The following is a 561,220-nucleotide window of genomic DNA, read 5'->3' as shown; positions in this document are numbered from 1 at the left end:
GGTAAGCAAGGTCTTTAGTGGTACAAGAAATACAATGTGTTATTTCTACCAAGAGAAACAAATCCTTCAAACTGCCAGGAGCTAAGGCTAGTGGAGAGAATTGAAGAGCACAAAAGAGGTGTCCAAAATAGTGGTAGATTTTAAACGGAGATGGACTACCTGTTCGAACAAATGGAAGGGTTTCCGGAAAAGGTCCGTAAATTCATCACTATTGATTAGAACTATAAAATTAATATTTTTTGTAAGTTGTAATAATAATTTCAATCAAATTAAAAAAAAATCAAAACTGTTGGTTTAGTGGTTTCTTTTTTTATTAAATTTTTTCGATCTCAGTCCTTAGTAAATTTCTTGTTATACTCTTCACCTTCGTGAGAAGGGTATATATATGTAAGTTTGTCATTCCGTTTGAAATTTTCACAATATAATTTTCCGACCCTATGAAGTATATATATTCTGGATCCTTATAGATAGCGGAGTCGATTGAGCCATGTCCGTGTGTCAGTCCGCCTGTCTGTTGAAATCAACTTTCCGAAGCCCCCAAATAATTTTCATACACGATTCATACAGCAATATTTCCGGAATTCTTCCGGCTCGGTTGCTATTTAAAATCGAGAAAATCGGCCCACAAATGGCTGAGATATAAAGAAAAAAACCGGGACAATCTCGATTTATGACCTATTTTTTTCCATATACCTGGATTACTAAATCATTAATATAGACAATATGGATATCTAATGATAGATATTTCAAAGACTTTCTCAATGACATACATATATAAGACCATAGTAAGTTGGACCGACAATCGGTCAAAAAAATATTTTTTAACCCGATTTATTTTTTCACCAAGTTTTTTTTTGCCCTAAATATTAAAAAAAAATTGAAAAAACCAAAAAAAAATTTTAAAATTTTAAAAACAATTCGAAAAAATGTTTTTTCCAATAAATGAAAAAAAACACTTTGGAAAAAAGAAATAGATTTTGTTTACCTAAAAATATTTAAAATTTTTATTTTGAAGTATAATTTGGTGAAAGGTATATAAGATTCGGCACAGCCGAATATAGCTCTCTTACTTGTTTTAACTCAACTAGAACTCTATTGGTTTGTGTCTAGGGTTATAAATTTAGAAATTTAACTTCACTCACATTTACCTTTTTAAGCTATAAAAGGGTAATATTAAATAGCTTGAAAGTTTCAATTAAATTTTCCTAACTTTAATGTTACATTGCAAACGACTAAATTAATATTGCTAATATTTAACTCATAACTAAACATGATCGATAAGAAACATGATCAATATAAATTCGCAGTTCTTTGACGTATTTAAGTTGTATTTAATAAAAACCGTCAAATAAATTGAATAATATTTATGTAAATTTATTTATATATGTTTACTTATAAATAACATCTTATGTTAGTTTATTTATTAAGTAGTTATAATATATTTTATTAGTAAATTCAAAAAAAACTAGTTTATTTTATTTATATTCTTGTGTTTGTTTATTTATAATAAATTAAATGAATACCTGCATTAATACTATTAAAGTTTTATTTCTAATATGCAATTTAACTAGTCATTTCAATATAGATTTTTATTAATTTTTTTATTATAGTTTTGCAAAAAAAGAAAGCTTTAAAATTAAAAAAAAAAAATGGAAAATTTATGACAACAAAGAACGCCTTGCAGGTTTAATGACTCTGCACTAATAAGTTTTGAGTTCAAAAACTTGATTTTTTTTCACAAAATTTATATTTGTGACGTCAAAATGTTCAAGTTAGATTTTGTTTATATTTATGGTAATTTATGTTAATTCAATTATTAGCAACACGTCTTTTTCAAACGTTTTATTTACAAGAAAGTTTGTTTGCGTTGTAAAATTAATGATGTTTTAAATTATTGTTAATATTGGATTGAATAGTTTCGCGCAAGTTGTAAACACGTGTTTTCAAAAAATACCAGACAGTTTTATGTATATTTGTTTGTGTGTATTCATTTAAATTTTAGAATAATTTAATATACAATATTGGAGAATAAGTCTACAAGCAATTTAGAAGAACTATCCCAAAAGTTTAGAAATTATTTAAATTATACTTACGTTAAAAAACAAAACAAGAATTTCAATATATGACAGCGGCCATTTGATTTAAAAGGGACTGATATAAGGAAATTGCAGTCTATATTGTCATGGCTTTCTAACAAGATCGGTTGGAAAGTTAACGTCTTAGAGCACTTGAATAAGAAATAGAGTTACTGCAATTTGAATAAGAAATAGAGTTACTGCAATTTGAAATAATATTTAACTAACTGTTAGGTGTAAGGTATTTTTAAACAAAAGATCGTGTTGACAACTATTTTCCCGAAATTTGCCACTTAATATTCGAAATAACACCAAAAATATTGTCAACAAAATTATGTTTTTTTTTGCTTATATCTCAGCCATTTATAAACCAGTTTTTCTGATTTTCAATACCAAAATTCTCGTAAATACGAGAGTGGAGTCAATAACTCCCGCCTTTTAATTTAAATAGCAACACTGCTCCTGGTAATACGCTTCCGTTAATTGACTCCTGTCATAATTTGAACCAGCTGCGTCATTTAGTTTGTGTTTGACAGCTAAGCTTTATAAATACTGTTACGAAATTGTACTTGAATTCAAATGTAACGATTTTAACGGCTGTGCCAAAACTGTAACATATCTGTGGGCATTATTGACATTGAATAAAAGCTTTCAGTTGTCCATTGATCGTAAGTTGGCAACGCTATTTGCTGCGACCGTATATTCGAATATTCAGTTAAAGAACATTGTATAAATAGAGCTTTCTAGATGGTAATGCAGTGTTTTAAATAGTGGCAGAGGTTGCAGTCGTGAGTGAGTTTATCAGAGACGCTATTCGAATAAACATCAACTGAGTGCCTTGAAGTGTGTTGTATTTTTCAAGAAAATTCGTGTAAATTATAAATTGTGTCTGTATTTCTGCGAATTTATAAACGTGTATAAAAAACATTGAGTGACTATTTAATTCTGCTGTTGTTGTACATTTTAAATAAATAAAGAGTTGTTATAATTTTTAAACTACTAAACGGCTTTTATTTGCAATCAAAAGTATCCGGTTAATTTAAAGGAAATAAACTAACGTTTTGAAAAGGTTAAATAGTAACAATACTATGGGAACTCTGCAACATCAATTTCAATGGTAAAAAAGTGGTTTACTGAATTTCGTTGTGGCCGTACAAGCACGGATGTTGCCGAACGTTCTGGATGCCCAGTTCAGGTCTCTACACCCGAAACAAATTTAAAAAAAATTCACGTTATGGTGTTGGTCGATCGTAACCGTTGATGAAACGTGGATCCATCATAACACATCAGACACCAAACAGCAGTCAAAACAGTGGGTTTCTCGGGTATAATCAAAAATTCATGAATGAAAATGAAATTCACAAATTGCTCCCTCATCCGCCTTGTTGTCCTGATGTAGCCCGAGTTATTATTTCTTGTTTCTAAACCTAAAAAGGAAAGTGTATCAAATTGATATCTCCTAGGTCCTACCGTCGAGGCCCTATCGTGCCTTTTACATAGCTAGATCATCTTAAAATTTTACCAGAACTTTGGTTTTACGATCAATATTATAAAAAGGAAAATTTCACAATTTAAAATTAACTATATTTTAAATAATAACGTAGTAAAATAAATAAAAAATTCCTCTTTACGTTTTTATACCCTTCACCTTCGTGAGAAGGGTATATATAAGTTTGTCATTCCGTTTGTAATTTCTACATTTTTCATTTCCGACCCTATAAAGTATATATATTCTGGATCCTTATAGATAGCGGAGTCGATTAAGCCATGTCCGTCTTTCTGTCTGTCCGTCTGTCTGTTGAAATCAATTTTCTGAAGACCCCTGAAGGGATCCAAATCTTCAATAATTCTGTCAGACATGCTTTCGAGAAGTTTGCTATTTAAAATCAGCAAAATCAGTCCATAAATAACGGAGATATGAGCAAAAAACCGGGACAACCTCCATTTTTGACCTATTTTTGATCTATATCTGGATTACTAAGTCATTAATATAGACAATATAGATATCTAATGATAGATATTTCAAAGTCCATTGCAACGATGTAGATAAGGCGATAGTAAGTTGGACCTACAATGGGTCAAAATCGGGAAAAATATTTTTTGACCCGAATTTTTTTTTCATCAAACAATTTTGTTTGTCATAACTTTTTTTCCAAAAAAAAAAATTAAAAAATTTTTTTTTTAAAAAATTTGAAAAAAACTTTTTTTTAAAAAAAATTAAAAAACAATTTGGAAAAAAAAATTTTGAAAAACATTAAAAAAAAAAAAAAAATTTCTTTACCTAAAAATATTTAAAAAAAATTATTTTAAAGTATAATTTGGTGAAGGGTATATAAGATTCGGCAAGCCGAATATAGCTCTCTTACTTGTTTTATTATAAAGTTTCATTTATTGAAATCTGTCCATATTTGTTCAAGTTTCCTAATCAGAATTGATCGACTGTATCTGTATCTCACCTTTTAGTGGTCACAAATATAATTTTCTTAGAAAAAAAAATCCAACTGTCGCCCAGACAGTTGGATTTTTTTTAAAACAATCTTTAATGTTTAATTGCATGAAATTGGTCACTTTGTGTACACATTTCTTAATATAATAATAAGAATTGACGTTCAAATCATACTTAAAAGATGTCCAAATATCTAATTTCCTCTTTTTTAAATATTGGAATGATTTTGATGAACAAATTCTTAAATCAATTTTCAAAATCAAATTTAATATCTTACCCATTCCATTAAAACGGATTAATTCATAGGCTTAATTCTTTGTAGAATAAAATACATACTTACTAAATCAATAATAATAATAACAATGTGTCTTTAAATCAAATCCATTACAACTTAGCTTAATAAAATTTATTGAATCATATTTTTTTTATTCAAATCTAATAAAAATAAGCTTTAGCTAAGATTATGGCGAATTAAACTCAATTAGAATTAATTAATTCGAAGATCTGCTTCTTAATTTGCCAGCTATTAATTACACACAATTAATGAAATAATAATAAATTTTCTTAGCAAATTTTTTTTTAATCCAAATAAAACTCATCCACCGGCAATTCTTTTAATATATCATTCAAAATATTCCGAATTATATCTTCCACATATCTAATTGTATTACTTTTTATTTCTAACCAAAGATCACTCCAGTTCTCATTTATGACTCCATTAATACTCTCCGAAAGGATGGCATTATTATTCACAATATTTTGCAAATTAAAAATCATTCTGAAAGAAAACAAAAAAAAAAAAATAATAATTTGTTTAGCTTAGCAAATTATTGGGTGTGTGACTTAAATATGAGGGATTTTCAATAGAAGGCGTGTCTTTTGTCACTTAGTTATTGAACATTATCTATATTGTAAACAACAATGTTTTTTTTTTGCATCGAAAATGTCGAATGGCGTACACAGAGAAAAAAATAAATTCGTGATATCAACCGAATTTGTTGCCAATCGAATGATTCGGTTGCACACACAGAACTTTTCGGTTCTATCAACAGAAAGTCAGAAGAATTTCGGTTGAAGCAACAAAACTTTTGTTAGCCCTTTCAAAATTTTGTAGTCACAATTGTAAAATTCGGTTACTAAGGTAGAATCATTATATTGGCAACAAATTCGTTTGCTATCACGAATCTGTTTTCTCTGTGTACCAACGAATCGTCATGTGCGGGAAGTTTTTCTTTACTTCTTTAATTTTGAAAAGTGTGCCGCTGAACCACACCGATTGCTTACCAAAGCTTATGGTGAATGAGTTCCATCGGTTTCAAAGGCCAGCCAACAAAATTTGAAGAATTCTTGAATTGGAGACATTAGTCCAAGAAAATTGTTATCAAACACAACAAGAGCTTGAAAAATCATTGGGAGCTACTCAAGCAGCAATTTAAAAATATTTGCGAGTAGCAGGATTAATCCTAATTGGTCATAGCTCCCATAGAAGGCGAAATCGAAAATCACTCACGAAAAAATTTATTCAGTATGATACTCTATTAATGGAATTAATGAAATTTTAAGAGAAAAAGGTTTTTCTCATTTATTCAGTGTGATACTCTATACTATGGTAGGGCTTGACCGACTATACTTTCTTACTAGTTATACCCTTCACCTTCGTGAGAAGGGTATATATATTCTGAATCCTTATAGATAGCGGAGTCGATTAAGCCATGTCCGTCTGTCTGTCTGTCCGTCTGTCTATTGAAATCAATTTTCTGAAGACCCCAGATATCTTCGGGATCCAAATTTTCAATAATTCTGTCAGACATGCTTTCGAGAAGTTTGCTATTTATAATCAGCAAAATCGGTCCATAAATAACTGAGATATGATCAAAAAACCGGGAAAACCTAGATTTTTTACCTATTTTTGGTCTATATCTGGATTACTAAGTCATTAATATAGACAATATGAATATCTAATGATAGATATTTGAAAGTCCATTGCAACGATAAAGTAAGTTGGACCTACAATGGGTCTAAATCGGGAAAAATATTTTTTAACCCGAATTTTTTTTCATCCAACAATTTTTTTGTCATAAATTTAAAAAAAAAAAATTTTAATTTTTTTTTAAAAAATTTTTGAAAAAACTTTTTTTAGAAATCACAGTATGTATTGAGTTTTATTTTATTTGATGCTGTTTACTAGGGTATTCAATTAATCGGGTTTCTGATTTAATCGGTTAATCAAGCAAATAATTAATCGGGGTTTAGATTTATTCGGTTAATAATCGGTTAATTTAAAATTTTAAATTGAAAATACAACAACGAATTTTGTGTGCTACATAGAAAACAAACAAAACATAACAATTCAACCAAAAAATAATAGCAAATATGGTATTTGCGATCCTTTTTGTATACCCATGTGAATTTTTTAGGGTTTTATTGAAATCTTCTCAAATAATCTTTTAAAAAACAATATAATTTAAATGTTCTCCTTTTAAACTATTTTTTCTTTAAATTTAATAAAACTTGACTTTGAAAAAACTCTCTCGCTGAGAAATCGAAATCATGATAAAGAATATCCAATATCTCAGTTCTTTTTTTTAAGAAAAACCATTGGAGTCCTTTTTGGATTGTTTCAGATATTGAATACTTTTAATAGTTTCGTTAAGTTCTGATAAAAAACCCTTTTCCAAAAAATTTCGTCTATACATGTAAATACAAACAAAGTTTCAAATACATGTAAATTAAATATGTCAGTTTTATACTCACTAAACATGTTTCTTGAATGTTCGAAAAAATATGTAATTTTAATTTGAATCGGAAAAATAAATACAAAAAAAATATTTATGTTAACACATTGACTGCCAAGGCACTTTCAGCAAATAAGATGCTGGGGGCCACAGCATTTTCTTTGTGTAATCTCTTCGAAAACGTCAATATTGGAATTTAGGCTACTGTCAGTAATATTTACTGCTTAGAAACAGTTTTTTTTTTATAAATAAGAGGGTTTTACGAAATGGCGAAAAGGAATTTTTTATGGGATACTGAGTTAGAAAAAATACTCAGTACAACTTCAGAAAGTGATAACGAATGTGAAGATTACTGTTTTGATGAGGAACTTCCAGGCAACACCGAAAAAATTCTTAAAGTCCAGCACTATTGTAAGACATGGCTAGAGAGAATAAAAGTCGTGTCGGACATATGTGTCCGACGTGGCGTAAACCGCATAGTGCAGTGTCACACATATGTGTCCGACGTGGCAGTCAATGTGTTAAAGTGCAAAAAAAAAGGAATTTCGGTTGATCGACACAAATTAATCGGTTTATTTGTTATTCGAAAATCGGCAATTTTAAATTATTCGAACAGTTAACCGTTCAAAATTAATCGGTTAACCGATTAACGGTTAATCGATTGAATACCCTACTGTTTACTCTTACAAAATACTTGTAAGAGTAAACAACTTCAAACTAATTTGTGCTAAAATGTGTAACCGAACTAATAGGAAGCATGAACATGATTTTATGGTTCACATAACAGAACTTACTTCTTTGGATCTAACTCTTTCAGCTGTATCTTATCTATTACACCATAATTCGTATTATTACGATTAACCACTTGTACCTTCACCTTGTACTTGGAGTAAACATCCTTTAAAGCAATATTACCCAAACCTTTTCCATTCAAGGGCAAAAGCAAAAGTTTTCCATTAATTTCATAGTCCCCATCGATGGTAATTTTAGGAATCAGAAACTCAATTTCAATACTTTTTGTTAAATTCTTATTAAATCCATGAACACGTAAAATTTTTAACGTTTCCAGGCCTTTAACGGTTAATGTATTGAATTTGAAATTTAATTGTATGGGTGAATCACGTTTACTTTCCGACAATACGATATCTTTAACGACTATTGAGGAAACATCTGGTAACCCCATTTCAGCATAACCATGAGGATAGAGTTGCAGAACTTTTAGTATATTCTTGGCTATACAGTCGTCGTTATCGGTCGACTTGCATTTTTCTATTTCAGGAGCTGGAGAGACAGACACAATTATTTAAAAGTCATATACCTTTATAAGGCCTAGGTCAATATATACTTACGTAAACCCCCCCATGCACCAAGACAACAGCTGACTAGTATCAGAACATGAATCAAGTATTTTACTTCCATTTATATAGTTTCTAAAATTGCAACGTTAACTACTCACTCCTAAAGTTATATATTTCAACTAAAGTGCTCAACAATGATTTGAACGTTTTATATATTCTCCTAACACACATTGGTAATAGTTAAATTAAAAATTTAAATGAGTTCAAATTGCAAAATCACATTTATCTAAAGAGTAAGGTCAATGCAAAATTAAAAAAAAAATATATAAAAAATTACATCTAACTCCAGAAATTGTAGGAATTCCAGCATGAGTTTATTAAATTTAGGTTGGATTTTCTTTCACCTAGAATTAACTTTCAAAAAATTTTCTGTCGAATCGAATAACCCCCCTTGAACCCAAAATAACTCAACAAAGTGTTGGCTAAGCTGGACCCAGGAATAAATGCAACTGAGAATACCTTTCGCTCTTATTATATAGGATTTTGAATGATTCACAGTGAGAACATTTTCAAACAATAACGGAAGACTCAACCCCCTTTTAATAGTTTAATAAACTTTTCAATTAATTAGCTTTTTTCATATTTTTATAATGTTTTATTCCCTAATTATAGCTACTAATAAATATTAAATTATTTATTTACAATTATAGGTATTAATCACTTCCTATTAGCTGCTTAACTTATTTTAAAATAAAGTAAATTAGTTACATGTGTAAATATTATGACAAATTCCATAAATAATCATATGCCTTTGTAACAGTGTTCGGCATAAAGAGATTATTGTTTCTGATAAATTTTATAAACTTCGTTGACATTTACGATGTTTACAAGTCAATAACTGATTACGTTCGGCCCATGGTGGTTATGAGTGCCGACCACTGCTTTAAAACTAAATTTCCTGCTGCACAGTGGTATAGAAAAAGATAAGAGGGAAATAAATTTGTAACTTCTAAACCCTTAGCTCGATTTGAATGATATTTGACATACGCAAAGAAGAAGTATTGTTGAATTTAAGTTTTGAACTTTGTCCACATTGGCCCACCAGGGGTGCGGCCAGAGGTCCGCAAATTAGGACACCTAATTGTTAAATTTTTAAAACGATCCTATTTCTTAGTAGAATCTCCTCATCGAACACTACAATAAACCTCGTCGTAGCTATCAATTGTCTCTTATAACTTAGGAAATATTTGCATTTGAAAATTTAATTTTCAATAACAGCTGTTTTTTTGATAACATCAGATCCAAATATTTCTCGATTTTTCTTCTATTGGAATAACAACAAATGTATATGTGAAACAAAAAAAGAATTGTTAATTAACCAGAAATTTACAATTTCATTTATGTTTTTAGGTACTTCTTTATTATACAGATTTTATTCATGAGTATTAGGCATATAACTAATTTTGGCGATATTTTTGGCATACCACCACGTGGTTTTCTAAAATAAACCAAACTTTTTTTTCTCTGAAAAATTAAATAAATAATTTCATATTTTTTTTTTGCAAGTGTGAGGGATACTTCCCTTATTTAAAAATTATCTTTTGAAGTATGTCCGCAGTTATTATTAAAGTAAAATATATTGTATTTCAAAATAATTGAAAATATTTCATGAAAAACTTTATTGCGTTTGGTGCGTGAACTTTTTTAACAACCGCGAAAAAATAATACCGTGGTTTTTTATATTTTTTAATACTCTATACGACTATGCTATGCCAATTTGCAAAAATTTGCAATAGTTATATCCCTAATGAGTATATTCTAAAGACTCTAAATATTAATTTATAAAAACATCACTGATTTAAAAATTGCTTAGGAAAATTGTTTGTCAATATCTTAAAACTGTTATCAATGTTAAATATTAAACAAAAAATTAGTTTTTCTCGAAAATCGCAAAATTTATATCGGAGGTACGGAAAATCTAGGAGGTATTGACATACTTTTTCACATTTTTATTCCCTATTATGTTGTCAATGTGATGATCAAAAAATTCTAAAATTTGTTTAACAAAATTTTTAAAAATTTGAAAATGGAGTTTTTTATAAATTTTTTTTGCATTTTTAAAACCTAAAAAAATTATGATATGATGATTTTTCATGAAGAAAAATATAAAATTTTTGGGGCTTTTTGAGAAAAAACTTAAAATATACGGCCATTTTTACATGTTTCAACTTTGGATGGGTTTAACTATTTATAGGGACAAGATAACTGTTAGCAAGTTTTTTTATTTTATTTAAAATTTTATCACCAATAAAGGTGATATTTTAGAAAAAAAATCGACCCTCCGTAGCTCGCCACATCTAAAAAACCAACTAGTAGAGAACTGAACAACTGCAAATCAACTCGAAAACACCTTAGCTCCAACCACGTAACAATATCTCCAATAGGTCCCGATATACCGAATTTCTTCCAAAAAAAACTTTTCTAAACTACAGTTCAACAGCGCATAATAGATAGGACCGGGTTATCGTAACGGATGCATTTTTCATCGCAAGTAATTATTCGGTGCAAAAATGATTTTCTTTTATAGCCATGAGGCAGCATTTCAGACACACAAAATCGTCTTTCAAGGTCTCTCAACAGAAAAAAGGCTCAACTAACCAATATATAGATTTGATGCCTCATGCACGCAGAGAAAAAATATAATTGGGCATGGTTACTGTAACCATTTATATAGTGTTACAAGTTTTTTAACTATATTATAGTCACAGTAACCATTTACATGATTGTGGTAACCATAATATGGTTATCTTACGATTCACATGATTGTCTCAACCATATATATGGTTACAGTAAACATATATATGTTTGTGGCAACCATATTTATGATGAATAATTTTATCATAATATGTTGTTCTCAGATTATGATAAGCCTTAAGCCGAGAGCACCATAATATGATAAGTCCTTCATCATATAAATGGTTGTCACAAACATATATATGTTTACTGTAACCATATATATGGTTGAGACAATCATGTGAATCGTGAGTTAACCATATTATGGTTACCACAATCATGTAAATGGTTACTGTGACTATAATATAGTTAAAAAACTTGTAACAATATTGAAATGGTTACAGTAACCATGCCCAACTATATTTTTTCTCTGCGTGTGGTTACCTAAGTAAAAAAATTTTAAATTTTTTTAATTCTATGGATTTTTTCTAAAATTTTGAATTTTTTTAGATGTTTCTCCACATAATTTATGATAACTCAAAAAGGGTTAGTCCGATATTATTAAAGTAAACTTAGAAAAGTTAAAATTTACATAACCTTTAATCCGTTTATACACAGAGAAAACAGATTCGTGTTAGCAACCGAATTTGATGCCAATCGAATGATTCTACCTTACTGACCAAATTTTACAGTTGTGGCTACACAATTTTGAAAAGGGTAATACAAGTTTTGTTGCTTCAATCGAAATTCTTCTTTATCAACTGACTTTCTATTGATAGAACCGAAAAATTCTATGTGTGCAACCGTATGATTCGATTGACAATAAATTCGGTTGCTATCACGAATCTGTTTTCTCTGTGAATATTACGCTTTAATCGGCTCAGTAGTATCGGAGTTGTAATAACAAATTGAAGCAAAAAATATATTTTTCTTAAATGAAAATAGAAAATTTTTGTGTTTTAAAAAACACAAAGCCGCATATAATAGCAACAAAATGAGAACATAAAAATCGATGGATTCTTTTCGAATTTATTCACAATTAAGTGAATTCGCTCATTTTCACAAAATTTAACTTTTTTGTTTGATATACATAAAATTGAGTAGTTAATGTTCTTCTTTCGATTGATTGAATATTGATAACATTTTCCCCATGCTATATACAAAATTTTACATATATATTGCGTTTTAATCGGCTCAGTAGTTTGGGAGTTATAATAACAAATTGAAGCAAAAAATATATTTTTTATATAAAAATATCCAATTTTTTTGGTTTAAAAAAAATCATGAAAAATCGAAAACGGTAGAAATTGTTCAGATTTATCACTTTATCGCAAAGCCACAAAATGAGATATCGAAGATAAAAATCGATGGATTCTTTTCGAATTTATTCACAATTAAGTGAATTCGCTCACTTTAACAAAATTTTATAAAAAATTGTAATCAAAATACTGTAAGAAATCATAAACAGATTATAAGGCAGTTGTCGGCATAAAGAGAACATGAAATGTCTATTATTACAACATGTTAATGTTTGTGGTTTTTATACTATTTTTTTAAAATTTTAAAGAAAGTGGTTGGTTTTTTTTGGTGGTGTTGTTTTTTTTTGGAATCTATTGTTTATTGTTTATGTGTGCCGATCACTGTTATATATATGAACATAACATTATTATTTATAATCATACACATCGTAGTGTCAGCCGAATTTCTCTATCAACAGAAAGTCAGTTGATAAAGAAGAATTTCAGTTGTGGCAACCAAACTTTTGTTACCCCTTCTGAAATTTTATTTTATCGGTTGCCACTACGAATCTGTTTTCTCAGTGTATATAAACAAGCCGAATCTTATATTCCCTTCACCAAATTATACTTCAAAATAAAAATTTTAAATATTTTTAGGTAAACAAATTTGTTTTTTCCAAATTTGTTTTATAAATTTTGGAAAATTATTTTTTTAAATTTTTAAATTTTAGTTTGTTTTTTAGTATTTAGCGAAAAAAAAAACTTTTGGTGAACAAAAATTCGGGTTAAGAAATATTTTTTCCGATTTTGACAAATTGTAGGTCCAACATACTATGGTCTAATATACGTGGTGAATTGTCTTTGAAATATCTATCATTAGATATCCGTATTGTCTATATTAATGACTAAGTAATCCAGATATAGGTCAAAAATCGATTCCTTATATCTCAGCCATTTGTGAACTGATTTTCTCGATTTTAAATAGGAACCGAGCCGGAAGGGGGCTTCGGAAAGTTGATTTCGACAGACAGACAGACAGATGGGCATGGCTTAATCGACTCCGCTATCTATAATGAGCCAGAATATATATACTTTATAGGGTCGGAAAATTATATTGTGGAAATTACAAACGGAATGACAAACTTATATATACCCTTCTCACGAAGGTGAAGGGTATAAAAAAAACTACTATTTCCAAATAGAATTTTTCAAAAATAACTCTATACATTCTTTATATTGTATATAGCTCAGTCAATTAAACTTGTGCTAAATATTTCTAAACAAATCCATATATTTTAGTGCTGTATTGCTAAGATACAAACATTAGAACTGTCAATTTAGAAATAGTATTTCATAGTTTCAAATTTTTTTCTAAAAAATAGAAACACCTATCACTCTGGAATGTACAACATACAATAAATACAATTCATTAATTTAATGTTTATGTTAAACATTTTGCAAATATCTGCTAAATTTTTTCAAATTTTTTACCAATTTCTATATTTAAATTTTTGTTTAAACGAATTTTCGTTAGTTTTAATTAGTTATAAAAAACATTTCTACTAAAAATTCCAAGAATTTTGAAATAATTTATGTGGCGCCTTTTCTGATATTAGCAGACATGTAAATATTTAATTTATTTATATTTAAAAAAGCCGCAAAAAAGACAATAATGATGCATAAATATGACAATTTAAATGAAATTTCCATTACGTCATGTAATCGTAATGTTTAATTAAATACATGAATTAAAATAAATAAATAAAACAAATATTTATTATTAATATTATAAAACAACTAACAGGTACATAGTGCGAATGTTTTTTTCTCAATGAACTGGTTTCACTTTTTATTGTTTTCATGTAAATTTACACTGTAAAATACATACATACGTTTGTTTATTAAATTGTATTTGTTAACAGTTACATAGTGTTTATGTTTACAGTTTAATTATTTAATTAAACAATAAACTTTTACCAGATAGCTAATTTGTAAAGAAAGACCGGTATTTTAAAAAATAATCATCTGCCCAGACAGTTCAAAAATCAGTTTTGTTTACAGTCTGAATACTAAACAAAATTTACATTTGCGAAAAATACCATACTAATGGATGTAGAAACAAGTTAGAATGCTATGTTCGGCTGTGCCGAATGTTAAACTAGATTTACCAGAAATACTTTCGCATTCGGTAGATGTTATTGTTTTAAACAGTTTTACAAGTTAGTCAGTAATTTTTACTAATGTCTAATTACGTGGCTGACTCCAAAGGGAGTCAATAGTGGTCAATTGGTTACGTTATACATAACAGGTATTGTAGTGTGGAGTCAATTGTTAATTCAGGGTCACTAAGTGATCAAGAGTGAAGCCATTTTAAGCATTTTTAGTTTGTAACTGAATTTCTCATAGTTCGGTTAAATTTGAACTATTTTTTTTTTCATGCTAAATTTTTGGGGTACTTTAAAATAAAATTCTTAATAAATGCGAAATTAACCCTAGGCTCTCTTTTGTTGTGTCTTATTTCTGACTTTCTGGTTGAATTTTCCGTTTTGGTGTATTCAGGAAATGTGTCTGAAGTTAAATTTCGAAATATATAACCCTAGACACACCCCAGTTGAGTTAACAGAGTTCTGTTTAAAGGCTAACATAGAACTGTTAAACATTGGAAATCAAGGTAGGTGTATTCAAAATGGAATAATAATCACACGGTTGAACCAAATGGACCACTCACGTTGGATACGGGAACTAATCTCCCGCTTTTTCCAAAAACTAAGTCAAATCATAAATGTCAAACATATTTTTAAATTTTTTCGGAATTTTTAAAATTTACTTATAATGGATGGATGAATCTAAATTCCTGGAAATTGGGAGAAGATGGGCGGATGAATCTTGCTAGAATATTTAGGAAGGGTGTTGGTCTATTATGATTTGGACATTTAAATTTCTTGGGAGGATGAATCTAAATTTCTTGGAAATGGGAGAAGATGGGCAGATGTATCTTGCTGGAATATTTAGATAGGTGTTGGTCTATCATGATACGTGGTCATAACTTTTAATAGTACGAGTTCTGATAGAGAAATTTAAATTTTCCGAAAAAAATTTTTTTTTTTGGAAGATGAATCTAAATTTCTTGGAAATGGGAGAAGATGGGCAGATGAATCTTGCTGGAATATTTAACTTCACACACATATTCAGGAACTTATAGTAAAATTTCACGGATAATATTTTTGCGGAACATTTTAACCCCTTTAATGCCTGTTTTAATGGTGTTTTTTGCTCTTTTTTAAAAGAAGGACAAAAAAGACCCATGCCTTGAGGATTTAGAGGGTTAACATATTCTACAACATTTTACATAAATTTGCTGAACACATGTTATACCTAAAATGTTAGGATCACATGGTTTCTTATGCCGATTAACAATAAGATGTGCCAAAGTTGGGAAACTTTAACCTCTCCTCAAATGAAATTCAGATGTAAACTTTTAAAACGCCGATACACGTGTCTTTTTTTTCTCCTCTATCAAAATTTATTGGTCCGGACCTTGTAATTTTGGAAAAAATTTGATTTTTTCCAAAATCATTAAATAAATGATCAATGACAAATTTTAAAGTCAATTCATGTCCACTTACACATTTTTAACTGACCTATAATTTTAACTTTATCTAACAGAGTTAAGTTTTGTGTGGTCTCTTTACTGAGTGCATCTTGCCCAAACACTGAACATACAAGAAAAAAATAATAAAAAAGTCTTGCTTGTATGATACTTTTCTATATTTTATAAAAAAATATGGAATTGGGTAGAAAGTAGTTTGCAGCAAAAAATAAAAAAAAAACTATGTTTTTGGAATAAAAATTAATAGAGATTAACACTACACAACAGTTTGATTATGAAGTTAAAAAGATGCAATAATTCAGATTATAGTAGAGTTTCCAAAAAACGGAAGAATTTCAAAACCGCGGTTTCGGTTTTAAAAAATTGAAAACCGATAGGTTTCGGTTTTTTTTTCACAGAAGGTGACTTTAGTGGTTAATTTCTTTTTTGTAGTTTCTAAAATAATGGACCCAGAAATATGAAATTAGGCATTCTTTCTTCTAAATGGGATCAGCTAGTTCCATCGGATATTTGAAAATAATTATAGCTATGTTCAATAACTAAAAGTTGTTACTAGTTAGTAACAATTGTTACTGGAAAAGTGTTCATTAACTCAAAAAACTTGCAAGTAGAGAAAAATTCAAGAGCGTATAAATTTTAGAGAGTGCTCTCTCGTTGCAAACTATTACAAGTTCTTATTTGAACTCGTAATAGTTAGCAGCTTATATTTCATATGTTTTGTGTTATTGTTTATTTATTTTCAATTTTATTTTTGTCGTGAAAAAATATAAAAAAAGAATTTTCAATAAAATTGAAAAATATGAAAATTGTGTGTATAAAACAATTGTTACTGGAAAAGCGTTCATTTACTTTTTACTATTTTTGAGATTTTAAGAGAGTAATTTTGTAAATTTTGATTTTATTCTCTCGTTGCAAGTATTTACTGGGAAAGTAAATGATCAGACCTTATGACTTTGTTGTACAAATTTTGTATTATTTTTTTAAAAAATTAAAGAAGTTCAGTCGTCAGGAAATTATCAATATTTTCAAATGAGTTTGTGTCATTCTATATTAAAAGATTTCCTTGCCTAGCCTGTGAAAGGCAGTCCGCTACATCACCTGAAGCAATTACATATTGTAATAGGTACAATTTAAGCTATTTAAAGAAGTCTAAAGATTAAGACATTAATTGAATGAATCATCAGAATCTTAAATGTTGTTGTTCATTATTTTTTAAATACCAATAAAAAATTTGTTTTTCATTTCTTAATTTTTAATTTTTCTACTGAGAATAGTTTAAAAGTAAAAACCGCAGAATAATTGTCGGTTTCGGTTTTAGGCCTTGAAAACCGTGGTTTCGGTTAAAATCAGATTTGCAATATGTTCAACCGTTTTTGCTCTACAGAAAAATGTGCTCAAAATCCGCGACTTTAGGTGCATTGAACTACCACAAGGAGTGAAAATATTCCAAAAAAAAACGGACGCCATTATTTTTATTTACGCAAAAACCTTCAGAAAAATGATGATACCCACAAATCAAATTTTTGAAATTAACACTCTAATATATACTTTATAGGGTCGGAAAATTATGTTGTGGAAATTACAAACGGAATGACAAACTTTTATATACCCTTCTCACGAAGGTGAAGGGTATAAAAAGATTAAAATTTATTTTCAATTTTGTTTTATTTAAAAAATATATTTTTTTTTAATTTATTAGTGAAAAAAAATGTATGGCAAATTATAATTATTATTTATATAATAAAGGGTATTTTAGGGGGTAACAAATTTTTTAAAAAGGTATTAATTTTTTCCTACTTAATTATCGTGTGACTAGCCAAACATTTGTAATGTATAATACACACAATAATTAATTATTTTTGCTCCCTAGGTTGTGCTATGAATTTTTTTGACTATTGTTTTTTAACCCATTTCGAGATCGTTACAAGTTTTACTACTTAAACACAAACCAAGCAAGTGTCTGTGGTTTTTGTCTACGACTAGAGACTAGTCTAGTGTGGTGAGTTTTATTTGTAATACATACAGTTTTTAAGAAGTGAGATTTCTCTAAACTTTTTAAAATTTTTATGATGTATGTATATCAAAATGTTGATTTCATTTAAACAATTTTCACAAGTAGACTTAAGTTTCCCATTTGTGCAAATTTACTCCTACAGCGACATGTTTCATGAAACCACTTTTTTCAATTATGTGCAATTTGAAGCAACTGACTACATATTTGATAAAAATGTCAAATAAAAAAAAATGCAACAAAAGCATTAACAACAATTTTTCCAAATTGTATAAAAACAAGTAAGAGAGCTATATTCGGCTGTGCCGAATCTTATAAACCCTTCACCAAATTATACTTCAAAATAAAAATTTTAAATATTTTTAGGTAAACAAAATTTTTTTTCCAAAGTTGTTTTTTTATTTTTTTAATTTAAAATTTTTTTTTATCCAGTAATCCAGATTAGGTCAAAAATAGGTCAAAAATCGAGGTTGTCCTGGTTTTTTTCCTTATAGCTAGCAACCGAGGCAGAAGAATTCCGGAGATATTAATGTATAAATCGTGTATGTAAGTTATTTGGGGGCTTCGGAAAGTTGATTTCAACAGACAGACGGACATGGCTTAATCGACTCCGCTATAAGCATCCTGAATATATACAAAAGATGGTAAACATAGTTTGGAAGATTTTGCTGATGTTGGATAACATTTCGATACACAGTTCGATGATACAGTTTGCGAGGTATTTAAGCATTCACATGAGGACCCTTAATATATCTGTCTATTCTTAACAAATATTGTAAAATTTTCCAGAATAAAAGAGTTTCTAAAGTTATATGATATCTAAAACTAAAACAAACGATGTTCTCCAAAAAGGTTATGGGAAAGATTATGGATGGCAACCGAACTTCAGTTGCATTGCCAAAGGGCAGCCACAAATTTCTGGCCATCTGTAATACCATTTAGGAAAGTAGGGCCCATAAAGTTGAGGGCCGGCTCCTCCAAAGATCGTTCAATGGGTATATACTGAAAGTGTTAGTCTTATTCTTCCATACAGAAGAAAATTAGAGTTTCCAAAAATCGAAGAAAATTAAAACCTCGGTTCCTTGATTTACAACTCTAAATCTTAAAATTGAAATTAGCAGGGAACGTAAATAATGGTTATCCAGAAAATCTCTATGTTAGAGTCAACGGAGACCTATACTGTTATATACCAATAGATTCGTATCTTTCAGAATCTATGGTGATATTAAAAAAATTATCTCAACAATAATAAAACTTCGCACCAAACACTTTAAAAAGGAGTTTTAAATAACCGTCATAAAAAAACTCATTTGAGGACTTTTATTTTTCCATCAGAAAAAAAACTCATTTGAGGACTTTTATTTTTTCCGTCATAAAATAAAAGTCATTTGAGGAGTTTTATTTTTCCCGTCAAAAAATAAAACTCTTTTCGTTTTTTTTTCTACTTTTCTTCAGTATATAAGATATAATGCTTGTAGTAATTTATTTGTTTAAGAAAAAAAAAACAATAATTTGATAATAGGAATCAAACAATATCAAATTAAAATACCACTTAATTTTATTTTAATGAAAAATTATTCAATTGCAATGCTTTACAAATTGTAATGATCAATTTACATAAAATGAGTTTTATTTTCTGACGGGAAAAATAAAACTCTTCAAATGAGTTTTTTTATGATGGAAAAAATAAAACTCCTCAAATGAGTTTTTTTATGACTGCTATTTAAAACTGTTTTTTAAAGAGTTTCGTGAGAACTTTTATTTTTACGTTCAGAAATAACTGTTTTAGATGGATTTTTATTTTTAAAGTCACAAAATAACTGTTATAAAATAACTTTTTTGATATCTCTTATAACCGTTACGGTCCCTGGAAATTAGTTTCAGTTTTCAGTTTGTGTTTTGAGCCATGAAAAACCTTGGTTTCGGTTAAAACCGATCACGATATTCTAAAGAATATAATCCATATAGTGTTATAATTTGCTTTAGAGAAAAGGATCTTTTTGGGAATGCTACAAAACAAAGCTCGTGTCAAAAAGGCGATCAAAGGGATCGATGTTCGATTTTAATATGTTTTCGGTATTTAGAAGCAACTATTGAAATTTAGCTTTTTGCAAGTTTCTAAGACCATAAATAAAATAGACATCAGCTTGTAATTTATTTAATAATATATTTATTTTCTTCTGATGCTAAGTATTCGTACTTTTTGCTTTACAATTAGTTTTACATTTAATTATGATTTCGAAAACAAATTAATAATGAAAATTTTATGAATCTTAAAAATATCACACATACAATTACCACTCAAACTAAATATTTTTCTTCTTCTTCTTCACTCTTTTGTTTAAATAAAATAAGCCAACATTTAGAACATTTTTTTGTTGCGGTTTTCTTTTTTTTTGATTTTGTTGTTGTTGTTTTTTTAATAAATTTTCTAATTTGTTTGTTCTTGATTTGTTTGTTAAACTAAAGACATAAGCATTTAAAAAAAATTAGAATTAGAAATAATTAGTAGAATGTAAAAAAGAAATAATAATGAAAAGAACTAATAAAATATTAAATGTAATAAATCCGATAATTTTATGAACTATTTATGTAAATGTAAATTATAGATGTATAAATAGGAATTAAATTTAAAAATTATAAAGAAAGAATTAAAATATATTTTGTTTTTATTAAAGAGTTAAACAGCATCTAGGGACATTCTCCATCTGCGGTTTTTTGATAATCTGAAAGTGTAAGGGGAAAGCAATTAGTTTGAATTTCTATATGTTGAATGAGAATTTTTTAAAAAAAAATACTTACTTTGATTGCGTAGACAATTTTCAGTTTTTAGTATACAATAATTGGTAAATGTTTTGGTGTCACCTTTGTCATCTGTGCCACAAATTGGCTTATAATCCTGCAACTCACAATTGTGCACCTCACAGTCACGACCTTTGGGTGGGAAGGCGGCAATCAGGGGAAGAATGAAAATAGCCACTGAAAATAAAATTAAATATATGAGTAAATAATATTCTTAATATCTGTTTATTTAATATTAAATATGATTTTACATAAATTCAAACTAGATTTTGTTTAAAGTCAAGAAACTTCTCTGATCTAAACAAAACTTGATATATAACGAGAGAAGAACCTAAATTTTACCCGATCTGACTAATTATCTCTTATTTCTTTATAATAATTTTACGTTAATCATGACACAAATGTCTTATGTCTAGACTCCTTGTTAGGAATCTTTTTGCAACTTATTATACAATTATATCTGGACTACGCCAAGGGAGAGTCTCTGAAAGTTCTAAATACTTGACACTTTCCGGTAGAGTTTTATGCCACATAATTCGTGCGAATCGAATAATATTGACGACATCGATCGGATCTCATAACTAGTGGAGTATAATGAAAGCAACACTCGTCTTAATTCTGAAATCGGGGAAGAGCTCTTACAAAACCAAAGAAGCTATCAGTGTAACAACTTTTATTCTGAAAATACTGCAGAGAATTCAGAGGACTCTGTACATAGGCGGATTATCTTATATAATGAACTCACCCCTCTTTAATGGAATATGGCATTACATTCAGAAGTGATCAATTCCAGGGCTTCATGATTGTAATATTGTCGTATCTGCTGATGATGTTTCTATTGCACTAAACAGCAAATTTCATTCAGGGCTTGGGAAAGGGGACGTAAAATTGAGCTCATTACCTTATCGCGGTAGCTAAAGATTTCCCAACTATTGTTATGAACTACAACAAAAACAATTATACCAGCAAAGACAAATGTCTTAGTGGACGAAAGTTGATCACTAAATTGAGTATAATAGCAAGAGGCCCGACTTCTCCAAAGATCGTTCACTGGGTCTATACAACAAATTCGGTTGCTATCACGAATCAGTTTTCTCCGAGTATCATACATTTTCTGTTTTTATACGATGACTCCTGTTTGAAAAATGGATCTTAACTTTTGCATAAATGGCAACAAGTTTAAGGATCACATTCCAATCCCAAAATTGGCAACTGTAACAACATCTGAGAGCGAACAACATCTGGTTGCCTATCGAGTAACTCAGCCTTATTTGCCGCAATTGTGTTTGTAATGATAACTAATACTTGTTGGTTTCAACTGTAATTCAGAATCCGAATTATATCATTCGGAAGAAATTTAATTTCCACATTGAATCTGTTTTCTCTGTGCTGAAGCTTTTTGTGATAATAAATTGGAAACTGTCTCATTGGGCAGCGATTGAGAAAAACGATGATTTCTGTCCGAGAACGAAAATTGTAACTTTAGTCTCCCGTATTGGCGAGGAAACGAATGGATATTGAATTAGAGCGTATTATGAGCGTTATAAGAATGTTGGATTGCAAGGAATCGCTTGACCAGTGACCTATAAGTGTTGGTTTAACACTGACAACCAATCGTACCTAACCTATCCTTCATAAAATAATGACTTGTTTTGTTTATATAGTTTCGTATTTGTAAATTAATATTAAAAAGCTTTTATTTTCCAAAAGATATAAAAGTCGAAAATTGTCCTCCTACCATTAAAGAAAAAAACAATAAAAAAAATTCATCGTTCTGTATGCCCTTGAGACTGAAATTACCAAATCAGCCATCGTTTTAAGCATTCTATAAAAAGTTGAGTTATTTTGATCCCAAGTACAACAAAGAATTAATTTTGATTAAAATTTATTATTCAGATCTTATTAAAAAATATTTATCTAAAGTTTCATTAAAATCTTGCAATAAATAAACAATATTTCGCTTTCAGTTTTTTCGTTGCAAAAATCATTACTTTTGCACTAAATGAGATAATCAAAAACATTTAAATGGCATTGATAGATAATTAATTGATCAGCCTATGAAATGAGTGTTTGAAAAGGGTGCCTACTAATGGGTTAGCAAAGCTAAAATTTATGGAAAAATCAATTTTATGGGAAGTAAAATAAAATATTTTATAAAATTTTTATTTTTTATGTTTCTTTTAAAGGCTTTTGTGATTTAAAATCATTCCAGAAAATATTAAAAAAAAAAAATTTTTTTGTTGATTTTTCACGGTTATATGTCACTTTTGGTACCATTTCTTTTTTAAAAATTTTAACTCTAGCAAAAAATGGGGCAAGTACGGGCAGCTGGCAATTTTTGCATTAGATAAAGGAATAATCAAAGAACTTAATTTGAAAATATGGCAAATATGGAAATTTATATTTTTTTTTTTATTTTCCATCAAAGTTGAGAAACATTGGAAAAATGGATAGTTGGTAAATATCGATTTACCTGGACAAGTATAAAGCAAACAGTACAATTTTTTTTATTATTTTCTTAATTAATAGATCTATCAATAGAATCAACAATAATGACGATCCGTTGCAAAAAAAAATTCTGATTGTAAAATATTTGAAATCGTTTTCTCGGGGAACAAGGAATTTTTGATTTTTGCAAAATCACTTGTTCTACGGGCGCCACTGTGCGACGTTACCGAAGTCCGGTTAAAAAAATTCCTTTTGCTAAATATTTAAAAACACATTGGGGCACACAAAAGAGATTTTTATTTTTTGAAAGTAGCTATGCCATTAAAGAAAATTTGGCATGAATAAAAAATAGGTCTAGTTCGGAAGACTCTGAACCTCGCAGTAATATACATTTTGAAATTATTTTTCTTCTACAGTACTTCCCAATATGTTACCTTTAAGAAAAATATAAACGCATTGTTTATTTTGTCGGGAAAGATTTGGATCCGCTATTAGAAAAAATCCAGGCTTTGGTAGGTAAAGAACTGAAATTTTAATATTCAAATGCAAATATCACGTAAATTGGAAGAGATAATGTACAGCTATAGAATATTTTTTGTAGGTCTCTTCTTGCATCTCTACATCTCTACATTTATACATCAAATCGGATTGAGAACAAAAATTTGCCATCATTTTTAATTTTATATACCCGAGTTAAATTTTATTAAAATTTATTAAACTCATTAGCCCCACTGTGCAGCAATTCTTAAAATTATGGAATTGTTTAACAAAGTTTCAAAAAGTTTGAATTAGCGTTTTGAAAATTGTATTAAAACAATCCTCATTTTTGGCTGCGGATGGGATTGGCTAAAAATTAGATTTTGAAGATTTAAAAAGTTCTTATAAGACTAGCTATGTCCGTTCGTCTGTTCGCAGTATTCCATATAAATGTCCCCCTGGAATACGGTTTGAACAGTCATAAATATATTGAATATGCGTCAATCTTGATAAAATTGTGTACAAATTAGTTCTAAGTACTCTGAAATTGTACTTAAAAGTATGGCGAAAATCGGGCAAAACTTGTCCCATACAAAGTCCTGCTAAGAAAATTACCTGAACATTCATAATTGTGTTATAATAAATACCGTGATGAAATTGAACATAAACCAGTTTTATATGAACCTAAATCTTTCTACCAACTTTTGTGAGGACCGGATCCATAATTGACCCTACCCCGGTCCAATATAAACCCTAGACCAGCTACAGCAGACCAATTATCTACTTAGTTGGAACAACAACCGATTAACGAAACTGGCAACATCCTACATGTATTCTTGGACCCGCTACAGCAGACCAATCACCTACTTGGCAGGAACAACAACCGTTTAACGAAACTGATACAAAAATAACAACATTCTGGTTATAATGGCAGCATCGTACATGAAGACGCACGATACTCCAATAACAAGGAGTGCAATCTTACATGGGAAATATCGTATAAGATGGAAATGCTTTGTGGAAGCCAAATGCTCCCAAGAGGGGTAATGGAGAAAAAAAAATACATGATTCGACACAGCCGAATATCTCTCAATCTTACTTGTTTTTTCTTAAACTATTAACCGATTTTTAACATTTGTATAATTCTGCGAAATTTAATATTTAACAAGTAAGAGAGCTATATTCGGCTGTGCCGAATCTTTTATACCCTTCACCTAATTATACTTTAAAATAAATATTTTAAATATTTTTAGGTAAACAAAATTTAAATTTTTTTCCAGTTGTTTTTTCGAAATTGTTTTTTTAATTTCTAAATTTTTTTTAATTTCTAAATTTTTTTTAATTTAAAAAAAAAACAATTTTAGTTTTTAAAATTTTTTTTTTTAATATTAAGTGAAAAAATAATTTTATTTCGGGTTAAAAAAAAAATTTGGGTTAAAATTTTTCCGATTTTGACCCATTGTAGGTCCAACTTATTATGTAATTATACGTCGTTGCACAGGTCTTTGAAATATCTATCATTAGATATCCATATTGTTTATATTAATGATTTAGTAATCCAGATATGGGTCAAAAATAGGTTAAAAATCGAGGTTGTCCTGGTTTTTTCCTTATATCTCCGCCATTTATGGACCGATTTTTTCGATTTTAAATAGCAACCGAGCCGGAAGAATTTCGGAGATATTGATGTATGATTCGGACATGGCTATATCGACTCCGCTATCTATAACGATCCAGAATATACTATATACTTTGTGGGGTCGCAAATGAAAAATGTAGAAATTACAAACGAAATGACAAACTTGCCACTCATGCCACGAACATAAATCAAATTATTTTCAAATTTCAGAGCCGCTGCGGCACAGGTTATTATTATCCAACCCGAACTCCACGAAATTCGACAAAACACACTAATAAAGATACTATAGCAGTGATGAGTCCCTTAAGTAGTGCCGATTTCTATAGTCTATAAAATCCTTATAGAAGTATTATTCCCATTTGTGGGTTAATTTTAGCGATAGTACATCATATATCTACTATATATTCAAATGTATTACTATTTCATACTAGTACAACTAGTACTTTCAACAATTATAATTCTATATTGATAGACTGACTATGTTTGTGTATATATGTATGTATGTATTTAGTAGATTAAAATAATAATTAACAGTCGGTTCATAATAAATATTTGTACATACATACATATGAACATGTGTATATCGATCGCAACGTAATAAAACGTCGCCACTTGGTCTGGTGTGGTCTGCTGTTCAGTTCAGTTTCGTTCCCATCTATTAAAAATTCTAGTACGAAAACATTGTTTGTACTGGTTCGTAATCATTTATGAGGGGCGTAAATTGTTTATTATTCACTCTGCCACTCATCCATATATCGCTACATCTTGTGGCATGTTTTATTAATGACTTATAATTCTGTAGTATTTAGTTTTTGTTTCTTTTGCTTTTCTTTCATTAAAATCATCGCGTAATAATCATAAAAATTTAATAAAAATGAACTCTGAATAAATGCCTTCATTTAATCTATTTGCTCAAACGCAAAAAAGAAACTATATATTTAAAACAATAAAAAAAATTCTTTCTATTTCGCCCATTGAATATAGATGGACCCATTTTTTTTCTTAAGATTAAAAATATAGTTTTTTGTTGTTGTTTTAAATGTACTTGAGAATATTTTTCTTAATTTATTTATTATCATTTTCAATTTATTTTCTATATTGAAGACAGTTTTTTTTTTGTTGTTCATTATAATTATTTGATAATACATCTATCTTTATATAAAATAGTTTTAGTAATAATGATTTCATTTGTTTATTTGCGTTTTTTTTTTGCTGGTTTATGGTAGTTTATAATTGAAAATAATTTCGTATGTTTAGACATTTTTTTATGTAGTTTTATGTTTAGATTAAGGTCGGGCATTGAACTTTAATTTCGCACGCATTAGTTGCGAAGTCAAAGAACTTTCAAGGAATTGTCTGGCGATTTATGAAATGATGCCAACGTAATGTCTGCTGATGATATTTTATTAATATATACTTTCAAACATGTGCAGATTTCATAAAATAATTATTCAAACGGAGGGTCTCCTTAGTCGCCTTTAGGGATATATACTATCCTCTAACTTTCCGCTTAAAAAGAGAGATATTTACTTTAGGGTGGATTTAGTTATAGGTAACGAACGTACGCAAAATAGAAGTCAACTTTGGCTGACAGCAGTGAAATATAAAAATATGCGAAATGGAACGGAATATTTAAAATCGATTAATTTATTTTAAAAGTGTATTAATGTAGGTCTCTATCCGGTATTTAAACAATAAAATATCTCAATTGTTTTTGTTTAATTGGCTTAAGTATCGGTCGCGAACGTACGATTTTTCCATATGTTTTTTATTATTATTAGCAAACATTTTCCAAAAAAAAATATTTTCAAATTTCCTTAACAAACAAGTAAAAAAGTATGGTCCGTCAAGCCTACCCTACACTAAGTAAATGAGCAGAAACATTTTTCTTTTAAAAATTCAATAATTTATATTCGAAGTGGGCCTTATATGGGGGCTAGGTGAAATAATGGACCTATTTCAGTCAGTTTCAATAGGCTTCGTCCTTTGGCCGAAAAAATTATATATAGCAAATTATATCGCAATATCTTCAATAAAACACGAGAAAAAGTATGGTTCGATATGGTTACGACAACTATATTATGTTCGTTGTAACAATATATTGTTGTCGTAAACATATAATTGTTGTTTTAATTTAATTTAAACAATATTTTAGTTACTGTAACCATTAAATGTTATAAATATGAGTATGGTTCACCGAATGGTTCGGACAACTAAATAATGATAAATAGGTAAACATATTATGTTATGTGCAACCATTAAATGTTAAGTTTCTCTACGCGTAGTCATAATATGTTTAAGATGTAAACATAATGTATTTCCAACAACTAAATAATGATAAATAGATAAACATATTATATTATATTATGTAGTCATAATATGTTCAAGATGCAAACAAAATATGTTTACTTTTAATAGTCTTTTTTCCCACCATTTGTGAGTGCCTGTAATTCCCATTCGCTCTATTGTTTTATTTGTATATTAACTTTCCTAAAGCGAATAACAATAAATTTTAGTGAATTTATCAATAATATTATCAATAATATTTAATTGGGAATTTAGTACCTCAAAACTAAAACCTATTAAAATAAAATTTTGTATTTATAAAAATCAATTTTAATAATAATATGATTACTTTCGATCATAATATGATTTCATTCATAATATGATTTAAGTGGGTCATAAATATGATTACTTTGGGTCATATTATGATTGATTTGTATCATAATATGATCATTTCAGAACATATTATGATATTTCATGATACCAATAATGATCATAATATGTTTTGGACTACAAGCATAAATCTGATCATAATATGTTGCTCTTAGTTTATGGTTACCACAACCATGTTTTTTCTCTGCGTGTGGTCGACTAATCGTAGGAAATACAAATTTGTCAAAAAATGCGAAAGAGTACCTTTTGTTCTGCGGCTCCTTAATGTAAGTACGAAAATCATTAAAACATTTGTCAAAATCATAATGGAAAACTTTCGTTTTTTTACAAAATCTCTTTTTTATCTCTTCAAGGATATACAGGAGAATAAAAGTAGGTCAACATCTTCCATTTGGAATAATTTTTAATTTATTTTAGCTTTTGAAAGGATTTTGAAATTATTTTTCTTTTATAATACATATTTTCTAAAAATTATTCGAAACAAATTTCGAAAAAAACGTAAATTTTTAATTTTGCTCAAGTTATTTTTTTATAATTACTCTGTAATAATTCAAAGAAAACCTATTGTAAAGTAATTTTAGACAATTGGCAAATCGGAATGCATTGTCAACCCTGCCGACAATCTTTATTGTGTTGGGAAGCCATTAGTTATTAATTTGATGTTAATTAAAACTAATTTAATACTCATTTAAATTTTAATTTTAAAATTCAAATATCTTGTAAAGTGTAAGATATAATATAGCTATAATTCTATTCAAATCAGCCAGAGACTCAGTCCCACCCTGGCCATTAAAAGGCCAAATTTAAAACTTAAACAGCTACACCTCTTCTATATTCTATATGGGAATATAGAAATTTTATTGAAATCGGGCTATTCGTTTAGATAATACAGATATATATTTTTTTTAAATTCTCCCACTGTGCAGTAGTTTAGCAATAACGATTGATTTTTGCCAAAATTATAAAATTCATTTCATAAAATCGAATAAAAATGTTCTTTCGTTATTTTGAGGAATTGAATGAGCTATTAGATTTATAAAAACAGACTTTCAAAAAATTTTGATCCAGATCAAAAGATCTAGATCAAAATCGGGAAACTCCTTTATACTAATTTTGATAACCAATTGTACCAATCAGCATTAGAAATTGTACTTTTGCGACTGTATTGTACCAAAACTAGGAAATATTTTTCCCGAGAATATTTTTTTTATAAATTCCAGTGAGATTTTTTTAAAGTTACAATGAACAGTTGTAATGAATAAATTTGGATCGATTCCATTACATCCATTCATTCTTTTGGTTCTAGCAACAGATATGCTGTTAATAATGAAGCATCGTAGTTTAAATTATCGAATTTTTGTCACCCATCTAACATTTTTTAGCCACAGCAAAAAAATTCTGTCATTAAGAATAACAAATTCTATGGATATTCATATTCAACAGAAAATAATGGCTTAAATTTGTTTGAAAAGCAAATTTTTGGTTTGAAAAACTCTTAAAATTACGAGTGTGACAAGACTAATCAAATGCCGCTATTTCTTCTTTATTTCAAAAACTCATAATAAGTATAATTTTATAAATTTTAGTGTTAATATTTTGGTATAAATGTTAGAGAACATAAATTCGTAAATTGGTTTTAATATATTAACTGTGAAATAAATTTTCAAATTGTACCAAATGAGTCATTGGTGTACCATTGTACTTTCTAAGATCAAATTGTACCAATTTTGCCATCCGTGTTCCGTATGTAACACATTGAAATATTCATCGCAGACCCAAAAAAGGAAATATGTATATTCTGGGTCCTAATGAAATTCTAAGCCGATCTAGCTATGTCCGTCCGTCAATTTGTTGTTGAAAACACGATAGGGCCCAAATCAAAGAAGCTAGCTGGATGAAATTTTCCTCAAATACTCTCTGTTTGTTTAGTATTGAAAATGGGAAATATCGGTAGTCATTTATTATTATTATTATGCGGCAATCCTGATAAAATTTTGAAAACATTTTTTCAAAGTACTTTGATATTACACTGTCCCTAGTCCCCATTCAAGGTCCCTCTCAGAAGATGTCTTGAACATTCATAATGAAATTGGATCTTTCTACTAACTTTTGTGAGGATCGGTCAATAATTGACCCTAACCCCTCCATATAACAGAAAAACATTTTATTGTCACATATTGGATGTTAGGATTAATCGGTTAACCAATTAATTTTGGTCGGTTAACTGTCCGAATTATTTAAAATTTCCGAATTTCAAATAACTAACTAACTAAGAAATATAGTTTTAAACACACAAATTTTATTTGTTAACTCATGAACATTCCCTTCTAGCAATAGTTTTTTTTGAAGTATAGCTCAATAAACTGAAACTAAGGAATTTGAAAATGGCTTTTTTTCTAGAATGTTTCATGATGAACTTTGTCCTAATTAGTCGGAAAAATACACAATAATAGACGAAACTGAAGACATTACTAAAACGAGTCTTTTATCAGAACCTAACGAAAGTATTAAAAGTATTCAAAATCTATAAATTCAAAAAGGACTCCAATGGTATAATGGTGGATTTTATATGCTTAAAAAAAACTGAACAAAGAACCGACAAATTTAAATTTTTTTCGATGTCCTCAACATCTACAATCACATGTTTATATAAAAAGGATCTCAAATACCATATTTTTTTGCTATTATTTAGTTTTTTTAACCGATTAAATCTGAACCCCGATTAATTATTCGTTCGATTAACCGATTAAACCAGAAACTTATTCTTGTTTAAAGATTTTTCTATTAATTTATATTAAAGTTGGTATTATAGAGATAGAGGAATATTTTTCTGAAGTATAAACAAAATTGCCAAATAAATTAGAGTACTTAATTACCATATTATTACAAAATATCTTAAAAATTCCTTGCAGTTGAAAAGTCTCGACTTTCTCGATTTCAAGAGTCATTTGATATAATAGGCCTATTGACTAATAATGGCGGGATTTTAAAAATTATAATCCATGATCCTTGGGGCTTGGGGCTTGTGTATATAGATTATTTGTCTCAATTTTTCCTAACTAAATTCTTTTGGGAAGAATTTTATTTGTTTTATAAAAAACTGAAATACTTTGAATACGTTTTCCGAATCCGAAAATATCCAAATGTGTAATATCAGATATATTCATTATAATTTTGGTATTGAAAATCAGCAAAATCGGCCTATGGTATAACCAAAAACCACGGAAGCTGCCAGATAAACTGAAAACACTTACATCTGTCAAATCATAAATTACCGAGATATAAACAAAACCCGGTGTAAATAATCCTGATTATTCGGTTCTTTTGAAATACCTAATAGGTATAAAAAACAATAACTATTTGTTGAATGATGCTTATTTTCGATTAGGAGTGCCTTTTAATTTGAAAATATTTTTGCCTATATCTCGGGTACTATTTTCTGTACATACAGAATACATAAATATAACAAATAAATGGTATTCTAAAGGCCTTTCCAACGAAATTGAATGCAACTTAAAATTTAGAAATATAAGCTAATATCTATTGTATAAAAAGCTGATGATGAATCGGGATAAAAAAGTTTTTCTTAAAATTTTTTTTTTAATTGTCTTAGTTCAGCTTAGCATATTTGACTTATCTTACTTTAGTTTGTCTACTATTACATCAGTTTTCCACAATTTCTTTATAAAAATAGTTAGTCTGCTTTTACACAGGGCAATTTTTCTTGCGCAAGTCTAGAGTTTATAGGAGAGAGAGGCAAGAAGAAAGAAGAGGGGTACACACTTGCTTGTACTGGCAAGTCTCTTCAATTCTCTTTTATTTTCTCATTTTCAATATGGCGTCTATTAGGTTTTGATATACAAAATTGCTCACAGACTTGCTGTGTGTAAACAGACGAGCAAGTTTAAAAGGGAATCGACGAGACTTGCTTCAAGTAAACTTGCCCTGTGTAAAAGCAGACTTAAAGATTTTATAACCAATAAATTTCACTTACTTGCTAAGAACAATGCGAGCAGCTTCATTGTGATGTTGTTAATCCTTAAAGGTTTCTGCACAGCAAAATTAATCCAAATAGTTTATGATGTTAATCCCAATATATATATACTTAGTAATCCAAAGATATTTAAACGAATTACTTATGTTTAAATAACAATTTGTATATTTTATGTTAAATATATTTTTTTAATTTAATACTTTTTTATTTTTTGATATTATTATTTCTTTTAACAATGTTTAATTCACAGTCACACGTTTTGGGTTCTTTTATTGGTAATTAATATTTAAATATTAAACATTAAAGGGTTCAGAGCATTACTAAAGAATACACATGACACGATCACAGCAAATTGCAAACTGATCGATACAAAAAATTCAATCGTTCACAGAGGCTGACTGACGCTGATGATGATGATGACGATGCTGTGCTTAAGAAAATTTAAGCAAAAAATAAATAAAAAATTCGCATAGAAAGTTCAATTGATCTTAACCACAGTATTCGAGATGATGCTGCTGTTGCTGCTGCTGATGAGGAGGAGGCGAAAAATGACGACGACAACGATCTCTCACGAAAAAGGCAAAACAAAAAAAAAAGCAGAGTCTTTATGTTGCGATCCTCAGCATGTATCGAATTATTAGATACAAAAAGATAAAACAGGATTTTGGTACTTTAAATTCAAAGAATTTCTTTTAACACAACCGGTAAATATGTTTTTTTTCTGCAATTTTTTTTTTTGGTTTTTTTGCTGTTAATTTATGGGATCGTTGTGTGTGTTTTTTTTTCGTATTTTATTTGCTGTTGCTGAGATCCCTTTTTAGTGTTTTTTTTCGAAATTTGTTTAAAGTAACGTTTTTCAATGTTGAATGTGTATCTGAAAAGCGCGTGGTAAGATTGTGTGTGTGAGATTGATATTTGATATTCGTTGGATTTATACTGGATTTTGGATTTTTTGTATTTTCGGGTTCCTTTTGGTTTTTTGGGGGGAATTTTTTGTATAGAACGATCAGAAATAAAATACACTATAACACGATAGATGTTTAAAGAAGAATCACAGTGATTTGTGCAAAGTTTGTTAGTTTTATAGAATTTTTATTGAGTTTCTGCTTCAGTTGAAATAAAAATATTATTTTTTTTTTGTTTTATTTTCATTAAATGTGCTGTTGTTGCTATTTATTGTTGCTGTATTGGTTAAGTTTTTTTTTATTTTTTTTTGTTTCATTTAAATTTTATAGTAAATGTATCTTTTGGCTGAATGTATGAGTGAAACTTATATTTTAAAGATACTTTATGTATTTATTTGTATTGTTGTATTTAACAAACTGTACTCGTTAGTTATTCAGTAAAACTAAATGTTTACTTTTAAAATGTATTTATTAAAATAAATTTAAAATTTCTTTCGAATTTTTTGGAATTATTTATTGAATTGTGTTGAAATTTCTTTAGCGTTCGATATAATACTATGTGTTAATTCATACGCGCTTCAAAGATTACTAATTTTGTGTTTCTCTGTCCAAGACCATATTCGTTTCAAGGAAATCTTAATACATACTTGTACACATGATATTTAGTTCTCAAACTGATGATAATAATGTTCACAAATATAATAATATTTCGCTTCAATTCTATGATGTCTTGCGGCTGTCCTTATCAGTTGAAAATATTGTGTGTGAAATAATTTAACAACCATCATCTTTTTGGATCGTCAATTTCTTTTGATCTTGCCTACATTCTAAGTATTTCATTTTCATTTATACTTTCTATATATTTTTGTTTCATTTTACTTTTTCATAACCATTAAATGTGATTGGTCAGTCATAGCGTCATCGACTGTCAATTTGAAATTAAATTTATAAGTTTATTATTATTTTTTGTTTAAATACATTCAATCTACATTTTATTTTATTATTTAATACTCTAGAGTATTTGAATTTTTTTTTTGTTATTCAAAGCAAAGCAAATTTCTAGTGTAAAACATTTACGCATGAATTTCTTATCAGCTTCGTCGCTACATATTGACGACTCTTGGTCTCACTCATTGCGTTGACGATGATGATCATGCTGATCCTCGTCTCTCATTATCTACTCGTGTTAAATACATAATTTATTTTTATTTTTAAAGGATTATCTCATTGTGTTCTAAATCTGTTGAGTGTGGTATGAGTGTGTGTTGAAAAAATAAAATAGAAATTCTTATCATTATTTGCACACGTGCTGTGCTGGTCGAAAATACACACATATTTTGGGAAACTAAAATATGGAGTGATTACTACCATCGGCACCCTACCTAAACATTTTTGTATTATACTGGTAGCAAACTGTAAATGTTTGTTGTTTGTTAATCAGCCAAAGAGTTTAATTATCACATACATTGTACGTGATGATCAGAAGCGCATCTGAAGAGGAGATGTTTTACAGCATTTTTACGGGAGTAAAAATTTTACTCGCTCTCCTCAGAAATTAATGTTGATGATAGAATGCAGTATGACTCTACAGAATAGGTCTTTTAACAGTTTAATTTTTTTTTTTTTGCAATACTTTAATCATAGAGAATAAACATAGAGCGGAAACTCTCCTGTCAAAGACCTAACTCAGTTGTCAGATACCTAAGTGGTGAGAATGTATTAGTAGAAAAAAGTATGTGAAAACAATAACAACACTCGTATATGTGATTATTTTGAGTAATTTTTTGTTTGAGCTTTTTTCTAGTTTCCGCTCTATGTTTCTCTATGACTTTAATAATGTAGAATTTTCCACACTATGTACAAGATGCAGGGTATCCCAGTAGCCGTGCTTGCCCGCCATATCCTCATACATGTTTTTGTATACAAACAAAATTCGAAATTTCAAATGTTGTTTAAAGAAGTCTAGGTCCAAAAATAAATATTTTTTAAACGATAATAAAAATACATTGTATTGTTTTTTGTGAAAGTTTTTATTTAAAAACAAAATACATTTCGGAACATTGGAGCTTCACTTCGAGTAAAGCTACCATCTAATTATAGAATTTTTAGTCTAATTTGTCAACATTTTTTATTAGCTTGAGGTCAGTTTTCAAAAATAGTATTTGTTTTTATTTTCAAAATTTCGCTATTATTTGTGTAACATCCTCAGGAAAAATTTAACTTGAACTGAAAAATATATTTCAAAAATCCTGTACAATTATGACAAGTCTATATAACACATTGTTACAAAATTGCATTATCAATTTGAATTTAACAGTCTGTAACGGCTGCTTGCAACATTCATCATCTTTATAAAAACGTCTATCAGTAGAAACTTCTACTTATCAATAATATTGATAACTTGCTGTTATTAACATTGTTTATAAATATCACAACATTAACTGTGAAATAGCTTGAAAAGCTGTAGGTGATCATTGTGGAAATAGAACATTCTATTTTTTTCGTTAGATTATTCATGAGACTTCTAGAAGATGTCGCGACATGTCGCTGTGTATATGCATAAATAGTAACAGTATATCGTAATCTCTATTAAAGGTAACACATCAACCGTATTACCAGTGTATTTTTAATGTGTGTGTATTAGAAGAGAGTGTAAATTTAAATAAATAAAAAGTAGCTTTTATTTGCAATTATGTACAAGAATTTATTTAATTTATTTAAAGGAATTAAACCACCGTTTTTAAAAGGTAAAAACGTAACAATATCTTCTGAAATTGATGGTAACTTTTGCTATATAAATATTATTTAGTTTTCTACGAAATACGACTCTATAAAGAATTAAAGAAAGTATGACGAAATCGAATATTTCATCATGATTTCTTATTTGTGGAATGATAATTAAGGTCAAAAGTCGGAACAATAAACATAAGTAAATAATGTAAATATATTTATTTAGCAATATTTTAAGAAATACAACAACTATTAAGAATATAAGTTTAAAAAATAAAATGCTGTCAAATCAACGGAGATTTATGTGATTTCTATATGCGGGAAAAATTGAAGAAAACGTTAAACCAAATATTATGCAAAACCTTTATAAAATAGCCCATTGTATTAATTTAATGTAAGCAAAAAATGGATCAAATCCATGCTTTTTATTGAGAGTTTTGAAGGAGTTTATTTATAGAGGTTTAAAATATCAATGTTCGTACTTATTTCAGTTTGATGATCTTGATCTTAACGGTTTATAATTTAAAATAAATCTGCAAGTTCCCTTCTATTTAAAAAAGTCCCAAAATCATAAATTCGTTTTAATTTCATAAATATTGGGGAATTTATGAATTTATTTTAAGGGTATTGAAACACATCAAACTTGTCTGCTAGTGACAGTTGGATGATTGGACGTCTTAACTGTTCAATCTTTCTTTTTTAAGAAATAAAACATGCCAACAAAAAATTTCCAATATAGCGTTATTCCCATATTTTTGATAAAAGTCTTCTATAATTTTTTTAATTCTTAAAAATTGTGTACATTTTTGAAAAGAGGGCATAATTTCCTTCACGTTGATATATAATATGTAGGGGGCGGATTTTCATGCATTTATTATTGGAAAATATGCGCCTAAAATATGCTTCAAAAAAATCAAAATATGACCTAAAATTTTAAAAAATATGCACTTATATTTTTGTGCCAGCAGTTAGAACTCTTTAAATTATACCAGGAATTAAACAATTAAAGTTCTAAAACTATTTTTAACATAACTTTTCTACTGAAAAAACGATGTAATATTTTGGTATGACTTTCCTTTTAAAATCATCAATATTTTGATCGTGCTGTAAAGTTAATTTTTATCTCGTAATGACCCAGAAATTAAGCAAAATGTATCCCTTATAGACAGAAATTGTTAATAATGTCTGATCACTTGGCTGACTACAATTTATATATTTTGGGTCATTTGACGAGCTATTTGTAATGCAGAGAGAAGTCAATTGGTTACTTTATACATCCCATGTAATCTAGCATAAGGACAGTGTCTATGTAATCTAAAGTGTAGGGACTTTAAACGTTAATTGTGTAGTGCATTTGTCTCAAAGTTATCCAAAATCACTAGTTTACGACAGTCTCGTTAATCTAAACTTTTTTGAATAAACATTTTTTGAAATGATAATTTTCAATTACTGATAGAGAAATGAAGAACTTAATGCTAGTTTTTCGATATCGAACGAAGTTAGTCGATAAAATTTACTGCTATTTCTATAACAAATTCGACAAAGAAATGTTTGTCGAAACAATGTATTGCCCATTAACGACAAAAAATTATATTTTTATTAAAAATTGGCATTATATGCATATAAATATGCATTTTGAAGTAAAATATAACAAAATATGCATTATCAATAAAATATGCACTAACAAATCGATGCCATTTTGCAGCAAAATGTGCGATTCGGATAGATAATTAGTCTACATTGTATTTGGACGTTCGAGAAAAAACATGCATTTGCATATAAATCCGCCCCCTAATAATATGTATATCTTTTCCATTCCGCTAGTCTCATTAATGGCCTCAAAATACATAACTCACAGTAATTAGCATCATCTTGTAGTGTTCACCGGTATTTGGTTATGCAGCAGTCGGCAAGGCAGTGCAAAAAAATATATTACTAAACGGCAAGATTTTATAATTTTCTGTTTGTTGTTGATTTTGAATCCATAAATTTGACTAGTGGAAATGAAAAAATATACATATTATATATCAATGTGTAGGAAATTATGTCCTTTTTTAAAAAATGTACAAATTTTTTAAGAAATAAAAAAACTATAGAAGACTTTTTTCAAACATATGGGAATAAAAAGTGATAGCGGATTTTTTTTTGAAAACGTTAATTTTTAAAATGTAATTAAAATTTTGTTTATGAATTGTTTTTAATGAAATTTTACACTTATATAGAAATTTTTGATCCAAATCCAAAAGTGAAATATTTGTGAATTTTTAATGACAATCCCACAATTCCCAAAAAACTTTTAAAAATCACAAAAATGTGATTTTTTTGATTATTGGATCCATAGAGAATAGACATAGAGCGGAAACTCTCCTGTCATAGACCTAACTCAGTTGTCAGAAACCTAAGTGGTGAGAATGTGTGAATGTGTAACTTTTTTGAGTAATTTTTTAGTTTGAATTTTTTTCTAGTTTCCGCTATATGTTCTCTATGATTGGATCTATTGAAGGCATCAAATTCGGGGCTATGAAATGCCTTTGCACAATATTGAAGAACTTATTGGGACATACAATCACAAAAACAGGTCTTAATTTTTTGAAGGCAGCTATGCGATTAGAGAACATGTTGTCTAAAATTGAAAGTTACATAAAGGCTCGGTAGGCTCTGGACCACGCACTAAACGAATTTTGATATTATTTTGCTTTTATAATATTTCCTGAGATGTTATCTTTCAGAAAAATATAAATAAATTATTTATATTTTTCTTATTTTTTGTATAATTTAAAATTAATGTAAGTACTTTTTTCGAAAAAAAAAATGGCGAAAAAACGATTTTTTTATGTTTTTTAAGTTTGAATACAAATAACTTTTGACCCAGTGAAGGTTTTTAAACAGTTTTTCTTACGGTTATTTATAAATTTGTTGTTAATTCAAAAAAAGATAATTCAAGAAAATCGGGAAAGAGTTATTAGCAAAAAAAGCAGACCAAGGTAGGTAAAAAACATAAAATTTCACTTTTTAAATGAAGATCTCGTCTAGTAGATTCCATATCTATAAAAATCTTTTAAATCGGATCGCAAACAAAAAATTGTCATCATTTTTAATTTTTGATATTCCCGAGGTGCTCTACTTTGAAGCATTGTGGCTCAAGGACCCCTTACTGTTATAAATCCAAATTCAAAACTTAAACTTACCAACACCTCCTCTATAGCCCCGGGAATTTAACTAATATTTTTGGACGTTAAAAATATCAGCATAAAGGCATAATACTCTCTCAACTATGATCATGTAGGGTATAAAGAGCAGGCGCGGATCCAGGGGGTTAAAAATAGGAAATTTCCCTCAAAACCGAAAAGTTTTATTATAAAAAAGAAGAATGTAAAAAACTAATTATTTTATATTTAAATCCCCCCAAATTGTTGACCTGGATCCGCTCCTTATCAACAACCTGCAATACCGCATAAGTTATGGGTAAATCCTTCCTGGCCAGACCTACTTACAAAAACATACAAACATCTAGTACCGTCATATGAATTCAGCAATTATGAAATACTAGGGAATACCCAGCGTGTGCTACTACGCTAAAAATTCTTTATTAATAGAAAATTCGAAAATCGGCTTTACGAATGAATCAAATGGACCTAATGTAGTATTCTAATTGTAGTAGGTGTCTAAAACCAAGCATTCCAAGCTTGCTTTCCTTTTTCCTAATTTAGATAACATAAATACATACACAGAGAAAACAGATTCGTGCTAGCAACCGAATTTGTTGCCAATCGAATGGTTCTATCTTAGTGACCGAATTTTACAGTTGTGGCTACAATATTTTTGAAGGGGTAACTAAAGTTTGGTTGCTTCAACTGAAATTCTTCTTTATCAACTGACTTTCAGTTGTTAGAACTGACAAATTCTATGTGTACAACCGAATCATTCGATTGGCAACAAATTCGGTTGCTATCACGAATCTGTTTTCTTTGTGTATTTGTTTTCTTTATAATTGCTTTAGTGAATCAGGCCTAGGGCCAACATTTATTCAACAAATGTGCTCAGAAAAAAACATTATCGTAAAATTTGGTGAAAATTCAAAACATTTTGTGCTTAAACAAATTTAATATTTATGTTTGTAACAATAAAGCCACACCAGCCAAAGTCCATTTGCCTGGTTTATCCTTAGTTTTTAAATTGAAAGTCCAGACGTAAGTGGGACCACGAGTGCGGGTCTTATAGACGGGACACTCATACATGTTGCGTAGATCTTGTTTATCCTGGGTAATGGCCTGGAATGAGAGAAAAGTCATAAATAATGAAATTTAAATAATACTAGAAATTTATAATAATATCCCAGCAGTTAAGTAAGCATTCAATGTATCCCTTATAGACAATAATTTTCACTAATGTCTTCTCACTTGGCAGACTCCAATATATATTTTAGGTCATTTGTCACGTATGTGCTCTTTGTAGTGCAGAGAGAAGACAATTGGTTACTTTAAACAGCCCAGGTAATCTAGCGTGAAGGCAATTGCTACTTAAGTGTCTCCAAGTAATATATAGTGTAGTCACTTTAAACGTTTTGTGAGTAATTCGTACAAACTGGTTTTATACAAATTGTGTTGATATAATTCTCATACAGTTTATTTTTATTTTAGCGTGAGGTTAATAGTCGCTTTAGTGTCTCTTAGTAAAGTCACTTTAAACATTTATTTTGTACTGCACTTCAGAAAGTAGTTATTTTAGCGACCAGAAACAATCTATTGGAGAGTTGTCGGAGGAAGGTTTGTTTACAAAGAATCGTTTATTGGATTGTCTATAATATGTCTTTTTAGTTGACCAGTGACCAGTTAGTAAAGTAACTGTCGCTATGTAACCGGTATGCGAATCCAATGCGTTGACTACTTTGGACCAGCTATCGGACAGTCTCATTGTAATCAAAAGAGTCATGCTTCCCACCCTAAATGATGGGTAAAATCACTATTTCGAAGACTGTCTACTAGAACTGCTGGGATTAGATACATTATTCCGTTCTTATTCTTTGAGTGTAAGTTTGTTAAATTTAAAAATGGCGCCAAATTGGCACCGTTAGTTTTCTTTAATTTGAATTTTTTGCATAATCAAACTTGAATTTCAAATTGTTTAGTTTTTGATGTGTGTTCACATCTGTACATCTTTCTATATATAGTATGATAGCATGCATTTAATTAAATATTTTTTTGTCTTATGTAGTTATTTAGTGTTTTGATTTGTTTATGTACATATATTTTTTTTCGCTTTAATGTATTTGAATTTTGTTAGAAATTCTCTAGAATTTCTGTGTACATAAGTATATATTGATATTGACTTACCCGTATATTAATGACTGGCATTGGGGGATAAAGTTCTTTAAGACGCGACTCCATAATTATACCCTGCTGTATATCCCATCTGGCGCCTTCCATAAATATACCATGTACGTAGGCGCCTTCTCTTGGCGCTGATCTATAAGACAGACAGACAAATTATACAGTAGACAAAAACAAAACAAAAAACAAAAAAAAAAATTCCAAGCAAAAACAATAAATTAAAACAACAAAAATCTCATATAATTTACAAATTAAATTCAATTAAATTCGTTGCTATAAATAGATGAAATCACAATAAAAATAAAACACCGGTTAATTAGTTATGACTACAACTCAATTAATAGTTTACACTAAAAATGTGAATGGCCAATATCAGTAGTACTTAATATCAATATCAATAGCTCTCCACAAATGTAGTCATCAGTCAGTCGCCCAGTTTGCCGGTAAAGTACACAGTTCATAAGAAAAAATAAATAAATAAAAATACACGAGTAATAATTTGTGGTGCCTTTATGGCAAACTGATGATGCTTTCTTACTCTCGATAACGTCAAAACGTCGCCGCTGCAGACAGTCGCGGCGTGCTAATCGTCATTTACCTTCCATCTTATTTGCATAAATTTTTATTTTTAATTACTTGTTTTTGTTTGGATTTTTTGTTTATTCGGTTAATTTGATAATTAAAAACCGCAATTGTTTATTATTTTAAATGGATTATTTAATTCAAAGATTTGTTTTCGTTTCTGTTTAGTTTTTATTTCTATTTTATTTGTTTATGTCTTTTGCAGAAAACAGGGAATTCCTAGAACTATTGGTTTATTGAAATGAATTTGAGAGTGAATCTTAAGTTGAATCACTCGAGATCTTTTTTGGACTTTTCAATTTACGTATTATATAATGATTGACACTTGACAGATCATTGGGGCATCATATGTCAATCTATGACTTGCTAAACTCTTGAAATATCTATATAATTGGTAGATTCACAAGGTATCCTATCATGTCATATTGTCATAATGTTGTAATATTTCACAATGATTTGAAAATGTTGTTATTGCCTTTCAAGCAAAAAATTGCCTAAAATAATGCTACTCCGTATGCTTCCTTTTATTGTGTTATCGACCTGTGTCGAACTCCTAAGAGTCGATTAAGCCGATCCGCCGAGTCGTGAAATATTGGAACATTATGACAATATGACATGATAGGATACTTTGTGAATCAATTAAATATCCGTATTAAATTTCTTTGGAATTGAAGATAACAAACCCGAAAATTGAATATAACATCGTTCAAATCCGAAATGTAAAACTGTCCATGACTATGGCAAATAAATCAGGCTGAATTCGACCGATGGCAATTGTTATGTGTCTTTGATGGCGGCTATGGTTTGTGGTTTATTCTCATAGACTTAAGAAACTCAAACACAAGAAAAAGTCTAACAGGATCAAATCACACGATATCTGTGACCAGTTCACATTAACTCCACGTATGATGACCATGCCCTAAAATCGCGGGTGCAGAATGTACAGTGTGGCATTAGCTGTGAGGCACGTAGCACCGTTCTGTTGAAACCACACCGTTCTGTTGAAACTATGCGCGGAAATATTTGATTGTTGACGTCCTCATTCATCAAGAAGTGAACCTAACCCCATCGTTACAGATGATTGTTTGATGAAAAACTAACAGAACATTCAATTTGATAAAAACCCTTCACCAAATTATACTTCAAAATAAAAATTTTAAATATTTTTAGGTAAACAAAATTATTTTTTTTTTCCAAAGTTGTTTTTTCATTTTTTGGAAAAAAAAATTTTGCGAAAAAAACTTGGTGAAAAAATCGGGTTAAAAACTATTTTTACTGATTTTGACCCATTGTAGGTCCAACTAACTATGGTCTTATATACGTCGTTGCAAAGGTCTTTGAAATATCTATCATTAGGTATCCATATTGTCTATATTACTGACTTAGTAATCCAGATATAGGTCAAAAATAGATCAACAATCGAGGTTGTCCTGGTTTTTTCCTTATATCTCAGCCATTTGTGGCTCGATTTCTCGATTTTAAATAGCAACTGAACCGGAACAATTCCGGTCATATTGATGTATGAATCATGTATGTAAGTTATTTGGGGGCTTCGAAAGTTGATTTTAACAGACAGACATGGCTTAATAGACTCCGCTATCTATAAGGATCCAGATATATATACTTTATAGGGTCGGAAAATTATATTGTGGAAATTACAAACAGAATGACAAACTTATATATACCCTTCTCACGATGGTGAAGGGTATACAAATTATCATTTGCACATGTTCAATCTTTTTCAGTTCATGGTACTTTGGCAAAACAAACTGATTAAATGACAGCCATTTTGACAGATTTAGCTTCAACAATATGGCCGCTATCAACTGTCAAAGATCGAAAGTCCCGAGCACTATTACAGTTCAACAAAAACCCCTTGAACCAACACTTATATATAGTGTAGTATGCGAACCATTCACCCAGTTCCCAAAATGAACACAAATCCTCTCCAGCAATATTACATTATTCAAATTAAAATTTCTCAAATTCCAAGATTATTTTAGATATCCTACTATTACAGTTCCAACAAGTATTTCTTGGACTACCATTTATATATAGTTTTGTATGCCAACCATTCACCCAGTTCCCAAAATGATCACAAATCCTCTCAAGCTTTTTTCAAAAAACTCAAATTTATTTAAATTTCAAGATTATTTCAGCTATCCCATTATTACATTTCCAACAAGTGGCCCTTAGACCAACACCTCTATATAGTGTAACATGCGAATCATTCACAAAGTTTCCAAAATAGTACACGCTCTCCATCGTGCTTGTGAAACTATAAGGGATTCATATGAAAATGTGGACAACATAATTTCATATGTTAAACTAGTTTTTGAGTAGAAACATTTATAGAAATTTATCCGGAAAATCATCTCTTTTGGTCCCATAAATATGGATTGAGACGGTATAATATTATGTCACTAATTACAACAAAATTTAAAATTAAATAAGTAGGTAGTTTAAAGATGAGGAAAATCTATAGTTAAAGATTGTAAAAGAAACTCTACAAAAATCTAAAATAAAAATAGAATTAGTTTTTATAGGAGCCAATTATGGATTTATTTCAAATAATATTAAAAATTTATGAGGTTTTGACTAGAGTGCTAGATTCGTCTGTTTGTTTCGGATTTCGCATTTCGGAATGATTCTTACAAATTTTGGAAACAAGATGAAACGTCCTCTTTTAAAGCACTAACAACTGTTTGAGCAATAAAAATCTTTCTTTATGGTTTGTTCCTAATAATTCAGTTAGTTTTATTATTTACCTTTATCCAAACTTTTCAAAAGTATTGCCTTTTATTATCTTTAACGATTAGCATACCAAAATGATTTGACATGCATTTCAGAATATTATACATTCAAGCTGATGCAATAGTTTTAACTATTTCGTCAGAAAATAATTCAATGTTTTGTTTGTATTTGTTTTTGGAATAAATTCATAAATTACATACAGATCGTACAGTTTTCATGACATATCTTAAAAATGTTATTGGGTACAATCTGGCGACCTAAATTTTTAGTGGTAGGTATCCATTTATTAAGCATAGTCAAATTCTACGAAAATTGTCAAAACAAAATAAATTAAAGAGCATTTTTTATGCTATTTCCAATAAATTATTATCAAAATTCAATTTGGGTCTCATTCAACAATTGCACACATGTCTTTAATCGTTCGTTCTGAATATGAACATCATGAGGTTTCTGGGGTCTCTGATTTCAAAAGAGTAATAATTTAGAAAATTAATTACACTATACAAAAAAATCAATTTTTTTCCAAAGGAGAGGAGACAAAAAAAACGACACGTGTATCGGCGTTTTGAAAGTTTACATCTGAATTTCATTTGAGGGGGGGTTAAATGTTCCCAACTCTGGCACATTCTTATTGTTAATAGGCATAAGAAACCATGTGATCCTTACATTTTAGGTATAAAATGTGTCCAGCAAATTTATGTAAAATGTTACGGAGAACATTTTTGTAGAATATGTTAATCATCAAGGCATGGGTCTTTTTTGTGCTTCTTTTAAAAAAGAGCAAAAAACACCATTTAAACAGGGATTTAAGGGGTTAAAATGTTCCGCAATAATTTTATCCGTGAAATTTTACTATAAGTCCCTGAATACACCAAAACGGAAAATTCAACCAGAAAGTCAGAAATAAGACACAATAAAAAAGAGCCTAGGGTTAATTTCGCATTTATTAAGAATTTTATTTTAAAGTACCCCAAAAATTTAGCATGAAAAAAAAATAGTTCAAATTTAACTAAAAATCACTAATATTTCTATTATTTTAGCTTCGATAGCAAATTTGGATAGGAAGTATTCATTAATTACATTTTTTAGCTCTAGGCAATTCCACTTCATTACCATACCAGCATATTTCATAGAACTTTCAACTTTTGGTAATTTATGAAAAGTCGACTTTTCGAACTTTCGACTTTTTATTTAATCGACTTTTTTAGACTATTTTCGACTTTTTTCAACTTTTTACCTTTTTTTGTAAAAAATACATGGTTTCTACATTTATTAATGCACCGTTTGTAATATTTAGCAATAAAAATTAAATTTATCAAGGCGATAATAGTTAGAAGAATGTTGTAAGAATTTTGTGTAGAAAAAAGCTTTATTTTATAAACATTTATGTATATTAGACATGCCCTTAAAAAATAGATTTGCATTGGATGGGTCTTATTTTGTTCATTAGCAGCTAAAACTAACTACTGCAAAATTTAAGTGCAATCGGATAACTAGAACACGTGACGGAAATCGTTTGAAAGTTGTAAAATTTTTAGCTACTAACAAACAAAATAAGACCCATCCAAAGCAAATCTATTTTTTAAGGGCATGTCTAATGTATATATTATTTATATATATTAGCATACACTACAAAAATTGCAAGTGTACAAAATTGCAATAGTTTTAGTATAATGTTGCAATTAAATATTTGTTTTTAACAATCTAAAAAGTCCACTATTTTTGACATTTATCGACTATTCGACTTTTTAGATAACATAATCGATTGTGCGACTTTTTTCCGACCAAAAAGTCGATTTCGACTTTTCGACTTTTTTTCAGGAACAATCGACTTATACACGTGTCGTTTTTTTTTGTCTCTTCTATCAAAATTTATTTGTCTGACCTTGTAATTATTTGTGGTGTTGGATAGTGTTATTAAATATAAATTCAATATACCACAAAAATTTGTTTATACCCACCATCATAAACTATTTTGAATATGCAGCAATCCTGATAAAGTTTTGCACAAATTAGTTGTAAGTACTGAAGTGTGGTGAAAATCGGGCAACATTTGTCACTAGTCCCCCATACAAGGTCGCCCTCAGAAAATGATTTGAACATTCATAATTGTCTTATAATAATTAATATCATGATGAAATTGGACATAAACCAGTTTTATATGAACATAAATCTTTTTACAAACTTTTGTAAGAATCGGTCCATATATCGAATCGCTCATATATCAGAACGGTTATAGGGATAGTCTGGTTAAACAAAAATATGAATGATTTCGAATATATCATAGTATCTGAAACTACTGCCCGTTTTGGAATCCTAGCTTTGGGATTTTAGAACACTCAGCATAAATTAAAAATTTAGGTTGTTTTTTAAATTTTTATTTTCTTTAATTTATTAGTCAATAAAATTGTATGAAAAAAAATTTGTTTGGTGAAAAAAATTTCCTGATTTTGACCGATTGCAGGTCCGATTTACTATGACCTTATATACGCCGTTGCAAAGTTCTTATATATCCATATTGCCTATATTAATGACTTAATAATCAAGACAGAGATTAAAAATATGTAAAACAAGTAAGAGTGCTATATTCGGCTGTGCCGAATCTTATATACCCTTCACCAAATTATACTTCAAAATAAAATATTTTTAGGTAAACAAAATTTATTTTATTTCTGTTTTTTAATTTTTTGGAATATTTTTCAATATTTTTTTTTATTTTTTAAATTTTATTTTAATATTTAACGAAAAAAAACTTTTGGTGAAAAAAAATCGGGTTAAAAAATATTTTTCCGATTTTGACCCATTGTAGGTCCAACTTACGATAGTCTTATATGCATCGTGCAAAGGACTTTGAAGTATCTATCATTAGATATCCATATTGTCTATATTAATGACTTAGTAATCAAGATATAGGTCAAAAATCGAGGTTGTCCTGGGTTTTTCCCCTTATCTTAGCCATTTGTGACCGATTTGGCTGATTTTAAATAGCAAACTTCTCGAAAGCATGTCTAACAGAATTATTGAAGATTTGGATCCCGAAGATATCTGTGGTCTTCAGAAAATTGATTTCAACAGACAGACAGAATGGCTTAATCGACTCCGCTATCTATAAGGATCCAGAATAAATATACTTTATACGGTCGGAAATGAAAAATGAAGGGTATAAAAATCGAGGTTGTCTTGGTTTTTTCTTATACCTCAGCATTTTGCAGGCCGATTTTCTGGATTTTAAATAGCATCAGAACCGGGTCTATAGCGGATTTGTTGTTGTATGAATTATGAATGTAAGTTATTTTGGGGCAACATACAGACGGACAGATTTTTACAACTTAAAAATAGAAATAAAAGATCGATTTTTTAGTTAGACGACTTTTTGAGATAACGTAATTGATAGTACAACTTTTTTCCGAACTTTTTGTTCGACTTTTTTCAGCAAAAAGTAGAAATTATATTCAAAAATTTATAATTGAAACCTCCTCCATTTCCTGATTTCAAGTTAAAGTCAGTTTGTTTTCAAAACAGCAATAAAACATCATGTTTTATTCTCCACCTCAACACTTGTTTAATTAACCCCTTGTGGACCAAGGCTTTAAATCGTTGAAAAAGTTTTATTTTTTTTTATGAAATATTGAAAATAAGTACTTCAGCAAGTTATTTACAAAATTTCAACTTTGTGAAGGACCTCCAAGGGACCGAAAAGGACCTGCAAGGGTCCGAAATGGACCTGGTACCGTTGGGTCATCATCAGCCAAAAGATAAAAAAACTCATAGATTGTGTTTACTCTTTATATATTGATTAATTTTGTAACTTTTATAAAATTGTTTATTACAAGTCTATTTTATGGTATTTTACATAACAATATTTTTTATCATTACAACATAAATAAACACCACAATGAGAACATGAAATAATTCACCGTTATTCTGGGTAAGCGAGTTTGGCAATAGGCAAAAAAATATATTATTCCAAAGATGATAGTATACTTCAAAGTACTTTTGGGCAAAAAGGGTCAAAATATGTTTTGTTATCATTTTGTAAGCTTATTATTGTTATGGTACTTATAAGTACCGTCGGTCGACAAAGGGTTAATTTGATTTTGTTATGGAAAAATTATTATGTTGACAATTTGTTTAAACATGGAATGGACATTAATCGTTTATATATAGATGATATTTTGTCATCATAACGACAGCATTTTAATTTCTTATCTAAATAAAAAATAAAAAAACTAAAAGCAACATGGGTTATCAACGCTTTTAGCATACAGCGGTTTTTGGAAGAAAATAGAGAGTACATTTGGATTATATTTAGAATGGAACTATAAATAACTAAAATAACAGCTTTTTTCGATCTTTTCGAAATATTAATATATAAATGCTTTAACAAATAACTAAATATCGCTTTAGTTAATTTGGCTGATAATCTCTTATAATCAGGGCAAGTTTGACAAGCAAAAAGCATATTATACAAATTTTTTTTCCATACAGTGCATATTTCACTCGTCGACTATAATTTCTTTAAAGGAAATATTGGCTTTGATTTTTTTAACCACAACCAGACATCGAATATTGGTTGTATATATTTTGGGTCCTATTGAAACTTCTACTTAAACTTAATTTCAAATCTAATTATTATTATTGCTTAAAATTAAATTAAAATGAATACAATACTACTCGTGTATGTATGTAAAAGTATTTAAATATTTCTCAAAATGTGACAATTATTACACACTTCACTGACCCATGACAAAAATATGTTTTCATTCGTTACTTTTTATTGATAAACGATTGAACAGAAGAATATAACAAGAGAAAGAACTTTTTCTTCTTTTGCAAAATAAAGGTCAGAGAAAATGTCAATTAAATAAAAATCAAACTAACTATTCGAACGAAAATAACAAAAAGAACTGAAACAGCAAACTAAGACATTGACTGGGAAATTGATCATTGATTTATTTGAGTTGTATTGATTTTTTATTTGTGGTTAGATTGCAGAAATTTAAAATGATGAAATGATTTGAGTAAAGTTTTAATAATTTACATTTGAAGTGCTGAAACATATGTAAAATTTGTTGATAATATTAAAATATATCGTATATAAATTTAGTGTTTGACAATGGAACCTTTTCCAAATATTCAAAAGAAACTTTTGTAAATATTTAAATAACACTATACAACACCAAAAAAATTACGAGGTCCGACCAATAAATTTTGATAGAGGAGACAAAAAAAAAAGACACGTGTATCGGCGTTTTGAAAGTTTACATCTGAATTTCATTTGCAGGGGGTTTAAAGTTTCCCAACTCTGACACATTCTTATTGTTAATCGTCATAAGAAACCATGTGATCCTTACATTTTAGGTATAAAATGTGTTCAGCAAAATTTATGTAAAATGTTAAGGAGAACATTTTTTAGAATATGTTGACCCTCTAAATCCTTAAGGCATGGGTCTTTTTGTCCTTCTTTTAAAAATGAGCAAAAGAAAGTCTGAAATAAGACATAACAAAAGAAAGCCGAGGGTTAATTTCGCATTTATTAAGAATTTTATTTTAAAGAACATTTTAGGTATAAAATGTATTCAGCAAATTTATGCAAAATGTTACGGAGAACATTTTTGTAGAATATGTTAACCCTCTAACTCCTCAACGGATGAGTCTTTTTTGTCCTTCTTTTAAAAAAGAGCAAACTCCATTAAAACAGGGACTTAAGGGATTAAAATGTTCCGCAAAAATATTGTGCGTGAAATTTTACTATAATTCCCTGAATACACCAAAACGGAAAATTCAACCAGAAAGTCAGAAATAAGACACAACAAAAGAGAGCTTAGGGTTAATTTCGCACAATAAGAATGTGCCAGAGTTGGGAAACTTTAACCAGCCCTCAAATGAAATTCAGATGTAAACTTTCAAAACGCTGATACACGTGTCTTTTTTTTTGTCTCCTCTATCTTGGAAAAAATTTGATTTTGTTGTATAGTGTAATAGGTCACAATTCCAAAAAAATATATTAAGAAATTTTGTACTTATTTAGTATTTTATTTGCTTACAAATACTAACAACAAAATAAAAACATAATTAAATTCTGGTAAGAGGAAAGGCCATTCATACCTCATTAGATTGTAGCCACTCGGTTACAACTCTAGATATGTGTATGGGGTCATTGTCATGCTGAAATCTCCATGATTTCCTCAGGAGATGACACCAGTTATAGTATATTTTATCCCATCGGCCGTTTTACAAATGTTCTCTCATCACTACCTCTTAAATTGGCAAATTATATACTACCAGCACGCGAAGTGATAGCAACCCAGCCTCCTTTTCCCTACATATAACAGTTCTAGAACTAATTTCTAATTTTAAATTATTGATAACCTCCCGGGGAGTAATTTTTGGGAATTTCTTAAACTCTCTTGATTTTGTCATTCCGTTTGTACACATCAAAATATTTATATATGTATGTATATTCTGAGTCCTCATAAGATTCTAAGACGATGTAACTATGTCCGTCTGTCTATTGATAAGGTTTGTTTGAAAATGACATTCATATATATGTATTTTCCCGTAGTTCCCTTTCGGAGAATAGGGCCTCAACAAAGGTTTTCCATCTGGGTTTGTCGTTAGCAATATGTTTGATATTTCTGCAGGATACATCAGCCTCCGCTGCTTCCATTTCCACTAATCTGCGTCAGGTTTTGGATGGACGACCCCTCCTTCGGCTTCCTTAAGGTGTCCACTCGATACCTTGTCTTGTTACATAATCTAGTGATTTGCGTATGATATTCCAAGCCATGACCATTTACGTCGTTTAATTTCTATACGAATCGATGTCTGCCGAGTCCGTTCCCACAACTCAATGTTTGTGATGATGTTAGGCCAGAATATTTGCAGAATTATACGCTGACAGCGATTCAGAAAAGCTTTCAGTGGTTGCAGTTCGCGGTTGGATGGATTCCTCATTCCACATGCGTAGAGTATGGTTTACATTGCCATTAAAGATTGTTATTGTTGTGTCTCTGGATATGGTTTTGGATTGCCAAATAGAAGGTAGCACGCCGAAGGCATCTTTAGTTCTACATAAACGTGAGTATATATCTTCACTGGATCCGATAGAACTGGAGATAATACTCTGACAATATCTACCCCACGCTTGATCCTTACGTCTATTTGTGGTCTATTTGGTTATCGGATCTATGATCAGGAGAAACCCACATGACCTTGTGTACATTCCTGTGTTGAAACAAAGTGCCTCCTATTAACAGGTTGTTATTTAAACACAACTTTGTGAATAGATCACCAATCGCGTTCATGCTCTCATAACCTCCTTCGTATCCATTATTATCACAGCCAAGTTGAGCATTGAAGTCACCCATATAAATTATAATATCTCCACGATTGATGGCAGATAAGACACTTGTAAAGGTAGGGTCACACATGGTAAATATTTTCGCAAAAAAGCGTAACCACTTTTTTTAGCACAAATTAGTTTGACGTGTTTACTCTTACAAGTTTTTTGTAAGATCAAACAGCATCAACTAAAATAAAACTAAATTTTTTGTTTTGAATCAACCTAAGTAAAATAAGTTTTTGAAATAAATAAAAGAATTAAAATGTATTTTATTTAGTGGTTACGTCTTTTTCGTCAAATATTTGTCATGTGTGATACTACCTTAAGACTGCTATACAATTCTTGCCTTGCAGCAGGTTCAGAAACTTCGGTCGGTGCATAACATTGAATGATCGATATTTTCCTGACACGTGATCTTAATCTGTCTGTCTTAATCTGTTTAATTAGTGCGTCCTGTGCCTCCTTTGACAGCAACAACCCTACGCCATTTTGGTGTTTTGAACCATTGTATTTTCCAGAAACAGCAGTTTGAGACCCTCAGTTGTCCTCATTTCGCCAGAGTCCAGCAATCCCAAGCACTAGAAGATTATAGTTTTTAAATTCTTTGCACAACTGAGACTATTTATTAGTCTGTAACAGTGTGCGCACGTTCCAATTCGTGATCCGCATTTAATGCTAACATACGCTTCCGATACACCTTTATATAGGGAGCCGCTTGTCTCGTAAACATGTTGGTATACACACAAAATTCCGCTCTAAATAAGTTTTATATACACAAAATTCATGCCACCAAACTTTGTTACGATCGGTCCATAATTAGTCATAGCTCCCATATAGACCCGCTTCCGAAAATCACTTAAACGTGCATAAATCCCTTAAAAATGTTGGTAAACACACAAAATTCAACATAGTTAGCTTTAATATAGACATAAATCACACGACCTAATTTCATGGTGATCGGTCCATAATTGGTCATCGCTCCCATATAAGGCCCACTTCCAAAAATTACTCAAAAATATGAATTATTGAAATTTTAAAAGAAAAATGGTTTTGCTCTTTTACTTAGTGTAGCGTATTATACGGTCGGGCTTGACCGACCATACTTTCTTACTTGTTTTTATTTTCAATTTTAATCTAACACTTGTGTGCTTAGGTTATTTCTCACTGAACTTGGACAACAATGAGGAAATGAATGATACACTAACTAGTTACAAATTCAGTTAATGAAAATTATATAAATATAATTAGTAGTGATATTTGTAATAGCCTTTTCTTCAATCCATTTATAGCAATTTCATTCGTTTACAAATCTGTTTAATAATACTCACGTAAAATCTTCTTTTTGCTTTTTTGTCACATCACACTGCAAACACATTTTGTCCAATGGCAGCTCATTGCGACGTGCAGTACTTTGCATAATTGCCGTTAATAATGATTGAGGATTGAAAAAGCCAGCCAACCAAACACAAGAGGGCAACTGTTTTGGTATTGTTTTGGTTTGTGGGGAATGAGGAAATGTAACATTGACTTTTCTGTTGTTTTTTTCAACGAAATTAACTTTCACTTACCACAAAATCCGTAGACCATGTCTCCAATTCTCGCAGACGTAGACACAAGTCAATAAACCAATTATTCAAACCCAAAAGGGAAGGATAGGCTCTTTGGGTCCATACGGGCGGCACCTGATCTAAGAATAAAGCATTTTCCAATACCTCCATATCGGAGGTGATGGTAAGTTCTCCTTTCAAGCCCAAATCCAATTCCTTGAGACTTCTTTTCATTTCACTGGTCAAGTAGTTCATACGCTCACATTCTTGAAAAGCCACAATAACATAGGGCGTCCTTTCTTCCACCTTATTCATGATTTCTATCATGTTAAACTCTTCTGGTAGTTTTTCAATGATTTCATCTACTATTTGTTTAACTTTATCCTCACGAGTGACGGTGGCTCCACCGCCGGCACCAGCATCTCTGGGTTGCATTTCAAATACCGTGCGGAATATGTTTTCGGCGCGTGTTGTCAAGAAACCTATCTCAGCATTTGGATGTAAACCATATAGATAAGGAGATTCGGCGGGCATATTCTCATCGATATAGCCATGATAGCCCAGGTAATCTGTATTGGGAGGAGCTGGAAAAGCAGGAGCCAAAAATAACTCACCATCTACCAAATCCGGTTGCATATACTCCTCCAAATAGGTAATGCACAGTTTACGATCCCAATCGTCCGTAATATGACCACCATACATAATTTCACCAAACAAATAACGTAAATCCTCCCAAGGCACTTTGGCATTGGCCTCCAGATAATTATAAAGCACCGATACACTAATATTGAGATCTCCCACGTTAAAGGGATAGACCTTATTCCAACCCTGAGGCCCAAATTTACGTCGTTCCGCTACCACAGCATGAAAGTAGCAAAGTGAAAAAAGTATAGCCTTGAATTCAGCTTCTTTTCCCGACATTTCTAGAGTCTCTTGGGTGAAATTGTCCAAAGCCTTATGGAGATTGGCCAACATGCCAGTTGGAGGTTCATTGGTGATTTTAATAGAGGATTCCAAAATACCCTGTAAGAATTTATAGAGAATAATGTTCGAAAAATGTGAAACAATTCAATCATCTAATTAAGTACCTGTGGTATAATATGGGCCGAGGGTGTAGAAGCCGGTTCAGCACTCAAAAACATTCTGTAGTCTGGATGGGATCCTTCCGCATAATATTCCAATTTCTTTTCCAATACCGGCAACCATTTTCTTACCAAATGTATATTTTGTAATACAACCCAATGACCATTTTTTGCCGCCGTATCCATGGCCGCTTCAGCTATAGCCTCTTGACCCTGACCCAATGAAACATTGTGGAAATTATCCAAATCCTGTGAGTATCCCAATAGTTTTCCTAAAGCTTCCACATCTTTAAGAGGATTAACACCCGGTGATAGTATAAAGAAGATGGGTGTCGAGGGTGAGGCTTCCTCAAACGACTTGGCAAATTCCATAGCACGACTTTCCACGTACTTGGAGCCGAGTTTTTCCTCAATGAAATCTCTATTTAATGGAGTAGAAAACATAAAATTATGATATAAGAACAAAATCTCCAAACTAGTCGGAACCCAGATCCAAAAAATTAATCTAAAGGATTCACTTTTTTATTTTAACCATTGTCGTATTCGAATTTTCAAAAGCCTGTTTCTAGTGGATCTATTAGAGAAACGTAGAGTCCAAATTGTATGTTTTTAACATCATTTGGACTGTACGATTAAGGAATATTACACTTACGCCAAAGCATATGTCATACGATCTGGTCTCAACGCTCTTATCATGCACAATCTCTGCAATGCCGTTTTATTCTTCCATTCCTGTGGGAATTTTTCCTTTTCCGGTAATTCCGATTCCACTAATTTTTTCCAACGCTTGGAAGAAGTTTCAATATCACGATCTAAATTTCTAAATTCATCTTTAGAAGCTAGACTGCATATTCCGCCCCACGATTGATTGGAGAGAAAATCAACTGGACTGGTGACATGGGGTTTAATCGGGAAGCGGAGTAGGAAATCTAGTTCCGCAGAAGTTATTTCTTCATTCATAAGAAGAATCTAAACAAATTTATCAAAAATTAATGTTACATTAAATAGAGCATTAAAATAAATTTAACCTGGAAAGTCATTTGTGAAGCAAATATTAATTTATCACATTCAAATAGGCCTCGTGAGGTATATTGAAACACCGAGTAGGTTATGCAATCAATTAAATTTAAAACTCGTAAATTTAAAGTTTCGCCAGGTTCTGCTTTGGCTATGGCCTTTTGGAAAACCACGCTAAAAGCCTATAGAGATAAAGAAGTAATGGTTTTAGGTTTTTGGTTAAGTAATTGAATAGTTTAGAACCTTTAAAGAAAACTGGTATATCGGATTAATGGTGTTGAGCTCATTCAAAATAAAATACAAAAGACTGGCTCGGGCAGCGGCCGGACGATAATATTCTCTGGCTTTATCAATCTCTTTGGAAGTTATTTTCGCTTCAGCCACCTAAAATTAGTTCAAGTTTAGCAAAAAGTGTCTTTAATTTGTTGTAGTCTTTAACCTTTTCCTCAATTTCTGAGGCGGTACTTTTGGTGGTCTCCAAATTCTCCACCAAAGCTGTGTCACCCAAAATATTCTCCCCTGCCGAGGACAATCTAGATAATAAATCATCCTCCAACTGTTTAAGCATTATTTTAAAATCATTTTGTTGCTTGGTTAGTTCTGCTTTTAGTTCCTCTAAATCTGGACGTTCGGCCTTGACTACCTCGGCCAAAAGCTGATCTTCTAGACCATCACGTGTAACAGTGAAATTAATTAAAGTGGTTTGTGCTTGCATTTCAGGTTTATAGTGAGGATTCGCTAATTTGGTGTGCAATATCAAGCGGAAACTGGAATTGTATTCAACCTCTTTGTCGCCGATTTTAATGGCCCTGTGGAATATAAAACAGGTAAGTTTAAATTTATTTACTCTTCTTTAGTTTTAAGCGATCATACTTACTTTCCCTTTTTAATTAAATTGCGTCCCAATAAAGAATCCAATACTGGGTCCAATTGCTCATCGATGTTTTCTATTAACACGGTATTTCCTTTGGTAATGGCCTTCTCGATTTCATCCAAATAGCTACGTTGTCCCATGCGTATGACTATCAAGTCCTCGCCATATTTTTGTTTTATCCATTTAACACCTTGTAGCTGGAGTATAAATTAGATATTTTAAAAAATGTAATTCAAATTTAAATTTAATCTTCTTTACCTGAGGATCTATCATTAATGGCCATCTATCGGAATTCGATAGTATGGTAGCATTTTCTATAGACATACGATCAGATGGTAAACACTCATTTGTCCATACAGCTATAGTGGTGTCATCTGTTAGCAGCGATAAGGGATCCAAGTTTTCCGTTGTTGGTATGGGAGGATCTATATTCTTTAGGAATGGTGTCCACATTTTTTGTATCAAGTCTATGCGAAACTGTTTCGTGAAACAGCCGACGTACGATATGAATGCAGTGATTAGTAGAATGTCACCCGGTAGAGTTATGCCTTGTTTTACGAAACTGGAAGTTAAAGAAGTTATTAATTGAACGTAAACTTTCGTAATATTTGGGTTTAATCAACTAAAATCCTTAGCATATATTGAGCTTTATGAACCTAAACTTGGGTCGTGCAATTTAATACTATTTTACTTAATTTTAAAGCTATATTGTTTATTTACTTGAATCTTTTTCGATCTTCAGACTGGGTTTATAGTGTCTTCTCCTAGTTTTAATGGTTTAATAAACACCAAACTGGTTTTACATGATGGTAGATTGATGATAGGCCAAAGAAAATAACTTATTCCTGTGACATAGGATCTTCACATTTTGGACTTATCAAAAGTTTGGGAAATATGAGAATTTAAACTTAATTTATTATCAAGGAATATGCCCCGTTCAAAGGAGGATAGGGCAATGGTTCGGGAAGTTTCCTTGATGATTTTTTTTTGATACCATTCGTGTATCTCTTACACTACCCAATATCTGAACCATTTTCCATAGCTTCAGCTGGAAAAATTTTACAGAAATTCAATTTAAGGTTATCGACCTTTCATATATCAGTAGACACCAATCAATGCTCTCAGTTCCAACATGGTGAATTACCGCGATACTCAAGCATCCGTGGGAATGAAAATGCCGATGAAGCTGTAACAAATGGGTCGTCCTTGGATCTGAACCATTTTCCATAGATTCGGCTGCAAAGATTTTACAGAATTTCAATTTAAGGTCATCGACCTTTCATATCTCAGTAGACAGCAATCAATGCTCTCAGTTCCAACATGGTGAATTACCGGGATACTCAAGCATCTATGGGAATGAAAATGCTGATGAAGCTGTAATAAATGGGTCGTCCTTGGAGCAATCTGTGTGGGGTAAAACGACATTTAAATCCCTTTGGTTGTTCGATATCATCATGAATTAATTACCACTCAATGAGTTGGCACACCAGTGGTCTACAATATCCACTTGTATAATGTTCAGAACGCTCTGACCTTCTCGGAAACTAAAATGACGAAGATTCTTTTGGCTCATAGTCAAAAACATAGGCGTTATTCACTGAATAACTAGTGCAGGTATTGTTTGGATACAGAGAAGGACGAATCGGTGCAACACTTTATATGTTACTGTTCTAATCATATTCTGGATCTAATCATATTCGTCATGAGTATCGCATGCTTCTCACGGGGTAAGTGAATCAATTTAAAATAAGCTTCATTCTTAAATTCCAAGACTTTAGCAACAAACACTGAATTCATCAATATCAGAAGGTTTTTTTGGAGCTTATTAAATCAATCAAAAAACTTGATTGTGCAGTTTTGCAATACATTAAATTTGGAACATTAAAATCTCCAAGAACAATAATCATATCGCCAAATTTACATTACTTTAACTCTTTTGAGTATAGTTCAAATATGTGAAAGCTTGATCCTGGAGAAATGTTTTGACAAATTAATATCTTGAACATCATTAAAGAAAATTTCTTCTAAAAACAGTAGAGTTGAGACAACAATCAAAACTCCTCTTACTTCCTTTCCTGATCGATTACATCTATAAATTTGGAGTTTACTGCACAGTATTGGGGAATTGTAGGTCTTCTACGACCTACAAATGAACCTCCCAATCATAATACTTACTTATTAACAGCTTCGGCCCAGCGTACATTTTCACTAGCCAGACCACCCACCAAACGATTAGCTAAAGCTATGGTAGCTTGAGTAGCATCGGCCTCTTGTTGACAGCGTAATTTGTCGGCTGTAGCCTGTTCAAAATCTGCAGTCAGCTTTGCCAATTGTTCTTCCAAACTCTAGCATAAAATAAATTATCAAAAAAATTAGCTTTCAATAACAACTTCATATTACTTACCGTAACCTTTCTCTTAATACCCGCCAATTTTTCTTGAGCTGCTGCCAACTCAGCATTAGCAGCCGCTAAAGCCTTTCTCTTGGGCTCGACATCACAGAAGACCTCATAAAATTTAATAATATTAATGACCCAAGCACACAAACCGGCTGCAGCACCCGACTTTGATCTAACAAACTCAGGCTCAAATTCGGGATCTTTTAAGTACGGTTGTATAGCCTTAATAATTTCCGGATGTATGTTTTCCTTGTCATAATTGATGAGAGCATCCAAAAATGAATCCACCTTAGCCATGGAAATTTTGGCTGCTTTCCAAGAACGATCTTTGGGCAATTTTCCACCTGGAGCCAATAAAACCATAACAGCTGCCGTAACATTGGTCACAACACCCGGTGGAGAACCAAATGATTTCAATTCTGTTAGATTGGCTTTGTTCAAGGTATTTAAAGCTTCTTGGGCAGCCACCAAAGCAGGTTCTGCTTTTAGTAAATCTTCCTCACAATCTTTTTGTTTCTTCGACACTTCATCGGCTATAAAGGCCACCTTCATTTCCTCTTCATCGGCAAACCCCTTTTCATTTTGTACTTTTTCCGTTTCGATGCCCACTATCTCGATCAAAGCATCGGCCGCTTCGTTTTTCTCTTTTAGCTCAATTTCCTGTACGGCCAATTTTACCTTGAGATCAGCCACCTGTACAGCTGTGGAGCGTAATTTCTCCAAACCATTTTCCAAGCGCACGATTTTACTTTGCAAGTCCTTGTATTTGTCATTTAGAAGCTTTAAATACAAGCTGATTTGCTCCAAATAACTTTTGGGTGTGGTGTAATTATAACGCCTTTCGTTTTGTAAATACACTTTGGACATGGAATTCACTGAGGTATGGACATAGGCCATAAATTTAGCCACCGAATCCTGATGATTTGCAGGCAAAACCTCATTTTGTGACAGGAAATTCATGGCCACTGAGATAAGAGCTTCCTGAGGCCACTCATGGAACCAGTTGATAGAGGTGGCATTGATGATGGCAGGAAATTTCCTTGACCGAACACGTAATGTTGAACCAACAGGCGAGAAACACAGAACTATTTTCAGCTGCTTGCGTACACGATCTATAAAGAATTTCCAGCAATTTTCACGCGAATCCACCAGACCAGCACCTTTGACCTCATTACGAACACCGGCTATAATATTCTCAATTTCATCGTCGGGGAATAGATCTGGAATCTCGCCAGTGGACAACATATCGTTGATAAGGACCAGAAAATCCTCATTGGGAATTTGAGCATCTGTCATGAGAAACATAATGCCCACATTCTTGAGACCTGCCTTTAAATATAAACCTGAAAATTCATTCTGGAAAAACAAGAATTGGAATAAATAAATCAATCGAATTAGGTTTTCTATGAGGTGCTGCTTACCCTTAAATCATTTATGCCATAACCCTGTTTCAGTTGGATCTGCACCACTTCCAAACTCGATATAAACGCCGCCAGACGAGCCAATGATTGTTTACCACTACCACCCACACCCACCAGCAGAGCACTACCTCGAGGCGACTCCAATATACGATTAATGCGACACACATGCATCATGGCATCCTCAAAAAGTACTAAATTCATGGCGGCAACAAGATCATTATATGAAGACATTGCCTCCGTGAGGAGTTTGTGAAGCTCAGTCCATCCCTTGATGGGCATGTACTTGGGTTCACCAATTCCTCCTGCGAAATGACAATAAATATTCGGTTTATCAAATATCACCGATTCGTCAATTTCTTCAAAGGATTTCTTCACAATGTCATGTTGCATTTTAGTAAAGCTATCAATGTCCTTCTCATCGATCAGTTTATCAGCATAGACACGTTGGGTTTCATGCTGCCACAGGCGTATTAGATCCGTGGCGGTGGGTAAACAATCGGTTGTGCTGAAAAGAAGGCCCTGAAAATATTTAAAATTAAATTAGTTGGTACACTGCATAATGGGACAGGTTTCAAATTAAGTTTAAGTTTTAACGACGGACCCCATACACCCCACTCGGATCCAAGATATTTTAAAGTTATGAAATTTTAATTTAATAGCGAGATGTTGGAATAAATATTCAGGATCGGATGGGATGGGCGATTAAAAACTCAACATGACATGCTGTGGTGTCTTTAGAGTCCGACTTTAAATCATAAACTTTGTTTTCTACGCCCAAGTCAAAATATTTGGATTCTTCTTTGAAATTATTTTATATCTTACCTGAAAAACATTGCTTATGTCTCTTAAATTGAAAATATAATGTGATTTGATGGCCGTGGGTAAAAATATCTGCGATGATTTGTTGTGCAATGCCAACGTGGCTGCCACAATGTTTCCTGACATTCTCGACACTATCGGATTGAACTTTTGTTCGGCATTGGTAAAATGTTGCGACAAAATCGAAGAATACATGGTTGTTATAGACTCGGAACCGGGGAAACTTACAGCCAACACACAAAAGTGTCGCTGTAAACGAGGATTAATGGTGAAACTGCCAGCTGTTGGATTCATACAGGCCACATATTGGCAATTGTGTATGTCTTTCAAACTCAACTTGTTGCGATCATACCAATGGCCATAGTCCAAATGTTGGCGCATTAAGGTGTGCGGTTGCACCGTTCCATAACAGTCCACCTCGGGCATATTCATGTCATCGATAAAATAGATAAGAGTTTTATTGCCAGGTGGTCCATAGTTGCGTCCAGCTTTCTTTTCTAAAGGCTTTTCCAAGATTTTCTGTAGCATTTCAGAAGTTGTATAGTAATTGAATGGTATAGTGGTGACAGCATAGTTTTCCGAAAGCGATTGCAGTTTTTCATTAACCAGCACAGTTTTGCCGCAGCCTGCAGTGCCAACCAGCATAACCGGATGCTTTTTATCCATAAGCAAATCCAAAAAGAATCGTATTCTTATGGATTCTGAAGTATGAACCAATATTGCTTGCAGCGGTAAATCGCTTTCCAATTCAAATTTGGGTACTTTTTCAGTCCAGGATACGAATTGTTTAGATTCACAATCCAAAAAGTAATCAAATACCGTTCCGCCTTTAAAAGTTTCCAATAGAAAAACAGTATTGGTTTGGAGAAAATTAAAATGGTTTCCTTTTCAAACTCACCCTGGGGAAATTTAACGGTTTTGAACTCATTAACCCACCATTTACTAAACTCCACACGATAGTCGATGGTTTGATCCTGGAACATAGCCGAACCGAATGCCCAAATGCAGGCAAAAACAAAGTACAGTTCATGCCACTCTTTGGGACAGTCGGCTGGTGTGTTGGCCGGTGTCAAAAAGCATTCCAGCAGATGGCATAACATTTGTATGTGAGCCATTTCCGCAATGGGTGTAATCTTCTTAAAACGAACTCTGATAGTTTCCAATGAAGCTGGTATATATTTATCAAATAACATAACTAAATTGGACTTCTCGGAGGGTATTTTACGTGTTTCCACCCAACTGGTCACATACCTTGTAAGAAAGACAACAAATTATAAAATATTTTATTTGTATATCATAGAAAACCTACGGATTCCAACCCAAATCCTGGGGATTTATATACAAAATACCCGCTCTGGATACAGTAGCCGGTGTGGCTGTTCTCAGATTTGAAATCTCAAAAAGCAAACGCATCGAAGGCGTCAACGCAATGCGCTCATTGCTGGCCAAAGTCAAGACTTTGTTGTCATCCATTACAGTATTCAAACTTTCGATCCACATGGGATCTATATCGCCATCGAGCACAATCCACTTGGGTTGATCGCCCGTTATGTTTGCTTGATCTCTCATTATTACCGAGAACAAACCATCTTTCCACTCTCGCGTGGCGGGATTTATAATGCCAAACAGCTCGTCGTTGGTAACCGCCTTCGGATTCAAATCGTTGAATATAGGTTTCCGTTTGATATTCTGGTAGGTGCGCAAAAGGGTTTTCCATACTTGTGTCTTCCCAGTGCCAGCATTACCAATAATAAAAACGGAATGTCTTACTTCCAATAATTCCTCTAGTTGCACTACCTTCAGAATAAAAGTATCCTCGGTTTGTAAGAGTAAATCTGAAGCTGCTTGTTTTACCGTACGTTCAAAATCTTGATCTCTTTTGCGCGGCACATCCAGGGCAGGGAAAAGATCACTTATCAAACCCATAAATACGGGCATATCATCGGTGACGATCTTGGGTATATTGAAATCTCTCAAGGCTCTCATTAGTACTTCCTCTTCAGGACGACCAGGATCACCTCGCTGCAATGTGAGAAAGATATGAAACAATGTGATATTCAATTAACAAACTGATTAAATATAATCTTTTACCTTCAATGAACCTGCTACAACTAAAACCGATTTAATGGCTCTCAAACCCCAATCGTAGTGATCCTGTTTGGACAACAGCTCTTTGCACAAAGTATACAAAGTTATAAACTTGCGTGCCAGAACACGAGCATCTTGAAAGCCTTCAGCTACCAACATAATTTCGCAAATCAATTCAAAATCTGGCACCACCATAGCACAAGGTCTAAATAAAGCTTTTAAATTCTCAGGCAGTTCAGTGCGACCTGCATAGCCGGGATTCATGGTGATAAATATACCCACAGTGGGTACACAAGTAATCATTTCGCCCATAAAATTAAACGTATCCTTCTTGTCACGTATGGCATCTTGCACCGATTTTACCTGCACAGCCACCACAGATAACACCTCCACCGTAATACGATTGAATTCATCAAAACAGCCCCAAGCTCCGGTCTGGGCTAAACCTTTGTAAATGTTACCACACGATTGATAATCCATTTGTTCCGAACAGTTGAACACATACACCATTATGCCTATAGCTCTACCCAAATCCTTAGTAGTTTCAGTTTTTCCAGTTCCCGCAGGACCAGCGGGTCCACCACCCATTACCAAATGCAAACTTTGAGTCAATGTAATGTAACAACGATCCGTTAGGGGTGTAATAACCAAACGTGGTGTATTACCCAAGTACTCATGATTGTAACGAAATTCTGCATCGCAAATGTTGGCAAAGCAGTCCTTTTCAACATCATCGAAACGATGGCGCAACTGGGATTGCCACATAAAGGCCGAACCGGAATCCAATTTGGCCTGAATCATTTTGGCCACCACGTCACGTGAATGCACATCAATGGTGCATATAGTCATAATCTTTTGGCGTTCTCCCTTAGTGAGTTCCCCCAGCAAAAGGGTGATCAGTAAACTTAATTGCGAGATCTGTTTTTTATAATAATCCTTGATGGCATTATCGTAACCCTCTTCCAGGCGACTAAAGGCTATATTCAACTCTGTAGACCACCAAATTTGCGAACCCAAGAGCGACACTTGGGCAGGATAATCGAACAACCATTGTTCACGTTGCTTTTCCTCATAGGCCACCACAGCTTCGGAAACAAAGAAGCGCAATGAGGCTCTCATGGCGGCCTGTATACGATTGAGCCACACTTCTACGGGCCCCCGCATGTTGGCTATTTCATTGAACTCCACATATTCGCCATCCTTGGCATACATACCCGAAGCTGTAACGATTTCCTTTTGATCGCCATGATTAAATTTCAAACTAGCTATAGAATCAAATAGTTTCGTCAAGTGTTTGGTCACCATGTCCGGCTGTATGCCGTTGCTTAAAATATCCAATAGATCGGCGGAGGACACAAAGTAGAAACGAGGAAAAGCCAAACGTTTTGTTTCCAAATACTCTGCCAAAGCCTTTTCGCATAGTGTAAGCTCCTTCTGCAAGGTTTCCAAGCGTTCAATCAACCCGGTTCGATTTGTCGACGCCACCACATTATTCGATTTGGCCATTTCACTCATTAGTATACGAAATTCCGTATCGATGCGATCGAAACGATCCGAGTCGACTGGTAGCTGTTTACGAATATCTTCCGAACTCATGAAGATACTCTCGAGATGGGTCCAAGTGCGTTGCACCTCGAACCAGACGGTTATCACCTGATCAGCAATCATTAGCTTATTCTGCCATGCTGATACCTCTTCGAGGAAATGGGCGATGTACTTGGATGTTATTAGATTCTGTAGACAAACTTGATTATCTTCGAGAGTCTCTATGAGTTCTTCCGAGGCTCTGAGGAGATTACATCCAGTGCGTGGATGGAGTTCATGATCAAATTCCATCGCAGACCATGTTGTATTCAAATCTCGCAAAATCTTCTCCATAGACATTTCCTTGACGGCCTTGTCCACAATATTCTTAACCTCTTCTTCACATTCGTGCAGATTCAGGCCAAGCAGCTCAGACAGTGTTGTCTCGTGGTCCATTATGAATTTAACCTGGGAATATTGTTGGTGTTTATTAGAAAATTATTTAGTAGTTTGGGCTAAATAGACACTTAGAAATCATGCTGAAATTAGAACTCATGCATTTAGTGCTTTAGTTTATATATAGAAGTGTTTTGTTTAAGAATAATATATGGACATGTACAATTTGTTTGAAGTTTATTAAATATTTACACTATATATTAAACTTACAGTTATTTCCTTGGGTAAAGCTGATAAACTCTGTAAAGATATGTATTTACAAAAGCTGTACAAGAATTTATATACAATTAAAACAGAAGCTAAATAAAAATCTTGTGACTATACATTGGTATAACCCCTTTATTCGTTACAATCTGGCGATTGTGTTTAACGATTAAGGGTTTCTTTGTGACAAACATGGTGCTTTAGGTGTTTAGCCTTGTATTCTATTTAAAAAATATAAAATCAAAAGAAAACAGTTTTAAATACAATTCCAAAATATTAGATTTAAACATAAATATTAGTGAGGTTCCATTCACTGCATCCTATAGGATATTTTCTGCATCTTTAAGCTTTACCTCAACAGACCCAGGCTTGTATGAAGCTAATTAACCAGTATAATGAAAGATCAAAAACATCATCAAACATGACCATCTTTCAAAGTCTTCATAGTTTTATTCCAATATTGCCCATAATAAATTGATAATGCCCAAAGTGAAGCCTGGCTATTCGACATGTCAAAGATTCTGACGCTAATCAATCTGCTTCTCAAACAATCAACAGCGCATATGAGAGGCGCAAATAAACTTAAACACCGGTCTAACTAGTATCACCATTTACCTTTTTGGAACAATAGTTGAACCACTCCTGATATACATATAAGGTGAGGTGCTTAAGTGAGGCAGGTTCTCATAGTCTACTTGCAGTAACCAGTTCCACTTCAACCATTTAAAACAGCGTACTGAGGCGGCATATTTAACTATTTGTCTGATTACTGTAACAAACTACTAATAAATCATCCTCGTCCTAGGAATAGAGGCTGACAGGCATAGATTGCTCTAATAACTTTATTGATAGTATTGTACATAATTGGACACACTAAGGTGTCACATGTAAGTCGGGCTATCGATATTACTAGGTCATCTTCATAATCTTATGTACGGAAATTAAACTTATTAAGTTTTAACAACAGCTAATCGATTACCAGAGTCCATGATCTTCAATGATCCAAGCAAACTGAAAACAAGTTATTAAATTCATCGAAAAATAGTTTTCCCTAATGTAACTGTCCAGTAGTTTCTTCATCGCTTCCGGAAAAGAAGAGCAGCGATAGATTGGTCTGTAGGACTTTTGGAGTTGTTCGGAATTGTATTAATGTCTCAGGAATATGACAGCTAATCAATAAACTTATTAACCCCGTCCAACGAAAGGAACAAGCAGGCTTCCTCCAACAGTCTTCGGATTGCAATAGAACAATCCGAGTAATGGCGTTATCCAATCTGCCTGGCCTTTGATTAATTTGCGGAATATTTATGGAAGATATCGACTATACAGACAACAATATTCTTGGGCGTTACAAACACCCTCCCCACTATTGTTGTGTAGGGTATAAAAATGAGATTCTAAGTAAGAAATGGAGATGGATTGTGCATATCATACGATAACATCCATAGAATAGAACCCCCTAAGAAGTTGAAGACATTGCGTCCAGCACATACATAGTGTACGCAGACAGACAAGTAGGCTCCTACGCAATATCCAACTTAAAGTGCTGGCATTCGATAGATCTGAATGAAATCAATTTGTAATGATCAACGATCCTTACAGAAAATAATAATACAAAATTTATAATTCCGAATTGAATTCAAAGGTATGGAATCCGGAATGTGAGTATCCATGAGGAATTCGCAGTTTAGTATACGTTTCACTTTGTCAATAAGGCCTTTTGTAGCCACATTTCATCAATTTTTTCGCAGTGTAGACCCCAGGTTGATCTTCGGATTTTGCTATTGTATTCAGTGAGTGTAGTTTTGTAGGTCACCTGTTACTTGCTTATATATAAGTAAGTAACAGTATTAACAAGTAAGAGAGCTATATTCGGTTGTGCCGAATCTTATTTACCCTTCATCTAATTATACTTCAAAATAAAAATTTTAAATATTGTTAGGTAAACAAAAATTTTTTTTTCTAAAGTAGTTTTTTAATTTTGACCCATTGTAGGTCCAACTTACTATGGCCTTATATACGTCATTGCCAAAGGTCTTTGTAATATCTATCATTAGATATCCATATTATCTATATTAACGGCTTAGTAATCCAGATATAGGTCAAAAATCGAGATTGTCTTGGTTTTTTCTTATATCTCAGCCATTTGTGGACCGATTTTCTCGATTTTAAATAGCAACCGAGCCGGAAGATATTGATGCATGAATAGTGTATTTAAGTTATTTGGGGTCTTCGGAAAGTTGATTTCAACAGACAGACGCACATGGCTTAATCGACTCCGCTATCTATAAGGATCCAGAATATATATACTATATAGGGTCGGAAATGAAAAATGTAGAAATTACAAACGGAATGACAAACTTATATATACCCTTCTCACGAAGGTGAAGGGTATAAAAATTAATAAGATTGGACATTTTCCAAATTTCAACAAAATTCTACAACCAAAAAAAAATATAATTGAAATTTTAAAACACCATGTTTGATTAACTTACTTAATATTTAAAATTATAAACAAAAAAATTTAAATAAAATTTACACAAGATAAATATTTACACATTAAAACAATTGTCAAACTAAAAAGAAATAACATAGACAAAAAGTAACCTTGGTGGAATTCATAAGTTGATTCCAATGTCTTTCTCTAATGGCGGGATTTTGTAGTTCACCCACAGCCCTCAAAGAGGTCAACATATTTTTGACGGTAGATTCTAAATTAATAAAAGTATCCCAAGTGCGCATTTCTTTATCCAAAAGACGTATGTCTTTGGCAAATTTTTTGCACTCAATATCCATATTTTCAACATCCACCTTACGCCAGGGTGTGGTCTTCCAGTCCTCAATACAGGTTTGGACTATGAAAACATAGTCCCATAATTGCTAGGTTTTTGGGAAAAGGGAGAAAGTGAATCAGTTAACTATTATAAATATGGTTTTACAATAGCGAATTTAAACAAGAGTTTAAATTAAGGAATACTTGATCCTTTTCAAAATTCAAAAATCTAAGGACAGCTTTAGAAAAATTTAGGCATTTATTTATGTAGATCATAAAAAAAAATTATTTCAAAAATATTTAGCTTTTTTACTCTCAACTTACCTTTAACATTCGTAATTCTTTGCGACATTGCTTGAGTAGTTTAAACTCGGGTATATTAACTTCAAAAAGACTACCCGATTCTTGTATTTCAGCCATTTCACATTCCAGCCTAAACATATCATCATTGATGCGATCAGCCAATAGATAGGGGAGGGGGCAATCGTAACGGAAAAAGTCATAATGTTTGAAGACATCACGGAATTGTTGCACATAGACTTCAAAGGCAGCCACCTTATTACGTATGCTTACCACTTCGGTGGCCTGCAGGGGCGAAACTTGTTGCTTCACTGTAGAGGCAATTTTCTTAGTGTTGGCCCATTGTTCGGGCAATTCCTGCAATAAGACATTAACTTCTTCTGGTATGTCCATGTCATAGTATTTCAATAGCTGTATGGTTTCCTGCATGGGTTCAAACATTTCATCGGTTTTGAGAGCTCGCTCCTTAACATGCATTAGATAGGCCATTATGCTAACTAAACCCTCATAGTCTCCCTCCTTGACCGTTTGCAGCAAACCCTCATCAGCTTTGCGTATAAAATTGCTCAAGTTCATTAAATTTGATGTGACTGTAGTCACTAAATGGGTCTTGAACATATTGCCCCACTTGCACACTGTATTCAGCAGAGCTTGCCTAAAAGGTCTAACATCCACCTGAAACCAAGAACTGAACACCTGAAAGGGTGATATATCCTCAATTTCGTTGAACAAACTCTCATAGTTGTCAATTTGTTCACGAAATGCCTCAATGGTGGGCGGACAAGGCTTGGGAGCATTCGTATCATTCATTTGTATCAGCTCAATCTCGTCCACATCCAGCATACGTCCATATTCCAAAAAATATTCCATACACTCATGACGATCACCCAGCCACAAATAGGAATATCTTTCGAATTGTCTACAGAACATGGCGGCTTCTTCCATTACCAAATCAACCCCATTCAAAATCTCTCTTCTCATATCGATAATATCCTGATTCTCCTTGACCATATCGCCATAACTGCGTTTCTCATTCTTTTTCAAACGCTTAATCAAACTGGCCATTTTCAAAATGTCTCTCACCAATTCAATCAACATGTTATTAAAGCCCATGGAATCTGCTGGATTTAACGAAGGCACAAACACCATATTTGGTTCTCTCAACTCCAAACGTGCCTCAAACAGGGGAGCATAATTATTCTCCGGATCCATATTCTCCACTATATAACCCACACTAACGCCCACCGTTTTCAATAAATGCTCATAGACAATATTGTCCACGAAATCTACATAATTCAGCCACATTTCATCATCTTGCTTGTCATCCATATCGAATTGTTTGATATTGTCATGCAAAAGTTGATGTATATCATCAGAAGCTGCTATAATTTCAGCATATCTCTTGGCTGTACGATCTGGTCTTTCGTCGATACAAAGCACAGCATCTTTTTTAGCATCTTTTCGCTCGAACAAGGGATGTTTGATCCATACCGACATAATATTGTGTATTTGCCTTAGATTACCTTGGGTATGATCCATGCGATTTTGTAAAGCGGCCACAGGTTGTCGTAGTTTTTGCAAATATGCCATGATATCTAAAGGAGGAGAGAAGATTTTATAAAAAAAATGCCGAAATAACTTAGGAAATAAAACATTTTTAAATTTATCTATATTTTGGATCGTTCTTAAACATAAAACTTGTTCAAGGGAACATTCACACTATCTTGGTGGCGATTGATGAATGGTCATTGCAAGAGACTGAAAACAGGCGTTCTAATATCACCACTACACAGTGGGGCAGAATCAAATTTTTTTGGAAATAAATCATTATTCAAATAAATAAATCATTCAAAATTTGACATGGGCGTAGCCAAGGAGTATTTGAGTTTAAGTTATTAAAATAGGCCCTACAAATGATATAATTATCTCAATTAGATTCAAAAATATGCCACTTTAAAAATCCGTCCATCAAAAACATTGCACTTTTTCATACTAACATTTTTTTTATAAATTTTCTTAACACATTGACTGCCACGTCGGACACATATGTGTGACACTGCACTATGCGGTTTACGCCACGTCGGACACATATGTCTGACACGACTTTTATTCTCTCTAGCCATGTCAGACAATAGTGCTGGATTTTAAGAATTTTTTCGATGTTGTCTGGAAGTTCCTCATCAAAACTGTAATCTTCACATTCTTCATCACTTTCTGAACTTGTACTGAGTATTTTTTTTAACTCAGTATCCCATAAAAAAATCCTTTTCGCCATTTCGTAAGACCCTCTAAGTTTATAAAAAAAATCTGTTTTTAAGCAGTAAATATTACTGACAGTAGCCTAAATTCCAATATTGACGTTTTCGAGAGATTACGCAAAGAAAATTCTGTGGCCCCCAACATCTTATTTGCTGAAAGTGCCTTGGCAGTCAATGTGTTAATATTTTATTCAACAGTCATTGTCTGTGGCCCCCAACATCTTATTTGCTGAAAGTGCCTTGGCAGTCAATGTGTTAATATTTTATTCAACAGTCATTGGTTCTGACTCAGTCATATTACAAATGCAATATTTTTGATGGACGGATTTTTAAAGTGACATATTTTTTAATCTAATTGAGATATTGGCTTGAAATTTTTTTTGTAAGACCAAAAATTAACTTATCTAAACAAAAAAATATAACTCGGAATAAATGTGGATCACGTTGTTCCTAATATTTGCAATACTATTAAAATTTTGATACAAATTTTAAATTTAAAATCTCAATAAATATGTAATATGTAATAAAATCTTTATTTATTAACAAAACTCAATGAAATTTTCAACGTTTTTTAAAATTGTCATTCTAAATAACAAAATGTAAAAAAAACTTGTTAAAAAGTTCAAAGGGAATCCCGCAATTCCTAAAAATTGTAGCGAAAATCCCAAAAATGTTTTTTTTACAATTTTGCCCATGGAGTCCACATTTCCTTCTGGGCTGGGAAAATACTTTGGGAATAAATAAGGCACACATCAAGATTTCTAAAACTGTTTCCCGTTTTTTAATCGCAGCTTTGGGATTTTAGAACATGTGGCTCAAAGTTGAAATTTTTATAAAAAATAGGTTACATTCCGAAGGACGTAGGGGCGACATACTCGAAAAATAGGACATGTTTTTATACCAAAATGTTCTTCTAAAGATACCTTACAGAAAAATATAAAATTGTTATATGTTCTTAAAGAAAGTTAATTTTTAATAAAAAAAGAGTTAAGTCACCTTTTCGGCCAAAAAACAGCAAAACTTGACTATTTTTTGAATATTTAAATTGTTTATTTTTGGATCCAAAATTGATATTGCTCTGAAATATTTTGTGTGTTATTCGTAATTTAGTTGTCTAACCAAATTCGAGTCCATTCGGTCCAAAAGTCCCACCTATATTTATTAAAAAGCGAACCAAGGTATAGCAAAATTTTAAAATTTCAATTTTGAAATGCCTTTAACTCGGAAATTATAAGAGATAAATAGCACATACAAGCATGTTTTTTCAAGAACTAGCCGAGGGCTTTCCAAAAATATAAAAAACTTTGAATCGGATGTAAATAAAAAAAATTGCACGTGTTTAAAAATTGTACATGTCAAAGGTACCCTACTTTGAGCTCCCATAGCGCCGCCCCTGGATCACTTGTATGGGCTATTTTAATAACTTAAACTCAAATATTCCTTGGCTACGCCCATGTCAAATTTTATACCGATCGGATGAGCCGTTTAGAAATGCCTGATTTATTTCCAAAACATTTTGATTCTGCCCCACTGTGCACTAGAACAATATTCAGAACAATCTGGTCCAGGAGCGGATCCAAGTGTGTGGAAAGGAAATTTTCCCCCAAAACCGAAAAGTTTTAATCACCCCTATCGCGAATCAATATGTTCCCTTTTCCTTTTTTTCGTTCATCAACTTTGTTCACGTGAAAAAATTCCCCATGTTTTGGAATTTTTAGATGGAATTTTGTAAACAATAAGCAGATGTTACGAACAAAATCAACTATTGTGAATGAAAAGTTCATGGTTAATTTTATGATTTCCCTTTGAGGGAGGGAAATGGATATTTCATGGGAACAAAATTTCACGTATTATTGCAGATAGGGGTGAATATAAAAAAATAAAAATATAAAATAAATTTTACTTTATTTACCACCCCCTCCAATTGGTTGACCAGGATCCGTGTCTGCTACGGCCCTCTCTGCGAAGGAAAGGATAAATAGGGATCAATTAATGTGCACTGTATGATTGAACATAGTATTTCGGAACGTTTGGGTTTCTCAGATTATAACTATTTTAGAAGTTGTTTAGATAAGGAAGTGGGGGATTCGGTACAACACCTTATATGTGACTGTCCCGCTTTACAAAGCTTACATTTTGATACAAGTCTCCTTCATGATATGGATTGTCTAATAGTTGCGTCACTGACAAATCTAATCAAATTTGTCACAAGTACCTGATGGTTATCATGGAGACCACAACATTGTCAAAGTCGTCCATAGATTATTCTTTTTTCAGGTATATTTCACAGCAAATTTTCTAAGGGTATAACAAAGTGAAACAGGGCCTTTGTGTGAACTTGATAATTTGCTAATAACTTACGTAAACTAAACATAAAACCAAGGGAATTCGAGATATGGGAAACGGATTATTCTCACACTCTGAAAATTTTACTAAAATCGAATAGCAGCATAGGTTCTGAAGTTTGGAAATGGAGATATGAGAAACATTTATCCATTCATAATTATCTCTCAAAAACATAATTTTGTTACATTTACCACCAACTTACCTTCGGAATTCCAAACCAACTCATTGATGCCCACCTCCACCAAATCGTCGATCAACTTTATTTCCGATTCAATTAATTTCAACTCTACCGGTGAACTATTCTCTTGTATTGCATTATACCAATCGATAGTTTTCTCCAAATTCAAAGTGTACGTGCGGAAGATATCACTATTTTCCGCAAAATCCAATGCCACCTGAGGTATATCCTCAACTTCCATTTGTTTTAGATAATGAACCTCACGCAAAATACAAAATAATTCAGAACTAAAGTTGAGTATTAATAGATTTGTCGAGGGATCGCGCGTTATCAGAGACTTTTGCAAATTCGTTTCGATTTGTTCGTTCAATTTCTCCGACCATTCGCCAAAGACATACGCACGACTGGCGCCGATTTTCAACAATAAACGTTCATAACGTTTGACAATGTCCAAAGACTTTTCAGATGTAACAATGCTGGAAATAGGAGGAATAATTTAATTGTAAAAGATTTTATTTTAAAGGATCTCTTACTCATGCTGCAATGCTTGAAATTGTTTAACCGGCACGGTAATTCTTCTCTCCAGTTGGCTACACCATCTTATAAAAGCAGCAGCAGGTGGACAATTGTATTCTGGATACAATGTCAAATTGTCGGTTCTCATAAACATTTGTCGTTCATATATGTTCTCGCATACGCACAGCTCCTCATCGAGCATGCGTACAATTTCAGCATATTTTTGGGTAAATTGTTCTTTGATTTTGGGTCTCTCCAGCACACTGCCCACTATGTTAATCAGCTAAACGAATTCATAAAAATTCTATTTAAATTTAAATTTGTAAGTTTTCATTATGACTCCTACCTTGAAAATACTTTCCAAGTTGTAGCAATCATCAAATGCCTGACATAATATAGCGGCCAATTTCATATCCAACTCGAGTATACGCACTTGAAAGTTTTCAAAATCCACATCGAACTCATGATCATCGGGATCGAGTACATCATAATTCTTCGATGCGAAGGCCGTAAAGTATTGATTGAATTCAACATAAACGGCCGTGATGCGTGTACTCAGTTGGCGACCACGCAGACCACCGATCTCCACCTTCTCTAACTTCAGAAATTCAATCACTGTAAAGAAAAACCTACCAATACCACCACAATTTTATCTTAATATCTTTGTAATTTTGTATTTAAGAAAGTATAGTCGGTCAAGTCCCCCTCTCCTTATCCGAACATTACTGATTTGTGAGTAATTCGTACAAACTGGTTTTATACAAATTGTGTTGATATAATTCTCATGCAGTTTATTTTTATTTTTGCTTAAGTATACTGATATCCCATGTAAGATAGCATGAAGTCAATAGTCACTTTAGTGTCTCTTAGTAACCTATGGTGAAGTCACTTCAAAGTTTTTTTGTACTGCCCTTTATTTTACCCACCAGAAGCGTTGCCTACTTTGGACCAGCTATTAGACTGTCCGATTGTAATTAAAAAGGTTCAATTGAAACCCTGCTAGGACATGCACGTATTAAAATAACTAGTCACGTGGCTATTGAAGTAACTAGTTTCCACCCTAATTCAAATTTTGAATTTACCTCAAGAAAAATTAATATATCAAGTTTTTATGGTAAATTTTATTCCGAAAAAAAGCCGGAAGCATTTGTTCTTTAACGCTTTAATGCATATTGTTGCCAATTGTCTACATTCCAGTTCCACTTAATTTTAGACAAACATAAGCTTGATACTAATTCGGATTCTCCTTCAGCAAAATCAAATGGATTACGAAAAGTTTCAGCTAAAGAAATTCTAAATCAAACTAAAGCTAAAGGAAATATAATAAATAAATATCAACTAAATATTTAATACTTTATAGAAAAATAAAAGCAAAAATCATGCATTTAAGGGTTAAAATTTAATAAAAATGTTTATAGCCCTTCAGAAGATTTACTTGCCTTGCCTTCTCTCGACATTTCGAAAGAAATATTTAAAAAAAAAATTATTTCCCATTTTTTTTAATTGAAAACTAGCTGACTCGACAGACGTTATCCTGTCCAAGTTAAAATTCGATTTGTGAGAAGCGGTTGAAATTGTCTTGCAACAACAGAATAAATCAATGTACATATTTTGAGTTTTTATATAAGTAATACAATTTTGGTCTGAAATATGAGTGATCACAGATAGAGCTCCTTTTCTTGATTAAACGCTTGTTGGCCAAGTTATTAGCGAAATTAGATATTTTGAGTTTTTATATAAAAAATCGATTTTTTGTCAGAAATATGAGTGATCACAGATCGTGCTCCTTTTCTTGATTAAACGCTTATTGGCCAAGTTATTAGCGAATTTAGATATTTTGAGTTTTTATATAAATATCGATTTTTGTTGAAAAATATGAGTGATCACAGATCGAGCTCCTTTTCTTGATTAAACGCTTATTGGCCAAGTTATTAGGGAATTTAGATATTTTGACTTTTTATATAAAAAATCGATTTTTGTTGAGAAATATGAGTGATCACAGATCGAGCTCCTTTTCTTGATTAAACGCTTATTGGCCAAGTTATTAGCGAATTTAGATATTTTGAGTTTATATACAAAATTGATTTTTGGTCAGAAATATGAGTGATCGCAGATCGAGCTTCTTTTCTTGATTAAACGCTTATTGGCCAAGCGAATTTAGATATTTTGAGTTTTTATATAAAAAATCGATTTTTGTTGAGAAATATGAGTGATCACAGATCGAACTCCTTTTCTTGATTAAACGCTTATTGGCCAAGTTATTAGCGAATTCAGATATTTTGAGTTTTTATATAAAAAATCAATTTTTGTTTAGAAATATGAGTGACCACAGATCGAGCTCATTTTCTTAATTAAACGCTTATTGGCCAAGTTACTAACGATTTTAGATATTGTGAGTTTTTATATAAAAAATCGATTTTGTTCAAATAGATTTTTGTTGAGAAGCGCTTATTCTTGATTAAGCCAAGTTATTATGGAATTTAGATATTTTGAGTTTTTATATTGTCTTATTGGCCAATCGAATTTTGGTGTGATATATGAGTGATCATAGATCGATGTATTTTATTTCTGTAAACACTTTTTCGGACTATTGCGAACATAAAAAAAAAATTTGCCAAATCGGTCCAGTCGTCCTATTTTGCATATATCGAAAAAAATTGGGGTGTTAAATTTTTCTTTGAGTAAAAACTTAAATTGGATTACTATGGACATTGAAACAAAAAAATAGCCAAATCGGGGCAGCCGTTTTCCGATTTTGGATAAATCGTAAAAAGTGGGCGTAAAAGTGGGCGTGGTCAATTTTTCATTCCGTAAGAACCTAAGTTGGACTATGACCAACATTGTAAACAAAAATACATACATATGCAGTGATTTATAGAATTTCTCATTATAGTTTAAAACTGAAGTACCCAACATTCCAATCTGGTTACATATTTTTTTAAAATAAATAAAAGGTACCTACAATTTCTTAGAAACTTTTGAAGCTTCTTTTTAGTTAAAATCTAGGACGATATTTTTTTTTTAAAAAAGCACAGATTCTCAAAACAAAGGTTGCAATGGGTTAAGCTGTTTATTGGACCAAAAGGGTGGTGTAGGGTATAAAACTGAAGTTGCTTTAAATACTTACCACTGTATGGTGGTTAAACGTTCGAGAAAAGCATTAAAGCGTTTGAAAACTGAATTTGGATGGAAGGTCCAGTTAATCGGTGGCCTCTCTTCGGGTTCCGTAAAAAATTCCGCAATTATTTCTTTGTAATAATCAAATAAAGCTCTAAAGAATTTTAAAATGTCTATGGACAATGTCAGGCGTTGCATGGCCTCATCAATATCGCTATGGAATATGGAGGAAGGATCTAAATAACGTTTAGCCTGAGAAATAAATTGACATATACAATATTTATATTAAAAATTTTGCTAAAACTTACCTGATGAATAATCAAATTACACAGTTGTCTCAGCAATATTGTTATCTTCGATGAATGGTTATAATACCGGGAATTGCCCCATATAGTGCATACCACATGCATTAGAGGTATTAGTACGGGTTTACATTCGGAAAAATCCATTTCCTCTAATTGTTGTACACATTTCCTTAAGGGATTTATGTACATGGTGATGTCTTTAGACTCTGCCAAAGCTGAAAATGCAAACAAGAGACCTGTAGTTTAGAAAATAATTTAAAATATCTTTTTGGAATACCTACCAGTTACTACATTTTTGAATAGTGTCTGAAAGCAAGGATAATAAGCACTACATGAATGTTCTAATACCAAAGCCATGGCTCGTATACGCTCATTGCGTAATTGTTCAAAGATAAAGGAAAGATTTTTCAAACGATTATTCCAAAATATAAATTCTGAGAAATGAAAAGAAATTTATAAAGATTGTATTTTTAAAATCACTTTATTAGTTTACCTGTGTGCGGTGTGGGATTCTGGCCATTCAAAAAAGCATTTGCTGGATTCTCCTTAATAACTTCATGCACCTGCGTTGCCCATTTGATGACCACTCCCTCAATGGCACTCTTCAAATACAAATCAATTTGTAGCTGAGGATTATCACCTATTTTATTGGCGGCCTTAACAATTTTCTCCACTCCCACCGGCATTGCCAGTATAGTTTCACCACTAACTTGCCCTTTCACCTGATGCACCGTGCTTTTCAAACTGTGCACATGTTTTTGTACATCCTGAGCCACCATAAATGGCCAGGTCTTATAGTTATCCTCATTGGAAAGCAAAGGCACCAACACCTCTTCTACTAAAGCTGATAACTGATCTATGGTGCGTGTGGCTAAATCACCACAGATTATAAAGTTGCTGCACTCTTCTCTGGGTATGGGTAAGGGATGTTTCTTTATGAAATACACTCCCTTACTTTTGAGTTGTGACAGTGGGAATGTGGTGGAGGGTACTAGTTGTGCTGCTTGTGTTAGAATTATTATTAGGACAACTGGTGTAGGACGATCAAGAAATTCCTTAATGATGCCTTTGTGCTCTTCTACGGTGATGACACGTGTCCATTTTTCTGGTTTTAATTTAAGAGATTTGATGACAAAGGAGCCCATTAGCTCGAGGCGTGGATCGGGACCAGCACCAGATGCTGCAGCAGCTTCGGCACTAGTGGATGGCTGATCCATGGTGAAACTATATTAATGGAAAGTAATGAAAGTAAAATATAATTAAAGTATTATTTATTAAAGCAGATCTTGGATGATATCGACTTAGTATAACTAAATTTTTATACGGACCAAATAAAACTTTACATTTAAACATATTCAATACTCTTATTTAAAAATGTAACGGAATAATTTCATAAAATTCAAAGTTTTAATATTTAGTTCGGAAATTATGGACCAATCGCCATAACATTTTGCGTCACGATTTCCGTGTATACGAAACTTATCAAAGTTAAATTTTGACACTATTTAAATAATTATTAAAGTTTTATAGAAATTTCTTAAATTGAATTGTAAATTTCTGAAATATAATTAGAAACTTCTGAAATACAATTGTAAATCTACAATATTAAAATTTAAATAATTTTTTATGGTTAGCGATTTTCGGAAGTTGGCTTTATACAGGAGCTATGGCCAATTATGGACCAATCGCTATGAAATAGGTATTGTAATTTATTTCTATATAAAAAATTTTACGGAATGAAAAATTGACCACGCCCAATTTTACGCCCACTTTAATCGATTTATTTAAAATCGGAAAACGGCTACACCTATTTGGCTAATTTTTTGTTTAAATGTTCATAGTAATCCAATTTAAGTTTTTACTGAAAGAAAAATTGACCACGCCAATTTTTTTTCGATATATCTAAAATCACAGGACGCTTAGACCGATTTAACTAATTTTTTTTTAATGTTCGCAATAGTCCGCAAAAGTTTTTACAGAAATAAAAATTGTCCACGTCCACTAATATGTCCACTTATTAAATACATCTGGAAAACACATCGATCTGTGATCACTCATATTTCAGCCCAAAATTCGATTACTTATATAAAAACACACAATATCTTAAACCATTAATAATTGGCTAATATGCGTTCAATCAAGAAAAGGAGCTCGATCTGCGATCACTCATATTTCTGAGCAAAAATTTATTTTTCATATAAAAACTTACAATATCTAAGTTCGCTAATAACTTGGCCAATAAGCGTTTAATCAAGAAAAGGAGCTCGATCTGTGATCACTCATATTTCTGAACAAAAATCGATTTTTGTATATAAAAACTCAAAATATCTAAAATCGTTAGTAACTTGGCCAATAAGCATTTAATCAAGAAAAGGAGGTCAATCTGTGATCACTCATATTTCTGAACAAAAATTAATTTTTTATATAAAAACTCAAAATATATAAATTCGCTAATAACTTGGCCAATAAGCGTTTAATTAAGAAAAGGAGCTTGATCTGTGATCACTTATATTTCTGACAAAAGATCGATTTTTTATATAAAAACTCAAAATATCTAAATTCGCTAATAACTTGGCCAATAATCGTTTAATCAAGAAAAGGAGCTCGATCTATGATCACTTATATTTCCTGAAAAAAATGATTAAACGAGAAAACGATATAAAAACTCACATTTTCTAATCGCTAATAACTTGGCCAATAAGCAAAAGGAGCTCGATCTGTTATCACTCATATTTCTGAACAAAAATCGATTTTCTATATAAAAACTCAAAATATCTAAAATCATTAGTAACTTGGCCAATAAGCGTTTAATCAAGAAAAGGAGCTCGATCTGTGATCACTCATATTTCTGAACAAAAATTAATTTAAAAAAAAAAACTCAAAATATGTAAATTCGCTAATAACTTGGCCAATAAGCGTTTAATCAAAGAAAGGAGCTCGATTTGTGATCACTCATATTTCTGACAAAATATTGCTCATATTTCTGACAAAAAATTTCACATCAAAATTTGGTGAAATTCTACTTCCACAAAGTGGGTCAAAAGATCAATTGAAATATTACTTTTGTTCTAGATGTCTACTAACATAAAAATTTTAAACTCAATTATTTCGAAATGGCAAAAAAATTATACACTATTGTTTTATTAAGGGGACGATATGACAAAAAAACTCATATTTCGGGAGGATATTTGTATTGGGGCTAAGTGAAATGGACCGATTGCAGCTTTAATAGTACTTCGTACGTACCGAAAAAAGTTTATGTAAAATTGTCTATAAAGGAAAATAATACAATCGATAGCTAAATAAGTATCAATTTACTTAGCTGTTGTATTTATTTAACATAAATACAGGCAACCCTCCTAAGTCATGGTGTCCTAAATATTATATCGATTTATCTTTCCCTATATCAAACCAACAAGCTTTAATTCAAACGTTGAACAGTGGTGGAATTCCAAAAAAAATTAAATAAATCTGTAATTTCTATACGGATAATCCGATTTTAAGAGGAGTTGAACTTTGACTTTAAACATCAGGCGTGGCGGAGCCTCGAGGCCTAAAAGTAGGATACCTCGGGTATATGAACAATTCAAAATCTCCCTGAAGATTCATTCAAAAGAAGGGAAATTGGGTATCATACGAATTAAAGCCAAGAGACCTTGAAAAAAGATGGGAAAAGGTCATAGCTAACATGAAGATTGCACCATACGAATTGAAGCCGATATACATATCGTGAAACACGATTTTGCATGCCCGAAATGATGCTTAAAGGCTATAAAAGAAAATCATGTTGTACCGAATCAATACTTGTAATGAAAAATGTATACATTACGATAACCAGTAGTGAGCAGATCGTTTGTGAAGCCCTGTCAATCAGCCGAATCGACACCAATGCCAAATATCCATGGCACTAAGGTAATTTACTGATTCGTTTGAAGCGAGCATTGGCCAAAAACGCCGGCGCACGGTGGCTCATATCTCAATATCATCGGCCAAAAGTCCAACATTTTGTTAACTCCGATTTCAAAAATTTTAATGCCATTCAACAGTAAACACATTGCAACTAAGGTAGCCAAAAAATTATATAAAAATATTGCCAATTGTGTGCGTGGTATACTGTTAAAGTCAAATATTTTATGTCATTTTATAAAAAATGTGATTTTTGTAAATTTGATCAGAAGTAAAATATCATTACTCGCAACCTATTATCGATAATTGGATGATTTTTTTGTTGTTATGTTGGTAGGATAATAGCATTTAAGAACTGGTATAATTTGTCACTGTACCGTTTATACCTGATGTGTTATTAATTTTTTTCTCAGGTGCTATATTTTAGTCATATTAGAATTTCAGTGGAATAAATGTGCTTAGGGTCAAAAGGAGTTAAACTAATTTTACTATCAGGAGAAAGTCCAAAGTGTCCTCTTTAAGCCTATATATACTTTTGACCTGTTTTAAGCTGTTTGTTGAACACTTTTTTCATTTGAATGAAATTACTCCCAAATTTGTTTCTATTTTTATTTTAGTACAAGTACAAGTCGCAATTTTGAAGATATTTCGATCTAATTTGGTACATATTATTTTTTCGGCCCGAGGACGAAGCCTATTGAAAATGACTGAATTCGATCCATTATTTCACCTAGCACCCATACAAATGTTCTCCCGAAATTATACTTAATCGGTCGTAAATGGTTAATTTATATATGTATCTACACAGATTTAGCTCCAAATAAATTTTATATAAACGTAATTAATGTCATATAATTTTATGATGATCGGTCCATAATTAGTCATAGCTCCCATACAAGGCCTGCTTCCAAAAATCACTTTAACGAGCATAAATCTCTTAAAAATTTTGGTATAAACACAAATTCCACAGAAATGAATTTCATATAGACATAAATCACACGACCTAATTTAATGGCGATCGGTCCATAATTAGTCATATAAGACCCGCTTCCGAAAATCACTTAAACGAGCATAAATCTCTTAATAATGTTGGTATAAACAAAATCATTCTCGAAAATAAATTATAGTGTAGTGTACTATATGGTCGAGCTTGGCCGAACATACTTCCTTACATGTTTTTATCTACTGATAACTTTTTTAATAAGTATAGCTGATTCAAAAAACAAAAAAATTGTATTTTCATACTAAATGCTATACAAAAATTAAAAGTTCAACTTTAACCTTAAATTGCTCAACAACTGCTGAACCGATTTTAATGAAATTAAAACTGGAGAAAAATTCAACAAGTTATCTGACCATCAAAAAATTTCTAAAATATCTCCATCGGTTCAAAAGTTACAGAGTTTTGGCCGATGAAAAACGATGATGAGCCACTGTGCGGCGGACGAAAAATTGTTTATTCATTGTTGATTCTTCCTTCTTGGCTTTGGATTAGGTCTGCAGTACATCGAGTGTGGCCACGGTTATCTAATATGTTGTGAATTTCAAGTTTTTTTAAAATATTTTTTTACATTTTTCTCAGTTTTTACAATGGCCACGTTTAGATCTTTGTGTATATTCGCGTTTTTCGGCCACATATTACAATACCTGTTAAAAGGTATTTATAATAAAGTGATTGGGAAGTTTTGCCTCAATAGACCGTGTCCTGTCAGACTACTATTTGTTTCGATCGATGCAGAACGCTTATTTTGGAACAGAGCATCCGATATTTGCTTGATTCTTGGCCTAAAAAGATGAGCAGTTCTTTTGGCTACAGTTTATTTCCATTCGGATTATTTTTACTCCAACCAGATTCATGAAAAGTCAGCATACTTTGAAATCTACTCTACAATAGATCTGCATTGTATCTTCGGCATACGATTGGGCTATTTTCCGACACGCAAATCCAAATTTTCTGTATAGACCCAACCATACATTAGTCCCGGTTCACACTGTGAAACATTTGCTGCAAAACATTTTTAAATTCTCCTTTGAAACTACATTCGTGTCCACACAGTAAAGTTTTTGCTTTTCAGTTTTTGACATTTCTGTACAGAACGAATATGAACGAATAAATCTGGATGACATACTCAACAAAAACTTCATGTACATGAAACAGAGTACCCTTTTCCATTCCTCTTTCATCAACAAACTGAAATGTTTTGCAGCAAATGTTTCACAGTATGGATGGGGACTTAGCGAAAATAATTTTAGGTTCTGGAGACATTTTTCAAATTGTTAGTAAATTTATGAGGCTATATCTGGGATACTAAGTAGTTCTGTATATAGAAAACATGTAAGCATGTATATCAAATAAATCGTATTGCAAGGTATTAGAACTACCGTGTATAAACAGGGATACTTGTATCTAGATTTCTCTACATAATATCACTAAAACATGTTAAAAATTTTAAATAAATTTCACAATACATCTTATTTTTTACAAAAATCTAAATTTTCCAATTAAATTTTAGTAAAAATTTACAATTATTTCTAAACTTTTTCTAAATTTAAACACTTTTCTTGAAGGTTACCCAAATTACATGAATTTTTTAGGTATTATAACACTTTATTTTAAACAATTTCAATAAATTTCCATTCAATTCTTTAATAATTAATAATTTTTAATAAAAATTCTTTGAAATTTCCTTAATTTTTCTCAATTTTTCAAGATTTTTCACAATTTTTCATAGATTTTTCCTTATCATTACATAATTTCAAATAATAGATGTAGATAATTTCTTACTTTTTTGCTGTATAAAAGTCACCTTACAATGCAATTGTTTTCCGTTTCCGTTGGCTTTTAATATTAAACTATTGTCACGAAAAGCTAAAACAGCTCTGTGCCATGATAGAAAATGTAAAGCAAACATGTTGTGTTATTTTACAGTTTGTCTTTCACCCCAGACAACAAAATATTTTATCGATGACACTCTTGGTAGAGACAAATTTCAACAACACAACACGCAACATGTATGAAATATATAGAAGGATATATCCTTTTTTTTGTTAATAAAACACATGGAAATGTGGAAAAATAAACAATGAACTGTGAGTTTATTGCAAAAGAGGAATTTATTTATTTTGCCAGGCAACGGCAACTCTAAACTGTTTTGGAATTTAAATGGAGGAAGGAAGGAAATGTATGGTTGTTTGTTATGCTTAAACTGTTGGTATTTTAACTAGATTTTGATCCTTTGGCATACCTTTACTACAAATACTTAGAAATTTAACAAGCTAAAGAAATTTATTTAGTTCGATTTCAAATGTTTTGCGTGTTGAGTTGCAATTACTTTTAAAATTTTCAATGTGTTGTTTGGTTGGCTTAGTGCGATTATGATTAGACGCAAATAATTTGCAAAAGTAAAAGTGTTTGAAAACTGTTTAATATCTTAATTGAATTAGATGAACAGTTGGCAAAGTTTTGCACAAAAACTTGTTGATATTCAATTAGAATAAAAGTTTATCATGAACTTTAGACTGGATGTAGATTTAAATATAGGATAAGGTTTTAATGTGCAATTTAATGTAGCTAAATTAACTTGTTTATTAAAAATTATAAATATAGAAATCTGAAATTGAGAATTATAAATGTAACATAATCTAGACTGCCTATATGACAATATGATCCAATTGATATTGAATTCCACATAGGCCGCATTAGAGGAGCATTAGAGTTTAAGTTATAACGATGGACCTCACAGACCCCCTAGAACGGTGCTCATCAAGAGTAACGTTACTTAGTGACTGACTGAATCAACATTGCTCAGCCAAAACGACAAAATGTAGACATGAAATTTGGACTATACTTTTGCCTTTCCCTATACACTACTATCCACTAAGAAGAGATTTTTGGAAATTCGAAGGTTTAGGGCGTAAAAACAGGTAAATTCGGCAACCTATATAACACTATTCCAAAAACTTACAAGGTCCAACCAATAAATTTTGATAAAGGAGACAAAAAGATAGAAACGTGTATCGGCGTTTTGAAAGTTTACATCTGAATTTCAGTTGAGGGGGGTTAAAGCTTCCCCACTCTGGCCCATTCTTATTGTTAATCGGCATAAGAAACCATGTGATTCTTACATTTTAGATATAAAATGTGTTCAGCATATTTATGTAAAATGTTACGGAGAACATTTTTGTAGAATATGTTAACCCTCTAAATCCTCAAGGCATGGGTCTTTTTTGTCCTTCTTTTAAAAAAGAGCAAAAAACACCATTAAAACAGGGATTTAAGGGATTAAAATGTTCCGCAAAAATATTGTCCGTGAAATTTTACTATAAGTCCCTGAATACACCAAAACGGAAAATTCAACCAGAAAGTCAGAAATAAGACACAACAAAAGAGAGCTTAGGTATAATTTCGCATTAATTAAGAATTTTATTTTAAAGTACCCCAAAAATTTGGCATGAAAAAAATATAGTACAAATTTAACTAAAAATCACTAATATCTCTATTATTTTACCTTGTAATTCTGTTTGTGTTGTACAGGGTAATCAAATATAATGTACCTTATATCTTCTAAAACAAAATTTGAAATGCATTTTTATCTACTAAAAATAAAACGGACCAAATATAAAATCATATTCTTTACTTATTAAAACAAATAACACTTATAAGTAGTTTTTTTTTTTTGTTCATTTCAATGGGGACAAAGAAGTACCAAAAAGGGTTAAAAACGCAAAATTATTTGGAATTCGGTGGTGAGTGCGAATATAAAACCAATCCAAATCAATCTGTGATCACTCATATTTTAATCCAAAAACAGACTTTTATTTTAAAAAACTCAAATATTTTAAAATAAGCTCAATCTGTGATCACTCTTATTTTATAGCAAAAATCGATTTTTAGTATGAAAAATCTCAAATATTTTTAATCGTTAATAACTTCGTAAATGCTGCGATTTTAGAGAATATTTTTTTTTTTTTTTTATTTATATATTTTTATTTGCGATCTATTTTCAAAGAAACATTAAGCAAATATTTTAAAAATTTAACAATTAACTTAACTTATTGAGGTCCAGTGAACTCAATAAACAAAAATATACAGTTATATATAAATTTATTATTTTATAAATAAATTATAATATTTTCTATTTTCTAAAAGGGAGATCAAGTACGTGATATCTTTTAAGTCTTTTTATTTCATCGCTATCATTTAAAAGATTAATGGCTAAAATATTAGAATGGTTGCTAAGTCTATGAAGATATCTGTCGCTGAATTTATTTATTTCTTCTTTGATAGTTGGTATACCAAGATCACGGTGTATATTTCCATTGTTCATAAACCATTTTAGAGAATATAAACGCAATCTGTGATCACTTATATTTTATAACTATAATCCATTTTTTGTATAAAAAAAAACTAAAATATCGTTAAAACCTTTGTAAATACTTTGAATTTAGGGAAAATAAGCCCAATCTATGATCACTCATATTTTAAATAAAAAAAAATCGATTTTTAATTAAAAAATCTCAAATATTTTAAATCGTTAATAACTTTGTAAATACGAGATTTTGGAAAAATTAAGCCTAATCTGCGATCACTCATATTTTTTCGAGTGTAAAGGCCTCAAGTGGGCGTCCTGGACGTTCGTCATCTTCCGTGCTTGTACGGAATTCAGTAAACCACTTTCTTACCATTGAAATTGATGATGCAAAGTTATCAAGATCAGCCTTTATTTCTGCCGATTTCGATTTTTCATGATTTTTTTAAAACAAAAAAATTTGATATTTTCACATAAAAAATATATTTTTTGATTCAATTTGTTATTATAACTCCGAAATTACTGAGCCGATTAAAAAGCAATATATATGTGAAAACTTGTACATAACATGGGGAAAATGTTTTAAAAAATTCTATCAATCGAAAGAAGAACATTAACTACTTAATTTTATGTATATTTCATCATGTAGAATGAATGGTCCACATGATGTTTCTAAAGCCAATAAATAGAAAGCGTTTTCAAAAGAGCTCCCAAGACTTCCGGTAGGAAAGCAGCCCGGTTAGCTCAGTACTCGGACTATTTGTTAAACAAAAAGTTAAAGCCAATGCAGGTTTAAAAACTTACAAGGCTCAAAAAATTCCTGCCAATGCAGACTTACAAGGCTGAAAAGAACTCAGCTAAAAATTTAGAGGCCAAAGACAGAGCACGGAAATTGAAGTCAAATTTTATAAAAAAAAATATACCTGCAGCATATGGATGACGGGTCATCCGGGGTAATATGTTTATGTTGGTAATGCTCGAGGGAATGATGTAGAAAAGTTTAGGACCCAAAAGCAGAAAAGTTCCCATAAACTTATTGTTCACTTATTTTTGGCCTGATTTTGGCATCCTGTCACTATGATAAGCAAGGTCTTAAGTGGTACAAGAACAATAATATAGTATTTGTACCAAGAGAGGCAAATCCTCCAAACTGTATAGATTTAAGGCCAGTGGAGAGATACTGGGCTCTTGTTAAAGAGAATTGAAGAGCTCAAAAGAGGTGCCCAAAAGTGTGGTAGATTTTAAACGGAGATGGACTACCTGTACGAAAAAATGGAAAACTATTGATTAGAACTATAAAAATAATATTTTTTGTAAATTTTAATAATAATTTCAATCAAATAAAATAAAATCAAAACTGTAAGTTTAGTGGTTTCATTTTTATTAACACATACATATATACATATATGTATGTTAAGATTTTTTCGATCTCAGTCCTTATTTCGTACGGAAAAAGCGCACATAATGTTATATTCTTAAAAGCTACCAAAAAACGATTTTAAATAAGTAAATATCATAGTTTTACTTTAACTGATGTAGCGAAGCCAACCAGATTTGGTAGTAATTCATAAATGTTTACCTATTTGCCGATTGTTTGTTTTTATAACTAGTAATTCAACAAGTTCATAAACGTTTTAAACAAATAATGACAGCTTTTCTAGTTTACCGCAATTTGTTTCGTTTAACAAATCTAGCACTTTTAATTCAAGTTTGTTTATAATCAAAAAGCAACTGGTATTTGTTTACAAACAGAATTGAAATGTTTATTTTTATTATAAACATGTTGCTTAGCTACCTCATGGTTAATCAACAAGTTGTATTATTTAACAAACATTGCTCTATGTTGCTAAGCAGCTTTAATGTTTTTAAATAAGTGACTTTGAACTTGAAATTTTTTTTGTTGCATTGTTTTGGTATGTAAATGCTCATTTATTTTTGTGTTAAATATTATGAACACCGTATAAAATTAGTTAAAAAAAAAATAATCACTAAACAAACACTTCGTGACATGCAAATGATCAATTAAATGTTATTCACCTTTTTAGTTTGATTCAAACGAAATCAAACACGCGAAGAATAACATTTTTATTTATAGAAATTATAGTCAAAATAAATAAATGAATGAATAAATAGTAGAGCAACAAGTTGTATCTGTTGCAATGTAATAACAAATAAAGAGTTTTTTGGTTAAATTTTGTAAATGTGAAAACAAATTCTAGTTAAATGAAAATTTCAGTGAAAAATAGCCAACAAATTTCCCGCTGATGTTTCCATGTTACTTTAATACACATATTTATATATAAAATAAATGAAATTCTTCTTAATCATTCATTAGCAGAGTATTTCCAAAAAGAAAATGGAAATAAATAGACAGATTTATAACATTCATCAACATTCATGTAACTGAATTGTTTAGAAAATGGGTTTGTGTTTAACTTGACAACTCATTCAGGCTGTTCTTCAAAATGTACTGAAAATACCAGTGACCATTATAATATTCTCTGAGGGATAATAATGGGTTAGGGTGATCGATTCTTTGACATTTTTTAGAAACCGATTTTCGTTTTCTTCGAAAAATTGTAATTTAATATAAACCGGTTTCGGTTTCGGTAATAATATAATAACCGGTTAACCAGTTTTTTGGAAAAATATAAAAACGCCTAGAAATAAGAAGAAAAAAAGTTTTATTTATTAAAATCATAGTGATTAAAACAATTTTGATTACTTCTTTTATCCTTCACAAGGTCTTCGGTTCAAATTTGACCCATTTTGAAATTAATATTTAATTTTTTCTGAAAGTGAGTGAGTGGTTGATAATTTATGAATTTTATTTCATTTTAAATGCCAACAACTATGTTAGGTTTTTAGAAAAACATATTGGCAAACAAATATCTATAAACTAGTTTGGACTTAAAGGTCTTTTGTTACGTACCATTAAGTTACATTTTTTCAGAGCTTTGGTAACACTACAATATGTCTCTTCATCATACTTGCGGAACTACTGTTTTTCTTATCCTTCATAAGGTCTTCGGGTAAAATGTTACTCATTTTGAAATTAAAAACGTACTCCTTTTTTTAAAAAAGTAGTATTTCTACTCCTTTTTTTAAAAAAGTAGTATTTGTACTCCTATTTTTAAAAAAAGTAGTATTTCTACTCCTTTTTTTAAAATAGTATTTCGACTCCTTTTTTTTAAAAAAAAAAGTAGTATTTCATTCTTGGTAGAAGCAGGGATGTTAACTTTGACGAAGATTTATGTATACTCTATTCTCCAGCCATCTCATTATTCATATATCAGGATGACTCTCGAATCTCTGAAATTTGTTTAGGCTTAGATTCTGACAATTAAGGAAGTTGAGCTCTGGCTTTGACACCCAACTACCGTGAATGTCTATATTGTTCATGTCCATGAAAAAAGCTCTGGAATGACGGTCATCAGTTGAACATCAGAATCCAAACTACAAACAATATTGTGCTGTCCAATCAAACCTTTTGAACTATCCTGCACGAATCAGATTAAGATCAATCTTGACGACAAAGTCGATAAAGCCCAGAGTTAAATCCCCACTTATTACTTTGGATTTATGGACTAAGTAGAAGTAAAAGGGTCTTTCTATAAGGACTTCCGAACTTTGAGAGTTGATAGCGGCCATATTATTTAAGCTACATCTGTCATTTATTCAGTTTGTTTTGCCAAATCACCATGGACGGATATAAGGTTCAACAACACGTGCAAATGATAAATTTTTTTTATCAAAATGGATATTGAGTCCGCGCTCTTTGCTTATTTTAAGGCGAGGCCAATTTTTGCATGAATAGGTACGTCAACAAACAATATTGTCGAATTTGAGACGATACCAATCCACATGAGATCCAAGAGAATCCAATGCATCCTGGAAAAGTCACTGTTTGTTGGGGATTTTGGACTGGAGTCCATATCGGTCCATATTTCTTTGAGAGCAAAGTTGAACAGGCCATCACCGTCAACGGCGAGTACAATAGGTACTCGTCCATTGGATCAATTAGTTAGAAATAGCAGTATTATTTAAAAAATATTTTGATTCTGCCCTACAGTGAGTTGAACCACTTACTGTTCCATTGCTCTTCTCCCACAAAGACTAATTTGGTATTTTTGAGGCCCTGATAGTGTTTTGTTTGTTTTTCAATCGGATCAGCCAGATCATTCAGAAATGGCAGATTTATTTCTAATATATTTTAATTCCAATCACACTGGGAGTTGTACTGATTGTCTTTTTATGTCTGTTTTATTAAAAAATTCAGATTAATTCTGTAGCTTTTCTCACAGTTTTCTGTTTAACAAAACATAAACTTGAAACTTCAGCGAAAACTTATTTATATTAAAGTTAGAGAATATTGAATATTTGAAAAACAACTAAACATTTTTTCATCAATTTTTAAATGTTTTTAACCCTTAAATGCAATTGTCTACATTCCAGTTCCACTTGATACTAATTCAGATTCTCTTTCAGCAAAATCAAAACTAAAGCTATGTATATGAAAAACAAGTAAGAGAGCTATATTCGTCAGTGCCGAATCTTATATAAATACCCCTTCACCAAATTATATTTCAAAATAAAAATTTTAAATATTTTTAGGTAAACAAAATTTATTTTTTTCCTAGTTGTTTTTTCATCTTTTGGAATTTTTTTTTTTGAAATTCAAAAAAAATATTTTTTATATTTAAAAATTTTTTTTTTAAATTACTTAGTAATCCACATATAGGTCAAAAAATAGGTCAAAAAGTCGAGGTTGTCCTGTTTTTTCCTTATATCTCAGCCATTTGTGGACCGATTTTCTTGATTTTAAATAGCAACCGAGCCGGAAGAATTCCGGAGATATTGATGTATGTAAGTTATTTGGGGGCTTCGGAAAGTTGACAGACAGACAGACGGACATGGCTTAATCTACTCCGCTATCTATAAGGAACCAGAATATGTATACTTTTCTTAAACCGTTTCAATTCAAATATTTGTCACATATTGAACTGGTTTCAATTATTTCATAATTAAATCAAGATTCATTTGCTCAAAAACAAAATTTCTTGATATTTTCTATTGAATTTTGAATTTTGAATTTGATTATTTTGACAATTGAATATACAATTTTCGTTATTGGTTGAATTTCAAATACAAAAATTATTGAATAGATAATTTTCGTAATTGAAACACAAAAAATAACAAAAATGTGTTTTCAATTACGAAAATTATCTATTCAATAATTTTTGTATTTGAAATTCAACCAATAACGAAAATTGTATATTCAATTGTCAAAATAATCAAATTCAAAACTCAAAATTCAATGGAAAATATCAAGAAATTTTGTTTTTGAACAAATGAATACTTCATTTAATTATGAAATAATTGAAACCAGTTCAATATGTGACAAATATTTGAATTGAAACGGTTTAAGAAATAGTTTTTTCTGTGGAAGGTGAAGTGTATAATAATAAATAAAAATCAAATAAATATTTGATACTTTATGGAAAAATTAATGTAAAAATCATGCATTTAAGGGTTAAGGCCTTGGTATTAGGTGTGATTGAACTTGACAATCTGCCAAACTTTCCTTTAAAATAAACAGACAGATTGCATAAATTTTAATTAATCAACTATTTAATAAGACAGGTTTAAATATTACTCTACTTGTAACCAAATTTCTTATCTGTGATTTAATGCGTTCAATATTCAAATTAATACATCTTAAAATTCAACGTGTTATTAACACACTTTAGTTGCAACATTTTTTTTAAACATTAATAACATCCAATATAAAATCAATGGCAATATTTTTCATTAAAACTTGAATTTCTTATATAAGTTTAACTTTAAATTTTAGCATCTTAATGCAATTGGTTTTCTTTTTTTGCTCAAAACCACAAATCATTACGATTATGTAATAGTGCGATCAAGAAAATCACTCAAGCATTATTTCCACAACTGCTTTCACGAACGCCAACGAAAAAGTCTATAATAAAATCGCTTACATTCATGGAAACTTTTCAAGTTCACTTATAGATTTCCTACGATTAACATGTACAGCAAAACACCAAACACCTTGATTGTTATAATAATTTTATTGGATTTTATAATACAAGCCATCATTGTGGAAAGAAATTTACATTCCTACTACCGGCTGCCCACCACTACGGTTAAAACATCCAACGACAGTGAGGAATACTATATTTTACAATGTCCTTTCAAGTCTTCGCTTAATATACCAAAACCCCAGGATATGCCCATATGCGTAATTGTGGGCAGACACAGTGATGATGAGGACAAACAAAAGGAGCTGGTGAAAGCAAAACCTCGTACAACTCTCAACACTCAAGTGGATTATCGTTATCTAAAGCCACCGAAATTAGTGAAATTAGTGAAAATAAAACATGGTAAACCTTATACCATGTTTCTGAAACCGATTGCCAAGAAAGAATTTACCTACAAAAGACCTAAAACCGAGATTAAGGAACAATACTCAGCCACCAATATAAAACTATATCTACCCAACCACAAAATGTTATTAAATCAATCGACTGTCTTGTATCCCGTACCTTTGGTGCAAAAACTCTTAACAAACGATTCAATGGCTTTGAGTTCCATCAATGAGCCCCAGAAACTAACGCAAACCCTTAAGCCACCAACTGATTTGGAAGCAGATTTTGTGGATGATCCTTTAGATGAGGACGACACTCAGGCCTCAAGTCCTCTAAAATATTTAGCAGTTCCAGATGTTTTAAAGCAATTACAATCAACACAACAACTGCCTCGTCCTACGGCCACAAATCGTTCTGTATATCAAGCAGAAAAGTTTTTTGCCGATTTGAAAGATTCGAAAAAAGGTTTTCGCACCAAGGGCTATCAGAATATGTATCATCGTGATGAGATCTATCAGGATCACATATTTTACGATGATCTTCAGCAGATGGGAAATTACCGGATCAAACAGAAGTTGCAGCAACCACAACAACCCTGAAAAGTGTCTGATGTCGTATAATAATTAAATAACTATTAAATTTAATAAAAGTGCTTTATTGTTAAATCCACTCCGCTAGCTATAACGATCCAGAAAGACGAAAAATATTACTCGATTCCCCGAATACAGTGCAGATTAGCTAAATATTTCAGATTTATATTGTTTATATCTATTAATTTTCATTGTGAAATTTTGAGAATCATAACAAAATATAATTTCTGAAACTAATATTATATGGGCAATTCCATATCATCGTACGTGACATTTGTACGCCATAGAGTGGAATAATAGATTTTGTAAAAATAAGAGTATCTGAAAAATAATTTGGTCTTTATGTTCCATTCAGAGGGTACTATATTTTAAAATAATAAAAAGTTCTTTCGAAACATTGCTGTCCAAAATATCGAGCGAAATAATGGTATATCGTACGTGACATAAAACAAACGTAATTTTGAGGTAAATGTAGAAATATGCTAAAATTTTACACTAAACGAAATATTTTTCCTTTATAATCCCTCATATTTAAATAAAAACAATCATTGGATGATTTTATAATAAATAACATTTAATAACGTACGTGACAGATTTTTCTCTTATAATAAAACAATATATATTCTGTAAATATACATATGTGTACAAAAACTAAAAAAATTAATAGAAAATATAAATTTCAATAAACAATTTTATAATAGCAAATAAACAGAGTCAAATTCATTTCATACTATATGCTAATTGGGAGCTTAGTTTTAACCGAAATTTTAGCCTAAAATACGCCAATTAAATTAAAAAATTAAATATAGTCAGTTTAAACTAGAGTTTCCAAAAAACCGAAGAATTTCAAAAGTTACGGTTTTAAAAAATTTAAAACCGATCGGTTTCGGTCGGTTTTGTGATAATTTATTAAATATCAAGTGTTATAGAAATAAAATCAGTTAATAAAATAGGAAAAGCTAACAAATTTAAAATTCAAACTTGACGGGTGTACAAGAGGATAAGGAAAATTGGTACATTTTCTTTTTATTGTACGTTTTTATACCCTTCACCATGAGTGTCAAGGGTATATATAAGTTTGTCATTCCGTTTGTAATTTCTACATTTTTTATTTGCGACCCCACAATGTATATATATTCTGAATCGTTATAGATAGCGTGTTGAAATCAACTTTCTGAAGCCCCCAAATAACTTACATACACGAATGATACATCAATATCTTCCGGCTCGGTTGCTATTTAAAATCTAGAAAATCGGTCCACAAATGGCTGAGATATAAGGAAAAAACCAGGACAACCTCGATTTTTGACCTATTTTTGACCCATATATGTATTACTAAATCATTAATATAGACAATATGGATATCTAATGATAGATATTTCAAAGACCTGTGCAACGACGTATATAAGACCATAGTAAGTTGGACCTACAATGGGTCAAAATCGGAAAAAATATTTTTTAACCCGAATTTTTTTTTTCACCAAAATGTTTTTTCACTAAAAAATTAAAAATTAAAAAAAAAAATTTTAAAATTAAAAAAAAAATTTTAAAAAACAACTGGAAAAAAAATTAAATTTTGTTTACCTAAACATATTTCAAATTTTTATTTTAAAGTATATTTTGGTGAAGTATATAAAATTCGGCACAGCCGAATAGCTCTCTTACTTATTAATATATTAAATTAGTTAGCTTATATACATTAAAGTTTCTCAATAAAGAAATAATCAAGAATAGGGAGCTCAATGGTATTATGATACCAAAAAAGGAGAACTAAACCAAACTAAGGAGTACTTTTTCGTTCTTCAAAATGGTACTTTTTGAATTTTCTATCATATTTAACCTATAATCAATAAATTACTTTGATTTTAAACTTGATGGGGGTTCAATTGGGGAAAATTGGTACTTTATCTTCTAATTGAACTTTTAATTATATTAAATTATAGTTGGCAATATTACTATTTCTTTCTTGTAATAGTACTTTTGGAATATTTTATAATAATAAACCTAAAAATTAGACACATATGATTCTGAATGAGTTAGAATTCGCCAAAGGTGATTTAAGTAGTACATTTATTTTGCATTTTTATTAATAATGGGCTCAGAAATATGAAATTAGGCACTCATGATGCTGAGTGGGAGTACAAAATGTGGGTCTTTATGGTACTTTTTTAATTCTAATAGTACGTTTCGAATGAGCTAGAATCCACATTACATTGAACCAATAAACTTGAAACTAGATACATGTTATCCTGAATTAATATTAATTCCCAAATAATATTTTAATATTTTAGTAATAATTTAGAGTTTTCTCCTATTCAAATCATCTTGAAAAAAAAGTTTCAAGGGTTTTTGGGTTTTCAGTCGTGGTAGTCATTCTCGTGGAATTGCCCATATACAGTGGGGAGCTCAAATGAGTACATGTTTCTATTTTGTGCACTTCTTATGGAATAAAAATAAAACTAATAAAGCAAATCCAAAAATTGTTTCTGTCATTTATTTTATGTCCAATATGTAACAAAATTAATTACAATTCAAAACAAAAAACATCCAGTTATAAATAAAAAAACAGACAAAACTAAAATAACTCGCATGTACTCAATTTTGCACCCCACAATAATTTTAGGGAAGAATTGCATTTTTTAAAAAAAATTTCAAAATCCTTTATTACGTAAATAAAATTGTACACGCATTGGAATATTTTCTATAAATTTTTCATTAACTTTTTTTGGAATACTCTCTCTCTCGTGCTCAATCCGCTGTTAAAGCTCGTACAAATTGGTAGGAGTTAATAGGTATTGTTTCAACCGCCAATTCACGATTTACTAAAAATTTTCAATAGGATTGAACTCAAGACATTGAGCTGATAACTGCATTAATAAGAAATTTTTCTAGGAACACCATTCTTTACGATTTTTGACGTGTGCATTGGGTCACCATCCTATGGAAAAATTACTTCTTCTGCAGGATTTCCTCTTTTATATACAAAAACGTGATGATGAGACTACAAAATCGGTATGGTGAGTCTGCAAAATACGCAGATGGTTTTCTTTTCCCATTATTTCATTGATTCTTTGCATTGGTCCAAGGTGGCACCATATAAAGCAACCCCATATCATTACCGTGTTTTACTGTTTCCTTACTGTGTCACCAATTTTGTAAAAATCGGCGAAATAATGAGTTAAGAAGACTATCTGCGTATATTGAAGACTAATCATACCGAATTTATAGACTTGCCATTCCGATTTTGTAGATAAGAGCGCCAATCATGTCGAAGAAGTTATTTTACAGCAGGACGGCGAATTAAAGCACTCATCAAAAACTTTGAAAAATGGTTTAGTGAGCAAAATTTCTACCGAAATAGTGTTCAGTTCGATATACCGACCTCAATACGTAATCATCTTTGTCTTTTTCACATTCGTCTTTTGACTTTGTAGATTATAACGCTTATCCCGCAGAAGAAGAAATTTTTCAATAGGATGGTGACACAATACACACGTCAAAATTCGTAAAGAATGGTATTCCTAGAAAAATTTCTTATTAATGCAGTTATCAGCTCAATGTCTTGAGTTCAATCCTATTGAGAATTTTTAGTGAATCGTGAATTGGCGGTTGAAACAATACCGATTAACTCCTACCAATTTGTACGAGCTTTAACAGTGGATTGAACACGAGAGAGAGAGTATTCCAAAACAAGTTAATGAAAAATTGATAGAAAATATGCCAATGCGTGTAAAATTTTATTTATGTAATAATGGATTTTGAATTTTTTTTTAAAAAATGCAATTCTTCCCTAAGGTTATTGTAGGGTGCAAAATTGAGTACATGCGAGTTATTTTAGTTTTGTCTGTTTTTTTATTTAGAACTGGATGTTTTTTGTTTGAATTGTAATTCATTTTGTTACATATTAAACATAAAATAAATGACAGAAAAAATTTTTGGATTTGCTTTATTAGTTTTATTTTTATTCCATAAGAAGTGCACACAATAGAAACATGTACTCATTTGAGCTCCCCACTGTATGTTTATTGCCCACTCCTTTAGTGAATCTTTAAAACTTAGGTATTTTCCAGACTAAAGCTTGGGACCAATAATATCACAAGATTAACCCAATTATAGCATGAAGTTATTTCATTCTTTCACTATAAAACGTTTTGAGATTTAACATTATCGTTCCTTAGGGTCTGAATAATGACTTGACTGGAGTTTTGTTAACAATTTTCTTCAACTATTTAAAGATCTCAGTTAAAGCCATGATCTAAGCCTGTAAACCAGTTTTACGATCTGGTAAATGAAATATTTCCCCTAGCTTTCCCGTTTTGATCATATATTGTTCAACCATATGTATGGATTGATCGAAAAAAACTTAATACATATTTTTCATTAAAACTTTTACCCCAGTATTATTTGATTTATTTTCTGATCAAGTTACCTTCGTATAGCATGTCAGTTATTATTTTTAATGTCAATTATGTTAATTTGTTGTTAATCTGATTAAAATGAGTGACGAGAAAAAAGTGCGTACTAAAATTATTAAATATTTTCAACAAAATATGGTCCTACAAAAAATTGGCCAAACAATCAAAGGTATGCCGTCATACTGAATCCAATGTAGGTATTGAGAACTTAGCTTTTATTTTGCGGTTAAAAGCTTATTTGTTACTAAAGACTTTTTTGTTTTACGCATTTTGCAAAAAAATAAAAATAATTAGAATTAAATACAATTTTTTACTAAAAATGCGCGGGTCTGGCCAGACTCATGTGTTACTAATGTGATACATGTAAAAGTTAAAAAATCCTTGTATCTCCTTTCGTGGTTACTTTTTTTGGCCCGTTTTTTAACATATAAAGTAATGAAAATTTCATCACTAGTGAATAGAACTATAAAAATATTGTTTGTAAATTGTAATAATAATTTCAATCAAATAAAAAAAATCAAAACTGTAAGTTTAGTGGTTTTATTTTTATTAACATATGTATATTAATTTTTGTGCCATCACTGTCTACTACTTCCACATATAATTGTATTTACTTAAATAAAACTTAAACCGCTCAATAAAAAAATTCCCAAAAATACGTAAATTTATTCAAATATTGTACAAATTCATTAAACATTAAAATATTGGCATAAGGAGTGAGATCGAAAAATTCTTAACATACATATATGTTTATAAAAAAGAAACCACTAAACTTACAGCTTTAATTTTTTTTTTATTTGATTGAAATTATTATTACAATTTACAAAAAAAATTATTTTTATAGTTTTAATCACTAGTGATGAAATTTTGAACCTTTTTCGGAAACCCTTCCATTAACGTTTTTATAGTGCTTTCTGTCACTTTGCTCGAACATGTAGTCCATCTCCGTTTAAAATCTACCACACTTTTGGACACCTTTTTTGTACTCTTCAATTCTCTTTTAACAAGAGCCCAATATCTCTCCACTGGCCTTAGCTCCGGGCAGTTTGGAGGATTTGCCTCTCTTGGTACAAATACCACATTATTGTTCTTGTACCACTCAAGGGCTTGTTTGCCATAGTGACAGGATGCCAAGTCAGGCCAAAAATAAGTGGACACATTATGAAGTCTTATGAATGGAAGCAGCCTTTTTTGTAAACATTCCTTGATGTAAATTTCGGTATTTATAGAGCCCGTTGTAACAAATGAGTGGCTTCTTTTGCCGCAACTGCATATTGCTTGCCATACCAAGAACTTTCTGGGAAATTTTGTCTGCTTTTGGGTCCTAAACTTTTCTTCAACATTCCCTCGAGCATCAGCAACATAAAATTTTTGACCTGGAAGTTGCGAAAAATCTGCCAGAACATACGTTTCGTCATCCATTATGCAGCAAGAATATTTTTTTATAAAACTTGACTTCAATTTCCGTGCTCTGTTTTTGGCCTCTAAATTTTTAGTAGCGTTCCTGTCAGGAACTTTTTGAGCCTTGTATGTTTTTAAACCTGCATTAGCTTTAACTTTTCGTACCAAATAGTCCGAGCACTGAGCTAACCGGGCTGCTTTCCTACCGGATGTGTTGGGAGCTCTTTTGAAAATGCGTTCTATTTTTTTGGCTTTAGAAACATCATGTGGACCATTCCTTCTACCTGAACCAGGTTTTCTATCAACTGACAAGTTCTCCCGGTACTGTTTAATAACATTGGAAACAGTTTGACGGCAGACCTTTGTATGCTTGGCCAACTTTTTGTAAGACCAAGTTGGGTTTTGTTGAAAATATTTAATAATTTCAGTACGCACTTTTTTCTGGTCACTCATTTTAATCAGATTAACAAAAAAATTAATATAATTGACATTACACATAATAACTGACATGTTTTTCAAAGGTAACTTGATCAAAAAAAAATTCAAATAATACTTGGGTTAAAAAATGTAATGAAAAACGTGTGTTAAGAATTTTTCGATCTCACTCCTTATTACTCTGTATTTATAAATTTATACACTTTTTTCGGAAATCCTCCTCCCATTAAAGATTTTATAGTTGCTTCCGTTACCTTTTTGGACAAGGTAGTCAACTTACGCTTAAAATCGGACATGTGCTGGTAATCCTTTCCTGTGTTCTTTAATACATTTTTACAAGAGTTCAATACCTTTCCACAGACCGAAGTTCTGGACAGTTGGGTGGATTTGCTTCCAGTGGTATAAAACGGAAATTTATCAGCCACATAAAAATCTTATTTTGCCTTATCAATATTTGTTAGACCTTTTTTCTTCCTGAACCAGGTTTTCTTTTAATGTTCAAGTATTCCTCAAGTCTTTTATACTGTTTAATGGCTTTTAAAAAAGTGTGACAAGTTTTTGAAAAGTTTTAAAATTAATCGGGACGAAATTTGCATCAAAGTAGTACTATTGGATAGTAATTTAGACACAAATTTTCAACAAGATCGGTCAAGAACTCTCTTAGTTAGAGGGGCTCCAAATTTGACACTTTGCTCTCATCCCGAGCTACCTCAATTTGAGGCCTTGAGGCTCCGCACACTGTGGTAAATCACAATTCTAGCTGGACAAAATTAAAAGAAAATGTCTGGAATCATTCCTTCTGATAATTTAATGAGCTTCTCAATACAATAGGGAACAGTAATTCACGTTTTGTTTTTTTTTTTGTTTTTAGCTCCGATTAGGAAAAACTAAGCTTTAAAGTCAGTTGTTGTCAACAGGTACATTAAGATTTCAAAGAGAAGTGTATTTTTTGTGTGACTTTAGTTTATGATTAAAAGGGCTACGGTGATTTTATTGTCATAATTTTTTATTATTGTTATTAAGCTCTATTTCAAGAAAATACACAACAATTTTCATTTAATTATTTCCATTGTAACTATTAAAAAAAACTATTTTTTGTAGAAAAAATAAAATATTTCCTTTTTTCAAGTAGAGTTAAAGTTGTTTATTCCGGATAGTTCCGCTGGAAAACTATATTTGGGTTAATCCTTCATGTGTTCACTTTAAGGTGAATCAAAAACATCTTGCGCATTTTTGCGACCGCCATACATTTTTTTTCACTTTTCCAGTATGACCTACACATAGAAAAATATAAAATATTTAATTTTTTCAAGTAGAGTTTAAGCTATTTATTCCGGATAGTTCCGGTGTAAAACTATATTTGAGTTAATCTTTCAAGTGTTCTCTTTAAGGTAAATCAAAAACATGTTGCGCATTCTCGCTACCTCCATACAGTTTTTCCCTTTTCCAGTATGACTTCCACTTTTTCCCGAAAGAAAATTTTTGAAAAACTCCCAAAATACATCGCAAAAAAAAAGTTGGGTTTTTCTAATCGTTTATATATTTCAACTCATTTTTTATATGATTCATAAGTGAGAAGTGAACCCAACGTGATTTATTAATTTTGTCCAGTTAGATTTGCAATCTACCACACTGTGCTCCGGCGCGTATTAGTGATTTAAATTCTAATTCAATACTTAAACTCAGCTACACCTCCTCTATAGCCATGGGTAATTTTATTAAAATCCGACAATAGGTTTAGAATTTACAGATTTATTTCCATTTTTTATTTTCCGCCACAGCACAGTGGTTTAGAAATAATTGGAAATAATTCGGTATCTTGGGAACTATTGGTACGAAATTTCACACGGTTTGAGCTGAGGTATTTCCGATTTGATTTACGTTTGTTCAGCTTCCTAGAGCTAATGGGGGCCTAAATTTTTTAAAAAAAATCGTCAAAAATCCATTTATGATCCGAATGAGCTGAAATTTAGAATATAAATAGTCCTTGAGTAGATCTACAAAAACTACGATTACAAGTGTAGGTTATCTCTATTAGTTGAAGAGATATTCAGGTTTATTGATTTATTTTTTTAAATTTTGCTCGATCTCGATCCTACGGAAGGTCGAAATTTATTTTTAAAACATCAGCTATATTGGTGATAAAATTCTAAATAAAAAACTTGCTAACAGTTGTCTCTTCCCTATAAAAAGTTATACGCATCCAAAGTTGGAACTTGTAAAAAGGGTCGTATTTTTTAAGTTTTTTTCCCAAAAAAATACATATAATTTTTCTTTTGTATTTCTTCGGGACTATATAGAATTTTTATATGATCCTGAAAGATAACTTAATGCAAAAGCGTGTAAAGAAAAATTTGGCTCACTTAAGCGGACATATTATCCCCCCAGTCCTATCCCAACATGGCCAATTTTTAAAAAAAAAAATCGGTTTGAATAAAAAATTCTAAAAAGGCAAAGCACCGAACCACAAAAAAGCTCAATATTTCTATAACCCCATATGTTTCTTAAATACCTACTAAGTATTTTTACTATCACACGGTAAATAACGTCACAGTAGGCACTTTTCTAAAAAAACTCAGTTTTTGGAACACATTTTCCCCGTTTTAGGAATTACGGTATTTGAAAATACAAAATTTAAAAAATTCTAATGCCATTGATTTAAGGACATTTGAGTCTATATTGGTTCCAAATTTTGTTATGATATCTTTAACTATTAAAATTTTACATTAAATCAAATTTTATATTTATATTCGTGGAAAATCACCATATGAATTTTTTTTTAGTTTTTAAGGTAAATGAAGTCCCAAAATTTTATAAAATTATTTAATTTTACTAAAATATCAATCTAAGGTTTTCAGCAATATCAAATACTTATATAAAAAGCGTATTAGTCTATTAGTGATGTAGAATTGTGTCTACTTTTATCCGGTACCAAATTTCATAAATATATATTAATTCTAAAAAATCAATTAAGCGCCACTTTGAACATGATTCAACCCAACGTGCGACGTCCCTGAGGGGCTATTTGGAGCCGTCGTCAACAAATAAACTCGATTACTACTCTGCTACGCATATGTGAAATTTCATTGTCAATCGGATTATTTATAAATTGCAGAAGAATTACCACTTTCTTGATCTTATTATCTAAAATTATTTATATTATAACATACATCTTAACCACCTAAATAAATTCGCCAGCAATCTTAAATGATCTTGATAAAAATGTTTTTTTTTTATTTATTTAAATAATAACAATAATAATCATTGTTAGCTAATTAATCCAAATAAAAATCATCTGTAGACAATTCCTTCAATATATCACTCATTAAATTAATTAAAATATTTTCCACAATCTTATTAATACCTTCTTGCAATTCCGACCAAACATCTTGCCAATTTTCATTGATCACACCATTTATACTTTCGCTCAAAACGGCATTGTCATTAATAATATTCTCCAACTTAACCAACATTCTGAAAATAAATAAAAATATAAATTATATTCTATAACGTTGATGTTTTTCATGGAAGTTTTCTTAAACTTACTGTTTGGGTTCAATTACCGCCTTACATTTTTTGATTTTTGCATAATTTTTACCATTACGTTTCTCCAACACAACTTTGGTGCGAGTTTGAATTTTGCATTCCTTCAATTCGATGACTGCTTTACCCTTGCCATTTATCGGTAACAGCAATAATTTTCCGGTACTTTCGAAATCGCCATTCAATCGTAGATTCGGTATGATTGCATCTATTTCGACATTATGAAATTCCTTATCTAAACCTGCAGTGCGTAAAATTTTAGCTTTTTCTAAACCGTATACGGAACACTTGATGAATTCAAAATTGATTTGTATTGGCGAGTTGGGATTGGATCGTGAAATCTTTAGATTTGTTAAATTGAAACTGGCAATGCTGGGCATACCAAATTCGGGATTACCATTGGGATAAAGTTTAAATATCTGTTCTATGGCTTTTCCAATGCATTTGTCATTGTCGGTGGATTTGCATTTCTGTATTTGTGGAGCTAAAAAGTATTTTAAATAAAAAATTTGTAGTTTGAAATTATAAAAAATTTTGGAAACTTTAAATTTCAAATTTTCACGAAAAAATTTCTGTGAGCTTATTTTTTAGGAATTTAGCATATCACATCAGAATAGCTTTGGCATTATTTCCTTTTACACATTCTTCATTTTCACTTTTAATTTTACATTTTGGTCCTTCGCACCAACTAAATATTTAACAAGAACTCACGTAAATCACCACCATAAACAGCAAAAATTGTATAAACAAATATTGTTATTATTAACTGAATATTATTAGACGATCTCATAATTATTATTTTGTTTTTTATTAAACAAATGTTTATCTAATGACTAACTTAATGCATTTGAAATCTTATTAGAAATGCGTGTACCTTTTATATGAGTTTTAAATTAAAATCTTTAAATTAACTGAAAAATATTTAAGTTTAATTACACATTTGAATGTAGTATTTTTTATAAGTTAGTGCCTCATAATATAACTAATATGTATTTAATTTTAATGAGTTAAATTAATAAGATCCGGATTGGAAAATGTTTCTAATGAAACAGAAGAACATCACGATCATACTAATTACCAAAAATAGATTTTTGTCGTTTTGACACTGTTTTAAATAATTTGAGAATTTCACAATATAAAAGAGAATATTTCAGAAACCTGTAATAAATCGGGTTATATCACTTCTTGCCGAGAGAAACCTAGGAATGTGAATGGTTCTTTTTATATTTTCTGAGAAAAATAATATCTACTTTACATAATTACTTTGACAATAAATTTCCCACTGGGTTGCTTATAATTAAGAATAACGTTTTATAATCGATGGTAATTACATATCTCATAGCAAAAGTTCATTAATCTTTCAAATAGCGGTCAATCTACACCATTACCAATTGTATTTAAAAACTGTTTTAATTGTAAGATCATATGATCAGGGCATATAAGGAGCTTTTAATTATATTCTTTCCTCCAATTTTATTGAGTCCATACAGTAATTCGGTCTGCATCTGGACTAGAGATGCTAATCGGGACTGGTTTTTGAAAATCCCGGGGTTCGGGATTTGATAAATAATCCCGGCCCGGGGTTTCGGGATTTTCGAAAAATCTAAAATCCCGAAAATTAAGAAGGAAACGTACCTAATTATGTCTTTACAATTGAAAGTAAATGTTTTATTTAGCAATTAATATAAAGTACTTGCTTAAGTGCATTATATAAGAAGATATAATAATAAAGTATGTAATAAGAGTTAATTTCAAAAATTTTATTTGAGGGTATCATAATTTTTCTGAAGGTTTTTGCGTAAATAAAAATAATGGCGTCCATTTATTTTTGGAAAATTTTCACTCCTTGTTTTGGTTCAACACACCTAAAAACGCACATTTTTCTGTAGAGCGATTCAAGAAAAGGTGAAGAATTGATTTTCTAAAGCCCCACTCAAGGAATACCAAAAATACCATTAACTATATTGTAGAAGAAGTTCAGCTTAACAACTTTGCTGAACATCACTTTGCAATATTCGGGCTTGTAAAATGTCAAAATGCATGAAAAAGGCACACAAAAATTACAATTTCCCCTATTTATTTATGAAAAACGTGATTTGGAAAATCCCGAAAACCCCGGGATTTAAAATTAAAAAATCCCGGGCTTCGGGATTTAGGAAATCCCGAAAACCCTTACCGATCTTGTTGTGTTTGAATTACTATCCAAAAGAATTCAAAAGTTGGTTCACTTGACATGAAATCACTTGATATAAAATTTATATTTTTTAACAAAATATGTATATCCGAAAAAAGTTCTGAATTTTATAGTTCAAAAAATCTTAAATACAATTGAAAATTGTGTTATAAATTAAGTTATACATAAAATTGTATCTGATTTCAATAATTTTACAATTAAATTGTTATTAAGTGTACTAAAATAATTAAACATTTAATTAGTGAAACCTATTCTATAAAAATTATAATAAAACATTGTTTTTTTTTTTGCCAAAGGTTTTGTAAACAAAAAAATAATTGCTAAGATTAAATGTGTATTTATTATTGAAATTAATAGGAGAAATTAAAGAATTAATTGCCTAGATCTCTTCGTAACTATTAAAGATTATTAAAGATCAATTGCATTCATTTATGAAAATATCTACAACTAAATGTATTAAAATATAAAAAATGTTTGAATTCTTCAGAAAAGGTTTAATGTGAAACCTGATCCCGCTGCCTCTGGGTTATAAATTAGAAACTAAATAGTAGTCACTGTGATTTTACTTGATTTCTTTAAATACTACTGTTAAACTGTTATTTAACTTTTCAAATACAAACTTAATATTTTGAGTTATGATTTAAAAAAAGAGTAATTTTATTTAATAAAATAATAAATATAATCATAGTTATCCATTTAATCCGAATAGAAGTCATCTATTGATAATTCATTAAATATTCCACTCATTATTTGAGTTATCATCATTTCCATTGCATTATTGATGCCTTCTTGCAACTCCGACCAAACATCTCTCCAATTTTCATTGACAACATCGTTAATTGTTTCGCTTAAAATGGGATTGCCATTGAAAATATTTTCCACTTTTACCAACACTCTGAGAATAACATTTCAATATAAATTTTATGATTTTCAAACAATTTCCTTTTACTACTCACTGTTTGGGTTCTATGGCCGCTTTAACGCTTTTAATTTTTCCATAATTTTTACCATTTCGCTTTTCGATTTCTAATTTTCCACTAGCATGAAATTTCGATTCTCTCAATTCGATGTCACCGTTACCTTTACCGTTTAGTGGTAACAGCAATAATTTGCCCGTACTTTCATAGTAACCTGTTATACGTAACTTCGGTATGAGAATGTCCAATTGGGGTTTTTTCAATTCCTTATCGAAACCTGATGCATGTAAAATTTTAACATTTTCCAAACCGTACATGGTACATTTAATGAATTCAAAATTGATTTGTATTGATGAGCTGGGATTTGGTCGGGAAATTTTTAGATTTGTAAAATTGAGTGCAGCAACACTGGGCATACCAAAGTCGGCATTACCATTGGGGTAACGTTTAAATATTTCCTCGATCGTCCTTGCAATGCATTCGTCATTGTCTGTGGACTTGCAATTTTGTATTTCTGGAGCTGAAAAGAGAAAGTAATAAACAACGATTTCTATAAATTATTTCACAAACACTCACGTAAATCTCCACCATAAACAGCAAATAACTTATATACCAATATAGTAATTATCAAATTAAAGTTAAGCGTTCTCATGATTATTATATTCGATTTAAACACAGAACAAATGTGTAAAACTATTGGCCGACTTTAAACGTTTAAAACCTTCGTAGAGCTGCCTGCAGCTTTTATATGGTCTTTCAAATAAAGTCATTAAACTGTAGTTAAAATATATAAAAACAATTCAATTTAATTACTTACTAAGGTGTTAAAGTTTACTTAATTTATATTACAATTTATAAAGGCTGTTTCAATGAAACGGATCTGCGTTGACACTAAAAAAAGAGGTCAGTTGTGAGTGAAAGATCTCAGCAATATGTCTTATTAACTTTTCATTCCGTTTTTGAGTGTTTAAATAGAACAACAAATAGAGATAACCCAAAGGGATCTAATCACACGATATCGGGGACCAATTGACTTTGCTGTTACCTGGAATACCCTTTATGGTTTATGTATAAAAAGAAACTGACCCCATAAATAAAGCAATTAAGTGATAATTAGAGCTATATTTATTAAAATTATTTCTCTATAATGCCTGGAATTTCAGGTATCCAATGAGTATCCGGTATCCATTAATTAATATAAACTGTTACTTGAAATTCCCTACTGGGCCTCTTATTGCAAAATCATTTACAATCAAGAATAATTTACATATAATCGAGAACAATTATCTTATTGTCATTTACGTACATATATATTATTCATTCAAAGTACATTCAGACCAGTCTAATCTAATTCGCACTTAATCAGATTAAAAGGCTTAGGTAAGTGTTTTGCAGACATTTTCCGATATTTGCATAATTCTCTAATTTATCATATTAACTAACTAGTGTAATTGAATGGACAATTTGTTAAATAATATCAATGGAAATTATAATAAATACTGTATCTGGTTATAAGGAGTGAGATCGAAAAATTCTTAACACACGTTTTTCATTACATTTTTTAACCCAAGTATTATTTGAATTTTTTTTTGATCAAGTTACCTTTGAAAAACATGTCAGTTATTATGTGTAATGTCAATTATATTAATTTTTTTGTTAATCTGATTAAAATGAGTGACCAGAAAAAAGTGCGTACTGAAATTATTAAATATTTTCAACAAAACCCAACTTGGTCTTACAAAAAGTTGGCCAAGCATACAAAGGTCTGCCGTCAAACTGTTTCCAATGTTATTAAACAGTACCGGGAGAACTTGTCAGTTGATAGAAAACCTGGTTCAGGTAGAAGGAATGGTCCACATGATGTTTCTAAAGCCAAAAAAATAGAACGCATTTTCAAAAGAGCTCCCAACACATCCGGTAGGAAAGCAGCCCGGTTAGCTCAGTGCTCGGACTATTTGGTACGAAAAGTTAAAGCTAATGCAGGTTTAAAAACATACAAGGCTCAAAAAGTTCCTGACAGGAACGCTACTAAAAATTTAGAGGCCAAAAACAGAGCACGGAAATTGAAGTCAAGTTTTATAAAAAAATATTCTTGCTGCATAATGGATGACGAAACGTATGTTCTGGCAGATTTTTCGCAACTTCCAGGTCAAAAATTTTATGTTGCTGATGCTCGAGGGAATGTTGAAGAAAAGTTTAGGACCCAAAAGCAGACAAAATTTCCCAGAAAGTTCTTGGTATGGCAAGCAATATGCAGTTGCGGCAAAAGAAGCCACTCATTTGTTACAACGGGCTCTATAAATACCGAAATTTACATCAAGGAATGTTTACAAAAAAGGCTGCTTCCATTCATAAGACTTCATAATGTGTCCACTTATTTTTGGCCTGACTTGGCATCCTGTCACTATGGCAAACAAGCCCTTGAGTGGTACAAGAACAATAATGTGGTATTTGTACCAAGAGAGGCAAATCCTCCAAACTGCCCGGAGCTAAGGCCAGTGGAGAGATATTGGGCTCTTGTTAAAAGAGAATTGAAGAGTACAAAAAAGGTGTCCAAAAGTGTGGTAGATTTTAAACGGAGATGGACTACATGTTCGAGCAAAGTGACAGAAAGCACTATAAAAACGTTAATGGAAGGGTTTCCGAAAAAGGTTCAAAATTTCATCACTAGTGATTAAAACTATAAAAATAATTTTTTTTGTAAATTGTAATAATAATTTCAATCAAATAAAAAAAAAATTAAAGCTGTAAGTTTAGTGGTTTCTTTTTTATAAACATATATGTATGTTAAGAATTTTTCGATCTCACTCCTTAAAAAAAAAGTAATTTGTAGAAACTATGTTCTATACTTTTTATATCCACCACTAAAAGTATTGGTCGTAGGCCCACAAATGTTTATATAATCTGGGTCTTTATAAAATTCTAAGACTATCTAGCTATAGGCGAACTGCGGAGCAATTTAAAAATATCAATGATCAACAACACACAAATCAAGCAACAATACGCTGATGTGGCAAAACAGGTGAAGAGAGTATGTAGAAGTGGCAAACGCTAGTTATAGAATCATTGCACTGTGGTTAGAAACTTATTTCGGTATCTTGGGAACTATTGGAGATATTGTTTCGAAATTTCACATGGTATGAGCTAAGGTGTTTTCGAGTTGATTTACGTTTGTTCAGCTTCCTTGGGGGCCAGTGCGTAGCCCCTCAAAGTTGGTCACCCCAGGTCTCAAATTTATTCAAAAAATCGCCAAAAATCCATTTATGACCCGAATGAGCTGAAATTTTTAATGTAAATGGTCCTTGAGAAGATCTACAATTCTAGGTTATTTCTATTAGTTGAAGAGATATTCAGGTTTATTGATTTATTTTTTTTAATTTTGCTCGATCTTTTTATGGTTTTTTAGATATGGCGGGCCTACGGAGGGTCGAAATTTATTTTTAAAATATCAGCTATATTATCGATAAAATTTTAAATAAAATAAAAACAACTTGCTAACAGTTATCTCTTCCCTATAAAAAGTTATACGCATCCAAAGTTGGAACTTGTAAAAAGGGCCGTATTTTTTAAGTTTTTTTTCCCAAAAAAGCCAATATATTTTTTCTTTTGTAGAAAAAAAATTTCTTCGGACTATATACAATTTTTATATTATCCGGAAAGATAACTTAATGCAAAAGCGTGTAAAGAAAAACTTGGCTCACTTAAACGGACTTACCACACCCAGTTCTATCCAAACTTGGCCAATTTAAAAAAAAAAATTGGTTTGAGTAAAAAATTATAAAAAGACAAAGCACCGATTCACGAAAAAGCTCTATATTTGATTAACCCCATATGTTTTTTAAATACGTACTAAGTATTTTTACTATCACATGGTAAATAACGTCACAGTAGGCACTTTTCAAAGAGTTTGGAACACATTTTCCCCGTTTTAGGAATTTCAGTATTTGAAAATAAAAAAAATCAAAAATTGTAATGCCATTGATTTAAGGACTCTTGAGTCTATATTGGTTCCAAATTTTGTTATGTTATCTTTAATTGTTAAAATTTTACATTAATTCAAATTTTATATTTTTATTCGTGGAAAATCACCATATAATTTTTTTTTAGTTTTTAAGGTAAATGAAGTCCCAAAATTTTTTAAAATTATTAGAATTTTATCGCCAAAATAGCTGATATTTTATAAAACCATAAAAAGATCGAGCAAAATTAAAAAAAATAAATTAATAAACCTGAATATCTCTTCAACTTATAGAGATAAACTACACTTGTAAGCGTATTTTTTGTAGATCTTATCAAGTACTATTTATATTCAAAATTCGTATCATAAATGGATTTTTGGCGATTTTTTTAAAAATGTTAGACCCTAGATGACCAACTTTGAGGCGCTACGTACTTGCCCCCATTAGCGCTAGGAAGCTGAACAACACCTCAGCTCAAACCATGTGAAATTTCATAACAATATCTCCAATAGTTCCCAAGATACCGAATTATTTCCAAAAAAAAAGTTTTTAAACCACTGTGCATTGGCAAATTTTGTTGTTTTAAAAAACTCATGAAAAATCGAAAACGGCAGAAATTGTTCAGGTTTATTGCTTTATCGCAAACCCAAATATAATAGCAACTAAATGAGATATCGATCATAAAAATCGATTAATTTTTTTCGAATTTATTCACAATTAAGTGAATTCGCTCATTTTCACAAAATTTAACTTTTTTGTTTGATATACATAAAATTGAGTAGCTAATGTTCTTTCTTTCTTTTCACATATATATTGCTTTTTCTCTATTGCTTTTTTTGTAGAATAAACTTATAGTCCAGCTGGTCTGAGTTTTTTTTTACTGCGCACAGTGGGGCAGAATCAAAATTTGTTGGAAATAAATTTGACATTTCTAAACGCCTGGTCTGATCGTGGGTTCAAAAGTTAACCTATCTACAAAAGTTAACCTATCTAATACAAAAAAGATTATTTCGGAAGAAATGAGGATCAATGCTGCTAATATTTGCAATACTATTAAAATTTTGATACAAATTTTAGTTTTAGAAAATCATAGGGCCCACATTTCCTTTCTGGCTCTGAAAGTACTTTGGGGATAAATAGGAAATACATCAAGGTTTCCGAAGCTGCTTTCTGTTTTCTGATCACAGCTTTGGGTTTTTAGAATATGTTGAAATTTTGATAAAAAAAATAGGACAAATTCCAAAGTTCGTAAGTGCGACATATACCAAAATATTCTCCGTAAAGATACCTTACAGAAAAACATAAAGTTGTTATGTGTTCTTAAAGCAAGTTTTTTTTATAAAAAAAGAGTCAAGTCACCTTTTCGCCCAAAAACAGAAAAAGCTTACTATTTTTTGAATTTTTAAGTTTATTTTTGGTTCCACAATCGATATTGCTCTGAAATCTTTTGTATATTACAGGTAATTTTGTTGTCTAACTAACAAAAAAATTCGAGTCCATCGTTTCAAAAGTACACCCAAAAGCGAACCAAAGTATGACTCGGAAATTATAAGAGATAAATAGCACAAGGCCTAGCCGATCGCTTTCCAAAAATATAAAAATCTTTGAAATCGGATGGGAAACAAATGGCACCTGTTTAAAATTTGAGCCCCATATCGCCATTCCTGGAGCTCTAGGTCTCATTTTATTAACTTGAACTTGAATATTCCTTGGCTACTTCCACGTCAAGTTATATCCCGAACGAACCAGGCGTTTAGAAATGCCAGATTTATTTTCTTAACCCTCTAGCTCCTCTCTTTAGGGCTCAACTTAAAACTTTTTTCAAAAAAAATCCAATAAAGTCCTTTCATTTAAGGATTAAAATATTCTACGAAAATATTTGTCGAAATGTATAAGTGGGGTCAGCAAAGATACCAAAGTTGTAAATAAAGCTATTTATGCTTAATTAGCACGCCACTCTCACAGTTTTTTTAAAAAAAATTCGCCAAAAATCCATTTATGATCCGAATGAGCTAACATTTAAAATATAAATAGTCCTTGAGAAGATCTACATGCATACATATATAAGATATCTCTTTTAGTTCAAGAGATATTTAGGTTTATTTGGCCCGATTTTGTTTTCTTTTTTTAAATATGGCGGCCCTACGGAGGGTCGAATTTTTTAGAATGTCAGCTATATTACTAACTTACTAACATTTATCTCGCCCCCTATAAAAAGTTACACGCATCCAAAATTGAAACATGTAAAAATGGCCATATTTTATACGTTTTGTTCCCAAAAAAGTCCCTATATTTTTTCTTTTGTAGAAAAAAAAATTCTTCAGTACTATATACAATTTTTGTATGACCCGGAAGGAGAACTTAATGCAAAAGCGTGCAAAGTAAAATTTGGCGCATATAGTACCCCCCAGACATATCCAAACTTGGCCAATTAAAAAAAAAAATAGGTTTGAATAAAAAATGCTAAAAACCCAAACACCGATCTTCAAAATGTTCCAAATTTGTATATCCCTATATCTTACTTAAATCCATACAAAGTTTTTTTTACTATCACACAGTAAATAATAAATAAATAAATAAGCTTTGTTTTTGGAACACATTTTCCCCGTTTTAGGAATTTCGGTATTTGATCTGGGATTGACATCTTGCGATTGGGCAGGCCACTTCAGTAAACATACCCTTATTGGATTCTAAGCATTCGGTTACAACGCTAGAGGTGTGTTTGCGGTCATTGTCGTGCTGGAATCTCCTAACTAGGGGTACATTTTTCTCAGCGTATGGATACATAACATAATTTAAAATTGATCTGTATCTGATTATTGTCACAGTATATTTTATGATATGAATTGGACTTATACCTTGCCCTGATGAACAGCCCCACACCAAAATATTGCCACCGCCAAACATGACTGTCTTATTTGTGTACTTGAAGTTCAGTCTCTCTCACTTCGGCCGTTTTATGAATATTCTCCCAATTGTATTTGGATTCATCCGAATACAATCTCTTCTATCTCGACCAGTTTAAATGTTCTTTGGCAGATTGTATACGAGCAGTACGGGTTTTGTTATATCAGTTCGTGAACTAATTTCCAATTTTAGATTATTGAACTAAACGGGCGTGTGCTAGACTATCAATCTGACTGTTGCGGGTTCGATTCCCGCCAGAGTGTCTGGATGTATTTACAGACAAGCAATAATTTTCGAAGTATGTGTTTGATTTTAATATAAAAATAATTGTTTTTAGCAAACAATTTCAAGAAAGGTTTTTTTATATTCCTATTTTTTACATTTAAAATAATTCTTTTATTTTTACAACAAAAGTTGTAATATGTCACAATAAATATAATTTAACTATATAAGAAAATTTATAAATTTATTAAAAATAAAATCCTATACAATATTTTTAATCCGAATAAAACTCGGTTATTGGCAGTACATTTAATATACCACTAATAATATTTGTAATAACGTCTTCCACAGCCTTAATTGTGTTCTTTTTCAATTCTTTCCAAAGCTCACTCCAGTTATCATTAATAACGCTGTTAAAGCTTTCCGACAACATGGCATTATTATTAACAATATTTTGCAAATTAAAAACAATTCTGAAAAATAAAATTAATAAGAAAAATTACATTCCAAGAACAACAAAACCAGATACTTACTTCTTTGGCTCTATTGACCAACATTTTAGTTTTTTGATTACGCCATAATTTTTATTATTACGATTTTCTAATTCTATTTTTACCTTGAACTTGAATACAGTTTCCTTAAACTGAACTTTACCCTTACCTTTGCCATTTAAGGGCAACAGCAAAAGTTTACCATTCATTTTGTAGTCACCATCTATGGTGACCTGGGGTATTAAAAAATCAAGTTCAACGGTTTTCGATATATTCTTATTGAAGCCATGTATTCGCGTTACATGTAGCTTTTCTAGGCCACCAACGACTAATGTATTGAATTTGAAATTTAATTGGATGGGTGCATCTCTATTGCTTTCCGCAAATACAAGTTCTTTAAGGGCTACAGCGGAGATATTGGGTAAACCGAATTCTGTATTTCCATGAGGATACAGTTCCATAATTTTCATTATGGATTTGGCTATGCAGTCATCGTTATCGCTGGACTTGCATTTTTGTATTTCAGGAGCTGGAAATATTGAAAGATAATAATAATCAGCATAATAATTATATCAGAAGTAAAATTAAAATTATTTTCCCTTTTTTATTAAAATATATATATGCACTTCCAAACTTACGTAAATCTCCAAATACATTGACCAAACTGCCCAATATTAGAATCAAAATCTGCAGTTTTCTTTCCATTTTTACTCGTTTTTGATGATAAATGATAAAGTTTCTTTTCAATTAAAGCTTTTGCTTACGCATAAACTAATATGTTTCAACTGTAGATCTCATTCATGATTGTAACGTTTTATATACGCTACACTTCAAGAACGCATCAATATTTTTTTAATATTTTGATTCGTATCTAAGGAATTGGGTCAGCACAAAATGTTAAAAATTGTTTAAGATTTATTTAATTTAATAATACAATTTTTTTAACTTAAAACAAATATATGTTCTAAGCAAATTGTGGAGGATTACATGGATTATTTGAATAAGGAAATAAATTAAACAAAAAATAAATAAAATTAGATAAAGTAGTTTAAATTTGATTTTTAATTTTCGTTTTGCAATATGCTATATTCGTCTGTGCCGAATCTTATTTTCTTTAATATAAATATTAAAAATTAGTTTTGGTTTGTTTAACAAATTGTGAAAAAAACTTGGAGAAACAAAATGTTGGTCAAAAATAGGTGAAAAAAGTAAGAGAGCTAATTCTTACCCTTCACCAAATTTTACATAAAAATATTTTTTTTATATATTTTTATTTAAACAAAATTATATTTTTTTTAAATAGTTTTTAAACTTTTTTTAAAAAAAAAACTTTTTTAAAAAGTTTTTCGATTTTTTTTAATTTTTTTTTTTTAATTTTAAAAAAAATAAAAATTTCTTGGAAAAAGAATTTCTGCCAAAAAAAAATTTTGTCGATTTTTAAAGCAACCAAGCTGGAAGAATTCCCGATATATTGATGTCTGAATCATGTCGGTCAAGCCCGACCATATAATACCCTACACTGAGTAAATGATCAAAAACAAGTTTCTTTAAAAATTTCAATAATTTTTTTTTTCAGTGATTTTCAGAAGTGATGGGATCTATGGGCAATTATGGACCGGTCGCCATGTCTACATGAAACTTATTTCTGTTTAATTCTATGTTCGCTCATTTGTGAAAATGAGCGAATTCACTTAATTGTAAATAAATAATAATTGAATAATCCATCGATTTTTATATTCGATATCTCATTTTGTTCCCATTACATGAGGCTTTGCGATAAAGTAATAAATCTAAACAATTTCTGCGGTTTTCGATTTTTCATGATTTTTTTAAAACAAAAAAAAATGCTATTTTCACGTAAAAATTATATTTTTTGCATCAATTTGTTACTCTGAAACTACTGAGCCGATTGAAACACGATATATATACGGATTAAAGGTTAAATAAATCTAAACTTTTCTAAGTTTCGATTTTTAATGATTTTTTTTAAAACAAAAAATATTGGCTATTTTCACATAAAAAATATATTTTTTGCATCAATTTATTATTATAACTCCGAAACTACTGAGCCGATTGAAACGCAATATATATGTGAAAATTTGTACATAGCATGGTTAAAATGTTTTCAAAATTCAAGCAATCGACAGAAGAATATTAGCTACTCAATTTTATGTATATCAAACAAAAAAGTAAAATTTTGTGAAAATGAGCTAATTCACTTAATTTTGAATAAATTCGAAAAGAATCAATCGATTTTTATTTTCGATATATCTCATTTTGTTCCTATTATACGCGGCTTTGCGACAAAGAGATAAACCTTAACAAGTTTCGATTTTTCATGAGTTTTTTAAAACTATTTTCACGTAAAAAATATATTTTTTGCTTCAATTTGTTATTATAACACGGAATCAATCGATTTTAATAAATATGAACAATTTCGGAGCTCTTCGATTTTTCATGAGTTTTTTAAAAATTTGCTAATTTCACGTAATAAATAAATTTTTTGCTTCAATATGTTATTATAACTCCGAAACTACTGTGCCGATTAAAACGCAATATATAAACGGATTAAAGGTTATGTAAATTTGATCTTTTTTAAGTTTATTTTAATAATATCGAACTAAGCCTTTTTGAGTTCTCATAAATTATGTGGAGAAACATCTACAAAAATTCGCAAATTCAGAAAACAAAATTAAAAAAAAAAACTTCTCCATAGAATTTCAAATTTGGACCATATTTGTACTACTGGAACCACAATACATCAAAATTGTGTAGTGGTTTAAAAAGCCTGTAAATTTTTTTCGATTTTGTTGCCCTGTGTAATTAATTATTAAAATAAATTGAATTTATTACATTTGGAATGGTTAGGAGAATAAATTTAATATGACTTTGAAAATTAATTAATTTCCATGGTACGTTATATTAAAACTAACACATATTTATTTGGAAAAAATTTAATTTGAATTAAATATTTCACGAAAAAAAAGTAAAAAAAGTAAAAAAATGTTTTAAATTGCTTACTGCCTTCTTTTACTTTTTTAACAAGTCATACCTGCGAATAGGTATCTTACGAAGACAAAAACTCATATACAAGTAAATATGGATATATTTTAAGTAAAAATAAGCTTTTATTTTAATATTTCTCAAAATATGTTAATTTTGTTCCTACCTTTCTTGTTCTAGTGGCCTGAGAAACGTTAATGGCCTGGCGATTTACTTACACATTTGATTCTTTTAAATTAAATTGCAAAAGTAATTATTTAATGGCAAAATTTTTACAAAAACTGAAAAAATTTCATTTTTCCCTCTTGTAAAAGCACCTCAAAAGTTATTCGCAAGTCGGCACGGGTTGCAATCATGATATAAATACAAAATTTTATATTTAACTATACTTTTATATATATATAAAAAAAATAGAGGGTATGCGTTCCAATTTTAACACAAAACCGGCTGGCCCAACACTTTTCAATAAGTTTAATTCATTTTGAAAATACCTTAGATTTTTCTCAATATTTAAACATTGTTTTTTGTCCTCACATTTGTATTATAAAATAATAGTAATTGATTAACAATTAATTGTTATACATTAGTTACTTAATAAAGCTAGTTTTTCAAAGTTAAAGTTAATTAGTACATCGCATTAACGGAAGTGGGGGTAAGTAATATTATTGAGATAACGGAACAGCACAGCTAAAACTTGGTAATCACTTGCAATTACTGAATAACATACTTTACAAGGTCAACTACATACCGACTGCATTATTCTGAAGTAGTCTAATAACGACATCTTTGGAAAGTCCATTACAGAATCGTACAATTAGTAACTAACCTTACATTCCATGTTTATTTATAACTACTTTGAGTGACTGATTTGAAATGCTTCTAACTTTTTTATATATTTTTTTTAATTAAAGTATACAATTCTGTAATTTCTGAATGAATATTCTGCTTAACCTTCGCTTTACCAATACCCACCCGGGTGACCACTTCGTTTTTATTGGTTTAATATTTTTTTTAATTTTGTTTCAATTTAAATGAAATTTATACTCACTGAACAAATTTTAGAGTTCTATAGAATTTAATAGAAACATTTTAAACTTTTTATAAGGTTTTTTCAATTTTTTAAAATTTCGTTCGTCGCATATAGTTATAGAAGTGTAGTGTCACCCGGGTGGGTATTGGTAAACCATGTACATAAAAAACCTTTGGTAAAGCGAAGGTTAAGTTGATGAATGTTTTGTGGTTTGTTGAGGTAAACTCGTCCATTCAAGAAACCCCACAACAAAAATCAGGGGCCTTTAAATCTGATGAACGAGGTGGCCACGTAAAATCAGCATTTTTTTTAAATTATTCGGTCAACAAAAAGTTCTCGCGGAATCGTCATTGTGTTTTTCTCGGTATGAGCTGTAGATCTATCTATCTTATTAGAACCAAGTCAGGATTATTGAGAACTACCGGATGTTAAAAATTGGTCCAATATATCTCCCCGGAGACTGTTTCTGGTTACCCAGCATAATTTAAGAAAAATATGGACGATAACCTTATCAGATTTGAAAGTTCTGCAAATGCTCGCTTCAAACGAATCAGTTGCGTTCGGTACACGTTCCATGCGATAGGACTGAAAAACACACGTTTTTCATTAAAACTTTTAATCCAAGTATTATTTGATTTTTATACCCTTCACCTTCTTGAGAAGGGTATATACATATAAGTTTGTCATTCCGTTTGTAATTTCTACATTTTTCATTTCCGAACCTAAAAAGTATATATATTCTGGATCCTTATATATAGCCATGTCCGCCTGTCTGTCTGTTGAAATAAAATTTCCGAAGCCCCCAAATAACTTACATACACGATTCATACATCATTATCTCTCGAGAAAATCGGTCCACAAATGGCTGAGAATAAGGAAAAAAACCAAGACCACCTCGATTTTTTACCTATTTTTTAACGTATATCTGGATTACAAAGTCATTAATATAGACAATATGGATATCTAATGATAGATATTTCAAAGACCTTTGCAATGACGTATATAAGACCATAGTAAGTTGGACCTACAATGGGTCAAAATCGGAAAAAATATTTTTTAACCCGAATTTTTTTTCACCAAATGTTTTTTTTCGCTAAATATTAAAAAAACCAAAAAAAAATTTTGAAATTTAAAAAAAAAATTAAAAAACATTTCGAAAAAAATTTTTTCGAAAAAAAATTAAAAAACAATGGAAAATGAAAATAAATTTTGTTTGCCTAATAATATTTAAAATTTTTATTTTGAAGTATAATTTGATGAAGTGTATATAAGATTCGGCACAGCTGAATATAGCTCTCTTACTTGTTTTTGATCAATTTGTTTGTCAATTATGTTCATTTGTTGTTAATCTGATTAAAATGAGCGACGAGAAAAAAGTGCGTAAAAAAATTATTAAATATTTTCAACAAAACTCAACTTGGTCCTACAAAAAGTTGGCCAAATAATCAAAAGTCTACCGTCAAACTGTTTCCAATGTTATTAAATAGTATCGGAAGAACTGACAGAGAACCTGGTTCAGATAGAAGGAATGGTCCACATGGTGTTTCTAAATATAAAGCATTTTCAAAAGAGCTCCCAACACATCCAGTAGGAAAGTACACAGAAAAAACTATTTCTTAAACCGTTTCAATTCAAATATTTGTCACATATTGAACTGGTTTCAATTATTTCATAATTAAATCAAGTATTCATTTGCTCAAAAACAAAATTTCTTGATATTTTCTATTGAATTTTGAGTTTTGAATTTGATTATTTTTACAATTGAATATACAATTTTCGTTATTGGATGAATTTCAAATACAAAAATTATTGAATAGATAATTTTCGTAATTAAAAACACATTTTTGTTATTTTTTGTTTTTTCAATTACAAAAATTATCTATTCAATAATTTTTGTATTTGAAATTCAACCAATAACGAAAATTGTATATTCAATTGTAAAAATGGAAATCTAACGGGACTTTTTAAAAATAAAATTGAAAGCATGAGCAAATATTCATTTGCAAAGCGCAGCTAAACGCTGGAAGAATAATTCAAACCAAAAGTGCACTTCAAAACGGTCTTGCAATTGCTGTAGTCTACAAAATTAAATTATTTTCAATGGATTTTGAAGTTAAAGGTATTTATTTTATCTTTAGAAAATAATAAAAATTAACTTGTGTTGTAATTCTTGTGAAATTAATGTTTTAGTTAACCTATATGTTTGTTACTTATTTGTAAAACTTCATTATGTTTACTTAAAGTTTTAGTTGTGTTCCCCCAAGATTCCCCCATAGGTTTATTTTTCATTGTATTAATCTGATTCTTAAGATAATAAAAATGCTGAAGTTAGTTGCGGAAATTTGCGGATCGGCGTGTAATCTGTAATATACTAACCCGCCCCACAGAGGGACGGCTTCATACATTTTTTTGCAAAAATTATAAGGAGTGGTTGTAGAGCTCTGAAATTTGGCACAGATAATTATATGGACCAAACTAAGAAACAAATAAAATTGTATCAAAATCGACCACGCCCAACGCCCACAACCTATACAATCCCAATAGATTTGTTCGCATCAAATTTTTCCTATTCAAGTAAAAGTCTAGAAATTTGGCACATATATTTTCTGAAACAAAAGAAGAACGTATGCTAAGATTTATTAAAATCGGCCATGCCCCCCGCATACCGCCCATGCAATCCAAATGCAATACATTTTTGAGCAAAAATTATAAGGGGTGGTCGTAGAGCATTGAAATTTGGCACCGAGAATTATATGGACTAAATTAAAAAAAAAATAATTTTATCAAAAAAGTCCACGCCTACAATCCAAATTGATTTTTTCGCATAAAATTGTTTATATCCAAGCAAAAGTCTAGAAATTTATTGAAATCAAAAAGGATCGGTCACGCCCACCGTGACCGATAAGTAAAATGAAAAATGTTCAGCAAAAATACAGCAAAAGTGTAAAATTTGAAAATCTATGCCACTATTTGAAAAAATATATTTAAGTCAGGTATTTCATATAGAGGTTAGACAAAATAAAGTACATTTTAAAAAAATTTAATTATTTACATTCAGTAAAAATAATTGTGTAAAATAAAAAAAATATCAAAAAAGGCATGAAACTGGAAAAAAATATTTTAAAATGTTAAAAAAAAAAATTAATTAAAAATTATTTCTGTCGATTTTTCAGAATATTTTGCTATTAAGAATTTATTTTCATAATATTCTAAATGTTGAAATCTTGAAATATAAAAACCTGTGTAAAATGTATTAAAAAAAAATAAAATTTCATACTTCCGTTCATATTTTTAAAAAAAGTTAAAAACATGACGTTTGCAATAAATTGTTTTTGGTTACTTTTTTAGCATTTTGGTTATTTTTTTAATCAAACTTGGATACGAATATTTTGAGGTTGTGGCAACACTGATTAGAACTATAAAAATAATAGTTTTTATAAATTTATTATTACAAATCAATTAAATATAAAATCAAAACTGTAGGTTTAGTGGTTTCATTTTTATTAACATTTATGTATGTTAAGATTTTTTCGATCTCACTCCTTATTTCCCTAATATTTAATTACACAGTAAATAAATTCATACATACAAATATTTTATTAATTTTTTTTTTAAATATTGTTTTATTATACACATTTTATTCATTATTATTACTATTATTTAGCTATAGCTTAATTGAATTTCAATTATAAAACTTTGTATTCTTTTAATGTGATGTTTTAATTTGAAAATAATTATTTGATGAGACAAAAAAGCATCATTGCACTACTGCTGCTAGATGCGTAACCAATTTAAAAATAAAATACTTAATTCAAATTATAACTTAAATTTAAAAAATAAAAATACATATGTAAAACAAATTTTAAGTAAATTATAATTTAGTTTTTAACTAGTTTACAGACAGTTTTTATAAAATGAAAAAAATATTTTTTAAAAATTTAGTTTTTATGTCCACAATTCAAATGTTAAAAAGAATTTAATTTGGAAATAATTAAACCGAATCGAATGTCTTAAACAATTTTATAAAATCAGCCTGTTAATGTCTTAAGTAAAACAATTTGTAAATGTGATGTTTAAGTAGGTATGTAATTAATTAGAGAAAATATTTAATAAACAATTTAATTCCTTTCAAGTACTTGATTTAGTTTTGTTTTTAGGATATTTTGAAAAAAATTTCACAGCCTTTTGCTACAAGTAGTTTAAGAAATTATTGCAAAAATAAAATAAATTTTGAAAATGCATAGAAAAGTGTGTAAAAAGAATTTCGAGAAATTTCGAGAAAACATTTATAGCAGAGCATAAATAAATAGAGGTGAACGAATGTCATAAAAAATAATGCAAAAGAAATTTTTAAAATGACAAAAAAAAACAAAAGATTCATCTCTATTCAAAAATACTCCATAATTTACAAAGTTAAAAACATTATTTGATTTCATGTCATGGTTATACGAGGGTTGCTATTTAAGAAATGAAGTAAATCAATTTGAAAATAGATTTATAGTTTTGCATTAAAGCTTAAATTATTAATTAAAATTTTTGTTTAAACTTAGGCACCAAATTTTGATTACTTAAGAAAAATAAAACAAAATAAAAAAATAAAACAATCCCCATTGTAACTAAAATAATTATAATCGGGCCAGAATATTAAGAACGTGACAAATCGCAAATTAAAATAAGGGCTGCAGATGTTATTACGAATATTAAAAATTATTATTTCAGACTATTTTTTTATAAAAGTGTTGAAGTTTAAAATTTACATTTTGAAGTTTCAAATTTTTTGCTTTTCCTGCTCACTTATTCTGGCTGCCAATAACATTTTTAAACAATTGCAATAGTTAGAGAGCATAATCATATTTAAAAAATGAATTCATTAATTTAAAAATTTTAAATAAAATAGTAATTAATAACCAAATTTGTTCTTATCTACAATATTTTTAAAACCTAAATATATGTAATTATTGTTTTACTTTTTAATTTACTTTTAATAAAATTAAGTATTTTCTTTTCACAATTACGTATTCAACTAATCATTATTAGTCTGCCAATCAATATGTTTGTTAAATATTATTATCTTTTATACCTTTGGTGTTGTTATTAAATTTATATAGAGTTTATCTAGATTTCTCATGAATTTTGTTTCAAATGTGTTTAGAATTATTTGTATTATAATATTGTTTGTAGTTTTGAATATCAATGGATGCTAGCTAATGACATGTGATGTTCCATTGGCAAGTATTTTAATACTATTAATGTTAATGCAGTTATCATCATCATCTTCATCATCACTGTCATCTGTGTCTACATTACGCAGTAATGGCTACGCATCGTCATCATTGTTGATGTCAATTTCTGCATCTGGATTTGAGGCAATTCTGTAAAGAGCAAAAAATTTTAAATAAATATTTCAATTAATTTTGTTCAGTGTATTAAGTTTGTTTATTTGTAAGTATGTATGTGTTAAATTGTAATTGCGTTTTGTTTTATCTTCAAGCTTTCAATGTAAAAAGCTTTATTTTATATAATGTTAAGCTTTAATTAGAACTTTATGCAGTTACATGGTTGCATGACAAACTTAAAAGCACCTGTAAACCTCAGAGGCGTGTAATGAAATGAGGGTACATTTATAAATAAATTAACCCTATAACTGCACGTTTTTTTTAAATTAAACAAAATAACCTGAAAAATACTGCTAACGGTATTAAAATTAAATGTCATAATCTGTTTTAAATTTCGAGATAAATATAGTAACTAGATAAGTTATGATTTCTTATATAACAACCAGAAAAAAGTGCATTTAATCTCAAAATTAGTTCATACTACAGGAAAAGGAACCGACAAAGAACTGGTTCCGAGAATGGTAACTCGGATGAACTGTTCTTTTTATACCCTTCACCTTCCTTGACAAGGGTATATACATATAAGTTTGTCATTCCGTTTGTAATTTCCACAATGTAATTTTCCGACCCTATAAAGTATATATATTCTAGATCCTTATAGATAGCGGAGTCGATTAAGCCATGGCCGTCTGTTGAAATCAACTTTCCGAAGCCCCCAAATAACTTACATACACGATTCATACTATCGGTTGCTATTTAAAATCGAGGAAATCGGTCCACAAATGGCTGAGATATAAGGAAAAAACCAGGACAACCTCGATTTTTGACCTATATCTGGATTACTAAGTCATTAATATAGACAATCTGGATATCTATAGATAGATATTTCAAAGACCTTTGCAACGACGTATATAAGACCATAATAGTATGTTGGACCTACAATGGGTCAAAATCGGAAAAAATATTTTTTAAATCAATTTTTTTCACAAGTTTTTTTTTCGTTAAATATCACAAAATGTTTAAAATTTAAAAAAAAATAAAAAAATTTAAAAAATTTTTTTTCCAAACAATGAAAAAAAACAGCTTTCGAAAAAATAAATTAATTTTGTTTACATTTAAAATATTTAAAATTTGTATATTGAAGTATAATTTGGTGAAGGGAATATACATAAGTATATAAGAATATAGCTCTCTTACTTGTTTCACAGGCGTCTGTTGCATTTAAACTAGTTGATACAAATTACCCGCAGAGTATTAATTAATCAACAACGTTTTCTTAAAATATTAGTTGTTAAAAATATCAAAAAAAGGACTTATGCTTAAAAATAGTGTTTGTAATACAAATACAGTAAGTCAAAGTCGGCTACCTCGAGAACTCAACCAAAACCGTACAATACTGTCACAGAATTCCATTCCGATTGAAAGTGGAATTAATTCCGTATTTATCTTCTTCAGAAAAAGTAAAACGAAAATTTCTTTCGGAATGAAACCACTTTCAGTTTTCAAAGTGGAATTGATATTTGATTGTAATTATTTGGTTTTCTAAAATTTTTATCAATTTCTGTACCAAAACCTTCACATTTGTTTGTATATGAAAAACGCTGTCGAATTATAAAATATTTTTGGAATTAATAAATTACACGGAATCTGAAGAACCTAAAAAGAAATCGATCGAAATAAAGACTACAGAATTGAAACTATTCCGAACAAAATGTTTGACAAGCCTGTATATCATCCTCTACGGTTTACATGTGACTACTATAAAATCTGTAGCTACTCCATGAAATTGTTTCGAAACTGATATGTGTTCTATACAGCTATACAATCCAGAACAATGCTTTCCATATTACTACTACTATAATTTCCAAAAAAAAAAATAAAAAAACTAAAATAGCCGGAAGAACTGTATTATCTCAACTTTGAAATTAATAAAACATCCATTATATAAATAGTCCTAATCATTTTCAAACATTTGTGATCAACAAATTATATGTTTGCGCAACGGCAAACATAGCTCCATCTATGGGAGCTATGGCCGATTATGGGCTCTTCGTACAATTTGGTACGACGATTTAGTATTATTTATGTTGAACTATTTTCGGTTTCTATAGTCTTTAAAAGAGCCATATTCCTGGAAGAAATTTGTATGAGGGCTGAGATAAATCATGGATCGATACTTATCGTTTTCAACAGAACTTGATTTTGTATCATTGGAACAACGTGTGCAAAAATTCATGATATTATACGCAATATACATATTTAAAGAAAATAGTAAATCATTTTTGAAAAATATCAACTTTTTTAGAGTTTGTGTCACATTTTGGTCCATAATTCTGGTTTTACTTGATCGATTTTCGATTTTCAATACCAAACTTTTCTGATCAACAAGGACATTTTATCTACCTAAGTCATTTCCACTACTCCCTATCGTGCTTCCAACAGACAGACGGACATAGTTAGAATGTTGTATAGACCGAGAATATATATAGACACAATCATATACCCACAATTATGGAGCTGGGTATAAAAATACAATTTTCATAAATAGAGCCCTCTAGTCTAGAAGCAATATGTTACTATTTCCTAGAAAACATTCAAGTATTTAAGAAGGAGAATCAACATCAATGGATATTTTTAATGAATCAAAACATATGATTCGAAGAATAATGTAAAGAAGTTCTTAATCGAATACATGTTGGATTATATTTCGGAAATTCGGTACATTAGATAAATTTAGATTAGTTTTGGGTAAGGTTTTGGTCTAAAAATCTTTGTTTCGTTCGGACTATACTATTCTACACAGAGAATACAGATTCGTGATGGCAACCGAATTTGTTGCCAATCGAATGATTCGGTTGTACACATAGAATTTTTCGATTCTATCAACAGAAAGACAGTTGACAAAGAAGAATTTCGATTATAGCAACCAAACTTTTGTTACCCCTTTTAAAATTCTATAGCCACAACTGTAAAATTCGGTCACTAAGGTAGAATCATTCGATTGGCAACAAATTCGGTTGCTATCACGAATCTGTTTTTTCTGTGTGCACAAATAAGCAATAAATAAGTCAATAAAAAAGATGTTGCCTTTACTATTTTGTTTCATTTCAAAAAATGTCTGCTTAAGAAAGGCAGATTAATGGATTTAGGCTGAAAATTTTGTCATTTTTTAAAACCGGATTTTAGTTATTCTGACCTCGCAATCTCGCTATTCTGAATCTGATGATATATTTTTGTAATGTCAACTTTTGTTTATAGTGTTGCTTGTTAAGCTTTGTTCAGACGATCAGATCTAACAATATTGTCAGACCTAGCTGAATATGACCAGACAATGAAAAATTTTCACCACAATGTAGATTGTCAGTTCAAATAGCCACAAGACATTTGTCAGAAAATCTGGCAATTATCTGATATTTAAGAATTTTCGTCAGGCAAAACATTTTCTGTTCCCACTGTAACACTGTGGTTCTAAATCAAAATCTAGGTGGACAAAATTATTTGGCGCTCTTTTTAAATAAAATTGGTATCTTCGATTCCAAAAAAAAATCTTCAAAAGATCAATATAAACTTTCAAGTTACAGTAGGGTCTAGATATACATATAAAAAACTTTAATATAAACTAAATTTTTAAAAAGATCTGTATTTACTATATTTCAAGTTACAGTAGGGTCTAGATATATAAAAATCAATAATAAATAAAGAAATATTTCTAAAAATTCCATTCCGTAAAAATTAAAAAAAACGTATTTCGGCGGGTGCTGGCGGCTACAATTTTTTTACAAAGACATTCCCCAGAAGTTTCTATAAATGATGTACATATATAGTCATTGGACGGCCTTCGACGGTCGTTTTTTTTTTGCAAGCTATATAACATTCTTATATCAGTATATTTGAGAACCAAGTTTAAAGAACTATAACAGGAAAATGGATAGGCCCATAAATATAAGATACACATTTAATAAAAGCCTATATCAATGTTTATCTATGTTTTGAAGTATGAATTTCTATATGGTAAAACCATTGAGATATATCTAATTTAGTAAAGCAGTAAAATATTAAAAAAAATTAACGAAAATATGATTCAAAATTTGTTGAACTTCTGGCGCTTCTGTCGAGAAAACGAAATGTCCAATTGAAAAACGCATTTGTATTGGAGGTGAGCAGATTGTAAGCTTCCGAAAAAACTTAGTTTTTCCAAATTCTGAAGATACTGATTTTCATAATTTTGTCCACCTAGATTTTGATTTGGAACCACAGTGTGTAGTCAGAATTGTCACAATTGATTTTTTGCGCTCACACACTTTGTTTACCATTCATTGCTTGTTTTTATCTGACAATCACCCCTATCGCAAATTAATATTTCACATGAAATGTGTTCCCTTTTCCCATTTTTCGTTCATGAACTTTGTTCATGTGAAAAAATTCCCCAACATGTGAAATTTTTAGATGGAATTTTGTAAACAATAACAGCTGTTACGAACAAAATCAACTATTCCTTTCGAGGGAAAGGGATATTTCATGGGAACATAAATTTCACATGTTTTTCACGATAGGGGCGAATGATGCCGTTGTCAGATGTCGAATATCGCGCATCTAACAAAATACAGTGATCAGATAATGTCTGAAAATGACAACGAAATGTGTTCACACGATTGTGGGATATCTGACAATATTGTTATCAACTATTAGTCGAACAATTATCAAAAAATTCTTTCTCTCACAATATTCCCAGACAAAAATTGTAAATTCACACAATTGTAAGACATTTGCAGCACATTTATCTGATATTGTTCGATTGCTCGATTTAATTTTAGTCGCATTGCAAAATTGAGTGAATGTGTCCTTTTCGCCTTGTTTTAGATCAGCAGTTTTGGAAATAAAAAATAACCTAATAAATCGGTTCATTACTTCTTCTAGCCCACATACAACTGCCCGATCTGATACGAGTTAAGCTCTAATAAATATCTTAATTATATAGATATCAAAATCAAATTCAGCAGAAATAAGTTTTATACAAGATCGGACCACTTTCTAAAATTTCATTAATGAACATAATGAAATATGTTAATATCCAAATAAAATTTAACTAAAATAAGTTTCATATATACGCAAATCATGCCACCAAATAGTTTAACGGTCGTTAAATAATTAGTCATAGCTCCCATATTAGGCCCACTTCCAAAAAATCACTTTAAAGAGCATAAATATCTTAAAAATGTTGGTATTTAAATAAAATTCACTCGTATATATACAAAAGTCATGTCAACAAATTTTTTTACGAGCGGTCCATAATTAGTCATAGCTCCCATATAAGGTCCACTTTCGAAAATCATTTTAACGAGTATAGATTAAAGATGTTTGTATCCAAATAAGATTCAACACAAATAGGTTTCATATATACAGAACACATGTCACCTATTTTTTGGCGATCGGTCCATAATTATTCATAGCTCCCAACAAATTGTGATGAAATTTGCACCAAGGTTAGTCATATTGTAGTCACATTTTTGAAAAAAAAAACGACAACAAAGTCAAAAATTTCATGTTTTGAGTTACAAAACATTTAGTTTGATAAATGTTGAAAATTAAAAGGGACCATTTTGAAAAAAAAGTCAAACAAGATTTTGATTTGGAAAAAAAAATTAAAAATTTGTTTTTTAAAAAGATTGAAGAAATAGCTATCTAAACTATTTGGAACAAATTTTGCTAAGAACAATAGGTAGTGGATGGGAAAAAACACCTGTTTGGCCAAAATGTCAAATTTTGAGTTGTTGAACGATCTTGTTGATCTTGTTTAAAAATTGTCATCGATTTCATTAACCCATTTCTTACCGCCGTGTGTTTGAACACACGTTTATCATTTCTTAACAATAAAATATTTTTGGAAAATTTTCTCCATTTCATAAGTGGTGACTGAAAAAGGGTACAAAAATGGACTCTTTTTAAATTAATTATATAATATATATAAAAAAATCAGAATTATTATATATGTATTGCCGTGTGTTACTAAATCTCCAAAAAGGAACCTAAGGCCATTTACCCAGCGTACTGGTGAATATACAAGCCGCTAGGTGGCAGCAAATACCGGCGTGTGTTTCACCACACGTTGGTACTGATAGTGACATTGGTAATTAAATATTTTTTGTAATTACGACACAATCGATCTAATGGTAACCTTGGTTTACGTCTAACTACTTTGAAACATTAATTGCTAATATACTTTCCAAAATACATACCATAAACAACATAAATAACTAAAAAAATTGTACCGAACAAAAGATTTCAAAACACTTAACAGTACCAACGTGTGGTCAAACACACGGCAAAAACTATGCGTCAAAAACAAAAATTTTTTTTCCAAAAATATTAAAAATGATAACATAAGACGTTCCTGAAATTTTATCAAAAAATTCCAAAGTTTAAATTTCCGGTAATTAATGAGTTAACAAAATCTTAAGACCCAAGGTAAATTTTTTGATATTTTTTATTCATAAAACTATTCAATTCGTGGTAATGTGATAATGACCTTTGACCTTTGGTTAAATAGTTAAGACTACTTGAAAATCAGTATCGATATATCTTTGATTATATCTCGATTGACCTTGTATGAAAACAAAATTTTACGTTTAGATGTCATAATGACCTTTGACCTTTGGTATCTTAAATAAAATATTACATTAAATATTATCATACTCCAGAGGTTACATTTTTGTCAATTACTAGTCCCGTGACATATAAAAGAGAACATATCACTTTACTTAACCCATTGTGGCAAAAAGTTGAAAATTTTTTCAATGAATTTTAAAAAATATTCAATAATATTTACTTTCGTGACCTGTCACAGAGTGTCAAAAACTACGGTTCTCAAATGGACATCCGCGGCCCTCTAGAGGTCAGTATAAATATTTGAGGAAGGCCGCGAAGAACTCAAGAAAATATTATTTTTCAATTTTAATTTGACAATAAATAATTTTCATAATGCTCAAATTTCATGTAAGGACTGAGATCGAAAAATTCTTAAAACTTTTAACCCAAGTTTTATTTGATTTATTTTTTGATCAAGTTACTTTTGTAAAGCATGTCAGTTATTATGTTTAATGTCAATTATGTTCATTTGTTGTTAATCTGATTAAAATGAGTGACCAGAAAAAAGTGCGTACTAAAATTATTATATATTTTCAACAAAAAGTTGGCCAAACAATCAAAGGTCTGCCGTCAAACTGATTCCAATGCTATTAAACAGTAGCGGGAAAACTTGTCCGTTGATAGAAAACCTTATTCACGTAGAAGGATATAGAAAGCATTTTGAAAAGAGCTCCCAGTACTCGGACTATTTGGTACGAAAAGTTAAAGCCAATGCAGGTTTAAAAACATACAACGCTCAAGAAGTTCCTGACAGGAACTCTGCTAAAAATTTAGAGGCCAAAGACAGAGCACGGAAATTGAAGTCATAATAGATTACGAAACGTACGTATGGACAATTTTTCGCAGCTTCCTGGTCAATATTTTTATGTTGCTGATGCTCGAGGGAATGTTGTAGAAATGTTTAGGACCCAAAGGGCTCTATAAATACCGAAATTTACATCAAGGAAAGTTTCCAAAAAAAACATACTTCCATTCATAAGACTTCTTAATGTGCCCACTTATTTTTGGCCTGATGGTAGGAAAGGTCTTGACAGGTAAACGAACAATAATGTATTTGTAACAAGAGAGGCAAATCCTCTAAACTGCCTGGAGCAAAGGCCAGTGGAGGGATATTTGGCTTTTGTTAAAAGAGAATGTGTCCAAAAGTGTGGTAGATTTTAAACGGAGATGGACAACCTGTTCGAATAAAGTGCCAGAAAACACTAAAAACCATAATGGAAGGTTTTCCGAAAAAGGTTCAAAATTTCATCACTAGTGATTAAAACTATAAAAATATATTTTTTTATAAATTGTAATAATAATTTCAATCAAATAAAAAAATATGTTAAGAATTTTTCGATCTCAGTCCACACTTTGAGATATAAAGCAAAATAATGTACTTCCAAATCGTTTTATTATTTCTTCTGTTGATGAAGTATCAAATATATTCCAAGAAGAAATAACTAAAATATATGTTAAGTCGAAAAGTTCATTGGATATATTACAAAGTTGTCCCGATTGTTGGTTCTGAAACGTCGAAGATATTAATCTAAGACAATTTTAACTGACAATAACATTATCTGGCAACATTGTCAGGCAAATAATTGACAGTTCACAGGGTAGTCAGAGGTCGAATTACAGCATTCGATATGGAGTAAAACTGATCGTAATTTTCTTATTCGAGATTATGGCATTCGATATCGAGCAAGAAATGTAGTTCATTTTATAATAATTTCGATATCGAAATCTTTTTTCGATACGATTGCCCCAGAATTGTAAGAATAGATTTTTTGCGCTCAAAATTTGTGAACATTTATTTGCATGTGTTTTTTATTTGAAAATTATGCCGCTGTCAGATTTTCAAAACTCGTGTATCTGACAATGGCCCATGTTGTGGAAAACGCAGCGGTTTCAAATCGCTTACTGTTTGAAAACGCATATTCAGAACTAGTGGTTTAATAACGCTAAATTTCTAGCGTTTTCGTTTGTCAGAACACCTGTTCGGCGTTTTCAAATCGAAAACGCAAATTTTAAACAACATGCTCTTTTCAGAAAATGGGCGAATATAAAATGATTTGATATAAAAAGATTAGATAATTTTACGGACCATCTGCCAAAAGGACAAAAACTAAGTTTTCACAAAACAAGGAAACAAAATTATTTTCTTAAGGGTCAGGTTACTTCGATTCTGTACATATGACTTGTATATTTTTTAACTACTTTGTTATACTAGGTATGGATATGTAAAATACTTACTAGACACAATTTTTACAAATATTCTATATCAAGATGTATTATTAAAAAGCAGTTACAAGATTTGCAAAAGGAAACCATCTATAAAAGATTTATAAACAATTTGCAGAGGAAACATAAACAAAAAAAGTGTAAAATTTAAATAAAACACAGACACTACAACAAAATGACTAAATTTATATTTTATTTTGTAATTTACAAAATTTAATTAAATAAATTGCTAGAAAAAAAAACAATAAAAATTAAGAAAAAAATAATAATAATTAAGTAAAAACTACAATAATTTGTACATAAATAAAATCAAATACAACAGGCAAAAAATAATATAAATTAAAAAATACAATTTATTAAAAGTAAATTGAATTAAAAAAGAATTGTGAGCAAAATTACGATTTACAAAATAATGAATGCGAGTTTTACAAGTTTTTTTTACAAAAAACAATGAATTTAAAGCTTACAGAGAAAATAATATTTTATAGTTTGAATTGTTTTGTTTTATTTTATATTAAAGATGAGATTAAGTAATTAATAGTTACGATAGGAAAGGGAAAATACAGGACTTCCGGTATCGTACAAAGTCAGCTCACTGCAGGCAGTTAAAACAAACAAACACACATCAACACAAACACCCAATTTCAAAATGATCACATAATTTTAGATACAGATGGCGGGCATTCAAACGGGCAGGATGTTGGTGGATGTGGCGAACAAGCAACAAGCATTGGTGGGATGGATAGATGGTCGGTCGTTGGTTACAGTGATGATGTGGTGGCGTTTTGGTTTTAATTATTTTTTATTTCATTGGCAAGCAAGCAAGCACCAGTCAGTCATTATGGATGATGATTTTTTTAATCATTTTGAAAACCACATGGCCCACCAGCCACATTTAAGTTCAAAATCAATTCAATAAGCGTGGCGTTTCAAAAATTCATAGAATTTTCAATTATATGCAAATAATTTGTATGAAATTGTAGTGTTTTTCATGATAAATTTTCCATTAAAAATATAATTATTCATATTATTTTGTTTTTGATTTGTTTGTGTTTTGTGGTACATATAGCAAATTGCCATAATTTTTATTATAATTATGGATTTTTGTTTGTTTGATGATTTCATTTCAATAACGTTGGGTTTTTATTTCATATTTTGTGAGTTTATTAAGAGCACATTGTGTTTAAATGGAAAGAAATTTATATAAAATGAATCAATTTAATTAAAATGTTGAATTTTCCACAAAAACATTAAGAACATGTAAGATACATAGATACAGACAAATTAAAAAAACAAACAAATAGAAAAAAGAACACATGTGTAAGACGAGTATTTAGTGAGTTTTTTTTGGCTTTTCATCCTCCACAATTAATTGTAGTTCTGCAAATTGTATGAAGAAAAACTTTTTTTTTTCATATTTTTTCAATTTCAGTTAATTCGTGTATCCATCAAAAATTAAAATTAATTATGTATTTTTTTTTTTTTAATTTTTTCCAAATTTTTTTAAATTTTGTATTCCAGTTTTTGGAATTCAGCATCAACCACAATTATTTTGTTTATGTATGTAGAAGAAAATGTATGTTTTGTAGTAATACATAGTATATATGTGTGAATAAAGTTTCATATAATTTATGAATTTTTTCATAAATTTTGTGTGTAAGACACAATTTTAAAACATCAAACATAAAGACATAATTGGGGGTACAGAAGTAGATATAAAAAAAACAGAAATTTTTATTTATTATTTAAAAATTATGTATTATTCTAAACAAAAAAATATGATTTATGAATTTTTTAATGAAAAACACACCAAATGCCAATGAATAAATAACAATAATAAAACACCATCCATAACCAGCGACCATATTAAATTATAACACATATATTTAATATAACACATATGAAAATATTTCAAATATTTACACTAAATTTGGCTTATTTAAAACCATTTTAATATAACATTAAGCTAGCTTAAGCTTATTATAGTTATGCCTAAACTGAGTTTAAATAATGATTACTTAAACCACCATTAATGATTTATGTAAAGCATACGTGCATTGAAACTTAATAATTTTCCATTTAACTAAAAATATTCAAATCAATATCCCGTTAAACTATAGTTGATCTTTCACGAATTGTGTCGTGTGTTTAGTTACATTAAGAGCTAGTTTATAACTTGTCAGTTAAACGTAGCTTAACACGCTTTTATATTAAACCTGAAACATATTTACCCGGAATTTAACCAATGATTGTGTTTCTCACTAATGGATTAATTTTGTTAGCATTGCCATACTTTTCAGTCAAATCACATGTGCATTCCTCAAAATTTTTCGTATAAATATGGCAATACTTTAAATTTTAACTTTGTAAAAGAAAAAGTGTCATTAAAGTATATAAAATGTATTTTAAATATTATATTGATGTTAATAAAGCAAATCAAAACAAAGAGCTGCTGTGCTGAATTGTTTATTTTTATTATTGTTTTATTTTTCATCTGCTTGTGTTTTGACCGTTTATACTTAGGTTTAACTCAATGATGCTGAGTTAAATCTAGATTATGTAGTAAAGCATTGGTAGGCAAAAAGAGGCATTTAATTTTTGTGCTCTTTTGGGTAAAAAATAAAATATCCACAACATCAAGAAACTGAATGAAATGTGTGTATTTTTACGCTCTATTACGCTCTTCGCATTCGGGTTGTTTGACGAAAATCATCGTAACCTGAACAATATGAACGCCTACCATGGTAGTAAATAAACAATAAGTGAGAAACAAATTTTTTTATTTAAACTAGGTTTAAACGAAGAATGTAGATTATCTTTATCCCAGAAACTAACTCTAAGTGTTAAACTTTAACTTGATTCAATTTATTATTCATTGTTCATTAATCTAAGGAAAATATATTAATAACTTGGTTTTATATAGGTTAAAACTTATTTTAAAATATAATAGCCTTTATTAAAGGCTTAGTTTTTTTGTAAACCTGGTTTAGACAAGCTTTAACCAACGACGTTGTTTTTTTCAGTTTATAATTCAGAACTGTCAATCTTGAGAGCATTGTCATACAAATTTTACAGGACAGACAAAAAACGTCCTTGGTTGAAAATATTTTTGAAATCTGTCAATGCAGATTTATTACTTATTTGGTATGATTTATAATGATAAATATCACTTTTATCTTTGTGCTTTTATCTTGATGCTTAAAGCTCCAAAACAAATGCAGAATATTCATACAACAAAAGGTTTAACCCAAATAGACCAATAACAAGTTCATTATTCAAATTATTCCAACAACTCGTGAATGTTCAGTGCTGTCACAGAATTCTATTCCGATCGAAAGTGGAAATATTTTAGTACATATTTAATAAGCAAAACATTGCCAATTCAAATTAAAAAAAATAACACATTTATTTTTTGCGAATTAACAGAGTTAATTGGAATCTAACGAAGGTAGAACTAAATCTAATGGAAATTTAAGCCGATCCGATACAAATGACAAATGGTGACAGGTTTGTATATAACCAAAATTAAAAATCGAGTCAGTTTATCTCTTTATATTAATTTTTTATTGGATTTTTTTATTTGTATCCAATCCCATTTTAAAAGACATTTTTAGTATCAATTCCCAGGCATTTCTACTTCACTCTTTATTGTATCACTGTGTAATTACATTTTGAAAGAAGTGCGCTGGCGACTTATAGATAATTTTTTGGGATTTAGCACATTTTCTATTACTTATTTTTTTCTTTTTTATATATAACATTTTTATATCCACCTTTAAAAAAGATGGGGGATATATTGATTTTGTCATTCCGTTTGTAACAAATCGAAATATTGGTCCTAGAACCAAAAAGTATATATATATATATTCTGGGTCCTCATAAGATTCTAAAGGTACCTTGGTCACACATGGCAAATATTTACTCAAACAAGTAAGAGAGCTATATTCGGCTGTGCCGAATCTTATATACCCTTCACCAAATACGCTTTAAAATTATTTTTTTTAAATATTTTTAGGTAAACAAAATTTAAATTTAAAAAAAAAAAAAAATTTCGAAATTGTTTTTTAATTTTTTTTTAAATTTTTTTTTAAATTAAAATTTTTTTTTCCCGATTTTGACGGTCCAACTTACTATAGGCTTATATACATCGTTGCAATGGACTTTGAAATATCTATCATTAGATATCCATATTGTCTATATTAATGACTTTGTAATCCAGATATAGATCAAAAATAGGCCAACAATCTAAGTTGCCCGGTTTTTTCCTTATATTTCAGCCATTTGTCGGCCGATTTTGTCGATTTTAAATAGCAACCGAACCGGAAGACTTCCCGATATATTGATGTATGAATCATGTATGTAAGTTATTTGGGGGCTATCTATAACGATCCAGTATATATATACTTTTTGGGGCCTCAAATGAAAAATGTAGAAATTACAAATGGAATGACAAACTTATATATAGCCTTGCCACTCATGGTGAAGGGAATAAAAAGCGTGTAAACAAGTGTTTTGTAAGATCAAACAGCATAAAATAAAATAAAACTAAATATTTGTTTTGAATTGTCTAAAGTAAAAAGAGGTTTTGACAATAAATAAAAGAATTAAAATATATTTTATTTAGCGGTTACGTCTTTTTCGTCAAATATTTGCCATATCTGGCCCTACCTTATGACGATCTAGCTATGTCTGACTGTTGAAAATGCATAGGGCCCAAACGAAAGGAGTTAGCTGGCTGAAATTTTGCATAAATGCACTCTCTTGGTAAGGTTCGTTTGGGCAATATCGGCCTATTGATTTTACATAGCCCCCATACAAATGCCCCTCCGGAATACTGCATGAATATGTTGATTATGCGGCAATCCTAATAAAATATTGTACAAATTAGTGCTAAGTACATATTGTATTCTTTAATGAAGTTGATATCTGATTGTATGTCAAAAAAAAAGAAAAATATTTGTTTTTAAAAACTGCATTCATGATGCAAATGCAATTTTCAGATGCATTTTTGGAAATGTTATCTACACTTAATTTTAATTTTTTTTTTAAACACACTAAATCTTAACAAAAAAATAAAATTTGTTTGTTTTTAATATTTCTTCATACAACACCAACATTTTTTTCATACAAAAATCGATTAATGCACATAATTTTTGATATTTAAAAAAAATTGGGAAAGATTTGGAAATATTAATTTTCAAATGCCAATATCTCGTAAACAATATTCCGAGGTACGATACTCTGGAGCCTTGAGGCTCCGCCCTCTTTGTAAAGCTAAATTCAAAACCAAAACTCAACTACTCCGTTTAGAAATAACAGACTTATTTCCACTTTTTGGAATTCCATCACTGTGTATCGTAGGAACTGCGCATCGCTGGAAATATATCAATATTGAATGCTGTCCCTACAAATGCCATAACTAACACTGAAAACAACAGGAATTTTTATAGATCGAATCTGTAGAAGCTCAGGCGGTATTAATGAAGCGGAAGGGACAAATACTTTTCCACAAAGGACCGATCGATAGAGAAAACACAACTATCATAATGTCGTAAGAACTTCTAATGCGAAAATATATAACGAGAACTGAACATGCAGGAAAACTCAATCAGTACAACGACATTCCAGGCTTAGTTATGGTTAGTATACCAAATAATCGTACGAAACTACACTTTTTTCTTTCTTGTCACAAGGTTGTTACATCAGAATTACTACACGAATTGTACCATAGACAGTAATTATAACTAATGCCTGATCACTAGGCTGAATCCAATTTATATATTTGACACGTATGTGCTCTTTGTAGTGCAGAGAGAAGTCAATGGGTTACTAATACATCCCAGGTAATTTAGCATTAAATCAAATGTCACTTAAGTGTCTCTAAGTAATCTAGTATGTAGTCACTTTAAACGTATATTTTGTACTGCACTTTTTTGTGGTTTTATACAAATTGTGTTGCTATAATTCTCATACAGTTTATTTTCTTTTTGCTGAAGTATACTGACATCCCGTGTTAGCTAGCGTGAAGTCAATTGTCACTTTACAGTCTCTAAGTAACCTAGAGTGTAGTCACATTAAAAGTTTACATTGTATTGCACTTTAGAAAATAGTTATTTTTTGCCATCAGAAGTAATCTATTGGAGAATTTCGAACTCCACAAATTACTGTTTTATAATATTTGGGTTTATTTAAGACTTTTCTGTCCATTTTGTGTCTAGACAAAAGCGGAATGAATATAAACAGTTAAAAATATATCAGAACTACTAGAGTTTTTCACGGGAATACCCGGGACGAAAAATTCCGGGAATTCCGCAATAATTTCAATCCCGAAATCCCGGGAAATTGTGCGAGAATTCCCGGGAATTATTTTCCTTAGTTTTATTTGATGTTTTTTGAACATGAAAATTCATACAACAAAAAGTATTTAACCCAAATAGACCTATAAGAAGTTCATTATTGAAGTTATTATAAAAACTCGAGAATGTTCAGGGCTGTCACAGAATTCTATTCCGATCGAAAGTGGAATTATTTTAGTATTTAGCTTTTCCACAAAGAGTAAAACGAAAATTTTTGGAATAAAACCAACTTCGGTTAAATTTAATTTTATTTAATATTATTGGGGTTACTTCAAGTTTTAATTAACATCTACTTTATTTTTGATTTAATAAGCAAAACATTGCCAATTCAAAATTAAAAAAATAAAATATTAATTTTTTGCTAATTAACAAAATTAATTGGAGTCTAACGAAGGTAGAACAAAATCTAATAGAAATTGAAGCCATTCCGATACAAATGATGATAGGTTTGTATATAACCAGAATTAGAAATAGAGTCAGTTTATTTCATTATATTAAATTTTTTATTGAATTTTTTATTTGTCTCCAATTACATTTTAAAACCAAACACATTTTTTAGATTTTTAACGAAGCCTACACTCTAATCAGAACGTTAAATACTCTGGGGTTTAAAAGAATATAGCCCCAAGAAGTTCAATAAATGCTTATGTATAAAAATATGAATGTTTTTTCATTTTTTATTTAAAATATGAACAAATTTACATGATTGCATGAATATGTAATGACCTTTCACATTAAATTTCATGAATGTTACCAAACTATTCAGGTAATATTGTTAACACAGGGTCATCCAATGACATCGAATTGAATACTTACTTAGGTTAGCGGTTTAAGGAATTTTGTGAATTCGTAGATCGAGCACTCACAAATATGTTAACTAAACAATAATTTTCTTCAGTTTTCCTCTCTTAGATCCATGAATATAGGAAAATATTAACATACATCACTTGAATATCGGCAACATTTTTAATCTTTTAGATCATTTTCAAAATCGAAATTAAATATCTTGAAGCTACAGTAAAATTGTTGCACGTTAAAGTATGAACATACATCAGGGATACAGAGTAGTACCTCTGCAGTATCGATGGTGACACAAGACATTTTGGAGCAAAGATCAAATAAGAGGAATTATTCTTATAAAATAGTTGTGTGGTCCACTTAATATAGTTTAATATAAATTAAGTATAAATCGCAAAATAATTATAGAATTTTGTTTAATATTTAGATTTGTTTATAAAAATCGTTTCAAATAATAATTTTATTCACTTAATTTTTGGATGACCCAAAGCTCTTAATAATGATCATTTATAAATCTGATTTAAAAAAGCATGAAACAAACAAAACAAAAAACTTATCAAATAGTAGTAACGTAAATAAATGCAAGGGGTTAATTACAATTTTAACTAATAAACAATTGAATTAATAATAAATACGAGTATAATAATTATAATAATAATAATAAGAGTGTTAGTAATAAAAATATTTACAAATATCACACATTATTAAATGCATATATAAACAAAGTTTTAGTAATACGAGTATATATTTTAGTAAAGTAAAATAATTACATAATTATTCGCTGTTAAATGTACTTTATTTAATTATTGATTTATATTACAATGAAACCTAATGAGTAGGAGTATTAACTAATTATAAGCAGTTAATTAGTAGTATTAGGAACTTTTTCCGAAATTGTGTTAATAGGAGGACAAATATCTTTATTTGTTATTTCTATAGAAACACCACTGTTGAAAAAAAATAAAAAATTCGAAAAAGGTTTAGAAAAAAAAAATTGAGTTAAATAATGAAAAATTTTGAATAACAAAAAAAAAAAATAACATACCAAGGCAGATAGTAGAAAGTATTAAGGAGATGAAGAAATAGAATATAACGCAGGAGGAAAAAGTATTAATTTTTAAAACATTTTTTATATAGACATAAATACCACCCTGTTAGGGTTTTAAAATTGTCATTTCCGGCTGTGAAACGTGTCTATATAATTGTTAGGAGTAAGAAGTTAAATAAAGTTTAGAAAGAGAGACAAACATAAGTTTTGAGCTGATCGCGAAAGTTTAGAGAGAGTTTTCTTTAGATATAAATAAGTTGGTCCTTCGCAGGAGCTTAATATTAAATGAAAAGCTTTTGTGTATGTGTATTTATAAGTGCAAGTGTGTGTGTGTGGGGGTAAAGCAATAGTGTGTTGAAAAAGTAGGTGTATTTAGCAAAATAATTTATTTTAGGTGTATAACGTGTGTTTTGTATTTACATTTATGTACATTTATTACAAATCTTATTTAATAAATACTAAACTTACCTTGCGTAGGTGGAATTGGCATTCTTAATTGAAAAACTATTTTGGCTGGGTAGAACATATTTTTGGACCCACTATAAAAAAAGTTAATATAAAAAAAATGTTTAATTAAAAGTTATTCAATATAGTAAATATTAATTAAAACTAAAATAAAATTAAATGAAGACCTTTTCTATTCTTTTTAAAATCAGATCAAAAAATATTTACTTTAGATTCGATTTATTCTCACTTCACATACTGATTAGTATAAACTAGATCTTCGTGTACCTAATTGGAAATTCGTCCATCATTGAAAATTGTATAACAACTGATCGCAGATCAACAAATTTAAATCAATAGGAATATTATTAAAAATTTAACTATTTTTTGTTATTAAAATTGTTTTATAAATTTACTTAATATTTATTTTGTTACTCTTCCAAATCGTTTGATAAAGAATATACTTATTTGTAGATGTAACCGAACTAAAGGTTCGATTGAATTAATCTTAGTTCCATTTTCGAAATCAACTATTCCGTTAATGAATGAATTCAGTATGAATTAATTCATAGGCTTAATTCCTTTGCACTTCAAATGTATTGAATTCATTCATTTGAGAATTCATTATTTATACAACTAATTAAATTTGTATTAGATTTGAATAAACAAAAGTTGAATGAGTACTATTATGAATTAATTCAACAATAAATTAATTTATATAATATAATAAATTTTATAATATAACCTTGCCCAGTCATGGTGAAGGATATAAAAACGACATCTGTCAAACGAACTGTCATACTACAAGCACTTTTTAACATTTATGAAAAGTATACTCTGGCAAATCATTTTGAACAACGCTACTAAATCTAAATTTACTTTGAAAATCAGTTATCATTTGCGCAACTTATAGAATATGGAGTGAGACCAATCCACAACAGACTCTACATACGCCATTATATTCAGAAAAATGTACCATTTAGTGCGGTTTACACGCTGGTGGCATCATCGGACCTTATTTCTTAAAAAATTAAGACAGAGCTTGCGTTACGGTCAATGAAGATCGTTATCGCACCATGATCAATGATTTTTATTTGAAAATATGGATGACATTGATACGGGGGAAATGTGGTTTCAACAGGATGGCGCTACGTGTCATAGACCGCAATGAAATCAAAATTTAACGAAAACTTGATTTCGAGTAATAGAGCTGTTAATTGACGACGTGAAATCACTGATTTATGCTGATAAACCAGCAACAAAATGACCCCTTTTAGGCCAACATTGTTCGTGTTATTTGTGACAAAAAGTGGTCCAAAATTGGACATCCAGAATGCTGCCGCGGTGGTCATATGGCCGAAATCATTTCCCAATGTTAAACTTACTTTATAATTTCAAGTTCTATCGGACTTAAAAAACATCCTTTACTTTCTCGTGTTGTTAAAGGGGCATAAGTGGATATCAACACCATACAGCCTCTTGCTTTGGCCAGTATTTAAGCACTTATCTTGAAACACTGTTCTTTGATGCGATCTTTTTGATTATTCCTGATCTTGTTCATTGCAGTGATCTTACTAAGCAGTGGTCTTCTTCCAATGGCTCTCTGTTCTTTCAAGGGTTATGGAAAGCATAGTGAACTACAATTTTTCTTAATTGGATAAATTATAATTCACGCAAGACTCAATGATTTACGTTTAGAGATAAAAGTTGACCATATGTTATTGTTGTAACAATTCCATAGCCTCCTCAGTTGGTCTTGATATCTAGGAGATCAACGGATCGTAAGTTTGTGACCTATTGGAGCAGATAGGGTTAAGACTTCTGGGACAATTCGATAATAGTAGCAGTTGAGCATACTGCTCCAATTGGCTCTCATTACCAAAACCTTATATTGTCTAACCATCATCATCCTTAGTTCCCCATTCGTCAATGGGGACATTATCCTTTCATTCCTCTATTGTCAAAGTTCATGCCTGAGAAAAAATCTCTACAACCAATATCTGAGTTCACATGATTTAGCCGAGTGTCACTTAGGTCGTTCTAGCCCGAAGATCCTATTGTCTTAGGAACGATCACTGTCTACATTTACAAATTTAGAATTTTAAAATATCTTGATATTTTCAGTGAAAAATCACATAGAAGAATAATTTGTTTTGGTTTTTAAAAACGATCTGATTTCAAGTTCATCTCATTAGTATTTTTTTTTTGTAAATTATATAACCAAGCCATATAATATTAAATTTAAAATTTATGCAGCAGAGAGCCAAGGTGGTCATTTATGAGTGCAACACAAATGGTCATGCAAGTTATATTATCCGAACAATAGTTCTTTCAAAGTAACTCATTACTTTGTGATCCTTTGGAAAGTACAACAAATAATAATATTAACTCATTACTGGTTCTTTTGTTCGTATGTGCAGTAAACTCCCTGTCGAAGACTACTCTCTCGTTCCTACTTTCCCCATAACATAGCTAAATATTATCCTTCTGACTAGTGGCGAGGTTTGTTAATCCCAAGACTAACTTATCAAACAAACAATGGGGAAACTTAGTAACTAACATTTCGTGATATCACCATGATCCAAAATTTAAGCAGTGTAGTAAATGGAATACCTTCTTTTTGATTATTGATTGTATTGGAAGTTCTATCGAATATGTTTTGCATTGTGTTGTATCGATTCTGCTTTAAGTTGTCACAATTTTTTTGAAATATTTTGTGGCTTTTTATCAATACAAAGATTACACTAACTTTATAAAGAACAAAAAAAGTTCTATGAGAGTCTAAATACTTAAGGTGTTAATGATTCAGTAGAATATCGTCAATATTTTATGTATAATATAAACGATTAATGATCTACTATATGAATTTAAAAATTACACTGAACTAATTCTGTGAGTTTTAGAATGAACAAATTAACTATTATATTTTTTAACCATCAAACTTATTCGCTGTATAATTTCAAACACCAAACAGTTCCAGCATCAAAACAAATTTTGAAACATCTTAAAATTTAACAAATGTTTAGCCACCCTCTTATTTTGCTCTACCAAAATCTAAAACCCAAAATAAATAACCCATTCAAATTTATTAAACTTTAATATTACAAAGTGTTATCAACAATTTGATAAAATAAATCAAATTCTTTTAATTTTCACTATTACACATGTTTTTTCTTTCATCTTTTATCTCTTATCAGTTGAATGATATTTATGTCAAAATTTGGCACGTGTAATTTCTTGTTTACTTTCGTTATCGTGGCAACACAGCTTGTTTACAAAATCAAAAATGATGAATTAATTAAATTTTAAAATATCTGACTTAATATGTAAAAATACTTGTCAACTTGAGAGTATTAGAGCTAATGCTGAATAGATAATTGCGAAATGAAAAAAAATGTTTTACTTAGCAACTGTTTTGCTGTTAATTTATTTTTTCAATGTAAGAAAATCGCAGTTTATCATAAATAATTTATGTTATCAGATACGTGACTGCCAACAGTAGAACTTTTATCTATCATACACTTGACAAAAAGGTTTTAATACACATGTCAGTTATAAATTTTATATTTAAATGTTACATTTAATAATTGTCATTAGATTCGTATGAAAAAGTTGAAATTTTAAATCAATTTAAATGCCGGCTACCATAATTTTCTGAGAATTAAAGGAATATTAAAAAAATAAGTATTTTGTTGTTGAATGAATTGAATCATAGAATGATTTAATAATACTAAGGTTTCCTTATGCATAGATATTAAAAGCTATTAAAATTTTAAAAAACTAAAAGAAAATAGCCTCAGCCTGCTTAAAATGATGATTTATTATATTTTCTAAAGAAAAGATTTTAAATAGTTTTTATGTTCTTGACATTTTAATTCACGCATTCAACATTTCTAATGTAACGATTTAATTAAAAGATTTTAAAAAATTTAACATTTTAGAAATTTTTCAAATAAATCTCGGATTCTCTGCAGTAGTTTAATCTATACTTCTATGGGCGTCAAAAGTGAGTAAACATCAGTGAATTGTATTATTTTTTTATATAATGAAAAACATTAGAGTCCGACTTAAACCTTTTTTTCGAACCGAATCCAACATTCAGCCTAATCTGCAACAAATCAAAACTTTTCAATTTGAATCAATGAATGGATTTAAGGCTAATTCATTTGGCATTCCCAAACTATATAAAAATTCAAAACCATTCAATAAGTGATTGAGTTTAAGTCGAACCTTACTTATTTTAAATTAATTTTTTTGTTAATTTATAAATATTTCGTACTTACCCGACTATTCATAAGAGTTTTATTGCCCATACATGCGGCCATATGTATCACAAGATATAAATTAAATAATAAATATAAAATGGCAAATATACCTAAAGAGAATAATGAACAAATTGAATTAAGACAAATATTTGAAATGAATTTTTTTTTAAAGAAACACTTACAAACTACAGCTAAAATTCCACCTTCAATTTTTAAAGCCTCAACTTGATTAATAACAAAATATAAATTAACAGCAATAACAACAATTGTCAATAATATTGAAATAATTTTATTGGCACTGAAAAAGAAGGGAGAAAAAAAGAAAAATAATATTAATTAATATCAAAGAAAAATTTTAAATAACGAGAGAGAACGAAACAAAATTGCGTAGAGATTAAATATGAAAATTATTTCAAAACTGAGAGATATGAATCAGCTGGTTCCAGTATAAATGCAATAGAAAATAAACAAAAGAAAATGTCAAAATTGTTGTAGTTTGGAAAGGGGGACAAATACGTATCACACTCGTTGTCTATAGAAAATTTTATTTTTTCTCTCGCACAACCATTGAAAGGTTGCTGTAGAACGTCAAAATAACCATACGGTTCGATATTACTTTTTGGAGAACTGTCATTTGCTTCATATCTGTAATAATTTGTGCTGAGAGTTTTGTGTATAAAATTGTAATTAGGGATGTGTGATTAATCGACTAATCAAATGTTCTCATTATTCAATTGATTAATCAATAGTTCTCGATTCTAAATTTTATCTTCGCAAATCGGTAGAATTTATCCTTTTCCATTATCGAAATTACATTTTGTTTGGATAATCAATTTAGATTTTGATATATGGTTCAAAATGCATATTAAATCTTACGACCGATACAGCAGCTAATTTGCACCAATATTTTTTATAATCATTTCTTTAAATTAGCTTTGAATGATCTTCCATATATCACAACATTTTCACCAAAAGTTATCTCTCGAAATAACTAAAAAAAACCATCAATACTCACATTCCATTAACAAATTCACCCATTATAGCCGCACACGACGTAAATGCTATCGTTGGTATGGCAGCAAACGGCAGTTGCAGCGACATAACCGCATTCAAAATATCATTCATATTTGTTAAATCTTCCATTTTACTGAATAGAGCCAAGAAAAAGGTGGGCACAATGGCAATCAAACGGGTGAACAAAACACGACGCCAGCGTGGCCATTGCAAATTCAAAAAGCCCTCCATGGAGAACTGGCCAGCATAGGTACCAGTCATGGTAGATGATTGACCAGCGGCCAAAATGCCCACACCCCAAATATACATGGCGGCCACACCAAATGTGCAGCCCAAAAACAAACCACTCTTGTATAAATCCGCATCAATGATGGCAGTTCCATTTTGATTGTCCACAAATGAATGTTTGGCATCTTCATACATACTTTGATTTTGACAAATTTGTAGCTAAATAATAAAAAAAAACATTTTTTTTAAATTAATTATTCCTCATTTAATGTTTACATTTTATTCCAACTTACCACATCATTATTGGTTTTACCATACATGCCATGGGCAAAGACCGCCACCACAAATAAATTGATAATGAATGAAACAAACAAGGCGACCGAAGCTTCAATGAAGAAATAATAATTAGCTTCGCGTACTTTTTGGGGCTGACGACGATCAACATCACGAGACTGTAATAAAATTGGAAAACGTGCCATATTAATTGCTTTTTTTAAATTGGTTTCTTGAATGTGTTTTAATCTATTTATTGTTTTTATTTGTTTGTAATTACCTTGACCAAAGCTGAATGTAAATATAAATTGTGTGGCATAATAACTGCACCCACTACGCCTACTGCCTGCAGTAAAACTTCTGAGTTGCAATCTTTACACCAGGGCACAAACATACCTTCCAAAACCTCACCTTGATTGGGAGCCGAAACCACGTACTGAAAAGATATTTATTTTTCATTATAATTTTATAATTTCATGTAAAAATTTGTTATAAAAATTTATTAATGTAGTTCAAACTTATTAAATTTTAAATTGGCTTGATAAAAGTTCCAATTTTGTGTGACCTTTGCTCTTTTTTAAACCTTTTCTAATGAAGGGAAATACTGTAATATTATTTTCTTCAAAGTTTAATCCTAAAGGGACAAAGTATGTTAAATTGGTTAGTGTGGCCGCAGTTCAAATTTCTCTTTCAAAATGTTGCCCCTTTTCCGCCCTTTACACTTTTTATGTCATTTTCTTATGAAAGGCAAAACTCGAATGTTCTTTTCTAAAAATGTCATCATAAATGAAGTATTTGATTAGTCTAGTATATATAAATTTATTAAATTTTAAATTGTCTTTCAATAAATTTATTTTTTTCTGTCAAAATGTTGCCCTTTTTTCTGCCCTTTGCAGTTTTTATTTCCTTTTCTAATGAAAATAGAAAATTCGAAGTTCCTTAAGATCGCGAAATATCCTGGAACGTTTTTTACTGAATAATTTTGACGATATTCGATTGATATTTATTGTTAAGACAATTTTCATAAAAAACAAGTAAGAGAGCTATATCGGCTGCGCCGAATCTTATATACCCTTCACCAAATCTTCAAAATAAAAATTTTAAATATTTTAAGGTAAACAAAATTTATTTTTTTTTCCAAAGTTGTTTTTTAATTTTTTGGGAAAAATCTTTTTTCCAATTGTTTTTGAAATTTTTTTTTTTAAACTAAATTTTTTTTTTGTTTTTTCTATTTTTTTTAAAAAAAACTTTTGGTAACAAAAAAAATTCGGGTTAAAAAATATTTTTTCCGATTTTGACACATTGTAGTCCAACTTACTATGGACCTACGTTACGTCGTTGCAATGGTCTTTGAAATATCTATCATTAGATATCCAGATTGTCTATATTTATGACTTAGTAATCCAGATATAGGTCAAAAATCGAGGTAATCGTGGTTTTTTCTTCATATCTCAGCCATTTGTGGACCGATTTTGCTAATTTTAAATAGGAAACTTCTTGAAAGCATGTCTGACAGAATTATTGAAGATTTGGATCCCGAAGATATCTGGGGTCTTCAGAAAATTGATTTCAACAGACAGACAGACAGACGGACATGGCTTAATCGACTCAGCTATCTATAAGGACTTTATAGGGTCGGAAAATTATATTGTGGATTTTACAGACGGAATGACAAACTTACATATATACCCTTCTCACGAAGGTGAAGGGTATAAAAATTGTGATTCTGGTGTACTGAGAATCCAGTATCATTTATGAGGACCCATTGTATGCCCTGAAAGTCAATATATGGTGTGTTATATACGTTTAACGAGTTTTTATTGACGCAAATAGATAGCTTGGGACTGGAGGACATGTTTTACCAACATAAGATAGAATGGCACTGATAGCTCGAGTGATGAGGGAAATTTTGAAAAATTCGTTTTCGCCCGATTTAATTTGATCAGTGAGGTTTTGAACAAGCCACAGACTCCCAACAGAATGAATGAAAATGCAGTAAAAAGAACCTAATTGTTTATCAGCAATTACCAAGTCCTCTGCCCGGTATGAAGAACAAAATAAACTTTTTAACGTTTCATTTAAAACTATCTTTGTTTTAAAATCATTACACATTTTGTCATAAACTTTACACATTAATCTAAATATTGTAGGGTATGCAACAAAATAACTATCATATAATTAGTTAGTAAGCATCAAAGTAAATTTAAAATAATAATAGTAGTTTGTATCTTATTTCCAAGGTATAGATAACAATATGACAACTTCTTTGGAAAATAGAATACAAACTGGCAATAAAGGTCGGTGTGACAGGTGTAGTCACATAAAATATTTAAATTGTAAAATATTTAAAGATAAGAAAGAATATGTGTTTATTTTTGCGGAAAAAATTGCAAAAGAAATACAATTCAATGGAAAATTTTTATATTTTCAAATTGAAACTCAACATTTAAATATGTAAATTATTTTAAGTTTTAAGTGTTTTTAGAAAATATTTATAGAATTTTAACATTTCCAAAAAAAAAAACAAGAGGATTATTGATTGTCTAATTCGATTTGAAAGAAAAAAATTATTCGAATTACGAGTTACGGATAATCTAGGATTATTTGGTGAATATATTTTGATAATTCGGACTGATTCTGTTTGAAAACACAATGTAAATCTAGTGATTTCAAAAACGTATAAGCATAGAAACAAATTTTGAGCAGACAAATGCTCAAAACCCCGTAGATTTCAACAAGGAGTCCCTCAGGGCGGGGTCCTGACGCCGCTACTGTTTAACTTTTACCTCTCTAAATTCCCAGTGCCCCCACAAGGCGTGGTGATAATCACGTATTCGGACGACTGCACTATATTGGCAACAGGTCACAACGTTGATGAGCTTTGCGGTATGGTAAATGGTTATCTCAATGAAATTCACAATTTCTTCACTGCATGTAACCGAATAATTCCGACAGTGAACCACCCGTAAATCTTGGGTGTCACATTTGATAGCCTTTTTACCTCCTCAGCACACGCCACTGCAATCACGCATAAACTGCGAAATAGGAACAAGGTCCTCAAAGCACTAGTCGACAGTACTTGTGGTGTGGACAAAGAAACCTTGCTAGCTATCTACAAGATGATTGGTCGGTCAGTGGTCAACTATGCTGCTCCAGTGTGGTCGCCTTCGTTGAGTGATACCCAGTGCAGAAATATTCAAAGCTGTCAAAACGCAGCCTTAAGGACCGTCAAAGGCTGCTTTCAAATTACCTCGGAACACCACCTTCACGAGGAAACCAAGGTTCTACGGGTCAAGCAACACAACGTCATGTTGACGCAACAGTTCTTTCTGGGATGTCACCGGAGGAGGACCTACGGAAATACGAGGAGAGCATACAGAGGTATGTGCAGGATCCATTTGATCGCCGCTCGTATGTGACAGCTTTGAACGACATTCACAGAGATGCCATCATTCCGCGGTAGCAGGATACCGTATGAATGTCGTACTTGGAGGTAGCCCACCACCGATAGCAGACGCCGAGAAGATTCTGCCTCGTTCTGGCACAACTTAGATCATAATGGAGCAACAGACTTAATGCCTTCCTTAACTTATGCCCAGTATGTGGTCAGGGTCCCCATGACACCCTTCAAATATTTAACTTTCAGCCAATCCTACTTCACTCAGTCCTATGGATTTATGGACTCATTCTGTTGAAGTAGCACAATTTCTTGGACTTGAACAACATGCAGAACCCCAGAACATCCAGATTGATTATTGTAAAATTGTTCATGCTGCTACAACAACAACATAGTGTGCTGGACTATCAATCAGTGGATTGTGGGATTGGTTCCCGACAGAGATTCTGTGTGTATCAGCAGACAAGCAAAACGCTTAGCAGTTTGTGTTTGTTTTTTTTTCCAAACACTATCACACTATAGATAAGACTATTTTAAGCTCTTTATATTAGATACATATAAATTAAAAATACGTGAGCTTTTTCAAAGACATGATAGATAATCTTATAAAAACATAAAACATAAATTATGAAAAATCATAAATTCATTTAAATTCAGATTAAATCTTTTAAAAAGTGTAATTAGTGTTTATAAATATAAAAATACCTCATAGCCAAATGTCACAGCCATAACAGTGATAAGAAGACCGAATAGAAATTCCAATTTTCGCAGACCATATTTATCTAAGAACAAAAACGTAAATGTGTCGATAATTGTTATCAGTACACCGCCCCACAAAGGCACCCTATAGAAAGAAAATAAAATAAATCATTATTTATTAATAAAAGTTGTACTGTGAATAATAAATTAAATAAATTATAATAATAACAAATAAACTTACACTTTATTCGATAGTAAATATATGGCAATTGCCGTACCAATGACCTCTTGCATATCGGAACCAATGATGGCAATTTCAATCATAATCCATAAAATAAAACGTGGTACTCTTTTATACTGACGATAGCACATCTCAGCTAAATGAAGGCCAGTTACAACACCCAGTCTGGCGGAGTGATTTGAATGTTTAAAGAAAAGCAATAAAAAAATAATAAATCATTTTAAATGAGTGTAAGTGTTTGAGGTTTTTTTAAATTACCTTGCAGCCAAGCGTTGCATTAGTAAACCCAACACGGTCGCCCACAATAACACCCAGAGAATTTTATATTTTGCTGCTGCACCACTTTGTAAATCAGATTCAATGTTACCCGGATCAAGATACGCAATTGACATTAGAAAACCGGGCCCTGTGAAGGCCCATAATTTGCGCCAACTGAAACCCATCTACATTAACAAACACAACAATATATTAGAAAACAATTTCAAATGATGTTTGCTTAATTTAACATACCTGTACTGATTCGGGTATCAAAACTTTTTCATCACTGAAATATGCCTGCTTTGAACCGCCCCTTAAATGTGTCTCTTCATTCGGTACTATCTGTTGCGGTGCCTGTGTGTCTTGTTTGCTTGTGCTCGGCGCTGTGCTACCGCTAAATGATGCAACCGAACCATTGCCTCCATTTTGTTCTTCACTGCGATTATAGGCATCATTTGATGACATACTCGTACGTTTGAAGTAAAAATCTGAAAAAGAAAAACAACAACAATGATAACAAAATAAAAATAAAACGCCATTAATTTAAAATATTTCCAAGTAAAATTTAAAACTAAATTTCCCTTAATTATTTTGTTTCTCTACTAAGTAGTTTACAGTTTATCAGAGTCAAAAAGGAAATGCCAGTGCGATAAATACTTTTGTTTTTGTACCGTTTTATGGCTGTTTATTTTCATGGGATTTTAGTGTAGCTATATCGCCAGATGAAAAGCAACTTGTCACATAACTATAAAAGGTTAAAATCTAGGTTTTATTAAATAAATCAAGTGCAATTTATTGCAATAATTTTTTTAATTACAGTATGCTCTTTGTTTATTAACTGAAATAAGTGTGGGAGTGAGTAGTCAAGCTAAATAAAATATTTAATAACATGGAATTTTATCTTCTTTCGAATATTTATTTTCCCTAACTCTGTAAATTTATTACAATTTCAGTTAAAACCTTTTGACGTTTTTGATAACGATATGTCTGATGCATTTGTAACCATAAATAACAAAATATATAAATAATATTAAGTTTAAAAAGTTTTCATGATGTGCATTTTTACATCTGTACAAAATATTTAATTTTTCATTATCATGTTCACTTTGTTTTCTTTGCAAAAAGTACCCAATTTTAAAAGTTTCAAAGCTGGATTTTATATCTTTTGTTTTCTTAATTTGTCTATGAATAGAATACTAAATTACTAAAATAGTTAAATTACATTCACATTATTTAAATAATACATAGAAACAAAAAAATATATTTAAAATAATGGGGATTTTTCAAATGATGACAAAATGTATAATAAGCTAAAATCACATTTATTTTTTCAATAACTAATGATTGATAAGCCACACATTAAAAATACGTTTTTTTTCTAGAATTAGAAAAAGTGATAGGGCGACAAATATTATTCATAAAATATTCAATTAAAGCATCCAGCATTTTTCTGTTCAAAATATAGAAATTATATTGAAATAAATCGATTTAATTTAAAGGTGTCTTGGCAAATATTTACATTTTTTCAGTGATATACTCGTACTTTTTCTAAGCTGTAATTTGTTTACCAAAATCGGACCAGGTTTCCATGTCACTTTCGTGGTTAAAGGTAAAATTTTGAATGATACTTCATACAGCTAGAGAGCTATATGAAAGCATCATATCTGTATCTGACAACGGATTCTATCTATTATCACCCTTATTTATTCGGCACTCTGTCCGAATTCTTATAAAAGGAGGTGGAAAAACAATGACAACACTTAATTAGTTGCGCTTGTTTGTAATTTCCACAATATAATTTTCCGACCCTATAAAGTATATATATTCTGGATCCTTATAGATAGCGGAGTCGACTAAGCCATGTCCGTCTGTCTGTCTGTCTTTCTTCCGGCTTGGTTGCTATTTAAAATCGAGAAAATCGGTTCACAAATGGCTGAGATATATAAGGAAACCATTACAACCTCGATTGATCTATTTTTGACCTATATCTGGATTACTAAGTCATTAATATAGACAATATGGATAGTAAGTTTGACCTACAATGGGTCAAACAATTTTTTAACCCGAATTTTTTTTCACCAAAAGTTTTATTTCGCTAAATATTAAAAAAAAAATTTTTAATTTTTAAAAAAAAAAAAAAATTTTTCCAAAAAATTAAAAAAAAAATTTTGTTTACCTAAAAATATTTAAAATTTTTATTTTGAAGTATAATTTGGTGAAGGGTATATAAGATTCGGCACAGCCGAATATAGCACTCTTACTTGTTTTTCAACAAAAATAGTTTTTTACCAAACATTTTTTTTCATCAACATTTTGATTAATTACTAAAATAGTATTTTCCCAAAATTTTTTTCATTAAATTTGTTAACCAAAATATTGTTTTTATAATATTTATCCTAAGTATACTTGGTGGGTATATAAGATCCAGCACAGTCGAATACATAGCTCTTACTTGTTGATCTTTATTTTAAAATTGTATTCAATACTTTCTCATTGGGCACTGCTACACGTTTATAAAATGTGTAATAGAAATCATGTGAAATTTTAAATTTTCCTGATAACAAAAATTCTCAGAACTTATTTTATTCCGAAAATTGAGCAACAGTAAAAATTAGTGGCTTATTGTACAAATTATTGGCAAGAATTGCAGTTTTACTGATATCCAAGGAATTCAAATAGCAAATACAGATAAATTGTTTGAGGAATTTACATAAATTTGTAAAATTTTTATTAGCCAAACTTCTGAGACGATACCAAAGAATAATTATTGGGAAAAAAATCTCATCACATACATTGTATAATTTTCAGTTCATTGTCTTTCAAACCGATTGTTAATAGTCTGGTCTTTTAAATTACAGACAAATTATATTTCGATTATGATTTCCCACAAATCTTGTTTTTAGATTAAAGTGGTAAGTTTCCTATGCTAATTATTTTAGATAAAAACTAATAAGAGAGCTATATTCGGCTGTGCCGAATCTTATATAACCTTCACCAAATTATACTTAAAAATATTTTTTTTTAAATATTTTTATTTAAACAAAATAAAATTTTTTTTCTAAATTGTTTTTAAAATTTTCCCAAAATAATTGCGAAAAATCGCCTTTTTTAATTTTTTTTATATTCAAATGCATGTAACTTTGGACTCAGTCATGATTTTTAAACACTTCTTTATTTGATATATAGATCAATTGTTAATTCTATAAAAGAAAAATCGGAGAATATTTGGAACCGCGGTCACCAAAAAACTGGTGTAGGGTGGGTAAAAATGTTGAAAATTAAATTTTCAAATGCGAATATCTCCAAAGCTATAAGAGATAATTGATAGCTACGACGAGGTTGTAGTGCTCGACGAGAAGATTCTGTATGTGTAATTTTTTTTAAATCGGAACACAAACGAAGAAATAGGATCATTTTAAAAATTGAACATACCCGAGGTGTCCTACTTTGGGAACCCCTGGTCCCGCTCCTGGTGGGGTCATGAGGTCCAAGTTCAAAACTTAAACTCGACTACACTTCCTCTTTGCGCATGTGAAATTTCATTCAAATCGGCGTAATGGTTTAGAAGTTACAGATTTATTTCCCTCTTTTTTTATTCTCATACCACTGCAGTGCACTGTGTGATGCTACGTGCCATACGGCGACCCCAACCACCGATTTATTGAATTCAAAATTTGGCGATAACTTGATTTCGAGAAATGGGCCTGTCAATTGTCCTCAAAGATCATGCGATTTGACAACTCTCGATGGAGATCTTTACCTAACCATGATCAATGATTTTTTGTTTGAAAATATGGATGACATTTATCCAGGAAAAATGTGGTTTCAACAGGATAGCGCTACATGCCATACGGAGACCACAACCACCGATTTATTGAAATCAAAATTTGGCGATAACTTGATTTCGAGAAATGGATCTGTCAATTGTCCTCAAAGATCATGCGATTTGACAACTCTCGATTATTTCCTGTGGGGCCACGTGATCTCACTGGTTTATGCTGACAATTGATTCATTGGAGGCCAACATTGTTTGTGTTATTTGTGCCAGCAATACTCGAAAATGTGGCTCAAAATTGGCCGTTCAGAATGAGCTTCGTCAAGAACAGCCGCGATAGCCATATATGCCCGAAATCATTTTCAAATGTTTTTTTTTTTTTTAAGTTCCCTTTATTATTTCACCTGTCAACAAAATGACAATAAGTAATTTAATTTACAGAGGTGGGGTGTTAATTATCTTAAATCAGTACCTAAGATAACTTAAATCGAATTTTAGATTTGGATTTTCAAATGTTAATGCCATGTATTGATGTTTCGAATAAAACCATTTTTTTTTTAATTATAATTTACATTTTTGTGTTAAAATTGAAAATTTCGAGTTCTATCAGACTTAAGAAAACATCCTTTACTAAATCTTTTATTTTCGTATTTATACGACCACAATGATTAAACATTTTATCTCTTTTTATATCAAAAAGTACTTATTAATATCAACATGATTGTAATTGTAATTTAATGCAGATCAAATGGTGTGGCAGATTTTATCATGTAATAAAAGTTTATGAATTGTTTGAAATCTTTTGTTTAAAATTAATTAACTTGGAATGTGAAATTATTTAAAATAATTAGCTTAATTAATTTGTATGAGCTGAGTTAATTTTAAACTTTTTTATAGCTGATATAAATATGATTTATCCAACTTTATATCATCATATTTTATTATGTGTAATCATGAAAAATATTAACAAAAAAATAAAATAAACACACAAATTATGAGAAATTAAGAACATAAAATATACTTAAAATTTTTTAATGTTGATCAAATGAAACTTGAGTTAAAAACGATTTACATATATAGATATGTGATGACAGTAATTTAAATACATTCTCAAATTCCCAATTTGTATACAATTTTCATGTTTGCATGTTTACTTAAATCTATAACTGTGATTACCCTTAATATTCTTTATCGTACAAATACCGGCAATTGACGGACTGATGTTTTCAACAATGTTTTCAAAGAAATATTTTCATTTGACAGTTACAGACAACAAAAGCAAATTTTCAATTGAATTGATGAGCAATAATATTCAATGTACAAACATTTATTTATAAATAAATATGTATGTACTTTCATATTTATTTATTTATGAAAAACAATTTATTTGTATGAAAAGAAAAATAACGAAGGATTGGATTGGCTTATCAGCGGCAGAAAATAACAACAAATTACCAGTATGATGTTGGACAATCACTAAACTTAATTATACTATAATTTTATACAGTCATTTGATTTAAAAACGGGGTTTATTTTATACATTTCGAACCAATGTTCTTTAAATAAAGAGTTGCCAAAAAGATAAAATGTCAATAATTGAGCTGTCATCCTTTGACATTTATTTAGTGCAAACATAGACAATTTTAACCATATATTGGAAACACTCCTGTCAAAGACCTAACTCAGTTGTCAAAAATAATCGTAGGTGTAATTTTTTTGAGTAATATTTTTGTTTGAGATTGATTTTTATAGTTTCCGCTTATGTGTATTTCTCTATGATTTTAACCATGGAACTCTCGCGAACAATGAATTTTAATTGTTTTTAATTTTAATTTATTATCAAAATCTTGAAAACTTTAATGTATCACTTACTTTGTTTTTATGGTCACAATTGGCTAATGTTGAAGCCGGCCAAACCATTCCGGTCGCATAATTTCTCAATTTTGCGACGCCTCGCTCTAATGGTTTAACGCTGCAGGACCTTTTTCTCTACAGCCTTTTCAAAGACAAGGTCAAGGCTTATTGACAAGATGAGCGTCCCGGCAACCCGTCAAATTCAAGGCGAATTAAAATATTAAAATATATTTATGTTATTTACAATAACAAATGTAAACATAAACATAGTTTGACAGAATACCTACATTAAACCACGGCGAATTAAGAAACATCTCACCTTGTTAATATGCCTTGGTCAAGGTTTATGTAAACAAACCACAAACAACTAGAACTGAAAGATCAAATTCGCCGCAACATTGACGTAAAAAACGAATGGTTTTTGCCAGGGTGTATTTATCAAGGTGACAGCAGTGGCGAATTGAAATAAATACAGGTGAATTCACTTAGGAATGAAAAGGTTGCCAGTACATAAGTTTTCTTCTTTTGCTTCTTTACCGCATTGCGATCTGGATCTTTCTGAACTTTATACGACTTCAACCCAGCATTAGCTTTGGCTGTGCGCACAAAAGAATCTGAGCATTTCACTTTATGAGCTGCTTTTCTGATAGAAGGGTTCGGTGCTCTTCGAAAGAGTTGTTCGACTTATTTTGCCTTACCAATATCTATTAGACCTTTTTCTCATCCTGATCAAGGTTTCCTTTCAATGTTCAAGTCATTTTTATACTGTTTAATGGGTTTTGCCATTCCCAACTGGACAAATTTCGTGAAGATCGGTTGATATTTCAAGATCGTCATGTGAATTTTTCTGAAACTGTGCATGATTGAGGATCCGTTTCATTCTCATACTTTTAATAATAATAATCATGGACATTAAAAAGACTTCATTATGATTGATACTGCTTAGTTTGAGATTCGTTCAATAAAATGGACCTAAAGAAGAAATGCTGTTATTATTTATTTCCAGTTCTTCAAAAGATATTTTAAGAATATTTCAAGAATCACATTTATCCATACCGAAACTAAACAACATATTTTAAATACTATATTTTTTACGAGTTGGCTTCCTTTGTACCTCTATTCTGTAACTAGTGACAAATCGCCCAGTTTTTAACAGAATAAATCAAATAATATTCAAGCTTAAGAAATTTAAGGAAAACCAAAATTAAACGATTTCGTTAACTCACTTTATGATAAACAAAGTTAGTAGAAAAAGAAATTTTTGTCACTTCAATCAAACATTTTAAGCGATAACAAAAAATTCATCTTTAGAAAAAATAGCGGTTATCACAACCAAAACTGTTCTCTATGAATACAAAGGTAACGGAAAACACATTTCTCCATAATCTTTACAAACTCCAGTTAAGAAAATATTAAAACCGTTTTGATCAAAAAAAGCATACATATTTAATTTCAATATCATGTTACAAAAGCACTGACAAACCCATCTAATAACCTTCAATTTAGTACATCACAAGTGCAACTTATACAAAATAAACACATTTATTTTGTAAAGTATCATAATAAATAAAAAAAAGGGAAAATATTGCAAATAACTGCAAAAATTGCATTAAAAAAATTCAAAAATAAAGTCAATAAACCGACATTAAAATCTGATTGAGTTCAAGTGAAAACAGGGATTGATTTCGCCAGCTTAGCAAAAAAAAAAAATAACGCAATAACAAAAAAAAATTAATTTATTTGTTTGGTTCACTAACCGAATTTTATCAATAACCACCTAAATAAATAAAAATACACCTGCTTTAATCATAATATAAAATCAGTCTTAATTTATTTCTTCTTTTATTTCAAGTTCAGTTAATACAAATATATGTATATAATTAATACATTTTCAACTGGTTTTTTCTACATTTACGCAATATATTAAAAACTCTTGGAGGTATTCTTTAGCTAGTTGTTGCCTTAAAGAATTTTACACAAAATTCTTAGATAGTTTTGCACAATTACTTTAGTTCTAGTATTTCTTATATTTAGAAAACTTGCTCACCTTGATGATGACTGTTAATCATGAATAGAGAAACTTCTTTTTTTTTCAAGTTGTATTCACTATTTAAGGAAATTATAATAGCAAATTGCCTGCTGCATTATTGTGACCCACTGTTAGTGTACACTGGGAAAAAATGTGTAGCCTGTTGCATGTGTAGTTTTATCATTTAATTATTACATATTCACAAGTATTATTCATTTGGCTGAAGGTCTTTTGTGAAAACACTTGTTTAACAGCAGTTATTCATATTTTGATTAATAATTTATTTATTCGAGAAAAAGTACAGTAAGACATATAATTATAATTTCAACAAGAAGAAACAAGAAAATAAAATCCAATTTGTTGTTGCTCTTTATTAAAAAGTTTCTTTGAAAGACCTTTTGTAGCATTTTATTGAATATACTTGACTACAAAATATGTACCTCGAAAATTCTTTGGTCCAATCAACACCAGCGTAATGGTGCAAAAGGTTTTTGATGAATGTCTTAAATTCTCGATAATTTACTCAACGATTTAGTAATATTAGTTCTGGCACAGTGATATTTTCAGATGCTGATAATAACCGATTTAGCATGAACATCTCGAAATTGCACCAATAGAAAAAGCGAAACGCGGAAAGTCGAAGTCAGTTTAATGGCCAATACTGGGACCTATTGCTTGGACCCAGGTGAGCTGCTGTTCTTTTCTTCACTTCGCGGCTGTCTGGAAACCTTACCTTACTTAACACATCGTCTGTGTTGTACTTCACAAGGATTTAAAATGCCTGATACCATCTCATGATGGGTAGCGAAATGGAGAAGGGATTAAGGTTACACGAACGTGTGGATTCTTGGGATTTCAATTCATAAGGCGAACCAGTATTTTCAAGAAAATCACTTCAACACCTAATGCACCCGCATTTTGTAGGGAAACGGGTAGAGATGAGCATAAAACTTCGTCTGTGTTGTATTTCCCACTGATTCCAAATGCCTGATACCACCTCATGATGGGTGGCGAAATGTAGAAGGGATTCACGACCGTATTTATTCTTGGGTAGCGAAATGGAGAAGGGATTCAGGTTACACCATCGTGTGATCTCAATTCATAAGGCGAACCAGTGTTTTCAAGAAAGTCACTTCAACACCTAATGCACCCGCATTTTATAGGGAAACAGGTAGAGATGAGCATAACACTTCGTCTGTGTTGTATTTCCAACTGATTCCAAATGCCTGATACCACCTCATGATGGGTGGCGAAATGTAGAAGGGATTCACGATCGTATTTATTCTTGGGATCTCAATCCATAAGACGAACCAGTAAGCTAATATTTTGATAATTATTTAAGAAAGTTTCGGAATGGCTGGAATCGAATATCATGATTTCTGTCGGAGCTGTGGAGAAGATAATGCTTAGTCAGACATTTTGATCGGCTGTCTTTGAGGAAGATGAACTGTCTGACTTAAAGAACATTCATTGAAGAGCATTGTGAGCTTTAAAACTAGCTTTGACAGGAATCCAAATTCCTGATCCACAAACAGTGATATTCTCTTAGGATGTCTGGTGAAATAAAAGAGTGCTTCCCGTTACACGATTGTGTGGATTATTGCGTTATCAATGCATTCAATTAATAAGGTTTGGAAATCAATATTTTTCAGTCAAAAATTATTGCATTCGGAAGTGCTCGGAGCTGTTTAGATGAAAACTATTGGCAAAGAAACGAATGATCGGCTATATTTGAAGAATAAGAACTAACTGACGTATAGAGCATAAATTGAAGCGTTTCGAATACGATAACTGCTACAATTGTTGGATAAATTGGAGGAAGAAATCTGGAAGGAACGATCTTATTTACATATATAAGGACAAATCTGCTTTCATCTTGACGGTACTTTGCTATTATAAATTACACTCCCACCTCCATCGTATTAACAAAAAAAGAATTACATCTACTTTTATTTGTTTCCAAACGTAACAAGATAACTCCAAGGAAAAAAAAAGATTTTATAATGAAAAGCTACAATATATTTTTAAGTGTTTTTAACAGTTTTATAAATCATACTTTATTGAAAGACATTATTCAAAGCCTCTATTTTCCTAAGTGTATCTCTAGAAATATTTCTTATATTTATTTAATTATTTTTTAAGCGTTCTTGTGTTGTCGTTTATAGACATAGAAATAATTAAATAATTGATTGGTATTTGAATTGAATTTGGCTGTAACTTGAACTCCTTTTGTTAAAAAAACATGATCAAAAAAAATATAAATGTACAAGTCAGTTCATGATTAGAGTTGTATACAAATATAGAGTCAATATTTAGTTACCAAAATATTTATGCAGCTGGATTTTGGTTAAAAAAAACAAATATTTTTGAAGCCATAAACGTCACCAAATATATATTTGTGTATTTAGAGTAGAAAGTGTGTTGAGAAATACATACTTGGCAGTGATCAAGTCTAAACTGACTTTAGAAAGAAATTAACGTTAAAAAAACTAGTTACATCAATAGTTCTTTACCAAATGCAGCAGGAGTTTATATGAAAGGAATTGAAACCTGCGAATCTAATTAGGGAATCACCCTGTTTCATAAACTGAATCCGAGTAACAATTTAATTTTTACAACCAATGATCATGTTCTGAAAATCGACTCCACATGATTTACTCGTTTTACTTTCAAGTAAACAAACCTGGTGCCGAAAAATAATTTCGATATCAAATTATAATAAAAAGGAACTTAATTTTTTGCTGGATATCGAATGCCATAATCTCAAATATGAAAATTATGATCTGTTTGCATAACATCAATTTCTCCATTAATTTTTGAAATCTTTCAATTGTTAAGATTCTCCCCACTTAAATTCGTAAACTCACTAAGTTATGAATGATGTTAAAGTTTTGGTTTTATTATAATTGCAATTTATTTAAAATCTAAAATTGTTTAATTAATCTCACATGATAAATATTATAAGTGACATCACTTAATAATGTTTTATAAAAAAAAACAATTTCCGTACTTGCCTAATAGTTGACGATTGTTAAACTATTTATTGTATTAATTGCGATTATTTGTGAAAGCCCGTCATATAAAAATCATCAACATTTTAATTTATTTAATCACATTTATCCCCATTAGTTCAATAAGCTAATTTATTCTATATTTGAGAGACAGTACTTTTAAATTAATTAAAAATGTTTCAAACACACATAATTATACATTAGATAAACCCACTAGAGGGGATCTGCTAATGAAACGGGTTGTCTCTAGTCTCTAATATGGGTCTAATGAGTGGGAAACCTAAGCGATCTTGTTCCGTTTTAAATAGTAACTTGTTAAGAAATTACTTCAAAACGCATTCATGAATTTAGAACTTTTGAAAACATTTGATACTGTTAATTAATTTGTTTCTCTTTTCACAAGTTAAAGAAAGAACTAGTTCGTTTCAAAAGCATTGACACAAATTCGTGATTGCTGATATTACAAATAATCCAAGGCTCAGATGCTATATCAGAGATTAAAAATCGCTAAAAAAAATAAAGAATAAAATAATAAAAAGCTCAGTGACTTTCCATAAAAATTGGTCTTGACTCTGGAATGAATTATTGAGATTTGTTTTAAATGTACTAAACTCTAACCAAAAAACGGTCCTTCTATGACAATCGTGTAATGAGAAATCAAAATTATGAAATTTTAAAACGTAGAGGAAGTTGAGGATTTTTGAAGTCCGATAAAAGAAAAATATGTTTTAAAATTTAAAAATTTATAATTCAGATAATGTATTATTGATGTCAAATGAATAAATCCACGTCGAAAGAATTACGAACAAAAATTTGTCCTTTTCTTCTATGTGGGGAAAACCTGTCGATGTTTATAGTTTTCCTTTTAATTTTTTTTTTTTAAAAATGGCAGTGTTTTTTTTATGGCAAACATGTTTGTGCGAACAAATGTTCTTACAACGTTTTTCGAAAAAGAACATAAAATCTGCAAAAGTGGTCCACACGAGACATGTAATTGTTCGTTGCGTGTACAAATTGATGTCTTGTCAATACCGGTGGTAATGGTGCGACATTATCTTTTACAATTCAGTGATGCCATTTCACGCTTTTGAACAATTTACTACGGCATTTTATAAATCTAGATTTATTTAAAAGGTATTTTTACACCAAACTAAATATAGAAAATTTCTTATCTCTTTCTAATACCGAACTATTATCACTAATGTGGTGGCTGGCTGGTGCTCGAAGTCGAATTATACGCTAGTATGAATAGGAATCAATCAAGACCTTCAAAATATTTGTTATTTTAATTGAAATGTTCAAACTTTATTTATTTATTTCATATAAATTCAAATCAAAATGTTATCTGCTAGATACATATTAATAATTTTAGTTTAAAGATTTATGGAAATCACACAAAATTCAATGTTGAACAGAAATGTGTGACAGAAAAGGTTTTGGATCATTAAATCTCTTTCCGATTTTGCATTTGACCGCACACCTGTTTAAAGTACGCAAGTACAAAGAAAATTAATTTATTTACTTATTACAATTTTAGTAATAAAAAATAAATGTTTATAAACTATACAGACACTAATTATAACGAAGATACAAATAAAGATAACAATAAAAAAATTAATGTGTAAACGGAAAATATTACCTATTTATTTATAATTATATACAAAGTTTTCAACAAAAAATATTGAAACTTATAGTTGTAATATAAGAAAAAAATAAAATACTAAACACAGTTGTTTAAATGAAGGTCATTAGTAATGAAAATTAGAAAACAATAATAACAAATAAATGTAACTGATATCAAAAATAGTAAAGCAGAAAACATTATTATTTTTATAAAGAGAAATGTTGTGTAAATTACTAATGAATATAAAGATACGAAGGTGGGTGTAAGGACCGTTAAATAATATTTAAATACAAAATGACTTGAATTACAAATATACTTGGAAACTAACTGATACATATGGAAGGCAAAATGCAATTAAAATTTAATTCAATATTTATAAATATTGTAATAACATTACATTTTTTAATACAAAAATAAGTATTTCATAAAATTATTAAAATGGTAGCTGTGAAACCAAAAATTATACTAGATTTTTGGTATTTCTATTATTTAGTAGAAAATTGAATAATTATCTCTATAACAAAACAATATTTAAATATTTTACGCATGGCTGAACATTTAAATTTGTGTAAAACGTGTTTAATAAATTTACCAAATTAATATGCATATTATAGAAAATATTAACAAAAAAAAAAAAACAAAAAAAAAGTTATTCAGCTTCCTACAGAAAGAAACAAAATGTAAACAAAAACACAGTCTAACGTATTTTAGACATGCATAATGATTATTGTAGTAATTGAATAAAATTTTAAAATAATTTAATAACTTTCAATAAAAATGTTAAATTAATTGTTTAATTTTCCTAAAAAAAGACAATATGTAAAGATTATTAAGCATTTTTTTTGTATTTATTATTTTATTGTAATAAGAGAAATATTAAGCAAAAAAGAGAATGTATATTTAGTACTCATTTGACATTTCCTATGGAGAGCGGAAGCAAATATATCAAATGATGTATTTCCAGATAACTGTGTTGCCATTTTGTTGGGTTAATATTCAAAAATTTTTCGGTTGTTGTTTACTTTATGGTTTAGAAATTAATTAAAATTTACTCCAAAAAGCTATTAAAAAATTAAAGTTTATAAAAGAAAATTGTTTTCGCATTAATATCAAACAAACAAAAATAGTCAGTTTTAATATTACATTTCTATTTAGTAAGTTTTAACTTGTGCAGAAATATAATCTTTCAATTCAATTAAAAATAATTTTTTTTTACAGTTTTAACAATTACAAAATTAATTTTTTATGGAAATAAATTGATTTTTAGTGCAAAGTAATAATTCAGAACAAAGCGAATAACAGTGCTGTCACTGTTATCGTTTTTGATCAAATTCACATATTTTAGCATAGTAGAAAAATAGAAGGTAGTTTCATTCTCTCTTTATTTTTTAAAATTCTACGTCTGACATGCTTAAGGATTTTGACGTTTTCGTTAAAATAGTAATGCCATATCAATTTCAAATTTTCCCTTTGGGAATACATAATTTTCATTAATTTGAAAATTATTAAAAAAATTTAAAAAATATTTACCCAACAACAACAACAGTTTATGGATATATGTAAAGCTTGCGAAGAAGATTTGCCAAAATAGCCAATGGTGTGCTCCGACCATTTAGTTAAAAGTAATATTTCAGTTAAAACAAAGCGTGTGAGATTGGATATGAATGCTGTCCCAATGAACACAAAGTAACTTCAAAATACTATTTATTATGTAAACATATTTTGGGATATATATCACCGATTATTACCGATCATAATCCATTAACTATGCACACTGGAGTGGAATCGAAATTATTTGAAAATAAATCTCGTATTTCTAAACGGCGTACCCAAGGAATATTCGAGTTTAAGATTTGAAAATGAACCCCACAAATACTTCAATGGCGGCGCTATGGGACCCAAAGTAGGGCACCTTCGACATGTAAATTTGTTAAACGCGTGCCATTTTTTGTTTTCCATCCGATTTCAAAGACTTTTTATATTTTCTGAGAGTGCTCGGCTAGATCTTCAAAATACATTCTTCCGTGTGCTACATGTCTCTTATAATTAAAGCTCCATTTAAAAGATATAAAATATTTACATAGTAATAAAAAAAATTAAGAAAATGCATACATATAAAAATAGTCATCGTGTTTTAATAAGTAATCGAACGTTAGGAATTGAATCAATAACTCCCAACACAACATAATACATTTTTATTTAAATAATAAATTAAATTACACATTTTTTGTAAAAAAATTCTCGAAAATCATAATCATTTTTTGGAATGTGGCAACGCTTTTTATAATGCTCACAAAAAAAGGAAACTTCAAAAAACCTTATTTTAAAAAAAAAATTTTGATTGAAACTACCTTCTATATTTTTATCATGTATTTTAGTGTTCTTTTGGGGAACATTAATTTATCAATTATTCTTTTTTGAAAATCACTCGATTTAAAGAACAAGGACGATAAATTAATTATGTAAAAAAAGTTTAATGATAATCAAGACAATGAAATGATAAATTAGTAAATGTGAACGACATGTTTATTTAGCAACTATCGCATATAAATATGGTTCATAAATTCCCTGATGTTTTCCTTTCCCGGGAAGTATTATAGAAATCTATTTATTCCCCAGTTTTCAGTTTAAGTAGTAGTTTTAATCAGTTTAAATTCAATAAATTATATTATTTATTAAAAGATTGCGACTAAGTTAAATCTGTCTGTCTGTCCGTCTGTCTGTTGAAATCAATTTTCTGAAGACCCCAGAAATCTTCGGGATCCAAATCTTCAATAATTCTGTCAGACATGCCTTCGAGAAGTTTCCTATTTAAAATCAGCAAAATCGGCCCACAAGTGGCTGAGATATGAGGAAAAAACCAGGACAACCTCGATTTTTGACATATTTTTAATCTATATTATTATTTACTAATATAGGTTAATTACCCAGTCATTAATATAGACAATATGGACGACGTATATAAGACCATAGTAAGTTGGACCGACAATGGGTTAAAATCGGAAAAAATATTTTGTAACCCGAATTGTTTTTCACCAAAAAAATTAAAAGACCAAAAAATTTTATTTAGATTTAACAAAAAAAAATTTGAAATAACTATTCGAAAAAATTTTTTTTTCAAAAAATTAAAAAAAAACAACTTTGGAAAACTAAAATAATTTTTTTTTATCGAATGTTTAATTCTTAATATCCGAATTTTTGATATAATTTTTTTATAAATCTGATTGTACACATATAAACAAATTTAATATATTTTAATTCGTGTTAAGTCGAAATTATTCTGTTTTAAATAACTTTTGATTGTAATAACCGAATTTGTTACTAATCGAATGAATCATTCATAATGAAAGAATTTTTTGTCTGCTGTGAAAATATTCGCTTATTTCAACCATAATGATTCTTTCTGAAGAAATCGTATCTATATAATGGAATAATTCAGCAACAAATTTAGTAAATACAACGAATCTGAATATTGTAACTTTAAAAAAATGTATTAAGAAATTTTCAACAAAATATTCTCTCATAGATATAATATTAATGATTTTAAAATACACACTATATCGATAGAATATTTGGATCTTAAAGAACTGTTTTATGATAAAATAAAGCACAAATACATAATTTTGATATTAAATTATGCATTGTAATACGAAAATGTAATTTGAATACTAAATTGTTTTCTTTGAACCGAATTTCGCAATAAAATGAAAATAATTTTTTAGTTATTAGAAACTTTAATGAACACATATTTTATGCATATTTTACCTTTATGAGCTTTTTTGCTAGCTTATTTTTTTTTTTGCATATTTAAACTTTAACTTTACGATACGAATTACAAAATTTTAGAACACACTTTTCCTGGCCTTTGTATTCATACAAATATCCTTCGCAAACTGTCAATTTTAAATGCAATTTCACCGTTTTAACAAAATTTAGTACAGACCATTTCTTTAACAATGGCAACTCGCAATTGTTATTGAAATTTTTGTATGTGTAAATTTTGACACGAATGAATATAGCAATTAGAATAGATTTGTTAGAAATGATAAAAACATTACCTATTTAATAAATTAATACGCAAAGAAATTTTTAATCAATAAATATGAAAATTCATTTGTACAAAACTTACTTTTGAGGGTTGTTTAATTGTTGTCTTTTAAATAAAATAATTTAGAACACTTTGTTGTAAATAGTAGATGTTGTTGTTGTATTTATTTTTATTAAATTTTCTTATTATTGTTGGTGTTGTTCAATACGTTTGCCTTAGTATTTAGCGTTGATTATTTTTATTGAATTGAAGACGTTGGCAGTTCTTTATTGCAAATATGTTGTACTTTTCTCGTTCTTTTACAATAAAAAAAAATCGTTGGTTGCCTTTGTTAACAAAAATTCAAAATTAAACCTTAATTTATTGCAGCACAAAAAGAGTAACACTTGTTTTTTTCATAACACCATTATAATTAAGAGACCAGATAAAAATTAGTTTTCTTGTTTAACATAATCACAAAATGCCAGAGTGTATAAAAAAATAAAATTCTTTCTGGTTTTATTTATACAGCTTTTCACTTTTATTTCAGCTTATTATTTCTTTAGTTATGTAGATATATGTAAATTAAAATTTTGTATCACTTTTATTATGATTCTTTTTGTTTTGTTTAAAGTAATAACAAGTAAAATTCCTTTATAAAAACACCAGCAATCATCTACCAATAAAATTTTATTTTCTTTCTTTTCGTTTTCTTTTTGTGCGAGTGTATGTTGTTGTGTTCGTCTATTTTTCTTAATTTCACGTTAGTTTAACTCTAATGAACGACAAACGTCAAACTACTAAGAGAGTACACAGTTAAAATTTCGCTTTTATAAGAATTGAGTAACAGTTGTGCAAACAGTAAATAAGCAGTGTTGCTTTTTTGTGTGCTTAAATGGGGATTTTTTAGATAAAGGGGAGTTTTTTTTGGAAATTGATAAAATAAAATATTAAATATGTATATTAAAATGAAAATATAAAAGCAATCTGCAAATATAGCAAGTAAATATATTTGTATTTATTTATTTATCATTAAGAAGAAGATTGTTTATAGTAGTCTATTTATTGTAAGCTGTATAAGGTTTAAGCATTGTTATTGAGGCGAGACAAATGATTTAAAATATTTTCAGTATCCAAGGGATAAGTAACGTATTTTAAAATAGGTTTTAAAAAGTTCTCATATTTTTTAGTTCATATAAAGTTTATGTTTATTGTTAGAATTTCAAAGAATATAAAAAAAATATTTTAGTCACATTTTATTTCATTGTCCACATATAGTGATTGACAATAGGTACAACTCAGTATTTTGTTGGTTATCCTTTGTTTCTTATTACTGCTGCACAGCGACAATATATTAAACCAATTAGATAATCAATCGTCTCCTTTTTAAATATTTTTCATTCTCTTATAACTGCATCTGATTAAGCATATTTCGGAGTATAATTTCCCATAGGTTTTGTATAGTATTGAGATCAGACCATTGGGCAGATTACTTCAGAACATGTACCACTCGGTTACAACTACAGTTTCGTGTTCGGTTTTAACAGAAAAAATTGTTTTTCAAATTAAATATGCATAAACTGATAATTATCAAAAAATCAAAAAGGCACTATTGAAAAAAAAATCGGTTGATAATATATAAAAATACGTTGCATATTTTTGATAACAGATTTAATTTCAAAAACTATTTTTTCTGTTAAAACCGAACACGAAAGAAACTCAAGTTACATACCTAGATATGTGTTTGAGGCCATTGTCGTGCTGGAATTCCCAAACTAGGGGCATATTTTCCTCAGCAATACATAGATTATCTAAAATGGATCTTCAAATTATGCATCATTTTAACAATAGAGTATCATTGGAGATCATGGTTTTATGTGAATATACATATGCAGGCCTGTCACACATTTTATTCGAAATGGTTTCAATTCCGTAGTTTTTATGCTGATCGATTTCGATTTAGGTTCTTCAGATTCCGTGTAATTTATTAATTCCAAAAATATTTCATAGTTCTATATATCTGATTTTAATTTGAAAGCGTTTTTCATATCAAAACAAATGTGAAGGTTTTGGTACAGGAATTGATTAAACATTTTAGAAAACCAAATAATTACAATCAAATATCAATTCTACTTTGGAAACTGAAAGTGGTTTCATTCCGAAAGAAATTTTCGTTTTACTTTTTCTGAAGAAGAGAAATACGGAATTTATTCCACCTTCGATCGGAATGGAATTCTGTGACAGGCCTCATAAATAAAGAGCTCTTCATTCGTATGAGTGATGGTTTTCAATAACTTCGGAATTATTAGAGATATTTGAGAATATATTGGTATGGGGCCTCTTAGAGGAGACTCATACTAGGATGTTATATAGACTTTCCGACGAGTGCAGAATGTAAAAGGTGACTATTAATGTCCACAGTGCAATACAAAGCTCTGTATTGGGCTTGGAGTGAGGGATATGGAGGTAAACGCGCCTGTTCTGTAAATCGAATGGTTTCATAAACGATTTCTGCAAATCGCCCGATTTTGTACATTGAAACAGTTTTGTTTACTCGAAAGTAAAACCAGTAAATCATGAGGTTTCGATTTACAGAACACGAAATGTGAATTTGGGAATATATCCGATTTGTCACTATTACATGGTAATATCTGAGAGGTACTTGAACACCTCTAACCAAAACTGGGTGAACAGAACGCACCTTTGTTCAGTGATTATGTGACAGTGCTGGATAATGGAGATTTAGACGATGAAACATAACGTCTGTCAATGGCCAAAAATACAACGACATTGAATTAATTGTCTGGACGATTCTACCATGGACACAAGGAAAATCATGGGGTTTAATGTCAGGAGATTGAGAATTGTTTCATAGCTCTTCCAATTTTCTACCAACAATGATTTTTTAAATTATCATTCAACCTTATTGCGTAAGGCTTTGGTGTTTTATGACATCGACCGTTTCGTACTATATTAAATATAAGATGCAACCTATTTATTTAATCTAGTACGAACGAAACTTTAGATATCGTAAAACGCAAACGCATTACAAATTAAGGCTGATTACACTGTGCAACAAGAAAGTTATTCCCGAATGAGACCAACGGGAAATGAAAGTAGATAATTAGTATACCAAAACCCCCAAAGGGTTTTTAAAAGTTAGCACGTGTTTTAAAATTATTCGCCTTTAAAGTTCAGCTTTTTTGAGTAAAAATGTTTCATATATATTTTATGAATAATCTATTAAGTAAGTCAATATTTATATAAAGTAATTTTAGTTGAATGTTCTAGTCCTAATATACTTTAAAATTCATTAATTTTAACACTTTGCAGATTTATTTTTTTATTTTTATAGTTTTTGGTACTTAGATACGCAATTACCAATTTTTGGAGAATTGGTGAATATTTCTGTAAAAGTATTGAGTAGTGGGTATCGTGTATCGAGTATTTGCCATATTGTTTGAGTACTCAATACTCAAAAGTAGTTACTCAATACTTTTAGACTTGTATTTTTACAATTTAATTTATTTAAATTTAACGGTTATGGTGCAAAAAATGCATCTCTACTATAAATACAACACAAATCAATATTAGAAATGCAGCTCTTAGCGTATACAATTTTCAAATCAGAATAAAATATTATTAAAAAAACTGGAATAATAGTTAAAAAGTTAAAAATATTTATTGATATAATCTTGTAAACCTAAAATGTTTCTAAAAAGGAGTGATGTCTGCTAATACATTACCGAAAAGCAGAAAAATACATCGTTTTTAAATTTAAAAAAAGCTAGACTGCATTATTGCAAAGCTTGGACTTTCACAACGTAAGTCCGAAGAACTGGCTAGATTTTTAAATTCAAATAATCTCTTGGCCCCTGGAACCAAAATATCAGCAACACTGCAAGAATCACAATAGACACTAGGGGTACCCGTGTGGATGTACACAACCCTTCCCAACAAAACCTAAATAATTATGTATAGGTCATAAAAAAGTAGTTTTTAACCATATTTTTAAAAATTAGATCTTAATTTTTTATTCATCTCTAAAAATTAATTAATGAATTCACATCTGCAAAATAAAAAAAAGTTTTGAAATTAACAATTTAGAAACTATTTAAAGTTTTCATTTAATAAATCCTTGGAAATAACCGCATACAATTATAGTAGCAAAGGAACCATAAATACATACATACTTATTTTGAATAAAAACAAACAATAAAAAGTTCAACATACATTTAAATTTAAAGATTTGAAAGCCCAATCACTTAACAGACACAACACAAGAACAAAAGTTTGGGTTTTTCTAATACACCAACGATTAAAGTGTTCATACAAATATCAAATAGATTTTTAAAAGCTAGAAACAAATGTTTCAAATCATCACAACATTTTGACATGTTTGTGAAATGTCGGTATGTGTTTTTTTTTTGTGATTTGCCGGTAGCGTTCTCACAAGCACGCAATTCTTATCTTAATACCCACGACACTCAACCATGCATTTTGCTTAAGTATATAAAGCAAAATACTAATATTTAGTAGACATTATCTAAAAACTTATATTTAGTATTTAGACGAGCAATATTTTAAAGGATTTTTATATCACGTTTCTTTTTTTAAAACTTTACAACTAACTAAAGAAAGTAATTTATCATTTTATAGTGTTAGTTTTCAGAAGGTTCAACTTTTATTTAGTAAAACTTTTAATACAGTCTGCGTAATTTCTTTATTATTTTGAATTTTCGTTAAATTATTGACTTTTTCTTTCTTCGTAATGAACAATTATTTGACACAATTTTTTTTATATATGCCTTGTCTTTAAACATGATTTTTTTAATGATGATTTCATAATAACAATGTTAGTTTAATAGTTAAATGCTTAAGTTAATTTGTAATGTAATGAAGAAGAAAAAATTATGTATGTATTTAAAAAAAATAAAATTTTTAATAATATAAAAAAAAATTAAAATATTTGTAAAAAATACATATGTTTAAAACATACAAAAATAGAATGTTTAATACCCACACATAAAATATGTAAATTGACTTTTGTTTTTGGACATAATATTATAGCAAAATCAGAATTATCGTTGTTTTTTTTAAATAAAAATAATAAAAATTAAAATACTTAAAGAAATTTTGATTTAAATAAAATGTTTCTATAACTGTTATTGTTGTGGATGGTTGGTTGTCATGACCAGCTATAAGAACTCAATTTTGATTATTAACAACTTGCACATAATTGGCCGGGAAGAGACCATAACGATTTTTACATAAGCCACGCCACCAGCCTTCATCGATCTGAAAGGAAAGTAAAACAAAATAACATTAAGGTTGTAATTAAATGTGTATGGATTAATGTACTAATAAAAATAGTTCTAATTTGACAACAAAATTACAAATTTATAGAAAAACGTTGATTTCGCAAAATATCTAAAAAATTTCAAATGATTGCTAATTCCGATTTCGGTAGGACATTCGGCAGTAATAAGATTTTTCATGCAGAAGCCGTATTGAAATTGGTTTAAAGTACAAATAATTGGAAAATAACGCAATACTTAAAATTTTAGTGCACAAAATTTTACCAAGATTGAAAAGAATTGATTAAAAAATAATTTTTACAATCGATCATAATAAATATCATAAAATATACTATGACTCTCAATCCCAGAATTCAAATTTATAATCCCAGACTCAAAATTATAACACAATGGAAGATTTATCATATGTGGCTATAAGAAAGTGGCAAAATATTTCAAAGTAGACAATTCATTATTTAATTGGTTCAATTCATCATCGCTGTGAAGCAATAACAATATCCAATAGTAATTTTCGTGTAAGTTCAAACATTTTAGTTTGTTTTAAATTTTGATATAGAATTATTTAAAGTAATTATTTTAAATTAATCTCTTATATAAAAATGAATGTATGTATATCCGCGTTTATTTGTTTGTTTGTCTGTGACTTATAGGAGCATAAACAACTGGACCGATCCTCTTGAAATTTTTACTGTATGTTTCTCTATATCTGGAATTAACAATAGGCTACTTTTTAAATTTCAAGTAGGCGTGGCACTTCCCATACAAATTAAATAGTTATTATAGAATATCTGCAGTCCTATAATTGTGACAGTCTTCAAACTTTATTATCAGTGCTTGAAGTCTAACCAAAAATGGTAAGGATCGGAACATACAAAGTAAATACATAGGTATTTCTAAATATCATGAGAACTATAATTGCCAGATTCTTCAAACTTTGTCCGAATAGATTGCCTGAAAATGGTCTGGATTGGATTAGTGGGCGTGGCACCACTCATTTAATTAAATAGTTAATTTCGAATATCTGGTGAACTTTAATTTTGAAAGTCTTCAAACTTTACACGATTCAATTTCGTATCACTGCATGAGGTTTAACAAAAAATTGGAGGTATCGGAAAAGGGGTGAGTCACCTACCATACAAAGAAAATAGTTATTTCTATATATCTTGAGAACTGTAATTGCAAGTTTTTTCAAAATTTTTCCGAATAGCTCTCTACTCATTATAGATAGTTTGGCGTAAAATGGTCGGTATTGAAGCAGTTCATTTATTTTTTTATAAAATCCATTCACAGTTATTTTATTTTACTACAATAGGGGTAGCAAAGCGTAACGGGTTAAACTAGTACCTTAGAAACCTCAACTAAATTCGCCGAAACAGTTTTTCGGGTTTTTAAAATTTAGTCTAGTCATAATTTTATTTAAATTTTCTCTCCGATCTGATGTTAGTTATATGTTAATGGCACAGTATGGATATCAAAATAAGCATTCTGATATTTACACTTTATAATTTTATTGAGTTATAAAATAAAAATTTTAGTTTATTTTATTTACTACTGCATTTCCCACAAAAAAGTTTATTGTTTTATAACCTTATAGATGTCATAGGTAAACATTTTGTGTCTTGAACATATAGCTAACATCAGATCGGCAAGGTTTCCAAAAATTCGAACTAGATTGAATTTCGAAAAACGGAAAAACAGGTATCGGAGAGGTTTTAACGTTTCTTAGAATGAATTAAACTTTTATTCACAAAAATTTTTTGGGGCCATTCTACTGTATATGCTTTATAGGATCGCAAATTAATATTGTAAAAATTACAAAAGAAATATTTTCTATACTTATACATATATCGTCCCCTTAATTAAACAATAGTGCATAATTTTTTTCCCATTTCGAAATAATTGAGTTTAAAATTTTTGTGTTAGTAGATATCTAGAACAAAAGTAATATTTCAATTGATCTTTTGACCCACTTTGTGGAAGTAGATTTTCACCAAATTTTTACCACATATTTAATCAGTTATGTAGATTCTTATTATGCAATACATAAATAATTCTGTATATGATTATATGTACACTATTGTTTTATTGAGGGGACGATATGAATGCTACAAAAATAACAATATTAAAATTTTTCATAATTGAAATAGACTTTTGCGGTTTGTTGTTTTCTTACCATTTCAATATGCGTTATAATATCATCAGGATCAAAGGATATTTCATCATCGTCATTGGCTTGATAATCATACAAAGCAATAGCATGAATATGAGTATCTTCAATGTAGTCGGCTAAATTATCGGAATTTCCATAAACACCCTCAGCATTGGCAATAGGTTCGGATTCTTGAGCGGCTGTTTCGATTTGTGACACAGGTTGAGCTTGATGTTGCTGTTGTTCTTGTAAAGTAGGTTCTGGTGATTTAGGAACAGACTGTTGTTGTTGAACTTCACTTTGATTCTGATACAAAGGCTCTGGTTCGACTACAGCAGGAGCAGCCACCTTTACTGGTTCGGGTACTTCCACTTCAGCGGTATAAGGTGGTTCAGGTGACTGCACTTCGGGTGGTGTGGCCACAGTATCTATTTCTATAGAGGGTATTAGATCGGGAGGTGGCGCTAAAACTTTTTGTTGTACTGGCTGTACCACCTGCTTGACTTCAGCCACTATTTCCGGTTGTGGTGGTTTAACCTCTTCAATTTGTTCTACTTGTTCTTTAATCTCGGCCTTAACTTCTCTTGGAATGTGTATGGGTTCTTTGCGTACGTTGGTGGTTTCTTCTTTAGTGGGTGATTGCATTTGATTGAATGCACTTATAGCATTACCTATGCCACCCTCACGTCCTGTCACAATGTGTGAACGGGCTCCCTTTGGTGGTGGCTGCTTGGCTTCATCTGCAGCTGGCAGAGGCTTATTTTCCACAACCGTTTTCTTTGCAGCCTCTTCGCGATCTCTCTTATCTTTAGCTTCACGTAAACGTTTTTGCTCATCGGATCTTTTGCGACTCTCTTCTTCAGAGTTTTTAGCTAAATTCTCAAATTTAGCACGTAGATTTGAGGGTTTTGCTCCCTCAATAACGGGTTTAGTTTTAGTATAATTTGTGCCAACTTGTTGTTTGCCACCCTCTTCATAAGTGGCCGCCGATTTATCCATTCGATCTTTTTGTACGCCGAATTTTCCGCCGAAACCCTGGTGGAGATAAAAATAAGTTTTTTTTATTATTCAATTCAAAGCAATAACGTTGTATTTAGATAGACCGAAAAATAACTATTATTACTTAAAATATTACAAATCTAACCGACAGCCAAGCAAATATTTAAGAACACACAAACGAGCAAATCTGACTTGTTTAAACGGGATCAGAGAAAATTGTTGGGTACGATGGGTTAAATCGGGTTCAATAAATCAATTGTTCATTTGCGATCCCATAAAGTATTCTGGATGGTTATAGATAGCGGAGTCATTATAGCCATGTCCATCTGTTTGTTGAAATCAACTTTCCGAAGACCCCTAATAACTTAAAAATTAATGGATACATCAATATAACGGGTATGTCCTGGTTCGAAAAAATCGACCCAGAAATTGGTTAGATATAATAAAAAAACAACCAAATTATTTTTAAAAACTTTTTTTAACAAAAAATTTAATTGTATATTACCAAAGCTAAATAGAGGAAATTAAAAATTTCAACATAATTATAAGGTTGAAGACCATTTGAATGTTTTAAATGAATCGTCAACCATTAGTCATCTTAGTTTTTTTGCCGATAAAAATTTTTATTTGTAAGTTTATTGCGTATTTATGGTAAACGACTAAAAAATCCCCTAAAACTGTATTTAAAAAACAGAGGGCCACATTTTGTAAAAGGAAACGAAAAATTTTTAAATAAATTGTATGTATTTCTTACGTTATGAATATTTTTATTATACCCTTCACGCAAGAGTCGATATACAAAAAATCGTTTAGTATATTTTAAGAAAGAACTTTCGTCGACGATGGATTGTTGCAGCAATAACACATAGTAAAATGTTATTCGTCGCTTATTTGTATCTAAACTCAAATCATTGATTCTTGCGTGCATTAAAATTGGGAAAATCGGCCAACAAATGGCTTAGATTTCCTCGATTTTTTATCTATATCTGGACTTCTAAGTCATTCACATAAACAACACAGATATCTAATAATAGACAGATCATTACTGTTTCGTTCCACAAATGACTGAGATATGATCAAAAATGTCTTTACAAATATCATCTTTTAAATGCTCTTAGACAATAAAATGCAAATTTCTCATAAAAATTCCCCTTGACAACTTAAAAAATCTACTAAGTCGGTGCATAAATGGTTAAGTGACGCTTTTTCACAATAACATGCAAATTTTACATAATAATGCTACTTATGCAACACAAAAGAATAAAACTGAACTTACAATTTTATGATCTACTTGGCTTTCATGTTTCTGTGGCGCCTCAATGTGATCCCAACCAACAGCCGATTTGTCCTTGCGATCTTCCTGAACACCAAATTTACCACCAAAACCTTTGGAATAATCTGAAAACAAAAAACACACTCAATATTAAAAAGTTTTCTCAACATTTCATCAAACACTACCAACCTTTTTGTGACTCATGTTTCTCCACCTTTTCAACGTGATCCCAACCAACAGCTGATTTGTCCACACGATCAGATTGGACACCGTATTTGCCACCAAAACCGGTGGCATAGTCTTTTTGTGAGGCATGTTTCTCAACCTTTTCGATATGGTCCCAGCCGGCAGCCGATTTATCCACACGATCTGATTGGACACCAAATTTACCGCCAAAGCCAGTGGCATAATCCTTTTGTGAGCCATGTTTCTCTACCTTGCCTTGGTAATCATGACCCACAGCCGATTTGTCCATGCGATCGGTTTGTACACCAAATTTGCCTCCATAACCATAGCCAGGATTGATTTCTTCAATTTCCTTAAGTTTTTTGTCCTTATCAGCTTTTTCTGTTTCAGCACGCAATTTATCCATGCTAAACAAGAATCGAAAGTGTTTTAAAATTATAGGTATGTATATTATTGTTTAAAACAAAAACTTACTCTATAGCTCCGGCTGTACGACCGCTGCCCTCTATGGTTTTGGCACCCCATCTCTGTTCCTGTTCACTAACATCATTAACAAAATCTGGATCCGTTTCCCAGTCATCATCTTCAGCGGCAGTGGTATTTTCTATTTGTAAACCCGCAGTGGCCTTCCACATTTTCTCTAAAATTTCTTTTTTCTCTGCTGCTAAAGAAACAATAACGACGACGACAACAACGGTTTTAATAATAACGATATTTAATATATTAGATTACAATGATTAGTCATCTAAAATTTATAAAGAAAAAGCAAAAATACTTTTTAGGCCAAACGAATAAAGATAACAAAGACCTGCTGCCACCATACACTCAACATAAAACAAGAAAGTATATAGTCCGACCATAAAACACCCTACACTGAGAATCATCTTCTCAGTGTAAACAGTATCCTTTTAAACGCCAAAAATTAGTTGACATGTCTTCTGTATATATGAAACTTATTTGTGTTGAATTTTTTTTGGATAGCAAAATTGTTAAGATATTTATGCTAGTTATAGTGATATTCGGAAGTTCGTCTTATGTGGGAGCTATGACCAATTAGGGACCGGTCACAAAATTTGGTACTGCGAGTTCATGTTATATAAAACTTATTTGTGCTGAATTTGGTTTGGATATCTATATAACTAAGATATTTATGAGAGCTTAACTATTTTCAGACAGGCCAGTTGTATGGGGGCTAGGAGAAATAATGGACAGATTCTAACCAAATTCAATATACTTTGTCCCTGGGCAATATAAAAGTTTGTGTAAAATTAGCTTTGAAATTACAAGGTTTACGTGGACGGACGGACATCGCTTAATCGACTCAGAAATTTATCCTGATCGGATTAGTATACATTAAGGTGGGTGTTGGGATAATATTTTTGTACGTTACAAACATCAGCACAAACTCAATATACCCTCCCAACTATAGTGGTGTAGGGTATAAAAAAGAAAATGCACTTGTTTTTCTTTATATGGGGAGTGGTCAAAATAAAATTGCAAACTTTTCTATATTTTACAAAAACAACTAACACCAACTTACCAAATATGTTAATCACAAATAAATAATACTCTCAACTTGAACAATTACAATTAATATAGGATTTAAATTTAATAAATGTCAATAATTTTGTAAAATTTAATGGAAGAAAGCTATTTTTTTTGTTAGTTTTTTATCTTTCTTGTTCTCTTTAAATTGTCAACTTGTTTCTGTTTTTCTTTTTGTTTGTTAATTCATAGCCGGTTGTAACACAGGCATGTTATTATTTTAAAGCTCCAAAATACAACCTTGCTCGTACGAAATGCAACACTGTATACAATTTGACATTTAAATGCTTGCGCAAGCATGTGAAATGTCATAAATTTCAACATGGCCGTTTCCGCCCAAACCAACCAATGCTCGTCCATTTCTTTCCGTGCGGTTCTTAAACATGAGTGGTTTAACGAATAGGGTAAGTGGTGATTAATTTTGAAAAAACACCAATTTATTAAGAAAAATTATTAGAAAACTAAATAAAAATGTGCCTAAACAAATAACAAATGAAATGTGTGTAAAAAATTTAAAGATTTTTAACAAAAAATGGAAAATTTCGCTAAAAATGCTGCAACAACTTACACGTGCTGTAAAAGTGACATGTATCAAGCATTTGCCCATCATTGCAATGAACAAATATTTGTGTTAATTAAAAAGCCATGAATTATATATAATAAATCATGTAAAGTGCTACATAAAAACCAAAAGTGCAGAAAACTTCAAATTAAATGTAAAAAGAAATCTTTCTTATGGGCAAATTGTAAAATTTGTATTTGTTTATGTGTGTTTTTGTTGTTTGATGACATCTAACCTCAATTTACGAAACATTCATGGTGTATTAATTGATTGTTTTTCTCTTTATTTTTTTAGGCCGTTGTTATTGATGGTCGTGGCCATTTGGTCGGCCGTTTGGCTTCCGTTGTTGCCAAATACTTGTTGCAAGGTGGCAAAGTTGCTGTTACCCGTTGCGAAGAATTGAACCTTTCAGGTCATTTCTACAGAAACAAAATCAAGTACTTGGCTTACTTGCGCAAACGTTGCAATGTCAACCCTGCCCGTGGTCCATTCCACTTCCGTGCTCCTTCCAGAATCTTCTACAAGGCTGTTAGAGGTAAGTTTATCAACAAATTGAAGCAATTTTCTAATATTTCAAGAGTGGTTTTATATGAAAGTCGATGTGATGAACATGCATGTTTGCAGAAATTGGCCATTAACATTTTGTTGGCAGCTTAAGTTTACCTTGTAAGTGGATGCTTCTAGTTGTATGTGGAACATTTTTGTATAGTAAACAAAAATACATGACAACTTTTGGAAATAAATCTAAATACTTTGGATAAACACTATCGCAGATAAATCCATCTTTTGAAGCTATACTTAAACTTTCGCATAAAACCACCTTTGAATTCATTTACCTTTCATGATGAACTTTTATCTTACCTACATTATTTGAATTCGAAAATATGTAACAAATCTATAACTGATTGTAAAAAATTTATTAAATTTTTACATCGCATCGGATAAAACAAATTTTTAAACAATTTCTTTTTTCTGTTTCTTTTTAGGTATGTATTTTAAAAACACGCTATTAAACTGTAAACTTATAAATCCAAGGGCTTTTAACATGATGAACAAATTTTCTTACCTACATTATTTGATGTGAAAACATGAAACCAACCTTAGAAACTGACTGTTGCCCGAGCTAAACAAAACTGTCTAAATGTTTACAATGGTCACCAAACAAATATTAACGCATTATTGTATTGTTGTTTATTTGCAGGCATGATCCCACACAAGACCAAGCGCGGTCAAGCTGCTTTGGCTCGTCTCCGTGTCTTCGATGGTATCCCATCTCCCTACGATAAGCGTCGTCGTGTCTGCGTACCAATCGCTATGCGCATCTTGACTTTGCGCTCTGACCGCAAATACTGCCAATTGGGCCGTTTGTCCAACGAAGTTGGCTGGCATCACGGTGATGTTGTCAAGAGTTTGGAACGCAAGCGTAAGGCTAAGTTGCAAGTCACCTTGAAACACAACAGACTCATGAAGAAGTTGACTGTCCAGGCACGCGAAAACATTGCCAAGCAAGCCGAACCCTTCAACAAGATCATCAAGTCCTATGGTTACGAATGTTAAATTTCGTATTATACTTTTTCTATATAATTTAGTTGTGTGAAAAGTTTTTTTTATGAAAAAACTAGTATTTTTTTAGAAAAAAATTAGGGACGGTCTAAAACAAAAGAAAAAGCCCATATGTTTTTAATAAAAAAAATAAGTTAAAACAAATTACTTGAGCCTTATTTGGTGTTGTGTTTTTATTTTATTTAGATGTTTTGTATACAAAAAAAGAGAATGATTAAATGAATTCAATTGTGTTTCTATTCATGAGGTCCTGTTCTGTAAACCGAATCCAAGCAACGATTTCGGTTTTAAACTAATTAATATAGGTATTTTGATGTTCTGTGAATGGAATCCACATGATATACTCGTTTTACTTTGTAGTAAACTATCCTGTTTTAATGTATAAAATCGGGCGATTTGCAGAAGATTAATTTGGCAATTATTCTTTATTGAAATCATTCGATTCACACAGCAAGGGCGAACATTTTTCTGAGCATACAAAAAGATGTCTGTTTATGATCAAAAACTAATTTAATCGTTTATGGAATAGAATAAAATATACATAGAAGCGTCACTGAGAGACAAAAAGCCTATGTCGTCAAAACACTAATGCCCTAATTTTGTAAATCACTTCACAAAGTGATATTTATATGGAAAGCAAAAACAAAATTTTAAAAATTTGTTTTTGTTTTATATACAAATTCTTAACAGAACAAACGCACCAAAATTCAAACGTTGATTTGCCTTTCAAAATTTGAAAATTTTGTATATAAAACAAAAACAAATTTTTAAAATTTTGTTTTTGCTTTCCATATAAATATCACTTTGGTGACGTGATTTACAAAATTAGGGCCTAAGTCTTGCAACAACAAAGTACATTGTGAATCAATGTATTTTGTTGTTGTGTCAGCCATAAAATTTGAGAAAAAAAGACGACATAAAGTAATGATGGCAAATATGCTTTTTCGAACGCTAAACTTTTATTATGCTCCAATAATGCAATGTGACTGCATTTATGTACGGACTCACCACGTAACAGTCAAATTTGTCTTAAATGTGTTTAGCTTAAAAATTTGAATATCTGAGCTTTTGAATTAAGATTAGAAGACTTGATTTTGGAATTATTTAATACAAATTTTTACACATAATTAACTTAGTAATGTGACTATACCGACTGAATTTCAATAAAATCGCATCATTTGTCTATTATTTTGGCATAAAAGGTGTAATAATGGGACGTGCAATTATCCTTTTAATTACATTATTTTCCACAATATATTAGAGAGAGTATATAAATTGATGAATTCTGAGATCAGGGGGGTTACTGCCGAATTCGATTCGAAAGGAAATATTTTCCAATTACAATGTATTTAGCACACATTTTCGGATTGAGTTACGCAATAACCTCCCAGAATGAATATAGACAAGGGTTAATAAATTGCAAAAATTTACCTAAAATTATACCTATGCTTTTTATACAAATACATATTTTAATTACTTCTGGTCACTTATGACATAAAATAAGCGATATATGTACAAAATAAATTTTAAAATTTTGTACATTTCGTGCAAATGTCCTTACAACTCTAGGACGAACTCAAATTTCAAATTTGTTTATACGTAAATAGCTATAAGAGAGAGCAAGACTGGGATAAACTATTGAATAATACAGCTCAGCAAAGTTATGATTTTCCATACTCTTTAAAATTAGCATTTATCAGTCCAGTTCTGAAAATCAAATTTTATGAAAGTGATTTGAAATCATAAAATAGGCACAAACATGTTTGAAATTGTGTGATTTTAAACCGTTCAAATAAGTCGATTTCAAATCACTTGCTTATTTTTTTAATTACTTGCGGACATTGTAATAAAAGAGCTTCGAATTAATTCAATTTGAGCTATTTTACAAAAATCTTAATTCAGAAATAAAAAATGTCATTCATTCCATAAATCCATTGCCAACATCTAATTATTTAAAGGTTTTTATTTGAATATAATTCGTTCATAGTTGAATTAATTCATAGCAGAATTCATTCAACTTTTGAATGATGTTTATTATTTATTAGTTCAAATCTGATATAAATTGAATTAAAATTTTTTTCTTCATTCAGTTTTTTTTTGCTTTTAATCTTTTACAAAATGAATTGAAAACAATTTAATTAAACCTTTTTGTAATAGATTTGAAAAGCAGAAAAATTTAAAGCATTCAATAAATGTTTAAAGGTATTTTGTAATGGATTTGAGTTATAGAAAATTTTAATGATTTAATAAGGAATTAATTCTATATAGAATGAATTCTCAAACGAATTAAGCCTATGAATTAATTCATAATGAATTCATTAACTGAATATATACAGCCCAATATATATGATATATAATATGAATAAAAATTCCGCGGGAGTTTTTTCCCTTTTCTCATTTTTCCTATCCAAATTCAATGTGAAAAAAACTCCCGGGGAACAAATTCATAAATGGGCTGATAGTCTTATATATAGTCGTTTCACTCATGGTGAAGGGTATAATTATAGGTCTCAAAGTCAAACTAGAACAAGTACTGGGGCGATACTCCCTAATTCGATTCGAAAGGAAATCGTTTCGAATTTCAACGTATTTATTACACAATTTCGAACATTTCCGTTTTCGGATTGAGTTACAAAACACTTTTGAAATTCAATGTTTAAAGTATACAAATTCGAACAAATTTATTTTCGAAAGGAATTACATAATAACCCCCATGGATATATGAGTACATTGTACAACTATAGGTGGAACTAATACATTTCTACCTACCTAGTACCTAGTATACAGACCAATGTTTTAAAATGTGTCCATTTTATTTTTGTCTAAAATAAATGTTAGTACACAACTAAAATAATTATTAAAAATACTTTCATATTGTGGAAATTTTTATTCAGCTGAGTGTAACCTCTATTTTCAAGCAATCACATCACTGTCGGTTTACGTACCGGAATGAATCGAGTTTACTCGACCAAGGGCAGACAACCCAGCAACTACTGCTGCAACAACTATTTACAGAAAAAATATTTTTTTTTAATACTTATACATTTAAAAGAAAATGGAATATAGATTTTCTGGTGGTCACACTTATTATGAAGCGACCAATTATCACAATTTTGTAAAGTATTCAATATAAGAAAAATGTGTAATTAGCACTCTCGCTTTTCATCAGTAAGCCAAAACCAAAAAGAAACCAATCTCTTGCTAAATATTGTATATAACACCTTAACTGCTTAATTTTTCTCATGGCATCCAAGAATTGGAAACAGGTTGCATGTTATGTTATCTTTAAACTAGTACACAATTGTGTAATAATTGAATCATCCTACAAATTATAAATACATATCGTGGCTGCATCAATAAAGTTTTCAAATGGACAAGTAAAAAATTACTTTATACAGATTTTGCTTACAACAATTTATTTGTAACAAGGATTTTAATAATAATAATAATAACAAATGCTTTTTTTTAAAAAAAATAATTATAAAAATGTACATCCTATCTAGGACACATAGCATGACGTCCACCGTCGACTGGCAAACTAGCACCAGTAATGAAACTAGCCTTATCACTAGCCAAAAATGCAATAACGCCAGACACTTCATCAACCTGACCAGGACGACCCAAGGCATGTGTAGTTCTAGAATGTTCCAAGAATTTTGCATATGTCTCCTCATTCATACCACCTCTCTTGTGAATTTCGGTAATAATAACACCAGGATTAACCGAATTACAACGAACACCTTTCAGGGCCAACTCAAGAGCAACACAGCGTGTGAATTGATCTACAGCTGCTTTGGATACATTATAAGCCAAAACACCTGGGAATGAACGTATACCATTAACACTGGACACATTCACAATGGAACCTTTAGTTTTTATCAATTCCGGTACAGCCAACATGGTTAATTGGTAGACGGCTCTTATATTGGTGTTCATAACACGATCATATTGCTCCAAACTGGTATTTTCAATAGTGCCGGTCTCCAAAACACCAGCGTTATTAACTAAAACATCAATTTTACCATATTTATCCATAGTTTCGGTAACAATACGTTTTACATCTTCCTCATTGGACATTTCAGCCTGGACGGTAAGGGGAGCTTGTCCCTTGATGGCTTTAATCTTATTTGCCACTTCTTGTAGCTTATCAACATTGCGACCCACTAACGTCAGTTGTCCACCCAATTCGGCAAAATGTACTGCAGCCGCTGCGCCAATTCCGGAACTTGATCCAGTAACAATAATAACTTTGTCAGTAAAGTCCATATTTGGTGTAAAATTACGTATTTTTTAAAATATTTCTAAAGTTTTCAAGTGTTCCAGCAGCACACACATTGAAATTGTTGAGAAGTCAAGTAGTCGGTTTTTTTAGGCAGGCTAGTTTCAAGGGCAAATGATCATGAATGTTCTAAGAAATTATTTTATTTAGACCACCCTGTTGTTTAATGTAAACAAATACAACTGTTTCGAATAGGGAGTAAATTTAACGAATCCGAAGAGTAATAGATGCGAACATGAATAATTAAGGTTCACAATACAATGGAAACTTTTACAGATTTTCAATTAATAAGTCAATATTCTTAAGAAATTTGTTTTTTTTTTGAAGCTTTTATTTAACTTGCTATTTTAGTTTGTTTGTGATTTTTTATACCTGAAACAATGCAATATTATGAAATGAAATTCGAAAATTCGAATTTATGTTCGAAAAATTTGTAGGGGGCGGATTTATATGCAAATGCATGTTTTTTTCGAACGTTCAACTACAATGTAGACTAATTATCAGGGAAACCAAAATATGCAAATGCATGTTTTTTCTGGTGATTCTAATGAGCACATGGATAAGATATTTACACGTTTCAGAACTATTTAAGAATTTTGGCATCGATTTGTTAGTGCATATTTTACCCTTAAATGCATATTTTTGCATATATTTCTTATAAGAGCATATTTATGTCTTATTTTTGCGTTTTAAGAGCATATTTTACTGTTTAATAGCATATTTTGACTTTATCAAAAACAAGTTTTGTCTAACTTATTTTTCGCTGTTGTGTTACAGGTTTTTACTTCCTTTGTTTAAAATTCAAGTATGTAAAATAGATGGCTTTTTTAATATAAAATAAGCACTATTTTAATAATAGTGCCATCTAAATATCAAATTTTAGTTCTAATTCAAACTTAACCGTTCTAAGTTCTAAGAAATTGTTTTTGTCTTTTAAATTTGCTCCAATAACATCAGTTGATGTCAAAAGCACATTTTCTATGTACCTATAAAAATGTTTTCGGATCCAATTTGAAAATTTTAGTCAATATTTTGTAATTAATTGCAATAATAACCTTAATTGAAGAAGTGACTTTATATTTATATAAAATATCATCAAAAAATACCTCTTGTTATACTTGTTTTAGTTCATGTTATTTTTGTTTATTTTATGTTACTTTACCTTTTTAGAAATGGTTAAAAATTATGTAAAAGTTTGTTTTTTTAAGAGCATATTTTTTAAATTTTAAGAGCATATTTTAAAGTTTTTACTGCATATTTAAAGCGTTTAAAAAGCTTTTTTTAAGGCATATTTCCGGTTTCCCTGCTAATTATGGCATCGATTTGTTAGTGCATATTTTTGAATATTTTATTGATAATGCTTCTTTTGTTATATTTTATTTCAAGCTGCATATTTATATGCAGTTTTTATTAAAAATATATTTTTTGTCGAATTTGTTATAGAAATAGCATTAAATATTATCAATTAACTTCCTTCAACATTGAGAAACTGGCACTAAGTTCTTCATGTCTCTATCAGCAATTGAAAACTTCCATTTCTAAACATTTTGCATCAAAAAAGTTTCGAGTTGTTATTAAGTATCAAAAATTTATGAATGTGCTGTTTTTACAATACAAGCGAGTGATTTAAGTGGATGTTTAACAAAAGCAAAAAATATGTAAAATTTTCAATCTAGTACTCGCTTGTATTATAAAAACAGCACATAAATGTATCGAAAACATTCATAATTGTTTTCATTGCAATTTCGATTTATAAGAGATTTTGTCATCGAAAGATTTTGTAACTTCACACAAACAGTTACCACTCCTTACAGTCATTTCGCAACAGTTCTAAGAGGTATAAAAATATAAAAAGGAAATGTCAAAAAATAATTGAATTTTAATTTTTGTTACAAAAAATTAATTTTCAAACATCAATTTACTAACAATTGATGAAAAACTGGTAATTGATTGTACCATGGGTTTAATTGTACCCATAAATAGAAATAAATAATACAAATGTATTTTTGTTAAAATTTTATGCTTAAAAACGCATACATTTAAAATTTAAACGTGTAGCAGTGCCCTTAGAAATATACATTTACCAATATTTTTTTCAGGTAAAGTATCCATTGTACATCGAATTTTTCCATAGATTTTGGAAGATAAACATAGAAATAAATCTGGCAACACAAATATTTTGTCAATAACATTGAAAACACCTTGTCATAACACAAACACCGGTCTCTTGGCACATTTCCACAATAATCAATTTGCATTCCAGTTATTGTTTGCACACGGAAATGGATTTCACAGGAAAAGTAGTACTTATCACCGGAGCCAGTTCTGGTATTGGGGCAGCAACAGCCCAAGAATTTGCAAAATTAGGTGCTGAATTGGTACTAGTCGGCCGCAATGTTGAAAAGTTGAAAGAAACTGCTGAAAAATGCGTAAACTCCAGCAATCATCTACAACTACAAGCCGATATGTGCAATGAAAAAGATGTGGAAAATATTATTAAGGAAACTCTTGGGAAATTTAAGAAATTAGATGTCCTAGTAAATGCAGCTGGCATTATAGAAAATGGTACCATCGAAAATACCTCCTTGGAACAATTTGATCGAGTTATGAATACAAATATACGTTCCCTATACCAATTGACTATGTTAGCAGTGCCGGAATTGAAGAAAACCAAAGGAAATATTGTTAATATTTCAAGCGTATGTGGTTTGAGATCATTTCCCAATGTTTTGGCTTATAACATTTCAAAATCGTCAGTAGATCAATTTACTAGGTGTGTTGCTTTGGAATTGGCATTATCTGGAGTGCGCTGTAATTCGGTGAATCCTGGTGTTATTATAACTGAACTTCATAAACGAGGTGGTATGGATGAAGAGGCTTATGCGAAATTCTTAGAAACTTGTAAAGCTACACATGCCTTGGGTCGTGCCGGTCAGGTTGATGAGGTATCGGGTGTGATATGCTTTTTGGCTAGTGATATGGCGAGCTTTATTACTGGTGTAAATATGCCTGTGGATGGTGGTCGCCATGCTATGTGTCCAAGATAAATTTGTTAATTGTACTTTTATGTGTATATATATGTGTAAGTGTTTATTGTTAATAAACATTTAAATCATTTCGAATGTGTTAATTTTGCGTTTTAATAAAAAAAAAATATTGGCAAAATAGGTATATGTATGTATGTAAAACATTTCGTATCGCTAACCGAAGAATATTAATATATACAGATAGGTATGTGATGGACGATTTATTTGGAAGGTTGCGACCATGATTCTGTCATGGTTGTGATGAATTTATTACTTTCGTTTTGTGTGTTGCTTGATACTTATCCATTAATTTGATAATTTTTTATAAAATTTTTTTAAATTGATACCTATTTGTTATAGTAAATAATATCCCAATAGTTAATAAAACATTTGAAATAGAAGGAAATTCTTTCTAATCGATCGATTTCCTTCACATACATATATTTCATTTGTCTCTTTTTATACCCTTCACCTTCGTGAGAAGGGTATATATAAGTTTGTCATTCCGTTTATAATTTTCCGACCCTATAAAGTATATATATTCTGGATCCTTATAGACAGCGGAGTCAATTAAGGTCCGTCTGTCTGTTTAAATCAACTTTCCGAAGTCATAAATAACTTACACGATATCTCGGAATTGTTCCAGCTCGGTTGCTATTTAAAATCGAGAAAATCGGTCCACAAATGCCTGAGATATAAGGAAAAAAACCAGGACAACCTCGATTTTTGACCTATATCTGGATTACTAAGTCATTAATATAGACAATATGGATATCTATAGATAGATATTTCAAAGACCTTTGCAACGACGTAAGTAAGATGAACCTACAATATGTCAAAATCACCAAAAGTTTTTTTTGCTAAATATTAAAAAAAAATTTAAATTTAAAAAACAATTCGAAACAAATTTTTTTACAAAAAATTAAAAAAAAAATAAATTTTGTTTACCTAAAAATATTAAAAAATTTTATTTTGAAGTATAATTTGGTGAATGGTATATAAGATTCGGAACAGCCGAATATGTTAGCTTTCTTATCACCCTGCCCCGGTCCGAAAGCCGAAAACACAGAAACTGTGAACATTAAAAATAAACTAATTATGAAAATACATATAAAGGGAACTTGATTTGAAATATTCTATTCTAAATTTTGAGATATTGTTAACTAATTTAGTCTTAAATGTTAGGCCCACTAACCAAATATGTTTCTCGTCCCTGATTTGCACATAAAGAAACCTGATAACTAACGATTTATGAGAACAAAACAAAAAAAAAAGAAGAAATTAAAAGACAACAAGAAATTGACACAATACGAATGCAAAAACAAAATATTTAAAATTTAATCGGACGATCACAACCGCAATACTAATAAAATTAGTCGTTTACAGTAGGAAACTGTTGATAGCGGGGACCACACGCCGGGATCTCAAAACAATCTTAACGATTACGCAACACAGTAACAAACAAAATAAATTTATTTTCTTAATTTTTGTTTTTATTTCCTCTATCTTTTGTAGTTATTTAGAATAAACATGAACTTTGCTGGCAAGGTAGTTTTGATAACAGGCGCTAGTTCTGGCATAGGAGCAGCAGCTGCCGTTAAATTTGCCAAACTGGGTGCCATACTTACGCTAAACGGACGCAATGTTGAGAATTTGGAAAAAGTGGCCAAGCAGTGTGAAGAAGTGGGTAAACAAAAGCCCCAGCTGGTAGTGGGCGATATTTCTAAAGAGGCCGACACAGCAAAATTGTGGAAAGAAACTCTAAAGCATCAAAATAAATTGGATGTTTTGGTTAATAATGCTGGCATTATAGAGACTGGCAGCATTGAGACAACTAATCTAGAACAATATGACCGTGTTATGAATACGAATCTTCGTTCCATGTACCATTTAACCATGTTGGCTACACCGGAACTTGTAAAATCAAATGGCAATATTGTAAATGTATCGAGTGTTAATGGTATTCGTTCCTTCCCTGGTGTCTTGGCTTATAACATTTCTAAAATGGGTGTAGATCAGTTTACTCGTTGTGTAGCATTGGAATTGGCTGCCAAGGGTGTGCGTGCTAATTGTGTTAATCCTGGTGTCACCGTTACTAATCTACACAAACGTGGTGGTATGGATGCTGAGACTTATGCCAAATTTTTGGAGCACTCAAAAAATACTCATGCTTTGGGTCGCCCTGGCACTGCTGATGAAGTAGCGAATGCCATTTGTTTCCTGGCCAGTGATTTGGCCACATTTAGTACCGGTGTCAGTTTGCCTGTTGATGGCGGACGTCACGCCATGTGTCCCAGATAAGAAAATGTTTGAAGAATTTACTTACCGATGTCATTATTTGCATTTATTTTTCTAAGATCTTTAAGTTGTATTGTAACGAAATATAAAGTTGTTTTGTGAAAGAAATTTATTTGTTCTAGAAATATTTCTTTTAGTAAAAAGTAAAGTTTCGTACGCATAAAAATTTAAATAACTGTAATTATGTGTTAAGAGCTGCCGGATTGAGATTCTAATAGTTGCATTGTAGGGTTTAGGTTCTATAAGTAGATTGTTTGAGCAATCGACTTTTTGGTAGAAAAAAAGTCAAACAATCGATTACGTTATCTAAAAGGGTCCATTAACTAAAAAAAGTAGAATATTTAATTGTTAAACAAATACTTAAATGCAAAGTATACTAAAACTAAATATGCACACATTTTAAAATTGAAAAAAAGTCGTAAAGTCGACTTTAGTTTCAACTACGGAACCCTAGTAGGGCTTTTTTGTTATTTTAAGACGCAACTACAACATTTTAAAACACAAAGCTTTTGAAGTAAATATATATTTTCACTCCTAAAAGTATACATGAAATATTTTAAAATTTGTCTTTTGTTTTAATTTATTATTTTATCTGTTGAAAGTGAATTTTTTTGTTTATCTAAATACGTTTTAGTTTTTACATTCGTACGAAGTTGATGTCTTCAATTAATATATCAGCAGTTAGGAAAACTATAAAAACATTTGTGACTGTAATTTACCATTTGGGAGCAGGACCTCGTAAAGTTACTCTAAGACACGATAATTTTATAGCAAGAGAGTTTAAGAAATTTCCTGGCTGGTTATCAAAAATATAAAATTGGAAATTAGTTCGCGAACTGTTAGTCGCAGGTCAAATGAGACTGGTCTTGGTTGCCACACAAAGTATATATTCTGGATCGTTATAGAAAATCAAATTTCTGAAGCCCCTATATAACTTACATACATCAATATATCAGCAATTCTTTTGACTCTGTTGCTATTTAAAATCGATAAATTCGACCCACAAATGGCTGAGATATTTCGAAAATATCTTTTTTTATACCCTTCACCTTCGTGAGAAGGGTATATATAAGTTTGTCATTCCGTTTGTAATTTCTACATTTTTCATTTCCGACCCTATAAAGTATATATATTCTGGATCCTTATAGATAGTGGAGTCGATTAAGCCATGTCCGTCTGTCTGTTTAAATAAATTTTCTGAAGACCCCAGACATCTTCGGCATCCAAATCTTCAATAATTCTGTCAGACATGCTTTCGAGATGTTTGCTATTTAAAACCTGAAAAATCGGTCCACAAATGGCTGAGATATAAGGAAAAAACCTCGATTTTTTACCTATATCTGGATTACTAAGTCATTAATATACAGTGGTTGACAAAACAATGGAAACTGTTCCAAATATTTCATTAATGGCCTAAAATCTGAAATAATTTTTTAAAAAATTTTAACATTTTTGTAGTATTTTATTTGTATACTTTTATTAACTTAATTTAACAAAAAACAAAGAACATAATTACAGTACGGGCTCGATTTACGCAACCGAAAGGAAATCGGGGTTGTTGCGATATTCGAAATGTTGCAATAAGCAATCACTATATACGCTATTATTTTGTATTCTTTTTTTAACAAAAATATGCAATTTAATTAACAAAAAGTATTTAATTCATTTATTAAACAAAACAAAGTAAAAAATTACACCATTACACCATAAATATAATATGTACTCGAATAAATAAAAAAATATTTTAATAAAAAATAACTGTAAAAAAACAGCCAAAATTCTTTATGAGAGCAGTGTCGTCGTGAAAGTATTTTTTAGGTGCCTATTATTTGGCAAATAGTTTTGAATTACGCTTCTGATTAAAAAAACAACCAGAGTAAATAGAGAATAGAATAACTTCTGAATAATATTACATATGAAAAAAAAATAAAGTTGCACTTATTGCGTCTGTTTTTTGAAAAAGTTGCAGTTATAAAGACTGTAATGTTAAAAAATAGGCTGTTGCGCTAATCGGTCAGTTGCAATAATAGGTAGTTGCACAAATCGAGCCCGTACTGTAATTAAATTCTAAAAATGAGAAAACAAAATTAAAAGATTTCTTTATTACGGCATTGACAAAACAATGGAAACTTAGGTATTATTTTAACAAATATGGTCTAAACTTTGCAATAACTCAATATTTTGTTGGGTATCCCTTATTTTTTATAACTTCTACACATCGACGATGCATTGAACCAATTAAAGAGTCAATGGTCTCCTTTGAAATATTTTGCCATTCCCTTATAACCGCCTCCGATAAATCTTCCTTCCTGGAGTAATTTTGGGTCCTTATATTACGATCTACAATTTCCCATAGATTTTCTATGGTATTGAGATATGGTTCTGTATGCTATACCTGTCATGGTATCTTTTATAATATGAATTGGAACCAAACCTTGCCCTGAAAAACATCCCCATACCATAATATTGCCACCGCCAAACTTTACAGTCTTATTTGTGTACTTTGGATCTAATCTTTTTCCCTTTGGTCGTCTTACAAATGTTCTCCCATCACTGCCTCTTAAATTGTATTTGGATTCGGAAAACAGGACAGTATTCCATTTCTGTATCGACCAGTTTAAATGATCCCTGGCAAATTGTAGACGAGCAGAACGGTTCTTTTTAGAAATGAGTTGTTTTTTCACAGGACGATAGCAACCAAGACCAGCCTCATTTGCTCTGCAACTAACTGTTCGGGTACTTATTTCTAATTTTAGGTTATTAACAACCTCTAGAGAAGTTATTTTTGGGAATTTCTTGAACTCTCTCGATATTATCTTCCACCTAAATGTTAAGTTTTTACAGAACCGGTCTCACGAAATTTCTTTATAATTTTTGAAACTGCTGATTTATTTATTGAATATTGTTGAATTTGTCACAGATACTTTTTTGTTTTAAACCAGCTTTAAAATCGTTAATTATTTTATTTTTTAAGTCTTCACAAATCTTAACTTTAGCCATTTTCGTTAACTTTGAAAAAAGCAATTATGCGAAAAACTTAGAAAAAGAAATTGTGAAAAATTACCAGAATTTAAAAATAAAATAACTGTAAACAGGATGCTTTTTACATCGTTCTTTTAAACATTATTTTCGTTTTACACTTCTTTCTTGCAGAAGATTAAAAGTTTCCATTGTTTTGTCAGTAGCGAAATAGTGAATATTTTTAATTTTGTTCCCTTTTTTCAGAATATAATTAATTATGTTGTTTGTTTTTCAGTTAATTTATATAAATTAAACTATACAAGTAAAATACTAAAAAAAAAATTTTATTTTAAAAAAATATTTTAAATTTTGGGCTACATATGGAATATTTGGAAAAGTTTCCATTGTTTTGTCAACGACTGTAGACAATATGGATATCTAATGATAGATATTTCAAAGACCTTTGCCACGATGTATATAAGACCACAGTAATTTGGACCTACAATGGGTCAAACCAGAATTTTTTTTCATAAAAAAAAAATAAATTTAAAAAATAAAAAAAAAATTTTAAAAAAAATAAATTTTATTTAACTAAAAATATTTAAAATTTGTATTTTGAAGTATAATTTGGTGAAGGGTATATAAGATTCGGCACAGCCGAATAAAGCTCTCTTACTTGTTTTAAAGTAATTTAAAAAAAAATTTGTATGTCTACAATTTTGTCACTAATAAAAAAAATTTGTTTGTTATCCTGTTTACCTAAAATTTTTATTTTAAAATATAATTTGGCGAAGGGTATATAAGATTCGGCACAACCGAATATAGCTCTCTTACTTGTTTTGTTTGAGATTTTTTTCTAGTTTCCGCTCTATGTGTATTTCACAAAGGTTTCAAAATTTTGTTTATCAAAAAATCATTAAAAATAAAACAAACTTGTAATACTTTAGTATATAATGTAATAATTTTTATTATTTATATTTAATTTCTGTATTTTTTTCTACTCTCAATTGAGTGTGTTTTTTCCTCTTTGTCATGTTAATGTTCTTTGAATACATACATACAATATTTAATGTTTTTTTTTGCTTTCGTTTTTTTTTAAATATTTGTAATTAATTTTACGATCTTGCTATTTATTCAATTTGTTTTAAATTAAAATATTCCTCTCTATTTAAAATAACCAAATTATAACTAAATTTATAACCAAGGTAAATGGAATACGTACTAAATACTCCAAGACAAATTATAATGGAGAGTTGTCCATGTTGTAACTGTACCCAAAAGTAAATACAATACATATTCTTACATACTTAAAGAAATACTTATAAAATAATCTAAAGAGGACATTTTGTTCTATTTGTTTATACTTAATTTAAGTAAAGTCATCTAAAAAGCAAATGAAATTTACAAAATGATTCAGGATATTTTAGGCTTTGTGAGTTTCTTCTTTTTATTTTGCTCTTCACGATTTTAATTTGCTAAAAAAATATATATTTTTTGTATTGTGTTTTCTTTTGTTAGTTTTATTAATTTGTTTTTGTTAAGATTAAATATTTTGTTTTTTTTGCGGGAGAATTTGTTTTTTTATTTATAAACTTTAACAACTTTTCCTTTTATAAATAGGAAGAGGAGAACGAGGAGGTTATTGAGTTTTCAAGGACTTTTTTTTATAAATATAATGATGATCATGTATAACAAAGCTGTATTAAGTATTTAAAAATAAGAGAGAGACAGAGAGTGTGTGTGCTTGATGTGATGAATATGTGTTTTTTTGTTTTTATTATTATTTCTAAAGATCAAATAAAGAGATTGATAGATGATTGATGTTTTTTTCAATATTTGTTATGAAAGAAAAAAAGATTTGATTTAAACGCTAAATTTATGTCAAGATTTATTGTTTTGCTTCCATTGAAATGTTGACTTTAATGTAATTAATAATTTGCAATACTTTTACACATTTTTTCTGTAATACTAAGGTTAAATAATAATTTACATAGTATAAGATTAAATAAGTCTTTAAGTTTAGTTTATTATATTTGATATAAGAAAGCAACAAATTATACATACAATATATCTTAAATTTTAAATTATATATTCTCAATTATTAGATCAGACAAATGTATAAAGGTGTAATGTCATATTTTCATCTATTACTTGACAAATTTTAGTAGATTACACCCTTAATTTTATTAATTTACTTTTCCAATTTTAAACAATTTTTCTTTTATAAAAAACTTTTTGTTGAAATTGGTTTTTAATTTGTTTTCTTTTGTTTTTTTTCACAACTTTATGTAAACCAAATAAAATTAGTGTTAAGAATTTACATTTACTTTCATTTTGTTCTAACTTGTATTAAAATGAAAGCGAAATTCTGGGAAACACTGAAAGTAAAACGAACAACTCATGATAAAATGGTAATAATAATAATGGTCGTAAAAAAGCAATGGCGTGTATTTAATTGCAGTTTTTTTTTGTATTTAGAAATGAAAATTTGTTTATGTTGCATTTAAATTTGTTGCATTATTGACATAAATATAAATTAAAAAGAAATAAAGCTATTTATTGCATGAAAAGGCAAATAATTGAAGGAAAAATTCCACAAATAAATATTGAAAAGAAAGGAAAAATAATAGTTGAACATGAAATTGTTAACAGCTTAAGGAAAAATTATAATATAATACATATTATGTAGGTATTAAAAAGAAAATAACATATGAAATGAAAGATATTTGTATGGAGTAAATACTATTACGAAAGTTTTACTGTAAATCAAATGCAAGCTGCTTTCCAAAACGAATCCACATATTTTGGTGTCCTTAATTGGTCGCAAACAAATCACCTGTATCAAGCCTGTAACACATTTTGTTCGGAATGGTTTCAATTTCGTAGTTTTTATTCCGATCGATTTCGTTTTAGGTTCTTCAGATTCCGTGTAATTTATTAATTCCAAAAATATTTCATAATTCTGATTTTAATTCGACAGCGTTTTTCACTTTCCACTTTCGATCGGAATGGAATTCAGTGACAGGCCTGATATATCTGACGCTAGAATAGTCGCTTAAAACTTTGCCAAATTCTTAAAATTTAAATGTTTTCAGAACAAATCGGAATATTTGGTATTCGATTCAATTTAATCTTTCGATCGGAATGGTTGCAATCAAAGAGAAACATAGAGCGGAAACTAGAAAATAACTCAAACTAAATGGATTAAAATTATTTAAAAAAATTCAATTCCACTTAGAACACTGAAAGTTTTTTCATAATTTTACTTGTTCTGAATTAGCAAAATACGGAATAAATTACATTTCCGTCGGAATTTAATTCAGTGGGGATATTTACGTATTTGTAAAAGTTAATCGAATACAATTTTTTCTAACAGTTCAAGGTCGAATAATTAATCTGTATTAATTTATTCAATCCTGGTATAGTCTTAATAATATCCTAAGCGACACATAAAATCACCTGTCCGAACCGCGAGATATAAGACTATAAAATTGTACTTTTTGTTGCTAAACACATGCGAGCAAGATTAGCAAACGATATCGATAAAATATTTTTTGATATTGGCAATAGCCACCGAAACTCTTTAAATGCAGTGAATTTGTGCATCACTGATGCAACGACCTTTAAAAAAAAATTTGCGGAAATGATGGCAAATATGCTTTTTTGGAAACCTAAACTTTAGTTATGCTGCAGTGATGCACTGTTACTGACTGCATTTACGAACGAAAGGTTGGCTACCGATTCCAAAACGTTAAAAGATAACAGTAAAGCTAATTTGGATTAATTTGGTAACGGTATTTGGATGTTATTTCGATTTTGAAAAAAGTTACATTTGACTTATGAAATCCAATGTAATTTTTTTTTTAATCGATAAAGAATTTAATTCTAGATCGAATATAAAACCGATAATTTTCGATTTCACGAGACCGATTCCGAAAATGATGAGAATCTATGACAACCCCGATTAACAAAATTTACAAAATCTTTTTGAAAACCTAGAATGCATTTATTTATTATATTAAATTTGTATCTTTGAAAATTTCAATAAACTTAATTATTGAGAACAAGAAATGTTCATTTTTGTAATTTAAAATTATTTTTTGAATAGTGGAAACGACATTTTAGAGGTAATCTTTCTAGGGATTAGCAATAGTTCTAAAATAGGGATTAGCAGTGAGAGTTGGGATAGGTGTCCAACAGGAATGTTTAATAAAGTTAATTGGAAGAGCCTTCGATATCGGAAGGGAGATAGTGTGGGGATTACAGGATCGTCTAAACGATCTTGATTATGCAGACGATGTTTGTCTACTGGCTCACAGCTACTCGCATCTCGCGGCGAACTTACGAAGCGTAACGCTGGCAGCGAAATCAGCAGATTTGAAAATAAATGTAATGAAGACAAAAACTTTACGTATTAATGCAACATGCAGAGATTTATTTGCAATAATTGCAAGTAAAATTTAAAATATCAGCCAACATTTGACCGCCTAACACCTATTTGGAAATCACTCTCATTATCTCTGCGTACGTGAACCGCAAGATCCTAAGTGTATTCTGGCCGAGATCCATATTTAATCATACGTTTTGGGAAAGAACAAGCCAACAAATCCTATTGATTGAAATTAGGAAACGAAATGGCGAAAATGCCACTGGAACCCGCAAGGGAACAGAAGAAGAGGACGTTCAGCTCATACATGAAGAAGACATATTGAGGCCGAAGTAAATATCAGCGGCAAGAGTTGTGGAGAAATGAAGGCATTAGCACAAAATAGGGAGATGTTCAAACATGCTTCTTGTACTTCACAACTACCATCACTGGTAGCCAACCTTATCATATTCACCCCTATCCCCAATAACATGTGAAATTTTGTTCCCATGAAATATCCATTTCTCTCGAAGGGAAAATAGCTATCGGGAATATCATGATGAACTTTTCATTTACAGTAGTTGATTTTGTTCGTAACAGCTGTTTATTGTTTACAAAATTCCATCTAAAAATTTCACAACAAGGGGAATTTTTTTCACGTGAACAAAGTTCATGAACGAAAAAAGGAAAAGGGAATATATTTCATGTGAAATGTTGATTCGCGATAGGGGTGATTATATATACATTAAGAAACAAAATGAAATGTATGTATGTGGTTATGAATTTATAAAATGACGATTAAAAATACACCTCTTTTGGAAGTTCCTATTTCAGTAAGAATCATTAATTATAGATGACAACTATTTAGATAGGTACCTACAGCCCAGTTGGAAAAATGGCCGTAGACGACAATATAAGCGACCATGTCTTGGTCTTCTGTTAACTTATAGCCGAACTTGTTATTGTTTAAACGACAAACTGAGCGACATTGTCTCTCTTTTAGTCGTCCACGATTTTCGCGACATTTATTCGATAAGGCCTTTGACGATTTGTTCTGGCTATACCCCATATGTCGTCGAGGAATCATTGAGGATGTCTTGAAGACGTGACTAACTGGGTGCGAGCCAAAAACCTAATTCTTAAAAATGTATTGCCATGTAACATCCATGTGTGAAAAGAGAGTTTTGTTTAGGTTTAGGAAAGAATAACCCTCGTACTTAAAACATGAAATTTAAAAAAAAAAACTTACAAAATTCCATAATACAACTTATTATTTTATACAATAAATAAAAAACTAAATAGTTTTCTGTTTCATTACATTACATTCATGTTTGTTTTCTGTTTTATTATAATTGTTTTATTTTATTAATCAGTTTGTTTTAGTATTAAATATGTTTTTGTTTTAATAATTTTAAGCTTAACTAAAAATACAATTGATAAAAAAAATTTTAAATAAATGTTAAACTAAGGATTTAATGAAAAAAAAAATAGGAAAATAAATTATTTAATAGGGAATAAAAACAACATTTAAAGTAAAGTTGTATTGTATTATGTTTATGATTAAAGTTATTTTAACATAAAAATTAACAGATTTTTTTCAAACTCAACAATCTAAAAACAGGAGGTAAAAAAAACTAAAATAAAAAAATTTTATTTAGCAGCAAATAATACAATTAGGTTAGAAAATTATTATTTTTTTTTTGAAATAAAAAAAATATAATTAACTTGTGTATGTATGTGACCTGTAATGGTTTGCATTCTACATATTTTTCATTCATTCACTCTAATACGAGTATGTATTTGTATGTAGTACGTGTAAAGTACCTTTCCTTATTTTAAATGAATAAAGTATTACTTTCTTTTTGTATTTGTTTTCTATTCTTTTATTATTATTATTAATTATTATTTGTTACTTAAAATAACATTAAATTTAATGAGTTGAGTTTTATTTTTTGTTGTTTCTTCTCTGAACTAAAAAACAAACATTAAATTAAAGCGCCTTTTTAAGAAACACAACCGGATGCTCTACAACAACAACAAAAAACAAATTAAATTAATAATAAAATTAATTATTAGGGATTTTTGGTTGCTTTCTTTTATAGTTTTTTTGTTTTTTGTATGTGTGTGTGCGCTTTACTGTGTGTGTTTTCTAAGTTTTTTTGTTTCTTTCTCTTAAATCATTCTTATTTAGGAAACTAGAATACAAATTAGAAAACATTTTAAATAAATAATTAGTATTTAAAATTAAAGAATACAAATAAATGAAAAAAAAAATATCATTCAATATGTTTTATTGGGATCAAAAGGATCAAACAAAAAATGATCCTTCTCTTTAACTTCCTTGACCCGAAATGAGTTCATCACATATCTTAACGAGTTCGGCGTTTTCTTTAGTCTTCTGAGCCAATTGCTCATGTATGGATGATCGGGCGATTTCTTCTTTTTTAAGTAAGGCTTTCAGTTTTGTTATTTCTATTGAGTGCTCTCGTGTTAGAGATTCAAGTTTTTTGTTGGCGCTGCAGGAGAAAACGATAAAAAAACGGAAAATAATTAGAGTAAGTAAAAAATAGAATAATGTAAAGTAGAATAATGATGAAGAAAATTTTGAGTTTAATTAAAATATTTGTTAAATTCAGAACTTATTTAAAAAAAAAAACGTTTTCAGTGATGTTCGTCAACTTATCGACCTGTAACTTAGTCCGGTTTTGCCTGACTTTAAATTTTTTAATGGGTTTGGAAAGAAAACTGAAACATTTGTTATAAGTTATAAGTATAGTGTTTGTTAAGATTGGCTAAAAAAAACATTTATCAACTTTTTTGATTTTAGTAGTTTTTTTATAGCTTATTTTGATATGAAAGCTTATAAAAATGTATATCAATGTATAAAGAAAATTTAGTTCTTAACAAAACATGGTTTTAATTTTTCAAATAATCCCAAAAATAGACGACAACCCGAATTAGGTCTCTTTTCAAGTTCTGACAAAAAGTGTTATTTTGTAAAAATATCATTTGTATTTTTTTGAAAATCTAATACAATTTTTATTTAGATGATATACAGGCCTGCCACACAATTCCATTCCGATCGGAAGTGGAATTAATTCCGCATTTTGCTTCTTCAGAAAAAGTAAAACGAAAATTTATTTCGGAATGAAACCACTTTCAGTTTTCAAAGTTGAATTGATATTTCTTTGTATTTATTTATTTTTCTAATCATTTTAATCAATTTCTGTACCAAAAGTTTGCCTTTTGTTTCAATATTAAAAAGGTTACCAAATTAAAATCAGAAATATAGAATTATTAAATATTTTTTGAATTAATAAGTTACACGGAATCTGAAGAATCTAAAACGAAATCGTTCGGAATAAAAACTACGGAATTGAATCCATTCCGAATAAAATGTGTGACAGGCCTGATAATTGTATTATGATATTTTGAGTTTTTGACAAGTTTTGTCGTCGTTTCATTTCTAAAAGAATTGTCTGACTATTTTAATGACTCAGTATTTTGTTGGATATCCCTTGTTTTTTATTACTGCATCACAGCGAAGGTACTTCATTGGAATGTAACCACTCGGATACATCCCTAAAAGTGTCTTTGGGATCATTGTTCGTTATGGAATCTCCAAACTAGGGGCATATTTTTCTCAGCATATGAATCATAACATTGTTAAAATTAGATCTGTATCCAATTGCAGTCAAATTCACCCATATCGCGAATCAAAATTTCACATGAAATATGTTCCCTATTCCTATTTTTCGTTCAAAAACTTTGTTCACAGGAAAAAATTCCCCATGTTGTGAAATTTTTTAAACAATAAACGGCTGTTACGAACAAAACCAACTATTGTGAATGAAAAGTTCATGGGAATATCACGATATCATTTTTCCCTTCGATGGGAACATTAATTTCACATGTTATTGCCGATAGGGGCGATAATCTTTTATGATACGAATTATAACCATACCTTGCCCTGAAAAACAACCCCAACACCATAATATTGACACAGACATACTTGAGTGACATTATTTGTGTACTTGGGATCTAGTCTATTTACCACCGGTCGTCTTAAAAATGTTCTCCTATCACAGCCTTTTAAATTGTATTTTGTTTTAACCGAATAGAGAACAAACAGTATTCCAATTCTGCCTCGACCAGCTTAACTATTCAAAGTGTATACGAGTAGTACGTGATTTTTTTGAAATATTTTTTTTTCGCGGTGCGATAACAACCTATACCAGTCTCATTTGCATTTGGCTAACATTTTGAGAACTAATTTACAATTTTAGCTTATTGATAATAATTTGGGTATTCATTTGTGGGAATTTCTTAAACCCTCTTGCTATTAATTTATCTTGACTAGGAGTAGTTCACCAAATTTGTTTTTATAATTTTTGGAACTGTTTTTTATTAATTTAATATTTATCGCAGATAGTTTGTTGCAGCAATCCAGCATACAAAACAAAATAACAAACGATTTAAGTGTGTTATTTATTAAACATGATGCTTTTCTTACATATTCCTATTGTTTTATACTTCTTTCTTGTAGAAGTTTTAAAAATTTCTATTTTTTGCCAATGTTACGGTATAACTACATTCTATAAATGTATTTTTGTTAAACTATAATGCTTAAAAACGCATAAAATTTACATTATTTTTATACAAAACCTAGTAGATTTTAATTAATTACACTAAAAACTTAATTTAAATTTAAAGAATTAAATTCATTTCCTAAATCCATTCACAAAAACTAATGCTTTAGATTCATTCATAGGCTTTTATTTTAATAGAATTTATTCATTGTTGAATCAATTCATAATAGAATTCATTAATCCTTTGATTAATTATATTTTTGTTAATTCAAATCTAATCCAAATTGAATTAAAATATTTATTTTTCAAAAAAATTGACTTTAGTAGTGATAAATTTTAATTGAAGAAAATTTAAATCATTCAATAAATTGTATTATGATATTTTTAAGGGATTTAGGGCCTATGTCACGTACGATATTAAATTTTATTTATTATAAAATCATCCAAAGATTATTTTTATTTAAATATGACGGATTGTAAAGGAAAAATATTTCGTTTAGTGTAAAATATTCGAATATTTTCGCATATTTCTACATATACCTCAAAATGAGTTCCGTTTTACGATATACCCTTATTTCGCTCAATATTTTGGACAACAATATTTCGAAAGAACTTTTTATTATTTTAAAATATAGTACCCTCTGAATGAAACATAAAGACCAAATTATTATTATTATCAGATACTCTTATTTTTCCTAAATATATTCCAATCTATAGGCGTACAAATGTCACGTACGATGATATGGAATTGCCCATATGGTAACCTGTACAAAAATTAGTTTTAAGCCAAATTTCAATTCAAAATTTTTGATATTTATGATTCCGACCAGTGAATGAATTTTAATTGTAATCTTTGCCAGCACATTTCTTGTACTCAGATACATACTATGTTTTAATAAGTTAATATATACTTGAAATCTTATATTTATTTAATAAAAAACTACTTACATTTCCAATTGTTGCATTGCATGATTTTTCATTTTGTCATATCGTTGTTCCTGTAAATGAAGGTTTTCTAAATTCTTGCGCTTTTCCGCTTGTAAAGTTTCTTCGCTTTCTTTTAATTGGCAGGTCATTTCTTTGCTCTTTTCATATTTTCTATAAATAAAAGAAAATTCAAAAATTATTAAAATCTGTTTTTATACTAAAATCCTATTTTTGTTTTACTTACACATGCAAATCGGAAAATGTTGTTTCCAGTGATGTTAAATGATGATAATTTGAATCGCGATCGGCCTTAACTTCAGCCAATTGTTTTTCGTAATGTTGTGTTAATTGTTCTTTATCGGCAATTAATTCAGCTATGGCTTTTTCATAGGCTTCAATAACACCACTAGAAAAAATAATAAAAAACACACACAAATAAATTTTTAATAAAATTTAAGAAAAATACATTAAACTAATATTACTCACGTCATTTTTGCTATTGTTTTGTCTTTTTCTGTGATACGTTTGATTAAAACCTCCTCCCTTTGTTCAGCATCTTTAAGTTTCTTTTCAATATCTTCTGTTTTAAGACTAATAGGATAAATACAAATAATAAAGCAAAGCATGTATTAATAAACATTAAAAAATATTGTTTTTAGCTACATGATTTTGTGCAAGGAACATTTTTTTTCTAAATATAACAAATCAACAAGTTTTGTTGTTGTTTTATAAAGATTTTCTGTTCCTCTGTGGTGCATGGGGAGGAAACTAAATAAAAAAAATCGATAATGAATCATTTATTTATTTGTTTGAAAAAAGAAAATAGTGAATAAGTTGTGTGTAGTGTTGGTTGCAGAGTACAGTACACTGTTTCATATGCCAAACAAATTACCATAAATTATAAAAATAATTATTATTTCTTTCTTATAAACTGTGGTGTTATTTTTGTTACAAGTTTTTATTGAGTGGGTTTTAATTAAATTAATTTTGGTTTGGCTTACGACTTTGAAATGGTTTTAAAAACAAAAAAAGAAGTTAATCCCACAGGTTTAAACAACCCTCCTACATATTCCTTTAATTGGCTTTCTAATATCACAGACATAAAAGTCTATGTTGACTTTTCCACCTGTGTCTACTAAAAAACCTGTTGACATGTCTTTACTTTCTCATAAATTTGGCAAAATACAGCGTGAAAAAAATAGTAGGTTTTCAATATGGATATATTCTTGTTAAGATTTTGTAGCGTGGAGACCAAGACCAAAATATTGTAAAACTTCAAAGGCATGTGTCTACAGGAGATTACGCTCAATATTTTAGAAGTTAGGATTGTTTCGCCGTTGACTTCCCAGATAAAACTTTTATGAGAACATTTTGTCTGATACGTTATCTTATTTTCTCATGTTAATTATGTGCAGAGGTGAATTTTAAGAAACATGTAATGATATTGTGGATAGTTAGGTTAGGGTAATCATACTGGATCTACGGTAATGTCCTCACGACAACTGGATTTACACTCCTGAACTATCCGAGTCTCACTCGACCAAAGACTGGCAATCCAGCGACAGCTGTATCAACCGAATGTTTTTTTCCCTCAGAGAGAACTCTCGACAAGAGTGAAACTATTTACAACAACCAATGCCAGACAATTAAAGGACCTTTGCTCCTCTAAAGTCAGAAAATACACAAGCGACTGTTTAGTGTAGGAAAGAGAGAATACTCATGGGTTTTCGAGAAAGATAAAAGATTGACAATTTCAAATCTGCATTACGCTTAGTCTGCTTTTACACAGGGCAATTTTTCTTGCGCAAGTCTAGAGTTTATAGGAGAGAGAGGCAAGAAGAAAGAAGAGGGGTACACACTTGCTTGTACTGGCAAGTCTCTTCAATTCTCATTTGTTTACTCATTTTCAATATGGCGTCTATTAGGTTTTGACATACAAAATTGCTCACAGACTTGCTGTGTGTAAACAGACGAGCAAGTTTAAAAGGGAATCGACGAGACTTGCTTCAAGTAAACTTGCCCTGTGTAAAAGCAGACTTATTTCTAATATTTAAATTTGGGATCATATCTTGGTTTCATGTATAATCAGCATCTCTACAGAAAGTTATAGCATATTTGTCTTAAATTCAATTCCCGGCTTAGTATTATTCTAAAACAGTAGAATGAATATTCCTTATATGTCAATATCCTTGGATTCTTCGGCTTTACAATTTCACTGCCAATATCAGAAGAAGAAGAATGTTTACAGTGATTTTTATAATCAAATTATTTTGAAACTTGTGTAGTTGTGGACCACTGCAACTACATGCAGATCTGTAGTTTCTGCAGCCGCTGGAACATTGTGGATTTCGAGAACAATATCTACTCTTACTAAGTAGGTTTATTGGAAGAATCAAACATTATCGGGACCACATTATCCATCATCGGAACACCGAGTTGTGTCAAACAAACATGTCGACGTCTAAGCTTAAATTGGAGGTCTCCAATAGAGTTGGTCATTATTTCCTCTTATGGTAATTTATCTATTGATTCCCTAGCTCTTAGAGCTAGTTTCTTACTTGTCAGTTAAATTTAGCTCAACACGATGTTATATTAAACATGAAAGATATTTAGCCGGGATTTAACCAATGATTGTGTTTCTCACTAAAGGATTAATTTTGTTAGCATTGCCATACTTTTCAGTCAAATCACATGTTTATTCATCAAAATTGTTCATATAAATATGGCAATACTTTAAATTTTATAAGAAGAAGCAACCACGTACATAACTTTTTTTTTGTAAATTTTAACTTTGTAAAAGAAAATGTGACATTAAAGTATATAAAATGTATGTTAAAAATTATATTGATGTTAATAAAACAAATCAAAACAAAGAGCTGCTGTGCTGAATTGTTTATTTTATTTTTCATCTGTTTGTGTTTTGGCATTTTATACTTAGGTTTAACTCTCCAATGATGCTCAGTTAAACCGAGATTATATAGTAAATAGACAATAAGTGGGAAACACATTTTTTAGTTTAATTTAGGTTTAAACGAAGAATGTAGATTATCTTTATCCCAAAAACTAGCTCTAACATTATTATTTAAAAAATAATAAATGTACAACTAAAGTTTTAGTTAATAACATTTTAAGTGAATTCAACAAGTAATTAAATGAACAAATTTGAAGCTCCTTATGTACAAATGTAGTATCACCCATATGTAATCACCTACAACTGTGCGTATCGCGGCATCCACAGGCAAGTTTTCTATAAAAGATTTGTTGATGGTCAGATTGTGAGGTCTGCGGACAACACTTATCTTTGACTTGTTTCTGAAATACCTGAATTTGAACCTCAACTTGCCCAGATTCAGCCATATTTTACAGTTATCCGGATTGACCTACAGAGAGCCCCAAAAGTGAGTAAACCCAGTGATTTTTTGATTTTTTTAAGATCATTATAGTCCGACCTAAATCTTTTTTTTCAGAACCGAATCTATTATTCACCCAATCTACAACCAAACTGAAAATTTTAAATTTTAATCGCTGGATAGATTTTAGAATTTTCATTATCTTAAAAAAATCAAATAATTTGTGGTGATTACTCTCAGTATGTATTGATTTTATGATTCAGTAAGCGATTCTAGAATCACTTAGCAGGGAAGCAGGGTACGCACAATGATTCGAGCGGACGCTCGAATGATCGATTGATAGTGACAGTTTCGCAAAACTTGCAATTAGTTCGTAAACTTGTAATTTATCATTGGAAGGTAGTCTGATCCCGCAAAAATCATTAACTCCATTTCGTTTGTTTCTCACCGCAATAACTTAATCCTCAAGGTATTGGTCATTTATAAGAAAGGGAGCACATTATTATCGATCGATCAGATCTTTGGGAGGTTGTCTGATCCCAGAGAAAACCTTTTTTCCATTGTTTCACACCTAAATAATTTAAGGCTCAGGTATTTGTCAATAGTGAGATATTTAGAAGATAGAGATACCGCATTTTTCTTCAGAGAATTTCTATTTTTAATTTCTTATCTAACCAAAATGCAGACACTTTCAAGATAGTTTTACATGTGCACCCCAGATAATCGTTACCTTGAAAAAAACAATCAAAATACACATAAATATTTTGAATTCTTTAGGGAAACAGTGTTGTACATACACTACACAATACGGTATGTTTGGAATAAAATAAACAAAGTGAATACCTATGGAATACTAAATTAATGGTAAATAAACAATGAATTTCACTTACACTTCATTTTTGATTTTCTTTTCAAGTTCATCCATTTTATAGTTGATCTGTTTATCATCCGATTGTGTGGAACTATTTGTTAAAAATAAAGTAAAATGCAAAAGCAAAATAAGAATAACACAAGGTTAAGGTCAATTAAATGGTACTACATTAAACAAACAATAAAAAAAAACATACTTGGAATTCTCGAAAGTTTTATTACAATCGTTATCTAAACTCATATCCTTAATCACATCGACACTCATAGTGGCATTCTTCTATAAACAAAGGGGTAGTGAAAAAAAAAAAACAAAATAAATGTTAGAAATATTAAAAATTCCATTGTTTTTTTATGTTTTTTAACTTACTTTGTTTACTCCCTGTGCTAATTGGCGTTTATTTTGTTGGACCTGTTGTTCCAACTGCAATTGCTGTTTAACTTCTTGTGATCTTTCTTTCAATAATTTGGCACTGGCACCGGTTATTCCTCCTCCTACAGCTGCTGCCCCACCTCCTGTTACTAATGAGGATAATCCGCTTGTTGATTTTGTGTCTATAACAAATGAACGATTACTGTCGTTATGTTCGTCTTCTTCAAGTGTTGGACTTAAACAAGGATTAATAGTATTAGTTGGTATTTGTAATTGTTGTAGTTGCTGTAGTCCCTGATTAACTGGCACTGGTAAACCAAGCAATGGATCAAATTTCAATAACAATGAACTACGATCCACTGGTGTATTGTTATTGCCTTTTGTTAGAAGATATTCAAAATCGGATGGATTGAAAATAACTGTGAGTTGAGTGGTAGTAGTAACATTTAATGAAAATAAACAGAGAGAGAGAAAAACACACATACAATAAAACATATTTAGTAATATTAATTATGAGAATGATGTTTGTTAAAGGATTAATAACATATTTCAGGTGTTAGATTTTATTTTAAAAAAATAATGATTTAAATATTTCAATATATTTCAATGCATTTTGAATTTTGTGTTTTTAATATTATTAAGTGACAGTCTAATTCAATGTCCTCTTGTTACGAAATCCATATCATTTACTGTGAATTTTTTAAATTTATTTTTTTTTTTCATATAGACAAGTCGAAATTTTAAAAATGACACTTATATAATAGCTTTCTGAGCCACCATATATAATAGCGTCTTGACCGAACTTGTCACACTCATAGCTTTAATCCGTCAAAATTCAAGAATGTCTATAACTTTATTGGGTGTATGACTTCAAAATGCGAAATTTTTTCAAATTTTTAACTTTTATATTGAAAAATTTGTACAATATAATTTTTTTCAAAGTATTGACCATTGTTAGTTATGACCTTTTTCCATCTTTCTCGAAACATATGGACTCCGAGCCAAAATAACTGCTTATCTTTTGAGGCCAAGAACGAATCAAGCCAATATCGGATTCTCTGTTTCAAAGTGAAGAGTATACCAGAGAGAGCGCTCCGCATCGATCGGACGGGGCACGGTCTGGGCTATAAAGCGGGTGAGGCAAAACTTCCCAACCACTTCATTCTAAATACTTTTCAAGAGGTATTGCATAATGTGGCAGATCATTGTCATGATGTAATATTACGGTTTCATGTCTGCCCGCATATTCTGTGCGTTTTTCGGCAAATGCTCGCTTCAAACGATTCAGTTGCGTTCGGTACATAATAGATATGACCCTTTTGACCCTTAGCGCCATAGATATTTAGCTTAGTGGTCGATTCGCTGGTTGGCCAGGCGTCATATACGATCACTTACGCTTCGGGTAATCGAAATGGATCCATTTTTCATCGTAAGTAATGATTCGGTGCAAAAATGGAGTTTGGCGTTGTTCAACTGCAATAAGGACGAGTTTTTGCGCCGTTTCGTAACCGTGGATCCATCAAAACACTATTACTTGTTTCCAAACCTGAAGAAATGTCTCGGAGTAGATTTGACTTCAACGACGAAATCATCTCACAAAAATACGTATTTTGATAACCTCGATTAATCTTATTTTTTTTTGGAAGGGATAAAAAAAATTGGAGAAACTGTTAGAGCTCAAAAAATAAAATAATTGTTTATCCAAAAACCTGTATTTCATTCAAAAAGGCAAGGACTTTTTTTGACCCGCCCTCGTAGTTATAAAACCAATTATTTCCGAGATAGCTGTTCTAGATTTCCTTCAAATCTCATTCATTTATACCATGAGAGAATTCATGAAAAAATTTTGTTTTCAAATTTAAAATTGATTCATACAAAAATTTATCCTTTTGAGAATTTTGTAAGCTGCTAATCTAAAGAGTGAGTAGCCAAAACAAAGCTTTTAAAAATATGTCAGATATTATCTTTTCTTTTCTGTGTCAAAATGCACAGCGAAAGAAAAGTACGTGAAAACATAATTAAAAGTTTTAAAACAAATCCAATATGGACTTTCAATAGCAAAAGATCTGAAGGTTCATCGTCACACTGTGTCAAAAGCCATTAAGTGGCAAGGGTATATGTATATAAGTTTGTCATTCCATTTGTAATTTCTACATTTTTCATTTACGACCCCACAAAGTATATATATTCTGGATCGTTATAGATAGCCAAGTCGATATAGCCATGTCCGTCAGTATGTTGAAATCATCTTTCCGTAGCCCTCAAATAACTTACAAACATGATTGATACATCAATATGTCGGGAAATCTTCCGGCTAGGTTGCTATGTAAAATCGAGAAAATCGTCCCACAAATAGCTGAGATATAAGGAAAAACTGGGACAATCTCGATATTTTTGATCTATATCTGAATTACTAAGTAATTAATATAGACAATATGGATATATAATGATAGAAATTTCAAAGTCTATTGCAACGATGTATATAAGGCTATAGTAATTTGGACCTACAATGGGTCAAAATCGGGAAAAAATTTTTAATTTTTTTCACCAACAACATTTTTTTCAGTAATTAATTAACATTAAAAATACAATTTCAAAAAAAATTTTTTTTTTTTAATTTATAGATTTTTGTTAATTAATCGAACTTTTTTTTATATAATTTGAAAGAAAATTTTTAATTAGGTTAAAGTTCATTATATTATAACTTATTTGTAATAATTCAAAGAATATTACTGAATATTAAAATTTTAGACAATTGATAAATTGGAATGCATTTTCACCCTGCCAAGGACGTCATCAACAACCTTAATTGTCAAGGTCTATTGTAAATATCATATATTTAACTTACTATTATTAGGAATTAGAATATGAGAAGCCTAATTCATATTTATATTACTTGTAAATTATACGAAATTCCAATAATTTTTTTTTTCAAAAACCATTTTGAAAAAAAAAAAAAATTTAAATTTTGTTTACCTAAAAATATTTATAATTTGTATTTTAACTTACACAGCACAGCCGAATATAGCTCTCTTACTTGTTAAGAGTAACATCGTAATGTAAATTACATATTGGATTTGCTACTTTAACATTCTCTAGATGTTGTTGCGCCACATTTACATAATATTCTCTTTTATGACTATATATGATTTGCCAAATTGGATCAGATTTATTGAATTCTGAAAATCTGATCTCTCAATTCCTTCCGAAGTGTTAACTATAATAAGAATTAAATAAACCTTAAAAATATCAATTGTCATTCTAAACCGCTTCCTGCATATTAGACACATATTTTATTACTACACTTTTTTTATGATCCGTCATATTGGAATTATTCGTGTTCGGTCACACCACAAAGATATTTAATATGTTTATTTAAAGAAACAACAACAGTGATAACTATAATAATTTATTATTGCACGGAATATCTGTCTAGACTATTTATGATATGTGTGTATAATAAAACGATGACAGCCAATTTGAATTGAAAACTATATTTTCTATTTACGATCCAGAGTTCAGAGTTTTCGTGCACAAAATTCCAAGAATTATTTTGTTTTTATTTCTATTGTGGAATGAAACAAACATTTTATTATAAAATATAATAAAAATTACTTTCAAAAATTAAACCTTGAAAGTTAATAAATTAAAAAAAATCTATTTGTTTAACAAATTAGTTTTTATGTGCAAAATTTCATGTTATAGAAGTTTTTTTTTTATAAACAGGTTTGATGGCCGCAGGTCAAATCTTGTATTAGCATGACTCTCCAACATAATAATAAGTGATTATTTATAACAAAAAAGGTTTTTAGTAAATAAAAAGTTACTTTCGTAGACTCTGCAACAATTGTCATGACTTTGTATAGCTCGTTACTTGTACAAATATGTAAAAATGTCAATGAATTTGAGTTTTTTTTGTAGGAAAATAATTCCAGAATTCCCAAAAAATATTTAAACAAGTAAGAGAGCTTTATTCGACTATGCCGAATCTTATATACCCTTCACCAAATTATACTTAAACATTTTAAATTAAATTTTAGGTAAACAAAATTATTTTTTTTTCCAAAGTTGTTTTTTTAATTTTAAGGAAAAATTTTTTTTCGATTTTTTTTTTTTAAATTTAAATTTTTTTTGTTTTTAATTTTTTTTAATGTTTAGCGAAAAAAACTTTTGGTAAAAAAAAATTCGGGTTAAAAAATATTGTTTCCCATTGAAGGTCCAACTTACAATGGTCTTATATACGTCGTTGCAAAGGTCTTTGAAATATCTATCATTCGATATCTATATTGTCTATATTAATGATTTAGTAATCCAGATATTGATTTAGAAATCCGATAATCTCGATAATAGCAACCGAGCCAGAAGAATTCCGGAGATATTGATGTATGAATCGTGTATGTAAGTTATTTGGGGGCTTCGCTATCGCTCCGCTATCTATAAGGATCCAGAATATAGTATATATGTACTTTATAGGGTCGGAAAATTATATTGTGGAAATTACAAACGGGGATTTAAGAACAAATTAGCTAAATACGAAATTTCGAATTAAATTTGGAAGGACCTGTGAAGAACGCCTATTTTAAAATTGGTCACATTTTTATGTTGGAAAAATATCTATAGAGATATCTTTTAGAAAATACTAAAAATAGTTTTGGAAATATATTTTTCCAGTGGCTAAGATTTTTATATGGATTTTCGACAGACAAAATCTATGAAATTAAAAATGCCTGCAAAATACAACTTAAAAGACACCTCGTACAAAATATTCGTCAATATTGGTCAAAAAATGGTATGTGTTTCTCCGAAATCGATAACAATTGGTAACTTTTGACAGAATTTTATACTTTTATAAGTCGGGTTAAAGTACAAAACGCTGTCAAAAGTTACCAATTGTTATCGATATCGGCGTAACATCTACCATTTTTTGACTCAATATTGACAACGATGTCGACGACACCAAGTAGAATAAGGGTGATTGATTTTAAATTATTGTCGCTTGATCGGACAAAACATTTTCTAAACGAAAGAGTTAATTTTAATGAAATTCCGAGTAAAATTGTCTCCGATATTTCAAAATGACATTTTGTGTATGACATTTTTAGCTTTAATTTTGAAACATTTGTTCAATATAAATGTATTCAAAGTATTGTCCATCTTTCTAGCAACATATGGATTCCGAGCCAAAAGAACTGCTCATATTTTTAAGCCAAGAACGAATAAAGCTAATATCGGTTACTCTGTTGCTGTTGCTGTTAGTTTCTTAATCTCAATAGAAATTAAACTATTGGTCGGATCGCCTTGAACTTTTTTAAAGGATTCTAGATAAATAATACTTCACATGAAAATGAAAAAGGTCCCAGCGACTTTCTCTCCTATCGGATGGACCTAGCTTATTTTAGTCGTTTTCTATTTTAAAGCTATACATATTGAGATACCATCTAAAAAATAAAATCTTCAAGATAATTTGGCTAGCAGGCAATGACTAATAGCAGTTTTTCGTAAGAAAAAAACGATAATCAAAATTTTCAAAATCTATTCCTTCACCTTCGTGAGAAGGGTATATATAAGTTTGTCATTCCGTTTGTAATTTCCACAATATAATTTTCCGACCCTATAAAGTATATAATAATTTCTGCATCCTTATAGATAGCGGAGACGATTAAGCCATGTTGAAGTCTGTTGAAATTAACTTTCCGAAGCCCCCAAATAACTTACAAGCACGATTCATACATCAATATCTCAGGAATTCTTCCGGCTCGGTTGCTATTTAAAATCGAGAAAAATCGGTCCACAAATGAAAAAAAAAACAGGAAAACCTCGATTTTTAACCTATTTTTGACCAGTATCTGGATTACTAAGTCATTAATATAGACAATATGGATATCTAAAGATAGATATTTCAAAGACCTTTGCAACGACGCACAGTGTGAGGTTTTAACAATTTAGCTTATCTAAATACAGATTTTTGTTTGCTTTTTTTAAAGAATTTTAACTAGAATTGATAGATAACATTCCAAACAAAGAATTGCATTTGAAAATAAAAAATTTACAGTTTTATAAAGTAACAGCACCTTAAACTTCGTTGTAATTGCAGACTTTTTTAAGACATAGACAAGTCAAGGCGCGTAGCTCAACTTTAAATGTTTGTAACTTTTTTTTTAAATGCAATATCTTATGAAATTTTTGCAATTTTTTTTGTACCTTTATTTATTACCGAGTTATGAATTTTGATAAGCTAGAATGTCAAAACCTCACACTGTGCGACTTACAGTATTGACCATAACTAAAGCATCCCCTCAATGAATTTTTTCATATGGTATTTTTTTGTATAAAATCAAAGTTTTAAATATATATTATGTATTATTTTCATTTGTTAATATGTTTACTATTGATAAACAAATACTTTCAAAGTTAACCTTTTTATAAGAGGCAACTTAAAATCCAAAAATATTTTAAGGTAGAAAATGAAACGGACAAAACTAAAGCACCCATTCAAGGATATACTATAAAAAAAAATTTTAGTTAATTTTTTGCTGCAAATCCTTTGTTTTGGGTGGCACAAGAACATCTCTTGGTATAGAAGATAATATGTTTTTATGGCGTTTTTCGATATTCCTTCCCAGGCTATTTTAACGGCATGAAATAAATCGTGAAAATTTCCGATCTTTATTTCAACAATTTTCACGATTTATTTTCATATTAACAATGTGCCACAAGTTCTCAATAGGATTGAAATCGGGAGATTGACCAGGCCAATGAAGAACTTGAATCTTATTGCTGTGTAGCCAAGTCTTACAAACTTTGGAGGGGTGCTTAGGATCGTTATCCTGTTGGAAGCTCCCTATAATTGGCATCTCTTCACGTGCATAAGGCAACATTACAGCTTTCAATACATTACGGTACATGAACCGATCCATAATCCCATAAATTTTATGATTTGGCCCAAATCCTTGACCAGAAAAGCAACACCAGACCATTACATTACCTCCTCCATGTTTAGTTGTTCCTTTACAATACTTAGGATTCAGTCTCCTCCTTTTGGTCTGCATACACGCCTTATTCCAGCGGAACTTTTTAAGTTGTATTTGGATTCGGCAGAGAACGCATAATCCTAAACTTGTTCGTACTTGAATAGCTGATGCTGCAGGATCATTTTGTATTGCTCTTTTGATTAAGGAATCATAATATCGTGTTTTCTTTCGCGAACGACCTCCAGAATGCACGGAGATTTTCGACCAGTCTTAAAAATTTTGAAACGAGCCTGGAAATAACTGATCTGTTAATTGAATATTTTTTACTAAATTCATGTAGTGATAAGCCCGTCTTCCAGTCTTCAATAACTTTAGTTTTTAATTTACTGGAGTACTTGTTCCTTGTCATTGTTTTTTTCGCAATAAACTCTATAAAACTTAAATTTTGCACACTACGTCTTCCTATATTTTTATCTTTTGGAATTTTTAAGTACTTTCATTGTGATTCCCGATAACTCACATTGCAAACCGAGTCAAATTTTTAAACATCTTATAAGAGGGTGCTTTTGTTTTGTCCGTTGAGTTTTGAGTTTTTATATGATTTATCATTTTAAATTAATTTTTAATAAAATTATCTTTTACTAAATGAATATTAAATGAACATTAACAATATTAGTTAATAAAATATATACAAAATACATCCCAAAAAAGCCGTTTTTATCAAAAAAATTATGATTTCAAAAAATCCATTGAGGGGGTGCTTTAGTTATGGCCAATACCATAGTAAGATGGCCATACAATGGGTAAAAATCGGAAAATTTTAACCCGATTTTTTTTTCACCAAACATTTTTGTTCGCTTTAAATTAAAAAAATAAATTGAAAAAACAAAAAATAAACTTGAATACACCAGTTAGAAATGGCAGTTTTATTACCAACATACATATATTCTGACCAGCTTTTGATTGTTATTTTTGTTTCTTATTTGATAATTATTTATGAACCACTTATGTTCGTCCCCTGGTGGCTATAAGTGGCGGCCACTGATCTAAAATGTAACTTAAATTAAATAAATTAATTAAAAGTTTATAAAAATGACACACTTTTTTCAAGCAAATACTTGAAATTACTAGTAATTTTTGCTTAATCACACAGTTACCATAATTTTCCACATAAAATTACTTGCGCTACAATTGCATGTCTAATAAAACTCCCCTCCCCCTGCGGAATACTTCCCACTCACTGTTATATATTTTGTTATTGCAAATTTTCTCCATATGTACCTACATGCATTCATAAATCCATACATTTTGTGGTCAATACATTAGGGAGTTTTATGGAAGTTCATACATAGTAGTAACGTCGTACATTCATAAAATGAGTCACATTATACGGAAATGTTAATGAAATTGGTAGACAAAAACAAAACAGAATAATAAAATAAAAAACATCGAGACCAAAAGAAACACCTAAAGATGAAATTGAAAGACAATAGAAAAAAACCTCCCCATTAAATATGACTGACTGCATTCTGTAAAAACACACGGGGGCTATGTATGTGAGTATGTGAATGAATTTATAAATGTGTATTGGTTTGTTCGGTAAATGTATTTAGTGTTGAATTTCCTTCCGGTTTAAAATTGCAGCTCATTCTTCTTCTTTCAACAAGAAAAACATTAAAATATTTTCTACATGATTTCACTGAAGTGTGCCCAATTTTTTAAATGACAATAATACTTCTACTATTTGTACTTATACTGTGCTTTACATTTAATACTCTTATTTATGTTTTCATGTATGTAAGTTCTTCTTTTTTATTCTTTTGTTTATTACATTACATCTTATTTCTTTAGTTTGTTTTCAATAATTGCAACTTTAATTGTGAGAGAATATTTTCTGTTGTTTTTTGTTTTGTTTTGCGTTTGCTTTTCTTAAGAAAAATATTTTACTCAAATATGTACTTATTTGGAGAATACGCACATTTTTACATGTTTGAGAGTAACAAAAAAAAAGAAGAAGCAAACAATGAAATAATGAAAAAATTTCTCAATTATTATTGTCTGTCATATTCATTAATGTATGGGTATTTATGTTGCCGCGGTGGTTAAACAGTGGCCCCCTTAAATTTAACTATGGTTTAGAAAGAAAAAAATATTTTTTTTTTGTTCATTGGATGAAAAATATATTTTTGACATATGGGCAATTCCACGAGAATGACAACCACGAATGAAAAAAACAAAAACCCTTGAAACTTTTTTCAAGATGTTTTGAATAGGAGAAAATGTTAATATGTGAAAGTAGTTAGAGCTTATTACAACATTTTAAGGGCAAAAATAATAGTTTAGACTGACTTCCGTTTTTTGTCACGTACGATATACCCTTATTTCGCTCGATATTTTGGACAACAATGTTTCGAAAGTACTTATTATTTTTTTTAAAATATAGTACCCTCTGAATGGAACATAAAGACCAAATTATTTTTTAGATACTCATGTTTTTGCAAAATCTATTCCACTCTACAGGCGTACAAATGTCACGTACGATGACATGGAATATTTGGTTTCTCGTTTTTGTGGGGACATTTTCCAGACATCATATTCCATTAGTAATTACCATATTCCAGAAGTACTAGGAGACTGTCCCGAACCTATCATATCGATTTTTATTATTTAGGGTGACAACTAGTCACATATCTAGCTACGTTACTAGTTATTTTAACACTTGCATGTCCTAAGCAGGATGTCAGCATACTTAATAGGGTATTCAATTAATCGGGTTTCTGGATTAATCGGTTAATCGAGCAAATAATTAATCGGGATTTAGGTTTAATCGGTTAATATTAAATTATTCGATTAACCGAATAATTTCTATTTTAATTTTAAATTGAAAAGAAAAATACGAATTTTGTATACTTATGTATATAAGAATTTTGTTAATAAAAAGAACAAAAGCATTAAAAACAAACAAAACATAATAATTCTACAAAACAATAAATAAAAATATACACATGTGAGTTCTTTTTTTTGATTTTAGGGAGATCTTCTGAAATAATCTTTTAAAAAATGAATGTAATTTAAATCCTTCAATTTTAAACGATTTTTTTTTTGCTTTAATTAAACTTGACTTGAAAAAACTATCTCACTCTCCAATTTCTCAGTTCTTTTTTAGTTTTTTCTAAGCATATTTTTTAGATTTCTAATACTTTAATAGTTTCCTTAAGTTCTGATTAAAGACTCGTTTCAGTAATGTCTCTAGTTTCGTCTATTACCATATCGTCCTTCAGCTCATTATCACAAAGTTCAATATAGAATATTCTAGGAAAAATGTCATTTCCAAATTCCTTAGTTTCAGTTTTCGTATTATACTTCAAAAAACTATTGCTTGAAGGGAATGTTCACGAGTTAAAAAATTCAATTTTACAAAATAATTCTGCATAAAGTGCAAAAAAAAATTGACATTTCGGTTAATCGACACAAATTAATCGGTTTATTCGTTATTTGAAAATCGTCAATTTTAAATTATTCGAACAGTTAACCGGCAAAAATTAATCGGTTAACCGATTAATACCCTAATACTTAAGCAAAAAAAAAAAAACTGTATGAGAATTATATCAACACAATTTGTGTAAAACCAATTTGTACGAATTACTCAAGTGCTATGCAAATTTAAAGTGACTACACACTAGATTACTTATAGACACTTAAGTGACAATTGTCTTCACTCAAGATTACATGGGATGTATAAAGTAACCAATTGATTTCTCTCTGCACTATAAAAAACACTCAAAAATTATTTGAAAACTGAGAGATATTCATACAAAAATTTTAAAATTGTTTTTCGGTCGTGTCTCTGAATCAGCCCATTATTCTCAAATTTGAATATCATTTGATTAAACTTGGTACACTTCACCATGTGGGCCAGAGGATTGCCAAAGGAATTTGTTTTAAACTATTGCGACAATTGAAGTTAAATTAGTTTACTTTAGCATTTTATTTAAAACATCAACACTTCTATCCTTCATCCCGCAGTTTGCAGTCATTTATATTTTGTTTCGGTTAGATTAAAATTACCGTGTTAATTCTACCGTTACCGAAATTGCACCAAATTCAGTTGCCGCTAAAATACCATTACCGATCTATAATCCAAAATAGTGACAGCCAACTGAATTCGATAATGGAAATATTCGAATATTATAGAATTCAGAATTAAATTATGAAGTAATTTCCTAGGACTGCATTCGTGATCTTGAGCCGAATTATTCAAGATCACGAACATATGTATTTCGACATATTCGACAACATTTATAACGATTTAACTTCTATTTCCGCAGACTAAGCATGATTTTCTGGCATCTCTGATTGAAAAATTTATAGGTGAGTATTTGTTTGTTTACAAACAAATTATTGCTATGAATAAATATGAAGTATGTAATTCATTTATTTAAAGAGGTTATCTTCACTTTCAAAACCTTTTTGAAGTATTTGCCAAAAACAAAAAAATGTCGTTTACATAATGATTTTGTGTTTATTCTAATTATTTATTTATATATGCCTATCATATTGATTTTTATTTAAGGAATGACAAAGAGCATCAACAAATAATTAATATGACTGCAATAATTATTTATATGCGAGTATACTTATGTATGTACATTAGGGTGGCCCTTTCTTAAAATGTTTGTCCTGGCGTCAATATTTGGTGAGCTGGATCCAAGGATAAACATGTCCTTTTTAAGGTTTTTATGATTTTTTTCATATTTCTCTCAAAGGAAACATATAAAATATTGGTATCATATGAAAGTTCTTTGAAAAACGCACTGAATGTAATATCTGAAATTATCATGTAATTTCAAAAGTATTCGAATTTTTGTATTGTAATTGTACAAAAATGTTAACGGGATTTTTCGTATATCGAAATTTAATATAGTTCGAATTTTATTTGAATTTTTCGATCTGATTTTATTTACAAGACTATAAATTTCTATCTAAAATATCTATAAATTCTTAAAACAATGAACTTTATATTATGGCTGACTCCAAGTAGACATTAATTGTCACTGTCTGGTTATTACATAATCAATTTATATAATTTGGATCATTTGACACGTATGTGCTCTTTGTAGTACAGAGATAAATCAATTGGTTATTTTATACATCCCAGGTAATCTAACAAGAAGACAATGGTCGCTTAAGTGTCTCTAAGTAATCTAGAGTGTAGTCGCTTTAAACGTTTATTCAGTTATGCACATTTTTGTGAGTATTTCGTACAAACTAGTTTTTTACAAATTTGTGTTGATATAATTCTCATACAGTTTATTTTTTACTTAGGGTATACGGACATCCCATGCAACCTATCGTGAAGTCAATAATCACTTTAGTGTCCCTAAGTAACCTAGAATGTAGTCACTTTAAACGTTTCTTTTTTTCCACTGCACTATATAAAGTAGTTATTTTACTCACCAGCAGTAATCTGGGGCCAAATTACCGCATTCGATATCGAGTAAAATTTATCGTAATTTTCTTATTAGAGATTATGGCATTCGATATCGAGCAAGAAATTTAGTACATTTATCATACTTTCGATATTGAAATCGTTTTTCGATAGCTCATTCGATCACGAATGCGGCAATTTGGCCCCTGTTAGAGAGTTGTCGGATTAAGATTTGTTTACAAGCAATTGGTTAGTGGACTGTCTATGAGATGTTTTTTTAACTGACTATTTGATATAAATTAGCTCTCGTAAATGTTAAAATAACTACCCAGCGGTAAATGAAACAAAGTACCTAGATAATAATCGATAACGTCAGGATGATATTCTAAGCGATCAATCTAAGTACTTAGAGTATAATCTGTGCGTAATCCAACACATCATGCACGAATTATAACTTCGATTACGATTTAAGCGGATAGTCAGCCGCTATTTAATTTTTTTTTTGTTTATTATTTTTCACTAAAAATAAATAAAGTACCGCTTCTTTCTTGTTTATACATGAAAAACAAAATCGATAAAATTTATATTTATGTTGTAAGTGAAGGTGTTGATTTTAGTGCCGTAAAAATTATAAATAAATTAAATGAAAATTTAAGGTTTTTCCTCCAGAAATTTATATATGAAAATATACAAAAGTATTCTTTCAATTACGAAATCAGTATGCATGGTACTATTCCTTAACTTGCAAATGCAAATAGGATTGTAATCTACATTTATTACATTCTAATTTGCAAGTCTTTATAGGCGTATCATCAAGTTCGCTTAGAACTCCGCTTTTAATGTAAATTAAATAGTAGTGACACCTACTGATATTGTGGCTTACACTCTAAGCGAGAGCACACCGATTATACAGCCTATGACACTTTTATGTTAAATCTAAGTGGCAAAATAAGCGAAAGAATCACCAATGATTGCTACGAAATATTGCTTAGATAAGCGCTTATGTAATGTGTATTTTTACCGCTGGGTAGTTATGTAGCTGATCAAGTAAACAGTTAGATAGCCAGTATGGTAACTGACTATATATGAAAGATATGGGAATCCAATGTGTTGACTACTTTGGACCAGCTATTAGTCAGTCTGATTGTAATCCGAAAGGGTCAATTGACACTTCTAATGTATTTAAGAAATTTCCATTTGTATATAATTCAAATATTCTAAAATACAATTAGAAATTTCTGACATTTAATTAGAAATTTCTGAAATTCAATTGAAAATTTCTGAAATATAATTAGAAATTTCTGAAATTTAATTGGAATACTGTGAAATATAATTAGTAATTTACAATTAGAAACTTCTGAAATACAATTGGAAATGGTATAGTCACGTAGCTAGTTATATAACATATTGTCACCCTAAATCAGGCGCGGATCCAGAGTGGGTGAAATAGGAAATTTCCTCCCCTAATATTCCTAAAAAAGGAATAAAAAGAAAAATTTAGAACAAATTTTAATTAGACAACCCTCCCCCCCCAAATGGTTGACCTGGATCCGCGCCTGCCCTAAATTATAGGTAAAATCACTAGTTCGAACGATATCAATATGCTACAGGTTCATAAAAACCTTAAAAAATTACCTGAAATATCCTATGAAATATTAATTTTCCTCGAAGGGAAAATTGCTATCGTGATATTCCCATGAAATTTTCATTCACAATAGTTTATTTTGTTCGTAACAGCTGTTTATTGTTTACAAAATTCCATCTAAAAAATTCACAACATGGGGAATTTTTTCACATGAACAAAGTTGATGAACGAAATATGGGAAAATGGATCCCATTTCATGTAAAATATTGATTCGTGAATATAAACTATCATTTTAGTTTGAACATCTTCATACAAACGGGTCCATCCTAATGTACATACATTTGTATATCTATTAATTCATAAAAAAAATATATGAAATGGAACTTTAGTGGTTTTCATTACTTATAGCAGATATTTGCATTTGAAAAGCAGTAAAAATATATTTATCACCATCATCATTACACATTCATATTCATCACTAAGAAAATAACATATTTTCTAGCCATTATTATTAGTTTCTTTTTAATATTCCATGACACACACCACCACTAGACATGTAAATTTAAATCCACAATGTTTTTTTTTTTGCTTTCTATCAAGGATTGCATGTGTTTTTCTTATGGATTTTACATTTAGATTTACATATTCATTCATTCATTTTTATTCTTTCTTTTTTTCTTAATTTTTTTTTTTGGCACAAAATCGATTTTTTTTCTTTCAGATTCTTTTTTGTTTGTTTAATATTTCTAAAAGGTTTTTATCATTTGTTATTATTGTTGTAGGGTTTTTTTAAGTTTTTGTTTAGGTTTGTTTAAAAGCTTAGATTTGCTGTTGTTGTTGTTATCTGTTGTTTTTTTTTTTGCAATAAAATGGGTTCATTACACTATTATTTCAAGTTTGTTTTGTTTTACTAATTGCTGTTATTTCCTTTGATATCATTCATTAGTGTTGTTGTTGCAGTAGTAGTACCTTAATTTAGAGATGACAATTTTGTAGTTGTTTTTCTTTATTATACACACTCTCTCACACAGTTTCTTTGATACTTTTCTTTTGTATGTGTATGTGTCTAATGGTTGCTAATTTTTACACCTTCTTGCGTTTTATGAATGACGTCATATTCTTTCTTAAAGTGTCATATGTTTGTGGTGGTTGTTGTACGTAACGCAATTTGTCAAATTTATTATGTTTTTTTTGTTGGTTTCTTAAATTTATGTTCGTTGTACTTGAAAAATAAAATAATGAGTTTAATATTGGCAACTCACAATAGTTTTTTTTTGTTTTGCGTGGAATACACTTTACTTTGTAAGATGTGGGTGAAATGGTATTGTTATGTTGTTTGTAACATATACGAGGAAAGTCCCGAAAGTATTTACTAAAGCAAAGTTGATTAATTGTATTCGAAGTTACTACCTGTAATCTATTTAACAAATTTATATGGCGGAGTATTATATTCAAGAGGAGGAAGTGATATTTAGCAAAAAAAAAAACTTAGAGAGCTATATTCGGCTGCGTCGAATCTTTTATACCATTCACCAAAGTATACATACTTTAAAATAAAGATTCAAAACAATTTTTGGTAAAAACAAATTTGGGTGAACAAAAATATTCGGGTTAAAAGATATTCACCCCAATCGCGAATCAACATTTCACATGAAATATTTTCCATTTTCCCATTTTTCGTTCATCAACTTTGTTCACGGGAAAATATTCCTCATGTTGTTAAATTTTTAGATGAGAGTTTTGTATACAATAAACATTATTGTGAATGAAAAGTTCATGGGAATATCATGATTTCAATTTTGCAATTTTCCCTTCTAGGGAAATGGATATTTCATGGGAACAAAATTTCACATGTTATTGCCGATAGGCGTGATTGTTCCCGATTTTGAAAATCTCACATTTTGTTATCAAAACATTGAGTAATTTATGCTAAAGAAGAAGTAGCTGACTGTGTGTGCTGAGTAGATAAATTGAAACAATTTCTAAAAATCAAATTAAAATAAAAAATCTATTGAAATAATAAATTTTCTTTTAAAACTAAAACATTTTGCTTTCAATTAAACATTTTTAATCAAAAAACAAGAGAGCTATATTCGACTGTGCCGAATCTTATATACCCTTCGCCAAATTCTTATTTTAAATTAAAAATTTTAAATATTTTTAGGTTAACAAAATTATTTTTTTTTTCAAAATTGTTTTTTTTTTTTTTTTATTAATGCACAAAATATACGACAAAAAAGTATATTTTTGTGAAAAAAAAATTCGGGTTAAAAAATATTTTTCCCGATTTTGACCCATTGTAGGTCCAATTTACTATGGTCTTATATATGTACGTCATTGCAAAGGAAAATATCTATCATTAGATTAATGACTTATGCCCGTAACTTTAACAAATAGATATTTACGATGTAAAATACCCAGCAGATAAATTTACCTAAAAGGTAATTGACATTAATTTCAAATCAATATCTAAATATTACCAAATATTTTTACTCCATATATAAGTAACTAAGCCCTGATAGATATCTTTTTGTTGAAATTACGGGCATTAGTAAATCAGATATATGCAGATAAAAAAGGCTGAATAAAGCCATCATTTATGTCAGAAAAGAAAACGCCATTAATCTCCAACCTTCAAGTCAAAAACCCGACCTTAGTAATCCAGATATAGTGGTTTTTTCTTATATCTGTTATTTGTCGAACGATTTTCCTGAATTGAAATAGAAACCGCTCTAGAACTATAGCGAATATATTATAGCATCAATCATGTATGTAAGGGGGCTTTGGTTGAAATTTTTGGAGGGATATTTACGAAATTTCCGGTTTCTTCTTAAAGTAACAATATCTAGAATCTTTGTGATGACCAACATTTCTTGCAATTTCTCTTCCATTATATCTACAAACTATTTTTAAAAAAATTATTATGGTATCTAACATTGCAATTCCTAAGGAGATTCATTAATGTTAATAAAATAGACGTTAAAGCTACGAGTGTGACAATACGGGGTAACCAACAATATTAATGAGAACATTTCAGGCTTTAAGAACATTTATTACGCGAAGTGTACATACCACAAAGTTGGCCAAAGGCCAACAACTAAGAGCCAATTATTATAGTAAAACCGGTATTGGATATATTTATTCGATGCGATAACAAAATGCTGGCATACTTGGGAATAGCTTGGCAAGTAAATGGACGACCAATAAGACCTTCAGATTACACATATGACTTTTTTTGCGCAGTGACAATTTACATTTGATATTTTAAATGTAATGAGGTTATGGATTATCAAATTCAATTTTGATTTTGGTGGAGATCATAAAACTCAGGAGTTGAGTTCGAGTATTGGCCGATCTTGGATGAGGTTACTTCTAGGCGTAAACCGTAATGTTTCCAGGCCTAATAATTACATCTTAACATCCAAACAAATTAACAAATTGTTAAATAAGTTTACAATAAATAAATTCTTTACAATTTTGCTTTGAATCAAGTGTTTATGAAAATTAGATAAATATTTCGTAATAAAAATAAAAGCCTTTTATGGAGATTGAATAAATTAAAATAGTTTTGTAATTTATTATTAATTGAACATGTGCGAATGCAATATACGAGGGTTAGCAAAAATACATTAATGTAATTGAAAAATAAACAAATCGATATTAGTAAAAAACTTTGTTTTTTCTAACTATTCTAAAAAAATTTAAATTAATATCAGTTAAATGAACTGATTAGATTGGTCCGAAATCAGAAAATATGATTGTAGTGTTAAAAATAAAAAAAAACTAATCGTGATTTTAACTCTGATTTAATAAAAAAAAAACACCATTAAACATTTATAAAATGCAGCTACATTAATTACACGTGAAATACTACTTAATATTTGAGCAACAACGAAGACATTAGTAAAATCGGAGTTTCTATGGAGTTTTTAAAGAACCAGTTCTTTAACACTAGTTCTACTGATTACTTATCAGTTCTGAAATAACTTTTTAAAATCATAGATAAATTAATAATCTTCGTATATATACGGAAATAAAAAATAAGAGTGTTATATTCGACAGGAGTGGATCCAGGGGGGTGAATTTAACAGTAAAGTAATTCCTACTCCGTTTCAGATCCGAGACACTTCAATGCTACTTTCGACACTTGAAAATGTGTTTAAACCAGAGGACATCATATTGTATTTTCATGCCCAGAACATCAAGAGCGTCTGATTCCACAATAATTACACCAACCATAAATACCGCTTAAGCGACATGGTCTGTCGTTCGTTTTTGTGTCAACATGCAACACTGTGTCTTGCGAGCGTTGAAAGCGACTCTATTCGCACGACCCTAAAATGTTAACGCATTTATCGTTCTAACGATATTTAAAAGTCAAAACTTGCCTAAACCACTTGAATAAGAAATGTAGAAAAAATCAACATAATTTGATAAATATTCTAAAATATTCTTACTTGAAACATACCATATTTACTCGGTCTACGTAGAATAGCGCCAAACTATTCAAACGTATGACCAAACAAATTTGAGTGTCATTGTTAAACAAATTTTAGAATTTTTAGAACATCTCTTTAGAAATTAATTTAGAATATCTAGGGTAAAAATAGCTAAACATTATGTCAATAGCTCCCATAGTTTAGCCGTACCTGCCATTTAAATTCTGGGGATTTCGCGAAACAAATTTTTTGTCAATATTTATGCGAATTCATTAATGTTATGAATTTTAAAAAACCTTTTCAGAATATGTACTATAGTCCACATAATTTGAAATATACCCCGAAAGTTTTACTTAAATCATACAATTTTAACCCTTAAATTGTAAAGGTCAAATATTGCAATATTAGGGATTTCTAGAATAATGCAAAATATATGTATGTATATTATTATATATGTATTAACCCTTAAACCCACTTGGGGACAAAATGACCTCAATGATTAAGAACAAACTTTAAACATGAAACACTTTGGAGGCATGAAACGTAAAAAAAAATAATCTTTTCAGTTTACTTCCTCGTAAAAAATGAAATGATTTAATTTGAAAACCAATATAATGAGTATGAATTCAACATTCACGAAAGAGAACCTATGCCGTAAGAATTAGGTTCCGGACTTTTAGAATTCCGATATATCACTTAACTGTTGTAAGCTAAGAACTAAAAATGCAATCACTTGAAAATAGTATTAAATAAATGCAAATAGAATTCTGGGAAAATATTCCTCATGTTGTGAAATTTTTAGATGAGAGTTTTGTATACAATAAACATTATTGTGAATGAAAAGTTCATGGGAATATCATGATAGCAATTTTAACTTCTAGGGAAATGGATATTTCATGGGAACAAAATTTCACATGTTATTGCCGATAGGCGTGATTGTTCCCGATTTTGAAAATGTCACATTTTGTTATCAAAACATTGAGTAATTTATGCTAAAGAAGAAGAAGTAGCTGGCTGTGTGTGCTGAGTAGATAAATTGAAACAATTTCTAAAAATCAAATTAAAATAAAAAATCTATTGAAATAATAAATTTTCTTTTAAAACTAAAACATTTTGCTATCAATTATACATTTTTAATCAAAAAACAAGTAAGAGCTATATTCGTATTAAATAAATGCAAATAGAATTCTGATTAAACTTGATGTTTTAAAAATATTTGTTTTGAATTTTTATGTTCATTCTCCTAGCAAATGCTGCTATTGATTTAATGTGAATATAACTACAATTCAATTGTTTTTAACTTGAATTCAAAACAAAAATGGTTATTGGAAAACGGTTTGAAATGCTGAAAATTTATAACGAAGTGTACAAATTGTCCGTGAATTTTTATATTATTATTTGTAAATTTTCAATATGTCATTTATTTGGACAACGAATTTAAAAAGTTTAGTTATTATTAATTTAATTAAATTCTAAGTTGACAGATAATAATAAAGTGTCAAGATTTCACCCAATCAAAACTATATAGATTTCTTACTTTAAAACAATAAAAACAAAAATGCCATTACACGCATCAATATCACAGATGTTGTTATTTACAGTAGAAATACTAGGTGTCAACACTTGTTAATTTAAATTTAAAAAATATTAATACTTTTGCTGTAATTTTCATAGAAATATCTTTAAACTCTTTTTTTTAGCACTCAATAGAAAACCGATTACACACTTATCGATATGAAAGATGACACATGTAAAATTTACAACAAAAACACAGAGAGATTATGTATAATTTTCTTTTTTGAGTTTGATATTGATTAAAACAGTGTAAAATTTCTTTAGGAAAAAAGGGATGTATAAGAATTTGGTCGATTAGAAAACGTAGTCTTTAGGTTGGTTTTTTCGACAATTCAAGTTATTTGTTTCTTTATTGTTCCTCTTTTACAATTTTACATTGTAACCAGAAAAAAATCTACGCAAGCAAAACAAAAATATCAACTATAAGAGAGTAAGAAAAAGAGATATGTTTGTAAGTGAGAGCAGAATACGAGACTTATAACAACAACAAGTAACATTAAAACCAGATTCACACAGCAATCAAACAGGCAAAAAGACTTGAAGATTTTGTCGTAGGAATATTTTGTTAAATTAAACTTAATAAATTTTTTTGTTTAACATTAATTAACGCACACAAAAAATTTCACTTTGTATGAAACTTTTGTACAAACGCCCACTTTTTTCTGTTATTATTTCAAATAATTATAACTTTAATACAAAAAAAAATAAACTTTAATTTTATTTATTGTAGCACACACACACACTCACATATATACGCAACTGCGGTTTATTTAAGAATTAAAACAACAAAAAATATTAAAAAGAAGGAGAAAAAAAAGAAGAGAGGAAATGAAACGTAAAGAGTAGTAAATATAAATTAGTAGTTGAACTACAAAGAAAAATAACTAAAATCCAAAGGGGAGCCAAGGCGAGGAGTTAGCAGGGGAATCTACAAAGAGTGTGTGTGTTTGAGATTAAAGTGTCACGACGTCGACGTTTTAAAAATATAATGTATGACGAGTTTTGTTGTCGTCGATATAAGTAAAAGAAAAATATAAAGAAAAAAATTTATATTTTTTTTCAATCAGAAAACACCTGCACTGAATTATTGAAATATTTTCCACACTTATTTTGTAAAACAATTTCCAAACACTTATTTAGGCATATTTGTTATTTAAATACTTTTCTAAATTATTACATTTTATTTTAATTCAACTTTTTTTCTTCACACTGTAAGAAAATTTCTAATTTTTGTTTTTTTTTTCTTCTATATGGAAAAAAATAATACACGACGCGACGACGTCAGCGATGACTACGGCGACAACAAAGTAACGAACGAACGTTTCGATGACCACAATAAATTGGAACTAACTAAAGAAATATCAAAAAACAATTCTCCAACAATATACTCCATATGATAAAGTGGAGTCCATAAGACTGAGACTTGACAGCTCTAGTCACAACAAATGTTGAATTCATAAAAAAAATAAATAAAATGACTCAGAGCTGCTCGATAACGTGGAAAAAACACATCAAGACCAGAGAGTGAATGAGCCAAAAGAGTGCGCATAATCACCAAACAATCACCACTCTCAAACTTAATAATGAAAAGCAACATATTTTTGTGTACTATGGCTGAAAATACTACTAAAACAGATACTAAGAATGAAAATTTATAAAAAAAAACCATCATCTTCATCACTGAAAACATCATCATTATCATCATGTGGTTGTTTGTTGGAGATTGGAGGCCGTGGCTAAGGTCGTCTTATTGGATATTTGTTGTTTAGTCAACACAAACACACCCATGCACCACCACACCACTCACTTTCGTATACAAATGACGGAAGGAAATTCAAATAGAGTCCAATAAGAAAAGAAAATTTACTCATGAGTATTACCGAGAGTAACTGAGAAAAATTATTGTTCTCTCTCGTGAGGGGGAAGGGGAGCCCAATAATTACGTTGTTGTTAGTGTAGAGTTTTCTCAATTTTGGAGATTATAAAAATATGAAAACATAAAAATCGTTGTCAAATAACATGGTTGTAGCAATTGGGTATAATAAAAAAATAGTAAATAAAAAGGCAGAGTTGCAAACTTAAAGTATTTTTTTGTTGAAACTAAATATTATGTTATGTTAAAAAAAGCTACTCTTACTAATACAAAATAATTATAATCTTCCAATAATAAATAATAAATTTTCTATAAAAAAACAAGTACTATTTGCAATAAAAATTACATAAATAAATTCTAAATTTATTGCAATAATCTGCCAAAACAGTAATTACGTTAATTATATTCAATATAAAAATAATTATTTATCAAATTTGTGGTGTTAAAATTCTCAGCAGGAAAGATCTTCCTCAATATTAGGCGTTATAATACAATTAATTAAATACATTTTATTCAAATATGTACAGTATTGGCCATAACTAAAGCACCACCTCAATGGATTTTTTCAAATCATAATTTTTTTGATAAAAACGGCTTTTTTGGGATGTGTTTTGTAATATTTTATTAACTAAAATTTTTAATGTTCATTTAATATTCATTTGGTAAAAGATAATTTTATTAAAAATTAATTTAAAATGATAAATCATATAAAAACTCAAAACGCAAAGGACAAAACAAAAGCACCCTCTTATAAGATGTTTAAAAATTTCACTCGGTACTGCATATTTGCAATGTGAATTATCGGGAATCACAATGAATGGACTTAAAAATTCCAAAAGATAAAAATATAGGAAGACGTAGTGTGCTAAATTTAAGTTTTATACAGTTTATTGTGAAAAAACAATGACAAGGACTTATCACTACATGAATTGAGTAAAAAATATTCAATTAACAGATCAGTTATTTCCAGGCTCGTTTCAAAATTGTTTAAGACTGGTCGAAAATCTCCGGTGCATTCTGGAGGTCGTTCGCGAAAGAAAACACGATATTATGATTCCTTGATCAAAAGAGCAATACAAAAAGATCCTGCAGCATCAGCTATTCAAGTACGAACAAGTTTAGGATTATGCGTTAGCGAAAGTAATAGAAGCTCGATTATTCAGCTGACGACCAGCAAAAAAAACATTTCTATCAGCTAAGAACAAGAAAGCTAGACTGAAATTTGCCAAAGCCCACATCGACTGGAGTGTCCAAAAATTAAAGACAGTTCTGTTCCCTGCCTAATCCAAATACAACTTAAAAAGTTCCGCTGGAATAAGGCGTGTACGCAGACCAAAAGGAGGAAGACTGAATCCTAAGTATTGCAAAGGAACAATTAAACATGGAGGAGGCAATGTAATGGAGGCTTTTCTGGCCAAGGATTGGGCCAAATCATAAAATTTATGGGATTATGGATCGGTTCATGTACCGTGATGTATTGAAAGCTGTAATGTTGCCTTATGCCAGTGAAGAGATGCCAATTATAGGGAGCTTCCAACAGGATAACGATCCTAAGCACCCCTCCAAGTTTGTAAGACTTGGCTACACAGCAATAAGATTCAAGTTCTTCATTGGCCTGGTCAATCTCCCGATCTCAATCCTATTGAGAACTTGTGGCACATTGTTAATATGAAAATAAATCGTGAAAATTGTTGAAATAAAGATCGGAAATTTTCACGATTTATTTCATGCCCTTAAAATAGCCTGGGAAGGAATATCGAAAAACGCCATAAAAACATATTATCTTCTATGTTCTTGTGCCATCCAAAACAAAAGATTTGCAACAAAAAATTAATTAAATTTTTTTTCATAGTATATCCTTGAAGGGGTGCTTTAGTTTTGTCCGTTTCATTTTCTACCTTAAAATATTTTTTGATTTTAAGTTACCTCTTATAGAAAGGTTAACTTTGAAAGTATTTGTTTATCAATACTAAACATATTAACAAATGAAAATAATACATAATAGATATTTAAAACTTTGATTTTATACAAAAAAAATACCATATGAAAAAAATTCATTGAGGGGGTGCTTTAGTTATGTCCAATACTGTATATTTAATTAGAATTATTATTAATAAATATGTTTTAAGGTGGGTCAAATTGTAGGGTGCCAAAAAATGGACAAAGCCGCAACGCAATTCTTGTGCTATTGGTCATTCCAAGAAACTTTGCCGAAGAAACCATAGCTGAAAAATAAATTTCGATCCCCCGATTTTCATTATGAGAAAGTCAAATACATATTCGTAAATTTGGACAACAATTTCCTCAATTTCTCCCCAAAGATCGCGTTAAAAAATATTTTTCCCGATTATGACCCATTCGAATTTGTATTGTCAACCCAAATTTATATTTTTGGTTAAAAAAAATAAATTTGGAAAGAAAAATAAATTTCTGGTAACTAAAAAATTATTGATAAAAACTGGCGAAACAATTAAAAAACAAGTAAGAGAGCTATATTCGGCTATGCCGAATCTTATATACCCTTCACCAAATTATACCTAAAAATATTTTTTTTTTTAAATATTTTTATTTAAACAAAATTTTTTTTTGTTAAATTGTTTTAAAATTTTTTTTTAATTTTTTTAAAAAAAAGTTTTTTCCAATTTTTTAAAGAAAAATTTTTTCAAAAAAGAATTTATGACAAAAAAAATTTTTTTGATGAAAAAAAATTCGGATTAAAAAATATTTTTCTCGATTTTGACCCATTGTAGGTCCAACTTACTGTAGCCTTATATACATCGTTGCTTTGAAATATCTATCATTAGATATCCATATTGTCTATATTAATGACTTAGTAATCCAGATATAGATCAAAAATAGGCCAAAAATGGAGGTTTTCCCGGTTTTTTCTAATATATCAGCCATTTATGGGCCGATTTTGTCGATTTTAAATGGCAATTAAAAAAATACATTTGACAAAAACAACTTAGAATGTTACATTTGGCTATGCCGAATAGACAAACAAAATTGTATGAATAACACACGTTCAAATGCAAGAAAATAAGAATATTTATTCCTGTATGTTGATCCTTAACTTTAAAATAACTTAATATGGGGCCACACGTATATCATATGCCGATGTTTTTAAAGCCTCGTATTTATCACCTGGCCTGCAAAATGCTCCTAGGCAAATTTTTTATATGTATAAAGTAATCCTTTGTGATAACTTCGATGGAGAATATTTTGATAAGTGAATATATGGCAAATATGCCTCTCATGTAATGCAGAAAAAAAAATATTCTAAAAATTATACACGTCGCCGGACAGAATTGATTTTCATTGGCAAAAACATAAATTTTGCCATTAGTTAGTAAACATATCAAAACTAAGGTAGCCAACATATGTAAACATAAATATTTAATTTAAATTTGGAAAAAAGTTAATTTTCTATATTTGATCCGATAAAAATGATCATAGCTAAATTATTATCGATAATGAACTGAATTTTTCTTTCTAAATTGGTTGGATTGTAGTCTTTGAAAACGGTATACTACATGGCATGTGTTATAAAAATATTTGTTAAAGTACTATATTTACGTCAATGCATAGCTCAGATGAAGTTAGAGATGCTAATCGGGACTGATTTTTAAAAATCCCGGGGTTCGGGATTTGGTAAAGAATCCCGAAATCCCGACCCGGGGTTTCGGGATTTTCGGGAAATCTAAAATCCCGAAAATTAAAAGAAAGAAACGTACATAATTATGTCTTTACAATTGAAAGTAAATTTTTTATTTAGCAATTAATTTTTATTAGACACTAAAAAGCATAAAATACTTGCATGAGTACATTATATAAGAAGAAATAACAATAAAGTATGTACATTAGGCCGGGTCGATTTGTATGGACGATCAAAACGTAAAAAATCGTATAGCAGAAACGCAATCTACGCAAAATTCTAAGAAATTATCCCCAAGAAACCATAGGTCTAAAATCAAATCCTATCTTGCGCATTTCGTCTTTTATCCAATAAAAAAAAACTATTAAAAAAAATATATATATACTGCAATATCATTGGATAAAAGACGAAATTCGATAGGATTTGATTTTAGACCTATGGTTTCTTCTTAGAATTTTCCGTAGAATGCGTTTCTGCTATACGATTTTTCGTGAAAAAATCGACATACTGATGAAAAACCGTACTTTAGTATAAAAAAGTGTTTATTATAAATAGCTTCTTAGAATACTATTGCATCTATGGTTTCATCTGCCATTCTGGAACGAATTTTGTCTTCGACATATGCTGCTGCCGAAAAACATCTTTCACATTCCATCTTTCACATTGGCAAACCCGTTTACAAATACTTATAACAAATCTGCAAGTATTTTCCTCTTGTTCCTTCAGAAATAAAATGATCTATTTCTTTTGCAAGTTGAAAATCTACATTATAATTTGGTTTCGTTATTGTTATTTATTGTAAAAAACATTTATTAATAATATCTTTTAGCAATCGAAATATTTTCATTTTGTTCTAGCTCCTCATCTGAGATAAAATCAATTTCATTTGAAGAGGATTTAAATTGAGTTTTGTTAGATAACTTACAAAAAAAGTTGAAGAATTGATTTTCTAGAGCCCCACTCAAGGAAAACCAAAAATACCGTTTTCCTTTATTAACTATATTGTAGCAGTAGTTGAGCTTAATAACTTTGGTGAACATCACTTTGCGATATTCGGGCATGTAGAATGTCAAAATGAATGAAGAAGTCACACAAAAATGACAATTTCCCCTATTTACTTATGAAAAACGGGATTTGGAAAATCCCGAAAACCCCGGGATTTAAAATTAAAAAATCCCGGGCTTCGGGATTTAGAAAATCCCGAAAACCCCGGGATTTTCGGGAACGGGATTCCCCGTTTAGCATCTCTAGATGAAGTTAAAAGTATTCTCTTTAACCACATATATAATTTTATAAACGCCCGGACCCGCGCGTGAAACAGTAACATATTTATTTTTTAAGTTTTATTCAAATAACGTCAATTTTATTAGTTATGGCTTTTTTTTAATGTACATAACAAATGTCCAACAATTTGTTGTGCTTAAATTGTTTACTGGTTCAACATTTTTAGTTAATTTTTGTCATAATATCCCTGCCAATTTTTTTGAAATGATTTTTCTAATTTTCAACAGCAAAAATTTCAGATCACTAGAGTAAATATATAATTTTCATTAGAGTAAATATATATGGCTAAATGAAAATAAAAATGGCTAAAGGCTAAATTAATTTTTTTGTGGCTAAACAAGATTGAAAAGGGCTAAATTTGCAACACTGGACATAAGCCTCAGTTTTTATACCCTTCACCGTCGTGAGAAGGGTATATTTATACACTTCACCTTCGTGAGAAGGGTATATATAAGTTTGTCATTCCGTTTGTAATTTCCACAATATAATTTTCCGACCCTATAAAGTATATTCTGGATCCTTATAGATAGCGGAGTCGATTAAGCCATGCCCGTCAGTCTGTTGAAAACAACTTTCCGAAGCCCCCAAATAACTTACATACACGATTCATACATCAATATCTCCGGAATTCTTCCGGCTCGGTTGCTATTTAAAATCGAGAAAATCGGCTGAGATATAGGGAAAAAACCAGGACAACCTCGATTTTTGACCTGTATCTGGATTATTAAGTGTCTAATATAGACAATATGGATATCTAATGATAGATATTTCAAGGACCTTTGCTACGAAGTATATAAGACCATAGTAAATTGGACCTACAATGGGTCAAAATCGGGAAAAAATATTTTTTAACCCGAATTTTATCACTAAAAGTTTTTTTTCGCTAAATATTTAAAAAAAAACAAAAAAAAATTTTAAATTTAAAAAAAAAATTATAATTTTAAAAAAAAAACAATTCGAAGAATTTTTTTCCAAGAAAATAAAAAAATAAATTTTGTTTACCTAAAAATATTAAAAAATTTTATTTTGAAGTATAATTTGGTGAAGGGTATATAAGATTCGGCACAGTCGAATATAGCTCTTTTACTTGTTAAAATTAAATTTAAATTAACTACAACTGCAAAACTAACACAATTCATTATTAAATTTCCTCTAGGGGGAATTGGAACTTTCAAATTCCGTATATGTATGTATGTATTTATTGAAAAGTCAATAGACTTTTAAAAACTCAATTAACATTCTCAATTAAATTGTAGTTAAAAAACTTTTCTGGTATTTAATCATGATAAACGTTTATTTGTACATAAAATAAAAATCAACAACTCGCAGACACATAAAAACGACACCCGCCTATATAGCCCAGACATTTGCATATAAAGTACCAACAACAACAACCACTATAGCATAATGAATGAAAATGTATTCTAACCCATATACGAGGAGTACCTTAACATTAATAACCAATATATCTATACTGCAATGCGGTCACCAACACCGAAGCAAAACCAACAACATCAATTCGAACACACATTTGCAACCCAGTTAACATATTTTTTAGAGATCAATTGTTTCCGGGAAATTTCTGTTTTCGTTTTCAAATGGGCCGGGGTTTTCTAAATTCTCTTTAAAGTATAAAATTATATGTGTTTTTTTTAATACTAAATTGCATTTTCCTGTTCCAAAAAATCGACTTTGGAGATTACGGAACTTGGAGTATATTCAAGATAATACTGTAGACCTTGACAGAAGATTAGATATTGCCAAGAATGCACTAACCGATTGCAATAAAGAACTGAAGAAGTGGAAAAACCTCATTATGATGCAACTATTTCGAAATGATTGACAATATTCCTAATACGGAACATACACTGGAACGCCAGAACTTCAAACTTCTCTTGGATACCTTTGATGATGTTATGACGTTAATTGAAAAAGCTCCGAATAAAATTGACCTGTGTGCACCCTTCGATATAACGGAATTCCGCACGAATTACGGAGGAAATACGTTTGACCTATGTGGATCAACGGAAGACCAAAGCCTGTCGGAAGGTAGCATATCAACGCCACTTTTTTGGACCATAGTTATCGACAGTTTACTGAAACAACTTAAATAAAACACTGTCAGAATTTGACAAAGGAACGTTATCGGAAAGGACGCAGCCGGCTCTTGATCTCTTTAAATTGTGAGAGAAAGGAGGGCTGTTGGGTTGGTTTACTTGGTAGCTCGTTGCACACAAGCAATCACGTAGAATATATATTATTCTGTTTTGATAAGACACCACTCAATGAGGTGTAAACTAGATCAAGTGCAGAAGCTAGTAAAAAGGAGTGATAGATTCAACCAGTCGCATTTATGTATCCAATTAGATCACACAGTATGGTGCTCGATGTCTCGGTTAGATCATTCTGTATATGCGTGAAACACTGTCAGATTTTGACATCGGAAAGTGAGATAAAGGAGGGCTGGTAGATTGGTTTACTTGGTAGCTCGTTGCACACAAGCAATAAAGTAGAATCAATGCGGTGGAAACTAGATCAAGTGCAGAAGCTAGTAAAAAGGAGTGATAGATCCAACCAGTCGCATTTATGTATCCAATTAGATCACACAGTATGGTAATCGATGTCTCGTATAGATCATTCCAGGCAGCTGCGGCAGTAACTGTTGCAAGTCTGAGTTAGCTTGCCGATCGCCAAGTGACTCGTTAACACTGCTATTAGCCTCGAAATATCTTTCCGGTTCCCATTCAGAAGTTGTATACTGCATATGAAAAGAGGGCGGAAAATCAATACGACCAATCCTTGTGCCAAGACGTAGATCTCTGAGACCTGATGAGCTGGATCATATAGTTCTCTGAAAAGGTTCAGTACTATCAGAAAAGCCATCAGCATTTTATGCCTGCCAACGGCTCTTTGATTTGACATAGGGTAGAAAGTTGGTATCTTCACTGGATATGTTAGATCGCCTCATCGATATGCAAATATCCATTGAACATGAGCTTTATTTTGCACAATTTGCTAAAGGACGAGGCTTGCAAACTCTGAAATTTTCTTACCAGGCATTAAAGTCGGTTACTCTTATTTTTACGTATTCTAAAAATATTTGAGATTGACCAGTACCAGACTATTTTGATGTTACACGGGTCCTTTTAGATCTTTATATCAAACAGGGACGGACCAATGAAGTAACCAGGCTTGACGGCATGATTTGGCTGATCAAGTATGTTTCACAGATGGAGCCAAATAGAAGAATGGCGAAACAGGTTCGGGTATTTATGAAGTAATTAAAGTAGACAGTTGCCATGGACTGAATTATATTAGAACGGATTAGGGAGGTGCAATAAATTGATTTTGTGCTGGATCAGGCGCGGATCCTGGTAAAACGTTTGGGGGTGGAGTAAATTAAAATTTGTTCTACATTTTTGTTTTTATTCCTTTTTTACAGTAGCCCAATAAAGTCTACATATATGAATTCAAATTAAATTTCTTTCGTTGAAAGCTGTATTTGGAAGTTAAAAGTAATGAAATATATTTGTTAAAAAAATAAATTCACACTAAAAAAAATTAAAACAACATCACTTAAGTCAGGTATAGCAACATTTCTTATCACGTCCAAAATTTCACCGTTATTAGAATTTTTGATTCTGAGTCGAATAACGAATTTTTTTTTTGGTTTTTTGGGCTTTTATTTTCAAAATATTATGAAACTTAATAGCCCCGCCCACCCAAAAGTAGGCGTGACCGAGAATACATTTTTTTACTCAGAATCAATAACTCTAATAACGGTGAACTTTTTGCGTTATTTGAATTTTTTTTTGCTCAAATCGACATAAGACCTTTATTATTATATATCTCATAAAAAAAAACTAAAAAAAACTGCTTTAAATTAAAGTAACATAATAATTTTTCCTGTATGTAGACTTTCTTGGGCTACTGTATATGAAAACTTTTCGGTTTTGGGGGGGTGGAATTTCCTATTTCACCCCCTCTGGATCCGCGCCTGTGCTGGATACTAGGGAGGCACAATAAATTTATTTTTATTTTACGTTGGAGTGTATAAAATACTGCTTTAACTACTGTTTTTATATTGTTACTTATAAGTTTAGAAGGGTGGCCTCCTAAAGTAATTCTTATTCAGTTCTTATCCGAATGTCAAGAAATTTTATATTTAAATTTTAAGAAGATATAATTAGATATAACCTAAAATCTAAATCAATTCGAAATCTAAATGTTTGCTGGTTAAATTTATGCTTTGCTTTGTTTATACTACAAATGCAGTGTTTGTGGAAAACAAATTCATATTATAAAATAAAAAATAACAAAAAAAAACCTCACTCAGTTTCATGCACACACAATCGATACCATAACAAACTTTATGATTCTTTTGATTCGATTACTGCATATATCTAACCAAACCTATATAATCATGATTTCCATGTCTAAAGTAAGAGAAAGAGAACACAAAGGAAAATCTCAAAAACAAAAACATAATTATAAATTAAACAATATCAGCCAGTTATCGCTATTTGTTTGAAAGCAGTTGTTATTGTTGTATACCGACCGACCGACCAAACGACCTATCTCTAATCGGATTGTAATATATTTTAGTACATACTCTTTCTTTTCTTCTTTTTTTTATTTCGTTTGATTTTTACTTTATAGTTTGCAAAGCGTGCACAAACATTTTAAAGAGTATTATTTTTAATTGCAATTGTTTTTTTGTTGCTGTTGTTTGTCTGTAATCTTATTTTGTTAAACATTCTGCAAACAAAAGTATGTTTTTCACGTACATATATACATTGTTTGCTTCCGATAAACACCCACTTTTTTTATAGACATTCTGCATTTTTTGCAAACCTTTTTTTTCCAGTTTCCTGACAATATTTTCCGTACTTTTGTGCTTTAATTTTGTTGTTGTTGATTGACTTTTAAATTTAACATGTTTTTGTGGCAAGAATAATATTCTATTAGAAATATACTGTCTGACTTTCACAATTTGAGAGGGAGTTAAATAGTGATATGGAGAAGGTGTGCCCGTGTGTAGAAGGAGACATAATAATGTCAATAATTAAGCCATTAAAATCAAAATTCGAAGTTAAATTTTTCCGAGTTTCTTTAAATATGCCCAGATTTCGGAGCTAATCTCCGTATTTGTCTGCTATTCAGCAATTTTTTCATATTAGGAATTTGAAAGATGTAAGAACCAAATCTTAAGGATAACTTGGATATCGTAGTAATTCGGATCAACCATAGTCTGAGTATTAGACGGTAGTCTGAGTATAAGACGGTATTCTGAGTATAAAACGGTAGTCTGAGTATAAGACGGTAGTCTGAGTTTAAGATGATGGTCTAAGTATAAGACTGTAATCTGAGTATACGATGGTAGTCTGAGTATAAGACTATAGTCAGAGTATAAGACTGTAGTCAGAGTATAAGACTGTAGTCAGAGTATAATACGGTAGTCTGAGTATAAACGGTAGTCTGAGTATAAACGGTAGTCTGAGTATAAGACGGTAGTCTGAGTTTAAGACGGTAGTCTGAGTTTAAGAAGGTAGTCTGAGTTTAAGACGGTAGTCTGAGTTTAAGACAGTAGTCTGATTATAAGACGATAGTGTGAGTATAAGACGGTAGTCCGAGTATAAGACTGTAGTCTGAGTATAAAACGGTAGCCTGAGTACGGTGGTCTGATTATAAGACGGTAGTCTGAGTATAAAACGGTAGCCTGAGTACGGTGGTCTGATTATAAGACGGTAGCCTGAGTACGGTGGTCTGATTATAAGACGGTAGCCTGAGTACGGTAGTCTGAGTATAAACGCTAGTCTGAGTATAAGACAGTAGTCTGAGTATAAGACGGTAGTCCGAGTATAAGACGGTAGTCCGAGTATAAGACGGTAGTTTGAGTATAAGACGGTAGTGTGAGTATAAGACGGTAGTCTGTGTATAAGACGGTAGTCTGTGTATAAGACGGTAGTCTGAGTATAAGACGGTAGTCTGAGTTTAAGACGGTAGTCTGAGTTTAAGAAGGTAGTCTGAGTTTAAGACGGTAGTCTGAGTTTAAGACAGTAGTCTGATTATAAGACGGTAGTCTGAGTATAAAACGGTAGTCTCAGTATAAGACGGTAGTCTGATTATAAGACGGTAGTCTGAGTATAAGACGGTAGTCTGAGTAAAAGACGGTATTCTGAGTATAAGACGGTAGTCTGAGTATAAGACGGTAGTCTGAGTATAAGACGGTAGTCTGAGTATAAGACGGTAGTCTGAGTATAACACGGTAGTCTGTGTTTAAGACGATGGTCTAAGTATAAGACTGTAGTCTGAGTATAAGACGGTAGTCTGAGTATAACACGGTAGTCTGTGTTTAAGACGATGGTCTAAGTATAAGACTGTAGTCTGAGTATAAACGGTAGTCTGAGTATAAACGGTAGTCTGAGTATAAGACGGTAGTCTGAGTATAAGACGGTAGTCTGAGTATAAGACGGTAGTCTGAGTTTAAGACGGTAGTCTGAGTTTAAGACGGTAGTCTGAGTTTAAGACGGTAGTCGGAGTATAAAACGATAGTCGGAGTATAAAACGGTAGTCTGAGTATAAGACGGTAGTCTGAGTTTAAGATGATGGTCTAAGTATAAGACTGTAATCTGAGTATACGATGGTAGTCTGAGTATAAGACTATAGTCAGAGTATAAGACTGTAGTCAGAGTATAAGACTGTAGTCAGAGTATAATACGGTAGTCTGAGTATAAACGGTAGTCTGAGTATAAACGGTAGTCTGAGTATAAGACGGTAGTCTGAGTTTAAGACGGTAGTCTGAGTTTAAGAAGGTAGTCTGAGTTTAAGACGGTAGTCTGAGTTTAAGACAGTAGTCTGATTATAAGACGATAGTGTGAGTATAAGACGGTAGTCCGAGTATAAGACTGTAGTCTGAGTATAAAACGGTAGCCTGAGTACGGTGGTCTGATTATAAGACGGTAGTCTGAGTATAAAACGGTAGCCTGAGTACGGTGGTCTGATTATAAGACGGTAGCCTGAGTACGGTGGTCTGATTATAAGACGGTAGCCTGAGTACGGTAGTCTGAGTATAAACGCTAGTCTGAGTATAAGACAGTAGTCTGAGTATAAGACGGTAGTCCGAGTATAAGACGGTAGTCCGAGTATAAGACGGTAGTTTGAGTATAAGACGGTAGTGTGAGTATAAGACGGTAGTCTGTGTATAAGACGGTAGTCTGTGTATAAGACGGTAGTCTGAGTATAAGACGGTAGTCTGAGTTTAAGACGGTAGTCTGAGTTTAAGAAGGTAGTCTGAGTTTAAGACGGTAGTCTGAGTTTAAGACAGTAGTCTGATTATAAGACGGTAGTCTGAGTATAAAACGGTAGTCTCAGTATAAGACGGTAGTCTGATTATAAGACGGTAGTCTGAGTATAAGACGGTAGTCTGAGTAAAAGACGGTATTCTGAGTATAAGACGGTAGTCTGAGTATAAGACGGTAGTCTGAGTATAAGACGGTAGTCTGAGTATAAGACGGTAGTCTGAGTATAACACGGTAGTCTGTGTTTAAGACGATGGTCTAAGTATAAGACTGTAGTCTGAGTATAAGACGGTAGTCTGAGTATAACACGGTAGTCTGTGTTTAAGACGATGGTCTAAGTATAAGACTGTAGTCTGAGTATAAACGGTAGTCTGAGTATAAACGGTAGTCTGAGTATAAGACGGTAGTCTGAGTATAAGACGGTAGTCTGAGTATAAGACGGTAGTCTGAGTTTAAGACGGTAGTCTGAGTTTAAGACGGTAGTCTGAGTTTAAGACGGTAGTCGGAGTATAAAACGATAGTCGGAGTATAAAACGGTAGTTTGAGTATAAGACGGTAGTCTGAGTTTAAGACGGTAGTCTGAGTTTAAGACGGTAGTCTGAGTTTAAGACGGTAGACTGATTATAAGACGGTAGTCTGAGTTTAAGACGGTAGACTGATTATAAGACGGTAGTCTGAGTATAAGACGGTAGTCTGAGTATAAGACGGTAGTCTGAGTTTAAGACGGTAGTCTGAGTTTAAGACGGTAGTCTGAGTATAAAACGGTAGTTTGAGTATAAGACGGTAGTCTGAGTTTAAGACGGTAGTCTGAGTTTAAGACGGTAGTCTGAGTTTAAGACGGTAGTCTGATTATAAGACGGTATTCTGAGTATAAGACGGTAGTCTGAGTATAAAACGGTAGTGTGAGTATAAGACGGTAGTCTCAGTATAAGACGGTAGTTTGAGTATAAGGTGGTAGTCTGAGTATAACACGGTAGTCTGAGTATAAGACGGTAGTCTGAGTATAAGGAAACACTGTCAGAGTTTGACAACGGCACGTCATCGGAAAGGATACAGCCGGCTCTTGATCTTTTTAAATTGTGAGATAAAGGAGTGCTGGTGGTTTTGGTTTACCTAGTAGCTCATTGCAAACAAGCAATCAAGTAGAAAAGGAGTGATAGATCCAACCAGTCGCATTTATATATCCTATTAGATCACACAATGCATGATCACGAATCCGTATCTAAATAAATTAATAGTGGAGCTTTCACAGAGGAGATGTAAAACTGTTTCTAACTGTTGAGTGAAAGTCTGAGTCTACTTGCCGATCGTCCTGTGACACGTTACCACTGCTATTAGTCTCGAAATGACTTTCCGGTTCCTATTCAGGAGTTGTATACTGCGTTTCTCGTTATATGAAAATAGGGCTGACAATGAACTCGACCAATTCTTGTACCAAGACGCAGATATCTGAGACCTGATGAGCCGATCCTAAATATCATGATCATATAGTTCTCTGGAGAGGTTCAGTATTATCAGAAAATTCATCAACATTTTATGCCTGTCAAATGATCTATAATACGACATAGGGCCTATTTTTTATGAATTAGCCTTATATAAAGATCCCTGAATTATAAGGAATACACATTAGTTGCCTTTATGGATATAGGAAATATCATCAATAACGTCAAACCGAATATTTCCAATATGGATGTTTGGTTGTATTTTCTCTGGGGCGTTACTCTCTATTGCGATGCGAAAGGTAAATGCGTTTAGAATACAATTTTGTACTCTGTATCGTCTACGCAAACGCTTTCGCAAAAAGAAGCAATACTGACACCACAAAATAAACAATAGCGAAGAATGACAAAATAAAATGTCAAAACTTGTAAATAAAAACATTTTAAACTAATTTTTTGTGCGATGCGAAAACGCAATAAAGGGTACCAATTGTACAATTTTTCTTTCGCATCGCAATAGAGAGTAACCCCCCTGCAATCTTAACAGCAACAGTATCAAGGTGTATGGTATAATGTGTATGCGGTAGGGATATGACATTCCCCCTTTCTAATTTGTTACCCAATACTGTTATGCCCCATCATCCGACAATAAAAAGGTATTTACAAATCCTAGAAACGGCTTTTGTGGTTACTAATCCATGTTAATTCCTTGGTAAACATTCCCCCTATTGTTTCTATTAAATACTAATACTTGTTACTATCATTTACATTAAATCGCTAGACCTTGAGCAGGAGCAATAAACATACCCTGCTGCCACATGTACACAGTGCAAAAACTATAAAAAGAAAAAGGCAAACAATGATTGTATTTGCTTTTTTTTTCTGTTTTTTTTTTTAGGAATAAATTTTCGCCTTCGTTGGTGGCGTTCAAAATGAACTACAAATATCAACGACTTTTGAACTTGAATTGAGGAATGAACCGTGTGCATATGAGTATGTTTCTGTTACTGCTGCTATGTCTTGCTGCTTTTTGTTGTACGAGTTGCATTTACAAATTCTACACTTACTTGCACTCATTTACATTTTTATGAGAAACGATATAACGTCACGTAATATAAAGAACACGTTATTATTTTCCTCCATATAAATAGTGTCAAAACAAATACAAATAGCTTAAAAATGCACAGTTGGGCGTAAAATAATAGTGGAGATTGTTCTTAATTCTGAATACTGTGAAACAATATCAATGCTCTCTAATATAAATATTATCAAATATCTGAAGCATTGTGACATTCTAAAGTAAATGTAATTTCAGCTATGACCCGATATGTTGATACATTACAAAAAATCTAAGCGAGTTTCAAGTTTGAGAAAGTTTGGATATGAATACTACGAGACGCGTTTAGATAGATAATCCTCGTCTTGCTGACTTTGAACATACGATATTACAGCTCTTAACTTATCCACAACACGACCAGACTGTTCTGTTTGTTGAGATATTAAAAATATCCACCGGCTCTATTAAAGCCCTTCTGAGCTTCTTAACTTTGCACAACACCATGATATATAAGACCGCAATTTCCTTAAATAGTTGCGAAAGTATTATAAGATCGCTCCTTAGAGTAGTTTCTTTGATCTACCCCTGTACAGGACATTTCGACTGTCTGATCCAAGTTAGTCACCTCTTTAGCTATCGAATTTTGATACAAACCATAACATCGTGAGATGCCAAGGAAAGGTTCTGGTTTTATGGAAGCCAAGTTTTCCAAACAATCGGCCTATTCGTTCCCAGCATAGTCCTTATGATAAGGTACCCAGAAAAATGTCATAACATTGTCCCACTTGAGATAAAAATGGGCCGGATCGCTCATAAAAATGTTGCTGGAGTAAATCTCGCCAAGCCTTAAAATGTTCAACCTTGGCATGTACCGATGTCTCTATTGACATATTTGAAATCATCGGCGAACCAAAGCTGATCATTCATCCCTTTCGGTGCAACAGCAGATACGGTAACATATAGTCCGATACGCTTATAATCTGGAGAATTCGCAATAACGAGAGTGGGTCAATAAGTCAGCGACTTTATGAATTTCCTGCCTCTTAACTGAAAGGGCAATACTGCTATTGTCAACAGGCATTTGTCAGTTGACTCCTGTCAAAATTTAAACACGCTGCGTCATTTAGTTTGACAGCTATTCTTAGCAGACTATCTCCTGACTTGAGGAGAAGTTGGAAATAAGTGAATTTCGTCTGCTCATTAAGCTTTAATACTATGGGAACTCTGCATCATCAATTTTAATGGAGATTGATAGTGCGAAAGATTGTGGAAGCCATTGGCATCTCATATGGCTCAGAGGTTTCAATTTTTAATGACCATATGGATATTAGAAAGCTTTCCGCAAGATGGCTGCCGCGTTTGCTCACAATCGGGTCTTTCCCATGGAAAGAATTAATTAGGCTACGAATTGCTCCCACTTCCACCCTATTCGCCGAATTTAGTCCCGAGTGACTTTTCTTGTTTCCAAACATGAAGAAATGTATGGGCGGAAAGAGATTTGACTCCAACGATGGAATTATTTCACAAAAAATATCTATTTTGAAGAGCTCATAGTTTTTCAAAGGAGACTATGTTGAAAAATAAAATATTTTTTTATCCAAAAACCTGTGTTTCCTTCATACATATGCAAAGCAGAAATATGTAGTATAGCTTCTAGAGCGTAATTAATAGAAACATAAATGTGGCGGTATAAATTATGAATCAGAGTCCTCGCATTAACTCGATCCACTTAAGTTCACTATGTATACAAAGACGACATATCTATCGTTTTGATTACTTGATTTCAACCCCGTCATTCTTATGCTGATAGGCATAAATTACCCTAAGGTTCTTGTTGGTGGTGATGGACATATGAAAATTCTAATTCGCGAACTCAAGTGTTGAGCCATTCAAAGTCGCCTCAGAAACATAGGTCAGGTCATTGGAACAAGAACAGTTTTGCTCGGGTTAATTTAGAACACTTCCCCGCTCTAATTAGATGTTACATTCAGAGCAAGATAAGACCAGCTCGTCTTCGTAATCATATGTAAGGAATCCTAGGTTATTTAGTTTTTTCTGAAGTTCATCAATGACCAGAATCCACAAAAAACGGTAACATCCCACCTGAAGGACAGCCAATAGTCTCAATAATCCATATAAGTCCTGTTTAATAAATCTATATGCCAACATTTATATAGCGGATTGTCGTGGAAAAGGGAGCCCTGATAGGCTAGACGATAGTGTGCTGGGTTGCAGGTTCGATTCCTGCCAGAGACACAGGGTGTTTCTGCAGACAAGCAAAACGCTTCGCAGTTTGGGTTCGTTTTTTTTTTAAAAATGCTCCGGAACAATATTAACCAAAATTATGACACAAATTTACCCAAACTCATTGCCACATAAATTATTTTTTCCGCATCAAAAGGTGTCAATATTTTGTTGCATTGGGCTTAATAAACTATTGTACAATAAGAAGACGATTTTTTGTAAATTTGCTGTCAAATGATGAAATGTCAGGAATTGAGCGGTCATCCTTTAACATTTATTTAGTACAAACTTATCACATTTTAACCATGGAGCGCTTTGAATGCATGGATCGTTTGTGAATTTGCTTTTAGAGAAACTAAAGGAAAACAATGCATTTTTCAACAAAATCATCTTTGATGTAGAGGCTCTGTTGAATTAGTGAGTTTTGGTTTCAACAATGCGGCACCACAAGCCACACATCCGGAAAAACAATACAGTTGTTGCATGAAAAATGTTCCGGTCGCGTAATTTCTTGATTTGGACAAGTAAATTGTCGTTCTTATAGAGTATCCAAAACCGGTCAACCGGTTTTTTCATCTTTGCAAACTCAACCGGTTTCAGTTTTTTTAACTTTTCGGTTTTATGACAAACCGGTTTTTGTAAGACGGTTAACCGGTTTTAATGAAATATATTTTCTAAAGCTCATTCAAAAATATTTATAAAAAACTTTGCTACCATTTTTAAAAATATTGATTTATTTTATAGAAAATTATAGCATTTGACAATATTTCGCAAAATATATAAAATAATTGCATAAAGATAGAGCCTTAAGAACTCAAAATTTCTAAATTTTCGAAGATTTAGAACACAATTCTTAACACATTTCCTATTAGCGTCCACAAATAAAAATAAATTGAAGGAGAGCTTTTCATATTAAATAAAAATTTAATATAAACCGGTTAACCGTTTTTTTTTGAAGACAAAAACCGAAACCGTTTAACCGTTTTTTTAAAAGACAATAATCAAAACCGGCTTTTTCAAAAACACAAATTTTCGGTTAAACCGAAGTGTGTACTATACGAAGTGAAAAAGGATCGAAACAACAAGCACTATGAAAATTGTTTTTTAATTTTTAATTTAAAAGTAGGAATCAAAAATATTCAAATATTGGTATTTTTAATTGGAAGCTCATGTGGTAAGCATTTGTAATTTATAACAAATTTCAAATTGCTCTTATTTGAACTGTAACTGTATAAGCGGAACATACACTCGTCTCGCATTATAGAACTAAAACTACATTTATACACCATCGTCAGCGTGCATTCCTTAACTGCATTTCCGATTAAATAAACTACAACTATACAATATTAAATACGTACAAAAAGAAGAATAATATAAAACGAATACATAGAAATAGTTTTGTTTTTTTTTCTATTTTATAAAAATAAAAATACATGTAAAGGATTTAAGTAGTCTTTAGATGGTTTGATTGTATAATCTGGGAAAAATAAATAAAATAGAGCGGAAGAAAAGAGTTTATATTTTTTTCTCGTTATATTTTGGTTTACAAAAGAGTTTAAAAGGTCATTAGTCTTTTTGGTTGTACAGCATTAGAGGGCAAAGAACAGAAGTAACAACAATCATTTGAGTAGTTCATCAAACGTCAACAAACAACAACTGCATGTTCTTAAAAAATCAATTTATTGAATATCTCTGTTTTGGATTTTTAACAACATACCTCCCCCCTCCACCACTGTACTCTTTATCAACAGCATAGGTATGTTGCGATCTCTCATTCATAAACATTTGTTTGTTCACCAACAAACATGTTTATTGTAGTTTTTGCACCCACATCATTTAATGACGTCATAGTTTGTTATTGTTTGCTGTCTAAACCCACCGTTATACATATGGATATGTAAATGCAAGTATGTCTGTATGTTGTCTATTTAATCCTGTTCTCTTTTTATATATTTTTCCTTTGTTTTATTTTATTGCTCTTTGCTTCTATGTTTCTAGCTTGTGCTCTTCATATCTTAGCTGTGTGCTGCATGTAATTTTATTTATTTTTAATGTGATGACTTAAAAATTTGAAATTAATTGATAAACAAAACGAAAATATAGTCATGCCTTCCTTCAGTTCATGTCAATTTCTTTGATGGTGATGAATAATAACAACATTTGCATACATTTAGGTAGTATACAACTATACATACATTTCTTTTATGTCTCATAAATTGGGAAGGCTGTAGCATAGTCGACAATCATTTCATTTTTGTAGACATTGTAGAGTGTATGTTTAACCCTCTAATGAGAAAAAATAAAATTTTAGAGAATATTTTATAATTTCTTTAAAATAGATTGATAATCGAAACCGGTTTTTTCAAAAACACACTTATTCGGTTAAACCGAAAACCGGTTTTTTGGACACTCTATTTGCGAGTAACGGAGGGTTAAAATTAAAACCATTGCGATATGCCTATGGCTTCCACAATCTCTTGCAATTTCAATTTCCGATCGGCCAACACCATATCGTGTATTTTTTTAATCGTTTCGGATGTAGAAAACTCAACTGGGAGTGCAGAACGATCGGCATTGTTAGTGGTTAGTTTTTTTCCGCAAAAAAGTGATCATTTTCTCAGGCTCATAACAGGCTGAAAACAGTTCGGAATTTTGATTTACTCTCTGAGGCAAAATTGTAGCCCTTGTCATAAAGAACAATTGTGAACATATTAAATCGAAAAAACCTCATCTTCAAGATCAAAATCGCAATAAACATAAAAAATTCTAAATAATTTTTTTAATGCTGCCTAAAAGTATGCTTTAGTTTATAATAATTTAATAGTTTATGGCCCAAAACACTTAATTCCTTTAGTTTTTTTCTTACTAACTTATATTGACCTACCTAAACGGTGTTAAGAAGCATTACTAGGAAGTTCATATGTTCTAGAAAGTTGTTTATTGAGATCCTAGATACATTTTTGTAAAAAATTGTAGTGGATTGTTTCATTGAATTTTGAACGGTTTGCTACCTATGGACCTGAACAGGGGAATAAAGGTAAACAAAATCGTAGACAATACCTTAGTAAACATTAGCGTTTTCAATAGAATACAATACTGATAAAAAAAATTTATAAAATTGTCGTGATTTGGAAAAACGGTTCAAATATTGAAATTTATTTTTTTTGCTCTGCAACTCACAATCATCATAAAATGGCTGTAAAACGTGAAAATAAATAACCATACGGTTTGAGATTATTTAACATCCGTCATTAGTTGTATTTTACAAAGATTTGCTAAATCATTTTTGGAGATGATCTGTCTGTAAATCAAGTAAGAGAGCTATAATCGGCTGTGCCGAATCTTATATACCCTTCACCAAATTATACTTCAAAATATAAATTTTAAATATTTTTAGGTAAACAAAATTTTTTTTTCCAAAGTTGTATTTTTCATTTTTTGGAAATAAAAATTTTTCGAATTGTTATTTTATTTTTTTTTTAATTTTAAATTTTTTTTAATTTAAAAAAAAAAATTTGGTTTTTTAAATTTTTTTATTTGGAGAAAAAAAAAATCGGGTTAAAAAATATTTTTTCCGATTTTGACCCATTGTAGGTCCAACCTAATATGGTCTTATATATGTCGTTGCAAAGGTCTTTGAAATATCTATCATTAGATATCCATATTGTCTATATTAATGACTTAGTAATCCAGATATATATAGGTCAAAAATCTAGGTTGTCCTGGTTTTTTCCTCATATCTCAGCCATTTGTGGACCGATTTTGCTGATTTTAAATAGGAAACTTCTCGCAAGCATGTCTGACAGAATTATTGAAGATTTTCTATTTTTACATGGTTGCCTGAGTAGAAGATTGTAATTCAAAGACACACAAACGTGGATTTATTTAAAAAATAATAGACATTTTTTCGATGATAAATATAGACTTTTTAAACACTAATTTACATTTATGGGTTAATTACAATACAAATACCGCAAGTTATAATATTTTACACAAATTTTCCTGTTACTCAAAATTAAAGAGAACACAATTTAATTATAATAATATTTTCAAAAAAACAGAAATTAAATTCAATTTAAAGACATTTAGCAAATAGTGACGACCCTGAACTTTCGTTCTTTGTTTAAATATGTTAAAATATGTAAAAGAACATGTCACAAACATTTAATCACTTTTTCGAAAGTGTATTGTATATGTATGTGTGTATGGACGGACGTCTTTCGACCACATGCAAATCAGTTTATAACAGTTAGGGGAGGATTTTTGAGGAAATACGTAACACATATGGATTGTTAAATGGACACATATTGTTGAGACTTAAGAGAACACTTTGTTTCAAAGTTGTAGGTAAAGTTGCATAATTCGTAATAAATTTTTTAACTTGTCAAAGGTTCATAAAAAAATTTTGTATGGACATTTTGTTTTATAAACTTTTGATAAATTTAAAAAATTGTATATGGGGGTTAAGCTTTAATAACACAAGTTTACAAGGTTTTTGTTCATGATGAGAAACATAAATGGGTTTGTCATCCAGGACGTCAAACATTTGAGATATTTATTAAGAAAGTGTATACTAAAAATAACAAAATTGGAACAAAAAATTTAAAATTATTAGTGTTAATTATGTTTTTTCATTATCTCATTCACGACACTCCAACTGTCTCAATAATGTTAATAATTCCGGCGCAGTGGGCTCGATCGGAAGAAAAGTGGTAATATGTCTCTTCTAAACTACTAGTCCGATTGCAAAATTATGTACAAACAAATCGTACAGGAGGACATAAGCTTTCATAAAATGAAATGCTATTGGGTATAAAACTTAAAAATTCGGTATTCTTTTGAACGCGGTTTTTATCTTTACTGGCGTTTTCTTTTCTGACACAAAATGTTGCCGACATATTTTGTACCATTTATTAAAGATTACCGATACCCTCATAATGTTTTACATTTTTAACGATCACAATAGAACAAAAATCATTACCATTTATGCAGTTTTCTTTTATGTACCTTCTAAATGTTGTAAAACTATACATTTTGCTGTTTAAAAAGTGCTGGATTTCTAACCCTTTGATAAAATTGAGGGTGAAACGTGTAGCATATCTTCGGGGTTTTAGGGCAACATTAATTGAAAAGAACACGTTATAGCCTATTTATACCCTACACCACCATAGTGGGGAGGGTATTATGCGTTTGTGCAGATGTTTGTAACGCCCAAAAATATTAGTCTAACACCCACCTTAAAGTATACCGATCGACTTAGAATCACTTTCTGAGTCGATTAAACGATGTCCGTCCGTCCGTCCGTCCGTCTGGTTGGCTGGCTGGCTGGCTGTCCATGTAAACCTTGTGCGCAGAGTACAGGTCGCAATTTTGAAGATATTTCTATAAAATTTGGTACATATTACTTTTTCGGCCCAAGGACCAAGCCTATTGAAACTGGCTGAAATCGGTCCATTATTTCACCTAGCCCCCATACAAATGTCCCCTCGATATTGGACTTTATCGGTCATAAATGTTTAATTTATCTATGTATCTACACAAATTTCGCTCCAAATAAGTTTTATATATACAAAATTCATGTCACCAAATTTTGTTACGATCGGTCCATAATTAGTCATAGCTCCCATATAGACCCGCTTCCGAAAATCACTTTAACGTGCATAAATCGCTTAAAAATGTTGGTATACACACAAAATTCAACATAGTTAACTTTAATATAGACATAAATCACACGACCTAATTTTATGGTGATCGGTCCATAATTGGTCATAGCTCCCATATAAGGCCCACTTCCGAAAATCACTCACGAATATAAATTATTGATATTTTAAAAGAAAAATATTTTTACTCATTTACTTGGTGTAGGGTATTATATGGTCGGGCTTGACCGACCATACTCTCTTACTTGTTTTTTTTTAGAAAAGAACATAGAAAAGGGTAAAAGGCAGAATAAAGGCATCATTTATGCCAGAAAAGAAAACACCATTAGTTATTGAACAATATAGTGTAAACAATAAAGTTTTTTTTGCTTCGAAAATGTCGAATTTTGTACCAACAAAGCATCACTATGCGGTAAGTTTCGCTTTATTCTTTAATTTGAAAAACGTGCCGCTGAAGCTCAACGATTGCTCACCGAAGCTGTGTTTCATCGGTTTCAACTTGCGAGAGTCGAGGTTTTTACACGGAAGACAAAGATCGCCCAGGCCAGCCAAAAAAGTTTCAAGAGCAAGAATTGGAGGCATTACTCAATGAAGATTGTTGTAAAACTCAACAAGAGCTTGAGAAATCATTGGGAGCTATTTAAGCAGCAACTTAAAAACATTTGCTAGCAGCAGTATTCATCAAAAAGCAGGGAAATTGGGTACCATAAGAATTGAAGCCGAGAGGTATATCCGAAATGATGCTTAACAGATATAAAAGAAATCATTATTGTACCGAATCATTACTTGCGATGAAAAAGGATATATTACGATAACCCGCAGCGAAAGAGATAGTATGTGAAGCCCGGCCAACCAGCCGAATCCATACCAAAGCTAAATATCCATGGCCCTAAGGTAATGCTTTGTATTTGATGGGAGCAAAAGGGTTCTATCTATTATGAGCTGCTGAAATCTGACTAGACCAGCACAGAGAACCAGTACCGAACGCAACTGATTCGTTTGAAGCGATCATTGTTCGAAAAATGGCCTGAATATGCGGCCAGACATGAAACCCTAATATTCCATTATGACAACGCTAGACCAGATGTTGCAATACCTTTTAACCCTTTAATGCATATTGTTGCCAATTGCCTACATTCCAGTTCCACTTAATTTTAGACGCATATAAGCTTGATACTAATTCAGATTCTAATTCAGAAAAATCGAACGAAAAGTTTCAGCTAAAGAAATTCTAAATCAAACTAAAGCTAAAGGAAATATAATAAATAAAAATCAACTAAATATTTGATACTTTATAGAAAAATAAAAGTAAAAATCATGCATTTAAGGGTTATAAAGTATTTAAAACTAGTTGATCGCCCCGGCTTCGCCCGGTAGCATTTACTAATGTTAGTTCTTCAAGTTTCTCCAACCAACGCACACCACCCTGTTCTTATTTATTTGGAAATAAAATATCTAAATTTTGTACTGCATACTTTAGGGAGCTTTTTTTATTACAGTTGACTGGACTCACAAAACCAAAAAAAATTAACTTTTACCCGGAATTTTTGAATTTTTTTCTTTACAAACCATCTCCTGAAAATTTCGAATCGAATAAAAAAATCAGCCAAATCGCTCCAGCCGTTCTCACGTGGTGACATTACATACAAGGACCATTTCATTTTTATATATATAGATGAAGTGGTGGAAATTTTTGCCTGACCTGCTTTTTAGTCCAGACCGTGGCATGAATGATCTCACAGGGATACACTTTACTTCCGATATCCGATATTGGCTTGATTCGTTCTTGGCCTCAAAAGATGATCATTTATTTTGGCTAGGAATCCAGAAAGATGGGAAAAGGTCAAAGTTAACAATGGCCAATACTATGGATAAATTTATATTGTACAAATGTTTCAAAACAAAAGCTAAACATTTTAAAAAAATCCGCATTTTTAAGTCATATTGGGAGAATAGTTATCTAAGCTAAAAAAATCTGTGGTTTTCACTAAGTTATCCCTCCCTTATACTTTAAAAAATATTTAAGTTTCGAATTTTGAAATTTTCGATTTTTACCATGACTTTAATCTGTATTTAGCAAATATATTTCGTAATAGTTGCCAATAATTGTTTCTTAGAATAAACTCCAATATTAATATGGAAAAACTTTTTTCCATAATATCAGTGTAAAAAAATGTAAACATTTTGAAAAAAATTTTAAGCTTTTTAAAAAATGTTCTTAAAGATTTTTAAACAAATTTGTAATATTGCTAATAACGGTTAAATGTTTTATTAAATATGCATATTAATCAATTTTAAATTAATTTTTGTTAAAGAATTGAACATTATTTCTACTTACCATTGTTATTTCCATTGAATTCATCATCAAATTCTTGTTGTTGTTGCTGTTGTGGTCTTGTTTGTTGTTCTCCAAAATTCATAATTGATGTGGAGGACGATGAAGTCTGATCAAATTCTGAAAATCCCGAAGAATTTGTTAAGGTTGTTGAAGTGGCCGAGACAGCTGTAAATATATCTTCAATGGGAGATGGTGTAAATTTCTCTACGAAAACATCTTTTTCATCTTTAACTTTGATATTCGATTGTTCTTTGGCTGAGAGAATATCAGCAGCACGAGCACGAGCATCGCGTATGGAGGGTCTTTTTTGTATGAGTGTGGAGAGAGGTTGTGAAGCAAATGATGTGCTGGTTGATTCAAAGGATGGTGGTGAAATTTGTTCTTCTTTAATGTTGGCGACTTCTTGGTCAGTGGGCACTACTGATGTTAGTTGAGAGGTTGGAGGGATATTAGAATTGTTTTGGTGCAAGGCCGGGAGAGAAGGTGATTGTGATCTTGGTTGCATGGCTGGGAGAGGAGGTGATTGGGATCTGGCTTGCATAGTTGGCAGATTAGGAGATTGGGATCGGGGTTGCATCGTTGGTAGTGGAGGAGATTGGGATCGCGGTTGCATGGCTGAAAGAGGAGGTGATTGGGATCGTGGTTGCATTGTTGGCAGAGAAGGAGAATGTGATCTTGGTTGCATTATAGAGAATGCGGGTGACTGTGATCTTGGCAATGAAGGAGATCGTGATCTTTGTTGCATGGTTGGCAAAGGAGGAGATTGTGATCTTTGTTGCATGGTTGGCAAAGGAGGAGATTGTGATCTTTGTTGCATGGTTGGTAGAGGAGGAGATTGTGATCTTTGTTGCATGGCCGGCAAGGGCGGAGACTGTGATCTTTGCTCTACATCTATAGGCATAGACATCGTGGTATTTTGTGACACAATGTCATCAACTTCCATGGGTTCGAAACTAGTATCCATGGCAGTTTGTACGGTTGGTTCTACATGAAATTCTTCCGATGCCACATTAAATGTACGCCTGGAGTTCATATCACTTTTAACACAGGCTGACAAAGTTTCTTGTGGCATAATAATGGTTTCATTAACAGCGAAAGTACGACGTGAATTGTCGGGTTTATCCATAGAAGGAAATTGCATGAGTGGTGATGAAGCTGTTTCATTCGATTTAATGCTAAAAGTACGACGCTTTTCATCAGCCGATTTTTCTTCGGCTAGAGCATCAAATGAGAAAGTTTGACGTTTATTTTTAAGTTCTTCATTCGTCGTGTCCAACTGAACAATAGCTTCTGGCAATGCAGTGTCCACACCATAAGTAAGACGTTTGTTGTTTTCGTTTACCACTGAGAAAGGTTCTACAAACGTGCCATTTAAATTAGTTGTCGCAGTAGTTGCAGATGTCTCGACATATGTTCCATTTAAATCATTAATAGATTTCTCTGCGGCAATTTGAGTTTGTTGATTTGCAAAATAATCAGATTTCTCCAGAAAAGGAGATTCTTTTGGTTTTTCACCCTGTGATTTGGGAGAACGAGGAAAACCAGCATTATGTGCAGGTTTGATGGGGAAAGAGGGAGAACTGGGTGCAGAACTTTTCAGTGAACTCACTGAAGTACTCAAGCCCAATGATAAATTTAGCTTTGTTTCGATTTTGCTATCAGCAGCTGCAGCAGACTTGGCTGAAGAATTGCTGGTAGTGCTTGAATTCATGCAATCTATGGTTAAATTTAGGTTATTAGAAGTGTCTGGTTTCGTCGGCTGCTGAGGTTCATTATTTTGCTCTGCAGCCACTTCCTTATTAACAGTTTCAATAATACATTCAGAACTCAATGTCTTATTGACGGGCAATTCAATACTTTTATTTAAAGACAATTCATGTTTAGATTGCTCTATTTCTAAATGTTGACTTTTATCTGCCACACTTTCCAGGGGTGTATTTACCATAAAAGACATTTTAGATGTCTCCGTTTGTTTTTCCAACAAACCTTGGACATTTTCGGTCACATTTAACTCTTCCATGGGCTTTTTGTCTTCAATATGTTGCAGTATATTTTCAGCATGTTGCAAAACCATTTCCACACGTTCAATATTACTCGAGGTGTTGTGTATAATATCCATGGTTGCATTCATAGAAATATCCATGGGTTCTTCTTCATCCATAGCCTCAAATTGTTGTGGTGGATACTCATTCTGAGCATCTTCAACCAGTTGAGTTTGATGGAATTCATGTAAAGGTGTATTATGCTCACTTTGAAAGTCTTCAACCAGTTGAGTTTGTTGGAGTTTATATAAAGGTTGTCCCTCAGCCTCCATAGTTTGAGCCTGATGGAATTCACTTTGAAAGTCTTCAGCCAGTTGAGTTTGTTGGAGTTTATGTAAAGGCTGTCCCTCGGCCTCCATGGTTAGATCGGCTAGATTTTCCATGGTATTATTAAGATTTGTATTCAAACTATTGTTGATGGCACTCTGATAAGACTCCAAATCTGTGGTCACATCCAAAGTGGCCTGTTCAGCAAAAGTAGTGGCCAAGGGATCCTTGTCATCATCACAATCGGCAAAGGTTTCATTTTCCGATGAAATTGCATCCGACTCAGTGGGTAATAGGAGATGAGTTTTGTCAACAATAAATTCATCAGGAACTGTTGAGAGCAAAAATGGGGTAAGGGTATAAGTAAGTATTTTTGTACTGACAAGAGTTGTGTGTTTTGTTCGACTAACCTTTTGTGCCTTGTTGGGCGGTTAATGTTGGTATAAAACATTCCTCAAACGTTACATTGTATTGTTCTGAAGAAAAATAAGAGGGGGGTAAAAGTTAAAGATAAATTTGAAGAACTCTTTTAACATATTTTCTCTTAAAGATGATATTTCAAAATTAAAATTTCACAACTCTATTGAAATGAAATGAACTGCATGATAACTAACAAGTGGCTAACGTTTTTGTGTGTACGTTTTATTAAGTCACCCATTTGTTAGCATACAGTTTTTAATTTTGAATACAGCTATTAATAAATATCCAATGAAATTATCGTATTGTTTTGGTCAATAATTGTTTTTTTAAATTGCATTTATCTCAACCATTATCTCTTTTTGGTAATATAATACCTAAAAGCTTTCAAAATATCCTCTAACTCAACATTTTTTAACCTGTTTCTCATATTTTATATAGCAACAACCTACAAAGTATATCAGATTGATATGGGCAGCTGTAAGGTCAGAGAGTTATCTGGGGTTTAAAAAAAAAGAGTCAATAGTCGTCCTTTCACATTATATTGCCTCATTTATGGACTGCTTTTGTCTATTTTTAATTGCTATATTCTCGAAGGTATATTTGATTTATAGATGCAGCAGAAGTCTTTAGAACATTAAGTACAACCGATGTACGACCGCTAATTTGAAGCAGGACCACGAATTTCATCTGCAATACAATCCTCACAACGTCATTAACATCTTAACCATCATCACAACAAACTGTTTACTAAATTCGTGGTGTAGTTACGATATCGTTTAAATAACGACAACCAAAAAGTGCTGCTCACGAAAAAAATTTTGTTTATATAATTAGACACGTTAAACTGAAATCGTACGGTAAGTTTTCCAGATATTTCGGTTTTCACATAAAACCATGTTTTTTTGCATTGAAATTTTATTGAAAACCTTAAAAACTATTTTTAATTTTAAAATCTAGGAAAATTGAGCAAATTAAGTACCATTTGTTATTGAAATATGTAATGATGTTTTCAGGCTTATGCAATTAATTGCGAAATTCTAATTTGTAACATTTTTAAATGCTATAGAAACTAGACAATTTTGTGATTAATATTTTGCATTAAAGTTAGAAAAACGTTAAAAATTTCTTAAAATATTTAAAAAGAAATTTGAATTTATGACAACAAAAATCGTAGCCTAATTCGTGGATTTTTGCCAACAAACAGCAAACGCGGCAGCCATCTAAGAGAAAGCTTTCTCATACCCAAATGATCATTCAAAATTGAAACCACTGAGCCATGTGAGATGCCTATGGCTTCTCTGGCACTTTCAATCTCCTATTGGCAAACAATTTCAATGATAAAAAAGTGTTTCAATTGTTTCGAATGTAGAGACCTTAATTGGGCGTTCAGAACGTTCGGCATCTTCCGTGCTTGTACGGCCACAACAACTTTTTTTACCATTATTACTTTGTTTTAATTTCTAAATAGAGACCAATATTAATACGTATATAGCCCAGAACAAAAGGGTACTTTCTTGAAAATTAAAAAATTTTGGGAAATTGATTTTTTCTAGAAGATTTCAACCCAAATATAAAAATACCAAAAAGTCAATTTGTAAAAAAATTCGAAAAAAGTACCTTTTGTTCTGCGACTCCTCATATGCTTTTAAATACAATTTTAAAACAAAATATTAATCGTAGTACCCCAAAAAACGTTATTCAATTAGCTGCAATTAAAACTGCTGTCATTAAACTGAAAAATTAGAATTTTGCAATTCCTTACACTATTCTGCAAACATTCTTAAATATTAAAATAACCCCCTGTCTATACCTGTTAAATGTTTATCATAATAAACGTCAAAATGGTTGTCAACATTAAAAATTATCAGGTATAGTCTCCATTTATTAGTTGTGCTTTTGGACAGACAAGTATAGACCGTAAAATAACAAATGGTACCTAACTAAAAGATAAAAGTATATTTGAAATTCATAAACAGTTTTTAAATCATTCAGTTAAATTTTACGTTCTTGAGGTAAATACGGTGGTTGACAAAACAATGGAAACTTTTCCAAATATTTCATTAGTGGCCTAAAATCTGAAATAATTTTTTAAAAAATTTTAACATTTTTGTAGTATTTTATTTGTTTGCTTTTATTAACTTAATTTAACAAAAAACAAAGGACATAATTAATTAAATTCTAAAAATGAGAAAACAAAATTAAAAGATTTCTTTATTACGGCATTGACAAAACAATGGAAACTTAGGTATTATTTTAACAAATATGGTCTAAACTTTGCAATAACTCAATATTTTGTTGGGTATCCCTTATTTTTTATAACTGCTACACATCGACGATGCATTGAACCAATTAAAGAGTCAATGGTCTCCTTTGAAATATTTTGCCATTCCCTTATAACAGCCTCCGATAAATCTTCCTTCCTTCCTTTCCCATAAATTTTCTATGGGATAGAGATCTGGCGATTGGGCAGGCCACTTCAAAACACGTAGCTCGTTGGATTGTAACCACTCGGTTACAACCCAAGAGGTGTGTTTCGGGTCGTTGTCGTGTTGGAATCTCCAAACTAGGGGCATATTTTCCTCAGCGTATGGATACATAACATCGTTTAATATGGTTCTGGTTCATGGTATCTTTTATAATATGAATTGGGCCCATACCTTGCCCTGAAAAACATCCCCATAGCATAATATTGCCACCGCCAAACTTTATTTGTGTACTTTGGATCTAATCCTTTTCCCTTTGGTAGTCTTACAAATGTTCCCCCATCACTGCCTCTTAAATTGTATTTGGATTCGTCGGAAAAGAGGACAGTATTCCATTTCTGTATGATCCCTGGCAAATTGTAGACGAGCCGAACGGTTCTTTTTAGAAATGAGTGGTTTTTTCACAGAACGATAGCAACCAAGACCAGCCTCATTTGCCCTGCGACTAACTTTAGCCATTTTCGTTAACTTTGAAAAAAAGCAATTATGCGAAAAACTTAGAAAAGGAAATTGTGAAAAATTACCAGAATTTAAAAATAAAATAACTGTAAACAGGATGCTTTTTACATCGTTCTTTTAAATATTATTTTCGTTTTACACTTCTTTCTTGCAGAAGTTTAAAAGTTTCCATTGTTTTGTCAGTAGCGAAATAGTGAATATTTTTAATTTTGTTCCCTTTTTTCAGCATATAATTAATTATGTTGTTTGTTTTTCAGTTAATTTATATAAATAAAATACTAAAAAAAATTTTTATTTTAAAAAAATATTTTAAATTTTGGGCTACATATGGAATATTTGGAAAAGTGTCGAAAATTTTGTTTTGTCAACGACTGTATGTTTTTTCATAAAAACTTAATGTAAAAACATCAAAAAATCTGACTAAACGATTTTAAAATTTTCGACTGATTTGTGGTTCAGCGTGCCGAAATTAGATAAAAATTACTTTTTGCACGATTGTTGTTAAATGTTGCCCCAATAGAGTTAGTATAAATTAACAATATTTGATTAAGAATATATACAATAATAAACATTTTAAAAAGTTAGTGACAAAACAAAAATTAAGTGGACAAAATTATAACAATTCTCAATAAACATTTTAAATATTAATCTTTATATATATAATTCTTCTGTACGTGTGTTAGTAACTGAACTCCTCCTTAACGGCTGGGCCGATATCGATGAAATTTGTTGTGTGTGTTTGAGTGGGCCCCTGGATGGTTTAGATTCACAATTGACTTATATATCTGGGGTACTATTATAGTGGGAGTCTTTAAACTTTGTGTGAGCTATGGCAGAACAACGTTTGCCGGGGCAGCTAGTTTTTTATAATACGGTTGTGTGTTAATATATAAATACACTTTAAATAAAACTAAGTTTTAAAAATTGGACGAAACGAAATTTTTCAAATCTTTCCGTTTTAGAAATCGATTTCCATCTTCGTATCTGATTATCTTCTAAATTCCATTAACAATTAGAGAGGGCTTTCCAAATAATCAATGTTTGTGTACAAAGAGAAAATGCTATTTATTATTAAGCCAAAATGGGTCTAGTGGTTCAAAATTAGAATTAAGGAGATATGAAATTATCCCTTCCAGAATAATAAATAAATTTTGAATTCAAAAAACTTGAGAAATAAGATGCAACCGAATAAACATTGACAATGTCGCAAAATGTATGAAAAGGAAAAATTAAACAGTATGCAAGTTTACTATATGTTTGTTGGCTTTGATTTGATACAACATTTGAACAGCAAAGTTTTGTGATATTTTGAAACTTATCCGAACTCTTAAAGTAAATGTTTGTATTCTGTTAAATTTGTTTGTATTTCAGTACCAAGAAAAACAAGCGAGAGAGGTATCTTATATACCCTTCACCAAAGTATACTTTAAAATACAGACTGGTGTAGTAGGACGGATTGCAGTGTGTCCAGTAGGGTGGGTCATTTGATATTGTCAAATCGATTTTTCGATCAATCAAAAAAGTCGTTATCGAAAATGGCCAAAGTTGTATGCAAATGCAACCAGATAACTAATAGGAAAAGTCTCAGGTCTTTAGTAGGTGTGATAATCGGTCAATGCTCAATTGGAGCTTTCAATCGATAAGAGGATATGGGCGCAAAGTACTTTTGTAGGATGTGTGAGAATATTGAGGAACTAAAAACAGTAAAATATATTTTATGTAACAGGTTTCTGAGAATCCCAGTCTATAGTTAGTTCCTGTCTTTTTTGGACTGGGTTTTCGTTTTATTTCTCTTTATATCACCATACTTCTTTTCTTTACAATTTAGGTTCTTCTCTTCACATCTAGTTCTATTTCTAAAGGGTATCACAATGGATCTTATGGGTCTTCGAGTGGAAATATACTTCTTATAGTACACACCCCTTCAAATCTATCAAATCAATCTGTCTAATTTGTGTCTCATTTCTAGAAACTTTCAAAGTATTTATGAAAAATTAGTATCAACTAAATGAGAATTATAAGATGGAATTAATTACTTCACAGCCTTTTTAAACAAACAAATTTTCGCCTAGTCTTACCTTCAATATTGGGATTTAAATCACCCGGTAACTCTGGTATTTTAGCTTCATCGAATTCCGTTAAACCTTTAAATTATAAAAAAGACAAAATATTTAAAACAAATGTCATAAATCAAAAGCAACAAATCAACTTACCCACAAACTTATTAGAAGATCTATTAACACCAGTATTCTTTGAGTGCAATAGATCTAACGCTGCATGATGTTGATCACTAAATATACCAGTTTCCAATTCTGGATCAATATGAAATTTGTGAATTGAAGAATTGTTTTCAAAAACCGTTGCTGAACCAGCAGCCGTTAAGGGAGTTTTATTATTATTATTAACTTGTATATTCGAGCCCGTAGATGAATTTAACAGTTTTGAGTTGTTTAAAGCCGCTTTGGAGGATAAGGGACTCAACTAAAAATTAAATTAAAATAGAAAACATAAAGAAATTAATTAAAAATGTTAAAGCTATAAAACATAAGAAAAATAAACAATTTCGGTTTGGGAAAAATCAATGTCATGTTCAAAATGTTTGCATGTTTAAATTTACTGCAATTGAGCATAGTAAGTAAAAAAACAACAAAATTTATTACATTTTCTTGCGAATTTATGAAAAGAAAATTATCTTGTGTTGTTTTTTTCTTTTACATGCAAACAAAGTGGAAAAAAAAAATTTTGAAATTCATACACGAGATGAATTGAAAATATGTATGCAGTTTTTTTTATATATTATTTTTGTTTATTTGCCATCATGACAGCATTTGTTATAAACTAAATAAATATGTGGATGGATGTATGCATATAGTATATTGTAAACAACAAATGTCTGCTAGAATAATTAAAGGGCCTAGCTAACCAAACAACATGCAACTGCCACCAAAATAGAAAAAATACTGTTCACATTTTAACGTCAAATAATATTAATTAAATTGTGATAGAGAAAGAACAAACAAATAAAAGACTGTAAATAGAAATTGGGTACGAATTGCGAATTATCAAGAATAACACGAAATGACAAAATAATAAATTTTAATTATTTATTTAAGAAATTTATTAAGCGAGGGCTGTTTAATAAATTTAATAGCAACTATGTCTGAATAACAACGGAATGAGGATCTAATTATAACCTGGTTGACTCTTATATATTCGATCTGTTTAGCATGGTCATATATTCCGGAGTCCTGGACCAGATGCACAGTTGCCTTCAAACCTAATGGAGGGAAGACTAAGGCCTATTAGTCTATCGTCCTTCCTCTCGAAGACCATGGAAAGGATAATCAATCTGCACTTACGTTTATCGATTGATCCAACCCGACTTTCTATGTCTCAGCATGCCTACATGAACGTCAAATCTGTTGAGACGGCTTTACACTCGCTTATGGGATTTGTAGAAAAATCGCTCGAGCACAAATTGTTGTAAACAATTTTACAATATTCAATCAGGGAGTTCTGCATGTTGTCCAAGGAATTGTGCTACTTTGACTGGGTGAGTCCATAAATCCATAGGATATTGTGAAGTAGGGTTTGCTCAACAGTTGAATATGTGGATGTTGTCATGCGGACACTGACCACATGCTGGGCATTAGTTGATGCGGTACCAAAAGGCATTAAGTCGGTTGCTCCATCCTGATCTTAGTTGTGCTGCAGAATCCTCTCGGTGTCTGATATCGGTGGTGAGCGACCTCCAAGTACGATATTCATACAGTATCCTGGTACGGCGAATTGATGGCGTCTCTGTGAATGTCGTTCAAAGCTGTCATGTACGAGCGGCGATCAAATTGATCCTGCACATATCTCTGTATGATTTTCTCGTATTTTCGAAGGTCCTGTCTGACATGCATCGGCGGAGAATCCAACTGTGCGATGTTGAAGTTGGATGACTCCTCCGGTGACATCCCAGAGGGAACTGTTGCGTCAACATGACGTTTTGTTCCTTGACTGGTAGAACTTTGGTTTCCTAGTGAATGTTTTGTTCGGAGGTAATTTGAAGGCAGCCTGTGACGGTCCTTAAGGCTGAGTTTTGACAGCTTTGAATATTTCTCCACTGAGTATCACTCAACGAAGACGACCACACTGGAGCAGCATAGTTGACCAATGACCGACTAATCGCCTTGTAGGTGACTAGCAAGGTTCTCAAGGCTAGTGACTTGAGGAACTTGTTCCTATTTCGAGCACAAGTAATATGAATATTGAAGGAGCCTTCAACAATGTGACTCCAGAGAAGATTCTTACGGCTTTGGTCGGATTGGATTGGTAGACTTCTAACTATAGACTGCTACTATTTTCAGATTAGAGAACCGGGGGATTCGGCTGGGAGGGGTTCCATCGTTCTATTCCTGCTCATGAAATTAGACTCCATGAAGTGCAAAACGGTTGCATATGCTTATGATGTTGCTGTTTCTGGGAAACTTGACACATTATCACGATGCCTACAAACTTCACTTAGTACACTTATTCGCTGAATGATAGTGAACTTGGTGTGAATAGTGGGAAAATGGATATTGTACTCTTTTCATGAAGGTAGAAAATACCCTCATTTCCATTACCGCACATTTACGGGATGGATGTTATTGGATAGTGTGAAATAAATGAGTATCATTTTAGACTCAAAACCATCCTGGAGCCTGAATATCCAAGCGAGAGAATACCTGGGGAATAAACCCTAGAAACCCGAAACATAAGTATGGTGAAGGACTCTCACTAAATCCACCTACTTCCTCGATAATTGAGGGAACCCTGCGAATCTCTGCACTAATGATCAAGGGCGCGCAACGCTCCATCTCGCTCTTACCCATTATTCACAAACGTTTCTCTGTATCGATTGCGGGCGGATTACCATCTTCTAGGAACACGTGTGTTATCTATAAAGACGGTTCCAAGTCTGCGATTGGGGTGGTTGGGGGCTTCTATATACCCCGTTTTCAGAAGGGGGTGTGTTTCAGGTTACATGATTAATGTAGTATAATTCAATCTGATATTTCAGCCATCAAAAGGATGAAGTACTATAGGTTATTTGGTGTGAATATTCGAATTTGTACTGATAGTAAACCTGACATTAAATCCCTCTCTGATGTCTATTCGATATCCAGATTGGTACACGAACGTCTCTTAACGAGATTTCGAAACATTCTGACCTGGAGTTATTCTGGGTGCCGGGTCACTCTGGTGTACTCGGCAACACTATCGCCGATGATCTGGCCAAAGCAGGCTTACGTCTGACAGTCGACGAGATCGATCATTTGGTCGGTATACCGCTCTTGTTGCAAATCACTCGTACAGCGAAAACACCAATAATTAATAGTTATTATGAAATATCTGGTTCTCTATCATTGTGAAAGCCGAAAACACTTCGCGGGATTTACTTCGGTACCATTGTACTCTGCTTGCATAAATGGGCGTGGCACTACCCATAAAAAGTAAATAGTTATTTGTGGTGGATCTATCAAGAGTGGATGTTAGGAAGATGGATTCGTTTATTCGTTCGTCGAACCCCTTACCGACATGTGAAGGACCTGAACATGATCCTTTAGGGTATCACAAAGGCACCAATTCATGGACCCAAGTGAGCTGATAAAGCCGGCAGCCCTTATAACCTAACCTAACAAATTGTATGATAAAATTGCAATTCCCGGTTTTAATTGTCAATATTTACATCAAAAGTCTTCAGGTCAATTGTTTGATGAAAAACATTGAATTGTTATGCTGAAATTTCACAAAAATTATGAACAATTCAGTGAGGATCAGCGGGATTTTATAGGAGCTACAGTTTCAAATCTGCGCACGGATATTGAACTTCCAACTAGTCTTACTTTAAATAAACTGTAGTAAACCAAAAAATTTAATATTAAATCAGAACAAATTCAAATTTCTTTCCTTTGTCTGTTAAACTGTTTTTAGAATTCATTAATACATACTGGCTGGCTAAAACAACCATCAACTTTTGCCTCCTACATTTATCTGCATACTAGTATGTAGTTGTTTTCCCATAGAATTTTGTTTTGCAAAATTTTCTATTCATATTTTAAAAGGTATGTTTATGTTATTGTGCTCGTTTATATACGGCTGTTTAGGTTTTAATAATAACATTAAATGTTAATGGAATATTGCGGCGGTAGTTGGAGATTTTATGAATTTTATTTAATTAATTGTAGCAAAGTAAACTTTAAATTTAAAAATTTAATTATTAAATAGTTTTCACTAATAAATTTAAACAAAAAAAAAATTAAAAATAAATTTTAGAACAACAAAAATGTTTCAGTCTGTCTTCAATTATTAAATTTACAATAACAATAAGTATGTGCCAATAAAATATTTTTCTGATATACATAGGAGTTATATCAATTATGCACTGATTCTCATGATATTAATTATTATAAGACAATTATGAGTTCAAGTCATTTTCTGAGGGGGACCATGTGTGGGGACTAGGTAAAAATGTTGATCGATTTTTATACTTGTGCAAAATTGTATCAGGATTGCCAAATAATCAATATTTTTATGACTGCTCAATCAGTATTCTGGGGGGACATTTAAACCATGGACCGATATTGTCCATTTTCAATTTGGAAAGTACCTTTTCAAAAGTCTACCTTCAAGGGGGTAAAAACGGGTAAAATTAGTAATTTTGTGTTTATCCATATTTATGTCTGTTTATTTGTTTGTACCTTATAGGAGGCTAAACCTCTTAAAATTTTTACCGTATATTCCTATAGACTACTTTTTATTTTTAAATTCTAAGTGGGCGTGACACCTCCCATACAAAGTTAATAGTTATTATGGAATATTTGGTGTACTATCATTGTGTAAGCCGAAAACATTTCGCGGGATTTACTTCAGTACCATTGTTCGTTGCTTGCCTCAAAATGGGCGGAATTGTATAAATGGGCGTGGCACCACCAATACAAAGTAAATAGTTATTTGTGCGGTATTGATTTAGTGTAAATTGTTTATTTCTAATATGTGAAGAACTATAATTGCAAAAGTATTTAAACTTTGTATACATCAATTTCATATCACTATACGGAGTTTGCCTGAACATGGGAAGGATCGGAACTGGCGGTGAGTCACCTCCTATACGGAGTTCAGCTAAAAATGGTGGAGATGGGAACAGTGGGTGTGGTGTGGACCCTCCCATACAAAGTGCATACTCAATTTTCAATATCTCGAGATTTTCAAACTTTGTCCGAAACATTTTTTTGTAATTTTACGTAACTTTTCTGAAAATATCTGGTGAGCTGTATTAGAGACACCAAATAACTTTGAAGGATTTATTTCGTTACCATGGTACTTAGTTGGCTAGATATGTGCTGGATATTATTGGTTATTTTCGAATATTTGGAGAACAAAAATTATGAAAGTCTTTAAGATTAGTACCACTGTACGAAGTTTAGCTAAAAATGGCTGAGGTCGGACAGTAGGTTTAGGAACTCCATTACAATGAAAATTGTAATTTGGAGAGTCTTTGTCCGAATCAGTTTCTTATATTTTAGGATGTTTGGCTGAAATTGGGAGGGATCGGCTTAGTGGTAATGACCCCTCTTATATAAAGAAAATAGTTATAGTTGAATATCTGGAGAATTATTAAATGAGTTATTTTGTTATCATTGTACATAAAATAAATTAAAAGTGGGTGGGATCAGAACAGTGGAGTGGCATCTTCAATACCACGTATATACATAGTTATTTACCAATATCAAGTGAATGTAATAGTGGGAGTATTTAAACTTTGTGTAAATTACGTTGATGCCAGTGTCTTGTTATGCTAAAAGGAGGTAGGAGAAAGGAACGTGCCCCCTCCTATATAAAGTAATATTTATTATCGAATATCTAGCGTATTCTCAATACTTTTCATGTGTTAATTTGGTACCAGTCCATACAAAGTAAATGTTTAATTTCGAATATCTAAAGAATATCCAACTTTTTATAAATTAAAGTTTGACTATAAATAGTCTGGATCGAAACTTGCCTAAGAAAATTTTCAATATTTTTTTTAAAATCGCAGGATATTTTTTTTATAATTTTAATGGTTATTCATTTATTATAACCTTCACCTTCGTGAGAAAGTTATATACAGTGGTGGCCAGGAATTTAAGACAAAAATTGTTTGCTAAATTCCATGTAATTGTGAATTATTTTTTCAAATATTTCCACAAATATGTATGCATGAGGACTGTTTTAACACACAAGTGTGTTTTATTCGACTGTGTCAATTCATACATATTCACCACGAACACATAAAATTTTTCGACAACTTGACCAACATTTATTTTTTTTTAAACAAACATATTTTCTAACATGTATATCATTATATTTTTATTATTATAAAATATTCGGACGAAATTTCGTATTTTTAGTTCCATTAGTTTCGGTCATATCATGTTATTAACAGCGGATGTTCGCTGAGGTGGGTCAACGTATTTCCACATATCTTTGACCATATATGTTTTACCGATTTTTCCAAACAATTTTCAGAAACTAGAAACATTAATAATCAATTTCATACCCTTAGAGGTCCTTTTATTTTGGCTCTATCGCACTTAAAATTCAGTTGATGAAAAAAATTCAAGTATTTGTCTTAAATTGGTGGCCACCACTGTATGTCAAATTTCATTGTCAATCGGATTAACAACTAGAAACATTAATAATAAATTTCGTACCCTAAAGGTCCATTTATTTTGACTCTATCGCACTTAAAATTCAGTTGATGAAAAAAATTCAAGTATTTGTCTTAAATTGGTGGCCACCACTGTATAAGTTTCTCATTCCGTTTGTAATTTCCACAATATAATTTTCCGACCCTATAAAGTATATATATTCTGGATCCTTATAGATAGCGGAGTCGATTAAGCCATGTCCGTCTGTCTGTCTGTTGAAATCAACTTTCCGAAGCCCCCAAATAACTTACATACACGATTCATACATTAATATCTCCGGCTTAGATATAAGGAAAAAACCAGGACAACCTCGATTTTTGACCTATATCTGGATTACTAAGTCATTAATATAGACAATATGGATATCTAATGATAGTAAGTTGGACTTACAATGGGTCAAAATCGAAAAAAAATATTTTTTAACCCGAATTTTTTTTCACAAAAAGTTTTTTTTCGATAAGTATTAAAAAAAAATTTAATTTAAAAAATCAACTTTGGAAAAAAAATTTAGTTTACCTAAAAATATTTAAAATTTTTATTCTGAAGTATAATTTGGTGAAGGGTACATAAGATTCGACAGAGCCGAATATACACATCTGCTCAAAATAATAGATACACCGAAATTTATTTTTTAAAAACGAAAAAAAATAATGGTATATTGTAAAATTATAAAAAAAATTCAGTCGATTTTTATTTATAGTTAAAAGGAGAGTAAAAAACAAAAACAAAATATTTCATAATTAATAATAAATATTATAAAGTAAATTAAATTTCTTAAATTTCGAAAAATTTGGTGCTCATAATAATAGATACATTTTTAAAAATTCTTATTAAACAAAAGCTAATAAATTTTATCTTAAAAAAATTAGTTTATTATTAAAGTAAAGCTAGTATCCAGTATATCCACCTTTGTTTTGTAAAACTTTCTCCACTCTTCTGGGCATACTGGATATCAAGTTCTGACACTTCTCCAATGGAATCTCGTACCATATTTTTTGCGTTTTCTCCCATAAATCGTCTTTATTTTTGAAAACTTCCTTCGAAAGCCTTATCTTTAATTCACTCCACAAGTTTTCTATTGGGTTTAAATCAGGGGATTGGCTGGGCCAGCTTAAAACAGGTACGTTATTCTCCAAGAACCAGTTTTTAACTAATCTTGAACTATGTTTTGGGTCGTTGTCCTGCTGGAATGTCCATATTAATGGCATATTTTCCGATGCATATGGAAGCATTACGTTTTCCAATATGTCTCTATACCCACTAGCATTCATGGTATCTTCTATTCGGAATATCGGACCAACACCATTCCATGAAAAGCAACCCCAAACCATTATGTTTCCCCCGCCATGTTTTACCGTCTTTTTTGTAAATTTAACGTGGAATTCTTTTCCTCTTGGTCGGCGTACATTTCTTTGGCAGTCGTTTCCAAACAAATTTATTTTTGTTTCGTCGCTCCATAAAATATTTCTCCATTTTTTTTCGCCTTCACACCCGGACCATTGTAAGTGCTCTTTAGCAAATTCTAATCTTGTCTTGATATTTTTTTGGCGCATTAGTGGCACTTTTCTGGCAATTCTTCCCGGCAATTTAGCTTGTAAAAGACGACGACGAACTGTTTGTGGACTGATTTCGTTACATAGCTCCGCAGAAATAGCTTTCGATGATATGAAAGGGTCTTTTTTAACCATAAGGACGATCCGCCTATCTGTTTCTGGACTGGTTTTCTTTGGTCTACCGCGAGTTTCTCTTTTTTGTTTTTTAGATAAAGCATTTTGGACAAAATGTAAAGATCTTCCTATGCTCTTTGCTATTTCCCGTAATGATTTTCCTTGATTTCTCATCTTCGGTACAATGATGATTTCGTCCCATTTTCTTCAAAAGAGTCCTATTTTTTATAAAATTGTTGCTAAAATTTAAATTATACTTACTGTTTCACGTAAATAGGAACAAAAAATTGCACAAAAAAAAAATTGTATATAAACAAATTACAAATTACTGATGTGTATCTATTTTTATGAGCAAATAATTTTTTGTAATTCAAATAAATTCGTTTTTAAAAATCAACATGAAAGCAAATAGTTGCCAGATTTTTGACTGACATGACATTGCCAGATAGAAATTTTAATAATATGATGTATTCTTAACGCTTGCGAGGAAATTTTCAATGTTACCGCCATTTAAATTTTTTCCAATTAGGTGTATCTATTATTTTGAGCAGATGTGTAGCTCTCTTACTTGTTTTTATATAAAATCGCTTTCACATTTTTTATTGTATTACGATAGCGTAGCGAAGCGCACCGGGTAGAGCTAGTAACAAATAAAATTAATCAACGTAAAATATTTGTTTGGGTCCTATCGTGTTTTCAAAAGACAGACAGACGGACGGACACAGCTAGATCGTCTTAGAATCCTGTGAGAAAATTGTATAAATATATTTTTGGGGGTCTGCGATGAATATTTCAATGTATTATAAATGGAATGATATAATAAATATACCCCTATCTTTTTTGATGGTGGCTATGAAAATATAATCCGCTATGATTCTGAGCCCAAGAAGTTTTCAATTCATTAACTTCAGAATGCTAATTTGTCTTTAAAGATCGTGAAATAAATATATGATAATTATATAGCCGTCTAAACAAGAATTATGACAAATAACATGTGACATTATAAATAAATAGTTGCTTCAGTTTGAAATTCTAAATTTTAAAGCTGCTGTTATTGTTTTTTCATTATTTTGCATCTCATTTTGAAACACTCTGTCTTGTTAAGTGTTAATGAGGTGAGTAATAAATATTTTACAATTGAATGCAATCGTTTGTCTTAAAATAATATTTTGTGGCTTCTTAAGACAATTTAATATAATTAACACATTATAAGAAGTTACAATCTTTTGACGGGAGCTTTACACTTGTGTAATATGTAATGATTTCATAGTAAAAACATTTAAAGCCGCCGTGATTAATTACAATAATTTGAGAGTATTTTAAAGCAATTTTTATTCCATTTTTTATACTTTTTAAAATATTTGTTTTAATAAAAAATTAAACCACCATTTATAATTCTATTACACTTTTAATTCTGTTTTTTTTTTTCATTCTTATTTTATTTACAATCTTACCCCAAATTTTGTTTATTATTGACAACCTTTTAAAAATTTGTAAACAAATGTTTTGGTTTTTTTTATATTCGAAATTATTCCGCACTTATAATTATTAAGAATGAATACATATTATATAAAAAAAACATACAAATATTAAGAACAACGCAAAATAAATAAAAGCCAACCGAAGAAGAAAAACACCAAATTATAAGACAATTTTTATATATGCAAATTGTATGTATTTCTAATATAATTGAAAGTGACAAATGAGTGAGAAAATTAACAATATAAAGAAAATAAAAATTACAAGCGACGATAAAAGAGAATAATGAATGTAAAACCCACCCATGGTCAATAGGCCAAATGCGAAACAAATAAATACAAAAAAAAACAGTGATATGTATTGTAGCTGGATAAAAACTTAATGCATATTAATTGTATCACTTCCAGGTAATCATAATTTCATCACTTCAAAAGTAGAAGCCAGTTTATAAGGACGGTTAACTTTTAATTTGTACCCTTTTTCAATGTTAAGAATTAAGAATTCTATGAATATATTGTTACAAAGAAGTTGTCAACATTTTCTACAAACTCTGACAATTCATACACATAATAAATTCAGAAAAATCTCTCGCTTATGGTGGCTCAAGTTTTTTAAAGAAATAAATCCCGACACATCCAGCTAGGCTCATGATAGTCATATAGGTTGGCTCACGTTTTCCTAAGGACTCGACAACTAGTTAGGATGGCTCAAGTTTTTCTAAAGAAAAATCTCTCGCCTTTTCTAGCTCCAGTTTTTCTAATGAAAAATCTCTCGCACATGCTGGCTTAAGTTTTTCTAAAGAAAAATCTCTCGCCTATGCTGGCTCCAGTTTTTCTAAAGAAAAATCTCTCGCCTGTGCTGGCTCCAGTTTTTCTAAACAAAAATCTTTCGCCTATGCTGGCTCCAGTTTTTTTTAAAGAAAAATCTCTCGCCTATGCTGGCTCCAGTTTTTCTAGAGAAAAATCTCTCACCTATGCTGGCTCCAGTTTTTCTAAAGATAACTCTAGTCAGTAAGCTCAAATTTTTCTAAAGAAAACTCTATCGCTCTCGCCAGCCAGCTCAAGTTTTTCTAAGGAAATCGCTCTCGCCCGCAAGAAGTTTTTCTAAAGAAAAATCTCTCCTAGCCAGATCAAGTTTTTCTAAACAAAAAATTCTCTCGCTAGCCAGCACATGTGTTTCTAAAGAAATCTCTCTCGCCAGCCAGCTCAAGTTTTTCTAAAGAAAAATCTCTCGCTAGCCAGATCAAGTTTTTCTAAAGAAACCTCTCGCCAGCCAGCTCAAGTTTTTCTAAAGAAACCTCTCGCCAGCCAGCTCAAGTTTTTCTAAAGAAAACTCTTTCGCCAGCCAGCTCAAGTTTTTCTAAAGAAAACTCTTTCGCCAGCCAGCTCAAGTTTTTCTAAAGAAAACTCTTTCGCCAGCCAGCTCAAGTTTTTCTAAAGAAAACTCTTTCGCCAGCCAGCTCAAGTTTTTCTAAAGAAAACTCTTTCGCCAGCCAGCTCAAGTTTTTCTAAATAAAACTCTTTCGCCAGCCAGCTCAAGTTTTTCTAAAGAAAACACTATCTCGCCAGCCAGCACAAGTGTTTCTAAAGAAAAGACTCTCTAGCCAGCCAGCACAAGTGTTTCTAAAGAAAAGACTCTCTCGCCAGCCAGTTCAAGTTTTTCTAAAGAAAAGACTCTCTCGCCAGCCAGCACAAATTTTTCTAAAGAAAACCTTTTCGCCAGCCATCCCAAGTTTTACTAAAGAAAACTCTTTCGCCAGCCAGCTCAAGTGTTTCTAAAGAAAAAACTCTCTCGCCAGCCAGCTCAAGTTTTTCTAAAGAAAAGACACTCTCGCCAGCCAGCTCAAGTTTTTCTAAAGAAAAGACTCTCTCGTCAGCCAGCACAAGTGTTTCTAAAGAAAAGACTCTCTCGCCAGCCAGTTCAAGTTTTTCTAAAGAAAAGACTCTCTCGCCAGCCAGCACAAATTTTTCTAAAGAAAACCTTTTCGCCAGCCATCCCAAGTTTTACTAAAGAAAACTCTTTCGCCAGCCAGCTCAAGTTTTTCTAAAGAAAAATCTCTCGCCAGCCAGCTCAAGTTTTTCAAAAGAAAACTCTTTCGCCAGCCAACTCAACTTTTTATAAAGAAAACTCACTCTCCTATGCTCGAAATATTAAATATCTCTCCAATTTTCCAGAAACTCTAAAAATTGGTTGATTCACTTAATTCACAAAAATTATTTTGTCCAATAAATATACTATTTCTGTTCCCTTTTGAATACACTACAATTCAAATACAATTTACCTCTGATTTATTAGGTGGCGAAGCAATGGCCAAAACCTCATCATTGAGGCCAGCTTGCTGCAGATTATCATTGATTTGCAATAATAGTTCATCAATCGTTTGCGAAGCCTTCATTGAAGGTGTTAACATTTGCTCCGTCTGTGAGTGTGAAGGTAGTGGCGGAGGTGGTGGTGTAGCGGATAAGCAACGTATATTATCCATATCCAAAATGGATTGTGTTAAGGGGTCCGTATTTTGTAGAGTTAGTGGAGGAGGTGGTAAAATATCCTTAAATTCATCGAGAAATTCTTCGGGTACCCCAATAAAATCGGTCATGTTGTCACCATTAAACGAAGAGTTCATGTTTAAAGGACGATTGTTGTTATTATTGCTGTGATTTAAATTCGTTTGTTTGTGTTCTCCATTAGCGGCAGTTGCCGAATCCGTTTTATTCTCCAATCCTCCACTGGCTGGTGTATTGGGCAAAGATGCTGAGATCGGGTATTTATCCATTGTGGTTGACGTTTCGTTTAATACTAAACTAATTGGTCTTTTTATTAAATTCGATATGAAATCCATTTTGCAAATTTCAAAATGTTTTTTTTGTTTTTGTTTTGTGTTTTATTTTATTATTATTTTATTTCGAATGAGGAAACTTGTGTAGACTTTAAAAGGTGTTACTGCTGTTGGCAAATTTCCTTACAATTTTAATTAATTCTTTTTGTTATGGTTTATTGATTTCAATTTGTTTAAAATCAAATTTCAGTTTCGTTAATTTTTCTTTAAATATGTATCTTTTGAAAAATGTTATTTCTTTTTCGTTTAGTTAAGCCACTGAGACAGAAAAATCACGTAATTATTTTACGGTTCACACGTTTTATTTCTGCCTTATTTTATTTTATTTCTTTTTTTTGTTGATTAATTTTAAATTAATGGCACTGATCGCCAATGATCTTTATACACAAAAAAATTAAACGCATGAAACTTTTTTTAAGGCACTAAATACTTAAATGGTGACGACTTTTGTTTCAATTTTCACAATGATTCTTGAAATTTTGTTTTCTATTTGTTTTAAATTCTGTATTTTGACAAATTTATTTTGTTTCTGTTCTTGTTTTTCTTTTTTTAATATTTAATTTGAATATTTTCAATTTTTTTTGTTTGAGATAATTTTATTTTAATTAATTATTAATTATTTTGTTTAAAAACAATCCGCGCACCGCTTGTATGATTTCACGCCATTTGTGTTAAACTAAATACTACAGGAGAAGTAGCATTAAATTTTTCAGTTTTTTTTTTCATTTTTATTTTGAAAATTTGTTCAAATTTTGTTTTTGATTTGTTTTTTATTTTTGTTTCTTTCTTTACTTTCAAGTGTTTTTGAAAATTTTCTCACACGAGATGTTGTTTTATTTTCTTTTTCTATCTGAAAAAATAAAAATAAAATACAAAATCTCTAATAGTTTTTGTACGGTTGGTTGGTGGATTGTTTAGTTGTCGAAATAGTGTGTGTTTATTGTTGTTGTTGGTGGCCCGTTCGTGGGGAATTAATAGCCAGTCTACTTTCGTTTAGTTTGCTCTTGATCTCGTTGTGTCTAGTATGTCGGCTGCTGTGTCTATTTGTAATGAATGTTGCGCCTCTGTACTTATGCAATTTGTCTTTGTTTTTCTTCTATTTGTATTTTAGTATTTTTATGCTTTTTGATTTTGTTTTTGGGAGAATGAAATAAAACAAAATGTTTTGTTGGGTGTCAGAAAACCAAATTGTTCTGGTTTTATTTATGATCGTTTTTAAAATGTTGTGTTGAAAGTTTAAGAGAGTAGGTATTCGAATACGAATCATTACCGATTTCTTGTTTCCATTAGGCGTATAAACACAACAAAAACCACGTTTTTTTTCAATTATCTTAATTAATAACTAAGCTAGGTACTGCAGAAATTGTTATTTCTGTGGAAAATTCGTTTTTACTACACAAAATAGTATCATTGTCAGAATTGCAAGTAAAAATATTATTCGAATGTTGTTTTGATTTATGTATATGGTGTGCGATCACCAAACTCTTGTGTCGATCAATCGAGGTAGTTTTCGGAGTGATTATAAAATTTGCTGACATCTCAAATAGTCACTTCTGTCTGTAGTCTGCTCTAACTGAGGCTTTGGAGTAAATGTTTGTTTGTGAACGTCTTTAAAGGAGCCCTCATTGGGCTAACTTAAGTACCAGGACAATGCGATATAAAGAACAAGTAAGAGAGCTATATTCGTCTGTGCCGAATCTTATATACCCTTCACCAAATTATACTTCAAAATTGTAAATATTTTTAGGAAAACTAAATTTTTTTTTCATTTTTTGGAAAAAAAATTTTCGAATTGTTTTTTTTTAAATTTTAATTTTTTTTATTATTATTTGCAAAAAAAAATTTTTTTGGTGAAAAAAAATTCGGGTTAAAAAATATTATATCCGATTTTGACCTATTGTAGATCCAACTTACTATGGTTGTAAAAGTCATTGAAATATATATCATTAGATATCCATATTGTCTATATTAATGACTTAGTAATCCAGATATAGGTCAAAAACAGGTAAAAACAAGAGCTGTATTCGGCTGTGCCGAATCTTATATACCCTTCGCCACATTATACTATGAAATAAAAATTTTAAATATTTTTAGGTAAACAAAATTTAAATTTTTTTCCAGTTGTTTTTTCGAAATTGTTTTTTAATTTTTTTTTTAAATTTTTGATCAAAAAAAATTTTATTTTTAAATTTTTTTTGAAGTGAAAAAAAATTTTTGATGAAAAAAAAAATTCGGGTTAAAAAATATTTTTTCCGATTTTGGCCCATTGTACGTCCATCTTACTATGGTCTTATATACGTCGTTGCACAGGTCTTTGAAATATCTATCATTAGATATCCATATTGTCTATATTAATGATTTAGTAATCCAGATATGGGTCAAAAAAAGGTTGTCCTGGTTTTTTCTTTATATCTCAGCCATTTGTGGACCGAGCCGGAAGAATTCCGAAGATATTGATGTATGAATCGTGTATGTAAGTTATTTGGGGTCTTCGAAAAGACAGACAGACAGACGGACATGGCTTAATCGACTCCGCTATCTATAAGGACCCAAAATATATACAGTGGTTGACAAAACAATGGAAACTTTTCCAAAAATTTTAACATTTTTGTAGTATTTTATTTGTATACTTTTATTAACTTAATTTAACAAAAAACAAAGGACATAATTTATTAAACTCTAATAATGAGAAAACAAAATTAAAATATTTCTTTATTACGGCATTGACAAAACAATGGAAACTTAGGTATTTTAACAAATATGGTCTAAACTTTGCAATAACTCAATATTTTGTTAGGTATCCCTTATTTTTTATAACTGCTACACATCGACGATGCATTGAACCAATTAAAGAGTCAATGGTCTCCTTTGAAATATTTTGCCATTCGCTTATAACTGCCTCCGATAAATCTTCCTTCCTGGTGTAATTTTGGGTCCTTATTTTACGATCTACAATTTCCCATAGATTTTCTATGGGATTGAGATCTGCCGATTGGGCAGGCCAATTCAAAACACGTACCTCGTTGGATTGTAACCACTCGGTTATAACCCAAGAGGTGTGTTTCGGGTCGTTGTCGTGTTGGAATCTCCAAACTAGGGGCATATTTTCCTCAGCGTATGTATACATAACATCATTTACAAATGTTCTCCCATCACTGCCTCTTAAATTGTATTTGGATTCGTCGGAAAAGAGGACAATATTCCATTTATGTATCGACCAGTTTAAATGATCCCTGGCAAATTGTAGACGAGCAGAACGGTTCTTTTTAGAAATGAGTGGTTTTTTCACAGGACGATAGCAACCAAGACCAGCCTCATTTGCCCTGCGACTAACTGTTCGGGTACTTATTTCTAATTTTAGGCTATTAACAACCTCTCGAGCAGTTATTTTTGGAAATTTATTGAACTCTCTCGCTATTAAATTGTCTTGTAGTAGTCTTACGAGGTCTTCCACCTAAATGTTGAGTTTTTACAGAACCGGTCTCACGAAATTTCTTTATAATTTTTGAAACTGCTGATTTATTTATTGAATATTTGTCATAGATACTTTTTTGTTTTAAACCAGCTTTAAAATCGTTAATTATTTTATTTTTTAAGTCTTCACAAATCTTAACTTTAGCCATTTTCGTTAACTTTGAAAAAATGCAATTATGCGAAAAACTTAGAAAAAGAAATTGTGAAAAATTACCAGAATTTAAAAATAAAATAACTGTACAAAGGATGCTTTTTAAATCGTTCTTTTAAATATTATTTTCGTTTTACACTTCTTTCTTGCAGAAGTTTAAAAGTTTCCGTTGTTTTGTTAGTAGCGAAATAGTGAATATTTTTAATTTTGTTCCCTTTTTTCAGAATATAATTAATTATGTTGTTTGTTTTTCAGTTAATTTATATAAATAAAACTATACAAGTAAAATACTAAAAAAAAAAAAATTTATTTTAAAAAAATATTTAAAATTTTGGGCTACATATGGAATATTTGGAAAAGTTTCCATTGTTTTGTCAACCACTTTATAGGGTCCGATAATTATATTGTGGAAATTACAAACGGAATGACAAACTTGCATACATATGTATACCTTTCTCACGAAGGTGAATGGTATAATAATATGGTCTAGGGCAAACTTGCAGTACAATATTGGGAACCAGTTTTATAAATAAGGGAAAGATCGATGAAATCACTGATCAGTCACTACAATAGAATGTTATATTGGCGATCTAGGGCCAAACTGACCAATTTCGTGGAATAATGGTGGAGTGCAGGGTGACAAGGGCTTAATAAACAAATTCGGTAGATGTAACCTGTGGATCATTATACTGAACAACAAGAAATTTCCACCATTGAAGTTGAAGCCAAAGATCCAAAATTTCATAGTGTTATTTATAATGGTGATTTCGAGTCAGTGTTTGATATGATCCAGTATTCGTAAATGAGACAGTGGTAAAATTTCATTAGGTTGTGCGAGGATGTAGATGGTCTACAGTCCATAGAGCACGTAATCTGCTATTTCCCAAAGTAACAATGATGAGGACTTAAATGGTTAGATAAACGATTTTACGATTAACTGGAGGATATTACAAGCTGTATGATATTTTCGGTTTTTATTAAGGGATACATGTTGTTCTTTAAACCATTTTTTATACGTTGGGAATTACAATTGATCTAAAGTGTACTTGGTACACCATCCTTAATAACCAAACATTTTCCCTAGATTAGACATTTTGAGTTCCCATAACATCCATCAATATTTTCATGTTCATGTGTAACAAACGATGAGGAATAGTAAATGATACAAATACTGATACAAGAGACAATTTCGATTTTTGCGTTGGATTCAACTCCTTGATTCTTATGTAAGTATTTCTCGTTGACACACCCGATTTTTAGTTTCATTAAGGGATAGTTGTTTTCTCTTTTAATCATTGCAAGGGTCTCTGAGTGGAAGTGTTTTCAGTACACCACTCATCACAATCTAACCTTTTGGAGTTTGAATAATATCCATCGAAATTTCATGTTCATTTGTAAAAATCGGTGAGGAATAGTAAAAGGAACAAATAGTTATACAAGAGACGATTTCGATTTTTGTGTTGGGGTAAGATTTTTCAATTGCTCGAATGCAGTTTATAAAAAAACTAAGAGCTTCTCGTTGCCACACCCCATGTACTTTATCTTTCACTATTTGGGTGCATCAAACGTTATATACTATGCCTGTTCGTCAATTTTTGAATGCAAAAACTTCAAGCACTTTTCTGAGGTTGAATACTATCAATGATAGTAGCTCAAAGGCTAAAACTGTTTTGCTAACCTTTGGAGTTTACTAATTGTTCAGTCAGATTCATAACGCAATACATATGACTAGCATCTGTGAAGCATCCAAGATTTGAAGGATCTATATCTGGCTTTATTAACATCGAGAAAAGACGGTGGTGCAAATGGAAATTGAAGATGCGCACATCATGAGACCGACATAATGCAAATTCGCCAATCTGTGCATGCAAATTCTTCTCTTCCAGAAGTAGATAACATAAGTCATTTTATCCTGAAGGTAACTACGATCAATGATAGGTAATTGAAGTTTAGTAACTGACGTCAAGCTAGTTTTTCGTTGACCTGAGGAATTTGCCTTGATGGACCTCAATGCGTATCCTTTAAATTGCGTTGGAAAGTTATCCTGGAATACGATTAATAACATATGTATATGAGTCACACGTAACATGGATTCGAAAGAACCACAATATTTCGAGATGCTAGACTACAAAGCCCGCATCGATTATCAAATGGGCTGTAATTTTTCCAACAGTGCCATTAACATACATGATAGATGTTGAGAGACTTGAAGTTATTGGAAAAGGAGAAGAGGATGGAATCGTATTGCACATTTCGAGGTGAATATTGCCGATGTTTTATGTTACGGATGTGTCGACCAGATGACGTTCCATGCAATTTATTTAGTCTAAATTAAGACTAAATTACTACCAAACTCTCCTGAACCTTGGTCGAAATTTCTGAAGAGCGAAAAGCCACATATTCATCTGCCGAATACGTAGCCTAATGAAATTTGCGATATTTTCGCCGAAAGTGTTATCGAGCTTAGTTTTTTTTGAGAATGTCATATGAAACATTGCTATTTTGAGAGATACAGAACTGCGATCAATTAGTCTCATTATACAATTTATAAGAATTGGTTTTAAGGTTGTCTAATGTCTTGGCGATGTGCAGACCGCTGCATGACTTTTTACTTTGGGAATTGAAGTCACGGGTCTATTTGAGTTTGGAATATCAGTCAAAGCTTATAGCCGAAAGTTCTCGACATCATGATTGAAAATCTGATCAAATAAGCCCAAGCGATCATTAGCAATGGCTGCGCCTAATTGATCAATATTGTCTTTAAATCTTAAAGGCGTAGATAAATACGAGGGTGGGTCAATAACTCCGAGACTTTTTGAATTGCCCAGCTCTTAACTGAAAGGACAACACTGCCCAATAGGCATCTGTCAGTTGACTCCTGTACAAATTTGAACAAGCTGCGTCATTTAGTTTGTGTTAGACAGCCATTGATAGCAGACTACCTCGTTACTTAAGGATAAATTGGAAAAAAATGAATTTCGCCTGCTCATTAAGTATTATTTTTGGCGGAAAAAAATCTATGCTAGCTTGGTAAAACTACTGCAACTCTCAACCATCAATTTCAATGGTAAAAAAAGTAATTTACTGAATTTCGTTGTGGCCGTGCAAGTACGAAAGATGCCGAACGTTCTGGACGGCCAGATGAGATCTCTACACCCGAACAATTGAACAAAATCACGTTATGGTGTTGGCCGATCGGAGTTTGAAAGTGCGAGAGATTGTGGAAGACATAGGCATCTCACATGGCTCAGTGGTTTCCATTTTGAATTATCACTTGGGTATGAGAAAGCTTCGAACAAAAGGGACACAGATGTACAGTTTCCATGGCAAAAATCCATGAAATGCTTCCTCTTCCGCCTATTCTCCGGATTTAGCCTCGAGTGACTATTTCCTGTTTCCAAACCTGAAGTGTCTCGGCAGAAAGAGATTTGACTCCAAGAGATTTGAAATCATCTCACCAAAAATACATATTTTGATGACATCGCCAAATCTTTTTTTTTTGGAAGGGAAAAATTAAATATTTATTTATTAAAAAACGAGTGTTTCATTCAGAAAGGCAAGGACTTTTTGACCCACCCTTGCATTACCAAAAATTATAAAATGTCGTTTCATTTTCAGAATATAGCTAAACAATATCGGTTTAGTGCTTTTGTTCTATGTTGCATGTATTGCCTATTTCAGTGTAATTAGTTCCTTTTATGATCAAGGATATTTCAAGGAAGTTCATAATTTTAAGTTTTATCTCCGCAATAGACATGTTAATGAAACAATTTTGTTATCAAATTTGCTAATTACAAGAAAATTTCTTTCAGTTATTGCTTATCTTGAACCGTTCCTAATGTTTTCCGTGGAGATTTCATTTGGCAATTATTTAATGAAAAAACACATCATTGGTTAAAGGTCAGTTAGATTTATTTGTGAGTACACATTTTCAAAGCACATATTTACTAAATTAATGATGTCAGAATAGACGAAATTGTCTCTTATTTTATTATTTAAATGTTTATTTTTGAAAACGTTTTATATACTGTTTTTTATAATTGTTTATTTAGAACAAATTTATTTGTTTTTCAATTAAATATTTTCACATTACGCGCATAAATAAACCACAGATAAAGCAATTAAAATATTTTCTTTTCTTTAAATCAATAAAACAATTAAAAATATTGTTTAGCAGCGTTAAATTAATTAAAACCATGGGATAAAAATTTTAGAAAATAAATTAATATAAAATAAATAAATAAACAAAACAACAAGAAACACAACCGGTAAATTTAACCGGCGAAATAAAACTGAAGGCAATCAGCAGCACAGTACTTCGCTCTGGGTAGCCAATATGTATATAGATAGCAACAGTTGCTGCTGCAGCAGCAGCAGCAGCCACACAAGAAACAAAATCAAAACATTACAAGACCTAGATGTCTTACAAGGCAACAAACATCAAATAGGCAGACAATACTGAGAAAGAAACACCCAACAATGGCCAAACCAAACGACCATTCCATCCATTCATTCATTCATCTAACTGAACGAACAAACTACCAAACGAACAATAAACCATTGAAGTAATTAGAATTTTAAACTAGAACATAACACATTTTTTTTTTTGTAGCTTAAAGGGGAGACTGCTGCATACTCTACTTAAATTATAACTAATTGTTAGACTCAGGCCACAAAGTATGAAGACTAACTCCAAAGAATGAAAGAAGGTGGCGGCGATGCAAGAAAACAAATTACACACAACAAGAGGAAATACTGAATTTTACGAGCACAAGACGGGTGGGTATAATAAAAACAAAATGCATTTGGAATTTAGAATGCAACAAAGAAAGAAAGAACAAAAAAAGAGTGGTAGGAAAAAATGGAAATTACATTTACTTTTAAAGCGATCACAAGCTAATAGCCTACAGGGTATGAAAGCTGCATTCAAACAAAAAAAAAACTTTAGAAGACAAAAGCAGATCAACGATCACAAGCTTAATAGATTGAGAATATTCACTTAATATATTAATAAAACTACCTTGTTTCTTTTAATATTTGCCACACTGTACAGCAATAAAAGCTCTGATATTATCATCAAGTTCCTCCCTGTCTTATAGTTTTTATACCCTTCAGCTTCGTGAGAAGGGTATATATAAGTTTGTCATTCCGTTTGTAATTTCTACATTTTTCATTTCCGACCCTATAAAGTATATATATTCTGGATCCTTATAGATAGCGGAGTCGATTAAGCCATGTCCGTCTGTCTGTCTGTCTGTCTGTCCGTCTGTCTGTCTGTCTGTTGAAATCAATTTTCTGAAGGCCCCAGATATCTCCGGGATCCAAATCTTCAACAATTCTGTCAGACATACTTTCGAGAATTTTGCTATTTAAAATCAGCAAAATCCGTCCATAAATAACGGAGATATGAGCAAAAATCCGAGACAACCTCTGAAAATTTCATCAAAAACCATAATGTATTGCATGCTTTGACAAAAAAACAACAAAACGTATGGTTGGATGTGCAAGCTTTGCGTATTTTGTTTTTTTTTGTGTTTTGTTTCTTTTGGCGTTGTTGTTGTTTTTTATACAACTAAACATTTGTTTGGTTGTGTGTTGGTTTTTTTGACAAAAAATCAACAAATCGTATGTTTGAATGTGCATGCTTTGCGTATTTTGTTTTTCTTTTGTGTTTTGTTTCTTTTGGCGTTGTTGTTTTTTATACAATTAAACGTATGTTTGGATGTGTGTTGGTTTCATTGGCTTGCGTATTTTGTTTTTGTTTTTTCTTTTGGTGTTTTGTTTCGTTTGGCGTTGTTGTTGTTTTTTGTGTTCTTGATAAATTTAGGATGCTGTACGCTGAAAGTGGGCAATGTACATACTAAAGGCCTGCACAAGACAACATTTTGTAGAAAAATGCCTTACTTCAAAATTTGATGCTTTGTTTTGTTGTGTCGACGCGCACATCATGTTGTTCAATGTCATCGCGCCGCAAAAACCATGTTGTACCATGTCTTCGCGCCGCGAAAACCGTGTTGTGCCATGTCATGTCTATAGCTATTGATGATGCTGTTGTTATGTGTGGTAGCTTGAGTTGAATTGATGTTAACAAGTGTCGCATTGTTAGGCAGAATAAAATTGCATAGCAGAATGAAACTGTACACAACTCCTGAACTGTGAAAATTTGAGAACTATTATTATTTAGCATTATATATTTTTTTTAAATATTTAGAGCAAATAATATAAGGATTTTTAAAAAAATATATGTAAATAATAAAGTGTAACACAGGAAAAAGAAATTCATAATTGGAATGAATTTTTTAATAAATATTATTAATCGAATATGAATTTTTTCCAAACTTTTTTCATTCAGAATAAGAACATCTTCATAAATATTACAAAATTGTACATGAAGGAAATTTTTGCTTTTTTTACACAAATTTGTTGCTATTTTATAATAAATTGCATTATGTATTTCAAATATTTTTGTATAATATCCCAATATTGTCCAATATTTCTAAATGTATCGAAAAGGCTGAAACGTAAATAATATAATTAAATTTCAAAAATGAAGTAAATTTAGCCCATATTTTCTCATTGTATAGCTGAAAATCATAAAAAAATAAAATATTTTCCAAGAAAAATTTCAAACATTTTTGAATAACATAAAAATATACTAGAAAATTTAAATAATTTTGTTCAAGCCTCCTAGATTTTATTTGAAAACAAAAAATAGGAAAAAAAATTCTGTGAAGTTACGCAAGAAATGCCCTACACTTTTTCTTCAAATCGTTGGGCAGTTGCATTTGTTCCACTGGAACATTTTCGTAGATTTAAATTTTTGTAGCAATTATGCCTCGAAAGATTCAGAGACATTTCATTAAATTTAAACACGTTTTTACAACGAGTATAATAAACACGTTTGTCTTTAATATCATTAAATATATTATAAACTTCACCGTTAAGGATTTATACATTAATTTAATTTTCTTTAATTAAACACCGTCTAATAGGCCAATTGGCTTTGTTCATGGAGTTTTATTTTATTTTGCAATGTAATTATTAAATGTCCCGTTAATAATATTCGAGCGGTCGTACCTAAGTCAGGTAGTATTTAAAATATATATGTGAAAAACATTAAATTTTTAATTCCATGAAAATTATTGGCATTTTATGGCTTAAGCGTGGAATACGCATTCCTTTTTAAGTAATAATATAACAGGTAATATTACTAAATATTGTAAAATTTTCCAAAACAACATTGAAAAACCCATTGGTGTACTTTCGTATTTTTATTTTGACCTACTATATAATATAAATATAAATTTCAGTTGTATTTTTATAGTCAATTTTTTCTTATTGCACACAATAAATACTACAAATGAATTGAAATCATCTCATACAAAAATGCATCATACATGATTTAAATGACTTGAAATTATTTTCCATGTCATCCATGCATCTGTTAATTTTTTTAATGTTGTGTGTGTTATGATGTTGTTAAAATGATGCTGCATTTGTTTTTTGTTTTGATATACATTGCCTTTGCGTGTTGCTGTTAAGTAGGTAAAAGAACATAACATGACATGACAAAAGCATCATGTGGCAATTGTCTTCATGTTAAACAATGCAGCTTGTGCAGGACTTTAGTACATACATACCTATATACTAATTATAAAAAATAATAATGCATCCACAACAAAGGTGAAGGGTATATAAGATTCGGCATAGCCGAATATAGCACTCTTACTTGTTTAATCTAAAATTTTGTTCCATTTAATACCGATCACCCTGTCTTGTGGAGCCACTAACACTCTCTCTACCCAGCAGTTAAGCAAGTAGTCAATGTATCCCTTAAATACAGTAATTGTCACAAATGTTTTATCACTTGGCTGACTCAAATTTTTATATTTTGGTCAATTGACACGTACAGTACTGGCCATAACTAAAGCACCCCATAAATGAATTTTTTTCATATGGTATTTTTATACCTTCGTGAGAAGGGTATATATAAGTTTGTCATTCCGTTTGTAATTTCTACAGTTTTCATTTCCGACCCTATAAAGTATATATATTCTGGATCCTTATAGATAGCGGAGTCGATTAAGCCATGTCTGTCCGTCTGTCTGTCTGTTGAAATCAGTTTTCTGAAGACCCCAGATATCTTCGGGATCCAAATCTTCAATAATTCTGTCAGACATGCTTTCGAGAATTTTGCTATTTAAAATCAGCAAAATCGGTCCACAAATGGCTGAGATATGAGGAAAAAACCAAGACAACCTCGATTTTTGAAATATTTTTTACCTATATCTGGATTACTAAGACATTAATATAGACAATATGGATATCTAATGATAGATATTTCAAATACATTTGCAACGACGTATATAAGACCATAGTAAGTTGGACCTACAATGGGTCAAAATCGGGAAAAAAATTTTAACCCGAATTTTTTTAAAAAAAAAAAAAAAATTGAAAAAACAAAAAAAAAATTTAAAAATTTAAAAGAAAAAAATTTTAAAATTTAAAAAAAAAATTTTTTTTTAAATTTAAAAAAAATTTAAAATAATCGAAAAATTTTTTTTTACAAAAAATTAAAAAAACAACTGAAAAAAAATTAAATTTTGTTTACCTAAAAATATTTAAAATTTTGAAGTATAATTTGGTGAAGGGTATATAAGATTCGGCACAGCCGAATATAGCACTCTTACTTGTTTTGTATAAAATCAAAGTTTTAAATATCTATTATGTATTATTTTCATTTGTTAATACATATGTTTAGTATTGATAAACAAATACTTTTAAAGTTAACCTTTCTATAAGAGGTAACTTAAAATCAAAAAATATTTTAAGATAGATAATGAAACGGACAAAACTAAAGCACCCCTTCAAGGATATACTATGAAAAAAAATTTAATTAATTTTTTGTTGCAAATCTTTTGTTTTGATGGCACAAGAACATCTCTTAGCATAGAAAATATTATGTTTTTTTTGGCGTTTTTCGGTATTCCTTCCCTGGCAATTTTAACGGCATCAAATAAATCGTGAAAATTTCCGATCCTTATTTCAACAATTTTCACGATTTATTTTCATATTAACAATGTGCCACAAGTTCTGAACCTTATTGCTCTGTAGCCAAGTCTTACAAACTTTGGAGGGGTGCTTAGGATCGTTATCCTGTTGGAAGTTCCCTATAATTGGCATCTCTTCACTGGCATAAGGCAACATTACAGCTCACGGTACATGAACCATAATCACATAAATTTTATGATTTGGCCCAAATCATTGACTAGAAAAGCAACCCCAGACCATTACATTGCCTCCTCCATATCTAATTGTTCCTTTGCAATACTTAGGATTCAGTTCTTCTCCTTTTGGTCTGCGTACACGCCTCATTCCAGCGGAACTTTTTAAGTTGTATTTGGTTTCGTCAGGGAACAGTACTGTCTTTCATTTTTGGACACTCCAGTCGATGTGGGCTTTGGCAAACTTCAGTCTAGCTTTCTTGTTCTTAGCTGATAGAAATGTTTTTTTTTGCTGGTCGTCAGCTGAATAATCGGGCTTCTACTACTCTTCTACGGATTGTTCTTTCGCTAACGCATAATCTTAAACTTGTTCTTACTTGAATAGCTGATGCTGTAGGATCTTTATGTATTGCTCTTTTGATCAAGGCATCATCATATCGTGTGGTTTTATGCGAACGACCTGTTGAATGCACCGGAGATATGCGACCAGTCTTAAAAAATTTTGAAACGAGCCTGGAAATAACTGATCTGTTAATTGAATATTTTTTACTCAATTCATGTAGTGATAAGCCCGTCTTCCAGTCTTCAATAACTTTAATTTTTAATTCACTGGAGTACTTGTTACTTGTCATTGTTTTTTTTCACAATAAACTGTAAACTTAAACTTAAATTGTGCACACTACGTCTTCCTATATTTTTATCTTTTGGAATTTTTAAGTCTATTCATTGTGATTCCCGATAACTCACATTGCAAATATGCAGTACCGAGTCAAATTTTTAAACATCTTATAAGAGGGTGCTTTTGTTTTGTCCGTTGCGTTTTAAGTTTTTATATGATTTATCATTTTAAATTAATTTTTAATAAAATGATCTTTTACTAAATTAATATTAAATGAACATTAACAATATTAGTTAATAAAATATATACAAAATACATCCCAAAAAAGCCGGTTTTATCAAAAAAAAATATGATTTGAAACAAGTAAGAGTGCTATATTCGGCTATGCCGAATCTTATATACCCTTCACCTTTGTTGTGGATGCATTATTATTTTTTACTAGCTGAACCCGGTCCGCGTTGCTGACCCTTAGAAAATATCTGTTTTATATTGCATCTCTATTTTAATATACAGTTTCGGACAAAGTCGGTGATCCAATGAATTCAAAAATTCAGTATGATAATCGACGGCTTGTTCTTCGTTCATCAATCTATTGTATTTTATTGTTTTGCCAGGCAGTTTCAATTGTATTTGCTTATTGATCTTGTTAATATCATAATTTGTTGGTGCCAAAATTGCAAAATTGTAAGACTTAGGAATACTTTGTCGACAACGTCTTGAATATTAATTTGCATTTGGCAGAAGTCCGGAAATGAAATCTCATTTGTGGAGGGATCAATTGGAATTTTTCGTATCGTCATTGAGAAGCGTGAGCAATGATCCAAATCTGTGGTACATTTGGCCTTTAACTTTAAAGGTGGGCATGAAGCCGACGTCATTTGAAAGCATGTGTTGTACTTTTGGATATTTTGAAGGAAGTGTTTGGAAATAGGATTGGCGCCGGAAATGTTACTTAGTAGCAGCTCATACGGCTCAATAACTGGTGGCAGAATAATTTTACCGTTCGAACAGCACATTCCCGGGGATTCCTTAGGGAACTTCAAAATGCTGCAATGTAAGTAATGTTTGTTCATTGCGCCAATTAGTACATCCTTGTGATTCCTGTAGTCATCATACTTATTGTGATAAAATCCGGGCAACTTTAAATCGATTCTTTTTCTTGATCGAGAAATTCGGGAGCGAACAACTATATGCTGTTGAGGTGTTTCTGCAGCACTCGATGAAGATGCACTGCGACGCATTTGCTGAAGCCGTGATTCTCGTTCTCTTCCCGTTTCTGCGACTCTAGACGTAGATGCCCTTTCGAAAACAAATTTTATTTGAATAAAACCTTTATTATTTATTAAAAGTATTTAGTATTATCCGCTATGCTTTTCTGAAGATTCCGTGAAAATTTTATCAAAATATGGAACATACGTACACACATCTGTTTTTATATATAATGGCGTTAACGGTTTAATGTAAAAATTAGATTTTTACACACCTCTACGCCCACAGACCGAATATCAAAAATCTGACTTTACAGTGTTACCCGCTGGGTTATTCTGAAGATTCCCTGAAAATTTCATCAAAATCGGTTCAGAAGTTGTTTATATATATAGATGGTATTAGCGGTATAATGTAAAAATTGGATAATGCCACTCCTCTCCGCCCACAGATAGAAAATCAAAAATCTGACTTTACGGTGTTACCCGCCAGGATATTCTGAAGATTCCCTGAAAATTTCATCAAAATCGGTGGAGCCGTTTTTGAGTTCATTCGGAACATATACATACACACATACATACATACCCATATACAAACATCCATTTTTATATATATAGATAATAAGTATATAGGTATGTATGTACATTGCCCACTTTCAGCGTACAGCATCCTAAATTTATCAAGAACACAAAAAACAACAACGCCAAACGAAACAGAACACCAAAAGAAAAAACAAAAACAAAATACGCAAGGCAATGAAACCAACACACATCCAAACATACGTTTAATTGTATAAAAAACAACAACGCCAAAAGAAACAAAACACAAAAGAAAAACAAAATACGCAAAGCATGCACATTCAAACATACGATTTGTTGATTTTTTGTCAAAAAAACCAACACACAACCAAACAAACGTTTAGTTGTATAAAAAACAACAACAACGCCAAAAGAAACAAAACACAAAAAAAAAACAAAATACGCAAAGCTTGCACATCCAACCATACGTTTTGTTGTTTTTTTGTCAAAGCATGCAATAAATTGTGTTTTTTGATGAAATTTTCAGAGGTTGTCTCGGATTTTTGCTCATATCTCCGTTATTTATGGACGGATTTTGCTGATTTTAAATAGCAAAATTCTCGAAAGTATGTCTGACAGAATTGTTGAAGATTTGGATCCCGGAGATATCTGGGGCCTTCAGAAAATTGATTTCAACAGACAGACAGACAGACGGACATGGCTTAATCGACTCCGCTATCTATAAGGATCCAGAATATATATACTTTATAGGGTCGGAAATGAAAAATGTAGAAATTACAAACGGAATGACAAACTTATATATACCCTTCTCACGAAGCTGAAGGGTATAAAAATCCATTGGGGGGTGCTTTAGTTATGGCCAATACTGTATGTGCTCTTTGTAGTGCAGAAAGAAGACAATTGGTTACTTTATACATCCCAAGTAATCTAGCGTGAAGACAATTGCCACTTAAGTGTCTCTAAGTAATGTGGAGTGTAGTCACTTTAAACGTTTTGTGAGTAATTCGTACCAACTGGTTTTATAAAAAATGTGTTGATATAATTCTCATACAGTTTATATTTATTTATGCTTAAGTATACTGATATCCCATGTAACATAGCGTGAAGTCAATAGTCACTTTAGTATCTCTTAGTAACCTATGGAGAAGTCACTTTAAACATTTATTTTGTACTGCACTTTAGAAAGTAGTTATTTTAGTCTCCAGCAGTGATCTGTTAGAGAGTTGTCGGATGAAGAAGCAATTGATTATTGGACTGTCTGTTAAAATAACTAGTTATGTAGCTGATCAAGTAACCAGTTAGGTATCCAGTAAAGCAACTGACGCTATGCAACCAGTATGTAAATCCAATGCGTTGTCTACTTTAGACCAGCTATCTGACTGTCTCATTGTAATCAAAGAGGTTCAAAATAACTAGTCACGTAGCTATTGAAGTAACTAGTTCCAATCCTAAATGATGGGTAAAAATCGCTAGTTCGGGACTGTCTCCTAGAACAGCTGGGTATGTCTTGCATCTTGTTAAGGTTGAATACAGATACACGTTACAGATATTTTTGCATAATAAAATTGTTTGTTTGGTTTTTTGTCTTTTCGTATTTTTCTTCTTGATTTGTTGTCTTTTTTTTGGTATTGTAAACTAATTTTTTTTTTTCAACTGCAACTTTTTTGTTTTAGTTTTTGTTACAATCAAGTTCTTATTTTACCATAATGTTGTGAAATTTACCACATTTGAATGCGCAAATGGAAATGATACTTTGCATTATTTTACTGTAATAACTAAAACAACTAATACTCGTACGAGTACGCGTAGAGTGACTGGCTGGCGGCAGTTTAATCATATGTATATAGATATATTTTTGTATTATGATATGACAGAGTGAATATTTACAGACGAATAAGTAATCGAATAATTGTATTCCTAAGTGCAGTAATGTTGTATGGAAAATAAATAAATCATATAGTTAAAAGGGCTTTTTTTGATAATCCCGAAAGTATTTTAATAACCTCATTCAGACTCTAGGATAGTCTCACAGAAATCCACAAATTCTTCACAGCGCCTAATCTGCAGCCGAAGTCCTCGGCAACAACATTCACCACTTGGACGAAGAATGTAAAACTCAAATTAGACATCAAGATAAATGAACCATTCGAAAAGCATTTTGTGTAATTTTTGATAGCATTTTTACCTACTCAGCTCACGTCACTACAAAATCCCCCAAAAATTAGGAACAAGATCCTCAAGACACTAGCCGGCAGCATTTGGGGAATGGATAAAGAAACCTTGCTAGCCACCTAAAATACGATTAGTCGGTCAGTGGTCAACTATATTGCTCCAGTGTGGTCGGTCACCTTCGTAGTGACACCCTGTGGTGAAATATTCAATGCTTTCAAAATGCAGCCTTGAACACAGTCACAGATAGTCTTCAAATAACCTCCGAACACCAACTTTACGAGGAGACTAAAGCTGAATTCACCCATGTGTTTCTGAAACATTTTTTGTTCGGAACATTATTTTTTTTATATGTAGTTTGACGTTTTATTTTTGAGAGAGACTTCAAACTACATATGAAAAAAATAATGTTCCGAACAAAAAATTTTCAGAAAAACATGGGTGAATTCAGCTTAAGGTTCCAGCGGTCAAGGAACACAACGTCATGTTGACGCAACAGTTCCTTCTGGGATGTCAACGGAGGACTCCTCGAAACATCGACATCACACAGATGGAGTTTCTCCCTAGGCATGTCAGACAGTTCCTACGTATAAACGAGGCGAACATACAGACGTATATGCAGAATCCATTTAATAGCAGCTTGTATATAAGAGTGTGACATCTGTCAGTTGACTTCTGTCACAATTTTAGATTCTGACTTGAGTAGAAATTGGAAAAAAGTGAATTTCGTCTGCTCATTAAGCATTGTTTTTTGCAAAAACCAAGGCTTAGCTTGATAAATACCATGGGAATTCTGCACCATCAATTTCAATGTTAAAAAAGTGGTTTACTGATCGTATAAGCACGGAAGATGCCAAACGTTCTGGACGCCCAGTTGAGGTTTCCATATCCGAAACAATTGAAAACAAATAAGAGAGCTATATTCGGCTGTGACGAATCTTATATACCCTTCACCAAATTATACTTCAAAATAAAAATTTTAAATATTTTTAGGTGAACAAAATTTATTTTTTTTCGCAGTTTTTAAATTTTTTTTCGAATTGTTTTTTTTTTTAAATTTTTTAAAAATTTTAATATTTTTTTTAAAATTTTAAGATTTTTTTTAAATTTTAAAAAAAATTTTTGTTTTTTGAATTTATTTTTTGGTAAAAAAAAAAATTCGGGTTAAAAAATATTTTTTCCGATTTTGACCCATTGTAGGTCCAACTTACTATGGTCTTATATACGTCGTTGCAAAGGTCTTTGAAATATCTATCATTAGATATCAATATTGTTTATATTAATTAATAATCCAGATATAGGTAAAAAATCGAGCTTGTCCTGGTTTTTTGCTCATATCACAGACATTTGTGGACCGATTTTGCAGATTTTAAATAGCAAATTTCTCGAAAGCATGTCTGACAGAATTCTTGAAGATTCGGATCCCGGAGATATCAGGGGTCTTCAGAAAATTGATTTCAACAGACAGACGGACATGGCTTAATCGACTCCGCTATCTATAAGGATCCAGAATATATATACTTTATAGGGTCGGCAATGAAGGTGAAGGTATAAAAATCACGATATGGCGTTGTTCGAAAGTAGATTGAAAGCGCGAGAAATTGTGGAAATCATAGGCATATCACATGGCTCAGTGGTTTAAATTTTGAATGATCTCTTGTGTATGAGAAAGCTTTCGCAAGATGGCTGCGAAATGCTTACTCTTCCGCCCTGATTATTCTTTATAAAGTCTTCTTTTAATCATTATCTCATTAGAGTAATCCCATTGGTTTATTTTTGGGACATTTAAAAAACATTTAAAGGATTATGTGGAAATACAAATATAAATATTTTCAAAAATCTGGGAAATTCTGAATCTAATGGATTAGAAGATTACACAAACTATAATTGTATGTTTTTAAAGCTATATGTTCATGTAACGGATATGTGTGGCAAGAAAAATAAAAACAAACTAATGTACCATTACAGTGTGTGTTAAATTAAAATACACATCATGTTTTTACAAGATTTGATTAAACTTGCAATATTTGTACGTTTATTTGTTATTTATATGTTTTTTAGGTCACAACTTTTAACTGAATTTCGAAGCAGTTGATGACAATGATTTATTATGTTCGAAAATTCGAAGTTATGTTCGAACATTTTTTAAATCTGTTCAAATAATCTCTAAATTATGAGAATTCATAAAATAATTAATTTAGTTTTATTTGAGGCCAATTTCTTACATATTACAATATCGAATTTAAAAATGTTTAATTAAATTAAACGATGGGTGTATGACTTAAAAATTCGTGTTTAACAATAGATAGCGTAACTTTTGAACGGTACATAGGTATCTGCCATTTATTCTCACCTATTTATTAAACATTATATTGTAAACAACAATGGCAGCCACCCGAATCCGTGCTGCGATTGTAATAAAAGTTTTCACAAACAACAATAACTTTATTAAAATGATTATAACCAAATTTAACAAGTAAGAAAGTATGGTCGGTCAAGCCCGACCATATAATACCCTACACCAAGTAAATGAGTAAAAATATTTTTCTTTTAAAATTTTAATAATTTTTATTTTTGAGTGATTTTCGGAAGTGGGCCTTATATGGGAGCTATGACCAATTATGGACCGATCACCATAAGTGGGCCTTATATGGGAGCTATGACCAATTATGGACCGATCACCATAAAATTAGGTCGTGTGATTTATGTCTATATTAAAGTTAACTATGTTGAATTTTGTGTGTATACCAACATTTTTAAGCGATTTATGCACGTTAAAGTGATTTTCGGAAGCGGGTCTATATGGGAGCTATGACTAATTATGGACCGATCGTAACAAAATTTGGTGACATGAATTTTGTATATATAAAACTTATTTGGAGCGAAATTTGTGTAGATACATAGATAAATTAAACATTTATGACCGATAAAGTCCAATTTCGAGGGAACATTTGTATGGGGGCTAGGTGAAATAATGGACCGATTTCAGCCAGTTTCAATAGGCTTGGTCCTTGTGCCGAAAAAGTAATATGTACCAAATTTGATCGAAATATCTTCAAAATTGCGACCTGTACTCTGCGCACAAGGTTTACATGGACAGCCAGCCAGCCAGCCAACCAGACGGACGGACGGACGGACGGACGGACGGACATCGTTTAATCGACTCAGAAAGTGATTCTAAGTCGATCGGTATACTTTAAGGTGGGTGTTAGACTAATATTTTTGGGCGTTACAAACATCTGCACAAACGCATAATACCCTCCCCACTATGGTGGTGTAGGGTATAAAAATGTTAGGAGTATAACTGTGAATTTTATTCAAAATTATATCTTCAGGATATATGGGAGGTACCCGTGTCTTTTCACGGATTTTTTCAAGAATTATATTTTTTCTTAATCTTACCAAAAGGTAATATTCCACTAATTTTTATTCGTCTGCAATAACTCCTTCTATTTTTGTCCATTGCCTATATAAAAACAAGTAAGAAAGTATGGTCGGTCAAGCCCGACCATATAATACCCTACACTAAGTAAAAGAGCAAAAAAAATTTTTCTTTTAAAATTTCAATAATTTATATTTTTGAGTGATTTTCGGAAGTGGGGTTATATGGGGGCTATGACCAATTATGGACCGATCACCATGAAATTAGGTCGTGTGATTTATGTCTATATTAAAGTTAACTATGTTGAATTTTGTGTGTTTACCAACATTTTTAAGCGATTTATGCACGTTAAAGTGATTTTCGGAAGCGGGTCTATATGGGAGCTATGACTAATTATGGACCGATCGTAACAAAATTTGGTGACATGAATTTTGTGTATATAAAACTTATTTGGAGGGGAATTTGTGGAGATACATATATAAATTAAACATTTCTGACCGATAAAGTCCAATTTCGGGAGGACATTTGTATGGGGGCTAGGTGAAATAGTGGACCGATTTCAGCCAGTTTCAATAGGCTTGGTCCTTGAGCCGAAAAAATATGTACCAAATTTGATCGAAATATCTTCAAAATTGCGACCTGTACTCTGCGCACAAGGTTTACATGGACATCCAGCCAGCCAGCCGACCAGACGGACGGACATCGCTTAATCGACTCAGAAAGTGATTCTAAGTCGATCGGTATACTTTAAGGTGGATGTTAGACAAATATTTTTGGGCGTTACAAACATCTGCACAAACGCATAATACCCTCCCCACTATGGTGGTGTAGGGTATAACAAAGCACTGTGCGCCAGACCATAACATGGAACCTGTACGGAACGCAACTGATTCGTTTGAAGTTTGACAACACTCGACCACATTATGCAATACTTGTTTAAATCTATTTAGAAAGAAGTGATTGCGAAGTTTTCACTCACCCGCCTTGTTCTATCCGACTACTATTTCTTTCGATCGATGCAAAACGCTCTCTCTGGGATATGCTTCACTTAAGAACAGAGTATCCGAAATTGGCTTGACTCGTTCTTGGCCTCAAAAGATGAGCAGTTCCTTTGGCGCGGAATCCATATGTTGCCAGAAAGATGGGAAAATGACATAGTTAACATGGCCAATACTTTCAATAAATTTTTATTGTACAAATGTTTCAAAATAAACACTAAAAATTTGAAAAAATCACGCATTTTTAAGTCATTTTGGGATACTATTTTCCATCTGAAGCAGCAAAGCGATCACTTCCGCTCCTGAATACCTAACTGAAGTGCGAATTGTGTAGATGACGGCTGAGATTAATAATCTTTTAAATCATCATTACCGCAACAATTTGTTAGCTCTCCTCGACCACTGCACAATCTGCTCCAAGAAGCGATGGACTACTATTAAAGGTCTATTTGGCTCTAACAATTGCTATTGGCTTTAATAATGCAAATGTACAGATGACAAGAAATGCGCAATTCCACCTCGCAGTAGAGCTATAATCGGGAGAAACAAAATTATCAAACGTTATCATCAGCTATATTCCTTCAATCCCGTTGATTTTGAAAACATCTCCAAATTTAAAGGGTTTCTAAGCTCTTGGTCACTGTTATGGAAACTCGGTTCAGTAACTTTGAAATATCTCCTGGAACTCTCGATTTGCAATTGGTGATTCCAAATATTTTTCTTTTCCGTATTTTATCTACTCTGAAACCACTTCATGCTGATTAATGATATCACGACCTCTACTTTACCCAACGAAGTGGACAATTGTATATTTAGAAGACCAGCGTTTGATAACTTTAAAAAGGGCGTTCCACAAAAAACATATTCAAAATCATCACTCCGAATCTCAACCGGATGTGTCAAGATGACTGGTGGGTCATGTATATCAGGCTAACAGTACGCTGTATGTTAGACAATAAAAGATGTTACTGACTAGACAGTTCCTGATGGCATGTCGTCAGTAAAGTCAACCTAAACATTAAATTTTTATGAAGATCCCTTCCTTCAACACATCCGGTTAGACTTACGAAGTTATTGCAGCAACATCCAGGATGTCATCCAGTCAGACGTAGACCAATTGTCCCTATCAAAAGAGAGAACGTTGCATTCTATAATGTCCACAAATAAACATTCTCCCGCGATTTCGGATTGTGATCGTCAATTACCTAGGGAATTGCCAACTCTTGCAAATTTGAGATCTGTTTGGGGCAGTAAAGAAGTGACCACTTAAAATCGGTACGCACTGTAGTAATCATAACAACGGCCCCTGTTATCAAACTGGAAAAAGATTTACATACGTTTTTAACAACAAATCTACCGTTATTATACCATGAATTGCAATTCATGTCAGGCCAAAACCTGATTTTCGGCAGATATCAGATCAAAAATTTTACGTCTCGGCAGCTCGAGGTTGTGTGGCCTTTAAATATGAATACGTAAAATTTTAATTTTGCAGGCAATCCGCAGCTGCGGTTTGAAGAGTCAAGCTTTGCAGACATGTTTTTAAAGAATTTTCAGAATTATATATAAAAAGAGAGTTTGGAAAAGCGATTGCTGTCATTTATAACACATCACACATCCGATATAAAGTTTTAGCCAAGTTGTCATTACTCAATGACAAGTTGTCATTACTCAAATACAACTATGAAGTGGTATAATGAGAATAATATTGATGTTATACCAAAACATATCAATTAAACAAATTGCCCAAATATTCGTCCAATCGAGATATATTGGGCAATTGTTAAACGTAAATTGAAAAAGAGTGAAGGTACAGTAAATAACCAGATTTTGATGAGAACAAATTGGAATAAATATGCTGGAATAACGGTAGAAGTGGGAAGAAAAGTTGTGCAGCTATTAATGGGAGGCATAAGAAGAAAAGACAGAAAATTTATTCGCTATACCTTAATAAATTACCTTTAATTTCATATATAAAATGTTAACATACGATGTTTTATTTAAAAGTTATGCTCGCTTTAATCCGTACCGATTTTAAGTGGCCACTTCTTTATTCTTAACTGTTACCATGAACAAATTGTTCCAAAAAGAACTATCTTAGTTAGTAGATCATCAATATCAAGATAACTATTTAAGAGAAAGAATCATCTATCAGTTTTGAAAAATTAATACAAATGGACCTATAATTTAATTGAATTAATAGCAGGTCACTGGGGCATATTTCCGTCAGCTTGCACAATGGCACAGTCTTAAAGATTTTTGCCAACATTGGTAAATCCTAGTCTATTAAGTATTCATTTTCCAGTGACACTCACTGTACCCAAATTCAAAAACTTGTGTAGCCAACAAATCAAAATTTTAGTAGATTTTTTTTTTTTTGGCAATTTGTTTACATCACGCATACAACAACCATCATGGATGACTTCAGCGAGGAAAAACAACGTTTTTTTTTTCATATGAAGAAATTGGAACATAAACAAAAACCAAAATAGCAACAACAAAATACTTGAACACACATTTTGAAATACAACAAATAACAAATATCCAGCATAATATTGTAAATACAAAACAACAATGTGTTACTTGGAGTATAAACGAAAAAAAAAATAAAAAAAAAAACGAAAATGAAAATGAATTATAATAAAAATACGTGTCGTTTTCTTTGTCTACAGTTTTGGCGTTGGTGCCCAAATGGGGGAATACTCACTTCCTAAAAGTTCACATTCAGAGTTCATTTCATATTCTTCAAATAAATTCTACTATATAGGAAGAACAACCAACAACTAGAAACGCATAAAAACATACATACGGAACTCCTTCCAAAATACTCATCGTTATAATAAAATAAAATTAAACACCAGAATGCATCTTGTATGAGGAGTTTAGGAAAATGATGCTGCTGCCGCCTGCATTTAAATTTTAAACACACATTTAGAGGGTATTGAATGCATTTTTTTTTGTTCAACAACCAAACATAAAATATAAAAACTATTTTTAGGCTTTTATTTGTTTTTGATTTGTATTTCTTGCCACTACTATTATGTATCAAGAAGTGTTGGTTGTGTTCTTTTTCCGAATTGCTCTAGACATGTGTTTGTTTAAAATTGTTGTAATGCTTTAAATTCTATGACCCCATGACTAAGAAAAACTACAACAAATACTGTTGGTTTTGTTATTGTTATTGGGGTTCCTGTCTCCCCAATACATGAAACTGACAGACAAATCACTTCTCTCTTTTTTTTGGTTGGTGTATTGATGTTTTGTGTGTATTGGTGAGTTTTTTTTCCACATTTTCTGACATGAGAATGTGTGTATGATCATGTTTTTTTTTAGTTGAACCTCCCTCAATAATTGTAATTTTATTTTAATCATTATCGCATGCAGGCTTGCCAAACCTTGATATTTATCTCCAAATTTGAGGATTTTGAATAGGTTATGGGAAGAGAGAACAGAGGATTTTCAAATATTTCGTGGATTTTACCCTCTAACCAGCAAGAGTGCCACAAGGCATGCATTACAAAACACCCTTCGTGGGAAGGGTATATATAAGTTTGTCATTCCGTTTGTAATTTCCATAATATAATTTTCCGACCCTATAAAGTATATATATTCTGGAAGATAGCGGAGTCGATTAAGCCATGTCCGTCTGTCTGTTGAAATCAATTTTCTGATGAACCCAGATATCTTCGGTATCCAAATCTTCAATAATTCGAGAAGTTTCCTATTTAAAATCAGCAAAATCGGTCCACAAATGGCTGATATATGATGAAAAAACCAGGACTACCTCGATTTTTGACCTACAGTATTGCCTCAATGAATTTTTTTCATATGGTATTTTTTTTGTATAAAATCAAAGTTTTAAATATCTATTATATATTATTTTCATTTGTTAATATGTTTAGTATTGATAAACAAATACTTTCAAAGTTAACCTTTCTATAAGAGGTAACTTAAAATCAAAAAATATTTTAAGGTAGAAAATGAAACGGACAAAACTAAAGCACCCCTTCAAGGATATACTTTGTTTTGGATGGCACAAGAACATTTCTTGGCATAGATGATAATATGTTTTTCGATATTCCTACCAGGCTATTTTAACGGCATGAAATAAATCGTGAAAATTTCCGATCCTTATTTCAACAATTTTTGTTCTTTTTTTGTTTTTGTATTTATTTTCATATTAACAATCTGCCACAAGTTCTCATTAGGATTGAGATCGGGAGATTGACCAGGTCAATGAAGAACTTGAATCTTATTGCTGTGTAGCCAAGTCTTACAAACTTTGTAGGGGTGCTTAGGATCGTTATCCTGTTGGAAGCTCCCTATAATTGGCATCTCTTCACTGGCATAAGGCAACATTACAGCTTTCAATACATCACGGTACATGAACCGATCCATAATCCCATAAATTTTATGATTTGGCCCAAATCCTTGACCAGAAAAGCAACCCCAGACCATTACATTGCCTCCTCCATGTTTAATTGTTCCTTTGCAATACTTAGGATTCAGTCTTCCTCCTTTTGGTCTGCGTACACGCCTTATTCCAGCGGAACTTTTAAAGTTGTATTTGGTTTCGTCAGGGAACAGTACTGTCTTTAATTTTTGGACACTCCAGTCGATGTGGGCTTTGGCAAATTTCAGTCTAGCTTTCTTGTTCTTAGCTGATAGAAATGTTTTTTGCTGGTCGTCAGCTGAATAATCGGGCTTCTACTACTCTTCTGCGGATTGTTCTTTCGCTAACGCATAATCTTAAACTTGTTCGTACATGAATAGCTATTGCTGTATGATCTTTTTGTATTGCTCTTTTGATCAAGGAATCATAATATCGTGTTTTTTTCGCCCTCCAGAATGCACCGGAGATTTTCGACCAGTCTTAACAAATTTTGAAACGAGCCTGGAAATAACTGATCTGTTAATTAAATATTTTTTACTCAATTCATGTAGTAATAAGCCCGTCTTCCAGTCTTCAATAACTTTAATTTTAAATTTACTGGAGTACTTGTTCCTTGTCATTGTTTTTTTTACAATAAACTGTATAAAACTTAAATTTTTCACATTATGTCTTCCTTTATTTTTATCTTTTGGAATTTTTAAGTCCATTCATTGTGATTCCCGATAACTCACATTGCAAATATGCAGTACCGAGTCAAATTTTTAAACATCTTATAAGAGGGTGCTTTTGTTTTGTCCGTTGCGTTTTAAGTTTTTATATGATTTATAATTTTAAATTAATTTTTAATAAAATTATCTTTTACTAAATTAATATTAAATGAACATTAACAATATTAGTTAATAAAATATATACAAAATACATCCCAAAAAAGCCGTTTTTATCAAAAAAAATTATGATTTGAAAAAATCGATTGAGGTGCTTTAGTTATGGCCAATACTGTATATCTGGATTACTAAGTCATTAATATAGACAATATGGATATCTAATGCTAGATATTTCAAAGACCTTTGCAATGACTTATATAAAACCATAGTAAGTTGGACCTACAGTAGGTCAAAATCGGAAAAAATATTTTTTAACCCGAATTTTTTTTCTCACCAAAAAAAATTTTTTTTTAAAATTTAAAAAAAAAAATTTTTTACCTAAAAATATTAAAAATTTGTATTTTGAAGTATGTATAAATAATTTGGTGAAGTGTATATAAGATTCGGCACATCCGAATATAGCTCTCTTACTTGTTTTTTTTTAAATTTAACGGTGACTTTAGTTAATGATTTGTTAACATTTCGCTCGAATGTCGAAATGCATTCTGACTTTTAGTTTTTGTTCTGTCAGCTGCTTTGTGAGTGATGTCATAATTTTAGCACGTGAAATTTTGTGTTTTTTTTTTTAAATGAAAGTCTTTCGATCTATTCGAAATATTTTTTTTAAAAAGGTTAGATATTCTTCGTTCAGTCTATGCATTTGTAAATGTTAAACAATTAAGAAAAAGTGTGTTGGAACGCAAAAACAGGGCACTGTTGCGGGTTGGGGCTAAATTTATCGGCGTGTTATATTTAATACTTTTTTACTTTTTTGTTATATTTTTTGATATATAAAAAAAATTCTAGGAATGGCGATAGAGACCGCAGACGGATTAAATTATCCGCCTTGCTTCATGATCAGTTGGTACTCCACAAGAAGATCCACCGCCCGGAAGTTCAAAAGTTGGCGAAAAAGCAAAACATCCAGTTAATGACGAAGTCGCAAACACAGTGAGTTTGCTAAAAAATGCGATCTTTATTTATGCTGCTCAAATTCTAAAAATAATGCTAAAATGTTTACATCTTGTTTTTTTTTTACGCCTAACCCGGCAACAATACCCTGAGACACTCTTCATAATTAACCTAAAAAAAATTATTCGACTTTTTTTTTTGCTTTTTGAAGTTTGCGGGTTAGAGGGTTAAGGATTATTTGCAAGGAAAAAATAAATTTTTTTATTTAAAAACAAATATTTAGGAAATTTTGGGGATACTTTTAATTATGTTTGGGGACAGCTAAGCAAAGTACTTGGCAAACCTGATTGATCGTATTGTCTGTTTGTATTTGTGTTTATCTGTCACTTTTATGAGAAAAAGATTTTATTTTTTTTTTATAAATGCAATGTTTAGATCAATTTGCTACAAATTCAAATAAATAAATAAATAGTTAATAGCTTTAAATTATTTCCAATAAGATTAATCAAAGCTTTTATTACATATAATTATCGACAATTAGAGAAAATGTTTAAAAATCGGCATTACCACGCGACATTCATACACATTTGAAGTTAAAAAAGCACTATCGGAGTTGTCATAGAATCCAATCAATGTCGGAATCGGTTTTGAAAACGACAAAAAAAGTACATTGGTCTTGTGAAATGGGAAGTTATCGGTTTTATAGTCGATCTAGAATTAAATTCTTTATCGATTAAACAAAAAAATTACATTGGATTTCATAAGTCAAATGCATCTTCTAGTACGCTACAGAAAATGGAACATGTTTTCGATTGCATTTAAATAAATACAAAAGTCTCTGTTTACGCCAAAAACAACACTTAGCGATTTTCCTAATTTCCCTGCAATTCCTATTTTCCTCAATATATACTAATGCAGAATGCTATGTGTTGCAGTATAATTCCACTTGTCATTAAGTACTAAATTAATCGTAGAGTCGTAAATACTTCTTTTTGAGAGAGATACAAATCAAACTTTGAACTGTTCACTTCGCTAATACTATTGTTCCTTATGGTAAGAATCCACATTTTTCAAACAATTGAATAAATAATTAGAAAAAATACTAATTACTTCGTTTTATTTCTTTCCTTTTTTCATATTTATTTGTGCAATTGTTCTGAATAACAAAATCTAAACAATTTTGTTTCGGCTCAGAAAGTTTGAACACCTCTTCCAATTATCCAGCCTTTTCCCCCTTCACCCAGCTTTTCAGCTCAACAGTCTCTGAATTTAAAAATATTTTTTTAAAGCGATTTTGAAGTATGTGTGTAGAATAATGTGTGTATCTGTTGTTATATTGAAATATTTGTATTCGTTATTTTTATATTCTTTGATATGATTAAGAACGCGACATATTTTTCCTCCACGTTTGTAAGCCAAAGATTCCTACATACTTATTTATTACTAGCTGACCCGCAACCGTTTATTTACATTGAAATGTATAAAAAAAATAGTTAAAAAGAGAAAAAAATAACGTATTTGTGAATGATGATTTGTATTTATATAGGATTGAAGGCATTACTCCATGATGATTGTTGTAAAACTCAACAAGAGCTTGCAAAATCATTGGGTGCTACTCAAGCAGCAATATTGGTTTGATTCGTTCTTGGCCTTAAAATATGAGCAGTTCTTTTGACTCGGAATCCATTTTTGCCAGCAAGATTGAAAATTTTTATAGTTAACAATGTCCAATAGTTTGAATAAATTTATATTGTACAAATGTTTCAAAATAAATTTTTAAAAATTCCGCATTTTTGTTTACACTATAATATTCAATAACTAAGTGCGAAGAAATGACAGAAAGGTTCACTTCAAAATGACATATAAGTTATTAAAAACAAAAACCGGGGTCAAAAGGTATGATATCTTTTGTAAATCCCTCATTTTTAAGTTATTTTATTTATTTGTTATTATAATTATTTGTTTATGAAAATTTAAGAAAAACTGAAATCATAACTTAGTAAAACATTAGGAGTCCGATTTGTGATCAAAAACCGATGTTTTATTTATAAAATTACGAAAATCTTGTATCTATTAATTTCTTTTAATGATCTGAACCTTTGTTTTTAGTAAATCACTAAATAAAATAATTGATCATCAAATATTTGTTTTTAAATCTATAAAGTACCTGTTTATCTGGTGACGGTTGCTTTGCTTTGGCGCCTCGATTTCCCATAATGAAAATTTCTTTTAAACTTTTATGATTTTTGCACTATATCAAACTTTTTTAATTAATTATTCAAACTGAATACATGTTTTTTTAAATATTTAAATTTTTTTTTGGCACGCAATTTCTCCAAATATCAGTCAAGGTAATTTATATTTTTTTTACAATTTTTTTTTTATATATTTTCTTTTAAGATTCCGAGAAATGATTTTTTAGCGTCCATTTCAGTTTGTATTTTACAATAAATATTTAAACAATAAACTGGCACAGCGAATACAAAATTTGTATTTTTAATTTTAAACCGACAAAATTGTATTGAAAGACTCTAGAGAGTAGCCACCAAATAATGAGTAAATAAAAATAACGCACAATACTATATTGCTGCCATATGTGGCCAAAACAAAATATTCAATAATGCAATATGAATTTAAACAAATAACTTTTAAAAAAGAAAAACAAACAAATATTAAACGGCGGACGACAACGACCACACGACAACTGATTTTGAATTTTACAAATAAAGAAAAATAATGATCGTTTGTAGAAGACGTCAGTAGTCCATCAATAAATAATCAAACTGAACCACGATGATGATGATGATGAATACAGATGGCTAGAACAAGTAAGTAAATGAAGCTCTCGTCTATAAGCTTTTTTTTTAAATTATTTTCAATATTTGCAAAAGATTACAATTAATGATTGGGGGGTACTACTGCTACAGTACCTTCATTCTCTTACTGTTTGCCGCTCTTTCTCTTTTGTATATATTTAGGGTTTTGAAAATACATACTAGACTAATTGACGGTTGGTTGGTTGGTTTGTTGGATGGATGGATGGATGGAACAAACTAAAAACAAATCGTTTAGTTCTGTATATAAAAGCAATTAAAATATGCCAGCATAATTTGAACACAAAAACAAAGACCCAAAATGTAGAAGAACCATTTCACTTTTTTTTTTTTTGCTGTGTTAGTGTCGAAACAAAAACAAATTGTTTCGTTGCTTAAAAGCAAATTTTAAATGTAAAATCTAAAAAAGACTAATTAAAATTTGGTTAATTTTGTAAATTAAGGCAAGTAACAATTTGTAACAAGTCTACTGATCAGAAAAATCCCACCAAAAACAGTTTGTCTGTTCCGAAACCATTAGTCGTTTGAAATGATCTTTCAAAATCAAACAAATATCTTATAAAAATATCTTCTCAGTTCTTCACATCTTCTATCACACATATTTAATTATTTCTGAAACTAACCTCCAATATTACAATTATAGTTATGTTTTAACCTAAAGTTATACTGACAAAAATCATGTTAACCGGCAGTATAACTAGACTTTTAGTTAATGGGGTTAAGTATATAAAACAAAAGAAAACAAAATTTAATCAATTACTCATAGAATTCTACTTATGTTGCTTTCGCCTTAAACAAATAGAAGTGTAAATAAATCGGCCTTTAAATGCAAATGTTAAATTAACAATCGATACTATAAACTTAAGGTTATTTGTTTGTACATAGACACATTTACATTTCTTAATACTTTTTAGTACCATATTTATTTACCAACAAAATACTCGTACTAGAAGAAAATACATACTTTGAAGCAAAAAAGTAACGTTACGAAAAAAATCATTGAAAACATTTGCTTATTAAGTTTATGATGACGCGTTTGACTAATTGGGAAGTTGGTTAGTTAGTTGAACAGCTTGTTGTTTGCATGTAAAAATAGTTGAGAATGTGGCTTTTACAAAAATACTCATCGTACGCATTCAAGAATAAATAGTATATTGACTCGATAGTATCCATGACTAATTAATATTGTTTATTTAAGAGAGCGAATTGATGTTTAATTTAAAATTAAAGCTCTTAAATTTTTAAATAAAGATCATTATTAACTAAAGGGTTTTTCATTAAGGGCTTCCTATCTTTAAATTTGAAAAAAAAAACAAAGTGTGAGATATCATCGAACATTTTTATGTTTATTAAACGATATATTCGTCCATGGTGATTTGGAAAAACAAACTGAAAAAATGACAGCCAATTCGATAGATGTAGCTTCAACAATACGGCCGTTATCAACTGTCAACTTTTGGAAGCCCCTATTGGAAGACCTTTTATTAAGATTATTGTGTGTGGTTGTATCAAATCTTCTATATCTTTCATTTTGAGAAATGCATATCAATATTTCAGCATTCAGTTTTCATAAAAATATAAATATGAACAAGTAGTATAATTTGTGTGTAACTTCAAATTGTGCACTAAATTTTTAAGTTCAAAATGGTTTAAGTTTATTTCTGTGCATTAATTTAAAACTTAAGACCAATATTTCATTAAAAATAACAAAAAATATTTAAAATTTGTATTTTTCGAATTTGGATTCAACAATTTCATGACTACTCATTTTTGAAAATTTAGTGATAGTATTTTTAATGCAGCTTTTTTTGATTGCAGGTTAAAATTTTGCACTAAATAATTGTAGTTCAGATTTTTCCACTAAATCTTCGTTTAGTGATAGTTAAAAAATTATCACTATCACTATTTTTTTAGTGCTAGTTAAGAAATAAGCATTATCACTAAAGCTGTTAAAAAATAGTGCAAATTAAATTTTTTGTAATTTTAGTGAGTGATAGTGCAATGCTGATTTCAATCAACATTTAGTGCACTACCCCCAACTATGTCCGGTGATATGTATAATTATGGATCGATAGTCACAAAACACATTATTAAGATAGTATATGAAAACTTGAAATAAATTTTTGTTAAATTTTAATTTCTAATATATAAAAATCTCGTGTCACAATGTTAGTGTTTGAACTCCTCCGAAACGGCTCAACCGATTTTTATGAAATTTTGTATGTATGTTTGATAGGTATGAGAATAGGTCGTAACGTATATTTCATACCGCTATGTCATTAGGGTGACCCTATCCAGAATTTATTTATTTTTACAATTTTTTGACCAAAAGCTTTTTTTCGCATTTTATTTGTTTGGCATTAAAAATACCTATAAACCCCAAATTTTCATCAACCGACCCTCACCCACCCGTTTTTTAGCCGAGATTTTAGTATTTTGTATGAGCAATATACAAATATCTATATTTATCTATTTTTATGAAATTTTGTATATATTTTTATTAGGTACGAGAATATTATATTTCATACCGCTAGGACATTAGGATGTATCCCATTTTTTTATCCACCCATTTTTTTTTTAAATATTTTTCGCCAAAAAATTTTGTTTGTATTTATCTTCATTTGGCATCAAAATACCTATAATGCCAAATTCACTTAGAATACATTCGTTATTTTTTATTTAGCAACCAAAATATTCACTAGAAATAATTTGTATGGCAGAACAACGTTTGCCGGATCATCTAGTAAAATAATAAAATATCTGCTTGGATATTATTTTATTTTTCTTAACCTCGGAAAGACGATTTGGCATGTTATAAATAATTTTTTGCAAGTAATCAACACTGATATTATTTATCCCATTCTTCCTGCTAACTTTTTTTGAGTTCGTTTTTCAAAGAAACGGAATTTCCGCGGACTAGGCGGTCTAAATGGTCCCATAAATTTTCTATGGCATTCGTGTCTGCGGATTGAGCAGGCGTATTAATCACTTTAGGACAATTATAAAGCAACCGCTCATGAACAACGTTGACTGTACGATTAGGTTTGTTTTCCAGATACAATTCAACAGTTCTTGCAATTCCCATTTTTTCTGTAGATTGTTTCAAATTGTCTCTCAAAATGTTCAAATAAACATCCTTGTTCATAATGCCTTCGATTAATACCAGTTTCACAACCCCATTCTCTATTATGCAGCCCCAAACCATAACACTTCCTCCTCTTAACTGTTGGAGTAATATTTTTTCCTTTTAACTCCTAGCTTAGTTAAATTTGCTTTCATCGAGAAAAATTACGTCTTCCCACCAATTTACAACTTATTTTATATGCTTCTTAGCAAATTTTCATCGATGATTTTTGTTTTTTAAATTCACGAAAGGTTTTTTTTCGGGCAATATGGCCATTGGGGGTGACGTATTGTAGCTTCTGAAACGATCTTTCCAAATTACGCCTTAACTTCAGTAACAATTTTGGGGGCATATAAGCGTGGGTTAGCCTTGATTGTTCTAACAATACGGCAGTCTTCCACCTCGGTAATCTTTTTTTACTGCTCAGTTTGTTTTTTAAAATAAAATCGATCCTCGGATAATGTCACAGTATTTGGCTTCATATTCAATATTTCAGCAATATTTTTATATTTTTTTTTCCTTTTTTGTAATGAAAAATCACTAACGAAATATTTTTTACTTTACGACCCATCGCAGCTTTTATAAAAAAAAACATGAAAATGGCAATGTTTATTCAGCTATCCTTATTTCTTTGATATTAACCCAGTTTACAGGATACGTCACGTTTATCAAAATACCATTTTTTTTGTTCACCAATACCTCATGGGAGATTGTGTGATCGCATTTTTTTTGCTACTATTTTTGAGTTATTGAATTTTTAATTTGTGATATTTTCATAATGCCCATATTCAGTCATTATGGACATATCTCGTTTGTACGGAAAGTAAAATTCTGTACATTTACAAGTGAATAAATAGGTACTATATTTTTTTTGGAATTTAAACTTATAAAGAGTAGCATGATTGTTACATACATACACATCTGCTCAAAATAATAGATACACCAAAATTTATTTTTTAAAAACGAAAAAAAATAATGGTATATTGTAAAATTATAAAAAAAATTCAGTCGATTTTTATTTATAGTTAAAAGGAGAGTAAAAAACAAAAACAAAATATTTCATAATTAATAATAAATATTATAAAGTAAATTAAATTTCTTAAAATTCGAAAAATTTGGTGCTCATAATAATAGATACATTTTTAAAAATTCTTATTAAACAAAAGCTAATAAATTTTATCTTAAAAAAATTAGTTTATTATTAAAGTAAAGCTAGTATCCAGTATATCCACCTTTGTTTTGTAAAACTTTCTCCACTCTTCTGGGCATACTGGATATCAAGTTCTGACACTTCTCCAATGGAATCTCGTACCATATTTTTTGCGTTTTCTCCCATAAATCGTCTTTATTTTTGAAAACTTCCTTCGAAAGCCTTATCTTTAATTCACTCCACAAGTTTTCTATTGGGTTTAAATCAGGGGATTGGCTGGGCCAGCTTAAAACAGGTACGTTATTCTCCAAGAACCAGTTTTTAACTAATCTTGAACTATGTTTTGGGTCGTTGTCCTGCTGGAATGTCCATATTAATGGCATATTTTCCGATGCATATGGAAGCATTACGTTTTCCAATATGTCTCTATACCCACTAGCATTCATGGTATCTTCTATTCGGAATATCGGACCAACACCATTCCATGAAAAGCAACCCCAAACCATTATGTTTCCCCCGCCATGTTTTACCGTCTTTTTTGTAAATTTAACGTGAAATTCTTTTACTTTTGGTCGGCGTACATTTCTTTGGCAGTCGTTTCCAAACAAATTTATTTTTGTTTCGTCGCTCCATAAAATATTTCTCCATTTTTTTTCGCCTTCACATCCGGACCATTGTAAGTGCTCTTTAGCAAATTCTAATCTTGTCTTGATATTTTTTTGGCGCATTAGTGGCACTTTTCTGGTAATTCTTCCCGGCAATTTAGCTTGTAAAAGACGACGACGAACTGTTTGTGGACTGATTTCGTTACATAGCTCCGCAGAAATAGCTTTCGATGATATGAAAGGGTCTTTTTTAACCATAAGGACGATCCGCCTATCTGTTTCTGAACTGGTTTTCTTTGGTCTACCGCGAGTTTCTCTTTTTTGTTTTTTAGATAAAGCATTTTGGACAAAATGTAAAGATCTTCCTATGCTCTTTGCTATTTCCCGTAATGATTTTCCTTGATTTCTCATCGTTTGAACAATTTTTTTCTCATCTTCGGTACAATGATGATTTCGTCCCATTTTCTTCAAAAGAGTCCTATTTTTTATAAAATTGTTGCTAAAATTTAAATTATACTTACTGTTTCACGTAAATAGGAACAAAAAATTGCACAAAAAAAAAATTGTATATAAACAAATTACAAATTACTGATGTGTATCTATTTTTATAAGCAAATAATTTTTTGTAATTCAAATAAATTCGTTTTTAAAAATCAACATGAAAGCAAATAGTTGCCAGATTTTTGACTGACATGACATTGCCAGATAGAAATTTTAATAATATGATGTATTCTTAACGCTTGCGAGGAAATTTTCAATGTTACCGCCATTTAAATTTTTTCCAATTAGGTGTATCTATTATTTTGAGCAGATGTGTATATGCATGAATTTTTCATTATTGCGTTTTAGTTTTGTTGTTGTGACCCCAATGTCCTCTATATTGGACGACTTAAAAAAAGACTTTTTTCAATAAATTTTTAAAAAACTGTAATTGTACTGTTTTTGATTTCTCATTTTCTTCCAAGATAATATAAAAGTAATTTTAAAATGATCAAGCTCAAGCAATCGGCATATCTGGGTTAATTAATGTGTGTTTCCCAATTTTACAAATAATTTATTTAAATATGACGATTTACAGCCTTGAATTTTGTGGTGAAACTAAAAAACGGAATATTAATGAGAGTCACTGTATATGAATAAAAATTATACATACAGTCACACAGATAATAGTACGTACCCCCTCTAAAATTGTGATGAAAGCAATTTTTGTACATTAATATTCTTTTTAGAGTACGTATAATTATCTGTGCTATGAAATAGGTTTTTGTGCTTTTTTATAAAAGTTAAGTTTTTAATTTTAAATTTAAATATTGAAATCAATTTACTTTTTTTAAATACATAGGTATCACCAATTTTTGTAAAATTAAAGTATTTTTAAGGGGTACGTACAATTATCTGTGTGACTGAGCTTCTCACAAATTCACAAATCGAACATCACAGACATTTTTTCTAATTCGGACAGCACAACGTCTGTGGTATCTGCTAGTTAAATATAAACAGTTTACCAGGATACTGCCTTGAGGGACTCCAACTTCAATGGGTTGCGAGGGTCTTAAAAAGTCTCCTTCTTTAAGCTTAAATGTTTGACCAGTTAAATAACTTTCCAATAGCTTATCAGCCCAATCATGAATAAAAAATCCGCTAGAGTTTTTTTTTAACTTTTTTCATGACACAACAATACAATTATTGTATCATGACTTTTCTCATTTTTAACACTGAATTTGAATAGGAAAAAGTAAAAAGTAAAAACTTCCGCGAATTTTTTATTCATGATTGGGCTGTATGTGTACTTGCGGGTAAATTTTAATTCAATTTGTATATTAACTCCTTCAGCTGCGGTTTTCAATAGGCATTTTCAAATTAATACCTATATTAATCTAACCACAGCACCGACGGCAAATATTTGCAAAACCAAAGGCGATGACTTAAAATTAAAAAAAACACAGTTCTAGGCTCTCAATGGGTTAATAGATTCCGTTTTATATCAGTCGAAAGGCCATTCAAAGCACTTTCAAATTATATCCATATTGTCCAGAAGTATTATCCAGCATTGTAGATTATTTACAGTTATATAATATAAGGGGGCATACAATTTTGTTTTATAGTTTGAAATTTATAAACAGTATGTTTCAAATACAAGCTATTGTCACGATCTTGATCTTGTAGAATATTCGGCACAGTACTCTTACTTGTTTTTCTAAAATTTTCGCTCAAATTTAAGCTATCCAACTCAGCACAGATTTTTCTATTTTTTTTACCATTTATGGACACAAAAACTGAAATTTATTAAAAAAAACTTATTTTCCTATGAAATTTTTAAATATGCAAATAAGTTATGCCAATGCGGTTTTCAAGGTACATGTGCACCAGAGTTAAAAACCTGATCCTCCGCCCAAATTTGTACTATTATTGCTTTTGTAAAAAAACTTTATTTTATATTTATTGAAAAAAAATATCCATTTAAGAGATTTTAAATTATGTGCAGATATTCACCATCGCATTATTTTTATAGTTTTTAAGCTTTTAATTGAGTTAAGCAATCTCAATGAATTAAAACTTAATTTTTAACACTAAAAAACCAAAAATTCCTGCACTTACCATACTGTTGCTGTCATTTGTATTCAATTCCTTTAGCACTGATCGATTGCCCAAACTCATATTTAGAACCGGCGAAGTTGCAGCGCTGCTGCCAGCTACACCATACGAAGCATTCAAATGTGTGGAAGAACCGCCACTCGAATTCAATTCATTTGCGGAATAACTCATTGTTTTGCTTTAAATTACACTTTTTTTAATTAGTAAATGTTTATAAGCGTTTTTTGCTAAGTTTCTTAACAACTTTTACACTGTTTAAATTACAAAAAACTGCATATAATTGGAGAAACAAAGAAAATTCTTTTATAAATTTGCACCCGTTTAGATTTGAATAGTATGGCAAAACAAAAAAAACAGCAACAACAAAGGCATATTGGATTTTGTTTTTGCACATCAAAACACACAGTAGAGCCAACCATTTAATGTAAATTGCGCCTTGAAAGAAATGTCAGTGAGAGAAAATGAATAAAAGAGGGCGCTACGGTAAAATTGAAAAGTGTAGCCAAGTTTTTGTGGTGAAAAGATGGTGAATAACTAAATAAGGTGGTGTAAATTTAAACAAAAAATTAATTTCCTCAATTGTCAAGCTCATTTTTATCCTTAAAGTATGCAATGAGATTTTTTCAGTTTTACAAGTAAAATAAATTTTGTTTTTTCTAGCACATCATCAAAATTTGAGAGAGAAAAAATTACAGTTACAGAGAAAATGACATGAAGAGGGAGCCTATGACAAGTTTTTGTTTACAAGAAAATACAACACTGAGTATTTGAATTAACGGTTATTTAGATGAATGGAAGGAATACTGTGGGTCACTAATAACAATTATTTAAAGAATTTTATTTCTTTCAAATGTAATTCAATCTATAAGTATAAAGGTTTCTACTTACTTTTTTATATTTATTAATTAAAACATCAGTTTTTATTACTTTTTATTTTCGCAAAAATAACAATTAAAATATTTGTTTCTTTATTGTAACAGTTTCTGTTTTTAGATTTTTTTTAAGTTTGTTTTTAAAAACGAGCGTCTTTTTTGGTTTAATTTAATAGTACATATTTGTTTTTTGTTTTACTATAAAGAAATTAACAAATAATTTCATTTAACTAAACTACTTACTTAAATTATATGAAAAAAAAGAACTAAAACATTGTTTTCAAGATTTTTAACTTCTTTTTGTAAAAAAAACAACATTTTAAATGTTGTTTTAATAAAAATTTTGTTATTAATTGTTAAAATTCTTAAAAACCATTTGAAAGATGTTTACAAAATCTATAATTAATAAGTGTATATAAATAATTAACATGATTTAAATTAAAAATAAAATAAACAGGAAGGAGGGATGTGTTTATAAGGAATAAAAATAATTAATACTTTTTGAAGGAAGGATTTGGAGTGATGTATAACATTTGTCAAGATCTATTATAGGTACGTATGTATATAATTGGCAAATTATGGCTTAAATTAAAGATTAGTTTAAAAAAAATTCTAAAAATTTCACAGAAAAGAAACAAAATTGTTGAATAAATTAAAAAAATTACAAATTTAACCAAATTGCTCTATAAACTTGTTTGAGAAACAAAAAAAAAAAACTTAAAAATTTCAAAATAAAAAAAATCGAAATTTAAAAAAAATTTAACCAACATTTTTTTTAAAAAATTTGTTGTTAGGAAGTTATTTAGGAGGAACTTTTTTTGTTTGGTTAGTAAGTAATTAATTAATTCATGGTATAAATCTATAATTTGAACTTAATTTAATTAAATTTGCTAAATAAGATTTTGTAAACATCTTGGTTTTATAAGGAAATTGATTTCTTTTCTAATATATTTTGTTTTAATTAAATTTAGAGGCATATTATTTCTTTAATTGAGCATAATGAAATTGCTAATTATTTAATAGTTTTGAATTATTAAAATTAATTAATTATTCAATCAATTGTTTTTCTTTGTTTTTTATAATAAAATACTAATTTGTCTAAGGAATAATAATAATAACTGGGTTTATCTAAGTTTTAAAGGTAAAATTTTCAATAAACTTAGCTAGGAAAAAAAGAAAATTAAAAATATATTCGAAATATATTATTGTATATTCGAATTGTATTCAGTTAAGTAGAGGCCCTATAAAGCTTAACGAAACTGACTTTTACAGCTACTTATTTAATTGAACGTAAGAAATATTAAATTTTATATTATTCTTTTTTGATGCTTGAAGCTCTCTACTAAGTATTTAAAGTTTTCTTTCTAATATTTTGAAAATAGAATTTTAAATTATTCTAGATTATACAAATACCCGTTAGTTTTTTGAGATTCTTAGGGTGGAATCTGGTGCATTTTAAATAGATTTGTTTTTTGTTTTGTATTTTGATTGCTTGATATATGGAGTTTAATTTGTGGATGTTGGAGAGGAGTTAAGGAAAGTTGTGTTGACATAATATGATTTGAAATCATATGGGGGGAGTGTCTTCATGATTTTTGGTCGTCCAAATACCAGGCATTAATTGTGGAGGTAGATTAGATTGTTGTGTGGTCATTTTAGTGCTAATACTATTAAATATAGGTCCCTTGGTGTAAGCCTTATTATCAATGCCCCCATCGGCGGGCATTTGTGTGGCGGCAGCCATGTTGCTGGTAACATGAGAGCTGCGTTTCTTGGGTATGGTGCGAGGACTAGAGATGAGGGCGCTCAATAGGCCACCCGTTATGGCGAGCGAGGCAAAAGCTGTTTGTGGTATCAATTGGCCAAAGACTACGGTGGCCCCAATAAACGGAGCCCCCAATAGCCAAAAACGGGCCCAGCAAATGGTGGAAAAGGCGCAGATTTTCTTTTTCTCATTGCTTACCAGTTCCACGGTGCAGGTGGTGAGTATGGATAAAGTACAGGATATGGCGATTTTGGAAATCATGGCCGTTAACATTAATAAAGCAACACGACCATCAAAATCAACTGAAATTAAAAATTTGAATTTAATATTTTTTTTAATTGAAAACTAAACTATTTATAATAAACTTACTATCATGTGGCACCAGCCAACCCATGTACGCTATACAACCGGCTATAATGTTAAACAAACCGGTCCAAATCCATTTGCGTGTTGTCTTCAGTATGAGAAATAGACCAATAAATGTACCGATAATTTCTGAAATACCGGCTATCACAGTATTAATTTGTAAATGGTCACGACTAAATGAACGGATGTTCAATAACATGCCATAGTAGACAACAATATAGATGGACCAACACAAATGGACACAGATCATGTGTCTAATGGCTTTTTCGCCCTTCCAGATGGTCCACCAGCTGGCCGGTGGTGGGGCATCCATGGCGGTTTGAGCCTGCAATTGTAATTGCTGATCGATGTCATGAGGAAGACTGTAACGTGTACCGTTCATTTCAGCACACTGCAAAGAAAAATTTTGTGTTAAACACATTTATTTTACAGAGGAATAGTGAGGGTTAGAGTTACCTCTATTAATATTCTTTTGGCTTCCAAAACTCTTCCTCTAGCCACCATCCAACGGGGTGAATCGGGAATCCATCTTGTTGAAGAAAAAAAATATTAAATTTAATCATTAATAACACAGTTTTATCATTAATAAGCAAAAATTTTGAATTCATTTAGGTCCTGATTCAGAATCAGGCCCTTAAACTGATACTGAGGTTATGAAGTAAATTGACTTAAAAACATATTTATTTTGGACAAATTCAGTTTTATTAAAGTAAAACAAGTAAGAAAGTATGGTCGGTCAAGCCCGACCATATAATACCCTACACCAATTAAATGAGTAAAAATATTTTTCTTTTAAAATATCAATAATTTATATTTTCGAGTGATTTTCGGAAGTGGGCCTTATATGGGAGCTATGACCAATTATGGACCGATCACCATAAAATTAGGTCGTGTGATTTATGTCTATATTAAAGTTAACTATGTTGAATTTTGTGTGTATACCAACATTTTTAAGCGATTTATGCACGTTAAAGTGATTTTCGGAAGCGGGTCTATATGGGAGCTATGACTAATTATGGACCGATCGTAACAAAATTTGGTGACATGAATTTTGTAGCGAAATTTGTGTAGATACATAGATAAATTAAACATTTATGACCGATAAAGTCCAATTTCGAGGGGACATTTGTATGGGGGCTAGGTGAAATAATGGACCGATTTCAGCCAGTTTCAATAGGCTTGGTCCTTGGGCCGAAAAAGTAATATGTACCAAATTTGATCGAAATATCTTCAAAATTACGACCAGTACTCTGCGCACAAGGTTTACACGGACAGCCAGCCAGCCAGCCTGCCAGCCAGCAAATGTACACCATTAGCAAGTTGGCAACGTCCGATCTTTTCATAAAATATTGAACCACATTTTGCAAAAGCACTTCGATTGTAAAAAAATGCGATTTTTTATATTTTTGGTTCTGTTTTGGATACCACGGTCGTGACGAACAATTTTTATTTAATATTTTTGAAGTACATTCTATAGCCGTGCTAAAAATCGGACTATCCTCCTAGAAATACCGATTTATTTTGTCGGGGCTGCCAATTTACTTCGTCAAATCGAGAAATTACGCAACCAGGAATTTTCTCATGCAACAACTGAATTGATTAACCGGCAGTGTGCTGAAACCAAAGAACATTAGTCAATTCTAATAATAACGAGAAGAGCTGCTCGAATTTTACGAAGTGAAACAGCAAAATTGTGTCCATTTTGACAGCTAAAATTCATTGTTCATGACTGTAGGGTTTCATGGTTAAAAATTCCCAAGCATAGAGAAGTCTCTATGTTACCCTATGTTCCCAAGTTTGAACTAAATAAATTACAAAGCATGACATCTCAATTCTTGACATTTCATCATTTGACAGTCAATTTACTTCATAACCTCAAATGCAGTAGCTTTAAAACTATATCGCAGTTAGTCCATCTTTGTTCAAATTCATTATCATAAATATTCTACAATTTTTCTACTTACTGCCACAAATAAATGAGTATCACAGTGGGGAATGAAATTGCCATATACAAATGTGACCAGCTGGAAAAGAAACTGGCCACTCCAGGTAACATTATCACGCCTATAGACCAAAACTGTTCAAACAATGTCGACACACAGGTCTTGTAGGTACCTCCAGTAATATCAGCCACTGAAAAAATTATACAAATTATATATGTTATCAAATGTCTTACATATTTTTCTGATTTCTTAAGACTACTTACTAATCATGCCTCCGGCCGTATACATTTGAGCACAACACACAGCCGACAGACAGCGGAAGAAGACATGCAATTCATACGAAGCCACATGACCCGTTAAAGTACCGCAAAAGATTTGTGTCACCATGCCAAACAACATCACATTTCGAGGGCTAAAGCTGTAAGAAATTAAGAGAAAATGTTAGATACAAATTATTAATAAACAAATAAGAGAGCTATATTCGGCTGTGCCGAATCTTATACTCTTCACCAAATTATATGTACTTCAAAATACAAGTTTTAAATTTATTTTTTTTTCCATAGTTGTTTTTTAATCCAGATATGACTTAGTAATCCAGATATATGTAGGTCAAAAATCGAGGTTGTCCTGGTTTTTAATGAAATTGCACGTAGATTTTTCTATTTAAAATGGAAAAATAAAAACGAATTTTGAAATTTATTATCAGCAATCCCGCAATTCCCCAAAAAAGTGTTGAAAAATTCCAAAAATGGGAATTTTTTGTTTTTTGGGTATAATATCCATACCAGGGTCGGGGTTATCGGAACCCTTTACAAAATAATTAGAAACATATTGGGCCACCTAAAATCGGTTACTATATTTTGATATCGAATATGCGATTTGAGAATTTTTGCCCTAAAATTTAATTTTACATAAAAAATAGGTATTTTTTTTGAATGGACCTGGTCCCCTCGGTAACAAGAATTTTTTAATACTTTTTCATTTAAAATATTTTATGAAAACCTAGCTTTCAGAAAGTATAAATTCCTTATACAGCCTCTTAAAAATTTTTGCGATAACTTAAAATTAATAAAAGTTCTGTTTTCCCAAAAAAATTAGCGAAAAATCACCTTTTCATTTTTTTTTTAATTCAAATGCATTTAACTTTGGACTTAGTCATTATTTTTAAACAATTCATTTTCTATTTGACACATACATATGTTGTTAGTCTAATAAAGGAAAATTGGAGAAAATTGGGAAATATTTGGATACGCTGTTATCAAAAAACTGGAGTGGAGTGGGTAAAAATGTTGAAAATTTAATTTTCAAATGCGATTATCTCCTAAGCTAAAAAGATAATTGATAGCTACGAGAAGATTATGTATGTGTAATTTTTTTGAAATCGGAACACATACGAAGAAAAGGATCGTTTTAAAAATGTAACATAATCGAGGTGTCCTACTTTGAGGACCCTTTGTCGCGCCCCTGGTGAGCCCATGAAGTCCACGTTCAGAACTTAGACTCGACAACTTCTTCTTTGCGCATGTGAAATTTCATTCTACAGATTTATCTTCAAGTTACAGATTTATTTCCATCTTTTTTTTCTATACCACTGAATGTCGCTTACGATAAAATTCGTTTACTGTCAAATGTAAACATTGACTTACGATAAAATCTTACCCTCTATAATTTAAGTTATTAACAATTTTGATATTCTCAGAACGCTAAAACATCAGTTAGTCCATAAAATTTTAATTTTTGCAATAAAAAAAATTTAGAAAATGTCGCTTACGATAATTTGGCGCTAAGGGCTCGATAATTTGTTTAAATCTATTATTATTTGTATTGTCTAAATCTTGCACTCTTCACATGCCTCGAACATATCAAGGACACGAATTGAAGGCTTGTGTAAGAAGACGTCTTCAAGATTCCTTTACCTAAAAGGTAAAGACCTTTTAGGTATTCTATCCGCAATCACTTTAGCAAAGTATGGGGGTATATTGATTTTATTATTCCTTTTGCAACACATCGAAATATTGGTCAAATAACCCCAAATAGGAATTTCCGAACTGACAGTTGATAGCGGCCATATTGTTGTCTTATTAGCTGTCATTTATTTAGTTTGTTTTGCCAAATCTCAATGGACTGTTATAGCGTTCAACAGAACGTGCACATGATAAAATTGTTATATCAAAATGATGGCAACGTTCCCTTGCGCTTCGACCATTTTACAAGATGAGATCCATTTCTGGATGCATGAGTATGTGACGATACCAATCCACATGAGATCCAAGAGCATCTAATGCATTCCAAAAACGTTACTGTTGTTGTTAATTTTGGACTTCTGGTGTCATCGGTCAATATTTCTTTGAGAACGACGTTGGCCAGGTCATCACCGTCAATGGAGAGCCATATAGGTCAATGATTACCAACTTCTTTTAGGACTGAATTGGATGATATAGACACCAACGACATGGGCTCATGCCACATTAGACAATCTGCACGAGCGATTATTTTCTTCTAATTTTAAATTAACGAAATCGGTTGTACCAAAAATCATAAGTTCAAACGTTTAATTTGCGCTTTCTCACTTTAAAAATTGTTATAAATATTTTTGAAGGACGGAGTTTTAAAGTGACGTATTTTTGAATCTAATTGAGATATTGACTTGAAATTTTTTTTGTAAGACCAAAAATTAACTCAAATTGTTTCTAATACTTGCAATCCTATTAAAATTTGTATACAAATTGTAGTTTTAGAAACTCATAAATATGTAATATGTAATCTATATCTTTATTTATTAACGAAACCCAATGAAATTTTCAACGTTTTTTTCAATTTATCATTCTAAATAACAAAGTGTAAAAAAACTTTTAAAAAAGTCAACGCAATTCCTAAAAATTGGAGCAAAAATCACAAAAATGGTATTTTTTACAATTTTGCCCATAGGGTCCGCATTTCCCATGGGGCTGAGAAAATACTTTGGGGATAAATAGGGAACACATCAAGGTTTCCAATTCTGTTTTCTGATTCCAGCTTTGGGATTTTTAGAACATGTGGCCCAAAGTTGAAATTTAGATAAAAAAAATAGGTCAAATTCCATAGGGCGTAGGGGCGACATATTCGAAAAATAGGACATGTTTTTTATACCAAAATGTTCTCCGTAAATATACCTTATAGAGAAACATAAAACTGTTATACGTTCTTAAAGAAAGTTTTTTTTAATAAAAAAAGAGTTAAGTCACCTTTTCTCCCAAAAAACAGCAAAAATCAACTATTTTTTGAATACGTATATTGAAAATCGTTTATTTTTGGATCCATAATTGATATTGCAATGAAATCTTTTGTATTTTATTAATAATTTAGTTGTCTAAGAAAAAAAATCGAGTCCACGGTCCAAAAGTCCGACCTATATTTTAAAAAAAGCGGACCAAGATATGGCAAGATTTTAAAATTTAAATTTTGAAATGCCTGTAACTCGAAAACTATAAGAGATAAATAGAACACGTAAGCATGTTTTTTTCGAGACCTAGCCGAGCGCTTTCGTAAAATATAAAAATATTGGAAATCGGATGGGAACCAAAAAAATGGCACGTGTTTAAAAATTTTACATGTCGAAAGTACCCTAATTTGAGCCCCCATAGCTCAGCCCCTGGAGCTTTTGTAGGGCCAATTTTAATACCATAAACTCGAATACTCCTTGGCTATGCCCTCGTCAAATTTGATACTGATTGGACCAGCCGTTTAGAAATGCTGGATTTATTTTAAACAAATTTTGATTCTGCCGCACTGTGCGGTCTGTGACGATTGCTTGCAACATTCATCATGTTTATAAACATTTCCATCAATAGAAACTTCTACTTATCATCAATGTTGATAACACACTTTTATTAACATTGTCTATAAGTACAACAACATTAACTGTTAAAACTGCTAACATTAACATTAAAGTTGCTAAAAGCTCTAGAAATAAAACATTCTAGTTTTGTCCGTTAGATAATTCATGAAACTTCTAGAAGATGGCACTGTGTATATAAATAGAAACAGCAAGTTGCAGTTAGTTAGTATATCGAAGGCTCTGTTAGACTTTATATCAACTGTATTACCATAATTACATTAATATAAGTTTAAATGAGTATTTGATTTCAAAAAGTTTTTATTTATTTAAATTCCTTCAAATTAACTCATTTAAAATTCCAAGATAAGATAATGATGCCAAATCAACTGCATGATGGAGTAATTTTTTGTTATCATTATCCCATCTTTGAAAAACATTCTTTCCAACATATTTCCTTATCTGCAAACTTACTATTTCAGCAAATGATTCGCCAGTATACCACCCGTCAGCACACCAAACAGATGGAAGAACTGCGTTACCGATACCAGAATATCTCGCGAACACACCAGATCATATTGCGTTATCACCGAATGAAATTCCGCCTGATGCTCAAACTGTTTACAGGGTATAACATCTTTGGAATTTTCCGGCTCTTCCCAAACTCTCGGTTCATCCTCTTGTTTGGCATAGTTGTAGTAGTGATGAGCATGTTCCTGGGCATCTTTGTAAACATTACAAAAATCTATAGAAAACTCCTGATCCTCGACTTCTTCTTTTTGCGGATGTGAGACTTTAATCCAGGCCGTTTGATTCTTGGCACCTATTGTGGGAGGAGGCTTACAAAAGAATTCACCATGACGCGGAGCGGGAGCGGTAAATATAATACAGGCCATAAACCAGGAAGAGGGTATCTTGCACAGAAATATCAATAGCACCGTTCTCAATTGCCATTTACCCCATTCACCGGTTACCCGGCCAACAGCATCGACTTTAGCTTGCATTTTAGACGATGGCTTGGGCGCTTTACCTTCGAGATTGTAAAACGAATCCTTGGGATAGAGGTTGTAGTTGTGTGAATGTTTGCGTGAGGGAGAAGTGGTGGAGGTTTTCGTATAAAACTGATTAGAATAACATCGACTGCGACCACGCGATGTGTCGTCTCGACTACGGTAACGCTTAAGATTGGGCTGTGAGTTGCGACGCTGACATTGCTCTTCACTGATGCCCAAAAGTGTTTGTAGCGGATGTGTTATACTTTCGATGGAAAGTTTGCGTGAGATGGGTAGCAGGGAGGGTATGGAGAAACGTTTACGACTGCCGTTGTACGAGGGACTTAAATCGTTCGGTGTTGTAGGCAGTTCTGGTGATAATCTATTTTGTGATATGTTAATTGAGGTATTCTTATCACTATCTGGAGTTGTTGTGGTGGTTATTGTAGGTGGTGTTGGTGTTGCTGTTGTTGTTGTATTATCGTTATTATTTGTTTCGGTTAAACTGTGCTCTTTGATGGGAAGTAGTGGTGATTCAGCCTGCAAAGAGATAAAGAGAAGAGATTTGTTTGTTAGAAAAATTGATGGTATCTTAGAATAATTTTAAATTACAGAAAAATTATTTTTAAATTCTTGGTGGTTCTTTTGCAATAAAAAATACTTAAACAAAAATGTCACCCGTTATTGATTAGATAAAATTGTCTTTAAGTTTAATTTTTCGTTGGTATTTTCTTGTTTTTTCTTTGTTTATCATTAATTATTTTTTAGTATTTTAATCTATTTCCTTTATTTCTATGTTTTAAATAGAATACATGTTTTATATAAAATTCAGGTCACGTTCTCTATTTTTTTGGGCAAAATATTTTGCATAAGAAAAAATCTAAATAAAATGTTTGCTGACATTATTTGCTTAGACATATTTGTATTCTTTTTAATGGAATCTTTAAACTTGAAACAGGTTTTGGTGACAAATTTGCAAATGTAGAAAGATACAGAAATCATTCGAAATTCTACAAAATATTGTTACGAAATTGTACTTGAATTCAAATATAACGATTTCAACGGCTGATTTAAATGTAACATAATGCTTTCAAATAGCAGTGCTGTAATAGCAAACTGTAACAAGCTTTCAGTTGACCATTGATCGTAAGTTGGCAACGCTGTTTGCTGCGACCGTGTATTCGAATTCGAATATTCAGTTAAAGAACATTGTAGAAAGTACACCACAGATGGCGTATGTATTAGAAACCTCTAGACAGTTAAAGAGAAATGTAGAGTGCAGATGGCAGTGTTATAAAAAATGGCAGAGGTTGCAGTAGTTAGTGAGTTTATCAGAGACAATATTCGAATAAACATCAACTGAGTGCCTTAAAGTGTGCTGTGTTTTTCAAGTGAATTCGTGTACATTATAAATTGTGTCTGTATTTCTGCGAATTTATAAACGTGTATAAAAAACATTGAGTGACTATTTAATTCTGATGTTGTACATTTTAAATAAATAAAGAGTTGTTACAATTTTTAAACTACTAAACGGCTTTTATTTGCAATCAAAAGTATCCGGTTTATTTAAAGGAAATAAACCAACGTTTTCAAAAGGTTAAAACGTAACAATATGTTTGGGGGACAGAATTTGCTATTCTAAAGTGATTAAAATGAATTCATTACTTATTTATTCAATTTCTAACTGGTTATTTGAAGAATTAATTTTGTTTAAAATTATGAATAATTTTTTGAAATAAATTATTCGATTAAAACCGGTTATTTGAAAAGTATGAATTTTTCATTTATTTAAAAAAAAGTTCAGTTTATTTATATTTAATTACACTGATTTCATTTTCAAATAATTTTTCATTGGAAAAAAAATTTAAAATTTTCGAATAAATTTTTAATCGAATAAAATACCAAAAAAAATGTTTCTCAGTCTAATGCTTTATTTATATTTAATTATTTCGAAATTCATTTGTGAATAATTTATACGAATAAAAACCGGTTCCATGTTAACCAACGACTGATTCACTTCATTTTCCTTTCCAAATTTCACTTTTTATACCTTTCACCATGAGTGATAAGGTAATTTCTAAATTTTCCATTTGCGACATTATGAAGTATATATATTTTGGATACTTATAGATAGCGGAGTCCATAAGCAATATCCGTTTGTATGTTAAAATTAATTTTCCAAAGCCCTCAAATAATTTGGCGATTTTTTTTACCTATTTGTGATCTATATCTGGATTACTAAGTCATTAATATAGGCAACCTTGTGATAGAACTTTCTGGCCTACAATGAGTAAAAATTGGGGAAAATATTTTTTAACCCGATAAAATTTTTTTCAGTCATATTTTTATACCCTTCGCCATGAGTGGCAAGGTTATATATAAGTTTGTCATTCCGTTTGTAATTTCTACATTTCTCATTTGCGACCCCACAAAGTATATATGTATATTCTGGATCGTTATAGATAGCGAAGTCGATATAGCCATGTCCGTTTGTCCGTCTGTATGTTGAAATCAACTTTCCGTAGCCCCTAAATATCTTACATACATGATTCATACATAAATATGTCGGGACAAAATTGGCCCACAAATGGGTGAGATACATATAAGGAAAAAACCGGGAAAACCTCGATTTTTGGCCTATTTTTGATCTATATCTGGATTAGTAAGTCATTAATATAGACAATATGGATATCTAATGATAGATATTTAAAAGTCCATTGCAACGATGTATATATATGTAAGTTGGACCATGGGTCAAAATCGGGAAAATTTTTTTTTGTCAATAATATTTTTTAAAAAATTTTTTTTTAAAAATTAAAAAAAAAATTTATAAAAAAATTTGGAAAAAACTTTTTTTAAAAAAAATTAAAAAACAAAAAAAAGAAATCATTTAAAAAAAACTTTTTTATAAAATAATTTCGCAATAAAAAATTTAAATTTTACCTAAAAATATTAAAAAAAAAAATTATTTTTAAGTATAATTTGGTGAAGGGTATCTAAGATTCGGCTTAGCCGAATATAGCTCTCTTACTGGTTTTTAGATATGTGATTTCATGTAATTTATTTGATTAAAAATTTATTATACGAATAAAGTATTAAATTATTCGGACATTTTTAAACTGTTGCAAGGTTATTTATTATTTACTTTTTGATTCTATTTCTGATGATAAAAATTTTCTAATTTATTCGATTAAAAACTTGTTATTCGAATAAATTTTTAACCGAATAAAATACAAAAAATTTGTATATTTAATTTCTTCGACATCCAATTTGTCCCAATAATAACTGGATCAAAATTTTCCAAAAAAAATTTTCATCTTCGATTATTTCGTATTTATTTATCAACATTTTCTAATAATCTTTACCTTGTTTTTGATTATTCGAATAAAGTGTTAAATTTCTAATTGTTAAGAAAATTCTTTTCAATTTGTAGTTGGCTTATTATTTATTTATACAATATTTTATTGGAATAAAATTATAATTTATTCGATTAAAACCCGATTATTTGAATAAAGTGTTAAATTTTTAATTATTAAAAATGCTGGATTTATATTTGGTGAAGGGTATATAGCCCGATGTAGCTCTCTTACTGGTTTTTATATATTTGATTTCATGTAATTTATTTGATTAAAAACGTATTATTCAAATGGAGTGTTAAATTATTCGGACATTTTTAAACTGTTGCATGGTTATTTATATTTAAGTAATTTTTGATTCTATTTCTGATGATCAAAATTGTCAATAATTTATTAATTTTTCCGATTAAAAACTTGTTATTCGAATAAATTTTTAATCGAACAAATTTTTTTTTTATTATTTATAGTTAATTTCTTCGATATCCAATTTGTCCCAATAATAACTGGATCTAAATTTTCCAAAAATTTCTTTCATCTTCGATTAATACTTTTTTGTATTTATTTATCAATATTTTCTAATAATATTTACTTAGTTTTTGATTATTCCAAAAAAAGTGTTTAATTTTTGATTATTAATAAAATAGTTTTCAATTTGTAGCTGGGTTATTATTTATTTATACAATATTTTATTCGAATAAAAATATAATTTATTCGATTAAAAACCGATTATTAGAATAAAGTGTTACATTTTTAATTATTAACAATGCTGATTTTTTTAAATTTTTAGATTTTATTTTGTAAATTCCACATTTTTAAATCACACACCCAATAAGAAAATTGTTTTCAATTTGTATATAATAATTTAATCGAATAAAAATCGGTTAAAATTCCTACATAAATTTATTAATTTTATTTATGTACATGTTTACATGTTTATTAAGAAAAAATGTTTTTTTATAATTTATTCGATTAAAAATCGGTTATTCGAATATCCGAATAAAAAACGGTTAAAATTCTTACACAAATTTATTAATTTTATTTTCTACATGTTGATTAAAAATCAGTTATTCGAATAAATTTTTAATCGATCATGAACATTTTTTTCAAAATTTTATTAAGTTTCTTTATTTACAAAGTTTATCTAATATTTTGAATGGTTTCTTTTTTAAAATTCCTTCCATATAATTCATTTGATTAAAAATCATTCGAATAAAAAGTTTTTTTTTTAAATATATTAATTTATTAACCAAATTGATAAAAAAAAATTATTTATAATTTATTCGATTAAAAACCGATTAATTGAATAAAATTTTAATCGAAGTTTTCTATATCTAACAAATTTTCTAATATTTTGAATAGTTTTTATTTTTTTTTGAAAATGGTTACTTATAATATATTCGATTAAAACCTGGTTATTCGAATAAAATTCAAAATAACAAAAACCGGTTATTATATTATTATAAAATCTGAATTAATTATAAAAATGTGTTTATCAAAATCAATTTGAAATTTCGAGATCTATTTGCGAATAATTTATCCGGATAATAACCGATTCAAAATAAATTTTTATTTATTAAAAAATTTTTTATTTATTTAAGACTTTTTTATATTCATTGGATTAAAAACCAGGTTTTCGAATAATTTATCCGAATAATATTTGGGTAAATTATCAAAACATACCAATTCTGTAATAATTTGTGGGTAAAATCATTTCATATTTGGTAGATAATAACAATTTTCTTAGAAATAATAGCTATTTGTATAACAAAACCCAAAACTTCAGCTATTTGTGTAGTCGGCAGTCTTGTGTTTTCATTGTAAATTAAATTTGTTGCTGTTGGAAAATATAAAAATAACACAAGTGCTAAAAAATTGTTCAAACTCATTAACATTTAGAGACAGTAGCATTTGAAATAGAGAATCATAAACAAAAGCAAAATCAACCAAGCAAAAAATAAAAAATACATACATAAGACACAAGTGTATAACAAGACCGATTATCTGTAAATATAGCCAAGACCAAGGTCAGTAAAGGAAGCATGTCTCACATTAAAGTTTTGATTAACATGGAATTTGAAAATAGCACAACTTTAACCACATCACATTTAAATGAGTGATGAAGATGATGTTGAAGTTATAGAACCGGAAGTTAAACTCTCTTTAACACTAAAGCTTTTATTTGCTCCTCTTTAAGTAATTTGATTTTCTTTTATAACTTGAGAGACATTTTTATGATAAGGGAGAAAGAAGTGTTTAAGTGAATATTTGTGTAGGAGCTTAAATTGTTAGTATTTTTTATTAAATTGTTTTGAATTCAATTTTAATATAAGTAATTTTTCGTTAAAAATAAGTGGTTGTGCTTTTCGCTTTCGGTTTATGAAAATCGGCTGGCAATTTATTTCTTGTTAATGTGGGTTTTCGATAATTTTCTTTTGTTCCTTTAATAAGATGACAGAACAATTTCTTTCAAGTGACCGAAGGAAAAGTGGAAAAAATTGTGAAAAACAATAAGTCAAGCTACACTTTAGTATAGCAGTGAATACGTTTTTGGTCAACATCATAAAACTGTTGTTAAAAGCCATAAAACCTTTAAAAAAAAATAATAAAAACAAGTAAAAAGAAAAACAACAAAATTTGGAACAATATACTGCTAAAAAAAATATAAGAAAAACATCTTTTGTATTCGTGCTGTTTTAAACAAAAAAAAAAGGAAAAAAAAGACATGAAAAGTATGTACAAGACGGAGGAGTTTTTGGTTGTCTTGACAGTTGATTTCGTTTAAGAGGAAAGTAAACAAATTAAATACTCTCTTTAAAGACATTAAAAATATACTTGAATTTTAAGGCTAATGTTGTTTTAATCCCAGTTATAAGTTGGTGGTACTTTAAAAGGATTTAACAAAAAATATATAAAAATCTAATTGATAAATGGTATGGAATGAAGAAAGCAGGGAGTCAAAGTTTTAATAAACAGCCATTAGAGTTTGAAACGTTAATAAGGGTTTAAACAAAATTAATAAATATTTACAAAATTGTTTATTCATTAATTATTCGAATAAATAGCCGGATTTTTCATATTTGTTCCAATTGAATTGTTTAAATTGAGATGAAGTAAGAAAGTTTTACATATTTTTTAATAGAAAGCCGAATAATAACGGGTTACGAATAATTTAATAGATTATTCGAATAAAATTCTAAATTTTACAATAATTATTAACACGTTTCATCATAATTAGTTCAGTTATTTATATTTTATTACTTATGAAACTAAATTCGAATAATAACCGAACAAACAACCATTTCCAGTTCACAAATTCAAGTTTGAATTGAGATAAAATAATAAAGTTTTACATATTTTTTATATACAGCCGAATAATAACGGTTTACGAATAATTTAATCAAATAATAATCAGTTATTCGAATAAAATTATAAAGTTTACAAAAATTATCAACACGTTTCATCATAATTAATTGAGTTATTTATATTTTATTACTTATGAAGCCAATTTCGAATAATTTATTCGAAAAATAACCGAATAAATAACCATTTTCAGTTGAAAAATTCATGTTTGAATATACAAGTTTGAATTGAGATGAAATAAGAAAGTTTTAAATATTTTTTTTATAGACAGCCGAATCCATAACGGTTTACGAATAATTTAATCGAATAATAATCGATTATTCGAATAAAATTCTAAATTTTACAATAATTATCAACACGATTCATCATAATTAGTTGAGTTATTTATATTTTATTACTTACTAGCTGACCCGGTGCGCTTCGCCACCCCAATTAGAAGAAAGAAATAATACTGGCAAGTCTCACTTTGTGAATCTAATTGTAAATGTCTAATTTCATATTTCTGGGTCCATTATTATAGAAAATGCAAAATGTGTTCCTAATTTTAAATTTTTAGGTTTATTATTATAAAATATTCAAAAAGTACCATTGCAATAAGGAAATAGTACCATTGATTATCACTTTTAAATTCGCATTCACTAAACCATAACCCGTCAAGTTTGAATTTTAGATTTGTATATCATTTCCTATATTATCAACTAATTTTGTTTCTATAATACTTAAGATTTAATAAATTATCACAAAACCGAAACCGATCGGTTTTTAATTTTTTAAAACCGAAACCGCGGTTTTGAAATTCTTCGATTTTTTGGAAAATCTAGGTCCATTATTATAGGAAATTCAAAAAAGTACCATTAGAATATATAAAAAGTACCAAAAATCCCCCACTTGTGGTTTCCCACTCACTCGGGTCCATATAAGCTTAATTTCATGGCTTTAGGTTCATTGGTGAAGAAATTACAAAAAGTACCATTCGAATAAAGAAAAAGTACCAAAAAGTCTCCCATAGAATTCTAACTCACTTAGGACCATGTATGCTTAATTTCATGTTTTTAAGTCCATTGCTATAGAAAATTAAAAAAAGTACCATTAGAATAAACAAAAGGTACCATGAGGTATCCGCTTGAATTTTCAATCACTTAGGACCATATACGCTTAATTTCATATTTCTAGGTCCATTATATTATAGAAAATTCAAAAAGTACCATTAGAATATAGAAAAAGTACCAAAAAGCACCCACTTGTAGTTGCCCACCCACTCGGGTCCGTATAACCTTTATTTAATGTTTCTAGGTTCATTGGTGAAGAAATTACAAAAAGTACCATTTGAATAAAGAATAAGTACCAAAAAGTCTCTCCCTAGACTTCTCACTCACTTAGGACCATATATGTTTGATTTCGTGTTTCTAAGTCCATTGTTATAGAAAATTCAAAAAAGTACCATTATAATATAGAAAAAGTACTAAAAAGTATACACTTGTGGTTCTCCAGTCACTCGGGTTCATATAAGCTTTATTTCATGCTTCTAGGTTCATTGGTGAAGAAATTACAAAAAGTACCATTCGAATAAAGAAAAAGTACCAAAAAGTCTCCCCTTAGAATTCTCACTCACTTAGGACCATATATACTTAATTTCATGTTTCTAAGTCCATAGTTATAGAAAATTCAAAAAAGTACCATTAGAATATAGAAAAAGTACCAAAAAACCCACACTTGTGGTTTCCCACTCACTCGGTTTATATATAAGCTTTATTTCATGTTTCTAGGTTCATTGGTGAAGAAATTACAAAAAGTACCAATCGAATAAAGAAAAAGTACCAAAAAGTCTCCCCCTAGAATTATCACTTACTTAGGACCATATATGCTTAATTTCATGTTTCTAAGTCCATAGTTATAGAAAATTCAAAAAGTACCAAAAAGTCCCCCCTAGAATTCTCACTCACTTATGACCATATATACTTAATTTCATGTTTCTAAGTCCATAGTTATAGAAAATTCAAAAAAGTACCATTAGAATATAGAAAAAGTACCAAAAAAACCCAACTTGTGGTTTGCCACTCACTCGGTTTATATATAAGCTTTATTTCATGTTTCTAGGTTCATTGGTGAAGAAATTACAAAAAGTACCATTCCAATAAAGAAAAAGTACCAAAAAGTCTCCCCCTAGAATTCTCACTCACTTAGGACCATATATGTTTAATTTCATGTTTCTAAGTCCATTATTATAGAAATTTCAAAAAAGTACCATTAGAAGAACAAAAAAGTACCTATAGTACAGTTCACACATTTTGGTACCTAAATATTATCCCCTATTCCTAACACTAACTTCACTCAAATACATATCAGCTAACTTTAATGTCGATAACTGAAATAATTTAAAATGTTTAAAAAGTACCATTAGGAGAAAAGTACCAATTTCCCTTTTCTTACTTGAACACCCCTCAAGTTTGAAATTTAAAAATATTCCATTTTGCCAAAATTGTTTATGATACAGGCATGTATCAAAATATTAAAATCTGTGTTAATGTGCCCAAGAAAAAATATGTTTTAAAAAAAGTACCAAACTGTTTACCCGGATTTGGCCCAATATACACCTTGGTACTCGAGTTCCAAATAACACCCTGTTAGTTAATTTTTGTATGAATCCAGGAACCAGCGTTAAAAAAATTATCAAAATTGGCTTAATAATTTCAAATATAATGTATTTTCCCGATTTTATCCCCTTTTTGGTACCTTTTTTATCCCCATTGAGGTGCTACAATTTCATTCAAATAAATTTCTGTAACGTGGTGGGAGCTCATAATAAAATATTCGTATGTCTATGTCAAATTATAGAAAAACATATTTTATGAAAAAGTACCAAAAATTAACACAATTTTTATCCCTTAAAAGTTCGAATTTCCAAAAAGTACCAAACTTATATTTTTTATTTTTTGTTAATTAAAGAATACGATTTAAAATTTGTTTCTATGTTTATTGGTTTAAAAGATACATAGGGTGCAAAAAAAGTACCAAAATACAGTTTTTACCCGTTTTCTCCCCTAAAAGTTTCGAATTTCCAAAAAGTACGAAACACCTGTCAGCTTATTTTTTAAATGGAGTAACATGCTATTTTAAGTTTTTTTGTATCTTTATTAGTTTTGAAGATATAAGGTTACCGAATTTACCCGTTTTTACCCTTTTTTACCCCCTAAACGTTCGAATTTCCAAAAATCCCTTCTTATCGGATCGTTTTGGGGAGGGAGGAACCCACAGTTAAAATTTCGTGATTCTAGCTTCAGCCGTTTGGGCTGTGCGATGATGAATCAGTCAGTCAGTCAGTCAGTCAGTCAGTCAGTAACGTTACTCTTTTATATATATAGATGAAACCAATTTCGAATAATTTATTCGAATAATATCTGAATAAATAACCGTTTCCAGTTCACAAATTCAAGTTTGAATTGAGATGAAATAAGAAAGTTTTACATATTTTTGTTATAGCTGAATGAATAATTTAATCGAATAATAATCGGTTATTCGAATAAAATTGTAAAGTTTACAATAATTATCAACACGTTTCATCATAATTAGTTGAGTTATTTATATTTTATTACTTATGAAACCAATTTGGAATAATTTATTCGAATAATAACCGAATAAATAACCGTTTCCCGTTCACAAATTCAAGTCTGAATGCTTTAATAATGTATTGCAAATAATTTGTTCCAATAATTAAGGATTACGAATCATTTAATCGAATAAAATTCTAAATTTTAATATAAATAGTTTCGAATAATTTATTCGAATAAAATTCACAAATTTAAATTTAATTGAGATGTTTTAATAATGGGTTACAAAATATTTTAGACTAAAAACCGGTTTATTCAACTAAAAAGCGCTTATTCGAATAAAATTCACAATTTTAATATAGGTAAGATTTTGTTTCTTGGTAATGGAATTGCATTCACAATTAATCGAACCCCACTGTGAGATTTATAGTACATCATTATTTATTAATACCTCATTAAAACAATTGAACCCCCTGACAATATGTTAGCACGTGTGTTCATATGACATTTAAGTCTTGTGTCTATTCTCTTCCCTCGTTTCAACTCGTTGACAAATTAATAAATCTCAACTAATTAGTCACGAATTCGTTAAGCGTGCAAATATGAGCAGTTAGTTGTCATAGTTAAATCTTAGACAATTATAATAAAAACTATAACAATTTTCAAGTCTATGTTTGTTGTTCAATTGTTTTTTCTGCCTTCATAACGGCTAAAGTATTAATCATTTCTGTAATGATTGTTTTAATATCTAATTAATATCGTAAATAAAGTTAACTTAATTAATTACTTACGTTTTATTTCATATTAATTGTTATAAGTAAGAAAGAGAGCTAAATCTGAAGGAATTATTTTGTACATGTTGAAAATGAACATAATAAAGGATAATTGAGGATAAAGTAAAATTTATTCGATTAAAAACACAGTTATTCGCATAAAGTTCTTAATGTAATTAATTAACAAAATTCTTTCTTGTTATTTGCGTTATTTATAGCAAATTATATTCGAATAATAGTTAATCGTTGAATTTGTTTACCCAAATTTTTCTTAAATTTTATCTTTTTATTAAATTTCGAATAATAACCGGTTATTCGAATAGATTTCTATATTTTTAAAAAAATGTTTCTAAATCTTTAGTCAAATTTATAGGCAGCCAAATAATCGGTTATTCGAATAAATTTCTAAATTTTATAATAATTATCAACACGTTTCTTCATAATCAGTTGAGTTATTTATATTTTATTACTTATGAAACCAATTTCGAATAATTTAATCGAATAATAACCGAATAAATAAATAACCGTTTTCAGTTCACAAATTCAAGTTTGAATTGAGATACTTTAATAATGTATTGCAAATAGTTTGTTCGAATAATTAAGGATTACGAATAATTTATTCGAATAATAATTGGTTACTCGGATAAAATATAATTTTTTTTAAAATTAAGAAATAATTATTGAGTTGCTATATATTGCTTTAAAAGCCAATTTCGAATAATTTATACCGTATTGAGATGCTTTAATAATCGGATACACATAATAATGAATTACGAATCATTTAATCGAATAAAATTCCAAATTTTAATATAATTAAGAAATTGTTTCTTCATAATTAGTTGAGCTATTTATATTTTATGGCTTAAATAACTATTTTCGAATAACTTATTCGACTAAAATCCGGTTATTCGAATAAAATTAAAAAATTAAAATTTTAATTGAGATGTAATAATGGGTTATAAATAATTTATCCGAATAATTAAGGTTGACGAATAATTTATTCGAATAATAACCGGTTATTTGGATAAAATTCTAAATTTTATTATTAAAATTAACAAATAACTAGAGAGTTATTTTATAGCTTTAAAAAATAATTTGTACGGATAATAACCGATTATTCCAATTTAAAATTCACTTCGAATTGGGATGCTTTAATAATAGGATACACATAATAATGGATTACGAATCATTTAATCGAATAAAATTCTGAATTTTAGTATACATAGTTAAGAAATTTTTTTTAATAAAATTCACAAATTTGATTTGAGATGTTTATATTTATTCGACTAAAAATCGGTTATTCGAATAAAATTCTAAATTTTTATAATATTAGCAAAATTTTTAAACCATTTTCGAATAATTTATTCGAATAAAAACCTATTATTCGAATAAGTTTCACAAATACAAATTTGAATTGAGATGTTTCAATAATGGGTTACAAATAATTTATTCGAATAATTAAGGATTACGAATAATTTATTCGAATAATAACCGGTTATTTGGATAAAATTCAAAATTTTGTATAATTAACAAATAATAAGTGAGTTATTTGATTGCTTTAAAAAGTAATTTCGATGAATTTGTACGGATAATAACCGGTTATTCCAATTTAAAATTCAAGTTCGAATTGGGATGCTTTAATAATTGCATACACATAATAATGGATTCAGAATCATTTAATCGAATACAATTCTAAGTTTTAATATACATAGTTAAGAAATTTTTTCGAATAATTTATTCGAATAAAATTCACAAATTTGAATTGAGATGTTTATATTTATTCGACTAAAAATTGGTTATTCGAATAAAATTATAAATTTTTATAATATTAGCAAAATTTTTCAACCATTTTCGAATAATTTATTCGAATAAAAACCGTTTATTCGAATAAAATTATAAATTTTTTTAATATTAGCAACATTTTTCAACCATTTTCGAATAATTTATTCGAATAAAAACCTATTATTCGAATAAATTTCACAAATACAAATTTGAATTCAGATGTTTTAATAATGGGTTACAAATAATTTATCCGAATAATTTATTCGTATAATAACCGGTTATTTGGATAAAATTCAAAATTTTTTATAATTAACAAATAATAAGTGAGTTATTTGATTGCTTTAAAAAATAATTTCGAAGAATTTATTCGGATAATAACCGGTTAAATGATTCCAATTTACAAATTCAAGTTTGAATTGAGATGTTTTAATAGTGATGAACCTTGGATACAAGTAATAACGGATTAAGAATAATTTAATCGAATAAAATTCTGAATTTTAATATACATAGTTAAGAAATTGTTTTCGAATAATTTCGAAATAAAAACCGGTTATTCGAATAAAATTCACAAATTCAAATTTGAATTGAGATGTTTTAATAATAGGTTACAAAATATTTCAGACTAAAATATAATCTATTCGTATAATGTCCCAGCTTTTGGATGAATCCTGCTGCTCGCAAACGTTTTGAAATTGCTTATTGGGTAGCTCATAATGATTTTTCAAATACGATATTTTTGAAGCAAAAAAAACCTTTGTTGTTTACACTATAATTGTTCAATAAATAAGTTCAAAATGACACATAAGTTATTAAAAACAAAAACCGTTCAAAATATTATTGTAAATACCGCATTTTTAAGTCATACACCCAATAAATTCATTCTCATTTTGTTATTGAGTTATTTAATATAAACAGTGGTTACTGTTGTCTAGTTGTTTCGTAAACAGTACACTGACTATATCTAACCCCTTCTCTAACCCTAAGTAGTCTAAGTGGTAGACAATTGGTCTGGTTTTGTGCTTGGCAGTTTTCTCGATTTAAATTATTATTTTTGCGTTTAATTAAATTTGTTTTAAATTCTTCTCTTCCCTTATTTATAAGTTAAATTAGATAATAAAGTTGTAAAATAACAAAGAAACCCACTTATTTTTATGATCTTTACCAGCTGTTGATACAAATTGCATGTGTGAGCAGTTATGATGAACCTTGTCAGTCGTATTAATGACAGGCTATTATCGCAAAACTGACTGACTCTGTGACCAAAATGCGCAATATTATTGTACTTCATAGAAATTTCAAATGAAAATAAAATCAATCATTATTTCAGTTGATTATAACGTTAAATTGGATGATGTTTTCGTTTATACGTTGATATGGTCATTAAAAGAGGAAGCTAAAAATGAAAATGAAACCAGGTAATAAGTAATTATTGGGATTCCTTTATGGTATGACTGAATGACTGGCTGCCCTGGTAAAACTAATGATGGTAATGTTAGGTAGACACGCTAATTTTCATGCTGAATAGAATGTTTTATTTTCTGTTTACAAAACAACATTTACCCACGTCATTGTTCCAACAATAATGGTCAAGGTCATGAGGAGGAAATGCTTGTTGTAAATAAATCGAAGGAGGTAGAATTAAATAATCACAGTTTCTTTGGCAACGGTGTTTTCAAAAGGTGTTTTCAATTACTGGTAATAAATAAACAGAGGAGGCTTAAGATTTCTTTTTTTGTTTGGCGTAGAAAATAAAGATTTAATTTTATTTATTTTAATTAAATACGAATACAAGGATATTCGTAGTTTTTGGATTGAAATATATGAGTTAAGGTTTTAATTGTAACCACAAAGTTTTATTAATAAATGTTTAATTTAATTAAATGTTGTTCTTTGTTACTTTATTATTTCACCAGTGAATTTGTTAAGATCATGAAAATCATTATAGTCCGACTTAAAACTTTTTTTTTCAGAATCGAATCTATTATACAGACCTACTTTTAAATTTTAATCATTATCTTAAGAAAAAATCAAATAATTTGAGGGTCTCTGTATATATTTTTGAGAAAGCCTAGGTCCAGTTGTTGACTTAGTATTTAATGTTTCTCAAATATACGTGACAAATGTTCCTATAAAAATTGTATAAACTTATACTTATTGTACAAATGTTGCAAAATAAAAACTAAAAATTCGAAACAATCCCGCAATTTTAAGTCGTATACCCAATATTTTATTTCACACCGTTTAACACATCCAACAGCTTTTGTATACATTGTCATAAGTGGATACTTGGCAGCACAGTGCTGCCCACATTAACTGTCAAAGCTGCTAACATGAACATTATGGCTGCCGAAAGCTCTACAAATAGAGCCTTCTAGTTTTGTCTGTTAGATAAATCATGAAGCTTCTAGAATATGGCACTGTGTATAAAAAGTTCCAAATTTGAATATTTTTTTCAGTATTTTCTTTCTTAATAGATTTTCTTCAGTATTCTTCCCGAAGTCAGACGCCAAAATAACAAATCTATATATGTTTCACATCATGAACAATAAAAGTGCGATTATGACTTACACGATAATATCAGTTATGGAATTAAGATCTTTCACATGATACCAATATTTCCTATGTTTTCTTTGTGAATAAATATGTATATTCAACCCACGACAAAAATATTGAGAAATGGTTTCGTCAAACCTTCGTGAGAAGGGTATATATAAGTTTGTCATTCCGTTTGTAATTTCCACAATATAATTTTCCGACCCTATAAAGTATATATATTCTGGATCCCTATAGATAGTGGAGTCGATTAAGACATGTCCGTCTGCCTGTCTGTTGAAATCAACTTTCCAAATAACTTACATACACGATTCATACATCAATATCTCCGGAATTCTTCCGGCTCGGTTGCTATTTAAAATCGAGAAAATCGGTCCACAAATGGCTGAGATATAAGGAAAAAACCAGGACAACCTCGATTTTTGACCTATGTATATCTGGATTACTAAATCATTAATACAAGTTGGCGCAAAAGTAAACTTCCGATGTTTTTTGGCTGTAATTAAAAAAAAAATAATGAAAATCTTTGATTCTTCTTGTGGATTATTTTTATTTGGTCTTTTAATTTTTTTTTACATCAAGTCGAGAATATGATGTCATGTAAATGGCCGCCGCCACAGTTGATTGTCATTTGAGTCCTTTTTATGGCACTTTGGCCACAACTTCCGACGATAGGTCCTCACATTCTTAACGGATATTGTCTTTAAGAGCTGCAAGAGTCTGAGGCTTGTTGACATAAACGCGCGACTTCAAAAAGCCCCACAAAAAGAAGTCTGGAGCGGTCAAATCAGGCGATCTTGCTGGCCAATGCAAATCGCCAAAACTGGAGATTGGCGCCCGGGAAATTCATCCTTCAGCATATCTGTGGCACGTGCAGTTTGTGCCGTTGCACCGTCCTGTTGGAACCACATGTTTAGCAATCCCAATTCATCAAGTTGTGGCAAAAAGAACTCGTTGATCATTGCTCTGTAGCGCTTACCATTCACAGTAACCGTTTGGCCCGCGACGTCTTCGAAGAAAAAAGGTCCGATGGCTCCTCCAGCGAAAACAGCACACCATACAGTGACTTTGAGCGGGTGTTATGGCTCTTCGTGGGTTACACGCGGATCTTCAGTGCCCCAGAAGCGTAAATTTTGCTTATTTACGTACCCGCTAAGATGGAAATGGGCCTCATCACTCATGATTATTTTTGATGAAAAATCATCTTCCTCTTGGTTGTGATTAAGGTCAAATAAATAGTCAGCAATATTCCGCGTTCTGGAGCAGTGTAGCGTAACATTGTTTATTAACGTGTATTTCGCATGTGTTTACTACACAAATGTCAAAACAGAACTGACATTAGGGGCCAATCGCAAAATTTATAGCATTTTCTGATAGGAGGATTACTTTTGCGCTACCTTGTATATACAATATGGATATCTAATGATAGATATTTCAAAGACCAAGAACGTATATAAGACCATAGTATGTTGGACCTATGGGTCAAAATCGGAAAAAATATTTTCCGAATTTTTTTTTTCACCAAAAGTTTTTTTTCGCTAAATATTAAAAAAAAAAAATTAAAAAACCAAAAAAAATTTTTTTTTAATTTAAAAAAAAACAATTCGAAATTTTTTTTTAATTTTTAAAAAAAAAAAAATTTTCGAATCTTTATACCCTTAAGCAAATTACACTTCAAAATACAAATTTTAAATATTTTTAGATAAACAAAATTTATTTTTTTTGCAGTTTTTTCATTTTTTGGAAAAAAAAAATTTCGAATTGATTTTTAAAATTTTTTTTTTAATTTTAAAAAAAAAAATTCTAAATTTTAAATTTTTTTTTTAATATTTAGGGAAAAAAGCTTTTGGTGAAAAAAAATCTGGTTAAAAATATTTTTTCCAATTTTGACCTATTTTAGGTCCAACTTACTATGGTTTTATATATGTCATTGCAAAGGTCTTTGAAATATCTATCATTAGATATCCATATTGTCTATATTAAAAACTTAGTAATCCTGATATAATTCAAAAATAGTTCAAAAATCTAGGTTGTCCTGGTTTTTTCCTCATATCTCAGCCATTTGTGGACCGATTTTGTTGATTTTAAATAGCAAACTTCTCGAAAGCATGTCTGACGGAATTATTGAAGATTTGGATCCCGTAGATATCTGAGGCCTTCAGAAAATTGATTTCAACAGACAGACAGACGGACATGGCTTAATCAACTCTGCTATCTATAAGGATCCAGAATATATATACTTTATAGGGTCGGAAATGAAAAATGTAGAAATTACAAACGGAACGACAAACTTATATATACCGTTCTTACGAAGGTGAAGGGTATAAAAAACATCGACAAACTGAATTCATTATTTTAAATCTCTGTATATTTTTTTATAACTAAAAATAAGTGATAATTTCTTACTATTAAATTAAAGGGCGAGTTATTTTTTGTCCTTGATAAGTCAACAAAATAATCTGCTACTAACAGTTATGCGTGGGCAAGTTGAAAAACAATTCAATTCAACTTTAATAAATAAAATTTTGCATCTTCCAAAACAAAATGTTCACTCAATTATTAAATTGATGTTACGCTCATTCAAACACAATATAACTAAAAGTTTGTGTAAACGTTAACAGATACATGTTACTTTTTTGTTAATTTTTATCTGACTTTATGTCTTACAGTTACTTTTATTTGTGTTTTTTTTTTTTTAAGAAATCTTTATGTTTTTAAGCTTCATTTTATGACAGTAATGTTTATTGTAGAAGTGTTTCTTTTTGACTCCGCCTTTTTAAAATTGTCGTTGATGCCATCTGTCACTTGCTGTCGCAATTGTATATTAAGTGTTGAGTTACAATTTGAAATTCTACTTGACACATTATGACATTTTAGCCTGCAACTGTTTTTTTCATAATGTATGTAAGTAGTTGTGAGAGTGTGTGTGAATGGAAAAAATACGATAACAAGGAGGGAAAATAAAAATCAATAACAATTTAAATCTTTAATCAAATGTGTAAATGGAGAAAAATAAATGATTTCTCTGTGTGTTTTTTTTTTATATTATTTCTAGTTGTTGTTATAAATACAGCTGTTGTTGTTATTGTTGTTATAAAAGCTTTTGTTACAACAATTAATCATATTTCAGCTTTTGCAGACATGCATCAATGAAAAAGCCATAATTGTTTGTAAAATAAACCAAAGTTTATTTAAATTAATAAGAAAACAAGTAAGAGTTATATATTCGGTTGTGCCGAACCTTAATATCCTTTACCAAATATTAAAAATTCTTCAAAATTTTATTAAACAAAAATTGGTGAACAAATCGAGGTAGTCTCGGTTTTTCACTTATATCTCCTCAGCCATTTGTTGGCCGATTTTCTCAATTTTAAATAGCAACCTAAGTTAGATTATAGCGGGTATGTTGCATTAAAAACACTTTGTTGAAACAAACTTTTATGAAAATAAAATTATGGTGAGAAAAAAATTTTATTGATGAATAAAATTTTTTTTTTGAAAAAAAAATTATCGGAAAAAAATTGTGTGAAAAAAAATTGGTGGAAAAATTTTTAAACATGTAAGAAAGTATGGCCCTATCATATAATATCCTACATTGAGTAAATGAGCAAAACTTTTTTTTTAATTTATTTTCGTGAATTCATTTCGGTTGGCCTTATATGGGAGTTAAGACTAATTATGAACGGATCGCCATGAAATTAGGTCGTGTGATTTATGTCTATATGAAACTTATTTTTGTTGAATTTTATGTGGATATCAATATTGTTAAGAGATTTATACTCGTTAAAGTGATTTTTGGAAGTGGGCCTTATATAGGAGCTAGGACTAATTATTGACCGATCATCATGAAATTAGGTGACATGACTTCGGAGTGAAATTTGTGTATATACCTATATAAATTAAGCACTTATGACCGATAAAGTCAAATTTCGGGAGGACATTTGTATGGGGGCTAGGTGAAATAATAAACCGATTTCAGTCAGTTTCAATAGACTTCGTTCTTGAGCCGAAAAATATGTATGTACCAAATTTTATCGAAATATCTTTGCGAACATGGTTTATATGGACAGCCAGCCAGACGGACGGACGGACATCTTTGAAAGCGATTTTAAGTCGATCCGTATACTTTAAGATGGGTGTTGGAAAAATGTATAAACTACAAATGGAATGACAAACTTATATATGTACACCCTTGTCACTTTAATTTAATGTAAATATTTGTTGAAAATGGAATGGAAAATCTCTCAGTTGTGAATTTTTTTTTAAAAACAAACACAAATGAATAAATATAAACTTAACTTAAATTGTTGATCTTCTCAAGTACTATTACCATTTAAATGTCAGCTCATTTGGAATCATAAATGTATTTTTAACGATTTTTTTTAAAAAAATGTGAGACCCACACATTTTTTTGTGTGTGCGTAAAGAGCTTTATTTAAAACTCTGGTATCTTTGGTGGCCCAAACTTAAATTTTTCGGCAAAAATTTTTGTGGTGTATTTTTCTCCTTAAATGTCCTTTTTGAAAGGACTTTTTTGATTACCTCGATTGACCCCCAAAGAGAGAAGATAGAGGGTTAAGATCTTCCACAAAAATTATCCCCATAAAAGACCAGCTGGACTATAAGTTTATTCAACAGAAATGATCTACTCAACATGCTCTTTTAGAATTATAGGGTCGCTATTCTGTTCCAATCAAAAAGTCTCAAAATGTTGGACAGTGTAATTAAACCTAAACATCTCTTGAATTAAAAGAGATAACTTAAATTGTGGATATTCTCAAGTACTATTTACCATTTAAATTTCAGCTCATTCGGATCATAAATGGATTTTTAGTGACTTTTTTTTAAAAAAAATGTGAGACCCAAGGTCTCGTATAATTTTGATAATTAAGCGTAAAAAGCTTTATTTACAACTTTGGTATTTTTGGCCCCCAATGAAATTTTCCGGCAAAAATTTTCATTTAATATTTTAATCATTAAATGTCATTTTTGAAAGGACTTTTTTTGATTTTCTCGAAAAAGGGGCAAATTGTCCCCTAAAAAGAGGAGATAGGTGGTTAAGATCTTCCACAAAAATGATCCCTATAAAATTCCACAATATAACTCTGACAATAAGAATTCTCTCAGATATTAACTTACAACATTTTTTTCAGTTAGTATAATGCTACCTTCGATCAAAATATTAAAACTTTGACCCAATGTAAAAAAAAATTCAGACCAGCTGGACTATAGGTTTATTCTACAAAAATGATATACTCAACATGCCCTTTCAGAATTATGGGGTCGCTATTCTGTTCCAATCAAAGAGTCTCAATTTGTTGGGCAGTGTAATTTTCCCGAATGGAGCTAATTATTTTATTTCTCTTGGTCACACAGGGCGTATACTTGTTAAATAATTTATACAAGTAATTAATAATACTCATACGCACAATATGTTACATTTTATATGAAAAAAAATATGTATGTTAAATTTGGCTCATTATAACGACATGTATGCTTACAATATCTGTAAATATGACATCATATTGAACAACAAATGTTATCAAATAATATACAAACTTCATTATATAAACATAATTACATAAACACTTTAATAATAATTTTATGAAGTTATTGTTTAAAAAGGCTTCAAACAAATTTTGAAATTCTAGCACAATTATTTGCTTTATGTCGATTGCAAATATTTTCAAATGAAATATATTTTACTTAATTGTGTTTTAATACAATATTCTTACTATATATTAATAGATTGAAACACATGTATGCTTTATTCTTCCTTAAAATCCCCAAAAATAAGAAAAAAACCCGTTTGTAAGAACCTATTCCCACAAAATTCTATTAAGCTTTGACATTGACATTTAAAGAGGATTTGTCTGCTATACAACGACTAAATTTAACAAACAGAAACAACAATAATAACAACAACAGCTGCTTATAAATAAAGCAAAAACATATTATAATGACATGACAATTTACAAAAAAAAAAACAGACCAAATAAATACCAAAACTAAAAGTGACCAAAAACAAATTTAGTCACTCAGCCAAACGGCCAACAGAGCGGCTAACTAAACAATCATTAGGGTTTTTAACCAGCCAGTCAACCAACCATAAATATACTGACAAACAAAAGACACAAGTTCAAAGACATGGCTGACAAGAGAATAGAGGAGAGAGGTAAAATCAAATGTAGGACAATAATGATACCCAATTATTTCAAAAACTTTGTTTGACGGTGAAATAGTTTATAAAACATGCTAAAAATGGCTTGTATTACAACTAAATTGTAGGCTATTAATTTTATTGATATTTTTTTACTTAATAAAGCATGAATAAAGAATTAAAAACAAATGTATAAAAGGGTATTTCATTAAGCGCTGTCTATCTTTAAATTTAAATAAAACAAAGATATCATAGATATCAAAGATATCATTGTTGGCGCGCATCTGAAATTTTCGTAGAATATTTTAAGCCTTTGATTGACTTTTTTTGATTTTCTAGAAAAAAGTTTCAAATTAACGCCTAAAGAGAGGATATAGAGGGTTAAGCTCTTCCAAATTATCACCCATAAAATTCCACAATATAACTCTGACAATAATAATTCTCTCAGGCATTAACTTACAACATTTTTTTCAGTTAGTTCGATCAGAAAATAAAAACTTTGACCCACTGTAACATAAATAAATGTAAAAATTTAACATAAAATTTAAAATAAATAAAGCTCAACTTCTATTTTGATTGCCTTTAATATTATCTGAATAATGATTATTTATTTCAATTGATCAAGGGTCAAATCTTAAGACACAATGACTCTGTCCGTCTGTATGTTGAAATAAATTTTCCGTAGCCCCCAAATAACTTACAGATATGATTCATATAACAATATATACGCCACAGACCCGGTTCGGTTGCTATTTAAAATGGAGAAAATCGGCCCTCAAATGACTGAGATATAAGGAAAAAACCAGGATAACCTCGATTTCTGACCTATTTTTGATCTGTATCTGGATTACTAAGCCATCAATACAGACAATATGGATATATATTGCAACGGTGTATAGAAGGCCATCGTAAGTCGGATCTACAATGGGTCAAAAAATTATTAAAAATTTGTATTTTAAAGTATGATTTGGAGAAGGGTATATAAGATTCGAACAGACGAATACAGCTTTTCTACTTGTGTCCGTTAGATTATTCATGAGACTTCAAGATGATGGCGCTGTGTATATAAATAGTAACAGCGAGTTGTAAGTCTGTCATTATATAGAGTTAACACCATCTGATTTACAACGGTATTCTTGTAAATTAAAGTGTGTGCTTATTTTAAAAGAGAGTGTCTATATAAATTGTTGTGTAAATTTAAATAAATAAAGTTTTGTAACAATTTCTAAACTACTTACTGATCGGTTTTATTTGTAATTTAAAGAATCTGGTTTATTTAAAGGAAATAAACCACCGTTTTTATACCGTTCACCTTAGTGAGAAGGGTATATAAGTTTGTCATTCCGTTTGTAATTTCCACAATATAATTTTCCGACTCTATAAAGTATATACATATATTCTGGATTCTTATAGATAGCGGAGTCGATTAAGCCATGTCTGTCTGTCTGTTGAAATCAATTTTCTGAAGACCCCAGATATCTTCGGAATCCAAATCTTCAATAATTCTGTCAAACATGCTTTCGAGAAGTTTCCTATTTAAAATTAGCAAAATCGGTCCACAAATGGCTGAGATATGAGGAAAAAACCAGGACAACCTCGATTTTGTACCTATTTTTGACCTATATCTGGATTACTAAGACATTAATATAGACAATATGGATATCTAATGATAGATATTTGAAAGACTTTTGCAACGACGTATATAAGACCATAGTTATTTGGACCTACAATGGGTCAAAATCGAAAAAAATATTTTTTAACCCAATTTTTTTTCACCAAAAAAAAATTTAAAAAAAATTTTAAATTTAAAAAAAAAATTTAAATTTAAAAAAAATTTTAAATTTAAAAAAAAAATAAAATTACTATGAAAAAAAAATTTCCAAAAAATAAAAAAAAAAATAAATTTTGTTTACCTAAAAATATTTAAAATTTGTATTTTGAAGTATAATTTGGTGAAGGGTATAATATTCGGCTCAATAACTAATTTTATAATTTAGAAAACACTTTATATTCAAACACTTTAATTTCTGTTTTTAAAAAGTCTAGGGGTTTATAAATAGAATCAACTGAAATGCCAGCAACTACTCTGATATGGTATTAAGTAATCACTTTGGATTTTATTAAGAAAATTACAGGTTTAGTGTGAATGTGAATTCAATTATTCATATCAATAAATTATTAAAGTAACACAGGTGTATTTGTGTATAAATATACTTAGTTAATAAATAAATAAAACTTATTTTTACATACAAGTATAACAACTAACATATATTAATAATATTTATGTAACTTAAGGAAATATGCCTAAATATACGTTGAAATATTTACATATGGGCAATTCCAAGAGAATGACAATCACGACTGAAAAAGCAAAAACTCTTAAAACTTTTTTTCAAGATGTTATTACAAAATTTTAAGGGCAAAAATAATAAAACTGACCAACAGCATTTTTGGAACAGAATAGCGACTCTATAATTCTGAAAGGGCATGTTAAGTAGATAATTTTTGTAGAATAAACTTATAGTCCTGCTGGTCTGATATTTTTTTTTGCAGTGGGTCAAAGTTTTAGTTTTTTGATCGAAGGGAGCATTATACTAATTGGAAAAAATGTTGTAAGTTAATGAATGAGAGAATTCTTATTGTCAGAGTTGTTATATTGTAGATTTTTATGGGGATATTTTTTGTGGAAGATCTTATCCCTTTAGCTCCTCTCTTTTGGGGCCAATTTGACATTTTTTTGAGAAAATTAAAAAAAGTCCTTTAAATAAGGACATTTAAGGATTAAAATATTCTTAGAAAAAGTTTGCCGCAAAATTTCAGTGAGGGTCCCCAAAGATACCAAAGTTGTAAATAAAGCTCTTTACGCTTAATTAGCGAAATTACACGCCACCTTGGGTCTCACATTTTTTTAAAAAATCCAAATGAGCTGATATTTAAAATATAAATAGTCCTTGAGAAGATCTACAAAAAAACATACATTCATATGTATGTAGGTTATCACTTTTAGGTCAAGAGTTTATTATACCCTTCGCCTTCGTGAGAAGGGTATATAGTATATAGAGCTCATTCGCCAAAATATGGCCAAAAAATTAATTTTTCTCCAAAATTTCAAAATTTAAATCGCAGGTACGGAAAAACTATAAGAGATATTTTCATAATTTGTTCTCATTTTTATTCCCTATTATATTCTTAATAAATCCCAATGAGATGATCAAAAAATTCTTAAATTTGTTTAACAAAATTTTTAAAAATTTGAAAATGGAGTTTTGAAACTGCCGTTAAAAAATGTTTATTTTTTTGGTCATACCTGCGAATAGGTTAATGGTATCCTACGAAGACAAAAACTCATATACAAGTAAATATGGGTATATTAAAATAAAAATCAGCTTTCATTTTAATATTTATCAAAATATGTTAATTTTGTTCCTACATTTCTTGTTCTAGTTGCCTGAGACACGTTAATGGCCTGGCGAATTTTTAATAACTTTCACATTTTTTGACCAATTTCTTTTTTTTATGTCTCATTAGAATGACAATTACGTACACATTTCAATTCTTTTATATTAAATTGCAAAAGTAATTTTTTAATGTAAAAATTTTTACAAAAACTGAAAAAAATGCATTTTCCTCTTAAAAATACATCTCAAAACTTCAGAGGGCTTGCGGCAAAAAAAATAAAAAATATTTTTTAACCAAAAAAATCCAAACATTGTTTTTTTAAATTCAAAAAAAAATTCGAAAAAAAAATTTTTCCAAAAAATTAAAAAAACAATTTTGGATTAAAATAAAAACAACAAAATAAATTTTTTGTTACTTAAAAAAAATAATTTTATTTTACCTAAAAATATCTAAAATTTTTATTTTGAAGTATAATTTGATGAAGGGTTATAAGATTCGGCAGAGCCAAATATAGCTGAGAGGCTCGACATTTTTCTTAAATATAATCTATATTTTCGATAAAATTTCAAATACAATAAAAGTAACTTGCTAACAGTTATCTGGTCCCTGTAAATAGTAAAATGCATCAAAAGTTGGACTTAACGATATTTTGTTTTACTATAAGAGAAAAATCTGTCACGTACTGTATGTCACGTACGATATTAAATTTTATTTATTATAAAATCATACAAATATTGTTTTCATTTAATTATGATGGATAGTAAAGGAAAAATGTTTGGTTTAGTGTAAGAAATTAAAAGGAAACATAACGTCTCTAATTTCTCATATTTCTATATGTCCTCAAAATTGCTTCCGGTTTATGTCACGTACGATATATTTTTATTTCGCTCGATATTTTGGACAACAATGTTTCGAATGATCTAATTATTAGTTTTTTAAATATAGTACCATCTGAATGAAACATAAAGACCAAATTATTTTTTAGATACTTCTTTTTGCAAAATCTATTCCACTACAAATGTCACGTACTATGACATGGAATTGCCCATATACGGATGTAGGAATTCATATTTATTTTGTAGACCTAAAAATATTATATTAAATTTTAATATCATGTCATAATAAACGCTCGGAAAAGTGTTTTAGTAAGATTTTTATTATTATTTATATTTGAGGGGGTGATATCGCATTTTGTTCCAACAAAGCGTCATATTTGGGAAGTTTTGCTTTACTTCTTTAATTTGAAAAAAGTATGACCTGAAGCACACCAATTGTTCACCAAATCTTATGGTAAATGTCTCAACGTGCGAGAGATGGTTTTTGCGGTTCAGAAGTGTTGAATTAATAGTAGCAAGCCCTTAATTTGTCTACCTCCTTTCCACTCACTTTATTTTTATGAGTGTAATTAAACAATAAATTGTAATTCCTATTACACGGAAGACTTTATTAATTTTTAAGTATGAGTATTATAAATATATAAGCTCCCGTTGTAGTATATGTCGTAGACAACCTGTTAACATTTCCATTATTATTATTGTAATGACATTAAAATAAATTGTTTATGTAGGTATTTGGTGAAGGTATGTATTTGATTTACTTAAGAGTTAGGAATGGGAAACGTGAGAATGTTTGAATATTGTTATACTAAATACTTTTACATTTCGTTTATATTTGTAACCAAAACACAGTTACACGTTATTGTTTGATAAGACAGGGTTTGAAGTAAATATTTTATTTTCAATACTTTAGTAAAATAACTTGTTAATCAGAGATATGAAAAGTTGAGAATTTTAAATTAATTTTAGTTCAATATAAATGTGTTTGGTAGGAAAAAAACTAATAAAATTTAAATTTATACACTACATTACCATCCAGATGTTTCTAGCACCATCTATCGATGCTTCTTGAAAGTTATATTTCTACATTGTCAACACAAAGCTTGTATTCAATGTTATATGTTCCACAGCTATGTTAATTATATCCACAGTTATGTTAACTGCTGTTAATCGGCTGGTAAACAACACTGTCCACAATTAGAAATCTCCAGAATAGCGTGTCCAAAAAACCGGTTTCCGGTTTAACCGAAAAAGTGTGTTTTTGAAAAAACCGGTTTTTATTATTGTCTTTTAAAAAACCCTGTTAAACGGTTTCGGGTTTTATCTACAAAAAAACCGGTTACGGTTTATATTAAATTTTTATTTAATATGAAAAGGTCTCCTTCAATTTATTTTTATTTGGGGACGCTAATAATGTCTTAAGAATTGCGTACTAAATCTTCGGAAATTTGGCATTTTTGAATTCTTAAGGCTCTATTTTTATGCAATTATTTGATATCTTTTACGAAATATTGTCAAATGCTATAATTTTCTATAAAATAAATCAATATTTTTAAAAATGATATCAAAGTTTTTTATAAATATATTTGAATGAGTTTTAGAAAATATATTTCATTAAAACCGGTTAACCGTCTTACAAACCGGTGGAGTTTACAAAGATGAAAAAACCGGTTGACCGGTTTTCGGTTTTGGATACTCTACTCCAGAACTAGAAATGTTGAGAAACATGATGCAACTTGTACATTGTCATTAGAAACCGTTATGTTTGAATTCATATACAATTTGGTAACAGTTAATATCAGAGTATAATTTGTGCAACATTTTTCCGGATTGACGGATAAAACAGTATACAAGGGTGGGGTTTACACTTGTATGGGGGCTAGGTGAAATCATGGATCGATATTGTCTATTTTCAATAACAAACAAATCTTATCAACAGACAGTATTTGTGGAGAATTTCAGTCAGCATTGTTTTCAACAGATCGGATATAGCTGGATCGTCTTCGAATCTTATGAGGACCCAGAATATATATATTTTTTGGTTCTACGACCAATATTTCGATATGCTACAAACGGAGTGACAAAATCACTATATCCCCATCTTTTTTGAGGGTAGGTATAAAAATTTAAGCAGCCTATGTACATTTCAGCTTCAAATGATCCTAATTAGAAATAGAGAAATAGTAATAGAAGTGCAGTACAAAAAAATTATAAAGTGACTACACTCTAGATTACTTAAAGCCACTATAGTGACAATTGACTTCACGTTAGATTACATGGGATATATAATGTAAAAAAGGAGAAGTCGGTTACATTACAAAGAGAAAATATCTGTTAAATGTGATAGAAATATATAAATTGGAGTCAGCTAACTAATCAAACATTAGTTAGGAGATACATTGACAACTTTTAAAACTGCTGGGTAGTTTCAATTTATTTCTTATTATATTTTAATCTACAATCTAAGTAGCTCAATTCTCATGTACTCATTCAATATACATATATAATTAACATGTCAATATCGTTTTTGTCTAATTTTAGATTAATCACTTTGGAAATATTTGTTGATGGTTTCTTCTTGCTGATTCCTAAAATATTTTACACGTTATTTATATATTTTGTACTATAAAGTAAAGTAGGACAAATAATATTGTAATGTATTTGGTAACAATATTAGAAATAAAATAATTCTAAAATAATCCTTATGGTTAGAACCCTAACCAGGTAGTAATTCTTTAGGTAAAACTTATCAATATTTAAGATAAGACGATTCATAGCTTTGTCAGCAGCTAATTGTGGGTGCTTACCATGGTCATTGTTGTCCTACAGGAAAGGTTATATGTTCGTCAATGTGTTCCGACCACAAGAAGCTATGAATGTAACGTTCCCAAAAATTTGATATGTAGAAGATTTCTGAATTATTTTATACACAGACAAAACTATTTTTGAAACCGTTTCAATTCAAATATTTGTCAATGAATAGATAACTTTCGTAATTGAAAACACATTTTTGTTATTTTTTATGTTTCAATTACGAAAATTATCTATTCAATAATTTTTGTACTATTTGAAATTCAACCAATAACGAAAATTGTATATTCAATTGTCAAAATAATCAAATTCAAAACTCAAAATTCAATAGAAAATATCAAGAAGTTTTGTTTTTGAGCAAATGAATACTTGATTTAATTATGAAATAATTGAAACCAGTTCAAATTTTTTTAAACTGTTTGAATTGAAATACAATTTTTTCTGTGTATTAACAGAAAAGAAATGTGTCGTAGAATCCCGTTTTCAATATTTGCAGGCAATGTTGGACGAAGGGTTCATGTCAATTCTTAAGTATTCCATTTTACATGTCACTTCTTAAACAACTTTATTACATGTTGTTTCGGAACTGATAGTTAGTTAATAATCTTAAATAAATAGTTCTTTGAAGTCTATATAGAAATTCTTTAAAATCACAATATTTTTTTATGGAAGTTATATAGAATCACAGCATTATTCCACAGATCTAGATTCGGATTATCATTTTTTTTGGATCAGTACTCATGCAAAGCATTGTGTTGGAACTAGGAAAATAGGTTATAAGAGGAAGGAAAGAGGGAGTAGTGTTTGTGAACATTCGATTTGACCTTTCAAACATTGAAAATTACAGCAAATTCTTCAGCGGGAAGTTTGTTCAACATACGTACAGTACGGCTAAACAACAAATTTTCCATGTAGTGTATTGTGCGGTGCACTTGACTGCGTAAAAATCTGCGGGTATCAGGAACCCGTTCCCTTATTTCATCAGAACACATTCCTTTTAGTATCGATAGAACAGTGAAACGCAGCCCACATTGCAAATGCCCACATAGAGTTGGATACCCTACTCTCACCAATAATCATCTTAGCTCTCTCCTGTACGCGGTCGAGAATCTTCAAAATAGAATTAGAAGCTCCGGCCCATACATGGGAGTTGTATTCCATATTCGGTCGCTGTTGTAAATTGTGAGGAGATCAGATGGAGTGAAGTAATTCCTACACCGTTTCAAAAAACCGAAACACTTTAATTCTTCTTTCGACACTTGAAAAATGTGTTTAGACCAGTCGACATCACATTGTATTTTCATGCCCTGAACATCAAGAGCGTCTGATTCCACAATATTTTTAACACCCATAAATACAAATGAAGCAACATTGTCTGTCGTTCGTTTTTGTGTCAACATGCAACACTGAGTCTTGCGAGCGTTGAAAGCGACCCTATTCGCACGACCCCATTCAGAGATTGTCACAAGGTCCCGATTAAAGGAATCATTCATGTTTTGCCTCATTGCCCCAATATCCGATAGGCTTGATTTGTGACTGAATGAATATGAATGGAAAAAGTTGCTGTCGTCTGTAAAATAATTGATAGGGTTGGAAGTTTGAAGTAGATGATCGTTTAGAAAAATAGGGAATAGAGTAGGAGAAAGAATGGTACCCTCTTTTGATGAGCTCACATCTATAACAACTCGTATAGTGCGATCTCTGAGAAAGCTCGATATAAATCGAGAGAAGTTAATACCGACACCAAAAGCAAAAAAGTGCACCATCCCACACTCTATCGAACGCCTTGGAAGTTTTTTGGCCAATGCTTGCTTCAAATGATTCAGTTGCGTTCGATACAGTTTCCCTGTGATGGTCTGACCAGATTTCAGGAGCTCATAATAGATAGGACGCTTTTGCTTCCACCAAATACAGAGAATTACCTTAGCACCACCAATGACAACATTTGTCATTTAATAATTAAGTGGCGGCATGGTGTATTGGTTAAAGTTAAACCAAGCACCCCAGGTTCGATTCCTGGCAGAGAACGAAAAATTTAAATCCAAACAATCCGTCAAAAGAAGACCCCTGACCACTCCTCCACCTGGAATAGAGGATAACATTATGGAAAACGTCAGGCAGCCCGACACCCCCTGGGAGAAAAAAAGGTAGAAATCAAAGATCAGCAAGGTTATCCACCACTACACCAAATACACAGAGGGCGTTGTTTCTAGGCAACGACAGATGGCAGACCCATTATCCTAGACCAGCTACAGCAGACCAATCGAAACTGACACAAGGCAATAATAACAATAGATTGGATCCTTATGGCAACATCATACATGTATCCGAGGACCCGATACAGCGGACCAATCATCTACTTGGCTGGAACAACAACAAAAAAATAACAATGGATCTAATGGCAACATCGTACATGGAGACGCACAATACTCCAATAATTAGGACAGTGCAATCTACATGGGAAATACGAAAGATGAAGATGCTTTGTGAATGCCAAATGCCCCCAAGTGGGGTAAAGGAGAAAAAAAATTAACATAAGTCATGTTAATGATAACATTTGAATCTTAACTCCAGAGTTAAATTAATCTACACTTTGGAGTAAAAAATGTTGGACATTGGAGTGGAATAAAAACAGATAGGCAAAATTTAAATCAAATAAATATAAAAAAGAAATCATTGTAAACGTAGCTTCATCGTCAGTGTTACATGGAGCTTCCGAATTATATTTTAATTCATATTATTCAAAACCAAATTTTCTTATTTTGAAAATGTCTCCTATTTATTCATTGTTAAATAAACGTCTCCTACAATTTTCCATTTTTTCTTGCCCCACTTTAATTAATTTATTTAATTTTTGTTTTAAATTCTTTTGTCTATTTCCCTACTGTGTAATTCACTAGAGTCTTGCCACCAAATAATAATTATTTTAAATTAATTTATTTGGGGTTTGTTTGGGACTGTGTTTTTCCATTTCGTGGAAACACACCATAAAATTTGTGTTTTTTTGGTAAATGTGTGGAAAAGAATTTAATTTGAATTAATTTGTTCTATGGAAATGCGTGAAAGTTGTTTTTATTATTAAAATATCTAAAAGAAAACAAAGAAGCTTTAATTATAAAGTTAAAATTTAAATTCTAAAAAAATCATAAATTTAGTCTGTATAACCAAATAGAAAGTAAAACATATTTTTAGGAATAAACTGAAACTGTAGCCTACTTTAAGGGTTATAACAAACTTTAGTGAAAATAATAGTTATTATAATTTATATTGTATTAAATACCTTTTCATATAATTGTATTATACATTTCTAGTATTTATAGTTTATTAAATCCCTTTTTGCTTTAATATGACCAAAAAACACCCACATATTTTGTACAAATTTTCATTTAAACAACTTATTTATAGTAATTGTTTGTCTTATAAAAAGGTCCCAAAAGCTGGCTAATTGTCTGTGTTTATTTTATGACAATTTAACATATAAATGCAAGAGTACTAGTTCATTGTTATACCTGGAAATTATAATTAAATGCGTCATTCAAAGCTTGAAATTATATTTAAATATACATTTTTTTAGTTTATTTTTATAAAGTTTTTCTTTAGAATTTTTATACTTTTAAGAATTTTCATTTGAATTCTAAAGGTTTTCATATTTTGCGTATTTATTTTCAATTTGATTGACATTTGTAGGGATTTCCAATGAAATTTAATATATATACTCTTTATAAAGAGCCTTAAAGTATGCAAATATTTTTAGAATAATTTTTTTCATAATAGTATGCTTGTTTTTAAGTATTTAAGAGGTTGAGGGGATGGGATATACAAATCTAATAAAGAAAATCGTACATTTGAATAAGTATATACTTAATTCAATAATCAATATTCGTTTTAGCAGCATTACATAATAATAATAATAAAGATTTTTAGTTAAAGTATTTACATAATCGCTATTCCTACAAAATAGGTATGTATTTTGCAAAAATGTTTGTGAAAAGTAATTATTTTATGAGAAAGCAACATAACAGATTAATTACAATTGTAAACGGGTAAATTCGATAACCATATACAGTGGTTGACAAAACAATGGAAACTTTTCCAAATAGTTCATTAGTGGCCTAAAATCTGAAATAATTTTTTAAAAAATTTTAACATTTTTGTAGTATTTTATTAACTTAATTTAATAAAAAACAAAGGACATAATTAATTAAATTCTAAAAATGAGAAAACAAAATTAAAAGATTTCTTTATTACGGCATTGACAAAACAATGGAATCTTAGGTATTATTTTAACAAATATGGTCTAAACTTTGCAATAACTCAATATTTTGTTGGGTATCCCTTATTTTTTATAACTGCTACACATCGACGATGCATTGAACCAATTAAATAGTCAATGGTCTCCTTTGAAATATTTTGCAATTCCCTTATAACCGCCTCCGATAAATCTTCCTTCCTTGTGTAATTTTTAGTCCTTATTTTACGATCTACAATTTCCCATAGATTTTCTATGGGATTGAGATCTGGCGATTGGGCAGGCCACTTCAAAACACGTACCTCGTTGTAACCACTCGGTTATAACCCTAGTGGTGTGTTTCGCGTCGTTGTCGTGTTGGAATCTAGAGGCATATTTTCCTCAGCGCACAGTGGGGTCAAATGCCCCTTTTTTACGGATTTATTAATATCTCAACAACAATAATAGCGACGCTCGCAAAATTTTATTTGGGTAGCCCTTAGAACAATCCGCATATTGTAACAAAATTTTAGGGATATAGGAGGGGGAAGTCAATTACCCACCATATAAAATAATTATTAACTTTGCTATATCTATAGAACTACAATAGTTATGCACACTAAATTTGCTACGGGTAACTCTAAAAACAAACTACACGTTCCGCCAAAGTCGGAAGGGTATACGAGGGTGGAATCGGGTTCCCCCCATACAAATGAATTATTAATTCTCCTATATCTATTGAACTACATCAGTGAGACACACTAAATTTATGCATGTTATTGATAAAAAAAACTACCATATTGTTTTAAGATGATATCATTATACTAACTAGTAATGGGAGGTTGAATAATAGAGATCTTTCCCAACTCCTGCCACTAAAAGACTTGCAAAGTTTAAATGCACTGCTTTGAAATTTATACAACACAATATTTGAAAAGAGACAATATAAAAACTCAGATCTGAACGTGAGTGATAACTGGCTCCCGATATAAAACTTTAACATTCTCGCGATCGCGCTCACTAACATGATTTTTTTATTAAGCTAAATTGCCTGCTATCGGATGACTTCGTATTAACCACAAGAAAAAACTTCGAATTAATCACAAAAAAAGTTTTAAACAAGCATATACAAGCGTGAGTGCATGAGAGTTAAATTGTTAAAATTCCGCGTGCTATTCATTCACGATTAGAAAATCAACGGATGGAAAACTAAACTGAAATAAAGAAAAGTAATTGGTAAAAGTTTATTATTGCTTATCTCATTATAATACAAGAATATAGCCACGCCCAGGCCTGAGTCACACGTGACTCTCGTATTATTAATCACAACACTTGCACATCTCTTATAAAACAAAAAAAACAATGACAATGACAACAACGACAGCAATAAAACGTTTATCAGAATCGCAAAGTGCTTTTTGATGGTAGACTTAAAGGGCGAAGCTTTTACTAATTTACATATAACTTATGAGGCGCAGCGATGCGCAACCTAATTTTTTCTGAAACAACGCCTAATTGTCCAGGCTTTTAAGTTATATTAAATTCTCTGCCCAGCTGAGCCCAGCTAATAACTTTATGTCCATTTGAACTGACAAAATCCATTATTTTTTTGCACTTCCAATATAAAAACTAATATCAAAGCCACTTCCACAAATAATTCAAATTTAAATTTAACCAAAACATATCAATAAATACCTGAACTTGATGGCTGCATAATTAGATTTCTTAATTTTTTTAAATTACCTATCACAATTAGTATTTATTTGCGCAATTTTTTATTTTTTTTTTATCAATTTATTTGGTTTTTTTCTCACAATATGTAATTTCAACACGTGACTATAAAAATACCTTTTAATATTTCGCATTAATTTTTTGCCTGCTGATGTAGAATTTTGTGCTCTTTAAGCTGGCACTTTCAGTTTTCACGATACTTGAAATTTGTTTTATCAATTAATCCGCAAAATTAGTATGTTCGGCCCCTCTGTGCAGCGTATGGATACATAACATCGTTTAATATGGTTCTGTATCCTAGACCTGTCATGGTATCTTTTATAATATGAATTGGGCCCATACCTTGCCCTGAAAAACATCCCCATACCATAATATTGCCACCGCCAAACTTTACAGTCTTATTTGTGTACTTTGGATCTAATCTGTTTCCCTTTGGTCGTCTTACAAATGTTCTCCCATCACTGCCTCTTAAATTGTATTTGGATTCGTCGGAAAACAGTATTCCATTTCTGTATCGACCAGTTTAAATGATCCCTGGCAAATTGTAGAGAGCAGAACGGTTCTTTTTAGAAATGAGCGGTTTTTTCACAGGACGATAGCAACCAAGACCAGCCTCATTTGCCCTGCGACTAACTGTTCGGGTACTGATTTCTAATTTTAGGCTATTAACAACCTCTCGAGGAGTTATTTTTGGGAATTTCTTGAACTCTCTCGCTATTATATGTTGAGTTTTTACCGAACCGGTCTCACGAAATTTCTTTATAATTTTTGAAACTGCTGATTTATTTATTGAATATGTCATAGATACTTTTTTGTTTTAAACCAGCTTTAAAATCATTAATTATTTTATTTTTTAAGTCTTCACAAATCTTAACTTTAGCCATTTTCGTTAGCTTTGAAAAAAGCAATTATGCGAAAAAGAAATTGTGAAAAATTACCAGAATTTAAAAATAAAATAACTGTAAACAGGATGCTTTTTACATCGTTTTTTTAAATATTATTTTCGTTTTACACTTCTTTCTTGCAGAAGTTTAAAAGTTTCCATTGTTTTGTCAATAGCGAAATAGTGAATATTTTTAATTTTGTTCCCTTTTTTTGAATATAATTGTTTGTTTTTCAGTTAATTTATATAAATAAAACTATACAAGTAAAATACTAAAAAAAAATTTTAATTTTAAAAAAATATTTTAAATTTTGGGCTACATATGGAATATTTGGAAAAGTTTCCATTGTTTTGTCAAGCACTGTATCTTCTAAAATAATATAGATAAAAAACAAATTTAAATATTTATCTACTGGGTGTATGAATTAAAAATGCGGGATTTACAATAGATAGCGTATCTATTGAACGCGGTTTTTGTTTTCAATAAGTTATATATAATTTTGAAGGGTACATATCTGTCATTTAATCTCACTTAGTTATTGAACATTACAGTGTTTCTGTACCAACAAAGCGTCATATGCGGGAAGTTTTGCTTTACATCTTTAATTTGAAAAAAAGTACCTCTGAAGCACACCGATTGCTCACCAAAGCTTATGGTGAATGTGTTCCATCGTTTTCAACGTGCGAGAGGTGGTTTTTTCGGTTCAGAAGGTGTGATTTTGAGACGGAAGACAAAGATCGCCCAAGGCCAGCCATAAAAGTTTGAAGACCAAAAATTAGAGAAATCAAGAGCTTGCAAAATTATTGAAAGCAGCAATTTAAAAATTTTTGCGAGTAGTAGAATTCATCCAAAAGTTAGGAAATTGGGTACCATACGAATTGAAGCCGGGAGACCTTTAAACACTATTTCGCATGTCCGAAATGAAGCTTGAAATCTATAAAAGAAAATCATTTTTGAACCGAATCATTACTTGCGATTAGGGTTTTTATCCCGGAAATTCCCGGTACAAATTTCCCGGGAATTTTGCCAATTTTTCATTACCCGACTCCCGGGATTTTTAGTCGGGAATCCCGGGAATTAAAAACTGATGAAAATACAAAGAAAACAAAAAAACGTGAAATGCTTTTTGTTTTCTTTGTATTTCTTCTTCAAATCCATAACAAAATAGCTTCAAAAATGTATTAAATAATTAAATTTTTCTTCAATTCAAATCTATTACAAAAAGGCTTAATACATTTTTTTTCAGTTGATTTTGTAAATGATAAATAGAAAACTGAATCAAGAAACAAAAATGAATTAACAAAAATTTAATCATTCAAAGTTTGAATAAATTCTGTTATTAATTAACTTCAAAATTAATTCAGTTTAAACAAAGGCTTTTGAATGAATCTAAAAAATTAAATATTAGGAATGGATTTATGGAATGAAAGACTGAGATTTTTTAAGTGCGGATTAAGATTTTAGTGAATTAAGCTCAAATTGTATTAATTAATTCGAAGCTCTGATATATAATAATTATAACACTAAGTTTTTATATGAAATTTGGCTATAATATTCCTAATTTACAGCATCATTATATATTTCGGGAATCACCGGGTACCCGGGAATGTAGAAAAAATTTCCCGATTCCCGGAAATCAAAAAAGGTCGGGAAATTAAAAACCATACTTGCGATGAAAAATGGATCCATTATCCAACCCGAAGCGTAAGTGATCACATGTGAAGCTAGAATCAACACCAAAGCCAAATATCCATGGCACTAATCTGTATTTGGTGGGATCAAAAGGGTCCTATTATGAGGATCCTATTTTTATGAGTACCTATTAAAAAGTATTTAAAGTGAAGTAGTTGAGAAGTTTTGCTTCCCCCACTTTATAGTCCAGACCGTGTCCCGTCTGACTACTATTTGTTTCGATGCAGAATGCACTTTCTGGGATACGCTTCACCTTGGAAGAAGATGAGCAGTTCTTTTGGCTCGGAATCCATATGTTGCCAAAAAGATGGGAAAAGCTCATAGCTAACAATGGCCAATATTTTGAATAAATTTATATTGTACAAATGTTTCAAAATAAAAGCTAAAACTTTTAAAAAATCCCTAATTTTTAAATCATACTCCCAACGTCAAAGATGAAACCATTAAAATGTTGAATGAATGTTATTATGAATTAATTCAAAAAGCCTTCAAATGAAGCTAAATAGAATGAATTGCTGACATTTTTAATTCTGAATTAACTTTAAATCGAATTAATTAATTTGATGCTATGATTTTTATCTAGTTAATTGAGTCACAGTTGAAATTTTTTTTTTACAAAGGGAACGACTAACTTATTACATAGGGGATTTCATATCAAGTGAACCAACTTTTCAAATCGATGTCTTCTGAGGCCAAATTACCGCATTCGTGATCGAATGAGCTATCGTATCGAAAAATGATTTCCATATCGAAATTATGATAAAATTTACTAAATTTCTAGCTCGTTATCGAATGCCATAATCTCAAATAGGAAAAATTTTGATCAATTTTACTCGATGCATCAAAGTTAGTTCTATTTGATAGTAATTCCAACAAGATCGGTCAAGAACTCTCTCAGTTAGAGGAGGTCAAAATTTTACATTTTGGCCAAACAGGTGTTTTTTCTCATTCATGTATTCAATTACAGCTATTTCTTCAATCTTTCGAAAAAGAAATAAAAAATATTTGAATTTTTTTTTTGCAAAATCTAAAACTTTTTTGTCTTTTTTTCAAATTTTGCTCTTTTTCTTAAAAGATCAAACCAAATGTTTTGCAACTCAAAACATACAATTTTTGAATTGGAAGACATCGATTTCAAATGTTGGTTCATTTGACATGAAATCCCCCATATATTAAAGAATATGAACATGTTTTTTTCATCCTTATAGGCATCATATTCCAATTTATTTGACGTCTGCTGCCAAAGGAGTCAATACAAATGGTACTTGTACCTTAATGTGAACTCTAGCGTATTTTTTTTAAAGCCATAATTTATATTTATTTATTTGTTTTGCTTTATTTTTTGTCTTTAAATGAAATGTGAAACATGTGAACAAATGACAAATAAAAAACACTTGTGTTTATAATGTATTTATGTAAATTTAGCGTTTGTTGTTTCCGCAAATGTTATTTATTTTAAAAATAAACAAGAAATCCTTATAAACACAATGCAAACAAATAAGAAAAGATTTTGGTTTGAAGACTATTTTGGAAGTAAGATATGACAGGGGAATAATATTCGTAATGTTACCCTGTGAGAAATTTGTGTCAGTTCAATTAATACAATTATTCCAATAAATCATATTATTAATGAGTTGTCTACAAATTGAGTAGAAAATATTATCAAATAAGTTCCGGAACAGTTCTGGAATGGCCCAAGTCGTGCAAAACTTATAAGAACCAGTCACATGACCAGTTCTGTGTCAGTTTCCTTACTTCTAAATCAGTGTTACTACCATTTAAGCTATTAAAATAAATTACACCGAGTAAATATACTCAGTGTACCATCATCATCCATCATATATTTACATAATTTGTATAGTTTCAGTGATATTACAAAATTTACATGATTTGTTATACATCAGAGAGAAATGTGCAAAAATAATGTAAACAAATTTATTGCTATATACTTAAATATCATACATATATTTTATGAATATTTTGCTGTTTAGACAGAATTTTTTCCACACTTTCGCATACAAAAGAATTTCATATTTATGTATGTTATATGCATAAGAATGTATATGAACAATAAAATTTATATAAATCATAAAAAAAGGAACGAACATGCCCCAAACAAACCCATAACAATTGATTTTTATTTACACATGTGCGGACTAAAGACTTTCAATAAAAAATAAGCTGGAAAAAAGTAAGAAAAACTGAATAAAATTGGGCTGACACATAAGTTGCCTCTACCACAACACAATAACATCAATTGAAATTTGATAAGGATTTTATGAAATTGAAACTGACATTGTAACATATTATAAGCAGCAAGAAATTCTTGTTGAAATCTTGTGCTCCAACTGGTAGGCGGGAAATACAATAATTTATAATTCCAATTTAATGGTCAACTTCTATATAGATGTATTTGTAATTAAGTGTGTGTCGAAAACCTTTTTTCAGGGGGAAGATTTACACCATTTCCAATTGTATTTCAAAAGTTTCTAATTGTATTTCAGAAAATTCCAATTTAATTTCAGAAATTTTCATTTTTATTCCAGAATTTTCTAATTGAATTTCAGAATATTCCAATTATATTTCAGAATTTTGCATTTATATTTCAGAAATTTCTAATTGTATTTCAGAAACTTCCAATTTTAAAATTCTGAAATACACCTTTTTAGGAATAAATTTAAAAGTCTGAAATACAAATGGAAATTTTTGAAATATAATTGGAATATTCTGAAATTGAATTGGAAATTTCTGAAATACAATTAGAAACTTCCGAAATACAATTGGAAATAGTGTAGTTTGTTTAAGTCATAAATCTTTAGGGGAAATGATTAGTTCTGGTTATATGATTAGGTTGGATTAAACACTTTTTTAAACACAAAAACAATCAATATTTTATAGAGATTTTAAAAATATGTATAGTTTTTAAAACAACTGCAATACTATAAAATATATAAAAGATATAAATATCCTTTACACTTCTGTACGAGGTAGGTCTAATTGCTCAGGCTAGCATCCCTACTGGGATTTTGCACCATAGGGAATTTCACCTCCAATTCAGTTTCCAAGTAGTCGTCCCTACTAGTAGAGTGGATCTGGACAGCTGTTGGAAGGGGGTACAGCTTTTACTGATGGATTCAATTTAAAATCTGGCACTGATGATGAAGACAGCAAAGTGTCATACAGACTCCCAGATGAATGTAACGTCTTCCAAGCAGAAATCCCAGAACAATGGAAAGCCACATACTTGATAAGGGCAAACTGAATACTAATTGGGTTGGTTAGGAAAAGTTTCACGTCTTTAGTAGGAGGTCACTGCTCAATTGGTGAATGGGATGTGGGCGACAGTACTTTTGTAGAATGTGCGGGGATATTGAGAAATTAGAAACAGTAGATAATATTCTGTGTATTATACAACACATATACTATGGGAAAGATTCCATGATCAACTAGGGGATATAGCTAGATATGTACTAGGCAATATATTAGGCTTTATCAGGGGAATAGGCTGGTAATTTTAGGCAACAGAACTATGAGAATCCCAGTCTACAATTATTTCCGGTCCTTTTTTAGATGAGATTTTCATTTTATTTATTTTTATATCACATCTAATTTACACTTAATTCTCTTTCAAAAGGCTATCTCAATGAATCCTATGAGTCTCCGAGTGGAAGTGTATTTCTTATAGTACACACCCCTGCTATAAAACATAATTAAACCTAAAGAATTAAATTTTTCCATATTCGGAACATCTAAAATAGAGCATATTTTTACGTTTTTTCTCAATTAATTAATTCTCTTATAGAAAACAAGTTTATTCGGACTCGTATATATTTTGTATATGTTTCTGAAAGAAAACAAAGTGTAAATGCATGTGAAATAATAATTGGCCTCTGCCATATCTAAACTTGGCAAATTTTGAAGAAAAATTTCTGATTTATCTAAATATTTCTAAAAACGCAAAGCCCAGATTATAAAAAATAGTATTTAAATTTAAATATGTATAACGATTTCTAACAGCTGGTTTTAAGATGCATCATGTTTCTCAACATTTATATTTCTGTACACAGAGAAAACAGATTCGTGATAGCAACCGAATTTGTTGCCAATCGAATGATTCGGTTGCACACATAGAATTTTTCAGTTCTAACAACAGAATGTCAGTTGATAAAGAAGAATTTCAGTTGAGGCAACCTAACTTTAGTTACCCTTACAAAATATTGTAGTCACAACTATAAAATTCGGTCACTAAGATAGAATCAACGAATCTGGTTTCTCTGTGTAGACTTCTTGTTTACCGGCTGATCAACAGCAGTTAACATAATTGTGGATATTATTAACATAGCTGTGGAACATACAAGATAGAATAAAAGCTTTCGGTTTATCATTATAAAAATAGAACTTTCATTAGCAACCATGTTTTCAAATACGCGAATTTTTTTACACGATTTTTATATAATGCGGCAACAAACAACAAGAAATGAAAAAAACACAAGCGAATAACAGATTTCTTTTTTGAAAACTTCGTTAATTTTTATGAATTTTATGTTATGTTTTGATCTCTTTTATGTATTAGAATATTTTGATTTTTTAATTGAAATTTTTTCCTTAATTTTCTGTAAGAAATATTTTTTTAGTTGATTTTTTTTTACTTTACGTTAGTTTTAAGTAAGTTTTTAGAAGTACAAATAAAATAAGTTTACTTAAAGTATATATCGTTGCCTTAAATGTAAACGGACGTAACTACATTTTTATTGTTTTTACAGGATACTTTATAAATTCAATAATAATAGAGTATAATAGAGAACAATTGCCAAGATTCAATGAATCAAAAACTCGATTTTAAATTTTTGTGTAGTTACGTCCGTTTTCATTTTAGGTGACGATATGTATGTATGTACATTTGTGTTTTCTATTTAACGCGATTTTTAGGTCCCAATTTCTTTTTTGTTATGTGACTGATGTATTGTTTTACGCGAAATAGAAAATTATTGGCCCCACAAGAGCATTTCGTTCTAAATTAGAACCTAGTTTTACGCGAATTTGATTTACACGCTATTTTTTTGGGCCCAACAAACCACGTAAATGGAGGCCTACCTGTATCCGGTTTATTTAAAGGAAACAAACCACCGTTTTTAAAAGGTATAAACGTAACAATATAAATTCAAAGTTGATAAAATATAGCAAAGCGGCCTAAATATTTCGAACATATTTTTCCCTTTTTAGGAATTTTAATATTTAAGTCCAGACAATGGCAAATATTATTAATCTATTGATTAAAAGACATTTTGTCCTATATAAACTTTCATAAATATAAGTAAATCATGAAATTTTAGTTTTTAATGCTAAATATTGTTCTAAAATTTTATAAATTTGTTTGGTCCTCAGCTTATATCTAAACTTCACAAAGTTTTTTGCGATTTTGATCTTGAAGATTAAGTTTTTTTGATATTATATGTTCATAATTTTTGTTCTTTATGACAAGAGCTATAACTTTGCCTCAGAGCGTAAATCAAAATTTTGAACTGTTTGCAAGATATGAGTCTGAGAAAATTATCACTTTTTGAAAAAATTACACCGAGGCCGTAAATCTTTGGGGGCCCATAAAAAAAAGTGCATGAGTTTGGGCAAAACTGGGAGACACTGGTATTTTTTATGGTCTTTTATCACGTAATGGTGTCCGTATATGGTTATATTTCCATGACTTAAAAAATTACACACAATGTAATTGATACTTCAATATATATACCACAGATAATATACATAGATATATAATGATACTTTCCAATGACCTAGTGTCATATAAATTCAGACCGAAAATGGGTAAAAATCGGGAAAAATATTTTTTAACCAGAATTTTTTTTTGGTGAAATTTTATTTGTTACCAAAAAATGTTTGTTTTATATTTTTTTTAAAATATACTTTCGTCAAGGGTATACAAGATTCGGCACATCCGAATATAGCTCTCTTAATTGTTTTTATTTCTCTTCTTTTTAAGGTTTACTCCTGCACCAAAAACTTTAAGTCTATTAAATATTCTTGCTGCTTAAAAAATATGTCTTTTTAATAATTTTTTTTTTTACTACTTAATATTTTTCTTTTTCTATTTATCTTTAGTAGCCCAAATAAACAAAAATTTTATGTATAAAGGACTATTTTTATTACTTTTCATTCCAAACAAAAAAAAAATCAGTTTATGATTAAGGATCTAAATAAGTATTTATTCCCTTAAGTATGTGGTTGTAGAAAACGGCCTTTGAAAAAAATATGAGCAATGAAACATGGAAATTAATGTTTAAATTTTATTTGTTATTAAATGCATGAAAAAAGTGGGGCAGACATAGAAAACAATTTTTTTTAGTTGTAAGGAAAGGTATTTATAGAATTTGCTTTGTTGACAACGATTTGCCACAATCGTATTAGAAATTTTTTGTTTGTGAAATGATTTTATATGCTGTTGTAAACAAATGTATTTTAGATTTATTATTCAGTTGTCCTTTTATTTATTGGAGCATTTTAAATGTAAACATTTGTGCAAAAAGGGACTCATAAATCTTTGAAATAAAATTTGCCAAAGTTGGCAAATTCAAAAAGATAAACTTTTGATGTTGACAAACATTTGGGTAATGCAAAATTTTATAAGTTTACAAATTCTATGTAAATTTTATAGGTGTGAGATGATTTATTATGAAATAAAGTTAACAAAATGTTTTGAATTCTTTGATACAGATTTGTTGCAGAAATTAAAATCTTTTTAAAGTTAAGTTGAGATTTTGGGCAAGTAAAATTAAATATTATACCTTTTACGCCCACTAACATCTCTTGCTTAACATTTAATGTAAACATTTATAATCTTTGAAAATTATATTTAATCGATGATTTTTTTTTTTTAATATAAACTTTGCCTTTAATTGGATTTATTTGAGAATTGTTGAGTACTTTTTTTTCGTTATTTTTGAATATCCAGCTGAGAGCGTGTGTTCCATGACGCACTGAATCCATAGAGACAGACTTTTAAACAAATATGTATACTACTGTTCCAATGTTTCATAACAGTTTTTTTATGCGTGTGTACTTTTTGCAGCATTGTTACATAAAAAAGTATTTATAATGGGTTTTATTCAAGTATTTATTTATTAAGAAAATATACCTTAATTTTAAACAACTGTTTTAACGGCTGGTTTAAAGTTGTAGAATGGCTCTCAAACAGCAGCGCTTCTCAAACTTTAAACATATCTCTAAGTATTACATATTAACATACAACATAATCTACAATAAAAGCTTAGAGTTAAGCATTGTTTGTAAGTATGGCAACACTAAACGATTAATGATTAACATCGAAAGCTCTAGAATTCAAATATTCTAGTTTGAAGAACATTGTAGAAATAAAGCTTTCTAGATGGTAATACAGCGTATATAAATTGGCCGTGAGAACACTAAACGAGTGAGTCTAATTTAAAGCATAGTTAAGTAAAGACATCAACTGCATTACCAGTGTATATTTCTACATTAAAAAGTGTGTGTAATTCTGGGAATTTATAGATGTGTATAAAAATACTCAGTGAATATTTACTGTTCTTGTTGTACATTTGAATAAATAACAAATGTTACAAATTTTAAACTACTAAACGGCTTTTATTTGCAATCAAAAGTATCCGGTTTATTTAAAGGAAATAATCGACGTTTTTAAAACGTTACAATATGTACAATGGACTTGTTATTAAATTTTCGATTTGGATAACTACGTCTAAAATACGATGACAAAATAAAAGATCAGAAAATCAGATGGTTTGACATGAAAATCAGCTAAATCTGTTCAGAAGGAAAAAATGTATAAGCCAAAATCTGACACAAGCGAAAAAAGGTTTATAAGCGATAAATTCAGAAAAATCTTCCCACAAACGGCTCAGATATAAATAAAAAACCACGACTAACTAGATTTTTTACTAATTTTGCTTCTATATCTGGATTACTAAGTCATGAACATAGATATTATGGATATATAGTGATAGATATCACAGTGCAACACGAAAAAAATAACCATATACGGACACTACTACAAGACTAAAAAGACCAAAAAAAAAAGACCCATGTCACTCAGTTTTGCACAGTCATGAACTTTGGGCCCCCAAAGATTTGTACCCTCGGTGTCATTTTTGCAAAAAAGTGATCATTTTCTCAGGCTCATATCGTGCAAACCGTTCGGAATTTTTATTTACTCTCTTGCAAAGTTGTTGCCATAAAGAACAAAAAATCAAAAAAACTTAATTTTCAAGATCAAAATCGTAAAAAAAATCTATTTTTTACCTTTTTCTCCTGTTCAGGTCCATAGGTAGCAAACCGTTCAAAATTCAAGGAAACAATCAACTACAAAAATGTACCTAAGATCGCAATAAACAACTTTCTAGAACATATGAACTTCCTAAGAATGATTCTTAACACCGTTTAGGTAGGTCAATATGAGTTAGTAAGAAAAAACTAAAGGAATTAAGAGTTTAAGAGTAAATTATTATAAACTGAAGCATACATTTAGGCAGCTTTAAAAAATTTATTTTTTTTGGTCTTTTATCACGTATTGGTGTCCGTATATGGTTATATTTCCATGACATAAAAAATTGCACACAGTGTATTTCAAACACCTTTCCAACGACGTATACAACTCTATAGTAATACAGACCGACAATGGGTCAAAATCGGGAAAAAAAATTTTAACAGGATTTTTTTCTTCCACCAAACAAAAAATTTCGAATTTTGCTTCAACAACATGTTTTGCTTTATTTCTTTAATTTAAAAAAAGTGCCGCTGGTGCACACCGATTGCTCACCAGTCAAAAAATTTTAAGACCAATAACTGGAGGCATTACTCCATGAAGATTGTTGTCAAACTCAACTAGAGCTTGCAAAATCATTGGGAGCTACTCAAGCAGCAATTTTATAAAAGATAATCATTTTGCACAAAATCATTACTTCTGATTATAAATGGATCCATTACGATAACCGACCAACCAGCTAAATATCCATGGCGCTAAGCTAATGCTCTATATTTGGCGGGACCAAAAGGGTCCTATCAGCTGCTGAAATCTGGCCAGAGCATCACAGGGAACTTTTTCTGAACGCAACTGATTCGTTTTGAAGCAAGCATTGGCCGAAAAACCCCCAGAATATGCGGGCAGACATGGAACACATGTTACAATTCCTGTTAAAAACTATTTAGAAGGAAGTGATTGGAAGTACAGACCGCTCCCCATTCGACTATTATTTGTTTCGAACGATACAGAACGGTATCTCTGTGATACACTTCACTTCAGAACACGGTATCCGAAATTGGCCTAATAAGAAGAGTAGTTCTTTTGGCGCGGAGTGCATTTGTTGCCAGAAAGATGGGAAAAAGTTGTAGCTAACAATTGTCAATACTTTGAATAAATTTATATTGTACAAATGTTTCAAAATAAAAGCTAAACATTTTAAAAATCCCACATTTTTAAGTCATACCCCCAATATCATACAATATTGTTTTTAAAAAATGTTTTTTTTTTCAATAAAAAAAAATTACTCAAAAAATATTTTCAATCTTTATCTTACTTTGGTGAAGGGTATACATAAGACTTAACACAGCTGAATAGAGCTCTATTACTTGTTCTTTATTATCTTTTTATTTTTGCTGGTTTTTTGGTCACCATATATATTTCTTCTTTATAATTTAACAACAATAAAAAATCTATGTATGTATGTCAGAATTGTTGACAATTTCATTTGTCTTTTTTTGTTGTGGTGAATTATGATTTTATCACCCTGATTTTATGGCAAATAAATTTTTATAAAAATTGAGCTATAAAAAAAAATGGAAAGTGGTTTTGATTTGTATGAGTCTGGGAAATATATCAGTACTTGATTAATAAAATAAACTGTGTAGAAAATTCGTTTAATATACACGATATTTGCAGTGTATTTTATTACTAAATAAGTTTTTCTTTTGACGCAAGCTTGTCATGACCAGTATTGAATTTCTTCAAATAAATTCAAAAATATCCAAGACATCTTTTTATTATTTATTATTAGTTGTATTTTAATTATACAAATTGAAGCCTGATAATCAGAAGTAGTATGATATGCAAACAGAATGTTAGTAACGCTGTGTGTAATTTTTTAAGTCGTGGAAATATAACCATATACGGACACCAGTACGTGATAAAATACCCAAAAAAAACGTGTCTCCCAGTTTTGCCCAAACTCATGCACTTTGTTTTATGGGTGTCATTTTTGCAAAAAAGTTATAGTTTTCTCATCTTGAAGATGAAGTTTTTTTTGATTTTATATGTTCATAATTTTTGTTCTTTATGACAAGGGCTACAACTTTGCCTCAGAGAGTAAATCAAAATTCCGTACTCTTTGCAAGATATGAGCCTGAGAATATTATCACTTTTTTTGCAAACATGACACCGGGCCCCAAATCTGTGGGGGCCCATAAAAGAAAAGTGCCTGACTTTGGGTAAAACTGGTCTTTTTTTGGTCTTTTATCCGTATATATATTTTTCGTATTGCACTATGTAATCAAATATAATTTCAATAAATTCTCTTTTAATAAAAAACATTTTGTACTGTCTACAAAACAAATGAATAAACTGTGTTTTTTCAAAGAATTTTGCCTGTCCAAATCTAGAGTTTCTATGTGACCTTAACTAAATAAGTTAACAATTATTTAATTAACTCAATTAAAATATGTCCTCTGCGCCACATGTCACTACATGATTGCTTTCAATGATGCTGTGGTTCTTCCCAAATACTTGTCCTTTTGAAAGAATTGGAAATTTTATAAATAATTCTAAAAATATCCCTCGCATTCCACATGTTTCTGCTTCATTAACTTTTGTCTTGCTTTTTAAGTCTTATTTTAAAGTAATAAATTTGAATTTCTTCATTTGTGACAAATTTAAATTTAATAAAATAAAAAAAACCGAAAAATTTATTGTGGGAAATTATAAAAACAAACACATCGACAGTTTGTTAAATAGATCGATGACAGGAAAATTTGTATTACACTTTATTTAATTTGAACAGTAATTTATGTTTTATAAAGAGAGGGTCTTTTAGAGTGGCAAAATTGTATGATTTTTGGTTTTCTTTTTCTTCTAAAATACATTTCTTTATAATTATGTGAACAAATTTTAATTCTTGTCTTTGATATTTATACAAAGTGATTTATCTATTTTTGTAGGAGTATTTATTTTATTTATTCATTTTAAATTTCAGTTTTCTGTGAAAATATGTTTCATGCTTTGATTTCTATTTTAAAATTTTTTAACAGATAAAATAAAATATATCTGCATTCTTTGTATTACCAGACAATTTAAATGTTTGTGTGTTTTTTGCACAAGTATTATTTACAAATCCAGCCATGCGTATGATTAATTTTAATTAATCCAGATGTTACACATACGTCGGCGAATGTTTGTAATTCATTAAATTGGTTAGCTGAGAGGGGAAAGGTGTTAAGTCTATTTTTTATGAATATTAAACTTTATGGGAAAAATAGCATATCGTTATTCAGAGGTTTTATTATATTGGGAAAAATTAGTTAGTTATGAATTATCTCTTACTGATATCAATCACATTGCTTCCATAAGATTTGAAATATTAAAATAATTGTAAAATAAAATTACAAATTTATTAAGAAATCTTAAATAAGTTATAGATTTTGAGCTATGTCCAACTAACTAAGAGTGCTGCGGCTGTGCTGAATTTTGAAAACAAATTTTGTTGAAAAAATAGTTAACATTTAGGGTTAAAACTTTTTTTCCCAATTTTTACCCATTGTTGTTCATTATATACGTCTTTCGAAAAGTCTATGCAATGTCTATCATTCGATATATATATTATCTATTTTAACGACTTAGTAATCCGATTATACATAAGTAGTTGTGGTTTTGCCTATATCTCAGCCATTTATTCGCATTTAGTTACACAGTGCAATACGGACACCACTACGTGATAAAAGACCAAACAAAAAATACCCGTTTCTCTTAGTTTTGCCCAGTCATGTACTTTTTTTATGGGCCCCAAAGTTTTGGGCCCCCGGTGTAATTTTTGAAAAAAAGTGATAATTTTCCCAGGCTCATATCTTGCAAACAGTTTCGAATTTTGATTTACTCTCTGAGACAAAGTCAAAGCCCTTGACATAAAGAACAAAAATTGTGAACATAAAAAATCAAAAAACCTCATCTTCGAGATCAAAATCGCAAAAAACTTAAAAAATTTCGATTTTTGTTTACCTTTTTTCCCTGTTCAGGTCCATAGGTAGCAAACCGTTCAAAATTCATGGAAACAATCGACTACAAAAATGTACGTAAGATCTCAATAAATAACTTTCTAGAACATATTAACTTTCTAGCAATGATTCTTAACACCATTTAGGTAGGTCAATATAAATTAGTAGGAAAAAACTAGAGGAATTAAGTGTTTTGGGTCATAAATTATTATAAACTAAAGCATACTTTTAGGCAGCTTGAAAAAAATGTATTCCTAAATTTATTTCGAATTTTTTAAATTTTTTTGCAATTTTGATCTTGAAGATGAAGTTTTTTTGATTTTCTATATTCACAATTTTTGTTCATTATGATAAGGCCTACAACTTTGCCTCAGAGAGTAAATCAAAATTCCGAACTGTTTGCAAGATATGAGCCTGAGAAAATGATCAGTTTTTAGCAAAAATGACACCGAGGCACAGTGGCCGAAATACCCAATCTAGCATCGCTTTAGCTAAATTTTAAAATACAGAATTCGCAAACTTTTTTTAGTTTTTTGAAAATTTAAACCTCAAAGGATGTTTTTCTGTTTTCGTTTTTGTTTTGTTCCTAATATTCGCACAGCTGTAAGCGTTCAAACTTAACACATATTTCAGCAAGTGCAGTAACTATTTTTTTAGCTTTTTTCAAGAGCAATTTTGTTAACAGCAAAAAATTAAATATTTAATTTTTTAATAAGATTTGCGATTACATTTTAATTAAAAGGTATGTATTAAACAAACATAATTAGTTTATCTGTGATTGTATGTTTTAGTGCTTAACAGTGGAAAATGAAAATGTCCTTTGTGAAAGTGTTTTTGGATACGAAATCCAATTTTGTGTGGAATAAAAGTAGGGTGAATTCGAGCGGATTCGGTTAACTGTGTACAAAGTTTGTTTAAATGGGTTGTTATCTTTGTCAAGTTCAAATATAGGCTGCAAGTTTTTGCTAAGTTTTGAGTTTTTTCATTTTTTAAATAAAATGGCAGAGTGTAAACGCACCCTTTTTTAATATGGCTTCATAAATTTTTATCCAAAAATTTTATGGAGTGGACGTAGGGGATTGGATTTTAGCATCGAGAATTATATGGACTAAATTAAGAAAAAATTTAAATTTTATCAAAATCGTTCACGCCCATCGCCCAACGCCCACTGCCCATACAATTCAAATCGATTTTTTCGCATAAAATTTCTCCTATCCAAGCAAAAGTCTAGAAATTTGGTCCATATATTTGTTTTCAATAAAATCGGTCACGCCCACCGCCCATACGGCGGGAAAAATTTTGAATATTTTTTCACTTTTCATGACCTGGTATCTCCGGAACCATTTGGTCCAATAATCCAAAAGTTTGTATTGTCTTAATCATGTAGAATACAATTATTATACCGAATTTCATCAAGATTGGAGAGGGTCAAGTCCAAAATGCATATTTTGTTGCTTGGATATATATGGAAGTACCCATATACTTAAAAAAACAAACAAGTTTTAAAATTTAATGAATTGATTATATTTAAATATATATAAATTAAAAATAAATAAAAAATAAAAAATTCATTCACAATTTTAAAGTTGTGTTTTTAAAGTTATTAACAATGCGCCGCTAGATTGGGAATTTCGGCCACTGTGCGAGGCCACAAATGTTTGGGGGCCGATAGAAAAAAAGTGCATGACTTTGGGCAAAACTGGGAGACACGGGTCTTTTTTTTTTGGTCTTTTATCACGTAGTGGTGTCCGTATATGGTTATATTTCCATGACAAGTTTAAAAAATGCCCAGAATATGCGGCCAGACATGAAACCGTAATATTCCGTCATGACAACGTTCAACCACATGTTGCAATACATGTTAAAAACTATTTAGGATGAAGTGGTTGGGAAATTTTGCCTCATCCGCCTTATATTCCAGACCTTGGCCTGTCTGACTACTATTTGTTTCGATCTATGCAGAACGCTCTCTCTGTGATACGCTTTACTTTGGAACAGAGTATCCGATATTGGCTGGATTCGTTCTTGGCCTCTATGTTGGCAAAAAGATGGCCAATACTTTGAATAAATTTATATTGTACAAATAAATGCTAAAAATTAAATTTTTAACTCATACACCTAATGTAACGATCATTATAAGGGAAGGGTATAAAAATAAATAAAATATTTAAGTCTTAATTTAAACTGACTGAACTGATGAAAAAATAAGTAAATTTAAATGTTATACAACGTTTTTGTTACTCCTTAAATATTTTTTTATAAAAATCGACCTAACACTTTTGCCTATTAAGCTAAATTTATTTATTTTGTCATTTATATAATTGTATGCTTAATTGTTAGGGACATTGTAATGAGATTACATAAATATTGAAAATATATAAAATTTAAATCATTTACATAAAAATATGCGGTAATTCCTATACATAAAAATTAGTTTAAAAATTAAATTATCTTTCTAAAATTCATAACTAAATAATTTAATGACATTTGTTTAACAAATGATATCTTTTAAATCTTACTTTTGTTAGCAATTTGCAATTTGCTTCCTAATTCCTGACTCCATTTAGAGTTTGTTAAAAATTTTATTTTTACTTTTGCAAAAAAACAAATATTATGGGATTTAGTTCCTTTACCTTATCATTTATGAGTTAATGTACTTAAATTTATTTAAAAATTTAAAACATTTTACTTATTACCAAAAAAATACAAATTTTCGCTTTTATCTTTAACAAACATATTTACTCACTTATGTCAAATACCACCACCAGCATTATTAAACCACACAATCTCAAACTGTAGCACAATTCCATTTCGAAAAAATCTTACCTAAAAGTATGCAAAAGAGAAATGTGAACATTAAAAAATGACTTAAATATTCATATAAATTTTAAAATATAATTTATAAGGTAAACAACACACATAAGATATAATTTCTACAGGCAACAATAAATTTAAACAAGTAAGAGAGCCATATTCGGCTGTGCCGAATCTTATATATACTTCACCAAATTATACTTCAAAATAAAAATTTTAAATATTTTTAGGTAAACTAATTTTATTTTTTTTCCAAAGTTGTATTTTTAATTTTTTGAAAAAAAATTTTCGTTGTTTAAAATTTTTTTTTTAATTTTTTAAATTTTAAGATTTTTTTTGGTGAAAAAAAAAATCGGCTTTAAATTTTTGTTTTCCGATTTTGACCCATTGTTGATCCCACTTACTATACGTCGTTGCAAAGGTCTTTGAAATATCTATCATTAGATATCCATATTGTCTATATTAATGACTTAGTAATCCAGATATAGGCCAAAAATCGAGGTTGTGCTGGGTTTTTCCTCATATCTCAGCCATTTGTGGACCGATTTTGCTGATTAAATAGGGAGCTTCTCGAAAGCATGTCTGACAGAATTATTGAAGATTTGGATCCCGAAGATATCTGGGGTCTTCAAAAAATTGATTTCAACAGACAGACGGACATGTCTTAATCGACTCCACTATCTATAAGGATCCAGAATATATATACTTTATAGGGTCGGAAAATTATATTGTGGAAATTATAAACGGAATGAAAAACATTAGACTGCTGCCAAAAAAAAAATATTCAAACACTACAAGGAAATGTTGATCACATAATATATGTGTAATATTTATTGTATATATATACTGGGTCCTTATGTAATTCTTAAACCATCTAGCTATGTATTTTCGGTCTGTCCATCCGTCTTTTTATCTATTAACGTGATATTACGTGAAAAAAATCCGATATTTGGACAAACGGAAAATTCAGCATCAAATGTCAACATTTTTAATATTTCAGATAATTTGTATTTAGATCTTTTACACATGAAATTTTATTTTTGATTGGAAGTATCAACTACTTATAATAAGGTTCATCCTAATCAGGTACGGAAAAGTTTTGTGTATAAAAGTATTTTCTATAGAAATCTTAAAGTCATAAAATTTTCTTCTGAACCTACTCAGCAGTTAAGCAAGTAGTCATCCTTATAGACAATAATTTTCACTAATGTTTGGCTGACTCCAATTTATATATTTTGGGTCAATTGACACGAATTTGCTCTGCGTAGTACACAGAAAAGTCAATTAATTATTTTATACTTCTTTGGTAATCTAGTGCGAAGGCAATTGTCACTTAAGTGTCTCTAAGTAATCTAGAGTGTAGCTACTTCAAAAATTTATTTTGTACAGCTCATTTTTGTGAGTAATTCGTAAAAACTGGTTTTATACAAATTGTTTTGATATAATTCTCATACAGTTTATTTTATTTTTGCTTAAGTATACTGACATCTAATGCAATAGCGTAAAGTCAACTGTCACTTTAGTGTCTCTGGGTAACCTAGAGTGTAGTGAATTTAAACGTTTATTTAGTACACTTTAGAAAGTAGTTATAATACCCACCAGAAGTAATATATTGGAGAGTTGTCGGAGGTAGGGTTAGTACCAATAAATGATCAAGTAACCAATTAGGTAGCTAGTAAGGTAACTGACTCTATGTGAATCCAAAGAGTTGACTACTTTGGACCAGACAGTCTCATTGTAATCCAAAAGATCATAATAACTAGTCACGTAGCTATTTACGTAACTAGTTGTCACCCTAAAGGATAGGTAAAATCACTATTTCTGGACAGTCTCCTAGAACTGCTGGGTATTTATTAGGGTATTCGAATTATTCGATTTTTCTCTTGTTCGAATAACACGAATAATTCGAATAAGAGATTTTAACTTCGATACATGTTTAAAATTAATCGAATTATTCGAATAATTTTTTTTTTAAAAAAAGTAAAGTATGAAGTTTTGATGTCGGTTTTTAATATTTTATTGTTAAAGGAATACTAAAAATAACGTTAAAGTTAACAATTCAAGTTAAAAAACATTCGAAAACAAAGTCCATCATTAAATTTTCATCAGAAATGTTCTGATCAGATTCCCTCCCGAACAATCAATACAATACAAAACAATTGACTACCAAACCCTTTAGTTTCCGTTTTGGAGCTATGCTTTAAACAATTTGAGCTAGGACATGATCCTGAATTCAAATACAATATAAACATATTGAGAAGTTTTGTATGTCGTTCATTAATTTGGGTTTTAAATTGAATAACTAATTATTTAGTGAATTAATTATTCACTATTTCTAAATTATTTATAACAAATTGTATTATACACCAAGCTATATCAACGTTGCCGAATCTTTGCTTAATAAAGTGGTCTTGGGGAATTACACAAAAAAGGGAATCTGTCCAAAGTTTGATATCATTGTCAAAGTTTGAAGTCAGGCAATGCATGATTGACGCATTTACAAATACGCAAAAAGTTTATTACTACGTTAGACAAAGATGTTCAACGATGTTCAAAATCATGTATAAGACGAACTCCATGCTTTTCTTGCAACAAAACGTTAGTTTGCAATATTTGTGTTTATCATTCGATTTATTAAATATTTTGCAATAGTTACGTACGCGGATAATAACATCACTTATATATACATATATTTTTAGATTATGGCCTTCACCTATTTCAATGTAATCATTATAAATGTCATCCTCAATATAACTTTCGATGACCGTTTCAAAATCACATTCTCCATCACATTAACTCCACTTTAATCTAAGTTAATATTTTGATTATTAATTGCGATTCTTCTAATATTTCGCCAGCTAAATAACAAATATTTTATTCCGTACCTTTTATTTTCATTGGTTCAAGTCCTATGATAGAAATTTTGAAAGATTTGTTTTTAGAATTGTAACTTCTTGCAGTAATATTTATATATTTATAGAAGGATCTATCGGAACACTCATCTACAGTGATCGAAAGTCCCTTTGTCTTTAGCTATTTGTCGAATTTCAGAAACAATACAAATTTGTGAGTCTTTATTACTTATTTAAATTTGAAATTATGAAAAATTTTAAGCAATTTAATAAATTTAAATATATATGGACATTTATTCGTTTTATTCGATTATCCTACATAAAATTATTCGAATTATTCGTTATTCGAAAATGACAATTTTTAAATTGTTCGAGTAATTATTCGTAAGAAATTATTCGATTAATCGAACGATCATTAGTCGAATGAATACCTAGTATTTATCTTTGTTCATCTATTTGTGTGTGTAAAACACTCTTATGCGTAAAATAAAACACCGACATTAATGACATTCTCCTAAAATATTTATAATTCTTCTATGCAGTTTGTTATTGAATATCAGCCAAATTTCAAAGCATATTTTTAATTTTGTTGGCAAAATCTATAGTTAGTACGATCACTCATCTCCTCGGATTGTAGTTATAGCCTCTAAGTTGTAGTTAGCCGACGAGCTCTGAAGAATTACTCTCCTTGGATTTTATTCATTAGCTAGTCATAGCGAATAACTTATTGTAAACAGCCCGAGAGCGGGAAGAATTTATCTTGTAGGATTGGATTTATTAGCTAGCCTTAATTAATAAACCATAGTTCGTCGACGAGAGCTGAAGAATTTATCTCCTCGGATTGCAATTTCAAGCCATCAGTTGATATGCTGGATCTTGGTCGTAGTTGGATTTTCCAACTAGACAACGATCCCAAGCATACAACGAATATTGTGAGAAATTGGCTTCTGTATTATGCACCAAGGCAGCTGAAATCCCCTCCCCAATCCCCAGATCTTAAACCTATTGAGCGCGCTTCGGATATTTTAAAGCGAAAAATTGTTCATGTTGATGTTACCAACAGAGACATGCTAAAAGAAGAATTACAGAAGTGCTGGTCAGAAATTACTCCTGATAGGACCAAAAATCTGGTCGCATCGATGCCGCGATGTTTGCAGGCCAACAAAATATTAATTTTATAAAAACAGACTCAAAAATTAGATGTTTTCTAAAAGTTAAAGAATCTTCTCGTTATGTATGAACACTTTTGTCTATAATTATTATTTGGTTAATCTGTATTTATCTCGTTAGATTGTATTCATTAGCTAGCATTAACTAATAAACCAAAGAGCCAAATAATTTCTCTCCTCGGATTGCATCCGTAGCTTTTATTTTCTCATAATAAGTCGTTAGCCGAACGATAGCCGAAGTCTGTATGTCGTTGAATCCTATATTCGAAGCTTCGTCCATTAACAATCTAATCATATTCCGAAGATACAAAACAGCTCCGTGTTAAGAAGATCTCAAAGAAAGCTGACCTTTGGATGGAAACCAAAACTGTATCACAATTTTGTGACTTTTATATTTTCATAATTTTATTGTTATTTTTGAGTTGGAAGCACTTTTATCGACATATGTATAATTGAATTTGCCTTGAAATTGCAATTTAAAAAAAAATACACATCTTTAACATTTAGTTTCATTACTTTAAGAGGTGAACGATTAGTAGCCTAAAATTTCCCTCCTACAGATTTGTTTTAATTATAGTCTATATTATGTGTCACTGATTTATTCCATTTCGAAACACAGATCTGAATTTAGTTTGAACGATTTTCCAAAATTTATGATTTTTCTCTTATAACAGTAATTTCCATCCCTGATAGTAATTTTTACAAAAACATATATGGAGCCTTAGTATATGTCTCAGAGAGAAGAAAAAAGAGAGGGAGTGGGTACTTGTAATTATTGTTGTGTATTTTTATATTTTTACCGTTAAAAAACTGAAACACTCTGGAAAAGTAATAAAAATAACAACAAAGTGCTCCAAACTACATCCCATATAAATAAATTAGTGAGTGAGTGAATGAATGAAAATAATGAATGAATGAAAGGAATGAAGGAATATTTAAAAATTTTTAACGCGTAACAGCCACAACAATTAAACTTTCTCATGCATGTGTAGACGACATATTTGTCGAACTCATGCACCTAGTACTCGTATGTATGAATGAATGAATGAGAGAGTGGTAGTGTAAAGGAAAGGGAAACGCGATTGTGTATGAATGAATATGAGAGTGAATAAAACGTTAATTTTTTGCCATTGTTAAATTAACTTTTACGGTTTTAAAAGCAGAACAACGACAATGACAAAATATTGAATATTACATGAATTCCTAATTAGGTTAAGGTTGTGATAAAAGTTTGCTTTTTTTATTTTGCAGGATTTTGTTTCGGTTGTTGTTGTTTGGCTTGATGAACAACTAAGTACGTGGTTGTGAATAATAATAGATTATTATAAAACGTGTATTTGTCACCTGTGATATACGTTAATATACAGACATACTCCCACATAGTTATTTACATTCATATGCAGATAAGTTGTAAGAGAATTTTTTCTTTAAAGTAAATAAATTTGTTATTAACAAACTTTTACCGAACTTGACATAGTTTTTTTTTACATTTTGTTTGTTTTTAATGGTTTGCAACTTTGTTAAGTAGGTTTTTATACCTTACACATGTTTTGTATTCTGTTAGCAATTTCGAGAATATTCATTTGTATAAAGTACCATACCGGCATCACAATTAACTTTAAATTCGCTTTAACATAACTTTTTCGCAACTAGTGGTGATTGCTAGCTGGATTATTTATTAATGGTGCTGACTGACTATTTTAAGGTTGTGATGCCGAAGGCAGAATTACTTTTCAACTAACTTAAAGTTGGACAAAAAATTCGGGATTTTTTCATATTTTTTGTTTTTATTTTGAAACATTTCTACAAAATAAATTTATTCAAAGTATTTGCCATTGTTAGCTGTGACCTTTTCCCATCTTTCCGAGCGAAATGAACTGCTCATCTTTTGAAGCCAAGAACAAATCAAGCGAATTTCGGATACTCTGTTCCAAAGTGAAACGTATCCCAGAGAGAGCGTTCTGCATCGATTGAAACCAATAGTAGTCGAACGTGACAAGTACTAGACTATAAGGCGGGTGAGGCAAAACTTATACATGATTTTGAACATCGTTGAACATCTTTGTCTAACATGGTAATCAACGTTTTGCGTATTTGTAAATGCGTCAATCATACACTGCCTGACTTCAAATTAGCCACGTTCACTGACAATGATATCAAACTTTGGACAGATTCCCTTTATTGTGTAATTCCCCAAGACCACTTTATTAAGCAACGATTCGGCAACGTTGATAGAGCTTGGTGTATAATACAATTTGTTATAAATAATTTAGAAATAGTGAATAATTAATTAATTAAAGAATTAGTTACTCAATTTAAAACCCAAATTAATGAACGACATAAAAAAGTTGTTAATACGTTTATATTGTATTTGAATTCAGTATCATGTCCAACTAGCTCAAATTTTTTAAAGCATAGCTCCAAAACGGAAACCAATGGGTTTGCTAGTTAATTGATTTCTAGATTGTTCGGGAGTTAATCTGATCAAAATATTTCTGTTGAAAATTTAATGATGGACTTTGTTTTTGAATGTTTTTTAACATTATCAATACTTGAATTGTTAACTTTTACGTTATTTTTTGTTTTTCTTTAACAATAAAATATTAAAAAACCGACATCAAAACTTCATTCTTTACTTTTTTTTAAAAAATGTAAATTATTCGAATAATTCGATTAATTTTATACGTGTGATCGAATTATTCGATCAAGTTAAAATATCTTAGTCGAATTATTCGTTGTATTCGAAAAAGAGAAAAATCGAATAATATTGTTACGAAATTGTACTTGAATTCAAATATAACGATTTTAACGGCTGATTTAAAAGTAGAATAATGCTTTCAAATAACAGTGCTGTAATAGCAAACTGTAACATATCTGTGGGCATTATTAACATTGAAAAAAAGCTTTCAGTTGACCATTGATCGTAAGTTGGCAACGCTGTTTGATGCGACCGTATATTCGAATTCGAATATTCAGTTAAAGAACATTGTAGAAATAGATCTTTCTATATGGTAATGCAGTGTTATAAATAGTGATAGAGGTTGCAGTAGTTAGTCAGTTTATCAGAGACGCTATTCGAATAAACATCAACTGAGTGCCTTAAAGTGTGCTGTATTTTACAAGTGAATTCGTGTACATTATAAAGTGTCTGTATTTCTGAGAATTTATAAACGTGTATAAAAAAACATTGAGTGACTATTTAATTCTAAGGTTGTTGTACATTTTAAATAAATAAAGAGTTGTTACAATTTTCAAACTACTAAACGGCTTTTATTTGCAATCAAAAGTATCCGGTTTATTTAAAGGAAATATACCAGCGTTTTGAAAAGGTTAAAACGTAACAATATGGTACCCAATTTCCCTGCTTTTGGAAGAATCTTGCTGCTTGCAAACGTTTTGAAATTGCAGCTCCCAATGATTTTGCAAGCTCTTGTTGAGTTTGCCAACAATCTTCATGGTCTTCAAACTTTTTTTGCTGGCCTAGACGATCTTTGTCTTCCGTGTAAAAGTTACCACTTCTGAACCACACAAACCATCTCTCGCAAGTTGAAACCGTTGAAACACATACACCATAAGCTTCGGTCAGCAATCGGTGTACTTCAGCGGCACTTTTTTCTAATTAAAGAAGTAAAGCAAAACTTGCCGCATATGATGCTTTGGTTGATATATAAAATTCGACATTTTCGAAGCAAAAAAAAAACCTTGTTGTTTTCACTATAATGTTCAATAACTAAGTGAGAATAAATGGCAGCTATGTACTCTTCAAAATGACATATAAGTTATTAAAAACAAAAATTGAGTTCAAAAGATATTGTAAATCCCGCAATTTTAAGTCATACATCAAGAAAATATGTTCTAGGTAGCCTAACATTTTGATTCATAACTTTTTTTGTACTGATTGGATTTAGTTGATTTTCAATACCAGACTACCTATGACAAAGATAAATATTTTTGCAAAATCTCATTAGTTTAGGTTTTGTATTTTAGACGTTAGAGTGTTTTACACGAACAAATAGAAGAACAGAGATAAATCGGCTATGAATTTCATAAGATTCAATAATATTTATACTTTGTGGTATTTTTGAAAAGTGTTACAAATGTAATAATATATTAATTTTCACTTATTTACTACTCCTATTGAGGGAGTTTATAAAAACGAAAAATATTCTCCCTTTTTAATCATTATTAAGATTTAAAATAGTAACATTTTAATCTTAATAAAGTTTGCCACTTATATTAACATTTAAGCTATAAAACCACATTCTCAAATCTTCTGCATAAAATTTCTAATTATAAAATTAAAGTTTATGTTAGTTTAAGATGTACAACATATTTTCCTCAATCTAAAACCACAATTTTAAGGTTAAATTCATAGAGAAATACATATAGAGAGGAAACTAGTAAAAACAAATTAAACACACAAATTATTCAAAGTAATCACTCATACCAGTGTTGTTTTTGTTATCACATACTACATTCTCATCACTTAGGTTTTTGATAACTGAGTAGTTAGACTTTGACAGAAGAGTTTCCACTCTATGAATATATCTCTATGGTTAAATTTACCAACCACGGGAAAATGTGTTTGGGTTTTTTATAAAAGTTTGTATTGTGTTTGTTTAAACATTTTGTTTTCTTTTAATTAGTTGAATGTCCTTTTTAAATAAAACTCATTTATTCACTACAATATCTGAATTCTTGAGAATTTAAAATGCAGCTCACAAAAAACAAACAACCTTTTAAGAAATAATCAACATTTGTGTGAATTCACACAAATTAAATTTTAAATAAAGAAAGAAAGTTTAAGAAAAATATGTAAAATATGCAAAATCAATAAATAAACTGAGACATGAAGAAATCTTTAATTTAAGTCCTTTGATTTATAGCAGACGTAGTAATAGTCAAACAAAATGATTTTTATGTAAATTTGCAACTGTAACTTTTTTACCACCACTGATAGATGTAAATAAATAAAGTAATCTTAAATATTGCTGGCGGGTCATAAAAATAAATCTGTATTTTTTTGCTTTATGCAGCTTAAGAGTATCATCATCACCCTTTTATTGGATATTTTCTTATTTTTTCATTATTTTATTTTTAGTTTTTCTGTTATTGTTATTTCAACTAATGCCATAATGCCAATGAAAGTGATAATGATAATAAAGAAAATAATACTATAAAAGTGGTGATAATGACAAATATACAGTGGCTTGACTGGTTAATGAATCATATTTATTTCATAGAAGGATATAAAACTAATAGATATCCAGACAGATATTTTGAATGTAACTTTCAGTGATCAATCAGAAACGATGACTAGCCTATTGCGTCCGTCATTTTAAATAACATGATTTCAAAATTATAATCAGAAACTGTACAAGTCGTAATAATGGGTTTTTTAGTAAAGATGTTGGAGTTATGTCTACTTTGGTCCATTATCATGAATAGTGTGTATAATTTCAATATGTGTATTTGAATCGTTACGATCAAATTGTTTAATAAACCCACTGTGTTTTTAGTAATGCTGTTTGATCATTATGTTTTTGTTATTGTTGAGTGTGTTTGTTGCAATATTGTCAATAATACTAGGCAGATGACTCAATATGGTTTAGATTTTATTTCTATTAAAAAAAAATCAAACAAAACTCTCTTTCATAGCTATTTTCCCTTTTTAGCATATACATTTAGTTGGCCCTTAATAAACGAAAGTTGTATTTTGACCATTCACGCTCCCCCAGTTTGGTGAACATTAGTAAAAGAACAATAGTTAAGACGTGCCGCAAGCCCTCTGAAGTTTTGAGATGCATTTAAAAGGGGAAAAAATGCATTTTTTCAGTTTTTGTAAAAATTTTGAAATTAAAAAATTACTTTTGCAATTTAATTTAAAAGAATGGGACATAAAAAACAGAAATTGGTCAAAAAATTTTAAAGTTATTAAAAATTCGCAGGCAACTAGAACAAAAAATATACACAGAGAAAACAGATTCTAGTGGCAACCGAATTTGTAGCCAATCGAATGATTCGGTTGCAAACATAGAATTTTTTCGATTGTAGCTAAAGAAAATCAGATGTTATGGAAGAATTTCGGTTTAAGCAACCAAACTTTGGTTATCACTTATATAATTTTGTAGTCACAACTGTAAAATTCGGTCACCAAGACAGTATCATTCTATTGACAACAAATTCGGTTGCTACAATGAATCTGTTTTCTCTGTGTAGGAACGAAATTAACATATTTTGATAAATATTCAAATGAAATCTAATTTTTACTTAAAATATATCCATATTTACTTGTATATGAGTTTTTGTCTTCGTAGGATACCGTTAACCTATTGCAGGTATGACCAAAAAAAATAAAATTTTTTTAACAGCAGTTTCAAAAATCCATTTTAAAATTTTTAAAAATTTTGTTAAAAAAATTTCAGAATTGTTTGATGATCTCATTGGGATTTATTGAGAATATAATAGGGAATAAAAATGTGAAAAAATTATGAAAATAGCTCTTATAGTTATTCCGTACCTGCTATTTAAATTTTGAAATTTTCGAGAAAAACCTATTATTTGGTAATTTTTTGGCGAATGAGCTCTATTTTCTTACTGTTATGAATTTTAATTAAAACCTATTCAGGATATTATTGTCCGGATAATTCTAAATACACTGAGAAAGTTTTACTAAAATTGGAAAACGTTAAACCTTAAATCGTGAAGGTCAAATGTCAAAATTTTCTATATTTTTAAGTAAAAATGAGCTTTTATTTTAATATTTATCAAAATATGTTAATTTTGTTCCTACATTTATTGTTCTAGTTGCCTGAGATACATTGAAACGACAATTGCGTACACATTTCGATTTTTTTAAATTAAATTGAAAAAGTAATTGTTTAGTGGTAAAATTTTTACAAAAACTGAAAAAAATCCATTTTTTTCCCCTTGTAAATGCATCTCAAAACTTCAGAGGGCTTGCCCAACCCCAACCGATTTACCTAACATTTTTTCAGGATGATTTTTTTACTAATGTTCACCAAACTGGGGGGTGAGAATGGCCAAAATCCAACTTTCGTTTATTAAGGGCCACCCTAATAAACATATTTGTCAGAGTAAATGTAAATTTGTTTTAAAATCTATATATGTAACTTCCCAGCAGTTCTGGTTACAGTACCCGAACTATATTAATTTGTTTGGTGTGGGATAACCACAGTCAGGCGTGGATCATTGGGGGAGAAAATGGGAAAAAAACCGAAAAGTTTTAATATAAAAAAGGAAAAATAGAAAAATGTAAATTACATTTTAATTTATTGAATTTCACTACAATAGAAAATAAAATGTTTGAGAAGGGCTACTTGTAAAAAACATATTTTTTATATAGTTTTGGCATGCTGATCACAAATATGGGAGAAATTTTGAAATTGTACGGTCAGTTTTTAAGATATTTTCCTTTATAAGTTTTAGCTAAAACCACTTGAAATTTAACTGAAAGTTTTTAAAATCTACTGAAGTTAGGTTCTTCGTTGAGTATCATTTGTTACATGAATATTTAAGGATGTTTGTAGGATTGTATAAGGAAATTCTCATTTTTCAGTTTAATGCCAGCAGTCAAGTGAAAGCGGAAACTAAAAAACAGTGCAAACTAAAAAAATTACTCAAAATATTAAAATGTACGAGTGTTGTTTTTGTTTTCACATAGTTTTTTTTACTAATAAATTCTCACCACTTAAGTTTTTAACATGTGTATTTATCTATGCCAGCAGATTTTATGACTGCAAGATTTAAACATTTCCGCCATTTTTATGTTCAGCGTACTAAAATTTATATATAAAAAATACGTTCTGCGAGGAGTCCTTTTTGGGTGTCATTCTCAACTTGAGAATCTCAAGTAATTAAAGGGTTTTATAATAGAGACTTCTAAACTTTGACAGTTGATAGCGGTCATATTGTTGAAGTTACAACTGTCGAATGGGCAGTCATTCAATTTTTTGCCAAATCACAATGGACGGATATAGCGTTCAATAATACGTTCAAATGATAAAATTGTTTTATCTGTTCTGGAAACGTTCAATTTCTGGATGAATGGGTACGTCAACAAACCAAATTGATGAATTTGTGAAGATATAATACACATGAGATCCTAAAGCGTTCAATGCATCACGAAAAATTCACTGTTTGGGGTGGATTTTGGTCTGCCGACAATATCGGTCCATATTTCTTTGAGAACGACATCTTTTGGCAACGACATGTGGTTTAAATAGGACGACACTACGTGCCACACATCTCTTACCACATTGGAATGTTTGCAAGAACGATTTAAGGGCATGCTCGACTCACGTGGACGTGGTGAGAACTGGAGATCGTGCGATTTGACCTCGTTAGACTTTTTTGTGGGGTTTTCCTAAGGCTCAGTTCTATGCGAATAAGTAACAGCGGCTCTCAAGGCAAACATAACCCATGCCATAGGTGAAATTCAACCTCTCGAAATGAGCTTGATAACTGCCACTAATTACCCTGTTGAGCTGTTTGCCGGTTGATCTTTTGGATAATCTTTAAAATAAAGGCAACTTCCATTTCAATTGGCATTTGGAATCAATATTCGAGCACATGCTATAGTACTGATGATTCTAATTATAACTTCTGACAATATTGAGAACTTGTCCATCATGAGAGGATTTGGATCTTTTATTTTAGAAGGATATTCAAATGGTTACAAAATGGTAGCATTTTTATTGAAAATTTTGAAATTAAATTTCCTTTTAGACTCAATAATGAATGGTGAATGCGTCATGACGTATTCTTCAGGCTGAGGTATCAAATATTAAGCTGAGTGTCTCTAAATTATATGTCAAGATATTAAACAATATCACAAATATGACACGTGGATATTGAGGGCAATTACCTTATATTGTTCAGTTCAGTGGTATCCCAAATCTCTCATTTGACGTGTATGCTTGGCTCAGGATATATGGTCAAACGCTCATGGACTATTAAAATTACAGACGCCTCAGATTTTCTTACAACGATTTCTGTAGAAACTGTCATAATAAGGAGCAGTAGGAAACAATAACTCATATTTATATATTTTTCGGATCTGTTTATGATTAGACTTGAGTGGTCTATCGGAATGACTCAAATCGGTCATAGATTCTTGATTATTTTTTCTTCTTTCTTACTATCTTTGATTTGCCTTATACTATTCTGAGTTAAACAGTTGAATATCAAACGATACGATCTGTAGAGCATGTGAAGAGGACTACGAAACACTAGCACATTGCCAGTGCCAATGTCCGGCCTTTAGTCGAATTATACGCGAACACTATCATATGGACTCTATGCTAAACTCGGGATATCTTAGGAATTCAAATTGGTTATTTATCGGTCCCTCTACTCAACCTAACCTAACGTAATATATAGTACAGGGATCTGACGATATATTATTAGTAGTGAGTGAATTTGTTTAATGACAAACTGGCCACTATGAGAAAGTAAAGTGTCCAGTTACCCAACGATGTAAGTGATAATTGCCTGTGTGCCAAAATAATATCTGCTAAGTAAAGTTACTTTTTGCTAAAGTGAAAAGTTAAGACTAAAGTCTAAAAGAGATACAATGTTGCTAATAAAACTGAGAGGATTTCTCTTACTCTTTATCTACATATGTATCACACATATTTATACATACATTTGTGGGAGTATACACTTGTACATTCTTTATTTGTTTTCATGCATAGTTTAGACATCGTTTTGTTAACGAATGAATAAATAAACAAACGACTAAAGGAGAGTGTTTTTTTTGTGTGTATATTCTCATCTATGAGCAAAAGAGTAAAGGATTTGAATGCTTTTAATTAAATTTGTTTTATCTTTGGTCTCTGTTTAGATGTTGGGTTGAATTTTAAAGGCTAAAACACAAACACGCTATACCAGCAACAACTAACCTTGCAGTGTTCCAGACTAGTTATTTTCCCATCATTTGAGGCCACCAGTGATTACAGAATTTGCTATATGACTAGTGTTCGAAGTGGAAATCAATCAAATTAAACTACAAAAGGACACTTAGTGACAATTGACTCTCCAATAGATTACTTTTGGTGGCTAAAATAATGACAATTGATTCTTTAATAGATTAATTCTAGTGGTTAAAATAATGACTTTCTAACCTAGATTACTTTGAGACATTAAAGTGATAATTGACTCTATGCTAGATTACCTGGAATGCATAAGGTAACCAATAAGAAGAAGTACATGTTCCAAAACTATATAAATTAGTGTCAACCAAGTAATTAGGTTTTAGGGAAAATTACTGTCTCAAAGAAATACATTGAATTCTTTTGTAGTCAATGCAGCACTGCTGTGAAGTTTGAAGTGTATGCATGAAATTTGTATGATTTTCATTACAATGTCAAACCTTAATGTTAACAAATGTTTTTGTTTTCTGTGTGTATTTTAAAGTAGCTAAACGATTTCTTATTGGTTATGTAGAATAAGAATAATTTAAATACAATAATTTATTCTATTTTGTTGTTTGTCAAAGCGAAAACACTTTCAGATGTTTTAAGATGATTTTGATTTGTATAGAAAAATTTGAAAATTATTCAAACTGTAAAATCAAAGATATTTGTTTAATTGTATTAATTGTTCAATTAAAATGCAAGGACATATGTATATTTTATTATAAGTTAGCAGTTACAATTTCAATACAAATTTCGTATAGAGATTCTTAGAATTTATGTTTTAAAAAATGTTTTACATTCAATTTGTTGTGTGTATTTTGTGGCTTATACATCGTTTTACAATTTTATTTAAAACTGAAAGGCTGTATTAAACTTAAATACCGTCACCTAAAATGCAAAAGAGCGTAACAACCAAAAAATTCAAAATTGAGTTTTTAATGGATATTGGAACAGCGCATCAAGGCACACGTCTTCACAAATTTTTAGTCTTCTATTTTTAAAATCAACGACTTTATTATAGAAAGCAAATCACATTTGTAACCACAACACTTTAAATTTTATTATGTTTCTTGTCTCTCTTGTAAAATTTTAAAAATGTTGATTGGCCCTTTTGCATTTTAGATGACGATATATTGCTCTTAATCATTTTCTATAAAATTTTCCTCAACTAACTTTTCCTTCCTTTCCCATACATTTTCAAAGTTGAACAAACTCTTTATTATATTGACAAAAACTCATTACTTATTTATACTTTACACTCATGCTAAAAAACAATTTAAAAATGAAACAAGTAAGAAAGTATGGTCGGTCAAGCCCGACCATATAATACCCTACACTAAGTAAAAGAGCAAAAAAAAATTGTCTTTTAAAATTTCAATAATTTATATTTTTGAGTGATTTTCGGAAGTGGGCCTTATATGGGGGCTATGACCAATTATGGACCGATTACCATGAAATTAGGTCGTGTGATTTATGTGTATATTAAAGTTAACTATGTTGATTAAGCGATTTATGCACGTTAAAGTGATTTTCGGAAGGGGGTCTATATGGGAGCTATGACTAATTATGGACCGATCGTAACAAAATTTGGTGACATGAATTTTGTGTATATAAGACTTATTTGGAGCGGAATTTGTGGAGATACATATATAAATTAAACATTTATGACCGATAAGTCCAATTTCGGGAGGACAATTGTATGGGGGCTAGGTGAAATAATGGACCGATTTCAGCCAGTTTCAATAGGCTTGGTCCTTGAGCCGAAAAAATAATATGTACCAAATTTGATTGAAATATCTTCAAAATTGCGACCTGTACTCTGAGCACAAGGTTTACATGGACAGCCAGCCAGCCAGCCAGCCAGCCAGCCAGCCAGCCAGCCAGCCAGCCAACCAGACGGACGGACGGACGGACATCGCTTAATCGACTCAGGAAGTGATTCTAAGTCGATCGGTATACTTTAAGGTGGGTGTTAGACTAATATTTTTGGGCGTTACAAACATCTGCACAAACGCATAATACCCTCCCCACTATGGTGGTGTAGGGTATAAAAAAAACTTTCCATTGCTACGTTTTTTCAAATTAAAAACAAATTTAACGTTTGTCATTTCTGGGAAAATTCCTTTGCTTGTATTTAGACATTAAGAAAAGTCATCTCTGTGTGTTTTTTTTTGTTTGTTTTCTTGTGTCTAATAAATTTATGACTTTTTTATGCCTAAAACAAAAAAAGGAAAAACTGACAAATCATTTCCTTAATACATACATTACAGCACAGATGTGTATGAATGTGTAAGTATTTCCCTCAATATTCCTATAATGGGCTTCAAGTTTATTTTTCTTTAAGTATTTCTTTTCTTACACATCAACAGACTTCGGTTTTTTTTTTGGGAAACAATTTTCTTTTCCATATTTTTATACACTAAACACCATAATAATCGATATGCCAGAAAATATTTCTGAGTGAATCTTTTGAAACTAACACAGGTCAACAGCAAAAAATGGTTTCACTAACCACTATATAGATTTTATGCATCATGGTTACCAGTAAAAAAATGGTAAAATTTTTTAATTCTATTGATAGTTTTTTTAAAAATTTTTTTTTTCTAAAATTGAGATTTTTTTTAGATGTTTCTCCACATAATTTATGATAACATAAAAAGAGTTAGTCCGATATTATTGATGTAAACTCAGAAAAGTTAAAATTTACATAACCTTTAATCTGTTTATATATTGCGTTTTAATCGGTTCAGTAGTTTCGGAATTATAATAACAAATTGAAGCAAAAAATATATTTTTTACGTGAAAATATCAAATTTTTTTGTTTTAAAAAAATCATGAAAAATCGAAAACGGCAGAAACTATTCAGGTTTATTACTTTGCCGCAAAGCCGCATATAATAGCAATAAAATGAGGTATCTAAGATAAAAATCGATTGATTCTTTTCGAATTTATTAACAAATAAGTGAATTCGCCCATTTTCACAAAATTTTACTTTTTTGTTAGATATACATAAAATTAAGTAGTTAATGTTCTTCTTTCGATTGATTGAATTTTGAAAACATTTTCCTCATGCTATGTAGAAATTTTCATATGTATATTGCTTTTTAATCGGCCCAGTAGTTTCGGAGTTATAATAAAAAATTGATGCAAAAAATATATTTTTTATGTGAAAATATACAATTTTTTTGTTTTAAAAAAATCATGAAAAATCGAAAACGGCAGAACTTGTTCAGGTTTATTACTTTGCCGCAAAGTCGCATATAATAGCAATAAAATGAGATATCTAAGATAAAGATCGATTGATTCTTTTCGAATTTATTCACAATTAAGTGAATTCGCCCATTTTCACAAAATTTTATTTTTTTATATTAACAATTAAGTGAATTCGCTTATTTTCAGAAAATTTTATGTTTGTAAATTTACATTAAGTAACAAAAATCTCAAAGTACACGCGACTATATAATACCCTACACCAAGTAAATGAGCAAAAAGATTTTTCTTTTAAAATATCAATCATTTATATTCGTGAGTGATTTTCGAAATGGGCCTTATATGGGAGCTATGACCAATTATGGACCGATCACCATGAAATTAGGTCGTGTGATTTATGTCTGTATGAAAGTTATTTATGTTGAATTTGGTGTATATACCGAAATTTTTAAGAGATTTATGCACGTTAAAGTGATTTTCGGAAGCGGGTCTATATGGGAGCTATGACTAATTATGGACCGATCATAACAAAATTTGGTGACATGAATTTTGTATATATAAAACTAATTTGGAGCGAAATTTGTGTAGATACATATATAAATAAATTAAACATTTATGACCGATAAAGACCAATTTCGAGAGTACATTTGTATGGGAGATAGGTGAAATAATTGACAGATTTCAACCAGTTTGAATACGCATGGTTCTTGGGCCAAAAAAATTATATGTACCAAATTTTATCGAAATATCTTCAAAATTGTGACATGTACTCTGCGCACAAGGTTTACATGGACAGCCAGCCAACCAGACGGACGGACGGACATCGTTTAATCGACTCAGAAAGTGATTCTAAGTCGATCGGCATACTTTAAGGTGGGTGTTAGACTAATATTTTTGGGCGTTACAAATATGGTGGTGTAGGGTATACAAATTTAAAGAAAATTTCTCCATAAAACTTTAAATTTGTACCATATTTGTACTACTAAACAAGTAAGAAAGTATGGTCGGTCAAGCCCGACCATATAATACCCTACACTAAGTAAAAGAGCAAAAAAAATTTTTCTTTTAAAATTTCAATAATTTATATTTTTGAGTGATTTTCGGAAGTGGGGTTATATGGGGGCTATGACCAATTATGGAACGATCACCATGAAATTAGGTCGTGTGATTTATGTCTATATTAAAGTTAACTGTGTTGAATTTTGTGTGTTTACCAACATTTTTAAGCGATTTATGCACGTTAAAGTGATTTTCGGAAGCGGGTCTATATGGGAGCTATGACTAATTATGGACCGATCGTAACAAAATTTGGTGACATGAATTTTGTGTATATAAAACTTATTTGGAGCGGAATTTGTGGAGATACATATATAAATTAAACATTTATACCCTCCCCACTATGGTGGTGTAGGGTATAAAAAAAGCCTATAACAATTTTTCCATTTTGTTGCCCTGTGTAATTTATATCGTAAAGATAGGTCCATATCCAAGGCAATGGCAACATTTTCATTCACAAAATCTTCACGCTTACTAATCGTTTATACTAGGCAACAGTGAAAATCGAATTTCTTTCTAAATATTTCCTTCTTTTTTCATCAGAAGAACAAAATCTGCCACAATATTGTTATTCCTACAATTATTTTGTTATTTATACCCAAATTTCTAAATTACACAATGGCACTGAAATGGCCAATAGAATAAGACCCACAACAAAAAAACATTAAATAGAAATTTAGTTCAATCATGTGGAAAAAATTAACTATTGTATACATTATGTTTTTTTCTTTTCTTTTTCTCAGCACACTTCAATACATATTTGGTTTTGGGATTTATCCCCCCACAAATAAAATATTTGGCCACCACAAAAAATGTTAAGAAGATGATGGAAAAAAATTTTGACATTTTAATGAATTTAGACTTATAAAGCGATATTGGTTTCAAGCTAATTACATTGGACTCAGTCAAGTTTGAAAATATTCAAAATATGCCTGCTAACATGACATGTTTTATGAGATTTAAAAGTCAGGGAAAATAACTAAGAATTTGTATGCCCTACACCGCCATATTGGGGAGGGTAATATGAATTTGTCTAACATCCACCATAAAATATACCAGAATCACTTTCTGTTGCTTGCGGTACATGTACCTCTGATGGTCGGCTCAGATTTCGGCAGTTAATAATATTGTTATGAATTTGCAATTATGTTGCCAGCAACATAATTCGCATTTATAAACATTTCCTTCAGTAGAAGCTTCTACTTATCAACAATTATGATAGCATGCGGTTGTTAGCATTGTTTGAAAGTATAGCAACACTGAGTGTTTAAGCTGCGAACTTTAACTTCGAAAGCGCTAGAATTCGAATACAGTAGTTGTCCGTTAAGATCATTGTAGAAGGTTCACGAAAGATGGCGTGTGTTTAAATATTGGCAGAGGTTTGCAGTGTGCGTGTAATTTAAGTGTGCGTGTGTGTATTAAAAATACATAGTGTTGTAGTTGTACATTTGAATAAAGAAAGAGTTGTTACAATTTTAAACTATTTAACTGCTTTTATTTGCAATCAAAAGTATCCGGTTTATTTAAAGGAAATAAACCCCCGTTTTAAAAAGGTAAAATCGTAACAATATATAAAACCATTTTCCTCCCACCTAATACAGAGGATTACCTTAGCGACATGGATATTTGACTTTGGTGTCGATTCGGCTGGTTGGCCGGGTTTAACATACTCTCTCACTCTTCGGCAAATAATAATTCGGTCCAAAAATTATTTTCTTTTATGGCGTTGAAGCATAATTTCGGACATGCAAAATCGTCTTTCGAGGTCTCTCGACTTCAATTCGTATGGTACACAATTTCTCAGCTTTTGGATGCATCCTGATGCTTGCAAACATTTCAAAATTGCTGCTTGAGTAGCTCCCAATGATTTTGCGAGCTCTTGTAGATCTTCATGGAGTAATGCCTCCAATTCTTGGTCATCAAACAATTTGGGATAGCCTGGGCGATATTTGTCTTCCGCCACCACATCTTAACCTCACAAACTACTGCTCGCAAATTGAAACCGATAGACACATTCACCATAAGCTTTGGTGAGCAATCGGTGTTTTTCAGCGGCAATTTTTTTTTTAAATTAAAGAAATAAAGCAAAATTTCCCGCATATGACGCTTTGTTGGTACAAACTTCGATATTTTCGAAACAAAAATAAACAAAATTACACATAAGTTATTAAAAACAAAAACCGCTTTTAAATGATACGCCATCTTTTGTAAATCCCGCATTTGTAATTCATATACCCAATAATACACCCTGCAACTATCTCAATATTTTTTCCATACATATGTAACACTGCGTACTCAATTTTTCTTTATCGGGTCAGATTCCTTTTAAATGGACTTTAAAATTTCAAAGCTTAAAAAATTCTCAATAAATAATATAAAATAAATATATTTGATACCAAAATGGATATCACATCATGGCAGAATCAACCAGGTACAATTATTAGGGAGAGTTGTCAATATTTACCTCTATAACGTCATACTATGGATGTTATCTCTTTATATTTTCAATTGATTTGTGTGCATTTTTAGAATTTTTTTGTGTTAAACTTTAATTTTTCACATTTTTGTTTCATAAAATTCATTTTTTTCACCCAAAAACTGTTCAAATTGATTTAAAAAAAAAAAAAAATGGAATTTAATTTAATTTATTTTTTTAGACATTCCATTTTGATATTTTCCATTTTCTTTTGTTTGACATTTTAGGGAAATTATAATTGAGAACATACTTTCTAATAATTGTACCTGGTTGATTCTGCCATGGGTATCAAATAGAAGTTAAAAATTTAAGCAGTCTAATAAAGTTATATGTTTAACACCTGAGTCAATATGTAGACGATTTTTTTTTTAATTTTGTTTGAAAAACTTTCAAAAATTAACATATTTTTTCATACAAAATTTTAAAAATAATTTTTCCTCCTTAATTTTGTGTCAAGGGAAAACATATAACATATTTAGACAGCTGACCTTCTTAGTTTTAGTTTGATATCGCTTTTGGAATCAAATATCTTATCTGTTATTATTTTTTGAGAATTTTGTTTTCTTTATATTTCGAAAATTTTGCAGGAAATTACTAGAGTATACTTGTTATAATAATTCCATATTAATCATACGCTTCCATAGTCAATACGAAAACTATTAAAGTAACTGCCTTTTAATTATAATTGTTTTGAAAACATAAACTTATTTAGTAAAATTATTAGTACAACTGGATTGAAACAAAGAAATTGTACGATTCTAGCTCAATGGCTTCTTCAGTAAATCGAATTTTAGGCATTTACAAAATAATTAATTAGTAGATTAGCTTACTATTACGACATTTTGAATTTAGTTAAGAAAGTGGAATTAATTTTAGGACATGGAAAGTCTTGCATCACTCAATGCATTTTGCATTTATTATCTGGCCCAGCACAGACAACTCAGAGACGAGTTTCTATGAGTTCCAGGATATCTCCTTGCTTGATATGATTAATGAATGGGTGTTGAACTCTGGTGGTCTACGACAACCACTTGTATTAAATCCAGAATGTTCTGGCACTTTCTTGGCATGGACAAGGGCTCTTTTTTCTTGATAAGATCTGAAAGAGAAAGTATCGCTTGAATAAATAATTATGCAAATTGTGTATTATAAGTCCTTTGTCACACAATAAACACAACTTACCTTTACATATAATTGAACAAGTATTTGTTGACATAAAATTTGGACTACACTCTCTATGTAGATCCATTAAGAATGGATTTTTGGAAATTTGGAGGTAAAAACGGTTAAATTGATAAACTTATATCTCCTAAACTAATACGGATACCAAAAATATAAATACATCTTTATCTACTTAAACAATTAGCAGACAGATGTTTGCTACTTTTTTGAAAATCGAAGCATTTTGGTGTGAAATCGGGTAAAAACTGTATTTTGGTACTTTTTTGCTACCCCATGTATCTTTTAAACCAATAACATAGACATAAAGTATATATCGTATTATTTACTTACTACAAGATAACATATATAGGATTGGTACTTTTTAGAAATTCAAACAGTTAAGCGGTAGAAATTTTATATATTTTTGGTACTTTTTTCAAACAAAAAAAAAATTTCTAAAAATTTACATAGACATATGAATATCTAATTATGAACTACCACAAAGATACTAAAATTTATTTAAATAAAATTTGTGGGACAAAAAAGTACCAAAAAAGGGGGCAAAAACGGTAAAACACATTTTATTCGAAATTATCAAGCCAAATCAGGGTGCTATTTGGAGCACTGTAGATAAATCCAATCCAAATCAATCTGGATTGATTTTATTATAAAGAAAAGTTAATTTTATAATTCTTTTTTATTCTTTTAGGACAACTTGTTGCAGGTTTTAGTAAAAATATATTCCCATCGCCGTTTTGCTCATCATCATCACCATCGGCTTCATACAATAAAGTAGTTGTGTACTTAGTTAAAATGAACTTAAATGCTGCAATATTATAGGAAAAATTAGTTCAAGAATAATGTGTATTTATCGTTTTGAAAATTCTACATTCAAATTTATATTCTTCAGGTTAGCGTTAGATTGGTAGCAAATGTTTATTAATTATGGATAATTTTGAAATTTATTGTCATCTAGACTATTAAGAGCTACTCAAAATGATCCAATGGACTTAGCACATTTACATACCACTAAATTGACTTATCTATGAAAAAACTTTAAATTTTTTGAAAGGGGTCAAAGTTTGTGGAGCTTCTGAAGTGTAAATATAAGCTTTTGATATAGTCAAGTTTTATTTAACAAGCTTATGCATTAAGTTCTCTTTCCAGATCAAATAAGCTCAGTCTGTGATCTCTCATATTTTATACCAAAAATCGATTATAAGTATAAAACACTCAAATATCTTGTAGACAAACCCGAGGAAACAGTATTTTGAATATACAAACATGACGGATGTTCAATAGTGATACTAATGGTACTTTTTTAATATTAAATATTGTATTATTAATATACAATTGGGGGGATTCAAACGGTCTCCTATTAGGTCTTATTGTCATAATGTCATAAAATATTTTTTTTAATTTAAACAATTTTTTGTTGGGTTTTAAACAAAAAAGTTATAAACTAATAAGACTTTTTGAGCTATGTTTATTGGTTTGTCATAAAGTAACACTTTTTTTGTTTGCAGAACAACAAGAATTTGTTTAAACTAAAAAAATATTTTACTACATTATGACAACACGACTTAATAGCAGTCCGTTTGAATCCCCCAAATATTAAATTATTCAATTTATCGACATAAAAGTTTGATGATGTACATCAGAGTGAAGTTAAAATCAAACATAGCAAATGGTACTTTTTGAATCTTTTTTATATATAAAAATGAAATGGTCCATGTATGTAATGGCATCACGTGAGAACGGCTGGAGCGATTTGTCTGATTTTTTTTATTCGATTCAAAATTTTCAGGAGATGGTTTGTAAAGAAATAAAATTCAAAAATTACGGGTAAAACTCGGATTTTTTTTTTTGAGTCCAGTCAACTGTAACAAAAATGCTCCCTAAAGTATGCAGTACAAATTTAGATATTTTATTTGCAAATGAATGAAAACAGACAGGAGTATGCGGGTTGGAGAAACTTGAAGAACTAACATTATTAAATGCTACCGGACAACTAGTTTTTAATAATAATGTACCTAGAAACATGAAATATACCATATGTATATTGGGTAAATTTTGGTACTTTTTCTTTATTCTTCTTTACAGTCTCAAAATGAATATCAGAACAATGGTATTTTCGATGTTCCTATTTAACACCACAACTGTTTATAGATTTATATGATTGGTGTAGCGAAGTGAACCAGGTTTGCTAGTATCATATAAAGTACAAAAATATAAACGAATTTATGTTTATTTATTTATTTACTCATATGTGGGTATGTGCATAAATTTATAGTTCGCATAGCATGTGTTTTATGTGAATATGAATGACTAAATGACGGAGTGAATAAATGAATGACTGAATGAAAGTATGAAGCAACTTTCTTCTGACTGCAGGCAGGCCGGCAAGCAGCCATAAATGTCCTGTGTGTATTTTATTTAATGTCTGGGTGTGTAAATGTGAACGTGGGCATATTGGTCATAATAAAAAACACTTGTCTTCACATAAATTGATAATTTCATCTAACATATCTGTTATACACATTTCTATTTCACATAAAATGTTATCTAACACATTTATATATACGTAAATATATGAATATATTTATGATTGCTTATGTATTTTCTTAAAGTGTTTTTATGCGCAAGTTTGCTAAGAAATAGTAAATGTCCTTGTTCAATGTTTTCTGTAGTTATGTCGGTCCTGCGGTTTTATTTCCATTTATTTTACTAAAAAAAAAGAATACATATGTAAATAACTTGCATTGTTGAAAAAAGTCATTGACCATCCTTCGCAGGTTTCTTATAAAGGTTTTTGAAAACGTCAGTTTTATTTGCTATAACATTTTAGTTAAACCGATCAAACAGGGTATCTGATTAAAGTGCAAAGAATTTGTCTTAAAGTCATCTACATCTTGATGAGCTGGACTAAAATGTCCCTGATTTTATTGGGTGTATAACTTAAAAATAAGGGATTTATAATAGTTGACATATCTATGTCATTTTTAAGAGAATATTTTGTACAAATGTTCGAAATAAAAGCTAAAAATTTAAAAAAAATCCCTCATTTTTAAATCACAATCCAATATAATATCCATTCAAACCTCTTCATTAATTCCTTTTAAAGATTATTGTACTTAAAATGTTGCCTTTACTCAAAATACTAAACTTATTTCCTAAAATATTTAAGACACTATTTCAGACTCTGTGTTGACTTTTAGAAATGCTTTTTATATATTTTTGGTCTAAGGGTTTTTCTTCTAAAAAAATCTTGTTACAAAAAAATAAAATGTTGACATTTTCGCTGTGTTTTCCCATTTTGCTTTTTCCATTTAAGGCCAAAGTCATTAAAATTTCATTATAAAGAAAAGTTAACTTTATAATTCTTTTTACTACTTTAGGACAACTTGTTGCAGGTTTTAGTAAAAAGACATTCCCATCATCATTTTCATCATCATCATCACCATCGGCTTCATAAAATAAAGTAGTTGTCTACTTAGTTTAAATAAACTTTAATGCTGCAATTCTATGGGAAAAAGTAGTTCAAGTATAATGTGTATTTATCATTTTGAAAATTCTGCATCAAGGGTAGGGAATGCATTAAACTTTATATAGCTGTTGTTGTATTATTTTAAAGTCTTTAATAATATATAGCGTTAGCTTAGGTAGGAAATATACTAAGTCCAGTTTTTATGAAAATTGAGATTTTAATACAAAATGTTAGAATGTCTGTTTATTAATTTTGGATAATTTTGAAATTTATTGTCATCTCAACTATTGAGGACAACTCAAAATGACGCAATGGACTTAGCACTTGTACATACCACCAAATGGACTTATCTATGAAAAAACTTTAAATTTTTTGAAAGAGATCAAAGTTTGTGTAGCTTCTGAAGAGTAAATATAAGCTTCTGATATAAGTATTTTGTATAGATGAAAACTTTAGAACTTCAACATTGATATTTTAGTGAAATCAAATAAATTTATAAATTTTTAAAACCTAAAAAAGTTATGATAAGTATGAAAAAAATATAAAATTTTAATGGTTCAAGATATCATAACAAAATTAGAAACTAATATAGATCCAAATATCTTTAAATCAATGGAATTATAAGTTTTGCCATTTTTTATTTACAAATACCAAAATTCCTGAAACAGTGAAAATGTGTTCCAAAAACTGAGATTTTTTTTAAGTGACTACTGTGATGTAATTTAAAAAACTTTGTACGTATTTAAGTAACATGAGACTGTTTCGAGGATCGGTCCTTTGCATTTTTATAATTTCTTACTCAAACCTAAAAGTTTTTTTTTATACATTTTTTCTATTGTATAAAAGAAGAAATATGAAGACTTTTTTGAAAAAAATTTCAAAAATACGACCCTTTTTACATGTTCCAATTTTGGATGCGTTTAACTTTTTACAGGGAGAAGATAACTGTCAGCAATTTATTTTATTTTATTCCGAATTTTGTAACAAATATAGCTGATATTTAAAAAAATTTTGACCTTCCTCAGGCCCGCCATATCTAAAAATAGATGAATTTTTGGAACGCGGTTTTTGTTTTTAGTAACTTATATATCAGTTTTAAGGGTACATATCTGTCATTTATTCTGACTTAGTTATTAAACATTATAGTGTAAATAACAAAGTTTTTAGTTTACTTCCACAATGTCGAATTTTGTAACAAAATCAAAACCTTCCAAAAAAGTTTTCTCCTATTCAAATCATCTTGAAAAAAAGTTTCAAGGGTTTTTGTTTTTTTAGGAGTGGTAAATATCTGACATATATTCTCACTTAGTTACTGAACATTATAGTGTAATCATCAATTTTTTTTTGCTTTGAAAATGTCGCATTATGTGGCAACATCGCGTCATTTGCGGGAAGTTTTGCTTTACTTCATTAAATTGAAAAAAGTTCCTCTGAAAGCTTATGTTGAGTGTGTTCCATCGATTTATTGTGCGAGAAATTGTGTGTGCGGTTCAGAAGTGGAGATTTTAACACGGTAGTCAAAGACACTCCAGGCCAGCCAAAAAAAGTTCGAAGACCAAGAATTAGAGGCATTACTCATTGAAGATTATTGTAGAACTCAACTAGAGCTTGCAAAATCATTGGGAGCTACTCAAGTAGCAATTTTAAAATGCTTGCCAGCAGCAGGATTCATCCAAAGGCAGGAAAATTGTGTAGTCAGCTGAGATGAGCATCATTACAACACTCGTTGAAATACTTGTTAAAAACTATTTAGAAAGAGGTGGTTGAGAAGTTTATTCTTACTCGCTTTATACACTGGTGCATATTCCTATAAACGCACTTAATTTTTTTCTGTATTTTTGTTATATCTTTGTTGTTCTCATCCAAAAGCAAAATTTAACTTTTTTAATGAGAGTCAACTTAACTGTACTTTTTGAAAGTAAACAAGTTTTTTTTTCTTATTCTTGTTGTTTGCCTTAATTATGCGATCAAATGTTCTTGGTGCTATTTTAAGTGAAAGATTCGTATAAACGCAGATGTGAAATTTTGTTTTTTAAAAAAGATACCAAAAATAAAATATTATCAATTTTAGTTTTTTTCAACCAAAGCACGGTGGTAAATTCCGGCCAAAAATGTTTTTTTTTGTTTTTTTAATTTTTATAAAATTTTGATGGTAAATTTTTCTTAACACTTCAGAATATACAGTATCATAATTATTTTGGCTATAAAGTAACTATATGGTTATTTATAGAGCTGTAAAGTCAAAGATTTTTTCTTGTCATTTTAATATTAGAAAAATGTGATTTTTTTACTTTTGAATTGAAGTAGCCTGAGCTTTTTTCTTTAAAGTTTTTTTTTGCAAATTAGCACATGCTTTTATAAAACAGTTAGCAGTTAACCATTCTACGTAGTTATTAAGGAGTTTTTGCGTGTTATTTTTATATACAAGTGAAATGATTTGGAACTAGTTTAAAATCTATAGAAACTAAATTAAAAAAAAAAGTTTGAAAGGCCAAAACAAATTAAATGGGGCTATTAGAGCTTAAGCGTAAATTACATCTAATACTGTAAGGTATCAAGAGTAAGTACTATACATTTCAGCTGCAATTATCTGCCATTCTCATAACCAGAACGATTTTAGTGCCTACATATTTTACACATTTTTTTTGTATTTTTTTGGTCAATTTCAAAAATTATGTAAGTTTGAGAGTTATTTACGTCTATGCTGAATTGGCCAAACCATGTATTTGTATGTCGAAATTTTTTCAATCGATCATTTATGTTATTTTTAATTAAAAACCTTATTGAAGCCATTTACAAAAATGACATACTTTTTTCGATACTTTTATAACGTAAATTTTAATTTGGCCAACTCCTATATGCAATTTATAATATTTTTTGCGATGGATCAAGTCTGTTTTTCTTAAATGTACACAAAATTTCAAATTTTACATGAATAACCTAACTTTTTCGATTATTTCAATACGTCCACGTTTGTTTGGCCAAACCCTGTATATGTATTCCGAAATTTTTACGACCATTTATTTCAATCACTTATGTTATTCTTAATTTTTGGACTAAATTTCAGGCATTTACATGAATAACCTAATTTTTTCGATGCTTTTAAAAAGTCCATGATTGTTTGGACAAACCCTCCATATGTAATCCGAAATTTGAATTACCGATTTTTTTTCGATCACATATTTTATTCTTTATTTTTGGAATAAATATCAGCCGCTTACATGCAATTTGTTGGTACTTTTAGAACGTCCATGCTTTTTTGACCAAACCCTGTACTTGAACATCGAAATATTTATCGATCGGTTGGTTATGTTATTCTTAATACAAATAACAAATTTCAAACATTTTTATGAAGAAATAAAGAAGTTATGGATTTTTGGCCGGAATTGACTACCGTGCAAAGGTACGTTTCTAATAGTAAACTCTCAATTTATTGCAACTTTTTCTATTTGAATCAATAAATTTCATCACTTTTAAAGATGCCTAAGGGAACTTTTTTGTCCGATTAATAAAAGATTCAAATTAAATTTTTTCACTACCAAGGATGTTCCAATAGAGAAATTGGACGTAAAATCGATCGTTCAGAAAGTGTGGTGCAAAATTTCTTGAAGAAAGGTCAAAATTATGTAGTTCGCAAACCTACAAAGGGAAATACAAAACTAACAAGAAGACAATTTATTCTAATAAAACAAGAAGCAAGCCGCAACAAATTGAATTCCACACAAATAAAGAATAAATTGAATCTTCCAGTGACTTCCAAACACGTTGCACACATTTTACGAAACGATGAAAACATAAAATGGAAAAAGCCATAATGCTAAAAAAGCACCATAAAGAAAATTGTCTAAAATTCGCAAGAAAATATATGAAACGGACAGATGAGTTGAAAAAAGGAATTTTCTCTGACGAAAAAAAATTTAATTTAGACGGTCCTGACTCATACTCATGCTATTGGCACGATTTGAGATCAAACGATGTTCGGATGTCAAAACGTAATTTCGGTGGTGTCAATGTTATGGTTTGGGCAGCGTTTTCTGCAGTTGGCAAGTCGAAAATATGTTTTCTTCCGATAAAAATGAATAGTGCAATTTATAACGAACTGTTGGAAGATGCTCTTCTCTCATTTATGGATGAAAAAATGGATGAAGAAATCTTTGTTTAATGAACATAGCATTCCTCTGTTGGACTGGCCGACTTGTAGTCCGGACTTAAACCCGATGGAGAACTTGGGATACATGTCCCGTAAAGTTTATGCAAATAATGCCCAGAATGAAAGCATAATGACTGTGACAGAGCTGAAACTAAGAATTAAACAAGTCTGGGAGGAAATTGATTCCAATCTGCTTAAAAAATTAGTGGAATCAATGCCAGACCGTATTTTTGAAACAATCCATAAGGATCATCCACACATTATTAATAATGCTACAGTGGCCCATAAGTTAAAGTTAAAGTGCGTTTGTAGGAAAATACCCTTAAAAATGGCTGTTAATGTCGAAAATTAAGTAAAAAAATAAATAAAGTACAAATGAAGTATTAACTAATTTAATAAACAAATTTGTAGCCCCTTAAATATAATCTTGTTTAATTTATACAATTTTTTAAAAAAAACGTTTATAGGAATATGTACCAGTGTAGTCCAGATCATGCTCCGTCCGACTACTATTTGTTTCGGTTGAAGCAGAACGCTGTCTCTGAGATACGCTTAACTTTGGAACATAGTATCCGATATTGGCTTGATTTGTCGTTGCCCTCCAAAGATGAGCTGCTCTTTTGGCTCGGAATCCAACACACTTTTTAAAAAAAATCTGAGAATTCAGGTGACCGTCTTTGAAGGGCCCCTTTCAGCCTATGAAGCTAAACAAATTAAAATCAACTCGATAATACTTCAGCTTCAAAAAAAAAGCTTATTTGTGCATTTTGTATTATAATCTTAATTTTCATAAAAAGTGGACGTACTTAGCACATTTGTTCATAATGCTAACGATATGAGTTTAATCTGTATAATCAAAAATAACATGTGTGTTTCAGCTTCAATGTAGAGTCGAGTATATTTCAGGAGGAAAATATTTAAGATACTTCTAAAGCTACAGTCATAGAGAATTACACATGGAGACGAGTCCATTTGTCCATTTTGTCCAACAAAAATAAAGTAAATCAGACGTCAGACAATAAACAAAATACAATGACTATTTTGTATCTAGAGTTAGTTTTTTGACAACAGGTTTAGGTTTCAATTGATCTTTTGACCCACTTTGTGGAAGTATAATTTCAACAAATTTTGACCACATATAGAATCGGATATGTAGATTCTTATTATGCAATAAAAAAATAATTGTATATATGCTAATACAATATTGCTTTATTGAATGGACGATATAACTATCAAACCATACATTTAAAAGTTTAAAATAACACATTTCCGTCTACTTAAATGAATACTTTATCCACTCTGCTCGTGTGAAATTCTATTCAAAATCTTCCCATTTATCTCATATCCAATTCTATTGACAAATTTAAAATTATAATAAACAATTGATACTATTGGCAAACGCACACGCATACTTTTAGACGTCTCCATTGAAAGGTTTTAAATAAATAAACAGACAGACCTTTTCATAACTCGTTTTCGTTTTTCTCGGAAATAAAGCAAAAATTAAGAGAGAAAGGCACAAGATACTTGGAAAGCAACAAAGAAATAGGTCAAATTGCAAAAAAAAAACACATACATTTCAACGAGGAGCGCCTATAACTACCCAGCAGTATAATATGTAGCAGCTGTCCACTTTTCCCTAGTTATATTGCTAATTGAGTCTTTTCGTTGATAACTAGCTTTTTTCTAATCCAAAATTATGCAGAGGATAGCAATTGATAAACATAATTTGTAATGACTACTACATACATACTTTTATCATTACTTAGATGAATAAATTTGCCAGTCAATGTATATCAGGTTATTGGGTAACTAATGATGGTAAGGCTAATCAATTCTTCAACATAGAACTAGTTCCTTGAGCTGCAGGGTTCTATTATTTACTTTATGCCTGTATTTATGTGAACAAATTTTAAATGGGTTAAACAAATAGAAAGAGTATACAAAATTATGCCAAAGAAAAATACTATATTTTAAAATAAAGTAAAAGGAAAATTTAAAAAAAAATAGCAAAACATTACTGTATAAATGTAGGTCAGAGAAAAGGTTAAGAAAAAAAAAACGTAAAAAAACACCAAACAGCCTTTGAATAAAAATAAGAACTTGTAAACAAATACGCCAGCAAATGGAATAATAATTTAATTTATTGCTACACAAGTAGGGCGATAAGTTATGAGTGGCATTTACCAATATTTAAAAAATAAATAGGAAATTATACTTGAAAAAGCCAGATTACACAGGGCAACAAAATCGAAAATATTTTAGAGGCTTTTTAAACCAGTACACAATTTTAATGTATTGTGGTTCCAGTAGCACAAATATGGTACAAATTTTAAAGACTACGGAGAGGTATTTTTTAAAAAAAAATTATATCTCCAAAACGTTTAGTCCGAAATTATTAAAGTAAACTTAGTAAAGCTGAAATTTACATAACCTTTAATCTGTTTATATATTACATTTTATATTACATTTTAATCGGCTCAGTAGTTTCGGAGTTATAATAACAATTTTAATCAAAAACTATATTTTTTTACGTGAATAATGTAAATTTTTTGGTTTTAAAAAAATCATGAAAAATCGAAAACTGAAGAAATTGTTAAGGTTTATTACTTTATCACAAAGCCACATATAATGGCAACAATTTGAGATATTAACAATAAAAATCGATTGATTTTTTTTAATTTATTCAAAATTAAGTGAATTCGTTCATTTTCACAAAATTTTACTTTTTTGTTTGATATACATAAAATTGAGTTGTTAGTGTTCTTCTTTCGATTGATTGAATTTTAAAAACATTTTCCCCATGCTATGTACAAATTTTCATACATATATTGCGTTTCAATCGGCTCAGTAGTTTTGGAGTTATAATAACAAATTGAAGCAAAAAAAAATATATTTTTTACATGAAAATAGCAATTTTTTGTTTTAAAAAAATCATGAAAAATCGAAAACTCCAGAAATTTTTCAGATTTATTGCTTTATTACAAAGCCACATGTAATAGGAATAAAATGAGATATCGATCATAAAAATCGAATTCGAATTTATTCACAACTAGCTGACAGCCCGGCTTCGCCCGGTAGCTATTTACTAATGTTAGTTCTTCAAGTTTCTCCAACCCACATACACCTGCCTTTTCTTATTTATTTGCAAATAAAATATCTAAATTTGTACTGCTTACTTTAGGGAGCTTTTTGTATTACAGTTGAATGGAGTTTTACCCGGAATTTTTAGATTTTTTTCTCTACAAACCATCTACTCAAAATTTTGAATCGAATAAAAAAAATCAGCCAAATCGCTCCAGCCGTTCTCACGTGATGTCATTACATACATGGACCATTTCATTTTTATATATATAGATTAAGTGAATTCGCTCATTTTCACAAAATTTTATTTTTAAGTTCTTAAAATTAATTCAAGAATTCCAGAGTATATTATTCAGTTGTTTTCTGCTACAGTAGATGACTTAATAAGAACGTGCTGATTTCACATAGAGAGTTGGGTTTCAAAATATTAAGCTTTGAACGAAAAATCACATTCGTTGACCTCTGCCTTAATTTTATATAAATTATTTTGAATTCAGACCTTCTTCTGGTATAATATGACACTTTTATCCTGGAAGAATTCAATTTCGATTCAGAATTATACTTACAAATAAGCCTATAAAATATGTATTTTAAATTTAGTTTCAAAATTGTAACTAAGATATAGAATATTCAAGGATTAAAGAATTTATACTTCAGTGGGTTTCTGTTACAGTGTATAACTCAATAAAAGTGTCTTGATTTTATCACTTGGAGTGTGGGTTTTCAAAATACGGAGATTTGAACTTATAATCACATAAGTTGACCTTCTTATATACAAATTATTGTTAAGGCCATACTTTGACTTTAAATCTTATTCTCATAAAATATGGAACATTGCATATCCTGGTAGTTTTTTACAAAGTTTATTTTTATTTAAAGTTATACTTACAAATCTAAGATATGTTTTGTTTCAAGTCTTACCTGGAAATAAGAAAAAAACAAAAAATCATTATTAATATTATTATATTTAAAATTAATAAACAAATAATAAAGAGTATTGGTATTCTATGCTCCAAATGACCTGACACCATAGAACAAAACCCGACCACCTGACTAGGATTTTATAGATGAAAGAAAAAGTCGACTTTTCGAAAAGTGAACTTTTTTCAAATATTTCCGATCTTTTATCCTATTTAAAAGTAAACAAGTAAGATTTCAATATATGAATCTCATATACCTTTCACCAAAGTAATTTAAGCAAAATATTAAAACCAATTTTTGGTGAAAACTAATTTTAATAAAAAAACATGTATATTCGGCTGTGCCGAATCTTATATACGCTTCATCAAATTATACTTAAAAATATTTTTTTTTAAATATTATTATTTAAACAAAATTAATTTAATTTTTAAATTGCTTTTAAATTTTTGAAAAAAACATTTTTTTTTCAAATTTTTTAATTTTTTTAAAAAGTTTTTTCCAATTTTTTTTAAATTTTTTTTATTTAAAAAAAATTTTTTTGAAAAAAGAATTTATGAAAAAAAAAATTTTTTTGATGAAAAAAAAATTCGGGTTAAAAAATATTTTTACCGATTTTGACCCATTGTAGGTCCAATATACATCTGGTCTTATATACATATTTACAATGGAATTTGAAATATCTATCATTAGATATCCATATTGTCTATATTAATGACTTTGTAATACAGATATAGATCAAAAATAGGGCAAAAATCTAGGTTGTCCCGGTTTTTTCCTTATTCTCAGCCATTTGTGGGTTGATTTTGTCGATTTTGAAAGCAACCGAGCCGGAAGAATTCCCGATATATTGATGTATGAATCATGTATTTAAGTTATGTGGGGGCTACGGACAGTTGATTTGAACATACAGACGGACAGACGGACATGAATATATCGACTTCGCTATCTATAATGACCCAGAATATATATACTTTGAGGGGTCTCAAATGAAAAATGTAGAAATTACAAACGGAATGACAAACTTATATATACCCTTGCCACTCATGGCGAAGGGTATAACAAGAAAGAGAGTTTATTCGGCTGTGCCGAATCTTATATATCATTCACCAAATTATACTTTAAAATAAAAATTTTAAATATTTTTAGGTAAACAAAATAAAAAATATTATTTTTTTTTTTAAATTAGTTTGTTTTTTATTTTTTTTCAAAATTGTTTTTCTAATTTTTTAGTATAAAAAAATGGGTTAAAAAATATTTTTCACGACTTTGACCGATTGTAGGTCCAATTTCATTAGATTTCCATATTGTCTATATTAGTGACTTAGTAATCCAGATATAGATAAAAAATCGAGGTTGTCGTGGTTTTATCCTTATATCTCAGCCATTTATGGGCCGATTTTCTCGATTTTAAATAATAACCGAAAGGGTCTATATCGGATATATTGATGTATGTTATTTATATGGGGGCTACGAATAGTATATTTCAACATATCGATGGACATATTGACATGACTATATCGATTCCGGTATCTATAATGATCCAGAATATATATACTTTGTGAGGTTGCAAATGAAAAATGTAGAAACTACAAAAAGAATGACAAACTTATATTTTTTGGGATAACGTAATCAATTATTAAAATTTTTTCTGACCAAGAAATCGATATTAACTTATTTCAGAACCCTAAACTACGAGGGCGGATCAATAAGTCCGTGACTTTTTTTATGAAACAAAGTTTTTTTTGCAAAATAAAAATTTATTTTTTTAACTCAATACACTTAGTCCAACGTTTCTCCAGTTTTTGTATCCCTTAAAATAGGCATTTGTTCGTCAATTATTTCATCGTTGGAGATGAATCTCTTTCCACCGAGCGATTTCTTCAGGTTTGGAAATAGGAAGTATTGACTAGGGGCTAAATTCGGAGAATATGGCGGATGAGTTTTCATAAAGTTGCGACTGCACACGTGTGCACCCGTGCATTATCAAAAACTCATCATTTAAAATCGAAAACACACTGCCATATGAAATGCCTATGGCATCAACAATCTCACGCACTTTTTTTTCACTTCGGTCGGCCAACACCATATCGTGGATTTTTTCGAAATTTTCGGGTGTACTGACCTCAATTGGTCATCATTTGTACTTGTGCGACCACAACGAAAGTCAGTAAACCACTTCTTTACCATTGAAATCGATGGTGCAGAGTCCCCATAGTATTTATCGAGCTTTTCCTTGGTTTGATTGACCTTTTTTTTCGCAAAGCATAATGTTTAATGAGCACTCGAAATTCACTTTTTTCCTTTTTTAGAAAAATACACAGAGTATCTTTTATAGCTCCTTGAATTATTAAGTTATGTTTAAATCTAATGTCGAACTATTAAATTATTTGCGCTTTAAATTTTTTAAATCACTTGTCGTAAACTCCTTAGGAGGTATTTTTTTTTAATTTTTAATGGCTTTCATTTCCTTCGCTTTTACATTCGCTCTCCCTTCCCGGTCATTATTGATTCTTAAGATGTTTAAACTTAAAAAACCTTTAAATATTGTTACAAATTAATGGGGACCAAAGAATAACACTTTAAAACAAAATTAAACATCAAACTGTGTTTCATGTCAAATAAAGGAAAATAAATATATAAATTACAATACTTATATTTAAAACTGCTGAGGTTTTGGTTTCTTGTAAGTCAGATGACTGGTTGGTTGGTTGTTTGGTTGGCTGCTTCATTAATTTCCCCAACAAAATTACGATTTGATGAAAACCACACGCACACAAAGTTATAAAACAAATTTATTTATGTACAATTAATTTGTGCAAATATTTAAATTTCATATTGATAAAACATTTATAATGAGTATTTAAGAGAATTATTATATCGATAAGATTTGTAAAGGGGATTGTTTAATGTTAAAAGGAAACTTTAATCATAAGATTTAATAAATATTTTAACATTTTAAATATTATTGCTTTAAGTGTTTAAAATTTATGTCTTAGAATAAATTCTATTTCAAATTTACATTTTAATGCTGCTAATTTGCAAGATAATTCTTAATGTAATTTTTGTTAGTTAAGAACAATTTATGTTAATTACCACTTCAAATATTTAAGTTAGAAATGTTTATTACTATTAAGGGTATATTTAAGTACAGAATTGTATAAATAGAATGAGGTTTCACTGAAGCTACTCAAAGAAAACTGATTCGTTGTGAAAACCGAATGTGATAACTGTCTTATGATTTAATTGTATATATTGAGTTTGGCAGTTTATGCAACAGAATATCAGGTATAGTGTGTTGAACTATCAATCTGAGGGTTGCGGGTTCGATTCCCTGCAGAAAAAACTGGGACAATTTGAAGATTGAAGCTAACTCATTAGCAACAAACGTTTCCAATATATTGTTGGACCGTTACACTGCCCAAGTGTCATCCAAACATTGTCAAGTCATGTCGTGTTCCTTAAACAGTATTCCTTAACAGTATTCGAAGCAATGTCGGATACAAATTTTATCTACCTAGTGACTCGAGGAGACATTGGAACTCTGCACCATCAATTTCAATGGTAAAAAAGTGGTTTACTAGATTTCGATGTGGCAGTACAAGCACGAAAAATGCCGAACATTCTGGACGACCAGTTGAGGTATCTACACACGAAACAATTGAACAATATCACGATATGGTGTAGGCTGATCGGAGATTGAAAGTGCAAGAGGTTGTGGAAGCCATAAAAATCTCATATGGTTGCCAGGAAATTCAAACTTCTGTTTGAATTTGAAAAAATGTTATATCATATGAAAAATACATAATATTTCCACCATTTGACTTTATGGGGTATATACAGGAGCGGATCCAGGTTAACCATTTGCGGGTTCGGGGGGTGTAGTAAAATTAAAATTTGTTTTACATTTTGCTTTTCTTCCCCTTTTTATATGAAAACTTTTCGGTTTTGGGGGGAAAATTCCTATTTCACCCCACCTGGTTCCGCGTCTGGATATATATATAAATATTTGAAAAATACTTTGAGATTTAATACCGACAACCAGTTACAGTTGCATGTTTGTAACTTAAAGGTCAAAATTTGAATATTAAATTACAATCATTTGCATATTAATGGAATGTTTCTGGTAAAAGAAATGCAACAATTCCTTTCTTGTTAGAGGATAGTTTTTTGTTATGAAGTATTTCCTGGTTCAATTTGCAAACCATTATAATGTGGAATTAATGCATCAGGAATGGAAAATATGATAGAATTGAAATTCATATAAAATATAACCCGTACGATATATTGTGAATTAAACAAATGATAAATAATTCAATAATCATTCAATAACCAAAATATAATGATTTCTACTAAGGTTGCTATTAATTCAAGTCACGCAGTTTGGATCTAGAAAATAAAAACAACTGATACCGAAACTTCCAACATCTTGCTTTAAGCAATTAATTTTTTTGTAAAATAAATTAAAAAAATGTTTAGACGGACACTTGTCAGAAAGACTTTTTTTAACTACTTTTTTTTGAGGATTCAACTGTTGTTTCATCATTTACACAATTTACGTAATGTCAACTATTTTATTTCTAGTAAACCATTTAAAATTATCTTAATTTATTACATCAAATTTGTTCATTATGCAATTGAAAAATATTGTCATACTAAGCGTATGATTAATATTAATTAAAAGGTCATAATGGAAATCATGCTATAATTTTGTTAATTTTTTAAGTTGTTTAATCGTTTACACAATTAACATAATGTCAACAGTTTGAATTTAAGTGAACTATTTGAAATTCTCTTAATTTAATACAACTCAGTTAATTATGCAATTGAAAAATTTGGTAATACTAAGCGTATGATTGATATTAATTAAGAGGTCATAAGGGAATATGTGCAATAACTTGAACATTTTTAAAGATATTTATACAATGTTGTAAACATATAAATTTAAGACATTAGGCTATGTACATAAAGAAAAAAAAGTGTTCAAAATTACTCATAATATGGATATTTGAACCTTTAAATACCATATTATATTATTTGTTAGATTTTTATAAAATTTTAAGTTCATATTTTTAGTTGGTGGGTATAAAATAAAGTTCTATAGTTGAAACACAATGTAGAATTTTCAACTTTTTTCGATTTTTTAGAAGTCAATTTTTTGAAATTTAGATTTTTGGATTTTTGAATAGTCGATTTTTTGTCTTTAGCTATTTATGAAAAGTCGACTTTTTATCCTTTTATAATGAAAAAATTTATAGGGCTTTTAGATTTATTGATGAGAAACTTTCGACTATTATTCGTTTTTTTGCTGTTGGCAAATATTTCAGTTTTTTATAACTTTTGTCTAGATTTCATATTAAAGTTTTCAAGTATGTTGCTAGATATTAGAGTCTTAGACCTCTTTCACACTAGACAATTTACACAAGAGACTTGCGCAACTAAATTGCCTAGTGTGAAAGGGGTCTTATAAAAATAAAACATTAATGTGGAAAATTTATCCTTTTATGGGCATAGGAAGAATAAATTCCAATTTTGCATTTAAAATTCATCAAAAATATATAATATTGTACGCATGACTTAATAATGCGTGATTTTTAAAAAATGTTACCTTTTATTTTGACACATTTGTACAATATAAATTTATTCAAAGTATTTGCCATTATTAGCTATGACCTTTTCCCATCTTACTGGCAACATATGGACTCCGGGCCAAAAAAACTGATCATCTTTTGAGGCCAAGATCAAAACAAGCCAATATTGGATACTCTGTTGCAAATTGAAGCGTATCCCAGGGAGAGCGTTTTGCATCGATCGAAAAAAAACAGTTCACAGGATAAGGTCTGGACTATAAGGCAGGTGTGGCAAAACTTCCCAACCACTTCTTTCTAAATAGTTTTCAACAGCTACTGCAACATGTAGCCTAGTGTGTCCCAAAAAAAGTTTTTTTTCTTATTTTCATGGGTGATCAAGCATAATTTGAAAGCTTATAGGGTAGAGTATTTTTGAGATTTTTTTCAGATTTTTCGGAAGAGGTTTAGAGGTCGCTCAAGTCGAGTTTTTGCCAAAAAACGGGTTTGTCGGCCTTTTTTGGAGTTTTATTCATAACTATGTCAAGACCCACGATTTTCATTACCTTTGAGGACACAGTTTAATAGAAAAATGTCCATGCTTTATTTTTGTGTGCAAACATTTTTAGTTTTTGTAATGAATTGGCTCATTAAGGTGCCCTACATTTAAAATTTTTGAAATTTTTCCATAAATTGTGTAAATAAGGCTTCATAACTTTTAAAATTTTTATGAAAATGAAAAAAGTTAATAATGCAGTTTGAAAGATCAATTAATTCGTAATAATTTAGAGACAACAATTTTTGAATTTGCTTTTACCGTTCCTGAGTTATATAAAGAAAACGAAAGCTTTTATGTACACAACATGATTTTTATGCCCTACACCACCATAGTGTAATCAAACTACAAGTCGCAATTTCAAAGATAAAATTTGGTACAAGCTCTTCTATTGCCACATGGAAGAAGCATATTGAATTTGGATGGAATCGGTCCATTATTTATACTAGCCCCCATACGATTGACCTGTCTAAAAATAGATAAGCTCTCATAAATATCTTAGTTATAAAGATATCTAAACCAAATTGAGCACAAATAAGTTTTATATATACAAAATTCATGTCACCAAATTTTGTTACGATCGGCCCATAATTAGTCATAGCTCCCATATAAGGTCCACTTCCGAAAATCACTTTAACTAGCATAAATCTCTTCAAAATATTCGTATTCAAATAAAATTCAATCCAAATATGTTATATATATACAAAAGTCATGTCACCAAATTGTATAACGATCGGTCCATAATTAGTCATAGCTCCCATACAAAACCCACTTCCGAAAATCATTTTAACGAGCACAAATCTCTTAAAAATATTGGTACATTTTAAAAGAAAACTGTTAAAAGAAAATTGTTATCCACAAATTATTAAGAATTAATTGATCTTTCAAACTGCAATGTTAGTTTTTTTTAATTTTCATAAAAATTGTAAAAGTTATAAAGCCTTATTTACAAAATTTATGTAAAAATTTCGAAAAATTTTAATGTAGGGCACCTTAATGAGCCAATTCATTGCAAAAACAAAAAATGTTTGCACACAAAAATAAAGCATGAACATTTTTCTTTTAAACTGTGTCCTCAAAAGTAATGAAATTCGTGGGTCTTGAAAAAGTTATGAATAAAACTCAAAAAAAGGCCGACAAACACGATTTTTGGCAAAAACTCGACTTGAGCGACCTCTAAACCTCTTCCGAAAAATCTGAAAAAAATCTCAAAAATACTATACCCTATAAGCTTTCAAATTAGGCTTGAGCCCCAACAAAAATTTTTTTGGGACACCCTAATGTAGGCGTTTCATGTCTGGCCGCAAAATTGTTGATTACTCTATATGTTCAATAACTAAATGAGAATAAATGGCAGATATTTAGCCTTCAAAATTACACATAAGTTATTAAAAACAAAAACATAATTCAAAAGATACGCCATCTATTGTAAGTCATACACTCATTAAAAATATTTAAAATTCAATTTAGAAGTATAGGTTTTTTATCATTTAAAAAATGTTGGGCTTATTTTTATTTGTGGGAAATGCACAGAAAATTAAAGATATCGTTTTTGAGATATACTTTATTTAATTTTATCAATTTTATTTGAGCTATATATAAAAATTATGAACTTTGAACCTAAGCTAAAGTGAATTTCAAACTTCTGGAGAAGTTCGTATTGGCTTGGGGAACTTGTTTACCAAATATTAAAAAAAAAAAATTCGATCGTATGTTTTTTCCGTATTAACCGTAATTTTGAAGAACATTTATTACATATATACATAGCCTAATATATTAACTTCATATCATTGCAATATTTTATAAATATCTTTAAAACTAACAAAGTTATAACATTTATTCCATTGCGACCTCTTAATTAATATTAATCATACGCTTAGTATGACAAAATTTTTCAATTGAATAATTAACTGAGTTGCTGCTTTAAATTAAGATCTTTTCAAATAGTTAACTTGATTTCAGATTGTTGACACTATGTCAACAATATGGAATTGTTTATTTCCTTTCTTAAACTTTTGCAAATTACCCTCGTTAATACCACCTAAGAACTTAAAAGACTTATGTGGCCACATTTCTTATTATTACCAACAAATGTGCGAATACAAATTCGTAAAATTACATGGCATTTGCTGACCTAATTCCTATAACGACAAAACACCTCATACACGTTTGTATGTACTCACATACTTTGGATCAACTTTTACTATGCCACCTCCATTTTCAACATATATTCACCAGAGTATTGCAAGTAGATTTCAAACAAATTTGGGTTACAAATATGTTGTAGTTTTGTTGTGTTTTGTTATGTGGAACATTATCAGTTTATTGTCGTAAAGCAGGGGTGGAGAGGAGGTTTAGGAAACAAAATTTGTCTGTGTGTTTACTAAATAGTGTGTGTTAAAATGGTAAGTGAACTACATTTATTGTGTTTGGTGTAGGGTATCAAATTACTTGAGTGTAAATGGGTTTTGTACGTTTTTTTTTATTATTATAATATTTTATGCATGAATACATTCGTAGCACAAATGTACATACAATGACGTTTAGTTGTATCAGTATTTGGGATAGTCACAGTGTTTAGCTTATTGTTTTTTAGGATTTGACAAATGTTTACATAAAACATAATATCAATCTTTTGAATTTAAGTTAACTATTGGAATCAGCAAGTAAATTAATTACTTAAATGCAAATCTGGTCATACTAAGCATATGATTGATATAAATTAAGAGGTCATGTTGGAAATTATGGTATAACTTTGTTAGTTTTAAAGATATTTGCATTCCCATTTATAAAACAAATGTACATACAATGTTTAATCATTTAAGGCCTTATTGATAATCAATTTTTAAATTTATTACAGATTTATAAAACAAATTTTGTATGGAAATTTTGTTTTATAAACCTTTTGTAAAATTAAAAACTGAATATGAATAAGGGGATTATTCTATAAGCTTTTACATAATGTATTGAAGTAAACTATTTGAAAATATTTTAATTTAAAACCACATATCAGTTAATTATTCAATTGAAAAATGTGGTCATACTAAGCGTATGATTGATATAAATTAAGAGGTCATGTTGGAAATTATGCTATAACTTTGTTAGTTTTAAAGATATTTGCATTCCCATTTATAAAACAAATCTATATACAATGTTTAATCATTTAAGGCCTTATTGATAATCAATTTTTAAATTTATTACAGATTTATAAAACATATTTTGTAAGGAAATTTAGTTTTATAAACCTTTTATAAAATTAAAAACTGATTATGAATAAGGGGATTATTCCATATGCTTTTACATAATGTTAACTATTTGTATTTAAGGAAACTATTTGAACATATTTGAATTTAAAACCGCATATCACTTAATTATTCAATTGAAAAATGTGGTCATACTAAGCGTATGATTAATATTAATTAAAGGGTCATGTTGGAAAATGTGCAATAACTTTGGTAATCTTAAATATATTTTCAAAATTTTGCAAGCATATGAAGTTCAGATATCAGGCTATGTATAAAAAAGAAGTATTTTCCTTAAATGTTTGGTTAATATTATCATATAGTAATATTATTAGGGATAGTCAAATTCTTTTTAGATATACTTGAGATTTTTTAAGACAATTTTTTTATTGTTTCGAATTACGAATCATTTAAAATGAAGTAGTCAGTTCAGTACTATTTAATGAACATTTGTTATTTAACTAAATTTCCTTCAATATGTACGATACTTTCTCTTCTAAATTCTAAATCCTTAAATAATTCATCCACAAACTTTGTTTTGTATGTTTTAAAGCTAAACAAATTGCTTAAAACAATAATAACACTGGTTGTAACATAAAAACTTTAGGTACCAAAAATAACAAATGTACCCTAAAGCGATTTATTTTGCTGTTTTTCCTTGTTCCTTATCATTCATTCATTATTTTCCATGTGTACGTGGTCATTTATAAAGATTTATAACTTTATGTTGTTGCAGAGAAAAGGATTCTTGTTGTAGTTGTTGTAAGATAACAAATAAAATAATAATTTTTTTTATACCCGCTTGAAGTTGTTAAAAGGTGGATATAATTGAATATTTTATTTGTAAGTCAGATGAAAATGTTTTAGAATTTAGCTAAAATTTAGAGAAATTATGGATATTTTTGTGAAATTAGAATTTTTTAAACTGGCTTTTATTACAACTATTTATTTAAATTTAAGTAAATTATTTGAAAAAATCTAAATTTAAAACCCTTAAGCAGTTAATTATTCAATTGAAAAATGTGGTCATACTAAGCGTATGATTAATATTAATTAAGAGGTCATGTTTGAAAATGAGCTTTGACTTTGGTAATTTTAAATGTATTTTAAGGCATCGGGCTATGTATTCAACTAAACAATTTTCTAAAAACATTTCTGATTTATCCAAAAAAAATGTGGTTAGAACTATAAGGGCACTGCTACACGTTCAATATATATTGACCGTGATCCAGTATCGCGATATTTATTGAACGTGTAGCATACGGTATTGATGGATCGCGATCCAAATCGCAGAATAACCTCATTTTGCGTGATCCATTTCAATGGATCGCGATCCAAATATCACAATATATATTGAACGAGTAGCAGTGCTCTAAGACATCTTCCATAAATTTTCTACACAGTGACCAGAATGCTCTGCAACATTCTTTATACATATTACATAAAAAATTTAAATGTTTGTTAAATAAACAAAATCTGAATTTCACAAAAGAAAAACATGTTTTTAAATTGCTTTAGTTTTAAAGGATTTTGGGAATGTTTAATCATTTACTCTGTAAAATATATGATTTACATAATGTTAACTGTTTGCATTTAAGTAAACTATTTGAAAATATTTAATTTATAACCGCATAGCAGTTAATTATTCAATTGGAAAATTTGGTCATACTAAGCGTATGATTAATATTAATTAAGAGATCACTTTGGAAAATGTGCTTTAACTATGGTAATTTTAAATGTATTTTCAAAATTTTGCAAGAACTAACACATCAAGTTGTGTATATAGAAGGAGAATTGTCCTTAACCCTCTATCCCAAAAGAATGCCTCAAAGCAGGCATTACATAACACCAATTATCTCAAAAAGTAATTATATTTTTTTTTGTTCTGTCAGCTGTTTTGTGAATGATGTCATAATTTTAGCACGTGAAATTTTGTGGGTAATTTTTTTATTAAATCAAAGTTTCACTAACTTTTAGTCGTCGTACTATTCGATATATTTTTTATTAGTTCTTTTTCATTAGTTTTTCAATAAACTCGTATCATAATTATTGTTTTTTACACCTAAACCAGCAACAATGCCCTGAGGCACTCTTCACATTTCTGCACCTGGTTCCTAAACTTAATTTGCAAATTAGTTTCTGATGGCTGTTCTGAGTTTATTGGGTCATAATTACCCTAAAAAAAATATTCGACAACTTTTTGTTAGCTTTTTAAAGTTTGCGGGTTAAACATTTTTGATTATTGCAGAAATGTGTGTTGAGTACTCTCCGTCATTTTCGATACTCAACATTCTTTATATTACATAAATTAAAATGATTAAACTCAACTGTTTGTAAAATACAAAAAATCTATATAAAAACTGTTATGAGTTTCATAACAGAAATATTTTAATGTCATTAGTTTTTGAAGATTTAGAAATGTTTAATCCATTACGCAATAAAAAAACTATATGATTTACATAATTTTAATTATATGAAGTAAACTATTTGAAAATATCCTAAAACCGCAATAATAAATAACAAATTTGTCCTACTAAGCGTATGATTAATATTAATTAAGGTCATGTTGGAAAATATGCTACAACTTTGGTAATTTTAAGGATATTTTAAAGATTTTTCCAAAATTATAAAGTTAAGGCATTGGACTATATAAAAACAGCCTCAAAAATTAGTAAACGCCATTGAATTATTTGATTTTTTAAGATATTGAAAATTATTAGAGTCTGAACTAAACTTTTTTTCAGAACCGAAACTAATATTCAGCCTATGATTTTAATTTTATGATTTTCATTATCTTAAAAAATTCAAATAATTCACTGGTGTTTATTCACTTTAGAGACTGCATGTACTTAAAGTAATATTGTATTTAAATATTTCTGATTAACCCAAAAATATAGCTATCTTGAGGTCCTTTAAAAACTGATTTAAACTAGCATACGTTATAGGTATAGAATCGAAACTAAAATAACATTTCGAGAAATAAGGAACATTTGCCTGAATTAGGTAACATTGTCACACAAGGGAATAATAGTATTTATCAATAATTTTAATGTGTTTCACATTACATTATTACATATAATTTTGTACTATGAACCCATTTAAAAAAATATTTCAAAATAAAATTCCTGTCAAATATGCCACTTTGCCAAATTGCGTTACATTTTTAAAATTAAACAAAGACTTTAATTTAAAACAACTTGTTTGTTTATTGTCTGTGAAAATAAATTCCATTTAATCTATATTGTAGAAAAACCTCCCTAGAAACTTTTAGTTAAAAACCAAAAGTATCAAAGTTTTTATTAAATACCAAGAAAAACAAACAGATAATGAAAAACAAATTAAAGTTAAATCGTAGCAAAAATAAAATGCTTTAATTTTTGTTTATTTCTTGCTGATTAAACGTATTTTTCCTAAAATACGGAATTTTCTATTTTAATTTCCCTCAGCTGTCAACTAAGAAATCTTTAAATCTAAAGAAATCTAGTTTAAAATCCGGTATGTTTACAATAGACTGCTGCCAAAAACATAACATAAGAATTCTGACCAAAATTTCACTTTAAATAGATTAGTTTTTAAATCATTTTTAAGAGTTTTATTAAGGACATCTTAGAGTATAAAAGCCAAAAAAAAAAAATTTCACTCTATTTTTAGAGAAACTGAATTTCAGGCAAAAAAATTTTCAGTCAAAAAGATATTTTGAAACAAAATATTTTGTAGGATTTGGCAGATGTATGATTTTCCTAATGCTAACTATTTGAATTTAAGTAAACTATTTGAATAAATCTGAATTTAAAACCGCAAGTTAGTTAATTATTCAACTGCAAATTATTGTTATACTAAGCGTATGATTAATATTAATTAAGAGGCCATGTTAGAAAATGTAGTACAACTTTGTCAATTTTAAAGATATTTTCAAAAATTTTGCAATCATCGAAAGTCAAGACATTAGATTATCTGCATATTGGAATAAAAGTTCTCTAATCATTAATGATTTATCGAAAAATATATGGTCAGTACTATAGGTACTTCAATAAAATATTTTAGTTGCATTTTATTTTGAAAATTTGGCTGATATTAAATTCTGTCGACCAAAAACTTTACGATTAATATAAATAACATAAAATATTTTAAAATACCTAAATTTAAAACCGCAAATAAGTTAATTATTTAATTGAAAAATGTGGTCATACTAAGCGTATGATTGATATTAATTAAAAAAAATGGAAAATGCAGAAAGAAATTGGAAATATTTCCAAAATGACTGCATAGATTAAAAAAACGTTAAGCCTTACTTAAAGGTAATTTTATTAAGGAATTTCGGTTTTTTTTAGTTTATTCAAAAAATTAAACCGTTTTTGAGTTACGCCAATATATGTTGTGCAACCTCCTCCATTTTCGAAATAACGGTATATCTCGAAAACAAAAGCTAATCTAAAAAAAACGCTAACCACCTCTGGATTCAGAGTAATCGAATTAGTTTAACCCACCCTTCTTGACAGAAAAAAGTGTAAATTTCGTGCACATTGTTATTAATCCAAAAATATATAGTAAGTACTATACTCCATCTTAAATAATATATATTTATTGTATTAGTTTTTAAGGATTTGGTCCTGTACATAAAAAAATATATGATTTACGTAATTTTATGTATTTGAATAAATATCTAAATTTAAACTGCAAATCAGTTAAATATTCAATTGAAAATTGGGTCATGCTAAGCGTATGATTAATATTAATTAAGAGGTGATGTTGGAAAATGTGCTGTAACTTTTATAATTACTACGATATTTATAAAATATTGCAAACATAGAAAATTGAGATATTATGCTATAAACGTAAATATAATATTTTCTTAGCTCAGTTTTAATTCATCCAAAAATATGTGATAAGTAGCAATCCTCCATAAAAATCTCCTTACACAATCCATTACACGAGTAATATCGGCAACTGTTGTTATATAAATATTAATATGTTCGGTTTTCAATCACGATTTATAAAAATATGTATTATGGAATCACAATATGTTGAAGTATATTTAAACATATTCCATTGTATATTGAAAAAATTAAATTTTGTTTTTCCTTATAATAAATTCTTTATACAGTTTTGCATCAGTCTAATATTTCCATTATTTGCTTTTTATTTTATGTAATTTTTGCTTAGTTGAGCCAAGTCATTGTACCTTTAAGTTTTTGCAAAATATTCATTCATTCTTTCATTCATTCAAGTACAACCTCGAACAAATGAGTAAGAATGAAAGAAAAAAAAACTTAATTTTAATGGTATTTTTCGCCACTATAGGGGAGAATTTAATGATACAACTTTATGTTTGGCCACGTAGCCTTCATGGGGGGGTAGGTAAGTAAGGGAAAGCTAATGTGAAAAACAATGGCAAAAAGGAAATTGTTTGTTTTGCTTATTACTACTGATGATTATAGCGATTTTGAAATTACATACACAAACTGTTTTGGCAATAAAAGCGGGAAAATAAAACAGATATTGTCACAAAAACCAAAAAAAAACAGCAGCATTAGATAATGTGTTATAAAAATGATAATGGAAAATTTATAGGATGAATTACTGTTCATCCCTTTAGAGGTAAGAGTTATAAAAATGTACCGGGACTTATGAGTAATTTTATTAAAAGGATAAAAAAGATTGTAATTTTGATGACAAATAAATTGTTTAATCAAGAGAAGTTATTTAACAGCAAAGCTTTTTGTCTTTTTAGTACTATCTTCAATACCCCATATATTCAAAATATGAGAATTTTTGCTCTAAAGTTGAATTTTAGATAAAAAAATAGGGATTTTTTCGATGGACCTGGTCCCCTCGGTATCAACAATTTTCAAATTTGTTTTCATTTAAAATATTTAATGTAAAGTTTGATTTTTAAAAAATATAAATTCCTAATACACCTTTTTATAAATTTTTTAGATAACTTAAAAAGAAAAAAAGCACTTTTTTCCCAAAAACAAATGCATATAACTTTGGATTCAGTCACGATTTGTAAACAATTCTTATTCTATTTGACAGATACATTTATTGTTAGTCAAACAAAGAAATAATGGAGAAAATCGGGAAATATTTGGACCCGATGTTATCAAAAAACTGGAGTAGGGTTTGTAAAAATGTTGAAAATTTAATTTTCAAATGCGAATATCTCCAAAGTTATAAAATATAATTGATAGATGTGTAGTGCTCGACGAGGAGATTCTATAAATGCAATGGTTTTGAAATCGGAATACAGCCGAAGAAATAAGATCGTTTTAAAAACTGAACATACCCGAGGTGTCCTACTTTGGGGAACCCTGGTCGCACCTTAACTCGACAACACATCTTCTTTTCGCGTGTCAAATTTCATTTAAATCGGACTAAGGATTAAGAAGTTACAGATTTATTTCCATCTTTTTTTTTCTCATACCACTGTGCGACGTGTGTTCGTTGAAAAACCCTGGAACAATTGGAAACTGGTACTAATATTCATCAAAAAAATTCTCAGCGATGATTCCCATTTCTAGATTCGGCAATAAACCAAAATTTATATAGAAAAAGTCAGTGTTTGGTGTGGGTTTTAGGCTATTTTTGTAAGAAATAGCAAGCGAGCGCTTTAGGTAGATGATTACCAATTTATTGAATTGGATGACGTAGACACCAACGACACATTTCACATTTTGCACAATCCATTTGAGGGCATGTTCATGTGGAGGTGACTTTTTTCATCAAAGCCAACATAAATCATGTCAGCTGTAAAATTCAGCCTGATTTATGCGTACATACAGAATGGCATCGATAAGGGCCTATCGAAAGAATGAAAAATTTCGATATGTTTTACGCACTTTGTAGAACGTTTCTCCTATTTTTCTATCCCTTTCAAAAAAATAAGATTTTTCGAGGTCATAAAAATAGGTATTATTGTCGTTGGAGCTCTTCCTGCCGATACATTTCTTCAGGTTTGAAAACAAGAAATAGTAACTCGGGGGTAAATCCGGAAAATATTATGGACGAGGCAGCAATTCGTAGCCTAATTCTTGGATTTTTTCCATGGAAACTGCACATTTGTGTACTCTTTTGTGCACCCGATTGTGAGGAAATGTGGCAGCTCTCTTACGGTAAGTTTTCTCATACCCAAGTGATCATTCGAAAATAAAACCACTGAGCCATGTGAGATGCCTATGGCTTCCACAATCTCTCAGACTTTCAATCTCACTGATCGGCCATCACCACATCGTGATTCTCCAATTTATAAGAATTGACGAGGTCATAAAAATAGGTATTTTTGAGAGATGATTTCATCGTTGGAGTCAAATCTCTTTCCGCCGACAAATTTTTTAAGGTTTGGAAACAAGAAATAGTCACTCGGGGGTAAATCCGAAACTGAAACTGCACATTTGAGTACTCTTTTGTGCTCCCGCGAGCAAACGTTTCAACCATCTTGCGGATAGCTTCTCATACCCAAGTGAACATTCAAAATTAAAATAAAGAGCCATGTGAGATCCTTATGGATTACACAATCTCTCGCACTTTCAATCTCCAATTGGCCATTTTCGTGATTTTTTCAATTTATTTGTATGAGAGTCTGAAGGGTTTAGAGACCTCAACTGAGCATCCAGAACGTTTGGAATCTTCCGTGCTTGTACGGCCACATCGAGATTCAGTAAACTACTAGCAAGTCACTTGCGAAAGAACATCTGCAATTAGTGTTTCCACTCAAACCAAAACTTGCGAAAGTCTGCTTCCAGAAGTAGTTTGTAGAAGTTATTACGACAAACTTGCTGCAAGAAATTGAAGACGTGTTTCCGCACAATGTGAGTACAGCTTACACTAGAGTTTGAATTTTTGTAAGAATTACTGTATAAAAATGTCTTGTGACAAAATAAGATTGGCAGCTGACATAAATAAAAAAAATAAAACAAAAATAAATGTTTGGGTTAGAAATTGGGTGCTGAACATATAAGTTTCCAAAATATGTACATTATTTGAAGAATTGTGGAGCGAAGATTAATTTTCCTTTCATTGTTTACTTATTGACCAAACTGCTTTCGAATGTTGTGCAATTTCCTTTTGACCTCTTCTTCGGGCGCGTCTATATCATTGGCTATTGCCTTTAAACCACAATACACGAATTCTTCTGCAAGTCTTCAAAACACTTGCCGTTCACAGCAAGTCGTCCAAGTTACTTCCAGCAAGCAACAAACACATGTTTCCACATAATTGCTGCAAATAATTTCTGCAAGCCGTGACTTCTGGAAGTCGATTTCTAATACGTATAGGAGCAATGTTGCCCTTTCAGTTAACAACCAGGAAATTCATAGAGTTGCGGACTTTTATAATTTAATAAATTATTAAAATTTGTCTTTAAAAATGTTTAATTAAATAATTTACTTTATTTCTATCCTATTAACTCAAATTCACACAATTTTTTGCCGGAAAACAACTTTCTCTTTATTTGTTTTATATTATCTTAAATATTTCCATTTAAATTTTTATTACTCTTCAGCTTTTTCCTTTAAATATAAATGTTTTCCTTTTAAGTCTTTATCAATTTATGTAAATTTAATAAATATTTGTTTTTTTTTAAACACCTTTCCATCCTCTTCCTTTCAAAAATATCTGCCTTTTTATGATCTAGATATTGACCTTTTTTGTTCCATTATGTCTGTATGTTTTCAAAATGAGCCAAAAAGGACTTCAACATCTTATTAAAGTAAACAAGGCATGTAAACCCCGCCACATTAAAGCAACCACATTTGCCAATACTCCCCTCATCATTCCAGACCCAACACTTAAATCACCATAACAGTGCGGTATACCTCCCTACCTCCCTCCCCTTTCAGCACTTTTCCTTTTCTATACCATTTCCAATTTCATTTTTATTTCTATTAGAATTTTCTTAAATACAAATTAAAATTTCTAAAAGACAAATGGAACTCTCTGAAATATACTTGAATTATTTTGAAGTACAATTACAAAATTCTGAAAAATTATTGCAAATATCTGAAATTCATTTCGGAAATCCTGAAATATGTACATTTGGAATTGGTGTAGTATAAAACAACAACACTATTTCCTATTATACCTCCCCTGTCATCAAATATTTTTGATAGTTTTTTTTTCAGTTTTTTTTATTATTTCTTATTTTTTGGTTGGAAATTCCTTGCGTTCCTAAAATTCGGCGTAGGGTCTGAGTCATGAATTTATTGACCATAAAATGTTGGCAACGCATAAAAAAGCGGAAAAATGGAGACAAAATATTTTAGAAACAAAAATTGTTAAGCAGTATAAAACCTGTATAATATAAAAATAGAGTTGTAGGCTTTTTTGTGATTTTAGGAAAACAAACACAAAATACGAAACTACAACTTAAAGTCAAAACGAATCACAGAAACACTACGTCTACTTTTAAAGATATTCAAAAATAAACTATATGAAACAAGAAAAAATAAAACTATTCTATTTGATTTTGAAAATGAAATTAACAATTAATTCTTTCTACTGCTCTGTTATAATACCTTATTACCAACCAAATGTAGTGAAGCTAAATCCTTTAGAAATATAATATTTTACTCAAGCGCTCCTGCCAGACACATATTTCTATTTTATTATTTGTATTATTTTTCTTTTTATTATTACATATTTTTTTGTTCTCATAGACAACAAGCCTGATCAAAGGATTTATTTGTTTCCTTAATTAACTAAAACCTTATATTTTTTATTATATTTTATGTTTGAAGAGGCAAAATAAATAAAACCAAATAGATTTTTCTAACAATATGTTATACACACATAAATATCTAAGGGTATGAATCAATAAATCGGAAATTAAAATCTAAATTGAAGGAAAAATATTATAAGAAGAGTGTAGGACAAATTTAATTATGTTAGAGATGTCCTTATAGTATAGATGTAGTTAAAAATTAATTCAAAATAAAGAAAACAAAAGATATCAATCTATATAAGAAGACAAAAAAAAGTAACGTTACTCATGTATTGACTGAATGTCTGACACATTCATCATCGTAAGCCTAAATAGCTGAAGCTAGAGACAAGAACTAAAAAATTAATGAGTTAATATATCACTGTGTGTAATTTTTTGAGTCATATACATAAACCACTACGTGATAAAAGACCAAAAAAAGATCCCTGACTCAGAGTTTATCCCAAAGTCATGCACTTTTTTATATGGGTCCCCAAAGATTTGGGGCCTCAGTGTCATTTTTGAGAAATGTGATCATTTTCTCAGGTTCATATATTGCAAAGAGTTCGGAATTTTGATTTACTCTCTGAGGCAAAGCCCTTCTCATAAAGAACAAAAATTGTGAACATATAAAATCAAAAAACCTTCATCTTCAAGATCAAAATCTCAAAAAACCTTTTTTACCCTGTTCAGTTCCATAGGAAGCAAACCGTTCGAAATTCAAAGAAACAATCAACTACAAAAATGTACCTAAGATGCCTCAGAGAGTAAATCAAAATTCCAAACTGTTTGCAAGATATAAGCCTCAGAAAATGATCACTTTTTTTTAAAAAATTACACCGAAGGCCAAATCTTTGGTGGCCCATAAAAAAAGTGCATGACTTTGGGTAAAACAGGGAGACACGGGTCTTATTTTTTATCCTTTTAGTACGTAGTGGTGTCCGTATATGCTTATATTTCACTGACTCAAAAAATTACACACCGTGATATATTAAATTTATTATACCCTTCACCTTCGTGAGAAGGGTATATATAAGTTTGTCATTCCGTTTGTAATTTCTACATTTTTCATTTCCGACCCTATAAAGTATAAATATTCTGGATCCTTATAGATGTCCGTCTGTCTGTTGTAATCAATTTTCTGAAGACCCCTGATATCTTCGGGATCCAAGTCTTCAATAATTCTATCAGAAATGCTTTCGAGAAGTTTGCAATTTAAAATCAGCAAAATCGGTCCACAAATGGCTGAGATATGAGGAAAAAACCAGGACAGCCTCGATTTTTGACCAATATCTGGATTACTATGTCATTAATATAGACAATATGGATATCTAATGATAGATATTTCAAAGACCTTTGCAACGACTTATATAAGACCATAGCAAGTTGGACCTACAATGGGTCAAAATCGGAAAAAAATATTTTTTAACCCGATTTTTTTTTTAACAAAAAAAAAAAATTTTTTTAATATTTTAAAAAAAAAAAATTAAAAAAAATTTAAAATTTGAAAAATTTAAAATAGCAATTCGAAAAAATTGCTAAAATTGCCAAAAAAAAAAAGTACCAATTTGAAAAGAATCAGTTTTTATGCCTTAAGATCAGGCTTGAACTATTAAACATTGGCGCAAGTTCATGTCGCGAACAAGATATGGTTTCATTTGCTAAATAAAAATTGTTTTAAACTGTTTAACCAGTATGGAATTATTTAAAAAGTGGAATAGAAGAAAAAATTTGTAGCTTCTTATTTCACTTTAAAATATATAGTTTTATGTGACAAGCAAATAGTACCTTCATAGTACACAAAAAGTACCACTAAGTTTTACTTTACCTCACCAAGGTGCATAAGAGTGAACTTTTAATTTCATTTCTAGTTTATTTTGATTAGAAAAAACTAAAAAGTACCATTATCTGATTCAAACCTCATCTTGACGCTTAAGAGCGAACTTCTAATTTCAAAAATAACTTGAAATCATAAAAGTACCTCAGAGGAATTAAAAAGTACCAATTTGCAGTACGTTTGAACTTTCACACATTGTCAAAAGCTTATTGCACACATATATAGCTAAAACTGTACAATTCTTGGGCGAATTCGAGTTAAATTTTTCTTTATTTTCTTATTTGATATTAGGGGTGTTTCGATCAAGTGAACAAATTTTTGAAACCATTGTCTTCCGATCGGTCGCTTAGTGGGATGCGAGTGGGATATATATCAAAATAAATGTTTTGTAAATCAAAACATAAAATTTTTAATTTTTTTTTTCCAAAATCAAAAACTTTTTTTCAAAAAAAAGGGCCAATTTTGAAAAAAAAAATCAAAAAAGTGTTTGATTTTGAAAAGAAAAAAATTCCAAAGATTAAAGAAATAGCTGTCTATTTGGGACAAATTTTGCCAAGGACAATATAGAATAACTTACATGGATGAGAACAAACACCTTTTTGGCCAAACTCAGATATTTCTTGATCATTTTGTTGAACTACTACTCAATAGGACTAACATTTTGATCAGAAGACATCGGTTTCAAAAATTTGTTCACTTGACATAAAATCCCACAATATAACAATTTCTATATCGAAATTATTATTCGATACGATAGCTCATTAGATCACGAATGCATTCAATTGCTAAATGTTTAAATATACAAACATATTTATCCAAAAAAATGTTTGAAATTAAAGAGAAAAGTAAGATGGCTATTGTTTAAGAATATGGAGTGGTTGTTTGGCTGATAAATAATTTCACTTACATATGTGTTTCTTAATAAAAAAATAAATTTAAAAAAAAAATTAAAAATTTTAAAAATTTAAAATAGCAATTCGAAAAAATTGCTAAAATTGCCAAAAAAAAATAATTTTGTTCACCTAAAAATATTTAAAATTTGTATTTTAAAGTATAATTTGGGTATATAAGATTCGGCACAGTCGAATATAGCCCTCTTAATTGTTTTTTTCGTGTTGCATTGTGTATATAAAGAAACAGATGAATATTAAACAAGTAAGAGAGCTATAATCGGCTGTGCCGAATCTTATATATCCTTCACCAAATTATACTTTAAAATAAAAATTTTATTTTTAAAATTTCTTTTTGAATTTTTCCAATTTTTTTTTATTTATTTGTGGAAAAAATGTATGACAAAAAAATTTTTTTTGATGAAAAACAGATTTGGGTTGAAAAATATTTATTTTGATCCATTAGCTTTATTAGATATCCATATTGTCTATATTTATGACTTAGTAATCCAGGTATAGATCAAAAATAAGCCAAAAATTGAGATTGTCTCAGCCATTTGTGGGCCGATTTTCTCGATTATAAATAGCAGCTGAGCTGGAAGAATTCCCGATATATTGATGTATCAATCATGTTTGTAAGTTATTTTGAGGCTACGGAAAGTTGATTTCATCATACAGACGGACAGACCGTCATGGCTATATCGAATCCGCTATCTATAATAATCCAGAATATATATACTTTGTGGGGTCGCAAATGAAAAATGTAGAAATTACAAATGGAATGACAAACTTATATATATCCTTGCCACTCATGGTGAAGGGTATAAAAAGAGATAAGAGTTTGGTACTTTTTGGAAATTAGGTACTAAAGATAATAAAAACAGATAAATAGATATTTGGTCGACATATGGACTAAAAACCGGTAAAATCCTAGAATTTCTTATGGCATGCTTTCTATATTTGAGGAGCCGCAGAACAAAAGGACTTTTTGGAAAATTTAAACATTTTGCGAAATTGATTTTTTCTAGAAGATTTCAACCCAAATATTTTGTTCTGCGGCTCCTCATTTTATACAACTAAAAACGGAAATAAAAAATTGAGAAAGTTCGGCTGTAATCAAACATATATTTTAAAAGTCTTTGGTACTTTCTATAAATGTTTAAAATTTCTAATGAAGTTAACTTTTTAAGCATCCATCTAGTTACACAAAAAGTAATAAACTGGGATTATTTGGTACTCTAGCATGAAAGGGTGGAAAGGTTAAACTTGGTTAAACAGTTTGGTACTTTTTTTAAAGAAAAATTTTTCCTTAACAAACGCACATAGATTTGTACAGTTCGAGTCAGTCTTGGGAGACATAAGCTATCATCAAATCTTGATAAATACATTTTTGAGTTAAGTAAGAATTCAGAAATAGGGAATTAGTGGTACTTTTTCATATTTCTAAAGGTACTTTTTGATTGTATTAAAATAAGAAACCTGGTAAAATAAAATTCCGGAAATTAGTGGTACTTTTTCTTATTTCTAAAAGTACTTTTTGATTGTTTTAAATTAATAAACCTGGCAAAATAAAATTCAGCCTCTATATTCATGGATGTGGTAAAAAGTACTTTTTCTTATTTTTCGAAGTACTTTTATGATTTAATGGACTAAATGGTACTTTTACAAATAATTAAAAGAACATTTCTGTGATATTTAACTCTTTTTTGTTCAATGATTTTGAAGCGGTCTTATAAATGTATAGAATAAAGTATTGTATTCATTTTACCAATTGCTTAATTAATCAATTAAAATGTAATAACACAAAGAATTGCCAGCTCTCGCAGAATAAAAATAAAATTCTTGTGACCAATTTTTAAATTAGAAAATTTGCCTTTTACTTAACAAAATTTTGTAAAAATTTCAAAATTTTTTCGTGCAGATGTAAATTTAAATAAAATAACAAATGCCAAAATACTATAAACAAAAAACATTGGTGGCCCTTCTGTTTAAAATTAAAAAAAAAAATAAAACAAAATGAAACAAAAAATGTAATTTCATGTCCCATGTTTCGGAAAACAAGCAAAATAAATCAAAAACTAAATTCAAATTTAAAATTCGTTTCGTGCTTTTGGTAAATAAAGTAAAATTCATGACGTCTTTGTTGGTGTTGTTAAATTCTCAATATACCCGGCAGTTTTAAAGGTAGATATTGTGGTAACTTGGATAAAGGGAAATCAACTAGTGTTAATAGTAAGTTTGACATGAAGGACTGTCAAAATACCATTCAGGTTAAATTGATTGATTTCCTCTGTGTTTCTCTGCAATACCGTTCTCCAACAAAATCGCTAGTTCGGTATTTATCTTCAGTGCGTGAGTATTAAATCAAAATTATTAGCAAATAGCGTTTTTCGCAAAAGAAAACAATCTGTGGCAGAGTTATTAGTCTACTTGATATTTTTTTTTATGTGCCACCAAATGACCACCATTCACCAGCAATTTCACTGATTAAAGATTAAATGTGTCACATAAATTAGCATAGAGTATTAAATTCAACTTGCAGATAACTTAAAAAGTCATTAATTAGTGGTTTTTGTAGCAAATACATTTTTCAAACCGAAACTAGTTCCCTGCACTGCAGGGTAAATTCACCAAATTGTACAACTACGTCAGTTTATTAAAGACTTAAATTGTTTGAGACATTTGCCTGTTGTTATTTCTCTCTTGGCTGTTTAGTTTAGAAACAAGAGAAAATAATTCCATGAAATCAATCAAGAGCTGAGAGGGAGTAAGTAAATCGGATGTATATCTAATCAATAATACCTTCCTTGTCTCTCTATACAATAGACAAACAAACAAAAAAAAAATACAATTACACCCATTGACAATTTCTATGGTTTCACACAAAAAATCAAGAAAGACCGACAGACAGACCAACAACAAAGATACGAACAAATGGCCAAAAATAAATACGACATAAATCTAGACAGTATCACAAATATTGGCATTGCATCAAAAAGAAAAACTTTTCATACAAGTATTTATTTCAATTTAATTTGATTTTGTTTTAGCTTTCTTTCATTTTGCTTTTTTGCTTATTTTATTTAGCAACAATTAAAATAAACTCAGACAGTTGGTAATACACAAAAATGTGGTCTCAAAGGCCAATTTTCTTTTGAGGTAGAAGCAAGAAGGAAGTGTTTTTTATTCCGTTATGTTAAATAAATAAATCAAGCAACATTTAGTTTATAATAAAATGTATAATGAAGCATAGCGACACATTTTTAAGTTTTAATACACTCAAAGAAATTTGTGAATTTTTTTGTGGCTCATAGTCAAAAAGTACCTTGATAAAATTGTTATATTTGTCAATGCCGAATTTTGTATACCCACCATCATTATATTGTTTTGGCCTTCTATGGGGACTTGATTCAGTTATAGTCCAAATTGTACAGAATTTAATAGAGTGAATAATTTCCTAAAACTTTAAATGACTTCTGTGGATATTTATGTTTATTTCAGTATATATGTATATAAATAATTTATTGACAATAAAATATTTTTCTGATATAGGGGTTATATGGGGGCTAGGGTCAATTATAGACCGATCCTCACAAAAGTTGGTAGAGAGATTTAGGTTCATATCAAACTTGTTTATATCCAATTTCATCACGATATTAATTATTATAAGGCAATTATGAATGTTCAAGTCATTTTCTGAGGGTGACCTTGTGTGGGGATTAGGTACGAATGTTGACCGATTTTCTCCAAACTTTACAGTATAATTTCAGAGTATTTTGAACTAATTTGTTCAAAATTTAAACAGGATTGCTGAATAATAAACGTATTTATAGCTGCTCAAACAGTATTCCGTGGGGACATTCGAATGGGGGCCAGTTAGCTCCTTTCGTTTGGTTCCTATCGTGTTTTCAACAGCAGACGAACAGACTAGATCGTCTTATAATCCCATGAGGACCCAGGTTATATATAATTTTTGGTTTTACTACCCATATTTTGATATGTTACAAGTGGAATAAAAATATCATTGTACTCGTCATCTTTTTTGATAAAAAAAAAGATTATCATAGGACGAAATAAAAAGTTTATTGATTGATTTATATGATTTATTTGAAGAAGCAACTAGTACCTTCCCAGTAAAATTTGTTTGTATTTTTGGACGCTAAAACAGGTCGTAAGCGCTATTGGTATACTTACTAAGAAGCCTTACTAAGCAAGCAACAAATAAGCCAATACTATCGAAATAATTTTTGTATTAATGTAAGCTAAAACAAATAAAAAGCTTACTGTTATCCCTTATAGAGAAGCAGGTTGTAAGTGAAATATTTAAATAATTAATGGACTTACTCCTGTCGCTTACAAGAAAGCAGGTTGTATTGCGGAATAATGCTTCTGTAAGCAGGTTTGTAAGGGGTAATATAGCTTCTCTCCCTTACAAACCTACTTAAATGTAAGCTCCAATTTTTGCTGGGTTAAGTCTGCACAAGTACCATAAGACGAATTAAAAAGTTTCTTGATTGATGAATATGAATAATCAAAAAGTACCTTTAGAAGAAAGAAATAGTACTTTAAGTCATCCCTTTGATTTACATGTTTATTTGTAACATCAGCGTAAAGAACGTGTACTATTCAATTCCACATTCTCCGATTTTTAATTTAAATTATAAAAGAACAAGTAAGAGAGCTATATTCGGCTGTGTCGAATCTTATATACCCTTCACCAAATTATACTTACCAAATTAAACTTTTTTTTTTCAAATTGTTTTTTAATTTTTTTAAAAATTTTTTTTTTCCAATTTTTTTTTTCCAATTTTTTTAAAATTTTTTTCAAAAAAGAATTTATGACAAAAAAAATTTTGATGATGAAAAAAAAATTCGGGTTAAAAAATATTTTTCCCGATTTTGACCCATTGTAGGTCGAACTTACTACAGCCTTATATACATCGTTGCAATGGACTTCGAAATATCTGTCATTAGATATCCATATTGTCTATATTAATGACTTAGTTATCCAGATATAGTTCAAAAATAGGCCAAAAGTCTAGGTTTTCCCTGTTTTTTTTAAATAGCAACTGAGCCGGAAAAATTCTCGATATATTGATGTATGAATGATGTATGTAAGTTATTTGAGGGTTTCGGAAAGTTGATTTCAACATACAGACGGACATGGATATATCGACTTCGCTATCTATAACGATCCAGAATATATATACTTTGTGGGGTTGCAAATGAAAAATGTAGAAATTATAAACGGAATGATAATCTTATATATACCCCTGCCCATGCGCGGATCTAGGTCAACCATTTGGGGGGGGGGAAAAGTTTGTTCTACATTTTTCTTTTTATTGCTTTTTTTATATGAAAATTTTTCTGTTTTTTGGGTGGGAGGGTAATTTCCTATTTCACACCCACTGGATCCGCGCCTGCCCTTGCCACTCATGGCGAATAGTATAAAAATACTATAAAAGAAAAAGTACCAAAATCTCTATGTTCTAATTTCACAATAAAACGTATAGATTTATGTGGCAAGTTGTAAATTACTAATTTGGTTTGCTTGAAAAAAAATTGTACCATCGAAGTATAGAAAAAATACCACAAAGTTCCACTTTATCTGATTCGAAACTCATCCAGTTGCATAACAGCAAAATTTTAATTTCAAAACTAACTTGAAAGCATTAAAGTACCTAAGAAGAATGAAAAAAGTACAAATTTTAAGTTTTTATACCTTAAGATCATGTTTGGCAAAACTTATGCCTCAAACCGTATAAATCCCCATAATTTTGTTTGGGAAAAAAAATTGTGCTTTCAAAAAAAAAGTACCAAACCGTTTATCCAAGTTTCACCTTTCTAACAATTTATGTTCGAGTTTCAAATAATTGTGCCTTGATAAACCTATTTTACAAATTGATTCTTCACTGACTTATTCAGTTTGAATACAATACCAGTTTGGTACCTTATTTGCCCCCTCAAAGTATGTAGCAACATACATGTTTATAGATTTTGTGGAAAAAAGTACCATCAGCGGAAGGAAAATGTACTATTTAAGTCTACTTTATCTGATTATTAATTTAAGTTATATAAAAAGTACCATAGATGAAAGTAGGTATCAACATTTTTAGGTTCTAAATTAAATTTAAACCCTATAGTTTTCTGCTGCAAGTTCTACATTCTGGTGCCTTTTCCTTAGAAACAAACAGAAAGTACCATCCGAGATTATCTTATACGAATCTGAGCCAGGCTCTTATATACCTGGCTCAAACTTTTAATTTCAAAATTAACTAGGAAGCATAAAAGTACCACACACGAATGAAAAAATACCAATTTGAAAATAACCAGTTTTCATGCCTTAAGATCTGGCTTGAACTATTAAACATTGGCGAAAGTTTATGTCGCGAACAAGATATGGTTTCATTTGCTAAATAAAAATTGTTTTAAACTGTTTAACCAAGTTTGGAATTATTTAAAAAGTGGCATAGAAGAAAAAAAGTTGCAATATTTGTAGCTTCTTATTTCACTTTAAAATATATAGTTTTATGTGACAAGTTTTATATTTCCAGTTTCTTTTGATTAGAAAAAGCAAATAGTACCTACATAGTACACAAAAAGTACCATTGAGTTTTACTTTACCTCACCAAGGTGCATAAGAGTGAACTTTTAATTTCATTTCTAGTTTATTTTGATTAGAAAAAACTAAAAAGTACCATTATCTGATTCAAACCTCATCTTGACGCTTAAGAGCGAACTTCTAATTTCAAAAATAACTTGAAATCATAAAAGTACCTCAGAAGAATTAAAAAGTACCAATTTTCAGTACCTTTGAACTTTCATACATTGGCAAAAGCTTATTGCACACATATATAGCTAAAACTGTACAAATCTGGGGCCGAATTACAGCATTCGATATCGAGTTAAATTTTTCTTTATTTTCTTATTTGATATTAGGGGAGTTTCATATCAAGCGAAAAAATTTTTGAAACCATTGTCTTCCGATCGGTCGATGCGAGTGGGATATCTGTCAAAATAAATGTTTTGTAAATCAATCACATACAATTTTTAATTTTTTTTTTCAAAATCAAAAACTTTTTTTCAAAAAAAGGTCCAATTTTTTAAAAAAAAAATCAAAAAAGTGTTTCATTTGAAAAGAAAAAAATAAAAAATTCCAAAGATTGAAGAAATAGCTGTCTATTTGGGACAAATTTTGCCAAGGACAATATGGAATAAGTTACATGGATGAGAAAAAACACCTGTTTGGCCAAACTCAGATATTTCTTGATCATCTTGTTGAACTACTACTCAATAGGACTAACCTTTTGATCGGAAGACATCGGTTTCAAAAATTTGTTCACTTGACATAAAATCCCACAATATAACAATTTCTATATCGAAATTATTATTCGATACGATAGCGCATTCGATCACGAATGCATTCAATTGCTAAATGTTTAAATATACAAACATATTTACCCAAAAAAATGTTTGAAATTAAAGAGAAAAGTAAGATGGCTATTGTTTAAGAATATGGAGTGGTTGGTTGGCTGATAAATAATTTCACTTACATATGTATATGTTTCTTAATAAAATTTGCCTTTTCATTCAGTTATATGGTAAATACACAATTTTTCTTACAGTTCTATACAATTATTTCAGTATTTTGATACACATAAATCAATAAATCTCTATCTCCCCCCTTTTCCTAGAAATTACATCCAGTCATTACTCAAAGGAAACTTCTACAACAAAAATATCATGTAAAGTTTAGCAAACTTTTTTTTTCTATGAAAACGAACCTATGAAAATGTGACATTATTTTAACAATAAGAAAAAAACTTTTCTTTAACAATGACTCCCTCTCAAACAGGTTAAATTACAATAATAATAACCAGAATAAAAAGTATAAAAAATAATCGGTCAGAATACTTAATTAAGGTTTAAGGTTATTGATACCTCAAATAAGTTGTAGGGATGGAAGTAATAAGTTTTGTTAATAGTTGTTATTAAAGAGGGAGGAGATGATTTTATTACACTCAATTAACTGAATTGACACCAAATTAGCATAATTAATATTTAGTCTGGTTAGTTATTTATAATTTTGGTAAATTTTAAGGTTAAAAAGTAACCTAAAACATATAAGAGCAAGTGTAATAGATTTGATTGATAGTAATAAATGATTTCATTAAATTTCATTTTGGTTTAACTAAATTATATGTTACTATTTGGTCCTTCGTACTTAAGTACTTATTAGTTTCTGTTTTCAAACATGACTTTTAAGCCCCCCTTTAATTTACTTTAACCAGAAACACAGACAGAATTAAACAGTAATTTTTGCAGAAAATTTATTATTAAGTATTATTAAGTATTTCAGTATAAAAACAAGTAAGAGAGCTATATTCGGCTGTGCCGAATCTTATATGCCAATTCAATCTTATTCACCAAATTATACTTTAAAATTATTTTTTTTAAATATTTTCAGGTAAACAAAATTTAATTTTTTTTAATTGTTTTTCAAAATTTTTTTTTAATTTTTTTTAAAAAAAGTTTTTTTCCAAATTTTTTTTGGAAAAAAAATATATGACAAAAAAAAATTTTTATAAAAAAAAATTCGTGTTAAAAAATATTTTTCCCGATTTTGACCCATTGTAGGTCCAACATACTATAGCCTTATCTACATCGTTGCAATGGACTTTGAAATATCTATCATTAGATATCTATATTGTCTATATTAATGACTTAGTAATCCAGACATAGATCAAAAATAGGTCAAAAATCGAGGTTGTCCCGGTTTTTTGCTCATATCTCCGTTATTTATGGACCGATTTTGCTGATTTTAAATAGCAAACTTCTGGAAAGCATGTCTGACAGAATTATTGATGATTTGGATCCCGAATATATCTGGGGTCATCAGAAAATTGATTTCAACAGACAGACAGACGGACATGGCTTAATCGACTCCGCTATCTATAAGGATCCAGAATATATATACTTTATAGGGTCGGAAATAAAAATGTAGAAATTACAAATGAAATGACAAACTTATATATACCCTTCCCACGAAGGTGAAGGGTATAATAAACAACTAAGTTGAAATTAATCATACTTTTACTTTCATTTAAGGGTACTATTAGATTTCAATAAATTATTGCACCTGATATGGTTCAAAAAGACTGAATGCAAAAAAGATCTTGAATGAAATTATAAATAATCCAGCAAAAGGGGACATAATGGTATTTTTTGATTTTTCTATATTAATGAACCTCGTAGCATGAAATTTAATAAATTTGTCATTCTAAATAACAAAGTGAAAAAAAAAATTGTGAAAAGGTCAAAGGGAATCTCGCAATTCCTAAAAATTGGAGCAAAAATCCAAAAAAGTTATTTTTCCAATTTTGTTCATAGTGTCCACATTTCCTTAGGGCCTGGGAAAATACTTTGAGGATAAATAGGTAACACATCCAGGTTTCCAAAGCTGCTTTGGCCCAAAGTTGAAATTTTGATAAAAAAAATACTGGACACGGTTTTTGTACCAAAATGTTTTTCGTAAAGATACCTTACAGAAAAACATAAAATTGTTATATATTGTTACGTTTTAACCTTTTCAAAACGCTGATTTATTTCCTTTAAATATACCGGATACTTTTGATTGCAAATAAAAGCCGTTTAGTAGTTTGAAAATTGTAACAACTCTTTATTTCTTTAAAATGTACAACAACAACAGAATTAAATAGCCACTCAATGTTTTTTATACACGTTTATAAATTCTCAGAATTACAGACACAATTTATAATGCACACACAATTTATAATTTACTTGAAAAACACAACACACTTTATTCGAAAAGCGTCTCTGATAAATTCACTAACGACTGCAACCTCTGCTACTATTTATAACACTGCCATCTGCACTCTAGATTTCTCTTTAACTGTCTAGAGGTTTCTAATACATACCCCATTCAATGTTCTTTAACTGAATATTCGAAATCGAATACAGCGTTGCCAACTTACGATCAAATCAACTGAAAGCTTTTATTTAATAATGCCCACAGATATGTTACAGTTTTACAGCACTGTTATTTGAAAGCATTATGCTACTTTTAAATCAGCCGTTAAAATCGTTATATTTGAATTCAAGTACAATTTCGTAACAATATTCTTAAAGAAAGTGTTTTTTATACCCTTCACCTTCGTGAGAAGGTCAAATAGGACTAAACGTTTTGAAATGCCATATGTTGCCAAACTGTGAATTGCAACATAAAAGATATTAATCGGAAAAAGATTTTGAAGCTACTTTTTTATTTATCTAAACAATGAACATAGAAATATTTGGACATATGAGGATCTGCGACTCCTCAGGTACTTTTTTTAAAATTTAAAAATTTTGGGAAATTTATTTTTTCTAAAGGATTTCAATCCAAATATTATAAAAATACCAACAAATCATTTTTAAAAAAAAATCGAAAAAGTACCTTTTGTTGTGCGGCTCCTCATATATGGGTAAATTAGATACAAAATAACTCAAAAAGTTTAATTCTTGGTACTTTCTCAAATGATACTTTTTGATTTTTCTAAATTAATGAACCTCGTATCATGAAATAAAATAGAGCGAAGTAATAACCTAAAACCTCAACTTGTTGGTACTTTTTTTTTCTCCAACCCTGTCTGTTCTTATTTATTTGCAAATAAAATATCTAAATTTGTAGTGCATACTTTAGGGGCTTTTATATTACGGTTGACTGGACTCTAAAAAGCCGGTTTTAGCCGTAATTTTTTTATTTTTTTCTTTACAAACCATCTCCTGCAAATGTCGAATCGAATAAAAAATAAAATCGGCCAAATCGCTCCAGCCGTTCTAACGTGATGACATTACATACATGGACCATTTCGTTTTTATATATATAGATAGATATGTTCCAGGGTTAAGACAATATCTACAAAATGGAAATAAATGGCACTTTTCATTCTTCTATGTTCTGATGCTTTTCAGTTTTCTAGGCTTATGAACCTAACAAAACAAATGTTTGCAAGAACACAGCAGAATTGAATATGAATCACTCAATGACGGACTTGGGGTAAATTGCTTTTATTTAATGGTCCATTTTTAAACTAGAAATAATGTAAGTCTGATCTAATAAAATAGCTGGATAAATGCTAGTACATATTAGCATATGAAACTTCATAGTGAATATTAAAAACAACTTTACAGAGAAAACAGATTCGTGATGGCAGCCGAATTTGTTGCTAATCGAATGATTCTACTTAAGTGACCGAATTTTAAATTTTAGAAGGGGTAACAAATGTTTGGTTGCCTCAACCGAAATTCTTCATTATCAACTGACATTCTGTTAATAGAACCGAAAAGTTCTATGTGTGCAACCGAATCATTCGATTAGCAACAAATTCGTTTGCTACTACGAATTTGATTTCTCTGTGTGGAAATTGGTTAAGTAGTGTCTAAAGGACATTTTAAACTTTATGAGTTAAAACAGCATTTCAACACATTTGTTTACTTGTAAAAGAAAACAACAATATAAAGATGCGTGACATTAAAAAGGAATAGCAAAGTGTTCCCCTAATTTTCTTTTTATAATTCCTGATACGCCACATAATATCTAACAGCTTTAAAATTCCAAAAAAAATTTTAAAAATGTAAAGACTGTTTTAACTACATGTTGATAAAATGTCTAAAAGCTTTTAAACACAATAAAGATGTTTTTTTTAGCAGACATTAAATATATTTTTCTTAATTTAAAAAAACAAAATTTTGTATTTTTACAGCCTCTTGAAGGGATTGTAAAGTTTTCCCTTATCTATTGTGTGTTGTAAATTAAATCCCATTAGTTCTTTTTTAGATAATTGATGAATTAACCTTCTGTGGCAGCCAGCAATACTCTTTCAAGTGAGTTTTCTTTCTTTCAGCATTTGCTTTCCCAGTCATTATTTCAGCATGAGTGGCTTTGTTAAATGTGTTATAAATACTATTATTATTTAAGTAGAAGTATTATAACAAATATGAAGGTTAGTTAGGGAAAAAATAATAAAATACTAAAATTTATACTTAGATACCCTTAAAATTCCATAGGGGTCTTAACTCTAATTGGTTTGTTAGTCATGACATTCAGTTTTCTATTTTCTATTTCCTTTACTTTGCTTTCATTTACTTTACTTCCTTGTTAAATTTTTGCCCCCTTTTTGTTAAAGTTGTTGTTTAATTCATTGTGTTTTTCTTGTATTTTTAATGAATGAAAAGTTTTGCCATAAACTCAAATGTTGCTGATTAACCTTGAGGTGTAAAAAGGTACCAGCCTTCCATTCAACCGTATTGATACTACAAGTTTTTATAGAATTTATGTTGTTTTTTTTTAATTTTTTATGTTTATTCTTTTATATTCTAAAAATAGTTATCGATAAAACTAATTTTTGTATTTTAAATAGCAGATTTAGTAAGAAAACTAAAAGCTAACTGCCAATTTGAGGAAATGCATGTAATGGCTAAAGAATTTCAATATAATGTTGGAGTAAGTTAATAAATTCGAAATATTTAATAGCAAAACATTAATATTTATATAGTAAAAGTTAGAATAATAAAAACATTTAATTAGCAATTAAAAGTACATTATGTTTTTTAGATAAACGTAAAAAAACTTTAATAAAAATTAATCTATAAAATCTAAAAAAAAAATATTAAAATTTATTCCTTTTTCCTATATGGAGTAACATTTTACCATATTTCTATAAAAGTGATAGATAATTTCAACAAATTACTTTACAGTTATAGGCTCTGTATGATAAAAAGTTAAAAAGAAAGGTCTAAAAGGTTGAGTAACACTGTGTGTAATTTTTTAAGTCATGGAAATATAACCATATACGGATACCAGTACGTGATAAAAGACCAGTTTTGCCCAAATTCATGTACTTTTTTGGGGCCTCGGTGTCATTTTTGTAAAAAAATTAAAATTTTCTCAGTCTCATATCTTGCAAACAGTTCGGAATTTTGATTTACCTTCTGAGGCAAAGTTGTAGCCCTTGTCATAAACAACAAAAAACAAAAAAATTTACTCTTCAAGATCAAAATCGCAAAAATCTTCAAACAACTCGAAATAAGTATTTTTTAAGCTGCCTAAAAGTATGCTTCGTTTATAATTATTTAATAGTTTATGACCATTTAATTCCCTTAGTTCTTTCTCACTAACTTATTTTGACCTACCTAAACGGTATTAAGAATCATACCTAGAAAGTTCATATGTTCTAGAAAGTTGTTTATTGATAACTTAGGCACATTTTTGTAGTTGTTTGTTTTCTTGAATTTTGAACGGTTTGCTACCTATGGACCTGAACAGTGAAAAAAAAAGTAAAAAATCGATTTTTTTAAAGTTTTTTTTTGCCATTTTGATTTTGAAGATGAAGTTTTTTGAGTTTATATGTTCACAATTTGTATTCTTTATGGCGTCGTTTTGAAGTGTACATATCTGTCATTTATTCTCACTTAGTTATTGAACATTATAGTGTAAACAACAATGTTTTTTTTATGTCATCATATGCGGGAAGTTTTGCTTTAATTCTTTTATTTGAAAAATAATGGCGCTGAAGCACACCGATTGCTCACCAAAGCTTATGGTGAATGTGTTTCTTCGATTTAAATGTGCGAGACGTGGTGATTTTGACACCAGGCCAGACAAAAAAGTTTGTAGACCAAGCATTGGAGGCATTACTCAATGAAGATTGTTGTCAACTCAACAAGAGCTTGCAAAATCATTGGGAGCTACTCAAGCAGCAATTTTAAGTGTTTCTGAGCAGCAGGTTTAATTGGTTACCATAAGAATTGAAGACGAGAGACCTTGAAAGATGAATTTTCAGGTCCGAAATGCTGCTTGAATGCACCAAATCATAGCTTACTATTAAAAATGGATCTATTACGATAACTCGAAGCGTAATAGATCGTATGTAATCGTATCTACTCCAAAGCCAAATATCCATGGCGCTAAGGTAGTTTTCTGAATTTGGTGGGAGCAAAATTATCCTTTCTATTATGAGCTGCTGAAACCTGACTAGACCATCACAGGGAACTTATACCGAACACAATTAATGCACGTTTGAAGCGAGCATTGGTCGAAAGTCGCCCAAACATGAAACCGTAATATTCCATAATAACAACACATGGCCAGATGTTGCAATAGATGTTAAAAACTATTTAGAAAGAGGAGCTTAGGATGTTTTTAATTCACCCGCCTCATAGGTCAGACCGTGCCCATCCGACTACTATTTGTTTCGTGAGAAGGGTATATATAAGTCTGTCATTCCGTTTGTAATTTCCACAATATAATATTAAGCCATGTCCGTCTGTCTGGCTGTCTGTCTGTTGAAATCAATTTTCTGAAGCCCCAGATATCTTCGGGATCCAAATCTTCAATAATTCTGTCAGACATGCTTTCGAGAAGTTTCCTATTTAAAATCAGCAAAATCGGTCCACAAATGGCTGAGAATGAGGAAAAAACCAGGACAACCTCGATTTTTGACCTACATATATCTGGATTACTAAGTCATTAATATAGACAATATGGATATCTAATGATAGATATTTCAAAGACCTTTGCATTGACGTATAAGACCATAGTAAGTTGGACCTACAATGGGTCAAAATCGGAAAAATTATTTTTTAACCCGATTTTTTTTTTCACCAAACATTTTTTTTTGAAATTTATAAAAATTTAAAAAAAAAAATTTAAAACAACAATTCGAAAAAAATATTTTTCCAAAAAATTAAAAAAACAACTTTGGAAAAAAAATTTTGTTTACCTAAAAATATTTAAAATTTGTATTTTGAAGTATAATTTGGGGAAGGGTATATAAGATTCGGCATATTCGTCCAAATGTAGCTCTCTTACTTTTTAAAAATTTAAAGTTAAAAATTATTTAAGACGTGTGTGTGCCTTGATGCGCTGTACTAATATCCATTAAAAAACTAAATTTTGAATTTTTTGGTTTTTACGCCCATTTGCATTTCAGATGACGATATCAAATCTAGTAGTTTTCTATAAAACACCAAAATGGAAACAAAACTACAAATCTACAAATCTATGTAAAATATTCATTCATTTATATAAATAAATCTATGCCATCAAAGCGTATAAGTGTTAACAAACTCAAAGGAATTATTTATTAATCATACGCTCAGCGTGGCCATTTTTCAAATAAAATCTTTTAAAACTTATGTAATACTTTGACTGTTTGTTTATAGTAGAATTGCTATTTGTTCACAATCTAACTTTAATAATACATTTACTCGTTTATGCAAAAGGTTATTTGCTTTTTAACACTTTACTTCATACCATCATCTTCCCTTTTTTTTACCCGTTTTCTCCTTGTTTTGTTCCTTTTGGTTTTTCTCTTTCGATTAAAGTTAAACTTATGTATCTTGTTTTAATAACACATAAGCTTCATGCTGTCAAAGTTCACCCACCACAAGTGTTGTGAGACAAAAAAGAAACTTTCACAGCTAGTAGTTTATTAAAAATAGCAATAAGTGGGGTTTCTTCGAAGGCTGAAAACGAATTTGAAGTAATGTACTTTGGAATTTTTAATTCAAAATAATATTTTAGTTTGTATTAAGCCAATAAATAACATTTAGTCTTGATTCTGCTAAGATTCTATGTCAAAATTGATTTGATATCCTTCTGTCTGTGTGTGTAAATCAGGCTCATGATCAAAATACAACACTGAATATATTGATATTCACCTAGAATACTTATCAATAACCTAGGAAGTGTGGTATTAAAAATCAAAAAAATCGATTCACTACAAACCATATAACAAACAAAAATGTAAGCTAATCTTGTAATAATAACAATAAAGAATGAATGTATGCCCATTTTGCATATGAATTGGCATCAGTATTAAAACCAACTTTACTACAAAACCATTACACCCTCTTTACTCAGTGTAGAGAACTTAAATAACTATATCTATACCAAAAAAAAAATATTTACAAAACTTTCCATCCTTAAGGCAAAACAAAAACCAAAACTCCATAGTTTTTCTGTCAATATCCTTAACTGATGATGCCTTCCTTTAACTGTTATTTTCTTTATATTTGCTGAACATTAGTTTTCTGTCAAACATGTAAATATGTACGTTTAGTTGGTAAATTGTTTATTTTCGTTTGACAATACAACTTCTATTTTTGGAAAGAGTATCTCAGCTAAAGAAGACCAAAACATTGATGTTTGTTAATTTCTTATTTTCATTTGCTTCATTTTGCTGTGTTTTTATTTTGGTTTCTGTAATCCTGTCTCATTAGTGTCAATCGTATTTTGTCAGATGTTTGTTAAATGGGTTCTGTAAGTAAGACCAGCGAATTTGAGTTTAATCTGTTTATTATTAAATAGTTAAGATTAAAATGTCTTAAAGTTTATGTTTACAGGAGTAAAAAAATATTGGTTTTATAAAAATATCAAAATGGTATCGTTTTAATTACCTTTATTGTAATAATCTGGGAAGAAATGTGATATTCAGGTCATTATTTTCTAAATCCCGGCGCCAAGTGATAGTTTTATAAAGAACACAAAAACAAAATATCAAAAATTTAAAATGAACTAGTGCATTATCCTGTCAATGTCAGGGAGAATTGCTGCTGCCTTATTGAAACTTAAAAACCTGGCACCATTAGATTCTGAAGCGCGATTCCTGGTATAAGTATGCCGAAATTTAGCTTCCAATATATTTTGGGAGCTTCAGAAATCAAAAATCCCCGAATTTCTAGAAATTTGAATAAAAAATTCGAGATCTCAGGATTAAAGATTGAATCAAAAAAAAACTTCTCATTATTCCAGCCAAAACTTATCCTTGGTCCAACAAATTATTATTTTTTTAATCACGTTACTTTTTCTAAATCATTAATCATTTCGGTCAAAATGGTCACCGAAAAAAAAGTACGAGAACAAATATTTAAAACTTTTAAAAAAAAATAACAAAAGATCTGAAGGTTCATCGTTACACTATCTCCAAAGCCATTAAACAGTATAAGGAAGACTTGAACATTGAATGGAAACCTGGATCAGGAAAAAATCTAACAGATGTTGGTAAGGCAAAAGAAGTCGAACAACTCTTTCAAAGAGCACCGAACACTTCCATCAGAAAAGCAGCACTTAAAGTTAAATGCTCCGATTCTTTTGTGTGCAGAGCCAAAGCTAATGCTGGGTTGAAGTCGTATAAAGTTCAGAAAGATCCAGATCGCTATGTGGTAAAGAACTTATAAGCAAAAGAACGAGAGGAAAAATTCCGTTCAAGATTTTTATGTGGCTGATGAACGAGGTAATGTTCAAGAATACTACCGGACAATAAAACAAACAAAATTCCCCAAGAAGTTTCTTGTGTGACAAGCCATTTGCAGTTGTTGCAAAAGAAGACAATCATTTGTGACGTCAGGCACTTTTTTTAATTTGCAGTCATAAAATATAACTCATTTGAGGAGTTTTATTTTCCCGTCATAAAATAAAACTCATATGAAGAGATCCCCTCAGAAAATAAAACTCATGTTATATAAATTGACACCTAAAGCATTACAATTTGTAAAGCGCCTTGCATTGCTATTGAATAACTCATCATTAAAATAAAAACTTTATTTTTTTATTGTTTGATTCCTAATATTAAATTGTGGAAAAATAAAACTCCTCAAATGAGTTTTAAAATAAAACTCCTCAAATGAGTTTTTAAATAAAACTCTTCAAATGAGTTTTGAAATAAAACTCCTCAAATGATTTTTAAAATAAAACTCCTCAAATGAGTTTTAAAATAAAACTCCTCAAATGAGTTTTAAAATAAAACTTCTCAAATGAGTTTTAAAATAAAACTCCTCAAATGAGTTTTATTTTAGACGCGAAAAATAAAACTCCTCAAATGAGTTTTATTTCAGACGGATAATTTAAACTCTCTTAAATTGTGGAAAAATAAAACTCCTCAAATGAGTTTTAAAATAAAACTCCTCAAATGAGTATTATTTCAGACGGCTAATTTAAACTCTCTTAAATTGTGGAAAAATAAAACTCCTCAAATGAGTTTTATTTTAGACGCAAAAAATAAAACTCCCCAAAAGAGTTTTATTTTAGTCGCGAAAAATAAAACTCCTCAAATGAGTTTTATTTTAGACTGCTAATTAAAACACTTTTTTTTACCAGCTTCATGAGAACTTAAATGTTTATGTTAAAAAATAACGGTTAATCTATTGGTATCTCCGTTCACTATAACATGGAAAGTTTTTGAGTTTAATTTTTTTTTTATAACCGTTATTTACGCTCCCTAATTCAACTTAATACAAGTATAAGTTTTTTGTCTCACTCTATATCATCTCTAACTGGAAAGTTTGTCTGCTGACCGAATCGAATCGAATCATTTCTTTTCACTTACCTTAAACTTATTTCTAAAGAAGTTGTTTCTAGTTTGCTTATTAAAGGTTACACTTACCTGAAAATAAATAAAGAAAATGTTTAAAAGTATAAAATATTAAGTATAGAACACTTAAAAATAATATAAAAATAAAATTCTATATAATATAGAGTCTATATTATAGACATCGATAAGCATGGTTCAGCATGGTTATGACAACTACTTAAAACAAAACACAAACTAAAGAGTTGTTTGCTAGTCTGCAGATACACTCAGGGTATCTGGCGGGAATCGAACCTGCAATCCTCAGATTGGTAGCCCAGCATATTACCGCCTAGTCTATCGGGGCACCCAATTCAGTTCAGTTTCTATATGAATTTTACAAATGCTCGTTTATTTTCAGCTCCTGAGCAGTTCGGCAGACCCAAGTCTCGACGCGAAATTCGCTAAGTTGTGCTGTGCGAAAGGACGAGTTCTTGTGAGCGATTCCTTATTTTTCTTGTTTTAACTCTGTTATTTGATTTAAAGACTTTTATTGATTTACATTTTTGATATCAATGGGCGCGATGAAAATTAATTTGAAAATTATGAAATTTTTCCTTAGAAATTTATCATTTACGCTTGTTTAGTTAAAATTAAATGAATAAACTAGATAATAACACTGTCCAACTGCATTTTGCGAAAGGGCATGCTGAGTAGATAATTTTTGTAGAATACCCTTATAGTCCAGCTGGTCTGAATTTTTTTACTGTGGGTCAAAGTTTTAATTTTTTGACCGAAGGTAGCATTATACTAACTGAAAAAATGTTGTTAGTTAATATCTGAGAGAATTATTTTCAGAGTCATATTTTTAATTCCGCCCCTAAAGAGAAGAGATACAGGATAAAGATGTTCCACAAAAATTACCCCCGTAAAATTCCACAATATAACTCTGACAATAAGAATTCTCTCAGACATTAACTTACAACATTTTTTTCAGTTAGTATAATGCTACCTTCAGTCAAAAATTAAAACTTTGACCCGCTGTAAAAAAAATTCAGACCAGCTGGACTAGAAGGATCTTTTTTTTGATTTTTAATTTTTAGTGCAACAAATTTTATGTTAAAAATTTTTTTTTGTGAAAAAAAAATTCGGGTTAAAAAATAATTTTCCTGATTTTCATCCATTGTAGGTCCAACTTAATATGGCGTTATAGACGTCGTTGCAAGTGCTCGACTAAGATTTAAACTCTTTAGTTATGACAAAACAATAAACATAGCATAAAAGGTCATATTATTTTACGACTTTTTTCTTTGACGCACAACAATAATTTTTTAAAACTATTGTAAAACTTAAGTACTGTATGACAAGATGACTTGATAGCACACCGTGTGAATACCTCAATTGTCATTCAATGTCCTAAATACGAATTTGAATTCAGTCAAAAAGCCTACTATAGTTTTTATAGCCTATCATTAAAATAATTGTATATTTTTCTCTCACATGACGTCATTAATATGCAAAGAAAATGATTGTAAACAATAGTTAATATAGGCTTTGAAATTTTTGAAGAAATAACTATGAATAATATATGTATGTTTATGAATGAAACGATTTCCACTATTTTTCATATCAATTTTTTAAAAGAAATTGCTTTAATTTTAGTGTTTCTAATTCTCATTAAAACCAAATAAAATTATTTTTTTTTCATAAATTCCTTTATAAATTAAAAAAAAGACATCTCAAATAACCAATTAACAAAATAAAACTTATCTAAAAAAAATACCAAACTCAAGAGTTTTAAATGACAACAAAATGTTTCATCATTAGTTCCTATCAATTCGAAAGACCCTTCAAAGTTTGTCATTAATTTAATAAACAACTAAGAACATCTACAAATACGTACCCTTTTTTCAAATACCAACAGATTTATAAACAAAGGAAAGGCATTTTTGGTTATATTTGTGCGTGATTTATTAAACAAATTTAAACAATTAAACCAGTTATGAGGATTTTTATTTGCTCCATTTTTGTATTTGAGGTCAAGCAACGGTTTATTTGTTTGTTTATTTGTTTATTTGTTTGTGTGTACATTTCTCTGTCAATATTAATTACACAACAGACACTAAGAGACACGCAAACTTATACAAAGGAAGTATTTTTCGCATTCCCTCTCTTCTCATTTTTTTTTGTTTTTTTTTTTTGGAACACAATCACTGATTGTTGTTGTTATTTTTTGGTAATAGCAACCATTTTGTCAATTGTAAACATTGAGAAAAAAGGCAAACAATTGAGAGTTAGTAAAAAATTTAAATTTGTATGGCCCAGACACTCATTTACCATTTTATACATACATTTACATTACTCACGTATTTGTAAAGAATTTACGTGCGTAATTTTTTACATAAATAAGAGTTTAACAAAGAAAAATATAAATAAAACATTTCCTTTTTCTATTAATTTTAAAGTAAAATTATCTGAATCTGCTAAATAAACAAACAATTTATTTCTAACACAAAATAGTCAAATTATTTTAGCAGCAAAATTTGTTGTTTGTATTTTAATTAAAAGTTGTCTAAAAAAAAAGTAGCAATTAAAAAGGATTTGTATTTTTTCTGCTAGAAGATGGCTGAACTTTTTAACTTTTTTAAAGGGGAAGGTTTGAGGGTGTTATAAATGGACCAAAACAAAAATTAAGAAATTGGGCTAATGAAGATAGAAACATTTTAATTAAGCCACATGTAGATTTAAATAGAAAATTTTAATTTGAAAATGAAACAAGTCTGCAAAAATGTAAATTAAGAAATTATTTTTAGAACTTATATAAATGACCACACAGCAGACAAGTAATTTTGTGAGAAATGGTAAAACAAATTAAAACATTTACCAAAATTCATGAGTTTGTAATAATTAAAATTTTATTTGGTAGGTTGTTTTATGTAAATAGCACCAAAATGATTTACAAAAATCTTATTTTTTCTCGAATTTTAAAAAATGTTAGTCATAAATACATATTTATCACAAATTTTAAAAATATTAGTAAAATACTACATTTTTAAAAATCAAAATTTTCTAGATTTTTTCACAGACTTCCATTACTTCGTTTAAGCAGTGAGCAAAAATAATGCGAAATACCAAAAACTACTATTTTTAAAAAGGTAGCAAAATACTACCTTTTCAAAAATCATATTTTTCTAGATTTATTAAAGTTTTCTTTTATTTTAAGTTAAATTAATTGCACACAAAAAATTTACTAAAAACTAACTTTTCTAGTAAAAAAAGTAGTAAAAAAAACTTTTCCAAAAATAGAAAATTTTCACATTTAAAAACAATTTTAAGATATTTTCTAAAATTTATATAAATAACATCCACAAAAAATAAATTTAGCACCATTTTTTAAAATAGTACTGAAATACTAACATTTTCAAACAAAGAAAATTTCACTTTTAAAAACTATTTTCAGTTATTTTTGAAGGTTTATATAAATAACATCCACAAAAAACATATTTAGCACATTTTTTAAAAATAGTACTAAAATACTAACTTTTTCAAAAACGAAAAATTTTCACTTTTAAAAACAATTTTCTGTAATTTTACAAGAATTATATTCACAATAGGTCAAAATAAAAATTTTTAAAAATAGTACTAAAAATACTACCTCGTTCGAAATCAAATTTTTTTAGATTTTAATTCGTTATTTTCTTAGACTTCCATTATTGCGTTTAAGCGGTAAGCAAATTTTTCCAAAAATAGCTAATACTAGTATTTTTAAAAAGGTAGCAAAATACTACTTTTTTTAAAATCATATTTTTCTACAAAAATTTACTTTAAATTAATTGCAAAAAAAAATTACAAAAAACTAACATCTAGTGTAGTACAATACTACTTTAGTAGTAAAATACTACTTTTTCAAAAACAGAAAATTTTCACTTTAAAAACAATTTTCCTATATTTTATAAGATTTATAGAAATAACAGCTACAAAAAACAAATTTAGCACCATTTTTAAAAATAGTAGTAAAATACTAAGTTTTTCAAAATCAGAAAATTTTCACTTTTAAATCCAATTTTCAGTTCATAATACCTTCAAAATGGAAATTGATTCTAAATTTCTAAATTTTTTCGGACCAAATTTTTCTAGATTTTAATTAGTTTGTAAAAGTAGTAAACAAAACCAACTAAAAATACCTATTTTTAAAATTGCACTACTTAAAAAAGCAAATTTGTTCACAACAAATTTATTTATTATATCTTCCAAATGCTAAATATAGCACCATTTATAAAAATAGCAGTAAAATGCTACATTTTTAAAAATCAAAATTTTCTAGATTTTTTCATAGACATCCATTATTTCGTTTAAGCAGTAAGCAAAAATAATACAAAATACCTAATACTACTATTTTTAAAAAGGTAGCAAAATACTACTTTTTCAAAAATCATATTTTTCTAGATTTATCAAAGTTTTCTTTTACTTTAAACTAATTGCATACAAAAAAAATACAAAAAACTAACTTTTTATGTATTTTAAAAAAGGTAGTAAAATACTAACTTTTTCAAAAATAGAAAATTTTCACTTTTAAAAACAACTTTCCTATATTTTATAAGATTTATACAAATAACAGCTAAAAAAAAAAATTTTGCACCATTTTTAAAAATAGCAGTAAAATACTACATTTTTAAAAATCAAAATTTTCTAGATTTTTTCATAGACATCCATTATTTCGTTTAAACAGTAAGCAAAAATAATACAAAATACCTAATACTACTATTTTTAAAAAGGTAGCAAAATACTACTTTTTCAAAAATCATATTTTTCTAGATTTATCAAAGATTTCTTTTACTTTAAATTAATTGCACACAAAAAACTAACTTTTTGTGTATTTTTTAAAAAGGTATACTAAAGGATACTACCTTTTTCAAAAATAGAAAATTTTCACTTTTAAAACAAATTTTCAGTTTTTTTATAAAAATTATATTCACAATAGCCTCAAATAGAAATTTAGCACCATTTTTAAAAATAGTACCAAAAATACTACCTCTTTCGAAATCAAAATTTTAATTAATTTTTAAAAGTAGCAAGTCATCTGAATTCAATTTTAAATATTCTAGAAGATTTTTGAATTTTCTCATATAAAGCCAGGCAATGCAGAATGTATCATTTTTATACAAAACACCTCAATAGAAATACAAATAAAATATTAATTTCTATAAATATCTCCCATCAATGCATATAAGTGTTGTTGAACTCAAAGGAATTATTTATTAATCATACGCTCTGCATGGCCATATTTGAAATTAAATATTTTAAGACTTTTACTACTTTGTTGGTTAAGAATCTAACTTTCGTGTATTTTTCTGTCTATAATTACCATGAAATATACCACAAATACTTAATAATTACCACAGTTAATAAAAACACAATAGGACCGCATAAAATTTATATTGTTAACAATAAATCCAGTGTTGAAAAATAAAAAAAATCATTAAACTGTCCTTGTTAAAATCTCACTTTTATTCCAAAAAAAAAAAAAAAACAATATCTAACATAAAATTCATCAGAAAAAAAAATCCCCATTAATATTTTTGTTGCCATATAAAAAAATACAATCCCACTAAAATTCAAATTCACAAACTCATTATGAGGCATTTCTGCCCGGCATATAAAACGCCATCATTAAAATTAATTTTTCTCGTTTAGCAAAAGATCTCATGGTTCTTTTTTTTCTTCTAAATACTCTTATTTTCTAGCCACATTGAGGCAAACAACATATTTACGGTTCCTTCCATCAATTCAAATCAAATAAAATATAATTTAAGTGCAAACATTTGTGTGTGTTTTTTTTCTGTTGGGTATGTGTGTAATAACCACGACCATCATTATCATTAAAAATAATGTATGTTTTGTATTTCAATTTGAATTGTATTGATACGAAAGCACACCACTGCCATTAGTACCCACTAGCTGGAGGAGTAGGAGCAGCAGCATACATATGTTGATTGTACTTTTGCATGTATTTATTTACGAGCACTTAAAATATGAGCCTGATGTTAAACAAAAATGTAAATTTTTCGATATACACAAAAAGAATATGTTAGTTTTTTGTGGTAAAATAATGTAACTGAAAAACAGCATTTGGTTTTTGTATGGTAGATTGAAATATTTTGTATATAGCGAGAGTTAAAGGTATGAAAAGAGTAAAATTGTTGTTCCCAATATTTAGCTAGATTTTAGGAAAACGATTACCTAAAGTTATATTAGTGTTTTAATGTACTAAAAGTCATCAGAAATGACATGTCATCTATTCGAAACATTTGAGGTCAGAGGTTAAAAAATCAGATTAATGTTATTTTGAGTTTATTTAAAACCCAAGTATATCAAAGGGTCAATGTTGAATATTTCTCTATCAAAATCCGCTAATAAATACAAAATAATTTTCTTGCACTTTCTGTATACAATCCCAAATATTCAAACATTTTGACCTTTCAATCCGATGTTAAAAGTTTTTGAAACATTTTCCCGATCTTCACTACACATTTTCTATAGATTTAATAAAATTATTCTGGATTTGTTTTATTAACACTATAGAACAGTATGAAATAATGACATTTTGATAAAAATTTTTGCCAAAATAGCAGAAATTTCCAAATCCATTAAGTTCAAATCGCAGTTGCGGCATAAATATGAGAGGTATTAACCAAATTTTTTATAGTTTAGGAGGTATTGCATAACATTATTTCCTGATTAAATAATTAATGACACATCTCAAAGTTTTGAGCAATGACCTCGGTTCAAAGTTCAAAAGTTAATAAAGTTTTTTGTTCACAATATTTTTTCCATTAAAACTGATAATAATAGGTGGAAAACATTTTTGCAAAAATTACGTTTTTGCCTAAAACAAATTCTTTTTGAGGAAAATAAAAAATGTTGCTGTTTCATTGAAACTATTTTCCTATGGCTTAAATTTCTATTGTGTTTCGAAATGATAAAATATCAGCGCTTCATATCGGTAGATCATACTTGGCTGTACGAAATTTTGGGTTACTAATCTTTCAGCTCTTAAAGTTTTGATCATTAAAGAGTTATAAAATTTAAAATATGCTTTGAAACATAAATAATAAATTTTGCTAGCAAAAATCTAAGAGAAATCCAAAAAATTTTTGATTTTAAATAGGTAGTATTTTTACTACTATTTAAAAAAAATTGTGCTAAATTAGTATTTTGAGGATATTATTAATGCATTTTTTAAAATACATGGAAATTATAAGAAAAAGTGAAAAATTTGGTTTTTTAAAAAGTAAGTATTTTACTACTTTTTCAAAAATATTACTATTTGAAATTTTAAGTTTGTTTTTTACTTCTTTTACAAAAGAATTAAAAACTGTGAAAAAGTCTAGAAAATTTTAATTTTGTAAAAGGTAGTATTTTTAGTATTATTTCTAAAAATGGTGATAAATTAGTATTTTGAGTTTATTATGAAAATAAATCTTATAAAATATCTGAAAATTGTTTTTTGCATTTTTTTATAAACTTTATTTAACCTTCTCTTTACCAATATCCACCCGGGTGACCACATCGATTTTATAGGTTTAATATTTGTTTTAATTTTGTTTCGATTTGAATGAAATTTGTACTCACTGAACAAATTCTAGAGTTCTAGAGAATTTAATAGAACCATTTTAAACTTTTTATAAGGTTTTTTAAATTTTTTTAAATTTCGTTCGTCGCATATATTTATAGAAGTGTAGTGTCACCCGGGTGGGTATTGGTAAACCATGTACATAAAAAACCTTTGGTAAAGCGAAGGTTAAAGTTAAAGAAACTGTTAGATAATCTAGAAAAATATATAATTTTAAAAAAAGTAGTATTTTACTACCTTTTTAAAATAGTAGTATTTGGTATTTTGTAATATTTTTGTCGACTGCTTAGGCGAAATAATTGATATCTATGAAAAATCTAGCAAATTTAGATTTTTAAAAAAGGTAGTATTATATTACTATTTTTAAGTAGTATTATGCTAACTTTTGAAAAATAATAGTTTTTTTTTATTTTAAGTTATTTTTTTATTATTTTTACAAAAAAAAGTTATTTTGAAAAAAGTAGTATTTTTAGTACTATTTTTAAAAATGGTGCTAAATTAAATTTTTGTTGCAAAATAATTGAACTCTATGAAAAAATCTAGAAAATTTAGATTTTTAAAAAGGTAGTATTATTAGTACTATTTTTAAAAATCCTGTAAAGTGAAAAAATTATAAAAAGGATTGTTTTTTTAAGTAGTATTATGCTATCTTTATAAAAATAATAGTTTTAAGTATTTTAGGTTAATTTTTGTAGCTATTTTTACAAACGAATTAAAAACTATGAAAAAGTCTAGAAAAAGTAGTATTTTAGTACTATTTTTAAAAATGGTGCTACATTAAATTTTTGTTGAAATAATTGAAATCTATGAAAAACTCTGGAAAATTTAGATTTTTAAAATGGCAGTATTATTAATACTATTTTTAAAAATCCTGCAAAGTAAAAAAAACGATTGCTTTTTAAGTATTATTATGTTAACTTTTGAATTTTATTATTTTCTTTATTTTTCTAGACTTTTCATTGTTTTATTAAAAACAATGAAAAGTCTAGAAAATTTTAAATTTGTAAAAAGTAGTATTTTTTGTACTATTTTGATGCTAAATTAAGTTTGTGCTTACAGCTTGAATTGAAATCTATGAAAAAATCTAGAAAATTTTGATTTTTCAAAGGGTAGTATTATTAGTACTATTTTTAAATAAGTAAAACAAATTATGATTTTTTTAAAAAAGTATTAAGCTACCTTCTTAAAAATAATAGTTTTAAGTATTTTAGGTTAATTTTTGTACATATTTTTACAAAATAATTAAAAACTATGAAAAAGTCTAGAAAATTTTAATTTTGTAAAAAGTAGTATTTTTAGTACTATTTTTAAAAATGGTGCTAAATTAAATTTTTGTTGACTGCTTAACGAAATAATTCAATTCTATAAAAAAAATCTAGAAAATTTAGATTTTTAAAAAAGGTAGTATTATTAGTACTATTTTTAAAATCCTGAAAAGTAAAAAAAGGATTTTTTAAGTAGTAAAGGTTCATTTTTGTAGCTATTTTTACAAAATCATTTAAAAAAATGAAAAGTCTAGAAACTTTTGATTTTGAAAAAGTTAGTATTTTTAGTACTATTTTTAAAAATGGTGCTAAATTAAGTTTTTGTTAGTGTTTAGGGGAAATAACTGAAATCTATGAAAAAATCTAGAAAATTTAGATTTTTAAAAAAGGTAGTATTTTAGTACTATTTTTAAAAATAGCGCTAAATATGTATTTTAAGGGTCTCATGAATAAAATATTTCAAAATACATGAAAATTATAAGAATAAGTGAAATTTTTTTTTTAAAGTAGTATTTTACTTTCATTTTCAAAATAATAGTATTTGGTTTTAAAATTAGTTTTTTACTACTTTTATAAAATAACTAAAAACAATTAAAAGCGTAGAAAATTTTGATCTTGAAGAAGTTAGTATTTTTACTACTATTTTTAGAAATAGTTGGGGTATTCACACGGTCTACTATTTGGTCATATTGTCATAATGTCCTAATATATTTTGATAGTTTAATCAAATTTTTGTTGTGTTTCAAACAAAAAAGTTCTAAACTAATAACACTATTTGAACTAAGTTCATTGTTTTATCATAAAATAGTACTTTTTTTGTTTAAAACACAACAACAACTATTATAATATATTAGGACATTATGACAATATGACTAATAGCAGTCCATGTGAATACCCCAAGTATGTATTTTGATAGTATGAATAAAATATATTAAAATACAGAAATATTATAAGTAAAAGTGAATTTTTTTTAAAGTATGTAGTATTTTACTTTCATTTTAAAAATAGTAGTATTTGATATTTTAAGTTCGCTTTTTTACTACTTTTACAAAATAACTAAAAACAATGAAAAGCGTAGAAAATTTTGATTTTGAAATAGTTAGTATTTTTAGTACTATTTTTAGAAATATGAAAATGAATAAAATAAAAAGTGAAAGTAATATTTTAGTTTCCTTTTACAAATATTAGTATTTTGTATTTTAAGTTAATTTGTTTACTACTTTTACAAACTATTAAAAAAGTCTAGAAAATTATGATTTTAAAATCACACCATTCGGTACTATTTTTAAAAATGTTGCAACATTTTTATTTTGATTCTATTATGAATAGAATTCTTAGAAAACAGCTGAAAATTGTTTTTAAAAATGAAAATTTTCTGTTAATGAAAAGGTTAGTATTTTACTACTAGAGAAGACGAATATTACAAAATTTCGAATAATTGCCTTAAATTTTCACCAGATATTTTCAAACTTGGCATAAACACAATTAAATCGTAAATTTTTTGAAATGTGTGTGATGGACATCAATGTTGTGTAAGTTTCGGTATAGTCTATATAATAAATTGTTTTAGTGAAAATGTAAGTCTCTTAATAATGAACTTTTTAAATTTTGATGACTTAATTCATTTAACCTCTTACTTACTAACTAAAATGCTCAGGAGAATAACAAATAATAGTAATACTATACAATATACAATATATATTTTGTTATTATTATATTCATATTAGTTTGTTTTTCCAAAAACTGTTTCGATGTGAGTGCCCCTTTACAAGCAAAAGTAGAGTGTATTGTTGATATTGTCTCTGGTGAACAATTTCTTACAAATATTCAATATTTTATAGAAAATATTTTTCTAACAGCAGCAGCAGAGGAGTTTGTTTTTCATTCATTTACATAAAAAAACTATTTTTCTATATAGAGAGCTCAGCAGACAAAAGCACATTATAATAATTTTGTTATACAAAAAATGTAGATAGCTACTCGTATAATATAAATTATCTGTTAACAAATTCATGTAAATTACCAAGTTGATTTAATATTTCATAAGAGACCTTTTCTATTGTTGGCAGCAAACAAATAGCAAGGAAACTTTGAAAAAGTAGCAAGTCAATGACCTTTAATCTCATATAGAAATGAAAGAGGAAAACTAACAATGAAAAATAATGGAAAACGTTTTGTCTCTTGAATTTTTTTTTTTCACAAGGAAGGCTTGAAAATGCCTTAAGACATCCTTGTTTTTATTTAAATTTTTGAATGGTTTGAAGCTGGCATGTGTATGACAATTGAATAGCCTGCTGCTAAAACTCAAACAGTTGAAGGCAAATCTTTTACTTTAGTTTCATGGACATATGTAAAATGAACAATAAATAGTTAGTTTTCTTTGAAAAATGATAAATCATTTGGGTCACCTTCAGATTTTTAACAAACAAATGTTGTTAGAAATGCGGGATTTACATTAGCTGGCATATCTTTTGAACGCGATTTTTGTTTTTAATCACTTATATGTCATTTTGAAGGCTACATATCTGTCATTTATTCTCACTTGGTTATAGAACATTATAGTGTAAACAACAACATTGTTTTTTGCTTCGAAATAGTCGAATTTTGTTCCAACAAAGCGTCATATGCGGGAAGTTTTGCTTCACTTATTTAACCCTCCGACGGGTGAGAAGTTCATTTTCAAACTCAAATTACTCCTTGATGGTCCATGGGAAGTATACCCGCCCCCACATGTATTCCAAGGAAATTTTATCTAGAATTGTTTAAAAAAAATCAAAGCGATCCGACCAATAGTTTAGTTTTTATTGAGATTTAAATGTGTTTAGTACGGGAACGTGTGGAAAGGTCCGCTGGGACCATGTAATTTCAAAAAATCGTTAATAAATGCACTGTCTTTTGGCTTGTTTTATTGTTGAAAATTAAGCAAACTGATTGCTCACCAAAACTTATGCTGAATGGGTTCTATCGGTTTCAACATGCGATAGATGGTTTATAGGGTTCAAAAGTGGTAATTTTGACAAGGAAGACAAAGATCGCCCAGTCCAGCCAAAAATGTTTGAAGACCAAGAATTGGAGGCGTTAATCCATGAAAACAAGAGCTTTCAAAACCATTGAAAGCTAATCGAGCAGCAATTTCAAAACGTTTGCAAGCAGCTGAATTCATCCAAAAGCAGGGTATTGGGTACCTTACAAATTGAAGCTGAGAGACCTTGAAAGACGATTTTGCATGTCCGAAATGCTGCTTGAAGTCTATAAAAGAAAATCATTTTTGAACCGAATCATTACTTGCGCTGAAAATGGATCCACCACGATAACCTGAAGTGTAACAGATCACATGTGAAGCCCGGCCAACCAACCGAATCGACACCAAAGCCAAATATCCATGGCGCTAATGCTCTGCATTTGGTGGTAGCAAAAGGATCCTATCTATTATGAGCTGCTTAAATATTGCCAAACCATCACAGGGAACCTGTACTGAACACAACTGATTCGTTTGAAGCGAGTATTCTCCGAACAACGACCAGACATGAAACTATAATATTCCAACATGACAACAGTCGGCCACATCTTGCAATACTTGCTCTCCTCATCGAGCACTATCTCTTATAACTTAGGAGATATACGCATTTGAAATAACATATATATTTGATAACAGCGGCTCCAAATATTTCCCGATTTTCTCCATTATTTATAGTTTCATTATAGTTTCATTCAGACATTATAGTTTCATTCAGACATGAAACTATAATATTCCAACATGACAACAGTCGGCCACATCTTGCAATACTTGTTAAAATCTATTTATAATGACGTGGTTGGTAAGCTGTATGCCGGCGCCGAAATTTTTTTCGGCTTAAATCGGCTTGAAAATAGACGCCGCACAGTGGTATGAGAAAAAAAAAGACTGAAATAAATCTGTAACTTCTAAACCCTTAGTCCGATTTGAATGAAATTTGACATGCGTAAAGAAGAAGTGTTGTCGAGTTTAAGTTTTGAATTTTGACCGCATGGGCCCACCAGGGGTGCGGCCATTGTTCCCCAAAGTAGGACGGACACCTTGGGTATGTTCAAATTTTAAAACGATCCTGTTTCTGCGTCTGAGTTCTGATTTCAAAAAACTTACACATATAGAATCTACCCATCGAGCACTATCTCTTATAACTTAGGAGATATACGCATTTGAAAATTAAATTTTCAACATTTTTATCCACCCTACTCCAGTTATTTGATAACAGCGGCTCCAAATATTTCCCGATTTTCGCCATTTTTCTTTTATTAGACTAATAACATATGTATGTGTCAAATAGAAAATGAATTGTTTAAAAATAATGACTAAGTCCAAAGTTATATGCATTTGAATTTAAAAAATTAAAAAAGGCGAATTTTCGTTTTTTTTTGTTAAAAAAAAAGTACTTTTTTTCTTTTTAAGTTATCTAGAAAATTTCTAAAAAGATGTATTAGGAATTTATACTTTTTGAAAAGCTAACTTTACACTAAATATTTTAAATGAAAACAAATTTAAAAATTGTTGATATCGAGGGGACCAGGTCCATCCAAAAAACGCCTATTTTTTATCTAAAATTCAACTTTAGGGTAAAAATTCTCAAATCGTATACCCGATATCAAAATGTAGTAACCCAGTGTAGATGGCCAAATATGTTTTTAATTGCTTTGTAAAAGGTTTCGATAACCCCGCTCTTGGTATGGATATTATAGCCAAAAAACTAAAAAAGCCCATTTTTGGGATTTTTCAACACTTTTTTGGGGGATTCCTGATTACAAATTTCAAAATTTGTTTCCAGTTTTCTATTTTTAATGGAAAAATCTATATAACTGTAAAATTTTATTAAAAACTATTTATAAATAAAAATTTAATTTCAATTCAAAAATGTTTATGTATCTTTGGAAAAACTCAATAAAAAGCAATTTTTGTTATATTTTTCAAAAAAATGTTCCATGAATTTTTTAATTGTCAAAAGTTATATATATTTTTGAAAAATAGACAAAATCCCCTATCGATTGATATATAACATGTCTACATTATGTTTTTTGCGTGGCAAATAAATTAGGGAAAACTTAACAACTCGAAGAGAATTTACCTAGCACTGTTATTTACATTCATAAAAATGCTGTTATGTAGGCAACATACTTTCTTATGAATTTCTATGTTAGGTAAATTCTCTGCGAGTCGTTAAGATTTCCCTTATTTATTTTTTTTTGTTGTCAATGGTCCAGACCGTGCCCGTCCGACTATTATTTGTTTGGATCAATGTAGAACGCCCCCGATATTGGTTTTATTCGTTCTTGGCCTCAAAAGATGAGCTGTTCTTTTGGCTCGTAATCCATATCCATTGCCAGAAAGATGGGAAAAGTTCATAGCTAACAATGGCCAACACTTTGAATAAATTTACATTGTGCAAATGTTTCAAAATAAAAGCTAAAAATATGAAAAAATTATGTATTTTTAAGACATACACCCAATATATATTTATATAAAACGATTTGTAGAAAATAATTATCTGCATGAATACATTTCAGTTCATTAATTTAATTTTCAAATGTTTTATTATCTTGTTATAATTAGTTAAGCCCCAATCCTGGATGTTTCACACACAAAAATTATCCTACTCTACACTATATTGATTACATTGGATATGTAAGGTAGCCAATTTATTTATTTTTTTTGCATTACACCTGAATTGTGTTGAAAATTATTGTATTTTCTATAATTTGATGGCAAGAGAGTGTAACTAGTAATTTATTTAAGTTTCTTACAATTTCTTTAGCAATCCAACCCAATGTGTGTTGCATACCTACAAAATTATATTGACTGGCCCGGTTTATGCATTTCAGATTAATCAAAATCTTGTTTGTTTTCTTATTTTCAAAATATAAATAGCTGTCTATTAAACTAAAATGATTGATATACATATTTATTTAGTTTCTTTAAAATAATTTTACCAGATTACACCCCCCCTCATTAACCACAAATTATCAATAAATCATTGCACATTCATCACAAAATTAATCACAATTTTTTTTTGATTATCATTTTTATACAATTATAGATTATTAGCTAAATAATTTAAAATAGAATACAAATTCAAACACTCAGCCATACAAAATAAATACACATTACAATGTCTAATTCGATTTAATTATTATTAAACAAATTATACGTCATCTACACATGACATGCATTTAATGCAAAAACAAAGCATACAACAACAACAACAAAACAGATAAATACATAAATAAACGAATATTGAATTTATAAAAACACAATGATTTAGAAAATAATTGACATTTAAACATTCATTCTTATGAATAATAAAAAAATGAGGGAAAATTATATGTATAAATGAATAGTTGGAGGAGTGGGAAATTGGAAAAAATACCATGATTGGCATTATTGCTGATTAAATATTCAACCAGGCAATTAAATGTTTATCAGTTTCTTTTTTTAATTATCATATTATAATACAACTAAAATTTAAAAGAGAAAATTTAAAAAAATTCAGGGCACAGTGACCAGAGAGCAAAAATTGTTAATTACCCTAGGTCTCCACGTAGCAATTTTTATTGCTAAGCTCAAGCAATAACGTCGGCAGAGCAACAGCAGAGTGATTGCTTTAGGTGGAGAAAACGTTCGTCACAAATACAAAATTTTCAAAGCGAGAAGTTCTATGAAAAACTGTGGTTTATTTTACGTTAAATGATTTTTTTCACTAATTTCTTTGTTTTTTTGTTTGTTTTGGTTCTTAAATAAATTAAATATGGATGAATTAATCGCATCGAATCATAGAAAGAAGAAATTTTACATTAATGACAACTGAACTGACAGCTTATTGCTTAGCAATAATTGCTTAGACAATCAGCAGAGCAATCATTGCGCAATGGATTGCTACATATGGCAATTTGCGGTCTACACTCGCAAATTTCATTGACGCAATCAAATTTGACAATTGAAGCAATAAATATTGCTACGTGGAGACCTAGGGTTAATAACCTGTATAGAAAACAATATTCATATATGGATATTTCCACAGGAAGTTCCACTGAGATCTAACACTAAACTAATTATCTTAGTTGTTATCATGGGAAAGTTTGCCCAAAAAAAACTTTAATGTCTTGTACTTAATTTATTGTTTGTTATCAGAACTCCGCCATCTTTCTACAGAAGAGTCGGTAAATTTTAATTTAAATCAAAAATTAATTTAAAAGAGTTACAGCATTAAATAGTCACGCACTATATTTTTGGCTTTATGACTTAAAAATGCGAATTTTCTTCAAAATTGTAAAAATTTTTTAAAAACATTTGTACAATATTAATTTATTCAAAATATTGGCCATTGTTGGCTATGATATTTTCCCATATTTCTGGCAATATATGGATTCCGAGCCAAAAGAACTGATTATCTTTTGAGGCCAAGAACAAATCAATTTAGAATACTATGTTCCAAAGTGAAGCATATCCCAGAGAGAGCGTCCTGCAATGATCGAAACAAATAGTATTCGGACGGGGCACGGTCTGGACTATAAAGTTGGTGATCAAAACATCCCAACCACTTCATTCTAAATACTTTTTAACAGGTATTGCAACATGTGGCGGAGCGTTGTCATGATGGAATATTACAATTTCATGTCTGGCCGTTTTTCAGCCAATGAGCGCTTCAAACGAATCAGTTGTGTTCGGTACAGGTTCCCTGTGATGGTCAAGCCAGATTTCAGCAGCTCATAATAGAAACGATAATTTTGCTCCAACCAAATACAGAGAACTACCTTAGCACCATGGATATTTGGCTTTGCTGTCGATTCAGCTAGTTAACCGGGCTTTACATACGATCACTTACGCTTCGATTTATCGAAGTGGAACCAATTGCAAGTAATGATTCGGTGCAAAAATTATTTTCTTTTATAGCGTTCAAACATCATTTCGGACAAGCAATATCTTGGTCTTCAAACTTTTTTTTGGCTGGCCTGGGCGATATTTGTCTTCCTTGTCAAAATCACACTTCTGAAACGCACAAACCATCTCTCGCACATTGAAACCGATGAAACACATTCACCACAAGTTTTGGTGAGCAATCAAATTAAAGTAAAGCAAAACTTGACGCTTTTCGACATTTTCGAAGCAAAAAAAAACTCTGCTGTTAACACTAGTACTAAGTGAGAATAAATGACAGATTGAAACCTTCAAAATGACATATAATTTATTAAAAGCAACAACCACATTCAAAAGAAACGCCATATATTGTAAATCCGATATTTTTAAGTCATACACCCAATTATAATACTAAACGACTTCTAATTATTTGTTATCATGGGAAAATTTTGCAAAAAAAAAACTCTAATGTCACGTTCTTGTACCTACTGTATTGTTTGTTATCAGTAATCCGCGATTGTTCTACAGAAATGGTTGTAAATTTTAATTCAAATCAAGCAGATAATATTTAGTCACTCTAAACATTATATTATGATTAATTTCATACGTGTAGCGTTCGCTATCGTAAAAGCATAATCATAAATAGGAAGCTGCTAAATGCAAATAAGGGAACATATTGTAAAAGGTAGATAAAGTTGCTCACTAGAATGAAAAATATGCTAAAGAAAAATAGAAATTTTAACCTTTAAATTTTAATTAAATGAAAAATCAGTTATATTTGCATTTATTGGCATTTTGGCGATGAGTGCCTTGACGCATGCTTAAGCATTGGAGGGTTAAATAAAACAATGTTTGTTTTTGAGGTCTATCGAAAAGCCTATCTGCGGTTTCGAAGAGTGCAATTATCCATGACTCATGTAGAATGGTATCGTCTCAAATTCGACAATTTTTTGGCAACTGACAAACTGAATAAATGACAGCCAATTGGGCAAATTTAGCTTCAACAATATGGCCGCTATCAATTTATTGTTAGTAATTTGTAAAGCTAGTTCTTATTAATATTACAAATTCCTTCAAAAATCTTTGAGAACAATTTTAAAAAATTAAGCTTTATTTTTGCGAAAAATTTTTGGCATTTTTATACCTTTCAGCTTGAGTTGGCATTCCATTTGTAATTTCTACATTTTTTATTTGCGACCCCATAGAAATCGATATTGCCATGTCTGTCTATCCGTCTGTATGTTGAAATCAACTTTCCCTAGCCCTCAAATAACTTATATACATGATACATGAATATATCCGCTATAGACCCGGGTTGGTTGCTATTTAAAATCGAGAATCAGCCAACAAACGGCTGAGATATAAAGAAAATATCAGGAAAACCTCGATTTTTGGCCTATTTTTTACTATATCTGAATTACCAAGTCATTAAAATAGACAATATGGATATCTAGTGATGGATATTTCAAAGTCCTTTGCAACAACATATATAAGGACATAGTAAGTTGCACCTACAATAGGTCAAAATCGGGGAAAATATTTTTACACTCGAATTTTTTTTCTCCAAAAAAAAAAATTTGTCATAATTTTATTTTCACTAATAAATTTAAAAACTAATTTTTAAAAAATTAAAAATATATTTTTTTAAAAAAAAAAATAAAAAATTTTTGAAAAAAAAATTTCAAACTTTAAAATTTTTAAAAAAAATATTTACTTTTGTATATATGTAGGTCTCTTACTTGTTTATACTAATTTTAAAATTTGGTAAAAAAGATTTAGGAAAAAAAGTTTCTACGTATTACGAGCTCTACAAAGCTTTACAAACTAAAAGCGATCAGCTTGTATTCTAATACTGTAGGCGAAAATTCCATTTTTTGATATCTTATGTCCTCTGTACGAACTGATTGTACAAAATTTTGCAATCGGATCTGTAATTTAAAAGAGCCACTTTTCTTCTGATCAACGGTTTTTGGGACCAACATATGGGAAATTCCACGAGAACGACAAAACATAAACCTTTAAAACTTTTTTCAAGATGATTTGAATAATACTATGCGAAAGTATTACATTTTAAGGGCAAAAATAATAGTTTGGTATGGTTTAGGCTAAGATTGCGGCGAAAACTAAGCTCCCAATTAGTACTTAGTATGAAATGTAATTGACTCTGATTGTTTTTTTGCTATTATCAAATTGTTTAATGAAACCGAATATATATTTCGTTATTTATTTTTTAGTTTTTAAATACATATTGTTTTACAATAAGAAAAAAATCTGTCGCGTACGGTATGTCACGTAAGATATTAAATTTTATTTATTAAAAAATTATCCAAAGATTGTTTTCATTTAAAAACTTTATTAAATTTAAACCATATTTACCGTTGTACTATTTTCATCATCTTCTTCTTCCTCCTCCTCCGCTTCCTCTGCATCGTCATCATCCTCGTCATTGTTGAGATCTTTGGCCGATGTCGAACGACTCAAAGTCTCGCCGCTACAATTGCCCACAGAACCGGCAGTATTGTGGTTAGAGCCAACAATGCTGCCGGTGCCACTGCCATTGTCCATCAGCATAATAAAATACTAATGAGCTGTAGCACAATGTTTAATTATTACCTACTTATAAGCTTAAACAAATAACTATTTTAATTATTCTTTTTATTTATTTTATTATACTTTTTTATCGTTGTTATGCACTCACTACCATACTCTCTCTCTCACTCTCTCTCTTTACGGAGAATTAACAGACAAATAATAACAATAACAATTAAATCTAATTACACAAAATATGGTTTTATTTATAATAATAATTTTTATTAAGTTTATTTGAATATATTAGTATCACTTGCTCTTTTCTTTTTTTGGTTAGGTCTCTTTTTGTAATATTTGCTCATTTAGTGGGATGTTGTTATTGTTGTTGAAATTGGCAAATAGCTGTAAATGTGGTTGTTGTATTTATGTTAAGTTGGCTCCTTATGCTGTTGTTGTTTGTTAAATTTATTGCCCGCATTAATTCAATTTTTTTTTTTTATTTCTTGTCTCTTTCCTTAATTTTTATGTCATTCAATAAAAACAACACCAAAATGTCGGTATAAAATTTATATTTTTCAATCATGACAAATTTCCTTAATCAAAACCAAGGAATATGTTAAGGGGACGGTGGAGCTTTTTCAGGCTTTTAGGATCTGTTAAGAATTTAACACTTTTTTGGAAACAAAACAAACAAAAGGAAATGGCACATTTTTTATTTTAATTATGGTCATGGTGTGAACACATTTATCATTGAAATGAAGAAAATCCCCCGGGCGGAAAACAAAAATTTCTGGTCACGAATGTAAAAGGAAGTTAATTAAAATAAAAGGATTTTTATTTAGCAGTAAAAACTTTTTTCTTGTTTAAATTCAATGTAGTATTTTTGTTGTTAATATTTAATTTTTTATATTTTTTTTAATTTTCAGATTTTTCTTTTTCTCTTGAATGTTTTTTAAAAAATTTTAAAAACTCTTTTTATTTAAAAAAAAATATATATATTTTAAGTATATTAAGCGAATTGACAACATTTATGTTTAAAAGCCTTAAGGCAACTAAACTATTGTTGAGAGCTTGCAAAAAAGGTCCTGTAAAGCTTTTTATTGTTATTAACGCAAGCCAAAACTTTCACTTTAGCGCCAAAATCCTTAAGAAAAGTGAAAGTTTTGTGTTAGTAGCAGTTTAAAGACTTCATTTTAGCATTAATCATAAACAAATTAAGTTTAAATTTCAAACACAAACTTAGCTATTGAATAAATAACACTGACAATTCTCTTTTCAATTTGTATTTCCTTTTAATTCATTTTAAATATTTGTATTTTTTGCATTATAACCGGTTTTTCTAGTGTTAATAGAAAACATGTTTATTGTTACAAACTCTCCCTGTTTTCAACATTACTCTCTCAAATAAAAGCTTTTACCCAGAAACAGCTGTTGACGTTCATTGTTCATTTCATTGGAGAAAGCTTTTTCTCCCATGTTTTCCTTAAGGTTAATGTCACTGCATAAGCCATTCATAAGTACGTAGATACATTTGTATGTTTTCAAATGTATCTAAATATGTATTTAAATGTGTGCTTGTGCCTGCGCCTGCATGTCTTTTACAAACCATAATTTTTAGCTTCCATTCTCTCTCTCTCACTTAACTGTGTGTATGTGTGACGTAAGTTTTATTCTTGCAGGTGGTTTTCTAAAAAAGGATTTCCGGGATTATTATAAAAGCAAACTAACCAACCAACTAAAGTGCATTTCATTGGTTTTATTTAGCTTTGTCCCTGATGCTATTCTTCATCTAAAATCTTCTAAAGCTTTTGGTTTTTAAATTTTATTCTCATGTCTGGCTACAGGTGCTTTTGATTTATTTACCAACACATAAATTTCCGGTTAATTGCCTGTGACTGGGGTGCTGGATTTCACAAGGAGAAAAGGATTAAACTGAATGGGTATGAATTTCAAATGACAATCAAAATGTCATTAGTTGTGTAGGAGCAAATGGCAATGTGTTGTTTTAAACAACATAAATCTTTATGGAAAGCGGAAGAGTGTTTCAATGCATTATAAACCTATTAATTTAGTTTGCTATTGAACTTGAAATTGTAAAGGTTTTTAAAGAATTTAAAGGGCTAAAAAAAAATATATTTATATGTTTTATATGAATAATTGAAATAACACTGTCCAACAAATTGAGACTTTTTGATTGGAACAGAATAGTGACCCTATAATTCTGAAAGAGCATGTTGAGTAGATCATTTTTGTAGAATAAACTTATAGTCCAGCTGGTCTGAATTTTTTTTGCAATGGGTCAAAGTTTTTTATCGAATGAAGCATTATACTAACTGAAAAAAATGTTGTAAGTTATTATCTGAGAGAATTCTTATGGTCAGAGTTGTGGAAGATCTTAACCCTCTAGCTCCTCTCTTTAGGGGTAAATTTTACCCTTTTTCCGAGAAAATCAAGAAAAGTCCTTTCAAAAAGGACATTAAAGGATTCAAATATTCTACGAAAATTTTTTCCGGGAAATTTCAGTAGGGGTCACCAAAGATACCAAAGTTGTAAATAAAGCTCTTTACGCTTAATTGGCAAAATTACACGCCTCACATTTTTTAAAAAAATCACAAAAAATCTATTTTATGTTCCGAATGAGCTGATATTAAAACTATAAATAGTCCTAAAGAAGATCTACAAAAAATATATTTACATATGTATCACTTTTAGGTCAAGAGTTATTTAGGTTTACTTATTTATTTTTTTAATTTTGTTCGATCTTTTTTTAGTTTTTTTAGATATGTCGGGCCTACGGAGGTTCGAAATTGCTTTTTAAAATATCTAAATATTTGCGATAAAATTTCGAATACTATAAAAATAACTTGGTAACAGTTATGATGTCCCTATAAAAAGTTACATGCATCCAAAGTTGGAACATGTAAAAATGGCCGTTTTTTTTTCAAAAACACATTTTGCATGGAATATATAAAGGGAGCAAGGTTTGTGGAGCTCCTGATGAATAAATATAAGCTTTCTGTATAAGTAGTTGGTATTGGTGAAAACCTTAGGACTTGAAGACTAACAGTTTAGTAAAATGAAATAATTGTATGAATTTTTCGCACTTAATTTACCTTAGAAACAAAAAAAATTTAATATTGAGATTTTCCATGAACAAAAATATAAAATTTTAATTAATGTAAAATTTTAACAGTTAAAGATATTACCACAAAATTTGGAAATAGAGTAGATCCAAATGTTCTTAAAGCAATGGAATTATAATTTTTAACACTTTTTATTTTTAAATACCAAAATTCCTAATACGGGGAAAATGTGTTCCAAAAACTGAGTTTTTTAGAAAACACATTACGGCGACGGTTTTTACTGTGTGATAGCAAAATAACTTCGTACGTGTTTAAATAAGATATAGGGATATACAAGAATAGATCTTTTTCGAGGATCGGTGCTTTGCCTTTTTAGAATTTTTTGCTCAAACCATGAAAAATGAAAACCAGCTGGACCAAAAGTTTATTCTACAAAAGTGATCTACTCAACAAGCCCTTTCAGAATTATAGGGTTGCTATTCTGTTCCAAAAATGTTGTTTAATTGATTTAATTAATTTGAAGCTAAAATTTTCATATGTTCTGATAAGGAATATAGAAATAATACAAAATAAAACTAATTTATTCCACTGTTCCTAATCGTAAATATCTATAATTACACTCCTTAGACTCATTCCCTCATACCAGTACTGTGTATATTCACTGTTTTAATCCTTTGCCAATTAGTGGTCACTTTTCCAACCACCTTTTCTATAGTCTTTAAAACATAGTTTATTGGCATCTATTGTCATATTTCTAAACAATTTCATTTTTTGAAGTCTCCATTTATATATTTCTTGCAAAACTTTGTCGTCCGGGTGCTCTGGTTAGATTAATATATTAATTTGAAAATATTGTAAACCATAGTTTTTCTAAGAGACTTTTACGCATTCAATAAAAAAAGCACAGAGTGTTTATTGTTCATCGAATTCAGTGTTACTTTAGTAGTTCGTTTGTTTTGATCAAATAATTTAGTCAAAATGATGATTTATACGTAACGAAAAATTGTATCATAATTATTTTTAATGCCAACCGCCAGGGTGGTTAATAAACTAACCACCCCATTCCACAAAAACCTTGAAATGGAGTGTTTTTTAGTTTCATAATAAACTAACCTTAATTAATGTAAAAATTCAATTGTTTTTTGATTTTAAATACGGTTTTTGTTTTTAATAACTTTCATTTATGCTCACTTACATAGTTATTGAACATTATAGTGTAAACAAAGTTTTTTTTTTGCTTCGAAAATGTGCCAACAAAGCCTCATATACGAGAAGTTTTGCTTTACTTCTTTAATTCGAAAAAAGTGCCGCTGTTTCATCGATTTCAATGTGGTAGAGATTGTTTTGTGCGGTTCATCGCCCAGGCCATTAAAAAAAGTTTGAAGACCAAGAATTGGAGCCATTACTCCATGAAGATTGTTGTCAAACTCAACAAGAGCTTGCAAAAACAATTGGAGCTACTCAATCAGCAATTTCAAAACGTTTGCAAGCAGTAGGATTCATCCAAAAGCTGGGAAATATACTACCATACGAATTGTAGCTGTGAGACCTTCAAAGACGATTTTGTAAGTTTGAAATGCTGCTTGAATGCTATAAAAGAAAATAATTTTTGCACTGAATCATTTCTTGCGATGAAAAATGGATCCAATACGATAACTCGAAGCGTAAGAGATCGTATGTGAAGCCTTGCCAACCAGCCGAATCGACACCAAAGCCAAATATCTATTGAGCAAACCTAATTCTCCGTATTTGGTGGGAACATAAGGGGTTTCATCTATTATGAGCTGCTGGAATAGTTTTGTACAAATGTTTCAAAAAAAAACCATGTCTTTATCTAATTCGATGTAGCTATATCCGTCTGATCGTCTGCTGGAGGCACGATAGAGTCTAGTAGCAAATCCTTAGAAGAATTTAAATAGTTCCTAAATATTATTTGTTGATCATAAATGTTTGGTATTGAAAACTAGCAAAATCGATCTAGTAAAACTAGAGTGATAGACCAAATTGTCCAAAATTAAAAAAGTTAATTTTTTCAAACTTTTCTTTACTATTTTTCTTAAATGCCCATACAATTTTATTCCCGGAATATGGCTCGGTGCTACATAAATGCCTAAATAGAATAACAGTATCTATACAAAATTCAACAAAAATAAATTCGATGTGAAAAGAAATTACAAAACGAGTTTTATATTTGACCATATAGTGAATTTTTCGATAGATTTTGTTTCAGTTCTTCTTTTTATACCTTTCACCTTCGTATAAAAAGTTTTTCCTTCCGTTTGTAATTTCCACAATATAATTTTACGACCCTATAAAGTATATATATTCTGGATCCTTATAGATAGCGGAGTCGATTAAGCCATGTCCGTCTGTCTGTCTGTCCGTCTGTCTGTTGAAATCAATTTTCTGAAGACCCTAGATATCTTCTGGTTCCAAATCTTCAATAATTCTGTCAGACATGCTTGCGAGAAGTTTCATATTTAAAATCGGTCCACAAAAGGAAAAAACCAGGACAACCTCGATTTTTGACCTATTTTTGACATATATCTGGATTACTAAGTCATTAATATAGACAATATAGATATCTAATGATAGATATTTCAAATACCTTTGCAACGACGTATATAAGACCATAGTAAGTTGGACCTACAATGGGCCAAACCCGAATTTTTTACTGCATATGTTTCAGAAACATACTATCTAAATATATGTAAGTATAATTTGTATAATTTAATTTTCCAATTTGCTTAATTTTTCTTTTTATGTCAAAAATCTACTTTCTCCCCCAAAACTGCCCCAATCAAATAAAACTTATTCTTATTACGTTTCTTTTCTTATCAGCTTTTCTTTCTTGTATTTCTCATTTAACAGCCATAAGCGGATTAATACCTGCCATGTCTTTGGCAGGTATGATATTTAAATGGGAATAAACTTTTTTACTTTGTTTAAAAGGGCAAAGTATCATTGAAATAAAGTAGATGATGTTACATTATATATGATTCTCAACATTATTTATAATAATTATAAGTGTATTGTTTATTCTTGATTGCCAACAAATTGCTAGAAATTAAAACGTATTTCAATTGTAGGAGAAGTAGAGGATGAAATTAATAATAATTGCTAAATAAATGAGATTAAATATGTAATATTTGTCTTATTTTTAGCCCAGAATAAGCTATAACAGGCTTAAGAAATATAATTAAAAAAAAAAAAAAAACTAAAGTGATTAAAATGGCTGCTTGAGTAAGGGTCAATCAATCACTTTTGAAATTTGCCGTTAGAAATTAAAACGTATTTCAATTGTAGGAGAAGTAGAGGATGAAATTAATAATAATTGCTAAATAAATGAGATTAAATATGTAATATTTGTCTTATTTTTAGCCCAGAATAAGCTATAACAGGCTTAAGAAAAATAATTAAAAAAAAAAAAAAAACTAAAGTGATTAAAATGGCTGCTTGAGTAAGGGTCAATCAATCACTTGAGTAAGGGTCAATCAATCACACAATGACTTAAAAATTAAGGAATTTTTTAAAATTTTTATAAATTATTTTGAATCCTTTGTACAATCTAAATTTATTCAAAAGTATTGTCCATTGGGCATAGCTAAGTCCTTTTCCCATCTTTTAGGAAACATATGTTTTCCGCGCCAAAAGACAGGCTCATCTTTTGAGGCCAAGAACTAATCAAGCCAATTTAAGATACTATGCTCCAAAAACCGAAGTGTATTCCAGAAAGAGCGTTCTATATCGATTGAAACAAATAGTATTCTGATGGAGCAAGGTCTGGACTATAAATCGGGTGAATCAAAACCTCTTTCTCTGCGAGTTGTTAAGTTTTCCCTAATTAATTTGCCACGTAAAAACATAAAGTAGACATGTTATATATCAATGGATAGGGGATTTTGTTTATTTTTCAAAAATATATATAACTTTTGACAATTAAAAAATTTATGGAACACTTTTTTGAAATAATAAAAAAATGCTTTTTATTGAGTTTTTGCAAAGATAAAAATTTTTCAATTGAAATTAAATTTTTATTTATGAATATTTTTTAATAAAATTTTATAGTTATATAGATTTTGCCAATGAAAATAGAAAACTATAAACAAATTTTGAAATTTGTAATCAGGCATCCCGCAATTCTCAAAAAAGTTTTGAAAAATGCCAAAAATGGGCTTTTTTAGTTTTTTGGCTATAATAAACATACCAAGGGCGGGGTTATCGGAACACTTTACAAAACAATTAAAAACATATTTGGCCATCTAAAATGGGTTACTATATTTCGATATCGATTATGCGATTTGAGAATTTTTGCCCTAAATTTGAATTTTAGATAAACAATAGGAGGACCTGGTCATCTCGGTATTATAAATTTTCAAATTTGTTTTCATTTAAAACATTTAATGTAAAGTGAGATTTTCAAAAGGTATAAATTGCTAATACACATTTTAAAAATGTTTTTTTGAAAACTTGAAAAGAAAAAAAATACTTTTTTTCCCAAAAACTAGCGAAAAATCGAATTTTTTAAATTTTTAAATTCAAATGCGTATAACTTTCTTTTTTTATTTGACATAAATTTTGTTGTTATTCTAATAAAAGAAAAATGGAGAAAATCGGGAAATATTTGGACCCGCTGTTATCAAAAAACTGGAGTAGGATGGGCAAAAATATTGAAAATTTAATTTTCAAATGCGAATATCTCCTAAGTTATAAGAGATAACTGATAGCTACGATGAGGTTTTTTGTAGTGCTCGATGAGGAGATTCTATTGCCCAATTCACAATTGATGTCGTAGTGTTGTAGCGTTGTATGTCATAAATATTTTTCAAACAAACTTTTCAGAATAAAAACAAAACATTAATAAAAAAAAAATTACGACATACAATGATACAACGCTACGACACCAATTGTGAATTGAGCATATATGTGTATGTTTTTTGAAGTCAGAACTCAGGCGAAGAAATAGGATCGTTTTAAAAATTGAACATACCCGAGGTGTCCTACTTTGGGGAACCCTGGCCGCATTCTTACCATTTACTGGTGTGCCCATCAACCTAAACTTGACAACTCCTCTTCTGTGCGCATGTCAAACTTCATTCAAATCGAACTAAGGGTTTAGAAGTTACAGATTTATTTCCCTCTTTTTTTTCTCATAACATGTCTGTCCGTTTTTCTGCCAATGCTCGCTTCACATGAATCAATTGTGTTCGGTACAGGTTCCCTGTGATGGTCCAGCCAGATTTTAGAAGCTCATAATAGAAAGGATCATTTTGCTTCCACCAAATACAGAGAACTACCTTAGCGCCATGGATATTTGGCTTTACTGTCGATTCGGCTAGTTGATCGGGATTCACATACGATCTGTTACTCTTCGGTTTATCGTAATGGATCCATTTTTAATCTCAAAAAATTATTTGGTGTGTTCAAGCAGCATTTCGGAACTGCAAAATCATCTTTCAAGGTCTCTCGACTTCAATTCGTATGGTACCCATTTTCCCTGCTTTTGCATGAATCCTGCTACTCGCAAACGTTTTCAAATTGCTGTTTGAGTAGCTCTTAATGATTTGGCAAGCTCTTGTTAAGTTTGATAACAATCTTCATTGAATAATGCCTCTGGCATGGTGGAAAAAGTAGAACAGGTGACCGCGAGAGCTTTACTTGACAAGGTATGTCGCCTCATCTGTGTCTCTATTACTCATGCTCTGAGTGCAATCCTACACATCCCACCCTTACATTTATTGGTAATGGAGGAGGCCTATAGGAGTGCATCCAGACTACCGGGAATATCCCGTGTAATACCAGGAGATCTAGTTGGGCACAGGCGCATTCTTGGCATCTTAGAAAATTATCCTAGTATTGCAATATCGGACTATATGTCAGCAACTCCTTATACATGGAAGGGACGAGTGGTTAAATCAAAAATGGTGGCAAAATAATGTCGATCAAGTATGGTTTACTGATGGTCCCAAACAGGCTAATGGTGACACTGGGGCTGGTATCTATGGTCCCAATTATCAAAGGGGTATCCCAATGGGTGCATTCCCATCAATATTTCAGGCGGAAATTTACGCCATTCTTATATGCTCAACGAGTGCTTAAGAAGAAGACTAAGGAATAATAGAATATTTGTTATGTCTGATAGTCAGGCTGCTGTTAGAGCCTTATCAACATGTGAAGTGAGGCCTGGTGTTGTTATGGACTGCTGGACATCCTTGAATGAACTCGGCGCACACAATGAACTTACATTGTGCTGGGTACCTGGCCATGAAGGTCACGCTGGCAATGAACGCGCTGATTGTCTCGCCAACAGGGGCGCTCGATGCTCGTTTATAGGTCCTAAACCGTTCTTTGGCATCCCACGTGGGTACACTATGGAACGTATTCGCTCTTGGGTTGAATAGAAATTTGCCCGTTTTTAGGGTAATCAACCAGGCCTAAGACAGTCCAAACGATACATCACCCTATCCAGACGTAGATTCCAATTGTTGTTTTCGCTCGCAAAGGCTGACTTGAGAATAATTACTGGATTATTCACTGGACACTGTGGTTTGAAGTATCACCAATTTATAACGTTGAAAATGAACAGTGCAGGTTTTGTGTACTTCATGCCGAAACCTCTGAACATGTTATATGTGACTGCCCAATGCTGGCAATTTGCAGAACTAAATGGCTTGGAAGGGCCTTATTGGCCACGGGGGACGTAACTTATCTCTCACCAAATAGAATACTTGGCTTTATACGTAGCCTAAATCTATTATGATGAAAAAATCTAAGGTTGCAAAAAAGATCTTTTGATCTTAGAGCCTCACTAATAATAATAATGCCTCCAATTCTTGGTCTTCAAATTGGCGATCTTTGTTTCCGTGTCAAAATCACCACTATTGAACCGCACAAACCATCTTTCGCACATTGAAACTGATGAAACACATTCTCCATAAGCTTTGGTGAGCAACCGGTGAGCTTTAGCCGGTCCCTTTTTCAAATTAAAGAATTAAAGCAAAACTTCCCGCATATAACACTTGGTTGGCAAAAAATTCGACATTTTCGAAGCAAAAAAAAAACTTTGTTGTTTACTAAAATGTTCAATAATTAAGTGTAAATAAATGACAGATGTAGACCCTTCAAAATGTCATATAAGTTATTAAAAACCAATATAAAAACACTCCGAAAAAACTTTAATATTTACCTCAACTTTCTTTGAAAACCAAAACAAAAGAAAAACCTATAAATATTTACCTCAACTTTTTTTAATGTGATTGTAATATCCATTCGATGAGGTTTTCTCTGCAATGGATCCAGTTCCGGAGAATCCAAAGGTGATGTTGTTCTAATGATGGGCAAAGGTATTTCAAAATCATCATAAAACTCATCATCTTCTTCATCAGTAAAATCATCCTCATCCTCATCCGGATAGTCTGGACCATACATCCAAATTTCACTCATTTTGTATTATTTTTTTTTTTTAATTTTTCTTGTTATTTATAAAAACAAATTAACACTTTTAAAGATTTTTCTTTTTTCTTTTCAATTTTTATTTTTATTTCTCAAATTTCATATTTTGTTTTCTCAAAATAAAACTTTTATTTCAATGAATTCTGTATTAAATAATTATTATTTTCAATGATCACATAATCAATTATATTTCTTTAATTTTTTTGCGTTTTTTTTAATAATTTTTTTACTTTACACAGATTTTTTTAAATTAATTCGATTAGATTACGAACGCGCTGCTAAATTAATGTACAAAGTGAACTTTTTAACACAACCAAGGTACAAGAAACACTCAAAAACACTTTTGATTTACATAAATTTTGAAATTGTTAGCAAAAAAAATAAAAAAAAAACTTAATTTGTTGATTGGCAATTCCTACATTTCGTTTCAATACCAATACTGCTCGATGTTTTACAACAAAAAAAAAATTAAAAAAAAAGAAAAATCAAACACAATCTCAACAAAGAAAATCCACCAAATTTCAAGAGAAAATATTTCAGAATCGAACCAAAAAACAACAACAACAATTACAAAAATAAAAAGACGAGCCAACAATTGTTTTGTTTAAGCATAAAACTTTTATATACATGTGGAAAACCCCAACTGGGAGGTGGTGGTTTTTTCAACGGCAGACAGACAGACATGTGTATCTCAAAAATATTTCAACAAATACCACATTTTCAATCAAATTTATTATTGAAATAAATAATAAATACAATCATCTAATGCTTGAGATTTCCTTAGCCTAATGCTGTAATAATTTTGTCTAAGATTTGTTTACTCTTTTAACATTTCTATTATTTGCAGTAGGTATGTTTACCGCACGAGTATGAACTTATTTTTATGAGTGTATAGTATAGAAAATCGCATTTGTCTTGTTAACAAGTGCCAACAAAAGTTCTTCTGCTTTTATTTTTTTTGTGTGGTTTTGGTTTTCTGTAGAGGTTGCTGTTGCTGTGTTGGGTTTTTGACCATTTCATTTCTCTCATTTGAATAAGAATTCAAGTTCAAGTTTAATGCAATCTATGTAAAATATACAATAAAATTTTTTACAATGAACAAAATAAAACACACACAACTAAATGATTGTGTTATTTTTAATTTTATTTATCAAAAAGGAGGAGAAGGTATGCCAAGTTAAATAAAATATTCATCATAAAATTTTAACAGATGAAAATCACAAAAATCTTCTTAAAAAAATCTTTTTTTTTGCTTCAAAAATGTGGAATTTTCTGCCAATAAAGCGTCATATGCTGGCCCAGGCCAGCCAAAAAAGTTTGAAGACCAAGAATTGGAGGCATTACTCCATGAAGATTGTTGTCAAACTCAACAAGAGCTTGCAAAATCATCAGGATGCATCCAAATGCAGGGAAATTGAGTACCATACGAATTGAAGCCGAGAGACATTTGGCATTTCCGAAATGATGCTTGATCGCTATAAAAGAAAATAATTTTTTCACCGAGTCATTACTTGCGATTAAAAATGGATACATTACGATAACCCGAAGCATAGGACATCGTATGTGAAGTCCGACCAACCAGCCGAATCGACATCAAATCCAAATATACATGGCACTAAGGTAATTCTCTATATTTGGTGGGAGAAAAAGGATCCTATCTATTATGATTATGCTGAAATCTGACCAGACCATCACAAGGAACCTGTACCGATCGCAACTGATTCGTTTGAAGCGAACCAGACATAAACCGTAATATTCCATCATGATAACGCACAGTGATATAGAAAACAAGTAAGAGAGCTATATTCGGCTGTGACGAATCTTATATACCCTTCAACTTCAATTTTTTTTTTTAAATTTTCAATTTTTTTAATTTTTTTTTGGTGAAAAAAGAAAATTCGTTTTAAAAAAAACTTTTTCCGATTTTGACCCATTGTAGTTCCAACTTACTATGGTCTTATATACGTCGTTGCAAAGGTCTTTGAAATATCTATCATTAGATATCCATATTGTCTATATTAATGACTTAGTAATCCAGATATAGGTCAAAAATCGAGATTGTCCTGGTGTTTTCCTCATATCTCAGTCATTTGTGAACCGATTTTGCTGATTTTAAATAGGAAACTTCTCGAAAGCATGTCTGACAGAATTATTAAAGATTTGGATTACGAAGATATCTGGGGTCTTCAGAAAATTGATTTCAACAGACAGACGGACGGACATGGCTTAATCGACTTCGCTATCTATAAGGATCCCGAATATATATACTTTATAGGGTGGGAAAATTATATTGTGGAAATTACAAACGGAATGACAAACTTATATACACCCTTTTTCGAAGGTGAAGGGTATAAAATTAGAGGGAAATATATCTGTAACTTCTAGAAGCTTATGGTGTTTTCTTTTCTGACATAAATGGTGCATTTTTTCTGACTTTTACCCTTCTTTGTGTTCTTTTCTGAAAAAAAAATGTAGTTTGGTCGTGTTCTTTTCTAATAATTTTACCCTAAAACCCTGAATATATTCTACATGTTTCACCCTCAATTTTATCAAAGGGTTAGAAATGCACCACTTTTTATGTAAGCAAAAAGTATAGTTTTATAATATTTCGAAGCTACATAAAAGAAAATTACATAAATGGTAATGATTTTTGCTCTGTTGTGATCGTTATAAATGCAACACATTATGAGGGTATGGGTAACATTTATTAAATGGTACATAATATATAGGCAACATTTTGTCTCAGAAAAGATTTCAATGAAATTTGACATGCGCAATTGTCGAGTTTAAGTTTTGTGTTTGGACTTCATGGGCCCACCAGTTGCGCGGTCAGGGGTCCCTAAAGTAGGGTATGTTACATTTTTAAAATGATCCTATGTCTTCGTTTGGGTTCCGATTTCAAAAAAATTACATATAGAGAATCTCCTTATCGAGCACTATAGAGAAACTGGTCGTAGCTATACATTATCTCATATTTTCAAATTAAATTTGCAACATTTTTACCCAACCTACTCCAGTTTTTTGATAATAAATATATTCCGATTCTCTCCATTTATTGGACTAACAACAAATGCAAAGTTATACGCATTTTAATTTAAAAAATTAAAAAAAGGCTTTTTCCCCTAGTTTTTTTTTGAAAAAAGTAGTTTTCTTCATTTTAAGTTATCTAACAAATTTCTAAGAAGATGTATAAGGAATTACTTTTTCTGAAAAGATAACTTTACAAAAATGTTTTAAATGAAAACAAATTTAAAAATTGTTGATACCGAGGATAGCAGAAAACGCCTATTTTTTATGTAAAATTTTACTTTAGGGCTAAAATTCTAAAATCCCATAGTCGATATTAAAATATAGTAACCCCTCTTAGATGGCCAAATATGTTATTAATTGTTTTGTAAAGGATTCCCTGGTATCGATATTATAGCCAAAATAACTAAAAAAATCCTATTCATGGACGTTACTGATTAACTGGGCGTGGCAGCTTCCATACAAAATAAAAACATATTCTCGAATAACTGGCGAACTGTAATAGTAACAGCCTCAAGACTTTGTATGATTTATTTCGTTAACATTGTAGGAAGTTTGATTAAGATGATTGGACATGACATCTCCATACGAAACTGTTGAAAGTCTTTAAGCTATTATCCTTAATTTGTAATTCGTTCTGTTAGTGTACATAACAAGATCGTTAACATATACATGTTATAGTCTGAAACATTTGTATTTAAAATAGTAAAATAAGCAACAAAACTATGAGTTAAATATGCAAAAATATGCTATAAAAAGCAAAATATTCTAAAATAGGTTATAACGTGTAAAATATGCACTAAGAAATCGATGTGAAAACGGATAAATAACTAACTCAAATTGCATATTTTTGGTTACTCTGTTAATAACAGTTGTGAATTTGAAAAACGATTTAAAATTATAAAAAAAAAATTAAATTAACAGAGTTAAAATATTTGATGTCAGTTAACATAATATCTCAAACAAAATATTTATAGAATACAAAAATTGAATAATTTATGTTATTAACTTTAACAGAACGAATGTTTGTGTTTTAGAATAAGGGTTATTAAGTTATATAATTAGAGCATTGGTAGGCAAAAAGAGGCATTTTATTTGTGTGCTCTTTTGGGTAAAAAATAAAATATCCACAACAACATCAAGAAACTGAAAGAATTGTGTGTATTTTTACGCTCTATTACGGTCTTTTTTCACATTCGGGTTGTTTGACGAAAATCATCGTAACCTGAACAATATGAACGCCTACCATGGAATTAGAGTATTATACTTTTATAGTTATAACTTGTTAAATAACTTATTCGACCGAAACAAATTAATTATTATTAATTTAATTTTGATTATTTGTTTATACCATAAACTTAATGTCATTATAATTGCTTTTTCTATTTTTTTGATAAGAGAAGAGACAATGAACTCAATTATTATTTTGAAATTGTTTTATTTACAAAAATATTAACTGCATATTCTGATTCTATTATATTTTAAATAATTCCAAAGCATTTGACTGACTTTGACCTCGTCCTAGAGAGCCACCAATTTGTTTACTTAAATTTGCACATGAATTTGTCTCGTGTGGAACACACTGTCGCTGTTATGTTCACATAAAGATGTTTTAATGTTTTCAATATAAACAATTAAGAGAGTTATATTCAGATGTGTCGAATTATATACATAAGTATGTACATATGTATACAAGAAAATATCAGTGTTAATTTTTATCGGGACCAAATGTATAAAATATGTATCTGCGCTTATAACTAGTACAGATATTCAATGCTAAGCATTTCTGATCAACCGATGGAAGGTTCTAATGGGAAAAAGTTATCCTCTAAGGACCTTCCATCTAGGCTCCATCGTTCCTTCAACAGACGGACGAACAACGCTATATTGTCTTAGAATTATATAACTACTGCTGTATTTCGCCATATTTCTCATTTAATTTATAAAAAATAGATTCACACAAAAAGACCATAATTTTTAAAATAAAAAAAAAAATTAACAGTTATAAACTAATAAAATAAAACTTTTTTTGTTTACAGCACAACAAGAATTTGTTTAAACTAAAAAAATATTTTACGACATTATGACAATACGACCTAATATGATACCGTTTGAATCCCCCAAATATAAATTTACAAAAATTTAAATATTTAGGAAACTCAACCCCCCGTCTTGAAGAGCCACCCATTTGTTCACACAGAGAACAAGTTCTTGTCCATCTGGACAACTCTCATCGATCATATGTTCTTTGATTGCACAACGAGGTCTGCCAAATCAAGTATTATTTTCAAAACAAAAAAACAGCAATTTTTAAAAAATTATGAAAATTGACACGTGACAAATTTGTGTTCGTTATTCTGTGTTCTAAATTAACATGTACACATGTCAGCAGTAGTGTTTAGTGTTCTGTTGTTTGGATATTTAGACAAATTTTACATACCGTTTGGAATTCTACTTGTAAGTTAAGGTTCGTTCTAATATCGTGAATATGTTCAGTTATTTAACGTGTCAATTACTTTTTGTCAGTAGGTGATCGATTACACAGGGCAACAAAATCGAAAAAATTTTGTAGGCTTTTTAAACCACTACACAATTTTGATGTATTGTGCTTCCAGTAGTACAAAAATATTAAAATTTTTAAATTCTTTGGATAGAGGTTTTTTAAAATAAATTTTTCTAAAATTTTTAAATTGTTTAAATGTTACTCCACATAATTTATGATAACTCAAAAGCGGTTAGTGCGATATTATTGAAGTAAACTTTAAATTTACATAACCTTTAATCCGGTTATATATTGCGTTTTAATCGACTCAGTAGTTTCGGAGTTATAATAACAAATTGAATCAAAAACTATATTTTTTACGTGAAAATAGCAATTTTTGTGTTTTAAAAAACTCATGAAAAATCGAAAACGGCAGAACCTATTCAGGTTTTTTACTTTGTCGCATATAATAGCAACAAAATGAGATATCATTCATACAAATCTATTGATTATTTTCGAAGTTATTCACAATTAAGTGAATTCGCTCATTTTCACAAAATTTAACTTTTTTGTTTGATACCTACATAAAATTGAGTAGTTAATGTTCTTCTTTCGATTGATTGAATGTTGAAAACATTTTCCCCATGCTATGTACAAATGTTTATGTATATATTGCGTTTTAATCGGCTCAGTAGTTTCGGAGTTATAATAACAAATTGAAGCAAAAAATTTATTTTTTATGTAAAAATATCAAATTTTTTTGTTTTAAAAAAATCATAAAAAATCTAAAACGCCAGAAATTGTTTAGATTTATTAATTTATCGCAAAACCACATGTAATGGGCATAAAATGAGATATCGATCATAAAAATCGATGGATTATTTTCGAATTTATTCACAATTAAGTGAATTCGCTTATTTTCAGAAAAAAAATATATTTTTTGCTTCAATTTGTTATTATAACTCCGAAACTACTGTGCCGATTAAAACGCAATATATACGTGAAAATTTGTACATAGCACGAGGAAAATTCTTTCAACATTAAATTAATCGAAAGAAGAACATTAACTACTCAATTTTATGTATGTATATCAAATAAAAAAAGTTAAATTTTGTGAAAATTATCGAATTCACTTAATTGTGAATAAATTCGAAAATAATCAATCGCTTGTTAACTCCAATATCTCATTTTGTTTTTATTATATTCGGCTTTGCGACAAAGAAATAAATCTGAACAAGTTCTGCCGTTTTCAATTTTTCATTAGTTTTTTAAAACACAAAAATTTGTATTTTTTACTTTAATTTGTTATTATAACTCCTAAACTACTGAGCGAATTAAAACGCAATATATAAACAGATTAAAGGTTATGTGAATTTGAACTTTTCTAAGTTTACTTCAATAATATCGGACTAACTCTTTTTGAGTTATCATAAATTATGCGGAGAAACATCTAAAAAAAATTCTAAATTTTAGGGAAAAAAATTTTAAAAAAATCTATCCACAGAATTAAAATGTTTTACCATTTTTGTATTTAGGTAACCATGATGCATCAAATCTATATAGTGGTTAGTGAAGTCATTTTTAGCTGTTGACCTGTGTTATAGAACGATCGTCACATAATTTAGTGGCATGATTTGCATATATATAAAACATATTTGGATACTTAAAACATATTTGGAACTTATTTCCGAGATTTATGCTCATTAATGAAATTTTGGAGAGTGATACTTATATGAGAGCTAAGAAAAACTGTGGACCGTTCGGTACTAAATTTGATAGGGCGAGTTTAATTTATATAAAAATTATTGGCTTCCCATTCGGATAAGTGCATTGAACCAATGCAAGTTCGATGAATCGTTTATCATTAAATATTTTACTTTTTGCAAGCATTATGCGTGTTTACACTTTAAAAAATTCATTAAACAATTGAAGACATCAGTAGTAATAATTCCATGGGAATGTTTAGTAATTGTCTATAAAAAAATTTGTTTGTATTTAAATGATAGCTGGCCAAAAATAGTGTGAACTTATTTAGGTAGGCAAAGTTTTTTGCTGGCTGTTTAATACTACATACATTTAAATAAATGTTTGCTTTTATAATACTACCATGTATTATTTTTTATGAATAATGAATAATATTTTCGTGTAAAACCGCATGTTAAACTTTATGACTTTAACATTTGTATGATATGTAAAATTTCTTTCCCCAATAATGTTAGCTTTAAAAAATCAATCAAAGTTATATTGATAGATTTATTTATAGTTTAATATGTTTAATCCCTTGAGTACTTCAATAAATTCCAAACAAAATTTGTTCTAACAAAATAAATATTAATTAAAATGATTCGAGTGTTTCTATTGACTTTTTACCGATCTCTTTTTTTTATACCGTTCGCTTTGAAATTTTTATAACTACTATATTTTATAAAAATTAATTTAGAGTTAAAAAAACGCGATAAAAAAACAAGCCAAATTATAACTAATTAGTTTAGACGAATTTCAGGCACCCTACAAATTAAACGATATTAATTTAAGTAGCATTTTAATGACTAAGTTGATGGTCGATCTGTGATGAGTTATTTAAGACAGAGTTATTTAACTGACTTTGAGGAAGTTTAAACTTGAAATTTTATGTTTTTGTTTTATTTAAACTGGGAGTCTAAACTTGAGTGAGCTTTTGTATAAAAGCCAACAGGATCACTGGAAGATCATATCTTGTTTTTGTTTTAATTTAAACTCTACTTATAACTGAAAATTAAAAATAATTTTAAACTTGATAAAAAATGTTTTAAACATTGAATTTAGTTATTTAGTTTAACTGGGCGTCTAAACTTGAGTGAGAATTTATACAAAAGCCATCAAGATCAGCGGAAGATCATATATGGCTTTTGTTTTAATAAACTTTAAGCTTCAAACTCCATTTATAACAGAAGAGTTGTAACAGTTTTAAATTTCGGAAAAAAACTTTAAACGTTAAAAGTTGTTAAATAATTCTGTGGTTTTAAGAAAGTTTTAACCTCGATATTGTGTTCTTGGCATCTAAACTTATAACTGAAAAGTAAAAACAGTTTTAAACTCGAAAAAAAGGTTTTAAACGTTGAACTAAGTTTAACTTGAGTGAGAATTTATAAAAAATTCAATAAAGTTTAAGCTTTAAACTCTATTTATAACTGAAGAGTTACAGCTTTACCGTTTTAAACTTTGGAAAAAAACTTTAAACGTTAAAAGTTTTTAGTTAACTTTTGAAATTAGTTATTGTCAGTCAATGTTAAAAATTAATCTGTGGTTTTAAGAAAGTTTAAACTTTTTTAAATTTCGGAAAAAAAACTTTAAACGTTAAAAGTTGTTAAATAATTCTGTGGTTTTAAGAAAGTTTAAACTAGATATTGTGTTCTTGGCATCTAAACTTATAACTGAAAATAAAAACAGTTTTAATCTTGAGAAAAAATGTTTAAAACGTTGAATTTAGTTTAACTTGATTGAAAATTTATACAGAATTTAATAAAGTTTAAGCTTTAAACACTATTTATAACTGAAGAGTTGTAACAGTTTAAAACTTTTAACAAAAAACTTTAAACGTTAAAAGTTGTCAGTCAATGTTAAAAATAAATCTGTGGTTTCAAGAAAGTTTAAGTTTGAAATTGTGTTTCATGTTTATTTACAACTGGGTGTCTAAACTTAAGTGAGAATTTATATAAAAGTCAACAGGATCACTGGAAGATCATAACTTGTTTTTGTTTCAATTTAAACTCTACTTATAGCTTGAGAAAAAAGCCTTTAAATGTTAAATTTAGTTATTTAGTTTAACTGGACGTCTAAACTTTAGCGAGATTTTATATAAAAGCCAATGCGATCAGTGGAATATCATATCTGGTTTTTGCTTCAATAAAGTATGAAAAAAAGACTTTTAAATGTAAAAGTTTTTAATAAACTTTAAAAATAAATTCCGTTAAATTGAGTCAGTGAAATTTTCCTTTAATTTAAATACATATTTTTAGCTTAAACTTTATATAAATTTGAAAACCAAAACAAGAAAATGAGCTGTATAATGCTCTGTGATTAATAAGTAAAGATTCAGTAGTGACTTCAGCTCTCTTCTGATAAGTTAGGGGCTTTCAGATTCGTGGTGACTGCTATTTGTAGGCCAAATAAATATTTTCAAACACATTTTGTTTTGTATTCGCATTAACTTAACCATTATGAGTCTATTTAATAGCCTTAAAGCATTTGAAATTATTTACCATTTTTTTTAATGTAAGGTGCTAATAATAAATTTTGATAATTTTATCAAAGAAAAAAATGTGTTAAATTAAACGTTTCATCAAAAATGATCCATTAACCACATGATATTTAATGTTTTTATTTTAATTAACCCATTAACTCGTTATGTCTACAATTGAGAACGAGTGTAGTAACTAATGAAAGCGTGATTACATACAAGAATGTTTAGGTAAATTACGGAAAGTGCTACCAACACGATAGGTATAATAAAATTAGAGTATAAGTACTTTTCTAATGAGCTTTACTCTCAATCCATGGCAATGAGAGTAAAATATTAAATATTAGCACTATCATTTGATAGTGGTTTGAGTACAATGTTCGGAATTAATGGTTAAAACCACAGCATTGTGTAAACTAAAATACTTTAGAATATTTATTTTTAGAATAATTCAATTAATTCAATAATGAAATTTTTTTCACCCCCCCTTTATAAAGTTCAACAAAATCAAACTAACTAAGCGCCATTAGTAATCATATCATCTCCTCATTGATATTCACAAACAATAACGATCAATGTTTTGTTTGAAACTGGTTTATTTATAGATTTGCCGGTTTTAACATGTTTAATATTACATTCACACCCACTTCTTAAAGCAACTAATTTGTGTTTATCTTCTAAATTGACTTACTTCCCCATTCATAACAAAAATACATATATGAAAATTATGGCTATTTAACCCATTTTGTCTTCTAAAGAATTCAATGTATCTCTAAGTTTCTTTCTTTCATATAAAATGTTAGAACTGAAACCGTTCCATTTCCCCATAGGGTCATATAGGAGGGTTCTGTGTCAAATTCCTTTCATTTAAAACTTAAACTTATTAAGAGCAATGTAAACGTTCTTTAATTTATAAATTTTATTGCTAATTTATATTGAGTTGTGAACTTAATTTAAATAAATAAAATTATAATATTGTTTATGTCGACTTTTAATGGGTTAAAATATACGCAAAAATTTGTTTTATCAAAATAAACAAGCAAATAAAAACGAGATAAAACCATAACATTAAAGTAACTCAAAATTATAGTTATCGATAATTTTCATAGAAAAAATCCAAGTTATCGATAACATTTCTGTACAAAATGAAAGTTCTTAAAACTTGTCTAAAGAAAATCTAAGTTATCGATAACTTTTCTAGAGAAAATCAAAGATACCGATAATTTTTCTATAAAAAATCAATGTTTTCGATAACTTTTCTAAACAACACCAAAGTTATCGATAACTTTTCTATAGAAGTCAATGTTATCGATAACTTTACTTTAGAAATTCAAATTTATCGATAACATTTCTATAAAAAATTAAAGTTTTCGACAACTATTCTTTAGAAAATCGAAGTTATCGAAAACTTTTCTATGGCAAATCAAAGTTATCGGTAGCTTTTCTAGGGAAAATAAAGTTATCGGTAACTTTTCTATAGAAAATCAAAGTTATCGATAACTTTTCTAGAGAAAATCTTTGTTATCGTTAAATATTCCATAAAAAATCATAGTTATCGATAACTTTTCTAGAGAAAATCAAAGTTATCGATAAATTTTCTATAAAAAAATTTAACTAAAAATTTCGATTGTATAAAAAAATCAAAGTTATCGATAATTTTTATAGAGAAAATGAAAGATATCGATAACTTTTCTAGATAAAATCAATGTTATCGATAATTTTATATAGAAAATTAAGTTATTAATAACTTTTTGATAAAAATCCAAGTTATCGATAACATTTCTGAACAAAATGAATGTTCTTAATAACTTGTCTAAAGAAAATCTTAGTTGTCGATAACTTTTCTAGAGAAAATCAAAGTAACCGATAACTTTTCTATAAAAATTAAAGTTATCGATAACTTTTCTATAGAAGTCAATGTTATCGATAACTTTTCTTTAGAAATTTAAATTTATCGATAATATTTCTATAAAAATTATCGATAACTATTCTTTAAAAAATCAAAGTTTTCTGTAGAAAATCAAAGTTATCGAAAACATTTCTATAGAAAATCAAAGTTATCGGTAGCTTTTCTATGAAAAATAAAGTTATCGGTAACTTTTCTATAGAAAATCAAAGTAATCGATAATTTTTCTGGAGAATATCAAAGTTTTCGTTAAATATTCCATAAAAAATCATAGTCATCGATAACTTTTCTATAGAAAATCAAAGTTATTGATAACTTTGATTTTCTATAGAAAAGTTACCGATAACTTTGAACTGAACGCTCTGTTTACGTATTTAATTTATGAATTTGATTGCTAATTTATATTTAGTTGTGAACTTAATTTAAATAAAAATATAATATTGTTTAAGTCGGCTTTTAATGGGTTAAAATATACGCAAAAATTTTGTTTCTAACTAAATAAACAAGCAAATAAAATCGAGATAAAACCATAACATTAAAGTAATTCAAAATATGTGTGAGTATCAAACGAATGACAATAAAATGGAAAGCTACCAAAAAGTATTCAGAATTTTTTTAAATTTGATTGATCGCTTACAGTGTTGTGAATGCTGTAAAATTTGTTTAAGCAAAAAAAAAAATCGCCAAAATATAAACAAATTAATTGAAAAATATCGGATTATATGTTTAGCCATTACTTAACTACTTCTAAGTAATGCAGATGGTATGAGAAAGACATTGAAAAGTAAGTTATTCAATAATTGCAAGTTTTTGCTGAGACACTATTAAACCAATTTTTAGTTTAAACTCAGATTAAAAATATGTAACATATATAATCAATACAACATGAGTTTAAATAATCTCTGTTTAATAAGTTTAAGCCAGATTCGTTGAAATAGTCCCTATTACAACAACATATGTTAATCGGCTATAAAATAGATTTTAAGTCTTATTAGTATGTTTTCTGTGTTTAATGGTCCTAAAATAATATTAATAATTTATTTTCCATTATTTTTTTGTGTTGAGGGTGGTAGTATTAAAGACATATTGATTAATTATCGAAACAATGTGTTTAGAAACATAAAATTTTATCAAAATGATGAATTAACCACGTGGATTTTATTGTTTTTAATTTTAATTAAATTAAACTCGAATACATTAAAAACTAGATAAAAGCGTGACATTAAAATAAAAGCCAATAACCAACAACTTATTTCACTGGAGACAGTGAAAAAAGTTGTTGAGTTGTTCAAATCAGCTACAATTTCAGCTGGATGTTAAAAAGTATAAACAGTGAATGACAATAGAATGTAGATGCCAGGCAAAGTTGTAAGCAATTTGATTGATGGGGTTGTGTCTAAAATAATTATCACTAAAATAAGTGAACTATTTTTGTATCATAACAATTGAATACAGATAAATTAGAAACAACATATTTCTAAACTCAAATGAATTGAGCATGAACCGTTTTATTTTTCATTTGGATTAGCCACACTGAAAACGAGTTATATTCAGCGTAGTATTCTGAGCAAGTTTGTTGAACTTTTAAAAATCTCACAGTCAAACAAATTGTATATACTTATACACAACAGATGACGTTTTTCCAAATAAGTAGTATTAAAAAAAGGGTTTAATTTTTGCTGCTTTTTTATGTAAGTAAATAAAAATTCACAAAATGTCTGTTTAATAAGAATTACTTTTCATTTACATTAACTATTTATAACTATAATAGTATTATGAATCATATTTATGTAAAATAGCATAATTACAATAGTCTAACAGTGCTATTCTCGACAGACTGACATGCCTATTGGCTGTCATAGTAAATAAATACGTGACAAGAACTACAATTTGCTACTTAGAATTAAAATAGTTAAAAATAGCACTTTCTAAAAACAATTTGTCAATTCACAATTCCTATCATGTTATAATGTCCTAATATTTCACGAATCGGCGGCTCGGCTTAACCGGCTCTTAGGCGTTCGGCGCAGGTCTCTGCTGCTTGGTTACGATAACACAATAAATATAGCATACAGCATTTTTAGCTTGAAAGGCAATAACAACATGTTTAAACCATTGTGAAATATTAGGAAATTATGACAATATGTCATGATAGGAGACCTTGTGAATTGACCTATTGTGTTTTTTTTTTCTCACTAAAGTTTTGAAAATAATTAATTAATAACTATGAACTTCAATTATTTTCGCAAAATATTTTTATACCCTACACCTCTATAGTGAAGAGGGTATTATGCATTTGTGCTGATGTTTGTAACTCCCAAAAATATTAGTCTAACATCCACCTTAAAGTATACCGATCGACACAAAATAACTTTCTGATCTAACGTTGTCCAGCTGTCAGTCAGTCTGGCTAGCTGTCCATGTAAACTTATGCTCCAAGTACAGATCTCAATTTTGAAAATATTTCCATAAAATATGACACTTGTATTGGGTGTGTGACTTAAAAATGCAGGATTTTCTAAAGATCTTTTGAACGCGGTAGTGTTCAAAAAACCGGCAAATTTAAAAAACCAGTTTCCGGTTTAACTGAAAAGGTGTGTTTTTTGAAAAAACCGGTTTAGATTTTTGTCATTTAAAAAAAAAATAAATTTTTTCCAAAAATATGTTTAATTGAGCTTTTGAAAATATATTTCATTAAAACCGGTCAACCGTCTTACAAAAACCGGTTTTTCAAAAAACTGAAATATTAAAGAAAACCGAAACCGGTCGAATTTACAAAGATGAAAAAACCGGTTGACCGGTTTCGGTTTTGGATACTCTAGTAAATATCTGTCATTTATTCTCACTTAGTTATTGAGCTTTGAAAATTTCGAAGTTTGTGCCAACAAAGCGTCATATGCGGGAAGTTTTGCTTTACTTGCATGATTTGAAAAAAAAATGTCGCAGAAGCACATCGATTGCTTACCAAAGCTTATGGTGAATGTGTTTCATCTGTTTTAACTTGCGAGAAGTGGTGGTTTTGACACTGAAGACAAAGATCGCCCATGCCAGCCAAAAAAGTTTGAAGGCATTATCCATTAAGATTATTTTAATACTCAACAAGAGCTTCCAAATAATTAAGAGCTACTCAAGCAGCATATTCAAAACGTTTGCGAGTTCCCTGTAAAAGCAGGGAAATTTGGTACCATATGAATTGAAGCTGAGAGACCTTGAAATTCGATTTTGTTCGATGTCTGAAATTATGCTTGAACGCTATAAAATAAAATAACTTTTGCTCCGACATCGTATGTGAAGACCGATCTACCAACTGAATCGACATCAAAGCCAAATATCCATGGCGAAAAGGTAATGCTCAATATTTGGTGGGACCAAAAGGGTACTATATATTATGAGCTGCTGAAACCTGGCCAGACCATCACAGGTAACTGATTCTCTGAAGCGACCATGACGCTAGGCATCTTGCAATACCTGTTAAAAACTACCCATACAAATGTCCTCCCGAAATAGAACTTTATCGGTCTCAAATATTTTATATAGGTATATACACAAACTTCGCTCCAAGTAAGTACGGAAGTTTGTGTGAAATATCATCAAATTTTTTATTCATTTCAAAGGCCTATCGAAATGTCCAATTTTGCATGACTCTGACGCATAAATCAGACTGAATTTGACCGATGGCATGGAATATGTTGGCTTTGAGGGCCGCTGTGGTTTGTGTCTTATTCAGATAGACCTGCGACTTAGGAAAACCCAACAAGAAAAAATCACATTACATTCACCTGTTCACATTATCTCCACGAGAGATGGCCATGCCATCAAATCGCTCATGCAGAATTTCCAATGTGGCATGAGCTGTGTGACATGAAAAGTTGGTAATCATCAACCTATAGCGCTCGTCATTGGCGGTGATTCCGTGACGTCGTTCTCAAAGAAATATGGTCCGATCACGCCTCCAGCCCAAAATCCACAACAAACAGTGACTTTTTCGGGATGCATTGGATGCTATTGGATTTCTTGTGGATTGATAACGGACAAAATTCGATAATGTTTGTTTTGTTTGTTTTAAATACACTGTCCAACAGCATTTTTGGAACAGAATATCGATCCTATTATTCTGAAAGGGCATGTTGAGTAGATCATTTTTGTAGAATAAACTTGTAGTCCAGCTGGTCTGAATTTTTTTACAATGGGTCAATGTTTTAAATTTTTGATCGAAGGGAGCATTATATTAAATGAAAAAAATGTTGTAAGTTAATGTCTGAGAGAATTCTTATTGTCAGAGTTATATTATGGAATTTTATGGGGATTATTTTCATAGAAGATCTTAACCCTATATCTGCACTCTTTAGGGGCCAATTTGACCCTTTTTTGAGGAAATTAAGTAAAGTCCTTTCAAAAAGGACATTTAAGGATTAAAATATTCTACGAACATTTTAGTGGGGGTCACCAAAGATACAAAAGTTATAAATAAAGCTCTTTACGCTTAATTAGCGAAATAACACTCGACCTTGGGTCTCACATTTTTTTAAAATATCGTATGTATTTATGATGCGAATGAGCTGATATTTAAAATATATACATATAGTCCTAGAGAAGATCTACAAAAAACTTATATACTTATGTAGGTTATCGCTTTTAGGTCAAGAGTTATTTACACTCTAATAAATTTGCATGTGAATTTCTGAGTAGATTTAATCTGAGTCGAAACAATACATTGCGATGTCCGATTTTAGTGTAGGGTATTATATGGTCTGGCTTGACCAACCATACTTTCTTACTTGTTTTCATTTGCTACCACAACAAGGTATATATATAAATATATATATAATGATCTTTATTTTTTAAGTTTCTTTTAACCCACTAGTCTTCAAGTCCAATTGTGTCAAAATTGCAGCCAGCTAGCTCCTTTCGTTTGGGATCTATCGTGTTTTCAACAGACAGACGGAAGGACATACAGTGGTTGACAAAACAATGGAAACTTTTCCAAATATTCCATATGTAGCCCAAAATTTAAAATATTTTTTTAAAATAATTTTTTTTTTAGTATTTTACTTGTATAGTTTTATTTATATAAATTTACTCAAAAACATACAATATAATTAATTATATTCTGAAAAAAGGGAACAAAACAATGGAAACTTTTAAACTTCTGCAAGAAAGAAGTGTAAAATGAAAATAATAAAAAGCATCCTGTTTACAGTTATTTTATTTTATTTTTAAATTCTGGTAATTTTTCACAATTTCTTTTTCTAAGTTTTTCGCATAATTGCTTTTTTCAAAGTTAACGAAAATGGCTAAAGTTAAGATTTGTGAAGACTTAAAAAATAAAATAATTAACGATTTTAAAGCTGGTTTTAAACAAAAAAGTATCTGTGACAAATATTCAATAAATAAATCAGCTGTTTCAAAAATTATAAAGAAATTTCCGGTTCTATAAAAACTCAACATTTAGGTGGAAGACCTCGTAAGACTACTCCTAGACAAGATAATTTAATAGCGAGAGAGTTCAAGAAATTCCCAAAAATAACTACTCGAGAGGTTGTTAATAGCCTAAAATTAGAAATAAGTACCCGAACAGTTAGTCGCAGGGCAAATGAGGCTGGTCTTGGTTGCTATCGTCCTGTGAAAAAACCACTCATTTCTAGAAAGAACCATTCTGCTCGTCTACAATTTGCCAGGGATCATTTAAACTGGTCGATACAGAAATGGAATACTGTCCTCTTTTCCGACGAATCCAAATACAATTTAAGAGGCAGTGATGGGAGAACATTTGCAAGACGACCAAAGGGAAAAAGATTAGATCCAAAGTACACAAATAAGACTGTAAAGTTTGCCGGTGGCAATATTATGGTATGGGGATGTTTTTTGGGGCAAGGTATGGGTCCAATTCATATTATAAAAGATACCATGACAGGTATAGGATACAGAACCATAGTAAACGATGTTATGTATCCATACGCTGATGAAAATAAGCCCCTAATTTGGAGATTCCAAAACGACAACGACCCGAAACACACCTCTAGGGTTGTAACCGAGTGGTTACAATCCAACGAAGTACGTGTTTTGAAGTGACGTGCCCAATCGCCAGATCTCAATCCCATAGAAAATCTATGGGAAATTGTAGATCGTAAAATAAGGACCCAAAAATACACCAGGAAGGAAGATTTATCGGAGGCGGTTATAAGGGAATGGCAAAATATTGCAAAGGAGACCACTGGCTCTTTAATTGGTTCAATGCATCGTCGATGTGTAGCAGTTATAAAAAATAAGGGATACCCAACAAAATATTGAGTTATTGCAAAGTTTAGACCATATTTGTTAAAATAATACATAAGTTTCCATTGTTTTGTCAATGCTGTAATAAAGAAATCTATTAATTTTGTTTTCTCATTTTTAGAATTTAATTAATTATGTCCTTTGTTTTTTGTTAAATTAAGTTAATAAAAGTATACAAATAAAATACTACAAAAATGTTAAAATTTTTTAAAAAATTATTTCAGATTTTAGGCCACTAATGAAATATTTGGAAAAGTTTCCATTGTTTTGTCAACCACTGTATGTAGCTAGGTCGTCTAAGAATCGTATGAGGACCCAGAATATATATTCTAATGTGGGTATGAGACAAATATTTACATGTGTTACAAACAGAATAACAAAGTCAATGTACCCCCCTATATATTTTGATGGTGGGTATTAAAAGTATATAACGAGGAGCTTTTGTATTTGTTGGGAACAACTGAATTATGTATATAGTTTATCAAGGAAGAACATTGATCTCTCTTCAACTTTTTCTTAAATTTTATCATTCACTGTATATTGGAGAAAATACGAAAGAAATTATGTTAAAATACCTAAAATATGAATGTGCCAGCCAAAAAAAAACTAAAAGAAAAAAGTATATAAAAATTGACAATCACATAAACTCACAGATAAATTTTTATTAACACTTTAAAAACCTATAAAAATACTAAAGATTTCAAATAAAATTTATGACGTGGCAAAAAATATTGAATGAAAAATGTGTAAAAACAAAAAATGTTGCAGGAAAATTTTGGTTTATTACTCATACAAATTTTCAGTGGGCATCACAAGCACAAACACATACAATATTTTAGAGCGAAAAAAAAACGAAAATAAATTTCAAATATTTTCATATTTTTTTTGATTTATTTATTTAGCTATTTATGTACATATGTATGTTTGATGTTTTTTTGGTGGTTGACAAGATTAAGTGCATTTTTTGAAAATTGACCAGAAGTAGAAACATACACTAAAAGAAATTATTATTAATTCAGAACTATAAATAAAATGGTTTTCAATAATGTTGATTAAATAGTGTTTTTAGGCATTTTTATATAAATTGTTTATTCACATTTAAACACCTGTTTTGAATTTTACTAAAAAGCCAGTTTGTTTTCTTTAACACAAATATTTGTGTTATAAAAATACTCACTCACGCTCATACTTTTATTATACAAATTTAATTTATTTTTTTATAATTTTATTTGCTTTTAGCCTTGGTAGACAGCCAGACAACAATTCGTCTGTTGTAAGAAATGCCTTGATACCTTTTTAACTGCATTCAGACAAACAAACAAATATAACAAATGATTTCGTGGCCAAAAGTTGATTTTTGTCTGTTTGTTTTTTTTTCTGTTACTAAAAATAATTGTAAATATTATATAAAAATTACAACAGCAACAACAAGAAATGATTGGGAAATAAATTTAAAGAATATACAAATTTTTTTCAAAATGCAATTTACATTTTTCAAAGATATTTGTTTAAATTGAAACCAAAAAAAAAACAGATTTTGTTGAATGTGGCACATTTTTGATACACTGAGAAAAAAAATGGTTGTAACAACTATTCGACTATGCCACCAATATAATACGGCCACCGATTGTTGTGCATTTTGTTTAATACATTTATCTGGTGAACCCAAAATGGTTAGTTTTATATTTTCTGTTACTAGAAAATATAAATGGTAAATTTCACTTTGTAACACCCTGTCTATACTTGACAAATATTTATCATAATAATTTATGACGTTTGTTGTCAAGACAGAGTTGTCTGAGCAAAATCACTAACAATTTTGTCATAACGAAGCAATAACACTAATAAATGGATACTATACCTGAAAATTTTTTATCTTAACAACCATTTTGAAGTTTATCATGACAAAAATTTATCAAGTATAGACAGGCAAGATCAAAATAACTTATGTGTGATTTTAAAGGATACACATCTGTCATTTATTCTCACTTAGTTATTATTGATTATAGTGTAAACAACAAAGTTTTTTTATTGCTTCTAAAATGTCGAATTTTGTACCAACAAAGCGTCATATGCGGGATGTTTCGCGTTACTTCTTTAATTTGTAAAAAAGGTGCCGAAGTTTATGGTGAATATGTTTCATCGGTTTCAACGTGCGAGAATTGGTGATTTTGTCACAGAAGACAAAGATCACCGAGGCCAGCCAAAAAAGTTTGAAGACCTGGAATTGGAGGAATTACTCCATGAAGATTCTTGTCAAACTCAACAAGAGCTTGCCAAATCATTGGGATTTACTCAAGCAGCAAATTTTAAAATGTTTTCCAGCAACAGGATTCATCTACAAACAGGGAAATTGGGTACCATACGAATTGAAGGCGAGATACCTTGAAAGACGATTTTGCATGTTCAGCATTTTCATCGCAAAATCATTTTATGCACCGAATCATTACTTACAATGAAAAATGGATACATTACGATAATTTGAAGCATAAGAGATTGTATGTGAAGCCCTACCAACCAGTTGAATCGAAATATCCATGGCTCTAAGGAAATGCTCTGTATTTTCTGGGAGTAAAAGGGTCCCATCTATTATGCGCTGTTGAAATCTGGCCACACAAAATAATTTTTCGCCGATTCATTACTTCCGATGAAAAATGGATCCATTACGATAACCCGACGCATAAGAGATCGTATGTGAAGCACTACCATCCATCCGAATCGACATCAAAGCCAAATATCCATGGAGCTAAGGAAATGCTTTGTATTTCGTGGGACCAAAAGGGTACTATCGATTATGCGCTGTTGAAATCTGGCCATACAAAATCATTTTTTGCGATTCATTACTTCCGATGAAAAATGGATCCATTACGACAACCCGAAGCATAAGAGATCGTATGTGAAGCCCTACCAACCAACCGAATCGACACCAAAGCCAAGTATACATCCGTTTACTATTTGTTTCGATCGATGCAGAACGCTCTCTCTGGGATACTCTTCACTTCAGAACAGATTATCCGAAATTGGCATGATTCGTTGTTGGCCTCAAAACATTGACCAAGACAAGAGAGTTTAAGAAATTCCCAAAAATAACTCTCCGCACGCAGAGAAAAAACATGGTTGGACATGGTTACTATACTATGTTCTCTGTAACAATATATTGTTGTCGCAAACATAAAATTATTGTTTTAATTTAATTTCAACAATATTCAACGCAATTATAAATATGAATATGGTTTTCGAACAACTAAATAATGATAATTAGGTAAACATATTTGTTTATGTACAACTATTAAATGTTAAGTTTATATATGCGTAGTCATAATATGTTTAACATGCAAACAAAATATGTTTACTTTTAATAGTGTGTTTTCCCACCATTTGTGAGTATTGATGTTTGTCTAAGCTATGTTATTTTTACAAGTAAATTTTGAGTGTGTGTTATTCCTATTCACTCTATAGTTTTATTTGTATATTATCTTTAAGTTTCCTAGAGCGAATAACAATAAATTTGATTTAATCAATAATATTTTAATTGTGAATTTAGTACTTTAAAACTAAATCCTATTAAAATTTTGTTTTTCCAAAAATAAATTTTAATAATAATATGATTATTTTGGATCATTAATATGATGTCATAAATATGATGACTTTGGGTCATATTATGATTGATTTTTATCATAATTTGATTATTTCAGAACATATTATGATATTTTATGATACTAATAATGATCATAATATGTTTTGGACTACAAGCATAAATCTGATCATAATATGTTGCTCTTAGTTTATGGTTACCACAAACATGTTTTTTTACTGCGTGCGGTAGCTTATCAATTATCTAAAATTGGAAATTAGTTCTAGAACTGTTAGCCAAACGGCTATATGATAACGAATCGCTTTGCATTCTTTACTATAAAATTTCTGATGAACAAAATCAACCCGTCAACTACTTCATCTTCGTAAGTAATGAATTGAAAAGTCTAGTAATGTAAGTAATGAGAATTTAGCAGTTTAACTCATTAATGAAAATTTGTTTCTATTTTATTAATAAATTTCTTTGAATAAGCAGCAAACAAATTTCAAACTTGTTAATTCTATTAATAATTTTATTAATAAAGGGTGATTCATCGTGAGGTTTTGATTTTCAATAGGCTTTTTTATATAGATCAAGCGTGACATTTTTGTTCAGTATCGTTTGGGAAGTCATCATGGAAAGACTCATACCCCAACACCGTCTCCAAATTGTTCAGCTGTATTATGAAAGTCAGCGTTCTGTGAGAAATGTTTTTCGTACGATTCAAGGAACTTTCAGTGTTTTATCGTGAAATTTTTTTAGTGATGAAGAACATTTCTGGCTCAATGGTTACATTAATAAACAAAATTTGATGTATTTGGACTGATGAGCAACCCGAAGAGTACCAAGAGCTACCATTACATCCAAGAACAAGTAAGCTATATTCGGCTGTGCCGAATATTATATACCCTTCACCAAACTATACTTAAAATAATTTTTTTTTTTTAAATTGATTTTTTCCAAATTGTTTTTTAATTTTTTTTAAAAAAAGTTTTTTCCAATTTTTTTTTAAATTTTTATAATTTTTAAAAAAAAAAAAATTCTAAAAAGAATTTATGACAAAAAAAAATTTTTTTGATGAAAAAAAATTGCGTGTTAAATTTTTTTTTCCCGATTTTGACATATTGTAGGTCCATCTTAATATAGCCTCATATACATCGTTGCAATGGAATTTGAATTATCTATAATTAGATATCCATATTGTCTATATAATGACTTAGTTATCCATATATAGATCCAAAATAGGCCAAAAATCGAGGTTTTCCGGGTTTTTTCCTTATATCTCAGCCATTTATGGGCCGATTTTGTCGATTTTAGCAATCGAGCCGGAAGAATTCTCGATATATTGATGTATGAATCATGTATTTAAGTTATTTGGGGGCTACGGAATGTTGATTTCAACATACAGACGGACATGGATATATCGACTTCGCTATCTATAACGATCCAGAATATATATACGTTGTGGAGTGGCAAATGAAAAATGTAGAAACGGTTTGGTGTGGTTTATTGGCTGGTGGAATCATTGGTCCATATTTCTTAAAAAATGAGAAAAATCGCACTATGTTACCGAACTATGTGCTTCCTGAAATTTAAGCGGTTGGTCTCGGTAAGCTCTGGTTTCAACAAGTCGACTCTACGAGCCAAACAGTGCGTGAAATAATGAACTTGTTGAGAAAACATTTTGGTGAGCACTTAATTTCACGTTTTGCTACGTTAAATCGGCCACCTAGATCGTGCGAAATCACACCTTTGGACAAATTTCTCTGGGGATATGTAAAGTCTGAGGTCTTCAGGAATAAGCCAGCTACGATTGACGTTTTGGAAGCCAACATTACTCGTGTTATTCGCGAGATACCAGTCGCTACGTTTGAACGAGTCTCCCAAAATTGGACCTTCCGAATGGACCAACTCAGACGGAGTCATGGCCAACATTTACATGATATCAAATTCAAACAGTAAATACCACAAATTGTTCTTTTAACCGATAATAAAAATTTTAAGATCACTTTCAAATTTATGTGTTTTATTTTACATTATAAATCAAACCTCACGATGAATCACCCATTATTAATTGTTTAAAATCGATGTCAAATGTATGTCTACAAACTATACTAAATTAAATAAAGTTAAGCAGAAACAAGTAAGAGTATTACATTCGACTATGACGAATCTTACATACCCACCACCAATATAAGAAATATGGCCACCTATTTATCTGGTTCACCCGATTTGTTTAGTTTTATTATTTTCGAAATTTTAGAAGTTGTCTGACTTCTTGGTCCATATCTCTGGTTCTACTTGACCGATTTTGCCCATTTCCAATACCAAACATGACTGATCAACAAAGAATACTTGGGGAGAATTTTATATTATTCTATATTAATCCTTTTAATAAAATTCTATATTAATCCTTTTTGGTTCTACGACTAATATTTCGATAGGTTACAAACGAAATGACAAACTCAATATACCCCCATTATTTTGGCGGTGGGAATAAAAATAATGTTTTAACGAACGTTTAATAACGAATACTTTGAAATTTTTGATGTGGGAAATATGCAAAATGACGATAAATCAGACAGCTTGGTCACGCGCTCAAATTGCATGAGATTAAAAATAATTTTCTGTGATATTACATTTTTTTTGTAAAGTACCCAACTATACATGATCCAATATGAAACACGCCAATTGCTCACAAAGCTGAATGGGTTCCACTGGTTTGAACGTGCAAGAGATGGTATGTTTGGTTCAAGTGGTGATTTTGACACGGAAGACAATGATCGCCAAGGTCAGCCAAAAATGTTTGAAGACCAAGAATTGTAGGCATTACTCCATGAAGTTTGTTGTCAAACTCAACATGAGCTTGCAAAATAATTGTTAGATACTCAAGCAGCAACTTCAAAACAGCAGGATTCACCCAAGAGCAGAGAAATTGGATATCATACGAATTGAAGTCGAGATACCATGAAAATTGAGTTTGCATGTTCGAAATTGAGCTTGAACGCAATAAAAGAAAATCGTTTTTGCACTGAATCATTACTTGCGATGAAAAATGGATACATTACGATAACCCGAAGCGTAAGAGATCGTATGTGAAGTACGGCCAACCAGCCGAATCGACACCAAAGCCAAATATCCATAGCGCTAAGGTAATGCTCTGTATTTGATGGGAGCAAAATGTTCTTATCTATTATGAGCTGCTGAAATCTAGCCAGACCATGAAATGGAAGCTTAAGAGATCGTAAGTGAAGCCTGGCCAAACAAACAAATTGACACCAAAGCCAAATATCCATGGCGCTAAGGTAGTGCTCTGTATTTGGTGGGAGCAAAATGGACCTATCTATTATGAACTGCCAGACTAGCACATGTAACCTGTACCGAATGTAACTGATTCGTTTGAACCGAGCATTTGCAGAAAAACATCCAGGATATGTGGCCAGACATGAAACCGTAATAATCCATCATGACAATGCTCGGACACATGTTGCAATAACTGTTCAAAAGTATTTAGAATGAAGTGGTTGGAAAGTTTTGCCTCACCCGCTTCCTAGTGTAGACCGTGCCCAGTCCGACTAACATTTATTTCGATCGATACAGAACGATCTCTCTTGGAACAGAGTAACCCATATTGACTTGATTCATTCTTAGCCTCTTTTTGCTCGAAATCCATATGTTGCAAGAAAGATGGGAAAATGTCATGGCTAACAATGGCCAATACTTTGAATAAATTTATATTGTGCAAATATTTCGAAATAATTAAAAGAATATATCAAAGGTGGTATATTAGGGTTTCCAATAGAGACTTACAAAGTTTGACAACTGATAGCGGCCATATTGTTAAAGCAAGATTTGTCGAATTGGCTGTCATTTTTTCAATTTGTTTTTTGCCAAATCACCATTGCTGTGTGTTCGCTACCATAATTTTCCTCAAAAAATCATCTTCATCTTCACTTTGGCCAGCCGATCTCCGTCAACAGCAAACACTATAGGTAGATGATTACCAACTTCTTTTGGACTGAATTGGATGATATGGACACCATATCATCCAATATATATGATGTGGTTTCAACAGGACAACTCTATGAGTCTCACAGCTTATTCTGAACGAACGATTTGAGGACATGGTCATTTCACCTGACTAATCTACATCAGACCCTACATTACAAGCTCACGGCATCATCGGACCTTATTTTTTCAAAAATTAAACCGGAGCTTACGTTACGTTCATTAACCAAAATGATAAATGATGTTTGCCACACGGCAACCGCAACCATTGATTTATTGAAATCGAAATTTGGCTATAACTTGATTTCGAGAAATAGACTTGTCAGTTGGCCTCCAAATTCATGCGATTCGACACCTCTCGATTAATTCCTGTGGGGCCAGGTGAAGTCACTGATTTAAGCTGATAAACCAGCAACAATTGACGCCTTGGAAGCCTACATTCTTCGTTTTATTCGTGGTATAGGGCCAGCAAATGCCAAAAAGGCACAAAATTGGAAGTCCAGAATACGCTTCATCAAGATATACCCGAAATCATTTTCAAATTTGAATGCCATGTATTAATATTTCGAATAAAAACATTTTCATACTTTTCACCATGAGTGGCAAGGGAATATATAAGTTTTTCATTCCGTTTGTAATTTCTACATTTTTCATTTGCGACCCCACAAAATATATATTCTGGATCGTTTTAGATAGCGAAATCGATAGCTATGTCCGTCTGTATGTTGAAATCAACTTTCCGTAGCCCCCAAATAACTTACATATATGATTCATACATCAATATATCGGAACATCTTCCGGCTCAGTTGCTATTTAAAATTGACAAAATCAGCCCACAAATGGCTGAGATATAAGGAAAAAACCGGGAAAATCTCAATTTTTACCCTATTTATACCCTTCACCATGAGTGGCAAGGGTATATATAAGTTTGTCATTCCGTTTGTAATTTCTACATTTTTCATTTGCGACCCCACAAAGTATATATATTCTGAATCGTTATAGATAGCGGAGTCGATATAGGCATGTCCGTCTGTATGTTGAAATCAACTTTATGAAGCCCCCAAATAACTTACATACACGAATGATACATCAATATCTCCGAAATTCTTCCGGCTCGGTCGCTATTTAAACTCGAGAAAATCGGTCCACAAATGGCTGAGATATAAGGAAAAAACCAGGACAACCTCGATTTTTTACCTATTTTTGACCCATATCTGGATTACTAAATCATTAATATAGACAATATGGATATCTAATGATAGATATTTCAAAGGCCTGTGCAACGACGTATATAAGACCATAGTAAGTTGGACCTACAACGGGTCAAAAACGGAAAAAATTTAAAATTTAAAAAAAAAAAATAAAAAAAAATTTTAAAAAACAATTTCGAAAAAACAACTGGAAAAAAATTTAAAATTTTTATTTAGTATATTATATTTTTAAAGTATATATAGCTCTCTTACTTGTTTTGATCTATATCTGGATAGACAATATGGATATATAATGATAGATATTTAAAAGTTCATTGCAACGATGTATGTAAGGCTATAGTAAGTTAGACAAATGGACAAAAAATTTAAAAAAAAAAAAATAATTTTTTTAAATAAAATGTTCCATAATATAATTTCCCGACCCTATAAAGTTTATATGTATATTCTGGATCCTTATAGATAGCGGAGTCGATTAAGCCATGTCCGTCTGTTTGTTGAAATCAATTTTCTGAAGACCCCAGATATCTTCGGGATCCAAATCTTCAATAATTCTGTCAGACATGCTTTCGAGAAGTTTCCTATTTAAAATCATCAAAATCGGTATACAAATGGCTGAGCTATGAGGAAAAAACCAAGACAACTTCGATTTTTGACCTATATCTGGATTACTAAGTCATTAATATAGAAAATATGGATATCTAATGATAGATATTTCAAAGACCTTTGCAACGTCGTATATAAGACCATAGTAAGTTGGACCTACAATGGTTCAAAATCAGAAAAAATATTTTTTAACCTGAATTTTTTTATTCACCAAAAAATTAAAAACAAAAAATTTTTTTAAAAAATTTAAAAAAAAAAATTTTCAAATTTAAAAAAAAAAATTAAATAACAATTCGAAAATTTTTTTTTCAAATAAAAAAATTAATTTTGTTTACCTAAAAATATTTAATATTTGTATTTTGAAGTATAATTTGGTGAAGGGTTATAAGATTCGGCACAGCCGAATATAGCTCTCTTAATTGTTTAGATTAAAATTTACTTTCTTGTGTTATTTTTAATAATTTCAAGTTCTATTGAGCTTAAAAAACACCCTTTATATAAGATTAACTGTTACTTAAGAAGAGCTAATAATAATAATTTATAATAACTGAAATGCCGCTTTAACTGCAATTTTTATTCTGTAAATTACCCAACTATACAGGTTTGATTTATAATTACTTAAATAAAATGTTTGTCACGTTTTTAAGAATTTATAACATAGACAGACTCTAAGCAGACCTAAGATTAAAACACTTGTTTAAATAATAAAAAATAATATATTTTTATTTAATGTTTAATAATTAAACGAGACACAACAGATTCTGCCTATTATTATTTATTAATCAAGTGATTTGATGGTGAAACTTACCAGTTTTTGTTAGTTAAATAATTGAATAAAATAATCCTTTTAAAACATTTGTAAATAAAAGTGTCATAATTTTTGTTTAATTGAGTAATTACTTAAATATAAATATTAATAAACTATTGAACTAATATTTAAACAACTTACCTTTAAAAAAAACGTTGAATCAATATCCAAAATAGTCAGAGTAAATCGTTAGGCTCAATTAATGGTCTTAATTTCTGGTAATTAATAGATTAGTAATAATTAATGGTATTTTATTCTAACATTTAACACTTTCACTAATTATTCCATTTATTATAGTTTCAATTAATTGTCATTAATAAGTTTTCTTTATCAGTTTTGAGAGTTTTGATTTAACGTTTTTCTTTCTTTTTTTTTGCGTTTCTTTCGTTAGGCTTAATACTACTTCTCACACGTGCACAATTTAGAGGACCACTTGAAACTAGATTTAATACTAAACTAAAATCGTTTTCCGTACAGGTGTTAAGATTTTAGCTTCGTTCGAATAAATCGATATATTGCGAAAAATTATTGTAAATTGTTTTCTTTAACGCCGCGTTAACGTTTCCACGAAATTTTATTACAAATCTTCGTTTTGACACTCTGAGAGAATGTGATACAAATTGAGGAGGATGACAATAATGTGTGGAATTGTTATAATATTGTTAAATAAATACAATGTATTGTCAATTAATTATTAAGTTCAAATGGAAAATACAAATAAACATGTTGTTCGTTTTTTTTTCAGTTTTTATTTTTTTTGGTAACAATATTTAAGAATTGTAGCAAAAACATGAATTTTCTTTGGAAAAAAAATGTTTTGTTTTTAAAAAATATTTGCTTTAGTTTATATAAATCGGACATTTTACAAAGAATGCAAAACAATAATAAAACAATTAAGACACGCTTGAATAACAACAATATTGAATTGAAAATTAAAGACAATAAATAACCAGTTCAAGTATTGAATTATGGATTTAAAAAATCTATTTATAAATACCCTATTGTAGGATAATTGTAATTTTGTTCTGAAATATTATATTCTACTGGGTCTATGAATTAAAAATGCTGGATTTTTTAAAAATGTTTAGCTTTTATTTTGAAAAATTTTTATAATATAAATTAATACAAAGTCTTGGCCATAGAATAACAAGAAGGGAAGCTTCTCAATTTTTCTACAACAACAACTTCTCTCTCCTCTCACATTCAAGTGGTATGTAGGGATGCCAATCCCGATCCCGATCCCGAAAATCCCGGAATTTTTCGGCAAATGCTCATTTCACATCAGGTTCCCTGTGATGGTCTGGCCAAATTTCAGCAAATTCATAATAGATGGTACCCTTTTTTAGCTGGCCTGGGCGATCTTTGTCTTCGGTGTTTAAATCCTCACTTCTGAACCTCTCAAACAATCTCTCGCCAGTTGAAACCGACGGAACACATTCACCATAAGCTTTGGCGAGCTTCAGCGGCACTTTTTTCAAATTAATTTGAAGTGGTGAAGTGGTGATTTTGACACGGAAGAAAAAGACTGCAGCCAAAAAAAGTTTGAAGACCAAACAAGTAAGAGAGCTATATTCGGATATGCCGAATCTTATATACCCTTCACCAAATTATACTTCCAAATATTTTTAGGTAAACAAAATTAATTTTTTTTTTCGGTTCTTTAATTTTTTGGAAAAATTTTTTTTCGAATTGTTTTTTTTTTTTGAATTTTTCAGATTTTAAATTTTTTTTTTTTGTTTTTTCAATTTTTTTTAATATTTAGCGAAAAAAAACTTTTGGTGAAAAAAAAAACAAAAATCGAGTAAAAAAATATTTTTTTACGATTTTGACCCCTTGTAGGTCCAAGTTACTATGGCTTTATATACGTTATTGCAAAGGTCTTTGAAATATCTATCATTAGATATCCATATTGTCTATATTAATGACTTAGTAATCCAGATATAGGTAAAAAATCAGCCATTTGTGGACCGATTTTGCTGATTTTAAATAGCAAACTTCTCGAAAGCATGTCTGACATAATTATTGAAGATTTGGATCCCGAAGATATCTGGGTAGAGATGCTAATCGGGACTGATTTTTGAAAATCCCGGGGTTCGGGATTTGGGAAATCTAAAATCCCGAAAATTATAAGAAAGAAACGTTCATAAGTCTTTACAATTGAAAGATAATTTTTTATTTAGCAATTAATTTTTATTAGACACTAAAAAGCATAAAATACTTGCATGAGTACATTATATAAGAAGAAATAACAAAAATCGTATACCAAAAACGCATTCTACGAAAAATTCTAAGCAATTTTCCCCAAGAAAACATTGGTCTAAAATCAAATCCTATTTTGCGCATTTCGTTTTTTATCCAATGATATTTCAGTATTTATTTTTTTTTAATAGATTTTTTATTGGATAGAACACGAAATGCTCTAGAAAGGATTTGATTTTAGACCTATGGTTTCTTGAGGAAACTTTCTTAGAATTTTCCGTAGATTGCGTTTCTATACGATTTTTTACTTTTTGATAGTCCATATAAATCGACCCAGCTTAATGTACATACTGGTAAAAAACAGTATCTTATCTTTTAGTCTTTTAGCAATCGAAATATTTTCATTTTGTTCGAGCTCCTCATTTGAGATAAAATCTATTTCATTTGAAGAGGATTTAAATTGAGTTTCGTTAGACAACTTACAAATGATTCGTTTGAAGCGATCATTTGCCGAAAAACGCCCAGAATATGCGGTCATAGGTCATAGCTAACAATGGTCAGTTCCTTGAATAAATTTATATTAACACAGTTACAAAATAAAAGTTAAACATTTGAAAAAATCTCGCATTTATAAGTCACCCAATATTTTGACAAACTTAGTAAGAACTAGCTGTTATTCATGAGTAATTTAAATGAAAACATTATTTGAGTCGAAACTAACACCTGTTGTACAGGTGGTACTTAATATAAAAATAATTGACTTTATTGAATTAAGTCATGTCAAAATTGAGTCATATTGGGATAACATACAAATAATATTTCGTCTGGTCCGAATTGTACAGGATTTGACAGAGTGATTAATTTTTCGAAATTTTAAATGACTTTTGTTAAAATTTATATTAATTTCATTATATATAAAATATTTATTGACAATCAAATATTTTTCTGATATAGTGTTAAGGTCAATTATGGACCGATCCTCACAAAAGGTAATAGAAAGATTTAGGTTCATTTTATACGACAATTTTGAATTTTCAAGTCATTTTCTGAGGGGGGATCCTGTATGGTGACGAGGGACAAATATTGAGTGAAATCGGGTTAAAATCATGCACCGATATTGCCCATTTTCAATACCAAACAAACCTTATTATAGGGAATATTTGTGAATCGTTTTAGAATCTTATGAGGACCCATAATATATATATATATTTGTTGGTTTTACGACCAATACTTCGATATATTACAAACGGTATGACAAAACCAATATATATTTTGATTATTATTTTGGGTATAAAAAGAAACACATGTGCCAAGGTTATTGTATGTAAACGTAATAAATGAATGCATATCTAAAGAAATTGTTTTTGATTTCCAAACAAACATTTTAAATTAACGCATTGTTAAGAGAAAATAGGCCCTTGAACGATTTCAATGTAGCCGCAATTAAAAGTGAGAGTGTTAAAATCAGCTTAAATACACCTGGTTATAAGCATTACATCTGTTTTTTTCGAATTCATTATCTTTTCAGGGACTCATAGATACATCTGTTCCTTAACGAATACGTCTGTTGAAGTTTTAAATATATATTTCCCCTGCAATGCTAAAAGTTCAATTTCCATATTCTAAAAATAATTCAAGGTCATGTGGTTGCTATACAAACAGAAATTTTCCACATAAAACCTATTTAAGCAAATTCCACTAACATTATGTTCAATGATCTATTTGCCATTGTTATCTTAAATATAATTAGACAAAAAGACATGAATTAATATAATCTATAATCTTAAATGAATAAATAAATAATGTTATGAAGAGACGAGGTTGACAACATTATTAACATCTATATCACCATTAAAAAAATAAACTTCACATAAGTAGATCGTCTTGATCGTCTTCCCTAAACATTTTCTACTAGATGCCAATTTACAGTTGGACTCTAATTTTATAAATCAATATTTGCATTCAAAATAATCAAATGAAATTAACTTTCAATCACATTAAATAAAATTTACAATGAATTTTTAGTTTTTTTTACAGTAGAGGAAAATTGGGAAGCGGCTGTTTAGGGCAAAGCATAAACTTTGGGAATCTAAGTCAGCATTTTCATAATTTCTTTGAAAAATATTTTAATTTGTTGCAAAAATCTAAAAATTTAAAATAAATTTTAAAAAAAAAATTTAAATTATTTTCAAAAATTTTTGGAAAAATATTTTTTTTTCCATGATTTGTAAATATTTTCTTCATTTATATTTATGTTTTTTCAATTATTGAAAAATTCCAATAATTCAAAATTAAAAAAAAAATTTCCAAAAAAAATCTGAAATTTAAAAAAAAATCAAAATTTTAAAAAAATTTTGGAAATTTGTTAAAAAATCTAAAAATTCCAAAAAAAATAAAATTTTAAACTTTTTTCCCATGATTTTTAAATGTTTTCTTTATTTCCCCAATTCATATTTATGATTTCTTAATTATTGAAAAATCCCAAGGTTCTAATAATTCAAAATTAATATAAAAAAAATAAAAATAAATTTACAAAACTATTTCAATTTTTTTTTTAATTGTTGCAAAAATCTGAAAATGTCTTAAAAATTCCAATAAAATTTTTTTACAACTTTTTCTCCTGAAAGTTCTAATATTTCAAAATTAATAAAAAAAATTTTTAATTTATTCCAAAAATCTAAAAATGTCTTAAAAAATGTTTACAACTTTTTCCCATGACCTTTTAAATAATGCTTGCTTCATTTCCCCAATTCATATTTAAAAATTGTTTAAAAAATTCCAAAAAAATTTATAACTTAAAAAAAAATTTTAATAAATTTTCAAAATTTCGTAATTTTCAAAAAAAAATTAGAAAAATTACAAAAAAATTTTCATTATTTTCTAAAATATTGAAAAAATGTTTTAATTTAGTTAAATATATTTAAAAGATTAATGATTAAAAATGACAAAATTCTAATAATTCAAAATTAAAAAAAAAATTAAAAATTTCGAAATTTATAAAAAAAAAAATCAGGAAAATTAAAAAAAATAATTAAAAAAACTAAAAATTACTTTTAAATATTTTGATATTATAGCATATCTCAGCCTGAATAATACTACATCCATTTGGGATCAGAATCGACATCCCTATCCCGAATTCCTGAATGTAAACACCTCCACCAACTCGTTCCCTCCTTTTAGAAACGTTCGTGTAAATAAAGAGAATCATCTTATCAGAGAAATTATCCTCAACTAAGCCAGTATCGTCTGGAATTGAAAAACCCAGTAATGAGTTGATCGAGATTAATGCCGTAGGAGTGCAATAATCAATGAGATCCGGAAGATTCTGTATACTTACAATAAAACTCACTTGACAATATGACCTATGCTTCCTTGAGCCGATCTCGCTAAACCTACTGCAGTTAGGTTTATTAAATCATTGTCCTGAAGACAGCATTTTAGTGCATAATGCTCATTTTGTCATTAACAAAGCCAACAGAATCCAACCTCAGACTTTGTTAAAGACAAAATGGGGTCTATTTTATTCCTTATTTTTCTAAATAACCTTCTACGTCAAACTTTCAACCCTATCTATTTTTTTGCAGATGACAGCAACATTTTGCATTCACATTCATTCAGTTACATGCCAAGCCTGTCGGAAATTGGTGCAATGAGGCGAAACATAAATGTCAGTAGATCCTTAATCGTGATCTACTGACATTCTCTGAATGGGGTCGTGCGAATAGGGCCGCTTTTAATGCTAGCAAAACTCAGTGTTGCATGTCGACATAAAAACGAACGACAAATATTGTGGAATCACACACTCTTCATGTTCTGGTCTAAACACATTTTTCAAGTGTCTCGGATTTCTGAAACGGTGTAGGATTACTTCACTCCATGTGATCTCCTCACTATTTACACCACCTATATACGACCGAAAATAGGGTAAATAGGTTTAACAGAATGATTTATTATTATTATTTATTAAATTTATAATAAATTATAAATCTAATATTAAAGAATGAGCACTAGCTACACTGGCTATCGGCTCAGAATGATTTAGTAATGATGCCATTGCTTGGTAGCCCTAAAAGAGGACATACAAGAAGAAGTTGTGCATAATCTTAAATTTCCCTTAATAGTTAGTAAAATTGTAACGTGGATAAGTATCTACCTATTTTCCCGTATATATAATTTTATATATAATAACCACCCAGTAATTCTCATTTAGTTTATAATAATTTTAATAAAAGTAACGAAAGTTTAAACACTGACGGTTACAGAATTTGCCAGTGACTTTGATATTAATTTATTAATTTCGACTGATAAAAGCGGTCAACCCATTTTGCCGATGAATACATTGTACCAGCCACTTCGCTCGACTGTTCAATACTGAGACTTCGGTCGTCTGTTGAAGACAGAGGCTTCGGCCAACTGTTCAATAGAGGGCTTCGGTCATCTGTTCGAGACACAGACTTCGATCGTCTGTTGAAGACAAAAGCTGCGACCAACTGTGCAATTCAGTGACTTCGCCCAACTGTTCAATACAAGGTCTTCGGTCATCTGTTCAAGACAGAGGCTTTAGCCAACTGTTCAATACCGAGACTTCGGTTGTATGTATTATACAGGGGAAGACAGAGGCTTCGGCCAACTGTTCAATACACTGTATTATTCGGTCATCTGTTCAAGACAGAGGCTTCGGCAAGCTGTTCAATGCAGAGACTTCGGTCGTCTATTCAGTACAAGGTCTTCGGTCATCTGTTCAACACAGAGGCTTCGGCCAGCTGTTCAATACAGAAACTTCTACCGTCTGTTCATTACCGAGGCTTCGATCAACTGTTAAAAACAATAGCTTCGGCTAACTATCTCCCTAGTTAAGTTCGTTTATTTGTATTACAGACTACTTAAGTATCTAAAACATTATTGTTTTAGTTATCACCAGATCCTGTACCGATAAATGGCATCGCAAGAAATCCGTAGCTATCACTTGTGACAAACTACCAGTTATAGAGTTGTACCAATACATCGTAAAGCCGACGATTATTAAAGTCCCGAATAATCCGAGATACGCATCACCAGAACCGTCTGCATCCGAACTTAATATATATAAACTGTATTAAATATTAAATCAATAAAGAAAGATATTATCGAACTCAGAAAGGATAAAACAATTGTGTTATCACTTAAGGTTTGTAGATCCGTAAGTCTACCCTAGACTTTACTGAATTACCTGAGCCAACGACAAAACCACGTTACAAAATCTTAAAGGTAAAAGTTGTATTATAATGTATTTATTCATTGATGAGAACATCTTGATATAGTGATCTGATTCTGTTCTAAAAATCTTCTTTATAGTTATAACATGTAGATCGATTAGTATATGTATTTTTGTCTGTTCTAGTCAAACATACCATCTGCTGCATCAAGAATATTTGATCGTCGTCTGCTTGTCGGCCTATTTAAGTTGAGACATTCTACCTGTTACGACACCTAAATGCATGTTTTTAGAAATTTCAATTGCTGGCTACTTTTACATAATAAAAACCCTAATTGCCAGTAAATGTCCATTTGTTTGGCATGTATAGTAGTGTTCTGTCTATCATATTGAAATCCGCCTAAAGATCTGCCAATTTTTTGCGAAAACGTGTTATTCAAATACAAATTTACAAATTGTTTTTTTAATTTATTTTTTAGTCTTTTAAATACTTAATGTGGTACATATATATATTTACTACACCATTTCCAATATGTCAAAACAATATTCAGAATAACATATACAATAAAGACTTGAAAGACTTCAAAATGGTGATTTTTTAAATATTATAAATAACCATTAGGATTTGAACCACAATTAGTATTATATAGGGGGGGTTTCATCTCAAGTGAACCACTTTTTTAAACCGATGTCTTCCGATAGGGCCAAGAACTTTCTGAGTTACAAAACATTTATTTTGATAGATCCCACTAAGCGACCAAAAAGCTCTTAAAGGAAAAAAAGTAAGTTTTCTTTTGAGCAAAAAAAATGAGAAAAAACAGCTATTTGGCCAAAATGTCAAATTTTGACAGCCTCTAAATCAGAAAGTTCCTGGCCAATCTTGTTAAAGAATTGTGTCTAAGCTATTATCCAATAAGACTGACCTTGGCCAATACTTTGAATAAATTTTATGGTACAGATGTTTCAAAATAAAAGCTAAATATTTGAAAAAAAAGCCCGTATTCTTAAATTACACTCCCATAAATTCGGATATTCCGAAAATATTTTTTGATCGATCCGAATTTAAATGGTCATTGGAAAGGTCTTTAAAATGTTTATCATTTAATATCCATATTGTTATTAACTACTTAGTAACAAGATACTATAAGTAAATTAAAACAAGTAAAATCGGCTTAAAAAATATTTTTTCCAATTTTGACCCATTATAGGTCCAACTTACTATGGTCTTATATACATCGTTGCAAAGGTCTTTAAAATATCTATCATTAGATATCCATATTGTCTATATTAATGACTTAGTAATCTAGATATAGGACAAAAATAGGTCAAAAATCAAGGTTGTCCTGGTTTTTTCCTTATATCTCAGCCATTTGTTTACCGATTTTCTCGATTTTAAATAGCAACCGAGCCGGATAAATTCCGGAGATATTGATGTATAAATCGTGTATGTAAGTTATTTGGAGACTTCGGAAAGTTGATTTCAACAGACAGACAGACCGACATGGCTTAATCGACTCCGCTATCTATAAGGATCCAGAATATATGTATATTAGGGTGGCCCTTAATAAACGAAAATTGTATTTTGACCATTCTTACCCCCCAGTTTGGCGAACATTAGTAAAAAAATCAAGCCCTCTGAAGTTTTGAGATGCATTTACAAGGGGAAAAAATGCATTTTTTTTAGTTTAAAAAAAAATACCTTTGCAATTTAATTTAAAAGAATTGAAATGTGTACGTAATTGTCGTTCTAATAAGATATAAAATACAAAAATTGGTTAAAAAATGTAAAAGTTATTAACAAATCGCCAGGCCATTAACGTGTCTCAAAATTAACATATTTTGATAAATATTAAAATAAAAGCTTATTTTTACTTAAAATATATCCATATTTACTTGTGTATGAGTTTTTGTCTTCCTAGGATACCGTTAACCTATTCGCAGGTATGACCAAAAAAATAAAATTTTTTTAACGGCTGTTTCAAAACTCCATTTTCCAATTTTTAAAAATTTTGTTAAACAAATTTCAGAATTTTTTGATCATCTCATTGGGATTTATTGAGAATATAATAGGGAATAAAAATGTGAACAAATTATGAAAATATCTCTTATAGTTTTTCCGTACCTGCGATTTAAATTTTGAAATTTTCGAGAAAAACTAATTTTTTGGTCATATTTTGGCGAATGAGCCCAATTTCCTTACTGTTATTAATTTTAAATAAAATATGTTCAGAATATTATAGTTGAGGTAATTTTAAATATAGTCTGCAAGTGTTCCTAAAATCGGAAAACGTTAAATCGGGAAAGTTAAATGTCAAATTTTTCAATATTTGGAATTTCTAATGGAAAGATAGCGAAATGTTGTATATTTTTGGGCCGATTTTGATGAATCTTAAGAAAAATATAACATGAAGTCTAGTATTTACAATAACAGCACAAAAATAGAAATTAACCCTTATGAGCACTTGGGGTTAAAATGACCCCAAACTTTTAAAATCATAATTTTTTAATGATTTTAAAAGTTTGGGTTCATTTTAACCCCAAGTGCTATATAGGGTTAATATTAATTTTTCTTCCGTTTTTGTAAATACTAGGCTTTGTGCTATATTTTTGTTAAGTTTCATCAAAATCGGCCCAAAAATATAAAACATTTCGCTATATTTCAAAGAGAAATTCCAAATATTGAAAAATTTGGCCTTTGACCTTCACGATTTAAGGTTTAGAGTTTTCCAATTTTAGTAAAACTTTCAAAGTATATTTAGAATTATCTGGACTATAATATTCTGAATAGGTTTTACTTAAAATTCATAACAGTAAGGAAATAGAACTCATTCGCCAAAAAATGGCAAAATAATTGGTTTTTCTCGAAAATTTCAAAATTTAATTCGCAGGTACGGAACAACTATAAGAGATATTTTCATAATTCACATTTTTATTCCCTATTATATTCTCAATAAATCCCAATGAGATGATCAAAAAATTCTGAAATTTGTTTAACAAAATTTTTAAAAATTTTAAAATGGATTTTTGAAACTGCCGTTAAAAAAATTATATTTTATTTGGTCATACCTGCGAATAGGTTAACGGTATCCTACGAAGACAAAAACTAATATACAATTTAATTTGAATATATTTTAAGTAAAAATGAGATTTTATTTTAATATTTATCAAAATATGTTAATTTTGTTCCTACATTTCTTGTTCTAGTTGCCTGAGACACGTTAATTTTGTTTGTAACGCAGTGTAATCGATGTAGTCGTGTTCTTTTATTAATTTCTTAGCAATTTTTTTGCTCATTTTCCCGAATTTAAACATCGACCGAGTCCTTACTATAGCAGATATCAATCTGGTTTGTAAGTTATTTGTGGGATTTTTTGTCACTAACTTTTTTTCTTAGCTCCTCTAATCAAATAACTCCCACTGTAATGAACAAAGTCAAGTTCATGTCTAGGCGTAAAAAAATAAAGTAACGCCACTTGATAATTAGTATATTTATTGTATTAATTCTCTTAATACAAACCTAAATAAAGGGGTTTCCAATAAGGGGGGATCGATGTTGAATTAGAATACAATAAGCTGTGTGTGAGGTGAGTAGGTAGGGCTGCTATGATAGACTTAACGATAGTGTGCTGGGCTATTAATATGATGGTTTTGGGTACAATTCCTGCCAGAGACTCTGGGTCTGGCACGAAATAATGTTTATATTTGTAAAGGTAGTGATGTGGAGAAATTATGTTTACATTTGACACCTTCAGACCCAGAGATCAAATTTTCAAAAATGACCACCACAAACTATCAAAATTGACCTGTTCTTATTGAAAACCCCTTTAATTTTGAACATTCAGTTTTTTTAATTTTTCAATGTTATACAAACAATAATTTATTACACAGTTCTCTTAACAAAACTTTACCCACTGTGTTAAGGCAGCACCTGATATTTATACGCATTTCTATTTAAAAAACACAAATAAAAGATTGAACAATAAATCAATCACTCATTTAGTCATTAATTTAATAACTTTTTTAAATGTTAGATATTTTTATTAGCGAATAGAAAAAAATCGTCTAGAAACTCTATTAATAATTATTAATAATTTTATAATAAAAGTAAATAATATGAAATTCAAGAATTATTTAAAAATTAACTTTAAATTAAAATTTAAAAAAGAAAACATTATCAACATTAAAAAAAAATTGTATTTTTTATTTGAAAAAAAATCTAGAATTATGAATACTGAACCAATTAAATGATAATCAATTAAATGAAAATCAATTCGGTTTGCGTTGCTTTTCGCTTGTCCCAATTAGCGACGCAAACCGGGGTATTGGTGTAACCATTTACTTTGTATGAGAGGTGACACACCCCCTGTTCCGTTGAACTTCATGAAGTAATAAGTAATTGATTGTCACAATTATAGTTCTGCAAATATTCGCAAATAACTATTCGGTTTGTATGGGTGGTGCCACGCCCATTTATCCAAACATACCCATTATCAGTCAAGCTATGCACAATGGCACCGAATTAAATCCCGCGAAGTTTTGAGTCTTTCACAATGATAGTTCACCAGATATTCCATAATAACTATTTACTTTGTATGGGAGGTGCCGCGCCCACTTGATATTTCAATATAAAAAGAACATACAGTAAAAGGAGGATCGGTCCAGTGGTTAAAAACGTTTTCGGTGTAACAACTGGCAAATAAATTCGCCGTACATCAAGACTTTGATGTAAACTAAATACATGATCTACATTTTGAAAGCATTTCATCAATTTTAAATATTATTTTAGATAATTTTTCATGATTACTTTTTTAGTACGAATATTTGAGAAACCATAGAAAAAATTATAAAGAAATTAAATTAACTTCACGTGTTGATTGACAATTTTTTCTTCATTTAATATATTGAGGTGTTTTTTGTGCGTTTTATTTTTATTATTTGATTAATTCATTATTAGCAAAATTATTTATTGTTTACGATAAAAATATACATACATATGTATGTATGTACGTTTATACATTTGTTTATTTATTCATTGTTAAACATATTATTTATTATTAATAATAAATGTTTCCTTGAATATGTTTGTATTTCTGATGTAAATTAAGCAAACCGATAGGTAAAGGTGCGTTGAAGTAGTGTCTGTCGTAAATTTTGGCAAATAATGTCGACAGATTTTCTTTTTTTAAGATGACTTGTAGTTTTTTTTTTTTTTTTTTTTGTCTGAGTTTTCTGAGAAAAATACCAATGGCAATCAATTTAAATGAAAAAGAAAATGGTAGTAAATAGTTAATCTTTTGATCTTATTAGGACAATGGGTTTGACAACTAAATATAGAAAGTATTACAATGAAGTTGTATATTTAGGATGAGGTGTGTGTGTTTTTTTCTTTTCTTTAAATAAATATCTTAACATTAAGTCTTGTTACATAAAATTAATATTTAAGTCCTTAATAAATTATACAAAAACAAGTAAGAGAGCTATATGCGGCTGTGCCGAATCTTATATACCCTTCACCAAATTATACTTTAAAATATTTTTAGGTATACAATATTTATTTTTTTCCAGTTGTTTTTTCATTTTATGAAAAAACAAATTTTTCGAATTATTAAAATTTTTTTTTAAATTAAAAAAAAATTTTTTTTTGTTTTTAAACTTTTTTTTTGGTGAAAAAAAAATTCGGATTAAAAAATATTTTTTCCGATTTTGACCCATTGTAGGTCCAACTTACTATGGTCTTATATACGTTGCAAAGGTCTTTGAAATATCTATCATTAGATATCCATATTGTCTATATTAATGACTTAGTAATGCAGATATAGGTCAAAAATCGAGGTTGTCCTGATTTTTTCCTCATATCTCAGCCATTTGTGGACCGATTTTGCTGATTTTAAATAGCAAACTTCTCGAAAGCATGTCTGACAGAATTATTGAAGATTTGGATCCCGAAGATATCTGGGGTCTTCAGATAATTGATTTCAACAGACAGACGGACATGGCTTAATCGACTCCGCTATCTATAAGGATCCAGAATATATATACTTTATAGCGTCGGAAAATTATATTGTGGAAATTACAAACGGAATGACAAACTTATATATACCCTTCTCACAAAGTAAATATATGTATATATACACACAGTTACTAATGTATACGTACGATCGACTTTTTGGACCTTTTTTAAAAATCTTTATATTTAAAAATACAAGGCCTAACTCATTCATTCACTGATTCACTGACTCATCAGTCAGGAGTGAGTGAATGAATAAGTCAGGCCTTGTATTTTTATATATATAGATTTTTTAAAAAAGGCCCAAAAAGTCAATCGTACGTATAATTTAGTAACTGTGTGTACCTCCAATACAAAGTAAATAGTTATTATGGAATATCTGGTGAACTATCATTGTGAAAGCCGAAAAACTTCTCGGAATTTACTTCGGTACCATTATGTACTGCTTGCCGGAAAATGGGCTGGATTGAATAAATTGGCGTGTCACCACCCATACAAAGTAAATAGTTGTATCTAAATATATTCAGAATTATAATTGTGGAAGTCTTCAAATTTTGCTCGAATAGCAGCCCTTTTAATTTTACATAGTTTGACTAAAAATAGGCGATATTTCATTAGTGGGCGTGGCACCTACCATACAAAGTAAATTGTTAATTTTGAATATCTGGAGAACTATTGGGAGTGGGATTTTTTACAATACATATTTAGCTTTTATTTTAAAAAATTTGTACCATATAAATTTAATCAAAATATTGGCCATTGTTAGCTTTGAACTTTTCCCATCTTTTTGGCAATTTATGGATTCCGAGCTCATCTATTGAGACCAAAAATGAATCAAGACAATATCTCGGATACTCTGTTCTGAAGTGAGGCGTATCCCAGAGAAAGCGTTCTGCATCGATCGAAACAAATAGTAGTTGGACGGGGCAAGATCAAGCCGGTAATGGGTAATCAGAACATACAAAGTAAAAGAACAGTTATAGCTAGAGTCTTAACCTTTTATAAATTACTTTCGTATCATTGTAAGTAGTTTAACTATAAATAGGCTGGATCGAAATTATCTTAAGAAAAGTATAAAAGTTTTTTAAAATCCCAGTATATTTTTTATACTTTATACTTTCATTTAATTTTTATACCCTTCACCTTCGTGAGAAGGGTATATGTATATAAGTTTGTCATTCCGTTTGTAATTTCCACAATATAATTTTCCGACCCTATAAAGTATATATATTATAGATAGCGGAGTCGATTAAGCCATGTCCGTCTGTCTGTCTGTTGAAATCAATTTTCTGAAGACTCCAGATATTTTCGGGATCCAAATCTTCAATAATTCTGTCAGACATGCTTTCAAGAAGTTTCCTATTTTAAATCAGCAAAATCGGCCCACAAATAGCTGAGATATGAGGAAAAAATCAGGACAAACTCGAATTTTTACCAATTTTTGACCTATATCTGGATTATTAAGTCATTAATATGGACAATATGGATATCTAATGATAGATATTTCAAAGACCTTTGCAAAGACATATATAAGACCATAGTAAGTTGGACCTACAATTGGAAAAAATATTTTTTAACCCGAATTTTAAATTAAAAAAAAATATTTTAAAATAACAATTCGAAAAAAAAAATTTTCCAAAAAATTAAAAAAAAAACAACTTTGGGAAAAATAATAAATTTTGTTTACCTAAAAATATTTAAAATTTGTATTTTGAAGTATAATTTGGTGAAGGATATATAAGATTCGGCACAGCCGAATATAGATCTCTTAGTTGTTTTTATTCTTTTATTCACACCGGTTTAAACTAATATAAGTATTGAAGAAAAACTCTCAAATAAACAAAACCTATAATTTATAATGTTAAATTAAGATGTTCAATATTAGAAATTTTATTAGAAACTAGTTTCTACATACATTTTTCATTTGTGATCTCAAAATCACAGCGTTATCAGACTTAATTTGTGTGTTTTAGACAATTTTAAAGATAACATGATGAAATTTCTGATTTTCCTACTGGAATCGATCGGTGTATGATTTGATCTTTGCTGCATATTAACGTCCTCTGGAAACTGCCCGAGAATTATGATAAAACTTGGCACATTCAGTTTTATTGATATGAATGTAAAGTAGAAATATAAGAATTCCGTTCTTTTCAGAAAATTTTATATCACATTCAATTCTTAACTTTGAGAGCATCAGTGATTTGTGGTTTGTTCAGATAAAATCGGTATTGCAAATGACCGCAGCAAAAATAGTCCAGCGGCGTTAAATAATAAGAACGAGGCGGCCAATTAACATAGCCAAATCGAGAAATTAAGCAACCTGGAAATTTCATATGCAAGAACTGACTTCCTTGAGCCTAAGAGAAATCATAGATTTTAAATACCAAACAAACCTTATCAGCCAGCTATCTCCTTTCGTTGGGGCCCTATCAGGTTTTCAACAGACAGACAGATTGTCTTAGAATCTTATGAGTCTTATATTTTGATGTGTTCCAAATGGAATGACAAAATCAATCACCCTTATGTATAAATATATAGGTTTGTAAATATATTTTGTATCACCTACCTTGATTACAGCAATCTCAAGATTAAGCCACTCACTAACCAAAGAACTTTTCATTTTATTTTATAACTTTTGGCTTAAATTATTTAAATACTTGCACTATTTAAAAGCATTTCCATCACTTTTATCACTCCATTTAGGAGAAAAATTTTAGATTTCTTCAATTTCATCATTATTTTTATTATTCACAAATTTCTTTTTGAAATTATATTTCTTTTAAATGATTTTATTTATATTATAAACTTCGAAATGAAATAAATTTCTAAACAGTTTAATTTACATTTTTCATATCCGTTGCTTGTCATTTTCATAATTTTTTTAGGCACAACTTCCGTTTAATTTACATGTTACATTTTTTTTGTCTAATATTTCTTCTTTTAAATAGAATATTTTCTATTTCTTTATCGTTTCGCTTAAATTATTGTACTAATTTAGGAATTTTCTCTTTATGTTTATCGAATAAAGAAAATATTTTCAAACTTGATTTTCCAGTAAGGAACTAAAATTAATAGAAATCATTGAACAGTGTTGCGCGAAATAAGAGATACAGGGACAAAACAAATATTAGCACAAGCGCCATAATAATAGCCCAGCAAAAACTTGATGACTTGCAATTACTGAACAGCTTTATTTTCAATGACTGTTTCATACTGCGTACATTACACAGAAGTAGTCTGGTAATGGCTGACATATAAGAACCCTAGAGGTGTTTGTGGACATTGTCGTGCTAAAACAGGGGGCATATTTTCCTCTGTGCATGAATGGATCTGTATTCAATTCCCGTCATATTAACTTTTGTAATATGAATTGGACGTCTCTTTACCTTCGTTTATCAGCCCAATTATGAATAAAAATTGCCCTGGAGTTTTTTCCCTTTTCCCATTTTTCCTATTCAAATTCAATGGGAAAAAACTCCCGGGGAATTTTTTATTCATAATTGGGCTGTATATGTTTTGAAACAGCTGATTTATTAATTGAATATTTATTACAGAGAGTTTTTTTCAATCCAGCATTAAAATTATTTATTATTTTGGTTTTAAATTTTCGCATAACCGATGAACTTGAAATTGTAAAACATAACACAAAACAAGTAAGAGAGCTATATTCGGCTGTGCCGAATCTTATATACCCTTCACCAAATTGTACTTCAAAATACAAATTTTTTTCGAATTGTTATTTTAAATTTTTTTTTTAAATTTTTAAAATTTTTTTTGGTGAAAAAAATTCGGTTTAAAAAATATTTTTTCCGATTTTGACCCATTATAGGTCCAACTTACTATGGTCTAATATACGTCGTTGCAAAGGTCTTTGAAATATCTATCATTAGATATCCATATTGTCTATATTAATGACTTAGTAATCCAGATATAGGTCAAAAATAGGTCTCAAATCGAGGTTGTCCTGATTTTTTCCTCATATCTCAGCCATTTGTGGACCGATTTTGCTGATTTTAATTTGGAAACTTCTCGAAAGCATGTCTGGCAGAATTATTGAAAATTTAGATTCCGAAGATATCTGGGATCTTCAGAAAATTGATTTCAACAGACAGACAGACGGACATGGCTTAATCGACTCCGCTATCTATAATATATATACTTTATAGGGTCGGAAAATTATATTGTGGAAATTTCAAACGGAATGACAAACTCATATATACCCTTCTCATAAAGGTGAAGGGTAAAAAAGTAAATTTTAATTAAAAAAAGTTTTTATTCGAAAGATCAATATATGTCAAAAATGATATCGGTCATATGCCAACCGCTGATGTTCTTGACGAAGCGCATTCTGGACGTTCAATTTTGGGACACTTTTTCGAGCATTGCTGGATCGTAAAAGTGTCCCAAGGAGTCAATTGTTGCTGGTTTATCAGCATAAACCAGTAACTTCACGTGGAAATAATCGAAAGGTTTCAAATCGTGCGACCGGAGGCCAATTTATAGGTTCATTCCTTGATATCAAATTATGGCCAAATTATGATTTCATTAAATCGATGGTTGCGATGGTAGCGCCATCCTGTAGAAACCACATCTCACCCGAATCAATGTTATCCATATTTCAAACGAAAAATCACGATCTCCATTGGACGTAACGTGAGCCAGGCGTAATTTTTGAAGAAATAAAGTCTGATGACTTCAACGGTGCATTTTTCTAGATGTAATGGAGTCAAGGAGTAAGGTCTGTTGTAGATTGGTATCACTCCATATGCCAAAAATTAGCCTAATTTCTGAGCAATGCGTTGACTGATTTTCAAAGTAAATTTTGATAATTTTGTAGCGTTGTTCAAGCGTCAGTCTATTTATGATGATTTGCCATAGAATACTCAAGGCGAATTCATACAAGGTGGTGTCAGTTCTACAAAAACAACGATTGGTCTTAACAAATGTCAAAAAACCAAAATGAAAAATTAACAAATAAATATTTAAACTTACTATAGTGTAGATAATTGAAAAGCGAGGACTTTACTTATTTATGTAAACAATAAATATTTTGTTAATTAGCTTAGAATATGTAGATATTTAAATATAAAAACAAGCTTTGATAGTTGTTAGAACCAAAAAGTGAAAAAAAAATTATCAGCTGTTTGACTGACTCCAGCTTGTATAAATTCGCCTTGAGAATACTGATCATAAATGTCAAAAAGTGAACGCAGTATGACAGTTCGTTTGACAGCTAACCGTTTCATAAGTTCTATCGGGCTTTAAAAAAACACCTTCTATACCTATGTATTTTAATAAAAAACCTAGTATATTTGAATTTATTGTAGAAATATATTGGGGTTATAATTAAAAATGCCGGATTTACAACAGATGGCCTATCTTTTGAACGCGGTTTTTGTTTTTAATAATGTATATGTCATTTTGAAGGGTACATATCTGTTTATTATTGAACAATATAGTGTAAACAATATTATTTTGGGCATCACTGTTTTATTTTGAGTTTTTATTTATATGAATTTGTATACAAGAATTTTTAAATATCTCGACGTCATCATTAAATGTATTTTGGTTTATTTTTTATGATTTGCAATTGTTTAACAATAAAAATAATTAAAAACAAAAACAAAATATAAATCACTTAAAATTGTTTAAACAAACAAATCAAATGAAGCAATAAAGAAAAAATTTGAAAGAATTGGTGGACTTTTTAGAAACACTACTCGAGATTTTTTTGGAAATTTTTTGATTTTACTAATAAAAATTGTATATAATATTTCAATTTTTAAAGTTAGTTTATATACATACATATATTCGGTTATCTCTAGGTGTATTCAATAACATGACATCTCTACAGAGAAGATTATTGTTTTTCAGATTTTATATATGAAAATTGACATTTACTCTAGAGAGTAAATGCTAACAGAATATTGAAACAAAATTATAAAAAGCCTTTCAAAAAGAAATAAAATTAAAGGCCTGTTTCACGATGTCGAAAGAAAAATGATTCGAACAAATTTATATGAAAACTATTCGAAAGAATTTTAAAAACTGAGTGTTTTTCATACAAAATTTTTCGACTCTTTTTTCTTTCGACATCGTGGAACAGGCAGTAATTCTAGTGAATAAATTTTTGTGAGCAAAAAGAAATATAAATCTTATTTTTTTTACATAAACTCATAATATTTTAAATAATTATGTAGAGTGTACGCCAATCATAAAAAAGTGTCCCTGTGGCGAACGATTTTTTAGACTTAGATAAATAAAAATTCAAAAACAAATATTTACGAAAGTTAATTAAACTTTCCAGAAAAAACTTTTATTACCCGAAAGATCAAAAATTATTTTCATTGTAACGCATCAAGAAATATTAATCAAAATATAATATTTTTAAAAAAAATTTCTTTAATTTTGGTATGTGAAAGAATAGTCCCATTTTACTACTTCAAATTATAATAAATTGCAATCTAAACATAATCTTTGTTAACTTGAATGCCATTCTAAAACTGGTCCATGTTTTGTTGAATAAATTTCTACAATTTGTTTAAATTAACAGAAAAAATAATCGTGGCGCCAAATTTAAAAATAAAAACAATAAATGTTATGGGTAGAATTAGAAAATTAAGTTATGAATTTTTACTGCTAGCTAGAATTACCTGCCAGAATACTTGATTTTACTGTGAAAACAACAGGAAAACAATAAATATTAATGTGTTGTTTTTCTATAGCGAACGAGTACTTTGAGTGGAAATTTAACATGTGTTTTGTTATTGTAACAAAATACATGTAAAACGTCCACTCAAAGCACTCGTTCGCTATAGAAACTCAGCTTATTATATGACTTATTTCGAAATTTGTGAGTGAGTCAGATAAAACTTATACTTGTATTAAGTTAAACAAAACTTAAACCGATCAATATAAAAATACGTAAAATTATTCAAATCTATATAAATAAAAGTCAAATGTCGGCTGGACCAATTTGCACAATTTTTTTTAAGTTTTCGTCATAGTCTTTAGGGATTAACGACCACATTTTACGCCCACTTTTTTCAATTTATCTAAAATCGGAAAACGGTTGCACCGATTTGATTATTTGTTTTAAATGTTCGTAGTAATTCTATTTAATTTTATATTGAAATACCATAATACACCCACCTTAAAGTATACTAATTCTGAGACGATTAACCCTCCGTTAGTCGCAATCATTTTCAATCGAGACTAGTCACAATGTATCAAATTGATATCAATAAAAAAGGCTCGTTTGAAAATAATCTCTTCACTTTTTATTTCGAAAACATAAAGACAATATTAAATGCAATTTATTCAAAAGAATAATACAAAAAAATTGCAGTAAAAATATTATTTTGCCAAAAAAATAGCTTAAAAGGGTTTTAAAAAAATTTACAATAAAAAATGTTTGACTGTATCAACCAGATCAGTTGCTAGTAACGTAGGGTTAAACGATGTCCGTCCGTCAGGCTGGCTGTCCATATAAACCTTGTGCGCAGAGTACAGGTCGCAACTTTGAAGATATTTCTATAAAATTTGATACATATAATTTTTTCCGCCCAAGGAAAATCGGTCCATTATTTCACCTAGCCCCCATACAAATGTCCGAAATTGGACTTTATCAGTCATAAATGTTTAATTTATATAGGTATCATCACAAGTTTTGCTCCAAATAAGTTTTATATATACGAAATTCATGTCACCAAATTTCATGGCGATCGGTCCATAGCTCCCATATAATGTCCATTTCCGAAAATCACATTAAGGAGCATAAATCTCTTAAAAATGTTGGTATACACATAAAATACTTTCATAAATAACTTTCATATAGACATAAATAACACAACTAAATTTCATAGCGATCGGTCTAAAATTAGTCATAGCTCCCATATAAGGCTCACTTCCGAAAATATCTTTAACGAGCTTAAATCTCTTAAAAATGTTGATATACACATACAATTCAACATATATAACTTTCATAAAGACATAAATAACACAACCAAATTTCATAGTGATCGGTCCAAAATTAGTCATAGCTCCCACATAAGGCCCACAATATTATATCTTTAATGATCATAAATCTCTTAAAAATTTTGGTATAAACATAAAATTAAAATAACTATAACAAATAAATTTCATATAAACATAAATAACATGATCTAATTTCATGGCGATCGGTCCATAATTAGTCATAGCCCCCATCATAGCACTCTTCCGAAAATCATTCACGAAAATAAATTATTGAAATTTGAAAAGAAAAATGATTTTGCTCATGTAGGGTATTATATGGTAGGGCTTGACCGACCATACTTTCTTTCGTGTTTTCGGTATATTTAAAATCACAGAATGCCTGAACCGATTTGGCTAATTTTTTTAAAAGTATGTAGTAACCCAATTTAAGTTTTTAATGAAATAACAATTTACCACGCTCACTTTTATTAAATCGTCGGATAATTTTATCCATTGGATTAATTCATATTCGCCATTACTCTCCAAAACATTCAAAGCACATATCAACGTCGAATCTTGCCATTTCGTAAAATCCATCAAATCAGCAAATATATGAACATAGGCAGTGACAGACTGTGATTGGAGTTATTGCGGAGAATTCCAACGATTAAGTCAATTAATTTTAAATGGGTCGCTATGTTAGCAGTAACCAAGCAATTTGGCGCATTTTTTCATTTGCCGAGTTGATCATCCACCATCTACAACATTGACCAGATTTTTTGAAATGTGCCGGGTTGATGCATTTGCCCGAACACTGCTATATTCCGAAATGCCAAGATATTTCTTGGAATCAATCGTCAAAGAAATTTCAAATGCGGAAATAAGAAAATTTAGTTCAAGGCTTCCTCCATTTATTTTCCGCCGATGCTTTAGTTAGCATTTACACAGTCCATCCTAGAAACGATGAGTGTTTGTATTTGCGTTTGCTATTAGTCAACGTTCGTGATCCAACATCATTCCAAGATTTGCGAACTATAAATGGTGAATTGTGTGACTCGTATAGCGAAGTGTGTGAACTCTTGCGATTGTAAAGGTAGGGTCACAAAGCGTAACCACTTTTTTTTAGCACAAATTTGTTTGACGTGTTTACTCTTACAAGTGTTTTGAATCATCCTAAGTAAAATATGTTTTTGAAATAAATAAAAAAATCAAATTTATTTTATTTATCTTTTTCTTCAAATATTTGTCATGTGTGACCTTAGCTTTAGAGAATGATACTCATTGGGAATACACACTCGGAGATACTTGCTCTGCAAAACACAACCATTGTAAAATTGGTGTAGAACGTCAAAATAATCAAACGGTTCAATATTACTTTTTGACAACTGTAAAATTTCTTAAGAATCACAACATTGTTCTTCAGAACGAGTTCTACACCATTTCCAATTGTATTTCAGAATTTTCTAATTATTTTTCAGAATTTTCTAATTAAATTTCAGAATATTCCAATTATATTTCAGAATTTTCCATTTATATTTCAGAAATTTCTAAATGTATTTCAAAATTTCCAATTGCATTTCATAATTTTCTAATTGTATTTCAGAAATTTCCAATTGTATTTCAGAATTTTCCAATTGTATTTCAGAAATTTCCATTTGTATTTCAGAAAATTCTAATAGCAATACCAAGGGAAATTTCTTAAATACAAATAGAAATTTCTGAAAAACAATTGGAAAATTTTGAAATACAATTAGAAACTTTTTAAGTATAAATTAAAAATTCTGAAATACAAACGGAAATTTCTGAAATACAATTGGAAATTTTTGAAATATAATTGGAAAATTCTTAATTATAAATGGAAAATTCTGAAATATAATTGGAAATTTTTCAAATTCAATTGGAATTTTCTGAAGTACAATTTGAAACTTCTGAAATACAAATGGAAATGGTGTAGAAGTTGTTGAGATATCACTATTTTTATGGTTGTTATCAAATAATATGAAGTGGTTCAGGTTATAGTCGTTCTAGAACTAGTGATTTTGAAACAATTTAAAAATAATAACCTTTAAATTCGCAATTTACTAAAATTTCTCATTCAGATACAAAGGTTCCATAGAATTAATGCTTAATTCATGTTTCAAAATCAAATTAAATTGTGTCTCTTAACCATTCCTTTAAATAATTGATTTACAAGTTAATGCATACTTTTTCAATTCATTTTTAAATGACTAAAATCAAATTGAATGAAGAGAGAATGAAAATAGTTTAATTCAAAAATTAATGAATTTTCAAATACAAGCCTTTGAATGGAGCTAAGAAATGTATTTGTTTGAGAATGGTTTTATGTAATTAATTGCTGACATTTTTTTAATTCTGAATTAATATTTTAGTGAATGAATTTTAAATTGAATTTATTTATTAGAAGCTTAGCTATAAACCTATTAGTTGCCGGAAACATTGCTCATTTTGCATTCTTTGTAATATAATAATAGCTCCTATATTTCTACCGATTCCTGATTTTTTTAAATTTAATTCAATGATAACTTTGAAGTTCATTTTAAAAACATAAATTATACAAAAAATACTTCTAATGCCCTTAGAGGAAAAATAATTTGTTGTGAATGGTTTTATGTAATTCCTTATATGGAAATTATTTAACAAAGTTTTATGAAACTATTTAAATTTAACCATGAACCGAAATTTCTTATTCAATTTTAATTTATATCATAATTGAATGTCAAACCAAGTTGCAAATATTGTAAATTTATATTAAAATAGTTTTTAATATTACAAAACATAATATTTTATTGATATTAATTTATTGTTTTAACAAATATTAATACATTAAAACAAAATTTACAAATAACGTTGTAAATTGGAAATAACAAAATAATGAGCGCCCTCTATTTGTCAAATACTTTTTTGTTTCGTTTATGTCACCCTGTTGTATAAATGACACTCTCCTCGAAAAAACAAAACAACTTCGTTATTCTGTTTAAGTCACTGTCAAAAAATAAAACACATCGGCGGCGTTTTTTTATTTGCAGAATTTGCGTGTGTTTTTTAAATTTATTTAATAAAAAAATCAGCGTAAATAGTGTAAATTTAACAAAAAAAAAAGTGTAATTTCCAACAAATTGTGCAAGTTTCAATGTGTAATTTATAAAAGAAAATGCCACCCACCATTAATAGTGCCGCCGCTCCTACCGAAAAAAGGCCACCCAGACAAACAGAAAGAAAGTAAGCATTTCTTTAGGAAAAACAAAATGTTCGCTGTTATTATTTTAATTTTACTTATTTTCAGATCGGAAATTATATGCCGTGTTAAATATGGCAATAATTTGCCTGATATACCCTTCGATTTGAAATTTCTGCAGTATCCCTTCGGTAGTCATCGTTTCGTACAGTATAACCCCACTTCATTGGAGCGCAATTACAAGTATGAAGTCTTGACCGAACATGATCTGGGCGTAACCATCGATTTAATCAATCGTGATCTTTATCAAGCCGATCCCTATGCACAACTTGATCCAGCTGATGAAAAACTACTGGAAGAAGATGTCCATACACCACACGATTCAGTGCGTTCCAAACAGCATTCTCGCAGTGTGTCATGGTTGCGTAAATCAGAATATATTTCCACGGAACAGACTCGTTTCCAACCTCAGAACTTGGAACAAATTGAAGCCAAGGTGGGTTATAATGTGAAGAAATCATTGCGTGAGGAAACTCTCTACTTGGATCGTGAAGCTCAAATTAAGGCCATTGAGAAAACATTTGACGATTCGAAGATCGAAATCACCAAACATTACTCCAAACCCAATGTGGTGCCAGTGGAAACATTTCCTGTGTATCCAGATTTCAAAAACTGGAAGTATCCTTGTGCCCAGGTCATTTTCGACAGTGATCCCGCACCGGCTGGCAAAAATGTACCAGCTCAATTGGAGGAAATGTCTCAGGCTATGATTCGTGGTGTGATGGACGAAAGTGGTGAACAGTTCGTGGCCTACTTCTTGCCTACTGAGGGCACCTTGGAAAAGAGACGCATTGATTTTGCCGAACAAGTGCTCTACAAGGATGACGAAGATTATGAGTATAAAATTGCCCGTGAATATAATTGGAATGTTAAGAGTAAGGCTTCTAAGGGCTACGAGGAGAACTACTTCTTTGTTATGCGCCACGATGGCGTCTTCTACAATGAACTGGAGACACGTGTACGTCTTAATAAGAGACGTATGAAGGTGGGCCAACAACCCAGCAATACTAAATTGGTTGTTAAACATCGTTCCTTGGATGCAAATGAACACCGCATGCAACGTTATCGTGAACGTCAATTGGAACCAGCCGGTGATGACGATGATGAAGAAGAAATGGAAGAGGAGGAAGAAGATGACATACCACAAACCGTGCAGCCACAACAAGAGCAAACCGAACCAGATGAGGGCAGTAAAGAGGCTGAGCAAACAGAACGTGAACGCAAATCACGTTCTAGATCTAAATCACATGCCAAGTCTCAGTCAAGATCTAGATCACGTTCGGGTTCGGCTTCTGGTTCTGGTTCGGATAAATCTGGTTCTGCTTCCGGCGGCTCTAGAGCCTCTTCACGTTCGCGCTCTCGTTCTAAATCAAAATCACGCAGTCGTTCTCGTTCAAAATCGGCTTCACGCTCCCGTTCACGTTCCGCTTCTGGTTCTCGTTCCGCCACTAAATCACCCTCCAAATCACGTTCGGCTTCACCAGCTGGTTCACAAAAATCTGGCTCTCGCTCCCGCTCTGGTTCGCGTTCATCTCGTTCGAAATCACGTTCAAAATCCCGTTCTAAAAGCGGTTCCCGTTCTAAAAGCGGTTCCCGTTCTAAAAGCCGTTCTCGCTCACGCAGCGCTTCTGGTTCTCGATCACCCTCACGTTCTCGCAGTAATACACCCAGTGGTTCCGGCAGTGGCACTGCCTCTGGTAGCGGTTCCGAAGCTGAAGATTAAATTGCCACAATATTCAAAGGTATTTCTTTAAATGTATAAATCAGAAAAAAGAAATGATTTTTATTTACACATAAATTTAATTGAAAAATAATTCTTTAAAAAAAAAATAAACTATTGACAAGGAAAATTCTATTTGCCGCCCTTCTTTTTCTCAGGTAATTCGAGTGAAATTACACTTAATCTGGTGTTTGGTGTAAGTTTTACTTCGGAGGCATCTGATTGTGATGAACGAGAAGTAAACATTTCTGAAAATGAAAACATTAAAAACAAACTCAATCAGTGTTTATTCTCAATAAAGCAAAGTATATTTTTAAAATTTGTAATAATTTAAGTCCTTAAACTACTTACCCTTCGATGAACTTAATGACATGCCTTCGCATGAGGTGTCACTACGCCATGACAATGAACTTCTTGACTTTTGCATCATATGAGGCATTTTTAGGCCTCGATTTAATAAATGACGAGCTATTTTTGGACCCATTTCATCATCGGCATAAGCCAAATCACCCAATTGATTTAAAACATCCAAATTTCTTTTCTCCAATTCCCTTAAGTCCAAATCACGATTATATAATTCCAGAAATTCTCGACTTATAGCTCTTTGCTTAATGGCCTTAAGAGCAGTTTTTAATTCTCTATCAGCGCGCTGTAGTTTATTGTTTTGATCCAACAGTTCCTTTTTAAGACGTGTTATAAAGTCAGCATTATCGGATCTATGAGAAAAATACAAACATTTTATTAGTTTTAAGTTTTATATAGTTAGTTTTTTTTTAAAGTTAACTAACCTCTTCTTTACTTCCTTTTGCAATGTGTTTTCCAATTCTTCCTTTTCTTTGTAGGACTCATTTATTTTTATTTCCAACTCCTGTAATTCTTGTCGCAAACTTCGCAAAGTATTTAAAGATGAACAGTAATTGATTTGTAATGATTTTAATTCGTTAGTGGCTTCCTCTGGAAGTGTTTATTTTAAAAATTAATATATTAAAAAGTTTAATGTTTTTTTGCTAAGGTTTTATACGTATGAAGGGTTTTCATAATAAGGTTCTAAGCATAGAGAAACATAGAGCGGAAACTAGAAAAAAAATTCCTCAAAATAATCACACATACGAGTGTTGTTTTTGTTTTCACATGGTTTTTTCTAGTAATACATTCTCACCACATAGATTTCTGACAACTGAGTTAGGTCTTTGACAGTAGAGTTTCCGCTCTATGTCTATTCTCTATGGTTGTAAGAGTGTTGAAAATAATTAAAATATTAAATACTAGATAGTGATGTTTGTGGTGAATCTTATAAAGATTTAGGATTTTCATTATCTTGTATACTTAGATTGATACTAATGTTTTGGGAAAAATACAAATGTGTTCTGTTGTTTTGCAAGAATAAAACTAATGTGGATGAGAATACAATGGGAACTTTTCAAAATATGTATTCAATTAATTTATTTATTAGCAGGTCAACCAAAAATATGCAATATCATATTTTGTGCTGTGCGTTGTATAAACATATGAGTTAGTTATTTATCCGTTTCAGACAATTTTAAGAATTTTGGCATCGATTTGTTAGTGCATATTTTTGCATATTTTGCTCTTTACTGCATATTTTGCGTTTTATAGCATATTTTTGCATATTTGACTCATAACTGCATATTTCTCTTGCATATTTTCTTTTTTTTCATTAGTTTTTTTTCTTAATACAATTTTATTGTTTGTATATTTTACTATTTTGTTAAGGTCCAATGATAATTGGCCTAGGCTACTTAAAGAAAAAATGAGAGTATCGATAATCGACTTATCTTAAATGAATTTTCGTTGACTTAAATGAGATTAGTTTCACACAATTATTAAAATTGAACAAATAGTAAAAAACGTAAAAAATTAAATGTAAATTTCTAAATTGTGTTATTATGGGTAACTTCTTAACAAAATTTTGGATACATTTAAAAAAAGAAACTTAAGGCTGAGACAGTTATAGTTAGGCATTAACAGTTTACCACTAATATAAAATTAAACAAAATTTCAGAATATTAAGATCCACCGAAAATCTTGCGTTCAAAGCACGTTGATAGATTTAAACAAATTGTTACAAAGATATTAAGAAATCAGAAAAAAAGAAAAATATACATGGACATCGATAGACGAAACAATGGATGAAAAAGGAAGAAAAATAGGAAATTTCATGGTATTTTGAGTCCCAATCATAAAATTCCAACAAAAAGATTTCTTTAATTGTCGCAGTTTTAACTAGAACAAATCATTCCACTATTGTAAGGCTTATTTATAATTTTGAAGCATATTCAAATGATATAAAAGTGATTTTTAAAGCTTTATGTAGAAAAAAAATATTTCGAGAAATTTATCCGGAGCATGGGGCACATGGATTGAGCAAGTAAAATATGCCACTACTTACAAAAATAAAGTTTAAAGTATAAGGCAGTTTAAAAGATGAGACAAATCAACTCTATGGAAATCTAAAACAAAGATTTAGTTTGAACATTTAAAAACTTAAGAAAACAGATGGTAATTTATTGCTAAATATAATAAAATGAATTGAATCAAACTATTTTCATGTAGTGCAAAAGACAGTACAATCGAAATTTAATTCTATAATAAACAATTTTAATTAATCAGTTCAATATTTTATTTACTTCTTATAAATTTTTTTAATAAAACGTTGAAGTCAAACAGTAACCAACTATTTTTAAGTGCATATTTTTTATATTTTAAGAGCATATTTTTCGTTCATAAGTGCATATTTTATGCGCATAAAACACTTTTTTAGAGCATATTTTTGGTTGCCCTGTTTATTAGTATTTCATAAATAAATAAATAAATTTCACCAAAAAACAATTTACTGGGGCTTTACCAATATTAGTATCTTATGCATCTGATAGCGGATTTGATTAATTTATCATGTATTTGAAAGATAATTTAGAATTTTGTGCCAACAAAGAGACATATGCGGGAAGTTTAGTTTTAGTTTTATCTCTTTAATTTTAAAAATATTGCCGCTAAAGCTCATCGGTTGTTCACCAAAGTTGTTTCCCATATCTTAATCCGACTTGTCGTAAAAAATAATCAAAGTCAAAATTTAGAAATTAATTTGAAAAATTGTAAAATTTTTACAAAATTGGAGCATATTTTTTTTTAATATTTCTCAAAGATTTTTTAAAAATGTAATATTTTTAAATACATATTTGATAAGAACTGTATTCAAAAAGATATTTATTTAAATCAATATACACATGTACCCTTCTTTAGGCAATGGTCGAAAATAGTGAATTTTTAAAAAAAAATCGAATTTTATAATTAAAAAAAATGTTAATTATAATACAAACACATTAGGGTGGGCCGATTTATAAGGACAAACATTTTTCGATATTATGCCATCGATTTTTCAATAGCTTTTGGATTGAAAAAAAAGGTCCACTACGACATATCAAAAATAATTTTTTCTAGACGTCCAAATTTTAATTTTTTTACTTTTTCTCAACTTTTATTTTTAAGGGTTTTTAGCATAGAGAATTATACATAGAGACGAGACACTCCGAATTGTCAAACAAAAATACAACAAATCTTATGTCTGATACAACAACATTGAAAAATACATTAAGGGTACTCATTTAAACACTTAAGTTTCCCATTTGTGCAAATGGGCAAATTTGCGCGACATGTTTCATGAACCCACCTTTTCAATTTTGTGCAAGTTTATACAGAAAATTTATATTTGTCAAATAAAAATACATAAATTCAACAAAAGCTTTAATAATTTTTTTCAAATTGTATAAATTTTAATTTTAAAATGTTGAATGAAAGTTAAATCTTTGGAACAAACGATGGTATACATAGTTTGGAGGACTTTGTTTATGTTCTAGCTGTTGGTTAATGTTTTCATACATAATGTCATTTAATACAATCATTCTGTTCCAAAGTTACACAATTTTCACATGCACAAAATTTTTATATTTTATTTGATTTTTATTTCTTATAAATAAAAGTAAACAAAAGCAGCTGATTCATCAAATGCACAATAAATTCAAGTTTGCGAGTCTAAATTGTCGCGCAAACTTATCGGAGTTGTGCAAACGAATTTCCATACATTTTTTGACATTTCATTTGCGAGAGTGTAAAAATGCACAGATTGCACAGTTTGCGAGGCTTTTAAGCGTTTACATGAGGACCCTTATTGACTAGCATGTATTTTGCTGTTCAAAAATTCATTAAATATATAGAAAACATTTATATTTATTTTCATTTCAATTACGATATAAGAGATTTTGTTATCGAAAGATTTTGTAATTTCACATACACAATTACCGCTCCTGACAGTCATTTTCCAGTAGTTCTAGGCAACTGTCATTTTTTACAGCACGATCAAAATATTGACGATTTTAAAAGAAAAGTCGCAATATATATGCTCTAAAGATTATGGCTTTAAACAAGTATTCATACCAATATATTATAATTAATATATCCATAATTTTCTCAGAAGAACAATTATAATTTTAAAGCTCTAACTATTTAACTCCTGGTTTAATTTAAAAAGTCCTAACTGATGGGAAAACTGTTGTGTATTTTTTGGGCATTAAGCAAACATTTCACAGTTAATTATTTCATGTTTCTGCACAAATTATAAGTGCATATTTTTAAAATTTTTAGGTCATATTTTGATTTTTTTGAAGCATATTTTAGACGCATATTTTCCAATAATAAATGCATGAAAATCCGTACCCTACTTATTAGTTTAGAATTTTTTTGTTTTAAACACAACAAAAAATTTATTAAACTAAATTAATATAATAGGACATTATGACAATATGACTTTATAGAACACCGTTTGAATCCCCCAATAGTTTGTTAAAAATTCATCTATTGGTGGAATTTTTGTTGTTGTGTTTGTTATAACAAAAATTAAATTTTTCCAACCAAACTAAAATTTATTTTATCAGTTATTCCCACTTGCTTTATTATAAAGTTTCAATCATTTGTATAAGTTACAAGCTGTACAAACTTTTTCTAACCAGAGGTAGTCAACTTTGACACCCTTTATCTCACAATGTGTTTTAAATGGGTTGCACAAATTTAATTTTCTTAAAGCATATGTCTTCTACTATTCGTTCAAACATCATTTTGCCATCGGACCAGTAGTGGAATATGTCAAAATCGTTTAAAGTGATCAGTCAGCGGAAAAAACTTAACAATTCTAACATAAAATTTAACACAAAATGTAAACTTAAACATTTTAAGGGCGGAAGGATTTTCTTCTGCAGACAACTTCAATAACGAAACTCTGTTTTGGCTTACGATCGGACAACGATCTCAATTTAAGAATACAAAATATTCTTATTTTAACTCGATGTTTTTTCGAAATGGAAATGCTGATATCACATATGATGTGTCTACCCCATATGTTGCCATATCTCAAAACATAGATTTAACCCTCGTAAAATATACATATATCTTTTCATTTCCTTACCTCCCTCCTGTTGCTTTTGCACATTCTTACGATACGCATCATTGCAATTATTCAACAAGGCCAAAGTGTTTTGTAAAGCCTCAATTTCCTTTTCGGCCTTAAGAACTTTCTCATTCAGCTCGTTGCCCTCATCCAAAAGCAATTGTTTTTCCTGAGCCGTCTCTACTCTTAGCTGAGTGCCCGTTACCACACTACCATCTTCATTAACGCCCAACAGCTTAGAGGTCAATTCGAATCTGGCCTTAACAGCTTCTATATGTTTTCTCCTCTCTCCGATATCGGCCCTCAATGTGCTCAGTTCTTCTTGCAAGTGTTTACGTTTCAAATTCAACAAATCCATTTGAGACTTTATCTCTACCATACGATCCTTAATGGTGCGATTTAAATGCATGCGATGTTTCACCAAATTATAAGTGCCCTCTTCACATTGATTTATTTCATTTTCAAATTCATGTGCCTTCATTTTCAATATGCTGAGCTCAACTATAAGTTCTTGATTGCGTCTTGTTTCTTCTTTGACCCGCTTTATGCCTCCCTCACAATAGACCTGAGCTTCTTTGATTTTATAGTTGACTTGATCCAAACGTGCCATATCGTTATTATAGGTAATCGTCAATTTACGCATATCGTCATCCAGTTTTTTATTTTGCAATTGAGTGGCCTGTACATTTTTCAGCAATTTGTTAAAGTGCTGCTCTAATTCACACAAATAATCTTGGTTTCTTTGTTCGACCACAGGATCTATAATGCCGCCATGCAGCAGCACTATTCGTCTTTCCAGGGTAAGCATTTTAAAGGACTACAAAAGTGTTTCTAATATAGAATTTTTCGATTTTATACATCTGATTTGTATGACTCACTAGTTCATAATTATTTTCCGTTTGTTTTCTTATATCCTTTTCCAAAGCTTGATTGTTTTTCGACACTGCCGCCATATTGGAACAAAGGCCACGATTATTAACCTGTTATAAAATCAATTATTAACATGTCTTTAAATTTAAAAAATAGTTTATTACCGCTAGATTAACGCTGTCTTCTTTAAATTTAACCAATTGCTGTTGCGAACGATATATCAAACCGTTTATACGATCTGTTTCCCTGTTCACTTCTCTTTGGGCTTTATCCTCTACATCCATGAGTTCTTCTAAAATTTGCAGTCTTTGTTGGGCATTTAGATTTTTGCCACTCATGTCACTAAAACGAGCTTCTAGCTTTGCAATCACCTCTTCAGAATGTTCCAATTCTATTAAATATTCAGATTTTTCTTTGGCTAAACGACGATTTTGAGTACGTTGTTGTTGAACACGATTGGCCAAATTTTGTAATTCTTTTGTTATAAGATCTACCTAAAGGAGCAAAAGAGAGAGTGAAATATTCAATAGTTCATAGATTTCAATATTTACCTCCTGAGTTTTCAACATTATCATGTCGGCCAGTCTTTGCATCTGCTCTTTCATATCCGAGGTTTCTGTATTTAACATCTCTATGGCCTCTTCTACCTCACGGTTATTTTCTATGATTTCATTCAGTTTATTATCTTGCATTTTCAGTTCCTTGGCTTTTAGATCCACCTTTAGACGGCATTCCATTAAAGCAATTTCACTATTACGTATATCCTTCTCTCTTTGGGACATTTGTTGAGCCGCCAACTTCCAGGTGTCCACCATTTGACGCCTTTCATTATGAGCTGTGCGGTATAAATTAGCCGTACACTCTAGATTGCATTCCAAAGTCTTTTGATCGTCATACATATTTATAAGTTTTTTGCGTTGACGTTCAATTTCATCATTTAATTTCAGGCGCTTGTAATTTTGTTGTTTGGCCCTAAGCTGATCATCTTTGTAGTACATTTCAATAAGCTGAAATCCCTTGTTGCCATCCTCCATGGCCTGGCGCCATTCCACCAAGGCCGTTTTGGCCCATTTAATACGGTTGGTTAGATTATCGATACTATGTTTACGTTTGCCCATTTCATCTGAAATTTTTTAAATTTTCTTTATAACTCTGTAACTTTAATACAAAAATTTACTTACTATCTGTAGTTTCAATATACTTTTTGAAGTTTTGCCACTCTTTACCCACATTTCTTAAATCATCTTTGAGCTTGGAGTGCTCTCGTAATGCTATTTTATGCAAATGGGCTTCAGTTCTTACCTCAGATTGAAAAGCCTCCAATAATTTCTTTAAGAATAGTTATTTTATCAACATTTAACAAAACATTTCATATAGTTTTAAACCCACCAAATTGTGATTAATTGCCTCTTCAGCATTCGTTGAATGTTGCTGTAATTTTTCCAATCTCTCTTCTGTTTCCTTTTGATGCTCTATAAGCTGTTCCTTTTTCTCTTTTAATTCCGCTAAAGCCTGTAAAATCATTTGATTTTCTTGGTTGGCCATGGGCATAGCAGAATTTGTATTCCAATGCATGGCTTCCATAGCATTTTTAATCATTTCCTCATCCATTTTATTGGTTGAATTTAGTTAGCAAATTTTCTTAAGAAAAATATTATTTGAAATGTTTTTCTACTTTGTGTGACACTGATTTGTATGACTTTGTTTTGTGTTGAAGTGATACGTTTTATCAATAAAACACAAGGTTAACTATAGTTACTATAATTTATTTTGTATCGACAACCGTTAAAGCCATAGAGAATTATACATAGAGACGAGACACTCCGATTTGTCAAACAAATAATATTTTTGATACAACAACAAAATACATTGTCTATCATGTATTTTGTTGTTGCAAGATATAGGTTTTTGACAATTCCGTCTCGTCTCTATGTTACCCTATGGTTAAAGCGTTTCATAACAACCGTTATTATTGTAATTATTATTGTTGCAACAAGTTGTTTTATTTATTAAATAAGGGTTATTTTGCTGTTTTGAGCAAATCTATATAAATAAAAACCAAATGTCGTTCTTTGGTAATTGCATCAGTTGAGAACGGCCGGACCGATTTAGACAAATTTTTTTCTAAAATGTTGTTCATAGTTCAACTTAGGTTCTTACGGAATGAAAAATTTACCACGCCCACTTTTTACGATTTATCCAAAATCGGAAAACGCCTACCCCGATTTGGCTAATTTTTTGTTTCAATGGTCATAGTAATCCAATTTAAGTTTTTACTGAAAGAACAATTGACCACCCCAATTTTTTTTGATACATCCGAAATCGCAAATCGATGTAGCTAATTTCCAAATAGGATTTTACAGAAATAAAAATTGTCCACGTCCACTACTACGCCCACTTATTAAATACATTTGCAAAATACATCAATCTGTGATCACCCATATTTCAGACCAAAATTCGATTACTTATATAAAAACTCACAATATCTTAAATCATTAATAATTGGCCAATAAGCGTTTAATTAAGAAAAGGAGCTCGATCCGTGATCACTCATACTTCTGAAAAAAAATCGATTTTTTATATAAAAACTCAAAATATCTAAATTCGCTAATAACTTGGCCAATAAGCGTTTAATCAAGAAAAGGAGCTCGATCTGTGATCACTCAAAATATCTAAATTCTCTAATAACTTGGCCAATAAGCTTTTAATCAAGAAAATGAGCTCGATCTGTGATCACTCACATTTCTAAACAAAAATCCATTTTTTATATAAAATCTCAAAATATCTAAATTCGCTAATAACTAGGCCAATAAGCTTTTAATCAAGAACGAGCTCGATCTGTGATCACTCATATTTCTTAATAAAAATCGATTTTTTATATAAAATCTCAAAATATCTAAATTCGCTAATGACTTGGCCAATAAGCGTTTATTCAAGAAAAGGAGCTCGATCTGTGATCACTCATATTTCTGACCAAAAATCGATTTTTAATATAAAAACTCAAAATATCAAAATTCCCTAATAACTTGGCCAATAAGCGTTTAATCAAGAAAAGGAGCTCGATCTGTGATCACTCATATTGCTGACAAAAAATCGATTTTTAATATAAAAACTCAAAATATCAAAATTCCCTAATAACTTCGGCCAATAAGCGTTTAATCAAGAAAAGGAGCTCGATCTGTGATCACTCATATTTCTGACCAAAATCGATTTTTAATATAAAAACTCAAAATATCTAAATACGATAATAACTTTTCCAATAAGCATTTAATAAAGAAAAAGAGCTCAATCTGTGATCACTCATATTTCTGAACAAAAATCGATTTTTTATATAAAAACTCAAAATATCTAAATTCGCTAATAACTAGGCCAATAAGCTTTTAATCAAGAAAAGCTGTTCGATCTGTGATCACTCACATTTCTAAACAAAAAGCCATTTTTTATATAAAAACTCAAAATATCTAAATTCGCTAATAACTTGGCCAATAAGCGTTTAATCAAGAAAAGCAGTTCGATCTGTGATCACTCACATTTCTGAACAAAAATCGATTTTTTATATAAAAACTCAAAATATCTAAATTCGCTAATAACTAGGCCAATAAGCTTTTAATCAAGAAAAGGAGCTCGATCTGTGACCACTCATATTGCTGACAAAAAATCGACTTTTATATAAAATCTCAAAATATCTAAATTCGCTAATAACTTGGCCAATAAGCGTTGAATCAAAAAAAGGGCTCGATCTGTGATCACTCATATTTCTGACCAAAAATCGAGTTTTTATATAAGCCAGTTATGATTAAAGACTTGGAAGCCAACATTATTCACATAATTCACGTGCTACCGGTAGCATTTCTGCAAATAGTGATCGAAAATTTGACCTTCTGAATGGACTACCTATGGAATACTTTTTATGGGGTTATCGACTGTTGTCCTTCACTTTAGAAAATGAGCTTTCTGAGAATGGTACAAAAAGATTAAATCACTGTGTTACTAGTGTTTATTCCACTACACCCTTGGATCCGCTGGATAAATCTCTAAACCTTCTGTCATAGGATGTGGCACTTACGGCCACTGTAAAATAGGTTCCAAATGGATGCTAGATCATTCTCTTTAGGGATGCTACTCAAATCTATATACGTTAGAAGGGGATCCATGTAGCGCATGTCTGTTCAATCTATCTTTTTTCAAAATCAGTGCAGTGTCTTAAATGTCTAATCGACGTATTATGAGAAGTTTCGCCAAAAAGATTGCAGGATGGCCTGGCAACTGTGGTCACATCTGAAAATAGGATGTGCTTTCTCCTTACTTTCGACGACTGGGATATATATCTGTTCTGCTTTCTTATATGGCGATATGCGCAGTGACTTAGATGAGTTAAACACATTAGCCGAGTTGATTGGGAACAAATGATTTTCGTGGAATTGGGTGTCTTCGATTGGTTCTCTAAAAACCCATTGCAACCTATATTGGCCGATTGTCTAAATAAAATATATATCCAGAAAATATTACATCAAATGACGGTCGTGGAAACCATTAATGTCATAATATACAATAAAATCGCAAAACGAACATTCCGTTAATATGTTGGAGGGAATGAGAGATTGTGAAGTTTTTGTAGACAATCTTCTGACAAATCTCAAATTGACAATTCGAGTCTTTCTTAATCTATCAACATTTGTGCCTGGAGTATGTAGACACACTACAGTTGTCTGTTAAAGAACAAGGCTTACCTCCAACATATCGTATTACTCTAGTTATGTTGTAAAATACCGCCGAAGGACAGCTTATTTTCGTATATTTCCCTGTATTTTTACTTAAATTTTTTAAAACAAGACGATTGAAAAAGAACATTTATTTAAATTGTTAAAAGTATTACTTCCTTTTTTAATAGTTTACACCTATTTTATTAAGTCATATTAATATGTAACTTAATAAAATAATTTACAATAAAGGTTCACTTAAAATATTGATACACACACGTACATTAAGTATAATTCACAATAAATTATTTCCTGCCTGAGAATTTTCCAAGAAAAATCTCGTTAAATCACCCTCAATTCCATTCAAATCCGGAGTCACCAATTGCGGTGAATACAAACGCATATTTTGCAATTTCTGTGATGGTGACATTGAGCCCTCATTTACAATCTGATCCGCCGAAAAGGTCTCACTGCCAATGCCCATTTTATTGCAGGATTCCACCACAATATCGTCTATAGTTTTTGTAAGAAAAGCTTGTTGTTCTTTTAACGATGATGCCTTTTCATTTATGGCAGCAATTTCATTGCTGGCCGGTGAATTGTGGGATTGATTTAGATGGGAATCTGTTTGATTTGCAACTGAAGTTTCAAGAAATGCTTTAATAAAATTCTCCGACATATGATCGATGGTGTTTTCGTCGTTAGGTGGTGGTGATTCTTCTGCCGAAAACGGTTGACATTTGTGGGTGCGTTGCGAGACTTTGTAGCGAAAACTTCTTTGGCAGATTTCACATTTGTAGGGCATAACACCGGTATGTATGCGGGTATGGACTAGGAAGGAGACACGTTGACGAAAACTTTTGCCTGTAAAAGAACAAAAGAAAAGTAATGTTTAAATAGTCATATTAGTTTTATAATGAATTTTTTTCACTTACCACAAACTTCACATTTAAATGGTTTTTCTCCGCTATGTATCCTTTCGTGATTATGCAGCGTCGAAAGTTCTTTGAATGCCCGACCACAGGTGGAGCAGACATGAGGCTTTTCATCGCTATGATAAAGTAAATGCTTGTGATAGGATTGTTGAAATGTAAAAGTACGAGCACATAATTCACAAGTGTATGGCATTTCACCTGAAATAAAATAAAATATTACAGATTTGGTGATATCATTTTATTTTTCATACATCACATTGCATTTACACTATATGAAATGAACAATTAAGACGTCTTCAGAGACTATATCTGCTTATTTTATATTTAGTAAATCTTCTCAGGTTTAAATTTTACAAATTAAATGGTTTTTGAAACCTAAAATGATTTTAAACTGATTATTTAAGTTTAAAATTCAAATTAGAACTCTACCTCTTCCACTTTAAACAAGACTATCCGAAATTTCATTAAATTCCAAGTTAATACCGAAAATGGAACATAATAGCGATATTCATGATATGGTGCTCTTGGTCTTTTGAGTTTTCAAAAGCTTTATTCAGAATAATCGCAGGATTCATTTTAATACACCCAAAATCCAACATTACAAATATTTATCCCAAAAAGTTATTCATGATTTTTTCAGAATTTAGTTTCCGAATCCGAAATTAGTATACAAAAATAAAGTTACAACTTTGATATTAAATGTTTAAATACAAATAAGTACCCAATTCAATCCCTGAAACTGAAAACTTCATTTCTCTAATGACTTCAGAATTGCCAAAGGTCAATCAAATGGTTAACCTGGATCCGTGCCTGTATTGCTGGAAACATTTCTAAATGAAATACAATGTAAAGAATATTGGTGTAGACCTTGATGTAGACCTTGATGTCCGGTACGTAATTTATTGGAGGTCAAAGGTCACAAAAATATGGTACACAAAAATAATGTTTAAAAAATGTTTCTCCACAAATTCTGTAATAACTGCTAAACACGTAGAACGCATAATATCGAGATGTATGTATGCCAAACCTCAATTAAAATATGACGACGAATGTCTAAGTAAATGTTAATTTCCGTACATGGACTCTCGGGTATCTGGTTATCTCAGACTTCGTGATCACGAAAATCGAATTCAGAAGAACGACCTCAGTAGAATCCCGTATAAAGGCGAAGATCTATGAAAATGTTCATTTCCGAACATGGACTCTCGTGATTCTTCTAATCTCATATTTCATGACCACGGAAGTCGATGTCTGGTTTTGTTGTTTACATTGTGGAGAGGGACACTAGGATATCTTTTACAATTCCATATGAATGTAGTGCCTTTCAGGCAAAAATTCTGGTGGTCTTGAAGGTTTTCAGATCTTATATAGGGAAAGAGATGATTGGTGTTGGGTACCGAAACACTGTCATACCCAGCGGAAAAAACATGCAGTAAAGAGGCCTTCCTAAATGCCTCATTTTGCAGACACAATGACTTCTAGCCGCATTGCAAAATCATTTCAAATTTACACGGCGTGTCATTGCGAGCCAAGGCCTTGCATACTCGCTGCTGTTAGAGGGCTGCGAGAAGGTCTACTTATGATGGACTGCAAGCAATTTGTTGTTGTAAATTTTTATAGACCCAGCGGGAAAAAATGATAGGACTTCAATTTGTAGGCCTTCTAAAAGGCATACTTACACATTCTAAAAGATCCGATACTCATTCCACCCTGCCTGCTCTTAGAAGGTGTTCAAGAAGCCCTATGAATCCCCTTCTAATAACAAGTGAGCTTGTTGGCTGCCAACAGCCCATCATAAGTAGGCCTTCTCTCAGCCCTCTAACAGCAGCGAGTATGCAAGGCCTTGGCTCGCAATGACACGCCGTGTAAAATTGAAATGATTTTGCAATGCGGCAAAATGATTTTGCAAGTCCTTGTGTCTGCAAAATGAGGCATTTAGGAAGGCCTCTTTACTGCATCTTTTTCCCGCTGGGGAGAGTTAATCAAAGAGATGCAGAGTATTTTATTTTTTGATGTAGACAATTTTCTTATATAGGAAAAGAGAAGATTGATGTTGGGTATCAGTCACGGAAGTCGAATTCAAAAGTTGAAATCCGGAACATGAATATCTTCGAGCTGATCGAAGATGGAGATATGTATCGGTTTTGGCTTCAGAAGGCTTCAGATCTTATATTGGGAAAGTGAATATTGATGTTGGGTACCGGAAGACTGTCATATAGAAACAAACAAATTCTGTGATAACTTCTAAATACGTGAACGCATAATATCGGGATATATGCAAAAAATGTGACATTTGACCTCAAATGTTTCGCGTTGATTAATGATGCATTTTTGAATGCAGTATGGTTATTATTCTGATCGAAGATGGAGACGGATACTAGGATATATTTTACTATTACATATGAATTTCGTGCCTTTCAGGCAGAAATTGTGGTTGTCTTGAAGGCTTTCATATCTTCTATAGGGTAAGAGAAGATTGATGTTGGGTACCAGTCATGGAAGTCGAATTCAAAAACAAGACATCAGTTGAAATCCCAAACATGAATGTCTAGAAGAGTTCCGAGAGACTGCACGCTGGTGGAGACATGCATCGATTTTGGCGTATACACAGGTTTGCGGGCACTAGGTTGTCCGTATGAATATAGTGTCTTTCAGGCAGAAATTCATCCGGAAGGCTTCGGATCTTGCATTGGTAAAGAATGGGTTGATGGAACATTATGAAGTAATATTGTATTGGATACTGGGACACTGTCATATTGAGTGCAACGAAATTGCGGATCAGATCGCATAGAAGTGCGGGAAGAATTGGTGAAATCAACACTAAGACACTGCCATATGGTAGTATTGAAGAAAATCCTGGGGTCAAATTCTCGCATTCGTAATCTAAATAAAAACTCACTCGCTAGAGCAAATTATCTACCATTGCTTGGAAGTCTTTGTGGTCCTTGTGTATCATCCCAGGTACTAGACTAGGTCCATGTGCCACTGTGTTTGGGTAGAATAATTACTTAATAGGGTCATCATTGTAGAACGTGCGGAAAGGAAGTGGAGCTAGAAACTATAGAGCAAATTATCTACCATTGCTTGGAATTGTGGGGCCAAAGGTAAAGTGTATTTGTATAGAAATTATTCATCTGTATTACGAAAATCAGCGTTCTGTGAGAAATGTTTTTCGAGCAACAATGGCTTTACTGAGAAATCATTTTGGTGAAAAGTTAATCTCGATGTCCGCCTAGATTGTGTGATGTTACACCTCAAGATTTTTTTTGTTGGTGTTTGTGAAATCAATAGTCGTAATTCGTGAGATGCCTATCTACAGCGTTGTCGCGGCCAAAATTTGAATGAAATTATATTTAAAAAGTAAATTAATTCCGACATCCAATTCTAATTTAAATATTTTATTTAAAATTAAATGTATAACCCTATACTACTAATATTGTTTAAAAAAATTTCCCTAAAATACGAGTATTACCTGTATGAAGACGTTTATGTTTCTTAAGAAAATATTTGGTGGTAAATGCCTTCGAGCAAACATCACATTCCCAAATCTTAGGATTCTCAGTTGCATTAATCAAACCCGCACAGAGTTTTGAAGTCACATCCTTGTCTGTAGGAGAAGATAAAGGCATTGCGACATTAATGGTGGCATTAGAGCTGATATTATTCGAAATTGAATTCAAATTTTGAGCCACTTCCGCCGAGGCCGATGAATTAAATACCAATAAAACATTTGATGTTTGCAACGCTGTACTATCCAAGTTACTTTGGGGAAATTCTAAGGATTGATTTAAATTCACCACACTGACATTTGAGGCAACTGGTAATGAGTTTAAGTTGGATATAAAGTTAACAGGCTGTATATTAAATAGAGTGTTATTGTTAGTGCTCTTATAGTTGTTGGGGGTAGGTGATGTTGTTTGCAGATTTTCCGGTTGCATTTGTGTGTTACTATTGCTGGGATTGGCTGTTTTCACCATTTTATTTTCTTTATGACGTATACGATCACATATGGTTAATTTCGGTGAATTATTAACATACGGCAGACCCATTAAATGCACCACTTTCAAATGAACTCTTAGAGAACCTTTCATTTTGAAAGTTTTGGCGCATAAATGACATTTAAAATCATGTTCTAGAGTTGAATTTTGACAGTTGTTTAGTGGTGAGTTTGTGGGTGATACGTTGTTAAAGCTGTCCTTTAAATTGGCATGCCAATCGAAGTTTTGATGTACCAAACGTATATGCATGTTTCTTAATTCTTCGTTACGAAAAGTAAATTCACAAATATCACATTGGGCTAAATTTTCAATTTCCCTTGGTTCCTCTTGATCTCTGCCGCCCATAACAACTTGTTGATGTTGATGAGTTGTATGCATATTGTTTATAATTTTCTTTTCTGCTTTGGCCGCTACTTTTGGTTTTTTGATCATGTTTTTCTCACTGCTGGTGATGTGGTGGTGGTGGTGTGTTTTGTCGAAATTCACCTCCTCATTTAAATGAGTTTGTGTTATTGTAATATCATTGCAGTTGCTGCTATTGTTGTTTATATGATTTGAATTTTCAATCTCTTGGGTTTTTAATTTTTCAATATTTTGTATATTTTGGTGGTCAGATTTTGGCGTTGTTTGTGTTGTTGTTTTTATTTCATTGTTGGCAGAATTCATAATATTTGTATGACTAAACAAGTGTATTGTCAATTTATCCAAACCCAAAAACAATTCATGACATATGGGACATGCCAATGGCCCATTAGCGGCCTTAATCAGACTACAACGCAGAGCGTCTATACTTGAAAAGCTTGTTTGGGCGCATAATGGACACAGCACTGACATTGAACACATTTTTTTCGCTTTTGTTTTATTTTCAGAAAATTTTATTTAAATAATTAAATTTTAATACTATGTATGTATGTACAATTTTTCAATTTATGTTTATAAATTATATAATTTCAATATTTAATAACTATGTATGTTCAACTAATTTTTAGAATTTATTTCATCTATTTCTTTATTATTTAAAGTTTTTCCATTTTTATTATTAGTTATTTAAATTTCTTCACTATTTTTATTTCAAACATAAAACTATCATTAAACAAAAACTTAATTTTTATATTGAAATTTTTAATTATCACTAAATTTTATTTAAATTTTCCTTTAAAAGTTCACGTTGTTTTCGTTTGTATAAATCTTTTTCAAATGAAACAGACGCAAAGTAAAATATTTTGTACCAAAAAAAATGCTGATTTTCATTTTCAGTTTTTTTTTCTTATTTTCTAAAAATAATACATACTCTCGTATATACATATTTGAAAATACAATATTTATGTTAAGAAAATGAAAATTTGTTTTTTCAACTCATCTCTCACATCTCATTTTCATTTTTACTCTAGCTTTTATTTTCGTATCATGCTTTTTTCTTTACCAGCCTATAGATCGATCTCATTTATTTTGGGAAAATTTTTCAAAATACACATTACTTTTGCTGTGTTTTTCTTTATGTTTTTCATTGCGTATTTGCAGTTTGGTATTATTGAGATTTTGTTTTGAATATCCCTTTGTAAACAAAATTTTCTCTACAATGCTGGTTCTATTTTGTTTGGGTCAATCTTTTCTTCGTTAGATTTACCTCTCTTTTATTCAAGACAATTTTAAATTTGTTTATTGGCGAAAATATTCATTCCTCATTGTTTTTTGGTGCTCAATTTTGTTGTTATTTTATTTGAGTTAATATTTGTTTATACTCATTCCTATGATCTCATAAAGTTTTATTAATACATTAAATATTTGTCATATATTCGACGCTTACTAATTGTACATAATGTCTAGAATATTTTCTCAAAATTTCCCAGGATCTTGGGAATTTCTGCTGAATATTTTAACTACACGAGGGCAGTTTGGAAACTGCGTGACTTTTTGAACTTTCCTCATAGATAATTAAAAATCATCACTACTCATGTCAAATATTATCTATTAACAGATATGTGTAAAATTTAATGAAAGGTGTGTCATTTAATTTGTGTCTGACTGCCATTTCAATCAGACAACCTCGAATTTCGACGAAAATTTACAAAGTAAAAATGCACCGGAGCGATTCAAAAACTACTTGGATAAAGATTCTAGCCCAGTGGCAGGTTTATCAACAAAAAGTTTTTTCCACAGAAAATAACTCTCGACAATAGTGGAACTGTTATTGTCGAAATACCTCGAAAATACGATATCGAAATGAACAATGATAAGTAACCCAGTGCATATGATTGCACTGGGTTACTTATACAAAGAACTGGAAGAAAATCTGTAGATTCGAGAACCAACCCAATTACATACTCAGAGAATTAAAATAACAAAGAAAAAGTGGTAACATCTGCAAGACTCAAAACCATTAATACCAGCAGATTGTCATAACTTTTATGACTATATTCTTCTCGAAAATTAATTAGTTTGTAATACCATATAATTTGTTTTTGAATTAATTTTATTAGCCTGCAATTCTTTTTTTTGATGAAAGTACTGTACTTTTGTGTTAAAAGAAAGCTTTTGAAGAGCTTATTGGTCGCTTAGTGGGATATCTATCAAAATAAATGTTTTGTAACTCAAGACATCAAAGTTTTTGATTTTGCAAAAAAAAAGTCAAACATTTTTTATTTTTTTTTCGAACAAAATATTACTTCCTCAAACTCATAGAATTTTTGACCGCTCTTTTTAAAAAATTGTGTCTAAATTACTATCCAATAGGTCTAGCCTTGGGGCAATTATCATACGGATCGGAACACATCGGTTTCAATAGTTGGTTCACTTGACATGAAATCCCCCATATAAATTATTTTGTAAATAGAATAACAATACTTTAGCGGTATTGATAAATAACGCTTTGGAACGATACATTTGTAGTTACGTCCGTTTGAATTTCTTTAATAAAGTTGTAATTTTTGATCACAGGAGTAGTCTAACGATTTGCGTGAGCAAAGAAACCATAATCAATCAAAAAATCGATTGAATTTTTGTGTAGTTACATCCGTTTGCATTTAAGGTTATGATATGCAGTTAAAAAACCTTCCTACATGTCAAATCTCGTATTGATAATGATTTTTTAATAAAAAAACTATTTAACTCATTCGTCGTATTTTCATTATAAACCTCTTAGTTTTTACTAAAGAAGAAATATACTTGTCTGAGTTGAACCGAAAACTGAAATTAATTAGGCGGTTTTCGAATTCGACAGTTTCAAAAAATCCATTTTCGAATTAGCATGGAAAAAAATTAGTAGAAAACAAGTAAGAGTGCTATATTCGGCTGTGCCGAATCTTATATACCCTTCACCAAATTATACTTCAAAATTTTAAATATTTTTAGGTAAACAAAATTAATTTTTTTTTTTAGTTGTTTTTTTCATTTTTTGAAAAAAAATTTATTTTAAATTTTTTTTTATTAAATTTAAATTTTTTTAAATTTAAAATTTTTTTTTTTTAAATTTTAAAATTTTTTTTTTGGTTTTTTAAATTTTTTTTTTTGAAAAAAAAAATTCGGGTTAAAAATTTTTTTTCCCGATTTTGACCCATTGTAGGTCCAACTTAATATGGTCTTATATACGTCGTTGCAAATGTCTTTGAAATATCTATCATTAGATATCCATATTGTCTATATTAATGTCTTAGTAATCCAGATATAGGTCAAAAATTGGTCAAAAATCGAGGTTGTCTTGGTTTTTTCCTCATATCTCAGCCATTTGTGGACCGATTTTGCTGATTTTAAATAGCAAAATTCTCGAAAGCATGTCTGACAGAATTATTGAAGATTTGGATCCCAAAGATATCTGGGGTCTTCAGAAAACTGATTTCAACAGACAGACGGACAGACAGACAGACGGACATGGCTTAATCGACTCCGCTATCTATAAGGATCCAGAATATATATACTTTATAGGGTCGGAAATGAAAAATGTAGAAATTACAAACGGAATGACAAACTTATATATACCCTTCTCACGAATCTGAAGGGTATAAAAAAAACATATTTATTAATTCTTTATTATACCCTTCACCTTCGTGAGAAGGGTATATATAAGTTTGTCATTCCGTTTGTAATTTCTACATTTTTCATTTCCGACCCTAGTAGTATATATATTCTGGATCCTTATAGATAGCGGAGTCGATTAAGCCATGTCCGTCTGTCTGTCTGTTGAAATCAATTTTCTGAAGACCCCAGATATCTTCGGGATCCAAATCTTCAATAATTCTGTCAGACTTGCTTTCGAGAAGTTTGCTATTTAAAATCAGCAAAATCGGTCCACAAATGGCTGAGATATGAGGAAAAAACCAGGACAACCTTGATTTTTGACCTATCTTTTACATATATCTGGATTACTGAGACTGGATTACTAAATCATTAATATGACAATATGGATATCTATTGATAGATATTTCAAAGTCCATTGCAACGATGTATATAAGGCTACAACAGTAAGTTGGACCTGCAATGGGTCATAATCGGAAAAAATATTTTTTAACCCGAATTTTTTCACCAAAAGTTTTTTTTTAAATTTTAAAAAATTTTTAAAATTTAAAAAAACAATTGGAAAAAAAAATTTTTTCCAAAAAATTAAAAAAAAAAATTTTAAAGTATAATTTGGTGAAGGTTATATAAGATTCAGCACAGTCGAATATAGCTCTCTTACTTTTGTCATAAATTCAGATAAAGTTGGATTTTTGGTGTTAGCTTTATTATTACCGGATATGTAGAGATACCGATTTAACCCGTTTTTACCAATTTTCTCCCTTAACATTATAATTTCCAAAAATCCCTTCTTAGTGGATGTACACATCGGGAGAGGTGTCTATATACAAAATTTCAAGTTATACAAATTTCCATAAGTTCAAAATTGGTAAAAATGTTTGTATGGTAAAATTCGAAAATGGGCCGAATGGATCTAATGGACCTAATGCAGTCTTTTAGTTGTCTAAAACCAATTTCATCAAATTTCCTTTTTAATGAAGCCGGTTTGGAGCTAATCGGTTGGATGGTTTCAGAGTCTGTAACGGACATAGGCAGGTAGAAACATTTTTTGTGATTTATATATATGTATGTATAGATAGGAGCTATTAAAGGTAAATATGAAATTAAATTATATTTACATACATAAAATTATTGTTTTTTTTTTACAAATAATTGTTAAATAATTTTAAGTTTGATCTCTTTGCCAACTTGCCTCAATAATCAGGCCTGTCACAGAATTCCATTCCGATCGAAAGTGGAATTAATTCCTTATTACGCTTCTTCAGAAAAAGTAAAACGAAAATTTCTTTCGGAATGAAACCACTTTCAGTTTTCAAAATGGAATTGATATTTCATTGAAATTATTTGTTTTTCTAAAATGTTTAATCAAATTCTGCACCAAAAACTTCACTTTTGTTTTAATATAAAAAACACAGTCAAATTAATATCATAAATACAGAATTATTAAATATTTTTGGAATTAATAAAATACACGGAATCTGAAGAACCTAAAACGAAATCGATCGGAATATAAACTACGGAATTGAAACCATTCCGAACAAAATGCGTGACAGGCCTGAATGTCCTAGAGGCGCTGATGCTCAACATTGTATGAAATAATTTATTGAAATAAATATAAAACTTAAAAAAAAACCATTCCGATCGGAGTATTCCCGAAATCTGTCAAACACTTTTTATACCCACCATCAAAAAAGATGTCGGCATATTGATTTTATCATTCCGTTAACACATCCAAATATTCATCGCATGCCCACAAAAGTATATTTATTCTGGGTCCTCACAAGATTCTAAGACGATTTATGTCTGTCTGCTGTCTGTATGTATGTCTTCTTAATTTTCTTATAATAATTAATATCGTTAAGAAATTGAACATAAACAAGTATTATATTAACCTAAATCTTTCTACTAACTTTTGTGAGAATCGTTCCATAATTTATATAAGCCCTATATCATATATACATTTTATAGAGATGAGCGATATTTCCATACCTGTGATTTAATCACTGTGATTGAAAAATCACTGGTAACAACAGTTACTGAATATTGCAAGTAACAGGTACATTTAAGTCGTTCTTTCATATTTTCAACATACTGTTAAATATCGTTCCTTAATATCGAGCCCTTAGCGCCAAATTATCGTAAGCGACATTTTTAAAATTTTTGTTTTATTGCAGAAATTAAAATTTTATGGACCTACTGATGTTTTAGCGTTCTCAGAATATCAAAATTGTTAATAACATCAAAAATATAGGGGGTAAGATTTTATCGTAAGTCAATGTTTATATTTTACAGTAAACAAATTTTATCGTAAGCGACACACAGTGGTATAGAAAAAAAGAGGGAAATAAGTCTGTAACTTCTAAATGGTTAGATTGGTTTGAATGAAATTTCACATGCGCAAGGAAGAAGTGTTGTCGAGTTTAAGTTTTGAACGTGGACCTCAAGGGCCCACCAGGGGCGCAACCAAGGGCCCTCAAATTAGAACACCTCGAGTATGTTCCATTTTTAAAACGATATTATTTCTTGGTTTGAGTTCCGATTTCAAAAACATACATGTAGAATCTTCTCATCGAGCACTACAAAAAACACCGTCGCAGCTATCAATTATCTATTATAGCTTAGAAGATATTCGCATTTGAAAATTCAATTTTTCAAAATTTTTACCCACCCTACTCCAGTTTTTTTATAACAGCGTATCCAAATATTTCCCAATTTTCTCCAGTTTTCCTTTATTGGACTAACAACACATGTATGTGTCAACTGGAAAAGGAATTGTTTAAAAATAATGACTAAGTCCAAAGTTATATGCATGTGAATTTAGGATATTTTTAGCTAATTTTTTGGGAAAAAAGAACTTTTTTTCTTTTTAAGTTATCGCAAAAAATTTCTAAGAGGATGTATAAGGAATTTCTACTTTCTGAAAGCTAAGTTTTCATCAAATATTTTAAAAGAAACCCAATTTCATAATTGTTGTTACCGAGGGGACCAGGTCCTTTCAATGAATATTTTTTTAAAAAAAAACTAAAAATTACCATTTTTGGAATTTTTCAATACTTTTTTGGGAATTGCGGGATAACTGATAATAAATTTAAAATTTCGTTTTTATTTTTCCATTTTAAATAGAAAAATCTACATAACTGTGAAATTTCATTAAAAACTATTTATAAATAAAAATTTAATTTCAATTCGAAAAATTTTTATCTATGCAAAAATTCAATAAAAACCATTTTTTGTCATATTTTTCTGTAAAGTATTCCATGAATTTTTAATTGTCAAAAGTTATCAATATTTTTGAAAAATAGACAAACAGATTGAACGAAATTATATTATATCGCATCATAACATTTTTAATTCTATGTATAAATTTCAAAATAATCAAATAAAACCTTCTCCTGTAAAATTTGGCGCTAAGGGCTCGATATTTTTCAACATTCACTGGTAACGTTTTAGAAAAATCACTGGAACAACTGTAGTAACAGGTACTTTTAATATCGTTACTCCACATTTTTCAACATACTGTTAAATGTCGTTCTTTTATATTATTCAACATTCACTGGTAACGTTTTTAAAAAATCACTGGTAACAAATGGAGAAAGTAACAGGTACTTTTAATGTCGTTCTTTTACGTATTTCAACAAACTGTTAAATGTCGTTCTTTTATACAGCTGTGTTCAAAATAATAGGAGCAATAGTTGCCCATAACTTAATAAGGTTATTTTGTTAGTCTGTCAACATTAAAACCATGTAAAAAAGCTAGCGGTTGTTACAATGGAATGTAAAAAACTGAAATGAAAATAAATTATTGTGATAGCTTTTATTTCTGTGATTTTTTATGGTGATTTCTTTATTTGTCCATGAAGTGCATGAATCAAAAAAATAGGAGCAATTGTGATTTACAATAAATTAAAGTGATTAAGTGAATATATCGTGTGTGAAATAATAAGTAAATATGAAAATCATATGCGAAAATATTCTAACATTATGTTTTTATATAAAATATTGTTATATTTTAAAACACTGGGACGTGGAAAGTACAGAAGCGAAGAAAAGCGTGAAATTATTAGAATTCTTCGAAATCAAGGCCAAAAATACATTAAAATTAAAGAAATACTATCGTGCTCTGATCAGAAGATTGCAAATGCCTTGTCATACGAAAAAAAAGCCAAGACACGCGTTCGGAAGCTGAAAATATCGAGTCAAGGTGACCGCCGTATAGTACGCTTTAGTAAAGGCGACCCTTCCGCGTCAGCAAATAAAATGCAAAATTAACTTAAACTTCCTTTAAGTGTTGTTACTAGTCGTAGGCGATTGCTGGAGAACAAACTATTCGCTAGAAGTCTGCGAAAAGTGCCCTTACTAACTAAGAACAAAATCAGCGGCAAGATTTAAAAATCCCCACGAACACATCAATTGGCCTAAGGAAAAATGGAGAAATATTTTTTGGACTGACGAAAGAAAAATTGTATTATTTGGTGGAACTGGATCTAGGCAGTACGCTCGACGTCAGAACACAGAAAATGAAGTCCAGTACACAAGAAAGGCAGTTAAACACGGTGGCGCAAAAGCATAGATATGGGGATGCTTTTCATGCAACGGTGTTGGTACAATACACGAAATAAAAGGCACTATGGACCCAAAAATGTACGTGGAAATATTATGCTGCCATATGCAGTGTGGAATATGCCACTAAAATGTGTCTTCCAACAAGACAACGACCCGAAACACACGAGCAAATTGGTAAAGGAAGGTTTTGGGTCCACATCGTCTAGGTTATCTCATGTCCTGTTCAGTCCCCAGACTTGAATCCCATAGAACATCTATGGAGGGATGTTAAGAAATATGTTGCGGAACGAAAACCGTCAAATGCAGCTGAATTGTGGTCTGTAGTGAAAGTTGGGTGGAATCAAATTCCTCTAAAGCGATGTCAGGATTTAATCGACTCTATGCCTCGCAGATGTGCTGCAGTAATAAAAAATAAAGGATATTCTACCAAATACTGATCGCATTTAAAGTTTCTGATAATATTCATAAGCTTTTTTAACTTTTTTAATAGTAAATATTAATCAATACTGAAATGCTCCTATTATTTTGAACAGCAATTTTTAAGATATTGTTTTTTAACTTTCCGTTACTTTCTTCTCAAAAGCTTTATTTAATTAATGAATTATTTAAATAATTTAGGATTAAATCGACATTACATTACACAAAAACAAATGGAATAAATCTTGTTGTTTTTAGTTAAAAATTAATCTCTTGTTTTTTAATAGGTTCACTCCTATTTTTATGAACACAACTGTATATTTCAACATTCACTGGTAACAACAGTTACTGCATATTTTAGGCGCATAAATTAATATATCTCCAACACAGTGTATAAGTAAAATAAAATATTAGTAACATATCAGTTCTCTTAACATTTTGTTGCATTTGCTTAATTCTGTTATTTTCCTATGTTTTTTTAACAGACGTTTTTAAATCAGCAAATAATAGTTTTTGGTTAACATAAGAACAGATTTAAGAATGAAAATAATACATAATGTATTCTTCGTAACATAATTGTTATTTTGCTTAACATAGACAAAACGTGATCACAGTCACTGTTTAAAAGAACAGTGATTTATAAATCACGTTCACTGAGAACTACGTTCTTCAAAAATCACGGGATCGCTCATCTCTAACATTTTATTGTCAATAATTAATTTATATATAATGATATTAACATAAATTTCGACATAAATCATTTAAAGTCTTAAGAAATTAATCAATCTATCAAATTCAAGACCCCATAGAAGGCCAAAATTACATATTGATGATGTAATTGGTGTAGCCGAATATAACTTTCTTACTTGTTTTTCCTAACTAGAACCAACTTTCAATTCAAAAACCTTTCATTATTGCTAACCATATACAAACCATTGCAATTTTCTTCTCTCCTTCCATATTATACAAAATTTCATATTTTTTTTATTTTTCAATTTTGTATTTTGTATTTTGTTAATTTTTATTTTATTTGTATTATTTTTCATTCTTTTAAATTAAATTTATTTGTTTTTCCTTTGTAATTATATGTATAGTTTATGTATATATTTGTTATTCATATATATATCTATATATATATATTGTATGTATGTGTTTAATATGTATATATAATAATATTTATAATTATAATTTTATGCACTTTATTTGTTGTTCCTTTTAAAATTTATTAATTAAACTAAAATTATAGTTTTTCTTCTTGAATTTAATTATAATTATTTGTTTATACGTTTATAGTATAACTGTTTTACGATTATGTAGTTTTATTTAAATTTTATTTTAGAGTTTTTTTGTTTAGGTTTAGATTATAATTTTATTTTAGTTTTTTATTTTAGTATGTAGTTTATATAGAAAAATATATATATGCATTGCATTAATTAGAATTAGAATATAACATACAATTATACACAAAAATATGTTAAACTAAAATAAATGATTATTATGTAACACAGTTAAGGGTAATTTGAAATAAACAAATTTAAATTTGAATAATTTAATTAATTAAAAATATAATTTCATATCTGTAGTTTAAATTGTGTTTAAAATAATTTATAAAAAAGTATTTAAGTTTAAGTTTAGTTTTCATTTTTTATAACTAACTGAGTTTCTTTCTATGTACTTGTTTTTTAAAGTGTGTCAATGACAATATTTAATTATTATTTTATTATTATTACATATTACTATTTTATTTGATTTGTATTTTTATCTTTTATATTATGTATTTGTTTAATTCTATATTTGATTATTTGTTTTTTTTAAGCTTAAACGACTTTTGCATTAGAATTATGTAGATAGAATCTTAAATTTATCAAAGGTTTAAAAAAAAACAAATTCTATACTGAATATGAAAATTTTGTTTTATAAATCTTTGATAAATTTAAAATTGTTTATAAATAAGTTTGTATGTCCTTATTTGAGTTTTAAATACATTTAATAAATACAGCAAATACAATTGAATTTTAATTGTAATTTGCATTTATAAGTATTAGAAAAGTTTATATTTAATGAATTTTATTAACACCAACATAATTTGTGGATGGTTTGTGCTAAATTTGCTTAAGATTTCAATAATTTACTAAAGTGTTTAATAAATAAAGTGAATTGTTTGGTAACCTCCATGTTCCCTTTAGTCCCAAAAGGAACGTTTGAATTTAAGAATGTAACAAATTTCAGTTTATTGAATACAATTGCAAATGCGATTGATCCACAGACCGATTATGTATGTGTATCTGTTTTCGCCGTAGTCTGAATTAAAAAAAACTGTATCGGAAAATTACGTCGTGTGACAATTTCACAGTTTTTCATTTTCTGATCTTTTCTCCTTCTTACCCCCAGTAACACGAAGTCTGGTTATGTTTTAACTATTAGTTATATTGACAGTTTTCATACAAAAATAATTTTAACCGACAGTATAACCATTAGTTAAGGCATAACCAGACTTCGTGTTAATGGGGGTTAAAGGACTTAAAAATTTTAAGGATAAAAAAATTTATTTAAATATTTATACACATTAGTTTTTGTCCTATGGGTATCAAACGAAAGAGGACAATCTCTTGAATTGGAAACATTTTTTGTTTTAAATTTTCAGGACAAACAATTGTACATAATGTCCTTTGAAAATTGTATCCTTTCATATCCTTACGACTTTACCACATACTTAAATTTTGTTCGTATAGCTTTATTCGTTAAACCTTAATATGGATGTGAAAGGCTAATATTTTCAAAGGACATTAATTGCAATTTTTCGTCCTGAAAAATTAAAACAATTTTTTTTTCAATTTCTAGAGATTGTCCTGTTTCATTTGATGCCCATATTGACCAAAACTAAATAATTTTTTAGAAGTCCTTTAAAATGAAGAAAATATCAGAAAATTAAAAACTTAAAATGCAGCTCTACTAAATACGATGTTCAGTTTTATGTTTTATGTGCCTACGACA

At 30.1% G+C, this 561,220-nt stretch overlaps 18 protein-coding genes across 29 annotated transcripts; 5 read left to right on the top strand and 13 right to left on the bottom strand.

Annotated features, from left to right (window-relative positions):
* Nucleotides 1-5,100: 5,100 nt before the first annotated feature.
* LOC135963527 (circadian clock-controlled protein daywake-like) lies at nt 5,101-8,675 on the bottom strand. The gene is made up of 3 exons (XM_065515435.1): nt 8,606-8,675; nt 8,051-8,537; nt 5,101-5,299 (listed from the first exon to the last, which is right to left on the bottom strand). The coding sequence occupies exons 1-3, from the start codon at nt 8,673-8,675 to the stop codon at nt 5,101-5,103; spliced, it is 756 nt and encodes a 251-aa protein (XP_065371507.1).
* Nucleotides 8,676-20,293: 11,618 nt separating this feature from the next.
* On the bottom strand, nt 20,294-32,356 carry peg (pegasus). Its single transcript, XM_065498394.1, has 3 exons — nt 32,183-32,356; nt 20,949-21,125; nt 20,294-20,872 (listed from the first exon to the last, which is right to left on the bottom strand). The coding sequence occupies exons 1-3, from the start codon at nt 32,208-32,210 to the stop codon at nt 20,838-20,840; spliced, it is 240 nt and encodes a 79-aa protein (XP_065354466.1). The 5' UTR covers nt 32,211-32,356; the 3' UTR covers nt 20,294-20,837.
* Nucleotides 32,357-39,861: 7,505 nt separating this feature from the next.
* On the bottom strand, nt 39,862-78,268 carry Dhc93AB (Dynein heavy chain at 93AB). Of its 2 annotated transcripts, XM_065498392.1 has the most exons (28): nt 77,545-78,268; nt 77,333-77,485; nt 77,055-77,266; nt 76,757-76,998; nt 73,976-74,258; nt 73,647-73,912; nt 73,138-73,589; nt 68,356-69,926; nt 67,866-68,138; nt 65,265-65,294; nt 63,078-65,066; nt 62,296-63,008; nt 61,885-62,237; nt 60,990-61,813; nt 60,168-60,686; nt 58,753-60,102; nt 58,524-58,693; nt 56,607-56,910; nt 56,352-56,545; nt 55,914-56,283; nt 55,718-55,858; nt 55,486-55,656; nt 55,110-55,426; nt 54,464-54,878; nt 53,397-54,398; nt 53,157-53,305; nt 41,151-41,283; nt 39,862-40,088 (listed from the first exon to the last, which is right to left on the bottom strand). In XM_065498392.1, exons 1-28 carry the CDS (start codon nt 78,266-78,268, stop codon nt 39,927-39,929), a joined length of 13,482 nt encoding a protein of 4,493 aa, XP_065354464.1. In that variant the 3' UTR covers nt 39,862-39,926. The 2 variants fall into 2 exon arrangements, with proteins under 2 accessions (XP_065354464.1, XP_065354465.1); XM_065498393.1 differs by lacking the exon at nt 65,265-65,294.
* Nucleotides 78,269-92,315: 14,047 nt separating this feature from the next.
* Nucleotides 92,316-93,254, top strand: LOC135963520 (uncharacterized). The gene has a single exon (XM_065515423.1). It carries the CDS (start codon nt 92,316-92,318, stop codon nt 93,252-93,254), a length of 939 nt encoding a protein of 312 aa, XP_065371495.1.
* A 9,517-nt stretch (nt 93,255-102,771) lies between these two features.
* LOC135963509 (circadian clock-controlled protein daywake-like) lies at nt 102,772-103,682 on the bottom strand. Its single transcript, XM_065515410.1, has 3 exons — nt 103,679-103,682; nt 103,043-103,580; nt 102,772-102,970 (listed from the first exon to the last, which is right to left on the bottom strand). Exons 1-3 carry the CDS (start codon nt 103,680-103,682, stop codon nt 102,772-102,774), a joined length of 741 nt encoding a protein of 246 aa, XP_065371482.1.
* Nucleotides 103,683-105,865: 2,183 nt separating this feature from the next.
* On the bottom strand, nt 105,866-106,856 carry LOC135948938 (protein takeout-like). Its single transcript, XM_065498391.1, has 3 exons — nt 106,727-106,856; nt 106,190-106,670; nt 105,866-106,128 (listed from the first exon to the last, which is right to left on the bottom strand). The coding sequence occupies exons 1-3, from the start codon at nt 106,800-106,802 to the stop codon at nt 105,930-105,932; spliced, it is 756 nt and encodes a 251-aa protein (XP_065354463.1). The 5' UTR covers nt 106,803-106,856; the 3' UTR covers nt 105,866-105,929.
* Nucleotides 106,857-113,512: 6,656 nt separating this feature from the next.
* Nucleotides 113,513-114,434, bottom strand: LOC135963493 (uncharacterized). The gene is made up of 3 exons (XM_065515369.1): nt 114,368-114,434; nt 113,772-114,258; nt 113,513-113,711 (listed from the first exon to the last, which is right to left on the bottom strand). The coding sequence occupies exons 1-3, from the start codon at nt 114,432-114,434 to the stop codon at nt 113,513-113,515; spliced, it is 753 nt and encodes a 250-aa protein (XP_065371441.1).
* A 6,922-nt stretch (nt 114,435-121,356) lies between these two features.
* Mvl (Malvolio) lies at nt 121,357-167,730 on the bottom strand. 5 transcript variants are annotated; one of them, XM_065509222.1, is made up of 12 exons: nt 167,410-167,727; nt 151,240-151,475; nt 150,988-151,172; nt 150,730-150,894; nt 150,495-150,633; nt 146,673-146,828; nt 146,413-146,571; nt 145,893-146,338; nt 145,060-145,175; nt 144,896-144,987; nt 140,637-140,707; nt 121,357-123,134 (listed from the first exon to the last, which is right to left on the bottom strand). In XM_065509222.1, exons 2-12 carry the CDS (start codon nt 151,450-151,452, stop codon nt 123,080-123,082), a joined length of 1,797 nt encoding a protein of 598 aa, XP_065365294.1. In that variant the 5' UTR covers nt 151,453-151,475; nt 167,410-167,727; the 3' UTR covers nt 121,357-123,079. The 5 variants fall into 5 exon arrangements, with proteins under 5 accessions (XP_065365294.1, XP_065365306.1, XP_065365287.1 ...); XM_065509234.1 differs by lacking the exon at nt 121,357-123,134 and adding an exon at nt 132,133-132,195 and having other exon boundaries at nt 167,410-167,700; XM_065509215.1 differs by lacking the exon at nt 121,357-123,134 and adding an exon at nt 132,461-132,561 and having other exon boundaries at nt 167,410-167,693.
* Nucleotides 167,731-171,951: 4,221 nt separating this feature from the next.
* Cortactin (cortactin) lies at nt 171,952-178,906 on the bottom strand. 2 transcript variants are annotated; one of them, XM_065509197.1, is made up of 6 exons: nt 178,773-178,906; nt 177,707-177,896; nt 177,236-177,639; nt 177,050-177,171; nt 174,799-175,809; nt 171,952-172,605 (listed from the first exon to the last, which is right to left on the bottom strand). In XM_065509197.1, exons 2-6 carry the CDS (start codon nt 177,865-177,867, stop codon nt 172,516-172,518), a joined length of 1,788 nt encoding a protein of 595 aa, XP_065365269.1. In that variant the 5' UTR covers nt 177,868-177,896; nt 178,773-178,906; the 3' UTR covers nt 171,952-172,515. The 2 variants fall into 2 exon arrangements, with proteins under 2 accessions (XP_065365269.1, XP_065365261.1); XM_065509189.1 differs by lacking the exon at nt 178,773-178,906 and having other exon boundaries at nt 177,707-177,932.
* A 131-nt stretch (nt 178,907-179,037) lies between these two features.
* On the top strand, nt 179,038-181,049 carry RpL13A (ribosomal protein L13A). The gene is made up of 3 exons (XM_065509179.1): nt 179,038-179,181; nt 179,634-179,874; nt 180,541-181,049. Exons 1-3 carry the CDS (start codon nt 179,161-179,163, stop codon nt 180,894-180,896), a joined length of 618 nt encoding a protein of 205 aa, XP_065365251.1. The 5' UTR covers nt 179,038-179,160; the 3' UTR covers nt 180,897-181,049.
* Nucleotides 181,050-184,375: 3,326 nt separating this feature from the next.
* LOC135958267 (meso-2,3-butanediol dehydrogenase-like) lies at nt 184,376-185,251 on the bottom strand. The gene has a single exon (XM_065509167.1). It carries the CDS (start codon nt 185,166-185,168, stop codon nt 184,398-184,400), a length of 771 nt encoding a protein of 256 aa, XP_065365239.1. The 5' UTR covers nt 185,169-185,251; the 3' UTR covers nt 184,376-184,397.
* Nucleotides 185,252-187,388: 2,137 nt separating this feature from the next.
* On the top strand, nt 187,389-188,303 carry LOC135958258 (uncharacterized oxidoreductase TM_0325-like). The gene has a single exon (XM_065509155.1). The coding sequence runs from the start codon at nt 187,464-187,466 to the stop codon at nt 188,226-188,228; it is 765 nt and encodes a 254-aa protein (XP_065365227.1). The 5' UTR covers nt 187,389-187,463; the 3' UTR covers nt 188,229-188,303.
* A 1,214-nt stretch (nt 188,304-189,517) lies between these two features.
* On the top strand, nt 189,518-190,613 carry LOC135958246 (3-oxoacyl-[acyl-carrier-protein] reductase FabG-like). The gene is made up of 2 exons (XM_065509144.1): nt 189,518-189,661; nt 189,723-190,613. Exon 2 carries the CDS (start codon nt 189,738-189,740, stop codon nt 190,506-190,508), a length of 771 nt encoding a protein of 256 aa, XP_065365216.1. The 5' UTR covers nt 189,518-189,661; nt 189,723-189,737; the 3' UTR covers nt 190,509-190,613.
* An 8,521-nt stretch (nt 190,614-199,134) lies between these two features.
* Nucleotides 199,135-313,584, bottom strand: tacc (transforming acidic coiled-coil protein). Of its 5 annotated transcripts, none has more exons than XM_065509125.1 (12): nt 313,402-313,584; nt 262,672-262,939; nt 262,537-262,602; nt 257,507-257,572; nt 254,788-257,427; nt 207,936-208,357; nt 207,766-207,845; nt 207,589-207,660; nt 203,835-203,939; nt 203,593-203,754; nt 203,370-203,519; nt 199,135-200,348 (listed from the first exon to the last, which is right to left on the bottom strand). In XM_065509125.1, exons 1-12 carry the CDS (start codon nt 313,567-313,569, stop codon nt 200,165-200,167), a joined length of 4,383 nt encoding a protein of 1,460 aa, XP_065365197.1. In that variant the 5' UTR covers nt 313,570-313,584; the 3' UTR covers nt 199,135-200,164. The 5 variants fall into 5 exon arrangements, with proteins under 5 accessions (XP_065365197.1, XP_065365205.1, XP_065365180.1 ...); XM_065509133.1 differs by lacking the exon at nt 313,402-313,584 and adding an exon at nt 305,258-305,451; XM_065509108.1 differs by lacking the exon at nt 313,402-313,584 and adding an exon at nt 274,606-275,943 and having other exon boundaries at nt 207,766-207,842.
* A 1,616-nt stretch (nt 313,585-315,200) lies between these two features.
* Nucleotides 315,201-478,779, bottom strand: LOC135958197 (organic cation transporter-like protein). 2 transcript variants are annotated; one of them, XM_065509090.1, is made up of 7 exons: nt 478,610-478,779; nt 322,633-323,690; nt 318,608-318,762; nt 318,366-318,534; nt 316,858-316,930; nt 316,405-316,792; nt 315,201-316,337 (listed from the first exon to the last, which is right to left on the bottom strand). In XM_065509090.1, exons 1-7 carry the CDS (start codon nt 478,640-478,642, stop codon nt 315,838-315,840), a joined length of 2,376 nt encoding a protein of 791 aa, XP_065365162.1. In that variant the 5' UTR covers nt 478,643-478,779; the 3' UTR covers nt 315,201-315,837. The 2 variants fall into 2 exon arrangements, with proteins under 2 accessions (XP_065365162.1, XP_065365154.1); XM_065509082.1 differs by lacking the exon at nt 478,610-478,779 and adding an exon at nt 468,138-468,404.
* Nucleotides 478,780-531,375: 52,596 nt separating this feature from the next.
* On the top strand, nt 531,376-533,409 carry atms (RNA polymerase II-associated factor 1-like protein antimeros). The gene is made up of 2 exons (XM_065509040.1): nt 531,376-531,538; nt 531,603-533,409. Exons 1-2 carry the CDS (start codon nt 531,471-531,473, stop codon nt 533,275-533,277), a joined length of 1,743 nt encoding a protein of 580 aa, XP_065365112.1. The 5' UTR covers nt 531,376-531,470; the 3' UTR covers nt 533,278-533,409.
* Ccdc39 (Coiled-coil domain containing protein 39) lies at nt 533,286-541,261 on the bottom strand. The gene is made up of 9 exons (XM_065509030.1): nt 540,992-541,261; nt 540,784-540,931; nt 540,154-540,725; nt 539,767-540,096; nt 539,611-539,712; nt 538,751-539,549; nt 534,063-534,228; nt 533,626-533,990; nt 533,286-533,522 (listed from the first exon to the last, which is right to left on the bottom strand). The coding sequence occupies exons 1-9, from the start codon at nt 541,211-541,213 to the stop codon at nt 533,407-533,409; spliced, it is 2,820 nt and encodes a 939-aa protein (XP_065365102.1). The 5' UTR covers nt 541,214-541,261; the 3' UTR covers nt 533,286-533,406.
* A 3,326-nt stretch (nt 541,262-544,587) lies between these two features.
* LOC135948936 (zinc finger protein 354B) lies at nt 544,588-550,153 on the bottom strand. The gene is made up of 3 exons (XM_065498389.1): nt 548,710-550,153; nt 545,238-545,435; nt 544,588-545,166 (listed from the first exon to the last, which is right to left on the bottom strand). Exons 1-3 carry the CDS (start codon nt 550,076-550,078, stop codon nt 544,598-544,600), a joined length of 2,136 nt encoding a protein of 711 aa, XP_065354461.1. The 5' UTR covers nt 550,079-550,153; the 3' UTR covers nt 544,588-544,597.
* Between the last annotated feature and the right edge of the window lie 11,067 nt (nt 550,154-561,220).

Source organism: Calliphora vicina, chromosome 1, assembly GCF_958450345.1.
Source record: "Calliphora vicina chromosome 1, idCalVici1.1, whole genome shotgun sequence".
Classification (NCBI taxonomy): domain Eukaryota; kingdom Metazoa; phylum Arthropoda; class Insecta; order Diptera; family Calliphoridae; genus Calliphora; species Calliphora vicina.
The sequence above is the reverse complement of the archived record's forward strand: the minus strand, read 5'-3'. Positions and strand labels throughout refer to the sequence as shown.

Excerpts from the sequence above, each read along its gene's own strand:
- atms (XM_065509040.1), top strand. The coding sequence starts at position 531,471 with ATGCCACCCACCATTAATAGTGCCGCCGCTCCTACCGAAAAAAGGCCA. Across the intron at positions 531,539-531,602 it reads CCCAGACAAACAGAAAGAAA|ATCGGAAATTATATGCCGTG; the intron begins GTAAGCATTTCT and ends ACTTATTTTCAG.
- Mvl (XM_065509208.1), bottom strand. The coding sequence starts at position 151,452 with ATGTCATCAAATGATGCCTATAATCGCAGTGAAGAACAAAATGGAGGC. Across the intron at positions 151,173-151,239 it reads TGATACCCGAATCAGTACAG|ATGGGTTTCAGTTGGCGCAA; the intron begins GTATGTTAAATT and ends TTGTTAATGTAG. Across the intron at positions 140,068-140,636 it reads GCCAATTCCACCTACGCAAG|TGGTGTTTCTATAGAAATAA; the intron begins GTAAGTTTAGTA and ends TTTTTTCAACAG.
- LOC135958258 (XM_065509155.1), top strand. The coding sequence starts at position 187,464 with ATGGATTTCACAGGAAAAGTAGTACTTATCACCGGAGCCAGTTCTGGT.
- LOC135963527 (XM_065515435.1), bottom strand. The coding sequence starts at position 8,675 with ATGGAAGTAAAATACTTGATTCATGTTCTGATACTAGTCAGCTGTTGT. Across the intron at positions 8,538-8,605 it reads TGGTGCATGGGGGGGTTTAC|CTCCTGAAATAGAAAAATGC; the intron begins GTAAGTATATAT and ends CTGTCTCTCCAG. Across the intron at positions 5,300-8,050 it reads AAAGAGTTAGATCCAAAGAA|AATGATTTTTAATTTGCAAA; the intron begins GTAAGTTCTGTT and ends GTTTTCTTTCAG.
- LOC135963520 (XM_065515423.1), top strand. The coding sequence starts at position 92,316 with ATGTACAGCAAAACACCAAACACCTTGATTGTTATAATAATTTTATTG.
- Cortactin (XM_065509197.1), bottom strand. The coding sequence starts at position 177,867 with ATGTGGAAGGCCACTGCGGGTTTACAAATAGAAAATACCACTGCCGCT. Across the intron at positions 177,172-177,235 it reads GAAACATGAGTCACAAAAAG|ATTATTCCAAAGGTTTTGGT; the intron begins GTTGGTAGTGTT and ends TTTTGTTTTCAG. Across the intron at positions 172,606-174,798 it reads TTATAACGCATATTGAAATG|ATCGATGAAGGCTGGTGGCG; the intron begins GTAAGAAAACAA and ends CTTTCCTTTCAG.
- tacc (XM_065509101.1), bottom strand. The coding sequence starts at position 275,163 with ATGGATTTCATATCGAATTTAATAAAAAGACCAATTAGTTTAGTATTA. Across the intron at positions 203,940-207,588 it reads AAGAAAATCAAAAATGAAGT|TCTTAAAACAGAAGATATTG; the intron begins GTAAGTGAAATT and ends TTATCCTATTAG. Across the intron at positions 203,755-203,834 it reads AAAACAATAGCAAAAATGAC|TGGTGTTATTGAAGCCTATG; the intron begins GTGAGTAATATT and ends TATTTTTTCTAG.
- LOC135958267 (XM_065509167.1), bottom strand. The coding sequence starts at position 185,168 with ATGGACTTTACTGACAAAGTTATTATTGTTACTGGATCAAGTTCCGGA.
- peg (XM_065498394.1), bottom strand. The coding sequence starts at position 32,210 with ATGAAGCTGCTCGCATTGTTCTTAGCAA. Across the intron at positions 21,126-32,182 it reads GCTCGCATTGTTCTTAGCAA|TGGCTATTTTCATTCTTCCC; the intron begins GTAAGTGAAATT and ends TTTTATTTTCAG. Across the intron at positions 20,873-20,948 it reads AAATTGTCTACGCAATCAAA|ATTATCAAAAAACCGCAGAT; the intron begins GTAAGTATTTTT and ends TTACACTTTCAG.
- LOC135958246 (XM_065509144.1), top strand. The coding sequence starts at position 189,738 with ATGAACTTTGCTGGCAAGGTAGTTTTGATAACAGGCGCTAGTTCTGGC.
- LOC135948938 (XM_065498391.1), bottom strand. The coding sequence starts at position 106,802 with ATGAGAACGCTTAACTTTAATTTGATAATTACTATATTGGTATATAAG. Across the intron at positions 106,671-106,726 it reads TGTTTATGGTGGAGATTTAC|CTCCAGAAATACAAAATTGC; the intron begins GTGAGTGTTTGT and ends TTCTCTTTTCAG. Across the intron at positions 106,129-106,189 it reads GCGGCCATAGAACCCAAACA|AGTGTTGGTAAAAGTGGAAA; the intron begins GTGAGTAGTAAA and ends TGTTATTCTCAG.
- RpL13A (XM_065509179.1), top strand. The coding sequence starts at position 179,161 with ATGAGTGGTTTAACGAATAGG. Across the intron at positions 179,182-179,633 it reads TGAGTGGTTTAACGAATAGG|GCCGTTGTTATTGATGGTCG; the intron begins GTAAGTGGTGAT and ends TTATTTTTTTAG. Across the intron at positions 179,875-180,540 it reads CTTCTACAAGGCTGTTAGAG|GCATGATCCCACACAAGACC; the intron begins GTAAGTTTATCA and ends GTTTATTTGCAG.
- LOC135963493 (XM_065515369.1), bottom strand. The coding sequence starts at position 114,434 with ATGGAAAGAAAACTGCAGATTTTGATTCTAATATTGGGCAGTTTGGTC. Across the intron at positions 114,259-114,367 it reads CAATGTATTTGGAGATTTAC|CTCCTGAAATACAAAAATGC; the intron begins GTAAGTTTGGAA and ends CAATATTTCCAG. Across the intron at positions 113,712-113,771 it reads TGGTCAATAGAGCCAAAGAA|AATTGTTTTTAATTTGCAAA; the intron begins GTAAGTATCTGG and ends TTTATTTTTCAG.
- LOC135963509 (XM_065515410.1), bottom strand. Across the intron at positions 102,971-103,042 it reads GCGGTAATTGAACCCAAACA|AATGTTGGTTAAGTTGGAGA; the intron begins GTAAGTTTAAGA and ends ATTTATTTTCAG.
- LOC135958197 (XM_065509082.1), bottom strand. The coding sequence starts at position 468,332 with ATGCTGATGGACAATGGCAGTGGCACCGGCAGCATTGTTGGCTCTAAC. Across the intron at positions 323,691-468,137 it reads ATGATGAAAATAGTACAACG|GCTGAATCACCACTACTTCC; the intron begins GTAAATATGGTT and ends ATCTCTTTGCAG. Across the intron at positions 318,535-318,607 it reads TACGGCCGGAGGCATGATTA|TGGCTGATATTACTGGAGGT; the intron begins GTAAGTAGTCTT and ends TAATTTTTTCAG.
- Ccdc39 (XM_065509030.1), bottom strand. The coding sequence starts at position 541,213 with ATGGATGAGGAAATGATTAAAAATGCTATGGAAGCCATGCATTGGAAT. Across the intron at positions 540,097-540,153 it reads TAATGTTGAAAACTCAGGAG|GTAGATCTTATAACAAAAGA; the intron begins GTAAATATTGAA and ends TTGCTCCTTTAG. Across the intron at positions 533,523-533,625 it reads GTCATTAAGTTCATCGAAGG|AAATGTTTACTTCTCGTTCA; the intron begins GTAAGTAGTTTA and ends TTTCATTTTCAG.
- Dhc93AB (XM_065498392.1), bottom strand. The coding sequence starts at position 78,268 with ATGGATCAGCCATCCACTAGTGCCGAAGCTGCTGCAGCATCTGGTGCT. Across the intron at positions 63,009-63,077 it reads TTGTAGCAGGTTCATTGAAG|CGAGGTGATCCTGGTCGTCC; the intron begins GTAAAAGATTAT and ends CTCACATTGCAG. Across the intron at positions 61,814-61,884 it reads AACCGTTAAATTTCCCCAGG|GCGGAACGGTATTTGATTAC; the intron begins GTGAGTTTGAAA and ends AAACTTTTAAAG.
- LOC135948936 (XM_065498389.1), bottom strand. The coding sequence starts at position 550,078 with ATGTGTTCAATGTCAGTGCTGTGTCCATTATGCGCCCAAACAAGCTTT. Across the intron at positions 545,436-548,709 it reads ACATAAACGTCTTCATACAG|GTGAAATGCCATACACTTGT; the intron begins GTAATACTCGTA and ends ATTTTATTTCAG. Across the intron at positions 545,167-545,237 it reads ATTTAAATGTGAAGTTTGTG|GCAAAAGTTTTCGTCAACGT; the intron begins GTAAGTGAAAAA and ends GTTCTTTTACAG.